The following is a 534,090-nucleotide window of genomic DNA, read 5'->3' on the forward strand; positions in this document are numbered from 1 at the left end:
GACTGGGAAATGTTCCAAGGCTTCACAGAACTAAAGATAACAGTAATAAAAAAAAAAAAAATGGACTAGAGCACACTGACTTTTAAAAGAAATAGCTGAGCCTATTATATTTGCATGGCAAAGCCTTCATAATTCGTGAAGCAAGACTGCTAATTTACACTAATAAAAGGAAGACCACTACAGATTACTGAGTTTTAGCAATTAGCAGGTATGCAAACAAGCAGCATTCTAAGGAAAGAAGAAAGCATCAGCATGTTGGTTGCTTTCAAGACTATAATTTGTAAATATTTATGATCACTCAAACAATAAATGCTACCAGATATATTTTGTAAAAAATAATTAGGTGTTAGCAGTATGTAAAATAGAGCATTTCCCTGCTCACGATTCCTTTCAGAAGAGTGAGGCCGTCATTTTTCTGGTAGGTATGAAGCATACAGTCTATTGAGATTCTGCAGTATCTACATTGTCAAAATACATGAATAAATAGGAGTTTAAAGTGAATTTAAGCACATTTTAACATTAGATGTCCCATACATGATTTACTGAAACCTCTTCTTCTGTAGAGTAGCAGTGGGAGATATGTGAGGTTTAGCACATAAGAGAAAATGTGTTCATTGCTGATTTATTACACTACATAGGAATTGGATAAAATCTGTCATTTTTATTTTACTAAGAATAGAAATCTGAAAATCAAAGTAAGAAAAAATAAGATTTGTACAGTTGAAAAGTTTCCAAACAGATTTATAGGTCCTTTATTGTGTGTACAAGAGGTTATTTTAGCAGCATTTTTACAGTTAAAATCAAGTGTGAACATTGCAGTCGCATGCCAGATACTGCCTGTGACACCTTCTAAATTCATGGTGACTAAGAATCAATGAACTTTTCTGGTCTTGCAGGTCACAAGGTGATAGCACAGACTGTCAGATGATGTCACAGATGTCCTAGATTATGGCGAGAGGTTGGGGCAGAGAGGCTGTCGCAGCTGGAATGGTCACTGAGTTTAGCAGATTCCACAGCGTGATGCCATCAAAGGGCTTAGTAAGAAATCCCAAATGTGCTTTCCAGTACTAGAAAGAGAAAGAAGAAGAAACAATAGAGGCCAGACAGCAGAATTTGAGAGCATTTTTAATTGATACGGATACTTTTAATCCCATGGGATTGCAGATTCCACTGATACATTGGAAGACAGTGTACGGTGGAAGCAATTGTGTCTAAATTGTAATAAATTGGACTATAGTTTCAGTTATGAGTCTCAACAGTGGAGAATTATTTACCTTATTCTTTGAGACTCTAGTGATGTCAGGGTGTGGTTGTATGAGGCATTGACCAGCACAGTAAAATAGATAACCTTTCTTGAAGAGCACAGAAGCTAAATGTACAAGGACTAGACAAAGGAAATAATATGAGATGTAAGACCCAAGCAAATTATTTAAAGTAACCATAGGTACATATGATAGCTCTGTGCTTTTATCACAAAAATCATGTAGTGTCTGGGGGAGAACCTTTGCCCCCCCCAAAGCAACTTTACGTACCTTCTTATATACATGTATTACGTATACATCTACAATGTATATGTATAGATTTTGTATATGCAGTCTAATACTGAGTACTTTTAAAAGATGCAAACATCAGTGACATAAACCTTTTGTAACTACACACCCAAGATAAATATTACTTAGCAGCGTGCATTTTTCTTTGGGTTTCACTGTGCATGCAAAGCATGATCAGTCTATTTCTTCTGGCATAAATTGTCATCTGAACCCCTGAATAAAAATATCCCTTCTAGTCTGTCACAGAGAGAGGATATATTCTAACTCACTCACTCTAGGTACAAATGTGCCTGTCACGTTTGAAAAGGCAACAGTTAAATACATGTTTCTGCTGTCAGAAATGCAGCAGTTAAACCCTAAATAATATCTATAGGATTAAGATCCAAGTACTTTACAAGAAATCTATATGCAGTTATCTTTTCATATTCCCTTTCTATCCCCTGTCATAGACTATGAAAGATAATACAAGAACTGCTGTAGTATGTGTGCTTATCTCATTAGCTCCATTTTCAGGTAAGTGGAGCAAACAGTTTCACCTTAGTAGATTTGCAGCAAAATAATACACATTCCTTTATGCTGGAGGAATGAAAAAATGAGAATTGAGCCCAGAATGGGGGCAGAGGGAGAGAGACAGGAGGGGGGTTTAAAGAGTTTTCGGAATAATCAGGAAATCCAGTGAGACAAACAGAATGTGGAGAGAGCAAGCCAGAATTATCAAATTACCATGACAACCGTGGGCAAGAACCCAGAGAGAATCAGGTAAAGAAATTACAGTAGAATTACAGTTAACTTCACATTTATTTATTAAAAAAAAAAAAAAAAGAAATCCAAAGCAGTGAGGAAGACATATTTCCTTTGGCCTGGCTCGGCGGGTGCAGAGCCCTCTGAAATGCAGCCTTGTCTGCAATTTTGAAATCGCTCTGCAAATGTAGACAAGGAGCTTCTTTCTAGATTTGCATATGCAAATTATTTTAACCAGCAGGATCTGATGTCAGATACAAAACTCAGAGTCCCAGATGCCTTGATTTGTTTGGAAACAGAAACGAAAAGATAATTCAGGAAAGGTAAGGGGTGCTTGTGCGCGTGCGTGTGTGACACACGCAGAGTGTGTATTCCTGTGTTATGTCTAAAACATCCTCCCTTGCATGTTTTTCAAATGGCCACTTTCTTCATTCAAACATTTGCTTAACACATTAGCAACCAGAAAGCTTTTAAATAATGAATACAGTGAAAAAAAGTGAAACTGAAGTGAAACTAGAATAAGTAAGAGTGGTGGTGTTTATTTAAAAACGCTACAGGTTAACCATGAAGTTGTTAACCAGATTATCTGTCAAATCTGGGGTTGGATTGTGTTTGTTCAGTTTTAATGTGCCATTTCAGATGATACCATTCACATCTGTTGGAAAGATAGAAGTATACGACTCTGTTAGGCAGAGACCCATGTCCAGAGAAGGAAGGGGGGATTTGTTCACGTGGGGAGTGCTTGATTTTTCAGCCCAGTTTCAAACAAAGCCCTGAAATTGCTAACACTCCAGAATATAAACTAAATTCCCCCAATGCTTTATTGTTTTATGCCACTATCTGCATGCTTATTGCATCTCATATGCGCTCAGTAAACACAGAGACATGCCCAGATTGATCTTTTTAACTGCTGCCCTGAAGTTTGCTGTGTGGTCAGGGAGGGGAGTGATGCGCTCCATTGTTCCCTGCTATGATGTCATGCTCAGGCTTCGCCTTGGTTAAACAGGATTCAGTTTACTAGACTGCAGCAAAATGTCTTCAGGGAGCACAGATTTATTGTTGTAGCAGAGATGGAAAGAAATAACGTGGAAAAAAAAGAAGACACAGGAAAAGGGCTTAAATTCTGGCGAAAATAATTGCCACCTCTATTTTTCTCTGTTTTTTCAGTAGTAGATGTGCACAGTCGTTTATATACACACACAAACTGCATAGCTCAAGGGTGTGCTTATTTTAATCTTGGGAAATAGGATGCTGAGATTCACTATCAGGACTTGCATCATCACCAAGATCTCTCTTCAACGTGCAGTTTTGTATCACACTGTTCTTTCTTTTTACTCACATTAACCACACACAGAGTCCACATAATGGGTCTAATCCTGCTGGCTGTCCGGTGCTGTTAATGAGAGCTAAAGACATCAGGCATGTTACAGGATCCAATAGTAAATTAATTCATTTCCCCAGCATCTGAAAACTGTACATGGGGATAGTGAGGGGGGAGAAAGGGGGCGGCCTTTTAATTATGTTGGGAGATCCTGAGCTGGAAAAGAAATATGAAGGCACTGAGTGAGGGAGAAGAAGGTCTTTCCTCCTCCTCCCTCCCTCTCTCCCTCCCTCCTTCCCTCCCTCCTTAAAAAATCCCTGGGGCCAGGCCTTCCCAAATAGGGACAGTTGGCAGGTATGTGTTAATCTTGTTCCCAGCTTTGACGGAGCCAGGCGCAGAGGCTCACCCAGTCCTTTCAAGGCAGTGCTTCCTGTCCTTCAAGAGTTAACCTTCTCTATAACATTTATTTCACTATCTCAGGGAAAAAAAAAAAAAGAGCCTGCAGAGCTGAGAGGCTGCAGATCACAAGGCCATTCTGATAGCCTCCTGTCCCCATGGCAACAGCAACGGCATTTATCAGTTCCTTATGAGAGCAGGCACAGCAAATCTGCATTGCACATGGCAGCCTTCCAGCCTTTCAAATGAAAGAGCACTTTGAACTGCTGCCAAGTGTGGAAGGAGCAGAGCTGTCAGGACTGCTTAATGCTGGCAGTTTGTACTTGGGAGCCTTTCAGTTCCCAGAATCCTTCAGCTGTGGCAGCCTGCCAGGTACTTAGCGGAAGCTAAAAACTAACCCCTAGACCATTCACTGCAGTGCACTCAAAATTTTCCACATGTACCATGTCACAAGTGCAGACTGTACAATGAAAGCAAACGCCTTCTGCTTGGGGTTCTAATTTTATTAATAATCAAGGAAAAAGCAATCAGAGATTAGCTGGCTGACAGCTCTACAGTATAGGCACTGTTTGTAAATGAGGGGTGGGGGGGTATGTCAGATGTGTATTTCATCCCTCAGAAATAGAATCAGCTCCGACAACAGCTCCGGTGGCAGCAGCTCTGCACAGCCCCAAATTTACACGCAATACCTGAACACAGGGAGATGGGTGTTAGCAGAAGGGAGGCTGTGCAGATTTACAGCGGCGTGTTTTTTAGCAATCATCATCAAACGCCTAGCAGTGAGACATGGAATAGAAACAGAAGACAGTATTGCTGGCTGGTAAATATTTTCTGCCCTTACCCTCTGCATTTTGCTGACATTGTGAGACTCTCGGAAACGGGCTGATGAATGTAGCACAGAACATGGCTCTTGGTGGGTTTCCTTTCCATGAGGAGTTTTCGTGTGAACTTTTCATTGTTTTGCATTACCCAAAGCACAAGCACAAGGGCTTCTGTTGGCAAAGGAAACAAATTGGCACCGTTCTCCTTTTTCTTTTTTCTTTTTTTTTTTTCTAATCTGCACCGAGATCAAGGGCAAGGGCTTCATTTTCCAGCACTAGTCATAAGCCTTTAGCACAAATAGAATGAAAATTGTCTGTCGCTCAGGCACTTGGACAGGGTTCAGGAAAACTATGTCTGGCGCTAATTCCAAAGGGAAGGTTTGGTTCAATCCAGCATCATTAATTTCAGTAAACTGTTTTCACTAGTCTATATCCCACTGTTCAAGAGCTGTTTATTATCTTTTACTAACTTACATCTTTTGGAATAGAGAGTAATGAAAATTCCTTCTATGACTTACATACGTATGTATACTCTCACATGTATGTATACATATAAATAGATACAGGATACATGGATGCACTCACATTTTTTTCCTTTCCTGTTTTTTCTCAACAAATGCTTGTTTCTTACCTTGCCTTCCTGTTACTAAACACATTTCTAAAGCCAAGTAAAAAAGAATAAAAATAGCCCAGAAGGCGAAAAAGAGAGAGAGAGATGAAAAAAAACCCTGGAGCAAAGACAATCTCCACAAATTTGTGAGTTTCACCACAAAACAAGGAAATGTAGTGCCTCTTTTTCAGCTTGCAGCTATCTTTGGCTGCTGCCTGAAGACTTGACTTAATTCACCCAGGCAGTAGTGTCTAAAAGTAATACACCAAGACAGTTAATTTTGGCACTTAGTCTCCCTTAGGAATTTTACCAACAGTCTTTGAAAAGCAAGTAAATGATCCTTTTTTTCCCCTCAGTTTCCCCCCATAGCTCATCTTGATATGTGCTCATAAAAGAAACTGCCTCCTCCCCCCTGTTTCTATTCTCGCTCTCATCCAGTGTCCATATCATCCTTCTTTCAATAACAATGTTAATCAGCATTTATTACATGGCCTCAGAGAAAAAGTAGATTAGGTCTTTTCAGATGGCCTCATGACAGAGGAAAAGGAGGTTATGCCATGTGAAATAACCTAAGATTGTGCAGCTTCTTTTCCTTTTCCCCTCCCTCCCTCCTTCCTTCCCTTTTTCCTTCCTTCCTTTCCTTCCTTCCTCCCCTTCCTTCCTCCTTCCTTCCTTCCCTCCCTCCCTCCTTCCTTCCTTCCCTCCCTCCCTCCTTCCTTCCTTCCTTCCTTCCTTCCTTCCCTCCCTCCCTCCCTTCCCTCCCTCCCTCCCTCCCTCCCTTCCTTCCTTCCTTCCTTCCTTCCTTCCCTTCCTCCTTCCTTCCTTCCACCCTCCCTTCCTTCCTGCCTTCCCCCTTCCTTCCCCCATTCCCCACTTCCTTCCCCATTTCCTCACTCCCCCCCTTCCCCCTTTCCCTTTCTTCCTTCCCTTCCTTTTCTTTCTTCCTTCCCTTCCTTTCCATTGTTCCTTCACTTCCTTTCCTTTCTTCCTTTTTTTCTTTCCTTCTTTTACTTTTCCTTCTTTCTTTCTTTCTTTCTTTCTCTAGCTGCCCACCTCCTTCCCAGTTCCCCCATTTTTCGGAAAACACAGTAAAGTTTTGTTCAGTTCTCAAGTGTTATTAATCACTGGTGGAGGCCAAAAGCAGGGATATTTTTCTTGGCAGCACATTTTGATAAACAATCTGTGTATGGGGTGAAGGGAGGGGGGAGCCTGTCTTTCTGGTAACTAAGCTAATATTTGGCAGATTCTTAACTGTCACGAAAGTGCAAGTGGCTCTCAGTGGGAATAGCCTTAAAAAAAGTACCGATTCAGTTGATTCATTATTGTTGATTGTTTACTATGTCCACAGGATGTAAGATGAAAACAGTCCAGGGATAAAGTAAAAATAACAACAGTGGAGGACCCACCCTTTGCATATCCCAGCCTAGAACATGCTACCTAGTCACTAGCCCCTCGTGGAGGGAGCAGAATTAATTACAGGTGCCTTATTTTGCACTATGAGCTTTGGCAAAGGTTAGCGTGTGGAAATCCGGGCTCTCTGGTGGGTTTAAAAGCATAAAGACAGCTGTAGCAAAACTGATTCAGGGTGGGTCTCCAAGAGGACACTTAACTGCTTTCCAGGGCCAAAGAGAGAGGTTGGTGAGCACGTGTCCAACCAAGTGCCCCTGGCTGGACACATGGGGTGGCGGTGGCCTGGCTTCACCAGGGGCTGGTCTGTGCGCAGGGCAGCCTCCCACCCTCCAGGCTGTGCCCTGGGCTCCCCTCTCCAGCAGCAGTGTGGAAATGGGACTGGGAAAATCACAAGACACAACAGGCAATATCCCTTAAGAAATGGGTCTGCACTGCAGATCAAGGAGAGAAAGAAAAAAGGAAGGAAGAAAAGAGGGCAGAGTTCTAGATGGTAAAGCGATAAGGCTCTGCAAGTCAGCAAGGCTCGCTACCTGAAAAATGGTAGGAAAAAGCAGAATTATGATGAGATGAGAACTGAAATGATAAACAGAAACACGTACTTACGCTTCTATTCTTTGTACCTAGGTGCTTTGACACTTCCTGGCAGCTCCTAGTAGAAGACAATGGTGTTTAACTTTTAATTTGACAAAATGATGCAACTCCTTCCTGAAGTGTTTGTGTTTTGATTTGCTGAACACACTCCCTTTACCACCGAGTGCTCTGTTCACTGCTGATCTCTGTGTTGAAGCTAGTGATCTGATTGTGATAGATTCTATTTTATTTGGTACACTGAGGTAAATCCATGTAAATCACACTCTTGAAGTGCACTTCCCTTCTGGTTCTTGTATTTTTTTCCAGCTATATCTGCTGTTTTGACTGCTGAGAAAAAAGCCATTTCTGCAGGTGAGTGCCTGCAGAACCAGCTGATGTGACTGCTGCACTGATCAGTGCCAAAACTTCTTAGAGTGAGCAAGAAAGAGTTAAGCATATTCCCAGGCTGTGAGCATGTAAAGCCAGACCAGACCATTAGTTCTCAAGCTGCCAAGATCATGGGATCCTAATTACTACTGCTTGCAAACTTTGGGGCTGTCCTATATTTCACACAATTAACACGGGACTGCTGATCGGTCAGTACTCCAGTATCAACAGTACTCCGCCCACATCCAGATCAACAGTAATCCTGTACTTTGGGAGATCAGGCATGGGAATGGCACAGAGCAGAGCCTGACAGACCTGGGGTATAGCCAGGCACCTGGGTTTTGTCACCTACTCCTTCACAGTGCGTTGTACCCTTTGCTTCCCATAGCTGCTGGTGGCACTAAGAAGGGTGCTGGCCACCCTCTGCATGCTGTGTTCAGTATGATTATTTTGACTCCTTTGTTTAAATTAGAGCTTCACCTGCTGTTTTAATGTAGCACAGATGCGTATATGCCTGTGTGTGCATGTGTACTTCCAAATAAAGAAGGCAACAGGAATAAAGGAAAAGGGATTATCAGAAGGCAGTATTTATCCTGGTGCTGAAAGGAAGGAGTTAGTGTATTTCACTTCTGATAGTGAAAATTATATTCCTTGTCCCTTGGGACTACTGGCAGGTTGTAAACTTGGGGCAATCTCCACAGAATCCCTAATGCTGCATCCAAAGTGCTGACTCGCGTTCCTGCGCAAAAAGTAGTAGCTGCGTAGCAATTGCTTGCAGCTCCATCCCTCCTTGTGCGCCCCTCCATCCTCTTATTAAACAAGCCACTGTCTGGGGGGGTTCTTACGCTATTTTCTGTTTGCTTGCTTCTTTCTTTCAGTTAGCCAGATCAGGCACCTGAATGGCTTCATTGTTTGGGATTCCTCTTTTCCTTCTCCAAACGTAATTTTAATTCCTGGATTATTTCAGAGCTAAATAAACACCAGACGTGTTTAGTATAAATCCAGCAAGAGCGATCTGGATTGCTCCTGCCCCGCCATTCACATGGCGAAGGAGAGGAAAGGCGGAAGCGAGCAGGAAAGCCCGCTGCTACCCTCTCAGGGACAGTGCTGCCATAGATGGGAGCTTTGTTACATTGCCACTGTTCAATCTATTTTCCCCTACCAGATTAGATTGATACTGACAACTCGTTCCCTGTGAAGGTGCCACAGCGTGGCACTTATTTGCATTTACATTGCAGTTCTCTTCATCAGTCAGCTTTGCAGAGATCACCGCTGCTGCTGGCCATATTGTTGCTATGCTGACACTTCATCCTTAAGTGCTGCTTGCGTAACGGTACAGTACGTGCCCATGGCCAAAGTTTAAATCAAAGTTTAACCATTACAGAAAAAGCAAATATATTTCCGCGACTGTGTATCCTGCAAGTAAAAGCAAAGGCAGTTTGGTTGGGTCACAGATGCTAATCTCTTCTCTTTTTCTGTTCACAAAGAGAGTTGACAGCACCTGTAAATGGTTTTCTGACACTAGATTATATCTAAGGTGATTATTATTTACACCCACTATAAAGGCTGCTCTTGTGAGCCAAGAAGTCTGTTCCTGTGAGGTGTTACCAAAAAAGGGCTTTCTTGCAGGAGGATTCAGTGGAGCAAGGAGCCAGGGTGAGGGGTGGTTCAAGCACAGAGTGCCTTGTCATGTTGTTAGGTTTGTATAACCCGGGGACTGAACTGCAGTCGGGATATGCTGCAGACCTGAATTCCCAGACACTCGGGATGAAGGGGAAAGCCTCAGCGCTCTTAACCTGAGGTTTTTAGCAGGGGCTGACCTCTTCCCACAACCCAATTCTGCTGCTCCTATGAAGATCAGCATGGGGCAATGAAAGGATAGGAAAGGAGGTGACCTTCCAATATGAATCAGAGTGAACACACGCTTGTTTAGTCAAGTAAAGTCATATTAAAGTAGAAATCCTGCAGCCATCCCTAAATCGCTGTGGCTGGAAGCAAAGACTTTCACTTTGACCAGCTTTCATGTGCCTTAGTGGCAGCTTGCTTCTGTGAAGCCTCTCTAATGGCCACGGTTTAGGTGTGAAATTTCTAAGTGTGAAATCCACTCTCCTTCGGTGCATCTTCTTCAGCCAATTTGCATACAGGAGACTCACGTAACTCGAAGACTTTTCTATCTCTACTCGCTGCTTGGACAAGCTTTCCGTGGAAAAAAAGTCCCTTTGTCCGAATTTATTTTGTTACTGGATTTTATTTGGTCCTACCATTTCTGTAACTTCAGCATATGCATTTCCTGAAGCCTTCCCTGTAAAATAATTCCACTCACATCCGTATCAAATTCGTTTGTCAGTTTAACAAATTATAACCAGACCATATAAAACGTTCTAGACAACTAAAAATTGAAATGAGATGCAGTGGCGATAAGAAACGAATTATTTTAAGCAACAACTTTCTGTCATGTGAGTTTTGAAGCGTTATTAGCCGAATGGAAAGTATCTTTCCTGCTCGGTGCCGCATCGCTTCTGGCGTTCGGTGTGCTCAAGGGAGCCGTGGCACCGCGCCACAGAACCCCCGACTCCCTTTAAAGCGCGGAGGGAAACCTGGAATGGACCAGGATTTCGGCGTTTCTAGCAACAAAGGAATCAGGAAGAGCGGCTGAACGAGACATCCGCCAGACACGGCACGGCTGGCAGAGGCTCCGCACTCAGGAAGCGGGCGAGTCTGCCCCGCCGCGGGCACCGTGCGCCCGGGAGCGGCCCGGGGACGCGGCGCCGGTGTGGCCGCTCTCAGCGCAGCACGGCGGGTCCCCACCGGACCGCGTCCCCGCGGTGGGAGGTTATTGTTCTTTGGACGGGGACGGCGATGTCGGTGTTTGCAAAAGCAGCCACAGGGTGCTGCGAGAGTACGAGCGGGCTGTGCAGAGCCCGTCCCGCCGGGCAGGGCAGCGGCGGGGAGCGGGCACCCCCGGGAGAAAGCAGGCTTCGGAGTGTTGCTTTCCTCTCAGCGAAATGAATTCTCGGCTTATTTGCATTGAGCCGAAGTTCCTTCGAGTAACTCGCCTGTTAGCAGTGTTATGCAAATGTCAGCAAGCTAGGGAAGGGTAAACAGAAAAAAAGCAGCCGTGTGTTCCCTCTCCCAGCGCCGGGAAAACCCTGTGTCCCTGTGCATGAGCGAGGTGAGATCACAGCGGTTACTCACCTGCCCGGCCGCTCCTACCCCCCGAGCAGCGCTGAGCGCTGTCTTTCCCAGCCCAACCTGAAGCGCTCGGCAAACATGGCCGATTTAAACAAATCAAAAGTGGAAGAGCTTCTGATGCAGTCACGGGCTTACAGAAACTGTGTCATTCTGTCACCGGGATCACTGAAAGAGAAACACGAAATCGGATATTAAGGCGGGATCCCCCCCCCCCCCCCTCCCCGGTTTGCCTCAGCAGCCGCGGCGCGCGGGAATCCCACCGTCAGCCTCGGTGGCAGGGGCAGAGCGGGGACAGGGAGGGAAGGCCGAGGGGTTGCGGCTCCCCGGGCCGAGGCACCCGGGCCGGGAGCAAGCCCCGCACGCACACACGCACGCACGCACACACACACAGGCACACACACACACGCGCACATACACGCGCACACGCGCGCACACGCGCAGGCACAGGCGCGCCATCGCGCGCGCGCCCCCCGGCCGCGGCTGGCGGCGCCGGCAGGGAGGAGAGGAGGGGGCCGGGGCGCGAGCCGCACTCCGCTTTCCAAACATAGCCGGCAGCGCGGGCTGCCCGCGCGCCCCGCCGCGCTCCAGCTGCCGCCGGCCGCGCCGGGCATGCGCGCGCCGCGCAACAAGTGGGCTCCGCGCCGGCGGCCGGGGGGGAGGGGAGCGGCGAGCGGGCGCTCGGCGGTGACGCGGTGCCCCGCCCGGGCGCAGCCGAGCCGGGAGCGCGGCGCGGGGGAGGGGAGGGGCGGCGCGGCGCCGGGGGAGGGAGGGAGGGGGGGGGGAAGCGCGGCGCGGCGGAGGGGGCGCGCAGGCACACGCGGCGGCGCGCAGCACCCCGCGCTCGGACTGCGAGCCGCGGCGAGGATGTGAGTGAGGAGCAGGCGGCGCCGCTTGCCACGCTGCTGCCGCCGCCGCTCCGCCGGCGCTCGGGGAAGCCGCCGGCGGCGGGACCGGACAGCTCCGTGCGGGTACCCCTCTCTCGCTCGCGGCGGTGGATCAGCACGTAGCAAGCGCGAGCTCTCGAGGCAGCCTCGGCGGGTGGAAGGTGACCCCCCCATCTTCCTCCGTGCACCTCCGCCTCCTCCCGGAGGAGGAGCAGCAGCAGCAGCGGAGAGCTAGAGAGCGCAGGGAAACAGAAGCGGCTAGAAGGCGACCCCCACCCAGCCCCCCGGAGGAGCGGTAGAAGTGGTTCCCACCCCACCAGGGAAGCAGCGGCAGGACCAGGTAGAAGAAGCCCTCTCCGGCAGCAGGAGAGAACTAAAAGCAGGCGATCCCCCCCTGCTCCAAGGGGCAACAGGATCAGGTACGGAGAGCCACCCCCCCTGCAGCCCGGGGGGGAAGACGGAGCCAGCCCCGACCCCGGCGGCAGCGGCAGCAGCCTCCCGGCCAGCAGCACCATGTCCGCCGCGCAGGTGTCGTCGTCCCGGAGGCAGTCTTGCTACCTGTGCGACCTGCCCCGCATGCCCTGGGCCATGATCTGGGACTTCACGGAGCCCGTCTGCCGGGGCTGCGTCAACTACGAGGGCGCCGACCGCATCGAGTTCGTGATCGAGACGGCCCGGCAGCTGAAGCGGGCGCACGGCTGCTTCCAGGACGGCCGCTCCCCGGGACCCCCGCCGCCGGTCGGCGTCAAGGCGGTGACGCTGTCCGCCAAAGAAGCGGCGGCAGCGGCGGCGGCCCAGCAGCAGCTCAACCATGTGGATGCCTCCTCCAAGGCAGCCTCGGCGGGGCTGACCCAGTCCAGCCTGGACCGCTACGGGCTCAGCGCCGCCGCAGCAGAGCAGCGCAGCCGTTTCGAGTACCCACCGCCGCCGGGCAGCCTGGGCGGCAGCCACGGAGCCCGTCTGCCCAACGGGCTGGGGGGGCCCAACGGCTTCCCCAAGCCGCCTGAGGACGGGCCGCCGGAGCTGAACCGGCAGAGCCCCAACTCCTCCTCCTCCTCTTCCTCCTCCCGCCGCGGGGCGCACGGGGGGCTGGTGTCCGGCCTGCCCCCTGGGGCCGCCGGCGCCCAGATGAACGTGCCCCCAAACCTGCTGCCGCAGACCCTCCTCAACGGGCCCGCCGCCCCTGGCGTGACGCTGCCCCCGCCGCACGGGGGCCTGAGCGGCCGCGGCGGCGGGGGCCCCCCGGCTCCCTCCGCCTCCTCCCAAGGGGGCACCTGCGGCGGTGGCGCCGGGGGAGGCGGTGGCTCGTCCTCCGAGGCCTGCGGCAAGCGGCCGGGCTCGGTGTCCAGCAGCGACCAGGAGCGGGAGCTGAAGGAGAAGCAGCGCAACGCGGAGGCGCTGGCCGAGCTCAGCGAGAGCTTGCGGAACCGGGCCGAGGAGTGGGCCAGCAAGCCGAAGATCGTGCGGGACACGCTGCTCACTCTGGCCGGCTGCACCCCCTACGAGGTGCGCTTCAAGAAGGATCACGCCCTGCTGGGCCGCGTCTTTGCCTTCGACGCCGTCTCCAAGCCGGGCATGGACTATGAGCTGAAGCTCTTTATCGAGTACCCCAGTGGCTCCGGCACTGTCTTCTCCAGCGCCTCCGGAGTGGCCAAGCAGATGTACCAGGACTGCATGAAGGACTTCGGCCGCGGCCTCTCCTCGGGCTTCAAGTACCTGGAGTACGAGAAGAAGCACGGCTCCGGCGACTGGCGGCTCCTGGGGGACCTGCTGCCCGAGTCCGTGCGTTTCTTCAAGGAGCTGGTGGGCGCCGACATGCTGCCGCAGCCCTACCTGGACGCCAGCTGCCCCATGTTACCCACGGCGCTGGTGAGTCTCCCGCGACCGGGGGCTGGGGCCGGCGGGGCGCAGGGCACGGCCGCCGCCTCCCGGGGACCCGGCGGTGGCGGCGGTGGCGGCGGCGGAGCGATGCGTAAGAGGAAAGCCTCTCCCGAGCCCTCGGACTCGGCTGAAGGGGCTCTGAAGCTCAGCGACGAGCAGCAGCGGCAGCAGTGGATGGCCAGCCAGAGCGAAGCGCTAAAGCTCACCATGTCGGCCGGGGGCTTCGGGGCGGTGCACGGCGGGGGCCCCCCGCCGCCGCCGCCGCCGCCCCTCGGGCCTCACTCCAACCGGACCACGCCGCCCGAGTCCGCCCCCCAGAACGGACAGTCCCCCATGGCCGCGCTCATGTCGGTGGCCGACACGCTGGGCAATGCCCACTCGCCCAAGGACGGCAGCTCGGTGCACTCCACCACGTCCACCCGCAGAAACAGCAGCAGCCCTGTGTCGCCGGCCTCGGTGCCAGGCCAGCGCCGCCTGGCCTCTCGCAATGGGGACATGAACCTACAAGTGGCCCCTCCTCCCCCCAGCGCCCACCCCGCCATGGACCAAGTGCACCCCCAAAACATTCCGGACTCCCCCATGGCCAACAGCGGGCCCCTGTGCTGCACCATTTGCCACGAACGCTTGGAGGACACCCACTTTGTGCAGTGCCCCTCTGTGCCCAGCCACAAGTTCTGCTTCCCTTGTTCCAGAGAGAGCATCAAGGCCCAAGGGGCGACTGGCGAGGTCTACTGCCCCAGCGGAGAGAAATGCCCCCTAGTCGGTTCCAATGTGCCTTGGGCGTTTATGCAGGGCGAGATCGCGACCATTTTAGCTGGGGACGTTAAAGTGAAAAAGGAGAGAGACCCTTGAGTAGGAAATCCAATCCCTTCAGACTCCTGAAGATGTAGAATTGTGAATATAACAAACTGCAAAAGTTAGTCTTATGTATAGACATTATTTTCGTCGTATGTTTCTATATTTTGAAACAAAGGTATGTACTCTTCTTCATTTGAAGGATAGAGCTGGTTTTTGTTAAACAGAATATAATATTGTTTGGTTACCACATAATACCTGTTCTCATTTCTTTGGCAGTGTGTTGGCTAGGTACAAAGTTAATAGCCCTTAGCGATTACCTGCTGCTGGTGTGTATTTTTGTAAATGTATGCACTTCTCTGAAAGAAGAAGAAAAAAAAAAAAAAGACAAAAAAAGAAAAAAAAAATTTTTGCCAAGGCCAGTGTTGATGCCTAAAAAATTGCTACAAAAATGGTGACAGCTTCTGTTTGACAAGCCCTGAGTGTTAGTCTTTCACCTTCTTTTTTTTTGGTTTTGGTTTTTTTTTTTCTGTTTGTTTGCAAAACGGCGGGGTGGCTGGGGGGGGCGGGGGGGGGGAGGGTGTTTTTTTGTTGCAAGTTTGTAAGGAAAATGTTTCAGTTTGTTTCTATTGATCTGAACGTTTTTAATCTTCATGTGTTTTTTGTTTTTGCTTTTATCGATGCACGGATGCTTTTGAACAGTAGAGCAAAATGCTGTACATGAAAAACATGCTCTGTTTGTCCTTTATACATTTCTGTAGTTAACAGAACACTGTAATGTGCCTTGGAGCTTAGTAAATTGTAATAAATTCAATTGATATTAATACTTCTGGCGTAGCAAGTTTCATTTTTCTCAGAGCACAGGCAGCATGCATGAGCCATAGTGCCTCTTTAAAAGTCTCCATTAGCCCACGAGCCTGCAGTTCCTCGTGATAATTGTGGCACTTGTACGCACATTTTCACATATATATATGTAGTAAGATGATGATGTTGATGCTGTTATCAAACTTATCTAAATCTTGGCACTGCGCCTATTTACATTTCACCTTTAATGTTGCAGTAACAGTTGCTGACTAAGCATTTTCTATTTACTGTTTCTGCATCTCATTTCCTCCTCCCTTCTCCCCCCCCCCACCCCAGCTCTCCAGCTGCAAACTGTTTGAAATACAGGATGCATCCATTGCCTGCGCAATTTAATATGGCTTCAGAACTGAAATGAAGCCCTCTTTCACAACCCCCCCCCCCAAACCCAGCATCACATGGTTAATAACTTTAGTTGATTTTTAGTAGTGTTTGTCAAAGCTCGACTTCAGCCAAAGACTCTTGGTGAGGCAGATCTGTAGTTGAGCACAGCGCAGAAAAGGGGAGTGGGAAACAACAGCTTCTGCAGTTGATGTTGCAGCTGGTGGGTAGCTACCCCATTTAGGCAGTGGCTTTCCATATCTGAGTTGGTGAACGAGTCAGGGGTTGTTCTGTGTTTTCAGATGAGGAAGCTTCCTTAAAGCACTGAAGTGTAACGCTTTCCTTTTGGCACTCATCATGTGGGATTCTTTGTATAATTAACTATTTTATGTGACATGGGCATTTTCTGGAGACAGGAGCAGTGCAATACGTGTTAGTTTATCAACAGGCAAAGTAAATACACAGGCCTTACACTAGGTAGAAAATGCAAACAAACCTAATATGAACTTTGTCCTTTCCAGTGAGGCAAGAGGAAGAAAGAGAGAAAACCCGAAACAAAACCAGCAGCTCTGCAGAAATCCTTTGCAGTTTGACCAGCAGAACACAGAGCTGTTCCAAACGCAACAGTGTCATAGGTTATGAGCGCTGAGTTTTGTTGAATATTAAGGATCCCTCCGCTCCCCAAAGCCCCGAAATTGTAAAGAGAGGAGCGTTTTAAAACTCTGGATGACATTTGGTATCTGCTTGCTCCTGAGACATTTTTCATCAGTACTCCTGGTGGAAAGATGGGAGAAGCCTGGAGACTGTATGCCTTGTGTACCTATGGATCTTTGCTCTCTTGTACACATACTGTGGCTATGCTGGGTGGGTGGGTTATGTTTTGAGATTCCGTCTTTGCCATCACTGTATCTGTGGTTTCAGACAATGTCTTTATGTGTATATTCTTTTTCTTTCCATTAAGTGATATACTGGTGCTTAAAAATCTTAGAGCATATTGCTCTTATGTAATGAATTGGAGGGAATAATGCAGGAAAAGGATGCTTTGAGTTAATTATTAGATCCAACGTATGCATTTTGAGCTAATTATTGGATACGACCTGTATGGGTTTTAGAGTGTAGATTTGTACTGATCCTATTTTCAATTATTTCTAAGAATGCAGTTCCCACATAGCAGATTATTTTTAAATCATGAGAGGGGGAGACTAACGTGGTGAGCTCATGACTGGCAGGGAGGAAAATTGTACACATGGATAACACTGGAGTTTAAACTCAGTGAGGAGAGCAGTAATATTCATGTGTGAATTGTAACTGCCATTAAAAGAGAAAAACTATTGGGTTTTCAACGTTTAATTATGTCACAGAAGGGCAAATACTCTGACTTATATAAACAGAACTACTCCTGTAATCTTGAAATCAGTCATCAGCAGTTGGAGTTAGACAGAGCCCCAGTTGGTGGATTTCTTTAATTGCAGAGCATTCTTGAAAAGCTCTTATCAGTCAGAATTTTGGAAACATAAGCCCACTTAGGAGACTCATCCATTTGATTTTTCAGTGGCAAAGGAAGGGTAAGGGGCAGTAGACATAGGTGGAAAATAAGCTTGAAGTGAATTGTAATAATGCAGTTAATTAAAGTTAACCGTAGCTACGGGGCATTTGTTGTGTGGAGGTTTTTTGTAACCATGTGACCTTTTCCTTTACTCTGGCTCATTAAGCAGCCAGTCTGGGCGTATTAGGCAGTACTGCTTTGAACCCACTCCATAGGTTCCTCTCTTTCTGAAGATGTTCACAGCTGACAAGCTGTAACCTTTCTTCAAGATAGAGGAAAAGGGAGCTGCGAGCAGGTCTCCTGTGCAGAGATCCAGCTGATGGCTGTGTTTCACAGCAACGCTCCCCTCCCCCATATTTGCCAGTTATTTAAGGTAAAGCTCAATGTTTGCTTGAATAAATTGTATAAGTGAATTTATTTGTCCAGGTGGTCATTTGTTGTGCTCTCATTCCTTCTGGTTATGGGGAAGTATTTAAATAGTTTATTTTCCCAACGAGGGCTGATTCTTTTTATTTTTTTTTTTCCCAGTTAGATTATTCTGGACATTTCTTTTAATAGCCTTGTAGCCTGTTTTCTAAGAAATGGGTTAGAACATGTGTGTCACTGGATGTTTGTTTTTTAAGCATTGGCAGCTCTCTGTGAGTTGGAGATGGAAGTGTTTGTGCAGTGAGGAGATGCTATGTCCGTTTGGGGGAAATACTACACAGGTTCATCAGGAGCTGAAGCTCACCCATGCTAACTGGTCATTAGTACAAACCTTGTAATCCTTTTTATTTGCTTAGCAATGTTGTGTGTATGAGCATATCCCCCCCTCCCTCCCCTCTAACATTTGAACTCCAAACTAGTCAGGACTAACATTGTTTTGAAACTGCAATCTCTTCAAATAGGCTGGCTGCCAGCAGAGCTTTGCAGAGCTGCAGCAGTCACTGGAAAAAACGGTTGTCTGCTTCTTTACATGTCTTGGGAGCTGAGTTTTTCTTCCCCTCAAGGGAAAGGGCTTTGTCTCCTCAGAGCACTCAGGTTCCCAGCTTACTATGCAGTAGTAGCTCTGCAGCTTCCCTCTTCCCTAGGTCTTGCCATTTTCTTCTGTTTTGTGGTATGCAGCCATTCTCCATTCATAGTAGGATGGTTCGTGTTGTGCATTAGCAGCCTCCTTCTCTGCCAAAGTGACACATCCTGTAGATTTGCAGCAGAGTACTGAACTGTCACTGTAATGCTGACTCTTGTAAGGCTATTATTGAAGCAGAACAGCTTCCCCCTTGGCGTTCTGCCATCGGAATCCATTACAGCATGCATTTTCTACCCAAAACATAGCTTTATACCTACATAGTTGTCCTTACAACCATCCCCTGGAAGATGCAGAAGGCATAGTTATACCCCCCTGTAGAGAATTAGGTGCCGCTGGGTTTGTTTTCCAAGTGTCTGAAAACCATGCACTGAGCTTGCGTTGTTTCAGCCCCTGCCTTAAAACCTGTAATGCAGACTGGGAAGGGGAATACTCTACTGATGGGATGACACGAAGAGAACTGCAAACAAGTTTTCTTCTCTGCTGTATGTCTTAAAAGAAGAATTAGGTCTGTTTACTGAGCGAGGCTACTACTGGGCTTCTCAGACGAGCCAGCTGAACATCTCCCTCTCCACGTGTTTGCCACAGGGCAGCCCAGCCCCATGCTGCTGGCTCTGACTGGGAGGCTCTGCAGGAGCCCAGCTCTTCTCCCTGGGAACGGGATCGCCTACTTCTGAGAGAAGAAACACGGAAGATTACGTGTCATTGCAAGTTTCTGACAGCAAACCCACTCTTTCAGCCATTCAGGGAACTGTAGAGTAAAAAGCAAAAGGGCGCAGTTAGACATGTGAATGGGAGGGGGAGGATGCTCGTCACTAGCCTGGCCGGCCAGTACGGTCTCTGACTGGTTGGACTGGCTGAGCCACTTGGGGCTAGGTAGGTTCAAGATTGCACAGTCTTACTACTGTGCTTGGCTTGACGGAATGAGCCAGCCACGCTGGTATCAGCGTGCGCTGCCGACAGCGGCTGCAGTTACCCTGAAGCGTGTCCCCTCTCCTTCACTACCCCCCAGACCGCAGCCCTGCCGGCTGCCCGGTCCTGCGTGCTGCACGGCCGCGAGCGCCTTCCCGTCGCTGCTGTGCGCCGGCCCTTCCCGATGCGCCCTTGTAAGGTTGTTTGGAGGCGGTGGGAGCAAGGGTGGAGGTGAGGCAGGTCAAGCTGCTTAGGTTTCAGCTGATTTGGCAGCCTCTCACAGCTCTCCCCCCCCGTAGCTCTCCGCGGCCATGTGCACTCACTGCTGCTTTTATGACCCTTTGCAAAGGAACCTCAGAGATGTGAGCTGCTTGCTGTAGGATGGCAACATGTCTCAGGAAAACACCCCCTTTCCCACACCGAGGAGTTTTAACACCGAGAAGACTGTGTTTTCTCGGTGTTTTTTGTCCCCAGAGCTGGAATAGGGAGCTGCCTCTTTCTCCCCAGCTGGCACAGCAGCACTGGGTGTGCCAGGGCGGCCGGCTCCCCCAGCCTGCTGCACTGGGGTCTTCTCTATTTTTTGGCTAGCGTGAAGGCCCTTTGCTTTGTTCAGTGCTCTGTAAACCTGGCAACCCCACTGCAGCACGGAGCTGCTTGGCACGGCTCCGGCATGGCAGCTCAGGCAGGGACTGGGTGGGAGGCGGCGAACCGGAGCTGGCTGAACTGAACCGAACTGAACCGGGCCGGGCCGGGCCGGGGAGGTGGCTCGGGGCCGCCACAGCATGTAATTGCCGCTAGCCTGGGCCCGGCCTAGACGGCCATGTGATCCCCTGCCTGCCTGCCCGCCTCTGCGCAGGGGATGGGAACGGGGACATGAAACATGCCTGTGCAGCTTCAAGGAGCCGAGCAGAATTCCCCACTGTCATCATCCTTCTCCCCTCCCTCCCTGCAGGCTGCCAGAGGGGAGGGCTGATTACAGCTCCGCTATTGTTCAAGTAACCTACAAATGGATTTGCATGGAGGCAGGTTGGGAGGGGCAGAGGGGTGGGATTTATTAGCAGCAGCTAAATTCGTCGGGATTACTATTAGTCTGAGAGCTTCTCAATGGGAATGATCCCTGGGTGAGTGGTGGGGTGGAGGGGAGTGACTGGAAAGCTCCTTTTCTGCAAATAGGTGAAGGGGTGGCTGGCTCCAGCCCGGGGGCGGGCAGTCAGGGTGCAGCTGGCTGGGGACTGCGCTTCACCTCGGTTTAAACTGTAACCCTCTATTCCGAGCACGCAGCTCTTGGCAGCGCCGCTCATACCAAAGCCTTGACTCAGGGTTATCTGCATGCTGGGTAAGAAGCAGCGTCACCAGAGGAATGTGCAGAGAAAGCAGCCATGCTGCTGCAAGCCTCCGCTCGCTCCTCAGGCGAATCACGGATTTAGCAGCCTGTTCCTGCTTCTGGGCCTCTGAAGGCTAGCGAGGGGTAGGGGGCTGGTCCTGGGAGCAGGGCTGCCCCAAGTCTGTCTGGAAGCCAAAATAGCATTTTGCCCTTCCATAAGTAAGTGCTTTTTGTGTACAGCTGGCTGGGACTTTCCTAGCCATAATCGAGGACTGTGCCCAGGAAAGGGTGAAGTTTCTACGTTAGTTTATCTGTTTTCCAGATGGGTAATCTCAAGTGTTTTAGCCAAGGTCACATGGCAAACGCCTATCAGAATGAGGGAGACCATGGCCTTTGGTTACTGCCAAACTGCTTGCCTCCCTTCCTCTGGGATAAAAGCATGTTGTCACAATGACTGTGTACAGCTGGACTCAAAAGCACTTATGCGGCGCAGGTGTTTGGGAACAACAGTGCTCAGTGCCAGGCTATTTGCCTGTAGCCTGTGTCCTTCCCTGAGATAGCTCCAAGGCTAGAAGCTCTTGCTGTTCTTACTGATGCAACGTACCAAGGGCTGGGGTGAAGGAGAGTGTATACCTGTGTGTCAGAGGTAGGAGCTCCCCTTTGGCTATAATGGAGAATGAGCACAGCACAGCCGAATCGAAGACAGGAGGGGTTTGCTTTGAATTGCTGTATTCTGGACCTATATGAGGCAATCTTACTCTTCACTGCATGCATCATGGTAACTAACAAGAAACAAGATCATAGCATAGCCCAGGGTTTCATTTGAACATGTCCAGGCTGGCATATGGTTGGGGTAAGGACAACGAGCTTTTGTGGATGTGAATTGTGTTGGAGCTAGGGGGAGAAATAGGGAGGGAGTGGGAAGCCTGAATATCTGGTCTGCTGCAGACCACTGAATTGAAGATGTTGCAGGCTTATTTGATCTAGCTTGATATGCTAGACATTTTCTCTTAGAAGTCTCTTCCTCGGTGTCTGTAACTTATTTCTGTAAAATAAAAAGAGAAGGTACAAAACATCTAGGATTAAAACAACTGAAAGAGCTCTCATCTTCATGCAGCAGTAAGCTTGGGAATATTTTTTATTACTTGCTCAGTGTTGTTGATGGGCTTGACTCCCTGTTACATGTGAAGATAATTCCTCCCTGAAGAACTCAGACTGCACTGATAAGAAAGGCCAGTTGGTGCATCTATTTTATCCCACCTCCTTCAGTGAAAAATTATGCCATGTATCTTATCAAAGGGATGCAGCCTTTCAAGAGCTGTACCTTGTTAAGAATACAGACTCATTTTTGGCAAACGTTTGATGTGGTTTTGAGTGGTGCTCTCTGTCCTCCACACACACCCCCACTGCAGTCAGCTCTCCTGTTCATCCAGCTGAAGTCATTCAGCTGTACTCATTGCATCATTTCTGCTGGAGGTGAGGCAGCAAGAGGTGCAGCCATCAGGGTAATATAAGTTGTGTCATCTGTGGACATGTAGTCACGTTGTGCTAACAAGGACCTGCAGCCTAAGACAGATTCATTAGTCAGCATCCTTGATAGGATGTCTAGTGGCTTGTGTGCCAGTTAAATACCAGGAAATGATGCAGAAATTCTCATGCTCTTGTGTACCTGTCTTTCCTCATGCTAGAAGAGACAACAGCATTTCTTGGGAACTGCACTGCTTAATACAAAGAGCAGTTCCTTTCAGCTTTTTGCATGGTTAGCTGCAGTTCCCTGCCTAGATCCTCCCTGTTCTGATGGCTGGATTTTTACAGCAGTGTGTTGTGCATATTTTGCAAGTCACAACTTGAAACTTCCTCCTCGCAGAAGGTTCTGTCATTTGGAGGAACCCCGCCCTGCTCTTCCTTGAAGGTGCAATCCCAGGCTGTGTTGGAGCATGCCTGGGGAGGCAGGTGCAGCCTGGCTGGATCCTCCACATTGCCTACAAATAAACACTGTTTAAACAAATTGCACTAATAAGAACATTCAAGATTCAAGTAATAATCAGGACAAGTTTTGCTCTGCAGTCTTCGTTCCATGCTTTTCCCATCCCCTCTCCCTCTGAGCTGTAATCCAAAATATATGACATGATCATGTTGCTATGGAAATCAATTACAACATAACTCTATAGGACTGTATAACAGTAAGAGCTGTTAATAGCACCTTTGTTGAAAACAACATCAGGTTAAAGTTACTTTTAAACACCCCACATTTCCTTCCTGCTGTTGCAAACAAAGAGTTACATAAAATTAAAGATTTACTTTCTAATATTTTAAAGAAAAAAAGAACCTTCCAGCACAGAGCCTTTAAACACAGTTTTATTCTTCCTTATTCAGATTTGAGCAGCAGTTGTGTAACCATCAGGTCTGTCTTCCATCCCAGAAAACATGGCAAATGCTTAAAGCTAGTATGAGTTCTTCAAACCTTAGAAATAAGGGACCAGACAAGAGCAAGGTTATTTCTCTGCTCAACGTAGGCCCTTTATGCTCCTGTCTCAGCCCAAGTCTGTGGGAACTCTAGGCTGTCACCTGATCTACGGAGTTTCCTCCTCTCTGTAGAGTCACCCAGTTCCTTCCCAGTGCTGCCCATTACTTGCTGCAAGCATTTACAGGATTAGTCCTCAGCAGCAACACACTGTTAACCTCGGGGTCTTGTCCAGACTAGTTCTACGGTTTGCTGGGGACCTATCTCATTACCACACAGACTTCTCAATGATGTTCTGTTTCAGGGTTGTCAAGTCTTTATACTGATACACCAGCTTTCCTTAATGCTTAAAGATGTATGGGCCTGGGTAGCTCTTTTTACTAAGCTTCTTAAGCCTTTCTGGCTGTTGCTCCGTAAGGAAGCGTGGCAATGCAGTCATCAGACTTCTCTTGATTTTTCATTTGGGCAGCAATGGAGTACCCACACAATTTGAGACCATTTGGTCTCAATTCAACATTTTACCCCTCACTCGCTACTCAAGACTTTCTCTGGCTGCCTCATGCAGGAAGCTGCTGTGTTGAGCAGAGACCTCCACCCATGGCTTGAATGGCAAATGACATATCTATATATGCTGGGCACATTTCTACATATGCTCCAGAGAACAATCCCTTCATATGCGCAAGTTTGCATACCAGCTGCATGGTACTGGTGTTCTCTACTGTCAGGGGGACCTTCTGTAAGCTGATATAGGACTTATAATTCTTCTAAAGCTTTCTGGAAAGTTCCAAGTCTTCCTTGCCTTTTGTAGAGGAATGCTCTAGTCTGTCACATGAATTCATTCCCTCCATCTCTATTTCCTCAATCATGTTACTTGCAGAGGAGTGCCCAGAGTGGCAGTCGGTTTAAGCTCTAGCAGCAGACCCTGTGGATGTCATTCCAAGGCTGCCATTCTCATCTCTGAACATACAGGTGGTGATGTTCCCTGGCTGTTTGACTGCTATAACTGAGCACATTCCCCATGAATGTAAGCCAGATGCAATGACAGCATGCCTCTGGAGCCAGTCTCAGCCTGGCCAGAACATGAACCAAATAGCTCAACACTGTTTGCCGCGTGCCCCTCTCTATTTGAGGAGGTTCTCTGTGGCTACTCAATTTTAACCCTCCACACCAGCAGCATTAGGCATTCAGAGCTGTAAATGGGCATTTGAAGGTAATGTTTTAGGTCCATCAGCACAGAGCTAAGCCAGCCCAAACTACCTTTTGCAAGTCCAGCAGTACTACCCAGACCCCATGTCAGCAATCTCTCCTGCTGAGGTGCAAGCTGCAGTTCCTGTTGCTTTTGTTGACTCTGCAGGAGGAGTGCCTGGTCTGCTGCTGGATTTTAAGCTGCAGATAAACATTTCCATCTTTCTCCCTCACAACAGAAGAATCCATTGAGCTGTATCTACCTATTGATTTTGCCATTATCTTCCATGTAGATGCTTTAGTTTTCTCTTACTGATACAGTCCATTTGCCTGCCAACATGCTTCATAGTGCACAAGCTGGCTTACTTTCCCCAAAGCTTATTCTGTTTTAGGGTCCCAAATCTGTTCAGTCAGCAGTTTGTCCCCCTTTGAGCATATAGCTCGAGGGGGCTGTTTGCCACTACAAGGCAAATCACACAAACTCACCTATTTAATTTGCTCCCACCACTAATTCCTTGTATAATTCCTCTGACTCCTTCCCTGCTAGGTCCAATAACCTTACAGAGCTGGTTTGCTCCAGATCCATGGGTTCTTAGAGATGTAGGCTACACTTAGCAGTTTGTTTGCAAATACATGGAGGATTTGTATATGGTATAAGCATAGCATCTCCTACAAACTGCTTTTTTTCCTCTTCAGGAATTTGTGAGGTTAAATTAGGTATGTGTAACAAACACAAATGATGAAAGGCCTTCCTTGAGTCGTTTCTGAGTATCATTGTTTATTTGGAAGTGTGATAGATGTTAGGTTTAGAATGAAGTACACCTTACTTGAGACACAAGAACTACTGCTGGTTTTTACTCCCATATCTTGAAATACATATCACTTACAGATAGACTTACATTCTCGGCTTTCATGACTTTCCAGTGCCTCTTACAAATGCTTGAATTTACAAAGGTGGTGCTGACTTGCTACTGTATTTATTTCCTTATAGGAATGAAATTGCTGAGTGTGGGAAGGGATGGTTGCTGTCAGGGAAGATCAAGAAATGAAAATGTACCCCTTTTGGGACATATGTCAAGGAGATCAGGAGACCCTTAGCCTGAAATAGAGGATGAAGTAAGAACAAGTGCCAGAGGCAAAGGCAGTAAAGGAAAACTAGACAAGCTCTATCCTTCAGCAGGCAGGGATGAAAAAGAGGGAGACATGCAGAGTTTTCTGGTTTAAAAGGGAGATACCCTGAAGCTGTTACAATGGACCTGCAAACAAGAGCCAAATGGTTACAGTTACAAGCAGAAAAACTTTGCAATGCAGCAGAGGCACTGGAAATAATAAGATATTTGACCAGTAGGTTGTGAGGTGAAGAGTCCCTCGCTACTGATTCACCCATGAGTAAGAAACAGTGAGAAGTTCCTGAAATGAGAGGCAGCAGATCATCAACAGCAAAGTTGCCACAAGATGATGGCTCTTAAATGTGGATCTTGTCCAATATCTTGATGGTCTTTGTTGTTATGTTCTTGTATGAGCCAAAGATGTGCAACATATTTTGTAGAAGACAAAGAGGTGGTCTTTTAGAAATGCTTACGATTTGAATACTAAAGGAGAAGAAACAAGAGTGGATGTTGAAAAGTTTGAAAACACTGTTTAAGCATAAAATAATCAAACCAGTAGCACTTGGCACACTGGCGACAGGTGAATGAGGCAGATAGCAGCAGGTGAAATCTATGGCGCACACAGCTGTGCACACTGTGAGGAAAACATTTTCCTCAGCATTTTGCCTAGCTTTCACTTAAAGGTATCAGAATATTTGAGGAAGACCTGAATGCCACTTGATAACTAACTGGAAGCTCACCTCTGTAAGATGGGCATCTTTGATTAGAAAGCAAATGCCAGGATGCATAAGGAATGAAATACTGAATCCTGTGTGAAGCTTTGTACTGCCATTACAGGAACCAAAGATGTGCCTGTATCTGAAAGAGAATTGGTGACCCTGTCTTAAGAAAAGATAATGAACCACTTAAAGGGGTTTGGAGATAAGCCCATGAGAACAGAGACATGCAAAAATGTCTCTGCACCACAGCAGAAGTGCAGTTATTTTCTATTTATTTTATAGCTAAAGCCCCTTAGTATGCATAAGGCTTTGTAGACAGATAGGATAAGTCTGTGCCTGAGGAGTCTGCCTTCTGAGCAAGACAGAATGAAGCAAAGGGAATTGTGTTGGTACATGGGCAGAGCAGCGGGAGGCAGAGAGAGCCACTGGAGAGGAGAGGTCAGGGTCAAGGGTGTCACCAGAGCCTTCCCAGCATAGGCACTCACCTTCCAGTAAGGCAGTCCCCTCTGGCATTGCTATGCAGAGGGAAAGCTTCTTGTTTCATTATCTGTGAGGTGTGACCTGTCTGCTTACAACTGCAGTCCTGTAGGAAATACCCTCCAGACTCCACAGAGTCTGTCTTCACTGGCTTCTTTTTCTACGTATGCAGCTGCTTATACAGCAGCTCCGTATTTATAGGCACAGAAAAGCAGCTGGATTGCACAAACAGCAAAAAAAATCAGTGGATATTTGAATTCAAATGCAAATGGAGGGGGGGGCATCTGTGTTGCGATTCTTATTTATGCACTTGAGATTTATTTGTGCAGATAAATTTTAAGTCAAATTCTAAATGTGAAAAAAGTGGAATTGCACATTTTATTGTAAAATTCATGGGAAGTTACCAAACACGGTACAAAATCGGTATCATTTGATATATGTAATTAGCCAGCACATCAGCAGACCTAGAAATGTTCATCAAATAGACTAATCATTTTAAGTGATGAAAATCTTGAGTATTTCCTAATCCAGTTGCAGCTAATTTCAGAACAGAAGAAAATAATATTAATAGAATATGGTTTTGTTGCATATTACTTGCTCGGTTCTAACATTATATATGCAAATCAGGTAATTTTGTATCTAATTGCCTGATTTGCATGCATAAATGTAGGTTGCACATGTGCAAATTATTTCATTCAAATGTAGTATATGCTTAATATATACAGTGGCTGAAAACCTTGAATCCTTATATCTGGATCACTCAGAATTTTCACTTCAGGAAAAGCAAAGTTTGTCACCAGTTTTGGAGGTCAGATAAAGTAGGTAGGCTGCTTTGGGTGATTTTGCAGGTGCAGTCACCCTGGAGCTGTTCATTTGTCTTGAGAAATGAGCAATGATGTGAATACCCAAGGAGATAAGTAAATAAAAGGGATCCTGTTGCTTTAAATGCCATGAGAAAATCACAGAAAAATACGACACTTGCCAAGTGGAAAAAGGACAGAATCACTCAGAAGGAAATGTGGCCTTCGAAGCGTAAGATGGTTTAACAGACATGAAACCTAAGATGGAAAGTGTAAAAATACAGTACTAAAATCTAAGTGCATTAAAATTGTTTTCAGGTAATTTCATGGCTATGAAAGGAATTGGACTGACAGTTCTTGTGAATGAAGTTACGAGACCACGGGCAAGGAACAGAAAACCTTTTGTTCTGCCATGTCATGTGTTCCGCCTCTGATCTGGAACAGAGGGAAGTTCTGGACCTGGAAGTTTAGCAGAAAAAGGAACAGTCAGGCTCAAGCCTGTTTCAGTACAGGTCTCTTTGTGGAGCTCCCAGTGCTAGGACTGGATGCTTTGTCACCAGCAGTTTTCATAACAATGTGGAAGGGCAGGAAGTGTCCCTGAGAAAGGGAACTAAAATTACCAACAGCATTTTTTACTGTGGCATCATCTGTAGTCTAATAAACAGTGGGAGGCTGTTTTCTCCCTATTACTCAGAACTCCTCTGCAAGCTTTATTTGCATACACATGGGTGACAAATACTACTAAAATAAGCACATAGAAAAATCAGAAGCAATTTGGAGGCACATATGGACTCACAGTTCCAAATTCTCATTCACACTAGTATGAAGTGCAAGCAGGGTCAAAACAGGTATGGTATATGCTCCTTCCAAGGTTCCTTCAGGCTGGCAAGAACTGTGAAGAGTTATGGATGTAAATTAGAATTTGGCACAAAATACCTTTCTATCCATCTAAGGGCAGGTTTGTCATAGACCTGCTGACATGAGTATGATAGCAAATGATTTCTTTTCTAGCAGGAACTTCTAGAGTTGATGTGTTTATGATGGCAAACCCAAGCTTTTCTTGGAATAGGGTAGTTTTCTTGAGAAAGGGAAACAAGCTGGTGAAAATGTTACTTTCTGTCAGAAGATACAGGCAAGGAGGGGAAGGCAAGCAGGGCTGGAAAGCATGTTTGTGTGGTGTGACTGGAAGCCTGTGCTCTGCCTGCAGAGTCATGGGAGAGCTGGTGCCACAGCTTCTTTGGTCTCCTCACTAGAAAACCTTCTCCTGACACCGCAGATGTACAACTTGCTTGAATAAGCTCTGACTGCATTTGTAGTGCCTTTGCAGGTTACCTACTCTGGAGAATGCTCCCTAATGCAGACTTGACTTTCAGCTCCCTTTTTTGCTCCCAGGCGTACGAAAGGGTTTGGATGTAAATGAGAATCAAACTCACCTTTTTTTCCTTCAGAACAGCACATGCAGAGGTCTGTACAAAATAAATAAACCCAGACCCTGGGCTGTATTCCCAGCTCACTCTCTGAGTGTTTAGCTGAAGTGCAACTTCTGTTAGATCGGAGAGATGTTCTGTTATTTGACTAAATACTGATATTTCTACTTATTTTCATTCCATCATAGAGTAAAAGGACACTTTCTATTTTCCAGTGTTTTCAGTAGGAGTTAAAAGCACTGCCTGAAAAGCACTTAAATCTTGGAGATTGAAGGTTTCTTGTTTTTCACAGAATGTATATAGCTTGGGTAATACTAACTTCCTCCTCTTAACAGCTTCCCCTTCCTCCCCACTTCAGTGTTCAGGATTGATTCCATTCTTGATCTCTTTTCTGAGCCTTTTACTTTGGGTGTTTTCTGCAGTTGAGGCAATTACTGCCTGTTGCAATGCAGGGTTTCGTGGTGGGCAGCAATTCTGTGAAACTGAACTGAAACTGCGAGTCCATCTCAACAGCGCATACAGAACAGGCACTATATTTCAGTGGCCACCAGCCTAGACAGAGGAGGCGCATCGCATACCCTGCTCCCTGGACCATTGCTTCCCACAAAGCAAGGCCCCCCAGGAAGGGGTTGACACCATAAGTGTACTAGGACAGGACAAACTTATACCAGAATCCCAGAAGGAGAAGAGCATTTGCATTGTTCATCTGTTTATTGTTGCCTTGGAGATTACTTTAGTTTCTTGACTAAGATCTTACATTGGTTCATAATACATTAATACTACATTTTTGCAGAGAGATGCATCTTTCTCCTGGTTGCCTTTTTCCCCCCCTTTCTATAATCCCTGGTTGGCAGCTGAAGTGGTCTAACATTTCTGTATAACTGATAAGAGAAATGACTGCCAAGGAAAGAATGGTTTCTTGAGCACATCCCTCCCCTTGGGTTAAATATAGGTTGCAGCATCCCAGTATAATGAAAAGATTGGAAAGCATTTACGCGCTGGTGTAGTTTCTGCTTTGTAGTAACAGAGTAAAACATTCACAGTTGTGAAAATCATACCTGCAAAGACAAGTTCAGTCAGCCTCCGCCTTTACAGTGTTCAGTCCACATGCTGAAATATTTCCCATTTGAACCAAATCCTCCAGCCTTTGTGTTTTATTGCTTTGTGATGTGCTGTTGGCTACAGCATACTGGTTTATTGTCTTACCATGTGCACTGCGGTACTCACTTTGGTTTTGTACTGCAGGATTGCACAGGGTGCTGCACCAGCAATGCCCAATCCTTTTGATTGTAAAATATGAAAGCAGATCTGGAGAGGTTTTACCGCTATGTAAAATTAGATCTGTATTGTATTGTTGTTGCCAAAGATACTCCATTTAGAACACATTTGCAGTTGCCATAAACTCTTTGCTTTGTAACCTGAAATCATCTGTCTTGCTAGGATGAAAATCTTCAGATTCAGAAAGTGATTAAAATTCAAACTGTAAAATAAAGCCTGAGAAACATTTAGTCTTTCTAATTCAAACACGATCTCCGCATCTTTTCTACATATGCACATGTATGCACATGCATTCCCAATCTTGCATATGCTCACACATTCACAAGCTCGCACACACATTCACAGGCGCTCTCACACAGAGAATGTGTTCTGCCATGTAGCTGGTACACAGGGTATTTTTGAAGACAGAACAAGATGACTGTAAATTGACACTTCCACCCACTAGTGAAAAAAAGCCAAGAAAACCTCAGTAGAGAATGAGTTTTATAATTAATGCTGAACAATTTTCATTGACAAAGCAAAAAGAAGCAAATGGATGGCTGATTTAAATGTTGAATGATTAATGCACAGAGAGGCGGCTGAGCAAAAAGACAAATTCAGGAGCAACTATGGAAATTTATGTATGAGAGAGTCAGCACCATATTCTGATCTCAGTTACACAGTTGTAAATCTGTTATCTTAATGGAAGTATTCAGCTTTTATATTTGCATAGCATAAGTGAAAATAGAATTTAACCCAGAATGCGTTTGTGATTGTGTATTTGCATGACTGAAAGGGAAGAGATGTGTATGTTTGCATGTGATAAACTGCAAATGCATGAGACTTTTTGTATCTCCTGGTGAGAAATGTGGAGAATGAATGTGTGTGTGATTGTGTACGTGTGTGCCAGTTGTGGGGCTGTCTGACAGGGAGTGGGAGGGTGAGAACGTGTTTATTCCTAGACTCCCTGGTTGAGTGAAAATGGCTCCTGGAAATGCCGTTTCAGATTAGAGAGCGATGGCTGGAGAGGTGGAGATTTCATTACCTTCCTCTTTGTGTGATGTTTTGGAGCTGGTAATGTAAAAGCATAGCTATAAATAATCCAGTCACACCTGTGGTGTCCTCGAGATTTATAGTGCCTGCTAATGACAGAATCTTTGGGGTGTTTCACTACACAGAGCAAAATGAGAAATAATCACCCCCCAAATGCCAAGGCAATGCAAACCCCACCTGTCTTTTCTCATGTGCCAGGCAAGGAGAAATTCTCCTTCCCACCAGACACCCAGGTTCTTTCCTGAATTAGTGTGTAATGCCCATCACCATGCACAGCGCGCTCTCATCCTTGCCTGGAGGGCTGGGGCTGATCCCCACCTGCCTTGGGTGTGTGTGCTGGGAGCCGTGTGGGTGGAGGTCACAGGCAGCAGTTTGCTGTGTGCAAGCTTTTAGGGGCTGTATTTTTAGCTGCTCCAGATTCTCTCCTGGCTGGGATATGATGCTGAGGAGTTTATTGCCGTAAGGATGTGCCTAGAATACCAGGCAGCCTCAGAAATTTACTGTGCCGCAGAGCCCTGACTCAGTGCTGCTCTGTGACTTTCCTGTGTTGCTTCCGCACTGGAAAGAGAGAAAAAAATGGTTCCTTGTGTTCCCGGCTGCTGCTGGCGCTGGAGGGACAGCTGCTGTGATTTAGCGAGGAGCCCTGTTGCAGGGGAGGACAGCAGCTTCAGAGCTGCCCAAGTTGTAGTTTGCTCAGAGGAGCTCCTGTCAGACTTCTCAAAAGCTACATTTTAGAATAGGAATAAACACACACTGCCTTTCATGTGTGCATTTCCCAAGCATGTCTGTCATACCCCTCCAAGTAGTTTTTTGCAGCTGTACACACTAAATGCTTCCAAAATGCCAGGTGTATTTCACAGGTAGCTTTTCTGTGGGACATTTCAGCGGAGAATGTGAAGAGATGGCTGCGGGTGCATTCCTGTACCCCTGGCTGTGAGAAGATGGTCAGGCAGCTCCCCTGCAGCTGGAGGGGTGAGAACTGGCTAGGGATACTCCCTGTGGTGAATCCTGTAAGAAAATGAAATTACATTTGTGGTTCTTCTGTCCCACTGATGCAGGTGCACCTGCAGGTCTGAAATGGTGGTTTCTACCCCAAAACCCACTTGAATTGTGAGACCTAGTATATTTGCAAAGTAAATTTCTAATTATGAAAGATCAGCAACTGACTTCTTGGCAATCTAAATTCTGAGGAGCCTGGCTTGCCCCTTACAAGCTCAGTGAAACAGCATAAATACTAGATGAAGAAGGGTGATTTGTACCCTAAGATACTTTAGAAACGAGGGACGAATATGAGATACGCTGGGAGCAGAACACTCCCGGTCCGTTTGCTTGAGAAAGACGGTAAGACCCCTTATATTCTCCTGGGGTTTGGCTGTATCATACTCCTCAAGGAGTGGGCTTTCCTCCATTTTCCAACCTAAACGATCCTATGATCGCCGCCCGAAGGAGGCTGGAAACAAGGAGCTGAATCCCGTCTGCTCTTGTTCGATCCGACCCTGCTCGAGGCTCCCTGCTGCCCCCTTGTTGCTGGAAACATCGCTGGAAAAAACGGCGGACTACTGTTTTGACGTTGTGATGTGAGCTTGACTAATATCCTCACATTTGGGGGAAAATCGTTGACCTCACATCGGAATGTCTGTGTCACTGCTGTGGTATCCGGAATAATAAATACAGCAGCAGTGCCTAGTGCTTGTCTGAACTGCTGCATTGTCGGAAATGCAAACATGAGTGAGGGACAAGCTACAGAGGGGAGAGGTTTGTAGGCAGAGGCAACGTATTTTTCCAACTTTTTAGTCCTGTGGAATACAGATAAGCTTTCAGCCATCCAGGCTTTCCCATCACACTCTTACTTTCCTTAAGGCATTGCAGCTACAAAAAGCTACCGCTCTAGTAAATGCTAGAGAGCGAGGCTGCAGTGGCGAGCGTGTTTCCTTTCCAAAGCAGCCCCACCAAATGCCACACACACAAAGCCTGGAGCAGCTCCGTGCAGGAACAGGATATCTTGCATTTTAATTTTGTGTTATTCATTCTTTACTTTGCTTGGGTCACTGGAGCTCAAAAGTTGTCGCCATCCACACTGTAAACAGAAAATCTATTTGAAATTATTTTAGTGGCTCACAGCTCAGTTCCTGCTTGGTTTGCTGGTTGGTTTCTCTTCTGAAAAAAATTAATCAAATTGGACTCTAAATTACTCCTTGTTTGCAAAGGCCAGTGGCTGTGAATGGAATACAGAGAATGAACTCCACTCTGTCCAGTCATGAATGGTAGCCAGGTCAGAGCTGAGCCACACTGGCAGGAGGCAGTGATGTGGGAAGCCTGCTCTGCCATTATCTGTTCTGTAGATGAGCAGCGGATTTAATTCTCAGAGGATCTCAAGTCTATAATAAAATCTCAATGGGAACAAAAGCCCTGACCCAGAAGGCGGTGGCATGTTCTACTTGTCCTCCATAGTCGTGAGTGTAAGTGTGGCTGTGCATCAAGGGAGCTGTGTGACAATTTTGTGGAGCCTGGGTAGCAGAAGAAACCCATCCCCCAGTGTTCTGCTGGAGTCTCTGGGAGGTATGTATTTATACTGCTAGTGAAAAACAGAAGGAGAAATCAGAGTGTCTCTAACACATGTAATCTGCAGAAAAAATACACATTTGCATGTCTGTTTTAAGCAAGGAATCTTTGCTGCTAAGGGAATAGTGGTGTGCGTGCTTTTTCCCTCTCTCATGCTGTTTTCTAGGCCCACTTCCATGAACATGCATTGAAAACCTGGCATTTTTCTTGGGCTGGCATCGCAGGGTGACCTCCTGCACCTACTTGTCATCTCAGCACTTTGAGCTTCAGTGTTCCTCCTGATAGTCACTAAAAAAGCATTTAGCATCCAAAGCAGGGAAGGTGCCCTGTGGCCTGCTGTGTTCCCCACAGACAGGCCAGGGAAAACAGAACCCCAGAGCGAGCGCTTTCTGGGGGTGGAGCGGTGATTTCAGGGCACTTCTGTCCCCTTGGAAACTGGCGAAATGCTTCACATCACAAAAAGTGACCAGACCCCGAGCACAGTGTCCTTCTGCATTTGAAGGTGTTTAGAAGGATCTTTGCAAGGTGATTCATGTAAAAAAGGGGGAGAAAACATCCTGATTTTTAATAAATCACCACTTTTAGAGGCCTCTGGGAGGCTGAGGTGAAAATCTGCTTTCCCTTTAGTTTTGGGGTTTGTGGGGTTTTATCAGCTTGCTTTTTAATCACACGTGCACGACCTTGTTTTCAGAAAAGCTGGGGACTCCTGACCCTTTTAGCACTGATGGCGTACGTGCCTGATTTTTTACAGAGGAAAACAAAATGGAAGCTATTATCTGAAGGGAGCTTTCATCGTAGCAGCAAGGCGGAGAGCTGCTCAAATGTATTAACACAACATGTGAGACAAATGTCGCCTCCTTCAAGCCAGCTTCTGACCTCGACAGTGAGAGCTTTCCACTAAGCTGGCTGTTTACAGCCCCGCTCTGGCATCCATCTTGGGGTTTGTGGGATGCAGTTTTCATTCCTGTCCCTCCATCCGATCGGTCATCGGGCACAAGCAGCACATACTCCTCTGCCTTCAGCCCCATCCCTGGGGTACGCTGACATCTTGCTTTCCTCCCACCCGCCTCTCCCAGGCCAGCGAGGAAGCTGGATTGACAGAGCACAAGGGGGCTTGGAGCCAGGGAGTAACCCTGCTGCTGTGTGGGGAAAGCTAAATTTGGGAAGCATGATTTCTCCTGTGCTGCCAGGCCTGGGTGGGCAGCACCATCTCCCTGTGACTCTGCAAAGCAAATTACCTCAGTAGTGTGAGCTTGCTGCTCTTCCTCCCCTTTCCCTCCCCTCCCAGGATAAAAAGCCACCAAGCGCGGCAGCAGGAGCTGATTTAGGCCGCTGGTGTTCTGTCCCTTCAGAAAATGGGGCTGGGAGGGATGATGGAGGAGGGGTTGCAGAGTGTGCTGCTGACCTGCTGAATTATGGCTTTAATGCAGTCGCTTTAATAACTTGCTGTAGTTCCAACCACCAGATGCAATTTATGGCAAAGCAGGCGCCCAGGCATTTTTCTTTCTGTGAAGACTAAGCAGATCTCTGATTACCACCCCCTCCCCCCAACCCATTACCTTCCCTGCTTGCTCTGCTAATGGAAAAATGTTATGTGTCTGTGTGCTTTTTCCCCAAGCCCTGTTTTCAGGAAATGGTGGAGAATGAGAAACTAACACATGCGCACACACACGCGTTTGCGGGAAAGATAGCTTCTGCTCTCCGCTCTTCAACCACGCAAAATTCCTCCTGCTAGCAGAATTGCCGATCCTTTTCCTGAAACCTTACAACCACAACCAGAGGCCAGGCAAATGCCAGGTTGGAGATAGGGAAAAAGAAAGACCCCTTCCCTCCATCTGACCGAAATCATCTGAAGTCTGAGGGATTTCACTGTATAATACAAACCCCGCTAAGTTTTAATGTTGTGTTTGATGGTTGTACACAATAGATGGGTGCATTAAAAAAGCAATGCACAGACAGGCAGGCGGGTACCCTGCCAGTTCTCCTATCTTAAAGGCCTATTAATTTTCCACCTAAAGGATGAATTCTTCTTCCAACTCTCCTCCTCTCTCTCCTTTTCTGTGATTTACATGATCATTTGCTGCATATATTATGAATTACTGTTTATCTTAATCCACAGCTTCAAAGCAATTTCCCAAATAAATTTCACTGGATCAGTACACTCGGATTCTGTTTTCTTTTCTAAATTGAGGGAAAGAAAAATAGTAAGAAGAAGTAAACGTTTTCCTTTTAGCCAAATGGAACAAAAATCCGAGTTAAACAGATGCGCCCGTTTCTGAATTCTGCAGGCTCACACAGAAGCCCTGTGATTCAGCTGTTCTGTATCTTATTTTTGCTTTCCCTTTCCAAAAAGAAAAAGTGTACTTGGAACTGCAGCCCTGAAGAAATGGCATGTACTGCTCTGAACCCATTGAAAGGGTGTCCATACAAGGCATCGCAGATCAGTCCTTCATGACTGTGAAATATTTATCAGCAAGGCAAATTCCTCCTAGGCTACAGCAAGTACAGTTTGCAGTGACCTGCCTCTGTGCTTTCAAAAATGAGTAGCAGACTACTGCAAAATGTCCAGCTCATCATTCAGCTGGAATAGCATTTTCCTCTCAAGCTTTGAGACAGCTAGTTTAATATGTAGCACAGACTGCGAATTTCTTAGTGAAGAAGTAGCAACATATGGGAGCATTCATGTTGCAGAGAGAAGAGTATAAATTGGACATTTCCACGTGAATTGGGTCTGATGTGTCTGTCTAGCTGTGTTTACAGTGACCTGCCCTCAGCCTGTACTGGATCACATTACTGTCTCCGGTTCTGCGAGGCACACACTCAGCTGCACAGGTATTTCTTGTGGGTGTGATGAGTTGTCTTTGAACAACTGAATATATCTCTGCTGACTACAGAGGGAGCCGAGACCAGATTCATGACTTTCAGAGGGTTAGAGTTAGGTGAAATGAATCTTTGCTCAAGCATTCAACCACAGCTCCTTGGCTTGTGCCGTTAGCTTCCTGAATTCCCAGATGATCTCCCTGCCACAACTTAGCCAGGCCTGGAACTGCTTATTTCCTCAGAAGGGATGAGGTGAGATGCAGTTAGTTCAGCGAAGACATCAGCCTTTCAAAATTACATGTAAAAGTATGTATTTTGTACTCTTGTTTTTCAAATGATGCCATAAATATGCTTAATACTTTGCAGGCTTAAAGCACTCTATCCAGTTGTGATCCTCTGAAAAAAACCCCAACCCTATTCAATTTTTGTAAAGCCACAATGGAAAGCATCCATACAGTGATCTGACAGTCAGTAGTACATGCACACATCAGAAAGCAGAAAGCAGATGCTTTAATTCATTCCTGCTGCCTATGGGGCAGTTCCCAGCCCAGTGTTGCTCCAAAGGGAGGAAGGAGCTCCCCTCAGGCCCTGGAGAGCCGGCTGGGGCTGAGGGGCCTCTGTGGTGGCCATGCTGGATTTGGGGCCACTTCGTGTCCGCTTTGCCCAGAGTGGCAAAGGGGCAAGAGCTAAATGTGAGGCTGGAAATTCAGGCAGTTATTGTGTAGGCATGAAATTGTGTGGAGATGATTAAGGGCGGCAGCGTGTGACTACAGGTATGCTTCGTGACAGCAGAGCTCATTCTGGAGGCTCCTCGGATTTGGGTAGGCTTTTCTTTTTGAACCTGGCCTTTGATTAAAAATGCCTCTCTTCCAGCTCCCATTGCCTTTTAAATGGCTCTGCAAAGCCCTCTCGCGGTTCCCAGCTCACATCAGAGGCAGGGCTGGAAGTGTTTCACTGCAGAATAAACATATGGGCTGTAAATCCTGTGATTCAGAAGATTCGCCTGCAATATTCCTCTCCGCTGTTGCCATAGGTAACCGCGCTCTGCAAAACACCATTTACCCTGGAATGCAAGGAGACTCAGCAAGGGCACTCTGCTTAACCCTTTCCTGGCAGAAAATCCCGCTGATGATCCCAGCAGAAGAGGCTCCTGTCTGTGGGGCGTGTAGATCCACATACAAATAAACCCGCAGCAGATAAATGAAAGCAAACTCCCAGAACGCCACACAAGCCCCCGGCACATGCACATCCACTCTGTGGGAATGGCAGGTCCCTTCTCATGCCCCTGGAGTGGGGCAAACAGTGGACACGTCGGGGGCTGTGTTTCTATGCCTGCTGACTCCCCGGGGCTGTGTGCCTCCCTGCCCTTTGCCCCCAGCCCCGGGGATGGGTTAAACTCCTCTAGCGGCAGCAGGTAATGGAAACCAAGCAAGTCAGGCTGGCCTGGTCTGCAGTCCACATCCAAGGTTTGCAGAGTGGTGTTTGTTGAATTACTTAAGACACGACTTTACAGAGTAAGAATTTAGAGTTCATAGTAACCACAGAGCTTTTCTTTTGCAGCTCACAGGGGATCCCCAAGGTTTACAAGGTTTTGCCAATGCCATCTGATGGAGACCTATCAAGTTAGGCAGAATGCAAGACTAACACCATTTTTTCCTGCCTCAATCAAGGCACTCTTAACATCTAATGTCTTCTACTCCATTACCTGTGCCTGGGAATGTGGATAATCAATAGTTAGGTCCATGGGCTGTGCTGGGCAAGACTTTTTGTGCTCAAAGGAGTTTTCCTAAGAGGCAGACCCACGGTCCTAGTATAGTTCTAAAGTCCCTCTTCCTACCTTACGGACCCAGTCACTCTGACAGGCCTTGGAGCTGTTTCATGCACTTGAGAAGACACCTGAGGGGTCTGGACGTATCTGTCTTATACATTAAAACTGACACCATGCTCAATGAAAATATATTATCTATGTGTAAGTACCCATACAAGCATCTGAGCTGTACATTTGTGTCACCAAACTGTGTGTTACAGAACAGAACATGTTGGATTCATTCATTGGGTACAGTCATATAAATGTCACTCTTCAACAAATTAAACAGATGGGAGCAGAGTTCAAGATGAGCTGAATTTGCATTTGCTGCAGCTCGGGAGAACGGGGCAAAATGTGGCACCCAATTTACTTTTTTACTCCTCTAACTGTGACCTACCTGTGGGCTGATCTGGACCCCAGCAGAGCAGAAGGAGCCAAAGTGATGTCCTAGGTCTGAACAGTGTTGCTGCAGCCCCAGCATCAGTGCTGCCCAGAGAGCAGGTAGCAGCATATGCTCTGCCTTTGCCCTTCTTCCCACATGGAGCTGAAGAGAATGTGAATGTGAAGAGTAAATGCCTAGCCCTGAGTTCAGGCAGCGGTTAATTTATACTGCAGAGGAGCTGCAGGTGAAACTGAGGCTCTGTCTTCTTTCCCAGTTTCACAAGTGCTGTTGCAAACCCCCTAAATATGCTGTATTTCAAACCACTGTTGTCTTCTTCCTCATACTCCCCTCCGCAGTTCAGTGCACACACACATACATACCACCAAATTACTATTTCTTTTATTACACAGTATTGCTTTAGGGTCATCTACAGATAGGTAAAACCGCTTACTTCCTGCTCCAAAGAGTTAACCATGTTGGTTACTTTTACAATGAAAGTCTGATGGGAATGCAGAGAAATCAGGAAATGTGGATAAGGCTGAAATTACATTCATAAAAGATCTTGCAGTGGCTGGGAATCACAGCCCATGCATGGACAAGCCTTTATTGAGACTGCTGTAATCCCTGGGCAGAACAGGGGGGAGTGAAGGAGAGGTCAGTGTGCTTTGTGGGATTCTCTGGCATTACTGGGGCAAGGGGAGTTAGTCCCTCTGTTATTTGAACAGTGAGGAAGTATTTTTTTAAGGATCTTTTTAATGTTGCTAGAATAAAAAGGAACAGGCAAGAGAAAATGACCCCAAATCATTAGGGGTTTGCTGTCTGTGGAAAAGTGCAAATACAGAATCAAACTGTTTTCCTGCAAAATCCTTTTTTTTTTTCATGGCTTGTTTCCATGCTACCACAGAGAAGAATGGTGAAGAAAAAGGCTGATGTACAAGGAAAAGAGGCTTTTAAGGATTTCCAAGAGCTACTGAATGGGTGTTGCTGGTTCAAATTCTCCAAACTGCTGTTGTATCAGTCTGGACCTGGAGATAAATCGTCAGCCCTAAAGCAGTGCAGGAAGCACAGCAGCGATATTTATGTGTGCTCTGACTTTTGGGATTTACAGGATTTATTTTGCATACCCCCTTGGCATTGCTAGAGCCGGTCTGCAAACCTAACACTTGATCCTCTGTTGTGCAAGCCCCCTGGGAGCTGTTGCTGTTTAACTCCCGTGATACTGTGGGTACCTGCTGAGGTGCTGGGGACAGGTTGTGTGGTGGGGAAAGGGGAGCATGAGGAGTCAGAAACCCGTGGGTTTCTTGTGGGGCAGAGCAGAGCTATAACTGAGCCTGTCACACCTCAGCCATTACCTGAAGATCCGAAACCCACTGGAAATGCTGAAGATGCAGAGGCTGGAGTGTGTTCTTTTTCCCGGGTTTATACAATTGCCTTGAGTCAAGGGTATTTAAATGTCAAGTTTTTATGTAGTTCCTAAATTTACTTAGGTTTGGTTGTTTATAGCAGAAGGTTTGTGTCCTTGTGCGCTCCTATCTCTGTGTTTGAAAGATAAATGCCAAGGCTTTCTTCTGGGGCTTGTGTTTTTCCACAGCTGAGGTGACACCCTCCCTTTACATTTAACCTTCTCCCCGATGAGCTGATACAATTTATTTCTTTTGGAAGGAAAATATCAGAGCCTAAGCAGGCCCCGAGCAATTTTCTTTGAATGCTGCGTTGGCTGGGGCTGCAGAAACAGTGACAAAGAGGAGATTGTGGCAGAGCGTGCTGGTTGGGAGCTCAGGCAGGAAAGGGTTACTGTCTGCACAGCTTTCTGTGTCTGCAGCTCCAGGCAAAACCCAGAGAGAGACAATGATGTCAGCACTACCTCCAGGCCCAGGGCCCCTTGCCTGACAATGTGGGCAATCCAACACATTCCAATCTGCCACAACAAGAGCATTCATGCTCCTATTTCCTGACCTCTTTGGATTAAAACATGTGGAGTTAAATATACCTCCAGCCCATGCACTTGCATTGCACCAGAAATAGACTTACGGGAACTGGCTGCAGCTTTTGCCACCCGACACTCGGGATCTGTGTCAGTGTTGTCATCAAGAAAAGCACACGTTGGTCCTGTGGGGAGATTGTACAGTCATGTCCACATAGCTGAAATACAGTTCGCTTTTGTGCCTTGCAGTGCTGCATGTAATCAGCCTGCAATCAGAAAGGGGGGGAGGAAGGGCAGCTTAAATAGAAAATGAAGATTAGTCAGAGGCAGTGATTTCAGCCTTTTAACTGTATGAAACTTGCTGAGTTGTTTAGTAGCGCATAAAAAGTCCTGACAGCAAAGACAGACCTTGGCTGAGCTGGGTGTCTGCACTCAAGGCTGCTGGAAGAGGCAGAGCGTGTGGCAGCCTTTCTTTGCACACTGCCATGCCAGGCTGGCAGGCACAGGGAGAGCAGCTCTGACAAGGAGAAGCTTTTTGTGTGCTTTACAGGGAAGCTGGTCTGCTAGTGCAAAGTGCTAGTAACAGGAGGATTTTATTGCTGCTGCTATTCATGATGTCTGGGGGGGTTCTGTTGCATGCATATGGGTATCGTGTTGTTTCTTTTCCACATCTGTGTGCGTGGCGTATCTGTGGCTGTGTGCCCATATGTATCTGAGTGTCTCCATATTTATCTTTCATTCTGTGACTGCAGTGCTCAGACTTTTTCCTTTTAAGTGTAGGAGTTGCATTTCTTTCTGTGCACAGATGAATGTTCCTTTACTAAGGAAATGGAGGGATAGCTTGCATTTCATTTACGTCTTGCTCGACAAAGGGCTTCACAATCCAGAAATATGAATGAAGAAGAAAATGAGAACTCTTTTCCTTCCTCTCTCTTGTCTACAGTCTTCTTTCTTCTCTTCCCAGTAATTTAATTTATCTTCCTTTTCCCCCATCAGACTGCAAACTCTTCCTCCCATAACAAATGTTTTCAATGTAACCTATCCTGCCTGCAGTCAGGTCCCTTTCCATTGTGTGTTTCTTGTACTCTTCTCTTCTTTTTTTTTTTAACTCATAGTGGGCCTCAACGCAGCAGATTCCTGCGGCAGTTTGGTTTACTGTCTTGCCCCTCATTTGGCCCCTGCCTGTAGCACTCAGCATCTCAGAGAGCAGAACACAGGGAAGCAGAACAAAAACAAGGTCCCCAAAATCTGCCGTTCCCCAATGGCTCACAAGAGTCTTGGAAGAAGGTTTAGCTGATAAAATCCTTACTGAGTGCTTGGAGGGGTGAGGCCAAATAGTTAATGTAGGATAAAAACTGCAAACCTCTTAATTCTCTTAGTGTTTGGCTTAACCTTGCCTTGACTCTGAAGAGATGGCAGTAAGTAAGGATGAGCTTGTTTTAGAATTAGGATTCTCTCTTTCTGCCCAGCCTCTCCTGTGCCAGTTCCAGTATTACAGGGCATCCATCACTGGTACAAACTTCTGTATCGGTTTCTGTTGGCAGAGGTTTGGAACCACCTCACTTCCCAATTAGTGTAATCAAGGCCAGGACGCTGGTATTTTTCCCAAGAGCTTCCTCCCCCCTGTGAAACAAGGAATATTGAAAATGAGTCAGAAGAAGTGGAGCCAGACTGTAGCAAGCATTGGATTTCACCAGTGGCACAAATAAAGAAGCTGCCTATAGTGTCAGCCACTCTAAATGAGACATACAGACAAGTTAAAGTGGTAATATGCATAATGTCTGTCATCCAGATATTCCAGAGCATATAACAAGCTGTGATTAAATCATTAAAATGAAGGACTTCAAAGGGGTCTGTCTGTGCAGACTGAGGAGCTACATGCCAAAAATCTCCAGTCCTTTCCCACCTTGGTATCTGATTTGCCACCAGTCTGCCTGCTTTAAACTAGCCATTTCACGCGGAGCTTTAATTTTCCCACCAGTACCACCAGGGGTTAATAATACTTAAGGAGATGGTTTGAAGGAAACTGAGAAGGAGGCTCTTATGGAAGGAGTCTCTGTGCAAAGACTGCTTTGATAGGAACTTGCATGCCAGTTTGAAGTTTTTCAGGAGCAAAGTGGAGGAAGCATGTTTAGCGTGAGATCAGCGCTGAGCTCCTCAGCACTGTGAGGCATGAGGGTCTGCAAGCACCAGGGGAAATACAATGTTAAAAACAAGAGCCCTGCATAGTTTTCAGGGACCCTAAGCTGCAGAAAGTAGGAAGAGTTGGGTTTGCAGCTCTGGGCTGAGACGCATGCAATGCGTAGGATCCATTCTTGGTGCCTGATGGATCTCTGCTTTTGTTACTTTGTCCCAGCTTCACACGCCAAGTCAGTGAAACAGATGAGAACAGAATCTGTATGTCCTGACACCCCATCTCTTGCCATGAGTACCAGACCAGGCACCAGAAATTTGGAGAATATGTCCCCAGGTTCCTCTGATTTGACTAGGACCATTATTTTGATGGGGAGCTTTATTTTTTCCATATAAATCAAGCAGTTCCTCTGTGTTTCTGGCTACACATGCATCTAATATGGCAGTCTTACCCCAGATACAAGCAGCCTTGTGAGAAGTGGTTTGGAGTGGGACAGAGGAAGAGAGGAAGCCTGCAAGTCACATCCTCCTGACCTGACCGCCTTCCCCTTCACTATGTTCAGTCACATCATCCAAAGGAGCCATTCAGAGAGATTTGAGAATGTATGGAGGAAGTGCTCCTCTTCATTTACGATCAAGATAAACAAGAGTGTCAGCTGAAACAGAGCTGCTGAGGTGTTCTGTGTACTTCAGTGCCAGGCAGTAGTGGCTGTTACTCAGGAGATGGATTTATTAAGATTATTAGGAGGTGTTATTTGGAGGTGACTGAAATCGCTGGGTGGACTCCAGGGGATTAGCTTTCCAAAGATAGCAAATGCAAAAAAAAACCAGCAACCCCAAACAAACAAAGCACCAGTACCCGTTGTGTTTATTTAATAAAGTCTCTGCACAGGATTAGCTTACAAGCATTTGCTTGTTTTTGTGGCTGGAGATATGGGGGATGGGAAGGAGGAAGCATCTTAGCATGTAATTCCCCAAGTAAAAGCAAAGCTGCAGCTCAGCATCTGACTCACTTCACGGTGTGACAACCTGCTGTGAGCAGGGAAGGCAGAGGAGGAATCACCTCTTCCTGGATTGCACCAGATTTAGGGAGCCTCGTGTGCAGCAGCTCTAGATACTGTTCCTAGATGAGCTCCTCCAAAATGCTGCTGGCTGGTGGTGTAGAACAAATGAGTCAGTTCTGCAGAGTAGCTTGGCTGTCCCTGCTTCGGCACTGCTGCCCATAAGTGGGGCCATGTGGGAGCTTCCCTCGGACCCTTCAGCTCTCCGCAGCGTTGCGCTGCCAGAAGCACAGTCACCCAAAGGAGAAGGATCTTGCATTGCTTTTTAGTGATTCATTAGGGCCACTTTGGAAAGTGTTAGGAGAGAGTGGGGATTCTCTGTTCAAGCCAAGGTACTGAAAAGGGGACTGAGAATCTGGGTGCCCATGCAGTTTCCATTGAAATTGTTTCTTTTCTTTACTGAGAAGCTGCTTGCATCTCTTCTAAATCCACAGGAACTGCACTCGCTCCTCTTGCCTCCTTCAGAAAAGACCTTTATGCAGAACTGGGCCTGGTTTGCTATTGCCTGTGCTTCCAATACTCCCCTAGGCAGAACTCCTATATTTGGCAAACCTGCTCACACAAGAAAGGCCTTTAATTTTATAGTCAGTGAGCAGAATGGGACCTATGAATACGATTTAGCAATCTCATTCCCGGGAAAGGGGGTGGGGACAGGGCACAGGGACTGAACAGGGACATTGTGTTACTGAACTCTTTTTGGATGGGCTACGGCAAGTGGAAAAAGGAGGAGGGAAAGGCTGCAACTCACTCACATAGAAAAAAGGGGTGGGAACCCAGTGAGGCAGCTTTATACTGAGTGGACAGAATCGTCTGGTAACCTGTGTGCTTAATCCTATGCTGAGATTGAAGGGTATGTCAGCAGTAACTAAAATAGAAGCTAAGTGGGAGGTACAGAGCCCTGGATCCAAACCACCCAGCTTTTACAGGAGATAGCTCTAGTGCTAAAATTTGTGTTACTGAAATTCTGAATTCCTACTAAAGTGAAAGTAGGCAGAGGAAAATGGAATTAAAAAGGAAGAAAAAAGAGAGGGAGAAGGAGAAAGAGACTCTAGCCTTTCAGGGTCATGTCCCCATCTTTCTGTTGGGCTCAACGTTTTTAATAGCAGTCATAATTTCCACATGAGAAGCTGATGGTTGAAGAAGCTGTTTTCTTTCATAGATAAAATGAAAGTACACACAATAAAATAAAAAAGGCAGGGTTTTCCTTTTCCATGAGTTCTTAGGCATTACAGAAACTTCTTCCATTCTCAGGAAAGGAAACAAAACCATTTATTTAGAAAACTGGAACATGTTTTGCAGTATGAATAAAAGATATTACAGGTCTGGTCTGGTTTAACCCTTAATTTACAGAGCGGGCCAAGAAGCTTATTGCTTTCACTCTCTGAAGCCGGTCAAGCAGATGCAGTCTGCAGTGCAGTGGTGGTGAATAGATAGGTCCCTAGCCTAGGCTCTAGACTGATTTCTGGAGGATCTCACTCCTCCAAGACAGAGAGAAGTGCTGTGGCACATGTCTTACTGCCAAGCTATGTGAACCCTTCCAAGGTGAAGAGACTTGATTCTATGCGTGTGGGTCACTAATTTGCAGCAGCTCCAGAAAACAAGCCCCTTTAGTGAGACTCACTGGGCTGCTCCAGGTTACATCAGAGAACCCAACAACCCATGGCTGGTGGCACCACAGTGTCCTTAAACCATCTCTGTCCTTGGACTTAATACAAACATAGAGTATAGCCAAGACTAAGGGTCTGTCTTTCTCTGTGATAAATATCCACTTCTATGGGACTGTGGCCATGTATCCAATTTAACATCATAAAGTAATATTCTGTGACAATTCAGATCCCAACGTCATCACTCTCATCTTTCTTTCTGATACATTTTAGTGTTTGGTATTATGCCTAATATGGAGAGTTTGCAATGAACTGGACGGGGCATATAATAAAGGAGATGTCTGGACAGTGAGAAAGTTTTTATCTCTGAAAAAGTTTTCCAGTGATTTGTTGGAAAAGTTTTCCAGTGATTTGTTCTCAATAGAAATCAGAGCCTCTCAGTATTTTTATGCGGCTGAATTATTATTTTGTGAGTTATTCATTATAGACCTGTGAATCCCTCAGGAGTCCATGAGCTCTTTCTGAGCTATATAAAAGGACAGACTCACTAGAAAAGCAGAGAAATTACCAGGAGGAGAGAGATTTGTACCTAAGCTGAGATGGACAGAAAGAGAGGGAGAAGGTAAACTTCAGAAAGCTTGGAATTGAAGCAAATTCATTAACAGCCTAACAACAACCTAGACTCCTGCAAGTCTGGAACAGAGCAGGCTATACTGAGAGTGTTCAGAAAAGCACAGGACTGTCCTGCAATGTTTTAATTCATATCTGTTTTGACAGCAGGACAAAGATAAGGTTTGTTTTCTAGGGCTTTCTCAAAACAGCGACTCTAAAGAAACATGCCTGCTGTCTTCAGAGGACCTGCTCATGTTATTGAAATGCAGAATATTCTCCAAAAGAAGAGCCATTTGCTCAAAATAGTGTATTCGCAATCAGCCAGGCATACAGGGCAAAGTGGAGAAGAGCAGAATCACTACTTCTGAGAAGCTACAAACCAAAGAATTGAAAGAAAATGCACAGACAGAAGTTGTACATACTGTAAATGCCAAGGCCTCTTAATAAACACCTTTGAGATTCCCAGACTGATTAGGAAAACAGTGCAGAGCAAAGCTGTTTCTTACACAGAGACAATCAGATAAATGCCACCTGCTGATTGCAAAACAGGCTAAAACTTACTGGGATCCACGTACCGTACAGAATCCAGCTTATTTTCCCACCTGTGAGCAAAGTCTGATAGAGCTGCACATTAAATGGAATGGGACAGAGCCAAAGCTGGCTAAATAATGGAAATGTATTTGCGAATATTTATTCAGTGAAAAGATTGCCAAAATTCACAATATTATTGATAATGAATTATTTAATCAGCTCCAGACGAAACTACAACAGAATCCCTGGCTGTACTGTTCTGCCAACAAATATTATGCCTGCACAGCACTCCATCCACAGTGACTGCATAAATGCTTCCCAGTCTCCAGGAAGGGATTTGACTCTGCTGCTCTCAGCTGAGTCAAAGTTTCACCGCACTGACAGAACTAGTCAGTGAGGGCCAGAGTGAGTCAGGCCCGTGGACAGAGCTGGGCACGCTAATGGGTGTGCTTGGGACAGAGGTGTACCACACAGGTATGCCCAAACAGAAGGCCCATGTACAAGTCAATGGGTGCATACGGGGTATCTGTTAGCTCATGGCAGTGCCTCTCCCTCCATGTAGATGTGTGCTCTATAGACATGTGCATGGGCTCATGCAGCAGTGAGGCAACATGCATTTTCGGCAGCTGCACGTTGAGGTACATGCAGTGTGTGCCGTATGGGCTGTCCCATCTGTGCCCTTTGGGGCACCATTCTCCATGAACAATCTGGGGAAAAGGGAATTCCACACGGTTCTGTCTTCTGCTCTTCCTCTGCTTTCTCTGTGCCTCATTTTCAGGTAACCTTTTCCACATGAAGGCCCTTACATTGCCAGGGTGAGGGATGCCTGTTGCATGACTGTATAGAACAGCATGCTGCTTCATGGTGTGGCTGCAGGTGCCTGTCCTCCTGCCTGCAGCAGCAGCCCAAGGGCGCCAGTGCCTCTTGCCATGTCATCTGCAGCTCACCAGCAGCAGTTTCTCCCTTTGGTCAGAGGATTTTTGCCTGGGCTCACGCCCAGATCTGCTGCTGAAGCAAAGGGCAGAGGCAGTGCTCAGTGAGGAAGTCCTGCATATGTCAGGCGAGCTTAGGGATGTTTGTTCCAGACAGCGCCTCGTTTGTTATCTCGCTTGTCTTTATCCCACGCAACACATGTAATTCAGGTCAGCCTTCTCCTCTCGTCCCTGACCTGCTCGTGCACATGCTATTTCCAGATCAGGTCACGCGTTCCCCCTTCTCTCTCCTACCAGCATTGAGCCTGTTCTTTCCATTAGGGTTTAATGAGAAGCCCACCAGGCATGGCAATCCCAGCCCTCCAGTCACTGCTGCAGCCAAGGTCAAGCCCGGGGCAGGAATTGTCCACAAACACAGACACAGGAGCGAAGGGAAGGAAAGAACAATAAGAGCCATTTACTTCCCAGTGCACTTGAGGCTTGAGAGAAACTGTCATCCCCCCCCAACTGCTGAGTCAGCAGCGGCTGACAAATTAGTCAACAGGATGACTGGCCCTCAGCTTCTGGCAATTAGCACCGACAAAGCTTTGTGTGCGCCTATGTGTTTTCCCATTAGCTGTGGCTTGCACGCCTGTGGAGGGAGGAGGGACCGGGGAAGGAAATGGCTTGCTTTGACTTCGCAAACACATGGAATTTGCATTCCCAAGGTTGCACAGCAGTCATTTGGCTTCCTGTTTCAGCATCTTTGCAGGCTGTAGCCGTTATGAATAAAGTATGCTGAGAGCCTCTTAGGAGAGGGGTGCGTCAACACAGCTGGAGGAAGGGCGAGTCCTGAATTGTAGTAGCAGAGGCTCTTTAGATTGGGAGGGGTGTAGTTTAATTGATCAGCGTGGCTGACAAAGCCATGTATTGTCAGGGTGAAGGAGTGTTGGCAGTGGTCAGACAGAGTGGTTTACTTGTGTGAATGGTATTGCTAATACTAATATTCAGTACTGGAATAAGATGGGTGTCACAGATCCAGAGTGAGAGGCTTTGGCAGAGCTCAGGGTGATGAAATGATAGATGGAGATAGAGGGGGATAAGGACTGGGATAAAAGAGGATTCTGTAGGTCAGGAGTTCAGTGTCTTGTCAAAGAGATTTGGGAAGCCAGGGGCTAAAAGGTGGAGCTGGAGGTCAGGATTAGGCTGAACCTAAGAGTTGAGTTCTGTCACCATTTGGCAGAGGTCACTGCCTCCAAAGCAGGCTGCAGGGGTCATGGCCCATGCTGTGAACAATGACATTTCCTGGATTCAGCTCTAGTGGAACTGCAAACACACTTTGTTGTTAAAATCCTGCGCATCATCTCTTGCTTTCCCATCTTCGAGGCCAGGTCAGCAGTGCTCTCAGGCAGGGTGAGAGCTGAAAGTCCTCAGAGTATGCTGCAAGAGAGGTCAAGTACATGTGCTTTTATAGCCTTGCCTTCATCCACTGCATATCTATCTCCCCGGTAAGTCAGTCACTACCATATTCTGATCCTTATTCACGATGGGCTGGTCAGTCTGATTTAGCCAAAGTTCAGTAATGCCCCAGCTCTGAAAGGTCTAGCTGTGACCCGTGAAGGTTTAGGGGGCTTTGTTCTGGATGCTTGGAGGCCTGTTTCTCTGCTTACAGGCTTTCACAAAAGTTGAGCTCAACTGAGAGCAGCAGAAGCATTCAAGCTATCAGTCCTCCTGTTTGCAAGGGTAGGGGTGAGAAACATCGGCTTTGTATCCAGGGCACCACAACATGCTCCTTTGCTGAGCATAACTGGAATCCCTGGACTTCAAATCCTGCTGCTGAGAGCCTAGCAACAAGTGAATGTATCTACGTAAGCTTTTAAGGAAGGAGTAGGTTAATGGAGGGAAAAGTAGGTCAGAATGTTTTATTTTCTGAGTTTGTTGGGTTTCTTTCTAGGAACTGTAATACTCCACTTGTAAATCGGCTTTGTATCCGGAGACCATATCCATTTACACTCCTTTCTGCCACACTAAACTTGAGACAGTTCATCCCCCTTCTGTTGATGGACAAGCTGCCTCACCGTACTTCACGTTCACCAAGGGAGAGGAGCATGCACCGAGCACGCTTCCTGTGGAGCAGCTGACACCCAGCAGCTTGCTGTTCCTGCAGTGACCTCTCCCGTCTTGGATCCATGGGATTTTATGCTTGGTTGTAGGCTGATTTAGGGCAGCTTTTCACTGATCTCCTAGCTGCTGAATAGTGTTTTCTGAAAATACCATCTGGCATCTATCTGCATCATTAGGTGTCTAAATAGCTTTTGAATCTGGGTTTCTCTTCCTCCGTGCTTCAATTCTTCATCCAATAAAAGGGTCTAGCTGTAGTTTGGCTTGGGTCAGGGTTGTAAGACTGCATGTGAATGTAGCTGTGGAGAAGCTGTGGCCATCCAGGCTTTTGGAATGTGGCTCCTGGAATGTGGCTAGGGCTTTCCTTCTGCCCCTTCTGGCATGGAGGTCTTTAAACTCTGATTACGCTTAACTATTGCTGCTCTGCCTGAGTGTCAAAACTTTAACCTGTGAATTTTGCCATTCTGTCACCCTGCAAGGAGTAAATCTATTTCTTCCAGGACTCAAACCACTACAGATGAAAGGAAATAGTGAGTCCTGGATAGCTTGGGTTTGGACTTCTGCTGTACCAAGAAAGTTCATAGAGGTCTTGCTGTTGTGGTGTTACACCTTGCAGAAAGAAAATAGGGCTGCCTAATCCACATATATACATATACTTTATCGGATATGATCCCGTCAGGAGCTGTATTCTCTCCACTGATTTAAACTTCCCAGTCAGAAAGTGGACTGTGACTTTATTACAAGTGATAAAGTTCAGGGCAGCTTCAATGCAAATTCAGGCCTTCAGTTCCATCAGTTTGCAACACTTACCTCTGGCTTCTTTCAGTAACAGGTCTCAGTGATCCCCTTGTCTAATGGCAGGTTGGAAGAGGAGGAGAAAGAGGACAGACCATATGCTTTTAGGACACGCTACTATTTGAGTTCATGGGAAATCTGCTCACCTTTACTCAGCCTTATGCTTTGGATCTGTCTTTCAGAGCCAATTCTACCTCTGGGAGAGAAGCATCCCAGTCTCTGAGTGAAACCAGCAATACTGTTCCTTTGCATTGTTCTGAGCTGGTCCTACATTCCCATCAGAAATGGAAGAAGTGAGGTATCCTATGATAACTATTGTTCTGATATTATACTTTACATGAGCCTCGTGACTGCACTGACACAACAGCAAGCTAACACAGCTGTCAGACTACGAGAGAACAGAAAGTTCCAGCTGCTCTGCTTTTTTTCCTGTACCTCAGAGTACCAGAACCACGTGGTTCACACATGGCCATGCCAAACACAGGGGTATGTATGCAGCTGAGGCAAGATCTATGCTGACTGCAGCATTTGAAAGAACACCTATAGGGGCACTTCATGAGGGTATCATAAGGAAAAATATGTCAAGGACAAGGGGGTGCCCAGATGTGATAGGGAGGACTCAAGGATGTCTCTGAGAGTCGCCTTCCACTGTCTAGCCATGTTTTATTCCAAATGAGCTATGCTTTGTACAGCAGACAAACTAGGGATGGATACAGTGCTGGGCTGCAGAAGTATTTTAGTTAAGGCTGAGTTATGACACATTGTTACTAGCAGTAATTTCTGTTCCTTTCCTGAGGTACACTTCTAAAAGCAGCTACTTTCAGTAAACTGCCCGCAAATAACACTCTCCCTGGCTGGCTGATACCCACTGTCTCTCTTCTGCTCTTCAAAGTGGGTATTTTTCTGATGACAGGTACTCAGTTAATTTTGGTGTCTAAAAGGTACACGCATGACAGGCTAAGTTTCCTTAACATGGCCCTGACATTACTCCTCCTGCCCTCCTGGAAGTAATGCTTCTGAGGAATGCAATGGCCTATTTTCTGAGCTGGCAAGCAGTGCCATTTGTAGCATTGATACTTGTCCCAGTGGGACTTGGGCTGAGATTTTTCCATCCTTCCCTTGCCCAGTTAATTTTGTCCACAGTGCCAAAAAGCTGTCAAATGGCATTTTTGCAATTATCTATCTAGACTGGGTTGGAACTGGTGACATGGAGGTGAAAGGATCTGGAGTCTGTTTTCCTGCCCTGCTATACTAGCCAGTATCTCCTTGTGCTTATTCAGGGGGTTAGCCCTGATAATGTCAGTTTAGATATTTTGCTGCCAGCTACCTAATAGCTATGTTTTCCGTTGCAAAATCATGTAAAAGGAAATAAGTGAAAAAGAACTGCCACGGCAGGAGACAAAGGCACAATTCAGAGGCTGGTTTAAGGTGTGCTCGTGCCACAGCCCGATTCCTGTTTAACAACAGGTCTGACGTAATGTTGTCTAAGTGCATTGAGCAAATATCCCTGAAAAGATGCTTTTACAAACCAAATCTTTGAGATTATAATTTCAGTATTTCTCTCCAGCTGTTCTTCAGTCTCAGATACCATATGCAAAGCAGATCCAACTCAAAAAGAATGAAAGGACTATGGTATTCCAAGAAGAAGCAGCCCGTCCCCCCGTCGTCCCCCCCAATATCAATGGTAAAAATAATTAAGTCTTTCTACTTCTCTAGTGTGTTCCATCTGAGGGTCTCAAAGCATTTTACATGTATAAATTAATTAAACTTCTCATCTCCTCCCTGAGGCTTTTTCTGTGCTGGAGGTGATTCAGTCCAGTTTGGTAGATGCGGCTGTAGAAATCGCAGCTGATCCTCAAACCAGTGGTTAAAACTGCCTCTGGAAATCTTCAGCTCTTACACTGCTGCCCTTTCATCCTGCAGCTATGCTTCCCAGTCCTACTTTGGTGGATGATTCCTTTTCCTCTGGCCCATGGAGGCTCAGATCTGCAGGTGCCATCTCCTAGCTCTACCCTGTCCTGGGTGAGTGATGCCACTGGTACAATGACCCGCCACTAGCCCCAAAGTTACTGATGTGGTTAAGCAGCTTAAAGCTACCTTTGGGCTCCATAACCCTCCCTCCCAGTTAGACCAGGGGATCTGTAATAGAAAGGAATGAAAAGGGAAGGAAAAAGGATCACTAAGTGCAAATATTTGAAAAGCAACTCTTTAGGTAACCATTTTAATTTGAAATATGCCAAGTGTTTATGAATATAATATAGCAATTTGTTATCCCATTGCTGAAATCCAGTCATTCTTACCGCTAAACGTGACAATTGTTTAACAGTACAGAGCAGCACTTGCATTGTCTTTTAAGGAAGGGAGGAATCAGATTATATCCAGCTGAAACTGGAGAGGAAGTGGGAGAAGGTAGAAATTAATTACTCAAACTGGGAGGTAGTAATTGGGATTCAGTTCCCATCTTAAAGGAAATTTATCAGAGAATCTGTAATCATCATTAATATGTTGTATTTCTTGACTTTTTAAAAACAAGTGATAATAAAATAATAAAAGTAATAAATAAACAACTATGCTAAGTGTGCAGCAAGCCTTGGGGCTTTTGTTGGCGAGAGAAACTGTTGAAATACTTTTGCATTGATATTTATGTAACATCTTTTGTCTTGGGGATCCCAAACTGTATCACCAACTGCAGCATTGAAAAGCTTGTGAACAAGGCAAGCCATATGTTGTTTTGTTAACAATATCATTTTGGAAATAATCTGTAGCATTTCTAATTAGAAGTATGTAGTGTAAATTATTTGATTTCATTAGTTTGGGTTCAATACTGTGCATTCCTCACCTAGAAACCAAAGCAACTGACACATTATAAATACGCTGTCATATAGAACAGAATAATAGAATGACTTAATAATTCAATAATGTGTACTGCTGACTGTGTATCATGTTTCTTTCTGAGCAATCAAAGGGCTTTACAAAGGCTGGTGGTAATAAAGAATGCTCCTTTCAGTTAATTAGAAATGTATTCTTTGTTCCTGAGATACACAATTATCCATTCATTGAATTCTACAGTTTCCTTGTGTTTAGTGCATTTTACTGCCTGTGTTTTACAGGTGAAGTAATAGAAGGCATACACAGTCAGTGGCAAGGCAGGCACAAATGGAAGTCTCTTGATCCTCTCTCAAAACACTGAAAACATTGTTCCTCTCTCTTGTTTCACTGGTCAAGGAACACAGGACTGGAAGACAGGCTTCTCTAGGATGACTTGGGTCATCCCCTCCTGTATCATGCCGTCAGGGAAACACATTCTATCGTGGCTTTTGTGACTGTGACAAAGAAAGAATGAGTCACACTTCTCTGCTGGATACCAGACTGCTCATTGATACAGTTCAGGCTGCCCTTCTGAAAAAAGGCAAGGGTGGTATCTTAATGGAGTTTGTAGTAGGAAAAGGCTGGTCTGGTTTGTGCTCTGGGGTTAGAGGATAATGGCAGCCTTCCACTTTCAGGTGCTGGGAATTGAAAATAAATTTACTGCTGAGTAGCATTTTTCTTACAGACTTGGCTTCAGCTCTGCACTTCCCCAGCCATGTCAAACAAGACTTCCTTAAAGCTGGAAGACTCCCTTTAAAACACAAGAGAAAATAAATTCAGGAAGCATCTTTTAAGAGCATCCTGCAGATCACCTTTTAAATCAGCGCCTGAGTTCAGTTAGGTTGGTCACAGGACTGGAAGGTAGGATTAGAAGATCATTCCATGAACCCCTTTATTCCCAGCAGGATAGTATTTCTAGCAAAATGTTAGCTGAGCTGTTCCTGAGGCTTTCTGATGACAGACCCCACATTCTTCTCTTGGGTCCTCCCTCAGCCTGTTCACTGGAGCAGCTCATTGTCTCCCTTGCCATGATTATTGGGCCATTTTGTCCCTTAATGCTTTGTATGAGCTAGCCCTGCCTGAAGAGGTGTACTAGGTGCATTATCTGTCCACAAGTCCCTGAATGTATTTGGACCAGTTTCCTGCACTTTTACATCATATCAGTGGATGTGCACAGGTTTCAGCAGGTCCATTAGGGAAGAATTCAGGGAACACAGTGGGAATGTCCTCGCTCAAAGAAGTGGGAAGTCTCATCTTGTCTGAACTTCCCGTTTTCCTCCATGACTGCACAGTGCTCAGCAGCCTGACAACACACGGGAAGTAGCCAATTCTGTAGCCAATTTTTATTCTTTCTCATTTTACTGTCAAGGGGAGGGGAATTCACAAAAATTGTGAGGATCTCACCCACTTCCCTTCCTTGCTGCAGAGCTGCTGATCCATTTTCATTTCATAATGTAAACAGTTACAGAAACAAAGCTCCACAAACGCTGAAGTGAGCCCCAGCATGTAGCACCATACATGGCAAATCTATGTGATCATGCTGCTCATTGTTACTGCCTCCATCCTCACCACTTGGCTAGTATCCTTTGGTTCCTGTCTTAAGCTCTCTCTACAAGGTTTCAGAGCATGAGAGGAGCAACAAGGGGATGGCAGGGACAGGCAAGAAAATGGTGTAGAAGATAGCGGGAAGTATGGGGAAGCAGGTGAGTGACAGTATAAGGGTTCTGGAACACCGATGAAGCTGGGAAAAGCATATGTAACCACAAAAACACTGTCCTGTGGAATCTGGATCAGAATTCACTATGTCTGCATGCTGACATTTCACATCTGTTGGCTTTCAGCTGTGAAATCCACTGGCAAGGTTTGCATCACTGTCTTTAGTAGCACATGCATTTGAAAAAGCATCAAGCCTTCTACTGGTACTATATCCCTTGTCCATGAACTCAGGCTGTAGGAAGACTGGAAAAGGGAAACTAGACATTAAAATCTGAGTTTGGTTCAATTCACTGGGCTGGAAGGGAAGTTGATGATGTCCTCATTCGCTGAACACTTCAGGACACCTGGTATACTGAATAGGCAGGGGGCTGAGGGAAGGGAAATGACAGTACAAGACTGGATTGATGCACATGCATTTCCCACCTCTTTATTTTTTGTGCTGGCCTCTGCAATCTTTACAGGGTTGGGTTTTTTTAAATATTATTTGTAGCAAGTTTAACTTGGCAGTACTACTGTCATTTCCCCAGCTGTGTTAGAAACACCTGCCTTTGCTTTGTTTCTTACTTCTTATCATAGAATAATAGAACAGTTTGGGTTGGAAAGGAGCTTCAAAGGTCATCTAGTTCAACCTCCCTGCAATGTGCAGGCACATCTTCAACTGGATCAGGTTCTTTATGCTCATGGAAGCTGATGAAACTGTTACTAATGCGAGATATGGGTTAGGACAATCAAAATATATCTAGTCTTTATCTTTCTTTCTGCTTCCTTAGATCTTACCAAACATCAGCTGTTATGTCATGGTGCTTTGTAACCTTCGTCGCTTCATCCCCATATGCTTTTTCCAAGTCAGACCTGGATGGATCCCCGAAGGGGTGACAGAGCTCACTACCAGTGTTCGAAGCATCAGCTGTTGAAAGCGGGGTCTCTGTCTCTTGGGTCTAAGGAGAATTTTCTGACTGAATATACTTGACTGAAATAGGCTGGAGGGGATAATCTGGCACTAACCTCTCCTTCTCCCACCCCCTGGTTGGAGAGTCCATGGGAACTAATAGGTCTTTTCCTGCCTAAGGTCTTTGATTCACAAAACTTTCTGTGGCTGACTTGGTGCCAGGAGGCAGAGGGGTTATTTTGGGGCAGATTCCTTTTCATTTGTTTTGTTTTCCTCTTTCTATAGCAGTGTGGCAATCCCAGTCCTGGCAGCAGGGATGCCCTGAGGGAAGGGAGAGGAGCTGCTGCTGAAGACAGAGAATTCCTCATGGCTGCTTGTCCTCTCTTTGACTGCGGCATCAGCTGGGGGCTGGGGGAGAAGTGCCTCAGGCTCATTCAGAGTTGACCCATGGTTATTTTTAGCTCCTTAATGCTCTTTCCAAGCCCCTGCCCCCCCCTCTCCCCGCAGCCCTCCCTGGAGCTTATTTCTCTCTTGGCAAATGGCACTTCGTGAGCTACTCAGTCACAGGTTAGAAAGCACTGAAAAAAGTCAGAGGGCAAGCAACCGAGGTACTCCTCCGAGAGAGGCACTTGAAAGGCCAGGAAATGCCTGGGCCATGGGTAGGAGCCCTCCTAGCCTAGCTCTGTGAAGCATGCTTGCCAGCCCATGCAGACAGGGTGACGGGGCTCAGATCTGAAAAAGCACGTGAAAGAGGCAGAGGAGGAAAGAGGAGAAGGTAAAGGAAGAGCAGGATGAAAGAGGAGGAGATAGGAGAAGGAGAGTTGTGGCATACAAAGGGGACTAAATGAAGTGAAGGAGGATGTGCACTGTTGGAGCATGACTGAGAAAAAGAGGAAACAGGAATGTAGAGCAATTTTACTTCCCTCAGATTGCAAGCCTGGGAGATCTCTCATCAAAAGGCTTCCTCTTCCCCTGGGAGGTCCCTCCTCATCAAAGCCAGGCCAATGTCCTACAGGCATCAGGAGAAGACACACTTGGGATGGGAGTGGAGCTGCCGGTGAAGGGTGAACAGCTGGCCAAAAGGAGAGTGCTGTGTCCTGGAGAAAGGCAGGTCTTAAGACTGCAGGGAGAGAACTGAGGCCGCCACTGTGGAGAGGCTCTCCCAGTGCTTTGCAAGAGCTGCTGCCAGCCTGCCCTGGCTCCTGGCTGTAAAACATGAGGTGAGGCCTGAAGCTGGGCCCAAATTCTAGGGTCTTGGTCACAGCAGGAGTGCAGGATCTAAAACTCACCTGCACTGGTGCTGGTAGGAACTGATGCATTGTCACCCAGACAATAAATAAAGTACTGACTCCTGAGGTGCTCAGCTGTAGAGAGCCCGAGCATGGGGCACTCCAAGGGTGCAAGGCATCTTGCCTGCATGTGCTGGTGCGTCTGTCCATCCATTTATGGGTTTGGCCCTTAACATGGGCAGGATTTGAGCTTTCCAGACACCACAGGATGTCTCCTCACCGTGCCCAGGAGGCAAGGTTACAGTGTACTTTCCTCCTCCTGCCGAAAGCTGGGGAACAGCTCCTGCAAGAGGCCGGGCGAGCCTTTCCCCATCCTGGTCGTGCTCCCTTTCCCTTTTCTCTATGGGGACCAGGAAAGGAGCAGCTGGGTAGCTCCATTCGCTACTGTTGCCGGGCCCGGTGTCAGCAGATGCCAGGGCAGAAATAGCCTGCTCAAAATAACATAGCTCCCCCCCTGCACCATACCCCACCCCCTCTTCGCTGTAGCCCGCTCTTTACTGTAGCTTCTCCTTAGTTTTCCGAAGTCCCAGCTGTGTGTCCTTGTCTCAGGCAGGGGAAGCAAGTTGCCTGGATACAGTCCCTTTGATGAGTAGCGCAGTCCCACTGGAAATCAGGCTGCAGTCCCTCCCCTCCCCTTCCCCACCACCGCTGCTCAGTCTGAAAGATGGATTTGGGTCCCCGGAGGGCTTCTCAATGCAAAAAAGGGATGGGGGAAAGACAAAGCGTCACCAGTGTCAGCGTGCCCCCCTCACCCCAAAGAAATGGCAAGGTGCAGGGATCACAGAGACAGGCAGGGCCAGGAAACTACTCTGACTGCTGGAGGTCAGCATGAGGTTTTCTCCTGAACTGCGCCAAGAAGCCCCTGAGAAATGTGCATTATGAGCAACAGAGATTAGGACTAATTGATATGGTCCAGCAACAGCGTGTCCAAGTGATCTTACCCAGCCATCAGGATAATCACTGCTCTGAAATGAAGTTGCACAGAATAGCGCAGGAATGGGAGGGGATAAAGTAATTCCCACTCCACTTGGTGTGTCTTGCTTCACAGTTTCGCAATTACACAGATTCCTTGGCACCAGGCAGCTTCCTTTGGCTGATGCTGCTAGAAAAATTGTCTAATGTGGAAAAGAGCACCATGATGTGTTCACAGGTGTCTGTACTGTGAAGACCAGAAGAAAATATTCACATTGTTTCAAAAGGCTTTAACCAAGAAGAATATGAGAAAGATGAGAGCATTTACTATCAATATCATAAAAAAACCCCACTCAAATCAGTCTTTTTTTAACTTGCTTTATTCCCTAATTTTCTCAATGCAGAAAGCCACACCTCCTCTATTTCAGGGTAACAAGTACATATACTGAAAATCCTTACAAAGGATGATTTCCCAGCAACACTACAAGGTATCCACAAAACAGTATCCTGTAATTGAAAACTACTGTCTGTATTACTGAAAGCAGTCTTGTACTGAAGCCATCTGTCTTCAATGGTGTGTCTCCACCTCCCCTGTAAGGCTCTGACATGGGCCGATTCCAGAGAAAAGGTTAACTGGAGAGTTCCTGCTCCTGAACTCCAGTAAAGTATGTGTCTCACGCAGCAGAGCTTAAAACCCAGCAGAAGAAAAGCAAAATACAAATATATTCCAGGACTGGAAGGACAAAAATATCCCTAAACTAAGGCTTCTACAGGGATTGCCCTGCCAGGAGCACTCAGCCCCTCTCCTGTACGGGCAGGGCATGAGCAGAAGCGTCTCTGCTGGCTGTGGTATTGCGGCATCTCAGTGGGAGGTAGGTGTCTCTCAGTTACACAGGCATCACTCAGGGCTCTATGGAACCACACAGACATTTCCCATTCCCCAAGCAAAGCAGTGGCCACCCACTGCAGTTTGGCGAGCACTGGTAATTCCCACTGAAAAAGTCCATTTAGCTGGCAATCATCTGCATTCTGCAGCAGTTTCAGTTTCTTAGTGCAGTTAGAGTACATTGCCTGATGCAGTGCTTTAGAATGCGCTGAACATAACATAATTCACAGATGACAGTAGGGATTTCTGCTCCAAAAGGAATGGTTGCAACCTTTTAGCCACATTAAGAGAGAAAAATGCAGTCTTGGGCACTGGCACATATGATAATCTAAAATCGTCATGGGTTTTGATAGCATCCCTGTGGGGCAACCTGATGTGCTGCTAGAAACAGGCTGCAGCTATCAGAGACTCGTGCCACCCCTGCCGTTCTCCTTGGTTGCTTCCTTCAACCTCTCATCAGCACCTCAATTTTCTCTTGATGTAATGGTGAGTTACAGCCAGGCAACTGTGGGTTAAGGCATTCAGCTGCATCATGCCCAAGTTGAAAAAGACTAACCACAAAGCTGGGATTCATCCCTATATACAGAATGCCACAAGTCATGCCTTCTTGCTGGCCCTTCTATTAATCCCATATGAATATCAAGTAACGAAGGTATCAAGACAGAATGGCACAGCACACAGCAAGTGAAAACCCCTGGAGCATTTGTTACTAATATCTTCTGGATGCTTCTAAGATAGGTGTGGTAGCCTCTCAGAGCAAACATCCTAAGGGCAGGGCAGGGAAAGGAGAAAAGGGAAGATAGTACAGATCTCTGGCAGGGGCAAAGAGGATACACAGATGGGGGTGTGTGTCTTTTTTTAATCTCAGAAATTAGGGTTAATCAAATCAATCAAATTAATCAAAACCAGGACAATACTGATGGGACTTTTTATCAGCGATGGCTCCTCTGCTCCATTTTCCTATGCATCAGATACACTGGAATCAAGAGACCAGATACAGATGTCACTGAGCACTGGGGTCTGACTGAGGAGGGAAGAAGGAAAAAGGGGGAGAGAAGCCTAATCACAGGTTCTTCTTTTACGTTTTTTTTCCTCTCATTCCCATTTCAAAGACAGACAAAACCAGAAAGACATAGAGAAAGAGAGCGTGAATCATTTAATATGAATTTTGCCTGAATGAGGACTGACCTAAGTGCGTGAAACAGGAAGGAAATGTATGAATAATGCAGAGCAAGGCTCTGTGCAGACGGAAGACTTACTGTGTGTCCCTGTTTACAGCTTCTGAAAGCACAATCAAATAGATATGAAAAGAGTGCAAAAAGCCTGCATGGTCATCTCATGTTGAAAAGGTGTTAAAATACATTACAGATCACAAAATAACACCTCTCAATCACTGCACCAAATTTGCTCATCTGCTCACACCAAGACGAAGAAGAGTCAAGGTTGCTTTAAGTTAGAAGTAAGTGGTATTACTTCTGTACAGGTTAGGCTCTGTGCTGTGTTCAAGCCACAGTGTCTGCTATGGTAGATTAAGGCAGAAACAGAGGGGGATAACATTCCCTGATCCTCTCTGCCATGCAGCCTTTTCCACGCGCGCCTGGGAGGAGGGTTTGTAGAACTGCAGAAAAGAGATTATTTTATGAAGGTGATCCCTGACAGAATTCCTACCTGCCCCTCTGCTTATTTACAGCTGGCGTGTGCAAGAAGCTGAACTCATTTCTTATTCCTTTTATGGGAGAAAGTATGGCTAGGAACTAGCAGACTCTCCCAGGGCGCTTGGGACAGCTGGTTTCCATTTGTGGTCCTGCCACTGGCTGATTTTGGCCAAGCATCATCATTTTTGTGCCACTGGTGAAGCACTTTGAATTCTTCTAACAAAAAGCATCATGTAAGAGCTGGATATTCATTCTGATTATTCTAAGAAGACCATCATCGTACCATGTGGTCTCTTACATTCTGTAATTAAGGCACACTTCTGCCCTAAGGAGGGTATTCTTATTCCTTCCCTTGCTTTATACCACTTCTGGATGGAATTTGCAGTAATTTCCGAGGTAGCCTGTTGGATCCCCTCCCCATGTCTGGTCCTCTTCCAAATCACAGCCCATGAGTTCATCTGAGTAGTGATGGGGGACTCTGGCTGTGTTGTGTGTCTCAAGAATTCAGTAGCAGCAGAACTCACACAGTCATCCATAGCTGCTGAAGCTTTCTCAGAAAGCTTTAAGAAAAGAGGCCGATGTACTGAATGACTCTTTCTCTAATTCACTGCTATGTCAGACTAGCAAGAGATATAAAACAACATTACATGGGTTTATGGAGGTGACTGAAGGATGTTCATATGCTTTTTTAACAGAGAGAAGCTTACCTGGCGGTCTAAAGAAAGGCAACTTAAAGAAGGACCCTAGGGAGAAATAGAAGGAATGTAGGGGGCAAAGCAAGGGCACTAAGGGCATAAAACAAGGGAGATTCAGAAACAGTGATGTTAAATTTTGGATTTAAAAGAAACAGAAAGGGGGAAGAGGCAGAGTCTTTGAGGACAAGAGTGTTAAGAGACGTGAGAGCCTTGAAAAAGAAGGAAACTCTTTGTGGAATTATCCTGTTTGTAATAGGAATACTCTTAGTGTGCAAATAGGCATTCTCATATCCAGCCTTGTCTACCTAGTTCACCCAGGATCAAATGAAGGAGCAGCCTGTGAAAAGCCCTATTGCACACAGAGACACACAGTTTTAAGTACAGCACTACAAGCAGCCAGCATGCAGGAGAAGTAGTGATGCTGATGCAATGCAGTGATGAAAATAAACATGCTTTCTACTTCAGGGATGGAAAAGGCACATTCCACTTTCTGCCTCCTAGAAATCTGCTGCAGCCTTTCATCAGCCAAAAGAAGCAGTGGACCCGAGTTAAAACCAGGCTGCTTTTGGTTCCTCACCTCATGCTTGCCCATTTCCCCTTGGTGCCAAGGGAAAAGGAAAAGCCACCAGAGATTGTAATGTTTTCAATACACTGTATTTCTATGGTATTAAAGTGCCCTCTATTTGCTTTTTATCTTTTCACCTTGAAATGGGAGCTTCAGGTGCTTGTATGCCGTGCAACTACTGCACTTAATGAAAAGTGACAGGGCATTCAATCTCTGGGGTCCTTTCAGTCCACAGGCTCCTTGCTGTGAAACCCAGCCAGGTGGGCACTTGGGTTGCTATTTTTCCCTAAGTTGTTCTGACATACCTCCTCCAGGAACTGTACTGATGCCCCCTAACTCATATCATGCAACTCCCTTGGCTGCATCAGTGAGCATTTACTTCTGGTCAGTTGATAATCTGAGCTCCTATCAAATCAGTAGCCAAAATATGAAAAGGTTCCCTGCTGTGGTGTCCACAGCACTGCAAACTGTGCATGTTTAATAGGTGATTAGAGAACAGGTCACACTCTTCTCCCTTGGGCTTTGAGCCCTTTTGAGGGAGGATGATTTGAAGGATGGTGATTAGTGTCTTTTGAAGACAAAGACAACAAGCTTTAGGCCCGAATTAGCAGCTCTAAAATGCAATGAGCTCAGCTATTTCTGCTGACTGTGTGATGCTGCAAAGAAAAATCATTCCAGTAGCAGACCTGGTGTAGAAACTGCTTGGGACTTCATGATATCTTCCCCTTTCTTCATAGCAATATACACACTACTCTTACTTTTCTATGCTCTGAGGAGCTGTAAGGAAGCATTTCTCAAACATTCAGATAGGCTGGCACAATGTTGTGATCCTGCATACATTATACCCTTTTCTCTACTCCTACAACTATTTTATAGTTCATATTAGCTGCCTATAAAAGCATGATGAGGAACAGTGAATCCAGCTTTTGTAAATGAGGGACAATATCACCAAATCTACTTCTGCGTAAATGAAGAATTGCCTTGAGACCATCTCCTTGTAAAGGAAGATGTATTATACTGAATCCAGGGGCTTCCACACACATAAAATCATTGAATCTGCAACTCTCATAAATGGGAAAGCATAGACAGACTTGAGTCAGGAAGGTCTACCATGCAGAGTCCACAATCCCTATGCCCTGAGCCTGCCCTTGTCTTCCCAGATCTAATGTTGAACTGAACTGTATGCATCCCTGTGTTAACTAGTGAACCATATGGTGTCCAAGCCTTACATGTATGAAGGCCATGCTGAATCATCTCAACATACATGAAGAGCCATATTCTGTCAGTTTGCTCTAAAAGCAGATGAACCTCATTCTGTCCAATATACACCCACTTTAATGAAGGTTGAGATATTGATCTCCCCAGTAAATCAAGGTGAGATCTATAGATCCCTCCCAGTAAATGATGGTGACTGTATTGATTCTCTTCTTCCCACCCCCCATAAGTGAAAGCAAGACATATTAGTTCCTCCCTGTTAAATGAAAGTGAGCTGCATTGAGGCCACCCCCATAAATAAAGGGTGGGCCATGCTGACTTAGATGTTAACCACATAAATGGAGGTGAAATGTATTGATTCCATCTTCTGTAATTGAAGGAGTGCTGTATTATGGTCCTCCTTCCAACATAAATGATGGCAAAGCATATTGATTCCATCATTCTTCAAGTGAAAGGTGAGTTTTGTAGAATATCCCCAAAATAAGGAAGGAAAGCCACACAGAACCTAGCATCTCATCCAGAAATTTGACTGTTAGGTACACATTGAGGCTTTTACTGCACTTGGGTGGCAGTAACACAGAGACATGTTACTGCTTAAAAACTCTGGGCACAAAATGAAGTGATAAAGTACCAAGGCAAAGGAATGGGATGGCTAAACAGAAGGCCTCCTGAGTTCTGGTCCTTGTGTCCATGTAGACCACCTGCATTTAGGCAGCCTTCCTGGCTTTTCTCTGCCTGGTCTACCTAGTAAGGGTAACGATCTTCCTCTGACATTAGGTGGTAGAATAAATTTGCTCATGACAGTCTACAGTGTTCTGTTGGTTAATAGGACCATTTGAGTTCTGGAGACAACAGTGAAAGTGGATGGAATGGTATAACACAGAATGGTTAAAAAATAAGGTATAGTGTATATGCTGAATATATATGCTGTGTGCCTTAAGAGAAGTCAGGCCTGTACACTGCAGAGAAATAATTAGCAGCAGCTGCCTGGAGCCTGTGGTGATTTTTGCTCTTTAATTATTCCTGCTCCTTCCAATGAACAGCACTGGTTTTAAATAGCCTTTGCTGATGGGAAAGTTACAAAGGTACCTTACCTCAAAGCCATGCACTCGTTCAGGAATTCAGTCTTTTGGATTGTCACTGTTGGAAACAAGGCAGCTGGGACAGTGCCCATCTGCAAAGCCAAACACTCAGATTCAACTGCACCCCTCCAGGAGATCATGTTCAGCCCAGCAACATCACAGAAGCCAGGACCCGGCAGGGACAGCTGCTGGTGGTATAAAGAGGGATGCCAACTCTTTGCTTCTCCAAGGAAATATACTCATTTTTCCCCACAGTACTCCATTGCATGCTTGTTGTCTTTTGTTACCTATTACGTGTATCATAATCCTTGGGGAAGCTGCAGCAGACAAGTAAAGATGAGAGAACCAGCAGAGCCTTGCAGAGAGATCTGACTACATCTTTCTTCCCAATTTGTCCCAGCAGTAGCAACAAGATAAAGAAAAGAAAAACAAACAAAACAACAACAAAGTGAAGTCATAGAATCACAGAATAGTTAGGGTCGGAAAGGACCTTAAGATCATCTAGTTCCAACCCTCCTGCCACGGGCAGGGACACCTCACACTAAACCATGTCGCCCAATGCTCTGTCTAACCTGGCCTTGAACACTGCCAGGGATGGAACACTTACCGCTTCTCTGTGCAACCCATTCCAGTGCCTCACCACCCTCACAGTTGAGAACTTCCTTAGATCTAACCTGAACTTCCCCTGCTTAGGTTTGAAGCCGTTATCCCTTGTCCTATCACTACAGTCCCTGATGAAGAGTCTCTCTCCAGCATCGTTGTAGGCCCCCTTCAGATACTGGAAGTCAGGCACACGCAGGTGACACGAGGCAATTAAAGTCAAGAACAAATCCCTTCAAAATCCACGCACAAAAAAATCATTGTCACTTTTTTGCCCAATGTTGCAGGAAAGAAATGGACCTCTGGTACCATGTCTTGTGATGAGCAGGCAGAGTTACAGTGACTTGTAGTTGGTTGCCATGCATCTGCCTGGCACCTCCTCCAACATGTACAGGGGCACACATGCGGAGGGGGGAAGAAGAGATAGACAATTAAAGGAAAGTGAAATTACTCTCTGGGTCTGCAGCAGTATACATCTAAGAAGGACCCATGCATTTTACGTTGTTCATATCCTAGGAGACAATCATGAGTAATGCAGGCTTTAATCTTTTCTTTAGGATGAAATAGAGAGGTATATTTTACCATGTGTTTCTTAACATAATTTATCTTAAGATCTTACAGAAAACAAGGTGCGATAGGTTGTATGTGAGTTAGCTGCTCCTGGTAAACCTTGTGTTCTTCCCACATGGGTATTTCCAAGCCTACTGCTTTGCCCAGAACAGACTTTGAAAATGCCAGTCAAGTGCCAGCCCCCCTAAGCCCATGAATGGAAAAGCCCAATTTCTTTGCAATTCTGTCATATCACCAGCTGTCTAAAAACCTCTCCGAGAAGATTTAGATTGGATTTTGTGCTGATTTTATACAGTTGTCTTATGTCTTCCCCATGAGTGGTGAAAAAGATTTGTTCCATACAGCATTGGGGATGCAAATATCATTCCTGTCTCACTGCATCGTGTTAAAGGAGGACCAGACAGTTGCCATGGCAACAGCACATCTGAGCCAGCTGTAGTTGCCGTGGAAACAGAAACGGATGGGAGCCAGGAAAAATAGTCCCAGAGGACAAACCATTTTAAAACACACACAAAAATTCCCTTAAACTAAAATAAAATCTTGCTTTGAAATTCTAGGGCCTCAGAAACAAGGAGCAAACCAGAGGAGAATGCAAACACCCTCTCATGGGCTTGCTGCTTTCTGGTTTTACACTTTTGAGAGACAAGGGAGAAGTTACTGGAAGCGATCCAGTGATTGCTAGAAAGGGGGTGAAAGTAAACTCCACCATACCTTTGGCCCGTCCTGCTGACCCTGTGGGAATGCGAATGCTCTGCATTGATAGCTCTGCGCCACACAGGCACAAATCAGTACGCCAGTCAGGTATTCCTCTCATTCACAGCAGGCTCTCCTTCTCTAAAGCTAACCATTCTCCATACAAGTGCTTTCAAATAGTGAGATTCTATCTTTGGAGACGCTTTAGTCTCTGCAAGAGGCATAGTTTTTATCATTAGAAAGATGCACTGTCTGAGATGTCCAAGGCTTAAGTCTGGGAATCTCTAGCAATGGCTGGATGGATGCCTGGCAGCACTGTGACCTGCACTCTGGCCTTCAGGGATGGACCAGTCTGTTTGATAGGTACCAAACAGATCAACCCACAACATCCTACATCTCACTGGGTTCTTCTGCTACTGTTTATCTGTAACTCCTTTTTTTTTTTTAACTTTACCATTACAGTTAAGCAGAGGAATTATTAAAATGAGAAATGAATGGTGCTGTAGAAGAGAGGAAGGCAAACAGCTTCAGCATCCACACAGAGATGTGTGAATATGGGGTCTCTTGAGAATGTAATAGGGCAAACACAGGGGCTGAGACTAGGAGTGGGGGAAGAGAAGAGAGCAGATGGAGGGAGAAGCTGACAGGAATAAATGGAGTAATAGGGGAAGGTGAGATAGGAGAGCCTCAAACTGGGAAATGATAGCGATGTAGGAGGATGCTAGAGCAGAATGTGTGTGGTAAAAATAACAAGCAGTGAGAAGGTGAGCAGGAGAGCAGGTAAAGCCTGAGGTAGAGAACAAGGATGGAAGCAGGCAGAGATGAAACAACAGAGGGGAGTGGGATGGCAGACCACAGGATATGAGGGTGGGCAAGGTGAGAGCAACAGAGTTGGCACAGGAGTATGGGACAGGATAGGGTGGGAGGTGAAGCCTTGCTCAGTAAGTACAGGGGCAAGGAAAAGTGAAGCAGGAGATATGGAGGCCAGATAGGGCACAAGATGGTCTGCAGGGTAACACACTTTCTGTTGTTTGTAGTATTCCTGTACTTCAGCAGATTTCCTTGGCTTTTCTAGAATCCCTGCATGTGTCTAAACTTCTGTTACCTGGTTCACTCATCACACTATGGGGAGCGCTGCTTAATCCAGTGCAGTGCTGTACTTACACTTTCCAAGTACTTATTTCCTTGCCCCGTATCAACAGCTAATGTTATCAAATCTTTCCATGCTTTCAAGGTGCAAAATGTCATTGATTTCTTAACAAAAGCAGACTTAGAAAAGCAGTTCAGCATCTCAGGTGCCTCTGAACTGTCAATGCATTTTCTGCCTTCTCATTTTGTGATCACAGTTCCTGCCCTTTTGTTTCAGTCTTACTCCTTTCTTTATGTCTATAAACAAGGGAGATGGGTGCTGCAGTCTGCACACACCTGTAATTTCTATTGAAGCCAAGGGAATCTGGATGCATGTAACTAATGGGACTGGAGGACTTGGCTAAGGATTCCTGTTTAAAGAAATAATAAACTGCTCACGTTTACTGAGAAGGAGAAAGAAAAAGTCTTTATTCAAGATGTAAATCTCTTCCTGCTGAGGAGCGAACCCAAAAGTCAGCCTTCAGGATATAAATATTTATGCCTTTTGCATAAACAGCAGATGTAACATTTCCAATTAACTGTCGATCTTTCCATTTCTCTGGCTGCTGCTGCTTTCTCTCACAATATCAGAATGAGCAGTCCGCTTGATTTGCCTGAGCTCAGATCTGTCACAAATTTCCACAGTCAGTAAGATGAAGTTGCTCCTGAAAATGTTTATTTATCAGAGCCTAACGATTTCCCTGTTTTTTATTCCTTGTATGCAATGTAAAATGAATTCTGTTCTGCTGAAAGATGTGGGATTCACAGCCCAGATAAGAGAGCAGAGAAGGCGCAGAAGCAGGCATAGGTGAGAGCATGTGCTCAGCCACTGCACCACACTTCAGCCCAGCCCTAGGAGATGCCCTCATGACATGAGAGATGCCAGTCTCTGACCCATTTGGCCCCTGGCCTTTCTATCAGGGCTGCCAGCCTGGGGCCGGGTAGCACTGGGTATAGGAGGTTTATGATGTAGCCACCTGCTCATGAGGAACTGCCTCCACCACTTCTTCAGTGTCAGCTCTCTCAGGTGTCTGATACTCAATCTTGCTAATGGCAGCCTCCCGCTTCCACAGCTTCTTTCTCTCTGGGAGAAAGTGTGAACCATGCAAGCACAAAAACGAACCCTACTAGAGCTTGTAAACACCAATTTTCACTGGCATCATGCCTACAAAGCAGAAGATTTTTCTGGAGCCCTGGAAGGAGTGCAAGAACAAAAATCAAGAGCAGAGAAGCAGTCATAGGTAAAAAACATGCCAGAAGGCAGGTGCAAGGGGAAGGAAAGGCATTTTGTCTGGTGATACATCAGAAAGTGGAAAGCCCTCTCTTCCCTTCTCCTGAGGATGCTTCTGCATATTCTGCTGTCCTCTGACCTGTCCTGCAATACCATGAAGTTTAGCTCAGCACCTTTTCATTTCCTGGCAATCCAGAACTCGGTTCAGTATTGCTTCAAACCAGGAGCTGCTGTTCAGCTGATCCAGCTTCCACTGGGGGCTCAGGTGAAGAGCTCTTGGCCTTCCTGCTTACAGGGAAAGTGCTGGCCTGGGACCTGCACAGCAAACCCGGGATTGGGACAGAGCTCTGTGCTGCTGGCTGGGTTAGAGCAGGAGGTCAGCTTTGCTCTTTACCTTCCTCAGGAGCCGCATCCAGGGCCTGCAGCTCTGGCAGGTGCTGTTGCTATGGGAACTGGCTCTGCTTTAAAACCATCTATGTGGCAGTGCAGGGATGGAGGCATCTGCAATCCTTAGCTTAGGGGCGCATCCTCCTCACACAATCCTGCTCCCTGCTTTTCTCCAGGTTCCCAAAACACTTTGAGATGCATTTTTGCCCTGTCCGAGGGTCTTCTGTTTGCCACATCCCGCCTGGCTCTGGATTCTCACTGGTGTGAACAGCTGGCCTGGCACATGGAATGAGAAATCATCAAACTCAGAAAAAAAGGGTCCAAATTCACAAGTAACTGGATGTTTAATTGCTTAGTGAAGAAAATTTTTACTCTGCTCTGTGCCGTGCCCAAAAGGCATATATAGTAGTTCTTGTTTATACTCACGTATAGTCTTGACTCAAGCTTCTGTGACCAGTCATGAGGTTATCTGCACTGCAAAACCGCAAATAATCACCAGCGTTTGCTTCAGGTGAGCTAACTGAAACGCATTTGGATTGCAAGTAGAAGCTAACTATGCTTGTCTCACTGCAAACCCTTGCATGTGTGGGGTTCCATCAGCAGTGCAGCAGGAGTACTGAATTAGCTGAAGTTGGTTCTGGCTGCCTGCTACCTTCCTCTTCTTTGTATCGACCTTCCTGCTTGATCAGTTACATCTAGAAGAACCTGAGGAAGCGCCAGCAAAATAATCCAGGCTTTGCTTTCCCACAAGGAACAAGAGTCTGGGTAGCACTAGGATTGACTGGGTTCTCTGTCATGCTGTGTCCTTTCTGGGACTCACACTGTTGCTCCTGCCTGGAAGGCTGCACAGGCACAAGGCAGCTCTACCAACTTTCTTAAAGTGGATCAATGTGGATTAACAATTTAGAATGGAGCAGTCTCGAAAGGAGACTGAAAGTCAGTGTTCTTAAACCGCAAGCATTTCTTTCTTCTTTCTGGTCCAGACCCCTTGACGGTGGCTGTCTGGTATTTCTCTTGAGTTTTCAGGGCTGGTTGAAGAGGCTCCCTGGTTTAATGGCATTCATTAATCATACAACAATGCTTCTCTGCAGCACCACAGCTCAGAATCCAAGTTACATTACTGATGGATGTTGGCCCAGCTCCTCAGGTTGAGGGTGCTCTAAGGTCAAGCCAGATACTTCAGCCTCAGTGTGCATTCTGTATATAATACGGGACACCCAGGGTTGAAGCAGCTTGTTCAGGCACAGGAACAGACTTTCAGCTGAGTGTGCTGAGTGCTCCAGGTCATGAGTCACTCGTGGGACTGAGGCAAAGGGAACTAAGCCACTGTCACAACTTCCTGGATTTGAAGGGGATCTGAGTGCTGCAATGGTCCTCCCAAGAAGTGTCCTCATCTGTATCAGTTGTGGCAGGTCCTTACAGTGTCCAGGATTTCAGTCTCTCATGCCTGCTGGCTGCTCTTCTAAAAGCGGATTATCTGCCTGTGCACTTTGTTCTCTGTGTTTTCCCTAGAACAGTTTGCCAGGTTGTTCCCAGGGTGTCCCGTTTATCCAGTGCTGAGGGGCCTGAAGTCAGTACTGTTTTCTCTCACATGCCTTGTGGATGCTGTGATGACCTTCAGGCACAGTCAGAAGCAGCCTCCCAGTCTATCCTCCCCCTCCTAGCTGGACACAAAAGCAGCTGCAGAGCCTGTGGCTACAGTTTGCAGGAATGCGCTAACAAATGGCCTTCAAGAGCTTCCTTAATCACCCTTCCCTAGTTCTTCTGTTGCCAAGATGGTATTCAAAAGAAAATGTCAAGGCCTGATCCCCCACAGACCACCAGTCAGATAACTAAATGCTAGACACTCCCAGATTTGCTTTATGAATCTTGTTTCGAGGCCTCAGGTAAGCATTAATGCATGCACCATAGAACAGCGCATTGATGACTTTCATCTAGTATGGGACTGCAGTTGTCTTTCTCACTTTTTAGGATACAGGATCCTTTGTGTTATCATAATCCTGTGCTTCACAGTTGTCAAAGCCTGACTTAGCCCTAAGCTCTTGCTTTGGAAAGCAGTTGGCTCTTGTCAGGAAGGCTCCTCCACAAATTCCTAGAAAGTGAAATTCTAGTAAGTGACCAGAATTTTATCTGGACACTGTCTTCAAGGCCCCTGATACAGCTGAGAAAGTGCACTAACGCAGAAACAGGTGAGATACGCCCTTTCAGAGCTCCCACATAGCCTCAGAGAGACCTTTAAGGAGGGTGCCCTTTGAGAAAGACATAGGCTGTTTGTGCATTACATCATCCCCTTGCACATATGCTCACAGACCATCTGGATTACATCATTCTTCCCAGATTTTAAACCACATTTCAGTAGCCAGGCCCTTGAATTTGCACATTAAACAGCAAGATTCACTGAGCTGATTCTCTGGAGCCCTACTGATGCGTAAGACATCCTGCTTTTTCCCTGTCTTCCATGTACCCCATTACTTTCCCCATCTGTGTCAGGCAGAATGATTCAGCAAACAGATACGCTTATTGTTGGCAGGTAGTCCAGGCATTCAGCTTGATAGCAGCACTGAATATTGTATGTCCTTTTATTTGTTTTGCCTGAGTGCAAATTTGACTACAGGCTGTTCCATTGTCTATATGATATTTTGTCCAACCTTCCAGCTTCCTTTTAGAGGAAGCTGCCTGCAGGTGCTGCAGACACTTTTTGTTCCTTTATGACTAGAAGAAACTACTCTATTCCTCTAAGGCTTTTAGTCTGACTTGGTTCTGGCTCGCCCACCTGCCTGCCTTCTCCGGAGAAGTGGCAGGTGACTATTTTCAATAATTTACCTTAGAGCTGTTCTGTCATCCTGCTATTTATTTCTGCCGTAAATTATGCCCAGAGGTTAGGAAGCTCTTATCTTCCCACTCACAGAGGAGCCGAAGGAAAATGCTCTGCAGGGCAGGGAGGCATCTTTGGGTGGTTTGTAAATATTTCCAGAGGCAGACATACTGGGGAGTGAAAAGAGCTGTACTCCCTACCCCGTTAAGTATCGCCTGATATAACCTGTATCTTCTAGGTTATGCAACAGGGAGTAGTTGTGCTCACGCAGCCCCCTCTTCCTACTGTGATTTACATCCAGCGTCTGCAAGATACACCTGCTAGTGCTTCAAAGCATGAAAAGGAAATAATAAAAAAAGGCCTTGAGAGATGATAGCTTGCTCCTCACACAGTGATTTGACTCATTAAAATCAGTGGAGCAATTTTCAGTGACTTCTCTGGGATTTGGATCAGAGCATAAAAGCACAAGCCCCAAGAGCTGGACTGCAGCCAACTAACTTAAGAGAAGCAGAATTCCAAGCAAATGAGTTTTCATTTTTAATTCAGAAGCTAAATAAAATTGAACTGCAGTGCATTTGGATGGGATAGCTCCAAGAAAAATCCAGGGAACTGAAGGAAGTGATACTTGTGGTGTGTTTGCGTCTTCTTAGCTGTACCCTAAGGGGCTAGTTGCTCCACAAAGCAATATCAATTATCCAGCAATGGATGCTACTGCTCTTATTATTACTATATGCCTAAATGCTCACTGTAGACCAGGACTCCAGCAAGCTGGACAATAGACAAGTATAGAGCAAACAGATGGTCCTTGCCTTCCACAGCATCTCAGAGACCAGATTTACCATCTTCTGCTCTGCGCTTGCTGATGCGTGTTGCACCACACAGAGTGGCATTGTTTTTTCCCTGTTGAACTCAATTAGGTTCTTAGGGCCCCAGGGAGGTGATAGAGAGGTTTGTGCTGCTTGCTTTGACAGAAGATGTAAAACATTAAGTTCTGGTTTTGCCACCCAAATTTCACTATGTTTTGTTGAAAAATGCCTGCAGAAGCTTATTCAGCATGAGGGTGAGCTTGGTTGTATGATATAGGCTTGTTTACTAAATGCAGCATAGCCTGCCTGAAGGTCAAGTGGGCACTGCGTGCCAGGGCTCCCTGCCCACGTCTAGGCAGAAATGGAGAATGAGCCCTCAGTATCTCAGTGCTTCAGGAGTGTGTACTTTCCTTGGAAAGGTCTCTTTTTCTGCATCTTCCTCTTGTTTTGTTCTCTGCATGCCCTGATTTCCTGCCCTTTCCTCTGCCACCTCTCTTCTTTTTTCTTTTCTAATAGCATCACCTGGTCACCCTCTGCAGATTAACTCCTCTGGAGAACTGCAGTCTTAACAGTTGTATATCTCTCCCTATAACTCACTTGGTTTGTGAAGTGCAAAAAATATACTTTTAACTATTCAATTTTATTTGGGGGGCTACTGTGCTCCTTGTATTCAGGTAAGCCATACTTACGTTCCTCCAGACCCAGCCAGAAAAGGAAGTTCTAGAAATCCCATAAGAAAAGGCTGCCCTTATTTCCAGCTTCTCCTGTCAAAACCTCTGCCAGCATGAGGTAAAACCCCCAGTAATGAATGACCAAAGAAAAGAGAAGAGCAGGAAAGCAGCTCAGAAACCTGAGGGCAGCCCTGGCTCTGCTGCAGCAGCCGGAAGTCATCCTTGACAGGGACAGAGAGAAATCAGACAGAAGAGGGGATCTCAAGCAAGCAAACAAACAAATCAACTAAATGAACAGACCGGGTGATAAAGTAGAGCTGAGTATCAGTAGCTAACGAACACATCTCTGTTGCTGCACTGCTTTTTCCTGGGTGGAAGGGGAGTCAATTACCCACCTTCCAACAAGCTATTGATCAAGCTGCTGCCATGTATTGAATCGGAGCCCCGGCCGCCCTGTGTGTGGTTCTTTGATTTTCTCCCCCTCTGTAGCAGCACGTGGATGGAAGCCAGATGAGCCAGCACAGGACTATCGATCAATCCGCCTCCCTCCTCCTCCTCCTCCTCTTCTTCACCCGGGTCGCCATGACAACCACGGCTACTGCAGCAGCAGCAGCAGCACTGTTTACCTGGCCCATTTATTTTCCTCTTCAGTATCTTTCCCTTCCCCCTGCCACTCTCACCTTGGCATGATCTTGGCAAAGCGCTCAGCAGTTGTAAAAGGGGTGAATTTTTATGACTGAGGAGGACAAGGCAGTTCTTGGCTCTACTTTATCACCCAGTTTGTCCATTTAGTTGATTTGTTTGTGAAGAATCATTGCCTATAAACAAGAAATATCTTGGTCACAACTAAGTCATGCTCCACGACGGAGAAGGACCTGTCATTCCAAGTTCTCCTTCGTACGGTTTAAGTGTGCCTGTATTAAGACCCACATTTGCTTCTTATATATTGCCCTAGTGTGGCAACAGAGAACTTACTCCAGGTATGCCATCATTTACCAGCTGTTAATCTCACACGACCCCCGGGATGGTATAACATTAACCACTGGGTGCACCAGACTTTCTTTCAGATCTTCAGTCACCCTTGTAACTTCTGTTGAGAGCACTGTGTCCTGCGGGGGACAGCTGCTGTGGAAGGAGCCATGGAGCACGCCCAGGGTCACCTCCCAGTAGAAGGCCTTTGCAGTATGTTCACCATGGCTTCCAGCTGCATATGCTGAGCAGTTCAGTTCCTGGCTTTGCCCTGTTCTACGATGCTTTCCATCATCCCCACAATCTCCCCAAGTACCAGCACAGTCTTGTTCCATCTCTTTCCTCATACTGCTTTCACTGCCTGACATTACCTCCATGCTCTTCAGGAGGATGACAGACATGCTACAAAGATCAAACACTAGATAAATGACAATGTTTAAGGAGTAGCCCATTTCCCCCCTCCTGAATGTTTTATTTGGTGTGCTGAATCATCCATCTGCAGAGTCTCAGTGTAGGATTCTCTGCTGTAAAACAAAAAAGCTTTGCGCAGGGGTATGGAATATAAGATATACAAAAAAGTAAATAAGATACTTCTTAAAATACAATACAGGTGTCCACTTTGTCTCAAAGGTCTTCCTGGATTCCATTTAATTGAAATTCTTCACCCAGGCCTTACATTCCTGATTCTTTCCACAGTAAAGCCATCAAACCCTTCCAGGAGACTCATAGTTTTCAGTATAATTCAGTATGATTGATACAGGATGTAAAAGATCACTTGATGGTATCAAGTAAAGATTATCCTTCCTTGAAGCAAAAAGCTACAGGATAACCTGTGGAATTTGCTACTGTGTGATATTAGGGAACCAAACCCTGTATTTTGAAGAGAAAACAGACATCTGTAATGAAGAGAAAGGCACTGGCAATTTGATGCCAGAAAGTTTTGACCCCCAGTGCTGGGAGGCACAAGAGGACTGGGGTGAGTGCCGTGTCCTGCTTCACCCTTCTATTTTGCTTATCCTAGAACACTGCTATGCTGGGAGTATTACAGAGCCATCATCCCCTCCTCCGGACAGTTTGGCAAATCTTACTCTGTCAGATACGTTAACAAGCTCAATTAGCCAGGAGTGTCTCTTTATATAGGAGCTCGGATCTGAGACTGTCCGGGCAATAGATTCCTTCAGAACAAGCAAGTCTTGGACAGACTCTGCAAAATGAGACTGGGTTGGGTGCTCAATCACCACACCATGTGAGGCCCTGGCCTCACTCAAGGATGATTGGTTCAGAGTACCAGGAGCAAGAGGGTATGTTTGCCTGGCTGGAGCAGTGGCCTGATGTGCCACGGCAGGAAGCATGATACTAATGCAAATTGTTACTACTTATTAACTAATTAATTTGTTGTTATGCCCATAAGGCACTTAACACTTTCCAGGCACAGAAGAGAGCCCAGTCCCTGCCCTCAGGAATAAAAGCTCTAAAAGGGCAAGCACTGAGGAATGGTGAAAGAAAAACCATTAACATAGATGGGGTGTAATAAGAAGAAACACATGGTTTTGCAGTTAAAATGTATGTCTGGTTTTGCAAAGAAAGATGGTTTATGCAATGACAAAATATTTGGTGGGGGGAGCATGTATGGTATCATATGTCTGTCAGATGCATGTATAATTTTTGATGCATTGGTCAACTAAAATTTGGATGCGTGAGAAGCTGGCTCAGATATACTTAATTTCATTAAAATAAAAAGCCAAGAGACAATCCTTTTCTTCAGCCCAGAAGGCAGCTGCAATAGGAGTTTGTATTTCTCAGGCTTCAGAAAATTCGCATGGGCTGCAGCTCTTAAAAACACTCGGTAAGAAGAAAAATCTTTAATTGGTGCTTGAAGTCACACAAACCTGCAGGAAATCAGACTACCTTAGTTGCAGAGAGGTGACACGGGTATAGATGCTGCAGCAAAAGGTGGAAGTAGAAAGAGGTATGTGTTGGAGAGAGTGTGAAAGACTGTGAAGAGACTTGGCATGGCTGGCAAGACCTCACATTACTCGTGGAGGAGAAAAGGAGACACATACTGGAAAAGATGGATGAGCAGTCTTGCACAGGTGACTTTCATTATAACAAGTTCCTTAAACTCTGTGTTAAGCAGGCAGTAGTGGATAAATTCAAGACAGGAACAAGCGGATACGGTGTGGCGCAGAGATGACCTTTGTAGCTTCATTTGCCGTGTACTGCAGAGTGTAGAGGTTCACACTGGGCCTGAGATGTGAATGTTATAGTAATAAAGATAAGAGATGCAGAGCCCTCAATATGATGGCTGTAGGAGAAAGATCTTGTGCATACTGACTGTGAAGAAAAATGAAAGTACCTACAGATGGGATGGACAGAATAAGAGAGAGGAATTGTAACATCTAAGCCACACAGGGGCTGGCCGTGGAGTCAACTAGAAATAAAGGGAGAGCAGCGATGAGCGTGTGTAAAGGATGTTTAGGATTTATTTTTTATCCAGAATCTTAATTAATGCCAAGATGTGCAAGAGGGAGCATGCATTCAGGATACCGAACAACAGCCTGACCCAGCAGAGCCTGTCTACTCTGGAAAGCATTAAGGTTCCAATAAACACACATTGCTCTGCTGTTTCATCAGACATGCCGCTCTGGTGTGTATCATATGATATGGCAGCGGTTCAGCCAGGCGAGGAGCAGAGCAGGCTATAATTTCCTGGTCATATGTAACTGGGTGGGGAAGCGCCTGATCCTTGGGGTGAGTAATGCTGGAATCGCACCATGCGGCACACTGCTCTTCGCTGTTCCAGGCAGCGGAGGTGTTGCTCTTGCTATTCAGGCAGACGTTCCCCAGGGCATCAGAGCGCTCTTGCGCTCTTCTGCACTTACAACACCCTCGCGTAGCCCGTTTCGCTGCGCACACGGACCCTTTCTCACACTGCCTGCACGGGGTCGCGGTTCCCCGGGTCCAAGCGGGAGGCCAGGGCCACACCGTGGTGCTGAGATCCAGGCGCGGCGGCCCCGGATGGGGCCGGGGCCGTGCCCGGCCTCAGTGGCAGCCCGGGCCGTGCGGCGTGTGTTTCGGCCGCGCTCCGGGCTACGTCCCGGAAGGCGGGATGACACCCCAGGAGGGCCGGCCCCGCTCCCTGCGCCCCGTTCCCTCCTCCCTCCGGGCCCCGCCGCCGCCTCGCCTGCGCGCAGCGGGCCCGGCCCGCGCCAGCCGGCTCCGGCTGTCCCGCAAACGCCGCCGGGCGAGCGCTGGCTCGGGGCCTGGCGCTGGGTTTTTCCTGCCCCGAAACATTTTCCGACGTGTGTTTTTCTCCCGCCGAGCTGATTAACGAGCTGGGCTTGGCGAGGGCCGCCACCGCCGGCCCCAGCCTGCCGTAGGGGGGTCACGGGGGAGAAGGGCTCCCGCTGCGCTCCCCGGCCGGGGAACCGCACGGCTTCCCCCGCCGACGGGAGCTGAGATGTCCGGCGGACATTTGAGGTCCCCGGCATCTGCATCAGGCGCGGCAGCCCCGCAGCAACCCCCGCCCCCGCTCGGTGAGCAGAGGAGAGGCGAGGCGGCCATGGCCGGGCAGCCCCGCCTGCCTCCTCCCGAGTCATATATGTTTTACTCATTTCCTGCTCCCAGTAATGAGGCCAGCGATGCCGGGGTGGCGGCGGGGCTGCTGAGAAGGCAGATTGTTACACGCACACACACATGGATGTTTTTGTTTCAGGGTGAATTTTTAGTGCTCGTGAAAGGGAGGGACCAAGCGGAGCTCGCTGGAGCCTGGCACAGGACCAGCGAGCTTCCCGACAGCCCTTTGCCAAAAGAACCCAGACACACCGCTCCCCCTCCCCCGGTTCCTGCGGCCCCTCCTTGCCTGCTTCCCCCTCCCCGGTCCTCAGGGGCTTCACTCCCGGCTGCAGCGCGCCTGCCCACCCGCACAGGAGCCCGCTCCCTGTCCTCTCGTTGTCCCCGACGCGAGTTCCGCCTGCCGTGTGCAGACACGCCGCAGAGCTGACCCGTGACTCCTTAATCCCACTCTCTCCTCTTGCTCGTCTGTGGAATTACTGCGGGAGGGTGGGGAGGCTGTGATATAAACATATCTTCGCAGGCGAAAACAACTTGAGACCGGAGAGATTCGTTGCACTAGTGACTTAAACTAGGTGAAATGTCGACAGTTACTCAACATCACATTCCCAAACTCTTGGTACATAAAATAAACAAGCTTTCTAGTGATGTTTTGTATAGTCTCCAGCCCAGCCCCAACCCCACTAACATGCTTCAATCCTCAAGGGCCGGCAGGGATAGGGGTCTCCTGCCTTGTGACCGTCCTCTCCTACACACCTGCCACCCATGAACCCTGCCCTTTGTCTCCTTTGTTACAATGTACTAACAGGATTCCGTAGGTTCTGTTCAGTTTTGTTTTGTTTCAAATTTGTCGTTAAAGAAAGAACAAAAACTTTCTTGGCCGCGGTGATCAGTTCATTTTTGGTTGCTTTCTAATGCCAAGGGCAGCAGGATCCAGGAATTCATCTACGGGTGCCAGCAAGAAAGCACTGACCCAAACAAGGGAGCCAGAACTTGGACTGCAGTCCGTGCCAGGGATCAGCAAGAGGCCAGAGAGACCATGCTGCTGAGTCAACACTGCTCCAGCTGCTACAAGCCTTTTCTGGGGACGCGGCTGTTGCTAAGATTCCTGGGAGCTGACTGATTGCTCCTTCTATAGTCATGTAACACACACAGACACGTCAAGGGAGCGAGGAGCAGCAGCTGGGGCCAGCTCGGAGCGAGAACACAGCCTGCTGGCTGCGGGCGGCCAGGCTTCCCTGCTGCTGTGCGACGCCGGGCTCCTTCTGCAGGGCTACAGGCGCCTTCTCCTGTCCGCCACTCATGGAGTTGTTTCAAAGGGCAGACAGTCCGGGCAGTGGTTCTACATAAAGTTTGTTTTCTGTTTGTACTTGCACATTTCATCACATTTGCTTCAGATCAGAGAGCCAGAGATGTTAAGAGGGAGGAACGTTTAAAATTGGCGTTGAATTCCTTGCAGGGCCAGTGTTGGGTCATTCCCTTCACACAGTAAATACATAGGGTCAAGCAGCAGGCAAGAAAAGTGTGTACTTCACATTTCTGAGGCCCAGAACTGAAATTAATGACATTTCTCACGAAGCCCTGTCAAGTTTAAGAGTATCCTGCAGCCTCACACATTGCGCAAGGAGGGAAGGCATCCTGCATTGTGTGCATCCTGCGTTTTCCTTCACCCAGGTTAATCTTTTAAATCTTTTTATTCTCCTGCCTTTTGTCTGCCTCAAGTACTTGCCTCCCTCAGATGCCGCAGTTACCCTTATTTCCTGCTCTGCATTTGACACTCAACAAAGTAGATGTACTCAGGCTTTCAGATCTCTCCACTCACATCTGGGTTGTTAGAGCCTTAGGGTATGGGATCTGTCTTCTCTCTCTGACGTTAGACAAATCACTGATTGCAAAGGAATAACTAATCATACTAACATTTAGTAATAAAACCAATAATTCCAGAGCCCAGTCTCCCTGCTCCTCTTTATCTAGTGTCTGTTGAGACACTGAGCTCGGAATTAGAAAGTGACAAATGAGGTTTCAGAGCACTAGAGTTTTGCAGTTCTGTTTTCCTGTACCACCTCAGAGTCCTAACCAGGGGCCATGACCACTGTATCTCATAATGCTGAAAAAGAGTCTCTGCACCAAAGTGTTTCACAGTCTAACAGACAAGCAATGGGCAGAGATAGACACGGGAGGCCCAGCAGGCAGGGAACTGGCTTTGGCCAGCATGGCAGGAGGTTGTCTTCACAGACAAGCAAACCAACTGAATTTTAGGGCAGATTTGGGTCAGGAAGGAGGGTTTCTCTGAGATCCTCAAAATGACAGTTTTCAGCTCAGTAGCTCCTTTTTGGAGCGTTAAGTGTTGCATAAGGTCAGTAGCACATTTAAATCCACTTCTGGCCAAATAGCACAGAAATAGTCTCTTGGCATATGAAATCTATTTATGTAGACAAATGTAGGTATTAGCCAAATGCAGACATGGGTAAACTTAAATGTTAAGTGTTTTGAGAAAGCTGATAAGAAATCCTATACATACCAATACAGAAATAAGTAATTTCCAAATTGCTCAAAGTGGATGTGCATAATCCCCATCACACCAAATGTAAGAAAAGCCTGAGGGACACAGCAAAAGAATTAGTGAAGAGGTGCTTGGGGTCTTCACTAGAAGCAGCCAGCTCTGTACTGACTGTAAAGGGACAAATCAAATGGGATCAGATACAATTTTTCTAAGTTTAATTTATACAGTGTTTTATGTATTGTAGAAAACAGGAGAAAAAAGCACTACACACACGAAGTTTCTAATTACTTGCATACACAGACTTGGAAGCTGCATTTGGCTTGTATTAAGGCTCTGACTGTGCTTGCATGGATGGTGAGAGCCATGTATGGTTAGGCTCATCCCCTCTACTCCATGCAGCTACAGGCATGCTGTCCTTAAAATGTTCTGCAGTTACAACATCTGAATGCTGCTTTTTTGTTAACCAGGAGTGGTTCTATGCCCCTAGAGTGACTTGCTCTTCACAGTACAGGGAACTTTGTTGGGTATTGCTTGCAGAAGCTCACCATCAACAAAACCTATGAAAAAGTTACACCCTGAACTAAAGATGCTACACAACATCCCCCATTCTTCAATTTAGGGCATTTTGGTATCACAAGACCCTTTAGATGTGTTGTAAAGCATGAGACACCACTTGTATTTCAGGCCTATGCCTGCTATGGCTGGGATGGCTGGTAAAGGATGCCTGGGAGCAGCTTAGGCTGCAGCTGACAGGAAGTGTTGATGCTGCCTTTGAAGAAGAGGTCAAGCTCTGCTCTGCTTTGAGCCATACTGTTTTTCAGTCACTCCTAACGATACCATCTCTGGGGTACTCAGATTTTCCAAGCTACTAATTGGTGTAAAACTTCCCGTAAAACCTCCCATACTCAAACAAGATAGTAGAGTGGCCTGTAAAGAGCTGCTGCCCATGCACCTATCCATCATTGAGATCTTGGACAGTTCTCAGCAGAGGTTCAGGCTTGGTTGTGGGGCAGAGGGTGCTGGCAGCACAAACACCCCCCTTCAAACCCACAGACAGGAGGGGAGTTCTGTATTCATCCTTCTGGGTCTGCCTGTAGTGCTTGCTGTGGCCAGCCTCAGCAAAGCCTTCTTATCTCAGACACTAATGGCATTTAGAGAGAGCCTGTGAAACGGATCCTTTCTGTTTGTAAGAATGCTTGTTTGCACGAGAGCATCATGGATAGCTGCTTCCTCTGTCTTCAAAGGAGTCATGTGAAGAGCTCCAGAAGGCTTCAGCTTTCCCCCAGTACTTTCTACATCAATTCTAGGTCTTGGTATTTATTTTCAAGGCCTTCTGTGAAACTATCCAAGAATATCTTAGAAAAGCCTCTTTCTTTGCATGTTGATAGCACTGTTCCTCTGAACCCTGGGATAATGAAAGACAAGGCATTCTCTACAGAAGGGTCACGGCTTTACAGATCACTCTGTTTGAAGATATAAATCTCCTTTCTCTGGCTTTACTGAAGACAGATCTGAAAACAGCAAAGAAAAAAACAAGAAGGTGAAAGAAAAGGGATAAAAAGAAAACATGAGTGAAAAGAGCTAACGTGGGGAGAGAGAGGGAGTGAGGAAAGAAGCAGCTTGAAAATGACAAATCAGTTACAATGAAAAAGAAGATTCTAGTTTTCCTGACACATGGGTAAGAGAATCAGCCCAGTGGGATGCCATGCATTGCTCTGCTCTCAGATACTCTAGAGGGAGAGCTTAGGAGCACATAGAGAAAGGAATTCCATGCAATGCAGATGCTTATACGGGTGATGTCCCTGCTTTATACTGCCGAGGCCAGTCTAGCTCCGTGCAGACTTTCAGTCCAACACAGAAACAAAACAAAGTCCTCTGCCACAGGGTTCCCAGCTGTTTTCTTATGTCATTCACAACAGCATTTGACTAGATGGCAGCAGTGGTATTGCACCCCAAATCAAAATACTTTTATGTCGTGTAATTTTTAGCCTTTCTTGTGTTTCCATCCTGCAGCTTTAAAAGCATGTTTTCTCCAGTACACTGTAGGGATACATTCTTTCCAAGGTCATGCCACAGCTCTCAGTGTACTGATACTAAACAACTCCAATATCTACCGATACCGGGCAGACCTCAGGGCCACTGTTAGACTATATTAATGGCAGTATAAGGGGGCTGGCATGGGGAGGGATATCTCCACTCCCGTGTGCATCCTTCTTAAGGCCCACAAACCTTTAGTCAAGAGACTTAATAGGACTGTAATTGGATTGTAATTCTTGGAAGTGTCATGACACTGCTTTAGCATCAGTGTCATAAAGGTTTTAAAAAGGGTAGTTAATCATTAATTGGTTCGTGATACTAGAACATACTATTGATTAAAACATAAAAATCTAAATAAAACACACATATCCACCAGCATTTTACAGTGCCAAACATTAAATTAATGGTAGTTTAGTGGCTGCTATATCCCCTTGTCCAGCCTTCTTCTGACACAGTGCAAACCTGCCTGACAGTGCTTTTTGTAGCACTTTAGCCTTACCAACAGATACAATACTTTCCCAGATTTTCTTTGCATGAGCTATCAGCAGTTTTTATTTCACCTATGGTAGGACCATCTCTTTTTATTTTTGCTGTACTATATTACAATCCACCTAAAGCTTCTTTCCTTCTTCCCAATATAAAGTAGTCCACTTGCAAAATCATGGTGCATCGCCATTCCTCAGCAAGGATTCAATTGCGAAATGCTCTGGTGAATTTTAATGTTAGCAAGATCTGGTTTTACAGGCCATACTGCACTACATTTAGAGAGAAATTTGAAACTAAACCTAAACTGTTGTTCTGAAATAAATAAGCAAAAGATGTTTCTGCAGGCATGGCAACTCACAGGGCTCAGTAATACACCACAGGGCTCTAAGACAGGAATGTATTAACAAACAGAGTGAGATACTGGTTGATTGCAGCATCACTGTTGAGCAGAGTGCTTAATCACTGGTTCAGCTTTAATACATGTATGCAGAGGTTAAAGAGAATGAATAGAGGGCAGGGAAGCACCTAGTATAAAAAGGGGCAAAAGCAGACTTTGACATTGTAAGCAAGTTAGCTAGCTTCAATATCTGAAGGTACACCAGAATAAATTATCAAATAATCAATTCATAAGCACCTAGAGGATATCAAGGTAATCTAGGACAACTTGGGTTCATTTGTTAAGAACAAATAATGTCAAAGCAATCTAAATCCTTTTTTGACAGTGTAACTGCCTAACAGTGAAGGGCAAAATAACAGGTATTTATGTCTGGATTTCAGTAAGGATTTCAACAACGTCTCATCTGACCTTTGTCTAAGCATGTGGCAGAAATGTGATGTAAATTAAATCATCATGAAATAGGAGCACAATTTGTGGAGATACATTTCAAAGGAAGAGTTTTTGGTAATCAGTTTGCTGTCAAACGGGTGGCCTGCATTTAAAAAGGAGCCTCCACACAGGTCTGTGCTGCTCCTAGTCACAGATCAGAATTTGTAAGGTTCTGGTTAACAGAGAAATGGCCAAAACCTGCTTCAGTAAAGTCAAGTACCATTTATTTCTTGGTGTCAGCATAGATCAGACAGAGCTCTGTGGGCATGTGTCAAGAAATACTGCCTTAGAACATGGATGATCTCTGAGAGCCCTTCCAGTCCTACGTGTCTTTACTTCCTATTTACTGAACTGTTTGACTGAAACTATAGACTTTTTTGCTTGATGGTTTTATTAAACAGCAATTCTGTAAGGCTGTTTTCAACAGCCTTATATAACTTTTCTCATAACCTCAGAGTAGGGGCACATCAACATGTTAAGCTGAGGTTGTTGTTTTGTCTCTCAAAATGATATAGCCCCTCTCCTGGTTTGACCACAAGGTAACTCACGCTTTTGGGTGCATGCAGGCAGGATGGAGCCTGCGCAGGCTTCCAGACTCCTGAGCATCCTGCTTCTGTGCAGCTACTATGGTGAAACTTATGCCTTAAGCTTTGCCTTTCCAATTCCATGTCCCTAGCCCAAGAAAATGTTTAATAAATTGTATATGTGAACTGATTTTGGTATGCAAGTGTAACATCTATGGAATAGTGTGTTTATTTTAGTCTGTGGCATTAGATTTTTAATCTTACCTTTGTGTACAGCACAAGCATGAGATGGGAGTTTGGGCAGTCGCAGGGAAGATGAGTCAGGAAAGTTTTCAGGGCTAAAGGGATTCAGTACACATGAACGAGCAGCTATCAAGTTTTCTTCCACAGTCAGTCTTAGGGATGAAAGACTGATTCTTGCCTTGATGTGTGTCCCAGATTCTCGTTGGCAAAACCTGTAGCCACACACTTATCACTTTGAGTGTCATGTGCCACACGGAGTGGGTACTAAACTGAAGTATGTGCGCTGGAGCTTGTGACAGCAACAGCAAAAACAACTGAAAAAACCTCCCAGCCCATATCAAATCCCAGAGTCAGAATGATGCAGAGATTAATTCATTTCAGCAGGCTTGCACAGTGTCTGACTTGGGGTCATTTCAAATCAACAGTCACAACTGTCACAGTCAGGTTCCATAAAGCAGGAAGGAGCAGAAGAAATCTCTGCACGTACACACAACTGCACACACACTTCATGTCACACACTCATCAGGTATTCAGAAAGGAAAGAGATTTACCCGAGTATATGCAAATATTATCCCCTGGATGCAAGTAAAGAACAGCTAACACTCTTAAACCTCCCACCCGCGTTACTTTCAAATGTTTGATGCATTTCCATATAGCAATTCTATTCTTTTCCCTCCTGGATAGCCTCCCTGTGCCTCCATGGCTGCAGCTGTCGCTGTGTCATCCTTCCAGTGATTAAGGACACAAGTCCTGGCTGTGAAAAAGCCACAAGTCTGCTTTGCAGTTCTGCTACCTTCTTCCCCAGCCAAATTGTGCACAGTCATGGGCATGCAGGGCCTGGTTCTAACACAGATGCTTCAAGTAGATGGGAGCCATGCCTTCTGCTACTGAAATAGCTGTTGATTTATTAAAGTATGAAAATTCCATCTTGCAGATAACTATGATCAATATTTGCAATATGAGGTTCTTAAATCCGTGTTTACACCTCTTGACAAAGCTGGGAAGTTGTCTTTGGCATGGACAGGGCTACAAGAGGTTAATGCACTGCCCTTGGTCATTGTTCTCTTACTCCAGAGGCTCCTATGAAAAGATTCAGACAAAAATACTTTGTAAAAATTCTCTCTGGCTACTGAGCACAGGGTTGCTCTGAATGACTTTACCGATGGATTTAACTGTCTACTTCAATAAGCCAGGGTAGGTAAGGGAGTGATTGGGTCTACTCTGCTTCACATCTCCATCACATCCATGGCAGCTGGGTTGTGATGGTGGTTCAGGATAGGCAGGGCTTAATCAGGCTAGAGCGGGGCTATGCCATGAAGCCCAAGGGGGGAGAGGGGATCAATCTGTTTTCTGTTGTGCTCTCCTGACTTTGGTACCCCTCCACTCGGAATTCTTGTTCATCTCAGTGACTGGTGGTGTGCGTGTCCCACAAGGGACAGGGGAAGAACACAAGGATCCTAGAGGTCATTTTGTGCTGGGTGTAGCACAAACCATAGATCCTCCTCCAGTGTTTCTGGATCAGCCATGTAAGGGATGATCCAGGGCTGAGTGGGAGCATATTTTTAAGCTCTCATGAGTTAAAGAATGCATACAGCAGAAATTCTCCTGCATCCTAGACAAGATAATTGGTCTCACTGTTGAACTTTTTTGGTGTTTATCTGAATCTACCTTGTACCTCATTCAAACGACCAAGTATTGATATGACTTTTTCCTAAAAACAATACAGTCAATTGCTGACAGGACTTTTTCCTATATATCCACCTAGAGAATGTAAACAGACTACCTTAAATAAACAGATTAAGTATCCCAGTCTGTCGTGGAGGGACGTGTTTTACAGTTCCAGTATTATTCCTGTATCTTGCTTCAGAACTTCCCAGCTGAGCAGCATCCTTTCTTCAGATGTATGTATTTGGTTTCCTCTCGTCATCTCTAAATATTTTTCCAGGTCCCTGCTGTCCTGGAATCACTCCCATTTGGAGGCTCTTTTGCTAGATATATGGCTTTGTGCTTGACCATAGTCAGACATGTGTTGTTCAGATAAGCCCACCTTACCAAGCTCTCCAGATGGACCTTTATAACTAGCACGTCCCAGCATTATTTATTTCTCTGCCAACATTTCTGTCGCACAAATGGATTCTCTATTTTTCTTTTAGATAACAGATGGAGATATTGAGTAGTTTTGCACCCAAAGCAGATTTCTTAGGTGCTGAGTAGAATAACTCACATATAACGATGACTCCCCAGTTACAGTTGTTTTTTCATGATATATAGTTGAGTGGGAATTGAATTTGTTTAGTAAGGGCAACATTGATTTGTGTAGTGCTATTTTTTTTATCAAATACCAGAAAAGACAAAGGCAGCTGCCTTACAGAAACCTAAATATATTATATCAGTACTAGTTACTCTATCAACCAAATTTGTAAATGCATCAAAAGCAACGTTAAGATTTTTGGTGGGACAAGACTGTCCATATTGTTGCGTTGTTGGTATCAATCATGCCACCTTCTTTTTATACTTCACTGACTGCTTCCCAGTTTTACAGAGCTAATGCCAGGCTAAAGAGCCCAGAGGCCACACAGCATGCGATTTAGCTTTGTAAATAATTGCACGTATCAGGTTATTTTCTCCATGCACTAGAACTGACTTGGTATTCTGAAGTCTATTAAACAGGAATCATAATTAGAGATTCAGGATGGCATATACTTTGCCTAACATTAGCTTGCTAAACCCTAGGACCTTGTGCAAATTAGTCACCAAGGCGTTTTCCATAGTCTGTGCTAAGAGGGCAGTTTGCCTGTTTGTAAGGTATATATCTGAGTAGGTGAGATGAATGCCAGAGGATGAAATGTCCTCTGGGGTGCCGTTCTGTTTCTTTGACTATGAAATGCAAGAGGTGAGCAGTTTATTTCATCTTCTGAGTAGCTGGTCAGTTGAGATGCTTGCCAGCCTTAGAAAGTTCCTCATTCCTTCTAATAGCCTTGTTCCCAGACATGCATGTTTACACATGCAGTTTTACTCATACGACCAGAACATGTGGACTCTAAATACTTCTTTAGCTAGGCATCTAGCTTTTCTTTTTTATCCCATAAACTAACACAGATACACTGATACATCTTTATTACAGACCTCTGCCGAGGTATTTTGATGTCCAGGCAAGGCAATTGATCACACAGGGACAGAGCCTGCAGCCTTTGACTGAAGAAGGAAGGAGATTATATGTCCCATCACTTGGGACTATTCATACAGAGAATGGCTGCAGACCAGTGTCTATGTACACTGCATGGCATGGGCCAGCATGCAGTTCCTACATCATTACCTAAGGCAGCATAAGGAAGTTGAAGGAGACACAGTGAAAATTATTCCAGTACAGTATAAAGCAAAAGGAATAAAGAATGTTTTAAAAAAAGTTGAGGTTCCATGGATGCTACATCCAAAAAAAAAAGACATGTCCTTTTATTTGGGTTTAATTTTCCCTATGTTAACCAAACCCAGTATATATAAAGGGGATTTACAGCTTTCCAAACCTGCACCACAGTATAGGAAATGTTCTACTGGTTCAGACTAATGGTCCACTTAGCTTAGTTTTCTGCTTCCAGCAGTGCCAACTGGACACTGTATTTAGGGAAAGTACATGAGTATTTGATAAAATGAGTTATTATACAAATCAGCACTGCCCTTATTAACCAAATCTTGTTTCCTTGTGGGCCACCTCGGTGAGGGAACTCCTGAGGCAGTTGCCCTCCTACTTGGTGCTGGATATCTACTTGTGGACATATGGAAAGCATAGGACAGTCTCTTTTTGTCCAGTTGTTCTTCAAGATGTTGTTCCTGGAGTCATGAGATTCTGTGCTTTCCAAGATTCATTGCATGGACACATCCTTATGACCGCAGATAAAAGATGGAAGAATTGACCCCTTAACAATTTCAGAAATCTGACTTAGAAAACGAACAGCAACGTTCGTATTTGAAAATGTCTCGTTATTTTAGCCCTTGACTTTTGGTATATGAAGGCTTAGCACCAGCTAGTGGCTATGGTTAGTCTCTCCGTGCCTCCGCTTCCTAACTTTAAAATGCAGAGTAATATTGGCCTCCTTTGTCATTATAAATATTTTAAAGATTATGAGATGTTCAGGCACTGAGGAATAGGCTCCATCCAACAATCTGACCTAGAGATACAAAAAATAAAGAGATTTCCAGGAAGTGGCTGGAATTGCTTCTTAACGGGGGGAAAAAAATCACTATCTGAGGAGGTTGTTAGAGCCCTGGGGAAATGAGCAAAATGTGAGCATGACCATTGCAAAATAAGAATGTGGAGACATCAGAAGAAAGATTAAAAGAAAGCTTTAACCAGGACGTTTTCACAGATGTGGTTACAAGGGAAGCGCATGGGAGTGGGAGTATTCTGCCCAGAGCTGGAAGACCCAGGGTGGACAGTCATGTCTTTTCTGATTTCAGATTCCAGTGTCACCACTGACAGGCCACGTGACTCTGAGTAAGTCCTACTGTGCATGAGGCACCATCCTCTCTCCTTTGGTAACACAGGGGTAACAGGGACCCTGACAGAAAGATGTGAGATTAGAAATAGGGAGATTACATTAACTGATGTCTGAAATATTTTAAGGTCTTCATGGGGATATATATAGTAAAGATCAAAAATACTACCATTTGTTAGTCATACATTGACTACTTTGGAAGAACATGGAGACTTATTTTAAAAACAATGAATATTATCATTGATGGAAGACAGAGAAGTCACACAGACAGTTGTTCTGGTGCAGGAGCATAGCACGCATCTGATCCCTGCAGAGTTCATTATTGGTGAGAAGTACCTGGTATTCTTTGCCATAAAGCAGGGACAGAAATAATTGTCATCTCTAGCTGTGCCTCAGACAAATCCTGGAGCCACGTGAGCATGAGTAGCTTATTTAGCCTCGGACCTCTCCTTTGAGAGGAAGAAGTGCCAGGTATGACGTGGCTTTTGAAAAGTGGGAACCACGGGAAATACGCTGAGAACAGATAGTGCATTCCTCTTGGTCGGCAGGGAGGTGTTGCCCATGATCTCTGCCCTCTCTGCCTTCCTTCAGAGTTAGGTGGCGAGGATGTTGCAGAGCACCTGCAGAGTTCAACCAGACTTTTTCCAGGTGGAGATCCATGCTTCCTTCCGTATTTTGAATAAACACGCCTTCAGTAGCTGTTTCAAGAGACAAACTGTGGATACCTGGCACCTGTGCGAACCGTCTCACTGAATTAAAAGAGTGTATCGTAAAGACCCTTAGCAAACCTGCTTGTTGCCAGGTAATTCAGAGGCTGCCCTGGTGGCAGCCAGCAGATGTTGGTCTGGGTTCCTAGCATCTTTCCTCTGCATGTGACACTGTGGCTTCTTTGTACCCTCCATTCCCATTGTAGCTGTCACACATTTGATATTTAAACAGTGTGTTTCCTGGGCAGATCCCATTTTTCTCCTCTCTGTTTGCACACTGGCTAACACAGTGGGGTACTGGTCCATGACCAGGACTACTGGTTACTATGCTAATGATTATAATGGCAGTAATTAATAATGCTTTGTTCTTTGATCTCTGGGCTTGCCGAGGCAGTCAGCTGCTGCAATTGTTCTCTGCCCTAGGGCTGAGTGTGTAGTCAGGTTGCTTTTTTGGCTGTCTGGTGGTTTGATCTTGGTGCCCCCTCCTATATGCTGACCCTGCCTTCAGACTGGCAGACTGGAGTCTCCTAAAATGGTTTTGAGGGCAGTTGGCCAGACTGCCCTTGGATCTGCTCCTTCCATTGGGAATAGCATGTATTCCCTTGTATGCTCTACTGCTCACCTTTCTCAGTGCTTACACCAGCTCCCAAATAGGGTGTTCAGACTTCTCTGCTGTGCTGTTGCTTTGTCATGATACAGCAGTGTTTTTTACACTGATAATAAATATGTGGATTATTCATGGGTCACTTTTACTTCCAAGTCCTTATATCCATACACAGCTTCTGTTGGTTGATGAGGGAGTTCAAGGGGAAAAATCAGAAGCAATAAATATCTCCAGATGACCAGCTTGAACTCTCATGTGATCCGAGGAGGAAATCTGAGAAGATAAAATAGTATGGGTTGTGTTTCATGTCACAAATCATACATGCTTGCGCATTTTTTTGAGGGGGATGCGCTAACCAGGGAAAGTTGTATGTGCGCTCCTGGAAATGTCAGTGAAGACTGCATGAATTCCCTGAGCATCCTTGAGGGAGGCAGGGAGATTCCTCAGACTCTGAGCAAATGACTTCTCCAGAGCAAATTGCTTCTCCACTTAGTGCTTAAATTTCCCTAATAACAGAAGTGATGAAAATACTGACCATGGCGAGAATGGGTGGATTATTTGCCTTTCCCTCCCCCTTTTTTCACTTTTTAAAATCATTCTAAGGCCACTACTGGTCCCTCAACAGTCAAAGAGGGAGCTGCTAGGTAGCTGAACTGTATCCTGCTGACACCAGCTGTGCTGCCAGGGTCTGAGTGCAGTTACTGGGACAAGCCACCTAAAAATAATGTGGGTATCTGAGGTCCTAAAGAGAGGCCAGAGGTAGGTGTGGCCTCTTCTCTCCAGCAAGGCCTCTGACACTGTCTCCAGAAGTGGGCTGGTGCCATCAGCTTGGAAGGTTTCTGCAGCTGGGATACCATCTAGATCCACATATACCAGTGTGCCATCGGGAGGCTGAGTGTGAGGAGGTCAGAGTCTGGAAAAATGGGAACTGAAACCCTCTTGCTTCCAGACTCTGTCAAATCATTTCCAAGCCACCCGTAACAGCCTAAATGCTGCACAGGTCTAACATCTAAAGAGGAAACTAAACTAGTGAGTCACTCCAGGAAGGTTGGACTAAGGCAGCAAAGTTGGAAACTTCATCTCTTCATCAGAGCCACAGGACACATGGAGATGGCCCGGTCTGGTAGAATTAGAAATACAAGTGTGCTAGAGAACATGGCAAAAGCCCTAATCCAGCTCTTGGTGACCTGCCTGAACAAACAGCTATGACAGAGAGCTGAGAAACATGATATTTGTGCTTGTGTAAGAACCAGCCCAATGGAATGGTTATTATCATCTGCTGAATTGGACAGAGTGTGGTGGAAAGTCAGGATGGATTTCTCCTCACTGGAGAATGTGACCTATGGAATAATGATTGATTGATTGTTTCTCGGGACTTGCTAAGTTTTCCAGGTTGTTCAACATTACTTCAGCAGCACTTGCAGCAAGCCTGTCTGTTCCCTTTGGAGTTCCAGAGCAGGTCATATCTGACACAAGGCTTCAATTTTCTTGTGAGGTCTTCTGAAGCATTTACAAGCACCTTTTTTACATCCAGGTCCCATTTTGCTTGGGGAAAATGTTTCCTGCAGTGAAGACAATCAAAGATTTCCTTTCTGAATTCTCATACTCTCATCCCCTTCTCTTGGCAAAGCACTCAATACCTCTAGCAATGGATTCAGCCTTGCAGATGAACTGTGGGAAGAGAGCTGAGGCCCAAACATCTCACCCTGCCAGATCCTTGCTGGCTGGTCTCCTTAAGTCTACAAAAGAAGGAAGATCAACATAAAACATCTGAAAAGCAGAACTTGGAACAGTCAGATTCTTCTGAGCACTAAACTCCCTAGAGTTTCTTTTCCAAACAAGATGGGACAGTGCAGGGAAGAGCCAGAAACCTTCAGCTCCATTTTATTACTGTGAGCAAGAATCACCCATTAGCTCATTCTCATCTTGCTGCCTCACTTAATGGATTTCAGATACCCTTTAATGTCTACCCTGAGACTAATGCTGACCTCTTCTGATCCCCAGCTGTCCTCCAGATCCGTTCCTTGCAGCTAGGAAAACAGAGACGTATTCCTTCAATCTTGGAAGAATTGAAGGATCCAAGTGCATTTAAATGCTGTAGGCAAATGGTATTAACGGGCAGAATAAAGCCTGATGCAGGGGCACACCATTCTGTGCAGAGCTGTTCATTCTCATGTTGTATTGATATTTTGTTCCCTTTTTCTTTTGTTTAATGAAAAGTCCACAGTCCTTCGCTTTTCTTGAAGGGGCTGCAGTATGCATTACGAACATTCGGGCTCCCTGCTCAGGGAACAGTTTGTGAGCACATCGTAAACAAGTAGGAGCCTGTGTAAACAAAAACTAAAGATAATTCTTGATTCACCTCCACCACAGAGTCCTGAGCCTCTGAGATCCTGGCAGCCCCCAAACCCAGGGTTCCTCCCTCCACGGGATGAGACATTAGCTGGTGTATCAGGCAATTACATCGGGTGTTTTTTTCTGCAGAGCTGTGACATCATGCCTGGCAGCTCCCCAAGGCACCAGATCCAATTACCTGAGTCACCAGCAAAGGGAAATTGCCAAGGGGCTGTCACTGAATTCAGCTCTGGTGAATGTGAGAGCAGAAAAAGCCAACTGAAATGGCTGACAGCAGACCGGGGGAGGGAGAGGGGAGGAAAAGAGCAGCAGCAGCAGTTCCACATCAGAGAGGTGGAAGGAGAAATGGATAAGGAAAAGATGAAAGCAATACAGGGAGAAGCTAAGAAAGAGCCGTAGGGGAAACTCTGTAAGGGGGATTTCCAAGTATTCCCTCTGTCCCACATAAGATACGATCAGAGCCACTAGACTGACACGGGTCAAATGCTTTTGGAAGGTTTTTTTGGTATGTAATTTAAAAACTAATCTTCACTGCTGATAGAACCAGTGCCCTTTACTTTTGTGATCCCATCTGGAACCCCCCTTTTTTAATTTACTGCATTTTCCAGCTTTCTGCTAAAGCTATTTTCAAGGACTGAGAAACAGACCTCCTCAGTGCTTGCTGTTCCCTGCCCTGGGTTATGTTCCCTTTGCAGCTGCAATATCTTCCTTGCCTGGAGGAGTTTGCAAGGAGTACAAGGTTCCTCTGAAGCTGGCACGTGGAGCCTTGTTTTCATAACCAGGCCTCTGGAGGCTTCTGTTAATTACTTCACCAGAATTCTTATATATAGCAGCAAAATGAAATTCCCTCAACGCAGGGAAGAAATATAGGCCTCCGTTGCCTAAGGAGCCGGCACTGAAGTGGTGACTTTAACACGCACAGAAGTATACCAACTGATATAAAAATCCTGACATAAATAGGTTCCCTATACAGATCATATTGGCAAGCCAGGAAATACTCACAGGCAGCATTTGCCCTGCATGCGGCATAACCAGCTACAGTCACAGAAGGAGGTTTTATGTGCTGGGTACAGGCAGTGCAGACAAGGAGTTAGAAATGCAAGCACATACAGAGGTACCAGGTAAGATAGAGAGTCCATAAACCACAGAAATACACACTACTCACAAGTGCAGACTGAAGCACTGTGCACACACAAAAGCTATTAAGATGTAGATGCAGCCTCATTAATCTGGGCTGTTTTACAAACCTTATTCCCTAGCTTTCATAGGGGATTTAGGTGATAAATGAGGCCATTTTGAAATCTGGCAAAACGCCGCCTTCCTCAGAGAATACTACAGAATAAAATTCTTATATAATGTGTAAAGCACAAGGGGAGGGGGCATCTCCAGGAAGAAACACATGTCTGGGCGTGTGTTTGCATGTAAACTATTAGCTTTATCTCCACTGCAGTGCATTTGTGCAAGTATTCTGTGTGTGTGTGGTGGGGGGGGGGGGGGTGGTGGTGCTGTGGATGTCCTGCTGAGGCTGTGTGAACTGATCTGTGCATCAGACAGGAAGAGAAGGGACCTTTGAATGCGGATCTCATACCTGCCCCTGTTCCCAGGCTGGAAAACTTGCAATGGCTGACCTTCAGGTCTGCTGCAAAGGTTATGGGTTAAGCAGGTATAAGGACCTTGATTTATCATGGGTGGGTTGGGGAGTTGTCTAGCAATAAAGGTATCTTGTCAGCATCATGACCTTTGCTTTGTGTTCGTGAACTCCTACCACCGGTACCCTGGGGGTTTAGAAGTGAAGGATATGAGCAGATATATGGGTGTGTATATGATAAAACTATCTTGTTCATTAATTGTGGAGCCATATGCTAAAAATATTTACATACGTCTTTTCCTTTCCCCTCCTGCATTAATTTCAGTGTTATGGACACTCAGGAGCTTAGTGATTAGTCTTCACTGAGATTGCCTGTGGCAGTGCTGACAGAGCCCTCTGTATGCAAGTGATGCTTCATCTCCTGTAGACTCGCACCCTTCTCCCTAAATTGTGCAGTAGTCATGTCATCTCTACAGCTTTTCCTTTTGGGTAGGAAACTGTACATACACAAGTTGCCTGTGTGCTGACTGGGCAACCAGTCCAGGCAGGCTGACAGGTCAGCTGGCTGCTGCCAGAGTGTACCACAGTTCAGTTCCGTCCCACTTCTTCCCTGTGGAGACACTAATTTGGGTTGCAGTACTTTATCCAGCGATTCGTTCTCATGAAACGGATTGCATGAGATTTTCCCTGGGATTTAACTGCCTGAGAATTCTCCAAATTGGACTGCAACTCATCACAGCGTTAGAAAGATAACAAAGGAGAGAGGGGTGTTGGCAGCACACTCCCATAAGCTTTCTTCCCTTGGGAAGGTAGTCTAAAGAAGAATACTTATTTCTCTCAACCAGCACAATTACCTGGCCTAAGACTGAAGTTAGGCAAGATTCAGACCACTAACACCAGCAGTCTGAGTCTGAAATCTCCCTGCAGAAGATGAAACAAACAAACAAAGACAGCTTTATCCTACTGGAAAGCTATTGCCAAGAGATTAGGTGGGGGAGAGCTGACTTATTCCTTCCATAGTACCTACCCCAGTTTCAGATAATGGTTGCCACGTCTGAAATAACAACCCGTATAGTACCATAGTCTGTCTTTCCTGGGTTTTTTTCTCTAGGCGCATTCTCCCAGCTGGGTTTGTGGAGTGTATTTACAGCACACAGAGGCACACCCACGCTTGCTGTCCTTGGGTTAACTCAGGTTAACCCACTGCTGCTGGCGAAATGTGATCCATAGGTAGCTGCCTCAACAACCACCCCATTCCCAGGCATTCCCGCGGCCTCGGCAGCAGCCCGCCCTGCTGTGCCTCCCCGGTCCTCCTCCCGTGCGCGCTAGGTTAAAATGAGGCCTCACGCTTCTCTCGGGCACAAACGCATTCTCCTGTGCTGCAGTTCCAGTTCCGCAGCTGCCGGGGCAGAAGGCAGGGCGCGCGCACGAGGCCTGCACTCACCGTCTGTGCGCGCACGAGGCGACGGCTCGGGGTGCACGGCCTCCATCTGTGCGTGCCGGCAGCCAGCACGCAGGCATGTGCCTTCCACCTGCCCCCGGGGCCGCCCGGCATCGAGCACGTTCTCAGAGCTGCGGTGGGAACAGGGGGCTGCCCCCACACAAGTGGCCTTGTTCCTCTCATTTGTGCAAAATGTCCGGGTGAAGATCAGGAACGTGTTGAAGAGCAGCCCAAAAGGTAGTTCAAGTGCACGGGTCTGTGGTGTGTTCATATGTGCTGCTTACAGGATGGACCCAGTCCCTGCGTGTATCAGCAGGGAGGACTGCAATATACAGCGGAGAGCTTACAGCCCCTCATATGGCCTGGCTTGGGTGCTGGGAACAGTCCGTCTGCAGTGGCACCAAGCTCAACTCACACGGATTTGCTGCGCCTGCTTTGTCTTGTATAGGTTTGGTTTGGTTTTGCTTTGAATCAGACTGCTCATCACATGTTACCTCATTTGATTTCAGTGTCCCCAGTGCAATGGCATCTGAATCCTGAATAGGTCCTCGAGGTGTTGCTACTGTGACAACAATGCCAATAATGATAATAACAGCAAGGGGAGGATCACAAGTGCAGCACACTGTATTTGCTTCTAGCCTTCACATGGATCAATACTCTGACCTTCAAAGTCAAGGTATATTTGTCTACCAAAGATCTTCTTAATCCTTATTTGGAATTTTAATGTGTTTTTATACTGCCCCTCTGCAGCTTCAGCAATAGTTTGCGGTGCCAGGGCATCTATGTGCCTCAGCAAGAAGACGCGTTCAAAATAGCCTCTGTAAAAGGTTTCATAAAGCTTCACAGTCTTTCTAAAATGGCTGCTCTGTAGCACACATATCTCTGAAGGAATAAATGGTGATAGGTGGTTAGAGATTGGTCTGCAGTGACCTGAATGATTCATTGAGAACAGGGCTGTGTGTGAGCGGGTGCCGAGACAGCCGTGCGGCTCAGCCTGCCTGTGAGCCTGCCATCAACCAGGGGACACTGCGCTCACCGCCTGGGCGCAAACCCCACTTGCAAAAGGCCCAGGGCGTGCCTGTCCGAGCCTGCTTCATCCCCGCTGGCCCAGGTGTCAGCCAGGCTGGTGGGTGTCACGTAAGCAGGACCTCATCTGGGACGCATCTTGAGCAGCTGGGCTGAGCTTTGGCTGGCCGTGACGGCGTGTCATGATCTGTGTCTCCCGGGTGCCCGATCTGCAGAGGACGCCGGTCTCTTGCTCTGTCAGCTGCTTCAGCTCCCGCAGCTTTAGAGGCTCGCACTTCACAATGTCGAGACAGGCACTGTAGTCCCGAGGGGGAGACAAAATGGCTGTCGTGGGTATTTGCATTTCTACGTGGCGTTTTAGGCATAGATAATGTACAGTGCAGCGCAACCTGTACATGCATAAATGGAGCCTGCTTTCAGCTTCAGTGCGCACAGCAGCACGCATTGAGCCTTTTCTTTCCAACAGTGCTCGGCCCCGGCTCTGGCTGCAGTGCAGTGCATTCCAGCGAGGAGTGAGATTTCACAGCTGAACCCCCTGAGGTGACCCTATTCTCCTGCCTCCAGTTGTTGCACAATAAGGGAAGGGGTGTCTAACTGAGACTTCAGCTCTCATGTTGCTGGTGGGGGAGTGGAAACAGCAGTAGTGTGATTTCTCATGACATGTACCCCATGACCTGTTCTGTCCAAAGCAGGAAGCCATTCGCTGGGGCCTCCTCTCGTCCCTGTGTCCCTGGGCTAGCAGGGGGCTCTTTGTGGTAGGCTTGGGGCCCCCAAAGTGCATGGGTTTTCCACATTGCCTCCACAGCCTGCTTCTTCCTTTTAGAGGATGCAAAACATGTGGCAGAAGCTGGATCTGCAGCGTTCCCAGGAAGACGGCATACATGGCTGCATGTGTGGTGGTGGGGTGGGGGGTGTGGGGATGGGAAGGGGCGGAAGATAGAGAAGAATCCCCTTTCTGCCATGCAAAGTCTGTCCTACTTCCTCCTCCCTCCCTCCCCTCCCCCTTCCCTCATATTTTGGTATCTCCACATCTGTGCAGAATTTCAGGCACTTCGGGCTCCCAGGAGATAGCGTCATTTTGTGTTAAAGATGCTTATTGAATCTGACAAATGATGATTTATGACAGGGCAACCGGCATGGGGCGCGGTGAGGAGTCTCAGCGCCTCGTCATGGACCGGGAATCTGTTTCATTCCCATCTTAGCTCCTCGCCTGCCTCTCATTGGAGCTCGGATCAGATCAGACTTGACAGATGCTGGCAATGTATTGCTTAGCTCAGAGAGAGTGTAAGAGAGACCATGACAGAAACAAAGACACCAGAGTGAGAAGCTTTTTCCCAGTGTCTCTCCCTTTAATCCAGAGTACACCTACGAGACCTTGTAGGACACTCAGTAAATAAATTGGGGGTAACTACCCTGGTAGCCTGGGGTTGAATCCAGCTTTACTGAATTTTCTGCACATTATGACAATCTGAATTCAGTTTTCAGTTTTCAGGCCCTGTTTGCTGTCCTCTGTGCCAGCGGAGGGCTGCATCTGCAGCAGTCCCTCTTTGCTACTGTCTCCTCTGGCCATTCCACTTCCACTGTGCGCCTTTGTCCTTCAGCATCCTCGCTGTTCTGGTCCTGGAGCCCACATGCAGCTCTGCCTCTGCACTTCAGCCCTCGCTGCAGATGCAGAGAAAGTTCAGCCAGGCCAGGTATGGCAGGACTTGGAGGCTTTGTGCTGCACAGTGTGACTGTGGTGTGCTGCCTCCAGAACTGGCTCAGATCTCTGAGCAGCTCTGCCCCTCCTGCAGGATGCAGAGCCCAGCCTGATAAACCACCCTGGGCAGACCCAGCGGGGGTTCAGCACCACCCTGCTGGAGCTGTCAGGGCTGGGAACTACAGTGCAGAGGCACCTGAGAGAGTTCACTCAAATCCTGTGGTATCCAGCAGGGCCTACTAAGCATGGCTTAGCACCAACCTGGCCAGACCTGGGCTCCCCTAGAGCCAAGCAGGTGTCTTTCCACTGTGCTCTGAGCACTGTGAAGCTCTCTTGGTTTAGGCACTATATAGATGCATAAAGGCAGCTCATGTTTGGCATCGTGCCCAAGCAAATAAACCCTCCCAAATCCAAAGTGTTGGGAAGAGCAGTGTGGAGGCACTTGAGTGGCCCTGTTGGGAAGCAGCCTAGGTCCAGCAGGGTTGATGCTGAGCCAGAGCTAATAATCCCTGCTGGACTTGGGCTGAGCTTGTTCAGAACGACTGGGTGTCCCTGCATCACACTTCCAGCACATCCTGTGGGCCCCACATTAATGGGGCTTTCTGCTGTCTGAGGTATACCCCAGCCCCCTTATCTTGGGTCATGGAAACTTGAGAGTAATGTCGCAGGGAGACAGGGCTCATGCACCAGTCCTCTTGGTGACAGCAGCATGTGAGAGGCAGGAGGGTGGGAAGGTCTGGAGGGAGACACTCCTCTGCTGGCAGCATGGTGAGGGGGAGGCTGGGCAGCACATGTCTCCTCCAGATGGAAGCCATTAACTGGGAATGTCTGTGATGTGGTCTGGAGCAGTGTAAACAAGAGCCATGAATTATCCAGCACCTTGTAAGCGGGGCTGGAAAGGATTCCCTGCCATCCTCTCCTTCCCTCCCTCTTTTCCTATCTCCCTCCTTCCTTTCACCTCCTCTCCCTTGATTCCACATATTGCTGTAGACATTTCTTTATTTCCATGTGTGGTTAAGTAAGGCTGTGCTTTCTTCAGTCCTTCTGCTTTTAACCTATGCCAGTATTCCTGAGAGAGGGGGGGAAGGATAGAACTGGAGAGGAGCCAAGGTCTCATGTACCTCCTCTGAGCAAACTCAGCCCTCTGGTGAGTGAACACAGTTCACTGGCTTGCTGGGTACATCCACCTCCCCAGACACAGACACTCCTGCCAGCAGCACTGCCCTCCCAGTAGCCCTGACAGCAACTCTCACTGGCCCCTTTGCTTCCATTATTGTCCAGTGGGTGGACTCCTGAGGAAGGGGAGCATCATCAGCCTGTGAAGGGCTAAACCAACTCAATATTCTGTCACAAAGTCTAAACCACAGCTTGCAACAGTGCTAGTGAAGTATCCTGTGTTCTTCAGGCCATTTGCACACAAACATCAGTGGAAAGGGTTGAGGAAAGAGTGGTTGAGGAGAAATGTCCTTTACCTGGCAGGTCCTGGTGGAGTGGCTAAGCTGACCATACTGGATGATCCTCCCTGCTAACTGCTTCTTCTCCAGACAGCAAAATCAACCCATAGGTTTATGTTTATACATCTCAGTGAGCCTAACTAAAAGCTCTAGAAACTATAAATACTAGGATCTCTTCACTTGCTATTGAAATGTAGCTATTTCTGGCAAGGAACAAGGAAGTTATTTAACAGAGCATAGCAACACCATGCAACATTTGAAGTAGCAGGATGCTGCATCCAACCATCTATGATATGGCAAATTTAGGAAGCAAATGAAATTGGTCAAATTGAAATACCAGTTAACACCATGATTCTTCAGCAGAGGTATGTGTTATTTCAGTGCCAGGAAGGGAATATCATTTTTTAAAACAAGAGGAGTCTTCTAGCTATACCACATGCCCAACACAGAACTGGTTTGTGGGATCACTTATAAGCTCCTGTGAACTCTCAGTATCCCATCTTATAGCACCTATTTACCTTGGGCTCCTCTGAGAAGGTGTCATCCAGTCAGAGACCTCTGTGTCTGAGCCCTGATGGGAACACTCCCCTGGGTTAGACAGCTTCAGAGCAAACGTTACAAATGTCTGCATTTCTAATTCTGCAATACCAAATTAGGAGATTGTTCCATTTTATCCAGCTAAATGCAGAGTATCTCCATGGGGGAAGATCTCCAATGCTTCTGAATAAAGGCATTGTAACCCCCCCAGTCTCTTCTGTTGGGGTGGATGTCATCTCTCCAAGACAATGGATGGGGCATGGTGGGCCCCCTGCAGCAACACATATCCCAGGAAGCTACTCAGCTTGGTGGCAAAATGGCTTTTGACGGAATCTAATATGGATGGCAGTACCTCTGAAAGCAGATGTCAGGAAGAATAAGCTCTGGCCAGCTGGACCGCTGCATGATTTAGACAGCAGCCTAATGTCTGTTCCTTACCACCTCCAGGAGGGTGTCTCTGCTAATAGGGCTTCTTCCTGTCAACAGCCGTTCTCAGTTTCTTGAACAGTAATGAAGCAAAACTGCTTTGGGGAAAAAAATACAGACGAGAGTGGGCAACAATCCAGGCCTTTCCTGGGGTTCTTGTGAGCACATCCAGAAGGTCAGATCTATGTCTACACCATAGGACAACCCACAACACAATTCTAGCAATCCCATGGCCTTATCTTTATTAGTGGGATTACTCTATGCATTTTGTTGATTTCTGTCCTACTGCCCACTGCAGAGCCAAAGAGTCAAAGTAATGTTACAATCCAAGTAACTTCTGGGAGTTCAATTAGGATGCACCATTTTATGCCAGGCATGAAAGTGGCCCATTTATTAGATCTGGGCTGTAAAATGGTCTAGGTAATCTCTGATCACTAGCTATATCTGCCTAGGAAAGGAGCGGTAGTCAGATACAGTAAATACAATATACACTTACAACAAGATAGATGTTTCAGGTTTTAGGGATCACTCCCCTGGTTCAAGGAAATGTCTTTCACTGTGTACCACAATATACTCATAGCCAGATGGATTATCTGCTGTTCTCGCTGTTCTCTGAGATTTCATCAAGTAGACACTGTTAAGACTGACTTCATAAACAGATATTCCCAATCGATCCAGTAACCCTCTGCTCATGTTTTCAGAGATTTTAAGGACAGAATAGATCATCTACCCTGGCTTTTTACATAATGCAAGCCCTGATTTTAATTCAGCTGGGTCACACCCTATTCATTTTAACTTTCAAAGATAGTAAGGATAAAGTATGCACAGTCCCCATATTTAGCGCTGGAGAAGCCCTAATTGGTCTCATTTCCTGTGGCTCTGGGGGATTGACAGAGGATCCTTTCCTTTACCAAGTGCAGACAGAAGTTCTAAGTGATTCAAAAGATTGGAGTTTCCACAGGTTTCCTGGAAAATACCCCAACCCTCCTTCTACAAAAAGATCTTGCTTAGTTTCTCCACTGTTCCTAGTACTGTCTCTATAAATGCAATAATTCAAACTGCTGCAAATGTTTTCATCTCAAAAGAGTCTACCAGCTTTCTTTGTGCACTGCCTCGGTGGTTTGTGCAGCTTCTGCCTGCCTCCAGATTCATCTCAGTCTCACTTTGGTATTTTTTTCAGGTGTAAAATCCCCAGATCCACTTTATGATTTTCTTGGCCACCTCGAGAAAGCCCTGCCTGTCATCCCATCTGAATCCCCTGCTTCAGAGCACGCCCAGCAGCAAGCAGCTCGCACAAGTACCAGGCCTTGGGTGTCTCCGCAGCCAGGAAGCTGCTGCCGCCCACTGGGTCCATCAGTGCCAGAGATACTGTCTCCATAGCAACGCAGGGCTTTTTGTTTTTCTGATGAACAGTTTCAAAGAATAGGAAAAGCACATCTGGAGTTGTGCTATCGGCTGCCCTCCTCCCCCCCACCCCGCCCCAGCCTGCCAGAGTCAACAAGAGACAATACCTTGGGTTTAGCAGGCTTAGGGCTGAACAGCCCAGGAGGCAGAATGAGAGCAAGTGAGGTGTGCAAGAGAGAGAAGTGTAGTGCAGTGTATGCTTGATTTAAGGGTGGTTTTGGGTTGGTTACCTTATTACCATCATATGTGGGGCTTTATGTGGGAACAGCTCAACCACACCAGCCTGCTGTGTGTTGTCTACTTGCTACAGGTGTTGCTGAACATTTGAGTAGGACTAATTTTTGTATCTCTCATTTCTGTGCAAGAGTTTCTAAGTGCCCCTGGTTCAGCTGCACGTCTCAGGGGGTAGAAAATAATCATGTGACATTTTTTTGGTAAGTGCTTTAGAAATGTTATTTAGATCTGTCATTATTTTCATTTTCTATGTCTAGGGCCCACAGCAAGTGCGTTGCTGCTGTTGTCTCCTGTGTGAGAAAGCCTCTTGGTTGCAGCATGCAACAGTTTATGGGTTATGAGGCAGGAAAGCTGTTACTACCATAGGATTATACATGGCCCGTTCTGAACTGTATGTAGTTTCTTTGACTTCTCTGACTCCTTATGGATCATCCTTCGGCTAATCTTTTACTTTGTTCTCAGAAGGGAGAGCAGATGATCCTGTTCCTTCCCTGCCCCACTCCAGCTTCTGTTGCATGCAGCAGTTTTAGCAGACAATTTAAAAAAGAGGTGATGCTGGCTGCCTGTGTCCAGCACAGGAAAAGGCAGAAGAATCAGGCTCCCTGCCATCAACCTCTAACTTCGGCAGGCGGGATGTGGGAAAAAGCAAAGCCCAACCCCAGCCAAATAAAGCTGGCCTGCAAAAGACCTTCATTCCTGAGGAATTTTTGAATTAAATACTGGCTACAGCCAGCCAGATTCCACTGAAAATGACTATGTCAACTGGTTTTAAATAACAGTCTTTCATGTATATGTTTTTTATGTTGCTTCCCATTGTCTGTTGATTTCCCTGTAGACACTGGGAAATTAAATCTTTTGCTCAACACATTTTTGTTCCTGCTTACTTGGCAAACATGGGTTTTTGTGTCTGACTGGAAGCAAGATGGCTGGCTATGCATCACTGCCGCCTGCTCCCGAATGGCTGGCGGGAGGAGGTGACTGCTGTCTTCCTGCAGCGGGCAGAATTGGTGCCTCCTTTGGGTTTTCTGGATGCCTACGACTCATTCCTGTAGCAGCCCCTGTTACTCTTCCTGTTATTTTAGTAGTGCTGTGGGAGTCCCGCTGTACTCCTTATGGAACAACCCAGCCCTGACTGCACTGGGTTTCCTTTGTAAATAGGCAATTCATTTCTAAACCTTCTCCTAAGTGTGCCAGCCACAGACTGCAGAAGTATTTTTGTAACTTACCTATCTCCAGGCTTTAGGGCCAGGAAATGAGAATTAGTCCCTCCTGAGGACACAGTGCCCTTATTACACCGTATTAGAAGAAGTCAGATTTCTTTGAGAAAAAAATGCAACAACTAAAGCCACCTGAATCCCTCTGTCTGGAAGAAGGTCTGGCAGAGACTTGGAAAAGGCAGCTAGAGTATTCCTTGAAATTACTGAAAGCAAATGGTAATGAGGAGCAGCTGGAAAGAATGAAATCTTCCACATGGCTATATGTGCTATCTATATTCACCCAGATTGTATGGCTATTGCCCAAAAATAAAGCCAGATCCCTTACAGGCACCTCTGTATTCCATACCATTGCTACAGTATGGATTTATTTTTCATGGCACCCAGCAGTGCCATGAGAAAGCACACAAGGCTGCCTCTGTATGGGGCGAGTCTGCTGCTGTTGGTGTTACTGCAGCACCCAAGAGCTGGTAGCTCTACTGCTGCCAGAATAGCCTTCTTCTTCTCAGGGTCAGTAGTAATGATTCCATTAACCGAACATTTCTGTGTATTTCTGTAATACTGTAGGTTGGTTGTCTCCCATCTGTGTCACTGTTTTGATATGTAACATTAGGTGAACATAATGTCCCTCTAGCTTTTGACTGGCAAAGAGAAAATGATCTTTTACAGCCCAGCATGGAAAGACCTTCAGGGCAAATTTGAAGCCTCCCCTTAAACCTTACCAGTACAGCTTCTGCCTTGGCCTGGGTCTCCTTTGCCTGGAGAAAGCACATCAGTCATGATCTGTCATTTTGTCTGCTGATTCATTTCAGCTTCTTGGGTTTATGTGAGCAGGTAAGTAGGAAGAGCAAGGAATAGCTGACTGCATAATAACCTCTAGTGTGATAACCTGGGAGAAGTGGGCATTTCTAATGGTTTCTAACCTCTGAACTTTTGCTTGTTTATTTGTTTCTTTCTTTCTTTGTTTTCCAAAACTGCCTGATACCTATAAAGTCATCCATAGCTACCGTATCACACTTGGAAAGAGACAAATCTAGGAATGTCATTTGTTTGTCTCGCTGTGCCAAGTGTTTGTAAACACAGGAAGGAAAACAACACATACTGGGTTCACTATCTTTAAATCATTAGAGTTGGCACCTAATTCATGGGGTCACCACAGCAAAAGGTGAGCTGAGAAACAGTTTCAAGGAAGCCAGGTTCATGGTATTCTCATCATAGCAAGAAAGAAGCATATTGATACTTGCTAGAAGGACACAAAGCAGGAAGTGAAAGATGTTCAGAGGAGTGAATGGACAGTACAATAAACCCAAACCTTTCTCATGGGGTGAGAGGGTGAGTGGACTTTCAAGTCCAGCTGTTTCTGCCAGGAATTAGGTATATATCTTATATTCAGTTATGGCTTTGAGTACATACTCTGGACTCCAGGTAGGAGCAGGGAAACCATGGTATTCATCGTAAGATTGGTTTTGGTTCACAGTGTAGTAGGAGTGGCATTAGCTGGTCATATTCGGAGTTTGTCCTTTCTTCTCAACTTCCTGACCTGTAGGAAAGAGCCAGGCAGCAGCTACTGAGTGTAGAGGAACTGACAGCAAGGGACAGCAAGGGATGGTGGCTCCCTGCGGATGGGGTGCAGGGAGCTGCAGGGAACCCTGTGAGGCAGCAGGGCAGGACCTGCCAGCCCAGGCTTATCCCACCACCCCAGCCAGGGGCACTGGGGCAGCCCCAGGCCTGGGCACTGGGCACTTCCCTGGGAATGCAGACAAGCCAAGGCTGAGCTGCAGTGTCAGCTCTCCCATAGGGAGTTGGAGACCAGCATCCTGTAGTGTCGCTGATGCAGGGACTGATGGCCCTGGGAGACTGAAATGGGGTCCTGGGCCATGGGCAGGGTGGGGGAACCACTTTTACATCTTTTATGCACCAGTTTTGTGTGACTTCATTGTCAGTCCAGAAGGAATTTGACTGCTTACAAGTGATTTCCATCTGCAAATAAAATGTGCTCCCTGGACCCTTCCAGTAGAGAGTGTGTAGCACCAAGCAGTATCATACAGAGGTGCTCAAAATTAGGTAAGAGAGCTAATTTGGGTTAGGAAAGAAAGTTAGCCATCTTAGGTGCATACATTTAAAAGAGAGGGTCAGAAGCCCAGTGAGAGAGCTATGTTAATGTGATGATTGCATTGCTTTGGGTACTAGAGTTGACTTGGACATCTTGTAACAGCACTCTGTGGTGGACACCTCTTAGAGGCTTCATTTTACACTGTTGGCTGTGTACATCCCTCAGGTACTTTAAATGCTTCTGATGCAGAAGAAATATTTCCTACTGAGTCACCCATTTCACTTCTACACAGTGCCACAGTTCCATGCCTATGGGGACACACACACGGACACAGACGCTTGAGCAGCAGCACCCCAATGAATCACTCCTACAAAATCAGCCAGAAATTCTGCATGTGACATTTGCAGAGCTTCCAGAGATGCAGCTCTATATTCGGCCCAGGCGGTGCACATATCTGTGAGGTTTCCACTGTCTCCTGCCCAGGGTGCCATGTGTGTGAAATTGTTCAGACTCCTGTTTTGACTGGAGGATGCCTAGCCAGTTGCAAACTAAGAATAGCCAGAATGTAACTGTCAGCATTAAAATATATATATACACATAAAAAAAAATAACTGGTAGTAAAAGAATGTAAAAAATGGAGCATGTCAGTAAAATATTTTGGCATTTCATTGGTATAAATACCCGGACTCCCTAAGCACTTTCAATGCATAATCTAGATTTACTGCCTTTTCAAGATGGCTGAAGTGGTAGATTCTTTAAAGCCTGACATGGCTGACCATAAGCATGAATTGTACAAATCCAGAGTTACAACTTTACGGCCTGTGTGAACACTTTTAACTGTGTGCTTTAGAGATTTATTGAGGTTCTTGATGTTTGAAGTGTTTTTGTGAAGAAAATTAGAATGTCAGCTAAAAATGTGAAAATGACCAATAAATTCTCTTTGGTTTTGTGAGGTTGAAGGAAAAAATCTGTTGGGTTGCATCTCAAATAAAAGCGCCCCTCAAAGGAAAATCAGTTTTTTCTCTGATCTTCTCTCCTGTTTTTAAAGTTGATTCAACTAGATGAAGGTTACCAGGCCAAGAACTTTAGACCTGGAGGATGAAAAATGTCTAAGCTTCACACAGCAAGGAAAATACAAGTAGTGACAGGAGAAGCTTCCCCTGTGTGCTGTTCCCTAGCCAACGTGTTGGTGCTTTCATTCATGCAGTTCTCAACTTCCTAGGCTACTGAGTAAAGTTAACTAGTAATTGGATGGAAACCCTGTGCCTCACTTCAAGAAAGCATGTAAGAGTCATCACTTTTCAGCATCAAGACCTGGACTGGTGATCTAAACAGAAGCCATATCTACATCCTTCTAGTGCAAGGAACCATATTTCAGACTTGACTCAGCTCATCACCTCCCACCTTCATTGCCCCGGATTCCCACTGAGACTGACTGCAGAATGATGAAAATAGCAAGACAAGGCATTTCGTGTTACATTTCTAGTCTGTGAGGAAAAGCAAAGAATAAGAAATGTCAGGAGTAAAGCCGGCTTTAGGAGATACCCTCTTCCCAGACAAGAGAGATCTGGAAGCACAACCATCTTTATTTTAATGCCCTTCTGAGTAAAACCTCTGAATCTTTTGATGCATGGGGCCACCATTAATGTGATCAAATCATACTTAGTCTGTTTGTGGATTTCTAAAGCACCTATCACCACCACAGCTACGTGACAGATTACAAGAATTAGAAGAGACTGCTGCAGTTCCATTTATACCATATTCTCTATATCCCCTAAGGCATTTTAAGATGGATTCTCTGGTCTCTGCTATATTTGCTTTGCACTGGTTATGGAGCATAGAGAGAACTCGAACAGGCAGGAGATTCCCACAGGAAGATTCCCTCAATGCAAGTGAGGTCTGTGCCAGTTGCAGAGCAGTCTCTTCTCCGCTGGCTGTCCCTCTACTCTCAGCAGGAACAGGATGAAACAAAGTGCTATATTACAACAGATCTTTCTCTGGTATAAGGGCCATTATCTTGTTTGTGCTGGTGGTGTAAACTGGAGTATGTGATTTATTGTTACAGCTTCCAGTTGGACAAGGCAGCTAAGATCTGGACATCTGCCTCTCCAGCATGCCTTAGTCGAGGGTCACGGTCTCCTGTTTTGCAGGATCGCCACAGGGAAAGACACCCACTGTCTGTTTGGCATATGACTTCATAAAGAATGATTACTGCACGCAGGGGCACGATGTATTGGTCTCAGCCTGAGGTCAGGCTGAGCTGTTACCCCACTGGAGAACACAACAAGATGTTCCTGTAGCTGAAGGTTTTCTGCTTCATGAGATCTTTCTGCCTCTGAGGATGGCAAAACAGAACTTTGGGCTTTCCAATTTAACCTGCTTATAGGAAAACCGATCCTTATTTCTTTTCTCTTGTCTATGCTTTCCCACAAAATAATCACAGACACTTTTTACTGACTGTTGGCAATCTCCTCCTGCCCCTACAAACCTCTCTAAACCAAGCCAGCCACCCTTGTCACTGGGGAGCAGTCAGTTTCAGGTCCCAGTTTTACCTGGACTGATAATCTGCCTGCTGTACAGTGACGGTGCAGTTTAAATTTTTCAGGCTTTATTAGTCTTCCAGTTTTCCCCCACCTTGCTCTTACAGGGCCCTGCAGCTCCTTAGCCAAAATTCATCTTGTATTTTTTACTGCAGCCAAGAGAACCTCAGGACATTCCTTCTGGGCTTCTCAAGTCCAGCTCCTTGCTTGCACAGCCATTTCATACAATCAGTTGAGTAAACGTATCTAACTGCCTCTTGAAACCAGCTTGCTTCCTGGCCGTACTAAACCCTTCACAGAGAGTCAACACTCTCAACATTAGAAACCTGACAATCCCTGGCCTAAATGTATGCATGGCTAGTTTATACCCATTTGTTCTAGTGCCAGTATTGTCCTTTATCTTTAAATAGCTCTTTCCTCCTCCCCATGTGTTCACCCCCTGAAGTATTTATTTATAGACTGCAATTACATCCCCCTTTGCTAGGCTAAACAAGCCAGGCTCCTTAGGTAATTAAGCTTTGGTGAATGATGCAAGGCCAAGCATCCTGGATGCCCAAAGTCTGCCTCAGTCAGGGCTACAATAACAGGTTGTCAGGAGCCAAAAAGGACACACCTAATTTTTACCGGAGCTCATTCTAACTGCTCTCCTACTTCATTGGAAGCTTCTTAGTTCAAGCTCTGATCGTGTCTTTACTAGCCAGTCCTCCATTTTATGTTTAAGGTAAGGCAGATATGGGCTGTCTTTGATGAACCTATTCCATCCTACTTAACTTACCCAAGTGGCTGGGTAGTCCATACTACACTAATCACATCAGGATTTGTTTTTAAAGTAGAATTAAGAAGTGAAAAATACATGAACCTCAGTTGCTTGCTTGTTCAAAACATGTTCAGACAGAAACAGGAAATGTGTGAGAAGCAGCAGTCCTGCATCAGCTCTGGGAGATGGGCTGGAGGACTTAATAGGGCTTTTCCATCTCTAGACTGTAGGACTGTTGCAATTCATCATTTCTATAGCACCATAAATTAGATGGCACTTCACAGGCACAGAGGCAGTTCTTGCTTCCCTGAAGTCTATAGCAGGACTCTCAGGATGGGGTGCCTGGCTGAGACACGCTCTTCCCCAGAAAGGCTTCCACTGTGAATACCATGCCTACCATTGTCCCATCTGGAGTGGGAGTAAAAACGCTGGAGAAGGCAGAGGGCTTTTTTCCCAACTCCCCCATATCACAGCTGGACGTCTCGTCTCTCCACGGCCTGTTTTAGCATTACCCGGATGGAGAATAGGCTTCTTGGGGCTTTGATTCAGTCTGGCTGTCCTCCAGCAATATCCACAGTACTCCCTCCCCTCCCATATGCTCTCCATTAACATCCTCCTGTCTGCTGAATAAGGAAAGAATAACTCTCTCAGCCCCAGCCAGAGCCCCTGAGCCAGGGGAGTTCATCAGTCAGACTGGTTTCTCCTGAACCCAGAGCAGGCCTCGTTAATGGGCCAGGAGGGGATTTTATTTTGCCTTTCAGCTAGTGGCTGCTCTGAGCCAGGAGCAGAGTCAAGTTACTGTGTCCGGGAATCTCAGCTATTCCAAGAGTAGGAGCAAGTGAGCTGCTGACTCAGGAGGTTTCCTAGTATTTTCAAGCAGGGCTCAGTCCTGTCAGAGCAAACTGAACTGTTGGTCTTGCTTTCTTCTAGCCCCAGGACAGGGATTAACAAAAGTCACAGCCGACTGGAACAGGCTGGGGAATGGAACTGGAGCAGGGCTCTGCATCACACTCTTTCCTGGCACAAAAACAGCTCCTTGCAGAGACTCATTAGTTCTTTACCCTTTTCTACTCCTCTCCTTGGAGAGCTGTTTAGCGTAGTACAGACATCCAGCAGCTATGAAGCAGCTCAGCTTTATTTGCACCATTTTCTAAAAGGGAAGACAAAATCACAGGGAGAAACAGACGAGACAAAATGCTTCACTGGAAATCAGTGTCAAAGGGGAGACTGATGTTCAGGAATACCCTCCTCCCAGCATCCTGCTGTCACCCAGAGACTACCTTGCTTCTGTTCTGTGCAGAGATGTGGGAGGATCCCTCCTGTGTAGCTAAACCTTCCTTTGGTCCTCCTAGAGCAGTCCCAGCCTGTGTATGGGACAAGTGGTTAGAAATCATGATGAGTTCAGGATTCTTCCCCTCAAGTCTGCCTATATGCCCTTATCTCTTCAAAAGGAACTAATTTCTAGAGGTTAGCAGAGACGATGAGTCTACGAAAGCAGTCCCATGCACTCACCCCTTGTGAAGCAGCACATACCCCTTTGCACAGAGTGAAGTCATTGGAGAACACGTTTGCACGTTTGCACCCCTCCATCTCCCAGCACCGCTGTGACTCCAGCCAGCCTGTTACAATGTGTCTCCTCTCAGCCCCTTCAAAGTTCTGTCAGCAGAGAGAGCCTCAGCTCTCTTCCCAGTTGCGTTAGTCTCCTTTGCTGCCTCTCTCTGTGAGCAGTTCTCTCTTGCTGTCCTGTTCCTTTCCTCAGACTCACTTCAGCAATGAGTAACCAGCCTATTAGTAAAGAGCAATGGGTTACAAGCTGGAATTTATGAAACAGGTTTCTATCCGCCTGCAGCTATTGGCATATCTACCCCAACCACATCCCCTAAGACTAGAACCTGATACAAGGGCAAAGACAGTTAAGAGCTTCTCTTACTTTCCTTCAGTCTTGAAGACAGGAAGGTCCCCAGTTTGAACAGCTAAGGACCTCTTGGCTTGTGGCCCAAATGCCACCTGTCTCTGCAGTATGGCCACATGAGTAGGATGCCTCCCTTGGCTAGTATCTCAGAGATTTCCCTCTGCAAGGAGAATTTTCACCTGCCTTTGAAAGACTTAATATCCCTTTAGAGGTGCCCAAAATTACAACAGTGGCAAGCTGCAGGCTAAAGCTCTGGCCCACCTACCTTTGGCATGCTGCTCGCTTTAGATCATAAGCTCTGTAGAAGTCTACAGATGGTGTCTAGGAGCTGTGATGGGTACAGGGAAGGAGCCAGGGAGGAAGAGCATACTCCAGGGCATCTTGTTTTCTGGAAAACTGGCAAGTGCTGATTTTTCTCCATCACTTTTTAACACACCATTTGGATGCTGATGGGAGTCCCATCTGCAGAGTTTATCTGCTGAACAATGACCCCAAGAAGTCTAGGTGTCTTCCTCCAAAAATGTTTGAATCAGAGGGTTCCACACTGTTTTGTTTCAGCTAACCAGGGCATGAATTAAGTATGTGGAATAGAGTAAAAACAGAAAGTGTAGAGAGCAATGCATGTAGGAATAGATTTGGCCTGCTTGGTACCTGTGAGACAAGGATCCCTGTAAAAAAGGCAGGATAAACCTGCTGTGATAAATAGGACCAGGTGAAATAACTTGTTACTTGGTCTGTCATCTAGTTCAGTGAGTCACATGTAGTATCTCTAGAAAGTTGGTAACATCCCAGAAGTCACTAACTTAATACATGTTTAACTGAGGTCTTGTCTCGTATTTAATAGCAACTTCAACCAGGCTTGCATGACAATCTAGAGAAGGGTGGGGAATGCCAATATGGGCCTGAATATAACACTAATAACATTTTAGGATCTAAGTTGCCTAATTAAAAATCAGCAGAGCATGATTTGTTCTTTGTAGCTAAAGCTTATTTGCAGAAAGTAGTAGAAATGTGATAAGCAAGACACCATGCTACAGTTGTATTGACTGAAAAGCATGAATTCAGGCTGAGGGCAAAGGATGGACACAGATGCTGGGGTTAACCTGAGCAGGATGGCTCCCACCTGAAGGTAACATTCAGAAGACGCTGTAAGCTCCGAATGTCCGGCTCCAGAGACAAAGACTGTCTTGAGGGTGTCTGGCTAAGCACAGCTAAGCTCTCAGGATGCTTTATCAATTTGGAGGGAGGGAGCCCAAATGCTTCAGTGTTGCAGGCAGCCAGAATAGCATGTGCTGTGTGATATGAAATATTTAAGCACACATGGGCTTTGTGGTGTTTCCTGCCAATCTGAAAAGTAGCAGCATGGTGACTTGTAGTGCCAGGAGCTGGGTTAAGGAGAGGAGTTCCCATGTGGGCTTAACCTAGCTGCTGGCCTGCGTAGGGAGCGAGGCTGAACCACATGACTCACTATGGGGAAACCTGAAATGTCACACTTTCTCTTCCAAGTGTATCTGCTCCATCTCTGTCTTCCAGAGTCCTGCTCCTGCTCCTGCTCCTCCTCTAGCTATACACCTGAGCAAACAGATCTCTGCAACCTCCCCAACTTGACCCAGCTGTGCCGAGCAATGGCTGTGACGGGAGGAGTATAGCATGTAAGGCATATACCCTGTGCCGATGGACTGCCCTTCCCTCTAGATGACTTCTCTCCCTTGCACAGAGGTGACTCTGATGGGGCAGTCATCCAGCTGCTCCAGGTGATATACATGTGCCCACTTGACTCTCTCCTGGAAAACCACACACCTTCGTTAAGGGTTGCTCACACCCATTCATATACATAGAGATGTAAACAGCATGATACCACATGAACACAGTTGAGACCTATGATAATGTCAATGAAATATGAAAGCTTCTCTCCTCATCCTCGTTTTTCTGGTTTGAAAGAGCAGGGCGTGAGCCCCTGAGTGCATGGGAGAGGGATTGGTGCTGCTCCTGACAATTTAGCAGTCCTGCTCCAGTACTGGCAAGGCAGCTGCACTGCAACAGCTTGTATGCAACCCAAGAGCTTCATGTCACTCCTGACCCGCGGTGGCATTTAGTGTCGCTGGTAATTGTTACTTCCTTACACACAGCAAACAAAAATTCCTGTTGCACCAGCACAGTCACCTGCTGGGGTTTACACAGGGGCAAAGGAGCTGGCAGTGATTGCCCGGCTGATGCAAGCAGGATCCATGCTGCTGCGTGCTTTTTGGGGTGGTCAGGGACATTCAGAATCTTTCAGAGTACACATTAGCCAGCTTTCCTTTCCCATGTGAGTACATCCCACACTAAACATGGGAACTGTCTACCTGACAGCCTGGTGGAAGGAGGTAAATTGGGAGTGCTTGTAGGTGTGGGACTTCGAGTGTACAGGAGAGGTGTCTGTTCGCCTCCAGGCCAGCTGGAAGGGTGGCTGGAAGGGGCTGGGAGTGGGGAGTGAGAATTGCCCTCTGCCCAGGGTCTGTAATGGCACAAACCAGCACCCCGAGCTTTCTGCAAATGGCTCCCTCTGCACTGAACACCAAGAGCTTGTGAAGGTAAATGCCGTTTGGAGAAGAGGATTTTTTTGCCTTGTTGCAGGCAGGACCAGCTGCGTTCCAAACCCGTGACTGCAGCAGCCATGACCCCTCTGAAGGGAAATCTGAGCCCGCAAGCAGTTGTGCTGGGGAGGGCTGCGCTCTCACGTTTCTCTGTTTTGTTTTGGAGCCTCTGATAAAGTAGTGGGCTCGATTTTTCCTTCTTCTCCTTCTCGGTTTTGTTTTTTTCTCCCTTTCTTCTGAACGTATTTCCACAGCCTCAAGGAAGGAATTAAAAAAAAAAACAACAAGGGTTCTGGAATGGGAACAAGTATGTTTCAAATTACAGAAAGGATGTGAAAGGTTCAAGAATTCGAGCCCTGGCTCCGCCTGTGTCTGTCTCCACCCCCCCTAGAGAGCAGCTCGCATTGTGGCTTTTCCACTGCGCCGCACGGTATCGTGGCACCGCGCCCGGGGTGAGCCGGTGCCCTCCGCGGCCGTGCGGCGCCCGGCTGGGTCCTCGGGGGTGTCCACCAGCCTCTTCCGAGCGCGCAGACCCTTCTTAGTTCTGTGCTTGGGGGTTTTGTGTCCCGGTGTGTGTGTGTGTGCGCAGTTTTTCCTTCCACTGGCGAGGCTCCATCCCAGGAACGTGGGGAGGAGCTACTTGTGAGAGCGGAGCGCCCTCTGCTCGGTGGGAAGGGAGGAAGAGGAAGCAAAGGTGCAGCTCTAGGGTGGAGAAGCGAGATTCTTGCAGCTGCTGCTAAGGCGTAGGTCCTCCTTAAGACACTTGCACGCTGAGGTAAGCCAGTGAGCGGTGACTCGAGGCAGGCTGGTAGCCACGCTGTGAGTTGCACTACAGCGGTAAGGCTGTCGTGCAGCTGATTCTGACTGCCCTGCTCGGGCTCCTCAGCACATGTACCCAGTGTAACTGGCTCCCATGTCAACTCCGCAAAGACGTAGGGAGAAACCACTGGCAAAGAGGACTTACGAAATGGCCTGGAAGATAATGACTGGATCTGGTCTCAGTCTGTTATGGAGGACCATATCCTAGACACCTGCTCCATCATATGACCGCTTTATTCTATGACCCCAAATGCAAACATAGGCCGTCAGGGAATGCACATACTCAGTTTCCTGGAAGGAGGATCCTGTGAATAAAGTTATATGGCTGGACTTTATTTCCTGCTCCTCCTGTGGCATGATCAGATACCCCCTTCCCTGTGAAAGCTAGCCTTGAGAGATGCACAGCTCATAGCATGTCAGTAGAGGAACCAAGGTCCTCATGAAGTGTCTGAACAGAGAAGGGTACCCAAGCAATCTCTCCAGCCTGTGGTGTATGTCTGGGTGCCATCTCAGCAGCCTGCGAGTAAAGAGGATGGCAAGGAATGAGCTCTGTGCTGATTGTATTCTTCTAGCCAAAGTCAGAATGCAGTCCTTTAGCTGAGCTCTCTGGATTAAGAGCCTATGAAATAGCTTCAGTATTGTGGACAGATAAGGAGTCACCCACATAAGAAGAAAACAACTATTAACATAAATGTTTGAGAACTGAGATGTCCATTATGATCTTGACCTTTTCAGTGTCTTCTTAAAGCCATCAGCATCAGTCAGTTGACCCAAATCTGCTGCCTCATGCTAAAAAAGTTAAATTTTGTCCTTGCAAACTTTCACTCAGTCATCTCTATAGATTTTGTAACACTGCTGTGACAGAACCAGGTGAGGTTTTTCTCAGTGAATGAATGGACAGGGGAGTTAAGCATCTCAGTTGCACTGACCAGTACATTGTGCTTGGCATGCTCCCAGTCCCATGATGCTGGGTTTCTTGCATAGCTGCAGGGTGTCCCTTTGCATAAGGTGTATGTCCACTGATATACACCGAACACCTTTTGATATACTCATTATATATGGATGGGAGGCCACTGAAACAAAGAACTATTGATGTAAGTTTGAAAGATGAAGATTAGTATCAGTGTACCCACTTCGGCAGCCCATGAGATTTCTCCTTTGATAGTAAAGCCAAAAACCTTTAGGCCAGTTCAGCTAGACAGATCAAAGATCTTCAACATGAACAAGCAGAGATGGTTTGGCATATAGTGTTAGTCTTTATACTTGCTCTGAGATTTCCAGAGATTCTGACTAATGATGTCTTTTTTATGTAATGGTATGTTGTGCTAAGTGTTGCAGTGGTGCCTAGGAAATCAGTCTGAATTGGGTCTCATTCTGCTGGATGAGATCCACAACAGAAAGATGATTTCCCCTGTAACAGATCCAAAGGTTCATCTGAACTAGCTGACACATTAAATACTCTGGTGTGCATGCTGTGCTTGCAGAACATGTTACTTAGACGGTGTTATTTTCTTTGTAATACTGAGATCTGACAGTGTCACTTGGCTGTGTCACTCTCACAGGCCATGGAAGATACAGAGATTATGTTTAGCCAGCTTTCTGCACTGTCTAATTTTGTGCTGGCAGGCTGGATTCCTGAGGTATGTTAGATGAGTCTCAGAGCTGCCTTAATTTATGCTGGCCAAACTGTTTCCTTCTGCACCATTTCACAGGTGCAGGATCAGCAGAGTAATTCATGTTCCACTCCCCAACTGCCCCTGCTCAGCGTCTACCACAGTTCATCCTGAATTCCCAGCGAGGGGACAAATGCTGCCACCAAGCCTAAAAAAGCTTTCTCGATCTGAGAGTGGTGCTCAGAGAAACTCTGCAACAATACAAACTGCAGGTACACCCCTCCACCACGCTGCTTGCATGTGAATTTGGAGAACTCAAATTTCCACTAACACTCCCAGCTTTTTGCTAGTGTTTTAGCCGCACCAGGCTCCACAGGAGGACAGAAGGCTGCATCTGGTTCCCTCCCAGAGATGCAGTCTCTTCATTGAGTGTTTGGCAAAGTAGATAATTTTTATTCATCAAGCCCTTCTGGAGTGGAAATTTGGGCTCAAACTCTTCAGCTGGAAGAAACCATCCAATCTCCCTATAGGTTTTTTCCTGGTGTGCAGGTACAATCTGGCTGCTGTGTCGTCGGTGAGTCTGGGGTTTCAGTGGACACTCAAATAAATAAAACCCCCACCTGCCACAGGCCGGTACCCATCTCTATTTGATTGTGTTGTTTTCTCTCAGAAGATTTTTGATGGCTGTAGCTAGTCTAGAATTTTAAGGGCGAAAATTGGACAAATCAGTTTAGTTGGGCAGCTGATTCTGTGTAAACTTAAGCGGAATAGTAATGCATGACTAATACACAACAGCACTCAGCATGAGATAAAGATGCATGTGTAACATATGCAACATAAGCCCAACACACTGTGGGAAGACATGAAAAGATGTTTAACAGAGCTACTTCCCCACTTCAGAAGTGCACCCTTGCCTGCAGAACACACGCAGCACTGCAATGACAGCAAAGCACGACCTTTGCGCTCTGCCCTCAGGTACCCAGGGGTCCCATTTTTCTCCCTTCCACGTTTTCCAGTCTGGAAACAAGTGAGAAACTTCTCATTTCTGATCCATCTTAACTGACCATAGAGCATCTGCCTGCTGCTAAGACAAGAGTCTCATTTTTGAGGAAAATATGTGATGCTGTAAATCTCACTCTGTCAGGGAACACTAGCTGCCAGGCAAGCAAAGAAAAAACAAACTCCAAAAGCCTCCATTTTTGTGTGTGTGTGTAAATATAAAGTAATTCGTGATTCCCATCTCCCCGGCCTCAGTTCCCAGCCTGCACATGTTGGTATTTCCACTGTATGCCTGTTAAGATGAGAAAGAAGATGTAAACCGGGATCTATTTGGGCTGATGGGGAGAGAGGGACATTGCCGGTGCGTGGCGAGCACTTGGTCAACAGGGGGTCGGACCCCTCAGGGGCGGGGCGGGGCGGGGCGGGGCTGGGCCTCGCGCTCTCCCGCCACTACCGGTGCTGGCCTGACACCTAGCGGCCGGCCGTGGCGCCGCACGGTGGCCGCAGTACCGTTGGAGTATGTCCCTCCTAGGAGTAAGCGAGCTCGAATTGACAGGTGGTGGGCATGGAGCCTTGGTGTTCAGCAGAAAGCTCTTGCAGGTTTGGTATGCGCTCCTATGAAAGCATACCTTAGGAACAGCCAAGAAACGCTAAAATTCCTATAATTACATGTCAGTATTAAGAAAGGAACAGAAAACCCCACAGCAAAATACCCCTGCATTTACAAAGTACCCAACAGCTCAAATGCTCTCTGCTGCTCTGACTCTCCATCTCAAACCCCACATATTCCACGGTGAAGGGGCACTGACCACAGTCACAAAGTCTGGAAGAGGCACAAGCATGGGAGGATGTAGACCTGCTGGCTTAATGAGTTGAAGCCTACTAACATGACTACTGAGCAGTCATACCAATGACATCATGTCAACAGCCATGTTGACTTCTGTTGAGGCACTGGAGTCACCTGAACTCTTAATTCAAAGGTTTCTTTTTTTTCCATGTGGGAATTCTGCTGGGAAAGAGAGACTTACCAAATGGTGACTACCTTCTTCTTTCCACAGATGGCTGGTCTTCCCAAAGTGGCCAGAATTTTCGAGTTCTCTAAGGTTCTTGCTATATAGTCTATGTTGGCAGTTGCTCACATGGCAAAATGTACTACCTGTGGATCTGCTTGTCCATATTTGCATTTTCTAAATTCTGTTTATTTGTAACGATGAATTTATGCAAAGCTTTCATTCCTTCTTAGGAGTTGTTGAAGTAGAAACCTTTATTTTTAATGTTGTTTTTAAAAAAGCAGTTCAGTATCTAAGCTACTTAAAATCTTTTACAGCTTCCCTCTTTCTAGCATATTTTTTCTAATGAGATATTAAATAAAGGAGATATTCTAAGGAGATATTAAATAAAATTCCTCTTACTCATAACTTTTCAAGCAACATGAGCTGTAGTTTCCCATTAATTAATTAATTTTTTCTCCTCTTGCAAAGGTCCCTGTATCAGAACTGCTGAGTCTGGTAGGGGGTGTCCACAGGGCACTTGCTTCAGTCTTTGTCCATGTGCTCTCCTTCAAGAGCGGATAACAACAATACATGAGTGTCTTAGGTTTCCCAATTCCCACTTTTAGTTTCCATGTTTGACAACAGATCCAGCATTGTCAGCATACAGAGCAAGACTTGGTAACCAGGTCCAAAGGACCAGTCTTAACCAAAAGGACCAGACTGAATACGCACTTGCTGTGTATTAGAACATCAACTTTATTTCTACATGCAATAACTTGGACTATCATCAGAATTTTCCAGTGTTAGGCATCCCCAAGCACAGGGTGACTCTTGAGCTTTCTTCCAGTGTTTTTCATACAATATTTCATTGCCTGACCTGCCTCCTGGCTTCACTTTTACAGCTCTTTCTTCTATTCCCCTTCCACAGGGTTCTGCTCTTTGAAGTGACTGATTGAAAAGGAGGTGAGCAAGTGTTAGTCTAGTAAAGTTAACCTTCCCTGTCAGGTATCTTAAGTTGCTGAGGGGCCCTTGAGGGAACAGCCTGAGTGGGAACAGTAAGGACAGCAAAGGTCACAACTCTTTTGATTTTTGTCTATAAGGTGAGTATTACCACTACCAAATATGTTACAGTCCGAAAATGCATTATGAAGCTAGATATGGAGTAGATATCTCTATTTTTTAACTCACATACCAACTCAGCACATTAATGGCACCAAATGAAGTCTTTGCTGGCCATTTAGTTTCAACAGTTCACAATCTTAACCACAATCTCTTAACCACAGTTCCATAACTTGTGCTTAAAGTACTTGGGAACTCCATGTAACCTCTGATTCAAGATTAACCAGGCTGAGGCCCATCTAGCATTTGAGCATGGATGCTTTTAGTATGGCACCAGTATATGTGAAGGAATAAAGATTGGACCTAACAAAGTAACTTGCTTCTTTTCGAAAACATTAGGAGGCTAAGAAGGGAAGAGATTTACAAAACCAACCTACTGCTTCTAGCATTAAAACTAGACTACAGCATATATTTAAACCCATCAGTATGTGCTGAGGGATAGGAATATTTGGGCATGATGAATAGGACTTTCAGCTGATGAGTCACATGTCAGAACTGACTGAAAATCCAGGGGGAGTTTCGGTCCAATGACAAGCAATTTAGCCTGCAGCAACTGACAGCCTCCGAGGAGTTTGCTGCTGACTGCTCAGGCTCTCAGAACTTGGACATGATTACTACAGGCACTAAAGAAGAGGCACTTTCAAGAGAACGAAAAGTTCTGTAGTTTGAAGGTGGATTTCCAGGGAAAACTAGGTCTCCTAAGAAGAAGGATCAGAGAGAAGGAAAAAACCCAGAAGTCCCTCAGGATGGAGGAAAAAGTCTGAAGGCTCATGTGCTGTCTTTGCAATTCTTAACCCTGGCTTCTGGGGAGGACAGTGTTGAGCTGATTCTTCCCTCAAAGGCTTATGAGAATGAATGAAAACACCATTCAGCTCTGAGATCCCTGCACTCTCACAGCAAGTTTATCAAACAGAATAAGACTGACTTCTAGTTTGGCTCAACAGAGCTTCTAAGCTCACAAGGTATTTTTTCATCTACCATCTACTGGCCCAAAACATATATCCCTTCACCTCCTAATGTGAATAAGGTTGTGTTTATTTGGTGCTAAACCAAATTAAAAGAAGAAAGACAAGTAGGACAGTAAGTGGAGTCACTCACTCACCTGTAGTCCACAACCCCTGTCCGATTCCGGTCTAGCTTGTGCACTAGTTCCCTGATTTGGATGCGATCCATTGGGATGCTTGGATGCTAAGAGGAGAAATGTTAGCAAACCTAGGTATTTCTAAGCAGAAAAATCCTCCATATCAGGATGGGGCCCGGCCATCTTTTAATAGTGATCAGATGGCTTGGTGCATGGAGGAAGGAATGGAAAAATTCCAGAGTGGTGGTGGTGAGGCTGTTTCACTCTTTTAGGACTAAAATTGGATTTTTTTTTTGTTCTCTGTTTCTTGTAAAAGAGCATCATGGCTGGCTGACCATTGGTACTGACCCCAAGCACATTGGTGGTTTTAATAGGAAGAGAACTATCTCCTCAGTGCATAGAGTCAAGGGTTTAGGTGCCTCTTTTTCGTTTTCCCATAGCAATAAGACTAAGTATTTATCAAGATCCTGTATGTCCTACAAAAACAGTGGACCTCTGTGATATTCTAAAGTTGATCCATTATCACTGATGCCATCTGCAGTATTTATTTGGTGTCACAGCATTTCTGTTGGTCTCATTCAGGACTCTACTTTTACGGTGGTTGAATTTAGTCTTTTAGCCTGAACAATGTCAGCAGCAAAACTGCAGCAGAGAGGTATCCCTAGAGCCGTGCTGTGCCAGAAGAGCATTCTGGCAGTGCTTTCAGAGGCATACCTGCATCATGGCTCTCCGGAAGGCAGATACAGGGATCTTCATGTTTCCTTCCTTGTCAATCTTCCTAAAAAAGTCCCAAAGTTGTAGGTTGTGTTCTTTCAAGTAGATCTAAGAGAAGCAAGGATAAAACATGGGCATAGCCATGAAACAGCTGCCAGTACCTGCTTCCACTCTCCCCTTATTCTTCCGTCACCTGGCCTTTACTCATCCTGCTACTGAGATATATGAGTCCTTCACTCCTTGTGCAGCCACTCTATTGTCAGAACAAAATCCTTTTGTTCAGGTTAATCCCATTCTTCTGAGTTATACCTCTCAGTTATACCTCTAGACTCAGTAGTAAACCTGTTTCTTCTGATAATTGCCTATGGTTATTAGGTCCTCATTGCAGCAGCCACTGCTTGGCCCAGCTGTCTAATCCAGAGCCAGCCCTCTCGTCCAGATCTCTGATCACTTTAGTTGCTCTTCTCTGAATGCCTGTCTGTTTGAATGAGGACACAGCCATAATGGCTGTTAAAAACTGCAAAGCATGCTAGGGTGAGCATCACTAGCTGTGAAGCACAGCAGTGCTCTCTGATGTGAGCCAGCAGCCCAAGATTTTACTTAAGCTTGTCCAAATCCATATCTATAGCAAAGTCGCATTCAATTAGCTGAAAATCTGCACAGCTGCTAAGAAATACAGTGAAGCTGGTAGCGCAAAAGTGTTAACTCGACTTAGCAGCGCTCAAGTGCTTGTGTTGCCTTCCATCAAGGAGGACAGCACCATCTGCTGCTATCCATAGAAATTACAGACTTTGAAAAGCCAAGTAATTTCTGGTTAGGACACTGTTTGCTTGTAATGCCATTTCCTACTTATATGAAGCACATTAACTCTGATGCTAAAGCAGAACTGTCAGTGAAGACTTCTAGGAAAGTCAGCTATTGTGGTGATCTTGTGATGAGGGTAGACATTCATTTAGATGAGATTTGGATCAATCTGTTTTTTTTACAGAGCAAGCAAACATCTATTCTGATTCTTTTTTTTCCCCAGTGGTATCAGGTCCCAAGGCATTAGCTTCTCCTGAAAATCAAAGGGTTTGCTTAGTTGGTTTGTGTGGACTGAGACATGTGGACACTGTGTCAGTCTTTGTGAATATAATTTTTTGAGTGAACTTGGCTGAATTTCCCACTTGGAAGAAAGCACTACCCCTTCCAACCTCCATCCCTCCAAGTGCTTGGAGCATGTGTACTGTGAACAGAGGAGCTATGGGCCCACATTCAGTAGATCACCTGAATAATTTTCATGGGATTTGGATGCTGCTCGGGCTTTGTGATGATACAGCCTTCGACCTCTCCATAGATGACATTTAGTTCAGGACGTATTTGATACATCACATCCAGCAATTTGATGAAAGTTTTGTTCACCAACACATTCTGGTACATAGGAGGAAGGAAAGTGCAGTCATTGTGGACACCCAAAGAACAAAAAGACTTATTTGCATTCACAAAATCCATCTAATCTCAACATTAATCATTCTCTCCTAAAGATGGTGCCTTATCCTATTTCTACTCTTCACTTGCAGGAATCCCATGAATGCCTGGCCCTAAATTAGAGTTCTTCTTTCTCTTTTCCCATGTCTGAGACAGAAAAGGGTGTACCGATTTATGTAGAAATTAGCTTAATGTTAGAGAGATGTTCATCAGGTAAATGTCTACACTCAAGACCTCTTATGTTAGGTGATTCAAGTGATTCAAGTTCATCTCTGAGACAGTTCTAGATAGATCTCCTCTCCATTTGGTTAAGATGACCCCAACCATCCAACACGTAGAAGGATTAGTGCCTCCAGCAATGTAGCTTTATAGCCCAGAGAAGAAAGGTGCACCTATTTGGGAAGGGTCCGAGTGTCTCCAGATAAAAAGAACTTTTGGTAAAGCTCTGTTTCATTGTGTAACCCTAATAGGAAGCTCCCATGAGCAGTACAAGACCTGAAGTTTGTTTTTTCCCAAAGAATTTCAAGCAGGGTAGTGAGAGCTCAGCATTTCAGAGCTTCCACTGTGAGTTTTCTGGTTTAGCACTTACAGAACGGGCAGCAGCACAGCGTCCTGATTTAGGGTTATGGGATATTAGAAAGTAAGCTATCAATGCAAACATTATTGGTGTCAGTGTCATTTATTCTTCTGAATTTCAGTTCTGATACATTTGCCTTTGCCTTATCTTTTAAAAACATGATTATGATCAGTTCATGCCCATTATGACAGAGGAATTGTTCCTGTATTGTATTAGTTATATACTTAATTGTTGGTAAATTTCAAGCTCAGGAAATTCGTGAAAGCTTCTGTTTTCTGTCATTGCAGGAGGTTCCCAAGGCATCAAGCACTGTTATTTTTTTCCCAAAGTTTATTTACAAAGTTTCCCAATGCATTCTTATAGCTTCTTTTTAGGAGCTAAAGATCCCCGGTTCTTAAGATCTATCTAGAAGCTTATGATCTACTGTGCAGTGAGGTCTTGACTGTTACTGCTCAGAGTCTTGAATGATTCTGGGTCTGGCTGGCTTTACTAGCTTTCATTCAGCACCAACGGCTTTATGCAGCGACTCTCTGAAGGAGCCATTCAGACATCCTTGCACTGTGCGCACTAGCAGAGTGTCCTAGTCCTGGGAACACAGTGTAAGAGAGCCTAAGCTGGCCCTGGTAGCTGCCAGCTCTCCCCAAGGCTTGCCAGCCTGGGCTTGACCCCATGAGAAAGCCAATGGGCTGCCAGCGCGGCCTCAGAAGCAGCACAGCCAAAGCACTGTGGCCTAACAACCCGTGCTGGGGTTGGGTGGCACCAGGGGGGAGCCAGCTTGTGCATTCCAGCATGTTTGCCACAGCCAGGCCACAGGCCAGAAAAACAGCCTATGGACAGCTGAAAAGAGACAATTTTCTCTTTTGTACTGTGATGGTGAAGATGGGCATGTGCTGGCTGTTCTGACTTCTGTAAAATGTTTGATAGCATCTGCAAGTTGAAACCTATAGAGAGTAGATTATGTGGGGGACAGTCATGCTTAAAAACGTTGTTAGAAGCAATAAACTGCTGTTAAAAATATGGCTTTCTATTGTGTTGCCTTTGCTAGTGCTGTCAAACCCATGCAAGGTTTTCTAGATATGATCCTTGTTTCAAATTCCTCTTACAGACACACTATACTAATACAGAATTATTCATTCTTTAAAAGTCAAAATAAGCATTTAGCACCGGGAAAGGAGCAGAAGAGGCTTTTGTTTGTCTTCACTTAAGTTTCCTATAAAATATTAAAACCTTTACTAATTTCTTAAAGGTTTAAGACAGCAAAAGATCTTTGGAGCTGTATATTTGCAAATACTCTGAATTGAAATGCAAGACTGCCTACATTAGAGGTGAAATGAAGTCTGTCAGACAGATTAGGCATTTGCTTAAAAGCATTTGATTGGGATACTGAAATGTCATTGCAAATTTATGCCGTTGACCATTTATCTTGTGAAATGCCAGGTAATTTAGACTTTTTGAAGGGTATGGTGAAGAGAGCATCTGTTAACCCTAAAAAGCAGAAATTCATAGTGAGATTTAGTTTGGATTGAAGATTCTTGATGTTAATTAACTCCTTGCCTCAAAATTTCTCAAATTTGCCTCCTTTTAAATAAATGCATTTCAGTAATTAATTTATCAGAATTTAGCTAAAATCTGTTACTCTTCATGAATTGTTGATGTTATTAGTAGTAAAACAAGCACAACCACGTATACTGCAATGAAATCCTATACCCCCACTGTCCTGGGTTTACCAGGAGCCGTTTTGCTCCTTCTTAGTAACTGGTGCAAGCTCTGTGTTTTGACTTCCAGCCTGGGCAGAGAGCTGATAACACCGATTGGTTTTAGTTGTTGTTAAGTAATGTTTATTCTGGCCAAGGACTTTGTGAGTCTCATGCTCTGCTGGGTACGAGGGGAGGCCGGGAGGAAGCAGAGACAGGGCACCTGACCCAAACTAGCCGAAGAGGTATTCCATACCACAGCACGGCATGCCCAGGATGTAACTGGGAGTTACCCAGCAGGGCTAGGGATGGCAGGGTTGGACGAGGTATGGGTCGGTACTCGGCTGGGGGGAGTGGGGCAAGTTATCTGTTGGCTGGTGCTGAGGTGTTGTATTCTCTTCCCTCGTTATTTCCTTTAGCATTATTATCATTGGTGGTAGCAGTAGTGATTTGTGTTATACCTTAGTTACTAAACTGTTCTTATCTCAACCCGTGGGAGTTGCATTCTTTTCGATTCTCCTCTCCGTCCCTTCAGGAGCAGGGGGAGGGCAAGAAGGGGGGGAGTGAGTGAACGAGGTTTGTGGTTGGGTTTAAACCACGACACCCACACAGCCCGTTTTATTTTTCCTTTGCAGAATGATGCCTGCCTCCTTGCAGACTTGGCAAGTAATTCCCTTTGATCTTAGTTTGTGCAGGAAATATTGTCTGCCCTAGAGGGATGCCTGTTCTTCAGATGATCTCTATTGACGGCTCTCAATACTCTCAGGAAGGATCACAGATGAATATTATGGATTCTGCTTTGGTTTCTTTCTTTAATGCAGTTACCACAGGACAAAGAAACAACCCATTATGTGAGTCTCCAAAACTGCCCATGAACTTGGATTTTTTTAGCTTGTTTCAAGTGTTTATGTATTATTTATGTTGCAAGTCCTAAACCCCATCTTTGTGCTCTTTCCTTTAGTCATGGCGTTCTCAAAGGTGGATGGAGGGTCCTGAAGCCCCCAATACCTTCTGTAACTGCTCCCATGCGGCTCCAATGAATGGATGGGAGGGCCAGGAGCGGCCTGATGTGTGGCCAGGTCTCTCCCCAGTGTTGGTCTGCAGTGCAACTCTCATTCTCACTTAGGAGCTCAGAAGCATTTCTGGGTATCCCATTTTAGAAGCAGCACTTGAGGTTACAACAGTACATGTCGTGTCCCTGACTTGCTATGGAATAGTGCATTAAGATTTGGCCTCTTTGATTTTTTGACCTTTTTTTTTTTTTTTCCAGACCAGCCTTTTAATGTGTTTGGGGTTTGGTTTGTTTTGTTTCAGTTCGGGGTTTTTTTTGGTGTTTGCTTTATTTCTTTTAATAAAATTGCTTTGCTTTCAATGCCTTGAAGCATCCATTTTCTTCTGTTCCTCATACAGACTGACAGGGTATCAAAGCACTTCACAGTATCTAGCATGTTAGGCTACCCTGGGGGGGAAACAGCTCAGGGTATGAAAAGAATTCATCCTCCAGTGGGAATTCGCTCCTTGTTCTTGTTCTGCTATTGCAAAACAGAAGGGAGTGAAACATGGTGATGCTATAAGCACCTCTTTCCAGAGCTGTACCAAAGCCCTGCAATTTCCACATAGCTCCCTAGAAGGGCTGTCAAATATTAGCCCCCTTTTGTTTAATAGCTGTGTCTAAATGAAACAAACAGCAAGTCTCCAAAGAGTTTTGGAAGGGGGCAGCTCTGTGATCCACCCAACTCCTAAGAATGTATAGTCTTGGAGGCTTTCCAGCACATAAGCTCTTACTGAAATGTTGATCTCCTCCATCATGGATTTGGAGTTCTTTCTGATAGATAAGACTAGCGCAGTAGCACCTTCCACAGTCAGGGTATTACCGGCCATCTGTGGAAGAAGGGACAGAGATCCAGACGTATTACTAATGAAAGCTTCTGCCTGGCAGAAGGCATGCTGTAACCTCAAGGATGACCCCTTCTTCCTTTTCTTCAGCAGGGCTGTAGCATAACTGTGGTCCCCTTCAATGGGTTTGTCTGTTATCTCACCAACTCATGTCTGTCCCACAAAGCTTTGCAGTACAACTTCCCAGTGGAGTTGCCTTCTCAGCTTCTGTCTCCTTGTGCGAAATTCCATATGTCAGGTCTCTTACTTCTGTCACACAGGGGTATGTGATGTTCAGTCATATGAGGGGAGAGGCTGAGGGAGTGGGCTGCATTTGAATGTGTGCTTGCTAGTAGGGTCCCTCTGGATGAGGGTATGCCCCTCAGGACATTCCCATACCTTGGCTCCTCTTGGCAGCATAGCTCATCAAAACCCAAGCTGATCAGCTGCATCTGGCCTATAAGGTCTAGCTATCTGGTGTTACAGGGTTGGCATTGCTATGTGCATCTCTTGGTGTGTGAACATCACCTCTCACCTGCCTTGGACTTCATGTGCAGTCCCCACTCCTGCTGTTTGAAAGAAAACCTTCTGAATGACACTGGCTAGCAGAAGACATGTCCTCCTTTAAGCCCTTTGTGTTATTAGCTCGTAAGACAATCTGTGCAGCTACATAGAGAGAGTAATGCCTTGGTGTGAGCTAGTGACCCTGCCTCAAGCCAGGTTAAGAGCAAAGCAGACAGACACATTTATTTACATAATCTAAACCATCAGTCCCAAAGACTGGTGTGGTTGCAGTGATTTACGAGGACAGGGGTGTCCAAAGACAGGCCTGCAGCTTTAAACATGCATACTGCCATTTGCATGCTCTCAAGATGGTGGAGTTAAATCTAGCTGAGAATCATAAGCAAGCTGACTTTTCTAAACTGAATTCCTGGAGAATTATCTTAGATTGAGAAGACATGTTAGCTCTCAACCTTAACCTCTGAAGCCATCTTGAGTGCTCATTCAGTTTTGCCTTTTGATGATTATTGATCCATAGCTTACTAGAAGGCAGTTTTGGCTTTCTTTTTCCAGGATTTGATAGTACTCCTGTCCTTTAGGTAGTGCTGTGGCATTGCTCTGACATAGCAATGACAGTTTATCCTGTGTTTGAACAAATTTTTAGCAAAGAACACACTGAGAAAGGCACACTCTTGCCCACCTACTAACTTCAGTGTGAAACTTTGTCTTAGGTTGAAATTCATGTTACATGTACTTTCACAACTACATTTAATGTGTATATGCATGATCTGAATGCAGATCAGGTTTTCTGCTAGACATGTTGAATGCCTAGGTTCTCACTTGACTGAGACTAGACATGTCAAACACTTAGGGGTGATAATGGGTGTGGGGTTATGGGGGATTTTTTGAGGAAACAGTGCAGTTTAGTTGCCTGAGAAGAAATTAATGAGATAGTATTTTCTGCTCTGCTCACATTCAACCCAGAGCAATACTCATTTCCTCCAGTTCTAGCTCAGTCACCTCTGTCTTCTGTCCCTCCTATCTCAGATCTTTCTACACCCTCTGCTTATTCCTTGAGCTCTGCCTGAGCTTCGTTTTACCTTCAGGATTCTGAGTTTTTCATTGGCTTCAAGGCCCCTGCAGAGCTTCTTGGCTCCCTCATTGTTGATCTGGTTGTTGCTGATGTCCAGGTGAACCAGCACATCATTGACTTTGAGAACATCTGCTAGGGCATTTGCTCCCTTGTTGCCAATGCCATTCCAAGAGAGGTTGAGGATTTTCAGTGCACCATTGCCCTCCAAGGAGAGAAGAGGGAAATTAGGTACTGCATGCCCATCTTCTGTACCACTCTACCCTTTTTTTTCTTGGCTGAGACATGAGCACACTCAAGTCACACCCAGACAGCTCCCAGTGGATCCAGCATTTCTGCAATGTCACCAGGGTGTCTCCATCCAGTAGGTAAGTCACCAGCCCTACTGACTGTCTTAGTCTTACTCGTGGAGCTGACTGCCGTGGTCAGTAAGATGAGCCTTGCTAGAGCTACTGAATCCTCCTCAGACTTCAGGGATATAAGTGCCCAATCAGTGTTTCAACCAGTTCCTGGTAATAATCACTGTGAAGGGTATCACAAAACAGGGGCATTCCTACCCTGAGACCTTTTGCCAGTGCTACTGCTCCCTTCCTTCTCAAGTAATTCCAGCTCAGGTCCAGAATCTCCAGTTTTGAGTTGCTGCCTAAAAGAGAAACTGAGACGTTAGCTTGTGAACAGGAGTCTGGACACGGCTGCTGAATCACTTAGGGACTAAGAGAAAGTTTGCTGGGCACTCAGCAACAGCTTTCTGTCCTGGTTTTGTCTGGGATAGAGTTAATTTTCTGTATAGTGCATCACTGTTGTTTATTGTTTGCTTTTTCCCTTTCCCCTTTTGGTTTTTGTACTCTCTCCCCTTGCTATTTCTATTATCATTATTATTATTAGTAGCAGTAGTATGAGTTTTGTATTGTACTTTAGTTATTGTACTGTTCTTATCTCAACCCATGGGGTTTACATTCTTTCGATTCTCCTCCCTATCCCATGCTGTGGTGGAGGAAAGGGTGTGAGTGAGCAGCTGTGTGGTGCTGAGTTACTGTCTGGGTTTAAATCACACCTTCATTGACTGCAGGAACATGTACCTACAGAGTCTTTGCTGTCCACAGCACCCAAAGAACAGAGAATGGGCTGTTGATCAGCAGCAGAAAGGGAACACAGTTTTTTTCTGGCTTAATCGAAGAATAAGTTGTGAAGGAGGAAGATAGAGAGAGGGAGGATTTCTTATATTAATAGACACTATCTGTTTTTCCTACTGAAGAAAAATGCTGGATTCTCCTTGCCACAGCTAAAATATCAAGACTCACTCTGCATATGTTTGATTAGCAGAAGAGATGACTTCAGCTTCATATGATAGCTATGCTCAGCTGTGTATGTGCCAGTGCAAATTCACATGCATAGCACACCTCACAATGTAAGTTCTACTTAGAGCAGGGTATGTGTGAATTCATTTGTGTCTACTGTGAAAGGGTAGGACTTGCCGCCAACACTTGCTTTTTCTTCTCAAAGAGAATTTCTCATCCAGATTTTCCATGGATGGGAGGTTGGATGGAGGCAGATGGTGAGTTTAGCTGACTTAAAAATACTCTTTTGAGAAACAAAACAGAAAACTAGCAGATTCTGCAGTAATCTCTGCTGTTCCTGCCTCAAGTGAGCTGGAAGGAGAGAAGAGCTTTAACACCTTTAATTTTGGAGTGGCTTTTTTCTGGGTTAGGACAATGACAGGTTTTAGTACTGATCTCTGCGTTGCCTGCACGCTTGTCCAAGGCAGGGGACAGAGTGCCTTGTCCTCACTGCAGTTTTAATTGACCCATCTTTTAAAGGCATGGACTGTAATTAGAAAGAAGTACATATCAGGGGAAATACTGAACCAGGAGAAGGAAATCGTTAATTAAACTGAAGGTTTTCTGTACCCAGATGCTCAAGGAATGAGATGGATGCTCAGAGCATACTCTTGTGGCCGTTATGGTGGCAGACGTGTTGGACATACGGAGGGAAGAAGAGCGTCAGATGTTGATGCAAATCTTTCCCAGTGCACTAATATCACCTGAGATTACTGAAAGACTGTAACTGTTTTGTTCGCTTTCACTTTCCAGGGCTACTAGCACACTCTGTATCTCACTTTGCCTGAACAGATGAATTAGGCAGATTAATTTGATTTCTTACTAATCTGTTTCTCTTACTGCTTGCTGTGCAATGGCTCAGACCATTAGGGTTTGGGCTATTTAAGAAAAATGGAAATAACTCCTAAACTTTGTAATCAAAAGGTTAAAACAACAACAGTTCTGATCCTATTTGATTTTAGTAAAATGCAGTTTTCTGCTTTGTACTCCCTGAGGGGCTTCTCTTTCATCTCCCTTCTCTCAGACACAGACTCTTCTGTTAGTAGTTCCTCATCCTGCATTTGTGTTCTGATACATCAGTCGTAGTTGCTAGAGTCACCTGTGGTGATGAGGGTGAGACTCTGGGGCAGGCAGGAAGCCTTAAATCTGGGCACCCTGTCTTTTGTACTACCCACATGTCATGGGGCATGTTTCCTGGAGAAAGAAATACATGTTCTCTGTGCTGACACCAGCAAGTGCCCCAGTGCCTGTACTCCAGGAGTAATAAATTACCGAGCATCTGTCCCAGGAGCTGTCCTCCTTTCTCAGAGAACTCATTGTGGCTGAGGTCCAGCTCCTTCACTTGGAAATTTTTCTGCAGAGAGACAGATGTGCAGAGACAGTGAGATCTTCCAGCCAGCTGCAACCAGATGCCACCCCAAGACTTTCACATAAGGATGAAACAGAGGGATATCAGACACACTGAAATCTTCAATGCATGGGAGATTATCAGCATGGCACTGTGTCCCAAATCAAACCTTTGTCAGGCATATAACATCACAGTGATTCTCTTCCCAAAGCAGCGAAAGCAATGGGACTTTGTGTTGTGCAAACTTTCTTCACAGAGCTCATGTCTGGCCTGCAACACACCCTGCAATTCTGTTCTGCCTGTTTCACTTGCACCATTGGACCCTGACCAAGAGTACTTTCTGATACAAGGTCAAGGCTTTGCTTCAGGGCAGCTGATGGTGGTGCCAAATCATGCAGAGACTTTCAGACAGGAGCTAATCAAGCATTTTATTTCTACTGGAGAATTGCAAAATGAGATGAAGTTGTGTTTCTTATGCTTCTTGAATTATTTTTGCCACCCAGGTGTTGTTTTGTTCTTGTGTTACAGAGTCCTGAGGGTTTGTTTCTCAGCCGGACTCACACAGCTCTCCTGAGAAAATGTTAACATAGTTTATCCTGCTCTGTGTCCTCCCAGCTTCTCTCATTTCTGAAGTAAGCATGAGGCACTTAGCGGAATTATGCCAGGAAATCATGTGGGCACTGCCAAGTGAAATCATGCCAGATAAGTAGCAGCTTCAAGATGAGGAGAATCTGTTATACAGTCAAGGCTGCAAATGACCTTGGATTTCAGGTAACTCACCATTAATGCCTCAGAGAAATACAGCGCGCTCTCCTCTCCAAAGTTGTTTCCTGGGGAAGAAAAGTATGTTAGCATCGTGCTGATCTATCCCTTGGTGCTGTGCCAGGGTCTGCAGGAAACTGTGTTTTTAGTTGGACCCTCCAGTTAATCATAGCCCATGTCTGGCTGTAAGGATTTGTAATGGGTTCACCTTGGGTGAACACCAGGTGCCCACTAAGTCCCTCTATCAATCCCCTCCTCAGCAGGATTGGGAGGAAGGGGGAGAAAGTGAAATGGAAAAGAACTCATAGGTCAAGATAAAGGCAGTTTATAAAGCAAAAGCAAAGGCCATGTGTGGAAGCAAAGGAAATCAAAAGATTTATTCTCTACTTCCTATTTAGCAGGTGATGTCCAGCTACTTCCCAGGAAGTAGGGCTTCAGTACACGCAGTGGTTGTTCCAGAAACAAACATCATCATAACAAATGGCACCCTTCCTCCTCCATTCTCTTAGCTTTTATCGCTGAGCAGATATCATATGGTATGGAATATAACTTTGGTCAGCTGGGTCAGATGTCCTGGATGTGTCCCCTTCCAATATCTGCCCACCCCCAGCCCACGGGGTGAGATGGGTGGAATGCTGGAGAGAGCCTTGATGCTGTGCAAGCACTGCTCAGCAGCAGCCAAAACACTGGTGTGTTACCAACACCCTTCTAGCTACCAATATGAAGCACAGTACTATGAGGGCTGCTATTGGAAAAAATTAACTCCAACCCAATACAGAACTTTGTCACTATTCCACTTCATTAGATAGAATAGAATTATCCCAAGTTGTGGGAGACACTCCAGCAATTATCTAAGTTTCTCGTAAGGGACCAGTTTTCAGAGGTGCTGCAGGTTGAGCAGGCCAAACATTTATTCACATCACTATAAATCGAAACTTCCATTATTACTCTATGTTTCCATCAGAGTAATAGCTGAGATACTGATTTTGCCCATAGTCTGACTGATATTTGCAAGATGAGAGACTGGAATTAAAAGATGTTATTTCACTTCCCCTGCCATCACTTTCTGGGTACATACAGCCTACCTGAGAGCAGAATAGTGTGGAGGAAGGACACGTTGTCCAAAAGCAAATTGGCAATGGCTTTAGCTCCTGCTGTGTCTAGGTGGTTATTTGAGATGTTCTGGAAGGGAAGAAGGGAAGATAAGAAGGATGAGCCCAAAGAATGAGTGATCTTTATTGTCTTATTGCCCAAGATATCAAGTGAAGAAGACAAGCATATGGGAAATGCCAGCCAACCAGTAACTAACGTGTTATAGGTGTGTTTAATCCTGTATCCTTCCTAACAGGAATAAAGCCCTAGAGCCATCAGTTTACACAATGCATCTTTGTCTTCAGTGAACCAAGAGGCATGTGGCCAATAATTTTTCTTCCAGTGTAACACATATTCCATGGTCTATCAAAATGCATTTTGTATACCCCTGTTTCAGATCGAAGGAACATTCCTACCAGTTCATATCTGAAAGTATTGCATTATTCCCTTAATCTATTTAGAAAAGTTTCCCATGTAATATTGGAGAATGAAAGTTCCTGACCAAAACATTTTTTCTGTTGGCTAAGCATGAACTAGAAAGACTTAGTTATGGTAATTGTTGTCACATCTGCTAATGAAGAGAACAGTTCCAGACACACCAGGCTGTCATCACATGCATACTTCTGCTTTTCAGAAGCTTGTATTTTTTAAAAGTAGAGCAGCATAAAATATCACAACATTCAGAATGTGGATGTTTTTGCATGAGAACAAAGGTTATTTGGTTAAAATTGTAATGGAATTAATCGGTTTTCTTTCAGATGATTGAACTTAGTGAGCAATAATTTCAGCCTCAAACTGTGTCAGATTGGGTACCAGTTCTTGAAGAGTGGAATTCTCTCGTAGCATCTCTGCTATGCATATGGCTCCTTCTGCCAGCATGCAGTTGTCTTCCAACTCTAGATGGGTGACAGTTTCATTGGACTGGGAAAACACAAAGGCAAACAAAGACACACAAAAAATTGCTGAAAAGTTAAGGAAGGGGGTAGTTGTTTTAGTTCAACAGGCACTGGCCATTTCTTCCAAACCTCAGAAAGCATTGCAGGCCCCGGGCAGGAGAGGGGATGTGACAGAGGTATGGCAGTAGGAATTGGCATACAAAAAAGATGCTTTCCTGGAGAGGTTTTGAGCGGGTAGGACTTTCCACTGCTTTTTGCCAGCCTGAAGACCCAGGTTCAGATCCAAGCTCCAATTCACGCATCTTGGACTTGTCCATTGGTGAGTGTAGCAGAACCCATAGTGGGGGATACCAGTCCCTACAGCCCTAGCTCTGGCCCTGTAGGGGTTAGGAGCACTGGGGACTTGTGTCCCACGGAAAAGCAGCAGTTTGCTTTTGGGAGTAACTAACTCCAGCAAAAGCCAGCAGTTGCCACACAAGACTTTCCTGTGCAGGGGATTAGAAATATCAGGGGTGCTCAGAGCTCCTATGGGGAAGATATGTGACTTTTTCTCCCACAGCGTGTACTCAGTGATGGCTTCCAGGCCTGACAGAGGCCTAAAATGCCTATTGTTCTTGAGAACAGTGGGCTCACTCTTGCTGACTACTCACCATGAGAGCAATAGCAATGGCTTTGACACCTTTGGGTCCTAGACCATAGTGGTTCAGGTTTACATAAGACTTGGCCATGTTCTGAATAAAGTATGAGACAGGCGCCACCTCCATCAGTTTGCATGCTTCCAGGTACAGCTGTGTGCCTGTAGTGCCCACAAAGGCTTTCTGAGGATCTATGGAGAAAAAGTGTTTGATGAGTGGTGCATTCTTTTAAAGAAATTAAGTAACTTAATTACTTATTAAGTAATTAAGGTACTTAATAGAATTAAGTAACACTATGCAACAACAGTAGGGTTTTACTCTTAAAGGACCATTTTCCCCTGGTTCTCCCAATCCCTTTATCCCAGACCTCCAAGAGTTAATTTATCCTACTCGCTTCTCCACTTGGCATCCAGCGACTTGCTGCAGCTTCTCACCAGTCTGCAATGTGACTAAACCTTTCTTGGTGTAATTGAGAATCCTTGACATCAGGCAAAAACATTTTTATCTTTTTTTTTTTCCTAATCTTAACTGAAGCACGCAGCTGATGTTGCCATCAGAGCCAGGGCAGCTCAGAACAGTTTGGCTTACAACCAGCAGAAAGAATCCTAGCATTCGCATCTTGGCCATTGGGTGTTGTTGACACAGCTGCAGTGAGACATATCAGTCCAGCTGGCAGCTGTATTTCCACAAAAACCTGTCATTTGGAATTCCTTCATCAACCCCCATACTTAGAGCTCATATTTCTCCGTGTTGTTATGTGCATTCAGTGGTCTGACCTCAAGACAAATTCCCCTCTCATCAAAGCCATTTTCCAGTTCAGTCTGAGGCCTCTAACAAAACAGTCTTGTTCTTGCATTCTTACAGGTTTTGATTTTCCTTCCATTTATAACAAGTTAAGAAGTTCTCATCCTAAATTATGGGCAAATCTTACTGTTACAGAAATGGGTGCAAGACTTCTTTAACCAAAGGAGTGACTTCATAAGGCGGAAGATAAAAGGAGAGCCACCGGGAAAGTCTGGGCCAGTTGTGGCAAACCTATGGTACACAGACCACAATTGCTATGCAGTGTTCCGTCAGGAGCACACAGAGCTTCAGTCCCATCCCTAGTTTCAGTTAACTGCTCCTACTGCTCAGGCAGTGGGCTATGCTGGTCATGTTGGTTAAGGACTAGAGGAGAGAAAAAGGAACAAAGGAATAGCCCTGGTGTATAAAAAGCAACTGAAGGAAGATGCTTGACAGCAAAGGGAGAGCTCTTAGAGGGAAATTCATTCCCTTTGGTCTTTATCAGTTGCCTGATTACATGTGGTTTTCAGGACCCTGGCAGGGTTGTGTCCTTGGTCTCCATTTCAGATACATACCAGTTCTGCAGGTAGGTACAGCTCTGACTGTAGGGAAAGAGAAAGGCTAGTGAGGGCAGAGGGTCAGAAAACATTCACCTTCAACCTCTAGGTCAGTGTCAGAGCCTTCTGTGGCCTTCTCTGCTGAGGCGTCACCGAGGGACACAGACTCTGGAGACTCACTGATTTTGGATGTCACTTCATTTTGGTCTGCCATGAAACCAAACAGATTCATTTTGTCTCTGAATGTGATAGATCTCCCACTGCTGTCACTGAAGCCTGTGCCCCTCTTCAACACGCTGCAGATGCACTCCTTCCCCAGCCCTGCTTCATGCTCACTGCTCCCTGTGCATTGTATGCCTGTGGTGCTGGCCCTAGTGTAGATACGGGCTCATTCTGGGGCTGCAGATCTGCAGACTGGCCATGACTTGGCACCTTTTGGACAGAGCCCTCCCCAGATTCTGCAGCCCATGTGTGGGGGACTCACAGCTCTCTCACACTAGGTCTTCTTTCCCTCATGAGCTGCCTTTCTCCCCTTTCTCAATTTCTGAGCCCTCCAGCAAAGCAAATTTCCCCTCTCTATCCCATTTCCTCATAAGCCTACAAGCCAAATCTTGCCAGTTCCTCCTTGCTCTCCTGAACTGACTCACACTTCCCCAAGAACAGGCAGGACATTGCTGGCTGACTTTGCGATCAGACTGGGAATGCTTTGTAGCACTCTTCAAGCATGGCAGAAGAGAAAGCATTTGAATGCTAATTGTATATTGGGACTGAGTGTAACCAGACCAACTGGAAGTGATACAGCTTCTCTTGCCTACAGGTCATAATTTATTTTATAGCTAGAGAGAAGGAGAATTTGGAAAATTCCTTTTTAAGAGGAATAAATGCATTAAAAAAAAAAAAGTAATTTTGCCAAAATAATTTCTGGCTAATAACACAACACATATTTTTTCCCTACTCTAAGTCTTAATTTTCATTCCCTTTCACTGCTTTTACTACCTTTTTCCCTTACTCCTTATTTCCCTTTAGAGCTCCAGGCTAAGGACCTGTAATTTTGTACTCTTCTTGGGTGTAACTTAGCATTGATGTGTGACATAGAGCTTGCAGTTTGGCTGTTCATTCAGACCTATGTGAGGGAAATGCTGGTCAGCTGGCATCCACATCACTCTATTTTGTACAGCCATGCAGCTGCAGATCCTTCATTAAGACCTTTTCCTTCTGCCAGACTTTATTTGTTCAAATGATGGGTTTACTTGCATTACTTTAGTGCAACAGAGTTCTTAAACTTCCTGTTCTGGGGAACAGACTGTCTATGCTAAACAAAACCCATCCAGACTGTATCATCCCCCTATAACATGTCTGTCCTGTGTCCAGTACGTCAGCCAGTCCTCCTGCAGTGTGCAGACTGAGCCTTCTAAGGTAGATCCAGGAGTGGTCCCTGCACCCCTGTGATGCTGTAGAAATTGGCACTGGTACAGATAATGATATTGTCATTCAAGCAGAAATCTGAAAAGCAATTATTGGTATTAAAACCAATGCAATGGAAAGTGATGGGTCTGGAAACTCCCTTATTGCCTGAAAGCTGGTGCTGGCAAGCCCTCTTCTGGTGCATTTTGATTTCTCGAAGCTGCTCCCAGGTGGCAGCTCCCATCTCTGGGCACTGGCATCCTGGATCCCTGTTTGCCACCTTTCTCTTCATTGCTGCCTGGCCTGGGGAAGGGAAAGCTTCCCACCTGGCGATCAGCCTGCTGCAACAGCAGCCCCTTGTGGGTGCTGGTGATTTTAATTTGGCCATTTCTGACTATTTCTCAATTGAGTTTTCTAGTAACTAAACACCATACCTTCATTCTTCTCAGGCTCATTTTCCATGTCACCACCAGTGAGCGGCAGGTCCATTTGCTTTTCCACTTGCTTTTCCTCTCCTGTAAATGAAGAGTTCACAGCCATCTCCTAGACCTGTAAGTTCTTCACATCTACGTACAAAAGCATAGCCACATGGCTATGATTAAAACACCTCCAGGAGGAACAGTGCCACTATAAGATCTGTGTTCTTGATTTATAATGCTGAAAATCCCATTCCCTGCTTGCCAGGTGTCATGAGAAAGCCCTGTTGAGCCTGCAGTCACACTGCCCTGCCCCGTTGTGCCACTACTACACTTCTGTGACCTCACCTGCACTCTCCGACTCCAAGGTGATATTCTGTGCTGGAAACCCCGTTGCTCTGGGATACCGTCAGCTCTGATAACCAAGAACAGCTGTGGTTTTGGCTCTGAACCCCCCAAGACATATGAAAGAGTCATATCAGGCTGCTGGTAAGAGTTTTCCTTTCCTTTGCATTCATATTCCAGTTTGTACAATTTCTTGAGAAAGCCAGACTGTGGCAGTTACAGTCTTAAAGGAGGTGAGGATGGAAGGAATGTATTTATCCTATTCAGTCTTGAACAGATTCAGACTTCCGTACTGCCAAATTCATGTTACAAGCAGTAATAAAGTGTGGGTTGTAAACATGTCGGCACTTAATGGGGCTTTGAATCAAGTACTCATACATCCCACCAACTATGGGTGGTGACAAAATAGTTCAGTGGTTATTTTACATCATGTATACTGAGGACTTTGTGACCTTACCTAAGGGGCTAAAACCAAAACAATAACAGAAGAGGCTTTCTGATAAAGCTTGAACAGAACTAAAACATACACTTAGAAATCTTCCCATTATGAGCAATGCTCAGTGAATGTAATCTCTCTTACAGATTTTGAAGTTCATGTAGCCTACGCAGTGTAATATGGGCTATACAGAGAGGAAGAAAAAGTCCATTTCCCCAAGGATAGGGTATTTTTGTGGGTTTATTCCGCTAGGTTCTACATAAACCTCTCAAGTAGTTCAGCCATTAGAGACACAGTGGGGTTATATTTGGATATAGAACAAAATACCGCAAAAGCCAGAGAAAAATTTGACCCTGAAGCAGATGACCATTGTCAGCTTTGATTTCATTGCCAAAGTTTGTAAATATTTTTCCTAGTTCAGGCCAAACAACTGTGGCTGTCCTGATACTTGTCTGTGGCAGTGGCTAACATTCTCTCCAATTTCAGTCTGATTATCCTGATACGGGTTGGGCCTGAAGATATTTTCTTAAAGCTTTCCTTGTAAAGAACAGCCTTCTTTTAAATGCCCCAGTCATCAGCCCTTAATATTGCAGATCCTTCCCCTGGAGAACACCCTCCATTTTCTGACCAGAAACCACTGCTAGTTTCCAGAGGTTTGCTTACTGCATCAGGAGATGGGAAACCACAGTCCAATTCTGTGCTTTGCCAGAGACATCTGTGGTATTTAAAACAAATCACCATATCTGTGGTCCATGGTGTTTTATAACTGGGGATTTGAAAAGGAGACCGGTGGGATGATTGTTTGTATACTTGCAGCATCAGCTCAGATCCTAGCCATGGACACAAACAGGGTAAAAGGCAGGTTGCCCCTTGAAAAGTGTTTCACAGAACCCCAGAATCGCCAGGGTTGGAAGGGAACTCTGGAGATCACCCAATCCAATCCGCTGCCAAGACAGGCCCACCTAGAGCAGGTTACACAGGAACGTGTCCAGGTAGGTTCTGAATGTGTTCAGAGGGGGAGACTCCAGGACCCTGCTGGGCAGCCTGTTCCAGTGCTCTGTACCCTCAATCTAAGGAAGTTCTTCCTCATGTTGAGGTGAAACTTCTTGTGGTTTAGTTTATGGCCATTGCTCCCAACCTGTACTGGTACTTGGGGTTATCACAGAATAGTTTGAGATGGACAGGACCATCAAAGGTCATCTAGTTCAACCTCCCTGCAATGAGCAAGGACATCTTCAACTGGATCAGGTTGCCCAGAAATACATCCAGCTTGGCCTTGAATGTCTCCAGGGATGGGGCATCTACTACCTCTCTGTGCAACTTGTTCCAGTATTTTACCACACTCATTGTAAAGAATTTCTTCCTCACATCCAGCCTGAATGCCCTGTCTTTTAGTTTAAAACCATCACCCCTCGTCCTATCACAACAGGCTGGCTAAAAAGTCTATACCCATCTTTCTTAGAAGCCCCTTTTAAGTATTGGAAAGTTGTAATAAGGTCTCCCTGGAGTCTTCTCTGTGCTGAATGCCAACTCTCTCAGCCTTTCAGAGAGTTGTTACATCCCTCTGGTCATTTTTACGGTCCTGCTCTGGACCCTCTCTTTCCTGTTCCGAGGACTGCAGAGCTGGATGCAATACTCCAGTTATTCCTCCCCAGGTGCAATACCCTACACTTGCCCTTGTTGAACCTCATGAAATTCTCTCTGCCCGATTCTTCAGCCTACCAAGGTCCTGCTGAATGGCAGCAGAGCCTTTAGGTATGTCAACCACTCCTTCCAGCTTCGTATCCCTTCATCCAGGTCATTGATAAACAACAAGTTGAGTAAGTCTGGAACCAGTTTAATCTAAATATAATCCACGAGACACCAGCTGGTCACCATCAAGGGAGCAGTTTGGCAGCACTCATCAGCAAAAGGCAGAGATGACATGAGTTGACTTCATTGCAAGTGCCCATCTTGAAAAGACTTTGGAAGAAGGCTACCGAGATCACATTAAAAGTGTGTATTTGGTGTAAAAAGCCATAGTGGTGCTCAGTTCTATTGGTTTGCCTTTAGATGTTGTACACAGCCTGAACACAGACTTCAGCCAGGACTTCTCCTTTCATATGAAACTGTCTGGTTTCAGAATGCGACAGGTCTCAACGTGCAATGGCCATGATGTGCTCACTGCCAGCTGAGAGGGAGTCATTTTGCAGAGCTGTGGTGACCTGTGAGCAGCCTATGGAAAGAGAGCACGGTCCTGCACCTGCATTTCACCCACCCCAATGGTGTTTGTCTGCATTGACTGTCACCAACAGTGTTTGCGAAGCCGCTGCAATTATTAACTCACCTGGAGCAAACGGGATTTTATTTGCTCGGTGTCTTTCCAGGGATAAAAAGCCCAAACCCAAACCAAACCCCGAACCTAGCAGAAGTTTTCCTTTCTGTTCGTATTTCTGCGGATGAAAACTTCCCTTTGAAAACACGAGTTTCGCGGTGGCAGGGCTAGAAAGCCGCTGTCACCCTGCCCAGGGCACGGCTCCTGGCCTGCGGGCCTGCAGGCTGCGGCCGCCGCACGGCCCGGCCGTCGGCGGGCCCGGCCCCAGCTGCTCCGCTGGCTCACGGCGGGCCTGGCCCGGCCCCACCCCGGCCGGGGCTGCCCCACCCACTGCCCGCGGCCTCCCAGAGGCGGGCGGCCCGGTGCGGCGCAGGAGGTGGGCTGGGCCCGGCCCGGTCTCCCGTCGCTGCGGTGCGTTGTGCCCCGGCGGCCTAGCTCAGCGCGGTGCCGGCACTGCGCGGTGAGTGCCTTGCGCGGCTGCTAGGCTCAGGCCGAGGCTGCGGACGCGCCGTGAGGTCGCTGCTGAGGCGGAGCCGGTGCGTGCGTCGCCTCGCTGGGGCCGCGCCGGGGGCGGTGGAGGCCGTGCCGAGCCGAGCCGAGCCGAGCCGAGCCGAGCCGAGCCGAGCCGAGCCGAGCCGGGCTGAGCCGAGCCGAGCCGAGCCGAGCCGAGCCGAGCCGAGCCGAGCCGAGCCGGGCTGAGCCGAGCCGAGCCGAGCCGGGCTGAGCCGAGCCGAGCCGAGCCGAGCCGAGCCGAGCCGAGCCGGGCTGAGCCGAGCCGAGCCGAGCCGAGCCGGGCCGGGCGGTATGATCGGCACTGTTCTCTGCTATGTGCTGCTGCCGGCGGCGCGGCTCCTCCGGGCCCTCCGAGGTAACCCGGCCCCGGGCGGGCGGCGGTTGGGCCCAGGGGAGCCGGCGGCGGGGGCCCGGAGGGACGGGGTGCGGGCGCCCCTCGTTTCCCTGAGGGCAAAGCGGCCGGAGGGGCCTCGGCGGCTGGGAGCCAGGAGCGTCCCGGCTGCCCCGCAGCCCCTCGGGGCCCTTGCCCTGAGCAGCGGGAGGGGCGGGCAGGTGTGGGCCTGAGGCTGCTCACGCCCGGGCAGTGCGGGCGTCTGGGTGCTGGAGGGAGCGGCAGCCAGCTGTTGTGCTGCCGCGGCACACGGCGGTCTGCGCGGAGGCTTGGGCCTCCTGGCCCGGACCTGCGCTGCACGTCTGGGGAGATCTTCGGAGCTGAGCTGCTCTGCGTGCGGCCTGTGACTCCCCAAGGACCTGCTGTTGACTCATGCATGGACTCTTGCTTCGTGTGCCTCAGTATTTCACTTAGCTTCCTAGGTCCTGCTGGTACGTTCCAGGCCCTGGTGACTGTGCTTGAACCTGTCCATGGGCCTGTAAGCAGACAGTGGCACGCTGATCATTGTGAGCAGCCAGCTGACTTCTCTCAAATTCAGCCCCTCTCCTGTAGTGACAGGCATTTGTAACAGCCGTGCCTGGCTAATGATGTGTGGAAATACTGCCTTGCTGCTTGGACCTTCATGAACTTAATTACAAATCTAGGAGGAGTTTGGTTCTTAAAGCTTCATTTCTGACACTGAAAGCTTTGACACAAAAGAGAGAATAAAAGCATACATGGATGTTGCTGACACCTGCCTGTCACTGCTCTGGCTCACTGACTTGTCAGAGGGATACCGTAGAGAAGAAGTAATTTGTAGACAAGAGAAATTGCAGATCAGAAGTAGTGTCTGTGTAGAATTTGTAGCAAAACATTAATGCCATCATCTGTTGTATAGATGCAAGTGAAGAGAGTCCCTGTCGTGTTCACAGGGACCCCACAGTATTAGTACATTCAAATGTTACATTAACAACAGGGGTTATTTTAATTTTTTACCACAGATGTCAGTCATCAGGTGATCTGTAATTCTTACCAGGGCTACTTCAGTGCATATATTCTTTCTAATAAGGCTTTTAACCACACTTTGCTGGGTCCTCTGTCTTTATTTTTCACCTCTTTATTACAGTTTTAATTCCACAACACATTCTTGTGATGTGTTTGTTCTTAGCTGAGCGCAATTTTGTTACTCAGTCTGTGGAAAAAAACTTGCTCCAAGTGGTGATCTACAAGAGCTTGGCTTCTTGGCCCATGTACCCTATCAGCTAACTTCTACAGACTGTGCTTTGCATGTGTTGCTGAGAGCTGATAGTGTTTCCACAAGGCGTTTTAGCTTGGCTGACTAGCTGTGGCACTGCCTAAGTTAGAACTGCATTCACAGAATCCCAGAATTGCCAGGGTTGGAAGGGACCTCTGGAGATCACCCAGTTCAGCCCCCCTGCCAAGGCAGGGCCACCTAGAGCAGGTTACACAGGAACGTATCCAGGTGGATTTTGAATGTCTCCAGAAGGGAGATGCCACAACCAACCCTCTTGGGCAGCCTGCTCCAGTGCTCTGCACCCTCAATCTAAAGTTCTTCATGTTGAGGTGAAACTTCACGTGTCTTAGTTTATGGCCATTGCTCCTCATCCTGTTGCTGGGCACCACTGAAAAGAGTCTGGCACCATCCTGCTGGCACGTGCCTTGTAGATATTTATATGCATTTATGAGATCCGCTCTCAGTCTTCTCTAGACTGAACAGGTCTAGCTCCTGCAGTCGCTCTCATAAAAGAGATGCTCCAGAACCCTAATAATTCCCTAGAGTTGGTAAAGCCGTTGCCATTGCCATCCTGTAGAGTTTCAGTGACTTTGACTAATATAACTAGTGGCCAAACAAGATGCAGTCCAATTCTGGTTCAGGAGGAGGTGGCGTAAGTTATTCAGACAGTAACCATTTTTCTTAGAAGAAGTAATTTGTTTGGGTTGCTGTACTGAATGGCTGAATTGTACAGAGTTACTGCAAATGCATAGGAAAAAGAAAAGAGTGAGAAAGGATTTCCATCTGTCTTACAATGGTTTTGTTTGTTTTCAAATGGCAGATGCTTTCTTTACCTGTCGAAAGAATGTGCTTCTGGCGAAGAGCACGTCCACCCAGATAGAAGACGTCTTTACTGCGAGCAGAGGAAGGTCGGTCCCAGAAGAACAAGAAGCCCTTCTTCAGCAGTGGCTGGAAGAAGGAGCAGGGAATTTGCCAGCCACTGAGAGTGCTCCATCAGTGGCAAAAGTATCAGTTACGCTCACTAGTGACTGGTTAGAAGGTTCAGAACTATTGATGACTAGCCTCAGTGATCTGAATTCAGCTCCAGAAGTCACCCAGTGTGCTGGTGACCATCTCATAGAGCTACATGCCTTGGCCTCTTTGGAACCACAAGACCATGCAGTGGCTGAACTGGCAGAATTGCCAACAGAGGAAACAGTGGCTGTAGCAGGCAGTGCCCCTTCAGCAGCTGTGGTGCCACAGAGGGATCCCCAGACAGCTGGCTGTGCCGCTGTCAGTGTAGAACTGCAGAATGAAGACCCAGCTGTGCTGGCTTGGAGTTTAGTGTGTAATGAAGAGACGGTGCCAACGGAGCCGCACGCCTGGCCCATTCAGGATGTGGTACAATTTTCTTCTCTCCCTACAGAGGTACCCTACCATGGTCAGTAGTAACAGCTCTGAATCTAATGTTTGGGTTGGGATTTAGGTTTGTAGTGAATGCGGCCAGGTTATTGTGTCTGGGCTTGCTGTCAGTAAGACACTGGTTGTATCTGTCCATGCAGAATTGACAGGATCTGCTAGTGAAAGCTGCAAAGTGAGTTTTTGCTGAGGGAGGGCTGGTCACAGCTAGTAGTCTCAGTGCCTTAAGACCATCTGGTCTGAACATCAATATATGTTAATTTTCCAGGAACTGTTCCAAAATGCTGGTTTTGTAATATAAAAAGCACCCAAAACCTGGTTGAGTGCTTCATTATGCTTGACTCTGGTCTTCTGTTATGCTACCCCCGTTGACAGTCATCCAAGGGCATCCTAAAAGAGCACCTGAGAAACAGAGTGGGTGAGGGTTTGCACAGAGGCTAGAGGACCCTAGTTTAGAGGAAGAGAATGGCTATTTTCTGGGTCCCAGGGTAAGAAAGGTATCAGTAGGGCACCCAGCGTGGCTGTAACTTGGCTTTTTGTCTCTTGCATACAGAGGTTTTATGGAGAGACTGGGAAGATCTTTCTGTCAAGCCATGTGAGCTAGAGCAGGTCTCAAAAAACGCTCCTCTCTTTGAATTTCGAGTCATGTCTTACAACATCCTTGCCCAGGACCTGGTGGAGCAGAGCCTTGATCTCTATCAACACTGTCATCCAGACATCCTGAACTGGAACTACCGCTTTCCAAACCTTTTGCAGGAAATCCAGCACTGGGATCCTGATGTGAGTATGACTGAGCCTTTTCTACATCAGTGTCACCAGAATTTGAATTCCTTGTGTGGTCTAACAGCATTAAAAAATGAAAAGAATGGCGTGAAAGTCCTTGGAAAATACAGCCTGCTTGATAACTGAACACTGATTCCTCCATTCCTCTGAGCGTCTTTGAGAGGCCTTGTGCATCTGTTTTTTTTTTTAATGTTTATTCTGCTTTGATTGTGTTACTGTAGAAGCTAGTTGTACTTTGATATTAGAGCTTGACTTCTTTAAAAGCAGAAGTAGAGGAAGAGATAATGTGTGTTGCAAGAGGAAAGGACCAGGTTTATAAGGCAGCACAGGAGGGGAAGCCTGCATAAAGGGACTTCATGTCTTTCTCTGTTCCTTGAGTCCTCTTTGTGTAACGAAGATCTTCTGCCTCGCCACTGGAAAACTGAATGATAAGCTAATGTGACCCAGAAAATTATTGTTCTCTATCTGGAAAGTACAGGACAGAGTTGCAGCGATCACCTTTCTGGTTGTAGGGTTGGTATGTGAGTGCACTTTTCCGCTTTCTTCCTTCCCCAGAGCAAGGTAACTAGCAAATACTGGTGGAGTGAGTGAGGTCTCTGCCTTCCTTCTAGGTTCTGTGTCTCCAGGAGGTGCAAGAGAACCATTACTGGGAGCAGCTAGAACCAACATTTAAGGGGATGGGTATGTCCTGCTTTTGTGTGTCTGTACCTCTAGCTCATGGAACTGGCCAAGTAGTGCTTCCTGCCTAATGTCTTCAAAGCACTTGGTCTTGAGAGAGCTCTTTCTATTTGTTGGGTATTCTGGCTTTACTGAGCTGTCTGCCTAGACCTTTACACTTTCTTTTGTAATTGATCTTTCTCAGAGTTGACAGAGTAACAAAGCTGACAGACTTGTAGAAGGACAAGGAAAGAGACAATATCCTCAATGATAAACTGTGATTATTGGGACAGAATTGGGTGTAATGCTGAACCCAAAAGCAGTAGGAACCTCTTCTGCTACGCAGACTTGCTGAACTCCCTAGCTCATGGGGGGAGCCTGAGGTAGTGACTGGAATAACTTTTTAACAGGTGATGGTTTCTTTTCAGGCTTCACATGCTTTTATAAGCGGAGAACTGGGAAGAAGACAGATGGCTGTGCAGTGTGCTATAAGCACAGCAGGTTCCAGCTGATCAGCTTCAGCCCCATAGAATACTTCCGGCCCGGCCTGGACGTCCTCAATCGGGATAACGTGGGCTTGGTGCTGCTGTTGCAGCCTCTGCTCCCAGAGGGCCTAGATCCGAAGGCAGTCAGTCCTTTGTGTGTGGCTAACACTCATGTGTTGTTCAATCCCCGGCGGGGAGATATCAAACTGGCCCAAATGGCCTTGCTCCTAGCAGAGATTGACAAGATTGCAAAAACTACTGAAGGAAGCTACTATCCTGTCATCTTGTGTGGAGACCTGAACTCTGTACCTGATTCTCCGCTCTACAAGTTCATCCGGAATGGGGAACTTTCCTACCATGGGATGCCAGCCTGGAAGGTAGATGGCAGCCAGAACTCGGGTTGGGTAGCTCATTATTGCATGCTGCTGTAGAGAAATGCATGTAAATGTAAAGAATGCATAGCTGGATTCTTCCTCTCATGAGGAAATAGTCTGAATAATGAACTCAGTTATTCAGAAGTCTTCTCCAATTCCTCCAGCACTGCTGCGGAAAGAAGAGGACAAATGTGTGTGCATTGTTTCCACCACTGCTCTTTTGGCTTCTCTTGAGGCAGACTGGGGATAATAGGCCATTTCAGGTCCTGGTTCTCCCTTAGTATGGGATTTTTGTGCCTGCATGACTGTACATGAAAGTTTAGGGGAGTACAAATCCACCAAGACTTTCTGAAGGGTTTATTACCTCTGCACCATATTGTGAACACCTTAGTTCATGCCTTTCTATGAGGCATTCTCCTGTTGCTCTTGGTAGGTGTATATACTTACATTGTCTATAGCATACAAAAGTTCTTCTCTGTGTTGCTGACTGTTTCTGGCCTCCATGCAGGTGTCTGGTCAGGAAGACTTTTCCCAACAGTTGTATTCACGGAAAATGCTGGCTCCACTGTGGCCAAGCTCCTTGGGTGTAACAGACAACTGCCAGTATGTCACCCTGTGCCAGCCAAAGAAACAAGGTGAGCTCTGGTGTGCACTGAGTACATAAGTTTACTGAGGATGGACAGTTCGTGGGCCTTGCTGTCTCAGTAGCTTAGGCATATGTTGCATGAGGCACTCAGCAAAGATTCTCTTCTTCTGTCAATTTCCTTGGTATGTGAGTTAAATTTAATTTTTCTGGGGTCTGTTGCTGTAGCCCCATTTCTGCCATTTTCTTTCTCTAGTCAAGAGCTGAACGTTCTCCTACCAGTAACCATTGCTCTGTGTATGTCTTTCATATTCCCAGACTTACACTTTTGTGCAGTTGCAAACCATGTTCAGCTGCAGGTGTTTGTGGGAGTGGTTCTGGGCAGTATTTGCACACCACTATTAGGAAATCATTCCAAAGGGCCCATTTACAATCATGGCTATTCTCTACTGTCATCAGGGTTAAAAATAAAGAAGGAGCCCACACTAAATAGCTTTTATTGGAATCTTGAATGTAGAACTTCTATTGAGCCTGAGCTCTGGAATTGTTTTTTCATTTTTGGCGGACATTTCCTTGAGTTGTACAGTAACTCATCTGCTTGAAAGTCCCTTGAACTTGTATCTCAGAGGGGGCATCTTAATTTGTTTCACCAAGGTGCTGACTAAGACTGTTGCATTAGCTAAACGGATAGCAATGACTATGCTCTGTTCTACGTTTATGCTTCTGTTCTGTTCTACATTTAGGTGGCTAAGTGATTCTCATTCTCATGGTATCAGAGTGCTTGGGCACAAAAACCTCTCTCAAATTAAAGAGGCTTAAGAGGTATAAAGACTGTGGAGGTGTCCCCCATAGATGTGACTTTGCTGCAGTCATTTTCTTCTTTAAATTGTATTTTTCTCTGCAGGCAGACGTAAGTACAGCCGGGACTTCCTGCTCCAGTTTCATTATTGCGATCTTGCCTGTGAACGACCAGCACATCTGGTCCTTTTGGAAGGTGTGACAGATGCTAAACCAGGTACTAATGGGAGACTTTCCAGCTTGTGTCTCTCCTAGCTCAGTTTTGATAAAAACATGGGGTGGAGGTAATGCCTGGTGAGAACAGAGGAAAGCAGAAGGGTGCCTTCTGTGGCTGTGATTACTAATGGATTCTATGAGAGTTCAGAGGAGTACAGTCTTACCACCCTCATGCACACTGACTATATTCCTTGAGATGCATTAAGATTCAGCCTCTTTTAGAGGCTGTTTGTTACAAAGTGAGATCTAGTTCTGCTGTCTCCATTTCTGTTCTGCCATTCTAAAGGCCCTTTGAGTAAGCTGTAGGCTAAGGCAAATGAACTTTCTTAGAGTGCAAAGGTTGAGGTACCCTAAGCTTCAATAATAAATGCTTCAAGGACATATTCTTGGCAGGATAGAGTGTGACTCCCTGTGGTTTGTACTGATCTGCTGTAGGATGTTCCTGTTAGTCTTAGAGCTGGGGTTTCCTTTGAATATTTTTCTTCAAGGTGCCTGTGGCTGGAAGCTATCTGCTCTTCTTGGGCAAAAAGATTCATTTGATGTCAGGAGAAGCTTCTCAGACTCGGGATGAGCAGCCTTTTCCAGGATCTGTGTAGGTCTGGCTGGACTCTCTTTGCTCCTTTGCAGACCGCCCTCCACACTGGCGCAAGCCTGCTGCCATGGTGAAAGACCCTGATCCTCAGCCATTCATCCCAAGGTAATTTAGTGCATCTTCAATGGCCTCACTCTTCAAGCCCGGTCTCGTTATTCTGAGAGCTGAAGGTCTGGCTGAAGGAAAGACTGAAATAAATGTGGAGGTGGAAGAGAGTATGGAGGGCTGTCTGGAAGAGCCAGATCCACCCAGGGTTGTCCCAGCAGCTGGGTGCTGTTCTGTCAGCATTGTGTTGGTGAGGTCGAGAATGAAGAGCATAGACAGGACTGGGTATTGGAGACAAAGGAAGTTCATAGTCAGCTTTGTCTTTGGTGTAAGTGGAGTGAATAATTCGGAAAGACTGTCCTTTATGCATTCACACCGTAGAAATAGTTTGGACAGTTGCATCAGCAAGGGAACATCCAATCTCAGCTGTGACTGCAGTACTGAACACTATAGCATTCTCTTTCTTTCCTTGGTAAATGGTGGCTTTTCATGTGCAGGTCTTCAGGTATTATCCAGCATGGCCTCAACCTGACCTCTGTCTACAGCCACTTCCTGCCACAGAGGGGACGCCCGGAGGTCACAACGATGCCCATGGGACTTGGAAACACTGTTGATTATATCTTCTATTCAGCAGAGCCTGTGGAGAATAGGAACAGGGGGGGTGAGTGTGGCAGCGCAGGGCTTATCCCTGTGATGTTGGGAGAGGGCTGCGAGACATGCCAGAATGCAGCTCATTGTTTGGCAGTGCATTTTGCTAAGCTGGGGTGGATCTACAGAGTGTGACTTTGAAGTGGTGCACAGGAACCATTTGCTCAGGTATCATAAGAAGATACTGTTTATCTTTGCTGTGGAAAAACTGAAGCTGCTTAGCTTATGTTCATATAGGCTTTTGAGGAAGCTAGAACAGAATGGATTCTGTTCTTTTGTATAAGCATTTTACTTGTGTTCCAATGCTGGGTCCTAAGTTCAAGGCTCGGACTTACGGCTTGTCTGAGACCACATACTAGCCTTAGAAGGTGGTGACTGGATACCTTACAATGGCACCACTTCTCTGCAACCTGAAACAGGAGATATGGTGATGAAAGACTGTGTGTAAATGCATCTAGGAACTCTCTCTGAGCCAGTTTGGATCATGTCAGAAGGAACTTTGGGGAAGAGGTTAGGAATGGAGAGATTAATTTGTCCTTAGGGGAGAATATGAACCTATTGCTACAACTTAGTACCAGGAAAGGAACTTTTCATATAAGCAGCTGTCTGGTGAATTGAGTTTGATCGATTCCTGTGCATACAAGTATATGAAACATTGAACAACAGCAATATAGGATGCTCACTGCTTTCATATCTAGGCACAAAGGTGCATGCAGTGTTTGTGCAGGATGTCTTTGTTCGTTAGGGAAACAACAGGAAGCATTTACAGATGTCCCTCTGTGAGTGTGCAGAGTTAATCTACAGCATCAGTCTCTGGCTGATACTTCTTTCCGTTTTCTCTGTCAGGTCGCAGGCTGTACCAGGATGGAGCCCTGAAGCTGCTTGGCCGCCTCTCCCTTCTCTCTGAAGATGTCCTGCTGATGGCGAATGGCTTACCAAATCCTTTTTGTTCATCTGATCATCTCTGCCTGCTGGCTAGCTTTGGCTTGGAGATCGCCAGCCTCAGAGAGGGTTAGTGTTGGTTCCTTTCCCTAAAGAGAAGCTCTTTTGAATATAGCAATTGAGGCTCTGGATTGCACAACCTGCTTGCAAGGAAACTATGTTCCTCATCATGCCCTAAAAGTCCCTTTCTCCCCTTACTCCCTCAGAAAAAGCAGGAATGGGATAGTTTGAGTGCTTTTTGCATTGGTATTTTGTGTGTCTCTTCAAACTTGAGCTGCGTTCCCAGTGGGCTTTCAGTTGTATTCAGGCACTGCCATCTCTTAAAGGGATCCTTGTTACACTGCTTTGTTTAGCAGATGTCTTAGAGCTGCTGGAACCACCGTAACTCCCATGTTTATTTGACCCCATGTGAGATCTTCAAGGAGCTGGGAACAAGAGGGACAGCACTGCCTACATCTGGTTAGTTAATTGGTACCAAGGATCTGGGGATGTATACACCAATATTCTGTCGCACCAAAACAATGGTTAATGTCTCAGTGATAGCTTATGAAGTATGAAGGGAAAGGCTGTGTAACTTGGAACCAGATTGTCAGTCACTTGGATTCCAGTGTACTTTTGCTAGCAGTGGCTTGGCAAATACAAACCCAATAGAACTTTACCTGTTCTTAGAGCAGATTCCCTAGATCAGCCTGACATTTTCTGCTGAGTTCTTCCGTAAGACATGAGAGCAATATTGGCAAAACCATTATTAGTTGTTCACAAATGAGGCAGGGAAATCTGATCCTGCTTCAGGTTTTTGTGGGAAGGTACGAGGAGACTTAAAATATTGTTCTCTCTTCCTGGGCTTTATTTGGATTATATTTTAAATGTCACTTTCTTTACTGAAAAATAAATTTTTTCTAATCTAAGAAAAAAACATGAACTAATTGCAGCACCTTGTGTTTGTGGTAGCTAAACCCTCTGAGGACTTGCTTAACAAGGCTTTGCTGGCTGTGATGGGAAAGAGAACAAATTAGCTGCACAAGACAGTAATAATGAAGGTTGAAGATAAGAGAAGAAGTGGGCCTAACTGTTGTCTCCCAGCATATTCCCAAACCCCAGAGTTGGTTTATTTGGCATCAGGCTTGTCTTGCAAAATAGTTTGCACTCAGCAACCCTTCCCCTCCTCCCAAGGAAAGCAAGTACTGCCCACCTGTTACAGCTCACTTCTGCAAACTGTACTGAAACAAGGTGTGTATGTGTGGGATCGTGTTCTGTGCCCATATATGACTGTGTGAGGACTGCCTTTTCCCTTCTTGCTCCTGACAGATGTTGGTGATTTTCCTGGTGATTCGTGGATGGCTTTTGCCAGGCCACAGTCTATATTAGTGAACAACAATCTAGGGGTGAATAAGATTTGTTTGCCTTTAATGTCACAGGTAAAGGTTCTGGTGTGGCACTTGTGTTTTGTACATGGGGAGGTATGCAGAGCTGTGTATTTCTATGGCTCTGCTTATCTGACAGCTGCACTAATTTCTGCAAGTACTCTTATTCTGATTTGTAATTGATTGCATTTGTAAAGGGAGGGGAGGAAAGGGAAATCAGTGAACTGAGATCTTAATTTTCTGCCAGGCTTGAGAAGAGGTTGCCAGAAAGAAGCCTGATTGCAGATAACTCCCACCAGCTGTTAGCATTGTAATAGGAAACTTGGAAGACACTAAAGGTTTAAAACCAACCAACCAACCAACCAACCAACCAAAAGCAAACCAAAACCCACTGTGACACATAGTATTGGCACTTACAACTTTGGCTATCTGCTTCAGCTGTAATTGCTGGCTAGGTCTGACAGTGAATTGATTAAGGGTTTTGTGAAGGCAGCCCTCCTGCTTCCCACCTGTTGAGACCCATACGGAGTACGCCATCAGATGAACTGGTTGCCACTGCACTGGCCAAAGCACCCTGTCAGTTCTGTGAAATAACTGGACATGATAGCAGCTGTGCTTCAACATCAGAAGTGCTTTTTCCATTTTATTTAAACCAAAGACTCAACTTTTGTTTTGGTAACTTGCATGAAGGCATGCATAAAAACTCAGGGAGGTTTTAAGGTTCCAGCTGCATTTTGTTGGAAAATCTAGTGTTCCACAGGTCAAGCTAATGCTTTCACTTTTGATATGTGACATAGTATGGTCTCAACTTGAAATGGTTAAGTTGCTGAACACTGGATATGGAGCCATGTGCTGAGAAACCCCAGGACAATGCCTGCAAGTCCTCTGATTCTTCCTTCTGAAGGTTAGAAAGCTCCTGGAGAGCCCTGCAGCTCCCAAATGCTTCCTTAAGCATTCATAGGTGTAACTATTGGAGAAATGCAGGACCATTGCTAGTGACTGCATACAGACACACAAGAGTTTATCACCGTGGTGGTTTTGACCACAGTCTGTGAAGCTCTGGTATGGATCCCTACAGGGTTGGCCTGTTTCAGGAAAGGAAAGAAAAATATATTCTAGAGCAATCTGGAGTTAGCATCAGATGGATCTGGAGGCCTGTGAATGCCTCCAGCTGTGGGGGAGCTATAGGAGAAGTTTGGAGGTGGGGTGGATGGCAAGATCGCTACCCCTAAAATAGCAACTAGTATATAGTTGTAGGGGAAAAAACTGTTCTGTGATGTTTTAAGAGTAGCACACACTGATACAATAAGAGGCTGTGGTAATGAGCAACTTGTGGGACACATAACTAAGATTCCAGATGTAGCTCTTAATAGTGTTTCCTGACTTAAATGTGTGACTAGTTGGCATTAGCACAGCTTTCTGATGAATTACAGAGGGATCTGTAAATGATAGGAATTATGATAGGAATACCTGCTATACTCAGAAAGTGTCATAGAGGTAGTAGTGATGTAGAGCTCAGGGAGACTGGCAGTTAGGGGAAGGGATGCCAGACACTGCTCGCAGTGTGTATACATTCCCTGTTAACCAGTTTCCTAAGCTGCAGGAGCATGCAGCTGTAGAGGCAAACACATATTTGACAAAGTATCTTTGCTAGACAACAGTTCAGGTTGCACCGCACTGCTAAGCTGTATTTAGTTATGCTACTTAGATAGAAGTTGGACTTCCTTCACTTTCTCAGAGTTTTAAGTTCATCACTTCAGGATGTTGCACTTTATAATCAGTTTTCCCAATTGCATGGGGTGGGCGGAGTTGTAAACAATATAATTGCTCTAGTTTCTGCCCTTTTCTTAAATTAAACTTGGCTGCTCCTTGAGGTCTTCCTTATCCATGCTTTTCCTTACAAGGTATCTCTCCAGCAGCTGTTCTCCCATGACTGCGGTACCCCGTTATCTTGCTGAGTTACTGATGTGTATTTTTTTCTGCAGCCAGATTTCTGCAATTAAAAGCTATGAGTGGATTATTTATAGATCAGTCTTATTATAAATTTAACATTTAAACACTGTTAAACCATAAGATAGTGGTTTCCCTCACCCCTGAAGTGTTAAGTGGGAGGGGTGGGAGCTCTGAACCAACATTTAGGATGAGAATAACTTGTTACATGAAAAAAAGTTTCCGTTTCGGTAGTGCCATGTATACCACATGCTTTGTGAAGCACAGAACTCTGAAATATACTTGACCTTAGTTGCTTTTCACTGAGAAGTCTCTTGGTGGCTCTAAGAACAGTTCAGCATCTCAGAAAGAATCTCTTTTAAGAGCAGATCAAAGCACGTGTCCTGCTCCTAATAATATTTAAGTAGTGTTGGCAAACAGTCTGCAAAGCAGGCTGTTGCTGCAGTGCAATTTCTCCTCCTATTGCCAACTCACTAATGAACATTTATTGAAAGTACTGTTGGGGATTTGCAGGTGTATCCATAGTTCATCCAAATGTAGATGAAGCCTTTTGTGGCTTACCTGAAAGAAGAGTGTGCAAGCCTTAGTGGGATACCATTGTAAAGAACTCACCTGCTATATTGATAAGCAGGATGCCTTATATAACATTTGGCATGCCTCAAGCTCCTTCCTTTCGTCAGCTGTACAACAGCTTCTGTCAAGGCAAGTTATCCTCCAACTTCCACTGAAAATATCATTCTAGTCTTGAAGCTCTTTTTCCTTATATTTATTTGAGATCCAGACTGCAACATTCTTGTGCTCTAAGGGGATAGGAATGCTGTATAGTAGAGCTGAAATTTTTTTTCCTAACTTTGGTTAGACAAACGGCAGCTTTCAAGGTGCTGAGGTGGCAAATGGGAGAAGGACTAGACACTGGTATGTGCAACAACAAAAGATGTATTTATTCCATCCAGTCTTTCCTTGTATACACAAAAAAAAGACTTCAAGCTTTAGCAATGTTATTTAGTTAGTTAGTCTTTTCAGGATGGATGAAAAGCTTTCTATAGCAGTCTTAAGTTTATTCACTTATGGGCCACTTTCAGGAGTGCTTCTGAACTGAAGGTAGATGGGTGCAGTAGTTATTCTAAAGCTATCCCTCCCCTCCCTCCCTCCCACAGAGTGAGGTTGGAGATAGGATGGCAGTCACTGTTTGGCAAAAGAAAAATGTAATCCAGGAAAGCCAGCTCAACTGAGTTAACTGAATTCTGTAATGGCCTGCATTTCATAGCACATCATATGCCTTTGTCTTCTGTAGTCCTGCAGTCTCTGCATGAATGCTGCTCTTAAGGCTCAGTGTCGTTCTCTTATAAATGGATTTTTATATGCTTTCAGGCATGTGAGAGACTGAAATTTTGCAGTTGTGGGCTTCTCAGTGTAGTAGCTAGCTGGCTTGTTTTCTTACGGCTTCACTGAGTTGTGTATCCTTTCCACAATAAAGGTTTCTCAGTAAGGTCCAAGTAGCGCAATCTCTGACTGACTTAAAAACCTAGAACTGCAGGCTCTCAGTAGCAGGGGAAAAGCCTGATCTAAGAGGTAGCAGAAAGTGTTATTTTTAATCTGAGCTGTGGCCAAGTCATTGTTTTGCTGTTCTCATGCCACTGTCTAGCAATCACTGTGATCTGTACATCTATAGGGGATTTAGGAGTTACCTGATTTTTAGCAAAATCTGTAAGACATGGAGTAGAGGGTATTTTCAAGCAAGCATCCGAAGCAGAAGTTTATAGAAGTCACGGCATTTTAGTCTTTTTTTTGCTAATATTATTAAGTATTTAATAGGGGAGCAAGAAGCCTTTGAGTGCTGCTGAAGTCTGTTGTCAGCTCCTGGGTTTGAGCACAGGCCATGTGGGCTTATGAAAGGGCACCTCTCTTCTTTTGTGTCTTCACACCACCCAGGAGGTGCTGTGCAATTAATTCCCCTCAAGGCAGAATTTGTTCATATAATTAACTTAGCTAAGAGGGACTATTGCATGTGCCATTATTTCTGGAGTAACAGATTAGGGGATGTTTATTCCTTTCCTCTACATGCTGTAGGCTTGCCTACATCCTGGCCGTGGTCCCAGCTGTTACTCATTTCCCTAGAGAGAAGGGCTGTGTTTTGCCTGAAAGATGATAGCCTGAATAAAGTTGGATCCCCCTTGCCGGGAATGCACTGAATCTTGCAGCTGACTGTCCTTTATTAACCCAGCATTTGTCTTGAGAAGTCCTGGTGAGGTCATTAGTCTGGAAGGTCACTAAACTAGAGACCTGAAGCAGAATTGCTTTTCAGGCCAGGGAGGGAGACTAATCATATATTGAAGAGTAGAGCAGTGCAAGCAGAGGCTTGTGTTAACCCTTACAGCATTATTTCAACACTGAAGTTCCTGTTGCTGCATCCACTGACATTTATTTTCTGTCCAACCTGACTTATGGTAGTTGAAGAGGAAAAGATGAGTTTTAGCCTTTTGTACACACCCACACACACACTTCTTACACTCTGGCAGCTGCCTCTGTGTGTACAGACATACTCACCTGTTCAGATGACAGAAGGAGAATGAGGGTTCTTCCATGTCCATAGTGTTGCAAGTACAGGGCATCTATACATAATTCTGTCTGATACCATCACTCAAGGCTGTGCTTTTGACTTCTCAGCTGACTTAAAAGAGGAAAGTTTAAATTGGAAATAAAGACAGCACAGACATATTGTTTTCCCTGCACAAGCTGAGAGCAGTACAGAGGGAATTTTATTTTCTAAGTGTCAAAGGAAGCAGGAAGAAGTATCAACATGAGGGCTATGGGAAGTGCAGTAAGAACTAAATCTAAATACAAGTTCTGTGCTGGCTACATAAGAACACAGAACCTCACTGATTAATTACAAAAAGACACACAGGATATTGTTCTTAAAGAAAGAAACCTGCCATTTCTTAGTTCTTAGCTGTACCAGTGATAAAGATGTAAATGTTTTTGGAGCACCCTATCAGTGCTAGAGTAGAATACTGATGTGCACAGAAGTGGACCACTCTGGTCCCACTAGCACCATCTCAACCCTGACCTGGAGGGAAACTCTGCTTGGCAGAGATTACTGGGGATTCCGTAGCCTTCTGGCCAAAGTTGAGTTGCTCCTGAGCAGACAGGGCCAGGGCACCACTGAAGGAGAGTGGTTGTGATACATTTAAATTATAAATCCATAATGTGGGTCTTAATGTTGACATGACGACAGTGCAAGACCAGTGGAATGTATGGAGTTTTTTCAGCTAGACTTGCACACACAGTACGCACAGGACACAGGGCACCTTCTGCTTCTATCTAGTGCCTGATCATCAGGACCATGTCAAGAACTTCACTTAGAAGGAGAAGTGGCTAAAGCAACCACCCAAGCCTCTGGTGCAAGGTCAAGCCCATCTAATCCAGACTTTTACCTTTTGGCAACAGGAGCATTCTTCTGTTCATTGTGGTTTCTTAAACTCTGCAATTTTAAGGACAGTCATGTTTCAATCTATACAACACCACGTGTGAGCCTACCTTAAAGGGCAGGCATCTGATTAAGGCTTTCACCTGAAATACTAAAAAATTCTTCATGTTAAACAGATCTGGTAACAGTGGTACAGCTACTGCATGAATAGAAACTATGTTTCAACCACAGTTTTGGAGTCATTTATTCTGGTAGATCCAAGCATACTATACTGACCTATACAGTGCCATACAAGTAAAATAGTCACCTGAAAAAAAAAAGCACTCCACTTCCACTAAACACTTGCTAACATACCTTAAATTCCTAAAGACTCATTTAGTTTATCGTATCACAGTTAAAAAAAAAAGGCTAATGTCACAGTCTGATGGAGAGTCAACCCTACTCTTTAGTGTACGAAGTTTATATCAGAGTGACACTGTAGCAGAAAGGTTTGCTCATTAACCCATTCGTCCATTAAAAAAACTGCAGTTGGCCAAGAGTCAAGGGACTTTTCTACATAAAAGTACAAAGAAAAACTCTTATTTCAAGGTATGCATTATATTAAAAATAGTTTTGCTAGTAGTAGGTCAGCGTTTGTTCCAAGTCTTTCAAAGCTCACCCCAGCTTGGCATACAACATAGGCAGTGTCTATCCATTCCTAGAATATGGATGCGGTTGCTTTCCATGGAGTTCAGAAGGACCTGTACTGCAGCACAGACATCAAATGAGACCTACTTACTGCTCAGTGAAAGCTACACCCCAGAGCTACACGTGCGATCATACTAATATTTAACATTAAATAGCAGAACTCCTCAAGATCCTTTTTTTGTTCTGCAGGCCCTGAATTACAGTCTAGTTCCTTATTTTCATTCCTTCTCTGTAGCTCTAAAGACTGCAAAAGTGAAAAAAACTCATCTCCAGCCTCTTTTTCCTTATGGTTAAAGGCAAACAGACCAGAAGCCAGAGCAGGTGGATAAGGGAGGAAAGAAGTAGAAGGGCAGAAGTTCATTTTTCATTACACCCTTAGGTTTCTTACTGCATAAAACTGTATTGCACTAATCCTTTCTGTCACAAAGAGATGCTCTCATGTTGTTAGCAAGGAAGCTAAGCTTTGTATTGAAGTGATGCATCTTGTTACAAAGATGGGGGTAGCAAGAGCAAGAAGGGGAGAATGATTTGGTCATTTTCCATTTTTTTAAGAACCATCTGCTAAACTGGAGATACAGAAACAGTAAAGGGCAGGAATTCTACCACACAGAGAAACATAGTAGAAGGCTTCAAATAATAATCCTAGTAGAGGGCATATGTCTGCTCCTGCATCCATCTTGAGAAGTCATCAACATTAGATACAAATGAATTAAATGCCTCCTAGCATACATAATTGTGCAACTAAATCTTGAAAGAGTATATTCTCCTCTGGCTACATCTGAGGATTAGGAGACCTTGAACTCCACCTGTCATTCATTCCTTAAACATCCACTTCCTTTGGTTTTCTAAGCTATTGGCCTCAGTTACATCCTGCAGGAAAGCCCTTAATTACCAGGTCAAACAAAGCATTTTGTTTTAAGCCATTCTACCCTGGTGATATAACACTGCTGAGCACCCCTTTTGCCCTGCTCTCAAGAAAGCATCATTAGCTTGCAGCTGACCTCTCATTTGCCCCATCTATTTTGAGGTCTTCCTCCCCCTAACACATTTCCCCTCCTTTCCATCTAAAAAGGCTCAAGTCTATCCAGCTATTGAATGTGCTCTGTAGGAAGCCACTAATTACTTTCAAGAGCTCACAGTTACCCTGAATTAACTAACCAACCAATCAACCAAAGTCATGGTGAGGGTGCATCCTAGTTTTATCTAAATGTGTTTTATAATGTCTTTTTCTTGGATTTAATCCACTTCAATAAAACCTGACAGTCAGTCTCCCTTGATGACTGCTGCAAGTATTTATCATATGATTCACAGTGGCACCTGAACCTTCAGTCCACTGCATAGCAAACTATGCAAAGGCAGTTTGTGGCTTTCAAGTAATGTATATTATTTACAGGTAACAGTGGTACCTTTACAGCCAACATCATCATTAGCCTCCCGACACTAAAGATGTTAATTTACAGCCATACAAAATTGACCAGAGGACACAATCAGATGGGTGCTTGGCTTGCTACTGTTGTGTGTAATTTCAGATTGTTGCATGTAGCTGAAGTACAAGGGAGAGGACCGGTGTTGCACTGCACTGTGGAAACTGGCCTCCGCTTCTGGACTACTCTTGTCTTGGGTCATCAGCAAGTTCTGCCACCTCCCTGTGGATCGTCCTCCTGGTTGTACAGCATAGCAGAATAGTACAGGCTACAAAGAGAGCTTGGAAGGACAGACTGCACTGGTATGGATATAGCACCTTGCACATTACGTCACAGTTAAGGATGTACAATTAGGAACTTGTGAGGCCTGAGTTAAATCGCTTGTGGGTGGTGCTTCAGGGATTAACACTGCTTTAATGTGACAGAAGAGCTGATTTGTTTGGGGATAAGAACCCATTCTCTGCCACCAAAATAGCACTGCTTATACGAGTGTGTAGCACAGCAATACTGCAACAAAAAAACCTGGTAGAGCTAAGCTCCATCATGTTTCTAACAACTTCACATGAAAGAATAAACCCAGTTCTAACAAAATTAAACATGTAGTATTTCTGAAAGTTTATCTCCTTGTCAGTGCTGTGGTAAAACAAAACTCAGCTTCTCTCAAGGATACTTGCACTTCCAAGCTCAGTTTTTACTTCCCCTAGATCCACTTCAAGGCCACGCTGTTCTGCCTTGTGGCAACTCCACTATTTCCAGGCCCTCAGCCTCAAAGTGACATCTGACAACACTCCAGATTTCTGACAAGCAATACACTGCTTAATCAGTAGTACAACACTCCACTGGAAAGAAGCGTAGGAAAAGTCAAAGCTGAAAGCAGGCAGAAAGGCCCAAGCCCTTTGGGGAAGGCTAACCTAGGTGGTGCTGTTAAATACTGCAGCTATCCAAAGAACCAGAACACAAGCAAAGCTCTGGGCCTGGGGTGGGGAACTACTTTCCTAGGAGGCTCTGGGCTGAGCTGTTAGGAAGGCAGCTGCAATCTACTCGAGCAGGGCTTCCCATCAGCAAGCATGTGTCTGTAACTCTAGCACTACCACTACAGTGAGGAAGGAGCAAGGATCTTGTGGAAAGGAAAAATGCTTGTAAAACCTGTTCACATCATTAAACCCTTCTTTAACTATTTACTCTTAAAACTTGTACCTCAGTGGCTGAAGCACCTTCTGCAAGCTTTCACAGTAGCAGTCACTAGAGAGAGAGGGCTCATGAAGGGTGGTCTCAAAGTTCAGGCTTCCCATCAGCCCCTGCCTGGTCAAATGAGGTCTCTGTACCTGTTTTCATATGGCAATGGCATAGGCATATCATCATTGCTGATGACCCACTCAACAACAAAAGGACTTAGAGCAACAGTTCACCAGCATCACAGTGGGTAAAGAAAATCATCATCCCACTGTTGACTCCCTCAGAGACAATGAAATGCTTTGAAATAGGCAGGACTAAACACACAAGATGTGGTTTCTGCAGATGAAAGGTCTTTGTATGATCAATAAATCAGACTGAGCAAATTCAGCCCTCTCTTACAAGAGCAATGTTAAACAAAGTGTTCATAATGGCAAAACTAGGAGTTTCTGCACAAGATGCAAAATGTGATGGGGGCCATCCCATTCCAGCATCACATCCAGCCTCAGCCGTGCAGGCCTTGCATGGGTTGAAGGCTTCTGTGCAGACAGGGAAGAAGTGCTGTCAACACAAATAAATGGATAGCAAGTCTGCTGACCCCACTCACTTCATATTCTTCCTGCAGCAAACTCCCACCAACATTCACTTTTTTTTTTTTTCCCCTTTTTTGTAAAAATACTTGTTTCAGTGAATTAAGATGGACACCTCTCCCAGAAACAGGCAGGTGAATCCTCTGGGACCCATGGGATCCAGCTCTGGGACTGGCCCACTAGGAAGTACATGGGAAGATCAGCACTCTGTTCTGCTCCCGCTCCCCTGTCTCCTTGTCAGAATCACTGCAGGTGTATCCAGGTCCCAGTTGTGGCCAGCAAGAAATCTCTGGAGCTAGCACAGCTCTTTTCACACCCGGATCTGGTACCCATTGAGGTCTGGCATGGCTTTGGAATCAGCAGGCTTCTTCTCACCAGATGGCCTGTAAGCAAAGAGGGTAAGTACTATTCTGAAACTGGTTTTTTTCATTCAGGGGTACTGCACATAGAGATGGCAGCACATGAAAAGGTATAGGAAAGCTTCAGACTTATCCTGCACTACTGAGGGCAGGATTATTCTACAACCTCCAGTAACTCTCCCAGTGATCTCCACAGAAGAGAATTCAGGTTAGGAAGAGTAGGAAGCCCAGTCTGGTGCCCCGTATCAGTTTCAGGAAAGCAGTCTCACTGACAGCAGTGTAATGATTGGAATCTCTTTGGGGCACAGGTCTATGAAATGCCAGAGCTCAGACCCCTGCATAAGGTTAAATAACTGCTATCAAGATCACTGTCTATTTCAGCTGCCTTCCTCCTCCCTGCCAAAACAAACAAAAAAAACCTAGCTGTTTCCCCCACTCCCCAAGCAATGATAAACTCATAAAGGCACAGACTAGGGAAGAATGCTACTGCAGGTCAGATAAGTAGCCCCTGTTATGAAGAACCCCAGTAAGACATTAGAAGGCTCCAAAACCTGACAGCAATGTGTAGTCTGTGACTAAAATGGAGATGCTCTATATGGGTTTCCTGCCCAGCAGCTGCACTCACCGGCGGTCCCCACGGCTGTTGCGCCTATGGGGGCTAGCCTGACCTCTTTGTGGGGAGGAGACATCTTTCTTTCTGTCCTTGGTGGGAGATGGTGGCCCAGTTCCTTTGCCAATCTGCCAGAAAAATTAAAGTCAGAGCAACGTGAGTAGACAACCAATATGAGTAGTAACCAGAAAACACGAAGCCTAACAGTGATTAATTATATGGGAATTAAAGACAAAAAGGCAAGACAAACACATAAAAAAATGCAAAAGCCAGAAAAAAATTACTAATAGTGACAGCTATGTCTTCAAGTACTGTATACAGTCCAAGCTAATTACAACTGCAGTACTGCATGAGCATCCATTAGGGAACCAGCCTGTATACTGGAGTCCTCAGCCTCCAACTCACCCTCTACTCCAGCACCATCTAGGAGAGTGTCATGCTTACTACTTCATTCCCCCAGTACACCATCAGCTAGGCAAGACAGCGGATGCAGCAGCAAACTGCTTCTCCACCCTTGCTGCTTACCTTCAGCCTCATATCACGGGCATGTCTCTCAAGCTCTTTGCGGAAGTCTTCCCGGGTTAGCTTGTCTAGATCCAAGATGGAATGCTTCCACTCAATCTGCTCCACACTGTGTGGGTCATGGGACACACAGTGGCCCAGTTTCACCTTTTTGAGAGTGTGCCAGCAGCGGCGATATGCCTCCTCAAAGTCAAAGATGAGTTCACTCAGTGTGCGGAAGACAGGTGCTTTGTACATGAGCTCCTCACGTCGGCTGATGCCCAGTGCCCCATAGCGGCCTCCGAAGTTCACCCCCAGCACAATGTGTCGGAAGTAGTTCCCTGAGAAGTGGGTTTTGAAGCTAATGGGGAAACGGTCCAGCGTGGTCATGTTGTTGGTGAGGTAACTGACAGCAGCCACTATTGAGGAAACAACTACTGATACCATTTTCTTGACAAGATACTTCCTTCCTCCTCCAGATCCTCCCAGCCTGCTCAGCAGATGTGCCCCTGATTCAGGCATCACATAGGCAGGATTTGTTCTCCAGGTCAAAGGTCCAACCTATTGCAAGCTGCCCTACTTTCATCTGGGTCACAGGGAAACCAGACTTGGCCTCCTCAACAAAACCTTCAACAAAGGGAAGCTAATTTCAAGGCACTTTTGTGAAGCAGAAGTTAAAGTGCTAACACCTCAAGCGTATGTATTCTATAGCTCCCAAACTGTAATAATAATGCTGTAATAATAATGCTGTAGCATTATTCCTGTTTGTTTTAATGTGTTACTATTTCACACACAAACCAAGGACCTTAAGGACAAAATACTCATCAGACTACCCTTCCGAACCATTTGCTTGCCATCTGTGCCATTCCAGGTGGCTTTGTCAATGTGCATTGAGAACTTAGAGTGATACAGACTTAGCCTGGAAGATAGCGAGGAAAGATGTGTACTTAGAGATGACACATGTCTAGAATTAATAAAGGTATTGATTGCCTAAGCTGGCAGGCAGTGCTAGACATAATAGTAAAGTGACATACATCATAATTAGAAGTTGTGGAGGATCCCTAACTTTTTAAGTGTAGAACACATGCAGGCAACGTTACAGTTAAGGGAACAATGTTAGTCCACAAAGGACTTCCTGACCTAACTCTAGCTAGTATTTTTGTCCCTCTGTAGATGTTCCTTAGGTTCTTCCTTTATCTTTTTCTCACATACAGAGTTGTCCAGAGCAGCATCAGCCTTCTTGGTGAAGGAGGAGCAACTTCGAAGAACTAGTTCTGATATTTCAGAGAATTGCTTGGATTTGGATTTTTTGGTGGTTTTCTGGGAGAACTGGGTAGAGAAAACAGAGGGATGTGGGGCTTGGCAGCAATATTGTCAGCAGCCTGAAAGCATCATAAGGGAACAGAGGAGAAAACACAAAGATGGACAGACATGCACAATTCCATGACGAAAGGATACATTCCCAGGATCACAGCTTCCAGGCATTTTATTGGCAGGGCCTCTTTGGTCATTTCTTTGGCCAGGTCCATCAGCCTGCAGAGTGGAACAGGGGAAAGACGAGGATAGTTCGAGGGCTTGTGCTATGTTTAGCCTTTTGCACAATATATGTGAAGTAGGTTTCCAGCAGAGAAGGCGGCCCACTGAGGACAGGGAACAGAAGAAAGTATCTTCTTTAAGAAGATACTAAATCCAAACCAGGTCTCTACCACATGCTGTTGCTGCTTACAAGGAACTTGAGTAAGTTACAGCAAAGCTGCCTACTCGGCCAACCTCTGTTTTAGTGAGACCACAGCACTTGGCTCAGTGAGTTGTGGATGGACACCCGTGTGGCCACAAGCAGAAGCCTCAAAGGACCGAAGGCCAGCAGTGTTTGCCTCACAAGTTTCAAGGACAATAAAGCCCTATTCTCTGACATCAACTCTACTCTCCATTCAACAAATACTGTGGAGGAACCATTGCACTGGTTAAAACACAGGACATCTAGGGTCACGTAAGTCTGTGGATGAGACCAATGGTAAGAAGCCAGTCTTGGGAGGCTTTCAGTATGCTGGCCAGGAGAGTCAATTAACATCAGATGCTTATCTCCTTAACTTACAGAGCACAGCTCTTCCCCAAATTTGTGGTCAGCAGAATCCCCCTTCTCCTTCAAAGTATGAGACATCAAAGCTTAGTAAGAGTAGATTCTGCAAAGGCACTCACAGGAGCTATGAAGTTAGACCTGTAAAGATACTTGGCTTTTATGAAGCTTGTTTAGGGCAGGACCTAATTTCAGAATCCATCAGAAGTTTATATAGTTCTATATATAGTTCATATAGTTAGAAGCAAGCAGAATATGCACACCTGGAAATACATTTGCTTTATTTTATTTGATTTACTTACTCACAACAATAAAATCTACTCTTGTCCTTGAGAAAGGCCAGACACAGCTCTGCCCAGCTATGCCCCAGGCAACAGACAATACAGTCACCTAAAACAGGATGGAGCTGCAGTACTGAAAGCCCTAAGTGCCACCCTGACCTTGGACAGGGAACGGAAAGAAAAGCAGTGGGCCCCAATATTGTAAAGCAAGGATTAAATGCTGTAGGGACTGCCAGCACTTACCCAGTCAGAGGTCTGCTCTTCTTAATCTCAAAGAATTGTGTCCCAGTGTGATTGTACCTGGAGGCAAGAAGTTAAAGGCTTGACAGCTTGGAAAACAGAGTTTGAAGTAAACCTGTCTGAAGAACTTTCATGTTACTTACTATTCTCACAGCAAAGTCATGATCCTACAAAGAGCAACAGAAGAAAGACCCCATCTCCCTCTCATGCATTTCTCCCATTTATAGTCACTCCTAACTTCCACTGTATTTCCTTCTTGTCAATTCTTCTCTTTCTCCTCCCCACACACACATTTCCACTCCATTTCCCAAAGGTCAGTGCTGACAGCAAATGCTCTGCTCAGCCTTCCAGTTACCAGGACAGAACATAGTTAGATAGATCTCTACGCGCTCTGGTCTACCTTATTCTAAGACTGACTAGGACCCAATCCAGCGCACAAACACCTTAGATGGGTGAGAGGTGTCAAAAGCTCTGCCTCCTTACTTTTTTTTAGGGCTGAAGCCAGAGCTAGCTCTGTATGTCATCAGTGAGATTAGATTGTGTATGCCTCACACATACCTGCTGTCTGGCACAACAGAGATGGAGAAATCTCATTCCCAGGACACGGTGACACCAGCAGCTTTGCATATAAAGGGGCAGAATACCACAGATGCACAAAAGCAGGGCAGCTGTCTAACTTTTAGACAGCTACAGAGAAGAGTGTTCAAGTGGGATGACCTGAGAAACAGTTATTCTTAACACCACAGCTCACCCATACCTTACCAGTGAGGCGACACAGTTTGTAGTCTAAGACTTGGCTGTCAGGGTTGCAGATGTGTTTTCAACAAAATGGCCACTGACCTAGAAGTGTGGGTAGTGGGAAAAGGCCCTTGACAACCTGCCTGTCTGTTACATGGAGTGAACAGGATCAGAAAGTAACTTGGGCAGACCCAACGCAGTTAAACAAGCCATCATCCCAAGTCCAGCTTCCTGTTTTCAGGGAGCAAGTTTCAGTTCCCCTCCAACTACATCAGAACGAGCTCTTCTGCTCCCTCTTTCTGCGTTATCACACCAGTGACTAACATAACAGTAAAGGATACTGAAGCTCCCTGATGTAGCGCTGTACAGCTTCCAGGCGCTCAGGGATGGGGGTGGACGGCTGGAACGTAGGCACACTTGGTATGGGAATCTGAAATGGGGAGCAGAATGTAAATCACTGCTTCCAAACCCCTCCAGCTTCTTGCTGAACTCAGTGGCAGATAACTACAGGGAGTGTGTTCTCTGAAACCAGCCGCTTTTTGCTGTCCAAAGTGATCACACCAGAACATTCCACTGTTTCCACACTGACAACTGGAAAGGGATTCAGAATGAAGCACCACCACAGAGCTGCAAGAGAAACTGTGTGAAAGAGTCCTGCATTTAGGCAACATTACATTGGAAGAATGAAATAAAATTAACTAACAAGGCAAGACATGAGACAGGAAAGTTATCACCTGAAGGAGCTTGGCCTCATTCAAATATGCAAACTGGAAGGCACAAAACAAAAATGAGAGAGGGAGGTAAAAATGGAGAATGAGTTTTCCCAAAGCCACTAGATCATAGGGCAGTCTTGTAAGCAAGGATATAAAGGTCCCTCACTGCCGGCGAGTTGGCACTGACTAGGACACAGGCTTTACAGCATCATGACTCCCCCCTGCAGTGTCTGTTGTTTTGAAGTATGTGGTCAGGGAATGACTTCCGAAAGCTCACCATTTGGACTGCTGTGCCATTCTGAGGCCTCAGGCTTATGGGTCCAGTCAGATTTTCCTCACCATTTGCTCTGCAGGGGACAACTGCAGCCTTAGCAGCAGCTGAGAAAATGTGTCTAAGGGAAGAGAAGTGTCCTGTCCACGGGACATACACTGGAGAAGACACAGATTTGGTGTTGATTGACAGACTTGGAGAAACAGCCTAGCATTTTCTTTCTGAAGGATAGCTTATGCCATGCACACACCTCTCTTGATACCAGACTGCAGCTTTTCACAGCAGTTTGGTTTTCAGCATTTCAGTTCCTCTTCAGACTTCCCCCTAAAGATGGTCTGTCCCCAGCTAAGAAAGAGCTAGTCAGAACCAGATCTTCCCTAAGGCTTTCTGCTCTGCTGTGTGTAACTGCCTCTGCTGGCCATGGCTTTGTAGCCACTTCTCACCCTCCACCTGTATTTCTGTGGCCACTCATTTCCATACCTCCTTCTGCCCTGGGTTGCCATAGGTGCTTGGTGAACCAGGTCCAGACCTCAACCAGCTGAAAACTGAGCCAGCAAGCATGGGTAGTTTTCAGTCAGATCAGTTCCCTGTCCTGGTTTGCCACGTGGTTGCACTCTGCTTTTGCCTGCAGAGTACAGGGGCCAGAGACTTCTTAACCTTGAGAGATGGGCTGTCGCTGCCTCTGAAAACTGTAATCTGTGTTTTTAAGCCTAGCTCCAAACACCATCAGCAAGTAAACGCTGAGCTAAACTCAATCTCTACCCATTTTCTCTCCATGTTTTTTCATCAATCTCTCTTTTTTATTTTTAAAAAACTAAGTAGCACCCTTTGGCCACTGGTACCCATTTTCACAGTACTTGGAGGTGTGCCAGTTACCATCTCCAATGCCTCACTGATATACCCTGCTTGGAGCAAGCAGAGGCACTGCCTAGCTCACTTGCAGGAAACAACACATGAACGGCAGGAGCAGATGTGAAACTGGGTTTCTTCAGCCACAGCAGGAGCAGGGAAGGCTCCAGAGAGCAGATCAGGGATGGAGGCATCTCTGGAACCACACAAGCTGAGTCAGTTTGGATGCTGTGAGCTGACACAGAGTCACAGGAAATCATTTCCAGGCAGAAACAACGAAGGAGGTAACAAGCAGGACAGGCTCACTATTTAACTTTGTTCCATTTCTTCAGCATGGACACTTCCATGCTTTCTGAGTGGAGACTGACAGATTAAGTGCACATTGATGGCACAGATTAATGACTGGATAGATACTTCTCCCTTTACTAGTTGTGCAGGTAACCCCCAAATCCCCTTTTCCTCAAAGGACTGTGCCACGCTGGACAGTGGAATGGCAACCAGTTCAGCAGGGGACTAGTTAATGCAGAAGAGCCTCCTGCACCTCAAGTAATTAAATTGATGAAAGTACAGTATGCTCTCTCTCTCTCTCCGATCTGGGCCTGCAGCCCAGACTGGGCTACAGTTTCTTTTGCATCAGGTCTATAGCATTTTAATGGGGCAATAGAAACAGGAGGAGAGGAATAAGGTCTCCATCCCCACAGTGACAGGATGGAAGACCCTAACATTTTGTCTTTATGCAGTATCCACGTTTCAAAAGGGCTATAAATAGTAGGCAGTCTTCACAACCCTCCAGAAAGCAGAGAGGAATTTATTTGTAGAAGAAAAGAAATCAGATCTATTTTGCTTTCCTTTTAGTTATTCAGGAAGCTGGAGGGACAGCTAGGAAGAGAGCCCAGATTTCCCAGAGCACATACCTCTGCCAGGCTTAGCAGACTGACTGAACATGCCTGTGGTCCCACATTACTTGTATGGAGAGCTTGCATCATGCTGCTCCTGGATTTACACACCCTAGGAGGCTGGCTATATGCGTGGGACTGGGGCTCTGTTTTAAGAAAGGGGATCCTGAGAACAATAGAGATTTTCAGATACTAAATGGGCCATGCTATATATGTGGTAAGGCAGATGGGAGCAAGGTACAGAAAAAGCTCCATCCGTATCTGTATGACAAAGGTGATTTTTTGGCTAGCCTAGTGTAGCAACAGTTTGTTTTATGGTGCTTACGTATATCTAAGCACCTCCATAATCATCCTTTTGCAAGCAACATAAGAGCAATACAAATCCCAGTTGTTAGCCTGACTAAAGAAACTGGATTTTACTCTCCTCTTCAAGCATGAATCCATTAGATGCAACTCTTCTTGTGTTTGTCCTCATAACCACCTCATTTAAAATCCATAATTTCTTAATGAGGCAAGCACACATCACTTTGTATTTTCAGTGTGGACCCATTTGATGGTCCCAGCAGCTCCAAGCAAAGCAATACCCCATCCTGTTTCTAGATAAGAAACAGGCTCCAGGAGGGTAGCTCTTAAGCCCAGTGTGCATGACCAATCAACTATGTCCTGCCACCGTGGCATGGCTCACTCAATGCCCACTCACCCCAAATCTACTGGAAGGAAACGGATACCAGAAGAGATCTCTGAGCTCTCACCCCCCAGTCAAAGACATGGCCCCTGCAGCTGCTCTGTAAACATCTAAAGTTTGATCACAGCCTCCTGCAGTTGTCATTTTATGGTATTAAGTTTTTTTATGGCCAACTCTTTTTGAGAGGTATTTCCCCCAAAAGCCAATGCTGGCTATGGTTCAAAGCCAAAGATATCACAGCTGGTGAACCCCTCTCCAGTTTTCAACACCTAAAAAGGCCTGTTCACCCTCCAGCACACGGAGAATACCTGCCTTTTCAAAGGAGCTAATCCTGCAGAGTACACCCATTGCCCTAATTCTCATCTGTTGCATCAGCCATTCAAAGAAACTTGATGGAGGCAGGTGGTGATGTAAGCAGTCCTCAAAGATAAAAACACATCCCTAGAGGGGAAAAGGAGCTAGGGAAACAAAGCCCATCCATCCGTGCTGCTTCCTGCATCCCAGAATCCTCCCAGCTGTATGCCCAATAAGCTTGGGAATGGGACCTCAAATTGCAGAGCAGTGAGTAGTTCATATATCTGGTTTCCAGGGTGCTAGTGGATGCCAAATAAATGGATAGCCCAATTTCACCTGTTATTGCAAGAGCTTATACCACTTATGTCCCTTGACTGTAACCCTTTGGCATCAAGACTATAACGTGAAAACAGTGGAAGAACTTCACATTAAGACCAAAACCAGAGACTGAGCACTGTATATCACTCCCCTCATGTACTGGGCTTTTGTTTGTGAATCTTTTTCTTCCATTTCCTTTGCCTCTCCTCGTCAAATCAGCCCATTTGGCCAGGAAATTGAGTAGTGTGCGTTCTGACTGATTTGAAACATGCTTTCAGCCTTCACACAGGCTCAGGACAAAGTCAAGAGGAGAGGAAGGAAATCTAAAAAGGAAGGAAAGTCCAGTAGGGTTAGAATAGGGACTGTAATCAGGACTCAAGATTTGTTTTGGTTGCTGCCACAGGTGCCTGTAACTCTTCATCACGCAAAAGATGTTGCATCACATGTTTCTCCAGAGTTACTGCTGGAAAGCAGTGCGGATTGCCTGTGCATGTTCTTGTATACTTTCAGTTACCTTCCCAGGGAGGTGAAGTCCTTACTAAAACAGTCTGAACATAAAAAAAAATACGGTTTTGCATCTAAGTTTCCTCTGACAGTGTGATGGGAATACTCTCATAACGCACCACTGGAATGACACACCGAATGTTTGCAGTGTCTTTTGTTCACAGGATGCCAATGAAAGGGGGAGATTTTTCTCCAGCTGAGGTGCAACGGAGATAGATAACAACAATCACAAGAATTCACATGCTAATGTTTCAGTATGGAACAAGGTTAAGTGAAATGATCACCAGCTCCTCTTTTCGTAGAGTCCTTCTGCAAGGCCAATAACACGCTCAAAATCACATCTGACTCTACACACCAGCAACAAGCTCTGCAAGCGTTCACTAACTCCCCTTTAAACTCTTTGGCGTCAAGAGTCTCTTTTCTGACACACCGTTCTGTGCAAGAACGGCTTTCAGTGTGGGAGACTGTACCCAAATCTAATTTCTTCATGCTTAAAGGCTCACCTTTGCCTGTCTCCCTCACCCTCTCATGACAAGTATTCGGACTTTTCTAAATTTAACTCTCCTCATCCTTCCATCATTTACCCAGTCTTGAGCACAATCCATCTCCCTCCCAGGCTGATCACACATGAGCCACCTGAAATCTGTTTTCCAGCGAGGCCTCAGAAGAGCGTGCTGCTGGCTGCCACGGAAGGGCAGAGCCCCGCAGCACCCTCCAGCACTCTCAGTTACCCTCCACCTCGTTACAGCGAGGCTTTGCTTCCAGCAAGCACACCTCGGGGCCCTTTTCGCGAGGGATCGCTCCCGAGCTCGGGGGCCCGGCCTCACGGAGGAGCAGGTCAGCGGCTCCTCCCAGCTGGATGCCGCGGTAGCCCCGTGGGGACGGGGTGTCTCACCTTGGGCAGGTCGGCAGCTCCCCGGATCCTCTGCGCCACCCGCTCCCCCTCGGGGTGGATCCTGCCCACATGCCGCCACATCCGCTCCCAGGTGGGCTCGTCCACGGGCAGCCCGCCGCGGTTGACGAAGAAAGGGACGCCGCCGTCGCGGAGATCCTCCTCGCCCTCCTCGTCCTGCTGCTCTTCGTCCCGCGGCGCTGCCGCCGCCTCGCCGGACTGGGGGTGCCCAGCGGCGGCCGCGGCCCCGCCACCCCCCGGCATCGCCGCCGCCCGGTCTCAACGCCCGCCGCCCGCTGCCGGGCAGCCGGGGGCCGCGCCCCGCATGACCGGCAACCGGGCACGGGGCGTCACCGCCCCTGCCGCGCCCCCGGGGATATCAAGCCGGAGGGCTCTCGGGGAAAAGGGGAGCGCAAGGCAGGCGGGGCGGCGCCGGGTGCCGCATCAGGCCGCCGCGGCGGGGGAGGCGCCGGCGGCCCAGCCGCCCGCGGCAGTGACGGCGGGCACCGCGCGGGGCGGGCCTGCCGCCCGGGTGTCCCCACCGCGCCGCCTCCCGAGCGCTCCGCGGGGCGGGGGGCCGGGCGGGGACAGCAGCAGCCGCGGCCGCGGCGGATGCTGCATGCGGGGTAACAAAGCCCCCGCGCGGGGCGGCGCCGCGGTGGGCCGGGCCGGACACCGCTCCCCTGCTCTCGGCTCCGCCCGGGCCGGGCAGCGCGGGGTCGCGGCGAGCTGCCACCGCGGTGCCCGGACCCGGCTTGCTGCTGGCGGGGAGCCGGGCAGGGCGCGTAGGGGCGCCGCTGCCCGCGGGCGATAAGGGGGGCGGGGCGGGAGCGAGCCGCTGCGGGGAGCAAGGGGGTGGGGCCACGGCGCAGCCGTTTAACGGTCGGCGTGAGGGGCAGCGCGGGGCTGTGCGTGGGGCCGTTAGCGCGGGTACGGTTGCGGTGTTTGCCGGCCGTGGTCTGCGCCGCGGCTTCAGGTGGGTGAGGGACGAGGGGGGTAAAAGCGCCGCGGGGAGAGCGGAGAGGTGTCTGTGTAGAGGTAGCTTTGAGGAGCAGAAGAACTACCGTAAAGTTGCCGGGTAGAAAAGCAGTAAGTGAGAGAGACGGTGTCCGGGATGCGCCTGTTTTTAACTTACCAAGTGCCACAAAGTAATCACGAAGGATGGTCTTTCCCCAGGTGGGAACCGCATTGCTGCTCTTGGGGTGTGTCTCCTTCATGAGAGGACCCAGCAAGGCTCTTTTCCCTGGGAAGAGTCAAAATGCACCTTTATATCAAGTCTGGAGGTGTACCACAAGTGAAAGACTGTGGTCTGGTTGTCTATTGCAGCCCTCCTGTGGTACTGTGAAGTGTGCAGCTGTGATGGGAGGCTCTCTCTACAATGCAAGAGATGTGGAAGCCTGTTCACTGTGCTCCTGGCACAGCAGTTGTGTCCTCATCTGTAAGAACCAGGCTATGTGTTACCGTGGATAGGTCTGCTGGCTGTGTTTTCTCACCACCCTGTAATAAGAATCCATTTTGAAAGTTCTGGTATAAGAGAAAATGTTCCATAACTTAAGTAATGCATACAAAGCAGTAACAGGTCAGGTGTTGAGGAGCCTTCTGGAGAGCATCTCGAAATGCTTACATTTAGCACTCCAAAGGGCTGTAGGGAATGAGGGAAATACATCCTGTGCCTGGTTGCCATGGGATTTGATGCATCCTGGTAACTGGGGATAACCTTTACAGAGTCTGGCAGAAGATTTCACAGAGAAATGTCTCTTCTGTAATGCTCTGTGGGCAGATTTTTGTATGAAGTCATTTCTGAGGGCAAAATAGTTGAAGACAGTATTCCTGTTGAACTCAACATTGCCCAAATTGCTGAAAAGTTGATTTAATTTCAGGAAAATTAAGCTAAATGGGTATCCCTCTTCTGCCTTCCAAACAGAACACTGGCATCACTTCATGCAGCCAGCACTGACTTTTGTAATACTTAAACATATACTTCACTGAATAAGTTTTTTCTCTTGGATTCGGACCTTGGCCAGTGCTGGTATTATCACTTCGGGAATGGGTTTTAGTGCTTTTGTGGTTGTCTTTGCCTTTTACCTGTGAGCAAGTGGAGATGGGTAGAAGTTGACTCTAAAGAGGCAGCAAAGCTTGTGTCAGGAATCACTCTGCAGCCCCTGAGTAGACACTTTTTGTAAGAATAGTTCATCCCATCCCATGTCCTTGATCCCTTCTTCCCCAGTGGTCCCCAGTTCCTCTAGAGAAACAGGACTGGAGGTGTGCCAGTCATGCACTGGCAGTGCACAGGCATACTGGGAGACATTCTGTGCTTTTGGTTGAGTGGTAGTAACAGCACTGGGGAAAGGACAGGGTGCAAAGGCTTTAAGTACTTCTTTTAGAACTGTATTGCCTCCCCTGGGTGAAACTAGGCACAGCTGTCCATAGAAGCAAGGATGCTGGGTTTGATTTTGAGCTCTAGCACTAATTTATGGCTGGTAGTTTGCATTGCCTTCTGTACCTCAGCTTTTCTATCTGTAAGAGGGAAATGCTAGTAGACTTGACTTGCAGAGATTTTTGTAAAGATTAGTTGGCGTCTTTGGCACATTAAGAATTGTTCTTTCCTAAAAATGAAAATATGTTCTAGTAGAAGTGAAACACAAACATTCTATTGTTAACCTTGAAGTGTATTCTCGAATCTTGGTTGGAGGAAATGTTTCTGGTAATCATCATCATACCTCAAATCATAGAATCATAGAATAGTTAGGGCTGGAAAGGACCTCAAGATCATCTAGTTCCAGCTCCCTGCCATGGGCAGGGATGCCTCACACTAAAACATCCCACCCAAGGCTCTGTCCAGCCTGGCCTTGAACACTGCCAGAGGTGGGGCATTCACAACTTCACTGGGCAACCCATTCCGGTACCCTCACAGTAAAGAACTTCTTACTTATATCTGACCTGAATTTTCCCTGTTAAAGTGTAAACCCATTACACCTTGTCCTATCGCTACAGTCCCTGATGAAGGGTCCCTCCACAGGATCCTTATAGGCCCCCTTCAGATACTGGAAGGCTGCTATGAGGTCTCCACACAATCTTCTCTTCTCCAGGCTGAACAGCCCCAACTTTCTCAGCCTATCTTCATACGGGAGGTGCTCCAGTCCCCTGATCATCCTCGTGGCCCTCCTCTGGGTTTGTTCCAATAGTTCCATGTCCTTTTTATGTTGAGGACACCAGAACTGCACACAATACTCCAAGTGAGGTCTCATGAGAGCAGAGTAGAGGGGCAGGATCACCTCCTTCGACCTGCTGGTCATGCTCCTTTTGATGCAGCCCAGGATACGGTTGGCTTTCTGGGCTGTGAGCACACTGAAGCTGGCTCATGTTCATTTTCTCATCGACCAACACCCCCAAGTCCTTCTCTGAAAGTCTTCTCTGAATCTCTTCTCTGCCCAACTTGTAGCTGTGCCTGGGATTGCTCCGACCCAGGTGCAATAAGGCTTGTCAGGGGTTTTTTTTTTTTTGATTCATTTTATATTAGTTAATTATTAGGCAGTGTTCCTCCCTTCTGGCCATCACTTCAAATCATTTGGCAGCAACAGGGGATCAGTGTTTTAAGGTAATAGTATGTCACTGTGCTTTGTTTAGCTGGGAAATAACTGAGCACAGCCATGCCGCATAAGGCAGTCCCTGCAGTGGGGACTGAGTGTAACTGAGGAGACAGCAGAGGACAGACACTTTGCTGTGCAACTGGTGTTTGTTTCCTTGTCTGCAGATGTTGTTACCTGTGGCGCAGGCTGTGTCTGCCTCTGATTTCTGGCAGCAGATTATTGCGGCTAAGATGATGTGAAACCGGAAAACTATTCAATTTTTTTTTTGTTAATAACAATAGAAATCTTTTATTTAGTTGCTCTGTAGATGAAGGCACTGCATATGCTGTCTGAATCACACCTGAGAATGGTAGTTAAGATTTTCTTTGTGAAAAATAACATTGATAAAGGATTGAAATCAGGTCAGAACTTCTTTGAATGAAGAAGTTGTTTCATAAGAGAGAAAAGATCTAATAAAAGTATTTAAGTGGTGTAGATAGCACTTGAAAAATAAATTACCTCCTCTGCTCTTCTGGGTAAATTGGGAGTTTCCCTCTGTTGGAAGGGATCCAAAGTTTGTTTCTGTAAACATAGTGGGTGAGTGATAGTGTTGACTTTCTGTTTTGTAATGTCTTTAACATTTTGATGAATATATTTTAAACTTCTGCCCCACATTTGTTGTTATGCTGTCTTCTTTTTATTTTAAATTATCTTCAAAAGCACCTGACTGTTCTTTAGGCCATGTCTTTGTAAACTTGCATAGAAGCAATTAAAACACTTACTGGAGATTTCTAATTATTGACGGCAATTTTAGGCCACTATTTCAGTAGTTTCACTAACATACATTTTCTTAGTGGAACCCCTCATTTAAGATTTCAATGATCTTAAAGGTCTTTTCCAACATAAATGATTCTGTGATTCTGTGTAACACTGAATGTTGCTTAGAGCATGAGCAGGGATTGTGTTGTCTGTATTCATCTTGGCCTAACTCTGCAGTCTGTGCTTTTCTGTGCTGCTAATTTCCTTTTTTGTAACTGTTTTGGAGTGGGTTCCCTTTTCTGTATTCCTGAAACAGCTCAGCAAAAAGGTTCACGTGACAAATCAGCACCTTTCTGAATTTATTTCTTAGAGTTTATTTAGCTCTAAAGCTATTATCAAAACCCACTGAATTTCCTTCAGTGTTTTTTTACATACTAATTCTGTTTAATTCTATGAGTGTTTGGAATGCTTCTTTCAAAGGCCTATGTAGTTTGTCTAAACTGATTTTCAGAACTTTGCAAAAGTCACCCAGGGCCTCTGTATTACACTGGATAGCCGGTCGTGCACATTGTGAGGGCTCTTCTTCTGAGAGCTGTATTCCTATGTATTACAGATTGCATTGCACCTTTAGGAAATCTCTAGGAAACTTCCTGCACATTCTTGTATTTTCTTCCAGTTTGATGCTACTGGTAGCAGTTACAAAAGGAGGTGAGGAGATGAAGGGCAGAAAGTGAAATTTACAGTTCCTGACTCTCTCTGAGCCCTGCACTGTCTAGCTGAGTCCTATTGCAGAGAGGAATGGGCTGGGAGGGATGTTGTGGTGGAGTCCAGGATGGCCTTGACTTGACAGGTTAGCAGAGCTGCTGTGCTCAGTGAAGGGCTGGGGAGTAAACCTGTATAGCGTTTTAGTCACAAATTCTCTATGCAAAATAGTTACATGAGATGTGGTGCTAATTTAGATTCACAGCACTTACGTTTTATGAACATGTTTACGTGAACCTCATTTTTGTGCATGGAATGGCGGGGGTTGCGGGGAGGGCTGAATTTAAGTCTAGGGGAAGAGAAGCCTGAGAGGGTACAGTCTTTATATAAAAGCTCCCTGAAAAAAGGCATGTCTTCCTCTTCTAGGGTATATAGGAAAAGAAGTAATATATGTTTAAAATGCAGTGAGAGAGATTAAATTACATTAGAAAAAACTTTCCATAAGGACAATGAAAGACTGGAAGAAATAGGAAAATATGGAGTCCATATCATTCAAAAGCTTCAAGCATTTTTCATCAGCCATCAGTCTGGAACTATTACATTTGGACTTGACAATCTTAAGGGTCTTCTCCAACCTAAATGATACTATGATTCTGCAATTTAGAGTTGATCCTGATTTTGAAAGAAGGGAGAAGAACGTATATGACCTGTTGAAATCCCTTATGGCCTGAATATCAGTGGCCAGATGTGTTGACCGCGGAAGGTGGGGAGAGTTTTTGCTGATTTGAAGGGCTCTCTTAATGGTAAAGTAAGCTTCCATGAATGACCATTGCTCCTACAAACAGCCTCTTGGATTTCAGTTACTACAGTTAAATGAAATAGTGTATATGAGGGTGGAACATCAGGGCAGAGTGGGTTAATGGAAGTTTCTTTGTAATCTCTTTTTTTACAAGATATATTGTATTATTGGAGTATTATGTGAACTACCTCTTTAAAGATTTTTTGGGTTTTTTTAAAGCTGCTTTCAGAGGGTTGAAGCTCATGTTTTAAGTGGTGTTTTTTTGTTTGTGTGCTGATTCCTTTGAGTTTAGTTTTCTCCAGCTTGCAAGTGTACTGACTTTAGCCTGTTCATACAAATATGTGCGATGAAATTCTCTGCTGTGCAGAAAACCTTGATGAGATCAGTATACTGCTGAGCACTATGCATATACTGCAATAGATCTCTGCCTAGAGCACGAATTCTACCTTTGTCCCTGTTTCTGATATTGCCTTGGTTCTAATCAGGGCTATCTCAGAAGATAATAACAAAGCTTCTGCTATTTGATTGCAAAGCCAATGTAACCTTTAGTCTTTCTGGGAGGTTGATTGTCATAGCAGTGCCAGAATAGCCCTATTCTGTGGGCAGCTAGACATTACTTCATCAAAGACTGGTATATTGACTCCACACATTTTCAGTATCCATATGCAGTCACGCTGATTACTTTTCCTGTGTAGGTCAGAGCTGAGAGAGAGGGGACTTAAATCCAATCAAGTAATCAAACGTCAGCAAACATTTGCAAAACTCCTGCATTTATCTTCCTCTATCATTGCTCTGTTGAACGGTCACATAGCCCAGCACATTGTGGCATGGCTTCTATGTTCTGTCACATGGCTGACATGTCGAGATTCACAAACTGGGACTCAAGAAGGCTCAAAGGTTAAGACTTGCTGGAATATGGAGAGGACTGTAGATGGTGATCGGAACTGTACAATCTGACTGTTTTATTTGGAGTTTCTAATTTGTTCTTAATAACTCTGCTTGATGAAAGGGACTTTTAGAGGGCTTGGGTGTGGAGCTTCAGGGTTGTGAAAGGAAACAAGTAGCCTGTCATCTTGTGCATGCTCTCTGCCACCCCAGCTTACAGGCAGGGTGTGAGACGAAAGCCTAGAGTTTTGGGTTGTGTGCAGAACTAACATTTGAAGATTTATTAATCCAAATAAGGAACAGAAAAAGCATCATGATACCTGTGTGACAAGTGAAAGAACTGTAAGTAGAAATGGTTTCTGAAGTTCATCTAGCTGCTTTGGAGAAAGACTATAGATTGATATGGCTTCACATCAAACTTCAGTGAAAGGTAGTTGACAGCTAATAGGTATAAGGTAGTTGACAGCTAACAGGTATAAAGTATTTGACTTAGCTGGGAGGGTCAAGGGGCTTTGTTATCTGGAGTGGAAAACTCCAGTTTTAAGAGTCACGAATGAGTTAACAGAGCTTTCTTCTATGTGGATGCGAAACAGACATAACTGAGTTAAACTTGAAGCTACGCTAGCAAAATAAATGTGGAAAACAAATTGAAAGTAAGTGTACCTGATTTTAGAGTTCCTTAACTTCTCCAGTGTGCTTATGGATAAAGTTGGAAGGTTCTTTTATCATAAAATTCTTAATTTCCTTTCTGTCTGTCTGTATTTTTCCTAGAGGTGGAGAGGAAATAGGCTTCTATCCCGTAAAACCTTCTTCCTGTTGTACACTGGTAAAGCTGATGCTTCTGAATGATTTAACTGGAACCAGGATAATGAATACACCAACACACAGTGTATTTATTTAGGTTTTTAGAAGAACTGATTTCAAATCCCAGCAATGCTTTGTGTGAAATAGAAGTTTAAATGTACATTTCTAGCATCCAAACAAGTGTGCTGACCCAGGGCTATGTCTCACATGAGTCAGAGTGAGCACTCAAGTTATACATACTAAAAACACTACTGCCAGACTAGCCAGGTCAGGAACTTAATGTGGAGCCTTAGGTTCAGTTGCCTGTGCCAAGGCTTGTCACGCATGCAATTTGAACTTGTCTGACTTATCATTGCCTCTGCAGATGGTCAGTACGTTCTAGAATTTGTACCTCTCCCTTTTGGTTTGGTCAGAAAAACCTCCTCGAACCTGAGTAACCTTTCTTAGCAGAAATTTATTTTTTTTCATGACATTTCAATAAACTGGCATTTCTTAAGAGCAAAAGTTGTTCCTCAAGAAATTTTACTGTTTATTTTCTCAGTCAAATTGGTCCTGAGCAGTCTTCTGTTCACAGCTTGGTCCATAATGTTTCCAGTTTTAACTTTGTAATTTGTTGGTAATGTTTGTTTATTTATTTATTTAATTTTCTGAAGCCTGGGCTAAAGTTATTTCAGTAAAGAAGCTTTAAAGTGTGTCGTGCCTTTTGCAGATCTGTGCTGCATTCCCTCCTCTGTGATACTCTGTTTTGTCTGTGCTTCCCCAGTTTTCTTGTTTGTGTGCTTGCAGCATTCCTGCAGCACATGGAAGTGCTATTCTTCCTATTCTGCAAATGAAGAAATGAGGCAGAGAACTTAAGTATGTGCTTTTACTGTAGGTGAAGGCACCTGGTCAGGCTGTGTGATCACTGACTTCGAGCAGTCTGTTCAGTAGAGGGATCCGGGTAACTGGATTGGAACCACCTGCATGCAATGCTATCTGAATGTACCAGCACTGACTGGTTCATGCTCGTATAGTAGTGTGGTGCCACATGGGGTTCCTGGCTTGGGAACCTGCTCCTTAAAGAGCTCTCCATCTTTCTCTGCTGTGAGATATAAACTTGTCCTGAATGACTTCGACAGGATCTCGCTGGCAGAGCAGGTGCTTAATGTGAGTTTCCTCCTAAACAGCAAGTCAACCTTTAATTTTGTTTCTAGGCAGCATAAACTGTGAGTGAATAAAAATTCTGTGCATCTGGAAAGACTTCAGTATTTTTTGGAAAGTAGGTTAATTCCCACAACAAGATGAGTTTTGGGGACCGGAGAGAATTGGTTGGAATGGGATTAATTATGCTAAGGAAGTGCTTAGTTTGTTTTTCACTGTTGGAAATGGAAATAATTTCATAGTCCTATTGTGCCCAATTTATTAACTGACAACAATATTAAGATGTTTTTATTTTGAAGATGGTGTTATTTTTGTGTGCTTTCTGCAGTGTGGAAGCATTTTCTTGTTTGCACAATGCATTAGTCACTAGCCTCCTAGCCCATCTTTGAAAGCATGGGAAGTGTGAGGTGCAGCTGCTGTGTGTTCCTGACGGCAAAATCCCACCTTTTTACTTATCAGCAAAATTAACACTAAATGTAGGGAATGGCTGAAAAACTCCAACAATTTTTTATGAGGGGGGAGCAATTCTCTGACTGAAAAGTGGAAAAGCTGGAGGAGAGAACAAAACTTTTTGAGAAGCGCTGTAGCAGTCGTCAGCATTTCCTTCTCCAGACTGAGTCTCTGCAATCTCGAGTTATACATTGCATAAGAAAAGTACCAGAGGGGCTGCAGTAGTGTCCTAATTTGACTTTGCTTTAAGTTCAAGAGTGTTCGTACACTTCCTGTTTCTTAAACGATACTGAGTTTTGAAGAGCTAAATTTAACCAGGTTGATGCAGAGTCATGGAATTATCTGATTAAAATGATTTATAAGTGGGATCTTTATTGTTGGTTTCTTTCTCCAGTCTATTTCCCAGAAATAAAACATATAGGCCTTTCAGAAAAGAAAATGCACTTTCCAATATGAAAGTGGTCTAGAATACAGCTCTGCTTTTATTTTGCCAATGTCCTGGACTTTCCTCTTTGCTTCCTTCCTTAGAGGAAAGCTGGCACATTAGAGTGCCAAACAAGAATCAGAAAAAAGTGCGCAGGAAGTATTCTGAAGAGCCAAATTACAACAAATCCAGCCCTATCCTTAACAAATTTTACAGTGCAGTTCTTCACTATTCCCCTGGTTTGCTGAAACCTGCTAATCTCCTTGTAATGATAGTTTTGCATTCACTAATGCATGACATTGTTTTGTAGGTATCCTATTCGGTGTGCTTGGTGCCACACAGTGCCATCTATTCATACAGAGGAGAGAATTTTTTCCAAGGGGTATCGTAGAAAGCATATACTGCAGCTCCCACTAGACTTTAGGCTCCCACTCTGGCAATATAATGGACTCTGCAGAGGCTTGAGAGGTGTTGCTTTCCACCCAGGTTATTCACTTTGTTAGTGTTTGGATGGGAAATGAAGTCTCTACCTGTAACTATGGTGACTGTATTTTCACCATTTCCAACTGGAAGTGGTGTCAAATCTACGCCTCAGTTTCGAAACACCTCAACGTGTGTATTTGAAACCTAGTTGCTTTTGTTTATTTCGGGCTTACAAAGCGGCTGTGTTTGTGAGAGCTTTGTGACATATTTGATCATTTGTCTATTTCTCCATAGACTGATTATTGATTTTTTTTCCCCCGAGTAAAAATGTTAAGAGGTCGCAACAGCATGAGAACACCATGTGAGGAGTGACATCTAGTGGTTAGTAAGGACCATTCGAATTTCTTTTTTTTCTTTTTTGATTCTTTTTCCCTGCAGGACAATGGAAAGTGAAGCACTTCCTAATAGGTGGCCTGGGATTCACTTAGAATTTACAAAACTTGAAATTAAGGGATCATTTCTGATTAGTGCATTTTCTGCTGTATGCTGTCAGCCTCTGGGAAGCAGTAACTGTCTTGCTTAATGACTGATGCCGAAGAGTAGGTTTGATGTTTGATGGCAAGGTCTGGTTACTCTAAACACATTCTAACGTCTTTTTGTTTCAGTTTTCCATTCCATTGTGGGTTTTTTTGTTTGTTTTTGGTTTTGTTTTTTTAGGAATATTTTTGCATGGCTATCCCTTTCCCATAACCAGAATTATGTTAGGTTCATAGGGTTGGTTGGTTTTCTTTTTTTGGTATTGGAGGGTGATCATCTCCTGAATAGCTTAGTTTGTGAGGAAAAATTATTTGAAAAGAAACTCATCTTGGTGAAGATCAACTGTTTTCTTATGTTGACAGCCTTTCTTATTTATTGCTCTTGGGGTTGGAAGAGCTGACACTGTTCACTTCTACTGGGAAGGATTCTTGTCCTGGACTGGACTTCCATCATCCAGCCCAGGTCTCTGCTAGTTCAGGCAATCTTGTTGAATGGATTCTATCTAAAGGTACAGAGCAGATTGCACCTGTGTGAAGGAAATGGGTGGTTTTAGTATATTCTTTCCTGTTGTACTGTCTGAGGACTTGTTTTCTAGGCTACGGGACAAGTGCAACTAATCATGCTATGGAATGTTTATGGATATATTCCAGCCATCCAGTTCCTATTGAAATAGGAACTAGATAAAAATCTATTGCTCTAGGGCAGTGCTTGGCTTCTTGTGTTATACAACACTCTGACAGGTTAAATTTGGTATGCCAAGAAATGAGCTAGGTTGGTCACAGTTTTTAGATCTCAGTAGTGAAAAATGTGCCTTCCCACTCCCCTGGCAGGATTCAGAATGAAAACAGACATTTCCTCTGATTGAGAAAGGAGTGGGCTTCAATGAAAATAGATCAATCTCTCTGTTATCTGGCTTCCTGGGAGGTCAGAAGTTCCCCTGCCCATACATTCTAGTATGAATTTGGGTAAGTTGTTGGATCAAGTTTAGACTAGCGACCACTGCAGTTGAGCCAGTAATTAAACTAACATGGCAAATTCTGTGCTCCAGAAAGCTTTTGGGATGTTATAGTATATAAATACATATATAGCTATGGAAAATTCTGGAAAGAGGTGACATTTAATACCTAGGAGGAGCAGTAGCTGTGTAAATCTGTCAGGTCTCATGAGTCTTTGATTGGGCCTTGGGTGCATCCTGGTGACTCTGGCCAGCTTTGTTGCCTTTCAGCTCTTCATGGGTGCAGAAATGGAGAGAGGATGATAAAAAGATGTGTGGCACATGTGCTATATGTGTTAGTAACATATCTGTCACAGCTGTGGTGTCTGAATAGAGAAGGAAGGAAACAGGTGAAGTCTCTTATGATCAGAGGAAGTCAGCATGTGTAGAATGCTACAAAATGACAGATTTTTCCTTTAAAACTCAGTGCACTCATACTGTGAGAAAAGGACAGGCTTGTCATTGTTACATACCTTTTTTATGAAGCTATAAGGTGAGCTTGTTTGGACATAAGTTTTGTGGAGAAGTCCATACTTCAGAAGGGACATAGCCCAGTGCTATCAAGTCCCTCGGGGGGGGGGGGGGGGGGGGCGTGGGGAGTGCTATGGACTGGAACTGCACGTAGGGGAGGACAGCAAAGAAAATTTCAAAACCTTCAGTACCTACAGCTACCGGGATATGCCATGGTTCTCAATGGCTTTTTTGCTTCAATCTTCGCTCTAGCCATGCTGCTCAAGTCTTAGAAGGTAGATGCAGGGGCCTTAGCCCCACTGTAGGAAAGGATCAGGTTTAAGATAATCTTAGGAACCTGAATGTGCAGAAGTCCACGAGACCTGATGAAATCCATCTGCAGGTCCTGAAGGAGCTGGCAAATGAAGTTTCTAAGCCACTGTCTATCAGATTTGAAAAGTCATGTCAGGTGAAATTCTTGGAAACTGGAAAAAGGGAAATATAACCCCCATTTTCAAGAAGGGGAAAGTGGAAGACCCAGGAAACTACAGAGAAGTCAGTCTCACCTCTGTGCCTCACAGGATCATGGAGCAGATTGTCCTGGAAAGCATGCTAAGGCACGTGAAAATCGGTGAGGTGGTTGGTGACAGCCAGCATGGCTTCACTAAGGGCAAATCATGACTGATGAATTTGGTGGCCTTCTATGATGGAGCTACAAAACTGATGGATAGGGGCAAAACAGTTGCTGTCATTTACCTGGACTTGTGCAAAGCATTTGACACTGTCCCGCATGACATCCTTGTTTCTAAACTGGAGAGACGTCAGTTTGATGGATGAACCGCATGGTGGATAAAGAACTGGCTGGATGGCTGGACACAGTTGTCAATGGCTCAATATACAAGCAGAGATGGGTAATGAGTGGTGTCCTTCAGGGACCGGTGCTGGGACCGGTGCTGGGACCAGTCTTGTTGAACATCTTTGTCAGTGACATGGACAGTGGGATTGAGTGCGCTCTCAGCAAGTTTGCCAATGACTCTAAGGTGTGTGGTCCGGTTGATATGCTGGAGGGAAGGGATGCCATCCAGAGGGACCTTGACATGCTTGTGAGGTGGGCTGATGCCAACCTTATGGAGTTCAACCATGACAAGTGCAAGGTCCTACACCTGGGTGGGAGCAACCCCAGGCACAGCTACAGGTTGGGCAGAGAAGAGATTCAGAGCAGCCCTGGGGAGAAGGACTTGGGGGTGCTGGTCGATGAGAAAATGAACATGAGCCAGCTTCAGTGTGCGCTCACAGCCCAGAAAGCCAACCGTATCCTGGGCTGCATCAAAAGGAGCGTGACCAGCAGGTCGAAGGAGGTGATCCTGCCCCTCTACTCTGCTCTTGTGAGACCTCACCTGGAGTATTGTGTGCAGTTCTGGTGTCCTCAACATAAAACAGACATGGAACTGTTGGAACAAACCCAGAGGAGGGCCACGAGGATGATCAGGGGACTGGAGCACCTCCCGTATGAAGACAGGCTGAGGAAGTTGGGACTGTTCAGCCTGGAGAAGAGAAGGCTGCGTGGAGACCTAATAGCAGCCTTCCAGTATCTGAAGGGGGCCTATAGGGATGCTGTGGAAGGACCCTTCATCAGGGACTGTAGAGATAGGACAAGGGGTAATGGGTTTAAACTCACACAGGGGAAGTTCAGTTTAGATATAAGGAGGAAGTTCTTTACTGTAAGGGTAGTGAGGCACTGGAAGAGGTTGCCAAGGGAAGTTGTGAATGCTCCATTCCTGGCAGTGTTCAAGGCCAGGTTGGACAGAGCCTTGGGCAACATCGTCTAGGGTGAGGCTTCCCTGCCCATGCAGAGGGGTTGGAACTAGATGATCTTGAGGTCCTTTCCAGCCCTAACTATTCTATGATTCTGTGCAATTTAGTTTCTGTGCTCTAACAGGTAGCCTAAAATGTATGCCTGTCGTATTATAACTTTGGCACAGGTTTTTCAAGTATATGTGATATGACAGCAACTACAGATGAAGCCATACTGGCTCTTTTTCCTGAAGTGAGTCAGGCCTTTAGGCCTATATTGTCAGTGACCTTTCTCCAGCCATGGCTTCATGCATAAAAGCATAAGAAATGCCTTACTGTGCACCTATGGCCTACCTAGACAAGTGTTTCTGTCTCAGACAATAACAGAAGGCAATGCTAGATGGGGAAGGGAAGCGGTCCTGACCATTTCATGTTGTGCATTCTCCTCATTCCTTCCCAGTGTCCACAATCACTGGATTAGGATCATAAGGAGGTACACTTTTGCCCATTCCCTTACCTGTTTTGGAGCTACTGTCCATACATTAATCCTCTTTGCATAACATGCTCTTTTTGTGTAGCCTGCTGATATTATTGGTCTCTTCAGTCTTACAGGAGCAGAAATTCACTACTTGCTGTGTTTGTAAAGGAAAGTTACTGCTTTTGTCTGTTTCAAACCTTGCCCAAACCTGTAATATTGCAAGGTTTGGGGAGTAACAGTTCTGCTCCCACTTTCTCCCCTGCCTTTGTGATTTCTTTAATTTAATTGTGTCCCACCTAGCCTGCATGTCTCCAAATTAAGGAGAGAAATCTTATAAGGCAGCTGCTCCATCCCCCAAATTCCTGTTGTACAATTCATGTGCTTGCATGAAACACAAGTGCTTAAATGTGGATGCAGATCAGTCCCTCACTAGCTGCATTTCCCAGCTGTCTGTCACACGGCAGAGTTGGCTGCCCAGTTAAAGCAGCCATAGCAATCACAGCATAACTATTTAAATTTTTTTTTGAGCACCTTCTATTTGACCTTTTTTAAAGCTGTAGCAAGCAGATTCCAAGAACACTTGTGGGTTGAACTACAGCAGCTCTCTGTATTTGTGGATGGAGACTGGCCAAGTCACAGCCATCCCCTGAAACCAGCTGTTACAAAGGGCCAGATCCTCACTAGTTACACATGCAGTTTCTGATCATTTGGGTTACAGTGCTGTTCAGTCAACCACCTGTGCTTTTTGTGCTGATTGTTGCCTGTCTCAGTGCTGAAGGTGTAGAGTCATTTCTTATTTCTTGGTAGTTAGTGTCCTTGCTGTATGTGACAGGATATCCAGGGTGAGAATGTTTCCAGCTCTAGGGCAGATACAAGTCGCAGCCACACTTGGAGGCACTTGCACTGATTTAGGCCATGGCACTGCTGCAGTCCATCTTGAGAAGTGGATCTTTAGAGGAATCTGATGCTGCAGGGAGCATATATCAGCTCACCTGTCTCTAAAAAGGGTGGAGGCCACCTTCAAGTTGCGTGGTTATGGTAAAATTGGTTCTTGTATGTTACTCTTCTTGACTTCTGTAAGCTTACTATATGTTAAGTTGTCTTGGTTTATTAAAAATAATCCAGACTCTTTTTAATCATAAATTGATGGGTTATTTCTTTCACAGATGACGGAGTAGCTCTTCTTGAGACCCATGTTGAGCAAAGATCCCTTTCCCAGTTTTAAGTCCTGTAAATGATTTAACAAGATAATGAAGGGAAGGCTGAAATGTTAAATTTTAATATATTGGTAAGAATTAAAGGATGTAAAATAAAACATAAATAATACTTGGTCTAACTAAACATGTATGACTATAGTGTCTGGTAAGCAGAAGACAGTGAACAGAAAATTCGCTATATTTTTTCTGGTTTTGAAAAGTAAAGACTTAAAAAATGGAGTGAGAGCAAGTGTTGTTTTCAGATATTAATAAAAGTCACTGAATGCGCATATGTACTCTCAGCACTGATTTTGGCATATTCATGTGGGAATAGCGTGAGTTACCACAGTTTTGTGTTGCAGTGGCCCTAATTGGGTAAGGTACGTGCCCCATTTTCTCTTGCAGGTTCTATACACGGAATGCTATGAAACCTGCAGCACTTACTCAATACATTCTGTATTAGAGTATCTTTCTGTCTCTTAATAAGAATGATACTTCCCAGAGTTGATCTTCCAAGTCTCCAGCTGCTGCATTTTCATTGCCAAAATGTAACCTTGTTCATCCTTTGCACCAAATGGTGTCCTGGAAACTTCATAGGTCAAACTGAGTAATGACTACATACCAGAATAAACTCTCACAGCACCTAGTGAAGAACAAACACATACGTGGTTTGTCCACTCCTGATCTTTCATCTCTTGTTCTCAAAACACTTTCTACAGACAATCTGAGGAACTAAAATTGTCACCATAAGTCGTGGACTCAGCAGAAATACTGCTTTATAGTGAATGATAATCTTGTTTCCCGTTCTCACTGTTTCACACTAGAAATGACCTCTCTCTTTTTGTGTAAAAGAAGCACACAACATTCTCCTTCACAGGTACCAGCTGCCTTTTCTCTTTGATGCTTTACCAATGCCTATCTAAGTAAACACGGAGATTTTGTTCTCAATATGCACTCAAGAAGGATTCCTGTTCTTGAAGGCTATTTAATTTTTTTTCCCCCAGTTATCATATTTGGGCTAATAAAAACTATTGCACTGCTTTACAAACTCCTCTTACAATAATTTACAGCTACAGCAATGCTAATGCTGGAAGGAAAAAAAGGTGACTCCAGGCAACTGCTCCCTCTGCTGAGTAATCCTCCTGCCAGAAGCTCTGCACTTGCAGTATTCATTCAACTTTGCTTTCCCTGCAACGCAGTTACGTTGTTGACTCTTGCTTTCTTGTGCATAGAAAAAATGTTGAGAACCCCTCGGTCTCTGGGCTTTCAACAACAAAACACCGATTTCTTGGTCACACCAGTGAAAAAGAATAACATTTTAGTATTTATAAATATTAGCGGGGAATTTGAAATTTCTTATAGTTATTTTGTTACAAAAGAGGTTTGAGTGTGCTGCATTTTGGTTTACAATAGCTGTGCTTGATGGAAATGGGAAAAGTGAAAATGAAGAGAAAGGAAAAGATCAGTTAGTGAAAATACTAACCCATGTCCCTGAGAATGTTGTTTTCTTTTAGATATGCAGTGGTAAAAAACTTGTCAAGGTAGCTGAAAGGCTATTTCTACTCTATTTAAAAACTACAGTCTGATTTAAAGATTCTTTTATTGTTGTATCTGCCTCTTTCTGTTTCTGAGTAACACCATTAGTGGCAGGCCTCCAGCTGGACTTTGTGCCATTGATCACAACCCTTTGAGCCTGACAGTTCAGCAAGTTTTCAGTCCACCTCACAGTCCATTTATCTAGCCCATGCTTCCTCAGATTCTGAGGCATTTCAAAGACTTGGTAAACACATGCCAATAGAAACGTGAATCCTTGTTCTTGTAAGATCTATAATGTGTGTACTGTATATTATAGGTCTTACAAAGTGTTTCTGCTGAATTAGTTTGATTTTTCAGTTTGCAGACGAATTCACAACTCCTGCTTTGCTATTTTCTACTGTCATATAAATTATTTGTACTTTGGGTAGCTAGGCCATCTCTAGAAATCTGTATAAACAATATTAATAGATCAAGTTTGTGAGGATTTTTTCTCTACCTGTGAAAAACTTTTGTTTTGAACAGTTGCCCTTTTTGCCAGGATAGATCATGAGTGCATTCATGTGGTGAACTCGTATTACTGTATCACCCTGGTACTGTAGGGGCAGAGAGTTTTGCATGTGATCTTTGTGCAGAATAAATAGCACAAACTGAATCAGTTCAAGGTCCTGAACCTTCCTGAAGGTGCTTGCTTGGTGTCCTTCTGTCTGGGAGAATTAAGAGCTCTTTCTGTGACCAGTGTAACTAAGCAACAGTTAGATCTCAAAGAACCAGCTCATCCAGAATGCGTGCAGACTGTCCACACAGTTTGATGTTTTGCAAATGATTTTTTTATCATTTGCCCTGGCCCAGTCGATGGGTTCATACAGGCTGTCTCCAGAAGCCCTCAGTGCTGCTTGTTAAGGGATTCTGAGGGCTAAGTACACTGAATTGAGGTTTTCCATCTCTTTATCAGGGCTAGACATATGAAGTGTCTGGGCTTGAATCGACACCCCAGGTCCACTTAATCCTTCTTTGTAGTTAGTAAAGGGTTTGCCTGCCTTTGAGTAATGCCAAACAAAACCAGGACCAGAAAGAGCATCTTTCTGCCTGTTGTAATGTGCATTTGTTTGTCTCCAGGCTCTCCTCGCCCCTTTTTACATACTAATCTTAATCCTGAGGTTTTATTCCTTTATGAACTTCATTATAAAACTACTTTATTCTTGAAATTATTTGTATTACAGTTGTGATTGTTTTAATTATGGAAAGCAGTGGACTAAGAGAAAATTGTGAGATTGTAAGTGGTGGCCTAAAGCCAGAGAGGGAACTTTTCATTGGGAAGATTTGTACTGAAGGTTTCTATCACTTGTGACCAAGAACTGGTTTAGGAAAAAGTTAGGGTGAGTGGAATACTGAAGAAAATAAGGGAATTTGGGAAGGATTAATAGTTTTCTTGCCTGAAGAGAGCTGAGAAATATGCAGCCTTAACTTTCTAGTCCTCCATATCAAGAAAAAAAATTACTATTTTTTTCCAGGGAAAATATAAGCAGGACTATCCTGATTCTGCCACCAAAATCAAACAACTTAACCTTTGTGTTTCAGTTTCTTCTCTGCAGTATGAGGATAGAGATATTGGGCAGTTTTTTATGAGGTGGTTTGAGAGCTATAACTGTAAGTGCAAGCTAATACAGCAGTGCTTTCCATTGGTGCTGAATGCTGAGCATGACGCAGGACTAAGAAGTTGCTGGATAAATAACAGCATATGATAGTCACAAATAATGACATTTGTGATTTTATGCAATGTGATGTGATTTGTTTCCTTCTATGTTTTTTTCCCATGGGGGAAAGCAGGCAACTGTTTTTTTCCAGTGCTGAGATGTAATCTACAAAGCTGATTCTGATGAAAAATTATCCCATGATCTCTTGATGAGTGATCAAAACAGGTACCAAAATTCAGGTTATTTTCAAAGTTGTTTCTGTGGAATGATTTTAAAATGCCTGATTTTGAACTTGTTTTTAATCTATTATTTAAATAATGAGCTAAATAAAACCCCCAATTGATCGACTTTACCTTTGTTTTCCTTTCATTCTTATTAGTTGTTTTCCTAAAAAACAAAACAAAAAACCAAAACAGACAAAACAACAACAAAATCCACCCTAAACAATTCAACTTTTAGCTTTTACTCTGATTTTCACAGGTCTGTTGGTACCTCTTGTCTCCTTGAGCTACTGCACATAACAGTACAGTTCACATGATATCACCTAATAGCTCTGCTTTTTCCCGAAAGTGTCAGATGTCCTGCATGTTGGAAAAGCCCTTCCATGTGAGTGGATTCTGTAGGTATTTATGGCTGTGGAGGTAGAAATGGACACCAGAGACAGCAAGTCAAAGGGGAAAAGTGTGTGCTGAGAGGTCATGTCTGAAAGTCTCCCAAACCCCGATAAACTCCGGAGGTTAGTAATCCACAAGGATGGATAAATTAGCATGTGAGTCAGCCAAATCTGTGGGAGGCCACCAGCAAATATCAGGATCCACAGTGGGATGTGTGACTCGCACCACATCTGAGACAGTGGTGGCTGCTATCTGCAGACAGGAATTACAGGTGTGTATATATATATATATATATACCAGTTGAAACAAGGGACCGCTTGAAGCACTTTCTGAATGCTTGCCTAGAAGACCTTGTATCAATACAATCCTTTGCTTCTGATGAAATGGCTGGGGTTGGCCTCCCAGCTGTTGCTCTAATCTGGTAACAATAATTTAGTGTGTTGGAGTGCATGTGACTGAGCTGTGTGAAGTAGATGTACTGTGTGTAGTTCTCTGCTATTAAAGTTAACGGCTCGATTTTATAATTCATAACAGATTTATTAACAAAAAAGTGTTGTAAATAGGAGTTGTGATCTCTGACTTCTTCCAGCTTGAAACTGTGTCAGGGAAAGGAAAACTTCCAACATGTGCACTGAATAATCCAGGAACACAGATGAATCTAAGTTCCTCAACAATTCCTGACAGGTAATGAGGCCAGAACCAGCCTGGAGGACCAGTCAGGGAATTTCAGATGGCACATACAGGGTCTGTATGTCGTGGGTGGGGCCTGCCTGTATTTCATATATATTCATAAAATTAATTGTATAGGCTTATTTATACTAGTCAGGTTATTTTAATGGGTGCTACATTTCTTAGGTGCTCTGCGTGTGTGTGGTTGGATTTGGCAATCTGAATTTTGGATAAAAAATATATTAAAAATCTACAATAAAGTATTAAATTTTTCTTAAACTCTTAGTTTTATACTTTATATATATATTTATATATTTATATTTATTATTATACCTGAAACATATTAGGCACAGGGTTTGCATTTTCAAACTTTAATTAATTTATTAAAATACAGGCATTTTATTAGTATTTAAAAATTTGACTATTGGATACCTAAATTGTGAGGACAAGAAGCAAGAATGATGTATTGGAAGATAGAAAGTTTTATATGAAAGAAAAGATACCATGAAGTGAAAATAGTGTTGGAATATGTATGAGAATAGACTGGAAGACATGGGCCTAAGTTGGCCACATTTGGGCAGTGGTAGATACTGTTCTCTTTTTCTCTGACTCTTACATGTGACTGGAAACAGGAATATTAGATGCCTTCTTTCTCAGTTCCCAGGTGAGTTTCAGCTGCCATTGAGTTAATGCATATGAAGAAAATAATCTCTCTTCACTTTCTGGCTAGCAATAGCAGGACTAATTAAGGCATGAGGTTTTGTACAACAAAGGCTAAAAATACTGGTTTTGTTCTGTTGTGAAGGCAGGCAATATGCTTGTCATGAATAATGGTGTTTTACAGAAATGAAGGACTATTATGTAAATTTGTATTTGTCAGAGCTGCAAAAATGAAGACTAAGTACCAACTACACTGGCAGTGTTATATAGACCTTCGATTATAAAAGACTGAATTCTGTAGAGCACACCAGTGCACAAGAGACAGGCTGGTTGGAGGAAAAGCTCAAGACTTTTATTAGCTGTAAAGGCAGTTCATTCAAAGAGGTGTTCAGCCTGCTGGGAATATCTATTTCACCCTAGGCATGCTTTTACTGTGTGCTTCACATAGGGCATAGTTTTAGCAGTCCCCTGAAAATTTTAAATCTGCATGAAACATGGCACAAGCTTGCAATGACAGTAGGATGGCTTTTGGGAGATCATAGAGCAGCTTTTAATATTCAAGTGCTGTGACTGTGTATCCATCAAAAGAAAAAAATCTGTGGTGAAATCATTAGCCCTAAATTTTAATGGAAAAAGTAAAACCTGTTAGTTCTCGAGATCTTTACAGCAAGATTTGCATTGACTTTGAGGCAAGGATTTTGCTAAGTAATAAAACTAGTAACTAATTCAGTCTTTACAGTTATTACTCATTTGTGTTTTGCTCAAAGGTGATCTAGCAAAGTAGAACACATCTCTCTACAATTCTCAGTATGATGCTTATAAAGAGCCATTTATGGGTTACCCTAAAATTTCAGGGAAACCAGGAAAGAGCTATTTTGCTTGCTAAAGATTTAATTTTCCTTTTACCATTACCAGCATAAATGTAAACACCTTTGATTAATGAATAAGGGAAAAGCTGATTTTCTTATTACTGTTTCTCGCTTATTCACTTCACCCTTTCGTGGATTAATCTAACACTAGACCCCAAAGAATCAAATGTGATATTAACTGGGGGAGGATGCTATTTTCCTCATATTGCTCACATACTGTAAACTTCAATGAAAAGCCCTAATAGAATCCAGCTCTCAAGAAAAAGCCTTTCATTGACAAAAAGTCTAAGTTATTTCAGGATCTTCCCCCTGACTGATCAAGCCACTGCAGGAAATTGAGCAGGGATAAAACTTGCTGCAGACCTCACAGTGAGGAAGTACTTCCCTTGCTGTGTTCACCAACTCAAAGACATTTAATGTGTGGCAGAACAGTGCGAAAGACAATGGTGTCTAAGAAAATCAAGTTAACTTCATAAAGGGGCTCTAGGACAATCACGAGTTACATTGCCTTCTGTGATTGCTGCAGCTGACCTTCTCCTGGCCCTTACCTTATGCACTCCCTTCTTGAATAAAAAATATCAGCTGCATTCATATTCAAGAGAAAGGGTTAAATGCTTGTGCTACATTGTTTTTATTACCTAACATAAAATCTTCATAACCTGCTTGAGACACAAGGGTCTAACATACTGTACTCATTAGAAGCAGAAACACCATAGTTTTTCAACATTTGTAACTGAATTCAAGTTCTTTGTCTTCTACGCTTGCAGGTTGAGTGTGCTAGTTCAAGAAATACATGATGAGCACAAGGGAGGAAGAACAGAACAGTTGACACCAAAATCACTGATTTGTTCCCTTCTCTTTGTTCTGGGCCAAGCATCATATCTAGAGAAATAATTTCTTGTCTTCCTTTGCAAATCAGATACATACACGAAGCATTCTTTGCTGATGCTGTTATCCTATCAGCTTCTCATCTGTAAGTTTGTGGTCCCCAAGACAGATGAGTATCTCGGTGCTGTGCATGTCCTTATGAATCAAAAGAACTTAAGTTTTGTAGAGGTTTAACCTGCTTTTACTTAAGGGAGGTGTTGCGGCAATTGTATGTTGGGTTTTTCCCATATATTTCCCACATGGTTGTGCTTTGACACTGGAGACAAGCCCATGACGAGCTATGAAGGGTGGGAATTTAGTGACTTGATTTTTAGTTTCTTCTGCTGTTGTGTGGGTCTGCAAAAAGAGAAAATCTCAGCAGAGCACGCTGGTCAGTAGCAAGGTGAAGTTTGGATAGGGTGAGAGGGCCCTTCCAAGTCTTGTGCTACCTGCTTGTCTGAGTTAAATGACACCTAACCTTGGTCAGGCCTGGAAGGACACTTTTTGTTCAAAAAAAGAAAAAAATGTACATGGTGATAAGACCATTTCCTTTCTCACAGCGTCTCCTTTAATGTCAGGCCTGAAATATGAAGTCATTAGGGGATATTAAAACAGTGCTGACAAACTAATTAACAAAAGACATTACGCCGGATGGGCTCAATTTATCCTTTTTAATGGTTCTTATAAATGGGTGCCGCCAATTAAAATTAATAAAGATTTACCAGCGATTGCCCAGCATACACTGTTAAGAAGCTTCACTGAAGGTCGCCTTAAAGTCAGCCTTGTCAAAGCTGCAAGTTCAGCTCCCAATACTAAGCCATGCTGAGTTACTCTCGGTTATGTTTTCCCAGGCAGTTTCTCTTTCTTTGCGTTTGGCTGAAGTTTATACGCTTCTGTCTCTGCCTCTCTAAAACCTCATCCATCTGTTTGTTGGCTCTATTAAAAAATATCCCCCCATGCACTATTAGATTCGTCACAGTTTCACAAAGAAGAATCTCAACAGTCAGTATAATGAGAATTTTGTTCTTTCCAAAAAAACTGTCTGTTATGAAGAAATTCTTGACATATAGCTTTCTTTTTAAATGCCCCTTTATTTTATTGCTGTCAAAGTACAACAGTGTCCCTGCTTAGGGCAGAGTACAGATGATCAGGAGTGCCCTGTGTGGCTGTAGCTTTGTTCAGCCTGGATCAGACTGAATTCTGCCAGGCCATGCTCTTATGGCTGCTGGCATTCCACCATGTTTGTTGCTCATGTTATGTGAACAAGTAAGTTTAGGAATTTATTCCTCTACTTGGACAACAGAGAGAGAGCCTTCATGTTGAAAGAATTTAATCCAACTATGTGGAAATTAAAACTCTAGCCTTTGATTAGACATTAAAAATATGAACTAGAATTACATCAAGGGAGAAGCCTGCTAATACTGCAGTGGTTAAAAATTGATGACAAATGGTAACTTCTTTGCAACTGGTGCACTAACATGAAAACAGCTTCATAGACTAACCATGCAGCCACTACCCTTAGGTCATCTCTGAGGTTCTGCCCTCCATTTCCATTTTGTAAGGCTGTGGGGCTTGTAAAGTGGCTGAATGCTATTATTTTCTCTCTTAACTTCCTTGAAACAAATGGCATCAGAAAGACTGCTGTAAGTGGCTAGATGATGCAGCTGTAGCTTGTGCTGGGCTGTGTTGGCAGGTCTGTACTGATCTCTCTCATGGGAATGTATTGACTGTAATGGGCTGGAAACAGACTCTTTGGGAGGAGGTGGTAAATGTCCACTTAACAATAGAATGATTTGGCACAGTCTTTTGGTGTTGCTGCTGCTGTTTAAGGATTCCCCAGAAAGCAGTACTAAGGGACACCTACTATTGTCTTTTCATGCACATTTAGAACTAGATCTCCAGTCTGAGATGGCAAGAACATGCTCACACTTTTGGAGAGCAGCAAACAGCTCCAGATTCATTAGTCTTCAGTGCCTGGTAAATGACTGCTGTATGCTGGAAAGCGGACACATGGTACCCTCTGTTCTATTCTGTCATTTCTTTGTAAAAAATACTGACGAAGTACCGTAAATTAACTGTTCAAAACAGTAAAGAAATCCATGAGAGCAATGGTGAAGGCAGTGTTACATGAGCTAGAGAAACAGCTCAACTGATTTTGTGGGGAACCAGCTCTGGTTGCCCACGACCAGGGCAAAGTGACCCTGCTGGGTCAGCTGATGAAACTCCAGGGAGATGAAAAGGATTAAATCTGTGAGAACTTCAAGAGAGCTGAGACTTCATGTTGTCGTATAGCTGTAAGTACTTCATTGGAGGTAGCTTCTTAATTTCTTTACTGTTGCCACCTCACTCCCCCACTTTTGAGTATCCTAAGCCCTTAGAGGAGATCTATATAGTATATTCCAGGGGTGAACATGTCCTCCTTGTGAAGCTTAAAGGACAAGGTGACAGAGAAAAGATTTTCAGATTTTCTGGAGGGGAAGAGAGGGAGGAGGTAGGAAAGAAAGAAGGAGAAACAAAAGGAATACACTGTAGGGAAGAGCTGGAGAGAAAGCTAAACCAAAACATTGTTACTGAGTAGAGGCTTTCAAATTGCTCTCAACCCTTGGTGAAATTTTAGTAACTCCTCTAGGTGAACATTTTCTTTTCCCCTCACCTCATTTACAAGCAGTATTCTTTGGCAGAAAGATACTTTATTTTTTCTGGTTAGAAGTATGACTTTGGATCTTGGAAGCAAGCTCTCTGCTCTATTGAAACATGTCAACTGCAAGATTAAAGGTTTAGGAATGTGAGTCTACCCAGGGGTTTTCCAGGAATGACTTGTGGGTTCATCTCATCTCAATTTCCATATTTGTTATACTTGCTGTGTGAAAAGACGTGAGACGTAAGTCTGGAGCACAGGCAAGATACAGTGGTATGGCAGCTGATGGAATCTGTGAAGTCATGTATGCTGAGTAGAGAAAGACTAAATCTGTTACAGAGCCCTCAGAACTCCTCTTGAGCTGTCTGAATGCCTAAGAGCCCCTGTAACAGCAACATCTTTGAGACCAGGCGCCCAAAGTAAATTCTCTGTTGGCTTGCCTGATAAGCTGATATTTAAGTTGATGACAAGAAAGTATTTTCACACCACTTCAGCACTGATTTTAGTAGTGTGCAGAGTCTGTTCTCTTCCCATTCCACTTGATTAAAGTCTAATTTTCTGTAGTGTTGAATATATCCTTGGAATAAGTATTTTGTTGAATCCAATTCCTACCATGTGTCATAGTACATTTAATGTCACAGGACTATAAATTGTTTACTGTCCCACAGGAAAATTTTGGCACAGCTATTTATGGCAGAGATCACAATCTTTGTAAATCTCCTTAAATGTCTTCTGTACCAGCCTGTTGGATAATAGAAAACCTTTATGTCTGTCATAATGTAAATACCTTTGTACTGTTTAAGGGTATTGTCCCCACATTCTTCAAGTACTGCTGCCAATTGCCCCTCTTAATAGAAGGTATTGGTAAATCTATTTGGTACACCTCTGAAGTTTGTCCGTGTAAGTTTGGGTATGAGTTCTTATCCTCCCATATGCCAATCAGATTTACGCAGGATATGGTAAAGGAGTATATTGGGGTGTATGTGTTGCAACCTGATTGCAGGCTACTAAGCTTTGCAGCTTCCTCAAACAACCCTGCACAGAGCTTTTGCCTGCACTCCTGATGTACAGTACATTAATCGTGCCCTCCCTAATTTCTGCTTCAAGATAAATCTCTTGCGCTCCCATTATTTGGCTAATTGTCGTGGATTATATGGCAGTCAGGTGCTCTTTGGCAGGGAAAGATTAATGGAGGACATTTCCTTTGTTTTGATTTCATTTGCTAATTGCTGTGTGGAGAGGTGGTTGTGTTAATTCATCCTCTCTCCCTGTTAGATAGCAGGGTTTTGTTTAGCATGTGCTGGGAAAGCAGTAAGTAGTCAGGAACCCTGAATGTTTCTTTGTCTTGCTCTGTAGATTCGGGGAGGGGGAGAGGTCTTCAGGCAGTAGGCTGGTTTTGTCACTAGGTAGATGAAGTGCTTGTATGATTATGTGCTTTTGTATGTTTCCATGCACAGGAAGTACTAATTATAAGTGCACAAAATGAGTCGTTTTCTGCATTTTTGCTGGAGGCTGACTCATCTAGTTGTTGGTCTCTTTGTATGTCTGTCGGACTTGTGGTAGAAAGTCAGAACTGTACTGAAAAACCTGGGCCTTTAAACTGAGCATGTACATCACTACTCTGCCCACTGGACAAGATGCAGTGTCAGAGCTTGTGAGCAGCTAAGGAGCCTTGCTTCTCCATCTCTGATCTGAATGGGAATTCTGTAACTGCTGTTACTAGCTCTGTTTTTGTTAGGTGATTTTAAAACCAACTGTGACCAAGCGTGCAGTTCTCTCAACTTCAGGTAGATGCTGAAGTCTTGAGGGAACTTGCCAGGTAATTGAGCCATTCACACTTGTTAGCCAGAAAGGAGATCAAGCCAATCACTGGTGACTGCAAACTGCTGCCATCTGTTGCTTGTTCTCTGCCTTTTTCAAATTGTCTTGGATGTCAGTCTTTCCAGCTGAGACAGATGTTCCCATTGCACATCTGTAGTCAGGGATTTGCAATAATTGCCTCTTTCCATCGACAGGTTCATCCATAGCTACAAAAGAATCCACCTTCGCCATAGCATAGATGCCTCAGAACAGAGATTTTTATTGAAGTAATACCTGAAAGGCATAGTTGGGAGGAATCTGCCTAGTGTCTTCTATAATTTAATTGTTCTGTGAATAAATGAGACACCTCAGTCTCCAGAGTTATCAGCTTGACAGTTTTTACTAGAACAAAATCCTTTTGGTTCAGTGGCTACAGCTATTAATTTAGGGTCCAGACATAAAGTCTTTATTATGGAAGACTGCCAGTCTTTCTACCAAGAAGGACGTCAGCCAGTCCTTTTAGTCTGGGGAAGATGAACAATCTGACCATCCTTAGGTCTGGTTGTTTCAAAGAACTTTAAATTGAGAACCAGAAAATCAACCCTGGGTAGTGACAGAAATTATTGTGCTAAGATGTTTATGTTTCTGATAGTTTGCAGCAAAATAAAGGGGCAGGGTTTAGTTGTCTTTGGATTTATTAACTCTAATTATTATTTACTTTTAAAATTCCTATTGAAGGCTTTCTCTTTTCACTTTATGAGAATATAGACAAGACCTCACTCACCTGCTCTATACTATTCATTATTTTTCTCTTGCCATGAGAGCATCTTGTCTCTTTGGTAAACTTCTCAGCAGGAAACAATTTGGGCCCTCTCACATTCTTTTTTACTCTGTTGTTACTGCTGTTGTTTCAAGGTAGGCTCCTCACACTAAGGCATCATCTATTTGTGCTCTGCCTGCATATTTCCATTTTTCTTTTTGCATCCTTTTTCTTTCCACTGCTGTGAGCTTAGTGGTAAGACATGCCTACAGCAGATCATCTTGGCTGACCAGTAAAATTCTATCTCCTATAATGCCTGTACTTGAAACTAAATAACCATGTAATGTCCTATATGATTTTGGGCATCACTGGATCATAAACCAGGACTTTTCAAGCATTTCCTTAATCTTCTTTAAGAAAACCAGAATTTAGTGTTCAGAGTGCATGCTATATGCAAGCTGTCAAAGTTGCTTTGTGTAGCTCTCCAAACTCTATTTCATGTCTCCCAGAAGGATGCAGGTTTTCAGGAGGCTCCCAGGAGGTTTTAAGAGGCTGCCCTGTCCCAGGTCTCCTAGAAAATGGCTAGGCAGGCTCAGCTCCACGTTGTTGTAAGTGGTTCCATGTGGAGCACTTGAACTCCTCTCATGTGAGGTTGACAGACTTCAGCCTCGAGCAGGACTCTTGGTGTAAGGTCATTGCCTGGCATTCGGAAAGTGGTCTTCACAAATCTCTTCATAGCTGCTGAGAGCTTTGGAAATTACTGCTCATGGTCTAGCAGGGAAAATTGCTCTATTTTGCCATATGTGTCACTGTTAGAATGTCTCTCTAATTGTGGATGAGGGTGGTGGAAACACAAAACATTACAGGATGTTTCATGTTGGAAATTGAGATAGGTTGTGACTGAGGGTGTTTTACAGTGTCTGAAAGAAGGCCCACTGTGAACCAAGTCATGTAGAAATGATTCCAAAACTTAATGTATTTTGCAATTCATAGTACTTATTATCAATGGCTCTCAAAGCACTTTCAGGAAAGGTTAATGTTGTGAGAAGTCTTTAACACAGAGGCTATTGTTTTGTATGGAATAAGCTCACAAAATCAGAGTAGGATGCTGAATTCGGCAAGGTGACTGGGAAATCCAGAGAAAAATGTTGCTTAGGAAAAGGATGAGGCTCAGATCCTCAGGTGATTAAACAGCCTATAAATGCATGGGGTATTCATTGCTCCAAGTAAACTGCCTGAACTTTGCCTGGCTCTTAATTCATGTCTAAACCCTGGCTATTGCTCCCTACTGTGATACCATCAATGAAGCAATTGCAAGGCTAGATAGGGAGGCTCTGTTCAGTATGAGGGAGCAATAGCATGAGCAGACCAGGATTTCTCTAGTGATGAGTGCTAGAATAATCAGAGGCCCATGAGGTCTCTTTTATGGCACTAGGAAATAACAATATTGCCGTCATGATACTGAAGCCATCAAGGCTAAACATATGGTGGCTAGTGCTGCCTTGAAAAAGCAAATTAAAATGTCTCATGGGGTAACATGTTACTGCCAAGCAGTGACCTACCTCTTAGACAGAAGTGACCTTTATTGTGCATGTGTATGTCCCCTGAAGATTGAGATGATAATATTTTTAGTGGGCATTAGAAGGTTGTTACTGGAAACAAGGGCTTGCATACAACAGTCATTTGGAAAGCTGTTCTTTGTGAAACATCAGTAGCAGCAAATTCATCAGAAGAGTGGAAATGAATTTCATAGGCCATAGAACTAAAAAGGACCATGCTAAATATTGGGTCCAGTCCCTCAAAGTTTCTGATAAACTTGAAAGCTGTGCAAAGGGAAAGGGGTTGGGACATTCAGCCACATGTCACTACTTTGCCAGCTGTTGTTAGTGCTAGTAATAGCTGAGTCCTCAGAATGACTTTCCTGAACTCTTAATCTTTTAATTAGCAGGAACTGATAACAAGGAGGTGACCTCCACAGACAGGGCAATGGAAATTATATTGAATCCCAAACAGAGAGGAGACTCTTACACTATTTTAGAGTTGAATACTATTATTTAACAAATTTTCCATGCTGTAACATTGTTCAGGATGTGTCATTTCTCCTCCTAAAAAATAAAAACAACAGGTGGAGGACACTGGACTGCAGCCTTGAAATCCATCTAATGTATTATTAGTGCACTTGCTACAGGAACAGAGAATAACACCTGTGTACCCAAACTACACAGCCCTTTTATTTCTGCCCTGACCAGGAGAAATGCTATTTGTAATAATGGAAGGATGGAGTTGGCATGATCCATCAGGCTCTTGGCAACGTCTGCTAACTGAACTGGATCTTTGGACTTCCTCTGCCTTCCTTCCTGATTCTGTGCTAAAATCTGCCTCTTCATTTCATGTAGAGATGACTCGCAGTACTTGTTGAGAAGTCACTTGCATCTAAGCTTATGCCTTTGATGAAGTCAGCGCTGATTACCTAAAAATAAAAACCTGCTCCATCCATAATGGTCTGGACTGCCTTACCTTCCAAGCCTACTTTGGAAATAAATTGCTGAATAGAATGGAAGACTCATTTTCCTTTTGCTTGGCCGTTCTGATTTTCAGGTAGTCAGTAGATATCAATAGAATTTGTGTTGTCTTAATTGTGATATCTCTTGAGTGTCTTCTGTCCAAGTGTGCATTCACTCTGATAAGCTTATATTAAATAGTTTGCTCTGCTGTTTCCCAGAGGTGCCAGTCCGCCTAAGACTGGGGCTTTCTTTGTTACATGTGTGGCATGTAAGTCTGTGCAGTTTCTCTAGTGTCGCAGCCTCTGGCAGCACAGAGGCACAGAGCTTTTTCACAGGAAGTGAACTGGACATTCCCCTTCCTAAGTCAAAAGGCCAGAGAAATTGGTATCTGCTGTCGCATCCTTGGAGATCACTGTAAACTAGCAACCTTGTAAAGCAGGCACCAGCTGATATTCCCTCAGTAACGAAGGTAACCTATAGCTTTTTGACCAGTAGGAGGTACTGGCATTCATCTATTGATCCATGCTACTTCATCTGTAAGAGAACACAGCAGAAAGAGATGTATTTTGCATATCTTTCCCTCATCGAAAAGAAAAAGAAAAATCTGGGAAAGGAAGCACAGGAATTATTATCGGGAATTATTATCAGGAAGTCTCCTCACTGACAGAAGACCTAAGGGCAGATGCGGGGTCATGTGAAGTCATTCTATATCCCGAACAGTGCTACTATACCTACAGCTTTGTCTTAACGTGGCTATATATGGCTGTTGTACAGCTGCTTAGTACACACACCACATCTCACTGGTTGCTGTCAGAGGGTGAGCTGATTCCTAAGGCTCAGTAGTATCTGTGCCTTATAAGGCCAGAAGTGGAGAATGTATGGAAGGCTCCTTTATGTTATGGTACAGTGCCTTCCAAGGAATGTTAGCACTGAGCAGGCAGAAGGCTGACAGGGAGGCTGGAGATGTGTCTTTCATGGCAGGATGTGAGGATGCTGGGTTGGGAGTCCTGAAATGGATCTGTGGAGCCCTTGCTTTGCTGCCATCCCTATCAACCTGTGTTTTAAACAATTTTTAAAGCTGTGTTGACTGCTTGTTTTTAGAAGAGAAAGCTAATTCCTCATCCTCCCTCCAGTGAAGTGAAAACATGCGTGTGTTAGTTTTTCTTTTGATTTACTTATGCAGAGGAGGTGAAACCACAAGGATGAGCCATGACCACATGGGTTCAGTCACTGCAGAACCACTGAAGATACTGACCCTTACTCTGAAAGCTGTTACCACCCCAAGAAGAGTACCTCTTCTTTCTGGGAAACGACAAATGCACATCCATCAGCGCACACAAAAGGCAGCCCAGAAAAAGTTAAGATCTGACTATAGCTGAAGCTTCCTTGCCCTTCAACAATTCTAACTGTATCATGCAAAATCAATTCTTCAACTTCCAATTCATCATAACCAACAAATCTTTCTTGGGTAGGTGCATCTCTTCCAGCTGGTTCAACAGGACAAACCCTACTGTTCATAAACTGTTTATGGGTCATTTCCTTGACAGATCAATGTTCCTGTCATCAGTCAAGTGGAACAGGTTTACAGAAATAAAAATATATGAACTGAAAAAAATTTAGTGATGACAGAGTAGGAAGAAGTACAAACTTATCTGTGAATGGGTCAAGAGAATCCTACAGACCTGTCAAACTAAGATTGGATGGATCAGCCACACCCTGAGAGAAGAGAGTGCAAAGGAGCATAAAATATCCAGCAGAATTTTGCTCACAGACTTTAAGCCTAAAACTGAGAAATCGCTGCTGAAATATGTAGTGAAATGTTGAAGCTTGTAAACATGCGGAATGGGGGTAAAGAGCAGGAGGAAAATAAACCCTCTTATACTGTGAGAGGGTTATAAGGGAAAGAAACAGTAGATTATTCAGTAGGTGAGAAGGCTATTAGCTGAAGTTATCACTATACCTAGTTTTTCAACTCACTTGGACAAAACATTGAAGAGAGAAAAACATCTTTAAGGCTAACAACATGAGCTCAATCTTCAGAAAAGACAGGGAAGAGCTCCCTGCAATCATGCTCTCAATGCACTTACTAATAAAGTAGCGCGAACAAACATATTTAGGCTTAAGTTAAGCATTGGCTTGTGTTTGCATATAGATAATATGGACAAAGGGCTCCCTAGATGAAGAATCTGGGGTACGCAGTAAAAGTAAACAGCTTCAATGTGGGATACTGTGTGTCTCTTTTTATAGAGCAAACTGTTTTGATAGGACAGCCCTATCAGTAAAATATTTCTGACCTTGCTCCTTCAAGCCTGGGCCTCGGAGTCAGTTCTTGATTGTACTAGGCTCTGAAGAAGTTGCCTGATTTTCTGAGCTGATGTGCACCTGTTGTTTCAGCTGGGATGAAATCCAGGGTGGGCCACTGCTGGAAACACCATAAGGCCTGGCATGAGCCAATGCAACTAAACGCTTCATTGTCATGAGCTCAGACAAAGAATGATGTAAAATCCAGTATGTCTGCAGCGTAGCTACTGTATGATATTGTTTCTCTAGCACATTGATGCTCAGATGTCTCTGTTGCTGATTTGAACAGATTCAAAACAAAGCTTTTTCTCTAGAGCAGATACAGCACACTAAGGAATGAGGAAACTAGTAAGGTTGATGTCTTCAGACAAAATCAAACTTTCAGTGCTTAGATGCCCACTAAATGAATTGATCCTTAAATTAAGGCAGATGTTTGCTAGAAAGTATTCTCACTGTTGTTGGAGTCTATGGAGAAATGAAGATGGTTTCTGCACACAAAAATAGCAGTTCTTTGAAAGTAGTATTTCCGTCTGCTTGTAAATGAGGTATTGAACCTTTCGTTAGAACACTATTTATGATCTAAAATATTAAATCCTAAACTGAGCAAAAAAACCTCAGCCTGTTCAAATGTTTGACAGTTTAGGATTCAGAATCAAGAAATTTTTGGCAGCTGGATGTTCTCCTCTGTATCCTGTTCTTGGAAGTGTATCAGTTATACCTTTTCAGTATGATTTGAAAAATGCAGTACCTCACATTTTTTTCTTTGCTTAATCAAAATCATGTCTTTGAGTTGTATGATGGTATTTTTAATGTTTAGAACTAATAAGTTCCTTTCAAAATGACAGCTGTCTTAAAACTGCATTTAATTGATTTTAAGGAATCCTTTTTAGTTTTAGCAGTCTTGTAAATCAGCCTGTCAGGTAGCAGAAGCTTAATTTCCAGTGTGTTTATGTGCATAGATCTAAGGCCAAGAAGTGTTTCCTTGTCTTTCCTATGTGCCAGGGATTAGGAAGAATGTTGGTACTCAGTAAGATTTCTCAGCTCTCTGCACTAAGGGAAGGAAATGGCCTCAGTATTTGCTTTTGTAACTAAACTTGTTTTTCTGAGTAGGAGTTTGAAAATCCATTGCAAATCAAGAATTTTCTCAGTGTTGAGTACCATTGTAACTCCAGGGAGATTTATATGGTCCATCGACTTCTTTCTCTGGTTCTTTGGGTTAACAAGTACAGCTAAAATCCAATTCCTGTTTTAAATTTTACTTCCACTCCAGGAGTTTGCAAGGGTACATGGATTCAAAGGTACATGGATTGAAGACAAGCTGAGAAACAGGAGATGTGATTTTTAAATCTGGTTAAATCTTGTCATGGGCTTTTACATTTTAGATTGCTAAGGAAATACTAATTTTATTTTCACGTTCACCGTTGCCCTCCTTTTTTGGCAAATGCATACATTCTAAGTATGATACTACTCATGACCAGGAGGATTTCCTATACCTGAACCAGTTTGAATCAAGCAGTGGTATAGTTTAATGTACAGACATTTAGGATCCTAATTTGTACATTTTATTGTACTAGAAAATCATGGGTTCATTTTTATCAGAAGATTAATTTGTGTCAAGATCTAATTGGACTGAAATTGGAATTCAATTACAATGCACAAAGAGCTTTAATTTTTTTTAATTAGCTATATATCTAGACTGTTGAAAGTAGTTTTACTTAAAGCTTAAGAAAATATGTTTTACTGAAATCTGGGTCTAAAAAAATCTATCTATACCTAAGGAATTGAACAGATTGTTTCTCTTAGTTAATATATCTCAGTGTTTTAAACTAGCTTAATTTATACTCTCACACCTTATTTTTCCTTAATGTTTTGTAAAAGTAAAGTGAGCTTTGCTGTTTTCTCAGCTCTGTGTTGGTTTCTCAGCTTTCAGTGAACAAGTCTTTGAACTAGTTGAATAAACCAAAACATCTCCCTAAACTAAGAAAAAAGGGTCCTGTTTTCAAAGTAAGGTTCTTGTTTAAACGAGCCCTGAATGTAGAGGTTTGGGTAGTAGGTTGTCTGGATTTAGTGGTTCCACTTAAAATGCCAAGTGAGAACTTGTACTGCTTGCTCTTTTCAAGTTGAATTTGAAACAAACAATTTTTTAAAAACCAAAAGGGAATATGCTTCTGCACATCAACTGCTGTAGTTTACAGTCCAACAGAAGTTTACAGTGCGGAAATCGGTACCTTATTCTACGTGTCCTGTGACAAAAGCAGTGGCTGTTGGCAGGAGGAGCAGGTACAGAGTAGGTTACTTGTGTATATGTTACTCTGAAAATGGTAAAATGTAATCTCCATCCTACTATTGCTGGAAGGTAGATGTTCATAATTTCAGTATGTTCTTTCTGCCTGGGGGTGAGTGTATTTTCTTCTAAGCTACTTTTGCCTTTTTTTTTTTAATTTTGTTTGTTGGTTGGTTGGGTTTTTTTCTTGTACAGCAAGAGAACAGATTTAGGAATCCCACTGCACATCAAAAGTCTTGGTCTGGCCAAAAATTAGATTAGAATTAGGGGGCAGGGATTCAGGTAATAAATGGTATAAATGCTGCAAACCCCCACCTTACAAACCAGCCCAGGACTGTTTTCTCCAGTGTCTCTTCAGCTATTGATAAAGAGTATTAAACTGATCTATACCAAGGGAGAGAGCCTGCTCAGATTTTCCTAAATGCAGTCTGCATTCTCCTTTGCTTTGTGTCACCTGCTCGGTCATCCTCTTGTCTTGTCATAATACAAGTAGCTCAACTTCGCTTTATTCTCGTTCTTCATAAATGTGTACTGCCAACGAATTGATATCAGGTCCCAAAAGTGAATAGGCATGGACTAACCCCAGCAGATGCGTGGCTGTCCCTCTGCTTCACACTAAAATTCCTGGACCTCTGTCCTTGGGGTGCCTGCACCATACTGTGAGCCTACTCTTCCTTCTGTGCTCCACTTCTGTCCAGGCAATGTCTTACTGCTTCTCGACAGGGTACCCATAGTGAGTGGTATAACTTTTTTTCCTCAGCTCCCTTTGAACTGTCTTATTTAATGTCTGGGGTCTATTTTCAGGTTGCTGTTCAGTCAGCAAAATGAATGAATTCATATCGCTTTTTCTTCGGTGTGTTTAAAGAGGGGGTTGAAGAAAACTGGTGGCTGGTGGCTTTTGCTCTTTTTATGACAATTAAATGCCTCCCATTCGCAACAACATGTTCTTGTCTCCCTCCCTGCTCCCAGGGAAAAAGCGTGCTTCCTTTGCTATACTTCCTGTGGGAGGGCAATTTAGAGGAGTCCAACGGAGACAGGATTTAGTTGTTGAAGACTTTTCTCTCAAATATTCTTTATTGCCATTTTTACTCTTGCCTGCGCTTAGAAACGGAACAATCTTGCAGTTCTATACTTCTGCTCATAGGGAGAAGCGGGAGGTCTCACTTTCCCAAAAGCTTCTAAATGACCCTAAAGTGTCCAAAGCGGCTGTTCCTAACACAGCTCTCGGGGCCAAAAGAGCTCTCGCTCTGCCGGCCAGGGAGGGGGGATCCTGCTGTTCAACATGGTGGCCACAGAGGGGCACCAAAACCTCACGGTTGGGGCGGCAGGGCTCGGTTGGGCTCGGCTGGGCTCGGCGGGAGGGTCCGGCGGGCTGCTGCTGCTGCGCCTTCCGGCAAGAGCTGCCGCGTCCTGCCCTCGGTGGCGCTGCCCCGGTGGAGCTGTACTTCCCTTGCTGGGGAGTTAGAGGGTAGGAGGCCGGGCTGGTGGCAGGGAACACCCGGAGCACCTGGGGGTTTGCCACCTCCTGGGACGGTGCTTCACGTTCTGTTTGTGCTGCCCTGCTCCCTGCAGCCGTCGAGCCCGGGCTGCATTCGTATTTGGTTACTTACCTGGTGGCAGGGAGGAGAGAAGCTGAGACAAGTGTTTTCCTGGGAAGTATCTCATATCACTCCACACGGTCCTTGGGTGCTGCCCTCTGTCACCATCATCCCACAGGGTACCACAGCCTCCTGCCTTTTTTTTTTTTTTTTTTTTTTTTTTTGGTGCCACATTTAAAAACTCATCTGAGATCTGGAAAAGCCTTTCAAAGTCCCATGTTTTAACATTCCTATTCACCTAAGACTGGCAGAAACTCGGTGGAGCTGTCCCAGCTTTCAAGAGTATGAAACAACTACATAACTATCGCATGTCAGTCATGGCACAGACCCATAGAAATGTATGTTCTGGTCCTGATAGAAGCCTGTCCCATGTCACTTGTGTAGCTCAACAGGAAGACAGTTGGGAGAGCCTATTCTGCACTGTCTCTAAATTTGGCAGAACAAATGAATTCACTACTCCAGGGACCAGTGAACACTGAAAGGTGCAGTGGAGACCATTGAAAATCACTGTCTTGTGGTTTGCCTCCATTAAAGACCACCATTTTGCTAACTAAAGATGTAGGAAGTGCTTTCTGCCATCAGCTTAAGATACAGCAGCTAGCTGCATGGCAAGGTAGGATGAGTTACTGGTGGATGGTCATGTTAAAGGTGATAAGGGAATCCCTGAATACAGTTTGATCTTTTGCCTGTGTAACTGAGGGAGGAACTGATTATGCCTTTGCTTCACAGCAGAGAGAGGTTATATGGAAGACAAGCTAACATAAAATGTATTGATAAAAGGTCTTCTTATTGCACGAAAAAGTGCTGGGTGCTTAGGCTCCACAACTGATGCACTGTCTTCAGTGATGTTGACCAGACAGTGCAGCTCGAAGCACTGACATTCCTACTTGTGCTGTGGAAAGGGCTAAGCTCAGGGCCGGCTTTAGTTGTGTGTACTCTTTGGCTTCTCAGATCTGAGCTGCTCTGTGGTTCATGAGGAAGTCTGGAGACACAAACACATCCCTGGACACTAGCGGAGGGTGTAAAAGATAGCTGGCATGTTAGAAAGAGGCTTGGCAGTTGTGGTTATTTTGTGCATTGAACAATATGTACTCATAGGTGCTTACAGAGAAGTTGCTAGCTCAAGCGAGATTGTGAATGACGTCCTGTAACTTGTCAAAGTAGCCCTGTCAGCTATTTGTTTTGCTTTCTGCCTCAGTGGAAGGTTTTGTTCCTGAACCCTTACTGTATAGACGGATAGTTACAGATGGACATGAAAACTATGAGTATTCAGCTGCAGCAGAGTGGATAGAGATCCTGCATTCCTTCATCTCTGAGGAAAACGCCAAAAGCTGCGGAGACTACAGCACTGAGAAATGTAAAGGACAGGCTGTGGCTTCAGGCTTCCTACAGGAGCCACCTGATGACACCATATTTCATAGTTTTGAGGCTCCCATGGAACCATAAAATTGGGAAACATGGTGAGAGGTTAGAGTGCAGAGTAAAGGTCATGTGTGTGTCAGGGGATGAATCTGACAGCAAACTATTTGGCAGCCTGGTGCATGAACCCTGACACTCTGCAGTCCTGTAGTATCTTTCTCAGAGCACACAAATTAGCTATTTTTTTTAATGTGCACTGCCCTATCAGCTGGTTCAGTCTAAGTTTCAAATTGTTCAGTGGGGGCCCCAAGACATAGAACTGGGTTGCATGATTGTTGCAAGGTCATACTAGTTTATGAGCTTCCATTTACTGGCTTAAAACTTTAAAGGTTTTACAAAGCTTCAGAGCTGAAATCCCTTTTCAGTTCTCTCTCTCTGTGATTTTTTGCCTTTACTTTTTTTTATGTAAACCAATTAAATCTCTAATGGGCAGGTTTCTCTGTTTGTAGAAGATCACGTAATCTAACCCATGGTGGGAAGAGACTTCCAAAGCTGTACATGCTAGACAAAATTCCTGCCGAGTCTTGTGTAGTTTATTTAACCTCTGCAGAACCTGACATGTGCAAGAAATATTTTTGTCCTACATATGAAAAGGACAAAGTGCTTGTGTATCACATGAAGATCCGTAGGCTTTTCAAGTCCATTAGTTACCACGTGGGAGTACTAAGCAACATCCAAAATGAGAAAACCCTTTGAAATGAGCAAGTCAAAGGTCTCAGAAAATCTCTAAATTACTGACATTAGGTTTTGTTCCTTTTGGGAACTTCTTCACTATTTCAAAGACTGTGAGATCACCTGGAGAAGATTCACTCTGGTTATGCAATGGAAGCCAGCTAAAAGTGTTGTAATTTTCTAGTAGTACTGTTTGGTGGCACCTTGGGAGTGACTACATCACTACACATCTCTTCTCCTGTGCTTCTCCCATTCCCACCATGCTGTGACTGCATCCTGCCCTGCCTTTGTATGCCAGAAGTCAAAAAAGAACAAGGGAGTAATGGAAAATCTGATCTGGAAGTCAGTTGCTAGAGAATAGGGATATAATTAATGCCAGTCGACATAGCTTTATGGAAACTAGGTCTTGTCAAACAAATCTGATCTCAAGAATGTAATCTCAAAGAATGGGTTGTTAAAAGCAATTGTGTAGATGTGATGTACTTATACTTTCATAAAGCGTTTGATTTTGTACTGCATGATAGTCTGGCTAAAATCTTAGTGTTACATGATATCAGTAAAGTGCTTGTTAAATGGATTAAGAACTGGTTAGCCAAGAGCTCAAAGGCATCATTTGTGGGAAGTATCGCTGAATAAGAGAGTGTCCAGGGGATTTGGCAAGAGCTGATGTCAAGTTCAGTGCTATTCAACAAGTTTGCCTGTGATTTGGAAGGAATCAAAAACCATAGCTGAGTTTCAAGGTTTGCTGTGTCATGAGAAAAACTTTATATAAGGTGATTAGCATAACAAGGAAATCTAACCAAATGTGTATTAGCAATCATGTACAATGGAAGACACTTGGGAGGAAGGACTGTATCTCAGTCCTCCATTCTGAAGCTATGTATTGAAAAAAGGCTATTGCATTCCTTAGAGGTGACCACAGGAGCAGGAAGTGGGAGTGATTTTTAACCTACACGTATGGCATTGACGGAATAGTAGAATATAGCAGGTAGCTCTAGTACAGAGTTTTTAAAGGAAGTTGTAAAAAGTGAAGAGAGCACAGCAGGGGGATGCAGATGACTTGAAATAAGCAAAGAGAGCTCAGTTTGTTGCATTTTAAAAAACATTGAGAATTGGCTTAGTGTAGAAGTACCTTCCTGTGGAAAAAGATGCCAGGTGAGCTTCTTCCCCACCTCCATGATCAGAGGACCCTTTCACAACAACAGGAACCAACATCATCTGGAACCTAGGGCAGTTTATATTAAAACTGCTAGTGTAGTTTATATGAAAAATCAGGTACATTTCTTTCAAAAGAACAATTTAATTTTGGGAAAACTTTTGGGATGTTTTTTTGTTTTGCATATGCTCAGCAATTTAGCCAGTGCATGAATGAATGAGCAAAATGGTAAAGAGTTAAAATCACCCTAAGTGCTATTCTGTGGCCTGAAATATAAAGGAGGGCATCCACCTGGCCTTCTGCCCTCAATTATGACTCTGAAGTAAACAACATGCTGAAGCATGTTGACTAAGTATCATATTTGTCCTCGCATCATACTGAGGTCTTAAGCAACCCTGCTGTGTCTCTGCCAATATTAAAAAAGAACAATCTGGAGGATGAGATGTTGCACTTGTGTGTATGTATACATTCTCTCACTCTTTATATATGTAAATAACTTGCAAGAAACTATCATTCTTACATCTTGTCCTCCCAAGCCATGAGTGTATTTCTGACCATGAGAAGAAGCCATCTGTTAGCAGCTTAGGCCGTATTTCCAACTTGCAACCTTCAGTCAGCTAGCCAAGTCAGGCGAGCCTGCTGTATCTCCATCTTACTTTCTTGCCCCTCAACCTACACCTAGAGCTCTTGAACGTTTTGAAGAGTTTGTGTGGTCCATACGGCTCTAGATCCTTCCTCCTCAACCTTGAATGAAGGTAGGCTATTTCTGGCCTTCTCTACTGGGAGGAATAAATATGGGAAACTGTGAGAAAAGAGTGCCAAGGAAGTCTTAGTAGGTCCAAGTAGCAAAAACATCTGCTGTATCCCCTTTCTTCGCAGCTATGGGTTCGCAGATTCAAGGGAGGGGAAATACTGGAAATACTCAGAGGCTTTGGATGAAAATTAATTGGCAAAAGATGGGGAACAGCCAAACAGGAACAAGAAGGTATAAGACACAGGGAGCAGAAAGAACAGTACTAAGAGCTGAGGGGAGGGCTTTAGAGTAAGATTTCCTATTAGAAGATTTCAGGCGACTAAGCAAACCCACTGGAGGCTTACGTGTCCCCCTCATGAAAGGATGGCATTACCATCCCATTTCTTTCTCCTAATAGACAAGGGGTTATGTTCTCTCCTCCTTTTTTGTGCTTCCAATGGAGTTGGATTTGCTGAGCTGAGGCAACAGCCGATCCTATTGTAAATACTAGACTGCTTCCCTGGCAGCACCCCTGCATTCCCACAGTGGTTATGGCTGGGGTCAGTGACCCTTGCAACTGCTTTGTGCCCTTTACCCTTGCCTTCTTTCTCTGTAATGGCACTACCACTGATTTAATAGCATTAATGTTTAAGCCTTTCTCCAGTCATTCTGCTTCCATTGGCCCTCCTCTTTCATCTTAATTTGGATGGAAGAAATGGCAGCTCTTTCTTGCTGTTTGCTAATGAACCTGCCTAGAGCAAATTTACAATTGGCAAGGAAAGTGATATGTCTGTGGCAGAAAGCAAAACCTACCGAGTCTCTGTGGTCCAAGACTTTTTCTCAATTTCATTTTCTCAAATCCAGTGAATTATTTTGTGATTCATATTTTTTTTTCTGTTCCACGTGTGATTAAATCAGCACTCTGTGAAGCTTGATCAGAGGAAAAGAAAATTCTGTAGCTTGTAAGATAGGCAGTATCCAGGTGGTCATGATTCTTATGTGGGGTCTGCAAATATTTGCTGGAGCAAATCTGAGCTGTACTTTTCTACAGGGTAGTGCTGTAGCAGCTGTAGGACTGAGCGCTTGCCAAAGAAGCACTTATTAATTCACAGAGTGAAAAAAGTTCGAACAGGAAAGACTGTTCCCAGAAGAAGAAATGACATCAATCAAGGCATTTAGCTATGCTGGGGAAGAGCCAAGTTCAAGTCTTAGGTCCAGAAAAGTAGACCAGGATCTTGAGCCCAAATCTCTCATATCCCATGTAGGTCTCCTTCTACACGCAGGCTTCTGTGTTGCCTAATGCAAATTAGGGAACTTTTCTATCGAAGGTTTCCTCCTGACAGTGAGTTCCTGCAAAACATGCAAATTTCAACAAATTGAGCATTTCCCAACAAAGCTGGCTATGCCAAGGATAGAAAGGACAACAATTGAACAAACATGAGCAGTTCTATGGATTAGGTGCTGACAAGTAGGTAGAGAGGGAGATCATTTAATAGTTGCCCAAGCATGTGCAGACTTATGGCAGCTGGTTATGCTATGTCTCTGTTCAGTTCCTGCAAGTGTCTTCTGTCGTTGGACTGCAGTGTGTGGGAAATGAAGAAATTTTACTTGGAAACATAGGGAGGATTAACAGGGTCTCATCGTTCTTTCCTACACTGCAAAATGCCCCACACCCTTTCCTTTGCCTATTTCCTTTCTGTGTGGAGGAAGAATTGAGCTGTTGTTTGATGTGTGGTACTTTCATGTGTAGGCATGAACTTGTGGAGTTTGGCCTGTGTGGCAGCAAGTACTGCCATTACATTTGCTCTGCTTTTTTCTGTTTTCAGTGCCATTGCTTTGGAGCAGCTCCTGGGGCTGATTGTTTCAGATACATGGCCATCTCCCCTCTGCGTTCAGTTGGACCAGGGCTGCTAATCAGTGTTATCAAAAGACAGCTGAGTAGATCTTTAATTTACCATCTTCCACTTCCTAGAATTATTTTTGTGCTTGCATGTAGCTGGAAGGATTTGTTCCCTCCAGACATTTGGTATTACTTCATGTAAGTGCAAGGTCACTTCTACACCACTGGTTTTCATCCAGCTCCGGTATTGCTTCGAAAGCATTCTCAAATAGCTGTTTACCCTTTGGAATAAGTTTGGCCCAGTCTATTGCCAGTGGACATCTGGATCAGAATCACGGCTAGCACTGACAGGCCCCCTGGTCTTGGCAAAGAAGCCAGGGCTTGAACAGACCATCAGATAATTAGAAGCTACTGCAGTGACTTGCAATCAAAGAGCCTAAAGAAATGGATGCAGAGGGTCCTCTTGTACTCCTGAAAGTAATAACTCCAGAGGTGTGAAACTGGCTCTGAAAATGTTTCCTTTTCTCTGAGAGGCACCCTTTGGTGTGTTGTTTAGATCCTTCTGCCTAGAATGTCGTCCTTGCTAGAACTTTATTGTATTGTAACCCATCTGTGTTTTATGCAAGAGAAATTTTTATAAAAATGTGAGAAATAGCGCTTTCCCAAGTATGGTTTTAGGCCACTGTTGTGCGGAAAAGCGGGATGTGCCAATACAAAACTTATTTTTTCTACTATAAACGAGTGTGTCTGCAATCTTTAGCTATGTGTCTATTAATCTTGGCATTGGCTATAGAAATGGAATAGCACCTTGTAGCTATGGTTGTTCTGCCTTTCAAGGGGGAAGATGGTAGTAATTACCTGGTGATACATGATTCATTATGTGGAAGTGGGTGTTTCAAAATATTATGTGTTTGCTTCATCAATTGAGAAGCACTGTGTTTGGCTGACACGAGTTGTACTGTACATTCTGGTACAGTACAAGCATGTAGTATCTGTGATAATCTTTTTATTTCATCCTACCTTCTTTCAGCCTCTCAGCCTCCAAATACTTGTGCCTTTCTACATGGTGTGCTGGAAATGCTCTTTCCAAACTTCTTTACGAAAGTCTTTAGGATGTTTGTGATCACTGTCAGCACTCATGTCTTCTTATGAAGCCATGAATGTAGGATTTTGAAGTTCTACAAGGATGCGGCAAGGCAACTGCAGTTTATTACTACTCTCCAAATCTTCATTCTGACCCTCTTTTTTTTTTATCTTTCTCATAATTTTGTATGTGTTCATGACTTGAGAAGCTGTGCTTCTACCTGGAGAAAGATTACACCTTTGCTTAGTTCAGTGGCAAAGCTAGAAAGCATAATGCCCAATATGAGATTGTAACTAATAATTAAGTTCTTTCTTAGCTGCTTCAGCATTCTTTTCCTTGGGCTTCCACAGGATGTTCCGAGATGCCAAAGGTCAGGCATCACTTCTCACAAAATAATGCTGCCAGCCATAACTTTACCACTCCCTTTTAAAACTCAGTCTAAAGCCAGCTAAGAAAGGGTGTTTTGGGGCTATGAATACAAAGTTCCTGTGCCTTCTTCTACTGCTACTCTCTTCTCCCCTGGCTAATCAGCTTTAAACAGCCAGCTGAGCATATTCCTCCCTTGCTGAATTCCTGCAGGATCTTTCTTTTTTTCCTGTTTTTATCTCACTCTCCTTGTACTGCCACTTCAGTGCAACGGCATGGAGAGAGGTTTCTGGTGCTATTTGGAGTACTTCCTAGACAGTTGCAGCCTTTTAAAGGCAGTTAAAGTGGCCTATAAATCATATATTGCAAGGTGTCTTCATAAATTATATGTTTTGTTAACCCCATAGCCTCTGGCATGCTCTGAGCTTCATACAGAGATCACAAATTATATACTAAAGATAAAAAGGATGATGTTGGTCTTGAAATATTCTGTCTACATGGTTGTTTCGTCCCCAATTTTTAGAGTTCCTTGTGCCTGAAAAATATTTATTAACATAATCACCTCCTCCTGTTTGTTAGTAGTTTGTAGTGCAGTTTGTTATCTGCAGCAGTCCTGTGCTACGTTTATTTCCTTTGTTGATAGTTTTGATTGAAATAGAAACTGCTAATCGATTTCTGCAAAGGGAAGACTTTTCCTCCTAAATAATGAGTATCACTTTTGTTACAGTGACCTATGATAGAGACTTTGTTTTTACTTTAATTGGTGGTCTGTAACAAGGGAGTTAAACAGATTTCAGAACCGTAGTTCAAACAGATATCTGAGTGATGAAAATTCAATGAGAAACTGGCTGTTTGTGAGTTATTGGGTAAAGGTCACTGTTGGCATAACTTCCTTCAGTACTCAGAGGACCACAGTGACAGAGCTTGGCAGACTTCAAGATTCTAGTTTAGATAAAATATGGACCTTTGCTCAGGAATGGTGTATCTAAATCAGCCAAGCAAGTCAGAGGAGTTTATGGCACTTGTCTGAGATCATGAAGAAAGTCAGTATCGGAGATGGAGTATTGCAACTGCAGGCCTTCGCTCAGGCTATGTGCCTCCAGTATAGAAATGTATAACCTGTCCAATCTTGTCTCCATGGGACAGTGTTAATATGACTAGCATATGCTTCAGCGTTCCCATCAAACTGCTAGTGGGGACGTCTAATGGGGCAAAATCTGCACCATCCAACTCTATAGAAACTAACTGCAAGTTGAAAGATTTGATGATCATATTGTTATCTATATTATATTCCACCATGAAAGGGATTAAAATATTAACACCTCTGATCCTTTGAAATGCCACCTGGCATTTGAACAACATCATTCTTTGTGCAAGTAGAATATTTTTCTCACCTGGATCTTGCTGATTTCCTCTCATTCTCAATTCTCTCTGCTGACTGTCACATATCATTTCAAGAGCTAACCCCATCTCTGACTACAGCTATTTGTTATCAGCCCCTTTGCCTTTACCACTTCCATTTGTAATTTAAACACCCTAATTTAATAGGTTTGTCTCATTATTTTGATTAATCATATTAACTCATATTAATTAAGAGATGGATTTAGGTAATGACAGAGGTTAATGGAGTCAGTTTTCTCTTTCCCCTGGTTTTCCAGGGAAGGGGGGACATAGGGGTAGGAAGGGAAAATAAAAAGACTAGAAAGAGTGAAAAAGAGGAACTGCTGGGGGAAGGGGGAATCTCAGTTAGCAATCAGAAATTCCCTGCTAATTGAATGTCTGATTTTATTAATGATGAAATTTATAAAGGTCCTTAAGAAAAGAAAAGAATTTAGCCAGTTCAGCAGTTAAGTGTGAATATTAACTAACTCCAAGATAAAAGTTAAAATATCCATTTTCTTTTCTCTAGTTCTTTAAATAAAAGGCTCTCTTTGACACTTCATCCCATTAGAGCTTTAGCTTCCTTTGCTATCCATTGCTGAATGGCTGGAGACTGTGCAGAGAATGTAATGTCCTGGGTGGTTTAAGAAATGCTGACCTTGGAGGGCAGGAAGTTAATACATAGATCACCATAGTGCTTATTTTCCTTGATGCCTGCTCTCTAATACTGCTTTAGTAAGTGGAATAAGGATTCCAGCTCTGCCCTGTGCTCTGTATCTACTCCATCACTCTTGTTTCCCTGAGGCTCAAGAAAAAATGAACTGCAAACAGTGTCAGATTCAGACTGAACTTTGTGTTAGTGTTGTGGGCTGCATTTCCATCTCAACAAAGGCATGGTGAATCCTTTGCTTATCAAAGTCTCTCCAAGACAAGGTCTCATGGTTATTACTCTTGGGCATGTCCAGCAGCAGACTGTTCCTAATTTGTCTCTTTCCTTATTTGTACCAACTCTATAAAGGCATAATATCCCATTTGAGGAGGGGAAGCCTCCCAAAGCCTAGCCTATAGCCTAGCCCAACTGCCCTCATGCAAACAACAGCATGAGGGCAAGTCAGTGAAAAACACTTTGATCCTGTGCTCCATGACATTTAAACCAACCTGCTTCAATGAACATTTGAACCGAAAGCCATTTTGGAGCTGAAGCTGGTTCGTAGTGAATTGTGGGGTAACTGTGCAAGACCCCAGAGTAAGCAGTTAACCTTTCTCCTTACCAGAAAAGATGATGTTTGTGGCAATGGTAACATGGTATACAAAATAAAGGGAGGTAACTGTATAGGTAGAAAAAAACGTTATTCAAACCCTAAATTAACAAATATGAGCAAAGAGTTTGTATAAATTGTCTCAAATCTAAGTAAAAAATAATTAGACCAATAAATGTGTTTCGTGAACAAACTGTTACCAAAGAAGAATTTAACTGTGAGAGGACTTGATGCCTTTGTATATACTTTTCCAGGAAGTGTTGCTGTTGAAAAGTAGTGCTCACATTCTGCCTTGTGAAAGACAGCCAGTAAGGTTTTTGAGACCTTTTAGTTTAAAGTGCAATAAATAGGTTTAAAGACCTTCTAGTTTAAAGTGTAATAAATAAAAAAATTACAAAAAGAAGCACCAAGAACATGTGGAACATTTCCTGTGAGGTCTTTGGAGAAATACTTTTAAAGTATGATCAACTGTAGTCATTGTATTTATGTTAACTCAGTAGAATATGTGGTCTGTGGAAGGACAGACAGTACCCATTGACTATCCAGATTTCGTGACTTCAGTACCTTCTCTTGCTCTCAGGTCAAAGTTTTACCCTGCTTTACCTTGCTTTAAGGTAAAGTTTGCAATGTAAACAGTCTCATGTGAGTTTTTAATTTCCCCCAGCTGGAGTCCTTATACCTAGCTTGACTGCCACTCAGGAGAAATTTTAATATAAATTCCAGAAGATGATTACTTTTCGGTGATCTGTGATTAAAATAGCCGAAGTCTAAAGCAGAATTTTTCCATAATCAGTATTTCAGAGTGGATAAATGAAACAAATTTCAGTTCAAAAGCCACTAGAGCAGTTGAAGTCTCATAAGACTGACTGACCTTTTAGTGACTTTGATGAGAACATCAAAAAACAATTTTGCTTTTTCATGATATTTCATAACAGGTGAAAATATACCAGATTTTAAGACTGTTGGCAGCTTGAGAATGCTGTCAGTCTGTTTCTATGATGTCAGAAAGTGCTATAAAATTAACATCTTTTTTATTGTTGGGGTTTTTTTTCATCTCTGTTTAATATAAGCATAAGTCAACTAGGGAATCATTTCTGTGCAAAATGACAGTTGACCTGAACAGTGGATAACCGGGATTGAAAAATCCAATTGGTGTTCCCAGTCTAGTTATCTTTTGGCTTGTATACAGAGGTATAAATATGTAGGACTTGAATTTAAAAAGTACAAGGCTGAGAAGAGAGAAAACTCTAGGCATGTAGCATTAAGGGCCTTCAGAAATAGATGACTGGAAGCGTCTAAATGCAGTCTGACATTATGAAATGACCCAACAAAATTTCTCTAAATTGGGAATTGGAACAATACAACTGGCAGTGTGATTTTGTTCGGAGAGCTAAGGTCTTGTTCAAGTAGGGAAAGCCTCGCAGGCAGACTTTGTCCCTCTAGAGTTTCCCCGCATGATTACTGACCCAATCACAGCTGCCTCTCTACCTGGGAGTATTCCTAAAACTCCAGCCTCTGAAATCCTACTTGTCCTGGAAGAATTCTCATTTTATTAAAAGCATGCAAAGCTTTTATCTCTACAGAAGAGCTTGAAACAGTGGAATGGTAAAAGCTCAGAAAATGTAAAAGCCTGGTGGAAAAATCCCGTGCATATATATGCATATATATAAAAAAATAAAATTTATATATAAAATACAACAGTACCTCACAATGTTTTAAGACAGTTTTGAGATTATTTTGAAACTATCAGTGATTTCAGTGAGGGTTTAGATGGACAGACGATACCAGATACAACGTTTTCATTGTGGGATTGGGAGGACTGGACTGGCTCCTTTTCGGAGACTTTTAGTGGATAGAGTTTGAATTAGTATGTGTCTAAAGGGCAAGTTTGAATAAAAGAGCTTTTCTTCAATGGTTTTGATTTTTTTCTCATACTTTTTAAATTTGAGGTATAGATCTTTTTTAATTAACAGTAGACAAACAAGCAGAGATTTGCATAGTGCAAGTACTAAATAGGGAAAAGCAGGTTGCAATACTAGCCTCTGACTAAAAATAAAGATAAAAAAGTAGCATTACGTGAAATTGTGTAGATATGATATTGTTTTCAAAAAAAGCCACAGTAGTGTAATTCTGATTTTACTTCTGTTGTATTACGCCAGACAAAAGTCTGTAGAGTTGCTTTACAACGTACAGTAGCATGGGTTTGGAACTGTATCTTAAAATATTACATGCAAGTGTATACACACGTCTTTGTGGGTGCACTGTATCTCTTTGTCTATGCATATTCAAGTGTATATATTTCATGGTTGCTGTCTGCATCATTCACTTCTAAACCCAGCATGCGTTCATTTTCATAACTTTTTGTTCTATTACAATATTAATGGGACTATCAATGGGAAAGGACAAGAGAAGCATTTTTAATGTTTATCTGACAGTTGCAAATTTCACTTGAGGTTGTTTACTGGGATCTGATTGTTGGCAAAGAGAAGTAGGAAAGGCAGCAAGATGAATGGGATCACAGAAAAAAGAGATGTATTTATGGGTCCTCTTAGCACCATCTAAGAGAAATAAAAAGTCCTGTCTTACCCCTCCTTTACCAAGTCTTAAGTTTTAAACAGCAAAAAATATGAGGGATTGTTATTAACTTCTGTTTAATCCAGGTGGTCTGTTCAAAGTGAATCGCATTGCATTTAGATATGTGAAAGTTAGATGAAGGTCTCAGTGTATATATTTATTCTTATCCAGCATATTTTCTTTAGTGGGGAAAACGTCTGGGAAGGAGAGCATTCATGGACTTGTGGGTGAACCTGCAATGTGATGTTAAACTGTATACCAAATTGCTGTTGGAGCTTGCTTTGTTGTCTTTCAGTTCTAGGACTACCCTAAGTGAGGTTTATTTGTTATGGGTAGAGCTCAACCTCTTCCCAGTCTTGCTCTGCAGTTTTACAGACCCTAAGTTTTACAGATCCAGGCATTGCACCTCCAAATTTTCTGTGCTGTAAACATCACATCTGATGACCCAACAAAACCAACAAGAAATAAAAAGCCTTGGAATTCTGCTTGTATTTTTAGTTCATACTTTAAAACATTCAAGTGCCAGATTTTCAACTAGAAATGTTGAGAGCCTAACTTTTCCCTGGCCAGTGTTCAAGAAGAGAAAAAATTACAGACTATAAATAATACAAAAATGGTAGAATGGTAGCTGAAGAGTATTGTGTTCAGCTCTGGTTGCCTCTGTCACAGATTACTGCAGAAATACACAAATTTTGGAACTAGGTAGCAGGCTGAGTTTGGAAAAACATGCTGTTTCATCTGGGGCAAAATCTTTGGAGAAGAGCATGGAAGTGTGAGGGGAAGGTTTAATTTTCCATGCAAACTGAAATGCAAAACAACTGCCTATGTAAATTTGAACTGTGAAATGCTTCTTCCTGGGAATTGCAGCTCATGTTCTCCTCACTAGGCTGGGCTTTTTTTGGTGGATTATGTCTCCTTCGATGTAAATTGACCAGCCCCTGAGAACCTTTGGTGAGGACTTAGACCCCCACTGCAGAGCACTGTGGCAGATCTTTTTATTTATTTCTTTTTTTTAAGTTAAAAATATAAAGTTTCTACAAGAAGCAAAAACACTCCCAAAATTGTAATTGTGGCAAAGGTAATTGATTTGGGGAAAGGCTTGCAAGAGCTTTCAGTTGTCAGTATGTAAAATAGTTATTGTCACAGTTCATGAATTCTTACTGTGTTTTGAAATATCAGAATAAGAAAACAATAAACCTGGAAAGCAGCAGGTATAAAACCCTTTGAAAGAAATCAAACAGCTATACAAAATGGGGCTCTTGGCTGTAATGGATGGGTTCTATCATTTGCTGTCTTTTGGCAAAGCAGTTCTCAGCCAGAGCTAGACTGTTTTGTCGTGTGCTGAAATAGTGTGTTTGAAATATACATTTCACAGGTAGTGCACAGGAAAGACAGCTTTTGGATGGGTAAAGAGGGAATTTGACAATGAACCAGTCAACCAAACCAGTGACCTCTCTGAGATGCTTTTGTGAGCTTGCCTGATCTGTGAGCATTTGGGCTGGATGGTTTTGGTAGTGGCTTTCTTTTCTAGCATACGGTCCTGCCTTTTCTGGATCTCTCTCTTCCCTTTTCTATGGTTGGGGAAAGCTGTGCAGGCAGACTGCATATAGTCATGCCTGCAGTCCAGCTGCTTTGAAAGCTGCCTTGTGGAAGCGAGGGAAGAGGTTAGAAAACGCTTCATTGCTGCTTATGCTGGGGATCCCAGAGAGACACAGAGGCATCGGTGGAGTCTACACATCACTGCCCAGTAGCTACACTCACTGTTTATCAATTACCAGGACTAATTTCTATTCAGTGATAGGTTTGGATTAATTACAGTTAGGTTCCTTTCAGTAGTTAGGTTAATTACAGCTGGGTATTCCCTGTTGTCACTGTCCCCAGAAGAGGGGTCTGATCCTGGCTCTGTTTCCTGCCTGCAGAATTCAAATTTGAGCCAGGACTAGGACAGTCTGGACCAATGGTTTTATTAAAAAGCCGGTGGAGCAGCAACCACGTTGCACATGCCTTCATTGCCTCAGGCTTCCCCAGCACTTTTAAAACAATCTAGATGTGGTGTGTCCCTGCTTGGAGACACTCCTAATGCACTTTACACAACAGGCACTGTAGGCTGGAGGCTCCATATTTGGAATTCTGAGTCCTACACTTAAATAGTGAAATTGTTGTACCGTATCCGCACATCTGTTAACTGACTGCTGGGGCCAAAACCACTGTAACTTCTCACAATTTTGCTGCAAACTGGCCTTTGGACTGCAGTTCTGTGTAGTATAACAGCCTCAGCAAGCTACCATCGTAAAAGCAGGGCCTTTATTTCTGGCATGCATCTGTTTGCATCTTCAGTCCCAGTCATTGCATCTAAGCTGGTACCTCTGGGAAGGAGCTAGTGTGTCCTTTGGTCATGAACATGGCCATATGCACAGGGTACAGCCCCATCTGTTGGGCTAAGCACTAAACTGAAAGCCCAGGGTCTTTAGATACCTCTTTTAGTGTAGCTAAGTCACTTTACTTCACTGTCCAGCTTCTTACTCTAGGGAATGGCATTCAGCACTGTCTTGCAAGGCAAGGGCAAATGAGTGCAGCTGTTAGACTGGCAGAGTGAGAGGGAAAGGAGGATGTTGTGGGTGACCAAGAATACAAATGAGATCAGGTATTCAAATCCATTGATAGCTAATAAATGGAATGTTTTAAATACAGCCTTTGGCCTCATAAATTCTTTAAAGGACTGAGTGCTAGAAGAGTATACCTGGAGAAGGTGGCCTATTTTTCCTGAATATCTGGTGCTAGCTGTTGCTGTGACAGAATATCTGGTGTGATGGACTTTTGGTCTGTCTTTTAGTGTGAACTCTATAATGCACATTTTGCTATGACAATCAATATGAACTCCAGTCTTGAGAATGATGGTTAGTTAATAATGTTTAAAGCTATGAAAAGATCCTTCAGCAACTCTTCCACTCCAGTCTTCTTTGCTCTGTCCTTGCAGCACTTCTACAAGTCTGTTTTCCTGCATTCCAGCAAGTTAACAAGTACCAGGGCCTACATGGGGAGCCCAGGTCCTGCTCTCAGAATTGCTGGTAGGGACTTGCTCAACCTGTGATTATGCAGTTCTGTTCTGAACTAATATCCTGCCCTGATCTCTGACTATGCTGTGTTTGTGAGATTGCTGTGTTTCAGAGGCAGTTTAAGGCAGAGGTCCTTCTGTGTTGATACAAGCGCTGATGTTAACATCGTTGTTCTAGAATTTGACAGATGTGTTAATTATATTCTGTGTTCTCTAAGAGCAGTTACTGCAATACTCTTCACTTTCTGTCCTGACTGTTGCTGCCCGAGTTGTGAAGTAACCTGACACGTATCTGTTTTAGAAGCAATAGTGTTTTAAAGGGAGGTGAAATGATTCCCATATGTGAACTCCAAGGTATTTTTGAAATGAAACACTACATGTGCCTAGCAGTAGTAGATAATAGGACTTCTTTCAAACGCCATTTGAGCAACAAAGCTGCTGCCATCTTAGTGTTTTATGTACAGCTGTGAAGTAAAACAGTATTTAGAAAAAACGTGTATCCTGTATCAAAACTGTAAGACATAAAATTAAGCAACTGGGGGCAAAGCTTCCCCAGAACTTTTTTTCCAAAAACCTAAATAAATTCAAATTTGAGCTATGGTGGTTGCTGACGGGTTAGGCTGATAATATTCAGACTTGCTCCTGTGACTTTATGTGGCTGAGAAAGGAAGAAATTTTGGAGCATGGAGAAGTTTTTTCCAGAAATCACATGCCTCTTTTGCCTTTCTGCTTGGGAAGCATGTAAATGTGAGTGTTTCCTGGTGATTGTCCAGGTGAGAGCCTCTTCGGCATTCCACCGAACGGCCACCTGTCTGCCTGTAATAAATGATGGCTATAAAGGGAAGTGATCGCAGCCATGATACAGCCAGAGGCATTTGTTTATATTCTTATAATATGTATCAGATTGAATGGAAATTATCATTTACAATTGACAAATGGAGAGTGGAGATTGTTGGTGGGTATGAGGAAGCTCGGGAAGATCTGGGCCAGCTGCAAACTTTCTTCAGTGAAGGCTGTCTGCAGAATGCAGGTGTCAAGCCAGTCAGTGATTAAAGGTGAAGCTGGAGGCTTGCTTGTGTTAATGATACTCGTAGCTTTTCATAGCAGCGCACAGTCAGTAAAGCCTCTTGCTGGTTTCTCAGAAAGGCTCTTGATGGGTAGAGGCTACCATTTTGCCAAGGGAATGTGTAATTAAATGGGGGCCAAACCAGAGAAGTATGGGCATGTCCCAAGCATCGTAGTTCTGACATGTACTGTTGCCCCTCACAGTTTGAGTGTTGTACAAGACCAGGATTGCTGAACCTAAGGAGAGCACACCTGGCTGGGTGCAGAAGTGCTAGTATATGTTACAGTGACCATAATACTGTTGTGTGAACAGGGGAAAGGGGTATTCCTTGGATCTCTTTCAGATCAAGTCTGCCTTATATGACTACTTTCCTGAATGGCTGCTACTACTTCTCCCTCTTGTCTGCATGTAGAATGGAGAGAAGGAGAAGAACTGATCGGTAGCTTGAGACAGAAAGTGCATTCAATCTGCAAGCAAGCTGAATGTTTTAAGCTTCCACTAACGTTTGATCCTTTCTGGCAAGTTTTGGGAGAGATACTGGAACTAAAGAAAAATCTTGGACCAAAGATAGCAAAACAGTTTCTCAAGACAAATGACACTATCTCTGGTGCTTGGCATAAACATAAAACTAGACTGGACAGATCTCTAGAAAATATGCAACTGGTAGAAGTGGTGAACTGGGTGCCCTTTATGAACTAGTTGTGGGAAGATCTTTCTGGATTCTACATGTGAAAGTCTATTCCTGCAAATATCTGTAGTGATTTGCCATGGTCTTATTTCCTGTGTGAAGCTATTTGGAGGTGGGTTTGTTGAAAAAACTGAAGTGGGAGTGGCAATGGAAGAGAAGTGCAGATGAGAGTGCTCCCCTCTGAAGATATTCCATATAGGCCCAGCCACCAAGGGTGTTTAACTTTGAGTCTGTGGCATACAGAACTGACTTGAGTGAAAGCTCCATGTGAAAGGGCCATCACATAGCAACTGCTAGAAGTGGGAATAGATCTGGTTATAAGTTGCGTTTCTGTTTGCCTTTCTGTTTCTGTGCTCTGTTTTCTGTTTACTGAAGTGCTGCCTTGTGCCTTGTAAGGGAGGCTACCCTCTAGTTCTTGGAATCTTGCCCTAAATATGACTTTTCAGTTTGGTAGAAAACATACGTCCCAGATCTCTGAGAACTCATTATTCCTGCTGGATGGTTAGTTCAGGGAGTGCTGCCAGTCCACCCTGTGCAAGGACTTTCAACTTGGCAAGGAATGCTTACTCCCTTAATTTTCTGCCCAGATACTGAATATTACTCGGGAAAGGGCTACATGAGTTAGGTAGTTCAAAACAAGGTTACAAAAAAGTGAAACATTTAAAAGAAGCCTCAGTTTCTTCCTAATACCTTTGCTCTACTGATGGCTGTTACTTTAGTTTTCCCCACCAGCAGAGGAAGCTATTAGATACAAATGAACACTCATTTTATTTATGCTGCTAACAACTGAGATGCAAATGGTGTTTTGTCTGACTTGTATAGGACAGCAAACTGTTCTGACTGCAGACCCACTGGCTCTGGCTTGCTTCCCTGTCTTAGATTTTGTTTTACACCTCATGCTTGTGCAGTGTGAAGGCTTCTCTCCAGAGATCTGGCTTAGATAGAGCATACTAGTCTACTCACTGTTGCCTGCTCTTGCTAGGACAGACAGTTCCTTGCATAAGTTCATAAATCACATTATGTGATCAATACATCCTTTCCATATTGAAATTCCAATGATCAGCTTGCCTGAACAAGTGGGAGACCAAACCTGGTACATATATACCTCAAATCCTGTTACATCTATCAACATGTTTCTTTAAGAATTTTGTCACAGATGCATTGTAAATTCTCTAGAGCAGGAATTCTGATGTGTTTCTGCTTGCAAAGCATCATTCAACAGTAGGACATTATTTTTATCCCTGTGCTCAGAATTATGTGCTTGTTTTAGCTTTAATGTCACAGCTGTGGGCTTGTATTCCTAGTTCTGTCACTGACTTCTGTGCCCTGGAGAACTCACTATTGGTCTCTGTACTGTACTTTTTGATGGGACAGCAATACTTTCTTCTGGAACTATTCAAAGTCTTCAGGCAAGAAGAACCACTCAAACAATGCTTTGTGAGTAAAACTGCTAGGCTGAATGATAAAGGGGAAACTCAAAAATCCCTTTGCTATTTTCTTAATATATTTTTATTTGGAAAGATTAAACTGTCTTTATTGTACAGCTTACAACAGCAGAACTTCGACACCTGTTTTAAACCTGAAAGTTCGTACAGTAAGGAAATAAAACAACCCACACAAACAACCCTCTTGGTTTCCTGTAGGGTTTTGTTGGTTTTGGTGTTCGTTTCCCCCTTAGCTTTACCACACTGTGTGTTTTACACTGACCAGTTCTTGTCCTCTTTTTATTCAGAAAAGCACAGAATGATGTTTTGAGGCAGAATCTATGGCAGTTTGAATTTATCCACTCAGTTCTGGTACTGAGAAGAGGAGGTGATGAGTAAAGTAGTTAACTTTGCTTAGATAAATGCAACTTTTGTCATGCTATCATAAATTAAGTCTGTGCAAATGTAACAAATTAGGTACTTTCAGCAATTAGATGTTATCTCCTAAATATATTTGTTGGGAGGTGCTGACACATACCTATAATTGCAATGTGTGATGGGGTGGAGGAGAATGCCTTTTAAAAAACTTCCTAAAACAACAAAAACACCCAACAAAACAACCAACTCCTCCTGTTCTTTGGTGGTTCGCTTTCTGATGTCTGATGGGACTTTATTCATCTGAAGGGCAGTGGTGTTGCATTTGACTGATATTTAAGTAATAATTTAATTTGCTGCAGCTTCAGTATAGCTGTACTTATCTGCTTTAAAGTTTAGCTGAGCTTTATCTTGTATGTTTTCACTTCATTCTCTTCCTGTAAGTAAAGTTGAAAATGTCTACTGCCGTGTTCATTTGGGCATTCTGACTTTCATTCAGGAGACACTGAGCTACAGAAACATCAAAAATGAAAGAGGTGATAGGCAGTGACAGCACATCACAACAAAATTAATTCATTAGATACTGAACTCATATTATTAAAGTTATGTGAGATACAGGAGACTGATTATGTAGCTGCAACCTGGGTATTTTCAGAGCTGCAAAGGTTTTTCCCCTAGTATGAACTGCTCTGTCCTGGGTGTGGGCTTTCTTTTTCCAACCAGGACTTCCGTATATGGAATCCTGACCTTTACACCAGTCTGGGAGGCCCTTACTATTTCATAAGCACATATGTACGAAAAATGTTGTGGAGAATGAGAGGAATTGAAAAGCATCAAATTTGTGTGTAGAGAATACAGTCAGTGAAGCTAAAAAATAAGTGTGAGCTTTTACAGTGCTAGTGAGAAGAGGCTGAGCATGGTTCCTCAGCATGCTTCCTAGAGAAAAGTATCTTAACTCTGCCCTTGGTAGGGAAAGTCTCCATCTCTGTCCTCTCTAGCCTCACTGACAAAATTGGTGGGAACTATGGCAGCATGCAGCAGCTGTAAAAGTCTGAATGAGAATCTACATAGCTTGGTGTCCTGCTTGACAATGGCACTATTGCATACTTCTGGGAGAACAGCAGTGATTAGTAAGGCAGTAGTTTAGAGGCTTCCCAAGCCAAATGTTTCATGTTAACCACTGTGATGAAAGGTCCATGCAAAGACCTCTGTAAGCATAGGCAGAACTATTTAGCAAAGCAAGAGGCAGAGCAGTCTGAATTAAATCTTTTTGTGATCCCTGAAACGTACACAGAAGTGTAACCATAATATCTTCATCCAGCTCCAGAGCAGCTTGTAGGGCAGCAGTGCTCTGGCTCTTTTGGTGAATGCAGATTAAAAATCCAAAGCTCATCTTCAAAATAGGTGGAAAGGAGTTTAGTGAAACACTGTGACCTGGAAAAGGGAGGACCAGAAAATGTCATCTGTAAGGGGCATTGTTCCAGACCAGAAGAGTTCTTGTTTGTTTGGTATAGGATTTGAATCACAGGAGGTACTTGATCTCACTCCATGAATGATTATTTGTCTTGTTGTGGAGAGCAATGTAGCCTTGTTAATAAGGCTGCAAAGAGCCCTGCCATCATCTTAATCAAAAGTTTGGAGTTAATTATATCAGAGACCCTCCAACTTTTCTAGCTTTCTTAGAGCCCACGGCACTCACAGTTCCTATATGAAGCAGAATTAATTGTATCTACCTGCCTTCCTTGCTCAGTACAGGGCTGTGGGGCCTGGAGTATGAAGGAACATTTGTGTGTAAGTAGCTGGGCTGAAGATGTACAGTGGAGAATGGATAATGCCTTAGATGCAGTACAGGAGCCTGCAGACTAGTCATGATTGTGTGTGTTATAAGCCCAAATAGGAATGGGCCGTGTACAATCTCACCAACACTCAGCAAGCTCAGCCACAAATTCCTAGCAAGCCAGTGTTATTTAGAAAGAACACCGGCATCTATTTTGAAGAAAATAATACATCAGCCATTGCTTGTTAGACAAAGTGATAAAAACCCTACCATAGCACATGGGATTTCCTTTCTAACAGGTTTACTGCTTACTTGTGTTCCCCTGCCTTTTATGGAGAATCAGGGCTTTGAGTTGTTGGATTTTGCATGTGTGCCATTATCCTCTTCTTGCCCTTTTCTCACCTGCTCGTTTCTCTTCTGTGTATCTGGGCCTTCCAGGCTGATATATACCTGCAGTATGGATGTGGACATGTGCAGTTCTGGTATAAAGCTATCCCCTTTCCCCTCGACTCCCATAGCATGTGCCAAATATGTTAAGAATCAGTCAGTAGGACGGCTACAAAAAATAATCACACTGGTATTATCTCTGCTGCTCCTGCTCATGTAGGGCTCCCTATGCAGCATTTATGCATTGTTGATAACAGGGTGGTGATCCTACCTCCTCCTATGATCCTTGGAAGAATGGTCCTCCTATGTGATGTTAGACATTTATCTTACTCTTGAGGATTTTTTCTGCCCTCCTACTGTCTCAGCTGTGTACTTATTCTCTGATTTCAGTCTAGAAGGTGACCTCTGCGTTTTGTTCCATTGATGGGTAGGGCACAGAGGAACCCTAGAGCACTGATGTCTCTTTCCTTTCTTTGCCTGGAGGTCCTGCATGCAGGTCACTCTTCTTCCTGTACAGGACTGTTGGCAGTTCCCTCTGGAGTACATCAGTGCTGCCTCTATCCTGTGCTGCTGGATACGAATGAGAGGTATAACATCTCTGGTCCTCCTTCTGTTACAGTTTTGCCCCATGTGAGGGGTCTGTCCCAGAGCAGTATCTCTCAACATATCTTTTGTGCATAATTAAGTTCTGGAACTGGCTTTTAACAGTGATAATTACCTTCCCTGTACTTTTCCGCTTTGGAACCACCATGTGCTTTACATGGGTTAATGAATGAAGTACCCCATGTCATTGGTTTCTCTCATTATGCTTGTTCCAGGGAGATGAAGGAAACTAAACATTATGATGGGAACTGACAACAACTAGTTGAAGTTGCATGCAGACAGCCAGCTCCATCCACTATACAAAAGTGTACATTCAATCAGAGCTGGATAGCTTTTGGGTCCTGACTTCCAAACACTAGGAAATGCTTCCTGTTCTTGCCTCTTTTCACTTTGGCTCTTCCTTCTGCCCACCTGAACCAATTCCAAGAGGAGAGAGCTAATAACACAATAACTTGGGGTGGGACTCTTTTCACTGCACCCTCTCCCCACCCCCACTCCTGTCCATACAAGATTGATAATGAAACCGATACCTTTCACCGGCATAATTTTCATATTTAATGAGCGTGACTCAGAAACTATTACATTAATTAGTCAAATCCCACAAACCGTTAATGGTGCACGCAGTAATTAATATTGTATTCAATTAAAAGCTGACCTGTTTCAGGTGCCTTCCCCTGGTTTGGGGGGCTCTTTGCAGACAGCGTATGTTCCAGTGCCTGAGGCCAAGCCTTTTATTTTGTTCCAGTGTTGGGCAAGGGAGGTATTCTTTTTTTCCTGTTTTGTTTTTATAGGTTTTTTCCCCATGAACATATGCTGGTTCCTCCACCTCCCCACCCCCCCATGTCTGAACGTGGCTGAGCTCACTATACAGACAACCTGCTTGCTGTGATTTATGGGTTAGCACAGTGCGGGGCTCACAGACTGGAAAATTTCCAGTTTACACAAGAATTCCCTGAAAAATGAGCTTGGTTAATTTATTTCTTTCATTAATGAGTTTGAACTGTGGGATAATCTTTCTGAAACCCACTACCCTTGCCTTCACAAACCCTGAGAAGCACAAAAGGCCCCTGTTCTGCTTCCACAGGGCTCAAAATCACATCTTTTAACTAGCTGTGGACAAAAATGTGTGATCAAAACTTACTTCTGAAACTTCTTTAAAGAGGTGGGGTTGTTCTTACCTGAAGGTGAGGGGTGGAGGGCCTAAGTCCTAATGTTAATATTTCAGACCTGTTCATCTGAGTTTGCTTGCTGCTGTATCCTGTGGAAGCCTGCAAGGTTGCTGCTTGTTGGTTGTGCAGGAGCAGGGTTCAGTCTTTGAGATAAACCTCTGTGTCATAATGGCATGCTCCTATTGAGCTCTAGTTCAGTGGTCACCTAAGATCCACAGACCATATCCAGTAGTTTCCTGTGGTATTTCTTCTTGTTCAGCAGGAGGTGAGGATTTGTACGTAGGTCCAGTCACAATGCCCCTGTCTGCTGATGTGATTTGAGGAGCACTGTATATAGAGACCTCACAGCTGGGAGTTGTTGCTTGAAATCAGTTTGGGCCATTCCACCAGAATTATTAACAAACTTTTGCAAGACTTATTTTTCAGTTTTCTTTTTTTCCCCCTGTTGCCCTGGTCAAAGTAATGGTCTGTTTCCAGGTGCTCTGCAGTGCCTCTATTCCCTGTTGAAGGGCTTGGAAATAAGGTAGCTAATCCCTTCAGCAGATTTAGAGACCTTGTCTGGACCCTATTCTGATTTCCTCTCCCTATGTGTTGACGTGCAAGGGGGCAGTACTGAATACAGCCTTCAATCTTCTCACTAGAATTGAATAAAGAGGAGGTATTGTCACCCATCTGTGTCACAAGAGGAGATATTGTCACCCATGTGTCTCACAAAAGTGGTGTCTTTAAATAAATATTAAAACAGGATTTGTAATAAAATCACTCTGCTTGCTTTGGAGCAATTCGGTATCTGCTCTGACCAAAGGCTTTTTCACTGAATCACTGCTCTCTAACCAGATCTCTTGGTTTCTGATGCCATGTTGCATTATTTTCACTAATAAATATGTTGCTATTCATACGAAGTTTCTGCAGAACAGAAGGGAAAAACATGCTTGTATTGAAAATATGCTATTGCTACAAAGACTTTGAGAAACACATGAAACATTACTGTGATTTCTTCCTAAATAAGTTGTCATCTTTTAAGAAAATAAGAAGTTCTTTGAAACAAAATACTACAGATGCTTTATAAACAACTCTTAAATCAATAAAATGTACTGAGAAGAAATTTCATGTACTATCATTAAAGACTTTCACAGCAAATCTAGTAATGGTGTCTGCATACCAATGCTTCTTCATTAGTCCAGCTAAAATATTTATGTAGCATTTGCCACACTTATGATGTCTCTCAGTCATTTTTTTGTTTTCTTGGTTTTGGTTTTTTGTTTGTTTGTGGACCTCTGAAGCACTTTTCCGTGGTTGCGTGCACTCCTGTATAGTGACACTGAGCCTTCTGGCAATGACACTGCTTCTTGTAGATGCCTTTTGTGGTTCTCTTGCAAGTATTTTGAGGGATCATGGTTGTCTGCAGACTGTAAGCTGAAAACCATTAGTGTGGATGATGCAGGCATACAGTATTTAACTTTAATGTTGTGTAGAGCAGGGAGAATGTTGCTTTTTGTTCATTGTCAGGAATTATTATATACTGTATTAAATACCTCTGAAGTACCAGCTGAGTAAAGTATTGCTAATCTTTTAAAGCCTGCACACACTTCCTTTGGAAGGGCAGCAGGTATCAAGTGGGGATGATTATGAAAATGAACGAAATGGCCGACTGGAAGTGCTGATATGAATACTTGTGTACTCTGAGCCAGTACCACTCAATTTTCACTGGGGGCCTGGAAATTTTAATGGGACCCATTCAACAAAGGTCAGTGGGCTGTTCACTGCTCTGCTCAGTTGGTTGCACACTGCATGTCACTGCTGTGGCTGTCACTGCAACACAGTGAGCACCTTGGGGCTAGGCTGGTACTGAAAAGCATGGGAACTCCCACAGGACCATGGGATCATCCTGTGATTTTGAGATTGCAAGGGTCAGGCAAAACTTACTTGAAAACTCCTTTCCCTTGTCATTGCTCTGAGTTGTGTAAACAAGGGATGGACTGTTCAAAATGACTGAAGAGAAGGTGGTTTGGGAATTCTTATCTAACTTCCGAGAGGCCTCTGCAAATCTCTGTTGTGGAAAGCTGATGGGACTTGCTGACTATTTGAAAAAACACAGGCTGTATTCTTGTACCACTGCTGGCAAGTACCTTGACAGGCATTTCGCCAGCTACAAAATACAAGTTGCCTGAGAAGCTGCAGGTTTAAGTGCTGCAAACATTCATACAGCAGGCACAGGAAGAGCATGCTTGTTAATTCCTAAATACCTTTTTGTCATGGTTAAACCCCAGATGGCAGCTGCTCAGTTACTCCCCCTTTGTCGAGTTCGGGGAGAGACTTGGAAGAGTCAAAGTGGGAAAACTCATGCTTTAAGATCGAGACAGTTTAATAGGTAAAGCAAAAGCCATGCGTGCAAGCAAAGCAAAGCAAGGAATTAATTCACTGCTTTCCATTGGCAGGCAGGTGTTCAGCCGTCTCAAGGAAAGCAGGGCTCCATCACCTGTAACAGTTACTTCAGAAGACAAATGCCATCACTCCAAACATCTGTCCCTTCCTGCTCCTTCCCCCAGCATTATCTGGTGAGCATGATGTCATATGTCATGGAATATCTCTTCGGTCAACTGAGTTAGCTGTCCTGGCTACATTGCGTCCCAACGTGTCTCTTTGTGCAATCCAGCCTGCTTGGGGGGATGGTGTGAAAAGCACTGTAATATAATTACCACATTGTTCATAGAATCTGCAATGCTTAGTGTTAAGCAGAGAGATCTTTAGCTTGGAAGGTTAGCTTACTTTGCTTCCTTATGTCACTATGTTGGACCATGTGGTTAGAGGAAACCAAGTGAATTTTGTGTTATTTTCAGAAGCTGGAGTTTTCCCCTGAGGAACTGGTAATGCTGACTAAGAAAAATCAGGGCAGAGCAAAGTTGAGCACATATTGAAGCTGGGCTCCTGTCTTTCCTCTAGAGACTAAAGTTAATGGGGTGGCTTGTGGAATCCTCCTGGTGCACAGCAACACAGTCACTGAGTATCTGGCAGTTGTTTTTCTCCCATCATTAGGAAGTTTATTGTGCCTAAATGAAGGAAAAACTGATTTTTTTTTTTTTTGGGGGGGGTGGGGTGGGGAATGTAAAAAACGTACATACTTCTTAACAGGAATTCTCTAAGTCTTGGTCACTGTGCTTAAGTAGATTCAGTCTAAGTGTAAGCTCTAAGATAGGGGAGCAAAAAGCCTTTGAATATGTGCTAAAGCATTGAAGGTAAGGCAGCTAAATAGAGAACAGAAACTGTGGCATGAGTATTGGTTGATAAAATTGGCATGCAAGAAGAGAGTACTCTGCATATGGGCTTCTTATCCTTCTCATTTAGAAATAACCCCAAAATTAAGTAGGGGAATGTTTCTTCTGCCTAGATTCCTAGGACAGTCCTACTCTTTTAACGTGATTTGCAAATAAGAATAAACTCAAGTAAAACTGATTGACAGTCTCTAGGGAGAATCAGAGAAATAAAATGTGATTAATCTCTTTTCCTGCCTAACAAAAAGACACTTTCAGATCAAATTACATTAGGACAGTAGCTGTCTGCATATTTTTTTTTCTTTCTTTGTAGAAACACCCTCATTGAGGCTGCAAAAATATTGCAGTGAATAGCTGAGAATATTACTTTGGTGAGTAGCTAATTTGGAGAAATGATGAAAGCAGATGAAAACAAATAATCTGGATGTTTCTAGGTTTTAGTTTTTTTGAGTCTTTATCAGTTAGTCAACCAGAAGTGATTTGGGTTGATATATTTATAAAAATGGGAAGGAACAAATAATCTCACCTTAGGACACAGTACCACGCCAAAGCAATTGTCTGCTATATCTGTTTGCAAATATGATGCTATTTTTTAGCAGCTCTACCAAAAACACTTAGAGGATCCTAAGGGGTAGGGCCCATGTACAGTTCCTAGCCTCAGCGCTTACCCATTGGAAAGGCAACAGGATTTTAAAAATTATTCAGATCCGAGTTTTATCCTTCTCCTTAAATCTATTTGCCTTGACATTTCTTTTTCTTCATACTAACTTTCTCTTGTAAGTGGCTGTTCTTGCTCCTACATCCATTGAGGTCGAGCTGGTCTGGGACTGCTGATTTATGCCCTTTTCAGTCAACAAGTTCTTCAGAGACCTGTGTGTCTTCACTGGTTCTGTCTGTAGGGAAAAGGGCATTTTTCTTTGCCACTATAACATCATGCTGAGCCCATTGTAGTTGAGCTTCTAGGGAGTTTCACTGGAATAATCAGACCTGTAAATCTGCTTGTAATACATCCATACTGACAGTTATGTAAATAACAGACATGACTGCCAAAATCTGGTCATGCGCAACCATAATGACACTTTAAGACCATAATGTTTCTATTACTAGTTAGTTATTTTCAGTAGAGCAAATCTATAGCTAAAGAACTTAATACTTTTTCATTCCTTTGCCTTATCTTTTGTGTTCTAGCTCCAGCCATTTGTTCCCTGGCTTCTTATAAGGCACAGTTCATTTTATCAGTGGATTCTTCATCACTTCTGTGGCTCACAGCCTTTTGCATGATATCTGCTGAATCTTCTAGCCTGGAGCCCAGAGACTGCTCATTTTACTTTCTTACCAAGACTCCTGCAGGCCAAGTTCTGGCCTAATGGAAGATACTTGAATGTGCCCTATCTGTCAACATTCATGTACACCATGCTTCACTTGTTAGGAAAGTTACCCTTTCCTTCTGTTCCAGTTGAGGCTCCTCTCCATCATTTCTGTTGCTACACTTACATCATGCCATAGAGCAGCTGCTCTTGTTTCATTATGTGCTCCTCTGGGACACTGGCTGTCCATTCTGCTTGGAATGGAAGTCACTGAAGTCTTGTCCCTGTTTGGGACTGAGGCAGGATTGTCAAGATGAGAGCAGTAGCTGTGGTTCTCTTAGTTCACAGAAAAAATATCTGGGGAATTGCTATATTTTGATTATTTTTTTTTTTCCTTGTTCACAAAGAAGGTGCAGAAAGCCTTATTTCTTGAATATAGAAAGGGTAAATAAAAAGGTAGGGTGTTTTTCTTGTCCTGATAGCACTGGATAAATCCCAGCCCAGGTCAAAGCCATCTCTCATCTTCATCCTAGCTCCCTCTCCCTTTGCTTCCATGATTACCTTCAGCTGCTGCCGTATATATCTCCACCAATGCAGGTTTTTACTACTGCATTTCATTTCCCTTGGAGACCTAAGCAAGAAGTAAACCAGATTCAAAAGGTCTTCCTTTGTCACCTTGGATGGACATCTAAAGGTGCCAAATGTAGTGTCATCCAAGGTTAGTCTTGGAAAGTGACATTTGCCAGCAGCCTCAAGTACTGCCTAATATGTTGTATTCTTAAACTTTCTAAGAACTTTCTGATCCCGTAACATGAGAATCTTCATGTTACCTCCATTTAGTCAGTGGAGATTAGATTAAAGAGCATAAGATTTGGCTTGTTGGTCATAGATACCTTTCAGAAAGCAGGAGACACCTGCACTTTTCTGTTGATAATGCTAGAGAGCTGCTTGTGAGGACAGTAGTGTTCATGCATAAGGAAGGCAGTTGTGAACTCTGTGCATCTGTGTTTCTGTATATATGCGTGTGTGTCTCCATCTCCAGCACAGGAAAGAATCCAACAATATTTCACCTAAATGAGAAATGTTATTCTGCAGATTAAAGCCACGCAGCGCCTGGTTTTGTCTTTATTTATGCCTTTCTATTTCCTTCTCTGCTGACATGGGTGCACATGCCGGGAAGCACTGAAGGACATAATTGGTGTTGTGAAAAATTATTGGGAAGCCAGGACGTTCCCTTGCAGTGATCCCCCCCTTCTCTTCCCCATCTGTCACCATCTAATGTGACAAAGTTTTTATCGGGCATTGAGGCAGAGGAGATTAAAAGTAAATACTGCAATCAGGAAGCAGCTGGGGGGAAAATGTAACACATTTCACACTAAGCTGAACCAGCTCATCAACTTAGCCTTGTATATCTGCGGCGGATGAGAGGGAGGGAGGGCTTGCAGGGGGATGGTGTGCTTCAACATTCTCCTCCACACTGGGAGTCTGAAGGGGATGGTGTGTTTTCCTATACAAATAGGACTCATGGTTTCTGGCACTTGCTTGCCTTGGTAAGGAAAATGCCCCAGGAGCACAGTAGTTTTCCACTTTCTTTTGTAACAAGCTTCTGTATAACACTGATTTCCCAGGCCCTGATTCGCATATTTTTTGGACTCCCTTCCTGCTTTAATAGCGTCCTGGGTACTGTCATGTCTTATTCAGCTAGGAGGGCTTTAAAAGACATGTAGCTCTGGATGCTGTGCGCTCCTATCACACCATCACTGGGGAGCTGCAGGGTGTTGGCTAAATGAGAGGCACTGTCTACAGGCAGATACAATAATGTTTTAGACTTGTGAAGCTGGATATTGAAATCTTTGGTACGCACTGGCCCAGGCACTGTTATATTCTATCCTATGATAGGATAGAATTATGATTCAATGATTCTATGATCCAAACAGATCTGCTTGCAAAGACCGAGAAGCCTGAAAATTTTGTGCCACATTGCTTTATTCTTATTTGTGTCTGAAAAAATTAAGGTCTTTGAGCCCTGGCAGTCATCATCTTCTTGCAAAGCTTTTAAAATTCTTTATTTTCATTTCCAAAACTGCTGCCTGTGTCTTCTTCCTTTTTTACAGTGCTGATATGATGTGAGCTCAGAGCTGGTGAACAAGAGTAGACTGATGCATGCGGAGGGCTGCCAGAATCTTCTTTTTATCCTTGGGATAAATAAAGCTCTGGAAAGTGATGCAGGCTTCCCTGCTATGGAGAGATGGGATACTCCCAGATCAGGAGGATCTCAGTCTCTGGCATTTTTTGGTCCTTGGCTTTGCAGCTGAGAGACAGTAAAGATCCTATCTGTATCATTTATGCTGGCATTTTTGTAAGGTGGAAAGTTATTTTGCCAGGAAATGAACTCTGATGCTGTTGCTTTTGTTAATTTGATGTCATTTCCTTAATTTGCAGTTACTTTCTGGCTTTCTTGTCACCTGTTTGTCAATGTTGATGAGATGTCCTGTCATTTTCAGCAAGTTTTCTAAGACTCAAATATCATAAAATCTTTCCAGCTATTTGCTGAACTGTTAGATTGAACAGTGTCTTCTCAACTGGGATGAACTCCTTTTCCTGCGCTTGGTAATCTGTCAGGATTTCTGAAAGTATGGAGTTTGTTTCCAATCTAGTCTGATGTTCGTGTTGGCTTCAATCTCATGAGTTAGTAATTCTTTGTTGGTTACGAAACCCACCAAATGGGACCGTTACAGAAGTGCATACTTTCTAAACATTTGTTGGTAACAAAAGTGGAACCTGCAACATCTTCCAGTGTTAACTTAAAAAAATAATAATCCTGCCACTGGACTACTGGCAGTGTGTATTTTGTCTATATAACAGCCTGTATGTTATTGGCTAAGGAACTCCGTTATCTCCATAGCATAAAGGGAATGAGTGAAGGATTTAAAATAGGCAAAGGGTCATTGGTATACTTTTCCCAGTATCACTGCATTCTGAAAAATAGGGAAGTTATTGAGACTCAATAACTGCTTGCTAGTGCTTGGCAGCTAAATTCTGATAACACTGTCTGCATCAAGTGAGTACCTACCCTCATTATGGAACTGCTGATTTGCTCTTCTCTTAATGCATTTCTGTGCTTTATCTTAGGTCTGTGGGCTTTGATCTGGTCTTCTGTGTCATTGTTTCTCCAAACATCTGAAGGCCACAGTCATCCTACAGACTAGAACTGTGAATCTTGTTCTTACTCTCACTCCCCTCCTATTGCAATCAAAGCCAGAAGGAGAAAAAGGACCCACATTGGCATGCAGAAAATAAGACACAGGAAGAATTAAACAAATGAGGGAGGGGCTTGGCAAAAGTGCTAGATGGGCAGAGGAGGGTGTGCTGGAAATATCAGGCTGGCCCTTGAAAACCGCCAAGGGTGGAAATTTCCAGGTAACATTGTTCTCTGATTATTTATGATAAGAATTTTTTACTTGTATGCAGTCAGAATCACCCTTCTTGCAATTAATTCCACAGTTTCTTGTTCTCCTGCCATGTGCATTCGTAAAGATCCTTGCTGCATTGTAATAGCCTCCTTTCAGGTGTCAGAAGGCTGTTTAGGGTTCCCCTCTTGCTAGGCAGGCCATTTGTATCAAAATGGTCTTAATTTTCTCACTTTGTGCAAAGACAAAGCATCTACTGTAAAGCTGAAGGTAAAATTGAAGTATTTGTATTGAAGTAAAAATGAGCTGAAATTTAGCCACCACAAGGTATGAAAGCTATGCTGATAAAACATGCCTGCATCACACCTTAGTGGTCCCATAAAATTAAAGAATATTTGATGTAGGCTTCAGGCTGTAGTCCTCATCTTGTAGTTCTTTAACACCATCAGCTTCAGTGCACGTGTCTTGAAGGGAAATTCCTTAGTGTTTGTGACATTTCTAGGTATTAGGGGGAAGACATCTATGAAGAGTTATACTCCATTTAAAACACATGCTAAATGCAGCTGTGTCAAATATGACTGAGGTCCTCACTTAAAATATCAATGATAAATGCATTTAGAGAACTTCTGTCCTGTTCACTGAAGTGGGAGAGCAGTCTTCAGAGAGAGCAGACTATGGTTACTGGGGTCTCATGCCCTAGGTTAGCATGCACCTGCCCTGCATCTGACTGGCTTCAGCATTTACTGTCACATTCTCTATGTCTATACCACAAGAAATTCATAAGGCTTTTTGTGCTTCAGCATCCCTAACTATAGAACCCTAACTATTCTATGATTCTATGATTCTATGATCCCATTTGCCATCACGTTCACTGTAACCAACTTTCACTGAGAAGGAAGGGGCAGGACATTCACAACATGGGGAGAGAGGAGGACATCTCTACTACAGCCTCCACTTATTGTCCAGACTATTTTACTGGTATCAGGCAAGCTGCTAGAGCTGACTGCAACTATATGGGCCTGATTGTGTTATGAAACTTCTGGATAAATCCTCCCATGTTTTCTGTGTGATTCCCCCTGCCCTTGCCTCAGGAATACAGGTTACATGGGGTCTTTCAGGCTGATACTGCCAATCCTGCTGCTGGATTTATTTTCAAAATACTTTCAAAAAAGAAGGGATATTTTCTTCCTGTCTTAACCTTTGCCATCTTTTTTTGATCTAATGTTAATAAAGAATCTGGCAAACAGTCCATAATGTAATAAAGGAGGAAAGGTTTTATTCTATTTTCATTTTTTTTTAACTGTACTTAGTGCTGCAGTATGTCAGCATGGTTAAGTCTGCCGGGCCGTGAGAGAGAAAACAGTGTTCAAACCCTGATTTTTATATGTAATTCTAGCACTAAATTGATACCTTTTACCTTCAAATATCTATGAGATATTTCCTTTTGAGTTCCCAGAGAAAAAATTGGGTTAAAATCCCTTAGGAGACAGGTCTTTCATACAACTATTGGATAACTTCATGTGATTTTGTCTTTGATCAAAGTTATTTCAGAATTTCAGCCATTTAAGAAGTAATATGGCAGGGGAAAAAAGGGAACTTGGGAGCTTGTTCAGCCTTCACCCATGGCATCGTGACACTATATTTATTTGAGAATTTCTGCACTTAGAATCATAGAATCATAGAATAGCTAGGGTTGGAAAGGACCTCAAGATCATCTAGTTCCAACCCCCCTGCCATGGGCAGGGACACCTCACACTAAAACATCCCACCCAAGGCTCTGTCCAGCCTGGCCTTGAACACTGCCAGGGATGGAGCACTCACAACTTCCCTGGGCAACCCATTCCAGTGCCTCACCACCCTAACAGGAAAGAATTTCCTCCTTATATCAAATCTAAACTTCCCCTGTTTAAGTTTTAACCCGTTACCCCTTGTCCTGTCACTACAGTCCCTGATGAAGAGTCCCTCCCCAGCATCCCTATAGGCCCCCTTCAGGTACTGGAAGGCTGCTACGGGGTCTCCACACAGCCTTCTCTTTTCCAGGCTGAACAGCCCCAACTTCCTCAGCCTATCTTCATATGGGAGGTGCTCCAGTCCCCTGATCATCCTCGTGGCCCTCCTCTGGACTTGTTCCAACAGTTCCATGTCCTTTTTATGTTGAGGACACCAGAACTGCACACAACACTCCAAGTGAGGTCTCACAAGAGCAGAGTAGAGGGGCAGGATCACCTCTTTCGACCTGCTGGTCACGCTCCTTTTGATGCAGCCCAGGATATGGTTGGCTTTCTGGGGTGCGAGCGCACACTGAAGCCGGCTCATGTTCATTTTCTCTTCGACCAGCACCCCCAAGTCCTTCTCCGCAGGGCTGCTCTGAATCTCTTCTCTGCCCAATCTTTAACTGCGCCATTTAACTCTCTTCCAAAGTCATGGAGCTCCTTTGAAGCTTTTAGACTGAGTAGAGAATGTGGAAAAAACACTTGAGGTGATTACCTTTTGCATCAGTCATGAGTTCCCCACATCACTATATTCCCCAGGCTTGGAAGATGTGGAGGCTGGATTCCAGGAATCCTTTTTGCTAGTCATCAAGGTGAGAACAACAGCAGCTGCTGAAGCCAGACCTGGTGTATTTCCTTGCCCACCCCAAGTTAAATAGAGGAGAAGGCAACTGGGTAATTTGTTTCAAATCATTAGTGCAGAGCATTATGCGGTGGCTAAATATGTGCTCAAAATTATTGCCAGGCAGGTTGCTTGAGCCTTCCTCCCGTTTCATTCTTCTGAAACCCAGAAGAAACTCATGCAGCTTGTATCGATAGCTCTTGATGTTCAATTGCTAGTAGCTTTCTGTTTAATAGTGTGGTTTCTTAATGGAATTAACCAATTGTTTTTAGCAGATTTTGCCTCAGGGTGCAGTCATGTGAGCAGGCAGGTTCACCTCTTAGTTGTGTCCTCTCCAAGGCATGCTTTGCTGCAGGAAGCCCTGTTAGTAGTGCAAAAAGTAGATCTTTCCCAGGGTTAGGTGGTTGCTTTGCTGCTAAAGATTCTGCCTTTTGGATAAGACATAAAACTGAGGTTCTGAAGACTTGCATATTTTTATAAGTGTTCCCTGACTCTCTCCTAGGTGTATTAGAAAGAGTGCTTCTGCTTTGTTTGGGCAATACCAAGTACCGTGATGAAGTGCAAGTAACTCAATGGGATTTATACGAGCTTATGAAGCGGAGAATAAACCCCATAGTTTGCACAGTAAATCAATTTGTAAAGCGCTTTGGGATCTTTCTGGATGAAAGGCGCTATATAAATGTAAGCCATGACCATTCATCATTATTGAATATGAAATAGAGATATACACTCTATCAAGGTAGCAGCAATAGGCTCGGGCTCATGATTGCTCACAGGACCCAATCAGTCATCAGATCACGACATAATGCAGCTAGAATAAAAAAAGAAAACCCACAGCAAATCATGCCAAGCAATGCAATTAATGGACATCCAGTATAAACAGTGATCGCAGGCAGGGAAACTGGGCTTTTCCTGAGCAGTAGAGTTGATGCCAGAGTCATACAGTGTGAAAGAGAATGACTGATCTAGTGTTAGCAGGGAAAGATTCCTCTCCAGCAGTACACCATACAGATACTCACTTGAGCTAGACTAAAAGGACACTGTGTCTGTGCTTTCCAGAATTGGCTTTTCTTTTTCAATTTGGGAAATGGAACAGAAAATGTTGGGTTTTTTTATAGAAGTTGTTAGCCTTTGTTCTACATCACAGAGTTGCTGTTCAGTTTTCGCACCAAGATGCAGCCCAGCCACCTAACCCTGTCACCTAACCTTGGTTGTCATCTGTAGCACATATGGCTCTTGCAATGCAATATGCACAAAAATACGCAAGAATGCATAGGATGCAAAGATTCGGACCAGCCTGTCCCTTGCATGCTAGGATGTATAATTTGTTTCAGCTGCGCATCCTTGGAGACACTGACTGCCATAATGTACTCCATTTTATGCCAATTAAGTTGAAGTGTAGGCTGCTCCAGTACTGTGCCTCAAGAGCAGAGCAAACTGAGGGCTGTCTTCACTTGTGCAAGAGCTCTTTCTGTCTATATATTTGTCTTATGAGGGAAGGCAATACCTTGTATGAGCTTCTCCTCCTCCCCCCTTGATCTGTGCTAATGTGTCTGTCTCTCAAGCAGCTGTGATGCTATGGGATATAATATTCTGCTCTCATTTTCTGTTTATTTGCTATTACCAAAGAGAGATTGAAATTTAATAAAATATAAGGTAGGGGGGTGAAAATTGGAATAATAAAGTGGGGGAGGGGATCAGTGATCCCATTACATAAAACCTGTCTTACTGCAGGTCAGCTTAAGAATGGGAAACTCCCCTCAGCTCTTCTACTGCCATGGTCACCAAGCAGTAGCCTGCAGATTACATATGGTCTATATATAGTGCCCTATATGGTCACCTGCAGCAGTGTTAATCTTGAGAGGTGTAGCCTGACATGTTCTGGAATCACTAGGTGGAGCAGATCCCTTGTCTCAGACACCCAGAGGTGCAGCTATTGCAGTTCAATATCCCATCAGAAGTATGACTGTAGGATTGGGAGATGAAGGATCCTGAACAATTGGCCTGTAGTTCTGGTAAACCTTGTGCACAAGACCGCTTGTCAGTCATCAGTGTAGATGTTTTCACTCACACTTTCCCATAGCTTTAGAATCATGTGTGTGCTAATAGCAGATGAAACTCGGCTACCGCTTGTCCTGGTCAAAGTGAGGCAAAACCCCCAGCAATTAGAAGGATCATATCAGGGAAGTTATGGAAATTAGCTGCAGTCTGGCAGTGTATAGCTTGGTGAGGTGCTTGGCTTGTAAAATAGGTAGCCTGGCTATAAGTGAGAGGGAAAGAGCAAGTAGATCTCTAACCCATCTGCCCTCAGGGGAAATTGCATTCCTGCCCCTTCCACACCATGCCTGTCAGTGGAGATGGGAAGGGTACCTGCGCTGCTTCTGTTTTATTCGTATGTGGGTGAATCTCTTGGTCTCCCCTGCCTCTGAAGGTTATATCACAGGCTAACGGCAAAGCTCCTCCAAAGCCTTCCCAGACTGAATTGAGTCATGATCACAATGAGCAGTGTGTATTGAGCAAGCCGTTAGCATTTTCTCTTCAGAGTTAATTAATTGGCACATACCCATTCTATGAGTACGTTTTCTCTTAATTTTCCCTACCTTCTTCAGGATGGAAATAACTTGTAAGGATCTTAGCCATAGCTTTTTCTCTTGTGCTTGAAAGTGGTGCCATTTCAAACAATCCCATAAACTTATGTTTGACAATACATATTCTAGCTCTTTTCTGGTTTCCCATGCCACACACCTTTAAGTTGCATCTTGTATCTGTGCTCCATGCATGAAAATCCTCATAGATCTGCAGACTGTTGTTTTCCAACTCTGAAATTCTTGTCTTTGCATCACAATATTGCAATTGCATTGTTATTTCTAGCAGCAATCAATATCCTTTCAGTCAGGCTTTTAATAACTTCTTGATTAATTAATTAGTTAATGCAGGTAATTTTATAGGTTCTTGATTAATTGATTAATCAAGTAATGTTTTTTGCAGTACTTCTAAAAGTAAAGTGTGGTGTAAGTACTAAGCAATAGGTTATTACTAATTATTGGTTTTGTTTTAATACTGTCCTCATCAACCAAATCCTACCAAATAGATTATTCAGACTGAATAGTATAATGCTAGATCTGCAAATGGAATTCTTTCAGTTTGCGTGAGTATTTGAGTGTGTTGTTGCTTGGAGTGGATGTTAGTTATATCTAAGGTCAGAACAAACAGAATAGATACCATAAATGTATTTTGTTATTACACAGAGACAGCATGTACAAGATAGAGTAATATAAAAAGTGAGAGGTAAAATTATCAATTCTCCATTAAAACTGCCATGTTACAGAAACCTGTTGGCAGTATCTGCTTCTAGAGTTGTATACATCTGTTGTTTAGGTTGTGTCCTCTTTCTTCGCCTTCTCCCTCTGTTCATTCAAACTCGGAGTGAGAAGATGGGGCGGAGGGGTGCACACATGCACACTCAACTCCTGGTCTTTCATCCACCCCTCAGACCCTGGCCTCTTCTCTGGACCAGGCACTTGGAACCAGATAACTTTCTTTTGCCCAGAGTTAGAGATTGTGGTGCAAGGATAAGTCACTTACGGTTCCTTCGACTCTGGTGATAGATATTTGTTCCTTGTTCATTTTACCCCACTAGACGCCAGATGGTCAGTCTGTCTTTCTACATCTGGCGCATGAGGCTTCAGAGAAAGCAAAAGTTGTGGCATCTTACACAAATGTGTAAGCCACAGATACTGAGCTGGGAAAAAAGTAAAGTAGGAGGTGGAGGAATACATTTATGCCTAAATACCTCCTAAATTGTTAGTTGCAAGCAAATTCAGGCACCCCACAAACCGTCTATTTTCTGTTCTGCTCATGAGGTGTATTTACTGACCTTGAATTACAAACTGAATGCTATTTTGTGATGTTGCTAAGGTGCATTGGAAAATGAATGTTGTTTTTGAAAGAATTGTGAGCTAGAATCCACATGACTAGAGAGCAGTGCTGCAGAATAGGACCTGGGGGTCCTGACAGACAAGCTGAAGATCATGCAGTGGCTTGACTTTGAGGTAGTGAAGGTTGAATGCATGCTAGGTCGAGTTGTCAGGATTGTGTTGAGCAAGTTGAGGACTGATTATTCCCCTCTATTTAGCAATTGTAAGCCTGTACCTGGAGTCCTGTGCCCATTTTGAGGCTGCCTAGTATAGGGTAGATATTGACAACCTGGAGCAAGTTCAGTGTATGGTTAAGGGACTGAAGTACATGAAATAAAAGGAGAGACTGAAAGACCCCAGTTTATTCAGCTGAGGAGGCAAAAGCTAAGGAAGATCTAATAGCCTACAACTGCCTAAGAGGTAGTTAAAAAGAAGACTGAGACAGTTTCTATTTGGAGGAGCACAGCAGAAGGATGAGAGGCAATGAATACAACCTGCCACAGGGGCATTATAACAGTGTGGATAGAGAGGCTGTCTTCTTCAGAGACAGTCACAATCTGCCCTGAACAGCTTGATCTGTGTTCAAAGTTGGGCTTGCTTTGGGCAGGAACTTGGACCAGATGACCTCCAGGGGTCCTTTCCAATCCTAATTTTGTGATTCTAAGTGTGATCTGTAAGACAGCTAACACTATATTATGCAGTGAGTTAACCTGGAACGTAGCAGTCCAGAATAAAACTAGTTCCTTGCTTTAGCATAGAATTGTGCAAAGAACTGGATGAGGTACATGAGTTTTGGTGCTTTAGCCTTCTTTTGAACTGAATCAGAAGCATCTCCTGAAGAAAAGGCTCCCTTCACACAACAGACCTTTTGTTTGGTATTATAGGGTAGGTGTTTCCTGATAGATGAGATTACATGTGTATGAGCTGCCCTTATACATCTAGCTAATGATGAGTTTCAGTGGCATTAATTTAGGTCTAGAGGAGGCAAGTGTTCCCCTGTGGGTTTATTTGCACTTGATAACTACCTTGGAGAACTGAGCAGCATAAATAGGGGAGGGAGGGAGGGCATAATCAGATTGAAGTCCCTGCTCTGTAAACTGTCCTACTGAACAGAGAATGCTGTGGATGTTGGGCTTGCAGTCAAACATTGTTTAATGTCTTTATTGTTTTCATGCAGCTTTATTCTGTCAAAGGGAGTATCAGTGTACCATAATCTTTCTTTAGTTCTGCTGACTGAGAGAGCTTTTAGAAACAGAAATCCTGAAGGATTTCCTGTAGTTAGTGTTTAGTTTCAGGTAGCACGAGAAATGCATTTGTACGCTATTTTTGTGAGCCTATCTCCAAATGTCTGCTTATTTTTTCTCATTTTATGCTTACCATTTTTAGAATAGTCTAGGTAAGACTTGATCTTCTGTCAGCTATGGCAAGCAGTACATACTGTGTCTTGGGATATCCAAATAGTCATTGGTAAAACTTCCGCGGGGGAGCCTGTGCTTCAGTGAAACAAGTTACCCATAGATACTGTAGAACTTCTATCCTTGGAAGTTGCCAAGAGTCAGCTAGACAAAGGCAGAGCTGACATGTTCTAGTGGTAGCAGTAGTGCCTGTACATGTCCGGACTAGGTGTCCTCCAAGGGTCCCTTCCAAATGAGTTGATGGCTCACTGCATCAGGACAAGTCTTCCTCTCTCAAGATGTCTCTTCTCACAGGAGCAGCAGATCTGTGCACAGGGTAGTCAGGCGTCTTCCATCAAACACAAGCTGCAACGACCCCTTGAGCTGAGGCAGGCTCATTGCGCTGCCCCTTGAGGCTGGGCTGGGCTTACTTGGGAAGATGTGGTGTGAAGGGACTTTTATCTGCTTTCTGCTGCGAAGCTGGTGACTTGGTGCATCTATATATGGAGACCATGAGGATGTCAAATGCTGACATGAACATATTATGGCCACGGGATTTGACTCAGGTTGGCTGGGGTGATCCTGTTGTGCTATGTAAGTATACGTGCAGTGGCATGGCAGAGTTATGAGGCAATCAGTTTGCATTGAAATACATGCCAAGTAACCACATTGGGAAGCTCCCTCCAGGTAATCAGTTCAAAATAGTCTGGAATAAATTGCTACTTGTAAGTCCACACTCCACCCTCACCCCTCAGCTGGAAATCATCTTGTATCACATTTTAAGGGAAAAGGTCTGACTTAGATGTGCACAGAAGCCAAAGCTTTTCTATGGCACATAGTATTTCTGGAATAATGAAGTTATTGTTCATAACTCAGAACCTTTTCCATTTATACCACAGCTCTTCCAACATTGATAACAGTTAAGTTTTATGCCCACTTCGTATATTCCTTGGCCATGCCCTGAATGATCCTTAAAATGAAGTCCCAGGACACCCCATACCCTAACAGGCTCCAGGATCTGTCCTGGGCTTTTGGAGCTTTCTTCGCTGGCATTCTCTTGTCTCTTTCAGAAGCTTGCCCTGAGCGATGGTAGGGTCTTTTCCTGGTGCAGTGTGATAGATAAATCCAGTCTGTTGCCCTCTGCTGTATACCACTGAGATTATTTTATATCTATTGCAAATATGTCCAATTGAAAATTGTAGTTACAGTTATATACAGGAAAGCCAAACATACTACAGTATACTACATTCTGTGATACACAGGTATCTCAGAACATCCTGCATTAGCCCACTTCCCAGGGGCACTTCACTGTTGTGAAAGTTTTGGGAATGTTTGTGTTCCTTTATAAAATTAGTCTTTTTTTAAAAAAAAAGAACCTAATTTTCGTGTGATATTGTCACAAGAGGGCAGAATAGGGGTTTGTACATGCAGTAACTTTTAGCACAACTGAACAAATTGCTATGTTTCAGCTGAGCTGTGGTAAGAGCTGTGTGCACAACTAGCCTGCAGCAGACATGGGGTAATTCCACTTAACATTGTCTTCTGCTAGGTTAAGTCAAGTGACTTTGTATTTATCACATGCCAGGAGCATGCATGTGATCAATTATCACGGTAAGATTATATGCCTTTACTTCTTAAAGCTCAGTAACTTAATCCTCTATCTGAGCCCTAAAGGCTGTTTGCGTACCTTGAATAGGTATCTTCCTAGGTATTTTTAGAGAGCCATAGTGCACTGGTAGTCAGAGTAGCACACTGCGCTCTCTGGAGTGCTCTGAAGAACCTACAGCTCATTCCCCTGCTAAGAAACGCTGCCTTTGGAAATCTGTGTGAGAGCAGTTCAGGCGTCTGAAATTTCCTGAGCATGAGTTACCTCCTCACAACAGCTGGGTTACCTCTGCCATTGCAGCAATCTCAGTTTAAGGGTGACTAGAGCTGTTGACTTAGATCTGTCTGGCTTCTATGATAATTGCAGAGATTATTTTGAAATAACTCACTTGCAAATGCATCCTGGCTTGCTTAGCTACTTAAAATGTTACAGAATTTTAATTACTAGGGAATTCAGTAATTGTCACTCAAAATAATGGTTGTGCTTTGGTTTTCCATTGATAGTGGACTTTGAAATGGTCTTTAACTTATAAAGAAACCAGTCAGAGGTTTGGGATTAATAAAGCACTCAGTGAGAAGTGCCTACTGAACGAGTCTGCATCAATTTGACCAACTTCTAAGATAGCGAAGTTAAATGGATACACATTTGTCTGTATATAGACAAGGCCTCAGATATGGTAGAGTCAATTCTAGAGGTAGTTCAAAAAAGTGGACAACCCTGCAAGAGAATGAATTTTCTCACCTTCTAACTGACTGCTAAGAAAACCATCAGTGGCAGTACAGAATTTCATATCCTCTGCTTTCTGGGTGAGAACTACGAGGACGTAGTCCAGTTAGGACATAAAATGTGCCCTGTGATGGCTGAGTCTTTACCAGCAGGTGGTGCAGTCACAGGAAGTGTTGGATTTTATGTTTTCCTCTGTAACTACACATGGAAGGAAGAACAAATGAAAAAGTGACTCAGTTTGTGAACACACCCCATGCCTGAGCCGTTCAGGCTCCTGAATAACCACATCATAACTGATCAAATACAGTCTTCCCAAATTAACACCTCTTCTAGTTTGCTAAGCAGAACTTGTAAGGCTCTAATATTAGCAGATTCTACAGTGCTACACACACAACAGCTGTAAACATCTTTAGTTAAGAAGCATCTCTGTGGAGACTACAGGTTCCACCATGCAATAGGGAAGACTGTCCAAATAAAGGTGACTTGTTTGGTGCGATTTGTAGTGTCTGGGATCTGTGCCATGGTACAGAAGAGGAGTGTGTGAAGGCCACACTCTGCTAATCACAGAATCACAGAATCCCAAGGGTTGGAAGGGACCTCAAAAGATCATCTAGTCCAACCCCCCCGCAAGAGCAGGGTAACCTGCAGTACATCACACAGGAACTTGTCCAGGCGGGCCTTGAATATCTCCAGTGTAGGAGACTCCACAACCCCCTGGGCAGCTGGGAGCTTGTCTTGAGCTCCCAGCAAGTTGCCTTCATTCGGGCAAAGTCTGGGTGACCTCAGTCTGAATTGTGGAAATAGTTCCGCCTGTTTTCCCTTTCTCCTAGCTACTGCTTAGTACTTGAGATGGCTCTGGCTTCCCTTCGTAGGGACAGAGGAACCTGTGCTCTGTGTGTGTGAGCATGCATATGTGTGTGTCTGGCTGCCTGTCATTACAGCAGTAATGGAAATACTGCACGGATCACAACTCTCAATTAGCTCCTCGGGAGATTGCTGTGACAGCCAGTTACTGAACAGCAAAGCCTGAAGGAATGAATTAATTTGTAGTACACGGCAGTTAGAGTCATAGTGCTAGCAATGGAATAAGACAGCAGTAGACCCTTATTAGGCTCAGGCTGTGTGATGCAAGAGACTGTTACCTGGGGGATGTCTCTCTTTTCTCTATCACACCCCCTAGGGTTAGGAAGGATCTTGGCCCATGAGTGAATGAGTTTAGAGCTCTCAGTTCAGTCCTTGGGGTCCCTGTCTGCCTGAGGCTGTTTGGCAGCCAGCAATGGGCTTTCATTCAGCACAGACAAGGGCATGCTGCTCTCCTCCTGGCTTGGAGCCAGGCCAAAACCACTAAGTGAATGGCATTCGGGAGAGGTAAGGCTATCTTTCTGTCTTCTTCAAACAGCATCTCTCTTCCTTATTAGTTCAGATAGCTGTATATCACAGAGGGTATCCTAAGGCTGCTGCACCAGGGGATACTAGTGTCTTGCCTTTGCAGTGTGACATTTATACACAGACATAGAGGAGCAAAATGTGCTCAGTAAAGTGTTCCTAGAATAACTGGGAATCTTCAGAGATAGCCTGAAGTTTGCTTCTGCCCACAAACGGCCACACATTCCCTGTACCCTGAAGTACCACACTATGGCCCAGCAATACAAATTTGGTTTTCCACTTTCTCATTTTTCAGATCCACTGTCCAAAGATTCAAAGCTCTGCAGTCTCTTATCCTGACATTCACAAAGCTGAATACAAAGCTAAGTCTTGTCTTTTATCGATTACATAATGACTTTTTCTTAAGACTTGTTTTAACATATTTTACAGAGATGGCTTCTTCGTGTGCAGAGTGGATTTGTCACAGTGAAACACCAGCCTTCCTCTCCCTTTGATCAACCACCTACTGAGAAGCAGTGCGAAGTCAATAAAGTTTTGGGCATGCAGCTTGTTTTAACTGGGATAGATCTGACCTCCAGAACTGTGATGTGCAGAGCTGGGAAGGAGTAACGTGGAAATAGAGGAATATTCTCAGAGTAATCCTTGCAGAAGGTAAGGAACAAGAAAGGAATATTTCCTATGGACTGTTCCTGTAGTGACCAGGTGCTTGAGAACAGAACTCTACTGTGCTGATCTGGTAGGCTGAGGAATATGCTGAGTTCCACGTGGGAATAAATTGCCTGTGTCTTAAGTTTTTAATGTTCTGGAAAGAAAGATGTCCAGGTGGGAAAGAGAAATAGTTCCAAGAGGAAAAGAGGAATAGTTCACTGACAATGCAACCCCTAAAGGTGGTTGTCCTCTGTTTATCTGCTAAAAAGGAGCAGCACCAGCAAAGCCTTTTCATGCCATCCTGGTCTTCAGGCACAAGAGAAGTCTTTTCTTTTGAAGGAATTCCTTAGAGAGTAATTCAGTCTGTGGACCCTGCATTGTCAACCACCAAATGGAGCAGTTAAGTTACCTTTATTGACAGAAAGCAGGAAATCAAGAAGTCAAGTCCAAGCTCCTCTTGGCACTGGTATCCTCATAACTTGCGATTCAGCAAAGTGGTTGTAAAAGGGTTTGCAGCTCTGGCAGTGCTTCTCATCTGGGCAGCATTGCCTTGGTGTGCTTTTATTTTTCTTCACATCAGAGTGTGAACAGAAGCTGTTGTCTAAACAGTTGACCTTTTCCTTTTTGCAGTCTGTGGCTCTTCCTTGATCTTTGTGTCTGCTGCTTGTATTGTCTTCTTGTCCCTTGCTGCACATTCTGGCCAGTAAGTGGTGCTCCCCCCTTCTTTCTTGCAGCTTCATTCTTTGTGCAGAGCTAAGAAGTGCTGACATACATTGCTGTGGCTTTCAGGTGTGTCTCACCCAGACAGTACGTCATTCTTTGATGTGCTGTATTGATACAATAATGCTATTTCTAACTTGAACCCTAATGGTGTGTTTTTAATGACAACTTCCTGGTATTGTCCTTACTGGAGATTTTATGTACTGCTACAGAGGTCCTTGAATAGGATCCTCTGTTGCAGGCCACCAGATGAGATGGGCCCCAATTGGGTTTTCATGCATAATGTTGAAAGTGAAGAGGAGGATGTTTATGTGGCTGGCATGGCTATAAGGAAACTAGAAATCTGAAGAAAATGGGACCTTGGGGTACAGCATTTTTGTTTGGGTCTACACATCCCAATGCAGTATTCTTGCCAACTAAAGAAACATGTTTCTTTGCAGCGATATGTGAATTTGTTGGGATATTGGATGGACCTTTTCCACTGGCCCTTTACAGCCAGACTCTTTCTAGCAATGTAATTCCACTGTGAATTCTGATGGCCATAGTCCAGATTTTTCCACTCTTGATCACTACTGTGCTGGGGTTTTTGCCTGTATATAAATGATGGCACAGGGACCAAGGCAGAAGTAAATCTAGTCTTCTGTTTTGTCCTGAAGTGATGGTACAGTTTTTAGAAGTAGCAAATAGCTACCCAAATGGTTTTGTTACAGAGACAGTGAGTAAAACGAATATGAAGAATAGGGGAGAAGAAATGGACCAAAAGAGGTGAGGCAAAGAAGATGGGAGTACAGAAAGAGAGGAAAATTGATAAATAAAAAAAAGAGAAGTGACTAAAGCAAGAGAGGAGAGGGGGAGATTCTCTCCTGATTAGAATTCATGAACTCCATTCTTACATTAAGTCTATATATGACACCTGGCCTTTAATGTGAAGCTGCCTACGAGCATTAAAAATTAAAAGCAGAAGGTAGGATCCATCCATCTCGGGCAGCGCTGCTCCCCTCCTATCTGAGCTCTGCACAAAGCTATTACACATTGATAAATTATTTTGGGTAATAGCTGAGATATTACATTGTTTCTGAGTGAAGGTAAAATCTCTCCATGACATGGGCATTTATCAGGAGCGCATTTCATCCTATTTATTATGGCTGAGACGAGATCGCAGGCTGCGGGCAGAGCTGGCATGTCGTGCTGATCACCTCCCCCATCGCCTCCCTTCCCTCTGTCACTTGGATGATGGGATATTGATGGAGCTCATGACAAGTTAATTATTAACTAAAGATATGCAGTTCACCTCTGCCAGGGGAGGGGGCATAGAAGAGAGCAATGATAGTTCTTATAAAAATAAATATATCCAAAGTATCTCAGGATTCTTCTCTCCACCTTTATCTCACTTCTATCTGTGGCATTTTGCAACCCCCCAAATACCTCAGGTAGGTTGTTTGAATTCCAATATGGCCTAGAAGGCCAACAGAAATGGAAGAACCTCTAAGAATTTAAGGTCTTGTTCAAGAAAAGTTTCCACAAAAGTTTCTCTCCATTGGTTTGGCATTGGAAGTAAGTAGGGGCAAATTTTCACTGTCTGCTGAGTTACAATGACTTCTCTACCTCTTGAAAGGGCCAGAAAGCAGACCCACAGAATTTTGATTCTGTCCCATAAATGAATGCTTGCTTTCTTTCTAAAGAAGGGATATCCTGACATCTTCTGAATGTTTTAGCTATTCGTTTCCATTGAACGCTGGATGTTCCCCTGAAGGTTAGCTGGTTTTGCAGGACACAGGGAAGAGGGCAATGGCCGTAAAAGCAATGCTTGCTTGCTTCTTCGTCTGAGCTTCTAGGCTAAACAAAATGAGTTTGCCACAAATGATGGACTGTGTCATATTTTCATCCTGGTAATCTTGCTCATTGAGGGAGACAGCTGCTGTCTGTGAACCTTTGGGTTATAATATCAGATACACTTAGGTATAACAAATGAGTCGCTCAGTTGATTGTGGACTTCAGTCAGCAGCATTCACCTTGCAGTAACAGAGACAGTCAGTACTACCTCATGGCTGTGTACAAAGAGTTCGTGTCTCAGCCAAACTGCTGTCTTACTTATTGGCAGAGAAAATGGCAGAGAGTTGCATGGGGGAGTTTTCCTGTTGGCAGTCTCATGAGGAAGGCTGAGGTGCAAATGGTCCTCTGACTAATTCTGCAGTTTGTTGACTAGTTTGGGGACAAGTCAGTAAAAAGGCATTCAGATGACAGAGGCAACTAGTGTGCCATTATAGGCTAAGCTGCTTCTGGTTTGTCCAAAAGCTGTCTTAGCAATTATGTTGGTCAAGTAGTACTAGAAGAAAGGAGCTGCTGCTGTAAGCCACCATGAGTGGCCATTTAGAAGATAATTGCAAGGGAAAATATCACTGTCAAACAAAGGAGTTATACTCTCCGTATAGAGACCTGCCTAGTGAGTTTTCACCACTTGAGAGTCCTTCAGGAAAAACTAAGTGTGTTTGCTCTTTAAAACCCAAGATGCTCTAGATGCCAGTTTAAAACTACAAGTGTGCTAAATTTCATGCAGGTTGGATTTGAAGCGTTTAGCTCCTTTAGGCCCCGTCTACCTCACTTCCCTGAAGAAAGCATAAGATTATTACTTCAGGATTATGGCCTGTAACCTTTGGAATTTTTCATAAAATGAAGTTTCTGCTTTTGTCCTGCTTGTGTTTTCAAGTGCCGTATCTGAAATACCGAGTCAGCTGGGACCCAAGGGTAAAAGCAATAGGTCTTCCGTGGGCTTAAAAAAACCCCACAAGATTAGTACCTGGTGTTTCTGCAACAAAGTGGTCTCCCCAGAGAAAAACTTCAAATACTTCATTCTTTTCAACCTGAAATGTTCTGGAACTTGTGAAAGCTGCTGTGTGTTCTCTATTTTATTCTGTTTCAACGCTCTTGCATTGAAATTGCTGTGTATAAAAGTAAAACTTTCAGTTTTCATTTGCTTCAGCTTTGGCTTTCTGAAATCTCTGAAGATCTAGCTGCTTGCTATCAAAGGTATGAGAAGGAGAGATGGGACTGGAATCCCAGGTACAGATAAAGTGAGCACAGTCTGAAACATGGTGGGTAGATTAACTATCTGAACTCCAAGTAAGAAACTACCCATCACTCCAGTAAGGCTAATCTCTCTGTCCTTGTCTGGTCATAGTGATCAGTTTGCCCTCTACTTAATATAATGAAATATATAATAAAAATGTATTAACAACTGTGAACCACCCTCATCCCCTTTCCAAATGCCCCCTGGGATCCTCCAAGGTTAGAGGATGTGCAGTATACTCGCCTCAAAGAAAATGCACATTCACTACCATTAAACTTTTATTGCACACCTTGTCTTTGCCTGTTGCTTCTCTTGCAGCTGCTTTTTAGTCTGGGCTTTGGACTGCAGTCCCTGCCTGCACAGTGTAGCTGTGTTAACATCACTGGCAAAATACTAATGGTGTAATACCTGGTGGACCTATTTGTCTTCCAGAAACACCTTTCTGGTGAATTTTATGATAACCACATCAGGCTTGTAAAACTTGTAAATTTGTGTTCAGGAGGTCTGGGCACTTACGCTGTCTGTGACTCCTTCAAGGAAGAGACTGTATCATTGTTTCCAAGCAGCCTGCCCACCTACTGGTTTTGGTAATGACAGTGCTTATAGCTTTTCTCTAGTTTTTTGCTTTACCTGGACTTTCCTCCTAAACACTTCCTAACTCAAGCTGCAGTTACCTATTCAAAGAATGCCTCTCACACTAACAAAGGTACTAACAGGGGTTCAGTGCTACCAGGTTGTTCATGTAGCGCACAGTTCTATATTAGTATGAATAAGGAGGCAATGGAGATAGGATTGCTCTGCTTGAACTTCGAGATCATTATGTTTATAGAAGAAGCATTGAAAGCCCATATGAAAAAGGCCTGTACTGAGAGACTGTAATATGAATAACTTTTGCTGAGGTCCATCTTCTCATTTGGAAAAGTACGTATTCATAACGTTCATGTCTTCTGGGATAAAAATGATGCTGTGTGGTTATACTACCTGCTGGCTACAAAAATATAAGAAATATGAGTTATATGTATGTTAGCTTTACTAGAATTAGCTCAATTTTGAATGTGGCTCAGTGTGATTGAACTGTACCTAGGAGAGTGTATTCAGGATGGTCAAAGAGGAGGTGTCACAGGGCACACAGTAGCAGCAAATCAGACAGATACCATTCATCAGAATCTGGCTCCTTCACAAGAGCTAGAACTGAATGTACAGTCTGACCAGTGTTGTGTCCTGTAATAATATGTGACAGAATTTACGCTGAGTGTAAGCTGTGTCACGTAAGCAGCCTGTTTGTTCAGCAAGGCTTTATGGCTGTGCTGCCCTATATGTGAGGTCATGTGTTGCTGTGATGTGTCAGATCTGGTATCCTTTACTAACCTGATACCTTGTCTTTTGCTGTGACTGACACAACATGAGTTGAGAAGGTGCAGGGACTCCTGGCAGGGCATAGTTAAGAAACAGCTGGACTGTCGGTCACATTTGCTGAGACTGTATATGTAGAAATTGGCTTCTTGTTCAAGTGTGTGTCCACACCAACCAACATAAGTCTAGATATGTCCTTATACCTGCCTTATCCTTTTCAGTTATGCCTAGCTCCTGACACTAGTAACAGCTGAGGTGAAGGTTGCACCAGCTAATTACTTTGTTATCTTTTAATTTCAGTGAATAACCCCTTCTTTTTATATTCTAGTTCTGGACTATTGTCGACAACAGGCCAACTCCTGGCTTGTCTGTTCTTGTATTTTATTTCTCAGAATTCTCAGCAATTTACTCTGCATGTTTTTCTCACTTACAAAGGGGGTAGCAGAAACCTGGCTGGTCTGTCTACTGTGGTACCTTTTGTCTTTTATATTCCTTGAACTGACTGGCAAAACCACTTAATTCTTCAAATCTTTCCTTGTGATCCACTTCAGTATTTTGATGCTTTTAGGGAAAAGAAAAAACAGGTGTCAGTAGGAAACCTGATACTTACTAGTACTTATTTATCCTACACGTTTTTATTGAAAGTGTGTCTTTATATGAGTTTATCTTAAAATCATCTACTCCCTTGTGGCAAGTCTGCCTCTGTATGTCATCTCCTTTCTGTCACTTGCCTGTTGTCTCACCTGAGTCTTCATATGGATTTAGGTGGTAAACTAAATAGTGAGACCATGAGCCTGTGGGAGGTGAGGTGGCTTTGGGTGGTACTGTAAAATAAATCATTCCTAATACTAACCAGGTGTGCTCTAGGCCAGAAATGTTGCTGCTTTCCAAACGTGGCAAACACATGCACAAACGCTGGAAGCCATGACATACCACTGTGCTTATGCACGCAAGCATTGCACACACATGCACCTTCCCCCACCATAGCATAAATGGAAGATCATACTCCATATGCTCCCAGGTCAACCGGGAGAAACAGTTGAAGCAGCTCAGAGAAGCACACAGACACTTAAAGAGTTAATCCCACAGTAATTGGAAGGGGGGGTGTGTGAACAGTGTAATGGAGGGGTGAAGAGTTCCCATAAACCCATTGCCTCAGCTCAGAGAGCCTGCTAAGGGGCAGTGGTCAGAGAGAAACAGAAGGAGAGAGAGAGATATCAAGTGTAGTAATCAGAATGAAAAATGGAGCTCCGGTTACTTTAAACAAGAGCTAATTTATCACGAGAACGAGTGGATAAGTAGCTGAGTTTCAGGCGTTCAGTAAGTTCCCCGTTCTGCTCCAAAAATTATTCCACCCCTGTCTCCATGCTCCCATAAATCATCCCCTTCTTCACTTCTGCTCCGATTACCAATTACTCCTGCCTACTACACGCTTCCCCCTGCCCGACAGAATCTGATGGGGCCCTGCCTTTTAATTTTACGAATGTTTTTTTCTTCTTGCTTCTCAGCTTCCCGTCCCTGCTCCTCCCCTCCCCAGCTTCTTTCTGCATCTTTGTTTCCCCTTTCCCTCCTCACCTCCTTTTTTCCTTTTTTAATGTGAAGAACGGGAGGGCAGTAATGCTTTCTGGCACCTCCCCCCATGAGGCTGACTGAGCTGAAGGAGAGGAATAGAAATTAATTATTTTCCCCAAGCTGAACTCTCTTTGGGTTTGTGGGTCCTGTCCCTAAGCACATGACAAATTCTAGATCCAGTACAGCTGTACCAAAGGTGAAAGTCTTGCTCTTGAGAGGATGTGTTGCTTTTTGTTGAGTCTTTGAAGGTAAACATAGTGTTTTTCCGTTTTTCCCTTGTTCTTTATTGTACACGGAGCTTTTTTGAGCTGCAGGCAGGAGAACTTTAATTTCTATTGCAGTGTGTTGTTTTTCTGCCTATGCTTCGCTACTGCTACTGTTTGCACTGGAGCCGTTCTAGCCTGGCTGTCACACAGATATGGAGGCGCTGATATGGGCCCCAACCCTGAGAATTTAGACTAGATGCACAAAAGAAACTTTTGTTGCCTTCACTGATTCCGTACACCAAACCAGCTTAAACCAAGCTTGCTATAACAAGCAAATATCAGCATTAGGAGAATGTGTTGAATTTACTGATATAGCTTTACCTTTCTAATATAAAAACCTTTGATATTACTTACGGATGGTATTCTAGTGTAATGTAAATCTGGTGCAGTATTTAGATGCTGTATGGATATGCACATGGATTGCATATGTAAGAATCCTGAAACTGTATTTCAAACATCAAAGAATTGGCACGCAATAATGCATTGTTTTGCTTATATATTGTTTAACAATATAAATTATTGCTGAATGTTTGTACTAGTTGCAGTTCGAGCACTTGAAATCACTGTTTGTCATGTTTATCAGTTCAGCATAGAGGCAACAGATCTGTTTGATTTCATTAAAATAGTTTTTGTAGGCTTCATTAATTGATTCTTAAATAGCCTGTGGATATTAAAAAAGGCTCAGGAGTGCTAACTTGCACAAGTTTAATAGATGCTGGCAAATCCTAAGTTGGAAGACCCATCCCAGCTGAAGAGAAAGGTTTATGCAGGTCATCAGTCTAACCTAATGTGCACAGAGCTGTTATTTCTACCTGTAAGATATTCAACCAAATTGTCATGAGGCTTACTGAATCTGAAAAGACAAAACTCCCTTGCCCTGCTGAGAACAGGGTAGGCAAAGTGACAGCTCTGCAGAGAAAGCAGCTGTCCAGAGCTGATTTTTGTGCAGGATAATGGATGGAGGAGATGGATTACCAGGTGATAAATCACACAAAGGAATTGGCTGGTGCCAGAACCCATGAGCAAGGAGATAGCTGGCATGCTCTGCAGTGGGTATGGCCATCTCCATCTGAGGAGCAGTAGCCTTTATGCATGAGTTAACAGGAGTTAATTATAGTGCAGCTTCTTGACATAAGGCCTTTAAAGCAAAACAAGGGTGGCAAAGGGAACATGTGGGTTTGTTTATTTGGTAGTTTATCTTTTTTCTTTTCAGGGAAAGGGTAAAGGAAATAATCTGTGTTCTCGTTTTCCCTCTTCATTCTCATTTTATCTTTATTTTCATTCTTTAAAGCGCTTAGTGTTATTTCCTGACCAAGAAGTATCACAGGCATCTTTCAGTAAAGAAATAAAGGAGCTAACTGAGCATGACTCAAGTCATTCCTATCCCACATGATTCATATACACTCCCTCTGTCCTGTCAGGCAAAGAATGGTTGCTGGCACTCACTATGTAACTCAGTAATCAATAATACTACTCCACATCACCCTAAAGGCCAATGATACTCTGAGCTCTGTGTACACTGGGCTGGGCAATCTATACATTAGAGAGTGACTTGGAGTGGGTAGAAAATTGGCTTCATCCTACAGCATCTTCCTGTGGACCAAAAGACATTATTATGTTGGGCACTGTTCAGTGCATCCAAAAAGCGTGCAGTGGTGGACTCCACATTTGAAATAATTTTCTAGGAACAGCAATACAAGACAATTCTTAATTCTGCTATTGAGTGCATACATGAAAATAGAGCCTAAAAAGAGAACCATGCTTCTGAGATGCAGGGAAAGCTGCTGGGTCAAGGTCAAAACTTGTCAAGGATGAAGTGTATTTTGTTTGCCTGTCTTTAATAATAATACTTTTTATCACTGAAAACATAATGAAGAAAGAAGAATCTGTGCCATAAGGAAGGATACGATGTTTTCAGGTGTTCAGCAGTGGGCTGACATAGCAGTGGAAACTGTTATAACAGAAACTGAATTATTCCTGACTTGGGAGTACCCCGGTCTTTGCTGTGTATATCCTGTCTGTGTAGCCATAAAGATGACAATGGTGATCTTCTTTTGCTAGAGCTGTGGAGAAAAGTTGCTGGCAAAGAAACGGAAAGGGAAGCTACACAAATGGTTCTTGTGCAAGGTGTTTCCAACCTGTCCTATTTTCTGTAGCAGAAGTAGAGCTTGCGCAGCAATCTGGCGGGCTCAGGAGGGGCTGGGAGCCCCCACATTGTTAGTGAGAGCAAACCTTTCAATTCATTTTTTTCAGGACAATAGTCCATAGACACATAAACTTCATCCCAAAGTTTTGGGTATAATCTCCAAAGCGTTGTGTGACTTGGGACTTCTTTAGTAATTGTAACCTGACACTGATGTTTTTAATAATGTAGAGGATTTTACTGAACATTGGCAAAGTCATACATTATTTGTGGAATTAGCCCATAACTTGTTTCATGACTTGTAGGGCAACTGAGATTTCATGCTTGTAGGGCAACTCTGTACGTATGGTCACTGGGTTAGCATCTGAAACACCAGGGGCCTTGTGACACTGACTGCAAAGATCGTTAAAGCTCGACCTATATTTTTTTAACATCATTTTGGAAAGGTAGTTCAATAGTAGGTTAATCTTCCAGCTGGCTCCTCCCAGGGACCTGGCATATACCAAACCCAGACACATCAGATCTGCTACCTTGCTATGCTATCACATTGTTAAAAACTCAGAGTGAGTGATTTAATGTTCAGAGATTTCTCTAGAAAACCCTACTATTTCACAGCAGTCTCTTTCTAGAGAAAGAGGCAGTGACTTTAGTTTGCCTTGAATCACGCTTTTTTAAACTTACATTTTTAGATGCTCTGACAGCTCCACTGGCAGGGAAAGAGCTTTTAAAGGTTTTCTTGTTGTTGGTTTCAGGATTTAGATGCTAGAAATCACTGTTTGCTTCCTGCTTGTGTTTTTCTGGAAAAACACTGGTATGGTATCAAGGCAGTAAGTAAACATGCATGGTCTGAGTCCAAGCAGAGGCATAGAAGAGTCTGAAACCTGGCAGAGTTGTATAAGACTGCAAGCTGAGATTTCTGGGCTTGCCCCACATCATCTTTCTTTGAATCTTGCTAGGTAGCTTCCCCAGGGCCCCCCTTACAAGAAACAAGGGCCCTGTATTCTCTTTACTACCTCCCAACCCTCTATGTGACAGCAGCTGTCCTTTCCCTACTTCAAACAGTACTGACTCTGTTAGCTGGGAGCAAGAGCAAATCTGGGAGCTTTAATGATAGAATCCTACTGAGTCTGAGGTAGAATAATTTTGAGGTTTTTTTTAAACTCACAATGGATGTGGGGGAATGGATGTAGCTGAGGCTTCCTTTGCAGAGCAACTGTGGCAAGAGCAATGGCCATCAATGCTTCTCCCTGCTGCCTGTTCTCCGTACTGTCACCCTGCCTGTGACATCCCTTTTCTCAGGAGTCTGGAGAGAAGGTTTTTCCCTCCCACCCCATATGGGTGCATGTTTGTGCACCACGAACGGGCCTGAGAGTTTCCTATGTGGTCCACAGAAGGATGGTAGGCCTTGCTTAAGTGACTGGATGTTTACGATACTATCACTGTGAGAAAGGATCCTTCCTATATGAAGAGATCTCCAGGCTATATTAATGTTTCATGCCACATCCTCTGTGTCTTGAAAACAATCTTAGTGAGGAAGGTTATCATGGGGCTTTTTAACCGATCCCCTCATATGTCCGTCACATCAAAGAAACCAATTAGGCTATGCTGCCTGCTTGCCTAAACCTCACTTAGAAGAGAAAGGAGCTGGCAGGATTAGGGATGCACTGGGAGAGAGGGATTTCAGAATCCCTGCCTGGAAAACACTAGTACCCTTTTCAGTTCTGTTGTTTTTCAGTGACAGTGTCATTAGTGGAAAGGAATAGGAAGGACTTAACACTTGAGCTGCCTAAAGCGTTCGGTTTGAATGACTCATCTAATGCATTCAGTCTTTTCCTAACCCAACGCTTATTTGTTGGTTATTAATTAGCTGTCATTGAATTTCCCAAATAATACTGTATACTTCTGATTTCTCTGTGAGAAACTTCTATAAAGAAGCACCCTTCAGTCCCCTGCAGGAGGAAATGGAGTTAATGTGTGCTCTGAGGAAAGAGACAAGTTTCTTCAAGCATACAGCAAGGTGTGTGCCTGCAGAAGGTTTTAGGACAGTGAGGCGCAGAGGGGCAAGTGGATTTCAGAAGTAATACTCTATTTTATTAAACTTTTTCATTTAGCATTTTCTGATTCTGGGATTTCTTTCTTGTGTGACATGGTGAGTACAAGTGTAACACTGACCTTTCTAGAGCAGCAGAGTTTAGCTGTGTTCTGAAAAGTCATCGCAGTCAGTCTTTTATTAATGGAGAGTATTGGGTTGCCCCAAATAATGGGGAAAATGGAAAATACGTTCCTGAAAACTGTCTTTGACTATGTTACCTTCTTGTTAGCAGTTAGGTAGAGTCAACCTTCCTCACTCTGGAATCAAAAAGAAGCATTTGTGATCTTTTACTTTGTAATTCAATTGAGGCAGCAGGGCTGTAGGGAAGGGTGCAGGATTCTGTTCCTCCCTTACCAACTGAATGGGTCCAGTCTGTGACTTCCCAGAAGACACATGGAGGGAGGCAGGAGAAGAACTGCATTGTGCCTGTAGCGTTAGTCTGGGTGAGGCATTATTTAAGCAGTAGAACATTTCTTACTGACAAAGCACAAGGAATCAGAATGCAGCATAATTTTGTGAGACCTGCTAGAGTTTACTCATGACATGTAAGGGTAGCCTTATAAAACCAAGCACATTGTGTTTGGAGTCATTAGGCTTCAAGTACTCATACTTTCCCTTCCCCTATGGTTTTAGCCACCATCCCTTCCCTTATGGTTTTAGCCACCATTTCATTTATGGAAGTACAGGAGAGGTAAATAGATACGTGTTTACATTGCAGTATGCACATATATACATGCACTGATGGCCAAATATTCCCAATAGAAACCGTTCACGTGGTGCATCAGAGCCCAGCTATAGTGACATTACAGATCCTACAGGGCTCATCTGTATCTTCTGCAGTAAAAGCCTCCTGGGTTTATGGCAACAGGCTTTCAACTTCTGGTGGGGAAAGATTTTAAGCCTGTGTAGCTTCCAGGGAAGTAGCTGGTGTTTTCAGGTAGTCAGTACTATTTTGCATTGAACCTTAGCTAGATTTTGGAGTACCCTGGCTATTTTTATTTTTGTGCTTATTAATGAAGATCTTCTGGGTAGGTCTTTTCCATTCCTTTTAATGGATGTGCCTGGATTTTTATGGTAAAATACATCCTGTAGATTAACAGATAAATGTTGCAATTACTTCAAATACTCCTTGTGATTCACAGTACAAGAATGTGATGATTCGGTTTACCAACAGTGTACCTAATTCAGCTTGCTTTCTTGAGTCTTTCCTGCTGTGTTAGGGCATTTCTCAGACCACCTACCAGGCTGCATTTTTATTGTTATTAAATGCCTCCATCCCTAAGTGCTAGAAATCTGTCCTCTTTAATTCCAGGCACTGATATCTCTGGAGAATGTTTTTTTGTATTAGTTCAAAACAAGAAGAGGCTGGATTAAAAATAATATGGAAGAGTACAAAGAGTCTGGTTATGCTGCTGAGGCCCCGAAGAGTGTGTAAGAAAATATAATATTGTAATAAGGAGACCACTGCATATCACTATTGCTCCCTCCAACAAGGGGACAGAATTACCTACCTTTGTGCCATAAACCATACACTATTAGCAGGCAAGAGGGATTTTTCTCTAGCTTGTACAGTAGGTTCATTCTCTTAAAGGAAAAAGACCTGCACAACAGCAGAAGAAGATGGGATAAAAAGCCATGAGATAGCTGTCTCTGATAAGATAACTGGCTAGAGCTTGTTTATCACAAGCTCAGAAAATCATTAGATAAGGCGCCGCATGGTGATTAGCGGAGGAATCATAAGGGAGACTAAAGGCGGGGACAGCAACAGGTAGTGCTGAAAGTGAAAGTATTATGCTGAAAGGAGGCTTTTCTCAGGTCTTGTCTTGACCATTAGTGGCCTTGGCCAAATGACCAGTATGGTGCTGATGAAAGGTCCAAAAAAAGGAGACATTTCCAGCATATAGATGCTTCCAGTAAAGAAATGGAACTATTGTGCAATAGTCCAAAAGCCTGGTATGACCACTCCTGAAATAGCACATACAATTCACCAGTATCCCAGAAACACAGGTATGAATTTGGAAGAGAGCACAGAAAGGTACTAGGATGACCAGTGATATGGGGAATCTGCTTTATAGGATATTAAGAGCTTTGCTAGTTCAGTCAGGCAAAATGAGGAAAGAGGGATATGATTTCTGTCTATAAATACATCAAACCACAAAACCCTCAAGAGAGAGAACAGCTATTTAAGCTTAAGGACAATGTTGGCACAAGAACAAATGGGTATAAATTGGCTGAGAATAAATTAGTCTGGAAATTAAATGAAGGTTTCTAACCATCAGAAAGAGAAGTGAGATTCTGTAACATCCTTCCAAGGGAAAAGAAACAGAATGGATTTTAAGATGGAGCCTGACCTTTTATGAAAGGACTTCTGCAATTATGCTGGTAGCAGGAAGAGAGTGGACTACATGACCAAGGAGTTTGTTCCAGTCTGTGCTCCCACCTTCTCTCACCCTATGCTATGCCCCTTCTCTTTCCTGGTACTCTGAGTTCCACCTGCTCCTGCTCTAAAGGCACCATGGACCCCTTATCAGAATTCTGCATTGCAATAGGTTGTTTTTAATCCTCCCTATATCTCCCCTATTTTTTTCCTTGCCGAGCTTGCTGGGCTGTAATGTTTCCCTTCGTGTAATCCATCACAGACACAATGTCGCTTGTGCAAATTAAAATGCACCTTGGAATAATAAAAAAGGGGATTTTTTTTTTTTTTCCCTTCCCAGCAGCAGTTCCTCAACACAAACCATTTGTCTCTGGGAAGAAATTCAAGCATGTTAACCCTGTGTGTGCTCCTGTGGGATACACAGCACCTCCTGTGGGAACACCACTTAATGGAGAGCTGTTCAGTGGAGCAAGCTGCCTTGAGCTCTGGACCTTGTAGACAGCTGGAACTGAAACCCACTTCTTTCCTCATGAACACATTGATGATTGGGTCCAGTGCAATAAATGAAATGTCCTCTGTGTCAGGACACAGAAGTACAACCCAGGAAAACTACCTAGCAAACCATGTGGTGATCCACAGAACTCAAACAAATAGTCCGAGTTGAGCATTGTACATTAGGACCTTTAGAAAGAATCACTAGGAACTATTTGAGTGATAAAAGAGTCAGCAGGCTATTCCATACTGCTGTACAGTTATGGAGGCTATAATTGGCCTTTAGGTCAGGCACTGGTCACTTGTGATTTAGAAATAAAGCTACAATGAACTATTACTGAATGAATTCCATCCTTGCTGAGACAGTGCATGTAAAAGGTTAAGTCAAGGACAGGATTTTATTTCTTCATTCTTTCATTTGGGAGGAGGGTGTGAATTTCTCCTCAGTGGCACATAAATTCTGTGAAGTTAAATACGCATTTTAAAAATCTGTTGTATGTGACAAGAAAGGTCCAGAATTGGACTGAGAGGTACTAGAGGATATGAGTGCTTGGCCATAGAGAGGACGGGGCATTGCACAGCTATCCTAGCTGGAATGACATGGGAATAGCAGTGGGGATGGTAGACCAAGACCAACTGCATTCCCTGTGGAGGAGCACTGGTGCTTGGATAGAAAATGCTTCCATAAGATCATCGTTGAGGGATAAGACACCTTTATGATTTGTAGCATAGGCTTTTGGTGTATGGCTTAGGCTTTCATACATCCTAGATTTTTCTCAGACATGGCTGGATATTTTTCTTACTTCCCTAAACAACTGCTTCACCCAGACTTTCACTCCCATCATGGGTGTTGTTTTATTTACAACCAGTAAAGATCTCAGTGGGTCACCTTGTACTCCAACAGGACCGGTATTCCTTACTTTCAAACTTCTCTTTTGCTCCCAGTTTCCCAGTTCAGGAGCCTGCTAGGCTGTTCAGTGCATGACCTTATTGGGAACTAATGTTAGCATTGCTGCAGTAAGACTCATATTGCTTTCCATATCAGGCATAGGTCTTGAAACATCCACTTTGACTTGGGGAGAAGTCATGTCCCCAGACCTGGAGCTAGACTAAGCCATGCAGAATGCAGAAAGACAGCTGATGTATGAGGGGGAAAAAGGGCCAAGCCCAGCATGAAAAATGCAATTCAAAGCTTCAAGTATCTGGCAGAGGAGGTATCTTCATTGTTATTAATCCTTATGTGGAATAGAAGGCCAGGAGTGGTTAAACAAACGGTCACGTATCCAGCAGTGAAGAAATGCGCAGACATGCTGAATATCACTAGTTAGGTTACCAGAGGAAGCTCTTTTCTCTTTTTGTGGGCCTGATTTTGCCCTGACTAATTCCAGCAACCTCAGCCATTTTACTGTGCTATAGAGGCTGGGTGGGCATCTGGAATTTACTCTGTAGAGCAGCAAATTCTACTTCTATAATGGGCTGCTCTACTCTTCATTTTCTTCAGGCGTCCCAAACAAATGACAGAATCCTAGGAGACTGTTTCTTTTCAGTTTACTGTTTTTTCCAGTTCTTCCTACTTTGAGTCTTGCTGTTTCCAAGCTTCATCCTTATCATCTGAAAAGAATTAATTCCAAGTTTGATCTCTGCTCAGATTTCTTGTGCCAAAGAAGTAGTGCTCTTTTCTTGGTGTCATTGTCTTCTTTAGTCTCCTTCTTATAATACAAATATAATTCAGGACCCACCATTTTTCTGGTAAACCTTCTATTTCCATTAGATGCATAGAAGATTTTAATTCCTTCAAGCCTCATTTCCACATGAAACAAGGCTCAGGTGATCGCACTCTCTGTGACTGTACCTGTTTTTTCACACATTCCTCACAATAACTTTTGAACCTTCCAACCCCCATTTAATTTACCTGAAAGAGATGCAGAGATCTTAAATGTGCCAGTTCCCAACAGTTTCCCTGGGCAGAGAAAACAGTTTTTCAGTGTCTGTACTGAAGGTTTCCTAACCTCATTCCTTGTTAGATGGACAAGACAGTGCTGCAAAAAGAGTACCTGAATGTCCTAGTTGTGGGGAAAACTGGTTGGAGTTCACCTCTTTTTATGTGCAGCATAGTAAATTCAGCACAAGGCATAAATCCATAGTAGGATTCATTCATTCTACTGCTCACAGAGGTACTTTTAATGGGTTCAGTGGATGGTTTCAGGATTCCCCAGCCATCCTCACTTCTACCTGGGGTGTGAATTTGTATTTCCTTTTTACTGCCTTCTTCCAGTTTGGACTTACATTTTCTGTTGCATTTTGTCACATGAGACATCTCATTCTTGCCTGACTCCAAAGGCCTTTTCCATTGAACATTCCCATTTTCCCCATTTTGATTGTGTTCTTCAGCATAGGGTGTATTTAGCAAAGCAATTAATTATGTTTAAGTCTCTGTTTCCCTCTCTTCACAGCAGGAGGGAAAGCAGCCAGCAGCCCTCAGAGCCAAAAGAAGACAAGCTCAAGCTGGTGTCACAGAGCCTTCTTGCTTGATGGGGCCAACAGAGCTGTTTGCAGTGAGGTGGGGAGGATGCCCACCCAGTTTATGGGCAGTGTGGTGGTTAAGTATGTGAGTTGCTACACAGTTTAGATCATCTTGAGAGAGAACATTTACAAAACAAAGAGACTGCAAACAATATGGAGAGTAGGCACTTGTGAAAGCCTATGTTTGAATCCTTGCTGTGTTTGACCTTGGAAATCAAACACACTTCCCTTACAGTGTCTCAATTTCCCCATATGCAAGCCCAGACCAGTAACAGCTGTCTATGTCCCTTGCCATTAGTAGAGGAAGGTAGCAAGTGTTTGTCAGGGGAAGAATCATCAAGTATTGTTACTCTTCTGTTAAGGAGAACTGGAGTTTAACAGGAATGATTTTCCAGCACCACCTAATATTGAGAAGTATTTGAGAGTCCTCCTGGCTACATGCACATATGTTCACTTAGTGTCATGTTTTCTGTTTGATTGTATACCCAAAGGGACAACTTTGGGCATAGAAGGAGATGACTGGGAGCTGGTGAAAGCAAAACCAGGCATGACACTCCATCTCATTCTTAATTCTGCACTGGCCATTAATCTTTTCCTCACTGCCAAGACTTGGACTACAACAAAGACAGGAGGGCAAATACAATAATTCATTGAACCGGTTCCTCACAAAGACTGACAGAAGGAATTGCTTTTTCATCCCTGCCTCCACCAGCTACTGTTATTGCTCTGATGACCTCCTCCTGGGAAGAAGAGGTAAGCCCCAGGAAGGGGGCTTTATGCTCATCTGCAGGGAGGCAAAGCTTTCTGTGGAGTCTGAATCTGGGGGAACACTGTAAAGGGGATTACATACCGTGGTCCTCATCTTCTGGACTGCTCTTTCCTTTCTGTGTTAAGCTAGTGTCCTCACAATACTATTTGGTAACTACTAGGGCTGTGTGGGAAGAAGTCCAGCTAGGACTCTCCAGTCCCCATCCTCTTACAGCATTGCTGCACTGGCATCCAGTACTAGCTGACATGACCCTGTCTATCGAATTCAGTGCGCTGTGGAGCAGCTGAAGCTCTTAGCTAAGTGGAGAGAAATGACTACCCCTTTATTCCCTGTCCTCTTCTACAGGAACCCTGGAAGATGAATTGGTCTATTGACTCAGAGCAGAAGTAACTTGATAGTTGTGCACTTCTCTGGAAAGCAGCTACACTGCCCTGTGCCCATGTCTTGTTATGTGCTGGCTTCATTGCTCTGACAGCATGAAAGATGTTTGGTTTTGTTCCTAATGCTGTTATCATTTATCATCCTCTTGTAAAGCCAGAACCTGCTGCTCACCAGCCCTCCCTCTATGCTAGGTTTTCTGCTCCCCCTCTACTCCTGCCCCGGCAGGGAAACAGCTTGTATGCCAGAAACAAACTGTCTTTCCATTGGGTACTAGAAAAGAGAGAGCATCCTTTCTGCTCCCCAAAGTGGCTGCTGTGACCTATGGTGATGGTTTGACTGGGTTTCAGCTCTTGAGCTTTGGAGGAGCAACTCCAGTCATGGAGTAGAGAGCTGATGGTAACTTTATCTGATAGCTGATCTTTACCCCACAGAGACGGTAGCTGGTCCTCAATCTGGGGAACTCTCATACAGCTGGTGACTGTGGAAGGACATAAGCATTCAACTGCTAGAGACGGAAAAAGGGATGTGGTGTGCAAAATCCCTACCCTTCAACTCAGTGTAAGTCCCTCAAAGTGGCTTGGGCTGCCTGTGTCAAAGCTGCCTGTGTCAGAGCTGTGGACTATATGGGGCTAGAACATAACTGTAAGAGCATCCTGCCATCTTCTGTCTTGTATCCATGTCCTAAAATAATCCTCTTAGTGGTTTAGAAGTGTTATGCATTACAAATCTGCAGCTGGGTTGGTGGCACCATTTCTGATTTTAAGCTCCTTATGGACCAGGTTGACCCTGCACTATTAGGTGTTTTCTAGGAGAGCAAAAATTACTCTTCATTGACTAGCATATCTGGGCAGTACTTCTCATACAAACTCTTTGCAACTCTCTATTGCCTGCCAGATGGAAGTGCAATGCTGAGAACTATTGGATTAAGTCAGCTCCCTAACACACCACTAGCTTTGCTCTTGCTAGGCTCAGAAGGATTTTGATATGGATTGGACTCCAAGCAGAACCTTGTTCTGGTATGGAATCTTCCAGTAAGCAGAATGATCTCACTCCATGGGGAGGCTGTCATCATTGCCTATGCATCTGCCAGAGCTGCCAGCATTAGACTCTTACTATCCTTATTTATAGAGCAATACAAATGTTCTAAGCACTTTACAGATACATAAAAGAGAAGATTCCCACTCCGCAAAGATCTGACAGTAACTCAGATGTACAGGAGTCATGGGACAATAACTCAAGTTCTGAGCAGGGCAGGCATGGTGGGAGAGGAGCTCAGGGCAGAAGTCTTCGCAACAGGACACTGTAAGAAGAGGGAAACTATTGGCAACCATTTGATGCAGGAAGCAGGTGTGGCTGAGTGGCCAAGGTGATGATGGGAGAAGCTGAGAGAAGGTGGCAAGCTTAGGAGTTGACTAGGAAGAGAAGGGGAAAGTGTAAGCAGTAAAACTGCTATCAGTGCATGGATGGAAAGCAAGCTAACTAGCAGTGCTCCATTCCTTTTCTGCTCCCAGCAGTGAGAACATCTGCATTCTCCCCAGTCTCCTTCTCCTACTGCTCTTGCTGCTGAGAAAGAGAGGAAATAATCTTAATGACTATCATTAGCAGTGCTTACTGTTCATCTGCCAGGAAGGGACTAGGGCTACATTTGCCAGAGAAGCCAACTTGTGGTTGGTACTACTCACTCCTGCCAGGGCCTTGCCTTCTTGGCCAGTGCCTGAAAACCATTCCCATGCAGTCACAGGTGTTTCTTCCTCAGTGGCTGTCAGGCCCTGTGTTGTAATGTGTCTCTGTCCTCCTCCAGGATGTGCTAAGCAAATCCTTGCATTCTGTCTGCAGCTCTGGTTTCTGGTGTCAGCTCGTGAGTCCAGCTGTGACTATGTGTGTTCCAGAGGCTGGAGGCAGGCCCCTATTTTAAGTACCTCTCAGCTTAACAGCAGCAGAGTTGCATTTGATTTTCTTACCTCTATTTTGTGGATCCATGTTCCCCTGTGAAGAGAAGTTGCAGGCTGCAAGTCAGCAATGTTTCCTGTCCAAATCAGTGTGTGTCATCCCTGCTGACCTTCCTCTATAAGCCTGCTGGTGATTGTGGAAGAGGGTTGCAAGGTTTTGCTTTTTTAGTCTGTGGTAATGGGCAATGACTGCTAGACAGAAAGACACCCTTGTCCTCCCCCCTCCCCTCCCCCCCGACTTTGTTTCCTGCTCAGGGCTAAGCACTTCTGCTGCCTTTTATTAATCTTCTCCTGGGACAGCACCATCAGTGGCCCATCAGCATGCAACATGCCCTCAGTTACTAACGTTAACTCGATTAGGGCAGTGAGGAGTGACTTCCAGGGGAAACTCTTCTCCACAGGCAGGATTTGCATACAGTGATTGATGCTGATATGTCCTCTAAACACATCCACATTTTGCATTTTAAACAAAGCAATTGCTGTAGAACTGCTCCCTGTCACTCAGTGGGATTCCCAGTGCCAGCACAGGACATACCTTCCCTTTCTTAAAACGGCCTGTCCCTTTCCCAAAGAGGACTCTCATGTGGGGTGAAGAGAAGGTCACTGGCTCTACCTTATGTTTGGAGGAGAAGAGACAGAAGCTTGCTGTGTGTCTTTGCTTGTGAAGCTGCTTGTGGACAGTTCTGGGCTGTGTGGATGGTGTTGAACAGTCAATGGGCTTTCCACCAAGGTCAAGCTTGAATGGAATACATAGTGTGAAGCCTCCTGGGCTTCCTTCAAACAGTCTTTCCTGGTCAGGCTATCCCCCCCCATCCACCAGCATCTCTCTGTCTTGGGAATACATGACCTGGCTGGCACCCATGCAGCACCAAATATGTGCATGTATTGTATTATGCATGTGTACAACATATATGTATGTATTATATGTATATGTTATGTATATACACACACATGTATATAAAAAAAATCCACCTTGCAAATTGTCCAAAGCAGCAAAAGATTCCATGGTTTCCTCCAGCTTCTACTGGGATTTATTTTTGGCAGGACGTGTCCAAGTGAACCTCTGATTTGGAGGTAATGTCCTGAGCCGCTTCTTTCTCTGAAGAGGGTGTGCAAGGGTGCAGGGGAGGAAATGGGTGAGTTTAACTTCTATTTGAAGGAAGAGGAGGAGGAACAAAATTGAATCTATGGTGATACTGCTGGTATTGGAGCTTTCTCTGCAAAGTTGTTTTATCTTCTTTATTATATCCTAAACGTATCCTTTCTTCCATAGCAAAAGGAATGTGCCCAGAGAGTAACCCTCTTTGAACAGCAGCAGGGACTTATCTGTAATTTAGGCTGCAGGGTTCCTTGGGGCAGGCACTCAGTGCTCCCATTTGTCCATAGAGTGCAGGGATCACTGAGGAGGTTAAATAAATAAAAATCATTCACATAATACTGTCCAGAGGTCCCAGAAAGAACATCTCCTAGATGGTGCAGGTGCTCTTTGCCTCCCAGGTGCTCCTGGCTTGCTGCACAGTGTGGGCTTAACACTTCCAACACAATTCAGAGGTTTGTTGGCACAGTGCTCGAGTGAGACCCAGAAAAGTTTTGCTTAGACTTAGTAGGAAATACCTGTTTTCACCCATTTCTGTCATTAGTTTTTCATCTCTATGCTTATCTCAGAGGACCTGCAATGTACTGCTGATTGCCCAGCTCATGTCAGGAACTTCGTGGTTTTGCAGAGCTAGGCTCTTCATCGCTGTGCTCATGCAGTCTGACTCCATAGATGTGGGAGCTCCATGGAGAAGGCGGCCCTTACATCTCCTGCCACACTGTATTAATTCTGCAAATGTGACAAGCTCAGCTTTGCAAAGATAACATATTGCCCATGTCTTGTTCTATTTAGTATTGTATTCAAATGGTCCAAGCTCTCAGCGATGTGGGCTGGGGAAGTGGCTCTGCAGACTTCTTTGTCACTTGACTGGCAGCTGGCTTCCAGAAGTAATTACAGTTGTTCAGTGCCGAGGCACACCAAACCACTTGGGGATTAGTGAGGCATCAGGTGCACGGTGACTCAGAGGCAAGAACAGAGATGCTCCAGTTCCCAGGCCATAATGGCCATAAGCTTTATAAACCCTAATATCCACTTGGACCTGGGACTAAAGTGAAAAGGGAACATTGCAGTGACCTTGCAGAGGGTGATCAAATTTTCCAGAGATCCAAACAGGGAAATTTAGACCTTAGGAGTTTGAAAGTGAATTGCATTGCCATCGTGTGGATACGTGGAAGCTAATGTCTGCTCAGAAAAAAATCTGGGACTCTCATTTCTTAGTTACAAAGGAAAACAAAGTCATGACAGCTAGGGAAGTTGTTAAATCAGAATGCTTAACAAAATGTGGAGTGGAATTATAATAACAATTTAACTATGGTGGTGACCAAATAAACACTGAAGTTAGTTTGATCAAAGTGATATGGGTAATAAGCATGAATTATAGTCTAATGTGTTCATTTAATGTCACTGCTTAGTGGCGTTTGGTGCTTAGAGAATTAGGTGTTAGAAACAGTAAGTGCTTAAAAAATGAATATGCAAAATAGATAGAGTAGTACAGGGTCAGCATAATTCTTTGGTGCCTTCTTCAGAGTGGTGTTTCCAGACACCAGACTGCATGAAGAGATATTAGGTGAATATTGTATACTGAAGCACAAAAAGTCCTGAACTAGTGGGGAGAGGATGGCTGTATGGGATTGCCTGTTTCCAGGGAAAGAGTTTCCAGACACAGAACCAAGACACCTGCTGGATCATTCTTTTCAGTGTATCTTGCCAAGGAAACTGAAGTCCTAAGACTCCATCTGGATCAGGCAATATATAAGGGTTCATGTAGAAAACTCTTTTAAAACGTTCTTATGCTGCATGTTCTTCACATGGTAAAGCCCAGTTTACAGTAGTTTAAGTGATTAGCCTCCTAGAATACGCAGTTCTCCTCTGTTAAGACTGGGACAAGTGAGGGACCTGTGCTGGATCACTAGGACATTAGGTATGATTTCTGCTATTGCTGCTTTTCTCTGGAGTACCTGCAATGGCAATACAGATATTACATGAATAAATACAAATACTGGCTTATGCAGTTTTTCCCAGGACAGAATTAGGTGGAAGGGGGAAGGATGAAAAGCCATTTTTCTGTAGGACATAGCCAAATGCAGAAGAGTAACAAGGAATGATCTAAGCACGGTGCCTTATGGCATGATCTAAGCACGGAGACTTAAGAATCAACTTTGAAGGTAGTGATGAGCAGTGGAAATAGGGCAAGATCATGGAGCAAAACTAAATCAGTTCTTTGTGCCAGTCCTTTTCTGTGATGCTAATTTTACTGGATAATTCAATCAATTTACCAGATTCAAAGTAAAGCTCAGTGGTCTGTGACCCCATATGCCTTTTTTAGAACAACTTACAGCATTTGCTACCCTTCATTACTCCAGTAGAACAGTTGATTTTAATGAGAGAATTCATGGGTTTAGCAGTCCAGCCACTTCCATCCCAAAGCCCTGCAGTTCTCTTGGATGTGCATGGTACACTGTGCTGCTGATTTGTTGTACTTTAGCAGCTTGTTCCTGCATCTGCTGTCTTGCCACTTCAGTCTCAGAAGGTGTCCCATCTTCATTACTTGGTAAGGGCAATTCTAGGAGAGAGGTGGCTCCAGCAGGTCTCTCTCTGGTGCAGTTTGGCACAGAAAAGCACTATTTTTTGATAGCTGGGTAAGTACTTGCCTTTAAGGCCTGCTTTAAAGCTGGCTTCTCCACGACAGACTTTCCTGTGTGCTGCAGTGACACTTTCAGCCATCCCTTCTCCATAAAGAGTGCAAGGAACACATACAGATGATAACCATAGTTTTTGCTGCTGTACCTCCTGCTGGGAAGCAGACCCAGAACTTTCTTACTCTGAATCTAACATCCCTTATTCCCTCTGCTTTGGATTCTTTGCTCCTGGCTATCAAACCCCAGATCTGGGGGCATAGGTTGAATTCTGCTTCTCAGCCAAAGAGATGGTGATTCCCAGAGAACAAAGCATGCAGTGAGGGCATGAGAAATCTCTTGCTGAGAGGAAAAACACCTTTCAGCTTTTCTGTTGGCTTTGAAGAGTGCAGGGCTCTGCCTGCCTTGTTCAGGCAGACTTTCCTCATCCCAAACAGTATTACTGTCCCATCTGGAAGTACGAAATACACAGTGAAAACACATAAATGGCTGCCTGTCACCCCTACTCTATGTGAGTCTGATCTAAGCTTCATTGATGTCTCCAGGAAGTCTCCAGCTTTATTGATGCAGAAGCTCTGAATTGGCATGTTCTCCTTTTCACTATGTCTTCCCTCCCTTCCCCCCTCCCAGCCCCTTTCCTTTACTATGGCTACTTGCAAATCAGGAGAAATCATCTAAGATTCGCTGTAGGAAGCAAAGGAGCAGGGTAGTCACATTGAGAGCCAGGGTGAGGAAGAAGGTGACATTAATGTTAATGTCATTAATTGTTAATGGTTGCTTCTTTCCTCCTTTGCCAGGATCATGTTGGCCTCCCATTTGTGTAGTGCACTCTCACTGATGCAATGGCCGATGGTGAAGGTAGGGCAAAAATCTTCATGTCATGGTTTTCTGCCAGGCTGATGAATTGGAAACAGGCAGTAAAGCTAGTTATGCCAACTAGTTGAGGAACAAACTGTATCATATACCTGTTTTCTTATAGTTCTTTTATAAACTCTTCTACTTGCCCTGTTTCTCTCACTCTTTGCTCCTTGAAATCTCAAAATACATCTAGGCACAAGGGCAGGAACCTTTCTAGCCATGAGAAATGATCCAGGAGAAGTGGTACCTATGGTGTGGACTGGCAGGGAAATAATATTATGCCCACATCTCCCCACTCCCATTAAGAAGTGGAGGTTGGGAACTGTGAGGGGAGAAGAAAAACAGAAGAGAGATTATTTTTGTAATGTGCTTAGTAGTAATAACTGAAACATAAAGCTACCTGTAAAGGGTATTTGACTCCTCAGCCAAGTCTGAAGCACAGAGATGCTGCTTAATGTTCTTTTTGTGTTATCATTATATCATATTTTTCTCTCCTTTTTGTTCCAGAGGTACTACATGTTCCCAACCTAATGGGTAGCTGGTTATCTGATGAGTGCTCATGGAAGAGATCATTATCTCATTTCTCAATCATGGCTGGGAAGTCACCAGGACATTTTTTGTGAAGGACATCTAGCCAGCTCTGCTCACCTTGAGAAGCATTGTCCCAGCACAGGTTAGCCCCTCTCCCTTGGCATATCACAGCTGAGTTGCAACTACTCATAGACATAGCCCAGATAGATAGTTTCTATTGCAGTTTCTGTTCTTTGACTCGGTTGATCTTTGAAAAGAGTAATGTTTCTCTGCCAGATGAACAATTCATATAGGGCCAGACTCAGTGAAAAGGGCATTTGCTGTGATGACCTGTGTGAGAATAAATATAATCAGCAAAGTATGGAACCTGGTACCAAGGAGGTGACAGCGTTTGCACTTAGCATGGTATCTCACTGACAACTTTGGGGTAATTTATTTATTCCTCATATTGGGATAAGTAACACACACAGCTGTCAGGCAGCTGTAGGTAGACTACTGCTATCTTTCTTTGTGAGAATGTCCAGAGGGTTAACACGAGTAACTCAGCAACATATCCTGACATACAGGGCAATCACAAATTCCGGAATTAGCCATTGATGCCCCCTTTTGTGGACGTGTTCCATGGGAAAAGCAATTGCTGTAACTGTTTGTGTTAATAACTATTTTGCCACGTGCATGCCGCATCCTGACAATGCAGCTGTTCTAGTTCAGCACTGGCAATACAACGTATTGCTATGTGCTCCCCTTCCGCATGGCCTTGCTGGCTTATGCAGGCAGGATATTGAGGTTCTTTTGCACTGTGCAGTTGAGCCTGAGGTGAATGTGGTATTTCGCTGGTCTGGCATGGCTTGTCTAATTAACTAAAGCTGCCACAGAAGCTGCCGTGATCTACCCTGTGGACTGTGTCTCAGGCCTGTTCTTCATTCCTGTCTGCCAACACGAGCTTGAGAGTGAAGGGGAAGGATAACCTAGCCCGAATGGCAGTCACAGAGCAGTCATTTTGCAAAAGCCATCCTGTAGCCCTCCCCTTGGTTTGGTGAGCATCACTTTGATGGCACTGCATTACTTGCAGGGCTGAAAAGGACATCTTAGCAGAGCCTCACCAATGAAAAACAATAACACGGTTACCTGGGGTGACCCTCCTTCCAAGTGGAAGGCATCCAGAACAATGAGCTGGCTGCTGCCCACAGGGACAGGGTTTTTTAAGGGAGCTGGAACAGTCCATCCTGCAAGGGGTTTGGAGCAGCTCAGTGTGGTCAGCAGCCACAGCGGACTGAATACTCACTGGTGGCCTCCCCACCCAGAGGGCAGTGTGCCAGAAACACAACAAGAGGAGGAGGCAGGAGAAAGAGAGACTATCACAGCAGTGAAGGAACAAAAATGTATCAAAGATTAGTCAGGGCAACAAGCTGGATCAGAGTAGGGGCCTCCTCTGGCAGAGCTACGGTGGAAAGAAGAAATGTGCAAAGCAGCAATAGCAATGTAGGATTTTCTGCGGCTAGAGAAAGGGAGCCTGAGCTAGAAGTGCTCAAGGCAGTGGAAGAGCTGGGGACAGTGCCTTGAAAAGCTGATGCCTGCACTAATGCTTTTCCCATAAGTATCACTCCCTTCAGACTTTGCTGTATTTTTGTGATGTGATGACAAAAACAATGGGGGAAATGACAAAAACAACTGAGAGAAATGAGTGATTACCCCAGGCTTGGTTACAAGAGTTCATTAGATTGAAAAATATCTGATGAAATCGTGCTTCCTACGACTGACCCAAAGGATCATCAATTTGTAGTAGCATCAACCACTGACAAAAACTATAAAAAAGAGTTTAGTTAATGTGCTGGAGTTTAATAATGTAAATGCTAATACAGAATGACTTGCAGTGTTGTGATGGAAAAAAAATTTACAGTGCTGGAAATGTAATTATTGATGGTGACTGTAATTTTGGCTTCAGTTAAATCGTTTTCCTTCCAAATGTAACACTCTTCAGTGAGATTATTCATAACTTCTGTATTTCACTTGACTTAATTAGCACACAGTGTAAATTAACCCCTCTCAAAAACATGATTTATGTGCTGTGATTTAACCAATCTGTTAAATGCAGCCTTGTTTTGTGTTGATTCTTGCCAATTTAGGCGGTGATCTCAGTTTGCTTTGTCCTGGCTTCTCCTTCTCTGATCAGTGCCCTGCCTTTTATTACTCAACAATTGCGGTTACGTCAGGAGTGTATGATAAAGCTCATGGAAAATGTGGTGCTGGTTTCTTGAAATCAGGGAACAAGATGTAAAGTAATTTCATTCATCAAAATAATGCACTTGATTCCGGGACTCTTTTAGAATGGTCAATGTGCTGATTTTAAGCATTTAGAAAAGCCTGGTATTTCAGCAAGCTGGGATTTCTAAACAGAAACCAGTTTCTTATTGTGTGATAGGAATGCATTTAAAAAAAGTCTTATTTAATACATCAAGGAATGCATTAAAATCTTCTGTTTCTAGAACAATCCTTTGTGTTATAAGAAAAGGAATATATCAGAGAAAGGCCAAGGTGCCTTTTTAGTTTCCTCTGGTTGTTTCAGGTGGATGAAAGGGAGAAAAATGATCCGTTGGGGAAAAGGCCACATCCATGTAAAGGAGGAAGGATTCCAATTTGCTATTGTTGTTATTGTTAGGAAAATACGGGTTAAAAAGGCTCATACTTTGTTTCTAAGCTATTCTGAAGGTAAATATGAACTCCAGTAGCACTGTGAATGCAGAACTACAAGATGTAATGAGTGTGTATGTTTGTATGTAGATAGCTACATCTGTCACTGTATCTTAGATAGGTACTAGGTTTTTGTACTTGTCTTTAAAGCATCAAGATCATGTGGTGGAAGGGAGCCATTTGCCTTCCTTATTATCACATTTTCCTAACTTTGACTGGTGCATTGTATACCCAGGGAAGGAGTATCTGGCAGCTCTACTTCTTCCCTGAAAAGAAACGACCGTGAGTGAAATTGAAAGACCTAGAAGACTGTAAATGGTAAAGAGAAGTGAGCGGGGGACTGTTTGTTTTGTCTTCTAATACAAACTGTAGGAGCATGAAATAAATAGGATGAGCTTGATGGCGTGTTCAGAACAGGCAAAGGAGATACTTCTTTGGGCAGTGATCCATGGAACTCATTGCTGCAGGAGCTGAATGCTTGTTATGGTTGAAAAAAGGGACTGGAGAAATTAAAGTAAGAAAAATCATTGGGGTTATTAAATGCAAAGGCCTCATCTCTAGCTCAGGTAGTCTTTGATCCTTAAATCACTGGCAGACTTACGCCTCCTTGCCCTGTTTTTATGTTCTTCTCTGGTCATCTGCTGCCAGCCACTTTAGCAGAGAGGGGGCACTGGCCTAAATGGGTCTGTGGTCTGAAGCAATAGAGCTGTTTCTGCATGTGCTGTGTGTGCTGCCAAGGGAAGGTTGCAGTCACCATGTGGCTATTTAGATTTACGAGGGGCTCCGTGAATTAGTGACACCTGAGTCGTGATGCGTCAGTGGTACCTGTTGTCTTCTCAGTTTTTCTTATGAAAGATGGCTTGAGCCTTTGGCCAGTTACAATTTTGCCCCCTACTTACAATTATTTGGATGCTGCTACTCCCAGAGCTGAAGACGTTTCTAAGCTCACTCAAGCCCTGTGGAAGGAAGCACACAAGGACCAGAAGCATGATGGGCCTCTCAGAGCTGACCAGCCCTAACGTAGAGACTCTGGCTGCAGTTCTTTTGGAGCAAGGCTGTTGGTTTTGGCTGCCTGGCAGCAATGTTTTGGATCAGGGTTGTTGTGTTTTGCTGAACCACCCTTGCGCTTCATAAACCCAGCTCCTCACAGTCGCTTATCAGCCTCTGTCTCTTCCAGCCACCCCAACGCACTGCAGGGCTAACCCTGCTCCCTATGCAGACGTTCAGGTTTTGCCACAGTGTCACTTCAGGTCATTGCAGCGGGACAGAAGGGCTTTGTAAAGAAAGCCAGGCACACAGCACAGCCTCTCTGCTTCCTGGTACTGGGAAGTTGAACACTGAAGTTTTCTCTGCATCAGCTAATATTTGCTTTGATTCCCTCTGTGATACCTTAGCCTGAAAAAGAAAAATCTTGTCGGTTTTCATTTTATTTCGTGTTCAGGTAGCCACAAACAACTGCTGCAATCATGTTTTAGCATTTGGAGCTTAAGAACGTATCCCAGCAGTTAAACATGACTTTATCCTGGGGGAGAGAAATGTGTTCAGAGAACTCAACGTTGATTAGGTTCAACAAGTGCTGGGTCCTGCCCTTGGGTCACAATAACCCCATGCACCAGTGCAGGCTTGAGGAAGAGTGGCTGGAAAACTGCTCGTCAGAAAAGGACATGGGGGAGCTGAACATGAACAGCTTCTTCCCAGGCAGCCAAGAAGCCCAGCAGCCTGCTGGCCTGTATCAGCAATAGCGTGGCCAGCAGGGCCAGGGCAGTGATCATCCCCCTGTACTCGGCACTAGTGAGGCTGTGCCTTGAATCCTGTATTCTGGGCCCCTCTGTACAGGAGAGATACTGAGGTGCTGGAGCGGATCCAGAAAAGGGAAACAGAGCTGGTGAAGGGCCTGGAGCACAAGTGTGATGAGGAACGGCTGAGGGAACTGGGGGTGTTCAATCTGGAGAAGAGAAGGCTCAAGGGGGACCTTATTGCTCTCTACAACTACCTGAAAGGAGGATGGAGCCAGGAGGTGGCTGATCTCCCAGGTAACAAGTGATAAGACAAGAGGTAATGGTCTCAAGCTGCACCATTGTATTACATGCATATATATATATATGTAATATAACGCATATACATATACATATATATGTATATACATACATATATTATGTGTGTATATATATATGCAGTTGTAATATACTGGATATTAGGAAAAAATTCTTCACCAAATGGGTTTCCCAGGGAAGTGGTGGAATCACTGTCCCGGTAGTGTTTAAAAAACCTGTAGATAAGGCTCGTAGTGACATGGTGCAGTGGTGGTCTCCGGGATAAGGGTTGGACTTGATGATCTTTCTTAAAGGTCTTTTCCAATCTAGTTGATCCTATGATAAGTAAAGAAGCCTCCTTCCCTCTTCAGCTAATTGGAGAAAACAGAATATTTTTCTAGTATTTCCTGTGAAGCTTTTCTGTAAGAAGAAATTTCAGGTTGCCCTCAGTTTCTCCCAATGCTCAGTGTGCTTACTATCAGGACACCCCCTCCCTCTATTTAATTCCAGTGTGAGTGAGTGAACAATAGTAAGGAATGTAAGGAAAGCCTTGAAAAACCTATGCAGTGCAGAAGGGTGCCGAGGATATATAAGGAAGCCAGCTGCTACTTCAGAGGTAAGGGACTGAGGAAACCTTAAGTCCCATGAATGGTGTTTGAACACAGCAGCGGGGCCTGGGCTCGCTGTAGTCCTCTGGCTGCCCTTGCTGATCTCGTGACACCAGTAGCTCCAGTGCCACATAAACTTGTCAAAACTGCTGCCCTTTGCAAAGCCACAGATTGGCTGTCCCTGTGCTATATTTAACTGAGGTAAAGTCTGCTCTAAAGTCCTGCTGTGGTGGCTCATCTTGGTTTTTCATTCAAGCTCTTTTCTATCCCATGGCGTTTCCTACTGGCCACCACTAATTCACAGCCACCGCCTCCTGAGGGCAGACTGAGACACCTCTTGGTTGCCTGGTCAGTGCCACTGCCTGGAACAAGGACCTCAGTGTTGGCTAAAAGTGAGACATGTGGAGATGGTGGTGCTTACATGGGGCGTGATGCTGTCTGTGCTCGAAAGTCAGAGTCCTGGGGTCCTTGTTTCTCATGTCTCTACCCCAGTTAACACAGTGTGTTTCTTCTGCTTTCTGAAGCAGATATGAGCTTGCCCTCCTGCACTGCTTGACCACCATCAATGCAAATGCCATGACTTCAGCACTTGCACCCACTTTATAAGCAATGGATGCTGCTGTAATACTTGCAACACTGATGATGTCACTGTTGGGTTTCAGCCAGTGGTCTATTCTATGATTAGAGATTTTGTTTTTCACTGGAACAACTTCAAGGCTTTTTCATCACTAGCTTGTCTTTATTACCTTGCACCAGTGAAGTGCAGAATGTAGGGAGAAAATGGGTGAGTGGAAAAACCAGACCAGTCCACGGCAAATGCTGACAACAACATGTCTGTCTAACGAGCCCTCAGCAATGCTTATCTCACAAAAATGGAGGAGCTTGCTGAGAATTTGTTTTCTGGCTACGGGCAAACACCAGATTAGTGTTTCTGAGCAGGCTGGGGCTCTCCTCCCATACTGCAGCATGCAAAATCCTGCCTTCCCCCACCCCAGCCTCTTCCGTGGGGTGGGGGAACCTCAAGGGACAGAACAGAGCAGCTCCTGAACGCAATAAACATTACTCTGCCTGGGTTAGTTTTTACATTCTGTGTTTTATTTCTGTTTTGTTTGAAATGACCTGTACCACAAGAATACAATTTATTTAACAGTTTTTTCCTTTTTCTTTTTTTTCCTTTAGGAGCAAATAATAGTTAAGTAGATACTGGTTTACTTTTTATTTCACTGACTGTCTGTAACTCTCTGCATCATTCTCACAGCCTCTGTTTCTCTGGCTTCTCCACATAACCCAGCCACAAGAACAACAGAGTGGCCTTTGGCCATATGATTGATTATAGCTTGTGGATACAAAGTGGAAGCTTTTTTTCTCAGCTCCGATTGGTAATAGAAGCTCAACAAGTTACATTCTAGGGTCTTTCTCAATGACTTTCCCCACTAACAGCTGCTTACATGTTTCTGGTGCAGCATGTTTTGTTTTATATATTTGTACTAGGTTTGTTTTTTTAAAAAAAGGATGACATAGCTTACAAAGAGAAAAGAACAACCCCCCGCCCCCCCCCCAGCAGGAGCAATACTGCAAGGGTCTGATCACTGGGGGGCATTTCTTGTAGCTTCACAGTTTTGCCGCGAGGTGTAATGCCCAAGTTTCCCCAGAAACCTAATTCTGTGTGGTATTGTACCCTTTAATTGATCCCCATGAAATTTGGTTTGCATTACAGGCCAGACACCACTGTTCCCAGAGAAGAATGTGCCCAAAACAGAAGAGCTGGTCACTTGGGAAGAATTGCCTTTTGTAGCAGCTGACAGGTATGTGGTTTCTGTTATCCGCACATGCAAATCAGGGGCTGGGGCTGCTTTACCGTAGTTGCTGGACATGGGCTTCATGCTTATTCACTGTTACTGATACACTTACTTACCTCTTCTACTTTGCTTTGAGTCATAGAGCCCATTTGTGTCCCAAGGCTCAAGCTCCACCATCTTTTACGCCATGAAGAAGGACAGCTGTATGGTGCTGACTCTGTGACTCCTAGATTACAAATGAACAGCATAAAGAGCACCAACCCATTTCCTAGTTCATGTCTCAACTTCCACACCCCCACTATTAAGAGACTGTGAGTATTCAAAGACCAAAGCAGTTGCTGACATCCCATTTCCTACTTCTAAGTTCACTGAGAGGACTACACTACAATGTTCCCATCCTCTGCAAACCCAGCTTGCTGTGTAGCTGGACATACTCCTCAGGTGTGGCAGCATGATAGTATTAGTGATGCACAGCAGATCAGAATAACTAACTGGGAAAAGATACGTGTGATTCCTGCACTGGTGGAAGGGCCCAATAGAGCTGACCTGGTTCACAATTTAAGATAGTACAAGACTTTTAAGAGTTAAATCTAAATAGGTGTTTCTGTCCCTGTTCCTGTGGGAGAGTTTGCATTCCTTGCTTAAAGAGATTAATGTGTGGTAATTACTGTCTGGTTCAGTTCCCATCCTATTTGAGAAGCAATGCAAACATTTCCAGGCATATTATCTTCAAGAAGTGGGGGATATCCAGGAGGGCTCCAAGGTTATGCAACTGTATTGAAGAAAGAAGGTCCTGGAAAAAGAAAAGCATTTGGTATCTTCATACTGTTCTGCCAAGGCAGGAGTTGCCTCCATGCCACAGCCCTAGTCTAAATAGCCAGCATTCTCTGTGGGCTAGAAGCTAACTCTGCAGCTCTCCATTATCATTGTTTAGTAGGTATCTGGAAAGCAGGCCTGGGTCCAAATACAACAAAGCTGGAAGAGCCTTCTTCCTTTGTATGTGACCTTTCCAGGCAGGGCCCAATAGAGTAAGAGTTGCTTTTTAGGATCTTTTCTTCTATTCTGGGACAGCTACCTTTGCGCAGCAGGTTGGGACACAGTGGGCTGATGGTGAGCTGGGTAGCATTTGGCAGGGAAGTAACAGTGGTCAAATGAGTCAAACTTACAGGTGATAGTGCAATACAGCACATTTGTGACAGCATTTATGCCACAGCCAGAATTGTTGCCAGAGTGCAGCACATGGCAAGCTGGCTCTCTAGTGGTGGCGTCCGTTTTGTTTTGGTCCCTCTCAGTCACAGATGGATACAGGCAACCAAAAGCCTCTCATTTTCTCACCAGCTCCTCTGTGAGGGAGCTGGGGAGAGAAGCACAAGTATCTGTTCAAAACATAAGGGAACTGTGTAATTGCTACTGCTGTGATCATGGAAGCAGACCCAGCTCCCATGTGCCTTCTGCTCCTTAGGTCTCTGTTAGTTTACTAATGTGCCTGAAGCAAGCCTGAATTCCTCAACAAGTGAGTACAAATTGAATAAAAGTAGCTACAATTGTGTAGTGTAGGAAAACTCAAAGGAGATGGAACTGAACCAACTCAAGCGCCAGGCTACAAGAGCTGAAAGGTCTGCATCACTTAGCACCCCTCGTCTCTGAGCTAGCTTGGGTGTTGTTCTGCAGCACTGACAGCCCTACTGGAATGCACTGTTCCCTAGAAGAAAACAAGCACCCAGTGCCTCCCTGATCACACGCCTCAACCCTGCTTTGGAGGGCTTCCTGCCAGGGGCAAGCTGCTCCTCTGCCACACCATCTTTCTTCTGGGCTAGCTAGGAAAGGATGGAAGCTTGAGGGGAACAGAGGCAGTAAGCTAGTAGTGTCTCAAATGTGTATCAGAGGCTTTTTCTCACTGTTACTGCCATGCCACTGACTACAAAACAGACAATACATTCAGGTTTCATCAGCTCAGGCTGGGTCAAAACTAAAGTGACCTAGAAAATAAAATCTTAAGAGATTGCCAACAGCCAGTTTTGCAGTCACCCGCATCCCCCTCCGGCTACTGGGAATGCAGCAGATCTAAACCAGGGCTTGGAGACAGCAGGAACCTTGTTACATGAGACAGGTAAATAAACATTCCCCCACTTCTCCCACAACCTTAAGGTCAAGTATTTGCTTTCCCATCAACAAGAGAACCCCTTACCAGGCCCAGGTATTATCTATGCTAGCTCTTCTGCTGCTCTTGAGGATAATGGGATGAGGCAGGGGAAGACAGTAGTTGGGGTATCAGGGGTTTCATGCCACCCTCTAATTTATTTCCATAGGCTGCCACAAAAAAGCAATCTCTCAGGCTCAAGAGCTGCCTCCTCAAAAAAGCAGTGCCCTTGATTCCTAACTAGCATTTGGCAATAAGCCTAAGTCTCTGTGGAGGCAAAAAGCTATCACTTTAATGAGGTCTAGGCAAGCTCTGTTTTGGGGTGCATTTATACTTGGGCAGTAACCATGCAAAGCCTTGTGTTGTCTGCCACAAGGAAGAAGTGGGAAATGGCACTCGGCTGAGCTGAAGAGGCAGGTTTGATACACTATAGGGTGAAAAGTGTGGAAGAATTGTAGTTAGCACCACATAGGAGAGGATGCAGAGCTTATCAAGTCAACCCAGCTCTGAGGCATCATATAGGGCTCTTTTTTTCTTGCCATTTGGGAAAGGAGACTTGCATTCTCTCAGGGACATATATCCTACCTCTTCAGGGGACTGCAGGGATTGTACATGGGAGGGACTAGCCAGGCGTAATGACACACTGTACAAGGTCGCAGAATATCTTACACAGTTAGGAGCATCTTTCCCGGTAAGAAGTGGGGCCTGTATGTACAAGTGTTAGCTGTTGCTAGAGGGGTGGCCTGGGAGCAGCCGTTTTGATCAGCAGAGTTCCAGCACTGCTCTTCTCCAAAGGAGCATCTGCTCTATGTAAGAGCCAGAAAGGTGACAAAAAGAAGGACCCTGGCTGCTTCCCTTTCTATCTGACCCCTCACAACACCAGCAGATAATGTTTTTATTGACTCTATTCTTCCTCTCTTCCTGCTTCTCTTCCCACTCCCCCTCCAGCACAGGCAGAGGGAGCTGGGGAGCAGGCGACCTGGACAGCGCCGAGAGCATCACTGCTCAGTGGGGCTGAGCCCCAGTGACCGCCTCAACAAGTGCAAGAGCATATTCTAGTACTTCCCACAGAGAAAACAAACGAAAAAAAGAGAAACGGGTGACTGATTAAAAGTTTCCCCCTCCTGTACACGAGATTCTGCAGTCACACCAGCAGATAGACATTAAATAATTCTTCCATAATAAATGACTGGAGATAAAAGCCAGCGGTGACTGCTGCTGCTGTTTGGATTGCTCCGTTGTCTGCATCTTTGTTTCTAGTTGTTTGTTCCCCGGCCACTGTCAGCTGGCGCTGGGGCTGTCAGACCTTTGCCTCTAACATTTCTAGAAAGAGTTTATGCATGGGAACCTTGCCCTGAAGTTTGATGCTGTAGAAGTGCTGCACAGCTTTGGCGGCCGTCTGCCGCAGAAGGGGCAAGGTCAGGAGCAGCTTGCCTGCTCGCCGGGGCTCCTCGTTGCGCTGACTCAGCTCGTAGTCCTGCAGGGCTTCGTGGAGAAGGTCCTGGAGTTTCTGCACAGCATCCATGTCCTCTATGTGCATGGAATCTGGGGCATGGGAGAAAAGACCGCAAACAGACAAGTCAGACATGAGGAACAAGAAAGGAAATCCTTTATGATCCTGGAGCTAAAGATGCTTTCTTTCCTTCTCTTTCTTTTCTGTTGGTTTGGTTTGGTTTTGGGGTGGTGGGATTTTTTGTTGTTGCTTGGTTGAGGTTTTTTTTTGGGGGGGAGGGGTGTTTTGTTTTGTTTCTTAAGGGGGAAAAAAAATGCACCTTGCTGACAGGTGTTGGTGCTGCTGCAGTGACGTCTGGCATCAGCCCGACGAGTTGGCCCTAGCAGTGCAGGGACAGTAAGGTTGCTGGGGTAGGTGACACATTGTGGCCTGCGTGCTGCCAAGTTTGCCGGCTACCCCAAAGCTGTGCAGGGGTCAGCCAGGGGCCTTTGTGACTTGCACATTCACTTGCCCTCCATGCTCCTTATGGGAAGAGTCACCCTGCAAGGGGCAGCAGCTGCTGTGCTGCCTCTTGGGAGCAATCTCATTAAGAATAATTAACACTGCTATAGCGCTTCATCTGTCTAAACGGCCTAATTGCCGTGCAGCTGCTCAGGGTGTCAGCAAGACAGAAAAACCCCAGTAGGTCACAACCAGTATGCCCAGGGGTGTTGCCAGCCCCACCTTTGTGCATATGCCCCTGTTTTCAAAGATTGCCAGCAGCTGCTCAGGGAGCTTCCTGCTTCACTGAAGGAAACCCACACGTCCTGCAAGGCCCCTTCCCTTAGGCTGCCAGTCAGATTTCTTCAACCTGCTGGAGGGGCAAGCAGGATTTGCAAGGCTAGCACAGCTCCTTAGCATGTCGCTGAGGCAAAGGTGACCCAGTCTGGGTTTGAACTGGGCAACCCAAGTTGAACATAGGCTGCTAAACAACTCGTAGGTAAGTCAGGGTGACAGAGGGCAGCACCAAAGATCAGAGGCTAGATAAGAGAAGCTGTCACTGAAGCTTTTCTTCCTTTTCATCTTGCTGATACTTGCTTCTTTCTTACAACCCTGACAGAGCTGGAGACACTGTTGCTTTGTCTTCATTGTTCAGAGACTTTTAATTGATACTGAACCCATTGATCAAGTTTCCTGCCATAGGACAACAAATCCAAAGGCAGCAGCAAAGGGCCACCATGGCAAGCATGCACGCAAGTGCACTGTCTGCCACTGCAGCCGGACTTTGCAATGCAGCAGCGCTCTGGCTCAGCCAGACACACAACACAAATGTGAGGACATGGGATCCTCAGTGTGACAGCAGTGAAGGGGAGGAAAGCTGGCTGAAGCATCAAAATCTCTCTAGAGACATGTGTCATCTATGGAGAATGCAACACAAATACTGTGAATTTCATACATGTACAGTAAATGCTATTTATCATGCACAATTTAGAAAGTATTACAACACTTGGGAAAATATTATGTCTAGCAAGAAAGCTGTTAAGAAGCTGTTTAGAAAAAATGCACTAATTAGAGGATATTAAAGGGTTGTATTTCCAAGAAGCCTACTAAGAAAGGATTGTTCTTGCTGCATTTGCTTTTCGTATCCAAGAGATCAGGCAAAGAAGCTCAGAGAAGACACAGTAGGTCATCACAGTGGCCTGAGCTAGCCACAGAGCTTGATTCTGAAACATAGGGAGGCAGAAGCATGTTGTCAAGTCAGTCTGGCAACTTGTCCCAGCCAGGTAGCAGCTCTGGAAAATTTCCATGCACCATCCAGGAGAAGTGAGTGGGACCTGTTTCCTGCCAAGTTGCAAAGATAATTTTTGAGACTGGAAGTATCAAGAGCTGGAGCTTGGAGAGAAATGTCCTCCAGCCTTTCCGTTTAATGTCCTTCCAGGTGGGGGAAAAAGTAATCACAGCCCATCAGAGTGTGCAGATTCCAGTGGTGCTAGAAGCTCCGGGCAATGAGCCAAGCTTCAGGTCCAAGTGGGTGCTCTGGTTTTGGGTACTGATGCAGCTGTACAGCAAAGAGACTCCCAAAACTGTGCCCTCCTGCCACCTGACTTCTGTAAGGTGAGGAGACTTAACGGCACTACATAACTAAATGTACACAGGGAGAGCAACTGGGGAAATAAAGATCAAAGCCTGCCCCACTTCCCCCCTCTTTGCTGAAAGAAGCTCAAAATCGGCAGCTGACTGCAAAAAATAAAATAACAGTGCAGGATTAATTTCCCTGCAATCCACCAGTGAGCTGGTGTCGATGGCATTGATAAACTGTTAATTACGAAATCAATAGCTATGAATTTTTACAGCTGGTGGAGCACTGAGGTGGAGGGAGGTTGCCCAACCATGTCCCTGAGGGTCAGCTGGCCTAAAAGGCTTCGTGTCAGGAGCCCCTCTCCAACATTGCTGACATTGGGTACAGGGCAGGTGTGAGATGGACAAGGCTCACTGCCTCCTCACCTAACTCTTTTCTTGCAGCTTCTGGCCAGAGCAGGAGTCGTCAGGATGTTACAGGACCTGTTAGTACAGAATTTGCTACATATCCCCTTGATAGATCCAGATCTTGTTCACTCCATCTCAGAATTTAAATACATGGGGAAAAAAAAGGGAAATAAGGTTTGGCCAGTATGGGGTTTCCTTAAATGAACATGTGCTGTATGCTAACATGGAGGGGTCTTCAATACACAGGTTGATCAATTTGTTTCATGAAGAAAGAGGACCTAGGAATACCTAGGAAGGGACTGCTTGCTCTGAAGGATAACAGTTTAAGTCTATAGCACCCCTACTCTGTCAAAAAATGTGTGACCATATTGTTGGGACTTGCCTGCTTCTCTGGGCATTAAGAATTCATTTCTCAGCTCTCTAAAATGCACTTACTAAAGACAGAGGTCATCTGAATTATCTTTGCCTGTCCCAGCAGGTGTGTCCTTGGTGCATTACACTGAGGACGCAGAGATCAGCCACAGCACTGGCAAGGTCAGCCTGTTGTCAGCTTCTCCTCTAGTGAAGAGCAAGTAAGCTCCCACTTCTGTTTTCACTGTTTTAATTCCTAGAAACAAAGGTCAATACACACAGGGCTGCGTGGAAGAGAGGAAAGTCCCTAGAAGCATGAGCAATTACACCCAACAGGGATAAGGGAAATTCGGGAATTTATACAGGAGGCAAGACAGAAAGCAGGTCTGGGCAGCACAGGTGCTAATGTAAGTGATCAGCTTTAAACTGTGTCTCTGACCCAAGGGAGCTGAGACCTGGCCGAGAGGTAGTCTGCATTCCATTCCTACTGTTTTAGGAATCAGCTGTTTGCATGCAAGCACATACATGCAGCCTCTGCAAGTATACTCCATGTCAAAAACATGGTAAGAAAAATATATTAAAAGAATGTGAAGGCTGAATGTGACAGCTACATTAGAAAAATACACTTGCTCTATTCTAGCTCCCTTATGTGTGGTTGTGAGAGGCTTTAATTACGTGAAAAATGAGATCTTGTGCTTTACTTTCATATGTTTCAATACAAATAACAAAGCAGGAACAAAGCAGGATTTTTGTGGATTATACTCCTACACAGATGCACTAGGAGAAACCAGTCAAGTCAGAATGGCTTTTTCCATCCAGCCGAGAACATACTCTGTCCTGTGCCTCCTGACCGTCACCTTGGCTACTTTACTCCACAGTGCTGGAAGTAGAACCCCAAAACACCTGACAAATATTGGTTGTTCTGGTCTGTCTTTGCTTAGTGTTTCTCCACTCCCAATACAGACTGTCGTTTAAGGCTTACCCTGGGCTTAACCCTGAAAACACAGCGAGCAACATCAGCAGACAGTGCTACTATTGCCCTGTGAAGAACGTGACAGTACCAAGGCTCAGGTTCTACAGTGCCTCTGCTCATAGCATGGGCCAGATAAATGCCCTGGTGTGGCACTTACTTACCCGGTCATCCTGTCACAACCACTACCTTAGCACTTCAGCCTCTCTGAGGAGCCCTTCTTCCTGTTTAATTCTGTGACCTTCCTGGTAGACAGGAGGCAGATCCTTCAACAAGAGTTGATTACATCGCCACAAGCCACCTTGCCACAATCGAGAGAGGCCAGCCTTGGCCATCTGCCCATCCTGGTTCAGTGGCAAAGTGAAGGAAGCAATTAGAGCTAAAAAAGCAATATATGAGAAACTGAAAAAGGGAACTAGATAGCAATTCATATGGATCAGAAGTTATGAAGTATAGAAAATCGATAAGGGAAGTGAAGGACATTGGAGGAAAATCCATGGCTGGAGGGCTAAGGACAATAAAGAAGTTTTATAAATACTTAAGAAATAGAAGAAAAATGACCATTTGTAGGGTGGCTCTTTTCACCTGGACATGATTAAACTGTTAACAGCAGTGCAAAGGAGACAGAAGTCCTCAGTGAGGATGTCTGTCCCATTTAGAAAAAAGCAGCATTACGTAGCAATGTTATATGAAAATGATTAAGACTTCTTAGTCTGTCCTATATACAAGAAGATTCAGACATCTGTTAGGTACAAACTTCACAGAAATCAGCAGAGCTGGATAACTTGGCTTGAATAGTTCTAAACTTGCTGGCTGAGGCCCATATAGGGCAGATTAATGATTAACAAGTTTTGGTATTTTCAAGCAATTCAAGATGACTGAAAAAGTTCTAATGACGCACGTATTCTCCTAGGTATTACCTGATGATTTCCATGCTAGCCTGATGTGAACCAGGGTGACATAAAGGAAAGAAAAAAAAAGAAAGACGTTTGATGAAGACTTATAAGATGGCACTTAAAAGACACATAGATGTGGCACTTACTTAGGGACATGACTTAGTGGCAGACATGGCAGTGCTAAGTTAATGGATGGACTCAACGATCTTAAGGGTCTTTTCCAACTTCAGTGATTCTATGATTCTGAATGATTCTGTGATTCTGCTGCCAGTCAACACAATACTTTGGAATACAGGTCTTGTCAGACAAACATGTTTTCATTCTCTGATGAGATTACAAGTTTGGTTGATAAAGTTAACTTCATAGCTATAATAGACTTACGCTTTTATAAGGCACTTGGCTTAGCACCACAGGGCATTCTCATTAAAAAATTAGCACTATGCAATATCAATAAAGCACACTTTCAATTGATTAGTAACTGGCTAGATGACAGATCTCAAAGTAGCTATCAGTGGTGAATCATCCCTGAAGGAGAAGTTTTCTAGCGGAAATCCACAGGGATCAGTAAAAGAAACAGATGCCACTCAAGATTTTTATCAATGAGTTGTAAGCAATTTCTTTTTTCTTTGAAATTGCTGCTGCTAAGATGTATGGATGGCAAAGAGGATCAGGATGGTGTAAAACAGTGGGGATAGGGCAGCCGCACGCACTCTGGACCACTTGCTTACACTTGCAGTAATGTATCTATAGCCAAGGAATCTGTCTATGGAACTTGAACTTCATTGAGTCAAGCAGTCAGAAGACCTGGGGTCATAGCACACAGCTCAACAAAGACCAGTATCTAAAAGGTGAACTCAGTCAAAGTGACATTAAAAATCTGGTGCCAAGGAATCTTTTTTTTTTTTTGCTGTGGTTTTATATTTTTGTTTGTTTGGTTGGTTGGTTTTTTAACTGAGAAAACTATTTATTCTTAGAGTGAGCTACCATGAAAGAATCAGATTCCCCCTCTTCTAATCCCTTCAGCTTCACATGGGGTGTCTTTCTGGAAGGTGGCTTTATCCAACACAGATACTGGATTCACTGCTGGGCTGCAAGTGTGAATTCTGTGACCTGCACGATGCAGTTTGAAAGATCTGATGCGAGACAATGAGACTCAAGGGATGTAGAGGGAGCCCTCGTCACACAGTAGCTTTAGCAGTTTCCCTTTTGGAAGGGAGTCCTGAGCAAATAGCTATCTGGCTTTGTGTGACAGCAGTGCAGCACCCAGCACCTCTTGTCTCCCCTACAGCCTGCTGGATTGAGAGCTGCAGCCCTCCCCAGACTGAGATGGAGGGCACTGGGTGGAGGGCCCTGGCCTTTCTCATCCTCTTCACAAGAGGAAACAGAACAGGCAACATGGGCTTACGCTCTACCATCCAGATCCACAGTGTCTCCCAGTTTAAGAGAGATTCAGTGTCTGTGGTCACTGAACATTTCTAGGACAGGACTGGGCAACCCAAATCCCACAGCTTTTTGTGGAATTTGAAATTAGGACCAAGGTTTCCCTGTTTGCTGTAGCTGACCAACTGAACACTACTGAAGTGGATGGAAGGGCATCCTACATCCCCTTTTCTGAACTCATGGCACCAGAGTCAGCTCACTAATGGAGAAGGGCTTCACAGGCTTTCTTTTACTGCCAGAAATCAGCAGCCACCCCATCCCTGCCTGATTCCGCTCTCTAATACAGGGCCAGAGCACAGTTTGGGTTCTATCAGCAACAAGCCTAATTTCTCCCTGCTCTCCAGCTTAGATCCTGCTCTGTGGACAAAGAAGAGCTCTGAGGATGTTGCATGACAGGCAGAGCAGAGTCTCGGGCAGTAGTCTCTAGTTTCCTCCCAGGCTAGATAACAATATGGGCCTTGACTCCCTGATTGTGACGGTGACTGGGTTAGGGCTTTACCTGAGTTGGCAAGGGCCAGAGCTTTGAGTGTGACAAACTCCTCCTTTTCCACCTTGAGTTTCTTGTAGCGGCGCACCAGTTGTAGGATGGCCAGGTAAAGCTCCAGCAGCCCCGTCAGACGAGAGTGCTCTTCATCCATGATGTAGTCCTCAGCATAGACAAGCTTGTCTTCATATGGCAGGGAACGGTACACAATGCCCAGGATGAGGATTTCCATCCAGGCGCTCTGGAGGAGGCTCATCTGGTCCCCAAGGGAGAGGTTGGAGAACCCTGAGAGGGCAAAGGACAAACACAGTCAAATGGGTATGCAGCAGAGCCTCAAGGAGCCTGGGATCCTTAGTTTCCCTGGGATTCACCTCAAGCACTCTCCTGCTGCTGTCAAAAATAATTTATAAAAGATTATTAAAGCAACCCTGTCTCTGTGGCAGTCAGCACACATGGACCTTAGTCTTCTCTTTGCTCCTATGCCCACGCACAACAGTTCTGATGATCTGACTGTGTTTATGGCAACCCAAGGTTAATGACAACCTCTTTTCAATTATCTCTGCTTCTTTTACAGCAGCAACTGTTTTGTACCACATCATCCTGCTCACTGTTCCTCTGTGGTTTTGTACTGCAGCCTATTTAATCTGCCCCAGCTGACCAAAGAGCAGAGAACAGATACACATGGCAGAAAAGAGGGCTTCTGATGGGATAGGAGGGAATGACAAAGGCCTTAATTAAAAGCATACCACAATCTCTCATCTGGTCAACATGAGAGAAGGTCCTGCCACAACAGAGCACTGAAATGTATTCAAAAGTTGAATACTTGTATAAACAGAAACCTCTTCTATTCCTCATTACTCCCTGAGCTCCACGCCATCAGCTTTCTGCACCTCACAGCCAACAACCTCACCCAGTGTCGAAAATATCTTTATGGTGCCATACAAGGACCTAATGACAGCCAAACCTGGCAGCAACAGAATCAGCACCCAGCAGTGAAGCAAGTCTTTCTCAAGTACAGACAGAGTAAACACAATCTGGAGATAGACCCTGACAGCTCCAGTGCCCACTTGAGAAAGTGGAGAGGCCAAAACACAGGGGCACCATCTGCCTTCAGGGGTAAAAGTGCGTGTGAAAGCAAGCTGTTACGTCCTATGTACCAGGCACCCTTGCAGGCCAGACCATGAAAGATCCTGGGAGATGGGCATTGTGCCATAGCCATTACAGACAGGGATGCCAAGCACAGTGTGCTGGTCCCATCTAGGCAGCTCCTGCCCACCACTGCACATTTTGGCAGCACCTTGTGTCTAAAGATTCCCAGGGCTGTGAGAGAAGGGGACCACCAGGGACCCCACAGCTGGGGAAGGAGGTGGGGGGAGATGCTCCACCAGCCTCCCCTGCCAGTTTTCTCCCCAAGAGACCTGTGAGCTAATTAGCCTCTGTGCAGAAGCCTCCCAGCCCCACTGTCTGTGTGCTAGACTCAGCAGGACTCCTTCATCCCACAGCCCTCCCTGCTCGCAGTTCTTGGCCTCGCATCAGGGCCTTCATAGCCAGCCACCATGATGATCATTTGATTTCTCTTGTTATCAAGTTGGCAATTAACAAAAGAGCTGATGATTGCTATATTGACCAACTGTGGGTTCTTTTTTTCTATCTGCGCTATCTCAGCTGGGGAAGGGAAGGCAGAAGGGTGGGTTAGTGGTATTTATTTATCACTACGCCATGTTTTGTGTTTGTGTTGCCAGGGGAAGCAAAGGGTGATAATGGCCTGGCAGCCCTTGGACATCCAATTTCCCTTATCAGGCCACTGAATAGAAAAGAGGCCCCAGGCCACATTAATTAACAGATACCAATCAGCTGTCACGTGCTGTGTGTGCAAGGTCTGAGGGGAGCAGTGGGTGGGAGGGAAGAATCAATAAACCATTGGGGAGGAGAGCCAGAGGGAACAGCTAAAGAGGAGTCCAGGCTCCTAGGGAGAAGAGCCGCAAATCCAGCTCCATGGCTGTAAGACTGATCCTTGTACAGCACAGCCAGTGCTCCAAGTTGTCCTGCACCTGGTGAATACCACACCTTACTCAGGCTGTGAATACTTCAGAGGTGCCTTGTCCTTTGCCTTGCCTTTCTGCCCCTTGCCTCTTGGAGCTGGTACATGCTGCTCCTGAATGTAGCCCTCCTGATTAAGTCCAAGTGTAGGCTGACGCAGCTCAAATGCTTGGGATTCTGTCTCCCTAGGTCTACTTGCTGCAGAAGGGAATTGAGAAGATTAGCCCTGAGACAGGGTGAATGGTGCTGTGCACAGCCACTGTCACTCTCCAGCACCTGGAATCTCTCCTTTGGTCACCCCTCTCCTAGCTCTGACCATGCAGGACAACCCAACATTTAGGCTGCTGCCTGAAGTCCAGTTTCTGGGTCAGACGGCTTTATGCGTCCTCATTCCCCATCTGGATTACAAAAGGGGTTACACTGCACTCTGCCAATGAAATTTGTTAAAGATTGAGAAACAGTCATGTAGTAGAGTGAAAGGATCCAGGATAGACATGGCTGACACTTTATCTGCTAGAGAATAAAGTAGGAAAATGTACTTAACCCTTGCAGTAGCATCTCTGTTAATCACTCCTTCCCAGAGGCAGTTACGGTAGGTGGGAACTGCAGAAGAAAGACCATGCTTTGTCCTGTGCCAAGGAGAACAGAAGAGCCAGCTGCAATTGCCCTACCCACCTGGGAAAGCACCTTCCCAGAAGCACTCCCAGGTAGGCCAAGGCCTCCAGCTCCAGCAGGAGGGCACAAGGGAAGGAGTGCTGCAGTGCCAAGCCTTGACTGGAAACATCCGACAGAATTGGGACCCTTTTCCTCCAGTGTTTACACATGTAGAATGCAAGGGCTGGAGGACTGTGCCTGTAACATTGCAGTCAGCACAGACAAGGGAAGACCATACAACCTGGGGTCTTCCACACTAAGAATCTCGACATCAGGAAAGGTAAATGCTAATTTCACCTGGCCAAAAACACAGGCTTGCTATTACAGGTTTATAAGACCGGAAAACCTCCAGTCAAATTCAACTGGTGCACCATCTTACAGCTCCCAGGAATTGATAAAACCCAGTCCTATTGCATTCCCAAGCTGTTTGATGGCACAGCATCCAGAAAGTGTCCTTAGTGATCTGTTTCTTGCTGCTTTTCTCAGGTGTGATCCTGAAAGGTGCTGAATGCTCCACTGCCATCCCTACGCTCCCAAAAAGAAGAGCCTCTGTATCTAGCAGAGAGCTGTATGCATGTTTCCCTCCTTGCCAGTTTGAGAAGAGCTGCTTTATTTGCAATAGCTGATGTGACATTCAGGGGGTTTATTTTTTGTCTTCTTTTTTTCTTTTTTTATTCCCGTGGTTTGGCAGTGGGAGCTCACAGAATTAAAAAAAAAAAAGAAGTCACATAATTTGTGGCAAGTGGAGTTCATAATCTGTTAATTTATTATCATTTCTGTCATCCTGGAGGGCCATTAGCAGAGGTAATAAAGGGAGATGTAATTATAGGATCTGAGGCCACTCCAGACACAGCTGCTGTCACTCCACTTGCCATATTTCATTCTGTGCTAGTACTATCGTCTTCCTAGTGAGAACAGCACAACAGCTACCCTGGGAGAGCCTTCATCGTCACCCCTCGAGAGAAGTCTTGTCTCCCTGAAGCAAGGCACGAAGAAAAGGTAGATGTTCAAAGACAATTAGCGCAGGGGGGAGGTGCGTAGTGGGGAGGGGGCCTCGCACAGAAGGGGAAAACTCCACATTGCCTAAGCATGGCTTTTGAGCTAATGGTTAATAAGGCTACTGAGCTAATAATACTTGCTAAACACCATTAAATCATGCTTTCTTGTTGTCATAGAAGAGTATCTTTAACTGATTATATTTGCTAACACTGTGGGCCGCAAGTTTGTGCTGACACCTGGCATCCTGAAGGGTTGGTATGATTTTAACATCACACTGGTTTTTACTAATTCCAGTGTGAATATATGGCAGGAGTTTGTGACTTGTTCTTTTCACCATCCCCCTCTCTCCAAGAGTTTATGAACACAGGAAGCAATTTCGTTTTGCTCAAATTCCTGGGAAGGCAGAAATACAGGGCATGGATAATCTAAACACCTGGCAGCCTCCTGGCCCTGCCCTGCTCTGCCCCCTTGCTGCCTAACTCAGTATGTTTTATATTTGTTTCAGAACTGCGGAGTATTTTGTTCCATTTTTATGAACAGTCTTCTATTATGTTTGTTTCTCAGTACTGCTCCCTTGTGTAACAATCCCTAAGCTCCTGTGCACACAGTCCTGTTATAATACTGCTGCTGGTCTGAACTGTGCCAGGCTGATGGCTATTACCATGTTGCAGGGCCTTTGACAGGAAAGGAAAAAAGAAAACTGAGATGACGGCAGGTATGTCCTGCCTTTCAGAAAAGGGAGAAAGAGCCTCTTTAGCAGTGCAGGAGCAATCTCTACTATACTCCTGTTCTGGGATATCGTCACCATGGCAGGCTGGAAAACTCTGTATGAACTTGGAGCTGAGCATCCCATGCTCATTCCACAGCTGCAAGCTAGAGAACTACAGCAGGGCATGCTGCGTGAACAGACACTGCATTATATTAAAACCATTCCTGTTAACACCCCAAGTTCTGGGTTAGTAGAGCAATCCATGCTGAGTTCCTTAATCGCCATTGTAACCCCACTTGTGATGAATCAGCCCCAGATGGATTTTGGCACTAGTGACGGGTATAATCTCTGCAGATACTGCAGATTTCATGTAAGAAGGGCACCACTGAGATTAACCTCTACTCAGAAACACTGTCCTGAAAAAGTTTTTCCAGACTTCATAGTCCCACCAAATAATAGTCCATGTTCCATCTAGCCCAGGAAACCACTAACCCTTGACTCACAGGAGAAATGCTCCCTCTGAAAGAGAAGCAGCCACCAAAAAGCCAAAAAAGGAGCCATGAAGAGAAACAAAATACATGGGAGATGTAAACTGTCTGATCACTCATGGTTGAGATGCCTCATCAAACAAGGAAGAACTTAAGGCCAAGAACCAAAGCAAGAGAACACAAACCCATGCAGTGGAAGACACGGACAATATGCAATATGGGTTAAATCCTGTGATCCTATGGCTGAGCCCTAGATACTCTCCTGACACAAGAAAGTGGGACAGAAGACAGGAGATAGCTGTAGTGACCCGTTCACACTAATCTTCTGAAGCAGTCTTTGGAAAGCAGCCATGTAAACCTCAAGGACATCCCCTAAGCTCCCTGGCCAACCTTTTCCACAAGCAAATCTAACCTATCTTTGTTTTTTGTTTTGTTTTTGCAGGGGCGGGAGAGAACTAGAGAACGAGGGGGAATTTTCCCTTTCCAGACCAAATCTTTGTCCCCAGAACCCCCTTGAGGGCCATGTCTGCTCCTTCAGCCTGGGTCCATCCTACCTGCACGTGTGAGACATTTGCTATGTCACACAATTGTACAGGCACTTATTGGATATAGTCAATGAGTCTTCTGAGGCCAGTCACATTGCAAGTAAGTTGCCCTCATTATTTGTTAGCACAGAAGCCTGGAGATTCACTGGAAATAAGGAGTATGTCCTGCATCCCCATGGGACTTGTTCTGTGATGAGTCCAGCATGAGGAAAGCTTTCCTGACTCTGGGCAAGAATGTCCACTGCAGACAGGGTAGGTATCTGCCTTGTCATTAGCAGTAAAGTCTGGTCACTGCCATAACATTTATTCATCTACAAACGCAACAGACCTAGCAGTGCAAAATCACTAAGCCCACCATACCATCCCAAGGCCTGTTTCCCAAGTGCTTTTGCTGTGCCACACACTGCCAGGTAAAACAGAGAACTTTTATCATATGATCTCAAAGCCTTCTGCATAATCCCATGGAACACACACATACAGTCATAAATTTATGCATCTACTGGAGTTTGTTACCAGTGAGAGCCCACCACAAGCAGTAATTTCCACCCATCACTATATATAAAAATCTGATAAGCACAGTGATAAATAATAGCTCCCTTCGCTGCTCATACTTACACCCTTGTAATTCCCACAGTTTACCTGGGATGTGCTTAGCCCAGCCAATGATCACCACCAGTTCTCTGTCTGCCAGGTCACAGAGGGTTGTTAGGGCTTTGATGTCACTCTCCGGCATGGTTGGATCAGGCATGGCATAAATCTTCTCTGGCTCAGCCACCAGCAAGTGGGAGACGATCTTAGTCACTGCATATTTCAAAGGAGAAGTTGTTGTATCTCTCATGACATAAGGTGTCACAACAGCCCTTTCTAGAAGGACCTTCCTCGGATAAGACATGACTATAGAGCCCATAAGACCTTAGAAATGGGTTTGGCCACAACAGGAGAATACTTCACTGCAGATACACAGGCTGTTATGATCTGCCTGTTCCAAACCAGCTCTGTAGAGGGATGACAAAAGCAAGAAGCTACTGCAAGGTTGTCAGCCATTGTCTTGTAGGTCCAATAAAGGAAGGAGAAGGCATGAATAAGCAGTTGGTGGACTGTGGAAAAGTTTAGAGAACTATGGGTAGGTAGTATGGAAGAGAGAAATCAGCATAGGGCCAGTTTTGTTAATATTGCTTGGATACAGGAAAAGATCAGAGTATCACTAAATGGATTTACATAATCTCATAGGAAAGGTCTGGTATTTATGAATATAGTACCTGGGCTGTACCTCAGCTATACCTAGTTTACCTCTGCACTGTGATCATTAGAAAAATATCCCAGTGCTGGTGATGACACGGCAATCAGAAGCAACAACTGCTGTACATTTTGGAAAACCAGTAAAAAGAAACTTAGTGGTTGCTCAGAGGACCTCAATTCAAGACCAATACATACATGGTTTTTTAGCTGGGGGAGGGATCTGTAAGCTCAGATAAGTGCTGCTCTCAGAATCCAGTCTCCTTTTGTATTTCTGACGGCCTCCACGGACTCGATCCAGACGAACACCTGCAGGTAAAATAAGATAAATCCTCACAATTCCTTAGTGCCATAGGGAACCTTGACATGCAGATGCCAGAAATTGCTAAGTAAGACATTCCCCACACCCTGGGGAGTTTCCCCTCTCCCAAACACTTGAGATCTCAGCTGAAACCAGCAATCCCAATAATACCAGCTAGACTGCCTCCAGCTCTAACTATGCTGCTGGGAGCTTTACTTTTATTCAAAACATTAATGAAGACGGAAATTAACCTATTCAAACTCTTGAATCACCATCAGTCTGGATGGGCAAATGAAAAGCTTCAGACTTCAATGCCCTCTAGGTGATCTTGCTTTAAAAAAAAAAACCTTTAAATATCAATCAGACCTGCAGTTATAAAAATAAGCTTTTAGATTGTTCTTAAAAATGAGGAGTTAAATGTTCTGTGGCCTCTCACTGTTTATATTTGAAAATGTGACCTATAACAAATAGATTATGAACTATGAATTCAACAAAGATGTTTCAGCCTTGATTAATTAAGGCAACTGCAAGAAAAGTAGAACCAAAATAAAAACAACCTCTACTACAATCAAGCAACGATAAAGCTGAAGTAGGGAGTCACTGAAGAATTTGTTTCAACTCTTTCAAAATATGGTGAATCAAGCTGCAAACAGCAGATTGAAAACTGTTCCCAGTGACTGGGAAGCATCAGTGATTGTCACCATGCAAAGAACCATAGCAGCGTCAATAGACCAGTAGCAGCAGCTGAACTGCTGTATTAGTACAACATACTATGTTAAAAACAAATAGTGAAAAAAGCCATAGGTATTTGTCCAGTTGTAGGTTATTTCTGGCCATCCATATGATCTCCGGTAATCGGTCTTGTGAAACTGGGGTAACTCAGTCTTGCTGGGAGAAAAAGCTGCTGCAAAAAGACCCCCAGATTTTCAAGGTACATGTAGAAGCATTCAAATATAATAAAAATATAAAGATACACTATAGAAACACACATGAGTTTATCCAGTCTGCTCACAGGAACCAATTATGTGATACACTTAGTAATCCCCGTAAGGCGTTAATATTTTGCAATCAATCCACTACATAAACACAAACAACTAAAAGCAAACACTCCAAATCAGCATTGAAGTGATGCTTTTTGAACAACTTGTACACCTGAAAAAGCCTGCAGTCTGCTGACAGGTCTGTCACACTGTGCACTTCAATACCACGTTTGCTTACAACATCATAGGAAAGAGAAAGGTTTTACTGTATACTCACACCAGCCCTGCTTGCACTGCATGAAACCATTACCTGCTACACCATCCTGATACTCTTCATGGCTGCAGCATTCAAATTGGCTTGACTTACAGACAGTACCAAGAGCCCCCCAACAGCAACACCAATCAGGCCAGCAGCACTCACAGTCTGACAGCAAAATCTCACTGGCAGTAGCAACACCTGCATGGAGGTCTAGGTTGCATTGCCCATAAGCTGTGGTGTCTGGGGACAGAGGCATAGAGGCATGGTGCTATTAAGGCTGTGTAGCTGCTTCCTTTTAAGAGTCCTGCTGCTCCCACTGAGCAGGAAAAGCAGGAATGAGCAGGCCTGGAGCTCTCCAGAGCAAGGGAACTGCTGCAAGTGGCTGCTATGGGAGGCCAGCAGACATTGAGAAAAAGACATGAAGCTGAATAGGTGAACTCAGATCAAACTGAGTGATTTCCTTTCCCTGCCCCATTTTCTGTTTCTCACCCAGTGTGAAGAATTCGCTGACGTCCCTAAGCGTAAATACTACCCTTCTCCTTCATTATATGGTACTGTTTCTGAAAAGGTTTCCCAATTGCAACAGGTAGCACTGTGGGCAACACTCCTTCATGGGAGCCCAAACGTACTCCAGAGAGTGATTTCAGAAAGTGCATCAAGGGAATCCCGAACCTGAGATTATCTAGGGAGATTCCTGAGAAATAGCACTAACAAAGTCCTGAATGAAGCAGGAAGCTTTCATTTCCACCCATGATTTCTTTCCTGCTATAAGTGTACCCTGGTTTCCTAAGAAAGAAGACCTCTACTCCATCCTCTGTTGAATCAGTGACACCTACCTATAAGCTAGGAGAGTAGGGAGAGATACAAATTTCAGGAACTGTCAGTAAACCAAGCAACCAGGTATGAAAATTAAAAGGGTCTGTTCAAAGATTATGGAGGAATCCAGAACATGTTGCAGGAATTCAGCCCCGAATATCAGCTCCCCAGGGCCCTCCTAGAAGAAAGGTCATAGAATAATCCAATCCCCGCCGCCAGTGGTCCTGATGTCAGTGTTGGGAGATGCCATTCTCAGCCCAGGAGAAAACAACACAGAGCCCTCCAGGATGCTTTCACCATGCAGTTTGATAAGCAGTGGGGAAGGAAGACTGGGAGGGGATAGGGAGGAAATGGGGAAGGAGCTCATTTCCTTCTCCCAAGGAGAAGCATGCCATCCTCCAGTGCTTGGCAGAGGGATGGCTGCACAGGTTGTAGCAGTATTAGGGACCCTCAATCAGATTATAAGGACACAAAGGACTTAAGTGCATTAAAAAAAGGTAAGAGAGATGCAGAGAGATTTACCCTCCATCCCTCCTTCCTTCACTGAGCAGAGGTCTGTTTGCCCAAGGACTTCAGCTTGTTAATTTTGAACAAGTGTTTGTCCTCCTCTTGTTCCCCATCCTGTGCGACACTCCTTGAGGCAAATGTTTTCAATCAGCATTTGCAGAGCCACTGCCCTACCCTGTCATCATCGCTCAGCGGCAGAGCCGGTGAACAGGCTGACCCCTATGTAGCGCATCCCAGTGCTAGTTGCTGAGTCCAGCAACCTGTAGGTGCTATAGCAAACAAAAGCATTTCAGTCTGAGTCCCTGAGTGTGACACTCCAGACATAAGCATCATGGCAGAATCCTTGCCCCAAAGATCTGACAGCCTAAAAGGTCATACCTAGATGGAAGGGAAGGGCATGCACAAAATCAGGACCTGGTACTGAGCTGTGGTATTCAGGTGGCTTGTTAATACCTGCTGTTCTACTTTGATTTCCTTAGTGGTTGATTTTAAGATAGGCAATCTGGTTACAATGCAGCTGTGAAGGGACACTAAAGGATATTAAAATGGAGTGGGTGAGCTCAGAGAAACAGCATGAAGGAAAGCACTAAGCAGAGAAGAAACTGAGGGGGATGTAAACTAAGATATGAATGGAAGTGAGAGAGTGTAAGGAGAAGGGAGATGAGAGAGAGGGCTGGAGCAAGGCTGAGCGATACATACACTGTAACCCAAAGGGCAGATTTCACACCAAACATGCAGCCTTCCTGAGCTTTAACTGCAAGCTGCAGTGGCCACTCACAAGATGCAGCTGGTCCATACTGAAGACTCTTACATAGGATTTGGTGCCACAGCTTCACAAGACAGTGGCAAGAGAAAGCAGTTGCCTTCCAGCTCCTGGACATAACCATTTCTCACATGGATCACAACTCTCCACTTCCCAAGAGAGAGGGCACCCATCCTACAAAATTGTCACCATAAGCATTCCTGGACCTCCCTTCTTGACAGTATCAGCAAGGAGGGGCTGCTAGAACAGTAAAGAAAGGAGTGCTTACATATACAATGTGACATGCAACAGTACAGGGCAAAGTTTGGGAAGTATCATCCCTTGATAACCTACCTTTCTAGCAGCTGCTTCTTCACCAAAGTAAGGCTATTTGTACTGGAAACATCCCCCTCCTCTCATTTCCCTTTGTTGAATGTTGCTGATGTTCATTGAATTTTGTTACCTTTTGACTGACCCTGCATATGAGTTCTGGCACCCCATCTGACCTAGGTGCTGGCCCCGGTGTCTACCACAGGGACTGAGTCTTGGCTCACTGGCAGCACACTCTCAGCTCCCAGCCTGCCTGAGCCCCCTCTAATCTAGCAGGGAGCAGGGCAGAGACAGGACTTGTGCAGGATTTCTCGGCTCACCGTCCTGCCTGGGGTAGAGATGTCAGTTTTCTAAGCGTCCTGTGGGTGCCACTCGTGTTCCAAGTGCTCCTGCAGCGAGGTCTGTGCCAGCACCAAGCCTCTGCAGTGGTAGAGCTGATCTGCTGATCTGTTCAAGCTCCCTGCATTTCTCGGACATACCCCTCAGAGAGACGTCTGCCGACAACTTTGGGATCAGATGTCCCCTTGCTGACTTGATAACATCAGGCTTTTGGGTTTTTTTCTTAATGGAAGTAAAATAATTCCAGCTTTTTTTTAAAAGCTGGACCCAGGCCGAGTCTGTCGGAAGTAAAAATAGCCGAGTATGCAGAGGCGACAGCACACAGTCAGGTTTAGTTTCTGTTTTATTTTCTGGGAACTAAAAATACTCTTAAAAGCTCTGTGAAGCTAAGCCCTGGCTGGTGGGAAATGCAGTCTAGGCCCAATATCAGCTGTCACGTCAAATTACTGGCCTCACCTCACTTTCCATCGAGTCCTATCACATGCCCATGAATTGATAGGAACAGAAAGATCTATCTTGCCAAAAGAGCTAGTGGAGGAGCCAAGGTATGGGGTTTGCATGGCACTGTATGTGTCTAGATCAAGGAGGACACAACTGAAAGGAACACAGGGCAAGCGCTGGCCAGAGAGCAATGCCCCTGGGGCTGCTTCTGCTGAACTTCCCCATATACCAGCCAGGTCCTGTGGCCACTGCCCATCTCACCCTTGAGCTGCAGTTTCTGCATCAGTGCAGCCTGCTTGCTCTCCCAGGGTCTGAGTTGGGGTGGTGCTCTGTAACTAACAGAGATGCCCCTATCCCCAGGAGCTGCCATCTAAAGTACATGGATTGGCACTGCACGAGGAAGCTGGAAGGAGTAGGCTGAAAGCAGAGAAGAAAGAAAGGGAGAAGGGTTATGCCCAAGGTGTCTCCTACAGAATTTCTGTCTCCCTGTTTGCTCTGAACTTCAGGAGGGACAACAGGGTGTGGTGATGGGATGAGTGAGCCAGGAGGAGGCCTACCTAGGAAACAAGAGAGCACTGATGACCATAAAAGTTAGGCTTGCCGAGATGGGGAAAGAAACAGACTATAGGGAAAAGCATCTCTGAGAGCGAAGAGGCTGCAGCCTGACTAGGCTCTTTCATTACTCTGAGATTCCAGCATGGGAAGGGAAAAATAACTATACCATTAGGCTCTCATACTACTGCAAAAAGAGGTCAGCCCCTGCAAAATCTCCTGACAGATGACTGGTGTAATTACCCAACACATTTGAAACATAGAAAACCAATTTGAGGGTCACAGCATGGCCATCAAAACACAGCAACTGGCATGATGCAGGTCAGCAACCTTGGGAATGATGCTTGCAATGGAAGGGTGGAGAAATAGCCTGGGGAGGGAGGCAGTGGAGTTGAAAAAAAATCCATCTCCTGTGTTACAAGGGCCTACAGAGAGATTAGATCAGTTCAAGCAGTATGTTGCAGCCTCCTCCACCTTTGATGTTTTGAGGGATACGCTGTTGCATAGGAATGCTTCTTTACTGTCTGTCTGGTTAAAGAGTCCCTGGACTCAGAGGGACAGATTAGCCCTGTGATGTCTGATATACCTAGTACCAGAGGCCCACTAACTTTCCAAGAGGTAGTGTTCAGAGCTAAATCCCCAAAGAGGTGCTTACTGCCTAAAGGGACCTGCAGCCCTGGGTGTGATTTAATTCAGCCTACTTTAGACTTTGATAGCTCCCTTCTGTGCATCTGGGCTCCTCTGACAGGCAACAGAGAGAAGCTGGCACCTCCACATTCATCTCACAGGTCAGATAGGCCAGGAGTCATGATGGATATTTCTCTCCATTGGCTACCAAGAGAACCCCTGCAGGGTCAAACTAATGCTTTCTCTAGCTCAGTTTTCTGTCTCACTCTATTTAGGTAGAGCTTATGAGCCTTTTGGAACTGGTAAAGGAGCATAAGCACGGATCAAGAAACAAATTTTTAGGTAAGTAACACAATGGAGAGGGCTCACCACTGCAGGGAGAGAGGCCCACTTTTGATGGAGATCCACACAGGTGAGGGAATTAGAACCACCAACACAGCATGCTGCTGCCTTGGCCAGCCTCTTACAGCAATCTTGCAGTGTCACCTCAGCAGCGGCTTTTCCAACAGTAAGAACTAGTGTCCACTTTTTATTTAATTCTTAAATTTAGAACAGCTGTGCCAGTCAATTCTGAGTAAAGACTCTCTCAGGATGCCCTGCAGCCCAAGGGCTGGCACAGTCTTCAAAAGTGAGTCAGGGAAAGGGATTCAGTCACACCCCACTCTTGCTTACCTCAGGGGATCATAGAATCATAAAACAGTTTGGGTTGGAAGGGACCTTAAAGATCATCTAGTTCCAACCCCACTGCCATGGGCAGGGACAACTTCCACTAAACCAGGTTGCTGAAATTCCCATCCAGCCTGGCCTTACAATGTCAGAACTGCCTAAAAGCTTGTAACACAATGGTTGGGATTTAAACATCCCCGGATGGTTGCAGCTTTTATCAGCTTCCTCTTTTTCATACATGTTATAAGAGCACTAAGCGTAATTCCTGGTGACAGAATGAACAAAGTGTTTACCATAAACCTGTGTGGAGGTGATGCCTTTCTCAACAGATTTACATCGATGGAGCCTGGACTTCATGTTTGACAGAATGGGGATTTAGTTAGGTATGGCAAGAACCTAAACAGATTAATAAATGAATGGGAGGAACCAAACTAAAGAGATTTATAAGCCATTGGATATGGGAGAAGATGTGGGGAGGGTCCTGGATACACCAGTCTTATGGCCAGAAGAAAGATATCAAGTGCCAGTAGCCCAGTGTGTACTTTGTGGACTGTCCGTCCACTGGAAGCTTCCTTTTTGGAGAATTACCATCACCCTGCCAAAGGCAGCAATGCTCAATGTCATGCCACCACACAGCACAGCCCCAGCCACACTGCAAATGCTCAATTCATGCCTTGGAAAATAGTTATGTGTGGATGATACAGACATCAAGATGCCACTCACTGCACTGGGAGATCCTGTTTCAAAGGACAGGGGGTTGCCTGTCTCTTTTTAAACACAGGGGTATTTTAGAGAAAGAAAAATAATTTTTCTTTCTCTTCTTTCATTTGGATGCCTCCAATAGTGATATTTCTGGCACCGGCTGGAGGCAGAATACTCTATAAATACAAAGCCATTAAATCACATGCAGCAGCAACCTGATCGGGGCTGCCTTTTAATTTCCTGACATGAGCTGGCCACTAACCCAATTACCCAGAATCCCCGGAGGAGCCCTCATCCTTCCCAGGAAGCACAAAGCAAAAACCTGAGCATATTGTAGGGATGTCAGCTGAGCTTTCACTGAAATCAAATATCTTTTTGAGAACACATGGTCTGGAAGCAGGGATGGGGGCAGGAGGGAAAGGGGAGAGGTTGCTGGAAACACTTTGCTCCATTGAGAGATTCTTTCACTTGAAAACAGAAATGAAACACCCTCCATTTGGTTACGTTGCCAAAAAGGAGCTCAGCTGTTGATTCAGATATATGGATTTTAGTGAAGGATGAAGGCAAAGTTACTAAGCAGAAGTAATTTGGGATTGCCAGTGCTTGGAATCCCTTGTTTAGATACTAGATGACTGCACCCAATTTATAACATCACAGAGACAGGCCTGCCCACGGTGAGAGATTTGTGTAATTGGGAAACATCTGCACCATCAGCCCCTGGCTACAGCTGGTTAGGGAAAAAGTTAAGAGAGTTAGGAGTTAAACCTAGCAGTCAGGAGTAAACATAAGGAAAGTATCACTGGCTACAGCATTTCCTACTCAGCCAGGGTCTTGAACAAGAGGAGCATGGATTTAAGAGACAGCCACTTCTGAAATCTGGAGATTACAGGCTCGCCATCTTTACAGTGGGGACCACCTCCAACATGCACACAGATGCAGGCCCTTAGGCAGCACAGAAGTTATCAGCTTGTTGCAAGTTCCTCATAGGCAAGGTATTCCCAAAGACACCAGAGACAGGGTGGCTCTCTGCGGTCCTCAGTCCCTGTGATGTCTGGGGGGGAGGAGGCAGACCTTATGAGTGAGCTGGGCCTGGGAAGAAGGAGAAGTGGGAAGAAGGTGGTTTTATTTTTGTTTTTATTTCTCAATATCCTCCTCTCCTATTAACTGGCAATAAAATAAAATTTTGAAATTTGCCCATGATGATAATTCCTGAGTGATCTCCCTGCCTTTATCTCAACTCACGAACTTCTTCATAGTATTTTCTCCCCTGTCCTGCTGAGAAGGGGGTCTGAGAGTGCAACTTTGTGTGGCACTCGGCCAGACAAGGTCAACCTACCACACTGACATACAAAGAAAGACTGACATCACTGTCCTCTTCATGGTGCAGTTCTGCAAGGTGACACACAGGACTGTGACTTCAGAGAGGCAGCAGAGGTGTGGAGGGCAAGGCTGTGAGGTCATATTTAACCAGCCAATGTCCAAAATCAAACCTCTGAGCCCATTTACAGAAGCCATGTGTCACCTGAAATTACATCTACCTCTACACGACAAATTGCTGTAGAACTGAGACGCCATGGGTGGCTAGAGCGTGAATGGCAAGGCTATATTCTCCCCAAAACTGACAAGGTATATTGAGGTTTTAAAAGAGACCTGCCAAACCACTGAAATTTCTCTATCCATCATTCTTGAGAGCCAGAGAGATCTAGATCTACTTTGTAGAGCCCAGAGCTAAAGAGCTACATTTCAGTCATTGGGAGCACAAGACAGAGAGTGCTGGGAGTAGAAGGGCTATGGGGTGGTCAGAGACAGGGATGTCCAGCTCTGCACAATGCCTCTCCTCTACAAGTTGCAGGGCACCTTTTCCTTCACTGGTCATGCACACTGGCCAGGCATGTATGTAAATACCATCTTCTTCATTCGGGGTCAGCAGAACCACAGGGTGCTCAGGTTTCCCTAATTTTTGCAGAGAAGGGGCCATGTACTTCTCTTGGATGAAGTTGTGAAGAAGCCTCATCTCCCACTGTCTGCAGGCTGGTGCTACAGCAAGGTCAAGAGCAGCACAGCACAGGTTTTCTAGGAATGGTGCCTCTCCACAGGGCATTGGGACTGTAGTCTGCTGGAATCCTGGACTCCAGATTCAGCAGCTTCCTATCTGAGCCTGCTAGTGAGGGGCTAATTAATGCTCTCTGGGGGCACACTCAAGATGGAAGGGGAAAGTGAGACACAGGCAGCCAGACAGGCCAAAACTTCAGACATCTGAGCCAGTTGGGCTCCATGGGCAGAGCTTTCTGCCTGCCACTTTCCCCAGCGAGTCTGGCCAGCTCTGCAGCGTCACGCCAGGAGAACCTGAGACAGCAAAGCTCTGATGTCCGTGCAGTTCCCTTGTTGCAATCCATTGATCAGAGCTCTCTTAAAGAAAGTGGCCTGGATATCTGAGACACCTATTGATTGCTCCACTGGCTGTCTTCCTGCCATGATCTTCATTCACTCGGCACTGCCTGAATAACCTGCACTTTTGTTTAGGGGCAGTCTCCCCAGATCTTGAAGGGCTACATTCAAAGTGGCAGTCCCTACAGGGAGGAGAGATGTCTGGTGACCCCTCATATGTACTCCCAGGGGGAAGGCCTATGTCTCTTTGGCAGCATCAACTGAGCATTTAAAGTGTAAGGCAGAAGCTTGAAGTCACGTTTTCCTGATTCTGCCATCTCTGAATAGTGGTGCCTTCTGCCTGAAGAACAGGCTTATGCCATATGCCCAGTGGTCAGGAGATGGTATGAACATCACGTGATGACAATGACCAGGAAAGCCTTTCCTCCCTTAATGAGAAGAAGTCATGAAGCCCTTAATTAGGTACTAATGGAATATTATACTCTTCTTCAGGACAGTTTCTTTACCCAGAAATGTCCCCACTAAGTTACCAGCCCAGTGCAAAGGACAACAAGAAGAAACCTGTCAACAGAAGAAGTAGTTTCTAGATCTCACCTTTAATCACAAGATTGTTCTTCTCCAAACCCCTGGTAATCAAGGAGGAGAAAGACCCTAGCTTAGCAACCTTCTGCCGCAGATGAAGCCAAGGAAAAGAGAGGTACAATGCAGCAAAGCAGAAAAGGGAACTACTGAAAGTGAAAAAAAGTAGTCCTAGCTCAAGTATCAAGACACATCTTGTCCTAACGAGTGCTGGGGGACTCCAGAACATGCTCTCTGGGGAAACCAAGACATCAGGGATTTAAAAAACAAAATTAAACTGCAAGAAATACACAGCTAGGAACATTCCTGCCCTGGCAAAGAAAAGGGATGGATGAGCTAATAGGATGACAGATTAGAGATTGAAAAGACCAACGAACCTTTTCTAATCCAAAATCCCTTGTCAATTCTGCATTTTTGAGGAAGTCAAACAATTATGGATTTGTTCTTTCCAGAAATTCCTGGGTCTGTGAAGACCAAAGACTGTAAACCCATTTTGCCCCCTTTTTGGATTTTGCTTTTAAAGATGTGTACTGATTGAACTAGTACTTTGTGCTTCCACCAGACTTCACATAAAGTTAACTAATCAGTCTTCACAATCCTTTTGCAAAGCAAAACAGTATGACCCTTATTTCCCATCTTGGGAAACTGAGCAATAAAAAAAGCACAAAGGAAAAAAAGATGCCTGCCCTACATTACTTGCCCACTCTGTGTTAGGACGTGGGAGTACTATTTGCAGATTGCTAGTGGAGTTTCCTCTGCTGCTCTTGATATTGTCATGTGTTCCTGCATCCCATTACTATCAATAAATCTTTATACTGTATATTCCACAGCTCTAAATATTATAGGCATGTATTACGGATACACTAATATCAATAGCAAACCATCCGTCCCCAGTGGCTTTACTGATGCCAAATCAATCCCTATATGAATAACTAAATATACCTCAGCACAAAAGCAGTCGTAGAGTCAAATTTCAGGTTGACATGTATAGGCAACTCCATGAAGCTCAGGAGTTCAGGCACAGCGTGGTGTAAGTGAACCTACACTGCTTTCCAGCCCGATTCTGGTCTGGAAGGAGTTAACTGTTTTCACATAACTTGGAGGCTAAGCCACAGAACGCTTCACAGGAACCTGCTCTGGACTGTGCCAAACTCCCAAAACTGGAAGCAGACGATGTCCTGGCCACACAGTCAAACATGCCAGTGCAGGCTTCTGTGGCTCTGCTCCCCCAGCTGCCAGCTTGAGAAGCTCACATGCTTGGATGCAGGGCAGCACAGACACAGGCAGCCAGCAAGCCTGGACCCATGCTGCTGCTCTGCAGTGTGACTGGAGCCACTTAAAAGCTCAGGTTTTTAAGGTTGTTTTATGGGATTAGTATGAGCAGGCTAGAGCGCATTACCAAACTGTGCTCCCACTAATGCCAGTGTCACTAGCGTGGACTGGCATGTGGGTAAGGGGATATATCCCCTCCATGAACTACCACATGTAGAGAAACAGGTTTCCAGTGGTCCCTATCTAGGTCCAAAAGTAGGTGCCTACCTCCCAGCAGTAGATCAAGATTCTCTGGGTCTACAACCTCTACACCTCAGGGAGGGCCAGACTACACAAGCCTGCACCTCCTCTGCTTGGTAACTGGGGTGCTCTAGCAGGAAGATACTTAACCACAGAAACTACACATCCATCAAAGAACAGAACAGTGTTTAACATCTAATCTACATTCTTAACAACACTGGCTGCCATCAACCTGCCTCTCAAGAAATGAGAGCGCTCTAGTGCAAAGCAATACACGTTCAAGTGACACTGTACAATTTATCACCAGCTGCTATGAAGATATGACCTGGAAGCAAACTGCATGCTGGCATCTTGGCTCCAGCATACAGGAATTGCGCAGATCATAGCCAGCTGCTGTTCCTTGTGGTTAAACTGAGGGGACTATGCTCTGCCAGGTACAGCAATGCAGAGAGTTACATGCAATGCTTCTCCTTCCTTCCCCTTCCTCTCCCCTTGCTGCCTCTCTCAGAGGGACCCAAGGGAAACAAAGCTTTAAAGGCAATCTATAAGAATATGTTTAATTGCCACTGAATTCCCTGTGGTTCACCTTGAATGGACAAGGATTGGGGAGGGCAATGGGGGGAGGAAAAGCAGCACAAGAGAGAAGCTGAACACTGCTTGGCGAGTGGAGAGCATTGAACAGATCAACAGGCTGAGCACAGCACAGGCTGGGTGTGCAGGGCAGGGGACCCACAGCTCTCAGACAAACCTGTGCCCATCTTCAAATAGTCTCCCAAGTGGGAATATGGGCAGATTTTTGTTGCACACTGTGCCATAGCTCTGCATTAACTCCATCCTTACTTTACAAAGCCCAGTGAAGCCAGTCATGATCACACAAAGGGCAAAATGACCTCAACACTGCAAAATGAACTGGGGAGAAAGAAGTGAAACACCTTCCAGCCTGAGGTTCCTTTGGGAAAGTCTGGCACCACCAGTTTCCAGTTATTTTTCAAATCTGCATGTATTAGAAGTAATATCCTATCATGAGGGTGCTGACTAGAATCCTTCTCCCTGGACTGCCCTCTTGGTCCCTGCACATCCTGACTATCTTACAAAGCCCCTAAAAACACACCTTTGGAAAGCCTAAGAGATCCTGCAAGGCCTGGAGTCTCAGGTGCTATTGGGAAAGAGAACAATTCTCAGTCTGACTCTGTCTTACCTTCTTTTAGCATCCCCACTTTGAGGCATTTCATGAAGCGACAGGCCTGACAGGACTTGCGCCTCCGTTTCGTGATCTCACATTCGTTCGTGGCCGGGCAGCTGTATTCAATATTCCCTGCAATCAAACACAGAGATGGTCACCCAAGAACAATGTTATCCCCAGTGATCAAGGGACAAGTTGCAGTGACGCAGATATTCCCACCACTATCAATCTGTATATGCTGTATGTTTGCTCACTCATTTGCACACACACATACTCTGAGACCACAGCTGGCTGATGATGGCTCTTAGAGAGCCCAGCACTATGTAGAAAAAACAATACTGCTCTAAGTATTGGGAGAAACCTGTCCATCCAAGGAGCTCACTGCAATGCTGGGCTTTCAGGTGCAATGTCCCTTCCAGGTACATCATCATCCCTTGTGCTTCATCCTTTATAACCTGTCCTGTTCCCTGAAGTCCAGGGCTTAGAGTGGGAACAGTTCAGGTATTAGCAGCATTTCCTTTGTGGCCAGTTTTGCTCCATGTCTGTAGGATGGATGTTACCTGCCCTTTCTTGCCTTGCCTGGGGGAGCAAGGAGCTCAGGGATGACATTTTGTCCTTTGCTTCCTCCTGCCTGCTGGCATACTACAGGTAGCAGGGAAGCAGTAGGTCTGGATTGAGAAGATGGATAACATGCCCTGTAAAATGCACAGTTTCTCTAGGCAAATCTTTCCAGTACTTTATTAGTCCTTGTGCATCTGTGTCTCATCCCTCTGCAAAGAGCATCAGCATTTCTTTCCTCATTCTTTTCCACTTATGATGACTTCACAACATTGCCTCTGAGACAAAACAGGGGAAGCAGCATCACAAATTTATTTTTGGTCACATAGTATTTTATCATAAGCCAAGAAAGTAACTGAAACACAGACACAAGGGTCTGACATGAGGATATAAGTGCTGGATCACAGTGTGAGGTAGCAATTATTTAGTCCTAGAAGACAACAAATAGAAATGACTGTTTACATCCTGCCATTCATTTTGGAGGTGATGTTTCTGAAGAGGGCTATTCAGTGTTTTCTGTGGAGCAGGACTGGAAATCTAAGCTTGCCGTGATACATTGACAATGACAATACATTTAAGGCGGTCTAACTACCGGGTAAATCAGGCAGCTCAGAAAAGGATTTCTAAGCTCTACAGTCAGTTCAGAAGAATGAAAAAGTTGGTTCGGAGGTTTAGAGCAAGAAACTGAGATTCAAGAGTTCAATCAGAGCTGTAGGGAGGAATGTAGGTAAGAGCCAAGAGAATACACAGTATGGAACTGCAAATGTTCTACCCCTGGCAGTGTTCAAGGCCAGGCTGGATGGAGTCTTAGGTGAGATGGTTTAGCGTGAGGTGTCCCTTCCCATGGCAGGGGGGTTGGAACTTGATGATCTTAGGGTCCTTTCCAACCCTAATTATTCTATGATTCTATGACTTTGTCTATCATCAGATTAGAAGCAGATCTTACAGTTTAGTAGCACTGGGACAGGATGTGATTTTTTGTTCCTACTTCTGGAATGGATTTCTATGTTCTTGCACAAGACCCTTCCATCCTTTAAGTAAAGACCGACAATCTGATACATACCAGTCTCTGGGGGTGGTGATTAGACTCTGGAGCTAACTAAGCAGTTGGAAAGCCCATTGGGAATCTGAGTCAAAAGATTCACAGATTCAAAAGGAAGAAAGTACTCACTATGCTTGGCCCATGCTGTGCGAAATCCCAGGAGCACACAACCTCAAAGCACAAAGGTGATCCACCTGCTAATTATAAACCTTCTACCTCTCGCCCTTGTTTTGTCACAAGACTTGCAACTTGCCCCTAAAGCTTCAGCCCAGCCACCCCATTCTTCACCATTAATCATCTCCTTCCAAAATCCAGTTTGTCTGCAGGAGCAGAGTGTGCTGCACAAGTTGCTTCCATTCAGACTGTATTTCATCATTGGGCAGCACCTGAATTTCAATAACTAGCAATGTATCAACATTCTCAGAGAGCTGGAAATTGAGATTCAGGCTTAATCTCAAGGTAATAAACAAACTCCTGCTTTAGACACACAGCTCCAGCACATTACAAGACCAATGAGTACAGAGGCCCTTACCTCATGATCAGACACTTGCTGTGCCCCACACAGGAAGGAACAGAGCAGGAACAAACCTGGGAAGACACTACAACACAGTCTCAATTTGGAAGATTTTGCCTTAGTTTCAATGCCCACATTTCTCACCAAAGCTGGGACCAGACTTCTGGAAAGACATAAGACTTCATGTTTCATGGTGTCATGGCCAAAAAAATTGCCCTCTAACAGACACTACACCAAGGGCACTGAGCCCTTATAGCGGCAGAAGGCAGTGACAGCCCCCATCTGGTAGCTCAAGCTCTATTTACCCTGCGTCAAGCAGATCTCCCACTTTCCCCACGCCTCCAGCCCATGGACCCATTGACTAGCGAAGTACCGGAAATTGTTTACAAAACCTACATCACAACTAAATGTGCTAGTGTCAGAGTAGGTGTAGGTACTGGTTACCGTACAGATACTGTTTGTACAGCTTAAAAAAGCAGTTCTCAAAGGCACTTCTATACTGGGATTATGACTGTTAAAGGAGCAGAGCCAGAGGAGAGTGGGCAGTGGGCAAAATTCCCTTCCTGGGTGGCAAAGCAGCGGCCACCACATTGTGCAGCATGCATGTGGTTTGCTGGTAAGCACAGCTGAAAAAATACACCCATTCACCATGCTTATTGCCTTCACACTGAACATAGGCTCATATGCCCCTTCCACACACTGTGCCCAGTCTAAAGGAAGAAAGCACCAGTAGCTGTGTCTTACAGCCCTCTTTACAGGTGCAAATGCTAGAGGTGAGACCTGCTGTACCCTCTTCATACACAACAAAGCTTCCAAAATAAATAAGGTTTTATATTAGGCCCCATAACATGCTCTGCATTTCATGGATTGAGAGCTACAGCTGGGGGCAGTATGTGCCATTACTGCGGGAAACAGGGACATCACCAGAGAAGGCACAATCAGCATTACCCAAGAAGAACTCATCCAAGAAAAACTATCATCTCCAAACTTTAACAAAGTTCTCTGACTTTTTTGTGTGTGTGTGTTTGTCTCAATTTCTTTTATGGGTCCTGGGGCTGGCTGCCAGCACAGTGAGCTGCTCATAGCTCCCTGTAATTTCTGTAAGTGCCCTGTGATAAAGTGATGAGATTAACTCATCGAAATTCCAGCAGCCTCCCAGTGGCTGGCGGTCACACCACCAGCCCAGCTGCCAGTGCAGGGTGCTCCAAGACAGCTTCCTCTTCACTGCAGCAACTTGGGCTGCTGCAAGACCCTGCAGAAAAGCATCAACACACAAAGGTGCACATGGACAAGTCTGTATGCAAGTATAAAATTCAAGTCTCTGTGTGTCACAAACCACGTGAGCCAGAAGGGCAGAAAATGAGATAATCTAATAGACAAGGCCTTAGTTTGAAGTGTTGTCTATTAGAAGAGATTTCCTCGACTTAGTCAATATTTATATTTGATGTGAAAATCTGCTAGGACCTCACTGATTCCACAGAACAAGATTTACCAAAAAAGATGGCTTCAATAAATCAAGTGGTAGGTGACCAAATCAGAGTTTGGATTTGTTCCAAGCCTTCATATGTAGCCTTGTAGGGCAAATCACTTCCTCTTTGTGTCCTAGTTTGCTCATCTGCAAAACAAAACAAGCACCAAACCTATCTTCTGGGGAGATTGTAGGTCTTGATTCATTAGTGTTTAACTGTACTTTAAACCCTTTAGATGAAAGATGCTAAGAAACAGCTAAGGACTATTAAGGTGACAGATCATATTTTTACCCTATTTTCTATAGAATTAGACCTTTGACCATTAAACAATTTGGAACATATCTTCCAGTGCACACATAGTAACTGAACCTGAAAGCTGCACGCCAGAGCCTGGTCATTGAGAGATCCCATAGCCACTATACCTCTCTGGGAAGGAGAAGATGCCTCCCTGAGCTTGAGGAGGCAGTAAAGTCCCACCCAGCTCCTGCTTAAATTATGGACAGGACTTCTCCGAGAACTTGAGCTCAGAATTAATAAAGCACCGAGAGTACAAGTTGCTCCCTGCTTATTGATCCTGCCTTTCTACAAGGAAACACAGGGAAGATTATAAACAAGTAGCCAATCAAATTTTTAAAACTAAAGCATTTTCAGCTTCTGTTTTCTGAAGAAAACTCATCTCTTTTTCTGGTTTATTCTTCATTGCTTTGCACCATTTTTTCCCTCTACTCTTCTTTTCTTGCTTACTCTCTCCTGCTTTGCACTGCTGCACACAGAATTCTCATCCCTTTTTTGGGTGACTCAAACAGAGGGCCAGATGACCGCATGCAGCTTTTCCTGAATATCAGGGGGAAACCCAGACTCAGATATATCTGCTATTAAGCTCCAAATTCCATTCATTCAAGTCATATCTTTCACCCCGGTGATATGACACAGCATGCTGTGGTTGCAACAAGTGGCATGGTGCCATTCTCTGCTGCCCCTCTTGAGCCAGAGGGCTGAGAGGAGGAATTCCCGGGGAAATCCATCTCATAGGCAGCTCAGCTCATGCATTTGTTTCCTTTTATCCCAATTTTTGTAAGAATTATTACACTGCCCTCACAGCTTTGGAGGGTTTTGTTTGGAATTTGATTGGTTGGTTTGTTTTACAATAATTGCTTGTAATATTCCATAGCCTTAGGAAGATTCCACCAGGCAGTCAGTGTAATGCCTCTATGGAACAGCTCTTCTGCTTGACTTGGACAGCCTACAGGAGAAAGCAACCTTATTTTTAATAAGCCGCTAGCTGTGATGACACTGTCATTTCAGTACCCACAAGCTTTTGTCCTGAATCCTTTTTATCTCTGTTTCTGAGGGTAAACAGATCATTTGTGTGTCTCAGTGAAAAGGGACCTGAAAACTGTAAAAAGGCCCTTGGTGAGTGCAGTGCCAGATCAGCAGTTCCTCTGCCCTCAGCAGCACCAGTCTGACCTCCTGTACCAGAATAGGGAACATTGATAATATGCATGGAGTGGATTCTCTATTATCTTCCACTTTAACTGAGGCATCAGAGTCTGAGTCCTGGAGTGAGAGGTAATTTGTGAAAATCAGAGGAAAATCTCTCCAATGATCTGCATGAGGCAAGGGGGGGGGGGGGGGGGGGGGGAAGTAGGGGTGGCATTTTTTAAGTTACAGTTTTCAAAGAAACAGATTCAAACATTGAACCTGTAAATCTGTATTTAGGCACTTGAGTAAGTGACCTGATTTTCAGTAGGGCTGTCCTATGCTTCCAGGTGCCTGAGTACATACACGCATCAGCAGAGGCTCCTATTTTTGGAAAGGAGAAAAACAACAATCAACTCCCCCCAATAATTTCCCCCCCACCCAAAAAAAAACCAACAACCCCAAACCCAACTAGCTACCACAAAACACAATCAAACAAAAAATCCCAACAAAAGGCAAAACCAAAACCCTCCCCACCCTAGTACATATGTTTATCACTTGCAGGAAAATGAGACTTTGGAAAAGCAGGTGAGATAAGCCCCAGTACTTGGATTAACCAAAATTTTACTTCATGCAGCTTATACAGTAAGTAAAAAAGAAATGTGAGGAGCAAGACTTCAGGACCCTTGACACTATGAGAGGAAAACGGCGTAACACCAGCACTGTTTGCCTCTTCAGGGTGGCACACCTAGCTTGAGCTCCACAAAAGAGGACTTAAGACATTCCAGACAACCTCACTAAAATCTGCCTCCAGCTTGGAACAGGATGAAGGAGATGGGTCCTGAGGCTCTCTATCTACTGGCAGCAAGTTTGCCTGTGGGGTTTCTGACACAGAAATACTTTACCGAAGTTCCACAGAAAACATCCCTCTGCATGGAGTTTTCTGTACAGATGCACTGAGGCGAAAAGAAAACACAAGACTAATAGAGTTGAGCTGCACTGGAGATGGTTTTCTGAATCCAAATGCTAGAGCTGTGAATAGTAAGTGGCATTCAGGCACTAGACCGAGGGAATGCTGCACTGTACCTGGTTAAGCTTCAAAAGTTTTTTGAAAGCTCGGAACATCTCGTGGTCTTTTTGCTGTGAACTCCCACCTGAAAAGTAGCAGGCACATTTCTGAAAAGGACGGAAGGACAGGAGAGTGCCTGCCTACCATGGCTGCTAGGGATATAAACCCTCCCTTCTGTATTTCACAGGCCTTTTGCTGATCCTGTGGATGGTAACCCTCTCCTGCTCAGGAAAATGCTCAGACTGTTTCAACTGTTCCTCCCTTCCCAGGAACCACTCTAACCACCATAATAATTACCAGGAAGTCCTAGAAGGTATTAGTTTTTGTTACATGCCTGTTAAAAATCCCTACAAGTCTTTTGAGCCATATTGTCCATATTTGAAGCCCCTTACTGATGTAAGGGCACACCAGCACAGCAGTTGTGTTGCTGTACTCATGGAGTTTGAAGCTTTCAGATTCAAGCAGGGAATTCACAGATGCAGGCATTTCATCTGATACACATCCTGCCTATTCAGAAGATAATGGTAAATATGTCTCTTCTTTCTGACTCTCCAATCACCAGTTCTCTCCAATATCACTCCCTGCAAGTCCTGTTGCATCACATTATGGATAAGTTCCAAGAACAGACAAAGATCTGGGAGAGAAATCTTAATTCAGATTTATTTTGCTGAGCTTTAAGCTTTTATTTTATATTAATGGGTCATTTTAGAAATGGCCTTAATATTCACCATTTGAACATGAAAAATAGATGAAGGGTAGTCATGAGTATGCTGAATAATAAAGGACTCTTATGGTTACATAGAACTGTTATTAGTTAATATTCAGAATAGGCAAAACCAGTTGTAACAACTAATGAACTAAAGATAACAGCAATATATTTGATTAATATATAATGCTTTATATACTGAACAAACTAGTAAAAGCAGGAATAGAGCTAGACTAGAATTTTTATCCGGTAAGAAATCCAGCATTTGCCTTTGTCCTAAATTTGCATAAATGGATTAGTTAGGATTTCCATGGGATAGAATTCAGAAAGCTTTAATTCAGAATGATCCAAAGTATGTTATCTTTCATGTAACAGACCCATTCCATTCAGCTAATATGAAATTACTGGTTTCAAATCATAGCATGGTTTGGCTTGGAAGGGATCTTAAAAGATCATCTGGTTCCAACCACTTTGCCATGGGCAGGGACACCTTCCACTACACCAAGTTGCTCAAAGCCCCGTGCAACCTGACCTTAGACACTTCCAGGGATGGGGCATCCACAACTTCTCTGGGCAACCTGATGCAGTGTCTCACCACATTCATAGTAAAGATTTTTTTCCTAATATGTAATCTAAATCTAGACTCTTCCAGTTTAAAGCCATTCCCCCTTTCCTTGTCCCTACATGCATTTGTAAAAAAGTCCCTCTCCAGATTTCTTATAGGCCCCCTTTAGGTGCTCAAAGGCTGCTCTAAGGTCTCTCCAGACCCACCCTTCTCCAGGCTGAACAAGCCCAACTCCCTCAGCCCGTCTTCACAGGGGAGGTGGTCCAGGCTCTCTTAAGCACTAAAAGAAGCACACTTCAACATGCCCGAAACTCAGAAACTCTCCTACCTTAGCTAGATTGCACCTTTGAAAATATTCACACTAAGTCAGATGATGCCCATGGCACATATTTTTATCAGGGACAATGCAGACAGCCACTAGAATATAACGGGACCCAGAGCACAGTTCCAACAAGGCAATGCGATGATACAGGAAGAGGATTCAATTTTTGTCAGACAGCCTAGCTTCATATCAGGTCAGAATTTCTGACTCCTACTCAGAGCATGTGAAGTTCAGCCCTGGGGTCCAAAATAACATGTTCAGAGAGAAAGGCCTGCAGCCCAATGGCATGTGCTATCATCTCATCTCAGGTTTTCACCTTTCCATCTCAAGCATTGCCAGTGCTGCAAAGTGGAAATGGCACATAAGTTTCCAGGTCTTGATCCTTCCCTTGGGCTATGTAATATAACATGAGAGAGGTCACAAGTATGACCTCCCCAAAACCTGTGGGACAGGTTAGGATGTGCTGTGTGATCCTAGCTTACTTCAGCAAAACCAAACATTCCAATTCAGCTTGAAGTGAATCAACAGTTTGAATTTTCCTCATTTCTTTTTTATTCCAAAAATCTTTTTCTGGGGGGGGGGGGGGGGGGGGGGGGGGAATGTGACACAGTACAAATTCTGCTTTCCTTTGGAAAAATACTGTAGATGAAAAACTCCCACACAGCAACAGTAGTGACCTCAGAGATAACCAGCCATGGCCATGGTGGCTTTCAACCTATCTCCTCCCTCATCACTTGCAAAGCACCAGCTCTCACGCTGTCCAGGACAGCCTGGCCTCACCTGGCTAAGGGGAAAAGTGAGTGGCAGAGCTGTCGCGCTCAAAAGAGATATGCAGTTTGAGCAAGAGCAGAGAGGCTACTGCAGGATCCTCCTGCCTCAAAAGATGCAGGTTTTACCTGAGTCAATGCAGCTAAAAGAACAATGGGCAGACTGGGTCATTTGTAGCAGGGGAGGAGGGCTCTTGAAGAGGAGATTTAGTGTGAGGATTTGTGTCATGATCAGCGTTAGCTAGATAGGGCTGTGGTAGTGTAATCATCCAGGACAGATTTAGACCCATTTTCTAGCAGCACACACACCTATTAATAAAGCTACCAAATGTAGGGCCAGCAGATGAAGTACTCTTATAATAGTCATTGGGTTTTCATCTTTCTTAGGCACAGAGAAGTGAAGTGTCTGGTCAAAGACCACAAAAGCCTGATGAATTTACCTACTGCATCTCCTGAGCACCTGGGAAATCCTGGGGTCGTACCTCCATCCCTGTGCTCAAACCATTAAATCAACAGCATTCCCCAGCACCAGAATCACATCAAGTCTTTTGATACTAGCAGGGGATACAGTCGTGTAATATACACATATATACATGCTTCCTGCACACCCTACATCAATGGTAGTCAGGCTGGATGAAGATTTTCCTGCTTTTTCAGTTAGATACTTAACACATGTACTGAATATAATACAGTTGCACGATGAACACCTTATGGAAATGCTTCTGCCACTCTCTCTTTTATGTGACCCTTAAACCCATTTTCCCTACATAGGCAGGGCTGTACTTGGATATCACATGCACTGCAGCAGAACCCTGGGAATGGTGCACTTTCTTGAATCAACCAAACTCTGCAGCCCTATTTGCTGCCTGCTCTACCGGGCTCAGCCTTCAGCTCCATCACTGAAATTTCTTACCCTTGGGCACTGCACACTTGTCTCTCCCACTCTTGGGAATAAAGCATTTCTGGTACCTCAGTCGCCAGCCAAAGCTGATGACAAGGTGAAAGAAATCTCCACTTATTCCTTTCCCTCACCTGTTACATGTTAGGGGGCAATCAATTAGGGAACCACAGGGAGAATATAGCTGTGCTGGTGAGAGGGGGTTTGAGGGAAGTGCTCTCCCTTCTTGGGATCAAGGCAGCTGATGTATCACCCATGCTCACACATGTTTCAGGCACTGCTGCCCTGCGTAATTTTCTTTTGAATTTCTCTGAAAACTCTTCAAAAGTTCCCAGGTCTTTTTTTACCTCTCTAGGTTAGGCCTCTCTTCTGCTCTGCCACAGAGGTGCTCCAGTATCGATCCCACGAGGGGTTAGTTTTTCAGTCTCTTCCTGTATAAGCAGCTCCTAGGGCTTTGCTTCAGAGTATTACTCTGTCTCTCCTTTAGCACCTGAATGTGCCAAAACGAAACACTGGGAATGGGTCCAAGCGGTGGAGGAGGGACAGAGTCAGTGCTGACAGTCAGAAGTGCAAGTAAAAGTTCACATTCAACCACAGGAGATTCAGCAATGACAGATCACAGAAACCCTGCCAGGGTACAACAGGCCAATGCCCTAGAGATGACCATGCTTTCCACACAGCATAATAAAAGAAGAAGAGTCAGTGGGGCAATACAAAGTGATTATTTCCACAGGTGGATAACAATAAAGAGAGACATCTAGAATCTATGAAATTAAGCTAAAAATAGTGAATTCTGCAGAGACCTGGGCTGAACTGCACTCTATACTGCTCTGTCCACTCCAGAGCTGAATATCCCAAGTGACAGAGAGTAGTCAGGCCCACTCAATGAACAAAAAAAAAAATGCTCTCCCCACATGTGCCTTTCTTTCATTTCACAGGAGGCAAGGAAGTGTTGCCATGGTGGACTGACCCCAGTCAACTGCCAAGTACACACAAAGCTGCTTGCTCACTGGACACCTGTGTCCAGTCAACCCACCGTGGCTGGGTAAACTCAATGCACTTTCCACTGGAAGGTGAATACTTTTCCCAATTAAAGATAGTAGGAAAGAAAGGCTTTGCTCACACAGGGCCTGCTTATGAAAGTACACCCAAGCATCTATGGATATTGGAGCTTGCCCAGAGGCACACCTTTTGGCTATACTGTAACTGTGTGAGTGCTCATCTGCAGCACACCTATGCAGTCAGGACACAGTCATACGCCTCACATGTGAACTGTACATCTATGTGCAATGCACTGCAATTCATCTACACACACATGCACCAGGGTTTTCAAAACCACCTCAGGAATTCCTCATCCTTAGGAAGACTAACAAAAACTGGGTGTCCTGGGTTCAGCAGTAGCAGTTATTTTTCTCCTTCTTAGGAGCTAGTACAGTGCTGTGTTTTGATTTTTTTGGCCTGGGAACAGTGCTGATAACGCCGATGTTTTCAGTTGCTGCTCAAATGTTTGGTCTGGCCAAGGACTTTCTGAGCCTCATGCTCTGCCAGGGAGGAGGGGAGGCCGGGAGGAAGCAGAGACAGGACACCTGACCCAAATTGACCAAAAGAGGTATTCCACACCACAGCACGTCATGCCCAGGATGTAACTGGGAGTTACCCGGAAGGGCAGGGACTGCAGGGCTGGACGAGGTATTGGTCGGTGCTCGGCTGGGGGGAGTGGGGGGAGTTATTGGTCGGCTGGTGTTGAGGTGTTGTATTCTTTCCTCTTATTATTTCCTTTAGCACTATTATCATTGGTGGTAGCAGTAGTGATTTGTGTTGTATCTTCGTTACTAAACTGTTCTTATCTTAACCCGTGGGAGTTGCATTCTTTTTGATTCTCCTCTCCGTCCCCCTGGGAGCAGGGGGAGGGCAAGAAGGGGGGGAGTGAGTGAATGAGCTTGGGTTTAAACCACGTGGTTGGGTTTAAACCACGACACTGGGTATCTATCTCCTTCAGTGTCTAAATTTTTTATGCTTAAATAAGTTGCATCTTAATGAAAAGGGCTGTTGCAACTAACCAAGGAGGAACACAGGATTGACTCTCATCCAAGTGCCTGTCCAGCCTCGGCGTGAGGTCTATATAGAGTCCACGGCCACAAATTAAGACTGGCAGGACAGAGTGAGAAACTTTCTATTCCTGCAATAATGGAGCTTTCACCTCCAGGTGCAGACATCTATGAAAAGAAGCCATCTCTAGGCTGGAGCATCTACTCTTCAAATGGGCCTCAAAAAAACATCTTTAGAGTGCAAAGCATTTCCTTTCCAGGCCTCACTCCATTAGCAGCCACATTATCAGTGCCACCAGACCAGACACCGAGATCTGGTAGCCAGCCAGGCTAGGCTAGGCAAAAGTTCCTACAATGACAAAACCTAACTTCAGGTCCAGGCTGATTTGGAAGGACCAGAGCTGAGCAGGAAGGAAAGAGGAAGCATACAAAAGGATGGAGGTTCAGGTCCATTACATGCACCCTCTCCTTCCCCTTTTTACATGACACGGAAATACTGCAGTCTCAGCAACACCTGGGGCTGCCTCCCTTTTTGCTATGAAACAAACGTACCAGTTTCCCTCCCTCCCCACCATACCTTGAATAGTCCTTTTGAAGAAGGCTTTGCATGCCTCACAGGAAGCCACGCCGTAGTGGTACCCAGAAGCAATGTCCCCGCACACCAGGCACAGCCGCTTGGGGATTGCATTGAGCATGTACTCGCACTTGGTGGGCGAGTCCTCCATGATGGCGCTGGCGCAGTCATCGTAACGCTTGCGGCAGGACCCACCACCAATCCCTGTGCCATTGAACATGGGTGGTGAATCTAGGCCATTGGGGTGGCCACCCATGGCAATGCCGTAGCCACCACTAGCATCAGAGGAGCCACTTGGGCTGTGGTGGCTGATGGCGTCGATGCCAGAAGATGGGCTGGAGGGCTCGGTCTTGATGAAGGACCCACAGCTGGAGGAGAGGTGCCGCTCCTCTGTGGCCATTCTGCCGAGCAGCCTGCAGGGAGAGAGCAAAGGCACTCAGAGACCTCCTGGCCAAACCCAGCTCCAGGTTGGTCAAAAGAGATCTCTCCTTTTCCCACTTCAGTCCAGCTCCAGTTAGCTCAGGCTGTTCAACCCCACCCTGGTTCTTCTCCTTCAGGAGCATTAGTACAACTCAACAAAAACAGCATTCCCGTTACCCACAAATTCACAGTAGAATAGAGACAAGCTATTCATGTAGACCATGATTTCAGGCTGTTCAAAGGCTGCAGTGCTGCAAAGGGGCATCAGTGCTGATGAGGCACAATCTACCCAGAGCGCAATATAACCCTGGGACAGCAGAAAGAAATGAGCCTGTTTGTGGCAGACCTAGTGAAAAAGATGTTTGTTTAGTTCAGAATGTGCTGCCCTGGCTCTAAGCAAAGAGTTCACAAGTAGATCCTGCAGAAAGGACTTCCTCAGATTGGATTTTCTTTTGTAATACAGAAGTAGTTGATAAATTTTCATGTTGGATTTCCCCTTCCCTCTCCCCACCCCCTTCACTATCATCACTAAAAGAGGATCTTAGAAACTGATGGAAAATCATCTGATCAAAAGTTTCATCCAGCTTAATCTTAAATCTTTCTTTCTTCTATTTACTAGTATAGGGCTTTTGCATGGAGATGCTTCTCTCAAATTCCCATTTCTTAAAGAGAGGTTTATGCTCTTAAGTATATGGAAAGGACTGCACCTTTACCAAATCTGAAGTTCTTACTTAGACTCACAGAATCACAGAATGGTTAGGGTTGGAAAGGAACTTCAGATCATGCAGTTCCAATCCCTCTGTCAGGGGCAGGGATGCCTCACACTACATCATGTTGCCCAAGGCTCTGTCCAGCCTGGCCTTGAACACTGCCAGGGATGGAGTATTTACCGCTTCTTTGGGCAACCTGCTCCAGTGGCTCACCACCCTCACAGTAAAGACCTCACTTTAGTTAAAAAAATAAAGAATAACAAAAAAAGTTTAATAAAACTACTTATTTTAGTTACAGATACTCTTTACATAAATGTTCAGTCTTTTTTTAGAACACTGCTATTTTTATGACATTATGGCAATGAGTTCCAGGGATTACTTTTGTGGTGTATAAACAAACAAACCCCCCCCACACACACTTTTATATGCCTATACTGTATTTGCAGCCTTTCAGGCTCCCTGAACATCTCCTGGCACTCGTCAGGAAATGTACTTCTGCCATGTTCTCCTCATTCAGCTCTTTGCTATCTATATAATTGTTCTTCGCACAGTTTTTGCAGACCTCTTATCTGCTTCATCATCCACCTCCGAACTTCCTCTTGTCTGGCTATTTCTGTTCAGTCCAGAACAGAGTTCAATGAGCCAGCTCCTCAGCAGCATGAAACTGGCACCACTCCATCACTTCTCCAGCTGAAGGTCTGGACAGTGGTCACACCATCAATTACTTACTGACGTTACCATATTTTCAGTGTTATTTTCAACCTATTATATAACTCCTTTACACTGTTTTTTGGTTGGTTTTTTTTTTGTCTTTAAATTGAAATCTAAATTGTTACCATTTCTTCAACAGAGAATATCAGCAAGTTGCTTATTGCAATCCTCAGATCTTTTCCTGTGCTGCTGCAGTTAATTTAGAATCCTTTAAGACATATGAAAAACCAAATTAATGCCTTCTGATGTGCAATGCTTTGCAATAGGCAACAGTGCATTTTATCTACCACTGTGCTGTCCATGCATCCAGCTTTATTAGGATCCTCTGGAGTTTTTCAGTCTTTCTTGATAATTTGATGTCACCTGCAGTCTCATTGTTCATCCACATCCCAGATCATTAACACATGGATCAAACACCACAACACTGATCTTTGTGGGTGATTCATGTTAACCTTTATCATGCTGAAAATTGACTTCTCTTTCTTTTCTGGGTAGGGTATGTCTACCTTTCCTTTTCTGTCTCAGACACTTTTTAATTGATAATAGTATTAACCTGAGAGGTTAAATTTTCCCTTCAGCAAAATAGTTTTTCAAAGGCTTTTAAGAAAACCTAAATACATGCAGTTTCCTGATGACATGTCCAAAGAATTCTGACTGACTGGAGATGCTTGACTTTTCTTATTGGAAGCTCTGCTGGTTTAAAGTTACCATATCACAGTCATGTGGATAACTTCTATTTCTATTTCAGTTTCAGCCTATTTACCTGGTATTTGTGGCAACTCCTTCTGCCAAAAGGTCAAACCTGTCAGGAGACAGGACAAAACATTCTGTGATACAGCAAGGCTGGAGTGCACGTTTATATATATCACATCTCTGTGTCTGTTGATATGAATGTAGATGTTTGAGATGCAGCAACTTCACAGTCCTGCATCCTTATGATTTCATTTGACCCATGTATCTCCTAATTTGCCCTTCTCTGTTTCATCCTCGATGTTTGACCTCATCTCCTACCTCTGGAATCGATCAGCTAAGTTTGTTGTTTGGCAAGACTCTTGACCTTGAGAGTATGGGCAGGCATCTCACGTTCCTCAGCTGTTTTGTGTGGTGTTACTTGAGAGGAATACAGAGGCTGGCTCCTCTTAGAGACAGTGTGATAAGCTGATGAATGCCCACACTTTGCTTAGGGGGTCATACTGGACTAGAGGCCATGGAGCAGTCATAGGAATAATTGCTGCAGGTGCATTCATCTTTAATCCCACAGGGCACCTAGACAGATTGCAGATCTCCTGGTGTAATGCCAGCTGATTGTGTGGAAGAAGATGAAGCTTTGCTAGTTGAGACCAGATCTTAGCATCTCACAGCAAAGCTGAAAGCTGCTGTGCTGGCCAGATGCTGGGACTTTTCCCTACCTGAGAAGTACATTTGTAGTAAAAATCTTAAGATCGCTGGGCACAATAATGTGAACTGGGGACAAAATGGAAGGCAAAACCACCATAAAACGCTGTTCTGAACTGCGGAATTCCATATTAAAAGGAGTTGGAATACTAAAGGCAGACAGAGGACACCACTATGATAAAGGCGTGACAAGGAGGTGAGCTGTACTGTCAGATTCGGTCAGCAGAGTTCAAATCCCAGTTTCTGTCTCCTAAAAAGCCCAGAATTCACAGAGAACCTCAAGAGGACCCACTGAGGTATTTCCCCTCCATAAAAATAAAAAAAGAGGGGAGATCAGTCTCCTAGGATCAATGCACTTCTCAACTCAAAACCTCAATTAAGGAGCCTTCCTCCCCAAGGAAGGCCAACAGTGACAGCGACTGCCTGATTGCAAATGAAGGATAGCAACAAACCCCCTACACCCTCACAGATGAGGATGCTCCTGCTCTCTTCCAGGAGACAGTAATACACAGTGAGTTCTGGTTAGATGTGAACATGTGCTTTAGAGGCAAAAGTCCTAAACAACAAGACAGATCAAAGAGCATAGCTAAGGTGACTCCAGCCATTCCAGTCCCTGTGTTACTCTTTTCTGGCCTCTGGTGCAATTTGCATAGTTGATTATTGCTGCACAATACACACTGAGTTAAGCCTCACTAGCTCTGACTTTCTGCAAGTCCCATGGAGATCCCGTGATGATTTTTAAACAGACACAAGAGTGTCCCCTGGCAATGAAATACAACATCTTGAACTTCAAGAACAGCTAAATGTTTCTTGCAAAGAGTTCAAAGTGATGAACAGCCATTTTGCTCATCTCTAGTTACCTTAATAGGAATGTAAAAGGAGAGAGACTTGATCCAACTCTCCTCCATGCTGGCACAGGAAACTCCGTTACTATTTCTGTGCCTGTGTAACAGGCTTAGAAGTTCTAAACGTTTCGTTCTTTTCACCTTTCCTCATCATAGGTCATTCCCTCTAATCCCTTTAGTATCTTTGTGGCCCTTCTCTGGATTTCTTCCAACTTGCCTGGGTCTCTCTTGCAGCAAGGTGCCCTGAATCACACAGTGCTATGCCACAGCAGTACACGGAAGAGTCACTCTAGAAAGCACACAGCTGGGCAGATGTATGGACCAACTAAGCAGTAGCTTTGCCAGACATCAGGCTGCACATCAGCTCACACCATTTGATAGCCACTGTCTCATTGGGACCTCTCTGAACATAAGCTGCTTTTGCTACCGTGTTCTACACAACATGAAATTCGGAGATTCTCCTTGTTCCAAAGTAGATCCAGTATCATCTTTAAGTCACACGCTGCCAATTGCCACTTGTTTTACTAAAGTCTGTTGATAATACTAATCTTTTCAGCTTACCTCTTCTTTTTTCTACTTTTTTTGTTCTATCTTTCAGTTCTTTCAACTGTAAAGTTGAGAACTTTGCATTTTCCTCCAGGTCGCTAATGAATATTTAAAGTCAAAACACTGCCCTTTTGGACACCACCTTTGCAGAAGGATAAAGAATGTTTCTAACCCTTCTGTTTACACCCGGTCAGCTAATCCAAGATTCATTTCACAGGATTTGTATCAAAACCAATTTGATCTAATTTCCCTAATCAGATCTTGCACAGCTTTGTGTCAAAAGCCCATGCACCGTCCAGAGACAGTCTATCCATTGCATTCCTTTTACCCACTAATTATCTAATTGTATCAAGAGAGGTTATTGTCTGCTGTACTCATGTTTCATAAACCCACTGCTGCTTATCACTAACAATGTTGTTAGCCTTTATGTGCCTGTAACAGCCCTCAGACAGGCATGCTCCAACCTCAGTGATTCTGGATGTAAATATTCAGGTTTAGACCAAGTCAAGATTATGCTTTAGGTTTTTATCCATTAGTGTTATCTCCCTCGGGCAGTGATGTTGGGTTAACTTTACAAGTTCCACCAATTCTTCTCCAGCCTTTCATCTTTTGCCATGTCTCTGTAATGCCTGGACTGCTTATGAGTTTAATGCTCTCTTGAGAACAGCAGGAATAGTAAGAGAAGGAAAGACTGCCAGACGGACAGGACCAGAAAGGGACAAAACAGTAGTGTTATAAAATCAAGGCAGTAAATATTGACCCCATTTTTTTTATTTTTCAGCTTCAAGGATTACAAGTTGTGGATCAATTTACTGCACATCCTTTGAGGTTATTTTTGCCAGGAATGGTCATTTGTAGCTATGCTCACCTCTTTACTGACCCACTTCTGGGTATGCCAACTATAGGAATTCAGTACTCTTTACCTACAAGTCTTCACCTGACTCAAGAGAAACATGGTTCACCACTTACACCTGCTTAGGAAGATAGCCAGAACAATATCCAGCTTTGTAACTGAAGGCAACTTTTCCCCATCAGAAGAACCCTCTATTGGCTAAAGGGATCCATAATTCAGTAACTTAATACCATCTGAGCATCTAAGTGCAAACCCAAATATTTGACCCTGTACCTTCTCCAGACAGCACTCCCTTTTCCAAACTCGATCAAGGGCAGTTTAGAGGCAACACTGCTGAGCTTCTCTAGTGGCTGATCCTCATTATGTGACCTTCAATAGGAAAGGCAAGGATAGGTCAGTACAATACTCCAGTTCCCGGAAGGAAGGTAAGACATGGGCACCAGAAGTTCTGCCATCTAGGCTACACAGTCCCTTCACCAGTATTTTCTGATAAAATCACAAACTCACCAACGCAACATGTGGGAGATTTCCACAGTAAGACGGAAGTTGTCATTAAAAGGAATGCTGAAATATAGCTATAGGACCAGTATCAGCTGAGGGAAGGGGAGAAAGAGAGAACACTCAGGCCTTCCTCAGGCAAAACCTTCTCTATTCTGGGCACAAGTTGAAATGTAAAACATCAGAAATGGGTTTTTTTTTTGGTGTTCTCACAACTGGATGTGGATTCCAGACAGAATGAAATTGTTATTTTTTTAAAGTCCTTTCAGATCTACCATAAAATTGAAAACCCCTGCAGGGGAGATGCTTGTACAGTTTTGTAACTTCCAGGTGCCCTATGGCTGTGCTTGTGGAACTGCAGTTTAGTCCTAAAGTCCATGAAGAAGGAGTCCTCACAGCAGACTCAAATTTTACTGACAAAACCTGAGAAGACTGCCCGCATAAACCTGCTCACTTCAGGCCCCAACTTGTGACAAAAGTACACTTTGGATTATTGCACAGACATTTTTAAACCAACCATGCAAGACAAAAGAAGCTTTGATCTGCAGAAACACCAATGATTTAAACAGAGATAAAACATCCAACCCCTTCTTTGCTACAGGCCTATTTTTGCTATCAGTATTTGTTAGCCCAGATGATACAAACCTGCACTGCACGTGTAAATGAGATGTGCATATCATGCTATGATGCCATCTTGGCGTTGCATCCTTTGTGGGCCACTTAAGAGAGCTTTGCAACTCAGAGCTGATGAACAGTGTAGATCAGCTTCTCAAACACTGGCTGCAATGCCAGTAACAAGCTAAATTTTGTCAGGCAGTTTTTTTTTTAGATACAGAAGACAGAAATAAATGTCTTCCAAGTAACAGGCTAGACGTGACAGCTGTAACAGCAGCCACGGTAATTTTAGGTCACATATGCAAAGAGCTAATGTCATGGAGCTGAGATGCCCACACCTGCTGGCTGACCTGCTCTTACCATGGACAGCTCCCACACATCCTCATCCCTGCCTCTCTGCTTCAAGGACACCCACCATATACCAAGGGAGGCATGGGATCAGCACCACACTGGTTTCTCCTGCTTTTCTGCTTCAAATGGACTTCAAGTGAGAGAGACATCACCTAGAGACTTCTCATCTTTACTGACAGCTCTTCTCCACACAACAGTCTGAGAATAATGGGATCCACCAATGTGCCACCTTATTCCTGCACAGCAGATAAGTAGGGATAACTCAGCCATACTATCCACAGTCCAGGAAGCTTTTCTGGGATTATTCCATCATACAGGAACATATCCTATTCCCAGGAGAAACTTGCACAAATACTACATACTTGTCTTTGGAACAAACATAAACCATAGCTTAGCAAAAGGCTGATGAGCTTGCTCTGTAATTTAGAGTGGGAAGCATTGTGTGACTTCTACTCCATAGCACGAACACCAACTTGTAGTTCACAAACCTGGACTGCCAGGTGGTAACAAGGTCCACCTGTCAGCATGTCATTCTGAAAGAGCTACAACATCCCAATTCCAATTACAACGATTTTTGATTGGTTTTGGCTTTGCTGGACAGCTGGACCTGGCTTATTTTGTAAAAAGGAATCACACTTGGCCTACTTTAACCTTTGCTCTGAAGAGAGATCTAGATATTTTTTGTTTTATAATTTGATGGTGAGTCAGGGGAAGAACTTTTGAGTCATGAGGCTGAAGAAGCTAAACTGAAAATATGTAAAGAAGCCATCGAAGTCTCACAGCTCCCCAGCTGCGAGAGCCTATCTAGAGACCTGTCTCCAGAGGTCAGTTCCCTGGTATTCCTGAAAAGAACTGGGTTATATGAAATCTAGTGAAGTGTCAGTGGATAAAACCAGTTCTGCCTTGTAGACTGAAGGAACATATTCCTTGCACAGCAGGGAAGATGGAGACCCAAGTAGGTTCTTCTGCAAGCTAAGGAGTTAGAGAGATCAAGAGCTCATATTCTGGCTCTCACACAAACAGTATTTGCTTCTCTAATGCCAGGAGATATTTTATCCCTTTGACCCATTGCATAACCAGAGCCCAGTTACATACCATAGATCTTCTCTAGCCAAAGTTAGCTCATGCTGATGAAAGCTGCCACAACAAACTGGAGGTTGCTTAATAAGTAAGAAAGGCTTCTCATGGGCAGAAGACATTATGGATTTCCTACTAGCCTTCATCTCTCTCCTCATTATTGTAATGCCTCTCCACCTTTAGGACACTCTTGTTAATAAATGGTAAGAAGCAGTACACAGATGAAGTGACAATTAATCTGGAGGTGTGACACACATTATCAGTTCACTCTCTTATTAACACATTTGCCTTTTGAAGGTACCTTGCCCTCTGGTGCACTAATAGCACTCCCTTCAGAGTGAATTACTTTAGCACTTGAGCTCATGTTTCTTGCTTATACTTACTGTTTCTATCACAACAAAACAAGGACCAGGCCTGACTTGGTGTTCGCTATATATCTAAATTCTGCCACCACCCTTTCCTCCCATTATGACTCTGTTTCACATTGCCACTTTCTGCCCCACTCTTTCTCTACCTAGAAGACTGCTCATATGCATTCAAAAACTCTGCCTGCATACAGCAAAGCTGCAACTCAATCCCTGCTGAAATGCTCAGCTAGACCTTCATTTCTTCTTGAATGTCTTTCTTTATACTCTGCCTATCTAGGACACTTATAATCTCTATCTCTCTTAGTACCCTCAGTGTCCTTCAGACACTTGTGAAAGAGATCCATATAACAACATGTTCAGTAAAGCACACTTCAAACAGTTCTACATCAGAATTTTGCTTCCACCTTTTCAGCTGGGCAAGCAATAGAAAACTTCCAGCACTGCCATTCATACCACATTTATTTCTGCATCCCAACCTGATCCCTCGTCTCATCTCATGTAGACCTTTTTTTTTTCACTCAGTAGCCCTTTTAACATTTCTGAGAGAAAACTGCCACCAGTGCAAATTCTTCAGCCTGCACTTCCTTGCATTTCAAGATATCCATTGAAGGCACCCCCCCACCTTCAACCTTGCCTACAACTCATGATGAACAATGGCAGGGGAAAAAAAAAGAAAGACCTAGAGGTATTGCTTAATTCCAAGTATTTGAGGAAGGAGTTAGGATGGGAGATACTTACAAATCAAGGACATCATCCTAGAAACAAACGTGAAAATAGACTTAACATTTGTTTATGAATACGAGTTTACTGAGAGGGGACTCTAGATTTATTCAGACAAAATCTGAGCTTGTGTGTTCTCCAACCTGAATCCACTTAGGAATTCCCTGAGTTAGACCTGTTGATGTTTTTGGAGGTTTCTGTTTCTTACACTTCAAAGTTGCAGTTGTAGTGGAACTCTGCCTCTGCCTAGTGGGACTTTCTCCCACCCTTGCCAAGACAACCCAAATAGAAGAGATGGGTTTTGCCTAATTCCGCCTGTAGCTCTCAGAAAAATCTATAATTAAGTGCCTCATCAGACAGATCCTGAAAAACTGACTTAAATTAGTTCCACATATATTACAGGATGGAAAATAACGATAGTCAACTAGTGCTTTTCAATTTGAAATGTGGCTCTCTGGGAAGCATTTCTAAGATGATATGGTAACAAAGCAAGATAACAGTGTGAGAGGAAACACTGGATCTGGCATAGGGGAGATGTCCCAGAACCATTGGGAAAGCGTAGAAGTGAGAGTGAGTTGGGCTGTCTGTGAGGACAGAGGCACGAGAGGAGAACTGCATGGGGTCAAGGACAGAAAAGAAACGTGCTACACAGTGAGGCTAAGATACAGTGCTTGAACAAAGGGAGTGCATGAGAAAGGGAGTACATGAGAAAAGTGACTGTAGACCATGCTCCTCTCAAGCTAGTGAACATCACAGGTCTGAGGAGAACAGGCGATAGATGAAAACACTCCCTTCTGAACAACTTAGGCTGCTGTAGCATACAGGATTATCTTTATCTACCTATTTAAGATAACCTCAAGGTTCAGTGTTGCTGAGTCTTTAAAAACCCACCTTTGGTAGGTATTTAGCAGATCTTGCCACATACTGCATATATTAAGCAGCCAGATGTAGCTGACCCAAATTCCAGCTTCAAACCCTAATGACTTATTCTAAAGCCACTTCATTCATCCATCTTCCAGACTGTTTGTCCCCATTTCATTTGACTGACAAAGTAGCTTTGAGTTCACCCAATCCCAGACCTACCTAAGGCCTCACGTTGTCCGGCTTTCTTATTTGCCTGAACCAAGAAACGAGGAGCAGACCATGGCCAACAAACCACTCTTTAGACAGAAAACAGTGTAACAGAACAAGCATATCATTTTCTCCAACACTGTGTGTAACTTTCACATATATTTACATAGATAAAAATACCCAACTACAAATCAACAAAAAACCCAAATAATCCACCCCAAAAAATTTCTAAAGTAAAATAGTTTTAAATTATCTCCATTTTCCTCCCAAATTGTCATGACTGTTTGAAAATTTAACTAAATGTTATTATAAAAAAAACCCACAAAAATATTCCTTTCTGTTGTGGGGCACAGATTATCTGCTCATCCCAGGAAGTTTTTTCTTTTCCCTATTATTACTCTGGGACAAGAAAGAAAAAAACAAACACAAGCTTGCAAGATCTTCAGCCTCAGTTTCACATCCTGTTCCCTCTCTTTAATGTCCCTACTAATAGACAAGCAGAAGCTAACAGACAGACACAGCTATACAGCGGCTTCTACACTTTCATTTAGTACCTTTCTGAGATAGGCTTAAAAGTTACATAGCTTTATTCAGTAGGGTATCTGTGTATAGCAGGTACACATGCATATAATAAGCATATTGTGCAACACACACAAACGCCTTCCTCACACACACCCTCCCACATCTCTTTTTTCCTAATTATGTGGATGCACCTAGACACCATTCCAGCAGCTTTGCTATTGAAGCCAAGGTATGACTTCATACTTCCAGATCATCACCATGAGTGTTCAGACCCTTATAGCACTTTAATGCACTAAAGCAAAAACAAAGAATCAAAAAAACACTATCTATCTAACTCAGCAACATCATCCGCAGTGTGCATTTGAGTCACAGCCTTGTGTCTGCCAGAAGCATGAGAAGGAGAAGACCTCACGTGATTTTATGTATGTCTGCACTCTGTCTGATCTAGTTTTAAGAACTGTTTGTTCTCTGTCCAGAGGTCTGGAATCCTTAGTAGGCACTGCTAGGAGGCGGGTTGCCCTCTTCAAAGAAGGGATCCAAAATGAAGCAAGTTTCAGCAACTGACTGCCCGGTGTCACCCAGGCCAAACCAGCTCACCCTGCCGGCATGTCCTCCCTGCTGCGCTTGTTCCCTTTGCCCTTGGAATGCTATCACTTGTTATCATGCTGACTTCTCCAGATGGGGCATTTTGGCTATTGATCTGATAAATAAACAGCCTGCTCGCTCGATCAAAATGTTATTTTGCATTTCAATTACTGTTCGCTAATGCAACCTTCATCCCGCCAAGAGTGCTGCTGGCAATGACACTCGACCTGGCACAGGCGCTTGCAAGCAAATTCGGCAGCGCCTGCTGCAAGCACCTAACGGGATTACCAGCCTCCATTAGATGCAAAGAGGAGATGGACAGACAGTACTGGGCTGAAGGGGAACAGACACGTGCAGAACAGAAGGTGTAAGCAACCTGCACAAGCAGCGGGAACAGGCAGAAGCACAGATTCATTTACAAGATTTTGCCAAATATTTTGATGGTGGGAGGTCTTAGAAGCTAAATACATTCCTTCCAGTAGACAACCCCAAGAAGCTCGTTACTGATAGACTGAACTCTATGTGTGTGAGCCATGCAAGTGTTCAGAGCAATGGGAAATGAAAATCTATGTCTGGCAACAAGCCAGCAGTGAGCACTGCAAACCCATCAGGGCAAATAGGGTCATTTCTAAAGGAAGTTCTGAAGCCTAACTCCACCGGGGTTCAGTAGGCCCTGGAGCTTGATGCAGGGTGCTATGTATAAACTAGGAGGGAGGATACTCTCCTAGGCCTTGCTGGATTCTTTAATACAGTGGAAATGTGACTGCCTTTAGAGAATCTGGTAGTGATACAGTAAGAAAGGGGCATCCAGAGGTGTTGGTAAGAGACGATCTTTGGCAGCTGTTGGTCTCTGTTTACACCAGGAAATCCTTTGCCAAATCCCTCAAATGCTTTCACTTAAACCCTATCTACAATGGGAAACACAGCACAAATAGCAAGTCAGTGAACAGCCACCTGCAGTAAGATCAGACATGACCACATAGTTATGATACAGCTTCTAGTCCCAAGCCTGATGGCTGGTTTTTACACCAGATTCCTATTGCATGATGCAGAATGATGCAGAATGCACCTTGGCCCCTTCTGCTTTTGCTGCCTAATTCCTAAATGAAGTGTAACACATATCACAAAATAACACAACTATTTACCAAAGCACGCAAATAGTTGTCAATGCTTTCACCATGCCCTACGTAGTGTGTCTGTGTTGGACTCCGCTCCCAGGAGACAAGGTAATATAAATGGTCAAGAAAATGCATTTCTCTCAATTTTTAGAGATCCTTTGACAAAGATGCTGAACAAATTTCTCACATTTCATTACCAGACAGCATCCAGACTGAAACTGCCAGTCATCCATGAGTTAAAAATAAACAGACCTGTGTAACACCCCGACATTATATAAGCGAAATGCTAAGTTTAACACACTGAATGAGATCAATGTGATGCATAAAGGCAGGATCTATAACTCCACATACACTTCATCTGCTCTGTGTGCCCAGCCTCCCAGTTTCCTCTGCCCTTGGCAAACTAAGCCTGTTTTCTACAGTCATCTCTCTCTGGCCAGGTCTACGCTATAGACCTTGCTCTCCCAGAACTTCTCTGTGTCCACCTTCCTGAGCCCACTCTCAGGAGCAGTTTCTGGGAAACCACTCTACACCTACATCACACCACTAGGCATCCATGCCCCAGACACAGCCTAAAGGCCCATATACATGTCATGACTACTAGTCACTGGGTGTGTATTTATGACATAGGGCAGTGACGTACAGCGTACTGAGCCCTTCAAATGCAGCCAAAAATGTCCTTAATTCCAGACTCAACATTACTATTCTTTAGACTTCAGCAAGTCATTGCAGATAACCATGACATTGCTTCCTCAAATGAAAAGCAGGCACATGGTCCTGAATGACCTGCATCTCAGGAACATTGTGACAGTTAATCGGCAACTGTGATTGAAAGAATTGAGCATGCAGATGAGTTTGATGAACAGAAGGATGGGATGGACAGATAAGCCCCGTGCGCTCATGATGGCCTCTGCTCCAGATTATCAGCAGAATTTTAACTTCTTTCTTCAACACTGCAGCTCAGAGATCTGCCTGTTTAAGTAGCTTGGGCAGCTAGTGTTTTCCTGCATGCAAGCCAGCCAGAGGAATACAACATTGGCTTCACAAACCTGGCTGTATTATACAGACCAATTCTGGCCTCCTCCTGCATCAGCATGAACTTCAAGCCCAGTCCCCTGTGACCCAGTCTACACAATAACCTTATCTCTAATACTGCCTAATCCTATCTCTATCTCTCTAGGTGCTATTTCACACACCAATTGCCTCCTGAGCACACCTCCATACAACCCATTTTTCCATCCTCCTTTGCAGTTACACTTCATGTTTTTAATCAAAAATTCATTTTGTTAAAAAATTGCTATTCTGTCCCATTACAGAACTAAGTGAATTTTGGCAATGTTTTGTACTGCAAGATTTCCGAAACAACTCTAATGAAAATGAGATGTTTAATTTTGCTTTGTTTCTAGCACTTTGTTTAGACCGTCATGTGCTGCCTCATGTGTTCTCTGACTGACCAATCATGCATTGGTTCAAGAACACTGAACCAGAACAAAATATTGAAAGTTTCCTCAAAATAAATTTTACTGGAATTTCCACTCTGCTTAACATTTCAGCCTGCAGCCAGATTTGGGATGAAATAACATTTTGAAACAACAAATATTCTGTGAAACAAGATTCTAATTTTCATGCTGCTCCCCTCCCTGTACATCCCACATTGACTTGTGCTTGTGCTTCCCTCAGCAGGTGTCTATTTATACACTTTCAGAAACACGTATGTTCTAATGTACACAGAATTTTTTTGACACTTCATGCTATCCTCTTTAACCAGGCAGCATAAAGAGACAGATATTGGCAAACAAACTACATCAAAAACACCTGAAAAGGTGGAACCCTAAATAAATGTTCTGGAAATTCAGGAGTACCACAGAGGCTGTGCCATCAACTCATACAATGATCACCCTGCGTTACTCAGGGATTAACCATGTGTCAAGAAGCATCCCACAGCCAAAAATCAACCTCTATTTTGAAAGCTGAGTGCTGCTAGAGAAACCCAGCTCTGCTTTTTCATCTGGTGCCATTTAAGCTTTACCCCATTCCTTATGCATCACAGTGAAATCACTGCTGGCATGTGATCAGAAGCTCCTAAACCCTGGCTCCCTATCAACTTACAAAAATTGACCTAGGCACTTTATCCACTCTGATGAGAGCTTGAATGAAACTTCTTTCTCATTCACTCACAGCAAGGAGAGCTACTTCTTAGCACCTCTGTAAGCCACAAAACACTGCTTCATTTTGCTGAGGAAAAACTGTTAGAATTGAGTATAAATAACTTACCTGCCACCTGAACCCAGCATTTTGTAGCTACAGTGGAAATAAATCACAAGTAATATTCTGTCTCTTCATTTAAGTCTTGATTCAACTACTGTTGAAATTAAATCATGATTTCTATTGATCTGAACAGGAACTGGATCTCAGGTCCTGAAGAGTCATCTGAATGTTGAACACTGCAGCTATCCCATGCCCTTCACTAGATTTCTGGAGACTTATCTTCTAGTGTTAATGTACTCCTTCTTCAAATGCACTTTATTTCAAATGTTCCTGGGAAGAAAAGCAAGATGAACAAATCTATCCCAATACAGGGCTTTCTCGGAAATCCCCACTTCCTCTAATAAACGGTCTTCTCCTACCAGTCATACTGCACAGATTGATGGCCCTATCCAACCATTGTATATCATGGGGTACAGTGGATCCATTCATACATACATTGTCATCTCTGGGTGACATTCATTAGCCTGAGCATCCTTCGGAAGCCCATTTGCTGCCAGCAGCGACAGACTTGTCCACCCTATGTACTTCACCCCAGAGAGGAAACTCAGAAACAAGCTCCCTAAAAAGATCTCTCTAATAGGGATTCATTTATTTATTTCCTTGGATTCATCCTAAGCAGATAAATAGCCTAAGCTCTAGGTGCCTTTGACAACTGTTCTGCTTGCAAAGAGGAGGTAAATTCTGCGCATGTTCAAGCAATTTTCTCATTTCCCACTTTCCCACCCTAGAAACAGCATTATTCTCTAAACAGGATGAATTTAAGGAACCCAAGCTGGAAATCGAAAAGGGTAAAAGTATCAAAACCACCTCCCATGTTGCACGGACCACCTTCCCAGAGAGAATTCCACTCCACAGGTTTAACAGCAGCTACTTTGTAGGAAAATCGCTGCTCATCCCAGCTACACCTGAACTGCCTGTGGTGACTTCCTTAGGTACTGGCTGCAGTGCGGTTCACCACTTGGCATTCACAGCAAATCTGGTACAAAATAGGCTGGATCGACAAGGGAGCCACAGGGAGAGGACTACAGTGCTGGGAGAGGTTGTTCCTGAATGTGCACAAGGCTGGTGCAAACACAAACATTAATGTTTGTTTTCCTATATTTTTTTGTGCATAATTTAGCTAAGGTGTTTAAGTTCCTGACAAATCTGCCAAGGCTTTAAAGTCCCTCTGTCCCTGCAGAACTGCTTGGTACAGTTTCAAGCCATGACTTGTTGAGAGAGTGCCTTTTGATATGCTCCTTCCAAATATTAAAAGAAAACTGTCAAATTTGGTACAGCAAAAGCCTCACACAACCACCACATGATTATCCCTCCAAAGCAACTCATGGCCTGAAACCCTGCTAAACGGATACACAACCAGTCAGACAAGGGGCAAAGCTGTAAATATGAAACACATTTCCTGCAAACCTATAGTCTTTGATCAGTTTGGAAGACTAAAAGTTTGAAGTTTTGTCCAGCTTCAACCGTGAACAGTGGGAAACATATCTGTTTAGCAAAAGCACTGGCTTGCAAACCAGAGACATTATAGAGATCTCGTGAACTTCCACCAATCCAGATAAATGAACCTTGGTCACGACTACTTAAAAACTGGCAAAAACTGTTGTGTTTGGAGAAGCAGGAGCTGAAAACCTGGAGAGAATGAAGGGGAGTTATGGATTCTGGTGTATCCCGTCAGAGCAGTGTTTATTCTGATCAATCAACTGAAAAAATAGCAGCTGAGAGTAATTATTAATAATCAAGTAAAATTGGATTATTTCTCTGCACTGCAGCATTGTCTGGATGGGGAGGCTGGTGTAGAAATAAAGTTCATCAGAGCAAGCCACTGAAATAAAATTGCTGACCTCGACAGTTCATCAAAGGAGGTAAAAAGGAACCTCAACTAAGCATATGGTATGCTCTCTGCAGAGCATGAAGGCTAACAAAAATAACTATTGGAAGGTGTCTGAGCTTAAGTATTTAAATCCAGTTGCATATCCAAATGACACAGTAAGACCTACTGCCAAAGCCTTCAATTTCTGAGGTTTCTGTTTTTGTGATTCCTCATTCCTGAAAGCATAGTCAGCTCTGTCTTCCAAAATGCAATGCTTGAGAGGAAGGGGCTCAAATCTTCTCCGAAAATGTGCCCTCTGTGCAGCTGCGGTCTTGGCTGACTTTGTACTCATGCAATGGAATGGAAATATATCATAAAGGACCAGTATAACAAACAGTTTGCAATATACTCAAGTCAGTAATTTTGATGTTTCTCTGCGTAAAACAACCATAATGTGGCATTGCACAAAGACAGTCATATTCTCAAGCGCACACATGTAGGCTTATGTAAGTACTTTGCAAACACAGTTTAGGAGCCTTCATTTGAAAATGTAAGTCAGACACTATATTAATGGCCAGACTGGGTATAAACCAGTAAAACTTCCCTGGCAAAAAATCGAATTGTACCAATTTACAAAATTTAGACAGCAAGTCCTAGAACACCATGCTCCTGCCATGACAAAATACTACCCAGCTGCAACGGGAATACTGAAGGAGGCAGAACTTGACACTCTTCTGACATCTGTCTGCAAGGCCTCAGCTATAAAACTGAATCAACACAGCAAGTATTTTGTGTTTAACAGCTTACTAATTACATTTTCAAATCAAGTATTTACTTCTATCTTGAGTATTTCTATAGCACCCAACAGAATCTAAGATGAGTTACTCCCCCATTTATTTTAATAATTTCTTAAGTTAAAATAATCCTTTATTTAAAATGAATGGGAGGAACCTGGAGAGTTTCTCTGCCCTCTTTCCCCTCTTCCCCAACTGGATCATACCGAATGCTACAGAACCCCCAGTACTTATCATACAGGGATAGGGGATCTGAAGAGTAAAGGTTAGCTATAAAAGAGGCAGTGGCTACATATACATATCTACACCATGAACCCCAGGTTAGGCTTTTACATATCACGTGCAGCAAAACACTGCTGTCATTGTCCCACTACAAACACTGACTTCTTGCGTACATTTTTTCTTTTTTCTATTTCAGGAAATAAGAAGGAAAGAAGGACAGACGTGGTGTTCAAGGCCAGGTTGGATGGAGTCTTGGGTGGCATGGTTTAGCGCGAGGTGTATCTGCCCCTGGTAGGGGGGTTGGAACTAGATGATCTTAAGGTCCTTTCCAACCCAAACCATTCTATGATTCTACGATTCTACGATTAGTATTTTACTTTGAGTTGATCAGTCCTGAAAAGATTTGGTAGCGTGGGTCATTGTCCAAAAGCAAACTATTGCTTCCACAATGCTAGTGTGTGCTACAGGCATCAGACCAGGGAGTAGGCTGAAGAAATGGGAAGAGGACAAACAGTTCTGGATAAACAGCACCTCAAGTTCTCTCTGTTTGCATGGGAAGAAAGGGTTAAGCCTGCTTTGAGGTTCACTTTATTCTCCATGGTTTGTGCAAGGCCAGCAATCAATCAATCTTCTCTCTTTCCTCCTTTTTTTTGTTTCCTGGGAACCACTGCAGGAATATCATGCCCAGAATCTTGTTTAAATCCACGACTCTTTTCTGTCAAGTCAATTCTTCCCATCGTCCCCAAGACCCCCCCAGGACACCCCCTCCCTCTCTCCCCGAAAAGGGCCCTTCGGAGCTCGTTTTGCTAATGTATTCTCAAACCAAATTAGGGGCTCTGAGTCTCGGTGAAGTTCGTGAGTTAGTTGCCGCGATGCACTGAATTAAAGATACCATCTCGGACTCAAATCAGATTAGAGCCCACACACACACATGCAAAAGCCCACTTTCTAATCAATTTTATAAAGGGCCTTCAGCAGAGATACACTAATGGTATTGAGCTAAGATCTTTAAACTAAGTCTGCAAGAAGTCTGCAGAGATAAAACGCACACTGTATTAAAGAGAAAGCTCTTCACTGTGTCCTTCCCACCAAGAACCCTGTGCACACTGGAAGAGCATCTCAAAATAGCTCTCCTGAACCTGAGAGGTTCCCTCCTACCCTCCTTTCTTGTCTTCCTCCTTCAGACCTTTAAGCCCTTTCTTTCATTCACTTCCTCTCAAGCTGCAGCAGAAAGTTCCTGCACAGAGGCAGAGGAGATAGGGGAGCTACAGAGCCCTGGTATGTGTTGGGAATTAGACATGATATGAACATGTGAACCCTTTTAGGCCTGCCCCACGAATCTGTAAGAAGTGGGCAGGGTGGACAATCAGCTGACCACGTACAAGGGGAAATCCTACTTCAACACACGTTCCCTGCAGTCATACAAAAGATGCCAGGCTCTGCACTGGTGCTTGGCACGTGTAGCTGGGATGCCACAACAGCCAACTCCTGACAGAGATGTGACTGAGTGTATGGCAAAGGGATCCCTTTTGAAAGCAGCAGCTGGGCACACCCAGCATCTTCACATGCTTCTGTCGTCATCTCTCTCTGTTTAGCAGTCAAAGTTCTGATCTACAGCAGCATGTTTCCCTCCCTTGGAACCAACGTTCTGGTTCAAAATGTGGCACACAGGGAAAGAAGAGCAAGAAGACGTAAGAAAAAATGTTAGGCAAGATTGCCCACAAAAGGTGACTATGACTATGAAAGGGAGGCAGAAAAGAGTTTATAAAAGAAGCTGCAACCAATGATTTAACAGCCTGGCTGCTGCTCAGCCACCAAAAACTAGTGAGTAGTTTGCAAAGTTTTCTGTGTCAGACTGGGAATTAATCTTCTGCTCTGTTTTAATATTTTCAGTAAGAGCATCTCAGAACATTTCACACACATTAGCCAAATCTCAGAACCCAACATCAACCCCTATTTGTTTCCTAAGATGGCATTTCTAACAAAAGAATGAGAAGACACTTGCTAAGGTAACAGAAAATCTGTGCCTTAACAAAAATCACTTCAAAAATTTAATTTCCTCTTTACTATGAGGAAATACACTGCTTAGACCCCCAAAAGTTGTCAGATGACCAGAATGCTCTTAATGTCTAGAACTCTGTTTGGCAAATTGAATTGTGACATTGTGCACATGCAGCAGACTCCCCTGCAAACCCTTAAAAAAAACCCCCCAAAACCAAACCAACACAAACAAAACCAGAAACAAATGTCAATCACAAAACAAATTCCTCTGACCAAAACCTAGCTAACATATACAGAAGCCTAACAATGCACTAGAAGAGACCACCTGAACTTTCACAGGGCCAACCTTCAGCAGAGAGAGCCTTCTCCTTGTTTTTTTGATAGGTAACAGTTTCAAGAGCTTGGAAGCACACAAGTGGCCTCCTGCTGCAGGAGGCCTATACTGTTTAGGCGGCTGCAGCAACAATTTTGCAGGAGCTTGAGCTCTGTTCGCTGAAGAACACAGAACAGGGAGACATAGGCGCCGTTCCAGTGCAGAGCTGCAGCACACAGAGACCATGATTCCCAGCCTGCTGTGCTCTTCCTTCAATTATGTAGCTCAGAGTAAGACCTGTAGTTTGTATGAGCTGCTCCTCCATATTTACTGCATGCATGCATGCAGGATGCAATCCAAAGGCTATATGAAAATACCAAGTGCCCTTCTAACCACAACCACCATCCACATCAGTCACCCCCTCACCAGCTTTCTCTAAACTAAGTAAGGGGACCTCAGCAAGAGAGCTGTGACAGATTGGGGTCTAACTGCCCTACACAGAAGCCTTGCTGAGCAAAATTTCTCAGAGCTCAGCTGTGTCCACTCTCCCTGAGACAGCTTCAGGCCTCACACAACTGTGGAGTTTTACAACGGTCATGTGCTGAGGATGACGCCAGTTTTCAATGCAATTAACCTTTCCAGCCTAATGAAATGGCTCTATTGGCTGTGGTGGCAGCAAGGAGCCCCTTGACTCTGGCAGGCTCCTGAGGATGGGTTATTCAGGTTGTGGAGCATTACTGCTCCACTTCTATTTGCAGGCTGCAGCTAATCAATGCCAGACCTGAAAGGAGTAGGCAATGCCAGCCCCAGCACCGTACTCCAACATCATATTGATCCCTGCGAAAGGGGACTTGGGTCTGCGCCCATTGATCTGCTGTGTCACAGGCAGAGTTCTTCCAGGAACATACCCCGGGCAGCAGACACACACAGCCAGGAGAAAGGGGAAAATTCCTTAGATGGGAAGGCATAAGGTCTACCCCAGAGGCAATACAAAGGCAGCAGCAAACTGCCCTCTGTTTTAGGAAGAACCAGATATGGGATGGAGCCTTGGGCTTTTGAGCTGTTTTATTCTCCTTAGCTGGAATAAGAAAAGCACAACAGCCCTCCCAAGTGTGGGCAAGAACTGCTGTACCCTGAGGGCTGACACTTTTGAGTCACTTTCCTCCCTTCTAGATGTTGAGCTTTGGGAAGCGATTGTGATGGGGAAGGAGCAGGTTACAAATCTACTAATTACGTGATAAGTGCTCAAACACACACTTCATGTGGAGGAAGGAAGGAAGTAACAGGTACCTTTGTCTCCTACATCAAGCAGTCCTGACAATATAACCTGCAGGGATTTCAATCTCAGAATTCTGGAAAAGCACAAACCTGATCCACATTTGCCTATAACTTTAAATTTGTCAGTGCTCAGTCCACCCCACTTCCTTAATTTCAAACCTGCTACAGAGGTATCACCAAACTCAAGCACCCAAAATTCTAGAACCTAAATTACACACGTGAAAAAAATATCTAAATATTTTTAGGATATTTATATTTAAATATCAGGAAAATCTGCAAATAGAAAATAATGTTTGCTTTCTGCATCTGTTTCAGTTTTCTGGGTTACTTGCATGCTCTCAAACTTCCTTCTGCAAGTTTGAAGAAGGAAGTTTGTCCTTTGTCTAAGGACAAGAAATTTGCGTTAAGAAATAAAACCATAACTGGAGCATCATTTCACTTCAACAAAGGTCTCTTATATACTGCAAAACTACAGACTCCTCCTTTCTCCATCTTTAATGCTTTTTTTCTTTCAATAAGGCTTACTTTTGTGTGCACTGTTCAGCATCATTATTTTCACACACCTTCCTTATTCTCTTTTACAAACTGTTGCTATATTTTTAAAATACCCAGTGTATCTTTCAAACACAGATCTGGCTGAAACTTCAAAAAACAGAATTCTTTTCAGTGTTCTAGTGTGAGAAAAATATAACCAGGACACATTCAGGACTCAACTCCATGTCCTGCATGAAAACACTAGTTCCTTTTTAAATACTCACTCACTGAAAAACAAAGGGAAGAAGAGCTTCCAACCAGCTGGCCTTAGGAGTTTTGAGATGTGTTGTCTATGTGCACCTTCCACTTGGAGACTTTCCTGCTTTGTGTGTAGATCTCATGGAGCAACGTATGCTCCCCACAAACCTCAATATTCCAAGGCAGAGATGCAGGATACAGAACATGCATACGGAAAACACACTGTAAAGAAATTTAACTCTTGTTAACATCTTTATCAGTGTTGGACTATGGACATTCTGTGTGACATCCAGTAATATCTACTTCACCTGGAGGTCAGTCTAAAACCTTCTATTGCACAAGGCAACAATCTTCGGATGGAAGTCACTAAGGTTTTTTTAGCTTTTGGCTGTAAGAAAGAGGAGCTGAAGAAACTTACACCTCTGCACATGAAAAGACAAAAAAAAGCCTTCTCATATCTGGCATGTTCAGTAATGTCTCGGCTCTCAAAGAGTAATTTCCCTCCTACTATTACAGAAAGAGACTGTCACATTTTAGCTCTAGTGGGTGTTTCAGGACAGCTAGAACTGAATCCAACGCAAGAGAAAAGGATGTTCTACAATCCCAACTAAAATACTTTATGCTTGTAGGTGTTGCACTTCAGGGTCAACAATGTGTGGTCCTATTTTCCTGTGAAAGTAAGGGAAGGCTGTTGAATGGCACCTTGTCACAATAAAGGTAGGTGCTGCTGGTGGTGGCAGTTCCCAAGCAGGTGAAGATAACAATTTTAGTGTTGAAGCAAAGGTGGTGAAGGAGGGAACAAGGAAGTAAAATTCTGCTGTGGATACCACTAAGCTTTGCTTGGATCTGAACAGAGCCATATGGTTGCAGATCACTTCAGACAAATTGATGAACAGAGACTATTTGAAGACCCTCAGTACAGACATTTCCAGTGTCAATGTCAAACGCTTCCAAGAGCTATGGATGTACTTCACTTATTGGTAGGGACATAATACCACAGAAAAAATCCAAAATTCTTTTTAACAAAAACCACCTTAACAACTCCAAAATCTTCTCTGTTTGCTCCAAAACTTACACTATAAGTACATTTGAAGAGTTTTCAGGATTTTTCGTCCTTTATGATGTACGTTTGCTCTGATTTTATCTGTCTTAAGAGAAAGCTAATCTCTCAGAGACGACAACTATACAAGGGCAACTCCATTTGATTTCAGCACAACTAGAAAAAGAAAATAATCAATTTTCCCAAGTTAAAATTTTACCACTGCTTTTGGGGAAAAAAAAAAGTCCTAGAGATAATCTCTGCTCTCTGAGAACATGAACCAGACAGCAGAACAATGGCCTGGACAGAAGAAATGTACGCCTGAGTGTCCGCATAAGGGGACACAGGGAAAGGTTCCGCCTGCCAGGCCAGAAAGCATTAACTCTGCACTCTGTGAGCACCGCAGCTAGGGTTTGGGGAGTTGTGCTGCCATCTTCAGGGATGCTCTCAGCTTTCTATGACCCAAAATTGCAAACGAAGGAAAACAGAAATGGGACAACTTTCACAAAAAGTAGGAGAAAAACGAGGTATCGGCTCCACTCTTTTCCCTCCAAGATTGCCGGTTGCCTTGTCTTAACTATCGCATAGAGAACCACAGAAATTAAAACTGGGAAAGCCATATAAATCCTGCGTAATCCAAATGCATCACCAGGCTGCAGTAAAATTAACTAATCATTGGTGTTTAGCCCTGTCTGATTTCTCTCTCTTCTAATACAGAGTGGAATCGGATTATTCACTGAGCCTGGATGGCAGATGCTCAGTTGATGCTAACTAACCATCCCCTTTACAAAGCAATTTCAAAGAGACAAAGTGAGAGACCCTGACATCTTCCCACGGGGCTGAATTAAAATGAAACAGTTAATTGTGTGCCCATAGGGTTGTCAAAGCCCTGTTTTGCAAGAACAAATCACAGGTATTCCAAAACCTCATGTATGTTACTCTTACTCAGACAAAACAGCAAGATTTGAGATGCTGTGGGGATACGTGCTGCGTAATAACAAAGGTTAATTGAAGAGGACAAACTAGATTCTCCTTGTTTCTGACCTAGTGGACATGCGCTTATCTCGAATAATTTTCAAATGCCTTTTGATGTGTGCAACTCTCCCTTTTATTCACTACAGCCTATTCCACATTGCTGTGAATTCTTTGTCTCTTCTCTGCGTTCTTACCTTGTTACACATACCTTACATTTTTCAAATTGCTTTACGGGGTCCTGGCCACAGGGCCCTCATGGATCAAATATTGCACAACAAAATATGACCCACTAATACTGTGTTTTCAAGTTGAAAATCATGTCTGTTCCCCAGCTGCTATGCTGAGACAGGACTTTCTTTGCTGGTCATAACATTGACTGAATGGGAACCGCATTCTTCAGATCTCTATTGCCCTCTGGCCTCACTATCCCCATGCCCTCAGTAAACGTGACTGCTTCATCTTCTCAATTCATCTATAGTGACAAAATAGGAAATAATATTTTTATTCAAATTAAGTGCCAAGTATTTGCTCCTACATAGGTCAGTATAATTGCTGAAGGTTACAGATTCAAAACAGTACTATTGTGTTCTATTAGCAACCCGTTTTTGTTTAAAGCTTTTGGCTTTGCATTTAATTTCACCTAGGATAGTTATTACCTCACAAAATTGAAAAGTTCCTTTTCTATCCACTCAGGCCACTGTAAAAAAAAATATATTAAAAAATTATGATTTACAGTGAGTAAGAAGTAATGGCCAGCATCTTTCACCCACAAGAATTCAAACTGCTACTCAAAATTGTATGCACATTACAGGATCGTTTCATCCCATCTCTAAAGCCTAACACAGCAGCTTTTCTGCACCATACAGCCAGAGTTTAAGTGAAAAAAGAACTGTCTGTCCTGTTGGAATTATAATGGAAAATAAGGAACAATGTAATTGTCTGAGCTGAAATTTAATCAGAATACTGGTATCCACCAAATAACCAGTACTGCAATGCCTCAAAAGGTGTCAGGGGCACACACAAAACCTTGGTGCCAGTTTGAGGTGCCAGCTCTCAGAGCAAAATATTTTTCATTAGCGACATCAGCTCTTGCCCTGCCTTCCACATTTGCCTGCTTGCCTCCTACTCAGCTTTGCTAACCTGCAAGAACAGCGAGGACCATGATTTAGCATAAGTGCAAATAGAAAATGAAGGACGAAGTAAATTGTTTGCTTGTATCTCTAAAGAATCTTAACCAAAAACTTGACTGAACAGAGTAGAAAGCTGTCATTTTGCTGATGGATTATTTTAAAGCCGTATCACAAAATTTAATAGATAGTCTCTTCTCACACTGTCCTAGCCCCTTCCGTGATCCATCACATGCACTCAGCTTGGTCCATCTGTTTTGCTCATCTTTCAAACACGTACCTGCTTTCCCCCATGCCATCCCTCACTTCAGTCAACCAACTGGCTGACATTTTCTCACAGCCAGGTGCCTATGGCACACCCCTCTGCAAGACCTACATCTACTGAAAACACCGGCAGAATGCAACTCGCTAATGATGGGTGAGATCTGCAGCAAAGCACTCATGCTCTGTCTTTTCAAAATCTTTACAAAACATAAACACACTCACAGTCTATAAAATTGGACAGACTGTTTTTCTTTTCCCCAGTGCTGGCCTGCTGCTGGTCTGAAGAAAGAACAGAACTAGCAAACCCTTTATCTTTTCAGCTTTCTGTCTGCTGCCTTGGTGCCTTCTCTGCTGATCTCTTTCCTTTCCCTACTCATGCCACACTTTCAAGGGCAGAAGAGTTTTTCACTGTGCCTGTGACAGCAGGTAGCACACCACAGCCTGGGCCCTAGAAAGAGGCATTCCTAATACCATCCTGGGGTGAACCTGCAAATCTGCTGCTCTGTGCCTCCAAACCTCTGTGATGGGTCACAAAAGGAGATGCAAAGGTGCCGGGGAGGTGTGTGTCACACCAGTGTGTAGATGCTGCTGTAGAGGAGGGTATGAAAGGCAAGCTCCAGAGGTAATAGCAGTGGCTACTGTAGGCCACCATGGGGGAGCATAACAGAGCTGGCGGGAGAGAGCTTATCCGTGCTGTGCTTTGGTCTATGCAGTAATCTCAGCCTCTCACTTTCCTGAGTGCTAAATTCACACAAAAATGTGTTTTTTTAAACCCACCACAGGCGATTAAGCTGTGATCTAGATTAATTAGCTGCCATATTTCATTTTTAAAATCAGAACTGGCCTGTGCTGACACCACGGAAACTTATTTTTACTCATACCTAGCTGCCTCTGATTTTTCATGCTGCCTAGAACAGAACGGCTGCTCCCAGCCTCACTCACCCATGCCAGGCAGTTGCATGCACCCATTGCTGGAAGTAATTCTGCAGCACCCCTAGGAATGGGTAGTGGGCTGAGGGTGGGGGGCCAGGGATCTCCTAATGAAAGTGCTGACCCCGGTGTAAGCCACACGCCCCAAGTAGCATTGCTTCAGTGTTGAAAACAAAAGATTGATGAATTGTGTAATGTACTTCTACTGCTGCTAATTTTTCTGAGTGCTGCTGTTTGGTGTCTCTTGGAGGCTAACAGGCCCCTTTGGCCACAAAGCAATATTTACTCCATCCTGGCAGCTGGGCTGCTGGAGGCAAAAGATGTGCCTTTGCTCCCCGAGTGATAAGCAAACATCAGAATGCACATCAGGGAAAGGACATATCTGACAGAGGTTCAGCATCACTGCATGGAAGCATGGTTTGCCTTCTACCTCCGATTCCTGTGAAGATCATTCATTTTGCACCTTTAAATCCCTGCAGAAAGCAGGCGATAGGCAACAACCGTGTTTAAACAACGTCACAGACTGTCTTTTCAAAAACTAATTTCTGAGGTGCTAGACTTTCCTGCCCAGCACTGCGCTACTCCTTGTCCATTAAAATTGCAGCTCCTCAGACCAAATGCTGTTCAACCAACCTCTACAAACTACCTTTCAGTCTTGATGACACTTTAAATAAGCATTGGCTCAATAACCCCAATCCCAAACCTACATCTCCTCCTGGAATCAGGAATTCTGTCACAGATTTAATATGTTCATTCAGCCAGTTCACACTCCTGTTAGGTTGTTTTATGTGATACCATTACAGGAGGTGTTCTAACAGCACCTTCCTCAGGCCAAGAAGATGCTTCAAAACCCTGTTCAGCAAGAAACACTTCCTGAAACTGGAGCTTCATGGGAGATACCCTTGCTTGCTTTAGTACGGATGGACACACACAAGATGTATGTAAAGGATGCATGCATAAGGTACATAATGTGAGGTAGCAAATGCATTTACATCAAGAAGTGCAAGACACACCATGTAACCCTCCATACGTTCATTGACATATTAAGTATTTATATGAGTATCAACACAAAGTATCCCTCAAGAGCAGGCAAAACACAGAATCTTCCTTCCCTTCCCCATCTCTATGTACACCTGCTAGAGCAAGGACTGCTGCACAAATGTGAAGAGCCACAAGAACAGCCACAAAGCAATGCCACCAGCCCATGAACATCTCAAGCAGAAGAGGTGCTGTCATCTGCTGTTCTCTGTTCCCTCCCTCTCACTCAGCAGAAAGGACCTCCAATAAAAATGGAAGTTGGGAGAAAATTAAACCATCTCCAGCATCACACTGCCAAGAGCCAAGAAGGAAGCAACAGGTAAGCACCTTTAATCCTGCAACACAACACAAAGACTTGAAAACACATTAACAGCCAGCAGTGGCCAGTAGAATAGGACAGAAAATGTTTAAAAATTGGTTAGTGGTGTCCAGCTCCCTCTTTTTCCAGCTCACTGACTGCGAGGTTTTTCTCCTGGGGATATTCCATAATATCTTTATCACAATGAAAAAAGTCACCCAAGTTTTCACCACTTCTACGCCAAGCCAGTGTTTATCATACTTTCCCCAACTGATGCACAGGACTCCACTCCCATCCCACCTCACAGCAATGTGTCATTCCTGCCTTCTCCGCTCCCTTGGAGCAGAAGTGCAGCACAGGCCTCCTACCAGCTGCTAATGTGCATCTTCCTTCTCTAGTTGCAGGGATGCTAAACACACTGTAATAAATCTCCTCATCCCAGGGGAACAGTTCTCTTTCTTCAGGCCCCATGACATTACACACTGCAGGTCTTTCCAATGTCAAAAGCTCCATTTCAAAGCTCCTCTGCTCTCTGCAATATCCTGCTGCCCTACGTCTCATCACCTCTCCCCAGTGCAATTTGCTCCCAGCACTAAGGAGCTTTCAGGTTCCCCACAATGGGTACAGGAAGTAAGCTCTGCTTCCAGCCAGTGATAGGGATCACAACGGGGCTGTCAAGTGGATAGGACTTGTGTGTTTCTGTGGGCAGGCTTTACATATGTGACTCTTCCTCACCTCACAAGGATGTTGCTGACAACTTTCACCCTGTAGTAGCAGAGATACAAAAAAGGACAGCCTGCAGATCTGAAGGAAAGCCCATTTCCAGTGCATAGGCCATACAGCACATACTGAATTAAAAAGCTAGGAGATAAACCAAGTGGCAGTTTTGCACGGTTTCACCCCAGTTCTCAAGCAAACTCTCATTCAATTTTAGCAACATAAACCTGTGTATGTGCTAGCAAAATATTTCTTCCTCCTCTGTGATCTCTCTCTCCTAAAACTGTTGTATTCAAATTCCAGCTTTCTGCAAGAAGAAATGGCTGGGTGTTTTCAGTGTATGTTCAGTAAATTAAATGAGAAAAGTGGTGAGAAACAGATCATACTTCAGACAAAAACCTTAGTCCCATAGCAAGTGTGGCCACAGTGACCAGGCTGCTGCCCGCAGCTTTTCAGTCACCATGATTCTGTCACAATCTGATCTTAACCTCCATGACAGAGGTTCTACCCTTGCTCGTCTTCCTCCAGCTCACCATCCCCAATCAAACACAGCTCCAACAGCGTCCACTGGAAGTATACTGTTTACAACCCAAAATGCTCAAGATCATTCTGAACCACCCACTCTCCTCTGGATCTCTTGTCTAAAGCAGTAGAGCTTTGCCTGGCATTGCTTTTTGTACTTCCCTGCAGCATCAGGGTTCTGAAGATACTACAGAATCAGATGATGCTGAACTTAAGATTTCCTACACACAGGGGAATATCAAGGAGATTTTGCTTAAGGCACAGTTTGTTACATTTGCCTTCCACTTCTTCTTGATTTAATCTATTGCTATAAAAATGCAACTTCTCCTCAGCTTGATGGCATTATATAGATAACTTAAAAGGAGCTTGAAATAGAGCCAGGTCTCTTCTGCCCAGCTATCTTGTTCTAGTCTTCCTTCTCCTTTGCACAGGCCTTCTTCCACAGGTTTCATCCTCATGAACTTGGCAAAGGACATTCTCATCTGGAGCTCTCTGGAATTCCCCACATGCAGGAACATTTCTGTGGACTCCTGCTTTACTCACCTCTGCTCTGGTTTTATCCCAATAATATGCTTTGCAACTTCAGTGAGCTCAACTTCACCTCCTCTCACACCTCATCTGGCATTTTGTCTTCTGTGCATTTTAGCAATGCATCAAACTTTTCCCTAGTTACCACTACGTAGCCTTCTCTAACACACTCCAAAATTATTCCCAAAGGGCTGAAAAAATCATTTCATGCATTAGAAGCATGAAACCTGAAAGCCGAAAGAAACAGCTGGTGATCTGAGGTACTAACAGCACCAGGCAAAGTTTTACAGAAGGAAAATGACTAGTTTCTGTCCTTCCCATACAAAGCTTCACTGTGTTTGTGTCCCTTTCAATATGATTTCTTATATTGATTCCAGGTATATCTTCCTCTACTATGATGTTAAGCTGAATGGCCTAATATTAATCTTGTGCCAGTTTAACATTGGTGTATCCCACCTGATTTTCACAGTTACTTGTCATTTACACAAGTAAAAATGACAGCAGATTCATATCCAAAGTACCTTTGAAGACAGCTTTAAAAATCCAAGTTCCCAAACATGCTCAAAGCTGCTAGATGGCTTTTTTACCTTGTGGCTTCCGCTTGTCTAGTTTCCCATATAAATTCTTAACACCAGCCTCTTCCCTCAACAACAGTGACAGCATTTCATGGTTGCTATTTGCTCGCAGAAGATGGAAGTAACCTGATATAAATTACCTATTGCTGCAAGTGAAACAGAACCTGTTAGCACAGTAGTCGCTTCTAGAAGGCAGCAAGTACTGACTACATTATTACAGGCAGAAGGCTTTCTGTCATGGTAGAAGTCATTTTATATGGCATCCTCCTTAAAATTTTTTCTCTATGGCTATTAAAGGTTTTTTCCCCAGTTCAGTAGTCCACATCATGAACAGCATCAAATCCTTATCCTAACTCTCACAATGGTGATGTACCAAAGATCAGTGAGATGACTCTGATGCCATTTTCCCATAAGAAAGCAGAAACAATGACGATTGAGAAGAGAGGCCAAAATAATGGCAACCCTCAAATTAATGGATTGTTCCTTGTTAAATATGCATTTAATTATTGCTTACTGCTATTAATTTACACTGTTAAGGAAAGAACCCTGATAACCTAGCTACTTACTAAGAAAAAGATAAAGAGGATATTTGAAACAAATGCCTCTTTATTTGTATTCATCATACTGTGATGTGGACAAGCTATACTCTAGACTACGAGAGAAACTGCTGTATCTCCTGATGAGACACAACAGATGCTCTTGATGAGCTGATTGCAAATTTAAGACAACATACCTGACATTTTTAACTCAGGCTGCAGGAGCCTGGCAATTCAAATCCCAACGATGCAGTTATACTCCCAGCTGACAATCACCTACACAAGTGACATTAAGATATACTGCCAGGGAACCAGGTGGGGGATACTTCTCTTCCACATAGGTTTAACCCACATGTACCTAAAATTCCTGTATGTCACTTTATTAAGAAGAAGCTGTTGAACTAGAGTTATAACACAACATAAAACAATTGGGTGAACTCAAATATGAGTAAAAAAACCTCAAGGGCACAACATGAGGGCATGAATTGAAATGCAAAAAAGGTCTGCTTGAACACAGGAAATCATGTTTCACTGTGAGGGCAACCAAATACTTGCACAGGTTTCCCAGAGAGGGTGAGGAGTCGCTCATCTTACAGATATTCAAAAGTTGCCCTGGACATGGTCCTGAGCAGCCAGCTGTAGATGGCCCTGCTTGAGCAGAAGAGTTGGACCAGATGGCCTCCTGAGATTGCTTCCAACCTCAGCCACTCTATGATTCTATCAGAATTCTAGATTGCTTCATTTAGGAAACAGTGTGTAAATACACAAAAGATGCTCACACATAAAGAAAATGTATTTCTCAAAGACTGCCTGAAACTCATACGGGGAACACTAAGGTTTCTCTTGACCCATCAGGCTTCTTTACCATGAGATCTCCACAGACAGTGGAATTGCTCTTCAGGATTGTGGTGACAGTGTCCAAATATATACTAGTAAGATGCAAAAGGGAGCGCGCAGAGTAGGACCTGTGAGGAATGACAGAGGGTCTACCTGGAGGCTACATGGAAACTCCCTCTTAATGCAGTAATGAGAGTACTGCCAAGATGCCCAGGAGAAACCCACGTGTACTTTTTAGAGGACAAAGTAATCTGGACGTTCTCAGGGGCTGGCCTGTAAACAGAAAGGTGCAATGGCTGCTCTCCAGGCAGGCCCTGCTGCCCCTTCCGCAGCGGCAAGGTGCCCGGCGCACTGTCAGCGGAGCCCTGCAGATGGCTGCAGAGCTCTTCCAGCTCCTACCTGTGCTAGAGCAATGGGCAGGTGGAGTCAAAGCCACTGGCCAGTCCCTAACTGAGGGAAGCAAAACTATTGACCTTTTAATAGAAGGCCACTTCTCTCTATGCTGCCTTTATTTCTAAACAAATCTACCAGCCAGTCACCTGCAGGCTGTACCTGTCTTTAACCTCCCAAAGATCCTACATTTGCAAGTTTTCCCACAACAGCTAAGACAGAGATGCTGTGGCTTTTAGGCGTGACAGCAAATTCCTCCTAGAGGAGGAGAATTTGTTGCTTAAGATACTTCCTCACCAAGGCTCTGTAATCCTAAGAAGCTCTTACAGAGCAGTTATTTGAAGATATATCCATTCCCCCTCCTGCCTATGGCAGCCATATCCTCTTCCTCATTTCCCCAGACCTCCATTTAATTGGGCTGAATGGCTCACTGGTGCAGAAGGGCAGTCTTCTTCCCATACCATATGTCAGGCTCAAGCACCGTCACTGAAACAAGCCACCTTTGTTCACCGGCTTACCATAAACTCTAGGTTTAGCTCTGACCCATTTTTGAAAAAAGAAAAAAAAAAAAAAAAAAAGAGATCTCCTTCACTCTGAATGCCCTCACTCCCCCAAAGCCATGCCTCCTACTTCCTTCTCCCCCTCTCCAGTGCTACACATGTAGGGACAGGCCACAAAAATCTGGGTGCAAATCATTCCTCTATCTCAAGGGAATTATGAGTTTTTCTGCGCTTACATTCTATCAGTTACATGCTCTGAGCTCAGGATGACCTAACATCTCTTACTGTGCTATGAACAGCTCCTCACCACACGCATGCCGACAGTCAGTACAATTTGGTGCCCAAGCCACATCACCTTCCCTGAAAATCCCAGCTGTGGTAAGGTAGCACGAACCATTTCTTTATGGCATGTATTTACCTGGTCCCTTTTCAATCTACATCTGAATCAAATAAATTATCTCCTAAGAGGGAATCAAGAACTTATAATAAACACCAGGTAGGTGCCCAACCTCTTTTAATCCACCCAATATGAGACTTGTTAGTCATCAGGATAACAATCCTATTTGCAAATCAGCTACCTTTTTCAGATAACCAACCGGACCAAGTACAATATCTATTAGTCCAACAACATCACCACCAAGATATATAACTGCTTCTGTACAAAACCCTTTCTTCTAATCCTTCTTAAACTCAACAAGACTGATTGGTTTTTATTATTCATGAATTAATTTTTAACTCTTGGTCCAACAGGGGAATTGAATCTATAACATTTTGCAGAGACTGAAGCAAAGTAATAGTATGCTGAAAAAGCAGACCAGCCAAAAGCAGGAATTTTTTCTTCATTCAACCAACAATTAAAGGAGTGGAGGAGGTTGCATCTGTTTTTTCCTAAACACCTGAGGGGAAAATTCTAAGGAAAACTACTGTTTTAAAACACATATAAATACCATATTTGTGAGAGCTTTTGGTTTTTGTTTCATAATTATGTTATTTTTAAAAGGCTGTAGAATTAAATCTGTTAATACCTTTAAAAGTAAGTCCATGTTAGAATAGGAACTCAAAAGGAGAAATTTCGATGGGGACAGTCAGTATCATTAGAGAAGTAATGATCATGGGCAGTGATTAGGGCTTATAGTTCCTCCTGCAATGACAGTCCCCTAGCTGTAATTGCTAGAAGAAAAGGAACTGCTCTGTTTTAAAATAAAACAACTCTTCAAAAAGAATGAAAAGAGAACAGAAACACTACAGGTATTGAAATAAAAAAATTAAGTATCTCATTGTCAAATAACCTTCTAAGCAAGGGATTCTGTAAGGGGAAGCACACGATATTTTGTGCCTTCCCAAACCAAAATCACACTGAAAAGAAAAAAAAAAATAAATAAATAGATCCAAAATAACAAAAAGAAAAAAGAAATTCCAAACCACTGACTTTTCTGGCTCGGGCACATGAGCCCAGCTTTATCTGGACAATGTTACAGCTGAATCTATGTTCTGCACACTGTTTTTCAAATTCCTCTCTGATACTTTAAATAAAGAAAATCTCGGTTCCTCTTTAAAAATCACAAATTCTAATACGCATTGATTTGACAAGTGCAGTTGCTTAGTAGCACCTAACCCTATATGACCCATGATTATATATGCTCCAAGAGAAACAAATTTTTTTAAGCAGAAATGTTACATATTGTATACTTGTGCAGCATTCTACATTTACGGAACACCTTCTATGCAAGAGATTCACAAACTTTAATTAATAAAGACTCAGAAAAACCTTGCGATGAAGACAGCCATACCTGTCCTTATTTTGTTATACATTTACACGCAAATACACACAGAGAAATATGCACTCATATGCAGAAAGACTTGCATATGCATACAAAGAGACATTGTATGAGTAACTGTTTTAGAGAAACAGTACACTATGCAATATCAAATGAACATGTGGTTATATATAAAATTATGTACTTCATATACATGTGTTCTGTTAACTTATAGAATATGCACATTTATGTAAAATTAAGTGCATACACACACACTGAGATACATCCATCACTTACTTGCAGATCTCTGAATGCAAGAAAACTCTTTCTCTTGCATTTTTGACTCATTTTAGTCCTCTACAGCGTGTTTGGTGCCACTACACAGCTTGTATCAATTATTCCAAAGGAATTGCTTCTGGCATCATCTATGTAAAGTAATATATATGGACACATCGATATAGTTAAACATAATTTTCAAAAGGTCTTATTTGCTACAATCTATTAAGGCAAAAAGAACCCACCAGACGTAAAGTCAACACCCTTCATGTAGCCAAGCACTGAAAAGTAAGTTCCCGTGCTGGAATTTCCTTGGCTTTGAATTTGAGCGTCGACTGCATCAGCCAGCCGTGGTCCCCTCCCTGCCCCAGCCCCTGGTGAGGCTGCATTGCAGACTGCACATCATCACTCGGAAGTCGCTGCTTAATATGGTCAGGTGTACAGAGAACCCTGATCTACCCAGGTATCTCTGCAGTACTGATGAATCTGATATCAAAAATTGCCTACTAGAGAGTGCCATGCAATAGGCACTGATATTTTTAGTCTTTAGTTTTTTAGGAAAATATTTTCAGTATCTCCCTGTACCATTAGTCCCTTAATCTACAAAAATGACTGAAACAGCCTTCAACAGAAATACAAAAACTAGGAAGAAACGGAATTAAACTTTTAGAGCTAAAAGTAGAAGCAGCATCATGTATACTGAATTTGTGTGTTCTAAAGAATTAAATCGCTCTTCCTCCTCTACGGGGCTTTCTGAACTGTTAGTACTAGATAGCAATCACGTGCCATACACAGGCCAGAAACAAAGAAAAATAAAATTACAGCAACTCCTCAAAATTACTGTATAAATCAAAGATTGTTTCAAAAAATAAAAAGTATGAAGAAACTGTACCCACTGAAAATGCATATCGGCTAATTCTGGTTATGTGCACCAAAAGAAATTCAAAGCCAAATCCCTGAAATCAGTAGCACCTTATGTTCTCCGCTGTTATGATGCCACATCTGGGAAAAACTCATCTAGATAAGTATCATTTCTTAAATCAGGAAACAAATAATATGTTTGATAATGAAAAACTTGTCAGATTGACTGAATAAAAGCAGAAACAACACAGAAGACTTTAGAACAATTAAATCTGTTGAAGAATAATTCTTTAGTGTCCTTATTTTCAGCTGTTTCATTTTTTTAATATTTAAAATGGTGTAAATCTCGGTGAGAAATTTGGGTTGTAATTGTTCATGTCATCACATTTTAAAAAAAATGTACTTCCAGCAACTGATGGAAAAAATTGTATTTCTGCTTATTTTCACCCAAGTGCTTACACATCCTTAAAATTATCATCTCCATATGCAAAATCGTAACAGGAGAATTGAACATTTTTTAAAAGCTGTTCTTTTGACCTTTCTCTTGAGTAAAAGGACAGGGAGACAATACACTCACCAGCATTGTTCACAGTGACGGCTCCATCACCCGAGATTGAGGGCCATTATTACTAAAGGGAACTTTAAAGTGCCACGAGAAAAAGGGGGGCAAACCTAGAAAATAACACTTCTAAATATGCTGTATGTACAAAAAGCCTTTCAGAACAGTAGGCAGAGCAACAAGAAATCTTCATCTAAAAACAGCTGCAGTAAAACACTGACAATCAATTCAAAACAAAAGGTGCTATGAGAAACTGTCTCCTGTTATGCAGAATACTCTAAGCTGGAGGTCCCACTTCCATCACCCATGTTACAGGCTATTCTAATTTAAGTAAAATATATGAGCCTGCAAATACAAGGTAAATCCAACATAATTTCCGGGAATGGAAAAGGAAAATCTGGACTGAAGGAAAAGGTTCTCATCAAAGGCTCTTATTCTACCAAGAAGAAACCAGAACAGGCTTCCTTTTCCTTCCAAGCCTTCAACAGGATGCAATATTTGTGAAATGCTCTTACAGACACGACAAAAACTGTATGAAAACAGCTGTCTACATTTATGCTATTTCATTTCACATACATGAAAAGGCAAGAATAAATAAAACTGTCCAAGACAAAAGCAGTCCTATCACAAATTTTATTGCAATTTAAGTCCTATCTTGAAAACAAAAAAGAAAAAAATAACATACAATATTCACATGAAAAAGCAAAATAGCTCCCTTTGCTTCATATGCACACTTAAATTTGTGAATTTAAGAACAGATTCTGTGTTGCTCACTAAATCCTTATGCATCAGGAATATTGTCTGCAGGATGACAAAGTCATCCTAAGGGTGACTAGACTGAGTTTTGCCAGGATTCCACAAAATTAACAGGATTTCTTACATATTTACTCCTCCCCCATTCAAAAAGGGAGTGCAAGAAAATTCCAGCTCAGCAGGGACAGAGAGCCGTCGCAGGTTGTGTGATAACAGCTTGCCACCTGCTTTTCGCAAGTTGTCTTTGCGAAGTGCAAGGGGCACTGAGTAGTAACGTTGCCTGTGGTGATAGGAAGGCACTGAACAGCTCAGTATGCAAAAGCACTTACTGGTACACAGTGCTCTTCACAAAGGGCATTGCAGAATGCTTCCCAGACTGTCAGAAGTGCTAGGAGAGGAAATATTAGTGCGCCTGTCGCAGGAGGAACATAAGCACTTGCCATCACAATAAAAGAAGGTGTAAGCAAATACAGGCACAATGCTGCTTATAGCCAAAAAAAAAAAAAAACACGGAAGTGGGGGAGGAAACTTAGCAGCAGTCAGACTAGAAGGAGCATTTCTCTGCAAGAACAGCAAGGGTTAACAGTGGCATACAAGCTCTGGTCCAGCCAAGATAGGGTCAAATGATGTGCACTGAAAGTTTCAAGTCCTCAATCCCCCAGAGCTTGTTTGCTAATTACATTTGCAATTACAAACATGAGAAATATATTACTATACAGTGTGTTCCACCTTGAGCAGGCATGTTTCTTCTCATGGACAGTCACTCCCAGCAGCCAGACTCAAGCACTGTAGGAATCAAAGTGCACTATGCTCCAGCAGCAAGGATCATTTTGTGGAAATCTCTACTGCTCTGAAGAGACAGGGCAAAGCCTTAGAGGGAGGCAGCATAGCAAGGATAAAAAACAAGTATAAAAACCACAAAGTATAAATTACTACAGTTTAATTCCTAAGAAGTAAAACTCACGAGGTCAATAGCTATTACTAATATATAATAGTAAATTATGTTCTGTTCCCAATGACAGGCACAAAGCACTTTACACATGCATCTCTATACATAGAGATGACTGCATTCACAACTCAAATGGAGCCGATACTGGGGAGGCATAAAGAAATCAAGATTTTCCATCTGTTTGTTTTTTTTCTGGCAAGGTCACCATAGCGGAGTGCTGCTAGTATCTTCTTTGTTAAGTCCCTTCACTGAACAACCAACCAATTCATAGTTTGCCCTGGAAGCTCTGATCTTTCCCTTACCTCCCCCCCTCCTCAGTTTCTATAGCAGCATTACCTAGGAACCTCACTGCTGGGTACTGGACATACGCTAAATTTACCTATTCACACTGCACAGGCTAAAAATTCTGTTGTGCTCCCTGGCCGTAAAGTTACTGTCAGTAGCTCTATGAAGTAAAGAATGAGTCTCACTGGTAAGAACTGCTCAGTCTCCACAATGTACAGTGGAATTGTTGATGTGCAACACTAGCTGCTGCTAGGACTCCCAACTCCTAAAGCGAGGAGCACAAGTTAGAAGGAGAAGTTGGGGAAAAGATTCTGGCTTTTATATCCAAGCTTTGACACCACCTTTTTCTCCTTTTACTATTTCTTTCTTTAATTAAATCTCTCTTGAGCATTTTACACTCTGGAGAAATTCTACTGTGCCCCGACGGAACCTGTAAAGTTCATACAGTCTCAAGTTTATTTTGCTCCCTTCTTCTATTCCATAACTGAGTTTCTATCCTTTGATCCCTGGAAAATTTAGTAAAGACACCAAATGACACAACGCACCAAAGTTCTTACTGAACTGAAATTACTTGAAGAATACAGGTGTTTTCAAACAACATGAAATTCAGAGCAGTAGTAAGCACAGGGAGTAACAGCAGAAAGGGCGCAGAGCATAGAGCAACATTCTCCTGGAGAAGAAGAAAACGGGATGTGAAATCTCTGTCACAGCAACTTTCTCTGATGCAGTCTCTCCAAAGTCTTTCCCCTCTCAGGCTAAATGCAATATTTATTGATTAATTCAAATCAATAAAAGGGAAAAAAATCCTATTTTTTAAATAGATTGATCTTTCCATATTTCTCAATAATTGATAATGATTAGATCATCTTTACTTTTACAAGTGGAATTGGAAGAGAAGGGAAAAGTTAATACAAATACTTTAAAGGTACCAATTTCCTAATCAGACTTGCGCTCAATAAGCTTAGTGTACCAAGACCCCGTTCTATGACGGGAACCTCATCAGGAACCTATCAACTAGGCCACTTCTCTTCCAGAGTTTTTGTAATTTATTCTGTCAATAAAACAAACAACTTCCTCCCCATTCTTTCCAATTAACTCCTCCCTATCCCAGACTTTCAGAAATACTCCAAGCAGACAGTTGCATCAGCTTCTCTGACTCAGATTTCCTCCCATTCACAGAATATGGAGATTTCCAGTAACCTCTGAAATCAAGTCACATTTCCTCAGTCTGTGCATTAGAGTCAGTGACAACAACTTCGTTAATTCTCTGCCGCAGAGTCCAGAATTCACTTCTTCATTGACTTCCAATGTTATACTTTTCCATCTCTCTAGCAAATTTATCACTTATTCCTTTCAACTTTATCCTTCTGTTCATAAAATAATTTTTATCAGATTAGTGACTCAGGTGTCTGTCTTGTACACCAGAAGAAAGAGTGTAAGAGACATAGCATCTGGCAGGATGCCCTCATTTGCCAATGATTTTTATCTTCCCTTCTTGATGGTTCCTTGGTCAGTTTCTGTCTGTCATATAGAACACCAATTAGAAATTACAATTTTGTAGTCCTATCAATATTTCTAGTGGCAACTGTAACTAAGCAGAAAAAAAAATTCTCTGAGATGTGGAACTTAATACAGAAAAGTAAAAATGCCGTCTTTCTCCTTTCAAACAGACTTAGGTTTGCTCATGAGAGACACACCACCAATATTCAGTATGACTATACATATGTATGTGCATATATAACACAAACATTTATAGATGTAAACGTGTTTGTGTGTGAATGTAATCACATCTTTAATATGTCAGAGTGTACATTTGTGGTATCTGCACACACATCCCCTTCCCGCTGTACTGCGGACAGACGTTGTCACTACAGTGTAACTAATGTATTCTCACCATATGCCCTCACCTGAGAGTAAAACTGCAGGTACAAATCATTGCCTTTGTTAGTTTCCCAATTCAAACTCGTACGAAAGCCTCTTCCTTGAAGCTGCATCACCTACCCCAGAAATAATTCTCCCAAAGGTCGGTACCGAAAGGTAGTAAGCGGTTGCTAGAGTGGATTCCTACACACGAAATGAAATACATATGCTGCTTAAGGACACATGCACAGATGAGCAAAATTATGAAGAAGGATTTTCTTACTCTCCCTGCAAGATCCTGCACTGACAGAACCACACAGACCACCGACCAGAACTTCCGCAGGTTCCTGGTGTCATCTCTCACATCAACACACACAAGCAAAGGAAAGGCAACTTTCACTGCTTGAGGAAGAGTAGGATAAGGACAATAAATTCCTTTGCTTAGGTCTTGTTTAGACCATTCCTGGGTCTGACTGTTACAAATATTAAGTACTCCTTAATCTCCAAGGTGGAGACACCTCTTCTCTCTTTTGCCTTGTTCATTCTCTGTCTCTCAATAACTGTAAGGTGAAACACAGTTTCCAGGTAACTGTATGGATCACGTATTGAGTGATCACATCCTCTTCCCTTTCTACCTTCTACATGTCCTCCTATTTTTTTCCTATAGCTTAACAAACAACTAAACGAAAACAGGCAGCTTGCAATATTTTTAAATTAATTCCTAATTTAAGGTTCAATTTGAGAAAAAATTGCTGTCCACATAATTAAAAGAAGCATTATTCTGCTTAAAGGAAATTAACTTCAAATCTTTCCAATGGCTAGCAGCCAGAAGAGTAAAACAGTACAATAAGGATGATATGCTCACACAGCGAGGCAGCGATACAGGCACAAGTGCAATACCTATATTTACATTGCATGTTCGCAACATAATTGTGTTACAGTGAGAGAAAAATGAGTAAAGGGATATGTATTGGCCAACTTCTATCCTCAGCTACAGGAATGCAATCTGAAATCTAACCTTAACAAAACCAGAATGCAAATCAAATCAGTACCTGACACACTGCACGTACACTTTAAATACACTGTAGTTTTAAGGCTTATCACCTCTTTTCCTTCTCTCAGTAACTTTTCCCAGATAAAGCCACACTTCCATGCATTGCTGTACATCTTTAATTAAAAAATAAATAAATAAATACATAAGGAGGTTGAAAACCAGAAGCTGAGATACGTTAAATGATATTTGTCTGTCTCTTCTACCCTCAACAATGTTAGGGAGCAGGTTAGTTGGCACACAGAATCAAGGCAAGCACTTCTCTAAACAAAGAGCTCCCCAACAGTTTCCCATCTCAAAAAGCAACACCCTCTGTCTACTGTAAAGCTGCAGGGGCTCAGTGGCACTTCTCCCAGGGCCACCTTCATCTGTCTACTCACTGTCCATAGAGTTGTGAATATGGGTAAGGTGCACTTGACATTACTGAAAGCTGACAGCCCATGGAAAAGTAAAAGGGGGTGAACAGTAACATAAAGTGCAGATTACTTATTACTATTTTCATGTTGGTTTGAGTACCTTTTCTTAATTTCAAAAGCAGACAAAACAAAAGGAAAAAGTTAAGAGACACCACAGGAAGTGATGAAGATGTAGCGGTGTTTTGTTCTTTTTTTCTTTTTTTTTAATGAAGGTAAATGCACCTTCTATTTTTGCCTTAACATGAGAAGACTCCCAGCAGCATACAGAATACATTTCCCTTAAGAAACTGTTTTGTTTATTTTTAATTCAAAATGGAGCAGCCACAAGTGAAGCACCAGTGGGAAAAAGAAAATCACATGGGTTAGATTATTAATTTCTATTAACAATACTAAGTCTCATTTTAATGAAACTGCTGGAAGCAGGGGATTAAAGGAAGAAGAAATGAGTGTAAGGACAGATGGAATATCAGGAAACAAGAGACAAAGACAAATAAGACAGCTGTAATGAGGAAAGAGAGGTAAGTATCATTGTGGGTTTTGTGTTTGGCTTTAATTGTTTTAATTTTACTAAATACAATGTGTTCTTAAAACAAAAGCAATGAAATAGGCAAAATTACTTCACTCTACGTCTGATGCCACCACAGAACCTGCCTAGGTGACACAGGGATTAACATCAAACACACAAAAGGGGACTCTGCCCAGGGTGAGCGAGATTTATCCGAGAGGAGAAATGCATTTAAAACTAATTGCTCCAGTCAGCTGGATGCAAACGCCGAGAAGATTTTGCCTTGTTTCCTAACTTCCCCAAAAGGATCAAACCAAAGTTAACATGCTGAAGTGATTATGAACACAGCATTACCAGGCACAGCCCACTTCGGAATACAAAGAGCAGTAGCAGGTGCTAAGGTATTCGCCACCGGTCCCAGGTCGGGATGTCTGCTTGCCAGCCCTCCGACTCAGTCCACTCTTTCCCCGGGCAGGCTATCCGAACAGTAAGCTGTGGGAAACTAAATTTCCATAGGGCATTTCAGGTGAAAAACCGTACTTCTTGAAAATAGAGACAGTGCTTTAATGGATCTGCTTTGTGTCATTTTATATGCACATCTCTTTACAGACACCTAGTAATTCATCTAATAAAAATCCTAGCACAGACGGAAAGTAAAACTGCGCAGAAAGGACTGCCAGTGCTCACTGTTAGCTGCCTGTTCCTAGGAGATGAAGCATTAGAGGGAGAAGTTACACGGCAAGAAAGAAACACAGCAACACGCCGACACCCTCCCCCCCACACCCCGAGCGCTCGCTCCTCCGCGGACCTTGCCGCACCTGCCCGCGCGGAGGTACGCGCTGCGCCCGCGGCCGCTCAGATACACCCGGTCCATGCGGTGCCCTGCAGGAGGGAGGCTGGCGGTTCTGCGGCAGGGAGGCAGCGGGACCGCGGGGTCGCTGCCCCGTCCCACCCGCAGCGGGACGCAGCGCCAGTCGCAACCCGCCTCTTGCCCGCCCCGGTCCCGGCGCGGCGCGGCACACTCACTGGTTGTGGTAGCCGAGCGGGTCGGAGATGCACAGCTCGGAAATGTCCATCAGTCCAGTTTGAGCATTCCCGGTTGGAGAGGAGAAAAAAAATAAGAAAAAGAAAGAAAGGGGGGGGGGGGGAATGAAAGAAAAAAAAGAACGAGAACTAAACTGCAGCGGCCGGGGAGGGCGGGGAACCCCGGGAACAGAAGCCGGACAGAGCCGGGTGGCGGGGCAGAGGCGGAGGGAGGCGGCGCCGCTCCGCTCTGCTCCCGCACCCGCGTGCGGACACACTGACGGCGGCAGGAGGCGGGCAGCGCGCAGGACACGGCCACGGGGGATTTCGCCGCCCCGAGCCCCGCTGTAGCTTTAACGCCGAGAGACGGATGAAGACGGCAGGGCGGCTATTGGCTCCCGCGCAGGGGCTGGGCTTGGAGCGTGGCTGGGGGAGGCACGGCCGGGGGGGCCGCCGGACACAGATCCGGCACTGCAGCGCGCCCGCCGGCACAGTGTGGGCCCGGTTCCCCCGGGATAGTCGGCGGGGCGTCCCGGACTAGAGCCGGAGGAGTTGGGGTGCAGTGCGGGCCGCAAGCCGAGCTGACCCTGGCACCGCAGCTGGAACGGCGGCGACGGCGGGAGCGCGTGTGACATGAATTAGCGGCTCCAGCCTGGTCCCACCACGGGAACGATCGCAGCGGCAGCGCACGCTCCTCTTCCCGCTTAACCATTAATCTGTTTCTCGTGGGCACGGCTGTAGAGTTTAGGGTTAAGGTGAAGGGTGCACCATGGGCTACTTATATGGGCAGGCCAGCAGGTGCCTGTCCACCCGCGAGCAGTCCCCAAGCCCATCACGACAGACCAGCGTGCCGTTCTGCACACGCCCGCCATAGGCACCGGTACACTCAGAGACACGCACTCTGCACGTGCGTAGACCCACATCTCACGCTGACAAAGCCTAACTGCTGTGCTCAGACACCCGCTTCCCCATACACACACAAACTAAGGCATGCAGAAAAGTGCCCGAGTCCCATTTCAAAGCAGAGTAATTCAGTGCAGCCTTTGAAACCACACCGGAATAAATCCCAGCAAGTGAGATCAGAATCAGATATTCAGGATAACAGCACATACTCCCAGGCACAGAACCCATAGATACAGACCCTCAGAAATCTTCACAGACATCAGAACTAGCACACACAACTGGCCGCACAAAAGACAATTTCAAAGCTCTGCATATGTCCTGGCTGCTGTTGGAGTCAGTGTGCTTTCACAATTCCCACTCACATTCCCATACTCATACAATTCCACTGCTTATCTACAGCAGCGTTTCAGTACCTGTCTGAAGATCCCTCTCCATATGAGCAGTTGAGCCTCTCAGGCACACGCAGTCTTACACAGGAAGCCTGACTCACAGAGCTGTCCTTACAGGGTCTAGCTGTCCACTGCTCAAATACGTTAAAATACCCTTAACAGTTAAACAAGACACAGAGGCCTTTTAAAAAGGAAAATAGACACAAACACATCTGGATAAAAGCTTCATTCTGTTATGTCAGGCAAACAAGAAGGAAAAAGTAGGAACTAAAAGGATATTTCTTAATACCACCCCCAGTTGAGGTTGATATTATATCAACCCTAATTTAAGGCAAGAATGTACACCACCAGGAGAAGGGCAGATTTGAGCTTTTCACATGAGATTGCATAGAAGGAAATGCAGTGTGGTGCAGCTATAAAGATGGCAATAAACACTAAGATCAGGCTAAAACTTTTCACACTATCAGTATTCTACAAATACTATCAGTATTTGTAGAAACTCAAGAGGATTCAAAAAAAGAAGAATGGCCAAATTGACATCCAGTATAAGCCATCCTTGCTTTATTGAAGTGTATCAGTGCAACTTGCTCACTACCTCCTCTACCTGAGATGCCATACAAACTGTGTGCCCCAGTGCATCCCCAGGCTGTGTCAGGACAAACTGTGATTCTGATCAACTATCCTTTAGACAGAACAGCTTAAAGATGTCAAAACAGGGGTGTTTTATGGTGAAAGATACACATGAAGATGGCAGAGAAATCACATTAGTTTGGAACAACAGGAGACAGAGCAAAGACTCATTCACAGTTTTAATGCAGCAGAATCTGATTTCTTGAATGTTGCAGGTGACATAGTTAAAACAGCTAATTAATACAAATGGAGAATAATACATACACCTTTGTTTACCTAAGTGATCAGCCCAGCAGAAACTGTAAGATGCTTTAACTGTTGAAGATAGAAGACGATCTTTTGTAGGGCCCAAGATTGTAAGCAAGGAATCTCACATTGACCACACTGTAAAACATCTGACCCAAGCAGAAGCAAGAAGGATAAAACCATCACCGGTGTGCTTCTAACAGAAATCTGAGGTCAGAGAGAGACTCACTGATGACCTAGCTGCCCACAGAAGAAGATTCCTGATGCACAGCAGAAAGAGGGGCTGTAAGAGGCAGACAGGGTCAGGGCCTGGACAGGCTACAGTTCAAGAGCAGCACATTTGCAGTGAACTGATTTTGATGGAAAACAATTTTCTCCAGAAAGAGGCACCCTGGCTGGATCCTGACTGTGCAAAGATTAACTCTGGTGTGGGCCCTTGGTGCATAGGAGACCATGGTGGCAACAGCCTGGCAGGCAGGTTCTGCTCAACCAATAGCCCATGTTTTCATTTTGCACTTCTATTTAGGCTGAGGTTAGGCAAGCAGGGAGCCATGTGATTGCTGGGCACAAGGTCCACAGGGCTGAATTAACTGATATAAACAGTACAATGGTGAGTTTGTACTCTGGAAATGGGCTGCTGCTGACAGAGGACTCCCTGGGTAAGGTGGGTATTTAGAGTGGTGCAGAAATGTAACATTAACCTCTTCTGACTCAGTGCAAATGGACAAATAAAGTTTCCTCTGCCTTGACAATAGCTGTGCAGAGGCCTGGCTCTTCCTTTCTGAGACAGATAGAAAGGAATAGCCTCTGCTCGATCTGCCAACCTGAATTTCCCAAGTAAGAGGACTGGAGTCCTGCAGGCTGATTGTGGGACTTCAGGAGCCTTCACCTTTTGAAAACCCCTTCACACACAGTGCTCACTGAGCTCTTCTCACAGTTTTTGCCAATTTCTCTTTCCCCCAAAGAATAAAGAAGGAAACACTGATCACAACATCCTTCTGATAGGTATAGTTTTTAAAAAAGTGCTAAGACTGCAAGATTAAGCTACTAGATCTCAAGCCCAAAACCTCAGTTTGGGTAAATACAAGGCAGAACTGCACATGTGACAGCAGCACTGGGTTGCCTTGTGAGCATGGTCTTTGTTTGCCGTCCTTACCAAATCCTGCCCTGAACTGCTGCTCTCTTATTGAGGGAGGGGCAACAGCAGTCCTGGCCACACCATCCATGGCCTCTGAGCAAAGCATATCCACAGCTGCTCCAGTGTTACCCACTGTGATAACTCTCATAAGGCAACCTCCGGCTTTTGAGGTTACCAGTTCTCCTCACACTCAATCAAGATGCAGAGCAACAACTTTCCATTATGAAATGATGGAAATGAGCATTAGCCTCAGACAGACCACAGCTGGAGTGTTATAGGCGATGGAACGTTAGGCAATATCAGTTCTTTGAGACATGCAATCCTACTCCCCAGAAAGCACTGAGAAGACATTTGCTGCCTCTTCCAAGAGATGACGGATAGAGACTTTCTTTGGAGACTTTCTCCCAATCCTTTAATGACTAATCTGTTGATAGATTAATTTTTTACTTTTTTAAACTTTTATCATGGCATAATGATCAACTTTCCAGCAAGCTGACTGACTGACTGACAGAAATTTCATTTTCTGTAATATAGGAGTAACCAGCAAATCATGCCAAGCAAACTTGATTTCACTTGTTGATAAGGCTAGGTTTTTTGTGAATAAGGAAAATGCAAGAGAGGGAGAGATCTAGTTACTTTGGAATTTTTTCCCTCTATGAAGGCCCTATTATTGTGTTCTCACAAGGAAGCCAGTGAAGTGGTATCTGCACGGGGCAGAAAATGTACATAGTAATTAGGAGACCTAAGATGGGCAGAAGGGGCTACTGTACACACATTCTTATCATGTCTGCAGAGGAAAGATGAGTTCAATGACAAGATAACTTTCCCAGCCTGTCTCCCTTAAGGAAACAGTTAGAGAGGGGTCACTGATAAATTTAAAAGACAACCCTTTCACACTTGAGGCCAATAGTATTGCTTGGATTTCACACAAGTCACTGTTGCATGCCCTGATCCCTCTGCTTTGCAAGGCTAGTGTAACCCTGAAAAAAAACTTAGGTCCCCTGAGCACAGGTCCATGAGCACTGGTAGGGTTTCACCACTCCCACATATATCCCCTTCCACAGCAAATAGCTATGCCAGATACAGACTTCATCCATGAGACCAAAACAGCCTTCTTTTTATTTTGGCTCTAGTCCATTTTCCCTTACTACGCCCAAACAAAACAGTTTGCTCTGGTCATCAAAGGCAATGTCTTGCTTTCTACTAAACTCCAATAGATTTCCTCCCTCACACACTCCCCCCGAAAAAAAATTAAAAAAAAATTGGGCTTAAGAACAATATGCTTCCATCTAAAAGGTATCACCACCATCACTGCTGAAGCTCAACATCTACTTAAGCAGGAAATAGTTTCTATGTTATAATTTTTATATAACTGCCTATCTGAATGCACTTCAAGCATTTCCTAGTACTTAAAACATGTTATAATTCTCAACCTATAGACTACCAAATGGTATCATAAAGAGGTTATGTGGCTTACCCCAGACCAATCTGCACAAATCTGTAGCAGAGCAAGAGTCTGAATACAAGTGTCTCAACCCTTCCTGTACTGCTTTGAATGAAAATTCTCTGTCACAATTAATTTCTGTGCTTGGATACAACAGGCTTAGAAGCTGTGAGATAACACAAACAGAGTCCCTACACTGCCAATGAAAAGTCAAGACTTAATAACCTGTATTTTTGTAAGGGCAGTGCTGTTTTGTGTCCTTCTATACCTGCTTCTGTCTTACTAGCAGGACTCTGTTCCAGAGTAGAATTCATTCCTGCTGAAATCTTAGGTGAACCTACACATGCAGATGCATACACGCACAAAGACAAACCAGGTGAAGTCACAGTAACTTTTGTAAAATTCAAAAGAAGGCATTACAGTAAGAGGCAGGCACAGAGTTATTTTACCAAATGGGAAAGAATAAAGACAATGGGAGGAGAGATAACATTTTCCAGATTTTGGAAGAACTTGAGGTAAGAAACATATAGAGACACAGGAGAAGAAATTATGTAGCTGGGATTATGCCTTCTTCTCCCTTTTGCATCATCAGCTAGCTGGGATATTTGATAGGAACTTCCATCCTCCTTGCCCAGAAATACTGCAGTGTATCTGCTTTCATGTTTTGCCAATCCTCAGCCAGTCTTTGCCTAACTCTTGTTTAACCGAGCAGTCAGAAACCTTCCTCAAAAAAAAAAAACAGGTAATTACAGAAGTAGATGGATCTCATAGACCTCTTCAGTGGAGAGCTGTGATTCGGTTACAGATTTTGACCTGTTGCTGATGTGTTTCCTGTAATGTATTACACTAACACTCAGTTGGGCTACTGTGGTTGAATGTGACCAATATATTGACTGGAAAGTGGTTTTATTCACACTGACAGCTACACGTCATTTACTAGTACATTCACTGCTACTTCCTGTCCTCATTCCAAATTGCAGCAAAGCAGAAAGGAATCCTTCCCTATCCATGATCCCAGGTATCCACAGAGCAGTAGCTGGCCTATTCACCTGCCTTCTTCCAGGAGGAAGGAAGGAACACAAGACATCAAGGAATCTTGGAAATATCTCTGCTTAGCTGTCACCAGTCCTCCAGCATGAGGCATCACAAGCATGCCTTTCCCAGTATGGTGGTTCATCCTTTCACATGGGACATGAATTCAAACAGCATCTTTCCACTTTTAGCTTTCCTACTTCAGTGCACTAGCTTCAAGTCTTGTACTGCAAAAGGCCAAGGAGGGAGCTCAGAAAAAGAGGGGATGCTTGTTCATTTCTCTAATTTGGGAAGATGATTTGCTGTTTTTCTCTCTAAGTCCATGCATTTTCAGGACCCTGATATTCACAGTACCAGCATATTCACTAAACTGATCAAAAGAAGTATCTGTCTTGTCATTACAAATAAGTTACTGTTATGCTGCAAGCACAGAATTAAAACATTTTTGACATGTGCAGTTTGAACACTATGACATGACAAAAAACAGTGCATAAGTGTGTAATTTCTTCTTAGCCGTGTTGTTTGAATAGGTAATAGAGTCCTCCAGCAAAGTGATGTAGGCAATTAAAGAAGCAAAGCAGTGAAAGGACTTTTTCATGTAGGGTATAAGGGATGAAGAAAGCAAGGATTAAAGACCATCCTTTCTCTTCAGGAACCTCCATCTGGCTTCATCTGGGCACAGTCAATAGAAGACTTATTGACTTCACTGGGTCAGCCAGGCCAAATCAGAGGAGCTCACCGACAGTGGATCTATGCAAAAGTATTTAACAGTGAGATGAATCTGCAGGTCCCAAGTAACATCAGGAAACCTGATGCACAACAGTCTGGAAAAAGCAGAGATCATCTGATGATCAGGACTGCTCTCCTGGTCACCTTCTCCAGCCTCAGAATATTCCAGTTTCTAACAGTAAGGGGCTATAGGTTTTGGCTAGTGTCAGACCTCTAGAGCTGGCTTCATTCTGACACACTGTTATCAGCAGAACAACTGCAAGTCTCCTCTGCTCTGCATCTCCAAACAGTTAAATACATGACCATTTTGAAAATTTGGTCTCTACTAATTTCAGTGCTTGGACAACACCACAGATTTTTTTTCACAACTCCCTCTTGTATTTATTTGTTATTTGAACTACATTTATTTCACTTTCCGGACAAGAGCAAATTGTAATGACAGATTATCTGATTAGACAGCTTTGCCAGAAAGCCCTATCCCAAGTTTCTTAATACACTTTTAACTTCTGAGTTCCATCAACTGTATCACATTCAGACACCTGCAGTAAAACACATTAGGAAGTCATTGCTCAGTCTACAAGTCATTAACATTCAAACACTATGCCTACAGATCACGAATGATCGTGGTTTTGCAGTACTTTTTCAAACAAGAAATTGAAAAAGAAAAGCAATCCTTGCCTATACAACAAAACCTCATTTAGAAGAGGCAGGGCAACTCAGGACCATATAAGCACATCTGCATTAGCTATACAGTGTATGCACATACGGTATCAAGAGGGTAGCCAGTCACAAGGAGATGGATGCTGGTTACCAGAAAAGAAGCTTTTCTATGTAAAGAGAAGGACAAGCTTCACTAGCTCAGTCCTCCTTCTGTTATGCAGCACTGTGTACTCCAAAAGATAGCAATTTCTCTCATGTGGAATATGCATCACTGGATTTCAGAAAAAAATACCTTCATCCTTTAAAGTCACATGTTGCCAGCTTCACCAGTCCTGTGGCAGCATTAGAAAAGATTACTTTGAGTACCATTGTAAAGGCAAACTCAAATCTCGGTCCCATGGGGTCTGAGGGTGACTTTGGTGCTGCAGCCTCCTAGCAACAGGTCCCTTTGGTCTCCACAGAGCTTACAAAGTAAACTCCAGTTTTGGTCTTTTGCTCATCAGGTGTTCATTCAACACCTTTATTTTAGCAATGATCAAAGATTACTATTGCCTCCCCAGTCTGCTCCTCTGGTGAACATACCCATCTTCCATTAAATATTTACAGTCAGTTGAACTCAGTAATACTCAACTAACCTTCTAGATCTTACCCCTCAACATTTCGCAGTATTTCATAACTCATGTAGTCGGCAACTCAGCAAAGAGTAGGCCTTTATGATACAACTTTCAGAAGTTACTGCTATCAGATTCAATGTGGGAACCACACAGTCTGGGGACAGCACTGCTCCTTGTTAAAACCACTGCTTTTTCAGAGTACCAAGAAGTTAGAAGCAGGACAGGAGGAAGATGGTCGGAGAGAGACTGCCACTGCTTAACATAAAGAGGTCTGCCAAACAGTAAATAACATAGCACCCAGGAGGGCCCTACCTTGCTTGTGAGGGGGAAGGTACCAGGCAAATCTACCTTGAGAGACCACTTTGCTTCCAGGGATTCATTTCAAGAGGAGAGTTATTAAACTCCTTGGTCAAGCAGGATGTTTAAAACAAACAAAAAAGGTAGGCAATTAACCCTGATTAGCCAGCAATCGTTTGGTTTGAAGCAGCCTATTTAGCATTATAGCCATACGAATGGCATTTGCATTCCATCCAGCTAGACTAGTGCCTCTACTGAAGGCACTACGAGACCCTCATTGGCCTGCAGCACAAGCCTGTACTAGGACACATCATATAGAATACCTGATCAGCACTGCAAGGATGTTCAAAAAATGCCTTGCATGTCCTACTGCCCAGCAAGTATGTTCTGCGTGAGGAAGCAGTACTTCCAGAAATACAGAATACTTCTGCATAGACAAACCTAGATGACACCTATCAGATGAGCAATAAATATCTCCAGGGTTGCACTAAGAAACAAAGCAAGCACCTTTAGATTTAGCTATATATTTGCTATGTAGAGACCACTTTTATTTTAGCTACTACAGTCCCTCTCTACAAAGTACAAGTACACCAATATAAGCCCTAAATATCTGGCAAGCTGTCAAGTGCCCATTAATGTGATGCCATTAGGTCAGCTGAACAGACACGTGAGAACCTACATTCCTAACTTATGTTCCCAAATGTTTACCTACACACGGAGGGGCAAAGGGTAAGCAAGCATTTAGGTGTCACAGTGATTAGCACTCCCAATAGTAAAAGAGACCCCAAAAGTTCTGTGTCTTAGAGTGGTGTAAGAGTTATTAGAGGTCTGTAGGATGTCCATGAGCATCACATGTGTCCAGTGCTCTCAAGCAATGCTAGCTGCAGTACCCTGGGAGATGCCCTGTAGAGCTTTGTTAAAATAAGGCATGGGGCAGCTTGGTAGAACCTGTAAACTGTAGTTTCACCTCACTGCTATACTATTTCACCTCAGCCAAAACTATTGAAACACCACGTAAACAGTCCCCAAAACCATCTTGCTAAAGGAAGAAATTTTTCTTCCAAAAATAGCAGGAGAAGCTCGGTCATCAGATGAGGGTGAAATTGGTTTAAAAGCCATTAAGAAAGCAACCTAGGCATTCAGGAGCAATCACAGCTGCTTGGACTGATCAGGAGAGACAGAAGGAATTACTTATTTATGGACTTCCTGCTCTCCCTGAGCGGGTGTCTCCACTAGGGAAGCTTTAAGAGGAGTAGGGGGCAGGAGGAAGGTGCTGCTTGGAATCCTCCAGAGGTTTTCCTGGCCTAGGCCTCAGGAGAATTAAAAACAGTTCATGCCCAAAGAATCCATAAGCCACCAACTTCTCTTTCTCAGAGCAGGAAAAGCTAGAAGGAGCATCGCACAGGTCTCTGCTGGGATAGAGCACACAGAGAGCCCACAGCTCCCAGGTTGCCATGCAAGCTTTTCACAGCTTACAGTAAGATCCCTCCAGAGCAATAGTGCTTGAGTACACAGCCGTTTCTCTCTTCTTGTGGTTCAGCTGCTTCCCTTTAAACACAGATCAAGTGTCTCTAGGGACTCAGCAAGCATTTAACAGACCTGCCTGATGGAAGGACCTCCAATGAGAAAAGCAAGACCTGAAACTCCCAATAGACATTCTCAATCCAGTCCACAGCTGATAAAGCAACCCTGAAGTTACATGCAGATCCTAACTGCACAGAAAGCACATCAGTCTAGTCTGTATCCAAACCTCATCCAAACATCCTAAATTTAAGGGGGAGGGAAGGACTAACAGATTAAACAGGAGAAGTATACGAATTTTAAAAGTCAGCATGGAAATACAGAATTCTTGATACTGTATGAAGAATTCCTTTTCAAGATATAGTACTGTCTTTGCTGATGCAATTTCTTATTGTTTCCCCAAACTGGAGGATAAAGAGGAGTTATTCCCTAAAATCACAGTGTTCCATTCAGTGTTCAGAGTTGACCCTTCACCACTAGCTAAAAAAGAGTTGCAGAGACAGATCTGGCATCTACCCTCTTGTTCTGGCTCTGGTCAGAGGACCACACAAGGGAACTTGAAAACTACCAACCACCACTAGAATTTGTTACTGAAAGATGCTGCAGAAGAGTAGCATTACAAAAGGGTCACTGATGGAGACTGAACAGATAATGTGAGTGGTACAGGTTGCACTCTGTCAATTTGTGTCTGCCTGCAATTCATTACTGATGAGATGCCAGAGATTGAGATGAAAAGGGCAGGAGCAGACAGCAAACTACTGCTTTAAACATCTCATTCAACATTCCCAGTTTTTTCTTGTTCTATCTCTGTCCGTGTATCTTGCATTACTCCCCAGCAATTCTTTCTCATTTCTAGTCTCAAATCAGTATGCTGTTTTGTGCCATTGAAGCTACCGTAAAACCAGTTGTGGCAGCAAAATAACTCATTAATGCATAAAGTGCTTTGGGAAACCTTTGAAAAGGACAGGACTGAAGAACAAAAAGTATCATCTTTGTCAAGGTTAGTGATCCACAATAGCCTTAATATCAAAAAGGCACAAAGTCTAACCACAAGAGTTTCGGCGAGCCTCAACTTAGACTGCCGCCTCCTTAGTCTGCTCCTACCCACACATAACTAAGTGATTTCTGCTAATTGTAAATATATGAAAACACGTTTGTTCTCGCAGTCTGTGGTCCTCCAAACAAAGGTCTTATTTGGTCTCTCAAAGGAACCCTCCTTTGCTGCCCATTCAGAGACAGGTTACATTTTTAGGGTTTGCTTAACCTTTGTTTCCCACTATGTGAAGAATTATTAAACTTAACTACTAAGCCCTGGCAGGTGACTGCTCTAGAGAGGGCTGCATCCCCCAGGGAACTAGAACACAGAAAACCCATGGCTCTCTGGGGAGCTGTTCTGCTTTGACCCACTGACTTGTGGCTTGAAAATCACAGAATCATAGAGTAGTTAGGGTTGGAAAGGACCTCAAGATCATCTAGTTCCAACCCCCTGCCATGGGCAGGGACACCTCACACTAAACCACATCACCCAAGGCTCTGTCCAACCTGGCCTTGAACACTGCCAGGATTGGAGCATTCACAGCCTCCCTGGGCAGCCCATTCCAGTGCCTCACCACCCTTACAGTAAAGAACTTCCTCCTTATATCCAATCTAAACTTCCCCTGTTTAAGTTTGAACCCATTACCCCTTGTCCTATCACTACAGTCCCTAGTGAAAAGTCCCTCCCCAGCATCCTTATAGGCCCCCTTCAGATACTGGAAGGCTGCTGTGGGGTCTCCACGCAGCCTTCTCTTCTCCAGGCTGAACAGCCCCAACTTTCTCAGCCTGTCTTCATATAGGAGGTGCTCCAGTCCCCTGATCATCCTTGTGGCCCTCCTCTGGACTTGTGCCAACAGTTCCATGTCCTTTTTATGTTGAGGACACCAAAACTGTGCACACTACTCCAAGTGAGATCTCACGAGAACAGACTAGAGGGGCAGGATCACCTCTTTCGACCTGCTGGTCACGCTCCTTTTGATGCAGCCCAGGATACGGTCGGCTTTCTGGACTGCAAGCACACACTGAAGCCAGCTCATGTTCATTTTTTCATCGACCAACACCCCCAAGTCCTTCTCCCCAGGGCTTCTCTGAATCTCTTCTCTGCCCAATCTGTAGGTGTGCCTGGGATTGCTCCAACCCAGGTGTAGGACCTTGCAGGGCCAAACCAAATATAGTGCTAATTCATAAGTGCTGGGTTATTCATTGTGTTCTTTAACACACATTGTTTGGGAAATTCAATTCATCCGTTAATTTGTTAAATACAATGCTTTAGGTTCTAAAATCCTCTGAAGTCTGCAGTGTCCTTTACCCCTTCATGCTCATTTGACTTTTTTATTTCCCTTCCAACTTGCCAAAAGAAAAAAAAAAAAGTCCATTTTGATTCTGTTCCCGGCCAGTCGACCTTGCTTTCAGAGGCTGGCACACCAACTTCCCCCACTGCAATGGTCAAGTTACAAAAACATAAAGAGAACATTTGCTTCCTTGTGAATCGCTTCCCATTGAGATTTTTCAGTCACAATAATTTCTGTAACATGTTCTCTGCTTTCACAGCGTCAGTTTTGCAGAAATACAAGTGCTTTACCTGCACCTATTTAAATGCATTTGACAGCCAGGAGGAGGCTTCTTTTTCCCACGAAGGCAAGTTCAGGCCTCTGCACAGATACCAAATGCCTTCGTACTGCTGCAATCATAGGTGTTCCCCAATGGCATTTGGTATTAGTGATGCCCAGTGTTCACCTCCTCTCCTCAAGGCTTTCTTTGCATGAGAATGTTGCTGCAGTATAATTCAAGGTACAATTTGAAATAGATTAACTGAAGCTGGTGCAAAAGGCACTAATTAGTATTGAAACCAAACCTGTTTAGGCATCTAATGAGCAAAAATGAAGCATCCTCAAACTGGCAGGAGAGCATCCACAGTTTGAATTTTCACTAGTTTAAATAGATTGTTTTAAAATTGATGATACTTGAAGTGCACACCTTCCCTGCATAGAAAAGGTCTTCTCTGGACTGAAGAAACAGCAGCACTTGTAAAATAAATGACTGCCTGTGCAAGGGTGCAACAGCCATTAATGACTACCACAGAGCGTCAGGGAGAAGGGGATGAGGAAATAGGCTCAGTTGCTTGCACACAGCTTGTTAGGAAATACTGTATTCAAATTGACTAGCAACAAGCAGCCAGGAAAAGGCATCCAGAAGTGACAGCCAACTAACAGAAGTTTCAGGGGCATTCCGATATACTCTAGATCCTTCCTTGACTGGAAACCATAAGGGGGAAAAAAACCCACCTGTGGGTTTTCTGACATTTTCTGACACTCATACAGCATGCAGTATGAGCATTACTTAGGGGTGCAGGTCTCTCAGCCAGCAGAGGATGCAGATTAGTTACTGTAAAGTGAACACTGCACAGAGCAAGGATGAACGTCTTGCAGCACTCCTGCCCTACATCCGTACCACCCATGGCAGCCCACAGAGCCTGGCTAACAAGAAAACCCTCTTGGAAGATGCAGCAGCCTTTGTGGGAGGCTGGAGCCGGAATCCACTCATGTCAAGCAGCTCTGCGGACCAGGATGTGACTGTGGCTGGTGAAACATGTTAGCTAATGAAGATTGAGTCAGGCAGGCAGAGACGATCCCCTCAGCCTGTTAATCCACTTAGGGAAGGAGAAGGGAAACCTGAGCTGAATTCCTGTGTCCCCTGCAAGGGACTGTACCATGCTGTCTTTAGCATCTAGGCAGAGCAAAGTCAACCACAGCTGAACTGGGGAGAGTTCTGAGTGCAAGACTAGTGCTTTTGGGAGAAAAAGAGTAGGAGCAGAGGCAGGGAACAGCAGTCCCCAAGAAGAAAGCCAGGGTTGGATGTTGTGTCTGCTGAGAAATAATGAAGCAAATTAAAGTTTACTTGCCTTCTCACCAGAAGAAAGCAAGAAGGGGCTTAATGAGAGCTTTTCTGCACAACAGCAGGGCAGGGAGAACACACACACTTTGCATGCTTTTCACAGGGCAAAAAGGCTTGCCATGAGGTCAACTGGAATTCCTGGGTTAGAAAGTCAGAGACAGAGTTTACACCTCAAACACCCATTCCAGCGCTGAAAGAGCCAGCACCGACTCCCGCCCAGTTTAACTGTCAGTTTGCGATCATGATGGGTGCCAATCCCAGGAAATGTCAGATTATCCTTAACCACTAGAGGGTGCTCCCCATCTCAAAGACGGAGTCAATGTCACAGATGCACCCAGACAGGTAGAGGGGCCTTTATTTCCAGCAATCGTGGAATCTGAGCAAAGGAATTACGAAATTAATAATAAATAATAATTAACAAATCTGATCCTCTCCCTCACCGATGCTTCCCCATCCCTTCTGGCTGGGCAAGGTAAGGTCCTCTGACCCATTTGTCCTCTGCATCATGCTCAGTCAAGGTGATATTTCTCACATTAGAGATTAAATCACTTTTATTCTTTTCCCCTACACTGTGTATCCAGAGCAGCAAATAAACATTTTTCCATTTGCCAGGCCTGTATATAAAGAGCAAGACTCTGACTTGTCTGCCCCTGAGCACAATTAGGATCACACGCAGTTTCTGCCGTGCCAAGGCCTGACCTACTGCTGCATTACCACAACAGTGTGGGGGCCGCTAGCCCATATGTTCACTTTAATTTTCCCCACTCTGTCCTAACACAACTTTCCAGAGAGCAGAGTGCCTGTTGTGCAGAGATGCCTCAGGATGGTGTTTTCAAAACATCAGTTTTGGGGTAGTAACACTACCTGTCAATAGGACACCTGTAGGGAAAGACTGTTCACTTTGGTAATGCAGTGCTCCCACAGCCTCTGTCATCAAAGGGAAGCAGAGGCGTGCAACTCAGGTTGCACACTCAGGAGCTGTGCACCTGGCAACACGCCACCTTGTGCCTCAGCTTCCCATTTGTATAGGTTAGAAGTAATACCCCAGAGTTGCATCACATGTAAAGAACAGAGCAGTTAGGATTAAATCATAATGGTTATATTGCACCCTGAGATTCAGAAAAGAATGAGTTTAAAGCATGCCAAGTAAGATCAGGCGCCTATGCAAAATAGACTAGCTCTGCTGACGTGTCTGGCATAACATCTGTTTGTCCCAGCCCCAGCTTACTTTGATAGTCCAGGTCTGCATATCCCATGGGGAAACCAGCTCTCATTGATGGCTGCCACCCAGCACACGTGCTGCATCTTGCTGTCTGAACAAGAACAGATTGTTGTATTTTTTTAATTGCTCCTTCCTCTCTCCTTTGGCCAGTAGTGCCAGGTCTTGCCCAAGGGGATTTTTGTCAGAGTTCCTGCTCTTGGGTACCCTGGCATCACTTTTTCTTCTGTCCTCTTTAAACCATGCAATACATTTGTCTGAAGAAAATGTTAAATTGAGCAATTAAACCACTGAACAAAGGACACTTAGTCTCTTACACAGGTTGAAATGTGTTCGATAGGTTTGGATTACTTAATTTCCAGAACAAACCATTATCTGCAGCAAATGTGGGAGCCAGTGCTTTCCTAGTCATCAACTGGCCAACAGTCATCCTTGAGGGAAGCACCACATTATACTGTCTAAATAGGCCAATTAATACACCTCGTATGTGAGATTGTGAATGGCGAAGAGGAAAATACAAGAGGAAAATATTTTACGGTATGTTTCTTAGACATTTGCAACAAACAATTCTACTTCCTACAAACAATATGTCAGGGGTATGTGTCACAGCTCCACTTCTTGAGCTATTCATAACATTCTGCCTTGGAATTATAGCAAATACCAGGTACGCTTTGGGAAAGTTAACCAGCATTTGCACCCTCACCATCCCAGCACCATTTTCAACTTTTCAACTTGATGGGTTTTAACACTACTCCATTACCATTACACTCATTATATATTTATTCCTAAACATGCACATAATCAGTCATCAAAAATGTGGTTATTTAGAATTAGATATTTTGACCACTACATTTCTGCATACTTTTGCTAGGAGCTTAAACTTTGCCATTCTTCCTCCACCCATTTACAGCAAAGACTTTTAAAGTCATTTCGTAGCCCTAGTGACATTCTCCTCTCTTGCATATTGCTGTATGGGAAAATTACTGTGGTTTTTATTGTTTTCATTACTGCTAGCAGGTTGTAAGTTCTCAAATATCCCCAATTCCTTCATTGTTATGAACAGCAACATCCAGGCACCAGTTCTGCTCACGATGGCAAATTTCAGGGTCATCTCTCACTCACAGCAATCTGCACCTCAGTGGAGATTACAGCTTCTGGAATACATAAGATGAGCAGGTTTTGACTACCTGCAATTAGTTGATCTGCAACTACATGAAATGGCAACACTTAATCCAAATGGAGAGGCTGGGACAACACCATCTTACAGCAGATAAATCTGCGAAGCATGACAGGACCCGTGAAACAAAGACAAACAAAAAAACTGTATGTTAAATGGGACAGACTACAAATGAAGTCAAGAATTAGGAAATGCCACAGTTGTGTTTACTTGTGAGAAATACTCTTAGCTCTCATGTACATATGCATTATTTTATAGCCCTTAATTACATGATCATATTTTTCCACAGTACCCCATCTCACACTGCACTTAGAACGGATTGTTCCCACGTAATGAGCAGCTAGTTGAGATGCTGGTTTCTGTTCATTGTTCAGTGTGTGGCCCCAGGCCTTATTTACTGCGTATTATTCAAACCTGACTCTACAGATTTATTCATTTCCTTATGTGTTTTTCTATAGGCTTATCATTACATTGTCCAAGAGCTTCACCAGCCCAAGATCATTTATTTTCATACTCCTCTATGAGGGGAGGGTGTATTTTTATTCCTATTTTACAGGTGAATGACTGAAGACTGTATTAAAAGGCATTTGCCAACTCTGGGTGCCCATTCTGAGACACCAGCAGCCTGAATGATCTGTGCTTGTATAGAACTTTGGATTCAGTGGATTCCTGTTCATTTGCAGCTGTATGCACTCAGTGTTTCTGTAAAGCAGGTCCTTTGGGATCTAAAAGGTTCCCTATAAAATAAGGAACACACAAACAACCACTGGCATAACAGCTGCTTTAAGAACCCTGAAACCTATCATACAGAAATGATCACAGAAAAAAAGTCAACTGGCAGGTTAGAATTTCACTGCTTCAGCTATAAAAGCTTCCCTTTCTCTTCTGCAATCCCCTTGTCTTACTCAGTACACACCTGACAAATGAGGCAGGGGTCCTACAGATGGTCTTTTTCATTGTGCAACTCTGATTTATCTCAGAGCATGTCCATCGTATGCAGTGAATGAGGCAGGGGTCCTGTGGAAGAAACAGCACACAGTGACATAGCTAAAACATAGTTGTGTAAGACACACAGCTGGCTAGACAGAAGTGCACACAGAGGATAACTGGTCTTTCCCCAGTTTCCAGTTCTTGTATAAGCACCCTTCAAAGTACCCTTTTCACAGAGGTTGTTGTTCCTTTTGCAGTGAACAAACTCCCTCATAATGTATCACAAGGACACTTTGGTGGATTATCAGAAGAGATGAATTTATCACATGGACCACTACAACCAAAGTAGTGGAGTAAATGGCTGCAAGGGTAACTTAACTTCCTTTGTAAAGATTAACATGAGGAGCATGAAACACTGGGTGAATTTCAGACACCAGTGACAGCTGAAGAATAACAATACAGAGGCTCTTCCAACAATTCAATCCAAGTCATGCCTCTTGCTCTCTTCTCTCCAGACCAATACAGCCCACTTCCTTCTCTTCACTGCCTTTACCTTCTCACCCCAACCTTTTCCTTTGCTCTCATCTCACTCCTCCAGACACCACTCTCCCAAACTCCACAGTCCAGGCTCCTTGTTCAACAGCTGTTGAACTTTTTTGCCCACCTCCCCTTGACTTGTCTTTCCATTACTGTTTTGTTGCCCCACTTATTGACACTACCTCTGTTATGGCACAGCCCCTGCTGTCCCTGCAGCCTGGCTCCAGAACAGAAGCTGATTTAGAGCTTTGCAAAGAGGAATCCTCTTGATTTGTTTTTAAATGGAAGGTGGGCATAATTCAAGAATATGGCATACTCTCTACTTTAAAAAAAAAAAAAAAAGTTGGTTTTGATAAAGATTTCCACAAAACAAGTCTATCAAAGGCATACAAAATATTTACAGCAATGATTAAAGCTTGGCAGTGGTATGAACTAGAACTAAACTTCACAGGAAGCACTAGTAAAAAATGATGGTGCTACTAGACCATTGTACATGGCAGTGAAAATGAAGACAAAAATTAAAGAACTTGGTTAAGCAAAAAAGCTGCTACTGCCATCTCTTTCAAGACTTACTACGGTTGGGTACATTAGCATTTGGATGTCAGGCCTTTCAAGGAAAGTGCAGTGCTTGTACTCCTTTGAACACTCTCCTGGTAGCTTATAGATGCCAGTGCTTATCTGATGTATGCACCTGCACTCATCTCAAGTCTGCATCAGCTGGATGCATGATCAGATACATCTTAACATTTCACAGAGTCACAGAAAATAGGGCTAGGACCAGGCCAGGTGGTTGGTGCATCACTACATCCCAACAGAGGATCAGCTATAGCAGCATTTTTTTTGACACATTTTTCTTCTAGCCTATTCTGAAAATCCTTCAGCACATCTCAGAAAGTCTGTTCTAATGCTCCCGTATCACTGCTAACAGAAGTTTGTAACATCAAACTGAAATCTCTCACATTGCAACCAAAGCCCGTTTACTTCCAGTTCTATCAACAACAGACATAGCAAGTGGCTTAATCACTTCTTCCAGGACAAAGCCACTTAACTATTTGAAGACACATCCCCCAGACCTTACCTAATATCTAGATTTCCACACAGAAACATTAACCTGCCTAACAGAAATAAATTAGCACTCAAGTCTCTCTAACTTCATTCGTGGGCCTCCAAGTTCAGCAGCTAGAAGGCCACAGATTTTGTATGAACACCTACAACAAGGAGCAAAGTCGCAACTAGCAGGCTGGCTTGTGATAGATAACAAGCAAACTTCACTTCTAGGGGACTCAATGGAGTCAGTAGTAACATGTCACTAATGCCTCACTACAGTTACCAAAAATGAAATAAACAAACATGTCAGCCCTTCACTGAGGCAAATCTCCAGCTGGATTCCATTTTCCACTCTTTCAAGACCTTAAGCTGAAATTTTGGGAAACTTGAGAAAATATCTTTTGATAAATTAAGGCTATCATATATTACATTCAGTATGCTACTAGCTAGAGCAGCAAAATTTCTTCGCTGTCCTTGACAAACCTGAGAGTTGTGCCTATGATCCCGACTTCCAGTACTGTACCTTGAGCACAAACCGATCTCTTCTACTGACCCGCCACGAAGACCTGTCAGATTTCATATGAAACAGCTGCCAGGAAACCGGAAGTTCACATCCTTGGTGTAGGTGGGCATGAATGTATACAGAATGGCTGTAGTTGGAACTAGTAATGTGATAGTTAAAAAAATATGGGACTTAATATTATTTGGATATTACAGATTTGCCTCTAGTGTTACAGTGAGCTCTCAGGGAAGCCAGGGGCCATTCTGTGCAGATAGGAAACAGAGGGCTCTTCTCTACCATAAGTGTTGTGATGGAAGGAGGCATGCTGGCAGCTCAAAGGCACATGCAACTGCATACTGTGTATTTGCACACCTGCTTGAGAGCATATCTCTTGGTGATGTTATTCACAGGCCTTGGCCGACAGTAAGTAAGACAGTGGAGTTTGATTCATGAGGGATGACAGGAAATCTATAACGTGTGGGCTCTATAATCTGCTTGCTACTGCGTAGCAAAATGAAAGAACAACAGTCCAATTACCAAGTCCTTGCTGATCCCAAGCGCATCCTTTGGATCTTGTTCTGCTCAGAGCAGTTGCATTCTGTTGGCACCAAGGGAAAACAAGCTGTGGCACAGGCTGTCTTCCATACTGGGATAGCAACAGTATTTTGGAAGCACCAGACTTCAACACAGCAAAAATCAGAGATGATCATGAAGAATCATGAAGATCAGAGCAAGCTTCTGGAGAGCAACAGGCTTGCCAAAGGACTGCCCCTGTGGAAACCAACTGCTGCACTCCACTGCAGATATTATCCCATGTCCCAAACACCTGGTTGAGCCAGGGAGCAGTGATCCACCATTGCAGTCTTACCCAACCACTTGGATTGGTAGGGACTGTGAACAGCATTCCTCTGTGATAACACAAACCAAACAGGATGCAGCTCCACAAAATGAAAAACAGGGCTGTGATGCAGCAGGACACAGCAGTTGTGTTACAGTGTCCAAAACCACCTTAAGGTAAATGAGTCAAAAGCTGGAAGGAGATGTGGATTCTGGGGCCAGGCAGAGGAGGGATGGGTGAAGATATGATTCAGGTGGAGAGCTGGCCCATGGGGGAGCAGGGGGAAAGTGTGACAGCAGCAACCACAGAGCAGACAACTCTCATACTGCCAATGCTGAGGACACATAGAAAGAGAAGAAGGTTTCTTTCCGACAAAACAGCAATGGTGGCAGCGGGAGAGAGGAGGGCTGCCAACTCCAGACAGAAGGAAAAGGAAATAATTTTGCTTCCTACTGTGCAGTGTCAGAAAACCCACAGGACAGCTCAGCTGAGCATCCTGGAAGCTCAGCGGAGACAGTTCTCTCATTTCTCTCTAACCAGACTTACAGTTTTCATTCCTTGTGTCTCTGGCCTTTACCACTTAACACCTTTCATATCGATTTATCTTCTGCCCCCTCGGAAAGGGGCAAGGGGAGCCTTTCTCACTCTGGCAACAGGTAAACAGTGTGGCAGGGTGGGGAGAGGGGAACAATTTCCGCTCGATCCTTAGCAAAGGCTGCCTTTGCTGAACACACGCTCTGGGGACTGACGTCCTTTCCTTCTTCCCCCTACAACTATCCCTGCTGCCACCTCCCCTCCCTTGTTATCTGTCAGTAAACAGTAATTAAAGAAGTGGCCTGCTTGATAAAGCTCCCTCCTGCCCTCACACAGTGCTGCCCTCTCGGACGTGTCTAATTAAAATCCTGATGAGAAGATGAAGAAATCCCAGCAGCTGGAAGTCTGATGACTCTCCCTGCTCTCAGCCTCTTCATTACTGAGGAGGAGGCAGAGAGATATAAAGGACCCCGGGAAATACCCTGAAAGACCAATCGATACAACCTTTTGTGGGACATGAGGACTACTCAGGACTGCCTTTTGAACTGTGTGGATAATGAGAATGCTGGAGCGTGGCTCACTGCATGGGGCTGATGGGGCTGGACTCCCCCACTAGTCCTGCTACATTGCTGCTCCCAGGAACAGCACCCCGGGCCCCTGCAGCTTGGCAGCCACTCACACTGTACAGTGAATTTATACAATTATGATACCTGGGGCACTTGCCCGTCACCCACCAATCCAAGCTCCTGAAATCATTGCTTGTAGTGCAAGAATACTGTCAAACCTCTAACTGCTCCATAATTTCTGTGCAAACACAGAGCACGCATATGTGTACATACACAGCAAAATGCTGAGAACCAGCACAAACCTTCCCTAAATGAAACTAACACCACATGCGATGTGCATGCTGCTGTAGTTTCATGCACAGTCATTCATGGGAACAGCGTATTTTCACTGCTTTCCCAGGATTTTGTGCTAAGGTAAAATTTTTGGTATGCACAAAATGAAACAGCAAAGGTTTACATCATCGTGAATCACCATAACTATATTTAGACACACTTCATTTCATGCAAATACATCCACTAAATATTCCTGTGTTTTTTTCTAATGTGAGATCAGCTTAACATGGAAATAAGCCCATTTTCTACTCAGCCTTGGTGAGGCCGCATCTGGAATATTGCATCCAGTTCTGGGCCCCTCTGTTCAAGAAGGACAGGGAATTGCTTGAAGGAGTCCAGCGCAGAGCCACAAAGATGATTAAGGGAGTGGAACATCTCCCTTATGAGGAGAGGCTGAGGGAGCTGGGTCTCTTTAGCTTGGAGAAGAAGAGACTGAGGGGTGACCTCATCAATGTTTACAAATATGTAAAGGGTAGGTGTCAGGATGATGGAGCTAGGCTTTTTTCAGTGATATCCAATGATAGGACAAGGGGCAATGGGTGTAAACTGGAGCATAGGAAGTTCCACGTTAACATCAGGAAGAACTTCTTTACTGTAAGAGTGACAGAGCACTGGAACAGGTTGCCCAGGGGGGTTGTGGAGTCTCCTACACTGGAGATATTCAAGGCCCGCCTGGACAAGTTCCTGTGTGATGTACTGTAGGTTACCCTGCTCTTGCAGGGGGGTTGGACTAGATGATCTTTTGAGGTCCCTTCCAACCCTTGGGATTCTGTGATTCTGTGATTCGCTGGCAAACTCATGTTTATCCAAAGCACCAGAGATGTCATTGCTCTTAGTTTCAAGATGAAATAGAGATGGAAGCAGATCTACTATGCGATCTAAAGTTTGAAAGTGCATCTCAAACGCCTGCCTCCCTATCCCTTTTGAGCAAGCCCACAGGAGGCAAAGTCACCCTGGGATTTACGATTATGTGCAAGAATGGGAGCATATACAGGGTTGCAAATACAAGTGCATTCTGTATGTGCATGAGAGAAATGCATGTTCCATGTGTGGAATCAATGAAAGAGTGATCTGCCTGAGCTCACACCTCCTGCTTCACAAACCACTACTGCTCATGCAATCTGCACCAGTCCAGCAATTGCTGGTGCTCTTTTCAGAATCCCAGCTAGGTCCTTCGTATGCAGTTTATTCAATAAAGACTCAGTTGTCTTCTTTCCCACTTCACCAATTTTAATTACTTTTCCAGATCATTAAAAAATCCCACACAAAAAATAACAAAAAACCCCACCACACAATCACACCCCCCCCAAAAAAAAGCTTGAAAAATGTCTCCTAAAAGTCTCATAAAGCAAAACCCCCTATATTTATTATTATTTATTATTTTCCAAGTTGCCATAATCCTGCCAGAATATTTGCTTTGTCAACCGAGGCCCAAAGAGAAACCAAGTAATAAATAATCCCTGGACTGGTTTAAGATTGAGTTAAACTTGCCAAAACCCCCAAACCATCTCAAAACAAACAGCCCATAGTAAAATATAATCAGTAGCATCAAGAAGTGATCAACCAAATGCAGAAGCAATGGACTCAATGGTTAAAACTTAGGAGTGCTACTGCAAAAGGATTTTGGAGAGTCCCCTGGAAAAGACAAGAGAAGAATGGCAGCAGAAAGGAGGTCCTGCTGGGAATGATGGCAGAAGCACTGCTGCTGGGAAGCTCACAGCCTCTCGAGGCCTTGCGGCCTCCCTTGGCAAGAGATGCTGTTATACAGAGCAAGGCAGCAGTGGTGGATGCACAGAGCTTTCTATGCAATCCCTGCCTGTCCCAGTACCTGTACTTGATGGAATGACACATTGCTGTGGCAGCTAATAAATAGAAGTAATTTGATTAGCTTTCCCTAACTAGCGATAAGATCCTGACAAACCCTTTTTAATGCGTTTCTGGAGCAGGATGAAATTGTTTCATTTGGCGAGCAGGGCCCCACGGGAGTTGCCTCCAAGCTCCTTTAGTGAGAGGTAAAAATATGCCAATCATTAATGAGGGGAGAATTACAGAGACTTTAATGCAATCAGAAAAGAGGAGCCCTGAGGCAGCTGGGGAATAAAACCTGCCCTTAAATCAGAGGCAGGCAGCCAGAGCATGGAAATAAAGGCATACACAAGCATGTACATGCACACACACATACCTACCACACACACAGAGACCATGTAGAACTGCTGTAAATGCACTGGGAGTTTTCCCTGGGCAACAAACACCTATCTCAGCAAATTGTATACATCTTCCCCAAAAAGCATTTGTAAAATCACAGCAAGCTATATCCATTTGGCAGCCCCCTCCCCCCACGAGGAGGGGACCACTGCCTATTCAATCTCCACCCCTTCACACACACAGATGCACACACAGAATCGCAGTTTTCAACATTTCAAACCAAAGCCTTTTGTGGAGGAGGCATATTAGTTGCTGGGGTGTCAAGCAGCAGCTGTAGACAGCTTTGCCAAGTGGAAGGTACCTCTCTCGGGCCAGACCTGCTGCATGAACACAACATGTACAAACCCCTCACTATGTCCTCCAGCCATGACACTTATGCCAGAGGCAGCATCTCCTGTGGATGTCAAAAGGCAACTCCTCCTATCCCCTCCCCATTCCCTCCCCAGCCACTTCACTGAATTCCCCTCCTCAGGTGAAACAGCTCTTGCATAAATCATATAACTTTCATTCCTACACAGAACAGAACTCTTTAAGCTGCTGGCATCTCCCCTGGCACTGCGGCAGACAGGAGCTGGGGCAGACACTAGTGGCCCAGCTGGCTCTGATTTTGCAGGTGTCTGTTCTTTCACAAACTTCTCCAATAAAAACCTCGATCTTTCTGCAGCAATGGTCTAACCCAGCCTGCACAATACAGAGTGCATCAGCACAGACCATCCCAGAAAATGTTAGTTCCCAGCTTAATGGGACAAAAACCAGGACAAGAGTCTTCTCATGCCTCTTCCAGATACCTCACCTTGTTTACTTGAAAATAATGAGCAAGAGTACTGGGATATCAAACACTAGTCACCTTTCGCCTGCTAGATACACAAAACATGATGCTACAAAGGGAAGGCATACAGTACTTCAGCCCTTTTCCCTAGTTTTGGTTAGCACTAAAATGTAGGGGAGCAACTGAACAGTTCCTGAGAACTCCAAGAGGAAAGTCAATACGTGCTTCTAGCCTTAATATACACTTGAGAGTATGAGAGAAAAGTATTTCTTCCTCTCATAATTCCTGCATTATAGTAAGACTCTGTGGCACCCCTGCCCTCTGCTAGATGGAATTACTGTCCTGCTTAGTGTGCAGTCTAAGTCTTGTATTGATAAAGTTAACCTGCTGCTTTTTCTGCCACAGAGATGCATCAGACATCTCTGCCACAAAAAAAAAAAGCTGTGTTTCTGCACCATATTCTCATATACACTAGACAACTGTTGGACTAAAACACTTGTGACTATTAGCAATTTAACCCTACAGACAAAGCAGTTACATAGTCATGGAAAAGCAGAATGAAGGGCAAGTAAAGAAGGACCTGTCCTGAGGTAAGTTAGGGTACAGAGCTGGAATTTCTCAAATATGTGTCAAGCTCAGAGCTACATGTCCCACTACTAAATGATCACAGAATACTTAGCCCAAGGCAAAAGGGGCTCCGTGTCCCTCAAAATCAACTCCTACTGGCTACTTGAACAATGTAATGATGGGCTTCCAAAGAAGTACAGCAAAGCTCTCTGTGGATGACTGTTCAGAATGCAAAGCACCTCAGAGGGTAAAGAAAATCTCTGGGTTCTCCCAAATTCTCTGAAAAGCTGTGTCTCTAAGACTGAAAGGATCAATGCAGTCTTGTTGTTAAGCACATCACCTAGCCAGACTGTATCCTTGAAAGTCAGAGAAATCATGTCCCAGAAACACAAACAAGTGAGAAAACCCTACCACAAAAAACCATCAAGACTAGCTATCAGGAAATTCAGCATGGCTACAGCACTATGCTCTCTAACATCTAGAAATTTTATTTCTAGTTGGTCTTGAATCTAGGCCAGTTTTGATCCAAAGCTCCAGTAAAATTCAGTGATTTCCTCTGGTCAAGATCTTCGGGCTATTCAAGTCAGTTATTAGATAACCCTCCCTGGATCCATTCCTAGCAGTGATACAGGATTTGCTGTGGTCACAGCCCAACCTAGCTTGAAGGGTGGCATTCAAGCACAGCAGCCTTGTGCAGCTGCCCCTGAGCAGCAGGCAGAGGTCTGAGATGATGTCACACCCTGTGGTTTCATACACAGGCCTGCCTTGCTGCAAACAACTCCTTCTCATTCTGGTTTGTTATGATTAAAAATGCACATCACCCAGCGAAGCCTTGGAGTGGAACCCAGCTGGAAATTGGATCATTAATATTCCTTCTCATGCCCATTGCCACAATTTCTTAACTCTCCTCAAGCAATTGCTAAGAATGCAACTATTTAGGGTCTCAGACTAAAAGTGAAGTCAAGGCTAAACTGCTCAGTGTTACTCCAGCCCATCCACCCTTGCGCATATCCAAGCATTCCATCAACTTTATGCCAGCATGCTGTATATCAGATGACTTTCATTTTGAACTTTGAACTGTCTGTCCCCAGTTTATCTACCAAAAGGTCTTTAAGATTCATTGCCTCTTGAACTGACAGGAAAAGGATTCAAGATGATCCTAATTCGTGAGCAGTTGCAAACCCAAGAAAAGAAAACAATTTTTTCCAAAAGTCTAGCCACTGCATGGATCTAACTCCAGGTCATAGAATCACAGAATCATAGAATAGTTAGGGTTGGAAAGGACCTTAAGATCATCTAGTTCCAACCCCCCTGCCACGGACAGGGACATCTCACACTAAACCATCCCACACAAGGCTTCATCCAACCTGGCCTTGAACACCGCCAGGGATGGAGCACTCACAACCTCCCTGGGCAACTGATTCCAGTGTCTCACCACTCTAACAGGAAAGAACTTCCTCCTTATATCCAATTTAAACTTCCCCTGTTTAAGTTTGAACCCGTTACCCCTTGTCCTGTCACTAGAGTCCATGACGAAGAGTCCCTCCCCAGCATCCCTATAGGCCCCCTTCAGATACTGGAAGGCTGCTATGAGGTCTCCACGCAGCCTTCTCTTCTCCAGGCTGAACAGCCCCAACTTCCTCAGCCTGTCTTCATACAGGAGGTGCTCCAGTCCCCTGATCATCCTCGTGGCCCTCCTCTGGACTTGTTCCAGCAGTTCCATGTCCTTTTTATGTTGAGGACACAGTTAAAAGTGTTCTCAAAGGGCTAGAGGGATAAATGCAACAATAGTAGGACATACCACATAATGGAGAATCCCACAAATGTACAAATGGGATATCTCCATTTCTAGCAGACAGGGTTACCCACATGAGTTCACCTCAACCCTATGTGCTGCTACTGCTGCAATTCATTAACTGGGCAAGCTGTGGGATATGTGCAATTCCCCCATGACTGCTACAATCATTCTTTAACAAAAAGGGTCCAGGAGCATAGAAATGGCACAAGACACACAGCAAGCGATGGAAAGCCTTCACAGTAGCCATTGTCCTGTTTGACCTTTGCTCTCTATATGGTATTTACACTAGAAGGCAAGAAGTACAACACGATTACGACTACAGCACTGATCATGGGAAAATAAAAATCAGAAGACATATTTTCTCTTGGGACTCTAGCATCAGCACTGTGGACCCCACACAGACATTGGTACCAGGCAGAGGAAGTTTGTTCTTGCGTGTTAGCTCACTGTTAGCTCATATTCCTTTGGCTGCTGGCAGCACAGCCTCCAAGGGGTTGAATCTCTGGTCAAGAGGTAGAGAAGACAGAGGAGGAAAAACCTGCTAGACAGCAACTACCACAGAGCTGCTGGGAAAACAGCACTGGTCACAAGAATCAGGACATCAACTATAAATTCTGCTCTGAACACTTATTAATACTCCATTGCTCATCCCACTACCCCAAAATATCTACTACCAGTAAGCATTTTGCATCTTAGGTGGCTAAACTCTTTGGGAAGCAAAGGATCCGTTACATAGTATTGAAATGCCCATTAGACTCAGGACTTACTCCATGTACCTCTCCATACCACAGGCACAGCACAAATCGCTCTATAATGAAGTATTCACGAATACAGTGGCATAATTTAATGTTAAACTGCTCCTGCCACACACAGATTTGTATGCTTGGCACTTGCACTTTGATGTCACTGCCTCTTTAGTTTTATGTCAGAAATACTGATTTTCAGTGAAAAAACTTTGACAGTAAAATGCATAGCTACATTAGCAGCCATCTCAGTGAAGAAACATGAACCATGACAGTCTCAGTGATGAGCACAACGAACATACATAGCGGTAACAGCTCAAAGGAATTGGGAAAAGGAGCTGTCCTAACAGTCAGGTACAGTAGCCAAGACCCTGCCACAACAATGTGAGATAAGCTCAAAGAACCAGGGGATCTGGAAATATATGACTGGCCGTACCTACTTTAAACACATACCCATTTCAAAACCAAAACCCTAATGAACCTACTGTGCCACACCACAGACATTTCCCTTCAAGTAAGAGGAAGTAACCACCATCACCACCTATTCACTTCAGCAGCTCCAGCAGTTGCTGGCATCTCAGCCTAGCAGTCAGCTCACAAATGCAGAGCCTTGGTTGCTACTGAAAGCCAACAGAGTTTCAGCAAAGTCAAAACAGTCATCCACATGAAGACAGGTAAGTCTTTAAAGATATTCTAAAGAGACAATAGATAAGAACAAAGCTCTGACACAGGATTTGCCACCTCCTGGCTCCACTGAAGAAATACAGCACACAATCTCCACACAAGGACTGGTGGCTTCTTGTGCATCCTGAAAGCCACAAACTGCTGGGTGTGGGTAGCTCAATCATTCAACCTTATCACAATGCTTGAGTGTCAACTTTTCCTTCCTGGACTGAGAGACTAACCCTCAGTCTTCCTCATCCACTAAGCCCCAGCCTCCCCAGCCATCCTGGGGACAAGTTACATACCTTTCCAGATGTCCCTCTCTGTGAACATGACAAGGGCAAAGCAGAGGGGTGCCCTCAGCAGTCTTGCTCAGGGAATGCTGGCTGCCATGCCAGAAATAAACATCATCCTCAAATTATTTGGAGGGGGGGGGCAGACAGAAAAATCTTGAATAGTTTTTCCTTTCTTGCCAATTGTTCCCATCTTCTACCTCAGTTCTGGCTGGATTCCCCCTTCCCCCTGTCCTCAGCTAGCACCGCCAGGCTCAGTCCTCCTCACCCTAGCCCCCCCTCCCCAAGGACAAGCAAAGTTATTACAATAATGAATTAGCCAGGCTGCTTACTGCTGCCAGTGGCGAAGGCAATTATCCCACTCCATGTCCCCAGCCACCGCTCAGCTCCCTCATAAAGAGAGGCTTTTGGGGCCGCTTTGTGCTTTGATTGGAAATGAAGAGATTGCTAATTAGGGAACCCCTGCTGGGATCGGGCTGGCAGGAACAATGGTGAAACGGACGGAGCACACGTCCATTTAGAGAGGGGGGGGAGAAGAGAGAGATGTGAGCTTCACTGTAATGTAGTGCATCCTCTATTCACACCATAAACAACAGGGCAGACAATTTTATAGAGCTTTTCACCTTTTAAAGCATGCTAATTTGTTGATAGGAAGCGATAATTTGGTGTGTGTTTGCATAGGTCAATGCCTGTAGTTTCTGTGTGCAGTATGGGTTGACGCATGCGTGCATACATATACACAGTTGTATCCAGAGGCATTTTCTTAAAGAGTGTATCTACACAGCTGACCATATATTTCTTGTTATTCTCTGGGCAGCATGCATCAATCCTGCATTAACAGAGAAAGGTGCTTAGAAAAGCCTGTTGATGAGTATTAACACAGAATTTTGATACCTGAATTCACAAATTGCTGAAGTTGAAAATGACTTACCAAATTAGTCAGTTCACCTGAGGCTTTGCCCAGCAACCGCTTCCACTGCTTTGCCCAAGTGATTTAACTGACAACTGGACCTCCAGGAGGAGAAAAAGTCACCATTAACACAATATTTTCTTAAACTCATCCTTAATGTCTTCTCAGTTCAACTGCTCTAACTGTCCGGAGGGTCACAGGAGATAAATCCACTTTTCCCAGCTCATGAATTGTGCAGAAAAAAAAAAATTAGAAAATGTCTTCGTTGCAGTGCAAAGGCATATCTGGACAACTTCATAAAACTGCACCAGCAGCCCTTCTATACATAGCATGCTCTTGTTTTGGGCTGTAGTCACTTTTTAACTCTTGTCAAAGAAAGAAATACCTCCCCCAACATTGCTCAGTTAACTAATTCCATCAGGGATGCACACAAGTACCACGTTAAAACTGAAAATACAGTTTTCAACCACGTATTTGGCTTGCCATGCAGAAAATTTGCATGGTGTTGATTAGTCCAATGTACTACACACTACTTGACTTATGTAAGCTAAAGCAAACTTCAAATTTTAAGCTTGAATTTACATTTCAGAATTCCCTCACAGAGACTGAAGCATTTGAATATACAAGTGTGCTTTTCCCTGAAAATGCTTTCAGTGAAGCACAAGTCTAAACAGAAAGAGAACAATAAAGGGTGGAATTACAGAACACTGAAAATGACTTTCAAATTCACAGACTATTTTTCCCCCACTGTTTGCTCACTTCCAGTGTTTATATCCTTCAAACAGTTGTAGGTAGTTTTCATGTTCCCTTCTTAGTCATCACTTAGCCAAGCTCCACATATTTAGGTCTTTTGATCTTCCCTCATAAAAACAATCCCTCCAGCTCTGTTATAATTTTTGTTGCTCTTTTCTTACTACCTTCCAAGTTTCCTCTGCATTTTTTGCTGCTAGTGCCCAGAGCTGTGAGTCTCACCAGAACAGTACCGAGCAAGAACGCTACCTCATTCCATCCTGCCTGCATACAATACAATCAAATCTCATATAAAAGCCAACATTTGCAACCTGCCCACTTTTCCTCCTCGGTGTGCCACCTCAGGCTGGACTTGCCTGTTGCTACCATTAGCCCATACTCTCTCATTCAGTTCTCCATTGTGCTCCACTTTAACTGATGGGAATATTTCCGCTCATGTAGGTACAGTTGGAAATTAAAACCTATCGCTAGAACCACGCTTAGAGTTGTTTTAGGTTACTGAAAACACAGTAGTTACCTGTTGCATGTACAAAACCTGACCATTTAAAAGCAAGGACACATCTACCTAACTACATTGAGCGCCAAATTGTAATACGGCGTACAGTGGCAGAGCTCATTTGGTTTCACCACAGCTGTACTGGTTTATACCAGCTGAGAAGCTATATCCATAAATCTTAAGACTGTCCATATCACAAACAATCAAATTATTCAGAGAAAGTACGAAGAAGGGTATATTTCACTCCAGCAGCTGTAATTCTGATGCATGAAGCCTTGTTACCTTGATTTCATAATCCAAGTATATTCTTTTTAGGAATACAGCTATAGTGAATGTACAAGCAATCCAATATATCTACCAAGTGGTTCTAGAATTCTTTGGTAAAGCACTTACAATTTCTCTCTCTCTTGATAATCAAATTCTAATTTAATGAGAATGAATAAAGCTCATAGTAAAATTATAAATATACAGGCCACCTGCATTTGAGACTGATGAATGGCCTTCATTACTACATCCATTCACAGGGTCTGATTTTGACTAGCTGCAATATCCTATCCAGGGGAGAAGTTGGAAGAGATATTCCAATGTTCTAAAATCCTGCAAGACTGAAAAAATCCCATTCCCTCTCAGATTTACTCTCTCATGCCCCTAACAACAGGCTACTAGTTCTGGTCTTGTGTGCGAGTCTCTTTCAGAGCACAACTTCCTTGAAGTAACTACTCTTAACATCCATTCCTGTGCAAAGCTGGGAAAATATGAATGTAGAAGTATCAAATCTAAGATTTCTTCCCCAAATTCTTATCAGGTTGCCCAGAGAAGCGGTAAATGATCCATCCCTGGCAGTGCTCAAGGCCAAGCTGGACAGAGACTTGGGCGACATGGTCTAGTGTGAGGCATCCTTACCCATGGCAGGATGTTGGAACTAGATGATCTTAAGGTGCTTTCCAACCCTAACTTTTCTACCATTCTATGATTCTTCCTGGAGAAACATCTACATTCTGCCACATACACTACGGTAAAGCGCAAAGGCTTTTAGAGCATATTGTTTCTTTCTCTGAGAGATTTTACTATTTTTATTTCAAAATTACCATAGAAAGAATCGCATCTCTTCCTCCCCTCTATAGAATTCTAGATTTTCTTTCAATTTCATACAAATAACGTACAAATGCTATATTCAAAGAGCATAAAACTACATTGTTCTTGCCTGTTTGTTTCTTTTAGGTGTTTAACTTTTAAAAATCAGATTGCAGAAAAATTAAGTCTTTACATAGGCTGCAGAATCTTATTAATCCACCTCTGTTGCTGAAAGAGATCCCACCATCCTTCCTGTCTAAGCTACATGTGTCCTGACTCTTCCCTTGTGTTAACACGTGTTTGTACAGCTCAGAATGAGGAGCTGACGTGGGTTAAAAATGCCAAAATATTAGTTTAATTCAAACTGACCACAAGCAGGATTACTTTAAATCCAGGTGTACATAAATACCTGTACCTGCCATATGACCCCCACATTATAACAGTTGTGAAAGTTGTGATACCATTAGCAATATCAAATGGTTTCTTAAAAGCACTCATATATGGGGTATTTTTCTTTGAAAACTTGCCCTTTTCTGTAGGTAAAGGATGACGTGGTTGAGACAGAGTAAGATTGAGAGACTTAAATCACTGAACTGAAAAGCATGGTGTTATCAAACTAATGCCTGCTTGAAACAAAGTCTATCCAGTGAGAGATCTGAGAAGCATAATAAATTTAATTCCAGTAATAGGCTAAGGGGTGACCTGATCTAATTGTAAATGGGGGAAAAGTTAATAGTGGAAAGTTCTTTAATCTAGCTTTAAAAGGATGTAAGACAAGACTATTTCTGATATCCAAAACTAGACAAATTTCACTTAGCAATAAAGACATTTTTAAACAGCAGGAACTGGCCATTGGGACAATTTGCCATGAGGCATGCTGGATAATCTATCACAATGTCTTTAAATCAAGGTTTTATGTCTCTTTAGAAGACATTGATGTTGAGAAGCTGCCCAGCTAAGTGCAGGAGTTACTAGGTGGATTTTAATGGCCTGTGCTACGCAGCTAGCCCTAGAGCATTAGAGTGGTATGGGTCTGCCTTGAAATCTCTTTAGATTCCTTGTGGTTCTTTAAGGATTATAGAAAGCAAGACAAACGTGCAAAGACAGCATCCGCTTTGGTCTGCTGAAACTATTCACTAAGAAGTGTTTGTGCTGTATCTACTATCCAATACTCATTTGTTCCCAATGAGTTTCAATTAAGAGACATCATACATGACTTTCAGAAGGCAATTTCTTATATATTATAGTAACCTTGCTATGAAAACTACTCATTTTTGCCAGACAATATATGCTTCATCTACCAGAATGTATAAAATGTATACAAAGAATGTTTAAAGGCTAATGGCAAGGGCTGTGCAGTGCATGAATCGTAAACAAGAGGAAAAACGGTCAGTTAAATATGCTCATGTCTTGGATTTGGTAATCTCTAGGGTGGGAAGCGAGGCAATTGAGATTTATATTTTTAAAGATCTCCTTCATTGTTTTGAAAGTTTATCCAAGCTTCATAGAATAAATTGCCAGTGAGAACAAATACTATAAATCCAGTTCATCATGGTTAGAAAATGAGTGAAGACAATTGTTAGTCAACCAGTCAATCCCAATGCGTTTGCCTCACTATCCAGGCTTGCTTTCACTACTACAGTATATATTTTCAATATCAGTGCACTAGAAGCCTGAAGTCAAGCCGTGAACTCTTCTATAACACACGCTCATAAACGGGACAGAAAACCTTTGTTCTTCCAGTTTCTCACATACTCTGGCTAACCAAACAGTGTTCTAGTTTTAACAGATAAATCCATCATTTAATTTCAACTGAACATAGCCATGTTCTATCAGAAGAGACTCTGTCACAATATTGGGGAAAATATTTTTCTATTCTTCTCTATTACATGTCAATTTACTACTTTATTGCCTACTGAAGGCTTCTTAAAGGCACACACTGTTCTCCAATCCCCTCTCTGATTCGTGTCATAGCAGGCTGTTGTTGAAAACTGATCACCTGTCCTTTCTGCAACATTTCTCAGACCTCAGCCTCAGCTTCTGAAACAGTGTTAGGAAAACACAGTTTCCTACTACAACTTACTGCCTCTTGGCTCTCAGTTAGGAAAACCTATATTGCCTTTTCTCTAAAGGGATCATACCAGCCTTTTCATCCTGCCAGATTTGACCTTTCCATAGGGGTGACCCAAGGACTAATTATGTTCATCCCATCTCTCATTTGGAAAGGCAAAGAACTTACAATAAGAAAAAGAAACTCTACATCCATTGAATATTTTCTAGAGTTTTCTTCACTCTGAAACTCTTAAATTTTCTAGCTGAATTCAGTGAAGTGCTGGGTTTTTTTTTAATCACTTTCTGAAAAAAGTGATTGCAAGGGCAAAAACTTTTGAAGATACTTCTAATTTTTAGGAAGCCCCAGTCATACTTACTCATCTGAAAAGTTACCTTAGCACGGCACATGGAAAGAGGAAAAAGCCGCCAGCAGAGTAATTTGTATTCTCAGTTTCAAGTGCCTAACTGAAGAAGCAGTCCCTGGATCCTGGCAGATGCAAGTTTCCACTGCAGAGCTTCAGCAGCTTACCCGTGGAGAGCTGCAGCAAGGCTGGCCCAGATCACAGCCTTGCCAGAACTTGCCAGGTGGTAGCTTCTTGAAAAAGGCCTTGTCCAGGCTTCAGAATGTCTTCTACCCACAAAGAACTACTACCTGTGACTGGCCTTGCACCCTGTCCTAAAAGACTTGTGTAAGACAAAGAAAGGAATCACTAAACTCAAAATGTAAAACCTCAATAGAACCACAATACAGATAATACAGTAGTTCAAGAGACTTATGCAAGGCTGTAGCAAGGGGGAAAAAAAAAGTCCTACTGGAGGCAAGGAGGACTTAGAGACAGGACTTGCATCCAAAAAGTGTTGAAGAGTGGAAACAGTGAGGAAGTAACTGGGCAACACAGAATCATAAAATGACGTAGGTTGAAAAAGACCTTTAAGACCATTGAGTCCAGCCATTAACTGAGCACCGCCAAATCCACGTGAGAGAGAACTAGAGAGAAGAAACGAAATTAAAAAATAATTTAAATTGATAACTGGGAAAATTTCACAGCAGAAGGAATTGAGCTGTAGAACTGTTATCCCCAGAAGTGAACAGGGATGGAAGAAAGCTGTGCAAACAAAGTAAATCAAACAGAAGAAAAAGAACTGAATAACCCAAGAAGCTTTCTCCACTGCTGACTGCTGCGATTGCACAATCTGGAGCAGCTGGTAAACTTAGAAGAAGTGTAGCTACTATAACAAAATATCCATAGAAAATGGAGGACCTATACCTCCCCCGGCATCAGTAGCATGTTACTGATAGAAATGGTTTTCCATGCTCAGAAGAGATTATAGGCTTCCCCTTTAAGGAACATGTAAGCATGGGAGCATTTTTTCTTCCCTAATAACAGGAGAAGGAAGTGAAGGAGGTCAGAGTCCTGTAGACCTCTCTGCACTCCCTGTGGTCTGGTTTAGGAGACTTAAAAGGATTCAGATTAACTGGGGTGGCTTTGTTGATTACATGCAGAGAGGAAAATGACCCCATGTGGTAACTGTTTCCAGGACAGCTGCTCCATTGGTGAAACACTGCTGCATTCCAGAAATAAACTCCAGTCAAAATCAGCAGCTTGAGTCCTCTCTGCAGGAACGTGCCTCTACCAAAGTTGCAGCAGTTCCCAGATGAATGGGAAGCCAGCAGCACAAATTCCTGCTTGGCTCTGCTTTGAAAAAGAAAATAACATAAAAAGATGTTTATACAATATTAAAAACTCAGTCTTCATAGTCACATAATTGTCGGGCTGAAAACAAAAAGGGAAAATTGAGAATATTTCTGGCTGGGATTGAGAGCTAAAACTAGCACAGTTCCCCAACACTCTGGGCCTGTCATGAGCTTTTCAACACTGAGTACTTATCGGGACTTCAGTGTAAGAGATTCTGGTTTTCATGCCCATGTGGGTCAGCACCTACCAATGCAAAGTGTTGAAACACGCAAAAGATGACCATCGACATTTGAAGCAAGACAGGAGGCAATGTTGTTCCTTGCCTAGCCTCTTCTACCTCCCCAAAGTTAATGCAGAGCTGTCCTCTCACTACAGAGGTGAATTCTGAGCCATGAAAGTAAACTTGCTCAGAACCCCCCAGGCATTAATGTTTTACTAAAGACATACATTAAGCAACAAAAGTACATGAGACAGCTTCCAAGTTTACACAGGTTTACAACTACAGGTTTAGAGGTGTCTGCAGTATGAAGGCCCATGAAATCTGAGGGGTGGGGGGTGGAGCCAAAACACTAAGCTACAGTTTCCAACAGATAACAGGTCTCTTTCTCAGTACTCTGGGCTCACAGGGTAGGTGTCACACAAGAAGCACCCCGCACAAATGTTTGTGGCCCTTCCTCTTTCTCACACTGAACAATCACCTTATAAGCAAAATACCTTGCTCTTGTCCAAATGCCTGCTCTGTCCGGTGAAACCTGGTAAGGTGTTCCCAGATGCTCCACTGCAGAAGAAAGGTATTGCAGGCACATCACTCACAGATGGGAAAGATGAAGCCAGAAGCCATTGTTGAAGTTATAAGGAACAAATATCAGCATAGCAAAGGGCCTGCTGGGTGTTAAAATTTACTTGAAGAAACTTCCACCAACTGGTGATACAGCAGTGCAATGCTCCTGTGACTCAACATACCACCAAGCCAAAAGCCATCAGGTGACAAAACCTTCTGCAGATCTATGCATTGCAGAGCAGAGGATGTTATACACTGAAACGAATTCATGACTGTTGCATAATGTGGTCTTAAATAACTGAAAGCTTCTTCTAACCTATTGCCTCTTTCCCTTTGGGCCTACTTCTGCCCTGCAAATTCCATCACAAGAGCCACTCAGCTAGTGGTAAAGTGTGTTTTCAGTACCAATCAGAAAGGATAAATTCAGGAAGCATCATTTCAGCATAGCTCAGCCTCACTCCCTGGCTACATTCTTGTATTCTACACCTACTTTCACAGTGGCATAGCTTATCGATCCTAGGGACTTTCACAGCTTTAGAATCACTGCCTATAACAGCAGAAAAATATTCAGGGTAAGCAGCATCAGGCATCCCAAAATACAGATACTGCATGACTGTAACAAGAGTATCATGTAAACAAGTAATTCAGCTATCCACAAAGAGTGACAACACCAGTTCCAGTTGCAAGAGAAGCTTTGAGGACAGCTATACTGGGTCAAGTTAAGATGTCACCAAGTCCCATATTCTATCTCCAGTATCAGCTACTAGCACATGCTCAACAAAAGACTGTAAGAAAGAATGTGTTCCCTGCTCTTCACCTTGCTGCACCTTTGCAGACTGCACAATCAGTATCTTGGCAGCTTGTGGCTTAGGCTGTTCCCTCTAGACCATAACATGTATTTGCCACTTGATGAGACCACACTTTCTGAATCCATCCATAACTTTGCCATTGAATGATGCAGAGGTCAGTAAGTCCCACAGTTTAACTTTGTGTTATGTGGAAATAATACTTTATTTAGCTTATTTAAAGCACTGTTTTTTTTTGGTTTTTTTTTTAAGATAAAAGGATGACTACAGCATTGAAAAAAGGGGAAAACACACATGCAAGTGTAAAGATACCAAGAACATGTAGCAGAGTTCTCACCTAAGAAAGTGAAGGTGAAATTCTGCAAAGCAAAGAATTAGGCAGGTTTTACACATGAAAATAGAGACCTATGCTCTTTTTTTTTGTTGTTGTTGTTGTTGTCTTTTTGTTAAGTGCACAGCAAGTAAAGCCACCTAAACTCCAAACAAGCTACACTTGCAACACTGCATTACCACAAATTTTTCTCTCAGTTACCTTCATCTTTCTTCTAGCCACAGACTTAATGTCTGACTCTACCCCCAGTAGTCTCTTATCTTGAATCCGTTTGGAAGCTCTTTCAGTCAGAAACTGTCTTATGGCTAAATGCAGCAGCCCCAGCAGTAGGGAAAGTGTCATGATAAAAACAATGAGGGCAAAATGGAAGTAAGAGCCAAAACTGACTGTACAACTTGTAGCCACAGCCTGAGAGCTAGTTAAAAAGAAGTGGAACAGTCACAGCATGAGATTTATTAAGTAGTAGATAATAATTTTACATTACATAATACACAATGTCACAGACTATATTAAACCCAGTATTGTGAGCCTCATATGTTCAACTACTGATCAAGTCCCAAAATAAACATAATTATGTTCTTTATGATACACTGGTGGTTATTCTTATCACCCCCTTTACATACATATAAGTTGGCATTGCTTTTTACTTGTTTCCTGAAACCTTGTGGTCTAGACACTTTTCTTCCTTTAAAGCAAACTGCAATGTTTCTCATCATTTGCTTTCACATGGTGGAGATGTAAAGTCAAACATCAAGCACAGCAATAAAGTTGTTGGTAACATCAAAGAGGATGAAGTATAGAAATGATATATAGGGTAATTAAATGGCTAAGTTATTTGTGTATCTCTGTATGTAAGCTGGCCAGACTTAATAAAGCAGCTTTGCACAACAGCTTTTTGGCTTTGTGCAAGATTTTGCAATGCCCTCCAAATGGTCCCAAGCCTTCCTGGCCTTCTGACCTGGTTATGGGAAGCTGCAGAGACCTGCCTGAGATTCCTTGAAAACACAGCACATCCACAAAGAGAAAGAGTGCAAGTGCAAAGCAGAGAGAAAAGGAGATAGGAAGCATGACAAGCAAGCTGCTCTTTTATTTCTACAGGTGAGAGTTCAAATCTTGTCACTATCAGCAATGGTCCAGCTGACAGTGTGAGCAAAGCCCAGCTCAGCAACTGATGTCTCAGGAGGAACCATATGAGGGCTCTCCCACCCCACCGTGCTACGAGTACAACTAAGAGCCCCCAAACAGGCAGGAACATATGCTCCCCTACGCCTCACAGGCCTGTGGTTGCAGAAGCACCCAACAGTTCCTTAGGGTTAACAATTTGCATGCTGTGCTGTGTTCTTCAGACATATTTCATGCATCTGTAGGGGTGGTGTAGCTAAGCAGACAAAAAAGCACTGCTCTTCCAGCAGCTCCTGTAGCAGGTAGACATTTCTCCTTTTGCCACCCTGAGGCCAGAAAGAAATGCCTGACTTCTCAAGGAAGGTTTGGAGCTTCGGTGCTAATCAGGTGGGATGTTTCATCATCTACCCCCACCAGCTCACACAGGTGGCCATAAGTTAGCACTGGCCTCACAGGATCAGAAGTGCTCAACCACCCTGTTCCAACTTGCAAGCAAGACCAACCAGGGGTGACTGCCAACTCATCAGAAAGGCAAAGTTAGGGAGAAGGATGGGATAGATAGTTACCCTGTCACAAGACAGCCTGAGGCTTCACAGAACGGTACAGACCAAAACACTGCCAGCAAAAACTCAGCATAGTAATTCACAAGATACCATTTACAGCCCATCTCCATTAAGCACTATAAAATAACAACACTTGCTGAGCTACCTCTCTGCACATGCACCTCTCCCTGGGAGCAGACATACAAGTGGTAAATTCAACACATCTAGCACAGGGCTTTTCTGGAATGCGTTAGCAACTGAACAGCTCTTCCTTTGCACCATCCTAGGTAAACAGAGGATGTTGCTGGTACAAAGTGCCTCAAAGTGGCAGGAACAGCATTATCGCTTCAGTGCTGTTTACTGAAGGATCAATAAGCCAAGACAATCAATTCTTCTGGCTAGTTCTTATTCCCCAGGAGAAGCTGTGGCTCTCATCTCCCATCATTTAACCCTTCAGAAACACAGCAACAGCCCCATTAATTCTGTCCTTAAACATGCATTCCATGAGCCTATGTGCCAGAAGAGTCTACAGACCTGGATGTAGCCAGGTGAACATGGTATTGCATTGTATAGCCTATTACTTCAGCACAGCAAAACCACATCTGTGTACAGCCCTTTGAGCACATGGAGACATCCTTGCATCTGATTTCTTTGAATTGGATACAGGGTCCCAAAAAAACAGTTCTCTATCCCCACTATTTCTCTGTGCAGAGAGTATAAAGTGTTCCCAGAGTACTGACACTCACAGAAGGGATCTGCATAGGCAATAGATGGCTTGGACAGTCATTACAGAGTCACAAGAGTAAAGCCTATTTAGACACACACAAAAATGAAGTTTAAGCCTATATAGAAAAAAGAGTAAGAGGAACGGACAGAAAGCTCAGGAAGAATGGAAGAATCACGTCATTATTTGCAATGTAAAAAAGGGAATAGGGTCTACTGAGGGCAAAACACAGGATTGTACTCCGAACCTGCCATAAGACAAGAAATTTTGCTGTGATCATTCAATTCTCCATAGATCTTGGAGAACAGGCAAACAGGAACCCCATTTAAGATGGGCAAAACACATCAGTGAAGGGACTCACCTTAGACTGAATAGAAAATCTGTGTCAGAGATACAATTAAAGAACAACAGTGAAAGAAACAACTTGGTATAAAGATTAGCCATGAATACATTAAGCTGTACACAGAAATTTCCACGTAAAAAGGAGTGGGGTTTGAGATAGGCTTCTAAACTGACTTTTGGGCGAGGCATTAAAGAGGATGCTGATGCAAGGAATCCCTTCCTAGCCTGTTTTGCTCACAAAATCCTCATTGTCCTCCCCCATGCAAAGACAGCACTAAGCAGTGGTTATAATGCAAGTGCTGCCACACTCTCAGCACTACAGAATCTGGGTCCAAAAAGTATGACAGAGAAAATCATATTCGCATCAGCTCTTCACCAGTTTACATGAGTTCACATTACCAACACAGAAAGCTTGAACTCCTCTGTATTAGCCCATGGAGTCACAATGGAACAGGGAAGAACTTATTTAAATGGAAGACTAGAAAGATCTGCCAATGAGAGTAACTGTAATTTATTAAATTCCAGAAGACCTGTGGAAAAAGAAAGGCCTGAGGATGAAGAACAAAGCAAATAAAAATAAAGCTGTCTGGCAAGCCTGGTGGCAGGCATACACTCTCTTCTCACCCAGAAAGTCACCCTCTAGGTCCTGTGAGCTTTAGAGGGATGTCAATGAAATGCTTATGTTTTAGTATATGGCTACAAGTCATTTGCTTAAGCCTACTACAAAAAGGTGATCATGAGAGGCTGGGGAAACAAGAACTTCTGGAGTACATTTCCTGCTGATCCAGCAAACACAATTACGAAGAGAAAGAGAACCCATTCTGAGAACAGCATGAAACTCTTGTGAGCAGGATCATTCACATCTCACATGGCTGAGGGAAAGAAAAGGGCAGCGACTCCTTACTGAATAAAAATAGCCACTTATGCTTCTCTCTCACACATGCTGGACATACACTTTCCAGTATCCAAACAACAAGATTTAGTTGCAAGTTTTATCCCACTGGAAAAGGTAATTTCTCCTAAAGACACACTCCTTTCTCTAAAGACTTTAAAGAGTCCTGAGACTTTAAAACTGTGGCTACTTTCAAGTTATTACCTCAACTAAACGGGGTGCTTTGAAGAGTGGCAGTATTTCTTTCCCCAAAATTCTTACACTACTATAAAATCGACATGACAAGAAGACAACAAGCACACCGTAACTTTCTATTTAGCTTGTGGAAAAGTTGAAAATCAGCTTTTAGTTCCCCAGTTCTTCATGAACTGTATATGCCAGGCTAAGCTGTACTGAAATGCAGCCACCTTCAGGGTAAACAGTAGCAGGTCATTCAAAGGATTCAGCATAGCACCGGAAAGGACAAAAAGAGAAGGAAGGGTATTTTTCCCGAAAGGTCAGCAAGGGAAATATAAACTGCGAGGCCATGGCCACAGCATGATAGTGCAGGAGAGGAAAAGGCTGAGGCAAACAGAAAGGAAACTGGGATGGCAAGGGAAAGGAAGGTGGGAAATAGTGTTGTTATACAGTGTTTAGCTCAGCCACAGAGAGCTCCTGTCTCAAAGTGATGCACTGTAGGTGTCAGTTATTAGAGGGAACAAGCACAAATATTATGTATTTGAAATGCATTTAATGAAGTATACCCTAGCTGATGGTGCTCTCCCCAGCAGGTCCAGGCACAGAGCAGAGAAGGGGCCTCAGGCATTCACATCAGGTCGCAGTTTTAAATAATTTTTAAACTAGGGCAAGGTGCCAGCTCTTACCTCAAGGTGCTGCACCCAGATATGCATGTCAGCAAAAATACCAAGTTCAGTGCATACAGGATGACCATTAATGCACATTGCTCCAGAACGAAACAGTAACTTACTTTTTTTGCCAGAGTTTACCACTTTTGAGCAATAAGCCTGGAGCTTCCTCTCAACAAGAGTCACCAAGACTAGGTTCAGACATAATGTGTAGGACACCACCACGGAATGTTACTAGGAGTAAGCTAGCCTTCTATCTGCTTGTCTTACCAAACCAAGAAAACCTTTTTGGTGGAATGGACCAAATGTATTTAAAAACAAAGAAAAACCCAACAACCCCAAAACAAACAAACAAAAAAAAAAAAGACAAACTTGGGTAACTCTTGTTGCCAGCACAAAATCCTCTTGCTTTCAAGCTACGCACCTGTGTCAGTGATTTTGCAGTTTTTGCCATGGGCAAATGAGCCATTTGGGATTTATGTAAGATTATTCTCTGTAGATTTTAGAGTACTTTTGGTGGCACTCATGCATCATTTTACAGGCGGGGAAACTGAGGAACATGGACTTGGCCATGTGTTGGAAGATAGCAGGTTTCTATACCCGTTCCTTTTCAGGACCTCTTTACAGAAGAAAGGTAGGATCGTGGCACAGTCTTGATTTTGTGCAGGTCACCTGCCGCAGACACATTTTCTAAATCCAAGCTCTGAGCGAAAAAAAGAAAAAAGGACTACTGGCTAGTTCACAACACACCAGGCCTTTAGCAACACAGAGGTCCTCTGCTTGCTGCAGGCAGGCAGGCAGGCCGGCCTGCTCTTTTCCAGTAACAGCAGGGTCTACCCAAGCATGTATGATGAACTCATCACAAAAGCAATCAGGCATTAATTTGGTCAATCATTCTTGTGACAGTGAATCCAGTTTCAGAATCCTGCTAAACTGAAGGACAGAAATAAATACCTCAAAAGATACCAGTCAACATAACAGAAGAAGAACAATTTAGATATTGACCTATCCACACTTTTTTTTCCCCTTCTTTTTTTAAAGAAAAGGCTACCCAAAAGTTAAGTAGGAACAAAAATAAAAAGCGTTAAAAAAATTAAACTGGGTTTTCCAGGCACTAATAACAAAAAGGCAGCCCCCCCTCCAATCCTTCTCATTTAGAATATTTATGTGGAGTTTCTATTAGGCTGCTGCATGCCTTGCATGTATCCTGCTTCACTAAAGAAGAGCCTTTTTGAAGCATCACTTGACTTTGTTTTAAATATCTTGCTACGGTTTCCATTTTAGCTCTGTGAGATGATTATTTTCTCTCACCAAACTGAAGTTATGCAGCAGTTGAAAATGCTGATGGCTTAACTGGTTTCTTTTTTTTTTTTCCCTCCCTTCTCCTCGACACAGCAACCCTGAGGGGTTTTAACTCTTTCTGCAGCATTGAAATCCTGCTTTTGGAGTTCAATGTTTAACTCGCGCTGGGAGACTCATAAATATTCGGAGTCACTCTCTCCCTCTCTGTTTGATTAGGAAATGAGCCTTTAACTCAATGTAATCCCCAAGCCATTAACAAAAAAGCCCTCAACAGCTCCACTATTAGAATTTCACTCCTAACCCACAGAGGATTGAATTAGATTAACATAACTACCCGCAATCTGAGTTTATTTTCTGTGCCAGATAGAAATGTGTCTTCAGGAAAGAAAAAGAAGAGAGCAGGAGAGCAAGCATAGCATAATGAAATGTAAAAATAGAGAGATGAGAAATAGATGGACAGATGTACAGGTGAAGCTATAAAAGACGTAAGAGAGAGCAAGAGAGATAGCTGGCTACACAATCTTTAATAACTGGCTGCTGGGGGGGTTATTCAGAAGGCCCCTAAAAACACAGAACTGTTTCAAGAAGAGTATTCTTTTTTTTCCTGCTGGTGTTTAATCCATATTCTCAGGGATTTACTGCAAGACACCTGAGCATGTTGTGCTCCAGACACCTGTGCAGCAGATTTGGCAGAGGTTTTATTTATAAGGGGTGCTATACTCAGCAATGAAAGGAGGAGCTTGAAGAGGAGACTCTGCATGTCACTCATTACTTTGCAGTCAAAGAAACAAATAAAAGTAGGACAAAATGAAAGTTGTTTGTTGTTTGTTTAAGGAATGAAAAAAAAAAATTCATGCAACAGCCCTGTGACAAACTACACTGTACAGAGTAAGCCAGTTTGGAGGCTGGTAGACACTTAGTCCACAAAACATGAAACATTAGTGAAAAAACTAAATAACAAAGACTTACACATAACGCATCAAAGTCTTTCCTCTGACCACAGGTAACTCCCTCCCTCCAAATAAAAGTGGTCTCATAAACCATTAATTGGTATGCTACAGGACAGTAGATGTTGGTTACTTTTTCCAAATACAGTAATAAAAAGATATGGCAGGTTTAACAGGGGAAAAGACTCACATGCAGTTAAAAGAGAAGGATAAAGTCCAGCAATTACGATGACACAACTATTGAACAGTCCAAACAAATTCTTAAGACTAAATTTTTTCTAGCTTTATACTTGAAGGACTACTTTAGGAGTGCTTAGATGTCTGCAAAAATTTATAGTAAATCAGTTTTTTGCAGTAATTCCCAAGCATAGTCATGCTGATACTTGTGTTTATGTAAGAAGAAAAAGATTCATTTTTCAAGCAATAACATGTCTCTTGGTTTTCAATTTTAGGGGGACCTCAGACCAGCTATCCGATAAGATTCCTTGTTAGTTAGTTGTTAGAGTCAGCAACTTTATTTCTTTAATGTCTTTCAGGAAACTCTGCTCTCCCTTTATTACACAATAACGCTGCATTGTCACAAAGAGGCAATAAATGTAATATCATGCCAAAACAAACAGAAAAGGGACTTAAATAATTTAACTACATTCATTTTTAAGTAAAGCAAAAAGCCTTAATAATCAAAATGAAGCTTCTTATGATAAGAATGATCAGGTTAACATTTTTTTTTATTTGGGGGAGGGGAGCTTCATAGCAAGCAGTGTATTATAACCATTATTTTGGGCATTATTTGTGTATATAAATCCACCACATTTATCCACATTTTCCTAAAAGCCTTTCTTATATCTAGCATTCTAGCTGAAGGATGGAGTATTTATATCAATGGCTAAAAACTCAGACGGAATTAATATGCCGCTAGGATTTTTTGTCTCTAGAACTTGAGTTAAAAACTTTGGGTATTATAAAATGTACAGCAGAGAAATGCAAAATAAAGAAATTATGAGCAAGATCACTCGCCACCTTTCTACAGTCAGTCCAACCAACTCAGCTATCACGTATTTTTTTAGGACTTGATATTTTACCTATGAAACAGCTCTGGTTTTATTATTCTATTTTTATGAGACACTTGTTCCTCCAAATTATTTTAATTGTGGGGAAGAAAAGTTTTTAGAACATAGATTCAGTTATAAATTTATATTAAAAAGTTTAGCCCAGTAAAATTAAAAATTGTAATATTTGCATTTTTGGGAAGTAAATATTATAAATACAATAAATGAAGGAAATATTTCTATACTTAAAAAAATTACAAAATCTAATTTTTGTAAAAGCTATAGCCCAAAACTCAGGCAAAAACATGAAACAAGAAAAACCTCTTTGTGCTAAAAGCTATCAATAAAAAACAATTTCTGACTAATTATTGTCTTCCCTCTCTTCATAGTCCTGTTAACTAAAATACTGTAGAAATATAATGTTGTTCAAACATTTTGCATTTTGTCTGCTTTAAAGCAAACAGCTCATTGGCAATGAGAGAGTAAGTTCCTTCTCTGATTACCACTGTGCCGACTTTACAAAGACTTGCACCCCTCTTTTGTCATTGAAAAGACTTTGGTTGCTGTAGGACTTTTAAAATTAAAGAAACATCAACTGCTCAATGATAAATGCATTGAGTAAAAGCAGTATTTCACTTCATCTCCATGCTAAGAGAAGGTTTGATATGAAGCTGGGGGGGAGGGGGGCAGGGGTGTTGGTTTTGGTTTTTTTGTTTTGTTTTAATAGAGGAAAGGGTGTTGCTTGGTTCTTTTAAGACAGGACCGCTGAAGTTTCCAGGTTTGCCTTTACCAGCATGGGATAAATAGCACCTGTCCTTGGTAAGCCCTTAAGCAGAGTTACATTATACATTGACCTTTTTGGAACGCCAGCAAACCTGACCCTTTCTGTTCCCAAAACAAAACTGTTCCACTCAAACTTTCATTTGCTTATTTCCAGAGGAAAAAGCCACTCTCAAATACTGAAACTGACTGATTTCTACAAAGTTCTGAACCAACTCCTCTCCTTGTGGGTCATACTGACCTTCGACAGTGTGAAAACAGAAAAAAAATACTACCTTTAACCATACTGAGATGCTGCCTTAATTTAGCCCAGCTAAAAGGATTGGTGCAGAGCAACATTTGGATAAAAAAAGCCCAAAACAAAAAACAACCCCATAAATGCAGTAAAAGGTAGAAGTTCACTACTTACATGCTGCAGGCTGAGAGATGAAGCTCGAGGCTGGAGTAGAATTTCCCTTGCCCTCAGGTGTTTCTAATTGCTGATTAAATATCTTTTGGTTCCGCCTGCACCAGCCACCAGCCGACAGTCCCCTCTGCGTCTCTGCCTCTCTTTGTGACTAGGACACAGTACTCTGAGTCCCAACCTATAAATAGATCCCAGCTCTGTGATTGATATAACAGGCAGCTGACAAAAAAAAAAAAAAAAAAAAAAAAAAAAAAGAGAGAAAGAAAGAAAGAAAAAAGAAGAAATAACCAGGTCTTAAGCAAAGCAGCAGAAGCTGGGCTTTTAACTGTGCACGGTGCCCAGGGAGGAGTCCCCCACAGTCACCCGTGGGCATCAGAAAGAGAAAGTGCAAGGCAATTACTTTCCTAGCAGCATTACAGCAACTTGAGGCATGTAAGGCAAATGAACAAAATTCAGTGCACAAAGAGGGAGAGGGAAAGCACAACTGGCAGACTGCATCCAACTCTTTTGTAATTTAGCACAAATAAATGTCATTTTAAAAACAAGTTGGGGATTCTGACAGAATGAGAGAGGAGTTCAGAGTTAAGTTCTGGGGGTTGGTCTAGGCATGCTTGTATTTCTGCTGCAGAATAAACTAGGGCTAGTGGGTAGGTTAGCAATTTAACAGCTCAGCAGTCTAGTTAGGGTCTCTGCCCACAAATACTATTTGATGAGGCTGTTCCTGAAAACAAAATTGAGGGCATAGATGGTACCTCCCCTATTGACTCAGCGGAAGTTACTTAGCTCTTAGGGACCTGAACCATCATTCCTGCTCATGTCCTTGACTGCCAGGAGAAAACTGATGAGTTATAGATATCAGCAGAGCAGTTTCGCAGAGGCTGAGCTGAGAGCCCACCATCTGGGCAATGACTTGAGAGAATGCATCAGGAATGCTTCTGCTGCCCTGGTTCCCATTAATTGACAAGGGTAATGGCCCTTGGTTTTTCCATATCTAACCTCTACAGATTCTCCTGTTAGATCCATAGTCAGCCAAGGCCAAAAGCTTTTCCAGGAGCCAGGTGGTTCTCCAAGCTTTCATCAACTCCTAGATATTTATGATCTGCAGTAGAACCTTAATTGCTATGCAGTTTCACAGCATATGATCTTAAAGTCAAGGCAGCTCCTGACGAACACCAGGGTAGAGAATAAGAGGGAGAACAGTAGGCAGAGAGAAGAAAAACCGTTTTTGCTACACTCCTACAATGGCAGTATCTCCTACAATCATACCCGGCACCATGTTCAGCTCTGCAGGCAAAAGTACTAGTACTAGTGTAGAAAGAGAACCAGATTCACCAGCCTTCTTTTCAACACATTGCTAGGCTTGCTTGAGCTGAGATGGTAAAGAAATGCTCATAAAGCATTCTGATGGTAAAGAAACTCATAAAAAGCAGGATAAAATCCTCAGGCATCAAGCCGATGCCGAACTCCATGGTTCTTTGGCTCAGTGGCTAACAGTACCTGAACTATTTAAGCTAGTTTAGGCATCTCTGCACTACACTGCAGCTGCTGCTCTTGCTGGAGTAAAGTTAGTTTAACAGGAGCAGCTATCCTAAAGCAAGGCAAGGACCCACCACATCACAGCCAAGGTCTCAGCTCAACTGCAGCTATTGATCATGTGGGGAGATAAAACAATTTCCTCTTTTGGGGCCAAATCCTGATGCATGCGTAACTCGCCTCTTGACAATATGCTTTGTGTCTAAGCTGGTCGGATTTAGTCAATGAAATGCTCTTCTTGCAGAGCAGGGGTCTATGAAGCACTGGACAAAGACTCATGAAATTTAGACATTTTCCTTAGTTGAGCTAGTGCCCTTTGTGAAGTCTGGCTTGTCACCTTACCACAGCTTTAAAAAAAACAGATAACAATACTTAACACTGCACTTCAAAGCACTTTGATGTCCACAGATGAACTACAAATGGCTGAGCTCCAATGAGAAAACACACCCTCAATTCCCCACCAGATTTTGGTCCTTCACCTAGTTGAATCAGATCTTGGATAAAAAAATTATATGACCACCTGAATTTCTGCCCTCTCATTTGGGCTGGTTAGTACAAGGTGTTTTGGGCTTTGATATTGAGAACTGTAAACCATTTTACACTACCCACTGCCATCAGAATGAATTTTAGAAGCTCAGTACACAGAATAATCAGGCTGAGGCATGGTAGAGCAAGGTCACAAAACAGGGGCATCTAAATTCAACAGTCACTTTTGAAATATTCAGCTTTAACAAATGCATAGTTACATACATCCTGAACATGTTACCACTGTCAAGACTGTTCTTTGCCTGTTGACTGCTCTTGACAGTAGTTCAACACTACTCCATCGAGCCCTGTGTTGTATAGAGCAGCACCATCCCTTCCCCCTTACACTGCTATGAGCCAAACTAAAGCTTACAGTGTAGTCTAAATCACAAGGACACTTTGGGCACATCTCAATCAAGTAGCTGTGAAGCCCTATTCAGTTTCCAGGTCCAGGTCCAGTGCTTGCCACTGGCATCCCATACCTACAGTGGTGCAAAACCTGGGCATACAGTAGTCCCCCATTCTTCCACTTTCTGCCTGAAGGATTAAGGGATGAGGACTTGTTACCATGTGACAGCTAGTACAGATGAACTCTGAATGGAATCAGCATTCCTCCATTCTTCCTCTCTGCCTTTACACAGCAGTATGTATGACCTTAGTTGCTCCCCAATGGGATACCCAGCAATCCAGAAAAGATCTGCTTTAGGTAAAACTTCAAAACCAGGTCCTGCATCCACACTGCCAGCACCCCTATGCACAAAAAAAACCAATTCCAATCTCCAGACTTAAGGTGAGGCAGGGAAGGAATCCAGCAGAGAGGCCATAACCCTGAATGCCCACTTCAAAACACTACAACAAATGAGCAAACAAAAAACCCCAAACAAACAAACAAAAAGAACCCAGAAAATATCAACATCAGTGGCTTGTAGGCTGTATAAAGGCTCAACTCTTTCCTTGATAAAGTGCAAATGCAGCTTTACCATCTTTTCTACTTGTTGTCTGGGAAGCTATCTTTCTAAATGTTTCTTGCTATGGCCACTTTCACCATAAGCCTGTATTCAGTCTCAGATTCTCAAGTCTATGGCAGAGGTAAAATTTAATTTTCTTCAAACACAAAAAGTTTTAGCTTTGCACATAGAAATCTAAGCAGAATTTGCTGCATATAAGCTATTACAGAAGAATGCAATATACACTTTCCTTCTAATGACAAAATCGAACAAAAATTTGCAACTACCTTTTGTAGATAGCGACACAGCAAAACCAGTTGAAGCTTGGAATACTGATCCAATCAGTGTAATCTTCCAATTACCCCCACCTCACATTAAACCACATCTTTGTCCTCTTTTCCTGTGTCCCTTCTCACAGAAGCACCTAAGGTGCTTCTGTGCGCATCTGATTTATGTGCCTTAAGTTTAGAGCTCAGAACCAGTGCTGCTTTGGTATCAGAAATACAGATATGAATACAAGTTTTAACAGATAAACTGAAAGTCAGCTCTGCAGTTTCCAAGGCTAGCCACAAACTAAGAAGAATAATTGTAACACACAACAAAAAGTTTCTTTGGCAGAGTCACACTACTTTGAAAGTCTCACAAACCCAACATTCCAGGACAGCTGTATTAATGCCCTGTTGCATTTACTGAGGTGTGAATTGCACAGACTTCAAACAGGGACTAGGTAAACACAAAAAAAAAGATACTATGGAATGATAACTCTTTTCACATAAAGGAAATAAATGTCAAAAAAAAAACCCCTCTTCCAAGACTGTAAAAATAACAAGATAAGGAATAAAAAATAAATAAAGAGAAAAATTTTAGTAGCAACTCTTTTCTGGACGCTTGGCACACACAGTGTGACTGATCTGATTTAAGATGTAGTTAAATATACTATGTATTTTGATACTAAGCATGTACTCTGAAAAACTGCATGCTGGTTTTACTACTAGGAGTTTAGCTGGTTAATTTCCTTATTTGATTTTAATGCTGAAAACTTCATATTACTTCAATGTTCTTTTTCTGTGCAACCAATATCTGCAGCAGGATATTTATGGCACATGCTGAACCCAAAGTCATATAATTTTTACATGTACCCTCTAGGATGGTGAATGCCATACTGTCAAGTCTCTGCCATCACCAGGGAAAGCCACACTGCTTGGTTAATACACTTGTAAACTTCCCTCATTCTTTAGCTTCTATATATTTTGATATTCTTCAGGAATGTGAAGAGTTACCACACAAGAATTACCAAGTTTTTAACAAGTCACCTACCTAGCCGTTCCAGGTGAAGATGTTACCACCCTCCAGCTGCCTGCCAGCTGGAGATTAGGACTCCAAAAGCTCTTTGGCAGAAGGGAACCTGCAAAAACTTTCTAACAGCCTCAAGCAAAGCATGTCAGGTTACGACTAAGGAACTTTCATGGATTAGGGGAAATAGACTCCACATCTATTCTTCCATTTTCAGAGCTGCAGGCAGAGAAAAATCTTCACCTGGCACAGGTGCTTGCAGAGTTAGGCTGTGGAGAGGCACCATCACCTCAGCAGACGAATGGCACTGGTCTTAACAAGAACAAGAGCAAGCACAGGAGAATGCTACTCTCCCTTGTTTTTCTGAGTCCACCAGTAATAACAACATGCTAATGAAAAATAGATTGGCTTGAGCATTCAGAAGCTATCCAGAGTGAGCATTCAGTTCTACACACATGGAAACAAAATCTGTAAGGATTTAACTGAAGCCTGCAAGCAGTAGGACAATCACGTGCTGTATTGCATTTAAACACACAAGCTTTGCAGTCTACCACATACAGTATGACGATAAAATGCCTTCTATCCTTACCTCATTTAGATCCCTCCTAAATTTCCGCTTCTACTGCAGAGCCTGTTCCTAAAAGAGCTTCTGTGTTTACAACCAGCAAAAAGCAGTGAAATGGAATAAGAATTCTTGGATGTACTCCTGCCTAAATTGTGTAAACACTATTCTCTCACTGGAAACCACCATCATCTTCTTCCAATCACGTGCTGCAATGTGTTCCACCAGCGTGTGGCTGTCAATTCCACCATTTGGGGCAGGTACCTTTTATGCTTTCAATTTCTTGTGGATGTTTAGCAGAAACTCATCACTGTTGTTGTATCACTTGTTTAGGACCTTGTTTAGCACCAGCAAGTCCACACCTGTGCTGGCAGGGCATTAGCTGTGCACTCAGACAAATATCAAAGCAGCCCAGGAGCCTAAGGTCATCTTCAGGCAAGAGATACTGTTTTGTGCTCTCAGTGACCTTGGCCATGGTGGGGAGGGAGAGGAAGCATGGTAACTGTCACACTAAAGCTCAGAGCGATTTTGAAACCCGAATGAGGACAGACTTAAATCAGTTCTGGTGCCAGATCAGATAGGGACCAGAAAAAGGTTTCCCTTTGTTTTCTGTTTTTGTTTTTCTTTTAATTCAGATTCCTTCAGACAACTTCTACAAAACCCAAACAACTCCATTATAACCACAGACAGGCCGAACCATGATGTCTGGCTCCAGATCTAAACTTCTTACAGCCAGACTGTTAGCTCGGCTCCTCAGAAGGATCATCACCGTTTTCCAAATGCCCAGTGTGTCACGGGGGTTTCTACCACTCCCTCTTCTCCTCTCCAAGGAGAGGCTCCATACTCTGTGTGTCTTGCTCAAATAAAACGTCTTTTTAAAAAGTAAATTTGAAGGCAAACAACTGATGAAGTTCCTCAAAGGAAGGGGATGTTTATGGCCGCAGACACCCACAGGAGGAGTAAGTTTTTCCAGAAGCTCTTCATGTGCAAGCTGAGGGGTTTTAGGGCTGCTCATCTGCTTCCATACCTGCTGAGAACATGCCTGCAGGTTGGCAAAACCCAGCAGGGCTCTCAGAGGAAAGTGAGGTGCCACACAAGCTCCTCAGCCTCGAAAGTGAGGAAGTACTGAGAAATTCTGCAGTGGGTCCCTCGTGAGCCCACTCCAAAGCAACACCACTGATCTCCCGTCCTGCCTCATCTCCCAGTTAAGTTGATTGTGTGTGAAGAGCCCTTACCCCTGCCCTGAGGTTGGGACCCTCTTTCGTCAGGGACAAGGCACAGCTCTCACTCCCAAAATACCACTAGCCAGGTGTTAACTCAGCGTGTCTGCACCAGGTGTCTGTAGTGAGGTGCTGGCTGCAGGGTGGCCCCTGTGAGGAGAGGCTGGGCTGCCCTGTGCCAGACACAGCCTGTTCCAGCCGGCTCCAACTGACCCACCACAGGGCACGGCTGAGCCCCTCAGCTGAGATGGCGGCGCCACTGGGAAAGCGTGTTTGTTTTAGAGAGGACAGGCAGTGAGGAATGAGAAAGGGTAGACGCTTAGAGCAGGAGGAGGGCCAGAGGCGCTCCAGGTGCCAGAGCACGCAGTCCGCTGCAGAGAGCCCAGTGGAGCAGGTGGATATTTCCTGCAGGCGCTGCAGCTCGCAGCTGGCCAAGGTCAGCCCACCACAGTAAAACAAATCCTGCATGTTCAGTAGCATTCCCTCTGCATCGCAGACCCAGGCAAGCAAGTGCTCCCAGCCAGGTGATCTCTGCCTGGCGCTGCCAGGGCTCCTGTGCGTGGCAGGGTATGCCACAGGGACTGGAAGGAGGGGACAAGCCACCAAAAATAACCCTGAACGGTACTGGAAACTGTCTTGTTACTGTGGGAGAGACTATTCTCACAGATCACACCAAAACCCTACCTACAACTCCTGAGAACTCATATTTGGGAGGCACTTGAAGGCACACATGACTTTCACAGACGCAGCAATGCGTGTGCAAACGCCTGCTTCAGTTCCCTCTCTGGCAGTGAAGTTCTGCCACCATAATATCATTCCCTCGCTGTGCATAAAACCAAACATGAAATGGCAGCCTAAACATTACCCTCACAGAAGTTTCTCCAGCACATAAACCTAAGGCAAGGTTCACTTGCACTGTGAGGGGAACTGGATCTGTGTTTCCAGCTAATGTCTCTCAGCTCTGTGCCATCTAAAATAACTTCTGAGCCCACTCTATGGCTGCCAGGCCCTTGGCTGAGAGATGTAAGCCCTTGTAAAGTGTTGAACAGGCACAGACCCAGGTAAAATTCCCCCTCCCTTGTCTCTTTTTCTTTAGGCTAACCGTAGCAAGCTCCTGCTGAACTTTGACTCAGCTCCATCTTAGCGAATAGGTGAGGTGGTTTCTCCCCCTTCACCACAATTCTGCTGCAGTCTCCTCTGCCTTCTCACCCCATCACCTCAAGTTCTGCTTCATCTTAGAGTTGCCAGTCACCTCTGAAAGCTCTCTGGACCCAGACCCTTCCCGCCCTGCAGCCTGGAGCACCTCAAAACTCAGAGCATTTTCCTCTCCAAAAGAATGGAGAGAGGGAGAGAAGGGCAGGAGCCTTTTCTTTAAATGTAGTTACCCATATTTGCAAGAAAGAAGGATTCTGCAAAAGAATTTAGTGTTCCCTTCCTCTGCTCTCCAGACAGTCAGAAACTGAGCTCCCTGGCACTGAGCTCATCCCAGGTGAAGGAGCACACCTACAGCACATATACAGAGGACAAGCTGCTGGGGCTGTCATGCTGCTGCCGAGCTTTACTGCTTGTTTCAGTCACTCAGGATTTGGTCTGAGGATGGTCTGCACTGGGAGGACACAAAGGAAGGGCGCACACACACATGGTCCCAGCAGAGGAGTGGAAGTGCCAGGACAATGTGCCCTGTGCTCAGGCAAATGCACAGCAGCTGCCCCCTCAGCCAACCAGTGCTGCTAGTCAACGGCCTGCCAGGCTGAGGAGAAGCCAAAATCCCAGCTGTTTCTCTACCAACAATCTTGGCAAATGCCACAGACAGCATCCCCCTGTGAGGTCCTGATGGGAAGCACACGGTGCGTGCCCCATCTCCTCCCCCCCCCCCCCAAACTTCTGGAGTTGCTATGGGCTGCTTCTCACTGCAGATATTCAAAGCTGCTAGAACCTGAGCTGGAGCTCAGGTATAGCACAGTCTATAGCAAACTATATTGTCCTCTGTCCTCCCCTCCTCTTCCCCACCCCCCTACTCCCTGTAAAAGGATGTCACATTCACTGAGGCTTAGCAGTGAGGAGGGGAAAAAAAAGTCAAATCCTTAACCTCAAGTGGATTTACCCAAGGCCCCTTGGAAACAGCTGCTTGAGGAAGGTTTCTGTCAAGTCCGTGCTTCAGGTGCAGACATTTGGTTGCTCAGTCCGTTGCTGCTGCTTTAGTCCGTGCTCTTGCCACACCTGGACCTGTCCTCGCCTGGAATAACCAGTCCGTTCCATTACTTCTGCCTAGGGCCGTGCTGCTGCTGGGAGGTGAGGCCCAGCTCCTCACCAGTCCCCTCCCTCAAGGAATGTGTCACTAGCATGAGACACACTGGCTCACACATGGCCTGGCTGTGACTCCCCACTGAGCACAGAGTGGATCTAAAGCAGTCACAGTAGCTTCTTCCCTGACATGCTGTGTACCATGCAGCTCTCCTGTTCTCACATGCTTGGAAAAACAAAACAAAACAAAACACAACGTAACCACCATGAAGCCACAACTTTTCTTTAGCTCCTCTGTGCAACATTAAGCTGTGAAAAAAGTGGTGAGTTCAGCCCTCTGCACCTTTGCAAGGCAGGACAGATGCATCAAAGCACTTTGCAGCCAGGTAACAGAAACTCCAGGAGAAGCAGACCCAGTTTTGTGTCACACAGCACATAAGGATACTTCAGCAAAACAGGGTTACACAGGGCTACTTCAACATGCTCTAAATGACCTGGTTTGCATTTTGGCAGAAAGATAGCCTCATTCGTATGGACTTTATATCCAGATGAGAAACAGGCTATATAAATTCAATTTGAGAATACCATGAGACTGTATCTAAGTTATCACTGCATGGTGCTCCCCTGTGCCCTGTAAATATACCTTAAGTAGCAGAGACAAGAACAGAAACTTTCTCTTGAATACACCTTGTGCCTTGCCATTCGATCCTGGGATTCATTTGCCTGGTGAAACCCCATGGAAACCTGCAAGCAGACTGCCTTCTGCTCTTTGAGAGCCCGGTCTTCAGAGCTGTTGTGCTACATCTCTGCCATTTTTCTGTAGAAGTTTCTTTTTGCCACATTATCAGGTGACAGAACTCACATGTTTAAATTTATAGAAATGGGATGTTAGAAAAAGTAGAGTGTGGAAATTTTTTCATGTCTCCTTCTTAAGTTTTCTTATGTTTCAAAAATGTTATTTTCTTCACTTTCTCACTGATCACTAGCTTGCATCCAGGCAGAAAGCAAGGCTCTAATTTGGAGGCAGGTGGACTGCTGGCTGTAACCATAGGGCATTTCATATTTCCTGTCTGTATCAGCAAATTCCCCAATAAAACACTTTCCTAAAGCTTGGTTGTTCTTTTATGAAATCTAACAAAAAAATGAGTTCTGGATGAATTATTTGGAAGTCTTCTATGTTAACTACAATTGTTCTGAGTGGTGGTATTAATTTGGAGAAATTGTTACTCACTACAGAAAACTTTAATCAAAGAGCAAACAACCAAATGAGACTTGACACACAATATCAGGAAGCAGCCCCCTGCTCTGAACTGTGCACTGATTCCCTCCTTCAAAGGTGATTTCTTCAGCCAAGTTCTTTAGAAATGGAAACACTCACCTCCTTTTTCAGAATGTGCCAGTCTGTGTAGAGAAACTGCTTCAGTATTGCTACATTATGCTTGCAAAATGTTACCTGTTCCCCTTGCAAGCATTGTTAAGTGAGTCATGAAAATGGACAGCCTCAGAGGTCCACGTAATGGCAAGACTGCAAAGAAAAAACATGCAACCATTACCTTCATTTCGTGGTACAGAGCAAGCAAAAAGTAAGGAAGTTCCCTGACAAAAATGTCTTTAAGGCTGTGCCATGGCAGGGATGACTACATAGTTACTGTTCATCTTTGAGAGTCAGTGTTTCCAGATGCCTCAGAAATGATAATTTTTACTACAACTAATTACAGACACACTGTGGTGACTCCCCAGCCAGACTTGTAACCCTTTTATGTTATTGCTGCTATTATTATTATTATTATAAGCAGCACTCAGTACCAGGCCCTCTGACACTAAACACCATGCATTTGTAAATAAGCAAATATGGTCTCCACTGCAAATACTTTGTAATTTGAGGCCTGGTCCACATTAATTTTTGTATAAATGTAACTATCCCACTTCACAGGAATGATTTTATAAGAATATTGCACTGGACAAAGTTATGTAACTATAACCACGTTTATGTTAGTCTAGCTTACATCTCCAAAGAAGTTATGCCGAACTATGTCCTACCAAAGTAATATTCATGCAGAACTACCACTTTACCTATACTGGGATCCAAGATCACAGTGAAGCCAGTGCTCAGATAGGCTAATATGAGGAAAACTGGGGCACATATATTAGAGGGCAGAAGATACAGTCTGTACAGACCACAGCAATTTCACAGCTGCACCTGAACTTACCTCCTGAAAGAATCTTCTATTGAAAATTTTGGGTGTGCATTGCCTTCTCAGGTACCTGAAACAAAGAAGCCTTGTTTCCAATGGCTTTCTCTGTTGTGTTTGATAGGCTTTTTAACTGCATTATCCTGAAGCTGCAATGTTACTTACTTGTTATTAATTTTCAGGGAAACCATATGGATTAGCAGCATTATGAATGTCCAGAAAGAAGGAAGCTTACTGCTTGCTAGTCACTAGAGAATCTATGAGATACATTGGCCAACCAGTGGATCCTCTGATGCACATATAGTAAGATGTGAGCCTCAACTGAACTCTTCTGTAATTGGGGCATTTGGACAGTCCCTGTCCCATGTGGATTTCCTGGACTCTAAATAAGAGTGAGCTCATTCTGCCGTCTTTCCCTAAGGGATAATAATAAGGCCTTCCTCCTCTACCTGTCACCTATTTCATGAAACTTACATGAATTTAATACCTTTCAGACTTCTGATTGGGTCTGAAATGTGTTGAAATTAGATAACAGGTTCAAAAGTTATACAGACTCATCAAGCGTGATCATATATGCAGTATTCCCTTAGAATAGCAGGCCTAACGATAAATTCCAGTTAAACTGACAAAGCATTTTGCAAAGGAACACCGTGTTGTGATATAATCTGTCTTTCATTTTCTTTAAAAACAAAGCCAACTGGAAAAACCCAACCAAACAAATAATCACACCCCATTTAAAGCCAAAAAGAGCTGGATGTGGAATCAGGAGCCCTCACCTGTACAGTGCTCAGCTTCATCCTGCTTCACTCTTCTTCTGTCACCGTACCCCTCCTTGCTGATGAGCATATCCCCTCTTAACCCTTCTGTGCCTTACACATAGCATAGGAAGAGGACACGCAAGAGCTCCATGAGTGCTCCTGGATTCTATGATTGGTGGCAGATTTAGGGACAAGAGCTTCCTTGGGCCCCAGCAGATGTGCTTGCTTTAACAGCAATCTTTCATGTCCTGATAAATTGTCACTGTTGTGCACAACCCCCTGGGATTGAAAGCAAAGTTATCCTTCTAGTTTTAGTCTCTCTTTTACCAGTTTCTCTGTTTCAAACCACCTGTGTTCACTCTGGATCTCTTAGGGAACTTGAGGATTTGAAGTGATGATGGTAGACTGCAACCTGGATAGCTTTTGTCCTGTGCTGTATTGCGACAAGGAGGCTGGGTAGGTCCTCTACATGCTCAGAATCCAGCTTCCTATTAGACAGGTTTCTTGGAAGAAAATGCAGCAGACAGTTATGTTCTCTAGAGTGAGATCTCAGCGTATGTAGGTCTGGATTGTGTTGGTCCCATATGAGGTATCAATGCTATGCCTTTGTCTTAACAGTCCACTCCTCCCCCTTTGCAAACTCAAAACACTTTTTCTGACTAATCACAGCTGCACCGATTTTTTCTCTCTGCAAGGGAGCCGGGAGCCTGCACTGATATTTTTAGGTAACCCACTTGCTCAGTTTTCTTTCCCCTCTGTGAACAGATCCTTTGCTTTTTCTAATGCACACTGCCACAAACGTTCCTTGTCTCTTTCTTGTTCTGGCACTCTCTCAGAACTGTAAATGCAGCACCTACTGCTTAGATAGAGAGCTATGCTATCACTGTATGCTGGTTTTTGTGTTTGGGCTCTTCCAGGGCTGTACACATGATGACCAGAAGTACAGAGTAGAGACTGCAATGAGACCTTGATAAAATCAGTAAGTGGTTGAAGTATTATATAGGAAGCCAAGCAAAAATTCCAATTAGTATTTTTATGATTATTCATCAAACCTGATAAAGATCCCATTCCAAAGGAAGGGGTAAGAGACCCAGACAGCAAAGGAAGATAACCTACAACTACAGAAGTTTCACATCCAAATTCTTTCCTGTTTCATAGTGACTGTTGGCATAAAATATCGCTACTCTGACATGAGGAGGCTTTGGTGACAAGTTTGTGGAAGTATGAACAACAAAACCAGTGACAAGTCAGGAGAGGATCAGTCAGTCCTTGTGGCTGTGTCCAATCCACACTGCTGCTGTCTCAAAGGAGTTGCCCCTTTGGTTCTAACCATATCCTGGTTTCGTTTATCCCATCTTCTGCTTCAGGAATCTTAGGAATGTTTTTTCACACATACTTCTTTCAGCCTGTGCACTTTATCCTACCTGACTACTTTTTTTCCTCATGCTTTCTGTTCCTGTTCCCAGTCTTTCCATTTCCCTTTCCTTTTTATTTTGCCCACAAACAACCCCCTTCCCCAGCATGTCAACAGCAGTGGGAAGTAACCTAATTAATAGCTCCTTGATAGCCTCCCCCACTCAAGCACACACCCATCCCCCCAGTATCCCACTGGCAATTCAACAGCCCTCTCTCAAGAAGGAAAATATTTCCATACTAATTAAGAACAACATTGGGTATTTCTGGGCGGAAGGATCTGGGATTCCCATCTGGGCCTAGATCTCTTGAGCTGACAGCAACTGTACCTCAAAGCACATTTTCTTTTCCAAATCTTTGTAACATTAACTGTTTACACTGCTCTCTGTATCAAACATCTTTGTCAGCCTGGCTTGTGTGTTAGCTGGTAGCTGTGTAATTGAGTTAAGGCTGTATTCCTGCAGCACTCAGCCTGTATGTCTCTCTTTCAGCACGTGGCACTTGCTCGTAAACCTACATTGCTTCCCTTCTCTATTCTTCAGCAGGATTAATGTGAGCCAAGGACCTTTCCATGTTGTGGTTCTCAAAGAACACAGATGCTACTAGATCCATTTGAAAGGTCTCTGCTACTTGACATCCTCTGACACCCACTTCACTGTCTCTGGTTCTGCCACAACCACTTGTAAAAAAATCAAGTGCTGTTTTTGTAGTGTATCTAGAGAGGGGTAGTTCTCAGTACTGACTGACCTACAACACAGATTTTTTTCTATATGTAGCAGGATAGTTCCATTTTTGTCTTCATACTGGAGAAGGGAAAGGTAGGAAATGCTTCACTAATGACTGTGTTCAGAGATAGACTTCCAGAGAAGAGAAGGAACACACATGAATTTTGCTATCCCATCTTGTAATCACCCAAAAGGGAGAGTTTTGTCTCCTTACTCTAGAGGTGACCTAAGATAACACAACTAGTTGCTTTTCTTGCATCACAGGACAGCAAAAGAATGAAAATTGAATACAGAAAAGTGTGGGAAACATTGGTGCTTCTGAAAAAATGCAGAAAAATACAGCTCTTCCCAGTGAGAAAAAAACTTTAGAGGTCCTATACCAACTTATCAGCTCCTTAAAGCTATGAGAAATAAGCAAGAGTATTTCCTAGAAGCCCTATAACAGACAGCATTGTATTAAGGGACATCAATATTGGTGTGAGTCTGCCAGACCCTATTCCACACATTCAGCGGGCTGTCCCCACAGACTGTTGAAGTAGCAGAAACACCAGCAGCAGCTACAGAAAGGTTCACTGCAAGCAGGAAGCAGCCCACAAGCATGGGTGCTTCTCCTACTCAGAGTGAACTGGAAAAAAGACTTTCATATAAGCATTCAGATAAAATAAATGCACAAGGAGCACATTTACTAAGCAGTGGGCCAGGGAAAGACATCTTCAAAGCACAGTAATAAGGAAGGAACTGTAAAACAGAATAAAGAAAGGAGATAAGTGAGGTACCTCCACTTATTCTGCCAGTGCAGCCTCTACTGCATCATATACTCCATGTGTCCATTTCCCCTGCCAGCCTTCTTCTGAAGAAGCTTTTATCCCCCAGCTGCTGCCCAAGCCTCAGTACATCTCCACTGTCCCCTGTGCCTGCCTGGACACAGTCTTGCCCATTCTTCCCCATCTCCACAACCAACCATCCTTGTACAGCAAAGCTTTATACAGAAAAGCATACATTTCCGTCCACAAGGCTGAAAGAAAAAAGTATGGAAGGAATGAAGGAAAAAAGAATCCCACTTAAAGGAGGGGGAAGAAGGATGGAGACAGAGGCAAATAGGAGGGAGAGTGAGAGGGGCCATAAATTCCCTTCTAATTCCAAATAATTCCGATTACACGGATGAGTAGTTTTCAATCAGAAAGATAATCTCAAAGATAGATGGCAGGATAATTGCTCGTCGGCGCGACGTAAATATTGTGTCGTTTCTATTAATCTCAGCGAATCGGGTGTCAGGGTTGTCACTCATTCATCAAAACAAATTAAAAAAAAACATATTAAAAAAAAGAGAGAGATGCTGGAGGGAGGGGGATGTGTATCCAATAAGCAGCTGAAGGCATGCAAGGTAATGAATGCTGCTTACATGCTGTTTGTATTTTTTGGTTTATAAAAGCTAAAGGTAACTCAGGCAGTAGGTCTTTATTAACCTCTTGGTAGAGACTGCAAGGGACACTGCTGCATGCAGAACAGAGCAGTAGGGCTGCAGAACGGGACTGTGCTTGCACAACAGGGGAGGAGGTGGACAATATGCCCCAGATATTTGGGTTAAATTGTCTGGGCATTAATGATAAGCAGGAGGTCCTACAGAATCACAGTACCTGTGAGAAAGGACATGGATCACAGCATAAAACAAAGGCAGTCCCTCCATCTGCCATGTATAGGTGTGGGCAGGGAATGGAGAGTGATGTGGGGAGGTCAGCAAGCAGGGCACACAGTACTCCTTGGTGCAATTTCCCTGCTGGCTGCCCCACTACTAATACTGCATTCCCAGGCATTATGCACCCCCCTCTCCCTCCCTTGCAACCTCCCTGGCCTCAGGTACCCTCCTCACAGTCCTTTGGTCCTCTGGCCAGTCACTAACTAGTGTACTGGCTTACTTCACCTTATCCAGCAAGACTGGCCCCCCTAAACACCCTCCCAGAACTCTCCTCTCCTGGGACCTCTCACTTGCTGGGAGGGTGCCCTGGTCTGGGACCTATAGATAACAGCTTGGGCCACCCATTGATCAGTCACTAGTGTTTCCCCACTGACTGCCCAGAGAAGTTCCTTGAGAAGACCCTCATGCCACTCTCAAATCCATTTCCTGAGGATTGACACCTCTTTCTCCAGATGAGGAGCTCTAGCCTTATCTTCTGCACATGGGATTTCCTCTAGGGAATGCTGGGACACCACTCACATCACACAGCTGGCACAGCTTTACTGGTGTAGATCAGGTTGGATCAAGCAACCTTGAAGAAAAGGCCCCCCCATACAACTTTCTCCTTACCCAAGGATATAGTCACATCTTTCCAAGAGTGGAAAACTTCTGCTAGACAGTTTGTCTTGTCACCTTGTCATCTAGCCATGTCATTTTGTGCTGCAGCCCACAACAGCTGGTAAACCAGTCAAGGCTAGATAAGCATTTGGACACATCACTTCCTCAGTAAACTCAGCCATGGGCAGGAAGCAGTTCAGAACTGTGCAAGGCGGTTCTCCAAGCCAGGACTGTTTGATCCTGCTGCTCACTGCTGTGATGCCACAGGGAGTCTTTTCAATGCATCGTGATCATCTGTAGTCACTGAAGTGGTGCTCTTTGAACGTGTCACTTCAGTTTGCTGTTGCCTATGTATCATCTTTGTGGGGCTTGAAGAAAACTTCCTTTTCCTGCCTGCAGTCTGGAGTGGCCAAAACGCTGCCTGAAGCTTGTGCTCTGACTGATGTGTCATAAGTACTTTGGGATGAAAGAAAGGAAAAGGTATTATGTTTTTAGGCCACATCTAGTTTGTCAGCTAAGTCAAGTTTTGCCCTCCTGAGCTCCAGGAAGAAGATGACAGGTTTTGGCTGTAAGTTAGCTTAGTGCTTTGCAAACAGTCTCCTAACACAAGGACCTGAACCAGTGCCCAGGGGCTGTCTTCACTAAACGGATTTGAAAAATGCTAATATTTCATCCTTGGCCATGTCAGTGTTTCCGTTCATTTACTGCTGCTGTTTGCTAAGTGAACTTATTTACTTTAAAAGCCATTCTATTGGTACCTCCTGTTGAAAGTTGGAAACAAATTCCCCATGGATGTCCTCATGCCAGACTATGTCAGAACTGGTCCCAGTGTAGGCCAAGATTCAATAGATTTGAGTGCTGTTCTCCCTGCACAGTCCTCTGGGACAGAGGGAGCAGTGAGACTTGCCCCAGCAATACTTTTAACCTGTCAATCCAGCCAGCAATGCAATATCCGCTCAGGATTTCAGCTGTTTCTGTGATCCTGCCTTATCTCTCTGCATCCCCTGGTGTGCCTGCCACTCGGTGAAATGTCACTTCTCTCTCCCCTTCTTCCAAGATGGAAGTGAACTTGTGTGCTTGGCAGGGGGGCTGACAGACATGAGCCCTTACAGCTACCATAGTCAGTTGGCCCTGAAAGGCTGTCAAGGACCCACTGAAAAGCAGGCAAGCCACACTGTGTCAGATTTCGTGATCTAACACTGCACCTTTCTGTCCGCTCTTGGGCTAGCTCTAAATGGAACCTTTGATAGGCAGCCAGGCAGCTGTCATCACAGGGCCAGTCTCAGAAGCAGGAGAATATAAGCACCTGGGAAGCACATGCCAGTGAGCAGAGAATAGCAGTAGTATTGTAAGGCTGGGTACTGCAGGGAACCAGGAATGCCAGAATGCGGGGAGAGACAAGCACTGGACAATGGGTTATACCAAAAGCATCCATCCAAAACTCATGGAGAAACCTCAGTTCCACAATGATTCCTTCAGGGGTGAAGTGTCCAGCTTCCTACTAATTCCTCAGTGCTCATTTCCCTCTCCAAGAAATTAGTTCAAAGGAAACTCCTCAAGGAGAAAGAGTGCAAAGGCACTTATCTTCAATAACCACCCAACATCATTACCCACTTCCCATGGGTGGGGACTGTCTTAGCTTTTGACTTCCCCATGGCTGGAGTCAGGGCACCTAAACATGACTGGATGCTCAAGAATAGTATACCTCCTCTCAGTATGTCACAGCTTTTCCAGTGAGTAGCTGGATGGTTCCCTACCATAAAAGACTGAGCTCATCTCTGATGGATGTGAGGGAAGAATAAAATACCACCCTGAAGGGGATCTCCCTGATTCCCGTACATAAAGATCTGATCCCTATACCCATGCAAGCTGGAGTACAGTTATGAGCTTAACTAATTACAACTATCTGAACTATACACAATTGCACATAAATCTTAATTTAGTGCTACCAACTAATGTAGTTTCTCACTCTGGAACAAGAGTTGGTCCTTTGCTTTAGTGGACTTCTTTCAAGGTACCACTGGAACAACTTGGTGAGTTAACCAGTTGACAGTCTGGACCTTTAGGTAATGCTTTTTTTTCCCTTGAGACATTCTTGGATCTGTGGAGTAAAATTTCTGTCACAAATGAGAAACTGGATGAAACTGGAAAGGTTAGTAAAGAATTAGCAGCTAGTTTTCAGCATGAGACCAGGTCAAAAGCTCAGTTACTCCATGGTCTATGTAGGACTACTGTGATACGCTGAGTGACCTGGAAACTGAGAACAGGTGGTAGAAAACTGCAGATGACAGCCTCACTTAAAGTAATCAAGGTAAAAGTGGACTGAGAAGAACCTCTGTGTGACAAAGCCAGATAGAAGGACAGACAATTGTGGGTGAAATCCAGTGTCAGTCAAAGCCAGGCAATGCAGACTGCCCTCAGACAGCACTTCCATGGGGCTGGAATTTCCAAATGAATACAGGAAGCATAGAGAGTTCAAAGGAAATGACCTTTCACCTACAGTGGTGGCAAGGAAAATAAAACATTAGGAGAAGAAAAAGAAAAAAAAAAGGCACTCATTGAGATGCTTCAGGAAGGAAATAGTAAGTGATAATAGAGAGGAATTTTTCCCCTATGTTCTGTGCTCTTTGTATGCCAGTGGAATTCTTAGAGGAAACATCTCTACTCTTCTTTTTCCTTCGTTAGATACTTCTATAAAAGGACCAAGGGAACCATGCCCTTAGAGCTACCATAGTCAGTTGGCCCTGAATATCTTCTGGGAGAGAGCAGAAAAAGGAGTGCAAAGCTGGGAGAGAAAAGTGCCTCAAGAATGTAGAATATATGAAGCCACATTAACACATGGGACTCAGCCCCACTGTGTAGCACTGAAGATACAGATTAAGCAGGATTAAAAATAGGATCAGATAGGTGTACGAATCATGATGTGATCTATACAGGCTCTCCAGTCCTCTGCTGTCTCACTGACAGCAGCCAAAACTTGCTGCTAGAACCTCATAATAAATTGGGATAATCTACCTCCTCCTGTATAATTGTCATCCTGACAATCAGAGATTCAGTTAAAACTCATAAGATGGTAAACCATCAGAGCATCATAGAATAATGGTACGCCCAGCTCCACATGGATGCCAGGTGAGGGAGCTTCTGCTGGGCTTTATGGGTCAATTGAGAGGCAGCTCCTTTGCCTAAGTGCCTGGTTTGTTTTTAGGCTTTGTATACTGACACAATAGCTGTTTCTGTATCTAAAGTTCCTACAGAAAGAGATGAGAACTGTACAGAGCTGTCCCCTGAGCTCGCCAATGCACCACCAGCTGGACCCACCTTCTTGGAGAAAAGGCAAAGAATATCCAAAATTGCAGGCTGCAGCCAACTGCAAACAAGCAGAAACAGTTAAAAAAACCCCTTACCCCCAAATTCAACTCTTCTGGAGTATCAACCACCCTGGAAAAGAGGACTCAGGAGCAGGGAGGCAATTGGTACAGACTGGCATAATAACTTTATACGATTCTGCGCGTCACCCCACTTAGCTCTATTTCAAGCGCTCGATGGCTCCTTTCAGTGTAACTTGCCTGCACCTTCTTCTATCCAGCCATCCCTCCTCACCTCTCTATTAAGGAGATAGGTGTGGACACCAGAAGCTGCAGCAAGTCTGATAAGTCTGCCTTTTTACCCAAAGGCAGAAAAACTGTGCTGGCCGTGTGAACCCAGCTTGCAAAGGTCAGACTGGAAAGCACTGTAGGGTACAAAAAGCCATCAAAGGGAAAAATGATAAGCTTCCTTCTCTGGTTATATTTCCCAGCTCTGCCTCACCCTTCCATGATCTTTATTGACCGTCAGCCCCCTACTGCTGAAATCCCCCATCTTGTACACAGCATTTCCCACATGATGTAACCCAGGACCAGCCAGCTCCAGTATTTGATGGCTGGCCTAAACATGGGCTGAACTCAGTAGCAGTACCTCATTCAGAGCTTGTTGTAAAAGTGGTTCCTGGGCTTATCAGAATCAATGCTTTCCTACAAAAGAGTTTATATATATATATTTTCCATTTAACCTTCTTGCTTCTCCCTGCTTTACTGAAGGTGGGATAGGCACAGCAGAATCTCTCCAGACTGGTAAGATGTATGGTACAACTCTCCCTTAGGAAACTTCATCCGCTTCCCCATAGCCTCTGCCAGACTCACCTGGGCACAACAAAGGCTCCAGTCCCCCTTGTATCTGGAGAACAAATACACACTGCTAATGCGATTTCACATAGCAGAATGAAATGCTGCACCAGCACACAGACACATGTAAAATATCAGACAAAGAAAACATGAGTGAACAAGCAACAGCAACTGAATGCCAAGAGCACTTGCCCAACCTGGTTTATTGCCTATACTGGCTTTACAGACATCATTACCTGTTCAAAATAGCTCCACATCATTCCTTTCTCTTTTCCACCTCAGTTTCTAAGAACATACCTCTACTGCAAGAACTTCAATGATTTCACCATCGCTATCCCTTGCTTCTAGCCTCCCCTGAGCACATTTCTCCTGTGGACATTCTCTTACACAAAAGCTAGGGGTGGGGAAAACAAAGGTACATGCTGAAGAGCTCAAGAATTTATATAAAAGTATCTGCAGCAGCTGAACATACTTGCATTTCCACATGCAGGCATGCCAGTGGATGTAAGGGCCTGGAAAAGGCCTGGAAAATTCTGCCCTGGAAAGCCTCTCACTGCAAATATGCCTATTTAGAAGATGGGGAACATGGAAATCTCCTTTTCCCTTCTTCGCTCAGGAGAAACATTAGGAATAGGACAGCTTCCCAGCAGAGGTGCTTGTCATACCTGAGGCCACTGCAGGTGAGCTGGCAAAAACAAACCAATGTCTGATACTGGTCTGAAACCTGCCCTCTTGCCCTGAGAGCAGCAGCAGATCAAAATATATATCCTCAATGGCCACCTTTTCCTTTCTCTCAGCCTTATGTCACTTCTTCCTGGCCTGCCAGCAGATGCATTACCTCTCTAGACTTCTTGCAAGAAGGAATCGGACACAGAAATTTCTCAACATAGAGTAATGGTGCAGCTTTGATTACAACTGCTGTATTTAAGCTGCATGTGGATCACTACTCACAATGCCAACAGGTACACCTTGAGAGAAGTGAGACCAATGCTCCATCTCTCTCATTCTGAGGCTCATAGAAAAAGATGCATTTTTATCTGAACTTCCCTCAAGGAAGAGGGCAGGGCAAATGTGTCCTTCCAATGTGTATGGCATTTGCTGGGCTTGGAGTGGAGGCCCATTTTCCTCCTCAGGGAAGAGAAAGGGGAGAGATACAGAGCAGACAGCATGAGGGCAGGTGCCCAGGCATGAAAGCAGATCTCCTTCAGATAGAGTGACACTGCAAGGAGTTGCGGGAAAGGGGCTTTAAGGCCCCTGAACTGAATCCTTTGGAGATCCTAATTTCTGTGAAATAAATATACTCACCCGCAGCCTGTTATTAGAGAGCAAGTAGCAAACCCTCAGCTTCATCAGTCATTGCTCAAAGGCCAGCTCATGAGAAAACTTATGATGTGCTCTGCCCACCATGCTCTCCTACAACCCACGTGCCTGTGGCAGGCTCTATCCACTTTAGCATTGCTGCCAAGTTACTGTGCCCCTTGTTCCATTTCACCTCTCCATGTTGATTAAACTCCATCTCTGAGATTCCGCTTCCACTCCAGCCTGCATCTTAGTTCTGCATTCCCTTTGTAGCAAATCTCAGGCAGCCAGAAAGCTCTCTTACCCCATCCGTGCACACTACTAGCTACTCTGTGCTGGTTGTGAGCTGACTAAGGAGAAAGGAGCCGAAAGAAGCTGGCTTTACAGACTATGGGTTTCTCTCTGACCTGTAACTTCCTTCTGATCCATTTTCAGAGGTCCAAAATCCAATCAATTAGGGCCAGTCAGCTCATCTGTGTCCTTGGGAGAATTATGTAGTGAGCCCCCTTAGAACATATTTTGGGCACATGAAGGAAAACGTGACTGGAAACAGTCAGTGTGGATATTCCAAGGATAAATCATGCCCGACCAACTTGATTCTCTTTTATGATAAAATGATGGGACTTGTGGATGAGGGGAGAGGTATGGAAGCCATTTACCTTGACTGCAGCAAAGCATTCAGTGCTTTCACAGAATGTCTCAAGTTTAATATAAAACTTATGAGTGGACAATCAGATGTGTTAAAAACTGATTGGATGATCAGGCTCAGAGGGCAGTGTTTATACACTACCTAGAGGCAAGTAACAAGTTGTATGCCGGGTATATCCTGGGATATGTCCTGTTTAGCATCTGCATCACTGACCTAGAGGCTCCAACAAAGTACACCCTTACCACATTTACGCTTGACACCAAACTGGAGGAACTGGTTGATATGCTGAAGGAAGGGCTGCTGTCCAGGGTGGCCTAGACAGGCTGCGGGAATTGGCCTAACATGAACCTTATGAAATTCAACAAGGACAAATGCAAAGCCCTATACCTTGGAAGAAGTAATTCACTGGGACAGTACATACTAGGGCCTGCCTGCTTGGGTAGCAGCTCTGCTGGAGAGGACCCGAGGGCTACATTTCTCAGATCATAGCCAGTAGGTCAAGGGATGTATCTATTCACTTCACCTGGCTCTTACTGGACTCTCTCTAGAATATATTATCCGGATTTGGAGCCCCAGTACAAGAGAGTGCTAAACTGGAGCAAGCTGAATGGAGAGTGAGCTAGGTGGTCAATAGGCTGTAGCATTTGCCCTGTGAGGTGAAACTGAGGGATTGTCTAGCCTGGAGAAAGTTTAGAGGGACCTAAGAGCAGACTTTCAATAAGGACTTTATCAAGAAGATAGAGAGAGACTGTTTATAGTGGATCCTGGGTTGGCACTATAAAACAGATACAAATGGAAACAAGAAGGGTTCAGACTGGATGGAAGAAAAAGCTTTTCCAGCATGAGAACAGTCAAGCACTGGAATGACCTACACAGACTGGATGTGCAAGCTTCATTTCTGGAGGCTTTCAAGACAGTAACTTAGTAAAGCCCTGAGCAACCAAGTCTGAATTCAGTGTTGACCCTGATTTAAGCAAGGGACTATACCAGAGACCTCCTGACATCCTTTACAACCTGAATTATTCTGTAATTCAGTGATTCTAAAACAGACTGAAGAAGACATTCTTTTCTTGCAGAGGTATTTCTGGAGTAGAAGGAGCAGGTACAAAAATGACAGGACCTGACTGTCTCTTTCCACCAGCTCTGCAATTACTGCCTCTGCACAACAACTCTCCTCATAGCACCTATGGAGTAGATGGGCCAGGGCCCCTGAGAGAGAAAAACAGCTACTTGCATGCACTCTAAGGTGAAGGCCTGACCCTGGCCACTGCCAGACCCAAAGTACAGGCTTTTTTTCTAGCACCAGTGAAGGAATGGCTCATGGCTTCTCAGAGGTACTACTGACCAGTCTGCTAGTAAAAGCAGAGCACTCTGAATGCAGTGTGCTGTAGAAGTACCAACTTCTCCAGTATGTCTCTCCATAAAAGTCCTTTGGAAGAACCCCCCTAAAAGACAATTTATACCAACAAATACGTAAAGCTATTGCCATGAGAGCAAACCAAAGTGGGCTCTGAGCTGAGCTGCACCTCAAAGAAGTTGGGGCAGTTTATTGTCCTTCAGTCTTCACATCTTTAAAAAAGAAAAGTGTGGGTTATTTTCCCCAGTAACACACACATGGAGCTGTCTCCTCATAAAACCAAGTATTAGGGTAGGAAGAATGTCTTTGTCTCCATCTAGATAGTTAAAGAGATGGCAGAAATCTGTAGCTAGCAGTTCTCTCTAAACCAGGAAGGACACAGGATGGCTCATCCCATGTATCTTACGATGGAGGAGACTCTTTGTTCGTTACAATCAAGGGAAATGTGATATAACCTGTATTGAAAGTAAGAACTTCCCATTGGAACAACTCAAAATCACCAATGATGTCACTTCACACCTTTTTTTCTTAAAACAACATGAAAATCAGGCAACAACTGAAGAAATGACAGTGAGGTTCCTATTTCAGAAAGGACAAAAAGGATGTTGGCAGGGAATACTAGATCAGCCTGGACAAAACAATGAAACAGTTAATCCAGAATTATACTTGGAAAAATAAAATCAGAGGCTAAAAATACAGTGGAAAGTAGGTCTTGTTGGGCTGCTCCCTTCCCTCTCCAGCTCTTTCTGATTTATTTTTTTTTTTAATGGGATGACAGGCCTGGTAGGTAAAGAAAGACAGCAGTGCCAGTGCAGTGTACTTGGACGTACTGAGACATACCTAGACATCCACAGCAAGGCTACAGCCATAGCCAGTTAGTTGTCATTTCACAGCCAGTGTGCGGGTCCTAACACATTTGTGGACTGCAAACCACCCTGCTGCCTCTGTTCAATACACGCAACAAGCTCAGGCCCAAGTATACTCTGTATATAGCAAAGAAGGCAGGAGCATGAAGGAGGTGGCAGTGGCAGTCTAATGCCAGTGGCATGCTGTTTGCAGGGGCACAGGGAGCTGAACACACTGTTTACACTCAGTCTGCCTCATGCACTCTGCTCTATTCATCTTGGAGCCAGGGCAAGCTCTGGGTTGGTCTGCCAGGGAGAGGGACACAGACCTCTGCCCAAGGACTGACAGGCAAGAATGGCAGGGGTATATGAATCCCCCTGGAAGGAGGGGGATACAGTTGGGGGCTACAAGCCCTGTTCCTGGTTACAGGCAGGTTGCAGCTCCTGTCTCTGGACAAACAAGTGCCACAAGAAGCTTGGGAGAATATCAGCTGGAACAGGCACCTGGGCAGGGTACAGAGACATGCCTTGGTCTGGGGCAAGGAATACACTGGGCGAATTTTTCAGGAACCAGCCTTTCCCACCATCACCTGCTCATGAGGAGAGGAACATGAAGGACAACGTTCTTATCTCAACTTCCTTCTGTGACATCTCAAGGACCAAATAGGTGCTGTGAGCAACCCTTAAGGCATCCAATCTGTGGATTAAGAACTGGCTCCCCGCTTGAGATTCAAGAGCAGTTGTCAATGATAAGACAGCACTAAACAGAGACACTAGCAGAAGTTTGCACTGGTCTATTGCAATTCCAACTCATAGTTGGCATAGGTACAGTGTACAGATGGCTGGGATGAGGAAAAATGAGGAAAGAAGCTACTCTCAATGACACAACTCACATCATTCTCTATAACCCAGAAATGCACAGCCCAATGCAAAGTACGAAGTGGGACTGATGCTGTAGGGGACTGTCGCAGGGCCCCACGCACATGAGTTCTCACGTAACCCTTGGATCTACAACACAGGAAAGATTAAGAGCAATAGGCAAGCATCTTGCATGTGTCAATAAGGCAGTTACCAGATCCCTTACCCACAGCAGGTGCAAACTTTTTGTTTCTTTGATTATTCCATACTGAGAGGATGTACTTACCATGGTAAAGCGCCTGAGAGCAGAATGCCAATCTTATTGCAGAACTGTGAGGTGATCCAGAGCCCAAACGTTGAATTTGACAGGTTCAGCTTCAGAATGAGATACTGCCATACTGCCTCCTCATGGCAAAGGGAATTACACACCAGCCAAGGGAGACAAGAGCTGACTGTGGCTTGTGCCTGTTTACATGAGGTTAGTTACAACATGGAATTGTCTCCAAACACTGCTTACCGATCCTTGAAGATGTCCTGGAAGAAATTCTGTTGCAGGAATTTATTTTCACCCTGAGGAGAATCCACCATCATGGACTGCTGAAGCAAGACAAACTGTGCATGTCTGAGAATGTATTAAAAGTCAGCTATTTACAGAGGACCTGCAACAGGGCTCAGTGGAGATACGGAACAGATCACGCAAAGTCAGTGAAGACATGATTGGCACACAGCTATACCAGTTGTATCTGCTGTTTCCAGTAGTTCAGCTCCCAAACAGCCTGCATCCTTCAGTAATCAGTCAAGGGTCAAAAGACATGCACAAACTGTTCCAAGAAAATGAAAGGGAAACTGCTTTCATAAACCCAATTTCTCTTTTACTGAGAGCCACCACAAATCGTCCCTGGTGCAAGTCCTCTTTGATAGGTAGGCTAAGAGACAAAGGAGCTCTGAGTGGTCCAGTGTCACTCCACAAAAGCACTGCAAGTCTTAGCCTGCAGTAACTGATCACTGGCTCTCTACTGCTACAGTTCCTGCTCTATTTCTCATACTCCTTTTTGGCAGGAGGTATTGTCTATTAAGTCCTTGTTGGATTGTTTTGTAGAGCACTGTGATTAGCACTGAACCAAAATCACCCAACCCTTATGGACCTTTTTTTCCCTTCCTACTACCAGAATGAGATTTCATCTTGATGTTCAAAGCCTGGAGACCCAGAGGTCAGAGGCCACCACACGATCCACTGAGCCACCCAGTCCCTAGATCATAATGTTAACAAATCACCATTTATCTTTGTTACTGCAGCAAGTGTCCAAGGCAAAACAGTGCCAAAGATCATATCTGTTGGGATAACCTATTGATTTGTGTCATATTCTGCCCAATCCCTATTTTATTCTTCCTCAGGCAGAGGTCAAGGCAGGTTAAAAATAACTCCTTCAGTCTGAGGTGCAGGACAGGAATTTAAAGCTAGCCTGTTCTTCCCAAGGGTGGGGGTTCAAAAATCTCCAACACAAGCAACAGGAGCAGTAAGCTACAGCAGTTAGAAGCAAGAACTCGCGGTCAGGGAACTTGAGCCACAGCACAAGGTTTTGCAGCTTTAACTAAAAGGCTCTTTTACTTTTTTTTCTTTCAGAGAATAAATCAGTCATCTTAGTTCATTCAAGCAATGAGCATTACAAAAGTTTACGTGATGTACATACACAGTAAATGCTTTGAAGTACCAGTGCAGACTGGTGCAGATTCTGTTACAGCATTCACACCTCCTAGCCAAAGTATGCTGACCAACGTCAGCATAATTCGTTGTCTTTATTCCACCGTGAATTAAAATTCAGAACTTTATTACAGGGGTAATAAAAAGGAAATCAAAAAGATGAGAGTCGAAGCTGTTACTGCTGTTTCTAGCACGAGTGTTCACATGTCATTTCTGTCAGAGGGCTCTCTAGGTAGAGTTTTACTTGTATTAGTTTATCCCATTTCAAAACCTTTTCTACAGGAGTTATATTACCAACACTTTAGAGATATTTTGCCTTCCATTAACATTATGCACATTAGGAAATTAAATTTTAAACTAATACACGTTTTCCTGGCTTTTTCATTAAAGAAACAGTGCACATGCAAAGCAGAAAACATTTTATAGCATCCACATGCCCTCCCAAAAATTTTGCTCAGTGATGCAAAAAAGGATCTTACCTTTACTCCAGCTTCATATTCCCACTCTCATATACACATGAGAAGATTAAGGAAGGAACCCAGTTTGTTATTTAAAACAGAGGTTTTGACACTTGTACTAAAGCTCAGCAGATTCAAGGGAGCCCTAACAGATGGACAAGTCTTCTTTTCTGACCACACAGAGATTAACATCCGAATATCATTCACCTAATGACCACACTACTGCAGGCTTCTGAGGTCTTCTGTAGAAAGAAAGAGATTAAACCAACCTATGCTACCAGGAGGTAGCACTCTGGATGACACAGAGAGAATAAAACCTCCCATTACTTACGAGCACCTCGCCTGTAGAAGATAGGGTATCACGAACTGTGCAACATACCTCAGAAAATTCACTCCCTTATCCAATCAAATGCCAATAAAATTGCTTCCCTTCCCATTTCTTCCTTGGAACTGAAGGGCCAGTGTATTTTAGGAACATACTTCAGTCATAGCACCCTGGATGAGAAACAACAGGAGAACTAACTGCCCTTGTACAAAAGGCAAGGATGGTGTGCAGCACCTCCATGGTGAACAAAGCATAAACCCTATCTCTGAGAGGACAATGGTATCAAACCTCCAAATGGGATGTGAAAAATCTCTGTATAGGGAGGTTGACTGAATTACAGCAGTAAACCCACCCTAATGCTGTCACAGAAAGCAAAGGAAAACCAGGAGTGGCTGAAGTTTTCCTGTGCTTACAGACAGGCACAGGGATGGCAGATTGGCTCACTGCACATGGCCATTTAACCCTTCGTCAGCATCCTGCAAGTTTGGCACAGGGGTGAAAGGCATGTGAGAGCAGGTAGGGGGTACTGAGGCAAAACCTCATAGATGCTACTGAGAAACATGAACATGTTCATCTCTGCCATGCCAAAAAAACTGACCTGCCCCATGGTTAAGCAGGCTTAGAGGTGACTAGCCTTATCATAGGTAGGTTTCTGTCTGTAACAACCAACAGGTGGAAGAGCCAAAGGGCAGCTTAAGTCTCAGCAATGCAATGCTCACATGTATGATAGATGGTTAAAGTCATCTCCTCCCTTACCATATCTCTTTACCAGCCATTTCTGGAGCAGCAGGGAGAGCCCAGCCCTGGGCTGCAGGAGTTGGCTGCAGCAAGAGTTAACCAGCTGTGGTGCTCATTTACAGCTTAAGAGGAGACCACCAGCACAGGCAGGAGGAAGAGCAGCCAGGGCAGGAGGCAGCAGAGACCTGGCAAAGCACTCTGCTCTCTCTCTAGCGGTTCTGCGGGCGATTACTCCGGAGCACCGAGCCATACCAAAATCAATAAACAATTTCTACGCAGCCCAGGGAACTTTGCCACACTTAATAAAAGTCTCCAGTCACAGTTATGGCTTCATTTCACCTTAATGTCTTCTTTAACTGCCCCTTCTTTTCAAGATCAATTAGAGGCATGTGCAAAGAGAATAAAAGCCAAAACAAAACACAGCAAACAACAGGGGGAAAACCTAAAAAGCAAGGTCAAACTGAGCAGCCCAGCTCTCTCCTCACTGCCCTCCCAAGGCGAACATGGAAATACAGGGATTGACAGGTAACACATTGAGACACCTTGTTTACACATGCTTATTGCAGCCTCTGGTTCTGGGCACGGATCAGCAAGAAACCAGCATTATTTAGGAGAGCTGGAATTAGCAAAGGAAGATCCTTTTGCATTCATGCCATCAGACACAGGGAAGAGTTGCCAGAGAGCAACCCTGGGTAAGCAGCAACAGGGGGAACTGACCGGTCCAAGGAAGATACTGCTGAACTGCTCCCACTTGGTAGCATTGGTGCAGGAAATTCCATTCCCACAGGTAATAGTTTGGCCTCTTAGATTTCTTTCAAAGAAATGGATCCTCCCATTAAAAGCATAGGTTTGAAGCACAAAGCGTGGGCACTGCAGAAAGGAAGACTACAGTTACCACCATTCCACTGTCACCAGCAGAACATCTCCCCAGTTCAGGCCTCAAATCAGAAGTGCATTAAACTGAGCCTGGGTCTCCTTTTGTGCCTCCTTCACCAGAAGAAAGCACAATGAAGGAAGTTTGGGGACCTAGATTTCTATTCCAACCACATCTAACTCTTATTTTGATTCCTCTTCTTTTTGCCTCTACATGCCTTCATACATGTATCTTCCCTGATCATTTTCAATGTGCTTCTGCTGGTGTCCCAAGATGCCTTGGCTCAGGTTCTGAAAATTAAGGACAATTAATTCAGTAATCAACAATTCACCAGTCTGTCTTTTTTGGTATTTTATTTCACATTGATGTCATCACAGATCATGTATCATCCTGCCCTTCCTCTCCTTTATTACTTACGGCCTACACCCGCATCTTTCTCTGTTTGGATGGTACATTCTCTGGAGAGTAAATGCTCCTTTTCAAAGTCTGTAAAACCTCAGGGTCAGCTGGACTTTGGTACGAGCAGAACCATCTAGGAACCACAGCAGTACAGAAAGTGAGGAAAGACTGAGTTTACAATGATCCCACAGGCTACAGCAGCTGTTCCTGGCATCACTTTGGTCCATGGATTGCTTTGCTGAAAGAACACTTCTTAGACCTCCCAAACAGAAGAACTAGTTTTCCAGGAGGCCACCCAGTGATTTTTCTTCCCATGACTCTTGCTGAAGGAGTTTAAAGCTCTTCAGCCACCACTCACTGGACACTGCAGATTTTTCAGCATGCTCACGCCGTGGCAACTCTAAAATAACCCAAGTATTCCGCAGGTGGAGTGAAGCATTTCAAAGCAGGTTATGCAAACCTGCGCCTGATTATATCCTCGTAATTCGAGGCCTCTCTGGGAACATTGAGATCACCGATATATTAAAGAACACATCAGAAACTAATAGGGTGTTAAATATTTCCAATTGAGAAGAGCCTACATGGCTGGGAGGAGACAGCTCCGGTAAAAGCCTGTATGCTGCTGCATCACAAGCCTTCAGCAAGAGCAGTGATTTTCTTGCGGTATTTTACAGGCTGTTCAAGGCTGAGGAAACTCTACCTTTGTTATTTAAATGTGAAATATCTCAGTGACACCCTGTGATAGAGAATTGGTGGCCATCTTTAATCTTGTGCTGTGGTGTTACTGCCCGTATGAGTAGGTACACAGCAAGGCCTAGAAACTGCGACCCACAACAGAATGCAGTGAAAACCACCATGTCTGTAAAATAACAGAAAAATACTGCTTGAGTAGCTCCTGCTTTGGTTGGGAGTGTTTGGAGGCAGAGAAGGGGGCTAGACAGAATAGACATGGAGGCCAAATAATGAAGGCCCTAAATTAGTTACTGCACAGAGCCACTAAAAACACCACTTGAAATGGAAGGATTCAGTGAAAGTACCACTGGGGCAAAGGTGACCGCAGGGATGAGATCTCATAAAACATCTGCTGGTTGGAGTCAGAAGAGAACTTTCTCCTTCGCTAACATGCTCCTACGCATTTATTACACATACCTACCTAGAAAGCACCAGTTAGAAGCAAGGCAATCTCCTGGGCTGCAACAAAGCAAGCTTTCCATTAATAATCCATAATGCCATCAAGAAAAAACAGGAAGCACACAGCATTTTTAGAACTGCTCTAGATTCAAACCTGCCCATTCAACTCAGTTTTGCAAGTATATACTGGGTTGTTTGAGGGTTTTTTTATTTGGGTTCGGTTGTTTCCCCCTATCGCCCCCCCCCCCCCCCCAAATGTCCAAGCACTTGGCAACATCCAAAGAAGGTCAGGATATGACCATTAGCTTTAGCAGCACCTTGTCTCCATGGAAGCAAAACCACCTTCAGGGATCTGATTCTGTGGAGATATAAAAGAATGATCTGCCAGGAGAAAGCATTAACCAACCACAGGTTGTATAAGAACCAACCTCTGCAGCTGATCAACAGAGCCCTAGTGTGGCTGAAGCACTTTTTCTCTTTTGGAATAAGCAAATGCCTTATATAGAAGCTTCTTCCTGTTGTACTTCCCCAACACTTGATGGTTTCCATATTAAATAGAAAACCCGTGTCTCCGCTGAGCAACCAAGGGTCCTTACCTAGGAATGGAGACATCGTAGGATGCATAAATGGAGCTGTATCATGTAGCCAAACTGAATAACATCCAGTTCATAATGACCTGTCATAATTCTGTGCCAGGATATGGGGAAATGTACTAAATGGTTTTCCAAAAGGAGATACATGTTGGAGAGGAATGGTAAAAGACACAGACTGAGTCTGAGCTTCTGAGCACTGCATTCCCTGAGTACAGGAGGGAGAGGGACATGGACGGGCAGCTAAAGAAACAGGTCCCTTTCCCCTGATCCCTCTACTGCTGGCAAGGCTGTGATTTTATACAGGAAAAATAGAGCACTAGAAAGGTCTGGAACAGAAAAAGATCACAGCTCTTTTTCCCTCTGCCAAGGTGACAGCCCTAAGGGGCCAACAAAGCAACATATCTGCTTATCTTACTCTTTCAAGGATCGCTTCAGCTGTGACACTGTACTGCACCCTCCCATCCAACTGGGATTGCCTCCAGTGGCACTTATGCTTCAATTGAGAGGAGGAAGGATTTAATACAGGAATGCCCTGATGCTAATGCCTTGCCAGAGGTGCATGAAGCATTCCAAGTTGCCAAGAGGTCTGACAAATATACAGTCCTTTGGGACAAGGTCTTTTGTGATTTTTATGGGCTGATGGACTCTCACGACTAGAAGCGGAACTGATAACCAGCAATACGGGTCATTGCAGCACCTGAAAATGAGACCATTCTGGTCTTTAAATCAACCTGCTTTAGTGCTTTCCTAGATGGAAAAATATAGACAAATGTCATGCCCTTTCCTCAAACCCAGACCCTCTAAACCCAAGGAATAGACAGAGTAACTGCACTTCTGCATCTAAGAATTACTCAGCACAGCCCACCTCTGCCTTGGATGGCAACAGCATTACCTGGATCACCTCCCTACAAGCACAAGAGGGCTGGAGAGTCAGACTCATTTCAGCAGTGAAGGAACATAACCACTACATCTCTGTGCATGCAGGCACGCAGAGCTCAAGCAGTACTGAAGCATTAGCACTGCCCTCGCAGGATGTGCCTGGCCTGGCTGCCCTGGACCTGGCAGATAAGAGAAAACGGAGACCTTTTTGGATTTGAGGCACACCTCAATCAACCAGGCCTATTGCAGGGTTTTGGTTTTGTTTCGGTTGTTCTTCTTTTTTTAAATGGTAGTTCTTGTTCTTCTGGCTTGACAGAGACCTTCAGGACTGCAGAATCCTTCAGCATTCCCTATCTGATGGATTTTCTTCCACCTTACCTACTAAAAGTGGACAAGAAGGACAAAACACTTCCGCTCAACAGGGCAGACAGATTTCTAAAGCTAGATGGTGCAGGACAAGCTGAGAGTTGTTCGTTGATATGACAGCAAACTTGAGGGTGGGCTCAAAAAGGTGAGCAAGAGTGACCCCTGCACTGTCCAGTGTGTCCCTCATTCCTTCTAAGACAAGATGGCCACCCCTGTGAAACCCTCACTTGGCCATTTTATCAGTCTTTAGTAATGCAACTGCTTAGCAAGCATCCCTGTTAGCTAACCCTAAGCCTTCCTTTAGCAAGTGGCAGCCTGCTGTAGAGGGAAACCATTTTACCAGGCAATAACACCAGGTGAAGAGAAAATTCCTGTAAGCAGATTCCTTGCAACTGAAGCAGCAACCTTGACCAGTCACTTCTGGGCCCCGTTACATCCATAATGATACTGTCTCCACCTTTCCCTTCCCCCCAGCATGAAAGATGAGTGGTTGTGTGGAACGAGTCCCCGAGCTGTGATGGGAATCCGTCTCGCTTGGCTGCAAAAAATATATATATCTTGGTATGGCTGTGATGAATCCTTTCATTATTCATCTGCAATTGCCCTGCTACTGCTGCTGTTCCGTTCTCACTCTCTCTCCTTCTTTTATAAATAAAAATGGAAACAGATTAATGACAAATGTTGACAGAGATTGCTTTTAAACAGCCACACCTGAATGTGGGCTATGGGGGAGGAGCAGTGGCAGAGCAGCATCAGAGGAATGGGAAAAGCAGGAAAGACTAAGTAAGAGATGGCAAAAGATAAAGATGCTCACTTCAACTAGGCTACATGAGCAGTGACTGAGCAAGGTGCCTTCCTGGTGATGAGGACCTCAATTTTCTCCAACAAACAAGTGCTGGATCAACAGCGCTATGTACCCAAAATATTTGAAATGAATAGCAGTAGCCAGCTCTGCTGTCAAAGATACTCTGGATCAAAGTTTGCAGATACTACAGCAAAATATTTACAGGATGAAATGGAACACACAGAGGGGCAGTTACACACAGCAGTCCCCAGCGGTGAATAAATAGTACCTAATAATGCTGTTCATCCCACTCCGCTCCTAGTGACCAATGAGTATCAAGGCTCTACTTTTGTGCAACTGCCAAAGCCGCTTGTATTTTGGGAATGTGGTTCCAATGGGCAAAGGCAGCTTGTGACCAGCCAGGCCAAAGGCTGACATAGTGAACGAGTGCGTCCATCAGAGGCAAACCTGGGTTCATGACACCTTTCCCTGTCTGTCCCCATTGCATGAGGAAACATGTTTTACTCAAGCAGAACTGCAAGAAGCTGCATTGTCTATTCATTGTTTATTCATAGAATCATAGAATAGTTAGGGTTGGAAAGGACCTTAAGATCACCCAGTTCCACCCCCCCTGCCATTCCTACTCAATGTTCCATCCCCTTATTGAATAGAGGACAGGAGCAGGGGAGGAGTGGCAGAGTTGGTGTCCAGGTCTTACAGAAAGAAAAACCAACTCATTTTAGGTTTACTTCCAATCTTAAAATAACCCGTTGCAGCCATTCTGAGCAGATGGGCTGCAGGAGACAAAGAGCTCTTAAAGTACTTCCCTCTCATAACCAGACTATACCTGTCCCTTGTAGATCCTGGCACATTTTCTCCTGAGTCAAATTTCTAGTTCTCATCACACAAATGGGTGAAAAGACCTGACCTCCAAAACGGCCAGCTCAGCTTGGTGTGCTGCTGAGCACCACGGGGAGCAGCAGGGAGCTGCAGCCATTGCACCTGCGTTATGATTTAGCCAAATGTTGCATCTTAGACCTTGTAGGTGCTATGTAAAGCCCATACACTGGAATAAGTCTCCTCTCACCAATGGGACAACTGATGCCATTCTCTTGCCCTTCATCCCTACCAATGCCTTTTAAATCAGCTGGGGGTCCAGAGATTACTTCTCCTCCTCTCCCCCTCTCCTCATCTGCTTTTAAGCTGTTCCTTCTCCTCCTCCACAGACAGCTTGGGTTTTATTACTGCTTCTCTATGTACCTCTGCCCCTATGGTGATCTCCAGTAACTGAAGTCTCCTCAAGGTCCCACACTTCAACACCTCAAGCACCACCTATCCACCTGAAGATACCATGTCTGCTAAAATCACCCTCTACCAAACAACTTCCAAGGCTATCTCACCTTCCTGCCGCTGGTTGTACCTCCTAGCTAGCTCTTCATTCCCATCAAAGTGTTTGGCATCACATTTGAGAGCAGAGATGTGCATGGACTCATTGCCGCTTGCTCCTTGCCAGCCTCCCAATTAAGTAAACCTGTTTTCATCCTTCCCTCAGAATTGCTCCTGCTGTTTTTGTGCCAAGCCACCTTCCTGTCCTCCTCAGAGTGCACTGTTCCTTGGACTCCTTTCAACAGCAGCTAATGCAAGACATTACAGCACAGAAGCCTGCGCCAACATCCAGTGCATAAACAAAGACCAGATACATGAGAGGAGAGAACACACTGTCAGCATTTAATAACAAACACTAATTGCAAACAGGGAGTGGAGTTCTCCATCCCTGTTCTCTCAGCAGCCAAAAGCCACTCAAGCCAGAAGACGTGGCCATTCATAAACCAGGATCTATTAATTGCTGAATGGCTCTCTGCTCACTGTCTGACTGACTGCCACTGGCCCGCTCAGTGTCTGATCCACTGAATGGACAGACAGCCTCTTGGAGTTTTATCTATACCTCACTAGTGCAGGGACACAGGGCTTTTAGGGAGGCAATTTCAAAAGCCTTTCAGGCCTGCCACAGGTTTGCATTGTAACTCTTGCAAAGTTTTTACTTCTATTTGCACCTCTGTTTTCCTAAGAAAATTGCCTTACATCCCATCCCATCAGGCTGCGGAGCATGCTGCTTGTGGGCCTCAACATTTCAGTACTTCTATTGAAAGATGTTGCACAGGACAGATGACTTGTTTTATAACATTCTCATTCACCAGAAAGGCTGGCTCTCATCACATGCAAGATGGTAAAGAGATACTAAGTATTTTTCATTATATTGCCCCATCATTCATTACGCCATATATACAAATCAGCCCTCTAAAGGAAGAGATCCATGTGAGAGATGCTTTAGGTTCTCTAGAGCAAGCAAGTCCCCTGCAGCTATAATCCCTGCTTAGGAAGCACATACGGTAATGTCACAAGAAATGTCCCCTCTCACCTCAGCTAATGATGATTTCAAAACCACTAAGGAGCAACTGGGAGAAGAAGAGCACACAGTTCTCAGTGAGGCAGCTCCAGGTGACTTTACAACCCCCAAAGCACCTCTTGCAGCCTTGGACTGTATGGAGCTCCTACGAGGTACTGAATCCCTGGAGAACACGAAGTGGGGGGCACAGGTCTGTAAGTGATTAAGCCAAAGGTGAAACCTTGGTGCTATCAGTTTGAGTTGTCTCCCTCATTCAAATGATGGGACTTTCTCCCAGCCCACCCATCTCCCCAGCCCCAGTCCTGCCCCCATGCCTTGGGCTGCCTGTGGCACTCCTCATCCACACCAGTTGAGCCAAATCAACTGATTAAACCAGCAGAAATAAAGTAATTTGTTTTGCAGTTAAGGGGGTTGACTGACTTAGAGGGGTCCAAGGGGTGAAAGGTAAGCAGCAGGAGCTTACAGCCAGGCATGGGGAGGAGATGGGGTGGAGATGGAAGGAGGAGGCTTCACCTTTCAGCAGAGGTAACTGTTTTACCTCACCCCATGGCCTTGCAGCCATACTTTACTTCCAACAAAGGAAACAAAATCCCTAAATTTTCAGTCAACTTCTAGAGTGCTTTAGGATGTATGTGGGTAAAAAAGTAGTAGAGAAATGGGAGATCAACACCCTTCAAAATGTATGCATCTTATGGGATTTCAGCTTCCACTGACATTCAAGGTGATGTTGGAAACCCTTTGAAAGCATTGCAGCTGAACTTACTGTCCCGGTCTATCCAACCACATATGCAGTCCACCCCACGTGCTGCTCTAGTCCTCACTGTACTTCTTGGTTGATTTTAACCTACTCAGCCCTTCAGGATTCAGAGTCTCAGGTTCCCCAGTGTCCACCCCTCTCCTCAGGCTCTGGGGCCAGCAGCTGCATCGTTTCTTGTGTAGTTACTTAGGACAGCATCATGAGAGAGTTTTGGCTGCTACCTTGCCTTGGAAACTTTATTAGCTTTGATGATGTTTGTTGTTTTCCACATGAACACCCTGCATTAACCCACATGAAGTTTTAGCCCTCCCAACACTGAGCAGATTTGAACTGTGTGGGAAAACCAGAAGATACGGAGTCTATTTACCTGCACTCCCCCTCACAAAGCCCACCTTTCACTCAAGTTTATGTTTAATCAGATGACATGAGATATCTAAGCGATGGAATACAGTATTCATACGGATACAAACTGCCCAAGCAAAGGCCTAGTCTGGCCTATCTGTTTTTCCTCCTTTATCCTGCCCCTTGTGTCTCACAGCTTTGCCCCTTTGCCCTTGTTCTGACTCTTTTCCGATCCTCCCATCAGGTGACAATTTGAATTTTAAAGCCATTTACACTCCAAAAGGTGCATAATCAGATTTTTATCCTGTACTTTTCCGATGTGACTTTTTTATTATGACATCAAGTACTGACCCATAATAAGGATGTAAATGCCCACTTTAATGTCTATTACGAGTATCTGCAGATGCATATAAAATTATAGTATCATCACATAACTACATATTAACCTCTTGAGCTCCATGACAGACAAACTCTCCAGGGAACACTGTATTCCAATTTTCAATTACCAGCAGCAGTTCAGCGACAAGCAGTAGAAGTTGTACTCATGCATATCCTAAACACTCAAGGTACTTGCAGTACGGTAAGAGAGTAGTCACACTCTGAATACACCAGTTGTGGTGCTTCCAGTTGCCAGCTATTCGTGACAGGCATTTGGGTGCTTCCCAGGAACAAACACACAGTTACAAACACGGGTGGGATGCAGCTTACCTGAAGAAAAATCCGTGTTTTCCAGCAAAGTTGTTTCCGAGTCGCGTGGTAGCGCACAGTCATCCCTTCACCCACAGCAGTTAGCAGAGAGAAGGTAAGGTGCACTGCAACAAACCACATGTCATCTTGCCCACTTCTGTTGAGCAAACAATGCACTTTGCTCAGAAAATGCCCATTTAGCACAGGTGTAAAGGCGCAATGTGAGAGCAAGGAATGATGTGGACCACAGAACTCTATTGCAAGGGTAAGGATACCACAACTGCAGCTTCCTGCCCAGTCTCAAAATGGTATTCATAGGAATTCGAACGTTCTGATTGTCATCTTTGAGGTTAATGGCATCTGTTTACACCAGGAATTGGATATTCAGCTGCGAGCAGAGCCTGTCATCCCATATCTGACACAAGGACCCTACAAAAACTTGGGTAGGGAGGTTGGTTGTGGTTTTGTTGGTTTGGGTTTTTTTTTTTTTTAAGAGATGCACCAACTTCTATAGAAGATGTAGACCTGAGAGTCAATGGAGAGCATAGAACAAAACATAGGACAACAAAGACAAAAGTTAGCACCGTTTTCTTCCTTTGTACCTTTCCCCATCTTTTCGATACAGCTTGGTCAGAGGATTGATTCTGGTTCCAAAGGGGTCTCTGCCCTGAGGGCATTCTTCCCAAAATACACATTAAGATTTCTGATATTTTAAAACTCTGCTGAACTGGGCATTAACAGGCTGCCTAGCATTTGTTAAATAACAGCCATGTTTTTCTGCACTGGACAGTCATTACTTTGGAATTTAGGGAAGAGAACCAGAGGACACTTGTAATATCAGTGCAAGACACGAGTCAATAGTCACATCATCCTATGATGCCCAGGGAAAAGAATACAAAATGTAACTGCTGAAGAGCAAGCTGTCACCTACCTATTGCTCTTTCTCAAACTGTAGCAGACAAGCTATTTCATAGGAGATCCTCTGTAATACTATACATTTATACATTTATTCTGCTCGTCTACTTGCAATTCCCTTGAAGTCCAGGAATCGTAGGTAGGTCCAGAGACATATTTTAGGAAGCTAAAATACCCTATAAGGAAACCCCAATATAAAGTGAATACATACCAAATATTCCTAGTGCAAACATAAATTTTGTGTGTATATAAACACACACACTTATCTGGAGTGGAGAAATGAACTGTTGTCCTAATTCATCCCTCTGTGCATACACATTACAGTAATACCAAATCAAATGATCCACAGTTTATTTTCTGTGTAACTCTAGCTTCATACAGAACATGCAGCTCTGGAGAGGCGAGGGCCAAGAACTGTAGGAGATTGGGTCTGACTCATTTGCTGCTACAGACAGAAAGGACAAAGCAGGAAACTGTCAAGACAAAAATCCTGCAATGAAAGTAATCAACCAGGAGCCCTGGAGAGATGCCAGCCTGTTGCCATCTCTCTAGTATCCAAGAAGCCAGAGGTCTTCCTTCAGGAAGGAGGACAGTGCTTCTCACCTCATCAGTAGTTGTGGCTAGACTTGCAGAAGCTGAGCACTCGTAGCCGCTATGGAACTTCATAGGAAACATGATCTGAACCTACAAAAGGCTACAAAGTGAGCCACTGCTAACTCCAGTTCCCAGGTATCTCATCCTGGCCCTCACAAATTCAGCAAGAAATCCTGGTTTTTGCTTCAGTTATTCTAACTTAAACTTTCCACCTGTAAAATAAGGGTGACAGTGACATCCAAATTCTCAGCACATAAATAAATTCATTAACATTCTAAACTGCCATGGCAGGAGGTACCCTGAAGACACTAAAAGGAAATGACTTCTTCCCTCTTCAGAGTGAAGCCTGGATGCTGTGCAGTAAATAAAGCTTGAAGTCAGTCTAAATGAGGGAAGAAAATCCACAAACCCAAGCAAATGTACATTCAGAGAATCTCAACTCTCCTACACTGACTGAGGCAGGAATGTAGTGTGACAGGGGAGTGGGAGACAGGACACACAACCTCCAAATGCAGTAACATATCATGCAACTGCTTGACTGCACTGTATGCTGCATACAGAAGGGCAATGATGACAGCAACATTGGCCACTTGAATTGTAGCTTTACTGGTCATGAGAGCACAACTTTTTCAGTTTGTTTTCTCTTTTTACTGGGGTGTTGTGTTGTGTTACAGGAGGCACTTGTTTAAATGTCTAAATAAATATGTGTGCTGGTTGATGTTGGCTGGACACCAGGTGCCCACCAAAGCCGCTCTATCACTCTGCAAATACAGTGAAAGGCTCATGGGTTAGATAAGGCCAAGAAGAGAGCACTCACCCACTGTTGGCACAGGCAAAACAGACTCAACTCAGGGAAATTAGTTTAGTTTATTAGCAATCAAATCAGGAAAACACCTTCCCTGCACCCCTTCCTTCTTCCCAGGCTCAACTTCATTCCCGAGTTCTCTACCTCCTTTCCCCCAGTGCTGCAGAAGGACAGGGAATGGGGGTTGCAGTCAGTTCATCACATGTCTCTGCTGCTCCTTACTACTTACATTCTTCCTCTGCTCCAGCGTGGAACCCCTCCCACAGCAGACAGTCCCCCCCAAACTTCTCCAACATGAGTCCTTCCCACCGGCTGCAGTTCTTCACAAACTGCTCAGTGTGGGTCCCTTCCATGGGTGCAGTCCTTCAGAAACAGACTGCTCCAGCATGGGTCCCCCGTGGGGTCACCAGTCCTGCAGCAAACCTGCTCCAGTGTGGGGTCCTCCACAGGCTGTAGGTGGAGATCTGCTCCACTGTGGACCTCCATGGGCTGCAGGGGCACAGCCTGCCTCACCAAGGTCTGCACCACAGGCTGCAGAGGAGTCTCAGCTCTGGCACCTGGAATGCCTTCTCCGCCTCCTTCCTCACCGACCTTAGTGTCTACAGAGCTGTTCCTCTCACATATTCTCACTTCTTTCTTCCCACTACTGTTCCTCAGTAGTTTTTCCTCTCCTGCTTCTTAAACACATTACCCTAGAGGCGCTGCCACAATTGCTGATGGGCTCAGCTTTGGTGAGCAGCAGGTCTATTTTGGAGCTGGCATTGGCTCTGTCAGACACAGGGGAAACTCCTGGTAGCTTCTCACAGAAGCCACCCCTATAGCCCCCCCACTACCAAAACTTTGCCATGCAAACCCAATACAATATGTAAACACAAGAAATCCGTGGCTGAGAGTCCTGCAGCCTACCAAAGTGGTCAGGATGGGAAATGCCACCTGCCCCAGGGTAGCACTGTGGCAGCCTCTGCACTTCTTGAGTCCCTCTCCCCTTTCTTGTGAATCAGACCCTGCACTCCTCATTCCCACTCCTTGTTGTCTCGACAGTACCTGAAAGGTCCAGCAAGGGACAAAAGGTTCACAAAAGCTCCCCTTGCTGCTCTTGTTTGCATAGGTTCCTTTCATGGTGACACTGAACAGTCAGGAAAGAAAACACACAGTTTCCTTCACTGACCATGCAGCACTCAGCATCAAGGGTGTCTTCACTGTGGCTTTCTCAAATTGGGAATGTATGTTTCCCCATAGGGTGGGGGCCAGGTGAGTCCAAGCACTTGCAAGCTATGCGGTGAAGCAGGGTGAAGAACAGTCAATGTAGGTGAACCTCTCAGGAAGCTGGTGTCAAAGTTGATAGAAACACATCAATGTCAGAACTGTTTAGCAGAACCATGGTTGGCCATCAGTGCCCCTGCAGGCAGCCTGTGAGGAAGAAGCTCTAACACTTCTCAAAGTAAGATTTCTTCAACTAGGCACAATTTTAAAAGTGTGTTTGCAAAACCCGTGTGTTCCATCTGCCCAATGGCAGCAACTCCTAAGATCTGCTCATTTTCAGCTTCAGCTCCCTTCCTGTTGCTCCCCAACCAGCAATGAATGAGATTAATGTCATTTGGCGTTTTGAAATGCTGTACTATGTTTCATTAAAAAATATTTTCGAGTATCTTTCATTACTTCACTAGAGAACAAAACTTGTATCCCCAGATTTGAAACACCCTTCCTTTAGATGTGAGAAATCCTCCACTAGAATCCAGCAAGTCTACTTGTATTCATTTGTAGTTTCAGTTGATTCTCTGAGCTGGAAAAGTATGAAGCAAGCATGGTCTGAAAAAGATCAAAGTAAATAAAAGCCACCACAGTCAGGCCTGTTACTGAATTTACCACCAGCTATTCAAACTGAGCTGAGAAAGTTCTCAGCCCTTGGGTGTAAAATTAAGGACGTGTGAACAAGAACCATTCAGCTTTTTTTAATAGAAATGCCTCCAATTATCAAATTAAATGCTTCATTACTCAGAAAAAAAAATGCAAGTAGGTGGAAGACTGAACCAGCTCCTAATGATTTTTAGAGACCTGACAGTTTTGACAGTTACCTGTAATTGATGATGTTTGCCAGATCTGGGCACTTCCCATAACAGAATCTATTGTTAAGAGCACTTTTCTCCGTGCTCCGAACAAAAATCAGCACGTCACGAGGAACACTTCCCAATTCTCAGATGTGATTTGTAGAAGAGATAGGAAAATCATCACGTCTAAAAATTAGACACCCCTTCCTCCCCCCATACAGTGTTGAGAACTTGAAGCAATTTCTGAAGGATCTTGATCTTTTTGTTTAAAAACATTCTTGGGATCCAGTTTTTTACAATTTATTCCTTGGAACAGTTCATGTAGGAGGAGTCTTGTTTTGTTCCTTTCATAAATGTGCATAACTTTCAATACTGGGACACATATATATGCAAAAGAAAAGTCAAAGTCCACTGCTCACTTTATCTTTGAGGCCACTGCTTCAAAAGAATGATGCCAATCTATCCTAAAAAGATGTTAGCATTAGCAAATGAATAGATATCCATTACACCATCCATGGAAACTTACCTGCTTATTTAAATGAAATCCCTCTGGGGGCTGGGCAGATCTGAAGCAGCAACTCAGAAGTGAAAGGCTACTTATGAAACTCTAGAATTGTTTCAAATTCCAAACAGAGAGCATCTCACTTGTCTAGAGACAATATAATGACAAACTGGGAAACAAAATCATTGCAAAAAACAAAGAATGGAAACAATAAATTACCTCAAATCCTTCACTCAAGTCAAAACTGAGAAAAGCATAGTAACTCCCTATACACCTTCGGGTTACAGCTTATACTTAAGAAAATGGTCAAGGAAGCATGCAGATTAATGGACATTCCAATACTGTAAATCTAGTTAGATGTCCGTGAAACCTGTCTTCTCCCACTCTCACTTCAGTTTGCTTTATGTCAGATAAAACACTTCTTTCATATTTTGATTTATTTCCAGTTTCTGTATCAGAACAAAGATTCTGCAAGAGCGCCGTTCAGAGAATACATGTTTAAGACAAAGGAATACAAGCAAGAATCCTTATTTATATGTTACCCCCAAAACAGAGCCCTAAGAACCCAAAGTCCAAAACCTATCAATCAGTTAAGTCTTATGACCACATAAAATATCTGGGAAATGCACAGTGCAGATTTGGAGCAGACCTGTTTGTTAACTATCTCTAAGTTAGTCCTCTGAGACAGGAGGAAGAAGCTAGAATAAAACTGATGGTGGCTTTGGCTGTCTGGTGTTGCTAAACCCGAGAGAAAATTCCTTGGCTTCAGCAGTGCCCAGGGGCTCTGCTCAGGCCAGACCAGTCTCAGTTCCTGGCATTCTTAGAAAAGAGTTTCCAGCAACAAGTTCTCACATACACCAATCTGGGCAACAAAACCAAATGCTATCAGGGGACTTTAATACAACATCCAGGACTTAAGATCTGAAGCAATGATTCAAATGTGGCACTCCCCCATCAATGGAATTTTACATTCATTTTGAAACAGAAGTATTGTGTAATGTATTTTAAAGTTGAAAAAGCTGAGCAAGTCATCACTCCCTAATGCTACAGACCACAGTACCAGAAAGCTGCTTCCTCCAATCACACTATCTCCTCTCAGATGAGTGCAGAAGAGCTCTTCCACTTGGAGAAACCTACAGTCTACTCCTTTGGTAAGCTAGTGAAGGCTACAGGCTACCAAAAGGGCTGTACTACAAGAAGGCATCCTTCCTTATATGCCATGAGAGGGAAAAGCAGAAGCAATAGCTATAGTGATTAAAAATGTTATTGCATACTTTTTTTGGCAATTATCCTATTGAGGTAATAAGGCCACCCATGCTCTCCCTCATGTTTCTGATTTCAGTGCAATGTGCAGGCAGTTCACACAGCTGAATGAACTGAGACAGAGCTACTGAAAGCTGAATGTGTACACAGTGAACACTAGCCCAAAGCAGCAGAACTCTAGCTGCCAGTACAGCAAGAAAAGGGGAACCCTCACCAAGGATGCTCTTCAACTGAGTGATCACGTAGGTTCTGAAGACTGTACACTCGTATGTCATTATAGTACTCATAGATAAACCTGCATGCAGAAACGCTGCTTCATTTCAGTTGGCACATATAATTTCTTTCTCACCTCACCTTCTCATACGTATTTCATGACAATCTTTTGTTAATAGCATCGAAAGTCCATCACCATGACTTTTCCCTATGTTTGCCAAAACACTTTTTTCAACAGATCTCTATCACATAGAAAAAAAGTCTTCTGTCTTCTCTGAAGTTCTAAAGTAGAAGGAGCTATCAGTTCATGTAGACTGTACTTCACTATAAAACTGACCATTCAATGCCTTTTAGATGCCTCTGTATTTATTTCAATGGCTTATATTTGGCTACAACATTCCTTCCATAAAGCTGCTGTCTACAAACTGAAGCTTGAAGATACACAGAAGCTACTGCTTTCCACAGTACTTTGTTCCAATGATTAATCTGTCCTCATTGTTAAAATCTCATGCCCCATTTCTAACTTGAATTGATTTGGCTTTAGCTTCAAGTTCATTTTTATGCCAATCTGCACAAGACAAGAGACACTTTATTACCTAGTATTTTCATTTCCATAAAGAACTGTCTACACACAGGCAAGATGGCTCTGATCCTCTTCTGATAAAACTACACAGACTGAGCTCTTAAGTATTACAAATTACAAAAACTGTCAGTCCAAAACTGCACTGCAGTTCAGCCACAGGAAATGCAATGCATTCTGGAATAAATTAAAAAAAAAATTACTTCTAGGATCATGTGCAGTGGTAAGAACTTTAGATTCTGAGTGAAGTGCCTGAATATCACTTTTATGGTAGTCTTACAGCAGTGTTTGGGCAGCAAAGGCTAGCATGATGTTTGGATTTATGAGCATATGAAGCCTGAATAGCAATAGGCAAGCAAGTGTTCCTGCTGCTGGAAAGAATACTCTTAGGCATAGACACTAGAGCTGAATGCAGATGGATGTGGAATACATTCTTAAAGGTTAAATGACAAGTTTTACAGTGTGAAGCTTATGAAAAATTAGCTATATGGGTTAGTGGATTACATAAGATTTGTTGACTGGCTATAGGTAGTTATACAGGACAAAGAAGCCCAAATTGTAATGGAAGAAAACGACTTCTCAACCTTGCTGAAAAAATAAAAAGCATTGCAAGCAACAATGTCAGGGTGCTGATATTAGGAAAAAACTATTCCAAGAGAAGATGCAATTTCCTTATGAAGAGGGTAATTAGCAAGAAAAATTATTACCAAGAAAGATGAGCTAATCCTTACTTGACGTTTTTAAAGTCAGATTACATGTCCTTCTAAAAATATAATTAAATCCAGTTGCAGGATACATACTATAGCCAAAAGGCTCACAACAGTTTTTTCCACCCTTGAAGAGAGAGCTTGCGTATCTTTTTGAGGCAGGACACTGGGCTAAGAGAACATCAAAGGAGAGTATCACCATATAAATACTTTGTCCTTACTAAGGACAAAGGATGCCTCCTATATATCCAAACCCAGCCACTGTGAGAAACAGACTACCAAGACAGACAGACTTCTGGTGGGCCCCTGAGTGGCCTTTCTTATGCTATTCATGCCATACCCTTCAGAGGTTAGAAGAGGGCAGCTTTGCAAAACCCTGATCATCCTCATAATATTGGCAGCTTTAAGACAACAAATACTCTAGGTCATGAACACAGGGCTCAGCAATTTTTTTTATTACTGTCTGCAGATATACATATTTTGCATTTTTATCTCATATAATGAGCTGTGCCAGTCCATTTTCCATTTGTGTCAACTCTGAGTTGGCACAAAATTCTCTTTTCCTGGTATGCCAGTTAATATATCTTTGTCAATTCACTGGAGTAACACTAATGGATGGGTTAGCAGTTGGAGAGACATTTTACTCATGGTGAAGTTGAGAAGGATGTTGAATGTTCCGTCTGTCTCCGCAACAGTCTGTATGTCACCTGACTGAAGGCCAGGCATGCACATTCCCTGGAGACGTAAAAGGCCAGGCTGGATGCGAGCAACCTGATCCAGATGAAGATGTCCCTGCTCATTACAGGGGGTTGGACTAGATGACCTTCAGAAGTCCCTTCCAACCCAAACTATTCTGTGATTCTATGATCCTATGCACCAGTCTCCCTGCACTTGCATATGGCACTCTTAAAGAGTCTACTCTCTTAAGAATTGAACACTTTGGTATAATTAAGATATTACGTTCTCTATGTTCAGTTTAATCCTTGTATTGGGTAAAAGTTAACGGGTTAAAATAATCTTATCTTGCCTTTTGCTTAGCAAGTGGTCCCTTATACTTTATGCCTTAAGAAGCATTATGGTATTTTTCCCACATTTCATGGTACAAAAGCAGGACATCTCAAGCACAAAATACAAACTGGAATAGAATGCAGGGGACAAAGACACAGCAATGCAAAATCACGATGAGAACAGACGTTTGTCTTCCTTTTATAGTCTCCTAACAGACTACTAGAATATATTTTCTGAACAAGTAACTGGTAGCATCTTTCACTTTTGCTTCACTGAAATGTTCTGCAATTACAAAACTGTTCTTCAGGACGACAAAAGTTCTTATCCACTTTAGAGAATTCCTTTTTGATATTCAGGCACACACATGTTTTGTAACATCTTGTTTCTTCAGTGCAGAAAGGGTTATAATAAGAGAGGTACACTTCACCCTTGTTGATGCCCTTCCTCAAATTTCCCTTCTCATCCTCTGCCCACTGAGCAGGTCTCTGCAACATCCACAGAGCAACAGCATAAGCTTCTACAATTGGAAGGCCAGCATAATTTTTCCAGGTACTGAGGTCAGACTAACAGATCTGTAGTTTCTTGGGTCTTCCCTCAAGCTCTTATTGTCAACTATAACCACACTGGCTAGCTTCCAGTCAGCAGATCCCAAGATCCCAAAACCTTTGGTAGATGATAAAGAGGCGTCCTGCTGCAACATCTGCTAGTTCCATCACTACTCTGGGATGAATTCCCAGACTCGTGGACTTCAGTTGATACAACTGGTCCCTCACAGTTTCACTGTCCACAAATGGAAAGTCACTGTTCCCACAGTTGTGGTCCTCCAACTCAGAGGACTGGGCAGCCCAAGATGTGTCAGTATTATTAGAGACTGAGGCAAAAAAAAAGCATTAAATGCTTTTCTTCCATCCCAATTTCTCACATGACCATCTTCAACAAGTACCGTCCAATGTTTTCCTTAGACATCCTCTTGCTATTAATGTTCTTCAAAAACCCTTTGTTGTTGCCTGATACAACACTGGCCAGTTTCAACACTAAGCTTTGGCCTTTTGTGTCTTCTCCCTGTCCATGCAAACCACAGCCCTCCAGAGGAGGGCCACAAAAACGATCAGAGGGCTGGAGCACCTGTCTTACACATACAGGCTTAGAGAGTTGGACTTGTTCAGCCTGCAGAAGAGAGGGCTCTGGGGAGACCTTAGAGCACCTTGCAGTACAAAAAGGGGGCCTACAAGAAATTTGGAGAGGGACTTTTTAAAATGGCATGTACTGATAGTACAAGGACAAGGGGGAATGGCTTTAAACTCAAAGAGGGTAGATTTAGATGAGATACGACAAATAAGCTATTGACTGTCAGAGGGTGGTGACCCACTGGAAGAGGCTAACCAAAGAAGCTGTGGACGCCCCAACCCTGGAAGTGTTCAAGGCCAGGTTGGATAGGGCTTTCAAAACACTGGTCTAGTGGAAGGTGTCCCTGCCCATGGTAGGGGGGTTGGAACTGGATGATCTTAAGGTCCCTTCCAACCCAAACCATCCTATGATTCTATAATCTTCCTGCAAATCCTAACTTTGCTTCCCAGGACCATACAATTTCTTTTTCCTCCTGAGTTCCAAGGAATTCCCTGTTCAGCCAAACTGGCCTTCTGTGCCACTTGCTGGAATTTCAACACAAAGGGACTGCCTGCTCTTGAGCTTTTAAAAGATGGTTCTTAAAAACTGACCAGTACTCATGGACCCCTAAGCCCTCAGAAGCAGATCTGCAGGGGACACTGCTAATGAGCTCATTGAGTAGCTTGAGGTTAGCTCTCCTGAAATCAGGGCAGCAACTCTGCTGACCATTTTTCTCATTACATCAAAATTTTTTAAACTGAACAATTTAGTGATCCCTGGGGCAAATACAGCCATCTACAGTCACACCTCCCACAAGTCCTTCTCTATTCAGAAATAACAAGTCCACGGTGGCATCTTTCCTAGCTGACTCACGGAATACTTACAAGAAAGCACCTTCAATAGACACGAAATTGTCTTCAACATACTTCAGGAATTTCCTAGACTTGCCTGTCACATCAGTATGGTATTCCCAGCTGATGTCTGGGAAGTTGAAGTGTCCCATAAGGACAAGAAGAGAAAGACAATTAGAGAGAAGACAAGCCTGAAAAAAAGACTGGGGAGTCCTGGTGGACAAGAAGCAGATGATGAGTGAGCTGTGTATCTTTGAAGCAATAATCACATATTGGACCACCTTGGTAGAAGTACAGCTACCAAATCAAGGCATGATATTATTTCTTTCTACTCAAGCAATTCACATCTAAAGCACTGTGTCCTTTACTGCAAGTACTGTGTCAGTACATTGTGTGTTCTAAGGAATCTGCCTTAGAGGAAAAGAGACAAAACAGTGCACCTAGTTCATCTAAGAATGCTGAAGATACTCAAATCTGTATCAAGCTACGTAAGTCTGAAGACAAATTTTGATGAATATCCTGGAGGAACAAGATATATGATTCATTTAGCTTGTCTGCCACTCAGAAGAATCAAGTTTGGTTGAGAACCTGACTGACCTGTAAACTGACTCTAACCTAGAAATAGGAAAGACAGGGCAGCTACAAGAACTTGAGTCTCCTGGCACTTCCAGAAAATTGCCATGGCAGGAGGTATGGCTTACTAAGGAGCAAGGCCTGCCACAGTTACTCTTCAGTACTGACACAGGTACATTCAACTATTAAAGACAAGGAAGACCTCCTAGGAGCTCAGAACGCCAAGTAAGGCCTTAACCAGATGAACAATGCTACTGACATAGAATAGAATCACAGAATCATAGAACAGATAGGGTTGGAAAGGACCTTAAGATCATCTAGTTCCAACCCCCCTGCCATGGGCAGGGACACCTCACACTAAACCATGTCACCCAAGGCTCTGTCCAACCTGGCCTTGAACACCGCTAGGGATGGAGCATTCACAACTTCCCTGGGCAACCCATTCCAGTGCCTCACCACCCTCACAGTAAAGAACTTCCTCCTTATACCCAGTCTAAACTTCCCCTGTTTAAGTTTTAACCTGTTACCCCTTGTCCTATCACTACAGTCCCTAATGAAGAGTCCCTTCCCAGCATCCTTGTAGGCTCCCTTCAGATACTGAAAGGCTGCTATGAGGTCTCCATGCAGCCTTCTCTTCTCCAGGCTGAACAGCCCCAACTTCCTCAGCCTGTCTTCATACGGGAGGTGCTCCAGTCCCCTGATCATCCTCGTGGCCCTCCTCTGGACTTGTTCCAACAGTTCCATGTCCATTTTATGTTGAAGACACCAGAAGTGTACACAATACTCCAAGTAAGGTCTCATGAGAGCAAGTGAGGTCTCACGAGAGCAATAGACATCAATAGGAAAGTCTGATAAGTTATCTTTCCCTGCCCCTAGAGAAAAATCATGTGAAGCCTGGCAACCCCCCTGCTGCCACAATGAAGATTCCTGAACACCTCAAACACCTCTCTTATGAAAGTTTTAAAATTGCCCTGACACCACAGAGAAACAGAACTACTCTGAACAACACTCAGAATGTAGCAGGATATAGCAGAATCTGTTTTTAGGAACACAAAGGCCACGATTTAAAATTTTAGCTGAAGGATCAGTAATCGGAGGAGATTTGTTGAACAGACTCAAACCAAGAGAGGCTGCAGAGATTAGAACCACTCAATTGCACAAATACATTTTAGAGAACCACTCCCTGTCGCTAAAGCAGCCTGCAAGTTAGGCTATGAGGCTGCCAATGCTATAAATGTATCTATCTGGAGGTTGGCAGGAGAATGTGACCACCTTTCCCCTTCACTGTGTTCATGAGTACTAGATAGTCAAGCTACTACTCCTCAGGTTTACCTTCTCTTTGTATGCTCTAAATTACGGGCTCTCTAGTAACTTCCAGTAATCTCCAGGCCCTTACAGTGCCAAGACTTTCCCTGCCACCTCTTAAGTACCATTGCTCGAAATAGCTACAAAATAAGACATCCAATAACTACTTTAAAACAGGAACACTACTCTCTCCGCAAAACCCTTACACCTTGTTCCATAATCCAAACAGACCTCTGTACTCCTTCAGCAAGGTAAAAAGGCTTCTCCTGATCTAATTAGTTCTAAAAATGTACCACCACCAAAAAAACGGGTTTGAGAGGGATTTACAATGACAGATCTGATGGTTTGCTTGGGCTGTGAAATATAAATCCAATTTAGATGTCTCCCCAAAAATAAGTAGGTATTTAGGGGATGAGACACTGACAGCGTGTCTACAGTATAACTGTATATGTCAATCATGATTTAGCAAGTCATTCAATTTTTGTTTTGTGTGTGTTATGAGCATTTAACTAGAGTTAAATATAAATCACTGCTTTATAGTCTCAAACTCTGATCTTTCTCTCAGCTATTTGTTTTACAAGGGAGAGCAGAAGACTGCAAAACCACTAAAACCACGCAAATTTTGTTATCCACTTAAAAGTGTTAACTGCACCTCCACACTCAAAATGAGATTTATAAGCTTAAAGGGTACTGTTTGAAAGCTCCACCCAGTGAAGAAAACAAAGAGTTGTATGCATACAAATATATCTTATTTTAAAAGGACTCATGAAGCCATGAGGCCACCTGCTCCTTGACACAAGCTATGCTGGAGTATATTCTAAAAACATAGCTTAAAATAAGCTCCAGACAGAGTAATTAAAAGTAATGGGAGCGTGATCAAGAATTCAAGAAAAGAGAGGGAAGAAATCACTATCTACATATTCTGCAACACAAAATAACAGAGAAATAAGTGGAAGCGCTATGAAGAGAAGAGAATCTCATTTGTGTATGCTCCAAAGTCCAATCATCAATAGGTGGAGACACCTCTAGAAGAGAGAGCAGACAATACTTTCTGAAGGGAGGGAAAGACTTAGATAGAAGAGGTCTGATCAACACCCAGAATATTCTGAACTCAGGTGGTACTTTAAATGGCTTTTTTGTTCAACAGCATGTTAACCTTTATGGCAAGCATCCTTTAGAAATGCTAACAGTCATTTTATAATTTATACACTGAGAAACTGGAATTTTGTATATCCTCTACCATACTCCAAGGATATTCAAGGGCCCAGGTTCCTTTCAAATACACCAGCTTGCACATTTATGTCCAAGTAGTTTTCCCAATTCCTTATCCAGTAGGAGATTTAGGAAAGACCATGCAATACACAAGCAAGACTAAAGACATTCAGAACAACGGAGAAGGAAACGGTCTAGTGGATCATGCTGCCAGTGAGCCAATGGCAATTTCTGAATGGACAAGCACCGTATTCGCTTCACTGGAAGCAATTTGATTTGAGTCCATTAGCACATGGCCTGAAAACATTCTGCTAATACAGAATTCAGGTTCCATGTTTCAACTTGTTTGCATTCCCTCCTCATTCCCCAGCCAAAAAAACAGGGGGAGACACTTGACTGAGCAGCAGGGGGACTTTCACCTAAAAAACACCAAATGCACAAACAAGCAACATGTCCAGGGGCTGAATAAAGATCTGAAAACCCAAAAGAATCTGTACATGACCCAGCACATATGAGCTGGCAGCAGGGAAAGAGATGAATGCATAATAAATACAACAACAGCAAGAATATTTTTAAAAGCCACTGAGGTCCCAACACCAATTACTTTTTTTTTTAAACACAGATTCACAAACATGGTTTAGGTGTGTGGGGCACAGATCAGTCTGGATGATGCCAGGCATCATGCGCCAATACTGAAGATTATCACTACCACCAAACAAGATGTTTGGTAGAGACACACAGAGTCAAACATTTCCAAAATCCAAGCTTTTACAGTTGCAATGTTTCCTTTTAGCTGTATCCAGGGCTCTTCTCTGGTGGCATTTTAAAAAAGTTACTGGAGGCAGTGATAGTAGCTTTCTCCGCTGCTGGTGTTTTCCCTGTCCATTCAGAGTTCTGGGATCTCAGAGATGGTGTTGCTGGTAGCTCTGACTCTGCTGCATCCATGTGGACAGATAAAGTTGCTGGAATATAAAATTTCAGGAAAGGGGGAAACAGAGGAAGAAAGTAGGAATGGGCAACAAAAAAAAAAAAAAGTTAGAGCAAGTGATTTCATGGCAAATGCCTCACATATATGTACTTTCCTATAAGAAGGTATTATTTCCCTGAATTCCTACAAGTTCCCCCACCAAATTCCATTGAAATACAGGTTCTTGATAGCATTAACACCTTTGCCATGATTCTCGTATTCAGAACTCCAAGTTCCCAGTCCACTAACTAGTTCCTTTAGTCAAAGTTCCTGTTGGAAATCAAGAGCTTTAGCTGTCCCATACTTAAACAGGATCAATTTGTAATCACTCAACTGAAAATACCTCAATCTCTTTAGAAAGACTCAGTTAACCTGCATCTGGGAATTTCAAAGTCTCTGAAGGTTTAACAAATTTCTGGTTGCAAAGCTCAGTTAAAGAAGAAAATATACCTCTCCTCCTTATGCAGTAAAGGCAGTACCATAAACCTCCACATATATCTAGTATGGCAAATCACCATATTATACCAAGCTACTTGCAAAGCTACGCTGGAATCCATTCTCATCCATACAACCACTACTTCAAAATGGGACAGGCTATAACTAGCAAGAGAGATTTGCAGATCCATAGCTCAAACCAGCAGCCACCCAAATTTCCAGAGGAGATAAGAGTTTGCTCCCGTTCTCAGTATCCTGAATCATTCAATCCCCAAGAGCAGAACAGGGCAGGAGAAAAAGAAAAAGCTGCTGCCACAGGAGTCTCTGGGGCAACCAGAAGCTTTCTGAACAAGTGCTTGCTTCAGTACGAAACATATCTCTCTTTCACTGTATTCTCACAATAGATAATAGCTGTTTGTGTGTTTTTATTACAAGTTGCCTCTGCTGCTCTGTAGTGGATGAAGGATAAAGAGGCCATAACAAGCTTCAACTAGTGGACTGATTGCTTTGAAGTTTAAATAAAAAGCTGGTTCAATGCTTCAGGTTCCCCACTCAGTAGATGTGGAACCCCAACAACCCTGCTTCTGTACATTCAAAACAGTGAGTCATTCCCATACAACCACAACAACGCAGCTGATAACAGTACATTGCATATTCTATCTCTAGCCTATCAGCTTCCTCCATCTAAAGGTCAGATAAAACATGCACAACCAATGAAGTCCTTTAATAATCACCACCAGTACTACACTATGGGCCCCTTGCTAGCAGTCTCCCCACTCAGGCTCTCTATCTTTGCTCATAAAAAGGAAAAAAAGCCAACAACAAAGGACTAAAAAGGCTTCTTGCTGCTGGGTACCATCATACCATGACAAAAAGTGAATCCATCGGCAAGAAACAGGAGAGAGAAAAATCACAACACTGCTACTACTCATCAGGCTGTTCTCTGATAAGCAGTTTCAGAGGCTGCTAACTGGCACTTTTTAGAAGTTACTATTTTTCACAGGCTAAGTGTGAATACATGACAAGGCAGACAAAGCTCTACTTATGCAGATTTTTACACCAGACTCACTGGGGGAAAATGTCCCAGACTAACTGGGACTGGACCACAATAAACATTAAAAGCATCAATGTAAAGCTGGATGATTGTTCATCATTTATTTCACAACCATCTATACTTGTGGCCTCTTCTGACAAACCAAAGACAGACATGACAGTCTTCATCAGATCCCTTTCAAAACAGAGAACTACAACAAGAATAACATTTTATACAGTATTTTTCAGACGAGCTCTACTGTGCCACTGGGGACATTAGTCCAACTCTATTTGCACTGCAACAGAAAGTAGTTACACACAAGTACACTATCTGTACCTTCTGAAGGCCCTTAAATCACTGAAAGTTTGAAGGACCTTCATCACAACAAACTTTCTTCCTCCCTAGGCACTGGCCGTTGGTCACTGAGTCAGATGAACTTCTGCTCTAATCCAGTACAGCCATTCTTACTTCCTCCAGATTTCCTTATTCTACACCCAGACTACACCAGCCAGACCTTTGTTCTTACCCGGTGAGGGCTTTAGGGCTCACATACTGCACAACTGTGTAGTGTGGAAAGCACCTTCATTTCCAGTCTCTCTCAACACTGGCATAAGTTTGACCAACTTAATGTTGATAACAGTTACTTCCTGAAGTGCAAATGAATTCTGAATTTTCTACCCATGTTTCGTTGCTCACAACAGCCAGGCCTTTTCCCAAAACACTATTCTTTAACCTCTATCTCAGTTACACCATTTAGGCCAGTTAACTGCAAAGTGCAGTACTAATACCAGAAGTTTAATGCTATAGCAATAAAATAGAGACCTAAGCATTTCTGCTACAGTAATGCATGGTTTTGGATGTTCATACAATGGTCTCTGTCAAAAGATGCTTTACCAGAACCCATAAATACCCACTTACATGAAAGTATGTGAGAAGACATGGAATGAACTTAGTTTGCTTCACTCCCAAATAAATGTATCTCTAGTTCCCTTCTCATTCCTGCAGCTAGAAGGGAGATAGCATCAACATCTCGTATGCCTTTTATTAGCATCTTCTGATTTCAGCCAAATTCAACTCAAAACTTTCTGTGGATGATGGGGGGGTGAGGCGACAGGGGAAGATTTGTAGCTGCATGTTTAAGAAAGAAGCTAAATTCATCACAATGACAGGGGAGAGTGTTGGCAGAGATTTGAGCTATTTATTCTTTTAGGAAAATCCTATAAAGAATGACACAAGGAAGCCTCTATCTGCAGTCTTGTTCATCACACTGGTGAGGAGTCCGATAACAGATGTATGCAGTAGTGTGATTTAGTGCCGGGAGCTGGCCCCTGATGTGTATTAATACAGCGGCAAAGCGGAACGAGCCCCTCTTCATCACTCATCTCTATAAAAGAGGTGGAATCCGAGATGGCCCGATGTTCAGCAGAGCAAGCCCATTTGTTCTGCTGACTGATGGAGCTAGCTCAGGCTATGTCCTTCACCTCCATGGGGCACCCAGGTTGCAAAAACAGGAGATCACTGAAGCATGACCTGGTCAACAAGTGAGACGAGAGCAACTGGACTCAGCTGAGATGCTCTTTAAAGGTGAAGAAATCCAGCACTCTGTGCGCCTGCAGTGACAGGCATGGGCCTGCGTTCTGATCTACTTGTGTTTCATCTTTTGAAGAAGTAGTAAAACACCACAGACAAAAAGCCTCTGTAGTGAGAAAATGAGGTTGCTGTTATTCCTCAGGTACAGGGGAGCCCCAGTGTAAGACATTTATGAGTGGACAAGTAGATGCATGGCAAGGGAGAAAAATCTGTAACTATCTCAGCAATGTTTAAGCATAAGAGTCATCAGTCAATTCTACATTATTGCAGAGTGATCCTATGTATTTCTTTAGGCATTAGTAATTCCAGTCAGACCACCTTTGACAGAAATAATATCAGATTTCAGAAGTTTCCAAGTTACACCCCCAGGTTGTGCTCCAGCTACAACTGGAAGACTGCTGTACTAAGTCAGCTAGGACACAGCTTCAGCTACACAATCCAAAGGTTTTTTCCACAAGTCAGTATTATAGCAAACCTGTCCATAGCTGCTACTTTTGCTGGGGATATTTCTAAATAGGGTCTAAGTAAGAAATCTTTACCCTTTTTGACCATGAAAAACCTTACTGCACTTTTCTCTTGATGACCAAGCATCCTGTCTGGATTCCAGTAACCACACTCTCCTTCTTTACTTTGTAATGCATACTCTAATTTTCTTTACCTCACCCCTAAAAAGAAAAAACTTTGAAACCCCTCTGCTACTGTCATGGTTTAAACCCAGCTGGGAACTCAGAACCACACAGCCACTCACTCACCTCCAGCTTTCCCCTCTTCCTGGGTGGGATGGGGAAGAGAACTGAAAGAATGTAAACCCCATGGGTTGAGATAAGAACAGTACAATAACTGAAGTACAATATACTACTACTACTAAGGAAAATAACAAGGGGAGAGAATATAAAACTAAAAGGAGAAAGGTAAACAAACAATAAACAACAGTGATGCACAGTACAATTGCTCACCACCTGCTGACTAACGACCAGACCGACCCAAGCAGCGATCTGGGCCTTTCGGGTGACTCCTCTCAGTTTATGCACTGAGCATGACGTGCTGTGGTATGGAATACCCCTTTGGCAAGTTTGGGTCAGCTGCCCTATCTCTGCTCCCTCCTAGCTTCTTGTGCCTCTTCTCACTTGGCAGAGCATGAAAGACTGAAAAGTCCTTGATCAGGGTAAGGACTACTGAGCAACAACTAAAACATCGGTGTGTTATCAGCATTGTTCTCAGGCTAAAGCCAAAACACAGCACTGCACCAGCTACTAGGAACAAAATTAACTCTATCCCAAACAAAACCAAGATTCCAGTGCTTGGTTCCACCCTAGATGCAGATTCAAGTCTTCAAAAAGTGTCCCTGTACAATTTGCCTAGTCAAGTAAGTACAACATACATTATATTTTGAAACATGCAGGCACAGAAATAGACCCTCTCCCTACAGAAAGTGACCAGCAATGCAGTACAGAATATACTCTGAACAATAAATTAATGGACAGGTAAGAAGGGACAGTGAGACACTAGCATTTTACCAAGAAAACCTAGTATTCCCAGAAGTAAAATTCTGTGGCTACGGATACGCAATTTTACTAACTCTTCCACTACAGAAGTTTGCATATCCTAGCACGGAATACTCAAAAGCCAGGAAAGAATATCCTAAATAAACAGTCAATAACAGATTACTTTTGCTGAGCAACAGATTAGTAATTTTATTTATTTTTCCTCTTAATTTTTAATACAGAACCTTTCAGACAGTCTGTAATCCAGATCTGTGGCCTGGAAAACTAGCCCAACTTTCTTCCCTATTTCATTATTCTACTATCTATCCACCAGCCTAAGGAAGAAACCTAAACTTCATGAATAGGAATTCATCACCAGTTCTTTCAGTCTTCCCCACTGTTTTCACACCACCATTTTTCCCATGAGCTTACCCACCTTCTTGTTACTGAATTACAGTAACATTTTTTTAATAAGCTAGTTGAAGAACATGGGTCACTTGATAGTAGGCAAAATACTTCAAGAGAGGGTAGGGTGAGAGGCCAGAGAAAAGTCTCTAAAACTGCTCTGCGGTCTGCAGAGTAAAGCTTCTTCAGATCCTGGTAAGCAATCAGTCTCTTTCCAGAAATATACCACATGAAAATAAACCAGCATTTTAATTAGTACATCCCCAGAGCAAGAAAAAAGTTACTATTTTCATTCATAAGACTAAGACAGCTCCCAGGGAATAGGTGGCCTCACCCAGTGAAGAGACAATGCTAGATTTCTGTTCCTGGAAAAGTGCCTAAAAACATCCTGAAAAAGGGCACCAGAGCCACCAGCTAATGTCAGGCCAACACTGAAGGAACGCACCATGAACAACAATCACCTCCTTATTAACATGTACTGCATAATTTAAGAATGGTAGAAATAACACCTTATGAAGAAACATATTACCCACTGTATAATTACATTAACATGCCATAGTGCCACTTTAGTAGGCAGCTTTTGATGCTATGAAAAACCATATGATATTCTCTCTCACGTGTTGCCCTTCTCACACACGTTTCAATAGCTTCAAATCAAGGTAATGATATTTTTACTATTGTGACTGGCACTTTGCTCAAGAGAGACTTCAGAAATGCTGGCACACAGGTATCAGGTCACCTGATGTTGGGCTGGACATGGAGGCTGCAGCTGGCTTTCGTTTCCTCTTGATGTCCCTTGAACATGGTGGTCCCAGGTGTACATTTGGTTGCCTACAGAGAAATGAAAACAAATAAAACTTTGTTCTAGTATCACCTTCCTGTAAGACACTGGCCAACCACCCTCCAACCTATTCAGTGGAATACCCATATTCCAATTGTCCATGCAGACTTTTTCCACTACAGTAGTAAGCTCATAAAGTTAGGAATGCAAAACAATCTGATGCATTTTCAAAATTATTATTTCCTTATTGAAGTGCTGTGACAACAGCTGAACTGGCTGATGGTAATACATGCTTGCTGCACCTGTAAACAAGCTGAAAGTCTTGTCATTAGGCAACCAGTCATTATTAACTGCTAAGTCTGAAGCTTGCCAGTGACCATCAGTTTGGCCATTTGCCAATTAAGAAAACCTGCATTATTGGGACTGACTTGAACTGAGCACTTCTCCAAGTTCTAGATGGAGGAAGAAGAGAAGTTTAATTCAGAAAAGACAGTCTTGAGAGCAAACCAGAGAACTTTCTCAAATACAATCCATAATGAATAAAAATGCGTAATTTAGCAGTGATGTTGGGTTCAAATCCCTCCTTTGTCCAGGATACCAGAGTTTTTTTGGCATGTTCCTTGGTCATCAGATCTGATGTGCAAAATGCAGAACTGGAACGCAGATAAGATTGTGAGTGCTTATATACTGCAAAGATTGGAACCATATAAATTTTGATGATAAAGTGCTGAAAAGCTTCTGTGTCTTTAAAGCCTGTTATTTGATTAGCAAAAAAAAAAAAAAAACCACAAAAAACCCTGAAAGTTTAACAAACATTTATCAAGTACTGAAATCTTCTGCAAATAACAACAGGAAAAGTTTATGGCTTTGTATTTCCATGCCAAAAATCTACAATTTTTTTATTTTTTTTTAAAGGCAGCACATTTATAATAGATACAGTTTTTGACACTGTATTTATGCAAAACCAAAGTGTACTCTTGTAGCAATACAGAACAGTGTAGGGAATACAAAAATATTTCCCATACCAGTCAAGACTATAAATTGCTTGAATGCTGCTGGATCTACTTACTCACCTGTAACAAAGCACAACCACAAAGAAAGAACTATCTAGTCTTCTATCCTCTCAACTAAAATTCAGAAGTTCTACAAGCAGTCTAAAAAAATCTGTCATCGAAGTTCGACATTAAGGAATACCTTCAAAAACTTTAAAGCTGTGCTAAGTTTCACTGACAGCCAGTTTTTCAAATCTGGGAACACATGTTAATGCAACTAGACACAGGAGTCTCCTGAAAACATGAACTAAATAAAGGCTTTCAAAAATACCAGCACACCTACAAACCACATATTCAAATCTCCAGTTTGTAGACAGAAGTGACCAACCTCAAAGTGACTTCACATATGCTAAAAATTGCTTTTGTACATGATGAGCATAGCGACTATATAGCATTGTAGCCCAGTCCCACCATGCAATCTGAAACACTTAGGCACACACATAGCCCAAGGAAAAGATAGCCTCAATCAAGTGGAACTTCAGGTTTTTATTTTGCATCAGTGACACAGTATTAAATTACTAACTAGATGGCTACATAATTATATATAATAGTCCAACTCATTTTATTCCATGATAATAAGGTTCCCTTTTTAATTTTATGAACTTACACCAACGTTAGCCATCTGATCCTTGGTGGAGAATCACTACAGACTAGGAAAAAAGTATACACTATCAATTTTTAACACTTTATGTAATCTTTCCCAGTTCACAAGTGTTACAAACTAGGTTTCAAATAAGAGCTCCTGCTCTCAGCTCCATGCTCAAACTATTATCTACCCTTACCTCATTATTACAGGGAGGGTGGAGGGGGCACAGAATGTGAATGAGAATCTCAAAACCCCTTCTTGTTATGAAAGTAAAGGCAAATCATACTCTAGCTGGAGACTAACAGCAAGGACGCTGCATCTAGCAGCCTCTAACACAGAAAGGCTCAGAGGTCATAAATTGTCTCTGTAACATGTATTTCATTTGGGTTTATCCCTTATTGATCACCCACACTTCAGTTGGTAAATCAGGAACCTATTGATTACGCACTGGCTCTGACTGACCTGGTGGTAAAAGTGTCAGTTTCAAGTGGCTGGTGCACTTTACAGGCACCATAAATCCGCATTTCCAGGTGGTAAGTACCTTGGGAGAGAGAGGAGCAAAAGAATGCATGTAGGGATGACAGTCCTTATTAAGACATGGACTGAAAGACTGTCTGAGGTATAACTTATGAAAGATTAATTTTTTGGGTTGGTAGCACACTTTTCAATCTAAATTTCTAATCACTAGCTTGCGTACTTGTGCTGTATTGGTAAGAGAACAGAACTGGCGAATCCCAGTTTAACAGCAGACTCCTAGGAACACCATCACCAGGAAAGTCAGGTCATGCGAAGCACACAACATAGCGGTGGACAGGCTGAATCATAAATTGTGAAAATCTCACTGACAGGCTGTAACCATGAATTAGCTTTTCTGCCAAAGCTGAATCTTAACAACTTTTCTGAACAGTTTAAAAATTCCTCTGAAGTAGAACAGAACAGGGCTGAGAGGAAAGGCTGACAGAAAATGCACATTTGTGCAGTCACAAACCCTTCTGTGAAGAATTCTGAGGCATAGAGCTCTGTGGGTAAAAGATGTGGGCCTAAACCGAGAAACAAGAATGGCACTTTCTCTGTCCTTACCTGTTTTTAATCTCTTCTGCTAAGCTTCTATACTTTCTTCAATGTCGCACAAACAGTACCAGAAAATAATTCCCTGGTTACTTCTGGACTATAGCTGGTTAATCATGATAAAAAAAACCCAAAGCTGCAGTGCCCAGTCACAGCTGGATCTGCCAGGTGACTATAGACTAATGTGAAAAACTAGTTTACAGTCTAAAGAGGACTGAAATTCTAACCTGGGAAGAGAAAAAGTAGAACACACCTGGAGAGACAAAGCACGATCCGAAGTGCAGACACATTCACAGCTGCAATATATCTAACACTGCAGGTCCTCACTGTCAGGAGTTAGTGAATTACAAATTATGTATGTATAGAAAAAATTATTTTATATTGAAAAAGAAGTCTACAGTGTCTTTCTGACAGTGTTTGGATTTGTTTGGTTTTGTCTGAAATCACAAGCTAAAGAAATTACTCAGGATATATGGATTTGTCTCTTGTTCTTAACATGTTGCTTAAGGTATCCAATTCTACATGCAGGTCACACTGGAGAAAAAGCATGCTTTGCTACGCAGAAAGCTGAGGTTCATTGTTGTCTCTAACGTGTCAGAAGTAATGTTTCCTTTCTTTTTCACTTATTTATTCTATTACTTTTTTTCTTTTTTTAAATGAATTTTAATTGCAGAAACTGGACTCCTATCTTGCTCCTCCAGTTCAAGGTGACCACGTGCTGGACATTAGAGTCATAGGAGCTTACCACTATTTTACATCCACCACAGGGTTTCACCAGAAAATTAGGATTGACAGGACAATCTGTGGCATATAATATGGAGAACAAGCAGAAACTATCCCACAAAGACCCTTACTGAACAGCATGAGGCCCCTAGAACATTCACTGTCTGTGAAGCAAAGTCTAGATTATAAAGCAATCTCCACGTTTTAGAGTAAAAAATACCTTAAAGTCACAATGGAGGTCTCAGAGAAGACTACAGAGCTGTGAGAGTCTGGGGCCTTCTTGAAGCCAGGAGGCACAGTGCACACTTGGGGGTGTACGCCTCTCACTGTAATCTTACATCATCCAGTTTATCTACTGACAATCTTTATTTCAGCTGTATCTTTAGAGGAAGCAAAGCACTTGGATTATGTAGTGAAAGTGAGAGGCAGCCATTAATCTACTGTCATACAAACAAGGGATGTTATTATCCTCATGTTAAAGTAAATGTTCAACAGAGACAGCCTTCTAACAAGGACATTGCTACTAAAACTCCACACAACTCAGCTGTTGCTGTTGTGATGCTATATTCCCAGCAAACACTGGCCAAATAAAAGGCTCTTTCTCTAAGCCCTGAGGTGTTACCTGAGGCTGTTGATGGTAGCTTCACAAAATTAATAGTAAAAGCAGAATTCTTCCTCCTCTTTGCCTATAAAGACAGCTGGGCACCCAAGTCTGATCTGCACATAACACGTGTAAATCAGTACAAGCCGCACATCCGATCTGCATGCAAAGCTTCAACACATACAAGTGGCTCCTGCTGTCACATCACACTGTAGATACTTCCTGTGAATAGGAGTCTCTCCTCTACCCTGCAGAGCCTCATGGGAGAGCTTTCAGAGCACCTTTTCAGATTCCAAAAATCACAAACAGGTCAGTTCACTTCTTAAACTACCCAAATCTCATAGGTCTTCATGCAGCAGCTGACTGTTCCCCAAGTAAGCATTATAATGACATAGCAATTCCATTACTAAAAGTCTGTGTGTGGCAAATACAAGTGAACATGTTTTCTTCTTGTTTTCCATGTAAGTATTCTAAGCAGAGACATTGTGATCCCATATATTGCATTCTCAATTTTCATACTAAATTACATGGTATCTTTTCCAGAAAGAGTCCCAGTATTTGCCAGACATGCTGAGCACATGGATTGGATAACGGCAACATGGTTTAAGGCGAATAAAGCAATAGCAGGTAAACAAAACTCTGAAGCTAAGGGGAATTTATTTTTCAGAGAATTAGGATTCACCAAAATGGGAGCATTAGGCCTCAGACAATTGCATATGACACTAGGTTGATAGCTGTTGTTCACTGCATGCCTGTCAGAAGATTCAGTTATATCCCCAACCGGAATATTAGGCAGGCTTTAGCAAAGGAAGACATGACAGTGTTTGTTATTGTAGGGAATCCCTGTACTTCCACATACTTGGGTAAGAGTCAGAAATGTCAGGATCTCTGCAAAGATACAGAAGAGAAAGAATAAGATTTACTTTGATGAGCATACTTCTAGAGATGGAACTAGAATTAGAGACACTCAAGCCTCTTCACTCTAACCAAATCCAGGGTGTGGGGCAGTTCACTAGATAAGGACTCACCCCTTTAGATCTTTATCCCATGTTCCAGGTAAGATGAGAGACTTGCTTTTAAACCCAATTAAACTCTTAAGTTTACAGTTAACTTTAACTGAGAGTACACATAAAGTGATTTTCAGAGGCCTCTAACATAATTCTTCAAAATCTCCACCTTCAACATCTACTTGCCGTCTGAGGTGCACTTTTCCTATGACCTCCAGTGAGAGCACTTAGTTGCATTTTTCACCCATAACCCTATTTTCAAGGCAAGGTAAACAATAAATGGCATTAGGGAAAACTTATCTTCTACTTTCTTCTCTTATTCTACCTGCCATTCAAAAAAAAAATTGAAGGGAACACTGGCTCTAGGCTCTTCTGAAACTCTTACCCTCCCTTAAGGGAGTAACACTCCATCAACCAAGAACCTGTAACATCTTCCCACTGATAGAGCCATTTAATAACCAAAATCTAATAAGGTATTCCACTTAAGCCTGTACAAAATCTTCTTAAGGAGGAGTTCAAGAAGAAAATTCTGTTCAGATCACTCCTTTCTCCAAAAGAGGCAAATGGGCAGAAGAGGGGAAGGATAACTTGAGCTGCCCACGCAAGTCTCTACTTGCTTGCTTTTAGCAAGCTTGCATGAAGCCGAAACCTTAACAGACAAGACATGATTAGCAAATGCTTTGTGCTCTTAAAGGAGAGCAATTATAGGCATGTGAAAAAAGGAAGAGATCCCTGAGGTACTCTTCCTTGCATGCCTCCCAAGAGGCAGCAGGGCCATTAAAAATTCCATGATGAAGAGGAAAACCAGCCTGGGAACAGCCAGGAGGCAATACAGCAAATTAATACACCAGCCATCCCTCGGGAGGGCTGCAAGAAAGCAGGAAACTCTCCTCACTTCACAAAATAAAATTATACCACTAATGATAACAGTCACAACACACACAAAGCGGCTTCTAATGATGGGTGTGAAATTCCCAATGCTGTGCATACACTTTGAATGAAATCTCTTCTCATCACAGACATAAAGCAAGAAAGGTAATCTTGGTAGTGTACAATTTATACAGCCTCTCAAATAAGACTTCCCAAGGAACCCTCCACATAGGCTTTTCAGTGTCAAAGAGGAGGTTCTTGAACACCCCCAACTATGCTCAGTATTCTAGCCTTCAGCTCTGCTTAAACAAAGCACTGGGTTACCAGTCTTCCAGATGAACTGCACCAAAATCTGCCATTGAGACAAAGAAAACATTTCCATGGGAGAGCAAAGACTCTACCTGCCTTTGAGTTAGCAGAAACTAAGCAGAGAGAGGTAATTTTGCATGGCATGGTAGAGGCAGCAGGTTGAAGAAATAAGATGTCCAAGCCAGAGTTTCTTCCCTAATACATTTCATATCGTTTTCAAGGGCTTAATTCCCCCTAACAAACCATTTTATGACTAATTTCTGAGCAGAGTTTCTCCAGGATGAGGTGCAAGCTGTGAGGAGCTTACCAAAGCACAAACTACTGGAACTAACTCCATCCATGGCAAAAGAAGATGATGTTAACTGGGGCAATTGCTGGACAGTGCTTATAGAGACCACCTGAACCTCCTGTAAGAAATGGACTATTAATAGGCTTGTCTCTTGAAGCACCTAAAGACCAACTATTGTCACAAAAATGTTTCTGTGAAGAAACAATTTCCTTCTGTGCCCTTGGCAGCATCTTTACGTAAAGCAAGTACCATGTACCAAAAAGTTCAATCCTTGCCACATACATGGGGCTATATAACATGTTCATTCTTCCCACATTTCTTTCTCCTATAAAGGTTCTAGAGCACATTTCACATGAAAACAGGAACTACTATCTCAAAATACAGGCACTCAAAACCACACCTGCCCTCTGGGATGGGACAACTTCTCTGCCAATATTCTGTAACAATTTGTCAGGGATTAGTCAGGCCAGCATTCAGCTGCTCATTAGAGAAAGGAACTAAGCATATATTCATTGGTTAGCTAGACTACATATTCAGCCAAAACAAGCAAACATGATCCCTCCAGGTTTAGAAATCCCTTGCCATGCCCCTTCCAAAGCTACTGGTTATTTGCTGATGATCATAAAGGTAGAGACTTCGCCCTGTTTGAATTTGTGACCAGGATTTGTCTAGCTCTTCTTTCTAGAAAACAAACCTCTGTAGAGCACCAAGTACAACACTAAAGGCTCTAGAAAGGTTATCCTAGCTGTAAATGAAGACACCAAATCTTCTTGCTGCACAGGCACAAAACATCCCCAGAGCAGAGCAAAAACCCCAAAAGCAAACAATCTGCTGATGCACAATCTTCTGAATTCTTTTTATTCTCATCCAGTTGAATGTTTACGAGCTGATTCCTTCCTCCCTCCCCCTTTCCAGCTTTAACATGCTGGCTACAGCAGCATGAGGTCATGGTGCGACATCACAAAACTCCCCGCAGAAGCCAGTGGGAGGAGAGGCTTTGCTGGGTGGGTGCCAAGCTTCCGTTCAGACACATACAACCTCAGTACATTTTTCATGCTCTATTTGCTAATTAACACAAAAAAAGAAAGCCATGAAGCTGAAAGTCCAGACTTTTCTTTCAGATTCGGTCCTTCATGCAAGCACATAACTAGACCTGTCCCCCAGCCAAGGCTTTGTCTCCTTGCATGGGAAAAGAGCTCAAGGGCACCTTACCTTTAGCCAGTCACCTGCAGCACAAGAACAGGAGTCACCTCCAAGGCCAACACTTGAATTTAATTCAGGTTTAGTCAGCAGAAGGTGCCAGAATAGCATATTAACCCCAACTATGCAGACTCAAATATAGCTCAGTGTTTGGCCAGGCAAGATCTAAATTTCAGCAGTAGAGAGATACCAAGCCATTAGGGGTCACCTCAGGTGAGATCTGAATCTGCCTAGAGGGTCTATTTTAGGCACCCAGAATACCAAAACGCCTCAGCATGTCACCCACACAAGCTTGTCAGCACTTTGCGTCTCATCTTGTTCTGATTTTAATAGCGGACAACAACACTGTGCCCATTTGTAGCTATACAACACTCTTGCAGCAACCTGCAATCCGTAACAGATCATGTTTACTTTTAAAAGCACAGTATGTTCTGCCTGTCTGTCATACACTGTTTCATATACTCTAAGCACATGGTTATTGGGACTCTCAAATAATCTGCATCCATACATTTTATGCTAAGTTTGAACACAGGCCTCCTAGGGAAAAGCTCATTAACTTCCAGGTCCACAAGCATTGCTCAAACCACACAGTACTACTTAAGATAACCATGGGAAGGAAGTGAGACAACCCCAACAGAGAAGAGCAAGGGAGTTACCTGGCAGTGCAGTGTGCTGGTGAGCATCTTCGGTGGGAAGCATCAGCAAGCACATCCAGAGAGTACAAAGGAGATAATGGATTGAACTGGAAAGTCAAGAGATTTTATTTAAGCAAAACATTAAAAGAAAGAATCTTCAGATACAGCCACTCAGACCTATTCCCTGTAGTTGTTCATACAAGTATAAGGAGACCTTTCTGACACATCAAGGGGAGAGACAAGGTGAGGACTGACTCTCACTTCAGACAAAAGGCTAGCACAGGGTGCAAATCTCATAACCATCTTCTCACAACAGACAGCATTATAAGCATGCTCCTCTTTCAACTTAGATTATTAAAAATGACAGTCGAGCACACTCAAAGTGCTCTACTGCTGCATGCCATAAGCAAAAACTCTGCCTCCCATTCATGAAGCCTATGTCTACCATTACATTGTACAGAGAAAAGTTAGTTTCTTCCCACTTCCCACAGAGAAGTTCCGGTATTCTCTATGGTTGCATGGATCACTGAAACAAACTTCTGAGAGACTTGGGCCCACCAGGCTCAGCTCACAAGGACCTCCCAATTCATTCCACAGCAAGTGAGCTGCTCCTCCCACTCCCAACCCACCTCACACAGTTTCTCTGCAAACTGCTTTAAACAGATTTCTCAAACACTGCAGAGTCAGGCCAGCCTTAGATCCTAAGACTAGACAACTCCTGAAAGCACTAAACCTGTGCAAAACAGCTTATTGTAGAAGATGCAATTCTGAAGTTGTTTTTCTTTTTAACGGTCAGGACAGAAACTGAGTAATCTATTCAATCAATGCATGAAGCAAACTTTGCTCAATATGCAAATATAAGGTTTAGACTGATAGTTTCTCTGGGGTACCTGCATCAGACTTCCATTCAGCATTTACTCTTTATTCATAATTCACACCTCAAGCAGGAAATTAATTTCCATCTGCTTTGCAAAGTGCTACCCCAATCTCCAGAACACTTTTCTTGTATTACTAGGATTACTGATGCATTTTAAATAAGGACAAACTAATAATCCACAGCTGTAGCAGGCCTCATCATAAAAGCTACCTGCAACTCCAGAACTCATTCCCAGGCCTTTACCTTCAACCTTTCTGAGAAGTAACAGGCACTATGCGCCACAAAGCTGCTGCTTACGGGGAGCTTCTTCTCAAGCTGGACTGTTAGTTTACTGTCAGTGAAGTAACACTGCAGCTGCACAGTAGGGGAGAATCACCAGTAAGCCTCCGCAGTCAATTCAAGTTCAATTAAGAAAAACAAAAGTAATTTATTTTGGTCATTTTAAAGCTTATGTAGTTATCGTTCTTTTCTTTAGCAATGTAAAACCAGTATGTGAAATGCTCTCATTAACAGGAAATACACAGTTGCACAAAGGCCTGAAAATTATTTCTTGCCATGTATGTACTTTTAATCACCTGAAGGAGAAAACAGATTTCAATCCTACTGCTCACCAGCCAAAAAAACAACTTGCAAAGGAACAGAAAGGGGCGTGCATGGCTAGGAACCATGTTGCAACATAACTGCTTGAATGGAAGATCCTTTTGCTTTCTGCAGTTAAGAACCTGACCTCTTATATCTTCAGTAAGAAAGCCTCCCAGCACTGGAGCTATGAAAGACCTACTGGAAAATACAGTTCAGTTACAAGAATGCCTATTTCTCTCACTTACTACCTCTTATATTTTCCTGTTACAGCTGCTATTTAACTGCAATCAGATCAAAATTTTTTTGCCTTCTTTGTGGAAGAGACTATCAGGTAAAAGCCTCAGTCAAACAAGGCAAACCGAAACATTTAAAAAGAGAAAAAGGTTCCAATTCTTATGGAATTTTGAGAAGTCAAAGCTTCTCATGCCAAGAGGCATTCTCCCTCCCAGTCACTGTCAGAAAGGAAGGCCTACACTAACCTGAAACAGGAAGATAAACAAAAGGAGTTCCTAAGCTATTCAGTTTAAACAGACAATATAATGCCCAAGAAATGGGTTGTGTTCAAAGTCCAGAAGACATCAGTTAACAAAATGAGAAGGGACAGGGCTGCCTTACCTCATGTGCACAGGCCACAGTGTGTGGGAAATCGGAAGCCGGCACTTTATTCTTTCTAGAGAGAGGGAAATCAAGAAAATAAAAATGGTAGAGCAGAGTCAGCTTACCTGGTTGCGATCTCTCTTCCCCATGGATGGTAACCAAAAGCTGGAAGGAGGCAGAGTCAGAAGGACAGGAGGGAGAAATGCCAAAGAAGGAATGAACACAGGGGGCAGGGGGTGGTTGGGGGTAAAGAGAGAAGGGGGAAGAACAAAGAAGGAGAAAGATTAAACATCAGCAGGACTCATTAAAAACAATGAATTGCAGATCTAAGGAAGAAAACTGATACCAACACCTGGTGAAGGGTGGACCCACTGCGCTACAGTCAAGAGTGCAGCGGGTCCAGCCTACATCCTTACTTATCCATTGCCCAACAAGAAGAGCATTGGAGAGATGCCAAAGGATAGGCATCATAACTATTTTTGGTGCTGACTACAATTTAAATATGCTAACTGGGGAAGGAGACAGCACATCAGAGAAAGAGAACGCAATTTTGCGGCTGCCTTGTCAGCATCATTTCTGCAGTCTGGGTATGTGCCCATAGCATGACTCCACACAGAAGCTTTACAAAAAGCTAACATATAGGGCTCAGTCTTCTCATACTGTGCAGAATATCTGCAGTTATTGCAATGGCACATTGTAATGCAGGAGGAAAGAAAAAGCTGACTGTAACCAAAGGGACATTTCAGTAGAGTCCACACAATGGGGCAGCCTTACAAAAGGAAAGTCAGCAATTGCAAAAAAGAAAACAGAGAAGCCACCAGCAGAAGACTGCCTCCCATTCCACACGTCACTGGATACTTCAGTTACCACCCAGCTCTTCATTCCCTTCAGTCCCAGGAGGGAACTAAAGTTCTTCCACCCTTCCCAAAGTTCTACACAAGCTGTTAAGGGCCTTACTCTTTCTGGCGTGGATCACTAACAATATGACCTAGCCTCTCGGTGCCCAGAGTGCTCATGGAGGTCTCCTGAAACACAAAGACAGGCAAAAGGTTGCAGATTCTCATACAGTGAGTAGGCATAATAGTTTGCTGCTGCCAGTAGAAACAGATCTTACTCCCCTGCGCCACATCCTATTCTTCCCAGCCCACTCTCAACTAAACATACTCATTCTCTCCTTTTAGAGCCAAAATTGAGCTGACATAACTAATTAAAAAATAATTTTGATGTATTGGTGAGGCTTGTTTTTTATTTTAGTGATGATGGTTGCACAGGGCACACCGAGGACTGGACCCATACAAAGTATGCAGCATGAGAACGTAGTCAATAACAAGGGAAACAGCTGAGAAGTGCTTATATCCAGGTTGCTGGGGTCAGCTGGGCCAGAAACAGGCTGAGTGACAGGACATGACACTGTCATACTAACAACAGGGATTCAGCAAGTACAGGTGAATGAAACTTGTTTCATGCATGAAGATTTTGCCCTTTCTGGAAGCAGCAGGACCTCTAGCAGCTAAAAAGGCAGGTCCTAGGAGAAGGAACTTGCTCTGGGAACACACTTTCCCTTGCAGCACACTGCTCTGTGTATGTGTTTGATGCTGGCTTACATGTACACACACCACCTAAAGCACAAGCTACTCATGTCTGCATAGCTACTACCTCCAAAAAAGAAACACAGTTTGCAGGAAGGGTCTGAAGATGAGGGTAAAAAGCTTTCACAGGTTAAGATTTGTTTGTGCCAGGCACATAGGCAAACCATACTCAAAGTCTGGGGGCAGTTGTAGCAGCAGGGGTGAAAGATGGGCTATTTGTTACAGCAGGAAAATTATTAACTTAAAGTGCCGTAATGCTTAAATTTACCGTTTATTACTGTGTAAATTACAAGCCATACTTTTGGTAATTAGCAGCTCGCTGGCGGGGAGCTTTGAATGAAACTCATTATTTATGATTACAATTTAGAGAGAGATGGGGAAGGGGGAGCAGTGACCTCCGCTGCAAATGACAAAGATCCCTTTAAGGTGATGAAGATGAATTAAACAAGTAAATATTATCCTTCTCATTTGGATCATTAGAGGTGCTGCCAACAGACCCAGTCACTTGCAGGTGGCCCGAGGAACCCTACCCAAAGCAGGTCTCTTGCCAGATGAGGATTCGTATTTTAAATCTGATTACAACTAAGTAAAGTGAGTAGAAGAAAGAAGGGTCAAACAAGGATCTTTCAAGTGTGACTGAACAGAAGGAAGAAGTCACACTCCTCGCCTCTCTAACACACCTTGCTAAGAGACTCCCTGAAGCCAGTCAGTTCAGAACATATGCAAATATTTTCAAAAGCATAGAGCTTATGCCGAAAAAAAGAAAGCCAAACACAGCCAACATCTTCCTTCTCAGAAACATCTTTCACAAAAGCCAGCAGCACCTAACACTCCAAGATCTAGACCCAACCAGATGTATCCCTCCCTCTTTTAGACAGGCATCTACAAAGTATTGCTTAATTCCTTTAGAAACAGGACTAATATTTTTTGTTGTTTGCCCTACATACAATAAACATAGTCAACAGCTTTAGGTAACATTGTCTGCAATACTGCATATACCCTTTATTCTTCTGTCTTCCCACTAAGAACGCAACTGCTAAAACCACCTTCCTTTGCTGCCATTCCTATCAGTCTGCTCCCCTATCAAAAATTTGGCTTTCCTTTACCTTTGAGTCACCTCTCTGCCCTTGTAGTCTCAAATTATGAGCATGCACAAGTCTTATGCCACCATCTTTTCCCCTACATTGTCTAAAGCTTCTTGGTATTTATGCTCCCTGTCATTCATCATCAGACCTCCTTTCATATTGCTTTTAGCACTGATCAACTGCCTTTGCCACTCCAAACCTGCCTTAAAATCCACTTAGTCACTCAATCGACTTCTGGCAGTCAAAGCAGTTAAACAGATCAAACAATACATGAAAAAAACTGTCAGTGGCCTCTTTCTGCAGAAAACAATTCACATGATATCTCAGAGCAGTACTTCAGGACAGATCAGCATTGGAAATACAAAATTATTATCTTGCAAAAGGTAATACCTTGCCAACAAGCCTTCTCCGACCTTTTCGGAGACAACGGGCAGCAGCTCCTGGAAGGCGATTCAGGCGAGCATGAAATCCTGAAAACCAAACCCAGAAAAACTGAGCAATGAATACAGAACATTCTTCCTGACAAAACCACCAGGAAAAACAGTTCAGTGGTCAACTCAGATCCTCTGTTCCCAATCTGCAAGAGGCAGATATTCCTATTTATTCACAAATTAAATAAAACCTCTATTTAAAAACAAAAAAAAACCCAAACAAAAACAAAAAACCGAACAAACAAAAAAAAACCGACTCAAGAATGTGGACAGCTGCTGTTCTAGTATACTCTCCAGTAGTGCAGCTATTTCTAATTGGATCATGAAGAAAATATGTATCACTAATATGCATATAAACTGCAGAGCCTGTGACCAGAATCTATTCTTGCCATCACATCAAAAGTTCTCAAATTCATGGCATTCCTTATGGACCTCACCTCTCTGAGCTGGCCGTGAGGGTAAAAGGAACATGGAATCCGAGAGCTTGTCCAGGCCAGAGTCAACATGTTCCACTTCAGATCGGTGGTCAGCTCCCCACTTGGGAAGAAGGTTAGGGACAGTGAACCCTGGAACACATTCTCCTTCGTAAAACCAATCACTTTGCTCATCATCTCCTAAAGAAATGGGATGGAATTAGCCACAAGTAAGATCAATGTGCCCTGTGACAGCCCCACAAAACATTACAGGTAGTATTCACATTTCTGGATGTGAAACAACTGAAGTCTCATTAGGAATTCCTTCCTGAAGAGCCTTATATTTGTATTCCATTTCAATGATCTGCAGTAACTATGGGGCCTCACTAAATGCTTTAAACTATCCAACTCATCAGTCTACAGAATTTCCCTATAGAACAAAGCCCTCTTTATAGACCTGCCTAGGGCAGCTTCAGCACTCTGTTGCGACTGCATCTCATCAACCTCAGTTCAATGTTGTGTGATGTCTTATGCAGAACTCTTTCTCTGAAGTAATTACTGTGACAGAGGTAGAGGCCAATCATTTGGCACACGTTATAGGCTGTCACAGGAGACACTTTGCAATAGAAGACCAGGCCCACAGAGCAAGAAAAAGAAGCATACTCACTAATGAGAAAGATCCCTAGTCACCTAAGACAGCAGCTAAGAGGAAAACACACAGGTATTAAAAATGGTCACTCTAACTGTAAGTCCTAACCATGCTGTGAGTGTTTCTTCATCAAAATTTCTTATAATCTGTCAGAACTACAAACCTCTTCAAAACTAGAGCAGCAACAGAAGTCATGACCAAAGTTCCATAAAGCAGGGTCACTGTAATTAATGCAGCTGAAGTCTAAAAATAACTGCATCATTCATGGTAAATCTGCCTCGCCAGAAACTCTCTGAGAGCAGTAGCACACGAGTAGCGTAAGAAAAAAGCAAGAAGGTGGCAAAGACCCTGACTCAACAATCCCACGTAATTGCAAGGCACTTCACATTGCCTTAAAAAACTAACACATCTGACTTAGGAAAACTCTCATTTGCCTACCACTAAGTCCCAAGTCAAGCATCTCCACCTACTCTCCTTTCCTCATGAAGTTATATTCTTTCTCACTGAAGTCCATTATGCATACCTACACATCTTGACAGACAAGATAAAAAACAGAAGAAAAAGAAAAAAAGGGGAAAAAAGCCTCACCCTAGTAAGAATGCTGCAATCTTTTGCATAACAGAAGAAGCAACACCCAAAGCCAACTTCAAGCAGCAACAGGTAAGACAGTCAGAACACTTCTTCCCAAAGCTGTGACATTGCTTTTTATTTCTGTGGTGTGTCAGCTGACCTACCATGCTTGTAACAAATATATTGTAAAATATAAATATCCCTATCCATCTCATAGTAAATTAAGACTAAGCAATGCTGGATAGTAAAGTGTTCAAAATTTGTGCAAAATTATCACAATTTTGGATCTGCCAGCATAGCGCACCGTCGTATCTCGAATCACTACTTTCACAAGGCAAACATTAACAATTAGGGTCATATGCTAAATACATCCACCATGAGATATTACAATGCACCAAAAATTTACAATTAAATTATAAACTAGAAGCATTCTCTGCTCACAGAAGTGCACTGGTAGCTAGAATTGCAAAGACAGCCTATTTAATTAACACCAGCACAAGTATTACATGACGTAACCTCAAAAGAAGTGGAGGGGAACTACATTCAATTGAAGTACACTGCTGGCTTAGATTTCCTATTATTTACTTTGGAATTGTACCAGAAAACTACTTCCAAGATGATGATCAATGACAAGAAACCCAAAACCTGACAGTTTTGTACTTTCTTCATCACACTGGAGAACTATTGTTTATTATTTATGACTAGAAATGGCCAAAACAAGAAAAAAAGAGAGAGAGAGAAAACGAAAGGGCGATGGTTTTTATTAACTAGAAAGTGCAACATTTTTTTATCCTTTTTAACATAACTGCAAGCTAAAATGTCTTGTCCATAAAGCTATTACAATATAAACTGTTTGAGCAGGGGCCTGATGGGTAGGATGTTAGACCTCTTCTAGTATCTAGACAAGGGAGGCTATAATTGGACTTTATTTATTTAAGGAGTATATTCTATGTGCCGTATTGGGTATCCTACTTCTAGTAGCAGCCAAAAGTTAGTATCTAAAACAGGGTATAAAACCAGAGCAAGTATATAGGCCAAGCATATAGACAAGTATATATATACACACTATCCAGTCTACATCAATCTTGCCCCAGGTAATGAAGTAAAAATTCAACACTTCAGTCACCACCCTGCTTCACCATCTGATACACAAGTGCTCACTAATTTCAGCCCCCCCCCCCCCCCCCCCCCCCCAGAACAGTCATCAGTAAAAAGAGAGGACAAAAGATTCAACTTTTCTGTTGTTTTTGAAGGTCAGGAGGCTGGAAACAAAGGTCAAAGCTGATATTTGAAATCCCTAATTTTCAGGAAAATATTATAGCCACCTAAGATCACAACAGATCAGCCCTACAGCCTAACATACCATCAGAAAACATGTAAGCATATTTGCTATCATTGTGTTGTCCTCACACACACATATCCGGGTCAGTAACAAGCTAGTAAAAGCAGCATCTCCTACTGAGTTACTGATAGTCCCTTTAGCATTCATATATTCCCAGAAGAGATCTCATCCAAATCTTAGCTTGTGAAATGAGACAGAATCAGAGTGCACACCAGCAAAAGCTGCACAGAATTGCAGGTCTCTAAGGTCACATTCCACCTGCTCCTGAGTGCCTGTGTACCTACTACAACCTCTTTCATACTTACTTCTTCCATATTCCCCATGAACTGGACACTGGGTTGTCACTGATAAATAAAACAGATTACATTCCACACTCAAACCTCCTAAGAAACTATTTCTGCAACGACACCGAAAATACTAGACTCAACTAATGTACATAAGAGTAAGGCAGGAATGTGTATTTAAAGAAATAAAGCCTAACACACACTGCTGTTGTCTTCCTAGCACAATCTGTTAAGTGACTTGTCAGCACTGATTTTTTTTTTCCACATCATCTCTCCCTGCTCAGAGAAACAACTAACGTAGTCCCTACCAGTATACAGACAATTAAAACACATATAGAAACAAATAATAAACTCTGCTCTTTATAAAGAGCTCTTAAACTTCTCTTGTATTTCTGTGCCTTTTCATCATAATAGCTTCTTATGTTTCAAGTATTATTGATCCAATATACAAACTATCTCAGCAGGAAGAGTGCACTGTTATCAACCTTTGTAGCCCTCAGCTCACTTCTTAACTACTATGCCCTCCCAGCCAGTGGCCTTTCTCCCATACTTCCCGCTCTATCCCTCTTCAAACACAGATTTTTTTTTTGTATTTGTGAATAAAGTAGAAGAAATTCCCCACCAACACACGAGAAAAAACAGGACAGTCGTTACCTTGACGGCCCTCATCATTGGTAAACAGGCCAGTATCACTGCTGCTGCATACACTGCTGGTTTCACTGGAACAAAAACAAAACAAAAAACCCTATTGTTACAACTGCAGCAGATATAAAACAAAAAAAAACAAAAAAAAAACCAAAAAACACTTTATTGCATTTTACTAGCTTCTCTGAGCCCCAAATACTCTAGCTGTCTCACCAAAAAAAATGCATTTCAGATATTTGGCTGGAGCTAGCATGGGGCATAATTGCTTTCTGTTAAAACCCAGCAATGCTGCACCACTTGAAAAAGAATCCTGTAGCTAGTATAGTTCTAAGTTATCAAAAAGTAATTAATACAATGGCATTTGCCTCAGGTACTACAGTTAATAACCTAACTATGACATTGTCTGGAATACTCACTAGGAAATTAAGTGAAGTTAAAAACTCTGTCCTTGGGTCACTTAACAGCTAACTGAAAACCCTCTGAAGTTTTCTACTTCAGATTCCTTTTTCTCAAAATGTTATATAGGTACATAAACTTCCCCTTCAATCTTTGGCAACTTTCGTTTTATTTGGAGGGAAGAGTAGCTAGTACATTTACAACTCTTTAGCTAAATACCTTAGCACAGCATGACCTGCTGCTGCTGAATGCAGCCTCATTACAGCACACTTTCCATTTGCTGAAGCAGTTACAAAAGACTTAATTCTTGAACCAAAGAATTAAACTAGAAATTAATGTGTAGAAAGCTGTTAATTGACTGTAAAACTGGATGAATATCTGTAGCAGATGTACATGCTCAGGTCAGTCCCAAGCATCTGATGGCTTTAATGCTGATATTAAATCAATCTTTGGACACTTCGAGCAATAATTCCTCTGGATTTAGCTGAGAGAGATCAGAACAAGCAGAAACTACTTAATGCCCACCCTCCAGCACTAAGGCCCTAGATGCAAACATCAGATATAGCTCAGCACTAGAACCAATCTCTGATCAGGGCATGCTGTTAGAAAGCACCTCTGGGTCCCTCTCTTTCAGAGAAATTGGATCATACTGAACACCAGTATCAACTGGACAGTCCTCGATTCAGAAAGCTGAATGATGAGCGTCCACAAGATATGTCACCCTAAAGAATTGCAGGCAGCTTACTTGTGAGCATACTACTACTCTTAGAAAATACACTCCAAAGCACAGCCAAATCAACTCATCATGCTGGGTATCTACAAACTCCGCATCTTCATCATTGTATAAAGGCCACTTAAACCTAAAGGATGAACAGTTTGTACATCATTCCCACATTTTAGTATGTAAATTAATACAAAATTCCAAATCAATCCCTTACGAAGTTTGGCTATCCAGTCACCCTCCCACATATACACCATAGCAGTGAAGGCCAAGGACTGAGAACCATGAGTTATTTGTTTCATTCCTAGCTCTCCTACCAACTCACTGTATGACCCTGGGCAAATCTCTTAGCGTGTCTGCTTTCCCTTTTGAAAGCCTGGATTAACAGTCCTCACAAGCAGCAGATGCGAGGATTGAGTGACTGCTTCATAAGGGTTTTAGCATCCTCAGAGGAAAGGTGCCTGAGAAAGGAAAAAGCATTGTCAAGATTCCAGGTCATATCAAGAGTATTTTAAGCATCCTGTTGTACTGAGAGCTCTCTAGTTCCCTATAGATACACATTACTGCCAGTGTTTTATTGGAACAAACTTTCACAGATCTCACCCTCTTTACCACCCCTTTTACACTTCAGGGCTGAACATAAACTAGACTCCCACACAAGCCTCTCTGCAGGTCCAGTAAGCACTGATTAATGGCCTCCACTTGCAAAGGAGGCTACTTACCTTAACCATGAAATAATGAATGCTATTGATTCGACAAGCTACTGCTATAGAGTGTTATTGATCACCCAATCTTTGGTTAAAATGGTCCTCATTTAGCAATTTCACTGTCGTAAACACCTGGAGCAAAGCATGCTTGTAATTAAATAGTTTGGGGGAGTTAAAGTGAGAGCTGATGGACAGAGATCTCAGGTTTCCCCCATTTATTCTTTTGCCTGAGCTATTGTTTGTGTCAGGAGGGATATTGATTTTCTATAAAAATAAGAAAACAAGAGGCACTGAGGGGCTGCAGAAGGTCAGGCTGGGCTGGAGAAGGAGGGGAAGCTGAACACTCTGTCTTTGTCACTTGCCTTCCAAGGGAGAGGAATTTTTTCTTTACAGAGAGACTGGCCTCCGATTCATCAGCTCAGCCAGGCTCTTGACTGCCACTGCAGGCTGTCATCGAAACAGCTCCCTTTCAAAGGGTTAAGAAATTATTTCACGCTCACGATGAGCACTGGTTATACTTCCAAGCCATAATACTGTAATGGTTTTGACTGAGATAGTTAAATTTTCCTCATAGTACCTCATGGTGCTATGCTTGGATTTGTGACCAAAACAATGTTGATACCACACTGATGCTTTGGTCATTGCTGAACAGTGTTTAAACAATGCCAAAGCCATCTGTTTCTCACACTGCCCTACCAGTGAGCAGGCTGGGGGTGCACCAGAAGTTGGGAGGGGACACAGCAGGGACAGCTGACCCCAACTGACCAGAGGGCTATCTCATACCATATGGCATCATACTCAGCAATAAAAGCTGGGAGAAAGAAAAGGGGTGGAGTTTGTCTTATCAAGTATCCATTACATGTAAAAGAGCCCAGTTTCCTGGAGATGGCTAAACATCTGCCTGCCTCCTTTTGCATACCTTTTGCTTTACCTATTAAACCAACTTCACACCAATTCACAAGTTTTCCCCCTTTTACTCTTCCAATTCTCTTCCTCACCCCACTGTGGGGGGTGTGAGCGGGCAGCTGTATGGGGCTTAGTCGCCTACCCAGGTTAAACCACAACAAATACATCAGCATCAAGCCACTGAAGTCACACAGCATTGGTGGGTCAGTACAGTCCCCAATCACGTTAAGAGTTATGGTACTTGAGAGCAGATCAGACAAACTGCGCACATCTCACTAGTAAGCTTCTGAGCACCCAATTTTCTTCTCCCTTCCTCAGGATATTATGCCCTTATCTGTGCAAGGTACTTCTCTTATGGTACCATGACAAACAGCTAGAGCACAGCAAATGAGTCAAACACAGCCAGTTCCACCCTGCTGCTACCAGCAATGTGCTATATTTAGAGCAGCAGAGACCAAAACATGAACCTCCACTGCTGTGAGGGATACTCTGCAGTTAAGAGGGTTGTATGTATTTCTCTCTCCAACTTTGACCCTCCCTAGCGAGTCACAGCACAGATCACACATGTGGTGTTGGAGAGGTCAAATATTCAACCCCTGGCTTTCCAAAGAGAATCCCAAGGATTTGGCAGCTGATGGTAAATGTTATTTGATGCAGACACTTGCACAATAATTAGTTTGAGAGCAAGGGACAACTGAGACAGAACAAAGCAATCTCCCAGCATGGTCTCAAGTAACAGTCCAGATAAAGCTGTTTATTTACTCTTTCAAAGGCTGTCACAAATAAAGGCTGGATGAAAGCCTACTGGTTTAAGTTCAAGTTTGACATGACGGATCGGGCTCTGACTGGCGGGAAAAAAGTCTGAAGGCACACTGTCCATCACTGCCACATCAAGTAAAAGTATCTCTCAGTCCATCACCACTGACATGCAACATTCATGGGTAGTCAGCACATTCCCTTTCCTGGACTACCAACAAAGAGCTCTGAACAGACAGAAGTATTTTTAACAGCCAGTAGTGAAGAGGCATTGATTAGTCTCTTGAAAAGGCCCACACTGCACCTACTTTTTAATCAAACAGTAGCCACTTCTTAAAGAAAAAAATTACATCTTTGCTCCTTCCAACCTGTGCAGGTTACATACAAAACACAGATTCAGTAAAAATGCAATAGCGGTCCCCGAGATGAGGACATTTTGATGGACGTGAGGACATATTACAACCTATGCTTTTCACAGGCTCCCAGAAAATACTATTGAGAAGTTTGCACTTACAGCTATTATCCAGAAAGCCCTCAATAACCATTCATCTATTCTGACAAACTACAGGAGCTAGACAGCCAGAACACTTAAGTGAACCTTAACCTATGAACAATTATACTGGATCACGCAGTTATACTTTCCAAATCCACTGTCCTCTGTCTGATAGTGCCCACTACAGTGGATGCGTGAGAAAAGAATATGAGAACATGACAAATACAGACCAGCTGTTTCCTCTGTATATTCCTCCAGGTTCTATCAGTCAGCAGTTTAAGGACTTCCTGAGCCAGATCTTCCATCTGGACTGTAATGCTTAACAGACCCTAGTAAACCTATGCTCCACATACCCCTTTTGGACATACTTAAATTTTTGACATCCAAAATGTCCCACAGCAGAGTTCCAAACTTTGTGTTTCATGGAAAAAAAATATAAAAAAATTGTTGTTTTAAATATTTCCTCAGTGTCTCCTGCTTCTTACACAATGATAATTAGCAAATAAACAACTTCATTCACTTTCTGTATTTCATTCATTAAGAAATCTCCTCACTTTGATTCTCAGCAGTTGTTTCTTTTCTAACTTGAAAAATCTTTTGTACAGAAGCAGTTTTACAACCTCAAGCCATCTATGGAAAGAATAAAAGTCACACTCCAGGGGAAAATTTCCCAAGAGTGACGCAAATTCAGACCATGACATCTACGCCTCTCGTTTTCATCTCTTGCATGAGATTCTGACACAAATTCAGAGGTCTCCAAAACTGGACATAAAGACATGCCAGACTTCACTGTTAGCACAGCCTTATCCTGTACGCTTCCCCTAGGTTTTATTGTCTTGCTACATTTTTCCCATAGCTAGCCTTTCAAGACATTTTTCCAGATCCAGAGCTCAGATGGAAAACTGCAAACAAGATGTTTTGACTGAGGTTCACACGGTACCTGCACAGAGGGCTAGTGGTTATGACGGGAAGAGATCTTATATGTTCCTATTATAATTTACAGTAAACTCTGAAAACAAGAAACTGAGATCAGCTCATATCAATCACACAACACAAGTGCCAAGGGTGGATTTACTCTCCAAAACTCAGTTCACAAGCATGCCACTTTACAGCTGCAGGGCCATAAGACATTTCAGAGGGCTTCTTGTGTAACAGGAGCCAACAACATACTGACTTGCCAACTTTTCAAGGAAGCACTTTGGGTCAGCGGTACGGCATTAACAGGAAAGACTTGGAAAAAACCTGCAGTTTAGAAGTAGCAGAGATATTTCTCCTCTTCAAAAAGAAAGCAGCACTGAATAATTTTGATAAGAACTTCTTAAAAGCAAAGCATAGGATTTAGAAGCAGCTGCAAGCAATGCAGCCAGTCTGACAAGCACAGGGAAGAAACTGAGATCTCACCATTCTGACATGTTTTCATCTGAGCCCTGTTTCTGTTCATCAGCTTCACACTCCATCCGCTCCTTCCTTCCCCCTTTGCTGAGGAAGGGCCTGTTCTCTCCTGATTCACAAAGGCTGTGACTGGATGATGTCCAAGGGGCATTTTCTTTCCAGCGTGAAAGACGCTGTTTCTTGGCTGATTTGAACCTGCAGCCCCTCTCATAACTCCATTCTGACACCCTAAGCTTTTGCTGGAGACTGGCAGCCACCTCCGATGTCACACGTTTGACTTTCCGTCGGCGCCTGAGGGGTCGACAGGGTGCGTTCTCTGTAAAGGAATCTGACTCATGCCACGAGTGTTGCTTGCTTCTCAGGGTGGCATTAAGAGCAGGGTGTCGTTTGACCACCGCTGTGTCATCAGAGTCACTGAAATTGGCTGTCAGTACCTCACGGCAATCCTTGACAGCTTCGTCCAAGCTTGACTCTGAGGCCTCGCTGAAGCAGCAGGCATGCTCTGCCTGATGCGTGAAGTCTGAGCGGCGTTTACGACCCCGTCTCTTGCGAAGCTGACGCCGCTGCTGTCGTGGGCTTAGGGCCATCTCTTCCCATAGCTCATCCAGCTTGTTTTGTTCTGAAGTCTGCTCTAAGGCTGAGGCCAAGTCATGCACCAGTTCATCCATTGGCAATGTCTACCAAAAGTGACAACAAAAAATTAGCAGCAGACATAAATGCTGCTACCAGCACACCACTAGACTACAGTACACTACAGCCTTCATAACATTAATCAAGTTATGTACTTACTTTGGAGCTGTCTTGGAGAACCCGATGCAGGACAACTGCTGCTTCCTGGGCTAATGCTCACTCCTTCCTTTTGCAAGCACTATAACCCTCTTCTAACCATGGTAGCAGAGATCTCACTACTGCAGCAGTTGGGTCAAGTGCTCTGTGTCCGAAGAGGCCTTAAGGTTGCATCTTTTACACTGAAGCAGCAGGCTCTATCACACATCTTAAGGGTATCGTAGTCTACAACTACCTGGTGTCAGTAAGCCACAGAAAATGGTTAGCTTGCTCAGCACAGACCAAGTCTTCTAAAAAAGAGACAAACAGCAAAGCTAAGAGTAAAACATACGGTGAAAAAGGCAGTTTGCAGAACATTAACAGCAAACCAAGGCATAAGACCCTGCACTCCTTAGAACAGCGTGTATGAGACAGAGCCCCAACTCCTACTGCCAAAAAATCCCACCTCTTCCACCTCAGGGCTGCCACTGTGCCAGTCCCAAGGTCTTGGCCAAATCCCTCACGTCACAACCTTCCTCTCCCCACCAGTGACCTGCAAACGTGGAATTTCTCTCCCCACGTCCCACCGGGCTCACAAACACCCGCACCCTGGTGAAGCACCTGCTGCCGCAGGCCGCCTCCCTTACACCGAGCGCCCTCGGAGACCCGGCCACCACACCGTCTCCCTCCCCTGAGCAGAAGACGGTATTTTTACCGAACAATCCTCGGCCCTACCGGGAAACCCTACCCTCACCAACCCGCCACCGGGCCTCACCCCGACCCCACTCACCGGCCAGCGCCCCGCTCCGCCAGCCCCGCGTCAGCGGCGCTTCCGGCCTCACCGGGCCACTTCCTCCCCGTCCGCCCCGCCTGAGGGGCGGGTCTGGCGGCGGCGGCTGCGGCGGCAGGCGGCAGGCGGCAGGGGTTGGTCTCAGGGTCGGACCAGCCCTCTTCTCTCGGCCGATGCCAGGCTCGCGGCTGCTGCAGCAGTGCCCAAGCGGCTCCGCTTCGGTGCTGGCACATTAGTTGTGTATATCAGGATGGAAATCATCTCCTAAATTAAACCTCACAGTGTTACTTCCCTCTCCTTAAGCCTTGCACCTCTTTTCCTCTCCTCAGTCCCGTTTTACACACCAGAGTAAAGCCAGGTGTGACCCTGCCACTGTCCAGTTTTGCTTATCATTTCCTTTTATTTCCCACTTTCCATATGGGCTTTTGGATTTTTTTCTTAACCCAGGTGGCTGCGCACTCAACACTGGTTCATTTTTAAAGTAACATTCTCTGAGGCAGTGTATCACAGGCTTTGCCAAAGTCCAGATATATTGTGTTTGTGGCGTTGTCTTCACTAATTTTGTAAATTCAATCAGAGAAAGTAATCAGGTTGTCTGACACGATTTGTTCTCTATAGATCTGAGCTGCTGCTTATTGCTCATAGATCTCTTCTCCTTTGTTACCTTTACAATTTTTTCTGCTTCTATTCCATCATGTCACTGGCAACAGAAGTTGCTCTGAAAGGGTGATAATTGCCAGAATCACTGCCTCCTCCCCACTTGCCCCCCAGAAGACTAGCACAGCGCTTGTTTTTCCTCAGTCCTCTGGCACTCTCCCTAGTTTGTCAAGATACTTAAAAAATCGCCGAATCCTTGAGTTTGCCATTGATTCCTACACCCCAATAACACAGCCATCATTTCGCTTCACCGAGCTTTCTACGTGCCGTTTCTTTAACTAGTCCTTCGTGTCAGCCTGAGCTGTCATGTTAACATTTTCATTACCTTTTAGTTCGCTGCAAAATTTCTTTGAAAAAGAAATATTGAAAGAAGAAAACCAGTCATTAGGTAGATCATGTTTATCCAATTTCCAATAGCTGACTTCATTTCAGTTACTTTCTGCACACAAAATTGTGTAAAATTCTGTTCTTTTGTCTTTTTAACCCTTTCTATGGCAATAACTCATCCTACTTGCCTGTGGTATTTTGTTTTCCCTGTCAGTTTCCTATTTCCAATACAGGGGTTTTCTTTTTACTCTCAGATCTGAGAGCCAATCCCTCCTAAAATCTAATCCTGTTTCACCGCTGCAATCCTTTTTCATGCTTCAGGATATAAAACAGCTACAAAATGTCTGGGTTAGAGAGAAACTCCCCTGATGGGAAGGTTATTCTGTAAACATCCACTTCAGAGCTTCTTACCCCTTCATTTCAAGCCCTTGGTAGTGGCTGCTATTCCAGGCAGGATAACAAACCAGACAAACAATTGTGTACAACAAATCCTGTGTTTGGATGTCCTGGGGAGATGGCAGCAGATGCCCACTCTATTATTTTCCCTTCATTTTCCCAGCTAGTTCTCTGCTCTTTCTATCAGTTAACAAACTGTTTGGCAACTGCTGTAAATTTTACTTCACCTTTCCAATTTTTTGCCATTTTCAACACTTCACATTTCAGCAGACGTCGGCAGTGTTCAACCTGAGTAAAGACAACAGACTTGTGTGCAGGGCTGGTTTTCTGAGAGAGGAACAGGGCTAAAGCAAAAGACAGGGCAAAGCTGCTTTTGCAATTGCGAGAGTTCCAAGAACTAAAATGAGCATTTATGTATACAGGGAAAAATCAGAAAATTGGGAATAGGAGCTTGAGAAATATAACAGGGCAATTGAGGTAATCCAGTGTTGAACAGTTTATGGTATTTCTGTCCTCTTTTCCAAGGTTCACTCTGACATGGGCCAGTGACCATGCATTTTGAATCCTTGCCTGTATTCAACTTCATCCTGTATCCCTGGCAAATTGCTCTCTGAGCAGTTTTGAGGTTCACTGCATGGACAATGGGAACTGGCCCATCTTCCCAGGGCTAGTTTTGCAGGGGAAATATTCTAGGCATACAAAATGCTCAGCGCTCTTGCCCAACTGGATTGCTTTCTGTCACTGGACTTTGTACATACAGTTTGTTTTTTCTGCCCAGAGGCTGTGGTCAACAGTGCTGAACTGTTGCTGGGCCTGGAGGCAGGAAAGGAGATATTAGTGGTGAGGGATGCTTCCGAGGCAAGCAGGAGAGGAAGCTTGGCTGTATGCTAGCAGCGTGTCATGGCAGAGCCTTTGCCAAGCTTCCTCCCTGGCGGACAGCAGGAGAGGTACAGCCCAGCAGGACTGGGAGAGTAGAAGGGTCGTTGCTCTACCCCAGCAAATGCTCTGCCTGGTCCCATGGTGCTTCTTAGCAAAAAGGGTTAAAAGGAAAAAGAGAGAGACAGAAAGGGGACAAGAGACAAAGGGAGGAATAGAGTCAAAAAATGTGCCGTGAAGCTTCTTGCAGCAAAATGCGGAGAAAGTCATTTCCAACTTCTTTCATCTCGGAGATGAAGCCACTAAATAAAAGGGCAGCGCAGAACACAAGGGCTTTTAATCTGTCTCATCTCCTTCATAATAACTGCAAATTTTCCCTGGGCTCCTGGGAGTGAGCCTCTTTCCTCTGTCTTTGCCTTATCTCCCCCCTCCATATTTCACAGCCGGCTCGGCTCCCCTCACTCGGCTGCCCCCGGCCTAGTCTCTGAGAGGCCTGTGGGAGCCGCCAGCTCCCAGGGCCTCATTGTTCCCGGCTTGGGAGGAAGCTCAGGGAGGGAATTGAAGGCAAGTCAAAGGGAAACGGCATCATCGCTGCTTCATTAATGGGAACCTTTCAGCAGAAAACATATCAGAACGAGGTCTTTTCAGAGGCAGTAATTAGCAATTTGGAGCCTTCCCCCCTCAGGAGATGCAGCTGCGATCTAACAAGTGGGAGCAGTGCTCGCCTCCTTTTACACTTCATATTTATTGTTTTTCATTTTCTCCATCTTCCTCCCATTGTCCAGCTTCCTCCTAGCTTCCAGATAAGGGCCCTTTATTAATCGCTCCCTTTTAATTCTTCATTAATGATAATAACTTTCTCTGGTGCACGGAGAGGAGTTAATCTTTCCTGGGTATTGAGAAAGGACAGGGCTGAAAGGGAAGGAGTGAAGAAGTGCATGGTGGACAAGGCTATACCGCCACGTTTCCCTCCCACCTCACCACCCGGAAGGAGTTTCTGGAGACTTTGGCTGTCGAGCTGACATTGGAAAGTCTCAGGCTGTCAGTTCGGTCAAGCTGTGTGGGCTTGGTAGATGTACCCTGGCTCAGAGATGCAGTCCGTACCAGAAACAGGTGTGCTCGAGGGAGAGACCTTCTCTGCATGTCTTTGCCAAAAAAAAACCAGTATTGCTGTGACTAACAGGTTGTGTTATTTTGTAAGAATGCTCCCACAGACACCTTCAAAGCCCCGTTTCCCAACTGCCAACGCTGCCCAAGCTTAAACGGCACCTGAATGTGGAAATAAATGGTATCTGGGAGGCCCTTCACAGGCTAAGACCCTCCCTGGTGCCTCCCCCAGCCACTAGGACAGTATGCCTTGGACTGCTCCTGTCGAGGTGCCAGTTCACCAACGTGGACATCTGTCTGAGGTGAATGCTGCCAGGCCTGTTCAGCACAGGCAGCTCAATGACAAAGCTGAGTGAAGATGGCAGGGAGGGGAGGAGGCTGTCATGCAGGCTGTGGCCATGGGTGTGGGTCTACAATCAGTGAATACCAGCCCCAAAGACATGGGTGGGGAGAACAGTGCCACAATACCCAGGATGAGCCTAGTTTCTTTAGCGGTGTTTTGTAGTACTGGCTTCATGGGAGCCCCTGCTAGTAAAGGCCATGCAACTGATCTTGCCTTCTAATGGTAGCCTCAACCCTTTCTGGGTAGCTTGGTGTGCCACTTCCAATTAAGAATATTTTATTACTACCAAATATGAGGAAAAAAGGGAAGTATGTGACTGTTACCAGGATAGGTGGCTCCAGAACCTCACTGAGGATTGTCAGGCTGGCAGCAGTGGAAAAGGCTGAGGGAAGGGAACAAAGGCATGGGGAGAACCCAGGAGCTTCAACGAAGGAGCTCAAGCTCATCAGTCAACTCCAGAGACAGCTCTGTGGCTGGCTTTTAGGGCTTATGGTTTGCCAACAGCATCTCTGCACAAGGGCAAAAGACTTGACATGCATATAGCAAATGGAAGAGGTTTTCACAGCTAACAGCAATAAGTTAAATTTGTATTTTAAACCATGCATTTTTCTTTAGACTCACCAAAAGAGATCTTCTCTGGTCTAACCCTGCAGGCCAGCAAGGTCTGTCAAATCACCTCCTCCACCCTTGCTAGCTCACTAGTCATAAAGATGCTTTGCACCTCCTGGGACTGCTACCTGCCTCCACATGTCTGGAAGAGGATGGGCAAAATCTGCATGGTGGAAACAGAATGTGCTGAAGTAAGGGGAGCCAGGAAGTTTGTGGAACCTGGTGATACGAGGGCCACCCTCTTTCCAGTATTGTGTGCAGCACACTGAATAGAGATGCAGATCCTACCTCTGACAGGATTCACAGGGCCTTCATGGCTGCTAGCAGTTGGCTGAGCAATGACCATGTGTGAAGTTCAGGGCCAGGTCTTGTGACAAGGTGCCAATCCTGCTGATACATCCAAGTCAAGCTCCTGACTGCTGTGGAGTGTACACTGCAAATATAGGTGTGAGGCAATATAAAACAAATGTGATTATTACTGTGACAAGTGAGAGACAAGACATCACAGATGCAGAGTTCCTTGGAAAAGTAATTTTATAAGATAAATCACTTTTACTTGGATTCTCCCATGGAAAGTGTACATTTAAATATAGCAAGCAGGATGTTAATAATGCTGCAACTTGGAAGCAAGAACTAAATACAAAGAGAAACTGAGCACAAGCAAGACAGGAACTGAAGAACCACAAAACAAATCACAGGAATCCTCTTAGTCTTGCAACTGAAAACTTGGTCATGAAGCTACCCATCTCATATCTGGCATGTTTTATTTGATAATTTTGTTTTATTTGGCAATGAATCAAGGACTTCTGTAGGACTGGAATGGTGTGGGTTCATGCCACAAAACCTGTCCACGTGCCATTGCTGATGTAATAACAGCAGCCTCCAAGCCACACAGAGGGGCACTCAGCAGTCTTCCAGCCAGCCTCAAGGACCCAACTAAATCTCCTGAGGATGCCTTGATGTTCAGAACTAACAATGGTACTAGTAATGCTGGTGAGGGCTGGAACAACAAGGATGTTAATGTTGCATGGTAGGAACGGAGTTCTAGATTGCCTTCAGCATGAGCAAGTGGTAGGGGGGATCACCCACAAGGACTGCTGAAGCCTCAAGAAGTGTGTCTTTTGCAGTTATAATGACTGCAGGTTTTGCTCCTGAAAGTTCCGTGTGGAGTATCTTGCTCTTCTCCCACTATCCCTGCATTTTGCAGTCATCTGCCTGTTGCAGTGAGTTCAACTGGTACACAGAAGGCAGTGGGTCTTATTTAGGGCTGCTGGGCATGTCACAAGTCTGCATGAAGGAGGCAAGCAGGGTTGCCAAAAGGCTTCATGTGATGCACTGTCATTCCTTATTCCAGGGGAAGATGAAGGTGCTCTACTAGCTGGATGTGTGAACCAGGATGGGTGTTTCAGCCAGGGGCATACTCCTTGGAGTAGCCCTGCAGGTTTGCTGGCATCTGTAGGTTGGGCTGAGGTGGATGCCTTATTTTAAAACACGGAGTTATTATGCATGTGGGATTTATAAATGGGTAGCTTTAGAAAGCAACCAAAAGGACAGCATTTTCTGAGTCACCAGTGTTACTGGAACACAGTTGCATGCAACAGCAGCCAGCTCCCTGCCCTCCAGGCCAGCCTTCAGCGAGGGCTCTTCTCTCTTCTCTCCATGTACTTGCTTATTCCTACTGCTGCTTGCTTTCTGCACAGCATGTTTGTCTGGTCCTTGCCTCTTGTTGCTCAAGATCCAAGTAGAACTGCTGTAAGCTTCCGCCCCTTGAGCAGATTCTGCACACTGCCTTACCTGGCTTTTGCATGCTGAATGTTGTGGCTCTCCACAGCTATTCCCAGCACTGCACCCAGGCATCCCTTCCTCCTACCCTGTGCTGTGGCCAGGGGAGCCTGCGGTGCTGACATTGGCAAGCTTTTCAGAGGGTTGAGAGCGCTTCATGGTAAGGAAGGCGGTAGCAGTGTGGATCTGTGGGGAGGGGGAAGAGAGAAGGCTGACAATCCCTTTCGAATTATAAACATATCCTCTTTAAATACATTTCTAAGGATAACATTTGTATTACTGCGTCCTGTGGCTGCTGATAGGGCCCTGCTTATCGCCTCGGTCTCTCCTCCTTTCTCTGGGCCCTGCTGGGAAAGGTCCCTATCTGGAGCCGAGCTGGCAATCCTCTGCCAAGCAATTGTTTCAGTCCAGGGGAAAAATTAATTTCTGCCTATCGTTAATTGAGAGAATTGTGTGGAGAGCTGGGAGGGGGGCTGGTGGGGGGAGTGGGGGATGGAGTGGGGAAGAGAGAGATCGTGTTATTAACAGTGTCCCTTTCATAACCAAATACCCTGATTTCCATCAGTGAGATGAGAGGCTCATTACAGCAAGAAGGTGATTAGAGAACTTGGAGGAGCTATCAGGCTAAGCAGGAAAGTGACAGGGAATTCGGGAGGGACTCCCAGCAGAAGGGCAGCTGCACCGACCAACCATCCCCTCTCACCCTCACTACCATCTCTTCCACCCCTCCTCTCCCTGGCAGCCCCACTGACTCCCTACCACATCTGAGGAAAAAAACAACAAAGAAGTTCCAAAGATCCACAGTTTTAGAGACTGGAGAGATGTTTTATGTGGTGGCAGAGCCTGCACACTCACAACCAAAAGCCCATTGGACTTGTTTGGCACCTAGAAGTCCAGCTGACACCTCATCTTATGTGCTCTTCCCCAGTGGCCAAAGAAGATGATGCACAAAAGTTTTAGCCTCTCTCCCAGCTACATGGGGAGGTCATGCTTTGCAATTCAGAGTCTGTCATTGGTTAATTCCTCAACAGGTAGTTAAAAACTAGGACCTCTGACTATCTCTCACAGAAATGACGCACAGTTGGAACAAAACTATCCCAGACTGTACTGTGATCCAGCTTTTGCAGTGCTCTTTCCATGTGTGTCTCCTGCTTAGATATTTCCCTTATTTTAGAGGCATCACTGCTGTGATACAGCCCACCAGCCCCCAAGCCATCTCCTGTACTGTGTTTATGTCTTCATGAATTTGCTGTCCTTCAGCTCACAGTCACTCCCCTGACAAATAGCTACAGAATCCCCTTGATTCCTGACACTACTAGAAATAACTTTCTCTCTCTTCAGGAAGGTAAGCAGCCTTGAAAATTCATCCAGCCTGCATAAGCAGTAGGGGATGAGACTAGGATAAAATGTTGAACTTCTTCCACCTTGCATGTGAATGATGCTGTGTGAAAAAAAAACCACATCACTTTAATTTTTGCTTCTTTTTTCAATATAAACCTTTGGCATCCCAGACAAATTTGCTGTGGACAGGAAGATAATAAAGATTCTACGAAATTAGAGTAATCCATCTAACCAGTACTCCCATAGTTAATATTAGTTAATGCTTTAGTTATTAGGATATTTTTGTTGTTAGTCTATTGCCAATGATCTACTTAAAACTGTCAAAAATCCTGTTATGAGATGACAAAGTGGTCTTTGGCAAGGTCCATACTGGAGATAAATGTTGAAACAGAGAAGTCAAACTGTCAGCTGAGCAGCCACAGACTGAAAAAATTATGGGGACTGAACTCTCCTCTTCCTTTGACAAAAGCCATTCCTCTAGGCTCGGGTGAGGGCCAGATTGTCTCACTCTGTAGACTGCAGGAAATTCAATCCAGCACAGCACTCACAGTAAATTGATGTGAAAACAGAAATACTTCTCGTCTAGATCATGCAGGAGAATGTGAAGGCAGACAGAAGTGTTCACTGTCACAGTGAACGGAGTTCTGCATAAAGTAGCACAAACAACCTCTCCTAGCTCACACCCCAGGCAGATCTCCTGCCTCTTCTTAACCTAGAGGGGATTCCCTCTACCTATCACCATGTTTTGAGTTCTAGTAATCTCCAGCTGTTCTGTGAGATCCAGGCAGAAGATCCAGACCCTCCACACAAGGCAATGCCTCTCATTTAGCACCAAGTTTCATTCCTGACAAGTAGAGGACATGTCCAGGGATATATGTTCTCTTGGAAAGCTAGCTGGAGGGCAAAGTGGTCACCTAGATCCATTCAATCCTTAGCAATTTCTCTTCATTCACTTACCCCATGGGACAATTACTGAAAAAGAGCAAATTGTTCACAGACAGTTGAGAGTAGGCCCAGAGCCAGACTAAGAAATCTTTGAAGCCAAAATGATTTGTGAGAGTTTGTATATTTAGCCTTTCCTCTATCACGAAGTGCCCATTTCTTGCAGATTTCTTGTGCAAATCACCAGAAAATAGAAATGGAGGAGAAACCGTGTCATAAATAGTTTGTGTGTTGAAATTCAGGGTTGCTCATGCATCTTCTTCTAAAGATGCTGAGGACTTAGTGTAGAATTTCTAGTATTACCAGTCAACTAATGAACAAAAAGGAAGGTCCCATATTGATATGTATCTCTCTTCTAATGCAGTTGTCATTAAGGCTGACATAGGCTTCACGCCAGCCCCTCAGCTAATGTGACCTCTGGCCAGAGGGGTTCTGAAGGCAAAATACTGTAGCATGATAGGCAGCCTGATTCAGGAGCTAAGCACTCAGTCCTGGGCAGTTAGACACAAACGCCCTCTCACCAAGCCTTAACCAACTGACACTCCACAGAAGCTACTATAATCTGGTAGCCTCCATCTTTGAATGGAGCTATTCGGAACTCTCATAGCCCAGGTCCTGAGCTATTATGCACTCTCATAACCCAGGTCACCTTCAGGTGGGGATGTTCAGGCCTTGCGTCTTGAACCAAAATTTGCTTAGGCATTTGCAATATCTCTCTCCCTCTCCAGCCCATCAGGAAGTAGGAAAGGGGAGAGACTGCATGGTCAGTCTCCTGCTAAATCCATCCCAATTGATGGCTTGGAAGTGTCAATTATAATGACTAGTCAGCTATGAAAAAAGAGAGCACAACTGAACCCCAGCACAGCATGTGAAAGTATTTCAGCAACTAAGAAGAAAGCCCTCTCACACACAGAGCCAGTCCTGCAGAAACCTTTCCTGATGCTCACAGTGCTTGGGCACTCCTGGGTGGTGTACTGGACCAAACAGCATTTCGGTAGAGCCCTTGAACAGAACAGTATGAGGGTGAAAGTGCTGAAAATTAGTTAATAGGGCAACTCTGAGATTCTCCAATGATCTCTGGTGTTCCAGGGAGTCCCAGCGCAGGGCAAGGTGGGATGGCCCCTATGCTGGCATAGAGAATATGCACTTCTCAGTATCTTTCCTCCGGTTCATCCCAGAGAATGAAGTGAGAATAACCAAACTCATGGAATGAAGGAGAGCATGACACATGTGCAAAGAGGAACAGGCAAAGAGAGCTGCAAGCAGAGAGTATGAGAGAATTTCAGGAGGAAGAATTTGAAAAACAGAAATGTGACTACAAAGAGAGGAGAATAAGGATGAATTAGACAGAGATGGAGACAGGGGCTGTGCTTGAAGGAAAAAGCATAGGGGAAGAAAGGAGGGGGCAAAGTCCGAGGTACTCAGCGAGTTCAGAACAATCGCCATTCTCTACAATGCTTTCTGTTTTAAAAAAATAAAAAAGGAATGATGGAGAAGGGGAGAGAGTCAGACAAGTTTAATGATGTGTGTTCAAAGCTCAGATTGGAAAAATGACAGAGAAAAGCAGCCTGTTTCGGCTCTAATAAATTGTTCTTTGCTGTAAGAGACGCCTGTCGCAGCATTAATACAGGGCCCTAATACACGGGTCAGGGTTAAGTAATTTTCTCCGGCAACTTAAGCGAATAATGAAGCTGGCAGCGGCTAGTGGCGCACTGGGAGAGATGGCCCGGGCCGCCAGCACTTTGTCTTCATTTATTATGCCAGCTCTCATGATTTGGGTACTGGCTGCAACGACGGGAAGCCTCCACCGAGGAGATATCGCTTCATTTCGGTAAGGTAATGAAAGCTGGGATGGGGGGAGGATAAACCAATTTGCTGGCTGACATGGGAAGGAGTGATTTGCAGACCTGAGTGAGGGAGGGGGGTGACCAAGCGAGAGGAAGCACAAGGCTATACCAAGGGGGGTGCTCAAGGACCTTCCCTGAGATAATGGCACCATGTGTTTGTGGGGAGGGCAACAGAGCAGGACCAAGCAGGAGGGGATGGTGGGGCTCGAGCGCAGCACGTGTCAGGACCTGAGGCTGCGGGGAGTAGGGAAAAGCCACCAGGAAGAACAGCATGGGCAGGAGAGTCTGGTGCAGAGGAAGCAGCAGGAGCAGGTCCAAGGGCTGGTAGGGATGGTTGGTGTAGGAAAGTTGAAGAACATGTAATGCTGGAATGGTGGAAGTCAAGCGGAGAACAGCCATATGAGCAAGGCAGGCACAAGAAGCAGAGTGAAAGGGAGAGCAAGGGACATTGTCCTGGCACTGTGAGGACCGCTACAAGCACTTGTCAAAAGCATAGACACTCAGGAACTGCAGTTCTGGTGCTCAGTGAAGTTCATCCTCATTGAGTCCATTGCTCTTCACATGAGGAAAAAACTCCAGATGAGGCACAAGGCAACACTGCAGCCATGTCCTTCCCAGCAGAAGAGACAATTTCTGTCTTCTGCACTCCATCCCTATCACATGGGCTTAGGCAATCTATCTCTAAGCCTACTTCCTCAAAGCAGATTAGCAATGACCAATTTTGCAGCTCAACTCCCAAAACATGGGTGTTACTCTGACCAGCCTGGGCATACTCTTTGCATGCTCACAGTCCCCTCTGATTACCCCTCACTGCTGTCCTCTCTTCTCAACCTGAGAGGATATATGCCTAACAGCTAGGATGCCATCTTTGTCTCTGCTTTAAAATACCTGCGTCATTTAGAGGACATCCCTACTTCCTTCAACATCGATGCTTCTCACTTCCGAAACAGTTAGAGGAACAGAGGCAACAGAGCCCTGGCGGAGTCAGGACTGGGACTCTTACACTTTCCTTCCCTCCCCCTCATCTCAATGTGGGTTAAGGATTTCCAATAAGGACCAAGTGTTGGAGGCTTAACACTGCAGTCTCTGGAGAAGCAGACCAATTTCACACTAATCTTCCCCATGAAGGGAGAGAGCATCGGAAGCAAGAATTACATCAAAGAGAAGTTAATGCTGAGAAGCAGACGACAAAAAGGAGCTGCTTTCAGTTTCAAATGAATACACACAGCTGGATTAAGAGATCAGGCGGCTCAAAGCCTGTATCACAAGCTTTGGTACCCAGGATTTAGCCAGCAGGGAAGAGTTCTGATCTGGGGGCTCTTTTGAAAAGAGCGGATAGTCTTTATGGAGCACGGCAGGTATTTGAGAAGAGCTGGGTAGAAGAGAGAGTCTGATCTCTTGGTCTGGCCTCTGCTGACCTCTTCTAATGAATATCTTACAGACTCAGATAACGAGATGGGTTAATGCAGTGTATATAGCTCCTGAAGCCTTTTGGTTAGTGAACAGTTTACCCTGTCTTTTCCCCCACGTTGGTCTGGGGCATTGCAGTTGTGTGGAGAACAGCTCTCCCGGTCCTGAAATGCAGGCAGTCCTTTCCCCCTCTTCAGGAGGTGTTCGGCTTCAAATGCAACCAACAAAGGCAGCTGAGCTCCCTGCAATATAAAACACACCCTCTGGAGGAAAGGAGAGCAGAGGGCGATTGCAGTAATGTGTCTGTTGTCCCATTTTAAGTGGTGCTGAAGTGAGTCCCGGCATGCTCCCCCCGCCGGTAGGCTGACAGGTGTAAATCCGGCGATGAATGAAGGCACGGAGCCCTATAAAGCTGGTGTCTCTCCACGCATCTCCGCTCTGATTGACTTGTCGGCTCTCTAAGGCTGACTCTATCAGCTCCTCGCTGCCTCCAATTCCAGGCGTGATTTAGTTTGGAGATGAGAGGTGACAGTTAACATCGGTACTCGTCAGTGTAGATCAGACACAGTCATGCTGTCTTCTCCTGGCTCACTCCCTCACCTCCTCCCCCCATGCTCCCCACCCCTCTGGTATCTCTCACTCCTGTCTGTTGCTCCCATTCTCCCTGCCCATCCTTATCCGGTCCCTCTGTTTACCACCATATCCCTTTGCCTCCCGTCACCATTGCAGAGCTCATTGTCAGTAAATTCTTCCCCTTCTCTTGCCTTTTCCGTCCCAGAATAACAAACCCCTGATGCCGCCTTCAAGGAAACCTCCCTCATGCAAAGACTAGAAGCAGCTGTTTTGGCTTGTCCTTTCCAGTCCCCTGTAAAGCCAAGCAAGCAATATCCAGCAAATACTCTATTTGCCGAATTTTAGCTATTTCTCCGTTGACGGGTTGTTTGGTCAAGTTGAAGTCCCTCAAGTGTATTTGCTGTTTGGAATTCACCAAATATTTCTGAGGAATGAATCAGGGCCTGAAGACAGAAGTAAAGAGGGATTTTGCACTTTGTTTGTGAGCCTACAACTGAATTGTTTGGTGTGGAAAAGCTTTTTGTAGTCCATACACTAGAACATCCTAGAATAGCCTTGCAACCAAGGTTTTTGACACAATGCTCAGATTCCACATCTGGAAATCCTCCTTGATTTAAAATTTCCAGTTCACCAAACATTTCTTGCCAGTGCCCACTACCTATAACCTTTATGAGAAAGGAACACAAGCAAAAGGAATCACACTTTCTAGAGTTAATAGTAGAAAAAAATCTTTGATGTTTTCACACAGCTCATTTTAACCCAAGGAACTTTCTACTCTGTGTCACTCTGTCTCCCGTTTCCCAATCACTTCTAGTTTCAGTCCCTGGTACTTAAAGTGACAGAATTTCTTTAAGCCACACTAAAAAAGGCAGCTGTTCCAGCATCACCAAATAGGAGGTGACTCAGTGGACAATGCATTGGTTAGGTTATCCTTTTCAGTTCTCATTTCCCACCCTTCTAATTTTCAATAACCTTTATAGCTGATTCCCAATGGGGTATAATCTTTTACTCTTTTCCAGGGAGTGGTCACTCATCATCACAGGCTTCACTGTACCAGTGCATTTGCTCATAAATTTACAGATTACTTAAGCTGGAAGAGACTGAATGGACATTGTAGAATGGGCTGAGAATCCAAAATGACCTTCATAAGTTGAAGAAAAGGTCTGCAAAGGAAGCAGGTCAGCCACAACACCACTCTCAGCCATCAGGTAGGAATAACACAAGCAGATGCAACTATACAATTAAACAGGTTAGAGACTTGCAAAGCCACATTGTCTCAGCAGAGGACATATCACGTGCATGTTGCACTTGGAAGTGATGAAAGGAGATGGGCTCCCTTAGCATACTCCATCGCCAGGATATTTGAGCCTGAATAATCAACTGCACAATCATGGGGCTGGAGAAGAATCAGGTAGGTAGCAGCACTACAGAAATGGATGTAAGGAGAAGCAATGGGTCACAAGTTGAAGACAAATACCCATGCCAAGCTGTTGTGAAAATGCAGCAGTGTACTGGGCTGTACAAATTAGAGAAGGCACAAGAACTAGTCCTTGCCCTCTCCTTTGTGTTAGTAAGGCCTGAGCTGGACTTCTTGACCCTTCCTCGTTCCTCTCTTGACACTGAAGTTCAAGAAAAAAAAATGGACAAGCCAGAAAGACACAGGGAAGCTAAGCAAGAATGATCAGAGATCTAGAAAACCTCGCCTGTAGAGAAAAGGCTGTAACTGGGTTTGCTTAGTCTAGAGTTAAAAAAAAAAAGCTGGAGGAGACATGATGGCAATCTTCAAATACACAGCAGGCTGCTTTGAAGAAACAGGGTCTTTGGAGAGTAGCAAAAATTGTAGCCTTAAACTGCATCAAAGTTGATTTAGAAAGCCCGAAGAACTTTTTAGCTGTATATAAGGTGAAGTCTTGAAATAATTTGATTAGAAAGGTTGTGGTAGCACCATCATTTTCCTTAAAGATCCAGTTAGGTAAGCATTTGGAAGGAATCACATAGGTATCTCTGGGTTGATTTAGATGAATTTTCAGCATTCCTTCCTGCAGTATTTTCTCTGAATCTGTAAATATATTGATGACACTCTGCTATGTGACAGCAACTACCCACAACCCATAGTCCCTTCCAGAAATAGACACCTAGCTGAAAATCTGCAGTGGAGCCACACGAGCACGTGAATTATAATAATATGAAGCATTACCTAAGTCCTGTCTATGCTTCCCAGCATGGCTAAGACAAAATGAAGAGAAGAGCCAAGACGCAGCTGAGAATCCGAAGGAGTGTGTCCTTTTCTCTGCGTGAAAGGCCAGGATGCTTGATTTGGAGACTCAAGATTGCCTGCTGCAGATATTGCTGAGTTTTGAGATTCTTTCTAAGTTTAGGTAATTTAATGATAAATTAAGTCCTGAGCCCTTGAGCTTCAATGAGGTGTGACAGTAGTTCTGTCCCAGGCTGGTGAGAAAGACAATGTTTAGAATACACTTATCCTTTAATTCAGACTGCATGAATAATATTTACCCTCGTTTATTCACTGATATTTTTCCTCTGACCATAAATTATTCCTGTGACAGCCCTTAGGGCCATACCGGTGTGGAAATAGTAATATGAGAAGCTGCATAGGTTGGTTCGTTCCTCCTTTTTTTCTTTTTTCTTTTTTTTTTTGGGGGGGGGTGTGTGTGTGTGTGTGTGTTTTGGATTAGTTTCATTTTGTTTATTTGAGGTAGCTTTTGCTCTCTGATATCTGACATGTAACCACGAGGCACATGAACAAAATATATCCTTGGTCTATGGCTCACCAAGAAGTTCAACCTCTCCCTCTGAGAGGAATAGAGGAACTTTGACTTACATATTTGCCCTGGAGCCTGTAGGGCTGTCATTCCTTGTACTGTCAAAAAGCTCCAGTCAAAAGCTCAAAGTGGCACTAGGTTCAGCTGTCCACATCATCATCCTCCAACTACAGAAGTTCAGTGTAAGACCTTAATGGTGGGTCACACCTGCCTGCATCTTCTCTTATGACACACCAGTGACAGACACTGTTAAAGGCTTGATATTGAACTAAATGGTCCACTTGCTGACTCTACAGAGGTATTCATGCATCCCCCAAACCTGAGGGCATGACAGCACAGTACTGTGTGGTTTTCAACACTTTCCCATGCAGAGCCCAAGGTACTAATACTAAACTTCAAGCTTGTCTACAAGAGAGATACCTGTGCTACCTGTGGCTCACAAAGACAGTCTGAATCATTGAAAACATGGGAACTGGAAATACTCCCATGTATACTCTTGGAAACTGAAGGTCCTAGCTCTCAGTCCTAGCCTAGGGAACAACTTGATGAAGTGGTTCCCAGTTACAACAAAAGCAAACTAGAAATTCAGATTTAGGCAATGGAACCTTCAGAAGGCACAAACAGAATCTAAGGAAAAAGTCCAATACCGGAATTACCTAAGTCAGATCAGAGACACAACGGCAAACTCTCCAAAATGCTCCCATGGATCTTCTCAGTTCTTGCCCAAAACTTCAGCCGTGCTGCACCCTGACCGATACTCGTGAATACTCTCAATGCTAACACATTCCTCAACATCATCTTAGCCTCTCCAGGTAAGACGGAGAGCTAAATCTGGCTAGCTAAATCTGCTAGCCAGAATTCTTAATCTTCCATTGTCAGAAATGAAATTATTTCTCTCATTTATATGGCTGTATGACAGCTGTCCTCCTGCTCCATCAAAAATCCTCTTCACCAGGACAGAGATACATCTTCTCAATCTATCTTCATCTGGTTTTTGCTCATTCTTCTCTCTGCTAAAGATCCCATCTCTACCTTGGGCCAGAAGGGGGTCATTCAACAATAGAACCTGCATGGTATATCTGTGAGACTGTTTACCCAGACAGCCTCATCTTGTCCACAAAAGACTCCAGACAGAGGAACTAGAGAAGGAAATTAGCTGTGTCAGCGAGGAGCACTGGCTGACTGAGCCTGCCAACTTCTTTGTCAAATCTCCCCCCAAAGAGCACACACACATCTCATTTTTGAACACCTGGAGGCACTCTTGCCTGTACTGTGTTGTCACTGTTGGGATGCACCAAGGGAGGGAACTTAAAACATCAAGTGGTCAAAAGCTGCTGCAAACAGGGGCCTGCTTTCTGATCCCCGCAGATCCCTGCAGCTTTCCAAATGCCCTTTCTCTCTTTCTGAAGGCTAGAAGTTCAGTTTGGGCAACAGACAGGGGTTTACACGTCCTAGTTTCTCTCAAAAATGGAAATCCCCTGCCTCCCATAACCTCATTGCTTACACTCATCTTGTGTCCATCCACTCCCCCTCCCTGCTCCAGCACCCCCCTCTACCTCCAGCCCGGGTGACGATCCGTGAAAGCCCCCAGCAGTATGTCACGGGAGTGATAATTACATCCCCCCCCCCCTCACATCATGCCGCCTGCTGCTGACCTCTCACCCCTCCTCTCTTTTAATCACCCCTTGGCATCAGTCACTCTGACAGGGCAACAGCACGAGCCACGTGACCTGTCAGCCCGGGGACATGACTTATAGGGCCCGGCTGGTGGACAAAGGGAAGGGAGATAGGCAGCATAAATCTCCAGGGCGAATAAAAGAGAGTGATGGGGCACTCTGCCGGGGCCTGCGTTAGCAGATTCTCGGCCTCTTGTTATTCAGCCCAGAGTTATGGTGATGAGGAAGTGGCTGAGAGTGACACGTACTGGTCCCAATCAACCTTGCAAAACCTGCAGAGACCTAGAGGAGCCTTAATGTCACACATGGCTGGAGAGCCTCAATGGGGTGGGCTAGGGCCAAGGGAGCAGCCTGAGCAGCACCAGCCACCAGAGGCATCTGACTAGCAAAAGCTTCAGCTGTCAGAACAAGGCACTAAGTCACATGGAACAAGGACAAGGGACCCCAGAGTTGTTCCTTTTCATCTCTGCTGAGCACAAGCCACAGCAGGATTTGAGCATCAGAGCATCCAATGGTGGCTCAGGACACAGGCTTCTCCCACAGCTAGCATATTTCTCCAAGCTTCCCACCACTCCTCTGCTCACCTGCAGGCTCCCCTGCCATGTATCTCCTTTCCACCCACTCCCTTGCACTCACCTGTTGCTCGGTAGGATGAAATCACTCATCAGTCAGTTGCTGCCATTATAAAGATACAGGATATCAGGGGTTTCCACCAAGAAACAGTCCGTCATCACTCCTCTGCTAGGGCAGAATTGCTCCTCTTGGGACTGCAGAGACCTTCTACTTATGTACAGAGCACAGGAAGGAGTGGGATCCACTACCACCTGCTGTGATGGGTGCTGCAGTAGACAAAGGGCACCAGAAGGATCCATCTGGATCATCAATCTAAGCTGACAGTCATCACCCAGCATCTCTGTAGGTCCCATTCATCCATATCTTTCTCAGGAGGGAAAGTGGCAAGGGAGAGCCCATATCTCCAGGAGTGCTCCAACTTCCCTAGTACTACCACATCTCCAGGGGAGCCCAGGAGCTTTACCTGAGAAGGTGTAGGAAGGAGAAGGAAGCACAGTGGTAAGATGAGGCAGTCTTGAATATACTGGAGAAGAAATTAAGGAGGGGAAAATTTTAAGTACATTGCATTTGTTTAAAAACTAAAGTGGTATCTGAAATTGTAGCTCTTCAGCTGAAAGCCAAAAACATCGACTTTCCCTTGTGTTTCAAGGAACAAAGTAATGAAGCCCATTTCCAGCTTTGGGTGCAATTGTTTCTGACTGAACAAAAGAAAGGTGAAGCCCTGTAACCAGGAGGGATTTAGCTCCATAAACATCTTTATCTGGGAACCACCGTGTCTCAGATGCTCAAAATGTGAAAGCACTGGGGCAGAGCAGGAAGGCACTGTGCACATCTCTTAAACTGGTACCCTGTGCCCATCCTATCCTGTGCTGGTAGTGGCTCCTCTAGACTTCAAATCCCATTTGCACAGTGAAAACATCAGCAAAAACAGCTACCAGTGTTGGCTGTTCATGCTGTGCGTAAGCACCATCTCTTCCTGCACTTCCCTGAGACATACAAACTTACAGCCCTTGCAATGCTGCAGGCAAGACCTTCTGATTTTTAAGAAATGCCAGTTGTTAGAATGAGGTGTCTCCAGGCAGCAGTGGGTGAAGTTCTACTTGTGCCATTTCCTGGGCCAAGGCCTGCTCAAGGGTCAAGACATCCCTACTCATATCCCAGCAGAGGGGCCCCACAAACCATGCAGCTCAATGCTGCTGTCACAGCTAAACGAGGGGAGAAGAGACACTCTTGGGCCAAGCAGAGGGATCAGCACAGACACAGCAGCATCCTATGTGTATATTGTACCCTCCTCCCACAGCGAGTGCCCTCTACTGCTGCCCTCATTGGTTTTCCCATCTCTGCCTACAGCACCCAGCCCCTGCAGAGCTCAAGGCAGGGAGGGCTGCCTCCCGCACAGAAGAGGCTTCATCTGGCTTGGAACCTGAAGGCAAAACTGCTCAGCCCTGGAAACAAGATCAAACAGGGCCTCACACTTCCCCTTCCACCTTCCTGAAGGCCTCTTCTCCACCAGTGACTCCCCTCTAGACTGGCGGGGAAAGCCCTGCAGCCCTCAGTCTCCTCACCAGCTGGGTCCTCGCCTCCGAGACACGAGTACATGGCTCCCTACTCTCCTCCCCCCCATCCGCCTTTTAACAATGATGGAAGCTGCTGTCAGCGTGCAGCGACAGTAATAAACACTCTTCTTAATAACACAGGGTGTCCCTCTTATTAAAATGAATAGACTTCGGTGGTGAAGCCAGGCTGCCTGCCTTGCAGCCTGGTGTGGACAGCAACCCTCAAGCAGAGCAGTTTATCAGCTGTACAGCAGCTTTGGCTGCAGGACATTGCTGTTTACAGCACTGTGTTGTACCCTGAGGCAGAGGCAGAGGTACATGGACAGACTGAGGTGCCTACCAACACATGAGCACACACAGAGATACAGGCCTGTGTGCCTGCAAACATGTACAGGAATCTCCAAGACGTAATCTGCATGCAGGGACATAGCAGAGTTAAACGTATCCACAGCCAGGCGTTTGGCCGTCCTAAATCCCATGGAAACCAGCAGCAGCAGCTGGTGTCACTCCAGTTTTCTTGTGCCTAACAGGTATATTAACATACATGTGCATAAAGCCCACTGCACTGAAAGCAGGTGAAGGAAGGCAAATACTTGGCCTGTGGGTGAGAATCCCTTCCTCCACCAGCTCACAATGTATCTGCTCAATTTTCTTGCTCCCTGGTCGATGGGAGGTCACAGGATAAATGTATTTCAGGTTTTACATACCAGCGAAACATGTCGAAAAGAGCTGATGTGGCATTCCTTGTGTCCACCTTTTCTGGGTTTTGGATCTCAGTTAATGTATTGGTTTCTCCTCCATGGGGAAGCTGTCCATTTCCCAAGCACCAAATTCAGAGGATTTCTGTATCCCAATCACTGACTTTCATTCTGCATGCTGTAGCCAGACACCAAGTTTGGGATGGATAAGGAAACCATCTGGCATGATGCTTGCCAGTGGGTTTGCAGGTTTGTTTGGACTGGCTATTACACGGTAGCCTTTATGCATGCTTCCTGGCCCGGGAAGCCAAAACATCCCCACCTTTGCTGATCTAATGTGTTTTCTCAGCCTTTACTAAGCTGGCTGGTTCTGCAAATGCACCCAGCACTGACCTGAGGCTAGATGTATGTGAAAGAAAACTTTCCTCCTTTGGAGCTCCCTCAAACAGAGATTATCCAAGGGAAAAATCTATCAGAAAGACAAATGACAGTAGCATGTCCCAACATCCACTCTGCTGCTATCTCAGAGCTGCCCTCCGGGCTGCAGAGGCCCAGCAAGACGAAATCTAGTCCACTGCGTCTCACTCTTCCAGGAGCAAGCACTGAGAAGCATTTCTCAACCATTGCATCATTCTCTGCACCTTCAGTGCATTACGGCAGGTTTCTGCATCACTTTCATCAGCAAGCCCGAGACAGCTCACACCCTAACAGGACTCCAGCATTCAGGACTACCTAACTCCATCTGACCTTGCAGTGCTCCTTGCAGAAGAGTCACAGCAGTCAGTAAAAGCTAGCAGGAAGCTAGTTTTATTGATAAATTTAACAAATTTAGCAATGGGGTAGAATAAAACAAATATGAATGATGTGCAGCCAGGAGGAGCAGTTGACAGGACTTCACCGTGAAGAACCAGACTGAAGTACATCCGCCTTTATTATCTGTGGAGACTGGCACCTGTTAGCTCTTCTTAGAAAATATTCCTGGCGTGGGATATTATAACTTCACTGTTTTTGCTGGTGTTTAGTACGGCAAGAGAGACTAGAGCAGTGGAGCAGATAGAAAAAAAAAAGATGAAAGAATGGGTACATGAACCAGTCTTTTTCAGCCAGTGGCTTCCTGGTCTCAGAAGTCAAATGCATCACAAGAAAGCTGCAGACATGCTGTTTATTCATATTTTCCAGTCACTCATATGCCACGTCCTGAATTGTTAGTCTTTCTGCTCAGGGAAATGCTAGCAATGATATACCAGGGGAAGCAGTTGATGAATGCAAAAGTAGAAAAGGATCTAACCTAAAAGGCTTCCAAAAGGTCAGTACTATCCCACAATCAGTATCTCTAGCTATGTGCAAACTGACTACAACACCTCTGTCAACAGTACTTTTACCTTCTCAGGCCCTGGCAGAGAAGCTCCAAAGACCACTGCTTACCAGTAAGACTAGATTTCCAGATACACATGACTTACCTCGCTGAATCACTGACACTAAGGGCTGCAGGTCAGGTTAGGGGTTGCCAGCAAGGCTGCTAGCCTAGGCTTTCAGAGTTGCAAGCCTGTGTCAGCAGAAAATAGCTCAGCGACTGGGACAGCACTGACAGCTATCTGAAGGACAGCCTGGCTTTGCAGTCTACTTCATCCTATCAGTGCCCATCCTATCAGTGCCTTACTTAATAAGCACAAACATTTCACCCGCTTCTCACTTTAAAAAACAGAACCAAATCATTAGAAGACAACAAAATAAAGGAGAACAATGCACAGGAAGCTGAGCATAGGAGTTAGGCAGAGCTAGGAAAAGTTGCAGCACAACCTTCACCCCTGCTACGAGCAATTTTATGCAGGGAATATGCAAGCTCAACACAGCAGTAGGGCTGAGATGGAAGCTGCATGGAGTCCACTTGCCCACTCCCAAGGCTGCTTCTGGCAGAAGCAGAATACAGAAGCTTTCTACAGAAGCTGGATAACTTCTGCCCTGGACAAAACCAACCTACAGGACCACTCCTGAGGCCAGAGGCTGCTGGAGAGGTCCTGGCACTGCCACACAGCCTGCACAGCAGTGATGGCTGCTGCATGCCATGACATATTGAAAACACAGTATAGAAACAAACTTTCCATCGCCTGTTGAGAAAGCAGTTGAAGCTTCATTCACAGCAGCACTAGGACCAGACACTCATGTCAAAGGGAAGTACTGGTGTCTGGAGTCACCAGGCTGCAGCTCATTGCCTGTTACCAAACAGCACACAGAAAATGCAAGAGGGGAAGAAGCTGCAGTGTCCTGAGTGAAGAGTTTCTCACCAATGTGGATACCCCAGCTCCCGAGCAGGTGCTGTGCTCCAGCTAGCCTGCAGAGGAATATTTTGCTTGAGGATGTGGTTTGTCATTATTACATTGAAGTGAGACGTGGGAGAGTGGATGACCAATCATCAAAAAAACTTAGCACCAGTAACACCATTCTCCTCTTTCCACTGGTATCAGCTCCAAAACAGCACCAAGATTTTGCTGCTGGTGCTCTTTGCTGGGACGCTGGAGGACTTTGAGCACCCATCAAGCACACAGGAGTTGCAGAGGCATGGGCACAGAAGGACAAGCTGAGAACCATGGCCAACAGCCTGGCCAGAGGAAGAGAAGTCAGGAGAGGACCAGTTCCTAACCAACTCCTAGAAAGCTCAGACCATGGTTTTGGCAAATCACTTTCAGAACAGATGCCTGCGTGGGCTGAGTGAGGGCAAAGGGCTGTTGATGCCACCCCGCTGCAGAGCCCTGCAGTGCTGAGCAGGGTGTGGGGAGGAGATGGGGGCTTGGGAGAGCTGAGCAGCAGAAGGCAGATCCCAGACAGAGACACTTTCAAGCAGTTGACATCCAGAGAAACTGATCCAGGAGAATTCATCCCCCTGACTTCGCTGGCTCTACAAGGCTGTGACATGTCAAGAAGCAGATGAAGAAATTATTCTGAGCAAGTGTATTTTTCTCCCATTGCTCTGCAGACAAGCACATACAGATAAAGAGAGACCTCTAGTGATGCTGGAGGGACTCTGCTTGTCCTCCCCCTCCAAGCATCCCTCACAGTGAGAAACAAATGTCTCGATTGCTCTGACTGGTGCGGTAATTGCCTTCCTCCTGAGCGAGAGAAAAACAAGAGATCACAAAACTATCTGCTTATCTGTGCAGGCGTGGTGCTCAGAACGGAGGAATGAGTACACTAGACTGGGAGTGGGGGGAGGTGGTCAGAAAAACTAATGAAAGTGAAATGGGCTCAGGTCTTGCCCACACCCTGCCCAAGCTCCAGCATCCTCCTGGGATCACGCATACAATTCAGCAGGAAGGTGGGAAGTTGACAGTGCTGGGAAATGATATGCAATTTGGCTCTAATTTGACGTGCTGAAGCTTGCATCCAGGCAGAGCAGGACTTCAGCAGCTGCCATCTCAGTGTAGTAACAGGCAAGAGCAAGGAACCTGGCTAGCCTTGGCCATGCCAGGAGACACCCTACCCCTTGCACAACCCTGACAGTTGCAGCATCGTGCACTCAGGTGTGGGATGGAGGAGTATTTTTAACTTGTTGAATTCAGCTTCAAAGCCCCAGTGTCCAGGTGTGACCAGAAAGGATGATGGGCTGTGCATAAGGGCACATTCATGCCACACATCCCATATCCAGCATAGGGAGAAAGCAAGCAAGCAACACTGTTCACCTTCCCAAATCTTTGCACTGCATAGCCAAGAGTTTAAGTCTACTCAGACACACAACTACTACGTTAAACCTTCCAGGTAAGAAAGGGGGTTGAAGGAAAACATGAGGAGAAACAAATGCCAGGGGCAGACTTGGCTATGGCAGAGGCACAGCAATTGTGCTGCGTGATGTCAAAAAAGCAAACAAATACACCTGTTCTATTGCTCCCAAACCCAGGACAAGAAAAGGTAAGGGCTCCTGCCAGCCAGAAAAGGCCTTTCTTGCCTGCTCCTGCCACCTCTGCAGCTCTGAGCTGCGATTACTCAATTAGCAGCTCCCATAGTACCTTCCTCCCACTCAGTGGTCTCTCCTGTTGCCCTGCCAGCACATAAATCAAAAGGGAGCAGCTCTTTCCCTGGGCTTCCTTTTTCTTATGCTAGCCCAAGCCTCTGTGACCTCCTATTAGGAGAGGGGGAAGTCGTATTTTGCTGGAATGTTTTATTTTCTGTGCTGCAGGAAGAATAATTGTAGAGGGGAGGGAGAGCACAACCACAAGAAAGCATGTGCACTGCCAGCCAGGCCGGTGTCCTTGTCCTGCAAGGTTACGGATCCATTTTAGCTCAAATAATAATAATAAAAAAAGCCTCATCGAGGCAAGGGATTCATAAAACAAAACGTGAGCTGGGCATTCGGCAGCAGCTGCCCATGGAGTGAGAAGCACACGTTCAAGTCTGGAGGTAAACAAGCTCTCTGTACCCTGCCAGCAGCTTGGAGATTTCTGGGAGCTGGCATGGTTTGTAGTAGTGTGTGTATGCATGTGCACTCAGGTATGCAGAGATAGCTGGCACAACCCCGTTTCGCTTTCCCCACACACTTCATTGATGTTACCTTCAGTTACTCAGTGCAGCAGAACTCAGGCATTTAGACCAAAGATCATTGTCTGGCCCAAACTGGAGCAAGTGTGTAGTGAGTGGCCTGTGCAGTCATCTCCCCATCTGCCTTGCTGCATCCCAGGCGCAACAGAATTGCAGCTTTTTAACAGCTGCATGAGACACTTGCACCGAGCGTTTCTCTTCCCTGTTTAGAGGACAAACATTATGAAGCACAGAACAACAAAACATCTTACACCTGAGACAGAAGAGCCTCCCCTGCAAGAATTCAGGAAACTTTGGGGATGTGCAAGCGTTGTTCTGATGAAATCCCAGCAGGCATATGAATATTTCCAAGTGATAAATAAAGCCCTGAGGAACAAATTCAAGACTTTCTGGAAGAAGAAAACAACAATGGTACGATTCATTTTGCTTCGTATATAGAAAGCACTAATAACAATTATTCCTTTCTTGCAACAGACATACATGATGCTTTCCTGACTGCAGAGGACATCCCACTCATTTCTAGTGTATCAGGACAGACAATTAGATCAGATGCAAAGGTTAAGACTACCTGGTACTTTGGAGGAATCAACTGTTTAACAAATTATGGGTTATAAAAAAAAAAGCGTTGAATATGCTAGAAATGCAGCCAGTGTTGCTGAAAGATAGGATCTATTTCTTCCTAGTGGGTGTTCTTATATTAAAAGTCCTGCAGTTAACTAGAGAAGCTGGACAGAGTATCTGAGCAGTCAGGGGGATTTCTGAGTTTACTGCTCAAGTGCAAAAGATCAGACCACTGAGCAACGTCCACATCTGCCTAGACTGTAACTGGCTGTGCCCATCACCTCTCCAAGCTCAGCATCTCTAGGATAGAGGTAACAAACTGGAAAAGCAAAAAGGAATGGAAACTGAGGATAATTCAGAAATGCTTTTCTGGAAGAAAACCAGCCATCCCAGTGGAGAAGATACCATCCCATACTAGTAAGTTCTAAGCAAACATGTGAGAAAAGAAGACATCGTTACCTGGACTTCCAGAAAAAAAAATTCATCCTCTTGAAGAGGCTGCTGATGAAGCTGAGCCATGATGAGGCAGAGGTGTCAGTGAAGTCCTGGCATGGGATTAGAAGAGGAAGAAGTAGACTGCTAATCTTGGCATAGCTGAGGAACAGCATTGGGATACCAGGATGTGGCCTCCTAGAAATGCTGCTTGATGCACTTGTCAGTGATTAAGGGTGAGCAGAGCAGTGGTAAGATTTGTGGGTAAACCAGCTGTATTAGCAAATCCAGACCAGAGAAGCAGGGAGGTTCAGAGAGATGTCTGACAGCAGACACTCACAATGCTGGTGGATGCAAGGCAGCACGCATTCTGTTGCTTATCTTCATCAGACCATTTGCAGTTGGAAATTTGGGTCATGGAGCAGTGATGACAGACTGCTCCTTCGGGAGGGTGAACTAGGAGTCAAGGGTGATCCCAGCCCAGGTAGTGCCCTCACTGACCAAGGCACAGCCCTGCAGCACCTGAGCAGAGCAAGCAGAGGAGAGTGCTGGTAACAGGACTCATCCACAGTCACAGACAAGGCAAAGTAATGAACCAGGGATCATCCAGGGAGTCCCATCAGGAGCAGCAAGAGATGGGGCTGGAGACACTGCTGCAACATCGATCTGAGAACCACCCAGGAGATGAGACCACAGACAGAGCCAGAGACAGGCAGATTTACAACACATCTTAGGAAGGGAATGAGTGGCTAAGGCTGAGCTTAAATGGAGCTGTAAGGAGAGGGTGTGAGCCCCAGGTGAGACCTCTCAAGGGCAATTAAGGTCCATTGGTGTCATCAGGACCCTGATAGTTGCTTAATGTGCAGACTCAATTCACATGGGGTAGGATCAGCCATAGAAACTAATGTCTTTCTGCACTAGTTGGCCCTTAGTGACAGCCTTCCGCATGCGCTCCTGTAACATCTGTCTGCCTGCACTCGTGATAGGGAACATGTGTTCACATGCCGGAGGAAAGGATTTAGCACCATCCAGGCAACAGCATGGGTGGGGGGAAAAGGCAGGCAACTGCACACACACAGTAAAAATAACAGTAAAAACCACCAACTCCCTCAAACTGCATTAAAAATAACACAAATGCATTTCCACTTCTGAAGAATAAAGACAAAGGGCACATAATAGGAATACCTCTTAATGGAATGCATAACTGCCTGTGGGTGTTGCTGCTGGTGTGTGGAGGATGTAAGCCCAGATGAGGCTCAGACACTTGTGTGTTTTAGGGGAGCACCCAAAGTTACAGCAGGCAGGATTTTGAAGACAACATGTAATCTGGGAGCCTTCTTGGCTGAGGGACAAAACCAGTATTTACTGGGTGGCTGAGGCCCTCATTGTCCATTCCAGGATTTCTTGGCCTTTTTTTTCCCTAAAATTTCAATTGTGGCCACCCTGAGCACTGCGAAGGCAAGTCAGTCCTCTCTGCCTGGGTAATTCCCATATTAAGGGAGTGCTTTTTTCTCCCCAGAGTGCCAAAAGGTGCCACAGGATCGAACAATAAAGTGTATTTTCTGTCCTGAGCTGTGCAAAAAAGAGAGAGCGTGAAACCAGGCAGCCAGCCGGGAACAATGATCAGCAGAGAGGGAAAAGGCAGCACAGGGGCTCATAAATATAACGTTTTGCTGTTACTTTGGAACGGCAAAGACACGTCCTTGTAGGAGTAAAACTGTACAGATTGCTTTATTATTTTCAGTCCAATGAAATTAGCTGGAGTGGAGGGAGAAGTGGAGGGAACAGCAGGTGTGGAGGGCAGGTACCATGAGGGTGCCCTGCGTGTGGGGCCGTACACACCCAGCCCCAAACCTTCCAAGCCTCCCCAGCCTTCCAAGATAATGCCTTGGAAGCATAGTGGGACTGGGTGAATTCAGGGTCTGTCTCTGCAGCCACAGCAGGCCCAAGTGGCGCCTGGATGGCGGGCCAGCAGCAGGGCCCCTCCAGCTAACTGCAGGAGGCTGTGGGGAGCCTCCAACACCTGCTGCTGCTCTGTGAAGCACTGGGACCCCACAGAACCAAATGCCTCTCCCTGCCCCTTACCTGGTCTGTGATGCGCCCTGCTCCCCTTCCTGGCATGGAGAGCAATGAGAGCCTGTGCTCATCCCATCCATGCACCCCATGGGCTCTGAAGGAAGCAGCACAGTGAGTGCCATGCCCATAGGCACATTGGTCACTTACTCCCCTTCTGCATTTAGTGATTTATTTATTTGATGTAGAAGCCTTTGCGTGCTCCCCCCACCCCTCGTCTCCTTTCACCATCTGTCCGTTCGTTGGGAAATCTGTTCCAGCTGACCTCAAGCCGACCAGTGCTTCCCTCTTCCCTCCATCCTGCCATGGGCTCCTCCAGACGTCCCCAGCTCAGCGCAGGGGCTTTTAGCTGACTATGCAAATGTCACCCAGCCAGCTGGTGTCTGCCTCCCAGAAACACATGTTCAAAAGCCCCCTGGACAGCCAGGGGGGAAAAGGGGGCAAGTCCCTATGCCCCAGCCCAGGGGCTGCTCAGAGAAAGTTACTTAGCCAGGAATTATTCAACAAACAGATGGGAAGAGGGAAGCAAGGCTGGGGAACAGAGAAAATAAGAGTGCAGTGCATCTGTGTGAGTGTGTGCAGGTGTGGGCCTATGGGCGTCCCCAGTGAAATCACTGTGCCCAGAAAAGCCGTGGATGCCCCACCCCTGGAAGTGTTCAAGGCCAGGTTGGATGGGGCGTTCGGTAACCTGGTCTAGTGAAAGGTGTTGGAAGGGAGGTTGGAACTAAATCTTTAAGGTCTCTTCCAATTCAAACCATTCTGTGATTATATGATTCTGCGATGGAGAGAGGTGAAAGGGGTTGCGTGAGAGAGATGTACAGATCAGGGGAGGATGTTGCTCATAGTTCCATGGCCTTCTCCTCCTAATGACATCTTCTGCAGCATGCAAAAGGGGCTCTAATAGCACAGCGTAAAGGAGACGCAGATGTCAGAGGGCTAAACAGCAGGCCCATAGAAACAGCCCCCTGGAGAGTTGTTCAAGCAAGGCAAGGCCAGGAGGGCTCATTTCAATTCTTCTTCAACAGTGCTTTCTTCTCTCCATCACCTAACATCTGACTATCCACTTAAGAGCTCTAGGCCTCTATGGAGGAAGAGGGTGGAGATGCTGAACTGGAGCTGAGGATTTGGGGAGGGATTCAGGACTTAACCAAGCAGAGCAGGGAGCAGAGGAGCATTGCCACAGCACCTCACCAGGGCTGATAAACCATTGTATGATGTAAAGCCCAGACAGAAACCCATGCATACGTAGCAGCCTAGCTCATCCGGGTATCTTTGCAGGACACAAGCTGTGACACAGTCATACCCTGAAGTGCTTGCAAGGAACAGGATTAATGTGATGATGCCTGCTAGGTCTCTGCCATGCATAAGGTGGGAGGAAAGCTTGGAGAGAAAAGGGCAAAGCATCCACAGTGCCTCTTACGAACCTCCTGAGACAATTACAGACTTCCTCAACAGCTCTGCTGCTGCATCCAAAGGTTAATACATCCTCAGTTTCTCAGGCAGAAAGGAAAGGTTGGATATCTGCATGTAATTATACAGGGCTTGAACACTCTTCATGAAGTTAAGAAACATCTTTACCTCTTTCAGATGCTCTCCCTCATCTGGCTTCAGGTGTGTGGGTTTTAAGTTCTGGGTATTTACTGACAACATTCGAGCAGGGGGATGCTAAATCACATATCAGTGCCTTCTCCAGGCTAAAGAGAAATCAGGATATTGGCTCTTAAAATTTAACCAGATTCTTCCTTGTAATAGCAATAAAACTGGAAGAAGCCAAGGTACCTCTCTTCTCAACCTACATTTCTCCTGTCACAACTACAGCTCTGGCCCTCTTATAAAGACCCCTTGGGCTCCCTGGGAGAAGGCAGGATGGCAGCTCCAGATGTAGCTGACAGATGATGCTCTTCCTGGCCATAGGCAAGAACTGTGAAATGGTGAGCTGCCAGGAGCAGCTTAAGGAAGAAATGCAGAGCATGTGTGCAAGGGAAACTGGGAGGTTACAGTATCAGTACAGAGCATAGGGGAACTGCTGGACATTGGAGATGTCTCCTTTGTATCCTGACCACAGGTGACAATGAAGCCTTGTCCCTGAGTCAAGGCTAATGGCAGAGAAAAAATACACTGTGTGAAAAAACCCAGTCAGTGCCATGTGCTCCTCTCCATAGAGATTAACAGGACACCAGTGAAGGTAACCAGGGCTGAGTTTGCCCTCCAAAATGTACTTGAAGTCTGGGGTAAAGAGACACACTATTCAAGGATGGAATGGACTGGTCATGCTCGTATCTGTGTTCGTCTTGTCTGGATTTAGAGTGGCTCCCAGGATGCCACTGGCTTTTAGAAAGACCAAAGTACAATATGTGAATGGATACTGCCATACCTTAGGTATGTCTTTGATGTGTCTGGGTTTGGCATAAGAGACAAAAGTGGTAGGTTTTTTACTGAAGAAGAAATTTGGGTTATTTTTGCACTAGGGCAAGGCTCAACAGAGGCAAAGCAAGAAGAAATCACAGGGCATGTCAGCAGCCTACATGAGCATAGAACCAAATCTTCTTTTACAGACGCTAGATTCTGTGTCACAGATCGTGGTCATCCCTGAAATTACGGGGGAGGCACCTGGCAAGCGTAGCTCCTTCAGGATCAGGGGCTTAGGCTAAGGGGAACAAGGCAGCGCTGTAGCAGCTGATGCAGCCTTTGGAGCAGAGACTTGTTAGTGCATGCTTTGGGCACTATAAGACCAGCTGAATGTCCCTGGACAGTTTGAGGCTAAGAGAGCTCTTCATCACCAGCCATCACAGGGCAAGAAGGAAACCACAAGGCTGCATTTACACTAGTGAACTTACCAGGGCATGGGCACTAGCACTGACACTCTTTGAAGTGGGTGCTGGTCTCCACCAGTTAGAGGAACTGCCTGGGTTTGATTTGGAGGAGGGGAACCACAGGCAACACATTGTTCTCCATAAGCAGAACAGAGGAGGCCTCATTGTGCTGTTGTGGAAGAGGTCTGGGACATCTCAGCATAAGCCATGCCCTACAGCTTGAGTTTAAATATACTCGCATAGGCATAACCACAGAAGGCCGTCAAAGCATACCAGAGGGAGCACATTTAAAAGAGCAACTCAGAAACTGTGAATCAGGAGAGTGCCCTCCGCTGCTCAGTGCTCAGCCAGACCCACTGAGCAAGAGCCAGCACCTGGGCCCGTAAATCCTCAGCCTCACCGTAAACCCGGAACTCGAGCATCCCGTTTAACACGGACCCGGGGAGCCGTTCTCTCCTCCTGGCTGCCGGCGTGCGGTACTGGCTCGGCCTCACGAGCAGCCCCAGCCGCTGTGCAAGGGCCCCGGCAGCCCTCTCCCCACCCACCCCCCAGTGCCGAGCGGGTGCGGGGTCCCACCAGGCTCTGCAGGGAGGCTGCGAGGCAGTGCGCGGGGAGGGGGAGCGGGCTGTGTCTCATGTCTCCTCTCCCTTTGTGTGTACCTCCTGGTACGATTATTAAACGCAAATTACAAAAGATGTGACCCAAATGATCTTTATTTCTTCTTCCGCCGAGCGGTGCCTGCAGGTCCTGATTCTGAATTCCGTTTCAATTACAGATGCCATTTTAACACAAAGTGGCTTCTGTCTGCAATTACCGGCACTGACGGCAGCGCAGAGGCAGCTCTGGTGGCAGAACACAAAAGCCTGGCATCTTCCGCCTGTTCAGAAACTTTCATTTGCTGTGATTAAAGGCAGAAGACACAGGAGTTGTCTGTCTGCACAAGTGCACTGTGCGCACACGCTCCTTCCCGCTACAATCCCTGAGAAACCAGCCCTCAGCGCTCACCTCCACGAATCACTCAGGAGGACTTCAGCTGATGTTCCAGCTGATATTATGCAGACAGACTGACAGAGTTAACCCCATCATGCCCTGGCTTAGCAAGGAAACTCTGCTGGTAAAGCTGAGCAGCCTGAGTTGCAGAGCAGAGACACTGGTACAGGCTTGGGTGCAGAGTGATACAAAGATGAGCGTTTTCCTTTTACATTGACAAGCTAAAGCACTACCCTCTCTTCACTTGCAGCTGAAATGCAGCCTCCTGCACAGGAGTGCGGAAGTGCTACATACATTACTGCCACAAATTAACACAGGGAGAGGTGATGAGGAATCCCAGAGCCAAATGAAGCTGGTAACAGGAGACACACACGTCTGCTGGCATTGGCAATTACCTAAGACAAGTTGGGTTAAGACCTGAAATCTGTGGGGCATGGACCCAGCTTTGCATCTTGTTGCAAAACCAGCAGCTCCATGTGCACAGCATCCTCTGGTTCTCAAGAAAAATTCACAGTGACTGCGGTTTGACAGCTAAAGTCAAACACAATGGAATTCAAAGAGTACATTTCCGTGCAGCGGCTGCATGTCCCTCCTTGCAGCTGTATCCAAGAGCCCCTGCTCTGCCTTGAGCTGGGGCACTGCCTGTATGCTGCCCCACTGACAGCCACACGCACACCCCCAGGGCCAGGGAGGCAGACGCCCCATCATGAGGTTAGATTTTGCTGCTGCTTCTGATGTATACACCGCTGTGCCTCTTTGTCCTTCAGCCTCCTCCACAAGCTTATCTTGCTTGCGCATGAGCTTCAAGATTATTCTCATCTTCCAGACCCTCTCCTTCCTTTCTGTCCAGCCTCCACCAATAACTCCTGCTCTCCCCCCTCCCTCACTCCCTTTTCCCACACCATCCATAATGTACCAACCATTTTCCATGTGCTCTTTAATGTCACTGCTCTCAAGTTTCCTCAGAGCCAGGCAGAAGCTGATGGCAGGTGCTGCCAGCTGGTGAGTGCTGTTGTTCACATTTATTTCGTTGCCCAGTTTTTTTCTCCTTGCCTGTTCCCTGATGTGTGGTTTGTTTTTCCAGTGTGGTGGTTTATTTCTCACTCCTGCATGTTTGCTCGAATGCAAGTGAACAACATTGAGCCTATGTGAGCACTACAGCGACACGTGCAGTGCAGCGTGCAGCGCGCAGCTGGGGCAGCCCTGGCAGGGCCAAGCCCCCACGGCAGGCAGAGATGCTGTATCCCAGGGAATACCATGCTGTGGCTCAGCAGTGAGGGGTAGGTGGCTGACGTGCCTTGGCCGGGTTGGTGTGGGCATGGGGAACAATGGCCACGGAGGCCTCGGCTCTGTCCCCTGGGAGCAGCCTTCAAGAAGACACTGTCATCCTTCCCTTTTAAGGCCCTTCCAGAGCTTGCATGGATGGAACAAGCGTTGAGACTTTTGGCCCTAAAATATGACTTAAATAGGTGGTTTGTAGGTCAGGAAGGGGTTCGCACCCCATTGCTGCACAACCCCCATTTTCCAATAAGTCCCTCATGCCCCTTTGGCGCCTGAATCACAGAATTGTTTAGGCTGAAAAAGACCTTTAAGATCATGGAGTCCAACCCTTACCCTAGGACTGCCAAGTCCACCATTAAACAATGTCACTAAGAGCCTCATCTAAACATTTTGTGAACACTCCCAGGGATGGTGATTTCACCACTGCCCTGGGCAGCCTGCGCCAATACCTGACAACCCTTTCAGTGAAGAAATTTTTCCCAATATCCAATCTAAACCACCCCTGGCACAGCTTAAGGCCATTCTCTGTTGTCCTATTGCTTGTTACTTAGAAGAGACCAGCCACGTCTTCTCTCCATCCTCCTTTCAGGTAGCTGTAGAGAGCGATAAGGACCCCTCTGAGCCTTCTCTTCTGCAGACTAAACAACCCCAGATACCCTCAGCCGCTCCTTGTTGGACTTGTGCTCCTTCACCAGCTTCATTGCCCTTCTCTGGTCTCATGGCCCTACCAGGGAGAGAACCGGGGACATTAAATCTCACAGCCCAAAACGACAGCACTTCAAAGGTTTCTGCCCAGCAGTGTCTGGTATCCAAACTCCGCGGGTTTTCCCCATCCCACCCTGTGGCGGGGCAGCAGGTTTCGCATGGGCCCAGCCAAGCCGCCCTCCTCAGAAGCTGGTGCGGAGTGAAGAGGGGGCAATTTACAGCAGTGGTTATTGAGTGGTGTGTGAGCCATTTGTCACGCTGAGCCCTGGCACCTTGTTCTACCTGTGTTGTGTGTGTTTTATTGGTGTTGAGCAGAGGGAGGCCAGAGCAGAGGGGAGTCTGGGAGGAGAGGCACTCAAGTGAAAAATGAACTGAGCCAAACAGGATTGAGAAAGAGAGAGAGAGAGAGACATGCAGGGGAAGGGGGTGAAGGGGCCAGATTATAAAACACAAGACAAATGTCCCCACTGGCAGCAGGGTTAGGGAGCGAGAGGGAAGAAATGGGGGGGGGGGGGGGGGGGGGACAGGGGAGGCAAAAGAAAGAGAGAATAAAGACACTGCCTTGTGGCCAGCGCTATCCTAATGGGATCAGGGATGCACATGTAGTCAGAAAAATAATTCTCAGTTTAACAAAGCAAGAAGAGGGGGTGGGAGCGGAGGAAAGCTACAGATCCAAATGGAAAGTGCCCCAGGGTGTCCAATCTGCTGGGTTTAAAACAAACCACATCATTTTGCCTCACCCCCCTTTCTCCCCCACTGGGAGCTGGCTCCTTCCCCGTCCCCCCAGCCACCACCACCAAAAGCAGTGGGACCAGGAAGAGAGCAGAAGGTCTGTTTAGAATTTCACATCCCTTCCATCCTCCTCCCTCAGTGCTAAACTTTCAAGACAAAAATCATAAAACGAGGTGCTTTGTTGGTGAGGCAGATTCAGAGATCTTCCTGTTAGGAACAAGAAAGGGAAGAGAGCGACAGAGAGTGAGACAGAGATAGCTAGATGGAGGGCTGGCTTTGTGCTTGCAACAAGCCACTAAAGGTGCATTTTTAATTAAATTTATACAAAATGTGTCAGTTTTATCTCTATGTTTCAAACCTGACTCTTTTCTATCAAAGTAAAGTATTGATCTTCACTGCCCCGAAGCTACCTGACTGAATTAAACAGAATAAATAGAAGAAGGACTGAAAGGGCTTAGAAACAACTGCAGAGAGGCGAATGTTTAATGGCTCCACAGTCATTTGCTGCAATTAAAAAACAAAACCATTTAGAGGGGCTGTTAACACCTTGAAGTCTGAAAATCCTCACTTCAAAAAAGCCCCAAAACAGCTTCCAGGCAAAACATTTTAATTGCCATAAATACTTCCAAATTCAGCCATCACTGGTGCATGTGCACATCATACAGACAGACAAACAGATGCCTGGGCCCAACAGGACAGAACCCACTCAGCTGGTGAGACATAGGTATGGTCTACATGGCACAAGACACCTCCAGCCAAGGCAAGGCATGTATCCATGTGAGCCAGACACATATACACTTGAGCAAAATAAAAAAGTGAGAAGTGAAGGATGGATGTTTTAGGCCCACAGACATATTCCAGGTCTGTGCTCCCAATGTGACGTTGCCTGTACTGAACATTATTCTCCAAACTGGGCATACTCAATTGCATGTCATGAAAGTCCTAGGCATTTTACAAAGCTCTCTCTATGCCTGTCTTATGTCACAAGAAGCATCACAGATCTGGTGCTGCAACCAGTCCCACTCGAATAAGAACTAGGTGTGCTGGGGCTGGGGGAGACAAAAGCACACAGACAGGGCCCCCAGTTTCCTTAAAGGCTCCTGACCACCACGTGACATAAAACAGAACACACACACACACACACACACACACACACACACACACACACACACAGTTTCCTGGTTAATTTTAAGGGAATGTGGCACTGTGTGACCTACCAAAGCCTGTCTGAATGGCCTGAGCATCTTCCAGCATGGAAAGGATCTCCCATCCTTATTTTGTAGTCCTCTTCTGCTGAGCTCAGCAGAAGAGTTGATTCTGGGCACTCTGTAGAGAGACATCCGGAGGCTGAAGAGCCCTGCTGGCTTCTGACTTCCGGAGTTCACACTGGAAATAGTTCGGCACATTCACAACGCATCCCTTTCTTTGGGTAATTCTGGGATGAGGGGTGCAGCCTTATGGTAGGAAGCCATTTTTGCAGGAGATGATTACAGTTTCCTATCTCAGTGGGGGTACTACCAGGTGGGCATTGTGCTGTGCTGATCCTAGGGAAGGCGTTTGTACAGAGACTGTGAAGTTTTACTTTGTGGTTTTGAAAATACTGAAGGAGCTCTACAGCCTGAAAACAGCTTTGGGTTGAACATCAAAATAAACAAATATACTGGCCTTGTGCTTTATTTCAGTTAGTGAAGTAATGTGCCTGCAGCACTGGATGGATGCTTGGACATGCTGGACTCTGTTCCTAGCTGTGTCACAGTCTTACCGTGGGATCCTACATAAGTTGCATTATCAGCCCATGACTCTGGTCTGTTTGTCTGAAATGAAGAGCATCCAACCACCTTCCCACAGGGACATGCAGAATCTTAAGTCTTGGGTACCATGGGTTTGAGAGCCATGGAAGTGAATAAGAGTATCTCTATGGGGCATAGATCAGTGCAGATGGACAATACCAGAGATGGCTTTAAAAGAGCTCGCTCAGATCCTTGAAGAAGAGGCACAGCACTCAGCTGAGCAAATTCAGGCTGCTTTTCATCCCTCTAAGTGAGCTCAGGTATAGCTACAATAGCCTGAACTATAATCACCCATTTATCTAGCAGGTTGATTCACCAAGCCATGCAGCCATCTGTACACATAACCCCACAGCCCACAGGGAGCCACAAGCTTAACTCCAGCGTGGCTTTGGAGCTTGAAGTGCTGAGAAGGTTGCTTGACTTGGACCAAATCCTTTGGCAATTTCCCAAGGTACGTTTCTGGCTTTGCGGGTAGTTCTGCTGACTGGGGTAATGATCAAAGCAAGACTTCAGCCTATCACATGGATTGAGAGTCCATCTTTTTTGGCTGATTCAAAATGTCCCACAACACCAAAAACAGTGTCCCTCATCATTTCAGGGCCAAAAACCACCCTGAGAATCTTCCTTATTTGGATCTGAAGCGGGGATGATTTTTGCTGAAGGAGCAGGGTCAGATAATAAAAGCTCTGACCAGTTAGTACTGTGTCAGTTTAAGCAAGCGAACCCTGCATTTTCTCATCTTTCAAACATTTTGTTCAATGTTAAGTAATGATGAAAGATTCTCTGTGAGCAGCAGGACATTTCAAATAGAAGCAATAGCATAAATACCACCATGCACAATTCTTGCCTGTGATTGTTACAGGATCGCATTTTTAGAGAATCTGCTATGCCATGTGCATGGGTTTGTATTGTGGCAGCTCCCTCACCAACATCTGAACTGCAGGCTGACGTTCATCCCAGTCAGCTGAAATGCTCAAAAGCAACAGAAGCACAGGGACAGAAGCCAGCATGGCTCTGCTTGACAGGATTTCAGAGCTACGCTCTCACTTGAGCCTCAGGAAGTTCTGCCCTATACCCTTCCTGGGCTCGCAGCCTCTCAGGGGTGAAACAACCCTACAAATCTGAGCCAGTTGCCATATTCTGTAGTAGAGGGCACATACGCATTCAGTCAACGCTGCAACTTCTGCATCTGAAATGAACCATTTGGGAACCAAAGAATATGCATTTTTAGTGCTAAGGTTGAATACTCCTGCTGCTTACGGCCAAGCTCCTGCTGCTGCACTTCAGAGCGTTTTGCTTTGTTACGGACCCCTGACTACCACTCTCTAAGCATTTCAGCCCACACTCCAGTCACTTCACAGATTGCAATGAATGCAGATGTGAGTTTATGGGTTCATAAAAGTGTGAATTAGCACAACAATTTTCCCCCAGCCTATTTGCAGAGCCCTTCCTCAAGTGACCTGTCCCTTCAGACAACACAAATATTTCAGCTCAAGCAAACAGCCCAGCAAGGCATTTTTAAGAGACTGGAATGAGATCTGTGGCTTCAGGAAGCAATGCCTCTGGGAGCGCAGAGCAGAAGCATCACTGTGAAGCCCAGTACTTGCATCTACTGGCAACATTATAAAGCACTGACAAGTAAAATCCTTTAGCCCTTGTAAGAACTACAGTGAGCCCAGCAGCCCTGACAGTGGCAGTTGTACAGGCTCTTAGCCTGGCATTGCTATTGCCACCCATGCTAAGCAGAGAGGGGGGAGCAGACCTCCCCTGCCTGTCTTGTGCTGGTGCAACGGTGCCTCTCACCTGCAGTACAGACATAGCAGCACTAAACCAACCCACTCGATCAGACACAGACCCCAAAATGAGCACCTCATAGTGCCGCGGTGCTGTGCTTCTCCACACATCTCTTCCAGCCTCTACTCTGACATCCCATATCTTCAAGTTGTGGAAAACACTGTCACCCAGTAATCTGCCCCTTTTCCTGTCTGTGCATATCACTGGTGTGATCAGTCCTATCTCTGCATGGAGGAGGGACTGGCTGACCAAATTTCTTTAATTAAAAGAAAAAGGATCAGGTTTATTCCAGATAAGCAGGCAGGATTAAAATAGACAGAAAGAATAGACAAGGGGCAGCTGTCAGCACTCCAGCTGATCCAGTGTGATTATTAATAACGATAAGCAGGAGAAGAGGGCTAATAAAAGGATAATGAAGTGGTCCTGAAAGTGACAGGAGATAGAGCCCGATAAGAGGGCCCATGGCCCAGAGCTACTCTGGCCCCAATGAGGTTGGTGGGGAGCAGCCTGCTGGGGCAGACTCAAATAGCAGGGCACCAAGAGGGAAGGTTTCATCTCCCCAGGGACCATGGCAGAGAGATTAATGGGCTCAGAAGCTCTGGATGTCCATGTCACACAGCATTCATGGCTGAATCAATCAGGATTCAAGAACGGGAAAATGGATGACCAGGGAACTACAGACCAGTCAGTCTCACCTCCATGCCTGGCAAAATCATGGAGCACATTCTCCTGGAAGGCATGCTAAGGCACATGAAAAACAACAAGGTGTTTGGTGACAGCCAGCATGGCTTCACTAAGGGGAAATCCTGCCTGACCAATTTGGTGGCCTTCTATGATGGGGCTACGGAACTGATGGACAGGGGTAGAGCAGCTGATGTCATCTACCTGGACTTGTGCAAAGCGTTCGACACTGTCCCAGATGACATCCTTGTCTCTAAATTGGAGAGATATCAATTTGATGGATGGACCACTCTGTGGATAAAGAACTGGCTGGATGGCTGCACGCAAAGAGTTGTGGTCAATGGATCAATGTCCGGCTTGAGACCAGTAACGAGTGGTGTCCCTCAGGGATCGGTGTTGGGACCGGTCTTGTTTAACATCTTCGTCGCTGACATGGACAGTGGGATTGAGTGCACCCTCAGCAAGTTTGCCAGTGACACCAAGCTGTGTGGTCCGGTTGATAGGCTGGAGGGAAGGGATGCCATCCAGAGGGACCTTGACACGCTTGTGAGGTGGGCTGCTGCCAACCTTATGAAGTTCAACCATGCAAATGCAAGGTCCTACACCTGGGTTGGAGCAATCCCAGCCACAGCTACAGACTGGGCAAAGAAGAGATTCAGAGCAGCCCTGTGGAGAAGGACTTGCGGGTGTTGGTCGATGAGAAAATGAACATGAGCCGGCTTCAGTGTGCGCTTACAGCCCAGAAAGCCAACCGTATCCTGGGCTGCATCAAAAGGAGCGTGACCAGCAGGTCCAAGGAGGTGATCCTGCCCCTCTACTCTGCTCTTGTGAGACCTCACCTGGAGTATTGTGTGCAGTTCTGGTGTCCTCAGCATAAAAAGGACATGGAACTGTTGGAACAAGTCCAGAGGAGGGCCACGAGGATGATCAGGGGACTGGAGCACTTCCTGTATGAAGACAGGCTGAGGAAGTTGGGGCTGTTCAGCCTGGAGAAGAGAAGGCTGCGTGGAGACCTCATAGCAGCCTTGCAGTATCTGAAGGGGGCCTATAGGGATGCTGGGGAGGGACTCTTCGTCAGGGACTGTAGTGACAGGACAAGGGGTAACGGGTTAAAACTTGAACAGGGGAAGCTTAGATTGGATATAAGGAAGAAGTTCTTTACTGTAACGGTGGTGAGGCACTGGAATGGGTTGCCCAAGGAAGCTGTGAATGCTCCATCCATGGCGGTGTTCAAGGCCAGGCTGGACAGAGCATTGGGTGACATGGTTTAGTGGGAGGTGTCCCTGCCCATGGCAGGGGGGTTGGAACCAGATGATCTTAAGGTCCTTTCCAACCCTAGCTATTCTATGGTTCTAGGATGCTTCCCAGGCTGTGGCTGCAAGGAGTGCAGGTCTTCTCCCCAGGTAAAGCATGGCCATAGGAGGACTGGTCTCACCAGGGCAGCTGATTGTGCATCCATCATGGTGCCCCACAGCTGGGACCCTGTCTTGGCCCTCACTCAGCTCTGCACAGTCCCAGCCAAGCCCAGGGCTGGGATGCCACATTTTAAAAGGGAGCATAAGAGGGAGAAGCTGCAGAGGTGTGGGGACAGCTTCTGGGAGAGCATGGAACAGCATGAAGCATCTCTGCCCTATCTGGGGATCACCCACTGCTGCGGTTTCTCCTGGGTCTGTCAGCTCTTTAGGCCACGAAAATATCCCATACCCTAGGCAGCTGTTCAAAAAGGTGGAAGGATGTGGGTGAAGAAAGAGCAGTCAGTGAAGGACTGACTCTGGGTGCCCTTTCCCAAGGGAAAGCTCACATGCAGAGCGTGAGGCACAGGCAAAGACAGCTTCAGCCTGGAAACAACACACTGCACCCACCTGTACTAGCTGGATACAGCTCCTGGCTGTGGTGCAGGCCAGTCAAGGGGAAATAAGGCGT

At 44.3% G+C, this 534,090-nt stretch overlaps 6 protein-coding genes and 5 long non-coding RNA genes across 33 annotated transcripts; 4 read left to right on the forward strand and 7 right to left on the reverse strand.

Annotated features, from left to right (window-relative positions):
- Window positions 1–711: 711 nt before the first annotated feature.
- On the reverse strand, window positions 712–5,459 carry LOC136017606 (uncharacterized). Its single transcript, XR_010614008.1, has 2 exons — window positions 4,850–5,459; window positions 712–1,067 (listed from the first exon to the last, which is right to left on the reverse strand). It is a non-coding gene; the product is annotated as an uncharacterized LOC136017606 (long non-coding RNA).
- Window positions 5,460–11,780: 6,321 nt separating this feature from the next.
- On the forward strand, window positions 11,781–15,384 carry IRF2BPL (interferon regulatory factor 2 binding protein like). The gene has a single exon (XM_065686028.1). It carries the CDS (start codon window positions 12,396–12,398, stop codon window positions 14,613–14,615), a length of 2,220 nt encoding a protein of 739 aa, XP_065542100.1. The 5' UTR covers window positions 11,781–12,395; the 3' UTR covers window positions 14,616–15,384.
- Window positions 15,385–95,340: 79,956 nt separating this feature from the next.
- Window positions 95,341–96,279, forward strand: LOC136017394 (uncharacterized). Its single transcript, XR_010613927.1, has 2 exons — window positions 95,341–95,601; window positions 95,874–96,279. It is a non-coding gene; the product is annotated as an uncharacterized LOC136017394 (long non-coding RNA).
- Window positions 96,280–118,465: 22,186 nt separating this feature from the next.
- Window positions 118,466–140,135, reverse strand: LRRC74A (leucine rich repeat containing 74A; the record flags this gene model as incomplete). Its single annotated transcript, XM_065685791.1, has 15 exons — window positions 118,466–118,567; window positions 119,841–119,926; window positions 120,534–120,641; window positions 121,800–121,943; window positions 126,057–126,152; window positions 127,748–127,942; window positions 128,295–128,380; window positions 130,347–130,428; window positions 131,203–131,252; window positions 132,270–132,366; window positions 133,090–133,197; window positions 133,823–133,998; window positions 135,244–135,354; window positions 136,986–137,066; window positions 140,075–140,135. Coding segments are annotated over 15 exons (1,518 nt in total), but the record flags the coding sequence as incomplete, so codon positions are not given.
- A 253-nt stretch (window positions 140,136–140,388) lies between these two features.
- ANGEL1 (angel homolog 1) lies at window positions 140,389–163,718 on the forward strand. Of its 4 annotated transcripts, XM_065686030.1 has the most exons (13): window positions 140,744–140,930; window positions 143,021–143,620; window positions 144,152–144,378; window positions 144,993–145,062; window positions 145,467–145,900; window positions 146,406–146,532; window positions 147,385–147,495; window positions 148,122–148,191; window positions 148,629–148,792; window positions 149,626–149,790; window positions 160,435–160,734; window positions 162,286–162,502; window positions 163,021–163,718. In XM_065686030.1, the coding sequence occupies exons 1-11, from the start codon at window positions 140,867–140,869 to the stop codon at window positions 160,440–160,442; spliced, it is 2,040 nt and encodes a 679-aa protein (XP_065542102.1). In that variant the 5' UTR covers window positions 140,744–140,866; the 3' UTR covers window positions 160,443–160,734; window positions 162,286–162,502; window positions 163,021–163,718. The 4 variants fall into 4 exon arrangements, with proteins under 4 accessions (XP_065542103.1, XP_065542102.1, XP_065542101.1 ...); XM_065686031.1 differs by lacking the exons at window positions 140,744–140,930; window positions 160,435–160,734; window positions 162,286–162,502; window positions 163,021–163,718 and adding exons at window positions 140,389–140,538; window positions 158,679–159,169; XM_065686029.1 differs by lacking the exons at window positions 160,435–160,734; window positions 162,286–162,502; window positions 163,021–163,718 and adding an exon at window positions 158,679–159,169.
- On the reverse strand, window positions 155,754–171,055 carry VASH1 (vasohibin 1). Its single transcript, XM_065686033.1, has 7 exons — window positions 170,568–171,055; window positions 165,484–165,572; window positions 164,408–164,464; window positions 163,265–163,339; window positions 161,831–162,212; window positions 161,321–161,433; window positions 155,754–160,719 (listed from the first exon to the last, which is right to left on the reverse strand). The coding sequence occupies exons 1-7, from the start codon at window positions 170,826–170,828 to the stop codon at window positions 160,647–160,649; spliced, it is 1,050 nt and encodes a 349-aa protein (XP_065542105.1). The 5' UTR covers window positions 170,829–171,055; the 3' UTR covers window positions 155,754–160,646.
- Window positions 171,056–171,453: 398 nt separating this feature from the next.
- Window positions 171,454–285,369, forward strand: LOC136017615 (uncharacterized). 2 transcript variants are annotated; one of them, XR_010614013.1, is made up of 8 exons: window positions 171,460–171,540; window positions 232,228–232,347; window positions 249,850–250,071; window positions 274,302–274,362; window positions 274,870–275,035; window positions 281,943–282,030; window positions 282,167–282,335; window positions 285,113–285,369. It is a non-coding gene; the product is annotated as an uncharacterized LOC136017615 (long non-coding RNA). The 2 variants fall into 2 exon arrangements; XR_010614014.1 differs by lacking the exon at window positions 232,228–232,347 and having other exon boundaries at window positions 171,454–171,540.
- Window positions 281,299–420,536, reverse strand: ESRRB (estrogen related receptor beta). 12 transcript variants are annotated; one of them, XM_065686039.1, is made up of 9 exons: window positions 417,154–417,222; window positions 412,270–412,444; window positions 383,010–383,110; window positions 323,774–324,183; window positions 311,835–311,951; window positions 299,094–299,204; window positions 298,299–298,460; window positions 292,240–292,509; window positions 281,299–285,709 (listed from the first exon to the last, which is right to left on the reverse strand). In XM_065686039.1, the coding sequence occupies exons 3-9, from the start codon at window positions 383,048–383,050 to the stop codon at window positions 285,465–285,467; spliced, it is 1,356 nt and encodes a 451-aa protein (XP_065542111.1). In that variant the 5' UTR covers window positions 383,051–383,110; window positions 412,270–412,444; window positions 417,154–417,222; the 3' UTR covers window positions 281,299–285,464. The 12 variants fall into 12 exon arrangements, with proteins under 12 accessions (XP_065542111.1, XP_065542113.1, XP_065542112.1 ...); XM_065686041.1 differs by lacking the exon at window positions 383,010–383,110; XM_065686040.1 differs by lacking the exon at window positions 417,154–417,222 and having other exon boundaries at window positions 412,270–412,466.
- Window positions 420,537–451,938: 31,402 nt separating this feature from the next.
- On the reverse strand, window positions 451,939–461,097 carry LOC136017617 (uncharacterized). The gene is made up of 2 exons (XR_010614015.1): window positions 454,470–461,097; window positions 451,939–453,704 (listed from the first exon to the last, which is right to left on the reverse strand). It is a non-coding gene; the product is annotated as an uncharacterized LOC136017617 (long non-coding RNA).
- A 2,717-nt stretch (window positions 461,098–463,814) lies between these two features.
- On the reverse strand, window positions 463,815–494,366 carry GPATCH2L (G-patch domain containing 2 like). Of its 8 annotated transcripts, none has more exons than XM_065686048.1 (12): window positions 494,290–494,366; window positions 493,524–493,755; window positions 492,744–493,411; window positions 487,373–487,437; window positions 483,898–484,074; window positions 483,420–483,499; window positions 481,313–481,380; window positions 480,374–480,428; window positions 479,420–479,530; window positions 478,321–478,406; window positions 469,918–470,009; window positions 463,815–464,226 (listed from the first exon to the last, which is right to left on the reverse strand). In XM_065686048.1, the coding sequence occupies exons 3-12, from the start codon at window positions 493,400–493,402 to the stop codon at window positions 464,054–464,056; spliced, it is 1,566 nt and encodes a 521-aa protein (XP_065542120.1). In that variant the 5' UTR covers window positions 493,403–493,411; window positions 493,524–493,755; window positions 494,290–494,366; the 3' UTR covers window positions 463,815–464,053. The 8 variants fall into 8 exon arrangements, with proteins under 8 accessions (XP_065542120.1, XP_065542119.1, XP_065542124.1 ...); XM_065686047.1 differs by having other exon boundaries at window positions 493,524–493,810; window positions 494,290–494,341; XM_065686052.1 differs by lacking the exon at window positions 480,374–480,428 and adding an exon at window positions 480,481–480,520 and having other exon boundaries at window positions 493,524–493,810; window positions 494,290–494,341.
- Window positions 494,367–505,575: 11,209 nt separating this feature from the next.
- LOC136017625 (uncharacterized) lies at window positions 505,576–521,469 on the reverse strand. The gene is made up of 3 exons (XR_010614018.1): window positions 521,394–521,469; window positions 511,595–511,994; window positions 505,576–506,410 (listed from the first exon to the last, which is right to left on the reverse strand). It is a non-coding gene; the product is annotated as an uncharacterized LOC136017625 (long non-coding RNA).
- Window positions 521,470–534,090: the final 12,621 nt, after the last annotated feature.

This window comes from Lathamus discolor, chromosome 6 (genome assembly GCF_037157495.1).
Source record: "Lathamus discolor isolate bLatDis1 chromosome 6, bLatDis1.hap1, whole genome shotgun sequence".
NCBI classification, from domain to species: domain Eukaryota; kingdom Metazoa; phylum Chordata; class Aves; order Psittaciformes; family Psittacidae; genus Lathamus; species Lathamus discolor.

Bases quoted from the DNA above. Each gene is read 5' to 3' on its own strand.
- ESRRB (XM_065686035.1), bottom strand. From the start codon at position 408,251: ATGGCTCATTTGCCCATGGCAAAAACTGCAAAATCACTGACACAG. The intron at 299,205-311,834 runs GTAAGACAGAGT...TTTTACCTGCAG, and splicing joins AGTGGGGATGCTAAAAGAAG to GTGTTCGTCTGGATCGAGTC. The intron at 285,710-292,239 runs GTAAAGCCCTAA...CCCATGCCCCAG, and splicing joins TCTGGCCCTTGCCAACTCAG to ATTCCATGCACATAGAGGAC.
- ANGEL1 (XM_065686029.1), top strand. From the start codon at position 140,867: ATGATCGGCACTGTTCTCTGCTATGTGCTGCTGCCGGCGGCGCGGCTC. The intron at 146,533-147,384 runs GTGAGCTCTGGT...TTTTCTCTGCAG, and splicing joins GTGCCAGCCAAAGAAACAAG to GCAGACGTAAGTACAGCCGG. The intron at 148,192-148,628 runs GTAATTTAGTGC...TTTCATGTGCAG, and splicing joins CCTCAGCCATTCATCCCAAG to GTCTTCAGGTATTATCCAGC.
- GPATCH2L (XM_065686048.1), bottom strand. From the start codon at position 493,402: ATGGATGAACTGGTGCATGACTTGGCCTCAGCCTTAGAGCAGACTTCA. The intron at 483,500-483,897 runs GTGAGGTCCATA...TTTGGTTTTCAG, and splicing joins CTCACGGCCAGCTCAGAGAG to GATTTCATGCTCGCCTGAAT. The intron at 479,531-480,373 runs GTAAGGCAGCCC...CCTACTGTGCAG, and splicing joins CTGTGGCCTGTGCACATGAG to CTGCAGTGTTACTTCACTGA.
- VASH1 (XM_065686033.1), bottom strand. From the start codon at position 170,828: ATGCCGGGGGGTGGCGGGGCCGCGGCCGCCGCTGGGCACCCCCAGTCC. The intron at 161,434-161,830 runs GTAAGCAGCAAG...TTTTTCTGGCAG, and splicing joins CCCGTGATATGAGGCTGAAG to ATTGGCAAAGGAACTGGGCC. The intron at 160,720-161,320 runs GTGAGTGCAGCT...CTTTGCTTACAG, and splicing joins AACAGCCGTGGGGACCGCCG to GCCATCTGGTGAGAAGAAGC.
- IRF2BPL (XM_065686028.1), top strand. From the start codon at position 12,396: ATGTCCGCCGCGCAGGTGTCGTCGTCCCGGAGGCAGTCTTGCTACCTG.